The sequence below is a fragment of the Lepidochelys kempii genome, chromosome 8 (assembly GCF_965140285.1).
Source record: "Lepidochelys kempii isolate rLepKem1 chromosome 8, rLepKem1.hap1, whole genome shotgun sequence".
NCBI lineage: Eukaryota > Metazoa > Chordata > Testudines > Cheloniidae > Lepidochelys > Lepidochelys kempii.
Genome location: NC_136387.1, coordinates 105,980,670 through 106,495,800, shown reverse-complemented (window position 1 = coordinate 106,495,800; position 515,131 = coordinate 105,980,670). Strand labels below are relative to the sequence as shown.

The 515,131-nt window shown below is 55.6% G+C and overlaps 4 protein-coding genes, 1 long non-coding RNA gene and 1 other non-coding gene across 14 annotated transcripts; 3 read left to right on the top strand and 3 right to left on the bottom strand.

Moving 5' to 3' along the window:
* Positions 1-1,774: 1,774 nt before the first annotated feature.
* LOC140916643 (uncharacterized) lies at positions 1,775-11,379 on the top strand. Of its 2 annotated transcripts, XR_013636210.1 has the most exons (4): positions 1,775-1,850; positions 3,563-3,623; positions 3,943-4,060; positions 11,058-11,379. It is a non-coding gene; the product is annotated as an uncharacterized LOC140916643 (transcript). The 2 variants fall into 2 exon arrangements; XR_013636209.1 differs by lacking the exon at positions 11,058-11,379 and having other exon boundaries at positions 3,943-4,061.
* Positions 5,818-58,129, bottom strand: SLC6A9 (solute carrier family 6 member 9). Its single transcript, XM_073357961.2, has 14 exons — positions 56,889-58,129; positions 51,315-51,482; positions 22,783-22,939; positions 21,883-22,014; positions 19,442-19,697; positions 18,749-18,881; positions 17,567-17,701; positions 16,967-17,070; positions 15,158-15,395; positions 13,616-13,750; positions 13,054-13,153; positions 12,123-12,223; positions 8,768-8,938; positions 5,818-8,463 (listed from the first exon to the last, which is right to left on the bottom strand). Exons 2-14 carry the CDS (start codon positions 51,360-51,362, stop codon positions 8,266-8,268), a joined length of 1,908 nt encoding a protein of 635 aa, XP_073214062.1. The 5' UTR covers positions 51,363-51,482; positions 56,889-58,129; the 3' UTR covers positions 5,818-8,265.
* A 109,005-nt stretch (positions 58,130-167,134) lies between these two features.
* LOC140916376 (uncharacterized) lies at positions 167,135-178,689 on the bottom strand. The gene is made up of 3 exons (XR_012160515.2): positions 177,904-178,689; positions 173,177-173,361; positions 167,135-170,578 (listed from the first exon to the last, which is right to left on the bottom strand). It is a non-coding gene; the product is annotated as an uncharacterized LOC140916376 (long non-coding RNA).
* On the top strand, positions 178,112-183,041 carry LOC140916375 (uncharacterized). 2 transcript variants are annotated; one of them, XM_073357960.2, is made up of 3 exons: positions 178,112-178,246; positions 179,700-180,618; positions 181,419-183,041. In XM_073357960.2, the coding sequence occupies exons 1-3, from the start codon at positions 178,154-178,156 to the stop codon at positions 181,592-181,594; spliced, it is 1,188 nt and encodes a 395-aa protein (XP_073214061.1). In that variant the 5' UTR covers positions 178,112-178,153; the 3' UTR covers positions 181,595-183,041. The 2 variants fall into 2 exon arrangements, with proteins under 2 accessions (XP_073214061.1, XP_073214060.1); XM_073357959.2 differs by lacking the exon at positions 178,112-178,246 and adding an exon at positions 178,850-179,113.
* Positions 183,042-206,297: 23,256 nt separating this feature from the next.
* Positions 206,298-256,002, top strand: DMAP1 (DNA methyltransferase 1 associated protein 1). 4 transcript variants are annotated; one of them, XM_073357953.2, is made up of 11 exons: positions 206,298-206,471; positions 210,616-210,725; positions 213,330-213,421; positions 214,523-214,718; positions 227,300-227,458; positions 228,914-229,081; positions 230,362-230,577; positions 233,372-233,443; positions 248,904-248,976; positions 250,965-251,248; positions 255,616-256,002. In XM_073357953.2, the coding sequence occupies exons 2-11, from the start codon at positions 210,624-210,626 to the stop codon at positions 255,673-255,675; spliced, it is 1,422 nt and encodes a 473-aa protein (XP_073214054.1). In that variant the 5' UTR covers positions 206,298-206,471; positions 210,616-210,623; the 3' UTR covers positions 255,676-256,002. The 4 variants fall into 4 exon arrangements, with proteins under 4 accessions (XP_073214054.1, XP_073214053.1, XP_073214059.1 ...); XM_073357952.2 differs by lacking the exon at positions 206,298-206,471 and adding an exon at positions 208,246-208,349; XM_073357958.2 differs by lacking the exons at positions 206,298-206,471; positions 255,616-256,002 and adding exons at positions 208,246-208,349; positions 250,282-250,451 and having other exon boundaries at positions 250,965-251,146.
* A 5,671-nt stretch (positions 256,003-261,673) lies between these two features.
* Positions 261,674-513,272, bottom strand: ERI3 (ERI1 exoribonuclease family member 3). 4 transcript variants are annotated; one of them, XM_073357948.2, is made up of 8 exons: positions 513,183-513,272; positions 502,004-502,278; positions 474,782-474,898; positions 458,932-458,991; positions 453,994-454,085; positions 426,547-426,619; positions 351,030-351,129; positions 261,674-263,128 (listed from the first exon to the last, which is right to left on the bottom strand). In XM_073357948.2, exons 2-8 carry the CDS (start codon positions 502,253-502,255, stop codon positions 263,046-263,048), a joined length of 777 nt encoding a protein of 258 aa, XP_073214049.1. In that variant the 5' UTR covers positions 502,256-502,278; positions 513,183-513,272; the 3' UTR covers positions 261,674-263,045. The 4 variants fall into 4 exon arrangements, with proteins under 4 accessions (XP_073214049.1, XP_073214050.1, XP_073214052.1 ...); XM_073357949.2 differs by having other exon boundaries at positions 502,004-502,272; XM_073357951.2 differs by lacking the exon at positions 513,183-513,272 and adding an exon at positions 513,118-513,141.
* Between the last annotated feature and the right edge of the window lie 1,859 nt (positions 513,273-515,131).

Sequence of the window (515,131 nt, the reverse complement as noted above, 5' to 3'; positions counted from 1 at the left end):
ACGCGCTATCTCAGAGTAGGACCAAGCCCCAGACCCAGGTCAATATACAAATCAGATCTTACCCACAAATCACGCTGTTGCCAATCCTTTCGAATCTAAAGGGTTATTCATTAAAGGAAAAAGAGAGAGACGAGAGCTAGAATGGGTTCAATGGAATCAGTGACATCCAGGAATGGCCAAGTTCTTGGTTCAGGCTTGCAGCAGTGATGGAGTAAACTGCAGGTTCAAATCCTGTCTCTGGAGAACATCCCCAGCTGGGATGGGTCATTCAGTCCTTGGGTCAAAGCTTCCATGTAGCAAGTCCCTCCAGAGGTCAAAAGCAGGATTGAAGACCAGATGAGGAGCTTTTTATAGTCTCTTGCCATGTGGTCTCTTTGTTTGTCCCAAGGACAAGCTGCCCATCCCATGGCCTGGAAACACCTCAGAGTTCTGTCCATGGGCAGGTCCCTGCACACCTGGCTGAGTCCCCAGGCATGTCTGCCTTCTCTCACTGGGGTCAGTTGTGTCGCTGAGGGTCCTTAATGGGCCATCCAGCAGGCTAGGCAGAGCTGACACCCACTTGTCTGGGGTGTCCCCCAGAAGCAGAGCAGAAGTTTGAAATACAGTCTAGAGCCAATACTTATAACTTTAACTACAAAAATGATACACACATATAGACACCATAATCCTAACCAGCCAACCATAACCTCGTCTTAGACACCTTATTAGACCCCCTATATAACAAGATTGGTGCCACTACAGGACCTTGGTTGCAACAATGATCTATACGGTCCCAGATTATGTCAATAACGTGACAGGGGGGCCATGCCCCAGCATCCCCCGGCCTCCTTCCCTGGCAGGGCTGGTGCTGTCTCCCATGTGCAGAGCCTGGCAGCCGGGACTGGGTCCGTGGCTTGGAGAGACAAAGGGCGGATTGTGGGGAATGAGGAACCAACGGGGCCAGAGGGGAAGCAGGTGGTCCTGTGGTCTTTCTGGGCTGCCCTGCCCCCTCGCTGCCTGGCCCCTTTGTGCTGCCAGCTGGGGGGCAGCCAGGTCTCCTGGAGGGGAGGGGCACTTGGGGGCCAGTGGCCGTTCCACCCCTGCAGGGCCCAGGGACAACCTCCTGCCTGGTGATGTGCGCAGGGGGTGTCTCTCTGCTCCCCGGCAGCCTGGGGTGGGGCGGGTACCCCCTGCTGATCCTGCCATCCCAGGGTCCTCGGTGGGATGGGCTGTGCACAGAGAGGGGAGAGGACCCCTCACCACCCTGCTGCACTGCTCCTGGCCTGGGCCTAGGACTGGGGGGGTCCAGCGTGGGCTGGGGTGTCAGGCTCCATTCCTGGCTCTGCCACTGGCTCCCTAGGGTGCGTTCCTTCCCTGCTCTGTGCCTGTCCCGAGGGTCAGGGGTCGTGATGGCTCCCAGCCCCAGGACGGAGAGGCCTCTCCCATGTGGGCACCAGGGGTTACCTGTACCCAGCCTCCATGCGAACCCCTTCCGCCCAGCCCCTCCTCCAGACATGGGTTCCCATCCCAGGAGGTTGGTCCTCTCTCCGCTCTTGTGACCCTTCCCAGGCACCCTGCCCAGCCACACAGCTCCAGGGCTGGGGGGTCTCTGGGAGGCGGGTTAAACCTGGCATCTGGTGAGACAAGGTCCCACTGCCATGTGCTGTGAGGGGGGCATGTGCCCAAGTGCCAGGGGTTGTGCCCAGGGGCCCCAGGGCATGGCAGGAAATGTTTAAAGCAGACGCTGACCCTTGTCCCGGCCCCCCTCATTCCCATGCATCTGGAGCCCACCTAACCCACCTGTCTCTTCTGCCAGGGCCCTGCTGGAGGAGGAGTGCCGTGCCCTGGAGAGACACATCTGCCACCTCCGGGTAGGACCCCTGGGATGGTGGGATCAGCAGGGGGCACTGGCCCCTGTCACGGAGTCCCGGGCGATGCTCTGGAACTGCTCCTCATGAAGCCAGGCAGGACTCTGGGGAAGTCTCCTCTCTGGGAGCAGCCTGTCTGCAGGACACACAGCTCCCCCGGCTCCACCTTCCTGGGTCTGACCCCGGAGCATTCAGCATCCTCTGCCCCCCCATGTGCTTCCCACAGCGAGTCTGCCCAGGCGGGGGTCCTGGGGGGGCCAGAGGGTCCTGCCCCACAACTCCACAGTCAGACGTGACTCTCAGCCAGCCAGTAACACAGAAGGTTTATTAGGCGACAGGAACATGGTCTAAAACAGAGCTTGTAGGTGCAGAGAACAGGACCCCTCAGCTGGGTCCATTTTGGGGGGCAGTGAGCCAGACAACCCTGTCTGCACTTCACTCCATGTCCCCAGCCAGCCCTAAACTGAAACTCCCTCCAGCCCCTCCTCCTCTGGGCTTTGTCCCTTTCCGGGGCCAGGAGGTCACCGGATTCCTTTGTTCTCCGACCCTTTAGCTCTCACCTTGCAGGGGGGAAGGGCCCAGGCCATCCGTTGCCAGGAAAAGGGGGTTGGCCATTCTCTGTGTCCAGACCCCTGCCCACACCTGCCCTCTAGGGCTCTGCAACGATCATACACCCTTATCCCACCCCCTAGATACTTAAGAACTGCATAGGGAAACTGAGGCACCCCCACACTATTCAGAGGAAACATTAAGAACAGTCCCACTTTGTCACACCACCCCCTAGATACTTAAGAACTGCCTAGGGGAAACTGAGGCACCCCCACAATAACGCGCTATCTCAGAGTAGGAAACATTAATAATTAATGTTTAATAATTAATGCTCTTCGTCACAGCCCTGCCCTGGGCTGTGTGGGAGCAGAGAGACACACCCTGAGCCACCCTGCGCACCTCACCAGCGGGAGGCTGCCCCTGGTCACGCCAGGCCATGGCCCCCACCGGGGCAGCCTGCTGGGCCGTGCAGGGATGGACTTGCCCTGCCCCACAACAGCCACCCTCACCCTGGTCCCTAGGACGTGTGTGCAGGGGAAGGGCTGCTGGCAGGAGTGCTGGGAGTTGGGCCTGGGAGCCAGGACTCCTGGGTTTGATCCCTGACTCTGGGAGAGGAGTGGGGTCTAGTGGGTTAGAGCAGGGGAGGGCTGGGAGCCAGGACTCCTGGGTTCTGTCCCCAGCTCTGAGAGTGGGGTCTAGTGGATTACAGCGGGGGAGGGCTGGGAGGCAGACTCCTGGGTTCTATCCCCAGCTCTGGGAGGGGAGCGGGGTCTAGTGGGGTAGAGCAGGGGGCTGGGAGCCAGGACTCCTGGGTTCTCTGGCTCTGTGCTGGGGAGGGGTTTGTGGCTGAGTGAAATGGTAGCGCCCTCTGCTGGGGGACGGCGGCTTGGCCACGGCATGGTTGTGCTCTGGGTTTCCCAGTCCAGCGTGTGCTGGTGAAATATTTCACCGGGCCTCTTCTGGGCAGTGCCATGGTGATGGTCCAGGGCCAGCCCCCCGCGGGACTGCTCCGGTCCCCTGGAGGCGATCGGTGCAGGGCTGGCTGTTGCAGACACTCCTGGTGGGGGGGCTTGCCCTGCTCTGAGAGACCCTACAATAACATTCCCCTCCCACACTCTGGGGGCAGTGGGGCAGGCAGTGCTCTGACTCTCCCCCCCTCTCCCCAGCGCTGCCTGGAGGAGGAACACCGAGCCGCTGCGGGGCCAGCGCAGGAGCCAACGATGGCTGGTAAGGGACCTGCCCGACCTCTCCCCGGGGAGCACAAAGCCAGTGTCCCGGCCCAGCCTCCTTGCCCCGGTCGGGGTGCAGCGCCGTGTCCCCATCACGGAGATGCAGCTGGCTCTGGGGAGGGTTGCAGGGTGTTTAACAGCCACACAGGGACAATACCCGTCGTGCAGGGCAGCCAGGAGCTGGCTGAGCCAGTGGCACCGAGGGAGGCGAGCTCACTCAGCACCACCGCAGGCCCCATTCTGCACCCCCTGGGCAGTGCTTGGGGCAGGCCAGCGAGGGGCGCTCTGCCTCTCACCAGCACTTCCCTTCTGTGCAGAGCTGCAGGAGCAGAGACGAGCCATGGAGCGGGACCTGCAGCTGGGCCAGCTGGACCCCAGGCCTGGCCTCTCCCAGGAGGTCCAGTGCCCTGAGCCTGTGGCCCCCCGACAGCCCAGGTAACCCCCTTTGAATAAATTGCCCAGGGGGACCCCTGCGTACCAGCAAATACAAGCACCTCAGGCAGGGCTGTGTGTGGGGAGGAGAGGGGCCCCAGGGATGGGATGGGGTGGGCTGTGGGTCAGATTGAGGGGCACTGGCAAGGCTACAGGGACCCCAGCGGGCAGCGGGTTGGAGTGAGGGGCACTGGCAGGGATGCAAGCTGGGACCCCGGGGGGGGCTGGCTGGGGCCCTGGGGGGCAGCAGGTTGTAAGTGAGGGGCACTGGCAGGGCTGCAGGGGGCAGGCTGGGACCCCCGGGGGTGGCAGGTCACATAGGCCATGCTGGTTGTAGGGGGCCCCATTGCGGGATTATTGCAGGGCCTCAGGCTATCACTGCAGGCTGGGGCGTGGGTTCGGGGTCGGTCCTGGCTGAACCCTGCCCCCTGGACGTGAGCCTGTCTCCGGATGTGGGGCGGGGCGGGGCAGTGCTCTGTCCCGGCGGGTCTCTGCTGACGGCACTGTCTCCCTGGCTCTGCAGGGTGTCCCGTGGGCCTGGGGAGCCCGGCACCAGCCAGCGTGTCCCCCCCGCCTGGCACCAGCCGCTCCGTCCCCGTCGGGCCGCCGAGAACCAGCCCCGCCAGCCCCAGGCACTGTGCTGGGCCGAGTGCCCCTCGACGGGTGCAGCTGCTCTCTGGGCAGCCTGGCTAGGGGCTCCACGGAGGGGCTGCGACCCCTGGCTGGGCCTCTGGGCACCAGGACCTGGCTGCACCATCACCCCCAGGAGCTCGGGTTCCCCCTGCAAGCCCAGCCTGCAGCCACCTGGCCCCCCTGCCAGCAGGCCCAGCCTGGCCTTCCTCCCATCGCCACCCACAGAGCAGCGCCCGCCCCCTGCGCCCCCTCTCCGGCCGCCACCTGAGGCCGCTGGGATGCCAGGGGCCAAGCTAGCGCAGGGAGCCTCTCTGGGGTATGGGCAGGGAGCCTGGGGCAGCCTGGCATGGGCAGGAGGTCGTGCCCCATCTCCCCCCCAGCTCCAGCGCCGCTTCCTGCCCCGCTGGGTCCCCTCTGTCCCCGGCTCGGCCTTGCTCTGCCCTGGAGGCCCCCAACCCGCAGGGGCATTGTCGTCTCCCCCAGCCCGGGATCAGCCCCCTCCGCGTCTTGGGGGCAGCTCCTGAGCTGAGCCCTGAGCCTGGCCTGCAACGCCCCCTCCTGGCTGCCCCCTGCCATGGTGCGCGGGGAGCCGTGCAGCGTGCACTGGCCTAGGGGTCGGGTGGGGGAGGGGCGCAGGTACCATGTGCCCAGGGGGTGGGGGGCAGTGGGGGAAGGGAAGCTGCCTGGGGCCTGGGCACTTCTCAGTGCTCCTGCCTCTGGGGGGGATGGGCCCTTGGAGCCAGAGGCAGGTGCTGGGGTCTGGCACCGTGCCCTCTCTGCGGGGCCCCCTGCCCTCACCCACCCTGGGCAGGACCCACACAGCTGCCCCGTGGGGCTCGGAGCTCTGCGCAGCTGTGGGGGGGAGCTGGGACCTGCTGTGGGCATGCCGGGTGCCTCTGCCCAGCGCCAGCAGGTAGCAAGGCCAGGCGAGGGGGGCAGGGCCTGGGCCCCTCCGTGCAGTCTGGCGGCTGGGAACGGGACCCGCCGATCTCCTGGCTGCACCGGGCCACAGCATCTGGGCCAGGCCTGGGCGGGCAGTGCCGTAGGGATGGGGTACCAGGGTCGCTCACGCGTGCCTTCCTCCCCCCCCCCCCCCCGGCCAAAGAAAGGCAGCCGGCAGGCGGACGCAGGAATATAAATTTCATTAAAATCTATCAGACTTTAAAACTCTACACGGGGCATCACTGGCGTGGGCGGCGCGGCCCAGGCCCCAGCACCGTATTGCTAACGATTAGACGGGAAGAGGAGCGTGGGCATCATGGGCACACGGGGCAGGGCACAGGATCCATGCAGGAAGTAGTGCAGCTCCGCGTTGGCTGGGGGGGGGCAAGGCGGGTGGGGGGTGGGGAGAGGTGCCCACAGGGTGCCGCAGCCCCCCACCCAGCGTGGGCACCTTCCCCAGCCGCTGCCTGGGTAGCAGAAGTGGGGCCGGCTCCGCTGCCCGTGGTCCCTGTCCCCGGGGTGTGGGTAAGTCCCACCAAACTCACTTCACTGGTGGCCTGAGCAGCCCCAGGGCATCGCCTGCCACCTGCCCCGCCCATGAGGCTTGGCTTTGTTCGGTGCCCGGGCATGGTGGTGGCGAGGCCGTGCCTGGCCCAGGGGGGCACTGGGCTCCCGGCTGGAGGGGGAGCGCACAAAGGAGTGTGCCTGCCCCCCTGCTTGGGCCAGGCCCAAAGCTGGGGTGGGGGAAGGCCCAGCTGCTCCCCGGCCCCTGACACACACGGAGCCATGGCTGGACACCCCCACTCACCATGTGGGCTGGGGGCCGGTCCCCCTCACGCCCGGCTGGAGAGCGGGTACAGGGACCCAGGGCCTGTCTGAGCCAGCCCAGCCCAATGCCATGGGCACCCTCCTGTGGGGGGGCTGTGGGCAGTGATCTGGGGAGCACCCCATTGCAGTGAGGGGCTGTATGCAGCCCCTCCCCCCTTAACACTCATCTGACGCAGAGGAAAGTGCCTATTGGGGGAAGCCCCCTACGTAGTGCTTCTGGCCCCAGGGGCCTCCTGTGCATCTCCTTAGCAGCAGGCTGGGGCAATGCCCCGTCCCCTGGCTGGCTGCCCCTCACCACCATGGGGGCTGTGGGGCCCAGGGTGAATCCAGCTGGGTCAAGCAAACCCCTTCGCAGTGGGGTCTGGAACCGCCCCCCCCCCCCGGCCCATAAAGTGCTTCCCCTCCCCAGGGCAGAGCCATGAGGGTGCAGGGCCACCCTGCAGCCCCATGCTCAGCCGCACCAGCAGGGAGCAGACAAGGCCATGGGTCCTGCTCGCTCGGTGAAGGGGGAGCCCCCAGGGCAGGGCTGAGCCCATGTAGAGGACCCCCCCCACACCCCGCTATGCCAGCACAGCCTAACCCTTGCAGCCTGCTGCGGCTGGTGCAGCCACTGGGCTGGACCCAGCCCAACTGCAGCCCCTCATGGGACACAGCACGGGGGTGGCGGGGGGGGGACCTGGCCGGGGCTGGCCCTGCACCCCCCAGGCAATGGGCATGAGAGCACTGTGGGGGGGTAATGGGCGTGTGTGCATGCATATGCCTGGGCCGTGCATGTGTGTCGGCACGTGTGCTGTGCGTGTCTGGGCCGTGCATGTCGGCACGTGCCGTGCGTGTGTGCGCTGGGCTTTGTGTGGTGCGGCGAGTGTGCTCTTTGCCGTGCGTGTCTGCACGTGGGCCGTGCATGGGCCGGGGGGGCAGGGCATGTGGGCACGCATGCTAGCAAAGGGCCCCGCCCCCGCCCTGCATCTCCATCCCTCTCCAAGTGCCCCTCCCTTGGCGCCAGCTGGGGGGGCTCCCGGGGAGATGGTGCTACACTACGGCTTGGGCCATGCCTGGGGCACAGGTAGGAGTCCTGCCAGGTGGGTTGAATCCTGCCTGCCCCAGACACAACCCTGGCCTCAGCACTGGCCCCCGCCAGTCTCAGCCAGACACCATCTCCCTCCACGGTAACAGCAGCCCCCACCCCGCTTCGGCCCAGCCAGGAGGGGAGGGCCTGGAAGGCAGAGCAAAGGGCTGGGCTAGCCTGACCCAGCTGCTGCCTGCCTGCCACCCCGCACCTCCACCCCATTGACTCTCTGCTCCCCTCCCCTTCGCTCCCCCTACGCAGCGGGGCGCGGCTCCTCCTGGCCCTGGCAGCCGCTCTCCTAGGCCCCCTCCTCCCAGAGCCCCAGCTGCGCGGCCTGCGTGGTCCGTGGCCCCTGTGCCGCTTTGGGCCACGTAGCAGCTGGGAGCCCCCATCTCACAGGGCACGGCCCCCAGCCCAGACGCTTGGGCCCCGGCTTCCCCGTCCCCCAGTCACACACTGGGCAGGGGCTGAGCCGCCCCTGGGCTCAGGCTTGCTCCCCCCGGTCTGCACGCCCGCCACGGCTCCTTGGGCCCTTGCCAAGCTCCCCTGCTGCCGGCGGTGCGCTGGGCCCGGCTGCGGGGCCCTTACTGTAAACACGAGGGGTGACACACACCGTGGGGAGGGGCGGGGGGTGGGGACGCACACACGGGGAGCCCCTGGCGGTGCCCGGGGCAGCCTGGGCTCCCCCAGCAGTGCGTCACCGAGCAGGGCGGGTCGGGGAGCATGGGCTGGTGCCGGGTCACAGTCTGGAGTCCTGGCTGTGGGCTGAGCCGTTGCTGCCCTGCACCGGGAGGGCGACGTCCTCGCTCCGTGGCTTCTCGGGGTTCAGCGGCTGCACATCCAGGCAGGCGCCGGGGGTGGGGGCGTAGCGCCCTGCCCGGTGCTCAGCCAGCGCTGGGCCCCAGTCCTGGCTGGGCTTGGTGGCGTTTTTCAAACGCTAGAGAGAGGGAGAAGGGGCGTTAGCTTGGCCACGTGGGCACCGGCCCTGTGCCCGTAGGGCCCCAGCCCAGAGCCTCGATTGCCCGCCTCCACCTCAGACCCCTCCGTGACCCCCAAGTGGGGCAACAGCCAGACATTCAGCCAGGCCCGAGGGGCTGGCAGGGACCCCCAGCCACCTCCAGGGCAGGAATCTCCAAGCCAACCCACTAGACCCCACTGCCTCCTAGAGAGAACCCAGGAGTCCTGGCCAGGTCACCGGCGCCCGCCCCACAGTAGCAGCCGGGTCTGGATCTCCCCCGCACCTGGAGCAGCGTGTTGCCGTCAGCACGGCAGAGCTTGTAGACGGCGTAGAGCGGGATGCAGAGCACGGAGGACAGCGCCATGAGGAACCCGATGCTGACGGCCCAGGTGGGGTAGACATAGGTGTTGTAGGCAATGGGTCGGTACTGGATCACCGTGAACACCAGGATGAACTGGGGGGCACAGAAGGGGGAGTGCGGGCTCAGCCATGAACCCCAGGCCTGCCCGTGGCCCCTGCACCGGGGTGAAGGGCAGAGCAGGTCCCTGTGTCCCACAGGCCCCACACCGACCAGCCCCACATCCCTGCCAGCCCATCACCCTTGCCCCATCACTGCCATCCCCACCAGCCTCCCATCACCACCCCCATGCGGCCTGGCAAGGCAAGTGATTTCTCCTGGCAAAGAGTCACTCCGGGTACCCTGCACCCACCCATCACGGTGTCGCGGTGATCAAGCAGTGGCTTTGCACCCAGCCCAGCCCGGGTTTCCAGCCTGGCACGGAGCAAGCGACCCCATGAGAGGCTCTGACGAGGGGCCTTCCGGGCTGAGCTGGCGTGAGTGAGATGCCACGGCCGGGACAGCAGGAGAGCTGAGCGAAGGGCACATGCTGGCACCCGTGACAGAGGCAAAGCCCTGCACGGTGGGGGTCCACGTTTCCTGATAGCTGCATGGCTGCGGCCTCTTTAGCGCCCTGCAGGTGCTCAGGGAACCTGCCTGGGGACCTGCCGGGGCCGGGGGAGGGACGCCTATCCTGCAGCCCCAGCCTCAGAGCTGGCGGGGTGGGGAGAGACACCCCCCCACCCAAGTGCTGCTGTGGGGAGAGAGAACTGGGGGGGGGAGTCCTCTCTCCCCAACATAGCCCCAGAGCACCCTCCTGCACCCCAAACCCCTCATCCCCGGCCCCACTCTAGAGCCCATACCCCCAGCTGGAGCCCTCACCCCCCCACACCCCAACTCTCTGCCCCAGACCTGAGCCCCCTCCCACACTCAGCCCCACCCTGCCCCATGAATTTTGTTCTGTGCACCAATATGGAGGTGATGGGTCACACAGGGTCATGTCACACATCACCTCCATATTGGTGCACTTAATAAAATTAATTCCACACATGGCTGGGAAAATGAGAGGGACACTGGTGGGGGTCCCGTGAAAAGGGGATCCTGGCTCGCTGCACTGGCCAAGCACTGAAACACCCTCTGAGCTGGGCTGGAACATGCTAATGAGGCCACGTCTACGTGATGAGCGTGCCAGGGCCCAGCGCCGCTTGCTCTGGCGACGGCAGGGTCCCCAGTGCTGTGAAGCCCCTCGAGAAGGAGAAGCTGGGCTGGCAGAATTCCCCATCGGCCTCGCTGCATCTAGGGGGGTGAAGACAACCAAACTGTTGCAGAGGGTGCAAACTACTCCCCTGTGGGGCGAGGTTGCCAGGCCGGGGTCGGTGCCAGGGGAGCCCAGGATCCGGAGCGGCTCTGCGCTGTGGGTCGTCCCTAGCCCGGCATTTCCAATCCTTTCCCTTGCGTCTGGTCTTTCTCCATTTCTCCTGCTCGGGTACCTGCTCGGCCGTTGGGCCTCGCTGGGACACAGTGCTGCGGCCACGTGGGCAGCGGATGGGTGCACCGGCTGGTGTCCAGAAGACAAGGCACTGGGTGGTTGAGGGGCGAGTGGGGCCCCCAGAGCCCGGAGTGGAGCACCTGTGCTGCCAGCAGAGTGGGGCAGGTGTCCCCAGGCCTGCCCCCCAGACCCTCCCAGCCACTGCCATGCCCCCCCCATATCAGCCCCATCCCGAGCCATAAACTCCCTCCCAACCTGCCACCCCTCAAGCCGAGCACCCAGGGATCGCCATGGGTCCAGCTCTGACAGTGGCCACGGCTGGGTGCAGCCAAGGGAGGGTGTGACGTTAGGAGTGTAATACAATATCTCATTGAAAGGTGACACAGGTCCAGAAAGAGTTAATTACCTCCCAGCCTGACCTGACCCAGGGCCCAACTTTAAACACTTGATAGGAAGAGATGGAAATGAACAGGGCCCTGAAATGCAAGTCTGCACTGTTAGAGAGAAGGGGAGATGTTTGCTCAGGTCTTGTGAGGTCAGCAAACAAGTCTTGTCTATGGCTTTGATTCAAAGATCAAAAAGGGAATATTAACATTTAGGAAGACACTTGAGTGACATAGTATTGTTGTCTCTATGTCTCTTTGAAGGTTGGGGTAACCTGTATCTGAACTGTTCAATGGATAAATTGCCCTGTGCTAATTGCCACAATGTTTGGGAGAAAGAAAGTTAAGTTTCTTGTTTTCTCAGGCCAAAAGACTGCTGGAAATGTATAAAAACCTTGGGACACGATCCTTCCTCATCTCAGATCTGCTTTGGGTTTCAAGAAGGGAAACCCTGAGCCATAAGGATTGAGATCCCCCGTCACTGACTGGAGTCACCCTGAATATGGACACTGGACTATAACCTGTGGACTATTTCTAAAAGGACTTTTGGCCACTATAAACTCACCATCTCTGCTATGTACCTGGACCTCAAGAATTGAATTCAAGTCTGTCAACCAACTCTCTCTCTTTTCTTTTTAAATAATTTTTCATTTAGTTAAGAAGAATTGACTGTAAGTGTGTATTTGGGGTAAGATCGAAGTTATTTGACCTGGATCTGGGGCTTGGTCCTTTGGGGTCAGGAGAACCTTTTCTAATACAGAGGCTGGTTTGGGCTGGCTGGGTAACTCTAAGGAGTGGATTTTCCACCAGCGTTTGGGGTCTGTCTGCCCCGGTCTGTTTGCCGTGCACCCTGATTGAGTGACCTCAGCTGGCTCCCATGGGCAGCATCGTCACAGAGGGGCAGAGCCCAGCAGAGCAAGGTGGGGATGAGCTACCCCTGGGCAGGTCTCACCCCGAGGCAGGAGTTTTTGGACTGTTCGCTGTCACAGGGACGCCTACCCCTGCTGTGAGATGAGCTGGGATTTGCACCTGCCCCCGTAAGAGCAGGCTTGTGTGCTGGCACAGGCTGGCAACCCCTCCCCCCCATGGGCTGGCACACCCCTGCTCTGCCCCCCACCTCTCCACGGGCTGGCACACCCCTGCTCTGCCCCCCACCCCTCCACGGGCTGACATATCCCTGTCCCTGTCCAGGCTGGCACACCCCTACCCTGCCCTCACACCCCCGTTGGCTGGCACACCCCTCTCCCCAGGCTGGCATCCCCCGTGGGCTGGCAACCCCCTGCCTTTCCCTCACCCCTCTATGGGCTGGCACAGATCTCCACACCCCCCCTCCCCACGGTCTGTCACATCCCTTGCCCAGCCCTCCCACCCCCCCATGGCCTGGCCCCCCCCCGCCCCAACCCTGCCACAGGAGGGGCGCAGCACTTACGAAGATGATGGCGGGCGAGAAGAACCTCCAGCAGATTTGGAAGAAGAGAGGAGGCGGGAAGCCCAGCATCATCTCGATGTCCTTGAAGTAGTTCCGGTGTCCTGGTGGGAGCAGACAGGGACACTCACTAGGAGAACAGCGCCTGGGGGTTTGGGGGCAGGCGATGCCGCCTGAATGCACACGCACTCCCTGGGAAACCTGGATCTGGGTTGGAACCACCGCGCACAGTGCTCAATTTGTGCCAGGGCCTGGCAGGTCAGAGCCCCGGCACCTCCGGGCCTGGCACTTCAGAGCCCCGGCACCTCCGGGCCTGGCAGGTCAGAGCCCCGGCACCGCTGGGCCTGGCAGGTCAGAGCCCCGGCACCTCCAGGCCTGGCACTTCACAACCCCGGCACCGCTGGGCCTGGCAGGTCAGAGCCCCGGCACCTCCGGGCCTGGCAGGTCAGAGCCCCGGCACCGCTGGGCCTGGCAGGTCAGAGCCCCGGCACCGCTGGGCTTGCTGCAGCAGTTATGAATATAAAACAATTGCTTGAGCCCTGGCACCTCTTCCATAATAAATGAAATACTGCCGGCACCCCCTGCCCATCGCCAGCACCCCCAGTTCGGGAGCTCAGCCCTGCACCCCACAGAGCAACACAGAGAGGCAGGGGCCAGTGGGAACAGAACCCAGGAGTCCTGGCTCCCTCCCCCCCGCCATTAGACTCCATTCCCTGCCCAGGGCTGGGGATGGAACCCAGGAGTCCTGCTCCTGTCTGGCACTGCCCTGAGAGCTGCTCTTTGGGCATGCGGCCCAGCCAATCAGAACGTGGCCTATTCCTGATGACTCTGGTGTCTGTGACAGCTGGGCTCCCATTGGCTGCTGACAGGCCAGGTGCCCCACCTGTGACCGCGGGGGCCACCGTTGCCGTGGCGCCAGCAGGTGGGGACCTACCGTAGATGTACATGATGGAGACGCACATGATGCAGGAGATGATGACCAGGGAGAAGCTGGCGGCGTAATTGTCCATCAGCAGGAGCCAGTATATCCCAGCCTGGAGAGAGCGGGGGTCAGAGTCAGATAGTCTGGGGACCGCCTTCCTCACCTGATGGGGACCAGCTGGAGCTAGACGTTGCAAAGCGGAGCCAGCCTGCACACCCTGAGCCTGGCAGGAGCCCGGCGCGCATCACCAACACCCTAAGTTCTGCTCGCTGCTTTCCATCAGCCAGGCTCGTCTGGCCCACTGCTTCAGTTCAGGCCTCAGGCCAGGCCCATGTCTCCGGCTCGCTCTCCCCCACACTGCCCAGCAGGCTCCGTAACGCGCCCACGCGGGGCCCACGGGTGGGGAGCAGACAGACCAAGGGGGCAGGAAGGAAGGGGGCTGGGGGAAGAGCCCCTGGGGCACTGGAGGGACAGTGGGGGGGAGGGGGCGGGTCAAAGGGGGCTCAGCAGGGCGAGCCCCCACAGGGCATTGGCGGGTGCCCTGGTGCCCATGCAGGGAGCCCCGCGCCCGTACCTGGGTGGTGAGTGGGACGCCCAGCAGGAAGCCCACCACGGCCATGCCCAGCGTCACAAACATCTTCCTGCGGATGATCCAGTCGTTCCCCACCTCGTCCACAATGGCCGTCACCAGCGTCTCCAGCAGGCAGAACTGGGCAGGGAGCCAGGGTCAGCCAGTGCCTGGCCTGGGCATGGTGCCCCCGGCTCCTCAGGCTGCCCCCAGCCCCCCCCCGGCTGCCCCCCAGCCCCTCATGCTGCCCCCCAGTCCCCCCAGCTGCCCCCAACTCCTCTCGCTGCCCCCAGCCCCCTCCGGCTGCCCCCCAACTCCCCCGGCTCCTCACGCTGCCCCCCAGCCCCCTCCGGCTGCCCCCAACTCCCCCAGCTCCTCACACTGCCCCCAGCCCCCCGGCTGCCCCCCAACTCCCCCGGCTCCTCACGCTGCCCCCCAGCCTCCTCCGGCTGCCCCCCAACTCCCCCGGCTCCTCACGCTGCCCCCCAGCCCCCTCCGGCTGCCCCCCAACTCCCCCGGCTCCTCACGCTGCCCCCCAGCCTCCTCCGGCTGCCCCCCAACTCCCCCGGCTCCTCACGCTGCCCCCCAGCCCCCTCCGGCTGCCCCCAACTCCCCCAGCTCCTCACACTGCCCCCAGCCCCCCGGCTGCCCCCCAACTCCCCCGGCTCTTCAGGCTGCCCCCCAGCCCCTCCAGCTTTCCAGGCTGCCCCCAGCGCCCTCAGCTGCCCCCCCAGTCCCCCCCCCCGCTGCCCCCAACCCCCTGTGCCCTTCCCTTCCCCCTGTGGCCCCTCCTCTCACCCCCGCTGCCCTTTCCATCCCCCAGGACCCCTCCCTGCACCCCCCTCTGCCCTCCCCACCCCCTGCGGCCACTCCCCTCCCCCCTCTGCCCTCCCCACCCCCTTGTGCCCCTTCCCCGCACCCCCTCTGCCCTTTCCATCCCCCTGGGGCCTCATCCTGCACCTCTCTCTGCCCTTTCCACCCCCTTAGGGCCTCTCCCCACACCCCCTCTGCCCTTCCCACCCTCCTGGGGCCTCTCCCCACACCCCCTCTGCCCTCCCCACCCCCTGCGGCCTCTTCCCTCCCCCCTCTGCCCTTCCCACCCCCCTGGGGCCCCTCCCCTCACCCCTCCCCTCACCCCCCCCACCCCCTGCGGCCTCTTCGCTCCCCCCTCTGCCCTTCCCACCCTCCTGGGGCCTCTCCCCACACCCCCTCTGCCCTCCCCACCCCCTGCGGCCTCTTCCCTCCCCCCTCTGCCCTTCCCACCCTCCTGGGGCCTCTCCTCACACCCCCTCCCCGCCCTCCCCACCCCCTGCGGCCTCTTCCCTCCCCCCTCTGCCCTTCCCACCCCCCTGGGGCCCCTCCCCTCACCCCTCCCCTCACCCCCCCACCCCCTGCGGCCTCTTCCCTCCCCCCTCTGCCCTTCCCACCCCCCTGGGGCCCCTCCCCTCACCCCCCCACCCCCTGCGGCCTCTTCGCTCCCCCCTCTGCCCTCCCCACCCCTCTGGCGCCCCTCCCCTCCCCTCCCCCCTCTGCCCCAGGCCCTGGTACCTGCGTGCCCAGCCCCAGCAGGATGAGCATGAAGAAGAAGAGGATGGACCAGAGGGGCGAGATGGGCAGCAGCGTCAGGGCCTCGGGGTAGGCCACGAAGGCCAGGCCAGGCCCATGGTCGGCCACCTGGGAGACGTCCACGCCCAGGTGCTGGGCCATGAAGCCCAGGATGGAGAAGATGACGAAGCCGGCGTAGACGCTGGTGGCACAGTTGGTGACGCTGATGATGATGCTGTCCCTGCAGGGAGGGCGGGTCAGAGAGCCGGGGGGCTCGGTGCACCGGGGGACGGGGACCTGACCTGGCCGGCTGGGGATGGCTGGGTGCAGTCAGGACGGGGGCTCAGCGCAGACAGAGCAGGGGGAGTGAGAAGGGGTAGGGGGGCTCTGGCCACCGGGGTTGGGGAGAGAATTCACCTGGCAGAGGGTGGGGTCGGGGAGGGGGGGTGTGGCCTGGGGGGAACACAGCCAGGCAGAGGGAAGTGGGGGGTGCAGTGGGACCGCGGAGGTGGGAGTTGGGGGCATGGCCCAGCAGCGGGGTGAGAGTTACGGGGGCATGGCCTGGCAGGGTGGGAGTCGGGGGGGCATGGCCCAGGCAGGGGGTGGGAGTCAGGGGGAGTGGCCCAGCAGGGGGGTGGGAGTCAGGGGGCATGGCCCAGCAGGCATGGGAGTCGGGGGATGTGGCCCAGCAGGAGTGGGAGTCGGGGGGCGTGGCCCAGCAGGGGGGTGGGAGTCGGGGGGTGTGGCCCAGCAGGGAGGTGGGAGTCGGGGGGGCATGGCCCAGGCAGGGGGTGGGAGTCAGGGGGAGTGGCCCAGCAGGGGGGTGGGAGTCGGGGGGAGTGGCCCAGCAGGGGGGTGGGAGTCGGGGGGCATGGCCCAGGCAGGGGGTGGGAGTCAGGGGGAGTGGCCCAGCAGGGGGGTGGGAGTCGGGGGGAGTGGCGGAACAGGGAATGGGAGTCAAGGGGTGTGACCCAGCAGGGAGGTGGGAGTCAGGGGGCATGGCCCAGCAGGCATGGGAGTCGGGGGATGTGGCCCAGCAGGAGTGGGAGTCGGGGGGCGTGGCCCAGCAGGGGGGTGGGAGTCGGGGGGTGTGGCCCAGCAGGGAGGTGGGAGTCGGGGGGTGTGGCCCAGCAGGGGGGTGGGAGTCGGGGGGCGTGGCCCAGCAGGGGGTGGGAGTCGGGGGGTGTGGCCCAGCAGGGGGGTGGGAGTCGGGGGGGGGTGTCCCAGCAGGGAGGTGGGAGTCGCATGATGTGGCTCAGCAGGGGGGTGGTAGTCGGGCGGTGTGGCCCAGTAGGGGGGGTGGGAGTTGGGGGGCATGGCCCATCAGGAGTGGGAGTCGGGGGGTGTGACCCAGCAGGGGCGTGGGAGTCAAGGGGCGTGGCCCAGCGGGGGGGTGGGAGTCAGGGGGTGTGTCCCAGCAGGGGGGTGGGAGTCAGGGGGTGTGTCCCAGCAGGGGGGTGGGAGTCGGGGGTGTGGCTCAGCAGGGGGGTGGGAGTCGGGGGGCGTGGCTCAGCAGGGGGGTGGGAGTCGGGTGATGTGGCCCAGCAGGGAGGTGGGAGTCGGGCGGCGTGGCTCAGCAGGGCGGTGGGAGTCGGGCGGCGTGGCCCAGCAGGGGGTGGGAGTCGGGCAGCGTGGCCCAGCAGGGGGGTGGGAGTCGGGCAGCGTGGCCCAGCAGGGGGGTGGGAGTCGGGCAGCGTGGCTCAGCAGGGGGGTGGGAGTCGGGCGGCGTGGCCCAGCAGGGGGTGGGAGTCGGGCAGCGTGGCCCAGCAGGGGCTGGGAGTTGGGGGCGTGGCCTGGGCAGGCGTGGCTCACCTGTAGCAGTTGTTGTGGAACTTGTTGTAGGATGCCATGGTGATGAGCCCCCCCCAGGCGCAGCCCAGGGAGTAGAAGATCTGGGAGGCAGCGTCTCCCCAGACCTGGCAGACACAGAGATGTTACCACTGGCAGAGAGGGCACCGGGCTTTCCCCTACACAATGCCATGGGGCAGGAGCCCAGCCCCGGGTCACCCTCACATCACACAGCCAGTGTTGGTAGCTGGAGATGGCCCAGGGCTGAATAGTGGGGGGCTGCGGGTCGGGACCGAGGGGCGCTGGCAGCGCTGTGGGCCAGGGGCTGGGCTAGCAGGGGGCCTGGCTTCAGCCTGGGGTCAGGCCCATGTGGGACCCAATGCTGCCTCCTCACGGCTCCTGTGTGGCCAAGAGTCTTTCCCTTCCCCTCCCGTCTGTCTTTGGGGCAGGGCGGGGGACCTGGTGACCACACTGGGGGCCAGGAGCCCGGGTGAGGCGTTCCTGTGGTGTTCACAGCCGGGCCTGAGCAAGGGAAGGATCCTGTGCCCCAGGGAGGGGCAGGACCCCCTGCCCAGTGGGGACTGACACCGCACTGGGTGCTGGAAGGGCAGAGCTCAGACCCACCTTGGCATCCAGGATCTTGTCCCACTGGGGCGTCAGGTAGTACATGATCCCGGTGACGGCGCCCTCCAGGGTGATGCCGCGCACAAAGAGGATGGTGAGCACCACGTAGGGGAAGGTGGCTGTGAAGTACACCACCTGGACGGACGGACAGACAGCCGCGGCTCAGCCACGGCCCCCCACCCCTGTCCAGCCCAGCCAGGGAGCGAGGAGGGGCCCCCCATGGGCACCTGTGTCGGGGGGCTTGCTGCACAGAGCTGCACTGCGGAACGGGGGTGCTGGAGCCTGGAGGCGGTGGGGCCGCGGGGCTTGCCCTGGAGGAAGGGGGCAGGGCCCCTTGGGGGGCCAGTGCACTGATGGTTCCTCCAAGGGTAGGGCTTAAATTCTCATTGAGTATTTCCTGGAGCCCCCCACCCCCACCCCTCAACATGCCATAAAAATTCTAGGGCCCAGTGGGTGGGGCTCCGGGTCCGGGCTTCGGCCGCTGGGCTGGGCGGGGTGTGTGGGAGCTTGGGGCTTCAGCCCTGCAGGGCAGTGGGACTCTGGGCTTTAGCCATGGGGACGGGGGGCAGGGGGGTGCTGGGGCTAGTGGCTTCTGCCCCACGGGTAAGAAAATATTTCCTGGAGCTCTGCCCCACACAGCTCCGGCTGGACTGAAGCCCTCTCCAAGGGACAGCTGAAAAGCTGGGGTGTAGCACAGAGCCTGTGGGTCTGGGACCAGGCACAAGGGAAGAGGAGACAAACATGGGGAGGGGAGGAGCCAGGCACAGGGAGGGGAGGAGCTATGGAGGGGGAGGAGCTAGGCTTAGGGAGGGGAGGAGCTATGGAGGGGGAGGGGCCAGGCTCAGGTAGGGGAGGAGCTATGGAGAGGGGAGGAGCCAGGCACAGGGAGGGGAGGAGCTATGGAGAGGGAGGAGCCAGGCTCAAGGAGGGGAGGAGCTATGGAGGGGGTGGAGCCAGGCTCAGGGATGGGAGGAGCTACGGAGGGGAAGGAGCCAGGCTCAGGGAGGGGCTATAGAGGGGGAGGAGCCAGGCTCAGGGAGGGGAGGAGCTATGGAGGGGGAGGAGCCAGGCTCAGGGGGGAGGAGCTATGGAGGGGGAGGAGCCAGGCCCAGGGAGGGGAGGAGCTATGGAGGGGGCGGAGCCAGGCCCAGGGAGGGGAGGGGGAGGACAGACTCTACTTGCTTTTCCTGATGACTTGACGCCCTTGAAGAGGCAGAGGAAGACGATGACCCAGGAGATGCCCAGGCAGCCCAGCAGGGGGAGCCGCACCTCGCCCAGGTTCCCGATGTCGTCCGAGAGCTTCAGCACGTACCGCCTGCGCCACGGGGACACAGCGCGTGAGAGGCCAGCTGCAGCCGTCTGCCAGCCCCCCGCCCCGGAGCCCCACCCCTCTGCCCCGGAGCCCCGCCCCCCGCCCCGGAGCCCCGCCCCTCTGCCCCGGAGCCCCCCGCCTCTGCCCCGGAGCCCCACCCCCCGCCCCGGAGCCCCCCCCTCTGCCCCGGAGCCCCACCCCACTGCCACGGAGCCCCACCCCTTTACCCCAGAGCCCCACGCCTCTTCCCCGGAGTCCCACCTGTTTGCCCCAGAGCCCCACCCCTGTGCCCCAGAGCCCCACCCCTCTGCCCTGGAGCCCCCACTCTGTTCCAAAGCCCCGCCCCTCTTCCCTGGAGCCCCACCCTGGACCTCTGCTCTGGCCACAGCAGCCCTGCCCCTCCCCCAGAGCCCTCAGCCCTCTGCAATGGGGAGTGCAATCCCCTCTGCTCTAGGCCGTCAGGAGACCCTGACCCCCGTCCCCACTGCCAGCGAGGCCCGGGTTTCCCCTGTGCCTGGCAAGGCCAGGCTGGGCTCTGCTTCAGGGCCCCGTGGGGCTGGCACCTCCAGAACTCCTCGCTGGGGCTGGTGCGCTTGAGCGTGTGGTTGAGGAGCTGGGTGAGGTTGAGGGGGGGCGCGGCGGAACCATTGGCGGCGTCCAGCACCCCGGAGCAGTCGGGCGTGTTCCAGGGGTTGGTGCAGTAGGTCCAGGGCAGCACCCGCGTCATGGAGGAGAAGAAGTAGTAGAAGGCGAGGCAGATCACCACGTTGTAGTAGATGCCAATGTACGTGGAGACCACCATCATCCCATAGCCCACGCCTGGGGGGACAGGCAGCACGTGAGGGGAGGGGCAGACCTGGGGGGACGAGCATGTACGTGCAAGTGCGGAACAGGAGTGAGGGCAGGGTGAGTGTGCAAAACGAGTGGGGTTGTACCAGAGCAAGTATGTGTGTGTGCGAGTAAGTGTGCAACAATTGTGTTCACATATAAGTGTGTATTAATGTGTGCAACAAGTGTGTGTCTGTGTGACGAAGTGGGACTGTTCTTAATGTTTCCTCTGAATAGTGTGGGGGTGCCTCAGTTTCCCCTAGGCAGTTCTTAAGTATCTAGGTGGTGGGATAAGGGTGTATGATCGTTGCAGAGCCCTAAAGGGCAGGTGTGTGCAGGGGTCTGGACACAGAGAATGGCCGAAACCCTGTTTCCTGGCAACTGATGGCCTGGGCCCTTCCCCCCTGGGAGGTGAGAGCTAAAGGGTTGGAGAACAAAGGAATCCGGTGCCCTCCTGGCCCGGGAAAGGGACAAAGCCCAGAGGAGGAGGGGCTGGAGGGAGTTTCAGTTTGGGCTGGCTGAGACATGGAGTGAAGGGCAGACGGGGTTGTCTGGCTCACTGCCCCCCAAAATGGACCCAGCTGAGGGGTCCTGTTCTCTGCACCTGCAAGCTCTGTGTTAGACCATGTTCCTGTCGTCTAATAAACCTTCTGTTTTACTGGCTGGCTGAGAGTCACGTCTGACTGTGGAGTTGTGGGGCAGGACCCTCTGGCTTCCCCAGGACCCCACCTGGGCGGACTCGCTGGGGGAAGCGCACGGAGGGGCAGAGGAGGCTGAATGCTCCGAGGTCAGACCCAGGAAGGGGGAAGCCGGGTGAGCTGTGTGTCCTGCAGACAGGCTGCTCCCGAAGAGGAGACTTCCCCAGAGTCCTGCCTGGCTTCATGGGGAGCAGTCCCAGAGCATCGCCCGGGGACTCCGTGACACATGCAAACACGTGTGTGCATGTGCATGTGCAAGAGTGTGTCAGAGCACGTGTGAACATACAGGTGAGTATGCAATGAGGCTGTTCAGAGATGAGTGTGTTAGTGTACAGCAGTGAATGGGTGAGTGTGTGCATGTGAATGGACAAGCTGGGTGTGTTTACAGGGTCAAGGGTGTAAGAAAGTGTACACATGAGCATGCAATAAGAGTGTATGCACAGGTGAGTGTGCAGGTTGAGTGTACAGGAGCAAGCATGCCAAAGTGTGTGCAGCCTGTGGGCGTGTTGGTGCATGAGAGGCAGCACACGTGCACATGTTGATGGTGTAGGAGAGCATGGAGGAGTGTGAATGGGTGTGTGCAAACCTGAGCGTGTGCTCCCAAGAGCATCTGAGGGCAGGTGCGTGAGCATGAGGAGGGCTGGGCATGAGTGTGCACACAGCCAGACATAAGTGTGCATGGGGGGCATGAACGTGCGCAGGGCCGGGTGTGTGCATGTGCTGGGGTGGGCGTGAGTGTGCACAGGGCCAGGGGTGAGTGTGCACTGGGGGGCATGAGTGTGCACAGGGTGAGCATGAGCGTGCACAGGGTGGTTGAGAGTATGCACTGGGCAGGGCATTAGTGTGCACTGGGCAGGGCATGAGCATGTGCAGGACCGGGCATGAGTGTGTGCAGGGTGGTTGTGAGCATGCACAGGGCAGGCATGAGCGTGCTCAGGGTGAGCATGCAGAGGTCAGGTGTGAGCAGGCATAAGTGTGCACAGGTTAGGTGTAAGCATGGGCAGGGTGGGCATGAGCGTGCACAGGGCTGGGCATGAGCGTGTTCAGGGTGGGCATGAGTGCACTGGGGTGTACAAAGGGCAGGCATGAGTGTTCACTGGGTGGGCATAAGTATGCACAGTCTGGGCATGAGAGTGCACTGAATGGATGTGAGCATCCACAGTCTGGGTGTGAGTGTGCACAGGGCAGGTGCGCGCGTGCACAGGGCAGGCATGAGCGTGCACAGTCTCGGCGTGAGCATGCTCAGTCTGGGTGCAAGCGTGCACAGAGCAGGCGTGAGCGTGCCCAGGGTGGGCATGAGCGTGCCCAGGGTGTCGGTGAGTGTGCACAGGGCAGGTGTGAGCATGCAGAGTCTGGGCGTGAGAGTGCGCTGGGTGGACGTGAGTGTGCAAGGGCAGGTGTGAGCAGGCAGAGTCTGGGTGTGAGTGTGCGCTGGGCGGGTGTAAGCGTGCACAGGGCAGGCGTGAGCGCCCTCTCACCTTTGAACATGGGGCTGATCCTCCAGACGCCCAGGCAGCCCTGGCTGGCGAACTGGCCGAAGGAGAGCTCCATGAAGAAGAGGGGGATGCCGCAGAAAACCAGCATGATGAAGTAGGGGAACATGAAGGCTCCTGGCGGGAGGCGCAGAGAGGTGAGGGTGGGGCAGGGCCAGGGCGGGCTGGGGCCCGTTGCCCTCTGGCCCTGAGAGCCAGCCCTGGGCTGCAATACCAGCCCCCCTGCTGACCCCGCCCGCTCCCTGCAGCCCAGCGCCCCCCTGCTGACCCCTGCCCACGCCCCGTAGCCCAGCACCCCCCGCAGCCCAGTGTCCCCTTGCTGACCCCGCCTGCTCCCTGTAGCCCAGCGTCCCTCGCAGCCCAGTGCCCCCTGCTGACCCCACCCTGCTCTCCATAGCCCAGCGCCCCCCTGCTGACCCCTCCCACAGCCCAGCACCCCCCACAGCCCAGTGGCCCCTGCTGACCCCACCCTGCTCCCCGCAGCCCAGCGCCCCCCGTAGCCCAGTGCCCCCCTGCTGACCCCACCCTGCTCCCTGCAGCCCAGCGCCCCCCTGCTGACCCCACCCTGCTCCCTGCAGCCCAGCGCCCCCCTGCTGACCCCACCCTGCTCCCTGCAGCCCAGCACCCCCCTGCTGACCCCTCCCGCAGCCCAGCACCCCCCGCAGCCCAGTGTCCCCTGCTGACCCCACCCTGCTCCCTCAGCCCAGTGTCCCCTGCTGACCCAGCCCGCTCCCCGCAGCCCAGCGCCCCCCTGCTGACCCCTCCCGCAGCCCAGCACCCCCCGCAGCCCAGTGTCCCCTGCTGACCCCACCCTGCTCCCCGCAGCCCAGCACCCCCCTGCTGACCCCTCCCACTCCTGCTGCCAGGCCGCACAGGGGCACGCACCTCCCCCATTGCGGTAGCAGAGGTAGGGGAAACGCCACACGTTGCCCAGCCCCACGGCGTAGCCCACACTCGTCAGCACAAACTCAATCTGGTTGGTCCAGTTGCCCCGTTTCACGTTCTCGTCTCTCTTGGTCACCTCCCCAGGGACGGCGCCATTCTGCGGAGAGAGGGGGCAGGTGCCATTAGCAATGGGGTGCCCCCCAGGGCCCTGCCCAGCTGGAAGCAGCCCCCCCGTGGGAGAAAATGGGGGAGGGGAGATACTGCGCTAAGCAGCCAGCTTCCCCCCTATCCCGGCCCCCGTGGCTGCTCCAATCCTCCTCCCTGGATGCGGGGGCCCCCAGCCCTGCAGGGATGGGGGAGGACCCCGGCCCCTGTAGGGAGGAGGAGGGGGACCCCGGCTCTGCAGAGAGGGGGCAGGGGAGGGGGACTCCAGCCCCTGCAGGGGGAGGAGGCAGTGGGTCCCCAGCTGTGCCCCCTGCCCCCCGCCCCTGCTGCAGGGAAGCTGGAGTCTGCGACTCATACAAAGCAGGGCTGAGCCGAGGAAGCACAAAGCCGCCTCTGTTCCCACGGTCCCCCCGCCCCCCGGCCCAGCCTGCGGGGCCGCGCTGGGCAGCCGGAGCCTCCGGCACGGTGAGCTTAGAGCTGCGGGGGGAGGGGATTGACCCCCCAGGCCCCCCCACATCCACAGGTGGGTGGCAAAGTGACACCCCCAAGGGTGGGGACAGCAGCGGTGCCAGAAAGCTGGCACTGGGGGGCTGGGGGCCAGGACTCCTGGGTTCCCACCCCAGCTCGGGGAGCAGGGGCTCTCAGCTTTGCCAGGCTCCTGTACCCCTTGCAGGGGCTGAGGTGTGTGGTGCCCCCCAAGTTACACCTCACTTAAAAACCCTTGATCCAGACTCAGACACGAAACTACAGACGTGCCCCAGCTGCTGGTACTGGACCATTTCCTCCGTTCTCCTGGTACCGAATCAGGAGAAATCGATGGGCTGGAATACAACACTGGCCTTGTGTGTCAGTGTGTAGCACACCCAGCACTAGGCACAGCTCCCTGACTGAGCAACCGGAGCTTGTACTGACTCGGCCGGTGCTTCTCATTGGCCCAGGCAAATCCCTTTCCCCCAGCAGAGCTCGGGACCCCCGGGGTACATGCATCCCTGGCTGAGACCCACTGCGCCATGGGAAAGTGTCTCCCCCATCTTCTGGTGCTGGGAGGACAAGAGCCCCGACCTCCCTTCTCCGGCCCGGTCAGCAGGGCCGTGGGTCTCAACCTGGGGTACCCCTGGGGCACGCAGAGGTCCTGCAGGGGGCATGTCAACTCATCTAGGTCAGTGTTTCTCACGCTGGGGTTGTGACCCCCAGGGGGGTTATAGGGCAGGTTTAGGGGGCTGGCATTAAGGGGCAAGTGCACGGGGCCCCACAGGGGTGGGACGAAGTGGGACTGTTCTTAATGTTTCCTCTGAACAGTGTGGGGGTGCCTCAGTTTCCCCTGTGCAGTTCTCAAGTATCTAGGTGGTGGGGTAAGGGTGTATGATCCTTGCAGAGCCCTAGAGGGCAGGTGTGTGTAGGGGTCTGGACACAGACAATGGCCGACACCCTGTTTCCTGGCCACGGATGGTCTGGGCCCTTCCCCCCTGCAAGGTGAGAGCTAAAGGGTTGGAGAACAAAAGAATCAGGTGCCCTCCTGGCCCGGGAAAGGGGAAAGCCCAGAGGAGGAGGGGCTGGAGGGGGAGGCAGTTTGGGGCTGGCTGCGGACATGGAGTGAAGGGCAGACGTGGTTGTCTGGCTCACTGCCCCCCAAAATGGACCCGGCTGAGGGGTCCTGTTCTCTGCACCTGCAAGCTCTGTGTTAGACCATGTTCCTGTCGTCTAATAAACCTTCTGTTTTACTGGCTGGCTGAGAGTCAGGTCTGACTGCGGAGTTGGGGGGCAGGACCCTCTGGCTTCCCCAGGACCCCGCGTGGGTGGACTCGCTGTGGGAAGCGCATGGAGGGGCAGAGGAGGCTGAATGCTCCAAGGTCAGACCCAGGAAGGTGGAAGCCATGTGAACTTCTTGCCCTGGAGACAGTCTGCTCCCCGAGAGAGAAGAGTCCTGCCTGGCTTCGTAGGGAGCAGTTCCAGAGTATCGCCCAGGGACTCCGTGACAACTGGTGGGAGCGGTGGGATCTACTGCACCCCGCGGATGGCGCTTTCTGCAGTAAGTGACGGAGGAGCAGTAAAACGAAGGGGGATTGCCGAGGACCAGGCCTGCTGAAGGCTCAGAGATGAGCGGTTTTGGGGGGCGGTTAACCCCTGGGAGTGTGTGACCAGCGAGAAGTACTGTGCAGTAATGGGATCCCCCTGGGGACTGCGATGAGCAGTCCTAGGGGCGGAGGAGCCTGCGGCTTGGCCCTGGGAGAGAGAAGGACTTTTGCAGTAACAGGGGCCCCCTGGGGATCGCAGCGAGCAGTCCAAGGGGCGGAGGAGTCTGCAGCTCGACCCTGGCAAAGAGGTGGTGACCTCGAGAAGGGCTGGCACACGAGGGGTTCTCCCTGGAAACCGTGGGGAGCTGAGAGCACACAGGCCTGTGAGTCCACAACAACTTGGGAAGAGCGGAGTGATGGCCTGTCACCGTCTCCTGAAGAAGGACATTGTAACCCGGTGCAGAAAGAGAGGGTCGTGCGTTGGAAAGTTCACCAAAGCAGAGTTAATCGTGCAGCTGGAGGAGGATGACCGCTCTAAGGAGCAGATTCCTGACCCCAAATGGGGCAATAGCAGGATCTGGGAGCAGCTGGAGTGGTAGCCAGGCATCCCCAAGACTCCTGTCCCCGACCAGACGGGGGTCTTCACGATCGGGTTCCCCATCAGGGGATCAGAGACGGACGGGATTGGAGCTGAGTCCGAGAGAGCAAGAGGACTGTGAGAGACAGCGCGAGCCCGAGAAAGAGCTGCAGAAGCAGCATGAACTGGCGATGGTGGAGTGGAGAGGCATAGGGGACCTCCCAGGGTGAGTGGGGATAGACCCCCGGGAGCCAGTTCTGCAGGGAACCTCAAGACTAAATTGCTGCCCCTGGTTAAGGAGGTGGGGGATGTGGATGCCACCTCACTGCCTTTGAGCAGGCCGGCGATTTGAACCAGGGGGACCCTGCGGAAAAGCCCTGGTGTCTAGCTCCCTTGCTGGGTCCCAAGGCCATAAACTCCGTCAGCCAGATGGGTGGGGAGGTGGACAGCTCCCACTCCTGACCCCAACCTATATGTCTGTGGAGTTTCCTGGGCTCAGGCCCCTTGGACCCCCAGTGGGAGTAGAAGGTGATGGTCAATGGGGAGACATTCCTGGGGTTTCAGAGTAGCAGCCGTGTTAGTCTGTATTCGCAAAAAGAAAAGGAGGACTTGTGGCACCTTGGAGACTAACCAATGTATTTGAGCATAAGCTTTCGTGAGCTACAGCTCACTTCATCAGATGCATTCAGTGGAAAATACAGTGGGGAGATCTATATACACAGAGAACATGAAACAATGGGTGTGACCATACACACTGTAACCAGAGTGATCACCTAAGGTGAGCTATTACCAGCAGGAGAGCAGGGGCGGGGACCTATTGTCGTGATAATCAAGGGGGGCCATTTCCAGCAGTTGACAAGAAAGTCTGAGGAACAGTGGGGGTGGGGGGGGGTTGGGGGGGAAGGGGGATGGGGAATAAACATGGGGAAATAGTTTTACTTTGTTGTAATGACGCATCCACTCCCAGTCTTTATCCAAGCCTAATGTAATGGTGTCCAGTTTGCAAATTAATTCCAATTCAGCAGTCTCTCGTTGGAGTCTGTTTTTGAAGTTTTGTTGTTGAAGAATTGCCACTTTTAGGTCTATAATCGAGTGACCAGAGAGATTGAAGTGACTGGTTTTTGAATGTTATAATTCTTGACATCTGATTTGTGTCCATTTATTCTTTTACGTAGAGACTGCCCAGTTTGACCAATGTACATGGCAGAGGGGCATTGCTGGCACATGATGGCATAGATCACATTGGTAGAATTATAACATTCAAAACCAGTCGGAGAACACGTCAATCTCTCTGGTCACTCGATAGGTGCAGGCTCAGATGGAGGAAGGCAGATGGCTCAGCAGCAGGGCGCTGGGACAGTGTGTGTCCAGGGCTGATTTGGGAGCAAGTCACTTCTAAGGGAGGTGAAACGTGGGGTCCGCAAGACAAGCCAGCTCCCTGCCAGGGGTCCCAGTCTGGGCAGACTGAGAGGCGCTGCCATACAGCCTGTGTTAGCCTGCGGAACTGGCTGCCACAGGGAGTCGTCGAGGTCACAGGCTCGACTCAGAGAGGGATGAGGTGTGTGTCGGCCCAGAGTCATCACAGTTCACGCTCGCGCAGAGCATGAGGGGGGCGGACCCCCTCTCCAGGACAGGGTCCTGAAGCCGACCTCTGACCATGAGGGTCAGGGTGGGCCCTGGGTGGGGGATCGTCCCCCATCTGCTGCTGCGGGGTTCCTGCTCCCCCATCCACACACGGTGCTGGGCACTGCCGGCGCTGGGACAAGGGGCTGGATGGGCCAAGGGGAAGCGTGCGTGGTGAGCCCTGCACCCCGATGCTCGGAGCCCACGGGGACAGGGCTGCAGATGTCCTGATGAGACGGGGGGCAGTAGCAAGGTTGTGCGGGCACCCAGCCCACCCTGCTGGGAGAGGGGGGGAATCGGGAGGGGCACCTGGGTTCTAGGTCACCCCAGGCACCACCAGAGGGGAGACCAGACCGGCTCCTGGGGGAGCTCTAGGCCCCCCTGCAAGCCCCATCCCCTGCTGTGAGAGAAGTCCCTGGCACCCCTGCCCAGAGAATGCACAGCGGAGATTACGGGGTCCGGGGCTGCTCTCAGTTACGCCTGCGCCCAGCTTTGCACCCCCCAGCAGGGGCCCTGGGCCCTGTCCCATGGCACCGAGAGCTCAGTGGCAGGGCGGGAGCTGGGTGCCCGATGCCAGGTGGGCACTTCCAGCACATCCCAGAATGAGCTCATTCTCTGGGGGCAAGAATGGCGCTTTGTCCCGGGCCTAAGGCCCCCTCCTGCTGCGGGGCGGCTGGTGTCGGCGCTGTGTTGGGCTCACAATGCAGCCTCACACCAGGGCCCAACAAAGGAGCGGCTGCGGCTGGCGGCAGCCTGGGGGGCCCAGCACCCTGCAAGCGAGGCAGGGAGATGGCACCCCAGGGCTGGGCAGGGAGATGGCACCCCAGGGCTTTAGGGGATCTGTGTCTCCTTGCCCCTGGGGGCACCAGGTGAGCTCTCAGCCCTGCACTGGGAGCTGAGGGGAGGCCGGCCGTTCGCCCCGCAGCACGTGTGGCCTCCGATCGCTAACAGCTGCTGTGAGCGCCCTGCCAATGCAGCCGTGGCTTCGGATCTGCCTCAGGCGCAGGGGCACCGGACCGTATTATTCCATTATTCCATTAGCAGCCGGGCGGCTGCAGCCACTTATCCGGCACGGCTCGGCCAAGCCAGCATCTGCTGAGAGCCGCCCAGCCCCACCACCGCTGCCCCCCAGCCGAGACCCAGCCTGGGCAGGGGGACGGGCGGGATGTCCTACCCCCAGAGATAAGCCACAGCCCCATTGAGCCAGTGGGCATCCTGGCCCCAGGGCTGTGAATGGGGGTCCCCCAGCTCACAGGGCATGGGAGGGGGCGCGTCGGGGCTCTCTTCTCCCAGCCTGCCCCATTCCCGGTGGGCCCCCAGTCCCTGCCCTGCCACATGCCACATGGGCACTCAGAGCCCAGCAGATCTGGAGTGGGGCACTTGGCCCTCCCTGCTGCGCACCAGGGCCCAGGGCGGCTCTCCAGCCCCACACACTGCAGGAGGCTGCCAGCCCATGCCTCGCCCTGCCACTCCCAGAGCCTTCGATGCTGACCCATGGCGGGTGCAATGGGGGCTGTGTGGGAGCCTGGCCTAGGGGGGCAGGAAGTGACCCCAACCCCCATCCCGGCAAGCTTGAGACACGAGGCTGGCCCTGCATGTGACCGGGCCACACAGCTGCTTGCCCCATTTGCGGGGTTACATGCCTGGCTGCCCAGCCTGCGTGGGGGGCACGAGGTGCACAACTGCGTAGGGATTTCAGCATGGAGCTGTGAGCTGAGAGCAGCGCCCGGCTCGTCTCTGGAGCGCCCGGCTCGTCTCTGGAGCGCCCGGCTCGTCTCTGCAGCGCCCGGCTGAGGGAACAGCTGCCCACATCTCCCGCAGCCCCCGCAGTCCTCTTCTATCCTGTAGGCCTTTACCTCTGCCCTCTGGGCCTGCCTGGGCCCCTCTTGCCCCCCACAGGCAGGGAGCCGGGGGCTGGCACGTGCGGCGAGCAGGTCTCCCTGGGTGCTGCCAGCCCCTCTGCGAGACGGGGTATGCCGGCCCTGACCCCTTTGCCGGGGGAGGAGGAATGGGGAGGGGGGGGGAGACTGCAGCCCACATGCGCAGGCTAATTGCCTGATTGACTTGCAGAGCAGTGGAAGAACTGCTAATGAGGCTGGCTGCTGTTCAGCCTAATCAGCAGCAGCGTCCCTGGGCCAGGGGCTGGGCGCTGCCCTCGCGAGTGAAGCCACGAGGAGTCAGGTTCAGAGCCAGGCGATGACCCTGGGGGCAGCCGTGCCAGGGGAGTGCCCGGTGCCTGGCATGGGGGCCCTGGCTCCATGGGCAGCCCCTTGCAGCACTAAGGGGGGCAAGGGGGCAAAGCAGCCTGTCGGGCCAGGCCCAGCGCCCCGGCCCCTGCCACGAGGCCCTATCTGCCCCCCTGCCCTGGCAGACAGGGCCCTCAAGCTCTGCTCCCGGGGGAGAGGCCCAGAGCCCAAGTCCTACTCACCCCACGACCTCACGGGGCGCAATGTTGCCACAGTCATGCCCAGCCAATGAGACGCGGCGGGACGCCAGGGCCGTGCCTATGGCCCTCACCCCACCTTGGCCCTGCCTTGGCCTGGGCCAGGCACCTGGGACCCCTGCCTGGGCCCCCTGGGAAGAGCCCTGCCCCGGGAGAGACGCGCCAGCCCCTGCCGTGAGCCCAGCCGCGGGCAGTCCCAGTGCGCGGCCAGGCCTGTTGGACAGGGGCACCTGCGTGCCAGGGAGCACGGCAGCCCATCCCGGCGCAGGCCCGAGCTGTCGGCACCCACTGCCCCGTGCCCCACACTGCTTGGATCCCGCACGCCCCCGGCCCCCCGGCGGCTGCCTCCCCAGCTCGGTCCGCGTCGCTCCCACAGCCAGCCATGGACAGGCCCCCGCCTGCCTCCCCCCGCAGCCTGCAGGACACACGCGCCCCTGCCCCTGCCCACCTCAGCCCTGAAGCAAACGCAGCCACAACACAGGCCCCACTGGGAACCCGGCAACCAGCGTAACCAGAGCCACGGCCCCCCGTGGTCCCTGGCACCAGCCCGGCTCGAAGGTGGCTCTGCTCTGAGCCCCGACGCACAGGGGGCCTCGCTCACAGCCAGGCCCCGTGGACTGAGTCCGGCTGACGGCAGTGGGTGCGCACACGCTTACACACACACGCTTACACATGCTTACACACATGCATGCTTACACGCACACACACTTACACACACTTACACATGCTTACACACACTTACACACATGCATGCTTGCGCGCACACACTTACACACATGATTACACATGCATGCTTACACGCACGCACACACGTTTACACACATGCATGCTTACATGCACGCACACACTTGCACGCACACGCTTACACACACAGTTACACACATGCATGCTTACACACACGCACACACTTACACACACACTTACACACATGCATGCGCACATGCACATGCACACTTACACACGCACTTACACACATGCATGCTTACGCGCACACGCTTGCACACATGCTTACACACATGCATGCTTACATGCACGCACTTACACACACTTGCACGCACTTACTCACACGCTTACACACACACGCTTACACACATGCATGCTTACACACACTTACATGCACACTTACACACACACTTACACACATGCATGCTTACACGCACACGCACACACTTACACACACACGCTTACACGCACACCCCAGCACTGGTGCAGGTACACACACGCACCGGAGCCAGCTTATCCCAGCCCTTTGCCCTCCCTGGTGCCGGAGCCTCACCCTTCACACCGACGCCGGTGGGGTGGGCCAGGGCCAGGCGCTCCCTCCCGCAGGCCCCGGCGGGAAGGGACTTGCCCGACATCATGCATGGGCTAGGCGAGAACCCAGGCGTCCTGGCTCCTTCCCCTGCCTTCGCCAAACACCCCTCCCCCCAGGCTGGCCCAGTGAGCAGCACGTGAGGGCGGCCAGGGGGGCATCACGCCCCAACGTGCTCCCAGGCCCGTTACAGTCCGCAGCTCATAGTCTCAAAGGGCAGAAGGGGCCATCGTGATCCGGTCTGACCAGTACATGGCCCAGCCCCTCACCCCCCTTCCTGTAACAGACCTCAACCTCTGGCTGAGTCGCTGACGCCCTCGAGTCATGGGGTAGACGTCACAGTACAGAGCATCTGCCATGTACCCTCCTTCAAACCAGCGAGTGCCCTGTGCCCCGTGCTGCAGGGGAAGGCGAAACGCCCTCACGGTCTCTGCCAGTCTGACTCCGGGGAAATTCCTTCCCCACCCCAAACCTGGTGACCCGTTAGACCCTGAGCATGGCAAGACCCCCGCAGCAAGACACGCGGGCGAGAATTCTCTGCAGTGACTCAGAGCCCTCCCCACCTAGAGCCCCATCCCCGCCCGCCGGGGATGGCCCCACAGATGGGGGAGGGTGTGCTGGAGCACACACAGCCCTGGTCTGGCCCCAGGCCGGGCAGGCAACAGCACTCAGCCTGCCTGGTTCGGATCCTGCCACAGCAGCCTGCCCTAGGCAGCCCAGCCTGGCCGTGCGCCGCATCTCCCGGGACTGGGGTCTGGGCAGACGGGGGAATTAGCCGAGGGTCCGACTCCCTGCAGGGAGCTCCAGGCGCTGTCCCACCTCCCAGCGTCTGGGGTCACAAGCGTTTCCGGGGCCAGACTGATCCCTGACCTGACCCCAGCCCCCGCAGGGTCACTAGGCCAGACTGCCCCGAGTCACAACCGCGCCTCAGTCGGGAGTCACCCCCGGCGGTGCAGGGGGAGGAGCGGGTCACCAGGCCCAGGCTCTGGACCAGCTGCCCCCTCTCTGTGCCGGGGCCCGGCTGTGAGCCTCACTGGGGGCAGCAGCCAGGCCAGGGCGCCCTGGGCACCGAGAAACCCCCCCCCCCACATCATCAGCCTCTGGCACCAACCTCACAGCTGGTTCCCGTGGGGAGGGCTGTGAGGTCACAGGCAGAGAGCTGGGGGGGCACATGAGGTATAACCAGACGCTAATTAAATGTTTCTAAATAGCCAGTTCCCAGCCCTTCCCCCAGCAGCTCCTCCCCAGGGACACCCCCCAGCGCGGCTTGGGGGAGGGGACGCTGCACCGAGGGGGCCTTCCTGGGCCAGCCTGCCATCCTCTGGGTCCCAACCCTGCCCCGGGACAGGGAGCCCCACTGCAGCGCAGGCTCCGGGGAGGGGGTGCTGGGCTGACAGTCCAGCCACGGGGCGGGGGGCTGTTCGGCCCACGTGTCCTCCTCCCTTGGCAGCTCCTGGAGCCCGCTGGTGGGGGGCACTGCCTGCCCCGGGCCCATCTTCTCCTGCTCCTCTAGCTGCACGAGGACAGGGGCGCTCCGGGGTTGGCTGCAGGGGACGGCTCCTGCCAGCCTGCACCTCCTACGGCAGCTCGGGGCCCGGGCCGGCACTGGGCCCCTTTCTGCCCGCCACCCCGGTGCCACGCGAACCCGGCCACGGATCCCCTGCTGCAGACTGGGAGCAGGCTGGGCTCCACCCCAGCAGTGGGCGCGACTGTCTGTGTCACAGGCCACCCGAGAGGGGCAGATGAACACAGCAAATGTGTGTGTGTGTGTAACTGTGTGTGTAACTCTGCATCTGTGTGTAACTCTGCATCTGTGTGCAACTCTGTGTGTGTAACTCCCCTCCCCCAGATCTGCCGGTGCCCCTCACTCCTGACCCACAGCCCCTGCTATCCCAGCCCTGGGCTCCCCACACAAGGGCCTGTCTACATGGAGATATCTGAACCGATGCAAACCCCGGTGTGGATGTGCTGACTCCACCAAGACATGGCTCTGCCAGCCCCGGAGATGCAAAGACCCTGCAGCCAGATTGCGCCATGTCCCAACCGCCCGGCCAGTTTGGGGAAAGCTCAGCTTCCCTTCGGGGCCCTGGGCTTCCGTCCTCTCCACGTCCCCAGCGAGAAGCTGAGGCCATTCACATGGGGAGGACCCTGCCCAGATACCTCAGCCCTACTGCTCCCCTTGGATTGGCTTTAACTTCCTAAGCAGATACACGGCTGTTAAAGGGTTGCTGCGTTCCAGCCCAGAGCTGGCTGCAGCTCAGTGATGGGAGAGCGCAGAAGCCGACCACGCTGGGGCCAGGAGGGAGCGAGGGCCCAGGTGACAGAGCCACAGACTTTCAAGCAGGTCATTCCCCTTCCTCCCTGTCACAGAGTCCCCGGGTGATGCTCTGGAACTGCTCCCCATGAAGCCAGGCAGGAGTATCCTTTCTGTGAGCAGACTGTCTGCAGGACACACAGCTCACCCCGCTTCCCCCTTCCTGGGTCTGACCTCGGAGCATTCAGCCTCCTCTGCCCCTCTGTGTGCTTCCCCCAGCGAGTCCGCTCAGGCGGGGCTCCTGGGGAAGCCAGAGGGTCCTGCCCCCCAACTCCGCAGTCAGACGTGACTCTCAGCCAGCCAGTAAAACAGAGGTTTATTAGATGACGGGAACATGGTCTAAAACAGAGCTTGTAGGTGCAGAGAACCGGACCTCTCAGCTGGGTCCATCTTGGGGGGCAGTGAGCCAGACAAACCTGTCTGCCCTTCACTCCGTGTCTCCAGCCCGCCCCAAACTGAAACTCCCTCCAGCCCCCCCTCCTCTGGACTTTGTCCCTTTCCCGGGCCAGGAGGTCACCTGAGTCCTTTGTTCTCCAACCCCTTTAGCTCTCACCTCCCAGGGGGGAAGGGCCCAGGCCATCAGTGGCCAGGAAACAGGGTGTCGGCCATTCTCTGTGTCCAGACCCCTGCACACACCTGCCCTCTAGGGCTCTGCAATGATCATACACCCTTATTCCCACCACCTAGATACTTAAGAACTGCACAGGGGAAACTGAGGCACCCCCACACTATTCAGAGGAAACATTAAGAACAGTCCCACTTCGTCACATCCCCCAAAATCCCCAGCTGGAGGCTCTGCTCCTGCCTGGTGTTTCCACCCCTTGCTCCTGGATAGTGCAACCTGGGGCCAGGCGCTGCCTTCAAGGCCTGTCTTTGTCTGCTCTGCTGAAGGGAAACTGTGGCACAGAGTGGGACCGAGTCGCTGCAGCCAATGGCAGGCAAAGGCAAGGAGCTTGGTCCCCGGGCAGGGCAGCACCTGTTCAAAGCCCTTGTCTGCCACGGAACGGGTCAGGGCTGCTCTGCCCCTGTGGGCACAGGATGGCGCCGCAGGACTAGGGGACTGCAGCAGCTGGGCCGGGTCAGACACACTGGGCACCAGGGGGCACCAACTTAATTACACCCTCAAGCGAAGAGCGCCTCCCCACGCCCAGCCCTCCCCCGCATGTCCAGCTCTCCAGCCTATAACCCTGGCACCAGCAACTCAGACCCACCCTGGCCTCCTCCAGGCCAAGCTGGGCCTGAATCTCCCTGATTCTCTCTGCAGGACACCTGGAAGATGCGGCCTTTGCTGCTGGTTCAAAACCTCAGCCAGGCTGGTCTCCCGGCTTCCCTTGGGCCTGTTACTGCGGGCAGGACAAACGCAGCCCTGCCCCGCTCAGCTCCCTTCGGAGCCCTGCTGCAAGGCTCCCGCTCCTCGCCCGGCCCTTTGCCCACATCCCTTCTCTCTGCACCCCCCCGCGGCCTGCCCCTTCTCTGCTGCAGCAAAGGGAACCTGCTCAGCCGTCTGCACGGCCTTACCCAGCACCTGCCAGTCTGAGGGGTCGGCTCCCGCCAGCCCCTGCGCCCACGTGTTGGATGTTCAAACCAGCCCCTCTGTGCTCCCGCCCCCCCCCGCCCGCACTGCAGGGAGCAGCTCCCCAGACACGCCAGCTTCTCGGCCTCCTTCCGAGCCCTCCTGAGAACCCTCCTCTGCCTTCATGCCTGCGGACACAGCCGGGGTGGGTCACTGGCACTGAGACCTGCCTCTCCTGCTGCCCGGCATCGCCTGTCTCCTTGTCTCCCCCGTCTGCACCCAGCTGTTGTTTCTTATCTTATGCTTGGATTGTCAGCTCCCCGGGGCAGCGGGAGTCTGTTTGCACAGCACCTAGCGCAGCGGGACCTGCTCCCGATTGGGGTCTCCTCTCACTCGCCTGGGACCGTCAGGGGGTGGGGGGTGCAAACACCCTGGCTTTGAATAAGGGGTGCCAGCCCTGCCCGCAGGTAACGACGGGGGTGGGCTCACCTGAACTTCACCGACAACTTCAAGCCTCGCCCACAGGTGCTGTCACTAGGCTCCAGGGTTAACGGCACAGTGAGGGTAGCACACCAGGCTGGGCACAAACCAGAGCTGAAATCCTGCATGAGCTGAGGGGCCCCACAACACAATGACCCCCCATGCACACCCCCATGCCCACAGCCCCAGCCCCACCAGTTCCACAAAGCCCAGACAAAGCTGGGTGTGATGGGGGGCTGGGTGTGATGGGGGAGGGGGCTGGGTGTGACGGGGGCTGGGTGTGACGAGGGCCGGGTGTGACAGGGGAGGGGGCCATTCACATGGCTGCCCTGCCCCACGCAGCCATGCTGGGATCTAGTTGATGCTCTGGTCCCAGAGAGGTGGGTGAGAGAAGCCGGGGAAGGCAGCTCCCCCCGGCCAGCCCAGGGGCCCGCATGGCCCGGAGCCGGCCCCAGCTGGGCACAGGGGGGTGGCTCTTGGCTTGGGGAGGGCTGGTGTCCCTATGAAGCCAGCTGACGGGGACATGTCATTCTGAACCCTGTCCCCTGAGACACCCCCAGCACATCCAGCCCACCCAAACCCCGCAGCCGGGGCAGGGCTGAGGGGTTCATCCCCACACGCGACCCCAGGCCCGTCCCTTGCTGCCAGCCGGGCAGAGACAATGCCATTCTTCAGCCTGGCCCCGTCTCCCTGGTGCGGGCACAAAGGGGCTGTGAGGGAGAGCGTGGTTCCCAGCCAGGCAGCTCCCTTCACCTGGGCCCCGTCCCCCCACCCAGCTCCCCACTGACCTGCTCAGTGGGGCAGGGACGGGCCTGGCCGCCGGCGCCCGCCATCCTGGGGGAGACCCTTGGAGCCGCTATTCTTCTGCAACCTCATTCACACCCCTGGGCTCAGCGTGGCCAGCGGCCCCGGCCCCTCCCCTGCGTGCTCCTCGCTCGCTCGGGGACTTGGCATTACTTTCGGCTCAGCTCCTCCGGTGCGGCGCTGTCCCCCACCCGGCTCTGCTCTCTCGCTAGCAGAACAGCTCGCCCCCCAGCAAGGGGGCTGGCAGTGCCCAGGGCTCCCCCGACCCCCCCCAGATCCCGCGGGCACGAGCCTCTGGCTCAGGGCCATGGTACAACTGCGCAGCCCGCTCCCCGAAGCAGCCGCTCGCTGGCCGGGGCCGTGAGGGTCGCCGGGGTAGCGGCCCGAGCTCAGGACAGGGCTCCAGCCCCTGAGCCAAGAGCAGGCAGAGAGGCCAGCACCCAGTGGGGGGCTGCACCCCAGGGACTGGGAGATGGGGGGGCCTGGAGCGTCACTCACAGGCTCCGAGCGCCAGGCGGGTGCAGGCTATGGGGCTTGATGTGACCCTGCCCCACCAGACCCCACGCAGCACTGGGGAGCCAGAACAGCTCCTTGGCCCCCCTGTGGGCCCGATCCTGCTCTCTGGTACGCCCGCAGGCTGAGATCAGGATCAGGCCCCACCACTCCTATCACCAGTGACTCCAGCCTGTCAGTGGCCTTGGGCCAAGTCACCTGGCCGAGAGGACTCCCGAAGAGAGATGCCACCAACCCCATGCAACGCACCTCACCATGCCTCAGTTTCCCCATTTCCCCTACCCTCTGGGGAAGAGGATTTACTGGTCCTTGCTGGTGACAGACTTAGGGACAGGGACAGAGAGGGCTCCTTGGGGGTCAGGATTGAGGGGCACAGGCAGAGCTGTGGGAGGGGGGAGTCCAGGGCTGGCTTCGTAGGGGGTCTGTGGGGCAGGATTGAGGGGGCCCAGCAGAGCTGAGGGGCAGGTCTAGGGCAGTGGGGGGCTGCGGGTTGGGAGTGAGGGGCCCTGGCAGAGCTGGGGGGCAGGTCTAGGGCAGCGGGGGGCTGCAGGTCGGGAGTGAGGGGCCCCAGCTGGGGGCAGGGCGAGCTTGACTCGCCCTTTCTCTCCCAGCCCCCCAGGATCGTGGCCTAGCCCCGAGGGACTCACAGCCCAGGGGTGCCCCCTGCTGACAGCTCTTGCCTCAGCGTTTGGGGGCCCTTTGCTAAATCGGGGTGAGCGGCGCAGGGGCCCGGCAGCCCGTTGGGCTCCCCCAGGACGGCACCGTGGGAGCTGGGCTCCAGGAGGGATTCAGCCTGCACGGGCCAGAGACCCTTCTGCCCCCTGACAAGCCCCAGAGACCTGCCCCACCCCGCTGGGCTCTGCTCCAGGGCACTGCTCTGCCAGTGGGGCAGCACCTGACAAACCGCCCCAGTGCCAGGCTGGGTGCCCGCTCCCCTGAGACCAGAGCTGCCAGCTGGGAGTGCCCCCCCTTCCCGGCTGTGCAGCCAGCGCAGTTTGGCCTTAACGAAGCCTCATTAGTGGGACCCAGCTGCTGGCAGCCCCTCCCCGCTGCATTGGCAGAGCTCCTTCCCCTCCCCCCAGCCCATAGCATCTACCTGGGGGCAGTGCAGGGTGCTGGGGGCTGCTGGCCATCCCACCTGTGCCCGCGAGAGGAGCCAGCATTGGGGTGACCCTGTCTCCAAGCCGGCGTCCAGCTCCCTCTCCCCCCAGAGAGATGGACCTTACCAGTGCCCCCACACCCTGCCACAGGGATCCAGGGACCCCACCAGAGAAGGGCAGGCTGAGACCTTGCTGGAGACCTGCCTGCCCCAGTGCTCAGGGCCTGGCCCTGCCTGGGGCTTCTGGGCCCCACCCTGCCGGGAACAGTCCCAGGGCTCATCCCATCCCTGCCAGCTACCCCTCGCTGAGAGCCCTGCGGCGCATCCGCCTTGCTTTGCCCCTCTGGTGCCTGCCCCGCCCCTCCGCCCCCCGCCAGCTGCTGGCCACGGAAAGGGGGCTCGGTTGGTGCCGTGAGGATCCCAAAGCTAGGAGAGAGCTTCGGACTCACTATGGGGTCATTGCTCCTGGCATCCCACCCGTCTGCCCCATCTCCACCCAGCTCCCCGCACCACGATTCCCCCTTCTCCCTGCGGCATGGCATCGGCCTGGGGAACTCCCCGCCACAGGCAGGCGAGGGCGACGGCAGGGAATGGAGAATTAGCTTAGACCAAGACATCAGAGATCGGCACCAGGGCTGCAGGCACTGGGCTACTGTTGCCTGCCCCTGAGCCGCCAACCGCCCTGCCCCCAGCCCGCTCCCCCCCTCCTGCCGGCCCTCTCGCATGGGGCCTTCTGGCCCAGCCTGTCCCCAAGGCACTGCCAACGCCCCTAGGGCTGAGGCTGACGCTGCTCAGGTCACCCTGGCCTGGCTCCATGGGGCAGCCCCTGGCCCGGGTCCCATGTCCGTGTCCTGGCCCAGCCAGCTCATCCACAGACCCCAGCACGCCTCCCCCGGCTGCCTGCACACCATGTGCACAGATTCCTGCTGCTATTTAAATCCCCTGCCCTCGCCTGCCCTGGCCTTGGCCCACCTGTTCTGGGGCGTCCTGCCTGGCAGCGCCGCTGGGGGCCGGAGCTGGGGGCAGGGGCAGGAGCACACCCCAGGGTGACGGCTGGCGCTGGGCCTGCAGGTGTGGTGCAGACCGGCGGGGGGCGGGGAGCTGCCAACTACATGCGGGGGGGGCGAGCAGCTAGAATGAGTCCGTGACACCCTCTGACATGTGCACACGCACTGGGCATGTATGCACACCAGGTGACTTGGGGACTGAGCCCCTCTTAGCCTGTGGGGCCGTGGGGTGTGACGCCCCCCAGGGTGGAGGGACTCTGGGCTCCTGGGCACACAGGGACTGCCAGGTGGGCTCAGCCCTGAGGCTCCTCCAGCTCCGTGTCCCAGTAGTACCAGTGCCTGGGAGGAGGCGTGGTGGGAGGATGGGTGGCGGGGGGAGGCGTGGTGGTGGGAGGTGTGGTGGGGGGAGGCGTGGCGGGAGGAGACGTGGTGGGAGGATGGGGTGGCGGGGGGAGGTGTGGTGGGGGAGGCGTGGCGGGAGGAGGCGTGGCGGGAGGATGGGGTGGCGGGGGGAGGCGTGGTGGGGGAGGTGTGGTGGGGGAGGCGTGGCAGGAGGAGGCGTGGTGGGAGGATGGGGTGGCGGGGGGAGGCGTGGTGGTGGGAGGTGTGGTGGGGGAGGCGTGGTGGGGGAGGCGTGGCAGGAGGAGGCGTGGTGGGAGGATGGGTGGCGGGGGGAGGCGTGGTGGTGGGAGGTGTGGTGGGGGGAGGCGTGGCGGGAGGAGACGTGGTGGGAGGATGGGGTGGCGGGGGGAGGTGTGGTGGGGGAGGCGTGGCGGGAGGAGGCGTGGCGGGAGGATGGGGTGGCGAGAGGATGGGGTGGCAGGGGGAGGCGTGGTGGGGGGAGGTGTGGTGGGGGAGGCGTGGTGGGGGAGGCGTGGCAGGAGGAGGCGTGGTGGGAGGATGGGTGGCGGGGGGAGGCGTGGTGGTGGGAGGTGTGGTGGGGGGAGGCGTGGCGGGAGGAGGCGTGGTGGGAGGATGGGGTGGCGAGAGGATGGGGTGGCAGGGGGAGGCGTGGTGGGGGGAGGTGTGGTGGGGGAGGCGTGGTGGGGGAGGCGTGGCAGGAGGAGGCGTGGTGGGAGGATGGGGTGGCGGGGGGAGGCGTGGTGGTGGGAGGTGTGGTGGGGGGAGGCGTGGCGGGAGGAGACGTGGTGGGAGGATGGGGTGGCGGGGGGAGGTGTGGTGGGAGGATGGGGTGGCGGGGGGAGGCGTGGTGGGGGAGGTGTGGTGGGGGAGGCGTGGCAGGAGGAGGCGTGGTGGGAGGATGGGGTGGCGGGGGGAGGCGTGGTGGTGGGAGGTGTGGTGGGGGGAGGCGTGGCGGGAGGAGACGTGGTGGGAGGATGGGGTGGCGGGGGGAGGTGTGGTGGGGGAGGCGTGGCGGGAGGAGGCGTGGCGGGAGGATGGGGTGGCGAGAGGATGGGGTGGCGGGGGGAGGCGTGGTGGGGGAGGTGTGGTGGGGGAGGCGTGGCAGGAGGAGGCGTGGTGGGAGGATGGGGTGGCGGGGGGAGGCGTGGTGGTGGGAGGTGTGGTGGGGGAGGCGTGGCAGGAGGAGGCGTGGCGGGAGGATGGGGCAGCGGGGGGAGGCGCGGCGGGAGGATGGCGTGGCAGGAGGCGGCATGGCTCAGTGGAATGCCGGGCCTAGCACTCAGCATGACCACCTCTGAGCCCCCAGGGTGCGAGCGGCTCCTCACCACATTAATGAAGACGTGGCTCATTAGTCCAGAAAGCTGGTTCCATGCCTGCCCCTCTGGGACCCAGCCTCCCTGGGGAGGGAGCAGCTGCCATGTGCCCATCGGCCTGGGCGCTTACATTGGCATCCACCAGCGCAGAGCCGGAGTGCCCCTTCCCAGGCCCCGGGGAGAAGAGCAGCTGGTCGGACCGTAGGGCAAAGCAGGCTAGCTGGAGAGAGACTGGGACAGGGGCGACTTAGCCTCCAGCCCCCTGCAAGAGCGGGCAGCCTGCACCCAGTGCCACACAGGGAGCCAGCGTCGAGGGGGCCCAGGGCTGCACCATGGCTCAGCCCAGCTGGCTGGTCGCGTTCCTTGAACGTCTCCTCCCCCTGCGGTGGGCACCAGGGCCAGGGGCAGAGACTGGGGCGTGCTGTCCCCCCAAAACTGGATACGTCGTAGAGGTGACGCTTGGGGGCACCCAGATTTCTCCCGTCTGGGGGGCGATTGGTGATGCCAGGTGCTCTGTGCATCCGGGCCAGTTTCCCCACACGGGACGCCTGGGGGAAGGCGGCTCCTGCACCTCCCAGCACGGCTCCACCTGGGGCCGTTTCAGTTTTACTAGCCCATAAAATGAGAGACTTGCCCCAAACCCGGGTCTGGACGGGCCCAGGTGCGGATGGGTGCCGGTGGCCTTGGGTGGCAGCGGGGCACGGGCTGGGACAAGCCAGGGCAGGGACGGAGGGAGGGGGAGGTGCTGAGGCAGATGGGGAGGGGCAGGCGTCAGCGAGGGACTGGGGTGGCGAGGGCAGCGCGTGTGTCTCTAGGCCCCAGAGCCGGGCTCAGGGCAGGAAGGCGCTCGGGTTGGGCTGGTTTCTATGCTCTTGTTGAGCTGTAAGGGGCCACTGCTAAACATGGCGAATAACGAAGTTAAAACAAAAAATGAGGCTGATTAAATAAGGAGCGTGACCTGACCTGTACCGGTGATTTCACGTGCCCGGTGGTAAAGGGCCACTAATCGTCGGTGACTCAGAGCTAGACCGAGACCTGTTATTAACAGGATTGAGCCAAACTCTGCCCCTGGCCAGGGCGGGGGTGGCTGGGGGCCCGTGCAGCGAGGGCGGAGGGAGGAGAGGGAAGGGGCTGGAGGTGGGGGTAGGGGCAGGATGAGCAGGTCAGAGGGGGTGGGGGGCTGCAGAAAGGGCAGCCTGAGGGTCCTGATCTTGGCACACAGGGAGCGAGAGGGCTGGCGCTGGGGCGCTGGGTGAGGAAGGAGATCTGGGCAGGCCGGGCCCAGGATGTGCCAGCCACTGGTGCCCAAAGGACTCTGAGGACATACTGGGGCCACCGGCCTATGCACTCAGCCAGCCCCGCCCGGGGGGCAGTGCAGCCGATGGGTCCCAGGGCTGGGGGCCATGGGTGTGCGGGAAGGCCTGGGGGGAAGGGAGGCTCCGGCACTGCCCAGAGAGGAGCTGCCCGGTGCCCAGGGCAGATGGGCTCAGACGTCTTGCCGAGGATGCACCTGGGCATTGCTCCCCCGCACACACACTGGGGGCTCGGAGCGTCTCTCTAGGCTCTCACCCCTCACCCCCTGGTGCCTGCGGGCAGCCTGGTGGGTCTGCGGGGCCTGGCTCCGCGGCTGCCCCGTGGAGAACTGGGCCTGCCGAGGCCGGTACCACCCCGCACGGTTGGGCGATGGCTTCCCTAGCGAGCTGCGGCCCCCAGCTGCTCCCCCCCCCAGGGGCTCTGTGGGGAACAGGAGCCCAGCACCGGCTGTTCAGTCTCTTCTGACATCGTCAGGCCCCATTTGCGACCCACACCTGTCTCCATGGCAATGCCTGGCGAGGTCACCGCCCATCAGCCCGGCCATCTGGCTCTCAGGCGGGCTCCCCTCGGCGGTGTGGGAAGCCAGCGCTCCCCTACGGCCCGGGCACCCTGGGCTCATGCGGGGGGCCGGGGCCGTCTCCCCTCCAGCCCTTCACCCAGCTGCCCCAGCCGCGGTGCGGTTCTGCCAGCGCCCTGGCATGGACCAGCCCTGCCCAGCCTGCCCCACAGGGGGCTCGCGCCTGGGTCCCTCTCTTCCCCATGAGACGTCCCTGCCCTGGCCGCCCGGCTTGCTGGCGCTGACATGCCCCCCCACTTAGCTCGGAGCACCCCAGCTGTTCCCGGGCAGGCGGGAGCCAGCCAAGCTCCCTTTCGGGAGAACACGTCCAAGGTGCCCAGCGAGGCGTGAATGACAGACCGTGGAGGGGGGCTGGGCTTTCTGGAGACCATCTGGGGTCCGGGGAGTGGGTGGAGGAGGCCACACGACCACACGTCACAGCACACGTGTATGGGCACGGGCCAGCGCCGGGCTGTCACGCGCAAGGACACGTGGGCGCCAGCTCGCCAGGCAGCATGCGCCTCCGGGTCGGCCCCGGCCTGCCCCCACTCGCCAGCTCTGGCAAAGCCAGAGAGACGCCAGCAGCATGAGGCTGCGGGGGGCGAGGAAATGCCCAGGGGACGGGGAGGTGGGTGACCCGAAATGCTAATTGTAAAGCTGCCCCATGTGGGCCGTCACCACCTGCATCCGAGCCACGGCGCTGGCCCAGACCCGGTGCTCACTCCCTCCCGTGCTCCCATCAGATGCCTGAGGAATTACACAAACAGCCGCCAGGCATGTTCCCCTCTTGCCCCCGCGCTGGGTGTGGCTGGGTCCCCTGCAGCCCTGTGCGGTCACACAGCCACGGTGGTTGTTCTGGCCCCAAACCACAGACCGGGGGGAACGACAGTCCCCACTACCCAGACCCTAGAAATCAGTGGGGCAGCCTCAGCTGGACGCCACCTGCAGCACCAGTCACCCCACCCCGTCAGGAGCCAGAGGGGGTCAGAGACGAGCAACGGGAACAAGCAGGGGCCCTCAGAGAGGAGACGGCATCCAAGTCTGTAAAATACTGACTGGGCCAGAGACAGGGTTTGGGCCCGGCTGCTCCCCCGTCTCCCAGCTACGGCCCCTCCTTTGCAGGGTTCACTGATTGTCACCCAGGGTTCACCGATTGGACCCCTCCAGCCCAGTCCAATAATCCAGGCTCTGTTGTTAGCTACCGTTGCGTTAACAAGGAGCTAATCCAAGTGTAAATCCAGGCTGTCTCAGCGTAAGGCAATGGCGTGGAAGATACGTGTGTGTGTGAGTGTGCACCGGGAGCCCAGTCCAGGAAATAAGCCACAGCCGTCACCTGCTTTTGCTTTCAGTACTCTTATGTCCTCCTTCGTTGCTTTTTTCTGCCTCCCATCCCCTAATATCGATGTTGATATTTACCCACAAACCTACAGGGTTACCTTTGTGTGCTGATTTTCACCCAGTTATTATCCTAAACCCTGATCCATCCCCAGGAAGTTTTAAACAAAACACCAACGGAAAACAAAGGGCTTTGCTCCCAGCACGAGACTCAGAGGCCATTTAATTAAATGGAAAGGGGGGAACTCAAAGGCCATCACAATCAGCCGGTGGAACTCCCTGCCACAGGAAGTCGAGGCCAAGACCTTTGTGAGGTTCAAAGAGGGACTGGATGTTTGCGCGGGTGACAAGACACTCCAGAGATCTTGATAAAGATGCCGGCGGGGAGAGTGAAAACAGTGGCGGAGACCAGAACGAGACCTCCCATGGGGTGGGTCAGCCCCCATCTGCTCTGGCACCAACCTCTGCAGCAGCCGGGCTGGTGGAGACAGCGCGGGGGCTAAGCGCGCCTGGTGACTGCTGTGTTCGCGGGCTAAGGCTGGGGCCACATGCACAGCACTGGCCAGGACCTCCCTGCCGCTCACCTGCCCGGACCATGGGCACCTCCTGCCGAAGGTCTCTCCCCCTCCCCTGGTTGGGGTATCCACACAGGGCTCCCCCGCTCTGCCTTTTTCCTGGGGGTCTCTCCTCCAGCACTGGGGATCCCGGCTTCCCTGCCTCTCCCCCTCCCCCCAGAAGTCTCTGGTCCCCCATTCATTCATGCCCTTTCCTTGCTCCCCCTCGGGGTCTCTGGCCCAGCCCCCCATGTTGCTGGGGAGGGGGGTGTCTGTGCGCTCCCTTCCTTTCCTCCCTAGGGGCATTAGTTCTCCCCCAGTCCCTCATTGCTGAGAGGGGGGTTTCAGGCCGCATTGGCTGCCCTCTGCCCCACAGCGCCCCTGGGAGTGGGGTGTCTGAGGGGCCAAGGGCAGGCAGTGCCCAATGGGGAGGAGCGACAGACAGCCCCTCTTCCCATCTCTCTGGCCTGGTGGCTCGGGACTGGGCCAGACCTGGGGGAGCACAGACTGCTCCCCACACTGCCTGGGGGCTCTCCCGGGTGTCTCCCCTGGACCAGCCACGAGATCCCAGCTTCCCCAGCGGGGCAGAGTCCTGCCAACCCCCACTCCCCCGCCCCATGCCACTGGCCCTCACCCACCAGTGCTTCAGCCTGCGGGATCACCCCCTCCCAGCACTGCCCGCCCCCTCTGCCGTCCCCCAGCCACAGCAGGCCCTGGCCGGAGGGGTGCCAGGGGCTATGACTGCTGCCCCCCTTGAGCCTGCCCCAGGGACTGGATGTGGGGGATCCCGTGGGACCCACTGCTGCCTTGGGATCCCCACAGAAGAGCAGCGCTGCCAAGCCCCCTCCAGCTGGACAGCCGCAGCTGCCTCCACTCCCATCCATGGGGCTGCCCCCTGGCAACACCTACCCCAGCCTCGGCCCTGGCCACATGGTGCCGCGTGGAGCTCACAGCAGCGGCCTGGAGGTTGGCGCCAGGTGCCACGGGCCAGGGCAGCGCGTGGAGGGCTCCAGCCCTGGGGGAGGCCCGGGGCAGCGTGCCAGGTGCAGGCAGAAGGCTCTGGGGGTGCCATGGGGCAGCCCCTCCCCAGCTGGGGTGGAGGATCGGGCCGTAGACCCCCTGGCTTCGTGACACCAGCGGTCACGCTCCTGGGGGCACCAGTGGGCCCCGAGGGTGGGTGCAGAGTGGGGGCCTGGGCAGGGCCCAGCTGCTGGTGCAGAGGGGCACCGCTGGGCACCGTGGGCCCCGGGGCCAGGCACAGCCAGCCCTGAGCTGACTCTTCCATTCAACGGGCGCGGACTCCATTTTCCCGGGGCGCGCAGGCAGAAAATCCCCCAGTGCCCCCCGCCCGGGCGGCCCCTTGCTACGCTGGGCCGCGCGCTCCAGCCAAGTGTGGCCCCTTGGCGCCCCCTCGCTCCCCCAGGCCAGAGCTCCCCCCAACACTGGGGTGGGCCCTGCCCCTGATGAGACAGCAGCCCGCTCCCCCGCTGATCTGCCCGTGCTGGGAGTGTGGCCCAAGGAGCTCCCTCCTGCAGTGGGGTACCAGCACCCGGGCCTGCGCTGCCCGGACTCTCGCTGGGCACAGGGGCAGCGGGCTGCCGTCCTCAGGCCCCTCTGCAGCCCCTGCCCCTGAGAGCCAACGGGACTCAAGAAGAGCCCACCAGCTGGGCACGGGGCATGCGCAGGGTACTCTCCTGGCCTTCGGGCACTGCCAGCCCTGCCTCCTCCCGCCCTGGCATCAGCACGGCTCCCCGGCCTCACCCCTCCAGAGCCCCAGGGGGCACAGGATCGGGCCCATCCTCCTCGCCTCCCTCTCTGGGGTGGGGGTGAGTTTGCCCCCTGAGCGCTGAACGCCCCCACGCAGAGCCAGGGGGAGAAGTCTGGCTACGGCAGCTCCCGGGGCTGGCACAATATTTGCACACTTCAGCCCTGCTCTGCTGGAGCCCCTCAACCCCAACCTGCAGCCCCTGGCTCTCCCTGGTGCCGTGTGGGCAGCCGGGCGCCGGGCAGGGCAGAGACGTGGCGCTGGGGCAGCCAGTGCAATGGGGTGCACAGTTAATGCCCCACAGAGGCATGGGGCAGTGCCCCCACCCAGAGCTCTGGGCAGCACAGACTTGGAGGCCATGAGCCGGGGCCCCAGGCTCAGCCCTCGAGCCTGGGACCAGTGTGACTGGCCCCGGGCAGGCAGATCCCCACACGGCAGCCGCTCCCGGAAAGGCCTTGGGGGTGCTAGCAGGGCCAGACACCCCAGGCTGGCACCGGGCCCCCGCCAGGGTCAGAGGCTGCCCTGGTGAGCGCTGGGCCCTGCCTGCAGTCACAGCACCGGCGGGGGAGGGTTGGGGGGGACGCACCTGCTGGCAGGATTAGGGGGCAGGGCTGGGCCACGGGTGCAGCTGGGTTTACGATGCTATTTCTATGGCCTTGGAGGCTATCCAAGGGGATTAGCTCCCTTCCTTATGGCCCCGAGAGCTCAGCAGCCACCGCCTCCGGCCCAGGGCAGGGCACCACAGGGAGCCCCTCCTGCTGGCCCCCCAGGACCCCCATTCCCCGCGTGCTGCTGGGAGCTGAGCTGCGAGCAGTCGCCCGGGGGGTCCTGACCTACCCCATCCCAAACAGGGCTGTGGGCTGCCACCTCTCAGCCCTGACAGCTCCCGCCTTGCCCCCCGCACCGCTGGCTTGCCCCCCCGGGACCCTCTCTACCTCAGCCCTGCTTGGGGGCCGGGGCACCCCTCCCCGACAGGGAGAAAAGGTCACAAGCCCAATACCAAGAAGGAAGGGGGCTGGGTGGGAAGCCCAGGGCTGGGATAGAGGGCGCTGCGGGTCAGGATTGAGGGGCATCAGCAGAGCTGGGGGGGGCCAGCCAGGTGACTTCCAGTCCCTCCTTCCCTCACTGACATCCTGCCTTCCCGAACTGAGCTGGGCTTTGGGTATTTTCCAGGAAGTTGTTAAAGATTCACCCGGAGAGGATCTGGGACCTCACGCCTGCCTGGCTCCCTGCCAGCCCCCCGTCCCCCATGTATCGGTGCCAGGGCTTCCCTGCACAGGCGTTTGTGCCAGCCCCCCCCCCGCACACTCAGGGGTCACTGCTGGGCTCCCCCCAGCTCAGGGAATTGCAAAGCAGTGTCTGGGGTGCTGGGAGGGAGTTGTGCCAGGGCAAAGGGGAGCAGGGAAGCGCATGAGTGCACGGGGGTCTGTGCGTGAGCGCACGGGGGCAGCGCATGAATGCACAGGCACATGAGCGTGAGCAGCTGTGTGCACGAGGGCAGCCTGTGCCCCACTGCACTGGGGCGGGGGGGCTGGAGAGGCCAGCCAGCGTCAGAGCCTGGTGACCTGTGGGGTTGGCAGTGCTAGCAGGCCAGCCTCCCCCTGGTGCCCCGCAGGGCAAGGGACTGGAGGCGGGCACAGGTAGGCACGGCGTGTGCGTCGGGGGCTCCTACACTGCATGAAATATATGCCCACCTGAGGCCCAGTGCCTGTTGACAGCGAGCCTGGAGCTGAACCCAGGGCCACAGCGGCCGCCCCTGCCAAACGGGCAACATAGCAGCAGACTTCCTCGCCATGCCACGTGCTGCCAGCCACAGGCGTGCGTGCAAGAGCGGGTGTGCGTGCCCAGAGCCGAGAGGTGTCAAAGGGGGGTACCCGTCCTGTGCAGCCCAGCCCCCGTGCCACCCCTGGGGCCCAGGCCTCCCATTGCAGTAGGCACAGGGTGAGATTCCCGCCCGCTCTGGGCAGGGAACATGAGGGCGAGCCGGCTAAGATCAGGGGGTTTATACCACTGCCCATCACCACAGCCTCTGGGCCCCTCCACCTCAACCAACAGCAATGGCCATGGGGTCTCTGGCTCCTCAGCCTGCCAGGGGGAGATCTCGGCTTGAGGGTGGGGTATTCAGCTGGGCGTGAGCTGGTCACCCAGGGGCAGGCTGTTACAAGCGGCAAGGCTATGGGGCCCTGCTGCCCGGCCAAATCTGCTCCTCCCAAAGCCACCGGGGAAACAGCCTGGCCCCACAATCGCCAGGCGTGTCCCTCCCCGACGCCCATCAGCCCCGGCCCGGCTGCCGCAGAACCCTGCCCGAGACGCTGCAGCGTACTCCACCCCCAGAAGGTCTCCTGGTCTCCGCCAGCGAGAGGTTGGGTTTGTCCCTGACTACGGACAGCTTCGCGCTCGCCACGATAACGCCCAACACTCCAATAGCCACCGGAACAACCCAGCTCTCGCTTGGCCCCAGAGGCCCCCGTGCCAGGAGTCTCTCCGGCTAATCACACCCCGCCTGGTGCCTTTCCCCCTCTCTGTCTCGCTGCATGCCCCGCCCCCGGGGGACGCAGAGACATGGCCCCACGTGCTGGAGCAACCTGCCCCGGGGCAGAAATGGAGCCCGGAGCCGAGCCCAGCCCCAGCGTGAGCACCCTTCCCCCACCCACGCAGGGGGGAGCTCACACAAACACTCCTCTGAACGGGTGTGTGCAGAGCGCACGCGCGTGTGCACAGGCAGGATTGTGCGTGCGTAGGAGCACCACACACACTCGCTGGCATACACCAGTCCCTCCCCACCAGCTCTCATGCTTCCCAGGAAAGTCCTGGCTCTGTTCCCTTTGGCTGGGGCGCAGGGCTATTTTGGGAGGCCCCCGGGAGTGGGAGGGACCAGCCCCCGATTCCTCCTGGGATCTTTATTCCCATCTGCTGGGGAAAATAAAACTACAGCCAAGCCCAGGTGCAGGGAGGGGCCGGGCCGCCTGGACCTGCCGGGACCTGCACCTTCCCCAGAACCCAGTGATGCTGCTTTGGGTACCGGTGACATTATCGCCTGTTGCCAGGGGAACAGGAGGGCTGGGCAGGTGAGGGCAGGCGAGGCAGATGGCAGGCTCTGGGACAAGCCCAGGCTCAGTCGCCGACAGGGAGAGGGAGGCCCCCGGGCGCGCTCCCTGCACTGCAGGAGACTCTCCCCTGCTGGGAGCAGTACGGGGTCCTGAGACGCTACGGTGCGTCCAGCGGGGGCCGTGGCACACGCGGGGCAGGTCACCAGCTGGGCGCAGCCCACACACTCTGCTTGGCCCAGAGCCGCGAGGGCCACAGCGCCCCAAGAGGCCTCTGCTGAGAGGGGACTCCTGGCCCCCCGCTCGGGTGGCCGCTGGCAGCGAGCGACAGGGGAGGGGGCAGGGTCAGCGGCTCCCAGGAGAAGAGGTTGAGATGGGGGAGGCTCCGGGGCAGGCATCACATCTCCTGCCACATCCCCAGCCCGCGTGGGGGGTGGGGGGATGTGGGGAGGCAGAGCCAGGCTCTCCTCCTGCCCCGCAATAGGGGGATCCCGCCCCGGCCTGCCTGGGGGGACCCCGAGCCCTGGGAGGCTGCACTGCACCCCCCCACACAGGAACCCCTGGGGACAACTCTGCAGCGCCCTGGACTAGAGACATCCTCTCCCCTTCCCCACCCCTCACTGCAGATCTGCCCAGCCCCACGCCACACCCCAGGGCAGGGCGGGGCTCTCCGAGCCTTTTGCCCCCACTCAGCCCCCTTTCTGCACCCTGCCACGGCAGCACACGAGAGGGGCAAGGGAAGGTGCCCGTGGGCCCCAGACACCCCCGGTACTGTCTAGGCTCAGGGTCAGCGCCCCTTTGTGAGTGGGGGGGCCACAGCCGAGCACAATGGAGACGACGACGGGGGAGGGGACTCCACTCTGCGTCCGGAGGAGCCCGGGGCACGGGTGACAAGGGAGAAGCAGAGTGCCTGGGAAGGCGATACCACGGACACCACGCCCACAGGCCCCCCAGAGGTCACAGGAGTGGGTCCTCGTGGTCAGAGCACAGTCCTGTGAGCCGATCGGCCCCTGGGTCCAGGGGCACCGTGGGAGCCGATGGGAACGGCAGCAGCTCCTGCTCCCTGTGCACGGGGCCGGGCACGGGAGCCTGTGGGGCCAGCCCACCGGTGAGTGTGCACAGACCTCACGCGAGCAGACGTGCGAGGCCGGGAACCCTGGCTCCGGAACGCGGCTCCTCGCGCAGCCCAGGGCAATCCCTGTCGTACGAGCACCACGCGACTCGGACTCCCTTGCAGGGGGGCTCTCGCCACGAAGGGTTAACAGGGCACACACTCACCCCCCCCCCCCAGTGCATGCTGGGAGATGGAGTCCCTATGGGCCACCCCTCGGGCTCACAGCAACTGCTGCCAGGGGCCCTGCCAGAGACAGCCCCAGGGGGACCAGCTGGGACCATCCAGCTCGTGCTTCCCAGGGGAAACCGAGGCACAGAAAGGGACGGAGCCTTCACAATGAGTCAGTAGGGAACCCAGGAGTCCTGGCTCCCGGTCCAGCGCCCTCACCACTGAGTAAGAGGCGTTGTTCTGGGGATGGCTGTGCTCAGCCCTGGCACTTCCAGGGCAGCCCCCGCCCTCCCCTGCCAGCCAAGCCCATGATGCAGCCTCCCCACCCCTCCAGAGACAGCCATGGGCTTGTGCACAAGACTTCCCGCTCCACGCCCCCAGCCGGAACTGGAGAGGGGGGCACAGCGACCAGGAGGGAGGGGGGCACAGCGACCGGGAGGGAGGGGGGCACAGCCCCCCATCAGCACACTCGATGCATTCCAAGGGGAGCCAGCAGCGCCGAGATCTAAATCGCACTCTGCAAGCTGGAGTCAGCCCAGTTCCTGCCCGGATCCCGCGCCTGGCGCCCCCCCCGCCCCCCCCCCCGGAACAACGGGGATGGGCAGTGCCAGAGCCACCACACGGAGAGTCCAGCAGGGCGCCGTGGGGCAGAGCCCAGCCCTTGCACTGGCACCAACTGGGGCATGGGGTGGAGCTGCCGATCCCCCCACAGCTGCCCAGACAGCAAATGGAAAGCAGGGGCCTCCGGAAATGCCATGGACAGACCCCGGGACAGAGCAACTGCAACGCCAGCCATTCCCCCAGCCCCTCCAGGCCAGCCTGCCAGACAGATGGGGAAACTGAGGCACGGGTCAGTGGTGGAACGCAACAAATCAGGATAGGACCAGGAAGAGGACCCAGGAGTCCTGACCACCAGGCTCCTGCTCCAGCCTCTCCCTCGTGACAGCCTGGCCCAGAACAGTCAGCTCTCATGCTCCAGGGAGTCAGGTGGCATCGCTCCCGCAACCCTCCTGCAGTAATGCACAGCTGGCCTTCCCAGCTTCTCCCAGAGACTTAGCCTGCCAGCCACTGACCCACAGGGTGCCTGGCACCATCCAACCCCCAGCAAAGCCCAGGCAATGGGACCCCCAGCACTCACCAGTAACCCCCCGCTGCATTTATCCACCATGGCTGGGGGTTCGGGCATGTTCTGCGCAGCCCGCCACGGGGGCTCCTGCCTGCCCACTCTCCGTCTCGCTGGCTGCACCCGGCTGGCACGGAGACGTCGGCACCGAGCTGTTCAGTCCACAGATAGCGCAGGAGAGAGCTGGGGAGAAACAAGACGGGAGTGACTTGCGGTCACGGGGGAGCAGAGCCGGTCGGGAAGCATCCCTGCCCCCACCCTCATTAGGAAGCACTCCCACCCCTACCCTCCTGGGGGGGGGGGCACTCTCTTCCTGCACCCTCCCGGGGGGGCACCCCATCCTGCACCTCCAAAATCTGGATTCATTCCTAGATCAGGGCCCATTCCTCTAGTCAGGCTGGTCTCTGGGGGGCCACTTCTTGCCATCAGAGAATCAACCGTCTTGCAGCTATGCTTAGGAGAAGGCCCAGGGCTGCGCTAGCAGGGGGCTGCGGGTCGGGACCCAGGTCACGGGCAGAGTTTGGGGGGCAGGGCTGGGCTAGCAGGGGGCTGCGGGTCGGGACCCAGGGGCACGGGCAGAGTTTGGGAGGAAGGACTGGGCTAGCAGGGGGCTGCGGGTTGGGACCCAGGGGCACGGACAGAGTTTGGGGGGCAAGGCTGGGCTAGCAGGGGGCTGCGGGTTGGGACCCAGGGGCACGGGCAGAGTTTGGGAGGAAGGGCTGGGCTAGCAGGGGGCTGCGGGTCGGGACCCAGGTCACGGGCAGAGTTTGGGGGGCAGGGCTGGGTTAGCAGGGGCTGCGGGTCGGGACCCAGGGGCACGGGCAGAGTTTGGGGGGCAAGGCTGGGCTAGCAGGGGGCTGCGGGTTGGGATCCAGGGGCACGGGCAGAGTTTGGGGGGCAGGGCTGGGCTAGCAGGGGGCTGCGGGTCGGGACCCAGGGGCACGGGCAGAGTTTGGGGGGCAGGGCTGGGCTAGCAGGGGCTGCGGTTCGGGACCCAGGGGCACGGGGAGAGTTGGAGGGGGGGAGCTTGCCCAATGCTCACCCCACACAAAGACTGAGGTGAAGATGGCACGTGGCTGTGCCTGGTGCTGCCGGGGGCAGAGGGACTCGGCCGGAGCAGGGCCGGCCTGGAGCTCAACTGCCGTGGAGGGCACAGATGGGAGGCGATTTCCTTCTGCCCCGCTGCCCCCTGCATGCTACTGCCTGGGTCGGAGCTGGCAGCCGCTGCCAGGGACCAGCTGCTGCCAGACCTGGGGGGATGCTGCCACCCCCCCATTCCTCAGCGGGCCGCGCGCTCGGGCTGCCCTGCTCACAGTCTGAGCCGCTGCTCGGGCCCTGACCAAGCCCTGCCTTGCTGTCACCGCGCCTTGCCCCCAGTTCGCCGGGCTGCCAGGAGCCCTCTGGCCAGGGCCCAGACTCAGCACCACCTGCAGGGGCAGGGCCACCTCAACAGTGCCCCGCACTCCCCTGCCCCTTGTCCTGCACCCCAGCATGGCTCCAGCCCCCGCCGGAGGGCGAGCTGGGGCCAGGGGAGGTGCCGGGGGAGTGGGGCCACCCCCTGGCAGGGCCTGGAGCAGGCTGGGGTGGGGGCGTTGGCCTGCAGGGAGGAGGTGGGGCTGGAGCAGGGTGCAGGGCCCCCGGAGCCAGGCCAGCTGGGCTGCAGCAGGACCTGAGCGGGGGAGATAAGGAGCAGGAGGCACCGCCCAGGGCCAATGGCTCCTGGACCAACCCCCAGCCCCTGCCTCCTACCCAGGAGCTCTGAGGGTGCAGGGAGGGGGTCCCGGGCAGGGGCCCAGCGGGGGCACGAACCCAGGCACAGCCCCCAGCCCTGCCGGCCTGGTCAGGGCACCGGCTGCTTGGAGCAGGTGCATTACCGGAGCATTACAGAGCAGGCAGGGTGGGGGGGTTACTCAACCCCTCCCTGGTGCTGAGCCCAGCCCAACGCCCTGGGCCATGCTCCCAACTCCTTTCTTCCCTCCAGGAGGCCCCAGCCCACCCTCCCCCATGGCTAGCAGGGCCCAGCTGCTGCTGAGCTCCGGGGTCGGCAGGGATCTGGCTCCGTGTCGCCCCCCTGTCCTCCCCGCCCCCCTGTAAGGATGCTAGAAAACCTCTCCCAGCATCTCGCTGCACCAGCAGTCACCGGGCCCTCAGTGCGGCGCTATTCAGAGAGGGGCTTCCGGGCGAGACGGGAACCGACAGCCTGCCTGGCACACAGGACACTAGCCACCCCAAGCTACCTTCCCTCCTGCTGCCCTGGATCTGCACCGTGGCCACCGCAGCCTGCCTCTCTGCCCCTCCTCTCCCCACAGGAGCCTCCTTCCCCTGCCTCTCCTAACCTCTGGTCTGGTCAAAGAGCTACTGCCCCCCACCCCAGAGGTGGCTGCATTTCAGTGGTGAGCGAAGGGTACAGTCCCAGCTACCAATCCTCCGGGATGGAAAATGCCACCACCAAGATTGGGCTCTGGCAATTTGCATGTAGGCAAATCAGGTTTCTGCTGTCTCTCTCCCACCCCAGGCCCAGCCCTGCTCACTCCCATGAGGGGAGGGACATAAATCAGAGCCACTGGCCCTGCTCCAAGCACTGGTGAAGACCCAGTTCTAGATCAGAATCCAAGTCAGAAAGGCCCAGAGCGCAAGGGCGGAAGGAACCACGCCGACGATTGTCCCACCCGACACCCTGTCTAGCACGGCCCAGAGAACGTCACCCAGGTACCCTGTACTGAGCCCGAGAATGTGTGTCTGGCAGCAGGGCTGGATCTGAGAGCAGCACTGCCCAGGGCCCATTCACCACCCATGCCACACACGTGTGCCTGGCTTCTCATTGTCATTTGTCCGGCCACTGGTTCTCATTCTCTGGTAGGTACTGGCCAGGGGGCGTAGGGCATTGTACAGAGATGCAGGGGGCTGAGACAGAAGGGGAGAGGTAGCATCCCTTTAAGAGTTAAAGGGGCTCTCTCATCTCCTCTGGAACTAGATCCCGGGGCGGTTGGCAGCGGTGCCATCCCTTTCAGAGGGGACTGGGCTCTGGCACGGCGTCCTGCCTCTCCAAGACCTGCTGGACTACACTGTTCCTTTCAGAGGATCAGGCCCAGACAACTGCCCTTTCAAGAACGAGCTCAGGGGTGCATGGCCCCTTTAAGGGCTGGCGCGGGCTGCGTCACCCACAGATGCCTGACCATGGACCTGGCTCACCGGGGCCTGACACCCAAGTGCTCCTGTGACTTCAAAGTGGCCAGCAATGGAGAATGCATCCGACCCTCAGTAGGGGTATGGCTCCCGCTTGGGGCTGGACTCCGACCACAGGCAAGGGGGGAGAACATCCCAGAGAGTGGCAGGAGAACTGTGTCTTTCAGGGAGTCAGAGGCCTTCCTGATGCATGAGAGCTGATGCCCCTTCCTGCAGCTCACACAGCTACCCCACTGGTCACACGCTCAGCCAGCCCCCTATAAACGTAGCCTCAGGTCCGGATTCTGCAGCCTCTGGGGCAGGGAGCGCTGTGGGTCACATGGCGCATTGTGAATTGTTTCCTTTTTGAGCGTCTGTCAAGCCCGCCGCACTGCAGGGTCTGGGAATCAGACGAACCGGACCTGCCCACTCCTCTGGCGCTGGCCTTCTGTCTGCCACGGGACATGGCACCCCCAGGCCCTGCCCTCCCTCCCAACCCCCCCAGGTCCTTGGCACTGACCTTTCCAGGTGCTAGCACTAATCACCACCCAGCGCCCACGAGCTCCAAGCCCGTCCCGTCTGGAAGCTCCAGCCTCACTGAGCCCAGCTCAAGTGCTCTGCCCACTCCCACTCCCACACAGGGCGATGGGCATGACTGACCAGATCCACGGCCTGGCACCCCCCGCCAGCGCCACCCCATCACGGCCCGTCCTCCCCCCGTCAGCGGCTGCAGGCTGAGGCCAGACGGACTGGCAATAAGGTGCGCATGTTTCACGGCCAGAGTAATTATCTGTTGGAACAATTTCCCCAGGGTCGGGTGGATTCTCCAGGGCTGGCAACCTAAACCAAAGTTGGCTGTTTGTCTAACAGGAGTGACCGGGGGCAGGGCTCTGGTCTGGGCTGTACAGGGGGTCAGACCAGGTCACAACGGCCCCAGCCCCACACCAGCTCTGGGATGCCGCCCCCCAGCCCGTGGAGTCAGGGGCTCTCATGGCTCCTCTTGCTGCCCGGGGTTAGGAACCCCCGCGCCCCCCACACCCAGTAGGGTCTTAATCCAACATAACACTTTGCCCTGACTCTGAGAGGCAACTGACTGCAGGGGAGAGCCCCCCCACATCCCTATAGGGGGGCCAGTGGCCCCCCAGGAAGGAGAGCCCCTCAGGTCCCTATGGGGGGGCCAGTGGCTCTCAGGGAGGAGAGCCCCTCAGGTCCCTATGGGGGGGCCAGTGGCTCTCAGGGAGGAGAGCCCCTCAGGTCCCTATGGGGGGGCCAGTGGCTCTCAGGGAGGAGAGCCCCTCAGGTCCCTATGGGGGGGCCAGTGGCCCCAAGGGAGGAGAGCCCCTCAGGTCCCTATGGGGGGGCCAGTGGCTCTCAGGGAGGAGAGCCCCCGGTGGCCCCAGCTGAGCCCAAATCCATCCCCAGTAGAGGCTCCGGCTCCTTTAAGCAGCGGGATGGGGGGGGGGGGTTACATCAGCTGCCACATGGTTACTCCTCGGCCCTGCCCCTCCACATGCCGGGTGGAAAATTACTGAGATGGGGACCCCCTGCCCCGCCCCCCTCGGGGTCCCCCTGCCCCCCGGCCCCGGCTATGACCGACCCCGGCCCCCCGGGTCTCCAGCGGGCGGAGCACGGGCCCCGTGGGAACAGCGGGGGCTACCCAGGCTAGCTCCGGCCCCCGCCGGCCTGGGGCGACCCGAGGCGGGAAGATGCGGGTCGGGCTCGCCGAGCCTCAGAGCAACTAACGTAACCAAGGAGCGGAGCTACCCTGGGCCCATGGGGAGGCGAGGGGGCCCCATGACCCAGCCCCCCCCGGGCACCGCCCCCTCCCCATGAACCACCCCCCCTCCCCTGGGCACCGCCCCCAGGGCATCCCCCTTCCTTGGGCACCGCCCCCACCCCATGTACTGCCTTGGGCATCGCGCCCCCCCGGCACCGCCTCCCAGCGGTGCTGGAACAATTTTGACGGGGGGGGGCTGCTGACGGGAACCATGGAAACCATGGATTCCCTGTTTGTTGTTACTACTCCAAGCCAGGGGTGCGGCAGCCCCCCTAGTTCCAGCGCCACTGCCCCCCCGCCCCCCCAGCTCCTGCCCCCCCCGGACACCGCCCCCCCAGCGCCTGACATACCCCCCCCTCCCCATGTACCGACCCCCGGGCAGCGCCCCTCACTGACCCCTCCCCGCCCCCCAGCGCTCTGAGCCCCCCGGAGCCAGCTCCGCCCGGTCTCCCGGACCGGCAACAACCAGCGCACGGGGGGCAAAGCGCCGCCTCCGGCGCCCCCCAGCCCGACCCCCGCCGGCCCCCAGGCTCTGCGCCCCCCGCCCCCCCCAGCTGGTTCTGCGCCCCCTCACTGGCTCTGCGCCCCTCGCCCTCCAGTGACTCTGCGCCCCCCGGTGCCCCCTGGCTCCGCACCCCGCCCCTTACCCCCTCCATGCCGCCCGGGGCCGGCTCCCAGCCCGGCCAGGTGGATCCCCGCGGGGACGTTGCGTCAGCCCAGGGCAGCCCGGATCCAGCCCGCGGGCCCCGCTGCTCCTTCCCCGCCCGGGCTCCGCTGGGGACGCGGCGGCTGCTTCGCGGGGCTTCTGCTGCCGAGTTGCGGGAAAGTTTGGGAGGCTGGGGGGCAAAACCAGGCAAGCCCCGCCCCGCCCGCCGGCCCCGCCCCCCGCCGGCCGGCTCCAGCCCCGAGGCCCCCCGCGCCGCGGCCCCGCGCCCTCCTGGGGCTGGGGGGAGTGTGCTCCGCGTTCCTTCAGTGCGCGTGTAAACACAGCCTGGTGTCAGCCGGGGGCGGGGAGCTGGGCCCGCCACGGGCACGCAGAGCCATGGACACGGCCACACACACCCCGCCCTGGAGACACACACACACACACAGAGCCATGGACATAGCTAGATACACACACACCGCCCTGGAGAGACACACACACAGATACACCCTGCCAGGGAGAGACACACACACCCCCCGCCCTGGAGACACACACACCCCCTGGAGACACACACACACACAGAGCCATGGACATAGCTAGACACACACACACCCCGCCCTGGAGACACACACCCACACAGATACACACAGAGCCATGGAGAGACACACACCCCCTGGAGACACACTCAGAGCCCTGCACGCAGATCTAGACACACACACACACACACAGATACACACAGAGCCATGGAGAGACACACACCCCGCCTTGGAGACACACACACACACAGAGCCATGGACATAGCTAGACACACACACACACCGCCCTGGAGAGAGACACACACACACACAGATACACACAGAGCCATGGAGAGACACACACCCCCTGGAGACACACACACACACAGAGCCATGGACATAGCTAGACACACACACACCGCCCTGGAGAGACACACACACACACACAGATACACACCCCGCCCTGGAGAGACACACACCCCCTGGAGACACACTCAGAGCCCTGCACGCAGATCTAGACACACACACGCACCAGCCTGGAGACACACGGCTACACACCGCCACGGGGACACACAGAGCCCTGGGCACGGATAGCTGCACCCCCGCCGCCTGGGGACAATCACACACACGCACCGCCGTGGAGACAGGCGGGGACACACCCACCCACCCCCGGGCGCGCACGCAGCACCATGGACAGACCCCGAGCCCTGCGCACAGGCTCCGCCAGGGCCGAGCCCGGGGCTCTGGAACCCGCTGATCCGGGCTCGCCGGGCCCTGCTCGGCTCCGCTCGGCCCGAGCTCAGGAGCCGGGGAGCGCGCCCCGAGCCTGGCGAGCCCGGGGGCCGCAGACGCGCGCTGGGCCGGGCTCGGGGCAGGCGGAGCTGCGCGCCGCTTTCCCAGCCGGGAGCTGGAAGCGCTCGGCGGCAGGAGGGGCCCCCTCGCCCTCCCTCCCAAATCCGGACCAGATGTTTCCAGCGAAGCGCAGGAGGCAGGGACGCAGATGGGGCTGCAGGGCCCCCAGCCCCCGGCCCCGGGCCGGGCCAATTCCCCCTGCCGCGCTCCGAGTGAATTCGGCCGGAGAATTTGCTAACTCCGCTTTTTCGCTGCCTGCCCTCCCCTGAGCCCCGGCCCCCCGTGTAAACACCTGCGTCACGCGCGCTCTGCCCTCCGCCGAACGGGGCAGGGCACAGCTGGGCGCCTCCGAGTCACCATCGGCTTCGCTTTCATGCCGCGCCTTCCCTGCCAAGCGCCGCGGAAACGTGTCTTTGGACGGCCCGTCTCTCCTGCCCCCTGCCAGGGCCATGCAGCCACCTCTGGCGTGGAGCCAGCCGCCGCACAGCTGCTGGGGCAGCAAGCCAAGCCCAGTGCCGCAGGAGGGGCAGGGGGCGGTCGGGAGGCCGGGTCATTCCCCCAAGGAGGGTTAGCAGGGACAGCTGGGCTCAGACCTCCAGGCCCTGAGGGGCTGCAGGGCTCAGCTGCTCAGTGTGACTGTGTCTGACACACAGAGCCCCAGACCCGGGGCAATGCAGTGCCCCCTTCTGGGCCTCCTTCACTGCTGCCTCCTGCGGGGACAGTGGAGTCAGCACTGTGCCCAGGGAGAGGTCCCCGCAGAGCCCCGCGCTGCCCCCTGCGGACGCTGGGTCTGCCACCCGGTTCTGACTGCGGCCCAGTCTGACTGGGCACATGGGCTCTGGCGAGGTCACGGCCCCGGGGGGCGCCAGCCGGCTGCAGGGAGCTGGTGTCTTCGTGGCCTCTGTGTGTGGGCATCTCCATTTCTGCCCTCAGCTGCACAGGTGCCCGGGTTCTCCCGTGCGGCTCCCGGCCTGGTGCTCTCCAGCCCCTTAGCCCAGAGGGCACAGGCCGTGTATGGCCCCCACGCTGTAGGAAGGTGGCATCTCTGGTGGGTGGGGGCTGGTCTGGTCTGCCCTTTCTCTGTGTTGCTCTGAGCCTGGCATTTAACCCCTAACCCCCTGCCCACTGAGGCAAAGGAGAAAACAAGGACTGAGGGGCCTACGTTGGGGTGAGAGCTTGAACCCCCCCTGCTCCCCACTCTGGGACCCTGAGCCTGCGAGGCCAATGCACCGAGCATTTCCTTCTCCTGTGTTCAAACTGAGGAAACTCCACCCCAGCACGTGGCAGGAAGGAGGGTGCTGCCCAGCGAAGCATTTCAGCTGGATCCGGGGACGGCAAAGTGAGCCTCAATGCACGTGGCAGCTCTGCTTTGCCATCTGCTGCGCGCTAACATCTCCCTTCCGCACTGCGCCCACACAGGGCAATACGGCAGCACACGGCTCCTCTGTCTCCTGAAACCCACCTGGGCCGTAGCTCGTAGTGCTGCGAAGGGCTGGCGTGCCGGGGAAGGCCTGGATCTGAAACATACAGTGAACAGCGCTCCCGGGATCGGGGGACTGACGAGATGCACTGGGCTGGCTGCTCTGCACAGGGGTGAGCCCGCCCTCAGGCAGTAACTGACCGTCACACTTGAGGTTCCCAGCACAGAGCAGGGGACGGACCTGCTTAGGTGCCTTTGTCCAGGACAGTTCTTGTATGGCTGTAATGGCTTTAAGGCGACACTGGGGAATTCTCTCCTGAGTCTCCCACTGGCAGGCCATATCCGCCTTGCCTTCCGACTTCTGAGCTGCCAGGACCAACACTGCTGAGCTCCCCAGGGGATAAACACAGAGCCAGAGAGTTGTACGCTTCCTGCTAGCAGGTAGTGCCAGGCCCTGCTTGTGAGCCTCAGCCCCGCTCCTCTCCAAGGCACTGAGCACTACAGCCCAGCCCCACTTACCTCCACATTTGAAAGAAAAGCTCCCCATAGTAACAAACCTGACACACTCTGGGTATTTTTGATGACTACAAGTGGCTAAAATCCTGCAATCCAGAATGTTTAGTTCAGGTTCCTAGAGCTCGTTAGCCAGGCTGGCTGTTCAGAAGGGTGAATCAGCAGAGAAATAATACAGGCTTTCTTTTACCACAGTTAAAAGCCATTAAAATATCAATATTAGATAAATCTGATAAGGCCGTATTCTGCCATCATTACTCTAGCTAAGTAGTACCTTACTCCGCAAGAATTAGAGGGGGCTCAAAGAAGGGAGACAAGAATGAAGGGCCTGGATAAACTCAGCTGAAGAGAGACAGAAAAGATGGGAGGTGAAAAGAGAGGGGATGAATCAGAGGGGACTGGACAGAGTGGATGAATGGAATACGCAAGCTAGAGGGGGAATGTTGTTCACCCTGTGTCTGAATCCAAGAATAAAGGGGCAGTTCAGTGACAATGAAAGTGGACAAACTCAAAATGAAGAAAAGGAAATACACACATATCCGGTGGAACTCACTGCCACTGGATGTCACTGATGCCATAACTTAGCAAGATTTGAAAAACGATCAGCGGTTTCTCTGGATAGTGAGACTGAGTTATAATAACAAATATTAAACAATAGTCAAGAGTTTTAGAAGGAATATTAACCACTCCCCTGACAAAGAGACCATTAGCTCATCTAATCTGACCCCTGTGTAGCAACAGGCCAGAGAATTTCATTCAAGAGATGGAGAATTCACCATTGCCCTCAGTAGCTTGTTCCAGTGGTTAATCAGCCTCACTGTTAGAAATGAGTCTGTGTCTCCTTTACTTTGTGCACTGGCTGCGGAATAAGGAACAATGGATCCACCACAGGAATAAAAGGCACAAGGGCACATCAGGAACCCGCATTTGATGCCGATGATGTCATATTATTTTTATCTAAACCAAATATTTCCCTAAAATTTGTTTTTAGAGAAGTGCAGGACTGTGGGCAAGCGTCTGGATTTAAAGTCAATTACGCCAAATCTGAAATGTTCCCTATAAACCTGCCAGACTCTGAAAAGTCTCTCCTCCTGAAAACGTTCGGGTACAAAATGGGCAACAAATTCTATGAGATAGGTGAGAATTCAAATCTCAGACAGCCTAGAATTGCTCTATGATTTAAATGTGAAGACACGGCATCAGGAAATGAGCAGGGCCCTGGAGGGGTGGGGGAAGCCTGCGATTTCTGGGTTGGGAAGAATAGCCACAGTCAAAAGGACTATTCCACCAAGGATAGCTTTCCTGTTTCAAAATGTCTCTGTTGTTACCCCAGATAAAACCCCTAGCAGGACCCACAAAGGATGTTATTAGACTTTATATGGAGTAAGAAAAGACCAGGGAAGTGAGCAGATGCTTTGTACAAGACCATTGAACAGGGTGGGCTCACTGTTCAAATCTTCTCTGGTGCTATCAAGCTAGTCAGCTCAAAGCAGTACTGGGGGTACTCTAACCTGGACAAACCTTGGGTCTTTATGGAACAAGAAACTTGGGGCAGTGTAAACATCCCTAGGCTACCACGGATGGATAAAAAAAAATCACACCGGAAATTTACACACCTCTTTAGCAAAGGCTGCTCTGTGGGTTTGGGCTAGAACTAGGGCCCACATCAGTTTCTTTTCCCTCACCATGACACCCCCTGAAAATAATCCAACTCTTAACCCCAATCGCAAACCAGATTGCTTCACAGGTCGGGAGAGCCCTGGAATACACACAGATGGCCAGCCGTTCAGTAAAGACACTTCTCTAACTTATTTAGAGATCAAAACCAACTTTAACTGGCCCACTTTCCCCTGGTATGAGTACTTCAAGTCAGGCATTAGGTTTCTCAACTTTCTAGAACACCTAGGCAGCAAGCTAACTTTAGTAGAAGCCATGGCATCTGGTCAGTTAGGAAACAAAAAAATTATAACCTAATTCAAACCATGCCTTTGCAGGTAGCTTTCTAACAAAAAAAGGGTCCATAGACGACCTGCTGGGAAAAGGATGTGGGGAGACAAATTACCCCAGAAATGGGGCTTGATCTGGAAAAGAGGACATCAGTGACCTCCGTCTGTAGCACAAAAAAAGAAAATGTTTTTAAGAACATGGTTGCAGTGATACCTCACACAAGGCAGGTGTCATAAATAGCAAGGGGAAGGGTAAACCCCTTAAAATCCCTCCTGGCCAGAGGAAAAATCCTCTCACCTGTAAAGGGTTAAGAAGCTCGGATAACCTCGTTGGCACCTGACCAAAATGACCAGTGAGGAGACAAGATACTTTCAAAAGCTGGGGGGAGGGAAAAACAAAGGGTCTGTCTGTGTGATGCCTTTGCCGGGGACAGAACAGGAATGGAGTCTTAGAATTTAGTAAGTAATCTAGCTAGATCTGCGTTAGATTCTGATTTCTTTAAATGGCTGAGAAATTGGGCTGAGCTGAAAGGAATGGATATTTCTGCCTTTGTGTCTTTTTGTAACTTAAGGTTTAGCCTAGAGGGATTCTCTATGTTTTGAATCTAATTACCCTGTAAGGTATTTACCATCCTGATTTTACAGAGGTGATTCTTTTTGCTTTTTACTTCTTCTATTAAAATTCTTCTTTTCAGAAACTGATTGCTTTTTCATTGTTCTTAAGATCCAAGGGTTTGGGTCTGTGGTCACCTATGCAAATTGGTGAGGACTTTTACCAAACCTTCCCCAGAAAGTGGGGTGCAAGGGTTGGGAGGATTGGGGTGGGGAAGACGTTTCCAAACAACGCTTTCCTAATAAAAATAAACCCAGATAAACGTTTGGTGGTGGCAGTGGAAGTCCAAGGGCAAAGGGTAAAATAGTTTGTACCTTGGGGAAGTTTTAACCTAAGCTGGTAAAAGTAGGCTTAGGAGGTTTTCATGCAGGTCCCCACATCTGTACTCTGGAGTTCAGAGTGGGGAAGGAACCTTGACAGCAGGTTAAAAACACATTGAATAGGGATGCATGTTGGGGAAATGGTGGTGAAAGAGGAGGTTTTGTGCACAGGTAGTGGACCTCTAGACAAATTAGAGGATTGGGCCAAAAGAAATCTGATGAGGTTCAACAAGGACATGTGCAGAGTCCTGCACTTAGGACGGAAGAATCCCATGCACCGCTACAGACTAGGGACCGAATGGCTCGGCAGCAGTTCCGCGGAAAAGGACCTAGGGGTTACAGTGGACGAGAAGCTGGATAGGAGTCAACAGTGTGCCCTTGTTGCCAAGAAGGCCAATGGCATTTTGGGATGTATAAGTAGGGGCATTGCCAGCAGATCGAGGGACGTGATCATTCCCCTCTATTCGGCATTGGTGAGGCCTCATCTGGAGTACTGTGTCCAGTTTTGGGCCCCACACTACAAGAAGGATGTGGAAAAATTGGAAAGAGTCCAGCGGAGGGCAACAAAAATTATTAGGGGGCTGGAACACATGACTTATGTGGAGAGGTTGAGGGAACTGGGATTGTTTAGTTTGCAGAAGAGAAGAATGAGGGGGGATTTGATAGCTGCTTTCAACTACCTGAAGGGGGGTTCCAAAGAGGATGGCTCTAGACTGTTCTCAATGGTAGCAGATGACAGAACGAGGAGTAATGGTCTCAAGTTGCAGTGGGAGAGGTTTAGGTTGGATATTAGGAAAAACTTTTTCACTAGGAGGGTGGTGAAGCACTGGAATGGGTTACCTAGGGAGGTGGTGGAATCTCCTTCCTTAGAAGTTTTTAAGGTCAGGCTTGACAAATCCCTGGCTGGGATGATTTAATTGAGGATTGGTCCTGCTCTGGGCATGGGGTTGGACTAGATGACCTCTTGAGGTCCCTTCCAACCCTGATATTCTATGATTCTATGACCTGGCTAGTCATTGGAGGGTCTGGGGATGCAGTCCGTATCCACACATCCCAAACGGATGGGTATTGCCAAATGACCCTTTGCTAATCCTCCTGGGGCTTCCTAGCAGGAACAGTCACATGGGGAGGAATGAAGAATTAACCTCTCAGCTGCTCGTGGCTGCTTGGCTGCTAGTGGCCTCTCAGTCCTCACTGGAAAAAGAAAAACAGCCCAATCATCGAGGAATGGTTAAAAAAATGTGGGAGGTTGTGGTTATGGAAAAAGTATGTACCCAGCCAAACGGACAGAGGGCAGGTGGATACTTAGGGATCTGGTTACCTTTATTCAGAACGCAGACAAAGTACCTTCTCCTGCAAAACGCCCGGCACACCTGGCCAGTTTTTTTTTTTAATATTAACAGTTAACAGCCATACCTGATCTGGTAAATATGTGTATAGAGAGATTTCACTGAACTGAATAAAATCACTAGAAACGACACAGGTGTTCAATGATGCTCACTCTGCACTATGGTGACACCCTGTTAAACAGAAGGATCTGACATTGTCTGTTTAAGCACAAGCTCACTCTCGTAATGATGGTTGAGTTTCTGATATTTACATGGCAGGATTTGTGATCGTGTTAACACTTCTGAAATAAGGAGGTTTTTGGTTTTGGTTTTGAAAGAAGAAGAAATCAGGACATTTCTAGCCTTTGTGGTTGCAGCAAAACACTTGAAAATGTGAACAGTAGAGCCTCGAAAACTAGAGCTCAAATTAAAACAATCCAAAATTTAAAAAAAAAAGAGAGAAAAAGAAATGTGGTCTGATCTCTGAACGAACTTGTCTGGCTTCAGATTTCAGTCCTGGGTCTGCTAGTACCGGATTTTCTCCCTGGGAAGGTCCTTAGGTCCTCTCACCAGGCCGCCTCTCTCTTTGTTTGGACAAGCTGGACAGCCCGAGCTCTCCGGCTCTCGTTGTCAGGGATTTTCTCCAGCCCTCCATTCAGTTTTTGCACCTTCTCCAATTTTCTCAACATCCTTTTAAAAACATGGACCCCAGAACTGGCTGCAGTGCTCAGAATCCGTCTCCCCAATGGCATAATCAGAGGTAAACCCCCCTCCTTGCCCCCACTCTCCTGTATATACACTCCAGGATCACATCAGCCCTTGGGCTCACAGCATGGCCCTGGGAGCTCACAAGGAGTCTTTTGTCCACTCTGCCCCCTGGATCCTTCCCAGGATACAGCCCCCCTCTCTTCAGATGTGGTCAGAATCCCTTGTTCCTACATGTAGGACCTGGCATCTGGCTGTTTCAGCAAACCTCTACCGATTAGAGCGGAAGATGACTGTCATGGAGGCAGATTATTTTACCTTGCACCTTCCCCTGAGCAATGGGTACTCGCCGCTGTTGGACTAGCAGGACCTGGGGTCTGACCTGGCCTGGCAGTTCTATGTTCCTTGCAGATCTGGCAGAATTAGGCCTCAAATTTCCCACCCCCACATTTAACCAATGGATATTTCAATGCACCCAGACCCCCTGGGGTCCTGCTTTCTGACCACCAGGGAATGTCTGCAATGTTCCTCATCCCCGTCCTTGGAAGGCACAGCGGGGGCCGCAGAGACCTCTCCCTCCTAGGGAGGAAGGCTGGGGGCACGTGGCATTAATCTGGCACCAGTCGTTGGTCGGTAGCTGCAGGCTAGAGTCATGGTGCTCTGGATGGGCGGAAAGCACCGCAATGCAGGGCGCCTGGCACAGGACCTGGGCACGACCTGGTTCACGCACAACAGGGAACGAGTTTGTTCCCACCTCAGTTACAAATAGCAGAAGACGATCCCTCCCCCCAGCCCTTGCAGACTCCAGCCCCTCTCATGCACAGGTGGCCCGGCCCCCCCAGCCTCCCAAGCTGGCGTGGCTGGCTCTGCGAGGGGGCTCCCAGACCAGGCAGATCCCTCAGTGCGGCCCAGATGAGCCTGTCACAGACAATGTTCCTGCTGCCACGTCTTGCCGCCCGCTGATGCGTGGCACAGCACAGCATGCTGCCATCTGGGGATGGCAGCCGGTGCCGAGACATCCAGGCCACGCTCACCAACCACGAGGAGCAGCGCCCTGCCCGCAGCACCCAGCCTGCCATGTGCCCCCCTCCCATACTAACATCTCCGAATCCTGGCTTCACACTCCCAGCTCCGGGAGAGTCAGGGCCCAGCCCCCAACGTGAGCTCCCCGGGGCACCCTCCTGCCCTCCCCAGAGCTGCCCCTTCCCTCCCAGCACGCCCAGGACCATGCTCAAGCCAACCCCTCCGCTGCCGGCAGCCTCCTGAACACCTGCATCCATCCGCGAGTGCTGTGCCCTGTGCCCCTGACCCCATAGAATCATAGAATATCAGGGTTGGAAGGGACCCCAGAAGGTCATCTAGTCCAACCCCCTGCTCGAAGCAGGACCAATTCCCAGTTAAATCATCCCAGCCAGGGCTTTGTCAAGCCTGACCTTAAAAACCTCTAAGGAAGGAGATTCTACCACCTCCCTAGGTAACGCATTCCAGTGTTTCACCACCCTCTTAGTGAAAAAGTTTTTCCTAATATCCAATCTAAACCATGAGGAGATGGCCGGGGGGGGGGTGTGTGTGTGCGGGGGGCTGGCTTGGAGGGTTTGTCCCCAGCTGTACAGAGCGACTGTGATGTTCTCACTGTGAGGCAGCAGCAGGCTGGGCTGGGGTCCCCTGGAAGCAGCGCTGACCTTGCACCCCTCCCCCAACTCCTGCTGCACCCCACTGCACGCTGCGGCTTGGCAGGGGAAGATTTCTATGGCCATTCCCCTGCAGATCACAAAGGGCCTGTCTCTCCGCTGGCGTGAGCAGTGCCAGGGCCCCCAGCTGGCCCCAGACCCACCATGTGGTCCCAGCCGCTGGGCCTGGTCCCTCCGAGGGGGCTCCGAGGTGCCAGGGCCCGGGTCGGTCGGCAGCACAAGCCCAGCTCCTCTCCCTTGCTGGCTTCCTCGCAGCAGGGCAGCCCCACGCCTGCTCTGCCTGGTGCCGCCAGGCCTGGGGCACGACTCTGAGATGCAGCCACTGCTTGGGGGGAGCCGAGCCGGAGAGGTGCCGGGCCAGGTACGGGCAGCCCAGCTGCTGCTCACGAAGGCCTGGCGGGGGGTTTATTGACCACAGTGGATTATCCACCCCCAACTCCCCTGCCTCTCTGGCATCACAGCCTCCACCCACTGGCCCTGCCGAGCGAGGCCTCGGGTAGCGCCTTCGCGGCGCTCGGCTGAGGGATGGTGGCTACGGGATGACAGCAGCTCCCACCAGGGGACTGCAGCCCTGGGCCCGAGTGACGGGAGGGAGACTGTGGGCTGGACCCACCCCTGGCATAAATCACTGGGGTGCCCTCAGCTTGGGCAGCTGCCCTGGGAGGCCAGCACTGCGGGATGGGGCGAGACTGCCGTGATGCTTCCCCAATGCAGCTCCTCCTGGTTAGCTCCACACAGTCACAGCAAGGGGGAGAGGGCAGGCGATCACTCAACGGGTAGTGATCAATGGCTCCATGTCTAGTTGGCAGCCGGTATCAAGTGGAGTGCCCCAAGGGTCGGTCCTGGGGCCGGTTTTGTTCAATATCTTCATAAATGATCTGGAGGATGGTGTGGATTGCACTCTCAGCAAATTTGCGGATGATACTAAACTGGGAGGAGTGGTAGATATGCTGGAGGGCAGGGATAGGATACAGAGGGACCTAGACAAATTGGAGGATTGGGCCAAAAGAAATCTGATGAGGTTCAATAAGGATAAGTGCAGGGTCCTGCACTTAGGACGGAAGAACCCAATGCACAGCTACAGACTAGGGACCGAATGGCTAGGCAGCAGTTCTGCGGAAAAGGACCTAGGGGTGACAGTGGACGAGAAGCTGGATATGAGTCAGCAGTGTGCCCTTGTTGCCAAGAAGGCCAATGGCATTTTGGGATGTATACGTAGGGGCATTGCCAGCAGATCGAGGGACGTGATCGTTCCCCTCTATTCGACATTGGTGAGGCCTCATCTGGAGTACTGTGTCCAGTTTTGGGCCCCACACTTCAAGAAGGATGTGGATAAATTGGAGAGAGTCCAGCAAAGGGCAACAAAAATGATTAGGGGTCTGGAACACATGACTTATGAGGAGAGGCTGAGGGAGCTGGGATTGTTTAGCCTGCAGAAGAGAAGAATGAGGGGGGATTTGATAGCTGCTTTCAACTACCTGAAAGGGGGTTCCAAAGAGGATGGCTCTAGACTGTTCTCAATGGTAGCAGATGACAGAACGAGGAGTAATGGTCTCAAGTTGCAGTGGGGGAGGTTTAGATTGGATATTAGGAAAAACTTTTTCACTAAGAGGGTGGTGAAATACTGGAATGCGTTACCTAGGGAGGTGGTAGAATCTCCTTCCTTAGAGGTTTTTAAGGTCAGGCTTGATAAAGCCCTGGCTGGGATGATTTAACTGGGAATTGGTCCTGCTTCAAGCAGGGGGTTGGACTAGATGACCTTCTGGGGTCCCTTCCAACCCTGATATTCTATGATTCTATGATTCTATGGTGGGGGGTGGGACGGGACGGCCGGGGGGCATTGGTCTGCGAGCCAGCAGGCGGCTATAACCCTGATGCCCCGCGCGGGTCAATGCCACCAGCCCAGGCCTGTTCCCCTGCTGGAGCGGTGCCATCCCCGGCCAGGCGGAGCCCGCCAGTCGAAGCCCGGTGCGTCTCTTGCTTTCTCCTCCTTTCCTGACAGCTTGCTGGTCGCCGTGGTGGGGGGCAGTGTTCAATAGGCCACCATTGATTGTTGTGGATGGTGGGGAGGGGTCTGAGGGGGGCCGAGGCCTTGCTAGACACTTTGGGATCTGAGATGGAAGCACCGGGGCGGGGGCAGCTGGGGCGGGAAGGAGCCTTGTGCGTCTCACAGGGCAGAAATGCCCCCCCCCCGGCAGAGCCCTGAACGCCAGGTGCCCAGACATGGCATCAGCCCTCTGCACTTGGGCCGAATCTCCCCTCCTAAGCTCCCCTGCCCCCCAAGAGCTAAGGGGGCCCAGGTGGGTTTGATCACATGCCTCCCTAGCAATTGTAGGGGGGCTGGTTAGGGGGGCAAGGTGCTGAGGCAGGGGTAATCACCCTGCTTTCGGGGAGGTGTGTCCCAGAGCGGCAGGGTTAGACGCTCACGCAGGCCAAGCCCAGCGCTTGGCTTCTGCCTTTCCCCTAATTATCCCAGAGGAACTGGGACCAGGTCCAGGTGCAGTTAGAGGCGCCCCACCCCGCTGCTCCTTTCCCCACCCCTGGGTGCAGCGGGGATGCAGTGGGGCAGGGGTGAAAGGTGCCAGCTTCCTGGTGCAGCATGAGTCCAGGAGGGAACTGGCCGAAATCATCCCCTTGTCCCCAGCCTCTGAGGGTGCTAGCCAGCCCTGAGACACCCCCTCCCGAGCTCTTCCTCGGCCCCCCTGCTGCAGCTCCCACTGGGCCACTGCAGCCCAGGCCCCACTGCCGGCTGCCAGGGGCCAGGTCCCAGCCTCTGAATGCAGCAGAACTAGTTTGCCGGCTGCTCAGGTGCTGAGCAACAAGGAATTGGAGCTATTACCCTGACCTTGTCTCCCTGACCTTGCCCTCCCTTTGGGGGAAAGGGGCAGCCTTGACTGTGGGGAGGAGGGAGAGGGGAAGAACGGGCGGCATGGTGCCCCCCAGTGGTGCCAGGCCCCACACAGAGGCAGCTGCAGGAAAGCCCCTGGTGCGGGGTTCAGTGGTCACCTGTCCCCAGGGGAAGTGGAGGGCACTAACCCCAGGCAGTCAGGGCCAGATTAATCTTTTGTGGGCCTGGCGCCAAACATATTTGTGGGCCCCCATAGGGGCAATGGAGCCTGGTGTGGAGAGGTCAGTCCCCAGAGCGAGGGGTGGCCAGGGACAATGGGGCATGGCATGGCAGGGGCACTATTCACAAACCGCCAGACGCACACTGGCCTCCCTGGCCCTGTGGTGCCAACATGCCCCTTCCCCTCTGGGGCGGGCCCATGCCATGCCACGCAGCCCCCCCCCAACATCCCCCAGCTCCCTAGGGCCAGAGCCCCCCAAACCTGCTTCAATGCCCCACGCCCCCTCAGACTCCCCCACAAATGCACAGTGCCCTGCACAAGACCACCCCACCCACAGCCCCACCACAACTGCCCAGCACCCCACACAGAACCCCCACTCCCTAGTGCCCAACACACACAGATGCTCCCCGCCCCTTCACAGTCCAGCACCCCCCCCCGCCCCCCCCGACCCAGTCCTCAAGCCCTGCCGGGAGGCGACTATATCTGCCAGGCTGAGCCGGCAGCATAGCCAGGCCCGGTCCCAGGGCCGGGAATCACTCCGGCCCCTCGGGAGTGGTGAGATCAGCCAGGCCAGGACCTGCCTCAGCCGCGGTCCCTCAGGACTGACTTGCCTGGAGGGGCCCAGCCAAGTCTCCCACATGTCCTGTCACCCCCCACAGCTGAGACCGGCCAGGCTTCTGCCCCAGTCCCAGGAGGCTCAGCTCCGGGGAGACAGGTGGGACCCCACAGATGGTGGGAAGCAGAGACTGGAGTCCGGCCAGGGGGCAGAGAGGAGCCCTCGGGCAGCCGGCGGGCAGGCCAAGAGGAGCAAGTGGTGGGCGGGGGGAGCCAGCGGGGTCTCGGGGCGCAGGGCAAGCAGAGCAGGCTGGGGCCCCTTCTGAGCATGGGCCCGGCTCCATGGAGCGCTGTAAACCCAGCACAGTGGGCAGCCAGTGAGCCGGAGGATCAGTCCCTGCTTTACTCTGCTGGGATTCTGGGGTTTCTCATTCTCAGAGGAAAGCCGGACCCTCCGGTGTCTGTGCTGGGGGTGGGGTAGGAACGAGCTTCGTACCCACCACGCCGGGGGCAGAGCCCTGTGCTCAGCCTCATGGGTGTGGGCGGCTCTGCAGCGGTGCTGGCCCTGGTGTGAGCCCTGCCCAGGGGATGTGTCCCCCGGCCAGCAAAGAGCCGCAAGATGCGGGTGACTGCACGTCTCTCTAGCACTGGCCGGGGGCGCTAGTTTGGGGGTCCGATTCCCGGCCTCACTGATCTCATGTGGCAGCGAGTTCCCAATCCATAGGCCCCGGCTGCCTCGTGGGAAACACTCTGGCATTCTCCATTTGGGCTTCTGTGGCCTCTTCCCTCCCACTCCCCCGCCCGCCCCCCTGTGCTTGGACCCATGGGAAGTTGGCGGGCGCGACCCAGCGTCTCCACCCCAGTCATTAGAGGGTATTGCTCAACTCCAGCGCTCTGAAGTAACCAGTTCCAGCCCCCTCGGGCGAGACCCTCTCCAGGCCGCTGACTGCATCCGGCTCTGAGCCCCTCTGTTCTGCCTGAGACAGGACGTCCAGAGCTGCCCATGGCTGCGCCCCGCGGCTTTACGCAACATTTCCCGTCGTTCTCGTCCCCCTCCTGCTTGTTTGCTTTCCTGCCCAGCGGCGGCCCACGCCGCGCCCCACGCCGCACGGCCTGCGGGGTGCGCGACCTCTGGCTCTGCCGGGCTCCGGCTTGCTCAGCAGTGCGCTCCTGCTGCCTTGCTGGCGGGCTGGGGCTCTCGGAGGGGACAGGGAGCTGATGCCAGGACTATCATCACAGCAGTGCTGCTTACCTAGCGTACGTGGTACCTCGTGCCGGGATCAGCCCTCCGCACTGGGGCGAATTTCCCTTCTCGGCTCCCCCCACCCCCGAGAGTGAAGAGATCCCAGGTGGGTTTGATCTCTTCTCCAGGGCTTGTCTAATCACGTCGTTTTGTGTCGGCTGCAGATTTAGCTCCCTCACCCGTCCAGATCGTTAATAAACGTGGTAACAGCACCAGCCAGGTATGGAACATGGGGACCGATACAGGACATCAGGGCCTGGGACAGAACCCTGGGGCCGATACAGGACATCCAGGCCTGGGACAGAACCCTGGGGCCGATACAGGACATCCAGGCCCGGGACAGAACCCTGCGGCCGATGACATCAGGGCCTGGGACAGAATCCTGCGGCCGATACAGGACATCCAGGTCCAGGACAGAACCCTGCGGCCGATGACATCAGGGCCTGGGACAGAACCCTGGGGCCGATACAGGACATCCAGGCCCGGGACAGAACCCTGCGGCCGATGACATCAGGGCCTGGGACAGAACCCTGGGGCTGATACAGGACATCCAGGCCCGGGACAGAACCCTGTGGCCGATGACATCAGGGCCTGGGACAGAACCCTGCGGCCGATACAAGACATCCAGGTCCAGGACAGAACCCTGCGGCCGATGACATCAGGGCCTGGGACAGAACCCTGGGGCCGATACAGGACATCCAGGCCCGGGACAGAACCCTGTGGCCGATGACATCAGGGCCTGGGACAGAACCCTGCGGCCGATACAGGACATCCAGGCCCGGGACAGAACCCTGCGGCCGATGACATCAGGGCCTGGGACAGAACCCTGGGGCCGATACAGGACATCCAGGCCCGGGACAGAACCCTGCGGCCGATGACATCAGGGCCTGGGACAGAACCCTGCGGCCGATACAAGACATCCAGGTCTGGGACAGAACCCTGTGGCCGATGACATCAGGGCCTGGGACAGAACCCTGGGGCCGATACAGGACATCCAGGCCCGGGACAGAACCCTGCGGCCGATGACATCAGGGCCTGGGACAGAACCCTGGGGCCGATACAGGACATCCAGGCCCGGGACAGAACCCTGTGGCCGATGACATCAGGGCCTGGGACAGAACCCTGCGGCCGATACAAGACATCCAGGTCTGGGACAGAACCCTGTGGCCGATGACATCAGGGCCTGGGACAGAACCCTGGGGCCGATACAGGACATCCAGGCCCGGGACAGAACCCTGCGGCCGATGACATCAGGGCCTGGGACAGAACCCTGGGGCCGATACAGGACATCCAGGCCCGGGACAGAACCCTGGGACCACTGTTCCCTCGAAGCTGTGCGCGCAGACAGATCCTAAACCCCGCGCACAAGGCAAAACACCTCGTGCACAAATATTTGCACAGAAGAAATTTTTTGCGCACACAGCCTGTCAAAAATTAGAGGGAACATTGCCTGGGGCCGATACAGGACACCAGGGCCCGGTACAGAACTTGGGGACTGATACAGGACATCAGGGCCGGGGACAGAAACCTGGGGCCGATACAGGACATCCCAAAGGAACAGTGCACCCTGCATACCAGCCCCGCTGACACCCCCCACCCCACCCCCGCTTACCAGCTAGGGTGACCAGACAGCAAATGTGAAAAATCGGGACAGGGGATGGGGGGGGCGGGTAATAGGAGCCTATATAAGAAAAAGACCCAAAAATCGGGACTGTCCCTATAAAATTGAGACAGCTGGTCACCCTATTACCAGCCCCGCTGAGCCCCCCTTGCTTAGCAGCCCCGCTGACCCCCAGCTTACCAACCCAGCTGACCTCCCAGCACTCAAACAAGTTTACAGTGACACTGAGAATCCATTTATGTAACAAAGCCCAGTGTGCAGTGGCCACATATAACATCAAATCATAATGCGCATTCTAGAGCCTGGACTTAGTCACTGGGTTACTGTCCTGTCTAGCAGAGCATCGGCCCCCAGAGCCCCTGCGGTCATGGGACGAGCAGGCTGTCGGTTGCTCTCCCCGGGGAAGGACGCATCGGGTTTGTGCTCCGAGACAGGGCAGTCCAGCTGCATACCTTTGTTCCAGATCAGGCACCCCGGCTGTTTGTGTCCTCCTGTAATCTCCTCTCCTGTACACCCCCAGTCTTGCCATTTGCACCTGGCCCCCTGTGCAACCAGGCAGTCAAGGCACAGTTAGAGTGACCCATAGCAAGTGTAAAAAAATCGGGACATTTTGGGGGGGTAATAGCTGTGTATAAGACAAAGCCCCTAATACTGGGACAAAGCCGATATTATTAGGACATCTGATCACCCTATGCACAGTACCCCAATGGCCTGGCAGGGTGAGCATTGTCAGTTCCTCCAGCCTGAAAGAACCTCTCGGCCGTACGTCACGTCCTGGTGACACGCCTGAACTCCAGGGCCTTAAGAACACACTTTTCCATATTGATACATAGCTCCTCTCTATCATGTACAGATGTTTTGCAATGATTCAGATGACAGCGGGCTACTAGCCCAAGGGAAAGACCTCACATGCCAACTGTGACTGGGATCTCAGGGCTACGCTAAGATTGCAAACTGCAAAGAATGGGGCAGACAATCCCCAGAACCGGTGGTTATTCTAATACTTAGATTTACCAAGCCAGTGACAAAACAGCTTCTACAGCACCTTACTGGTTACCCGGAAGCCAAAACACAGTTCCCTAAAAGCAACCCAGCCTTGGGCTTCCTCTCAGACAGCCAAGTTAAATATGATGAGGATTACTGAAAATCTTGTTCATCATCTGAAAAAGTTCTACCAATCCCAAAGGATCGGACACAGCACCCGCCCGGGTCAATGAATATTTCAGATCTTACCCAAACATAAGCTTACAGCCAATTCTTATTAACTAAACTCATATTTATTAAAAAAGAAAAGAGAGTAGTGTTGGTTAGAAAATCATTGTACAGACAGACTGGAATAAAAGTCTTAGGTTAGTTTCACAGTAGAGATGGTGAGCTCAGAGGTGCACCGAGTTCTTTCAGTCCAATGTTCAATATCAGAGTGACCCAGAATGGAACTGGAGAGCTCAGTCTTGCGGCTCAAATCTCCCCTGATGAAGCATAAGCAGATTTGAGACGAAAGGACCAGGTCCTTCCAAAAGCCCTTTACACATTTTCAGCCTCTTGACCCAGGCAGTCCTGGGGTGAACAACAGTGTCTTGGAAGTAACCTTCTGTTTCCTAAACATCCCTGGAAATTAGCTACATGGATTAACGTAAGGCAATTGCCTGTCTCCCACCATTTGCAGGTGGTTTGCTGTATACTTCAAAGAGAAATCGAGACAGTGATATCACTATGATACACTTCATTTAAATGTTAATATCTCCTTTTGATCTCTGAATTAACAGAATACAGCGACAGGACAGAACGGAACTGTTTGGTTACAGTGTCAACCTCTAACAATACATATGGTAAAAGAAAAGGAGGACTTGTGGCACCTTAGAGACTAACCAATTTATTTGAGCATGAGCTTTCCTGAGCTACAGCTCACTTCCACACGGCTGTTACTCTGAAACAATACGTATGTAAACACACAAAACCACAAACATTACCTACTAATGCCTTTAAAGGTTGAACCTGGGTTAATTAGCCTGCTGGTTGTGTCACCCTTTCTGGCCCTGTGTCACACCAACTTTGCGCAGATATCCCGATAAAACCCTCAGCGCCCCATGTGCCTGCTGCCAGCTGGCAGAAAGCGGTCCCTGGCTCACAGGTCTTTGTCTCTGTACGTGGCCCGGGGGGGTCACTATATAACCCCCCTTTGAGGGGCAGGAGAAGTTGAGAAGATGGGGAGGGGCCAGAGGCTAGGATGCCCATGTTGGTTGTGAGCACATGGGCGGCTGAGCCCAGGGATCTGTGCCACACGCCAGCGCAGCGTGAAGGAGAGCAGGCTGCTCCCTGCTGCACTAGGTCAGGGATAATCAGCCACCCAGCTGGGCAGCGCATTAGCTCAGGACATTCTCGCTAGCTCGTGAGCCGGGATCACCCCAAGTTATCCCCGTCATAGGCGCCATGCTCAGCACCTGCTAGCGGCTCTGCCGATCAGCTCCTCCCCCTCCCTCCCAGCGCCTCCCGCCATCAGCTGTTCCGCAGCCTGCAGGAGGCGCTGGTGGGGGAGGAGAGGGGGCAGGCAAAGGCAGGTGGAGGAGGGCAGAATGGGGTGGGGGTGGGGCAGAATAGGGTCCTGGGGCGGGGTGGGGGTTGAGCCCCTCCGGGAACTTGGTGCCTCAGATCCCCCTAAGCAACCCCTGTGCCACTCGGGGAGCCAGGCCGGGCAGCCGGTCGGCTGGAACACGCAGCGGCCCTCGGAACGTCACATCTGTGCCTGGCTTAGGACAATCCAGCCCGCTGCTGCCTCCGCGCCGGGCTCTGCTCCCACTTACTCTGGTGTCAATCCAGAGTGAGTCCCCTGCCTGCATTGAGGCTGGCATCATGGGGAGCAGGATGGTGCCCAGTTCCTACGATCCGTTTTGCAGTGGTGCCCAGCAGCCAGCTTGGGAGGGTCCCGTGGCACTGGGCTCAGCACACAAGCAGGATGGTGCTGCGTCACCAGCAGCTCCCACGGTCAGCGCTCAGGGGGTCTGCAGACCCCTGGCACTCACTGTGCCCTGGGGCAGTTCCCTGCCTCTGCACATGGGCAGATACCCACCCCGCCCGGGTTCCTTGTGGCTCCAGCCTGTGGCCCCAGCTCGTGGGTTTGCCCCTTGGCAGGCAGGAGCACATAGGCCTTGCCATTCCCTGGTGCCCTCCAGTGCTCCAGAGGAGAGACCATGGGCTGAGCCCTGGCTGGCTCGGAGGGAGCTGTTTGTACTCACAGCTCAGTAGCATGGTCCACACAAGCACTCCAGCAGAGGGCAGGGCTGCCCCAGCAGGGCAAGAGAAGCAGCTCCCAGGGGTAGATGTGGAGGTTTTCCCGCCCGGTCACTGGCTGTCTTGGGTAGGGACAGCCCCCATCCAAATCCCTGTAAAGGAGCCAAGTTCCTGGCCTGGTGCCCCAGCCCCTGTGGTGGGAACAGCCCCACCCCAGGGAGTATCCCATCACGCTGCCACCCTGGGAGCAACATCAGGGGCGGGGCGGGACCCCCTGTGACGTTATTGACTTGAACTGGGACCATACAGATCATTGTTGCAACCAAGGTCCTGTAGTGGCACCAAACCTTGTATAAAGGGGGTCAAATGAGGTGTCTAAGATGAGGTGATGGTTGGCTGGTTAGGATTATGCTGTCTGTATATGTGTATCATTTTTGTAGTTGAAGTTATGAATATTGGCTCTGTACTGTCTGCAGTTCAGACTTGTGCTCTGCTTCTGGGGGACACCCCAGACAAGTGGGTGTCAGCTCTGCCTAGCCTGCTGGGTGACCCATTAAGGACCCTCAGCGACACAACTGACCCAGTGAGAGAAGGCAGACACGCCTGGGGACTCAGCCAGGTGTGCAGGGACCTGCCTAGGGACAGAACTCTGAGGCGTTTCCAGGCCATGGGATGGGCAGCGTGTCCTTGGGACAAAGAAAGAGACCACATGGCAAGAGACTATAAAACGCTGCTGCAGCTCCTCCATCTGGTCTTCGATCCTGCTTCGTACCTGTGGAGGGACTTTGCTACACTGAAGCTTTGACCCAAGGACTGAAGGACCCATCCCAGCTGGGGATGTTCTCCAGAGACTTGATTTGAACCTGCCATTTATTCCATCACTGCTACGAGCCTGAACCAAGAACTTGGCCATCACTGTATGTCATTGATTCCATTGAACCCATTCTAGCTCTCATCTATATTTCTTTCCTTTTATGAATAAACCTTTAGATTCTGAGGAATCGGCAACAGCATGATTTGTGGGTAAGATCTGTGACGATGTGACTCAGCAGGGAGGGGGGAGTGTTGACCTGGGAATGTGCCCTGGGGATGGGAGACCTGAGAGCCTGTCACCTGAGCCAGGAGGGGGAGGGGGAGGTAACACCTCTGCCCAGGAATGTGAACAGAGGAACACAGGGAACCCCAGGGCTGGGGTCTAAGCTCCCTGCTCCCCCAGAAGGACGTGATTGAGGGGTCCTGGTTGTACCCACAAGCTCTGTTGTGGACTGTGTTCCTGTTGTCCAATAAACCTTCTGTTTTACTGGCTGGCTGAGAGTCTCAGTGGATCCCAGGAAGAGGGGTGCAGGGCCTGGACTCCCCCACACTCCGTGACAAGATCTGATTTGTATATTGACCTGGGTCTGGGGCGTGGTCCTTTGGGATCGAGGGAACCTTTTTTCTTTTACTGGGGTATTAGTTTTCATAACCATCTGTCCCCCTAACGAGGGGCACTGGTGGGGATACTGGGAAACTGGAGTGTCTAAGGGAATTGCTTGTGTGACTTGTGGTTAGCCAGTGGGGTAAAACTGAAGTCCTCCGTCTGGCTGGTTTGGTTTGCCTTGGTGGGCTGATGCTAAAGATGCTGCAGAAGCAATGAAACTGCAAGCCCTGAGAGACAGCCTGCAGTTGGAACATGAACAAAATCTGGCAGAAATTTGAATGAGAGAGAAGCAAGCCTTGGCCCAGCTGGAGAAGGAGGCTGATGAAAGAAAGGAAAGGGCTCGCAGGGGGCATCTGGAGCTGCTGGCTGCTGCAGAGAAAGCTCAACAAATGCAACAGGAGACAGCTAGACTCCAGCTCCAAGTCAAAAAAGCAACGGAAGAACAGCAGAAACTGTATCCTCTTGAAAGTCCGGTTTACAACTCTGTTGATATATTGTATTACTCTGAGCAGTTTTCTGTGTTTAAGCAGTTGTGCTATGGCCAGGGAGAGGGGGACTCTAACCTGGAGGGAAATAGCTGTTTGTCTGTGCAAAAAAGCTGTTTGTCTATGAATGAAGTTTCTGACTGTCTGTCTAATGTCTCAGAAGTGAATCTGGAGTTAGATCAAGAGCAGAAAGATCTCATTGGTCACGACAATGCTTCTCAGGAGCAGATTAAAGTGGATGGCCAGGTTGAAGCCCTAACTGAGGAAGGAAAGGGTAGATTTTTGATGGGTGATGGATTGTTGGCTAGCACAGCTTGTAAAAGTGAACCTGGAAAGGGAAACTGTGATTTGCTGGAAGTAGCTCATGGTAGTGAGAAGAGCAGCAGGGTACCTGTTGGGAGTGGCAAGGTGCTTGGTAAGGAAAGTCTGGATGAGCCTAGGCAGCCTTGTGAGCTGATGGCTGTGTCTAGTCAGCAGGGTGGGAAGGCGAGGAGAGTGGAAGATGAGTGTCCCGGGACCTAACCTGTTAGCTGGGTGGAGAATTGTGAGAGTGAAGGAAATGTGCCTGTGTCTGTCAGGGGTATTGACTTGCCTATGTAGGGAGCTACCCCGGTCTCCAAGTAGTTGTCTGTGAACAGCCCTGTGCACTGGGACAAGGGGAATGAGATCCCAAGCTGTGTGTCTGGGAAAGGAGAAAGTGTCTCTGGCTCTTCTTTGTCTGGAGAGGACAGAAGGGGCCTTTCAGCCTGTGATGGTTGAGAGTGGTCTCAGAGTTGGTTCTGGATTCAGCTAAAGCCCAGGAAGGGAATGGTTCTAAGTTTGTGTCTGCTCGGGAGAATGGCCCTGTAACTAGGTTGCATCCAGTTAGTGTCCTAGCAAAATCCCAGAGACCAGACAATTCTGGTGCTTGTATTTTGCCTGTTGCTAATGTGTGTCTGGGAAAGGGTGTAGCAACAGATCAGGGAGATACCCAGCCAGGGCATAAGGAGAGCAGAAAGGTGATTTGATTGTGTTACTTACTGAGGGTGTGGAAACTTGTAGCAAGAAAGAAAAGATTCCTGAACTTGTGTGTGGCCAAGGGAAGGAGAATGCTTCTAACCTTTTATCTAGGAAGTCTGTCAGTTTGCCTGAAAGGGAATTGTGTAGGAATCCGCCGGATGGGCCAGAGGTAATTCTGGATGTAAGGGAGACCCAGAAAGAGTCTGTTGTTGCTCAGGGAAGTGTTCCTCTAGAGCAAGCCCTAGGTAAAAAGGGTAAGAGCAGAATTTCTGAGATTTGTTGCATAGAAAAGCCCCTAGGGAAAGGAATCCTCATGGAGTCTTTGCAAGCAGTTTACTGCAACTGAAGGGTGTGAAAGTGATTTAACCAAGAAAGTTTCAGTTCCTAACAGCCAGAAATTTTCTGCTGTGAATGGATCCACTGACTCTCCTGTTGAAAGATCCAGTGTGGATAGCTCTGAGAAGGTCTCAGATGGAGTGAAAGCTGTTAAGAAAGTTGAACAGTCCTATAACCAAGTGGCTGTGTCTGGCCAGCTTGCTGGGGAGACAAGGTTGTTGAGAGAGGAATGTCTCCATGCTGATCCTTTGAGTGAACAGTCAGTGTCTCAGCCCTGGCCTACACTAGGACTTTAGGTCGAATTTAGCAGCATTAAATCGATGTAAACCTGCACCCGTCCACACGATGAAGCCCTTTATTTCAACTTAAAGGGCTCTTAAAATCGATTTCCTTACTCCACCCCTGACAAGTGGATTAGCGCTTAAATCGGCCTTGCCGGCTCGAATTTGGGGTACTGTGGACACAATTCCACGGTATTGGCCTCCGGGAGCTATCCCAGAGTGCTCCATTGTGACCGCTCTGGACAGCACTCTCAACTCAGATGCACTGGCCAGGTAGACAGGAAAAGAACCGTGAACTTTTGAATCTCATTTCCTGTTTGGCCAGCGTGGCAAGCTGCAGGTGGCCATGCAGAGCTCATCAGCAGAGGTGACCATGATGGAGTCCCAGAATCGCAAAAGAGCTCCAGCATGGACCGAACGGGAGGTATGGGATCTGATCGCTGTTTGGGGAGAGGAATCCGTGCTATCAGAACTCTGTTCCAGTTTTCGAAATGCCAAAACCTTTGTCAAAATCTCCCAGGGCATGAAGCAGTGCCGCGTGAAACTGAAGGAGCTGAGGCAAGCCTACCAGAAAACCAGAGAGGCGAACAGCCGCTCCGGGTCAGAGCCCCAAACATGCCGCTTCTATGATGAGCTGCATGCCATTTTAGAAAAAAGAAAAGGAGTACTTGTGGCACCTTAGAGACTAACCAATTTATTTGAGCATGAGCTTTCGTGAGCTACAGACGTGAGCTGTAGCTCACGAAAGCTCATGCTCAAATAAATTGGTTAGTCTCTAAGGTGCCACAAGTACTCCTTTTCTTTTTGCGAATACAGACTAACACGGCTGTTACTCTGAAACATGCCATTTTAGGGGGTTCAGCCACCACTACCCCAGCCGTGTTGTTTGACTCCTTCAATGGAGATGGAGGCAATACGGAAGCAGGTTTTGGGGACGAAGAAGATGATGATGATGATGAGGTTGTAGATAGCTCACAGCAAGCAAGCGGAGAAACCGGTTTTCCCGACAGCCAGGAACTGTTTCTCACCCTGGACCCGGAGCCAGTACCCCCCGAACCCACCCAAGGCTGCCTCCTGGACCCAGCAGGTGGAGAAGGGACCTCTGGTGAGTGTATCTTTTAAAATACTATACATGGTTTAAAAGCAAGCATGTGAAAGGATTACTTTGCCCTGGCATTCACGGTTCTCCTAGATGTACTCCTAAAGCCTTTGCAAAAGGTTTCTGGGGAGGGCAGCCTTATTGCGTCCTTCATGGTAGGACACTTTACCACTCCAGGCCAGTAACACGTACTCGGGAATCATTGTAGAACAAAGCATTGCAGTGTATGTTTGCTGGCATTCAAACAACATCCGTTCTTTATCTCTCTGTGTTATCCTCAGGAGAGTGAGATATAACTCATGGTCACCTGGTTGAAATAGAGTGCTTTTCTTCAGGGGACACTCAGAGGAGCCCGTTCCTGCTGGTCTGTTTGCCTGTGGCTAAACAGAAATGTTCCCCGCTGTTAGCCACAGGGAGGGGGGAAGGTTGAAGGGGTAGTCACGCGGTGGGAGGAGGCAAAATGCGACCTTGTAACGAAAGCACATGTGCTATGTATGTAATGTTAACAGCAAGGTTTACCCTGCAAGAGTGTAGCCATTGTTTTATAAAATGTGTCTTTTTAAATACCGCTGTCCCTTTTTTTTTCTCCACCAGCTGCAAGTGTTTCAATGATCACAGGATCTTCTCTTTCCCAGAGGCTAGTGAAGTTTAGAAAGAAAAAAAAACGCACACGTGATGACATGTTCTCCGAGCTCATGCTGTCCTCCCGCACTGACAGAGCACAGACGAATGCGTGGAGGCAAATAATGTCAGAGTGCAGGAAAGCACAAAATGACCGGGAGGAGAGGTGGCGGGCTGAAGAGAGGGCTAAGCTCAAATGTGGCGGCAGCGTGATGAGAGGAGGCAGGATTCAATGCTGAGGCTGCTGGAGGACCAAACCAGTATGCTCCAGTGTATGGTTGAGCTGCAGCAAAGGCAGCTGGAGCACAGACTGCCACTACAGCCCCTGTGTAACCAACCGCCCTCCTCCCCAAGTTCCATAGCCTCCACACCCAGACGCCCAAGAACACGGTGGGGGGGCCACCGGCCAACCAGCCACTCCGCCACAGAGGATTGCCCAAAAAAAAGAAGGCTGTCATTCAATAAATTTTAAAGTTGTAAACTTTTAAAGTGCTGTGCTTAAAGTGCTGTGTGGCATTTTCCTTCCCTCCTCCACCACCCCTCCTGCGCTACCTTGGTAGTCACCCCCCTATTTGTGTGATGAATGAATAAAGAATGCATGAATGTGAAGCAACAATGACTTTATTGCCTCTGCAAGTGGTGATCGAAGGGAGGAGGGGCGGGTGGTTAGCTTACAGGGAAGTAGAGTGAACCAAGGGGCGGGGGGTTTCATCAAGGAGAAACAAAGAGAACTTTCACACCGTAGCCTGGCCAGTCATGAAACTGGTTTTCAAAGCTTCTCTGATGCGTACCGCGCCCTCCTGTGCTCTCCTAACCACCCTGGTGTCTGGCTGTGCATAACCAGCAGCCAGGCGATTTGCCTCAACCTCCCACCCTGCCATAAACGTCTCCCCCTTACTCTCACAGATATTGTGGAGCACACAGCAAGCAGTAATAACAGTGGGAATATTGGTTTCGCTGAGGTCTAAGCGAGTCAGTAAACTGCGCCAGCGCGCCTTTAAACGTCCAAATGCACATTCTACCACCATTCTGCACTTGCTCAGCCTGTAGTTGAACAGCTCCTGACTACTGTCCAGGCTGCCTGTGTACGGCTTCATGAGCCATGGCATTAAGGGGTAGGCTGGGTCCCCAAGGATAACTATAGGCATTTCAACATCCCCAACAGTTATTTTCTGGTCTGGGAATAAAGTCCCTTCCTGCAGCTTTTGAAACAGACCAGAGTTCCTGAAGATGCGAGCGTCATGCACCTTTCCCGGCCATCCCACGTTGATGTTGGTGAAACGTCCCTTGTGATCCACCAGAGCTTGCAGCACTATTGAAAAGTACCCCTTGCGGTTTATGTACTCGCCGGCTTGGTGCTCCGGTGCCAAGATAGGGATATGGGTTCCGTCTATGGCCCCACCACAGTTAGGGAATCCCATTGCAGCAAAGCCATCCACTATGACCTGCACATTTCCCAGGGTCACTACCCTTGATATCAGCAGATCTTTGATTGCGTGGGCTACTTGCATCACAGCAGCCCCCACAGTAGATTTACCCACTCCAAATTGATTCCCAACTGACCGGTAGCTGTCTGGCGTTGCAAGCTTCCACAGGGCTATCGCCACTCGCTTCTCAACTGTGAGGGCTGCTCTCATCTTGGTATTCATGCGCCTCAGGGCAGGGGAAAGCAAGTCACAAAGTTCCATGAAAGTGCCCTTACGCATGCAAAAGTTTCGCAGCCACTGGGAATCGTCCCAGACCTGCAACACTATGCGGTCCCACCAGTCTGTGCTTGTTTCCCGAGCCCAGAATTGGCGTTCCACAGCATGAACCTGCCCCATTAGCACCATGATGCATGCATTGGCAGGGCCCATGCTTTCAGAGAAATCTGTGTCCATGTCCTGATCACTCACGTGACCGTGCTGACGTCGCCTCCTCGCCCGGTATCGCTCTGCCAGGTTCTGGTGCTGCATATACTGCTGGATAATGCGTGTGGTGTTTAATGTGCTCCTAATTGCCAAAATGAGCTGAGCGGCCTCCATGCTTGCCTTGGGATGGCGTCCGCACAGAAAAAAGGCGCGGAACGATTGTCTGCCGTTGCTCTGACGGAGGGAGGGGCGACTGACGACACGGCTTACAGGGTTGGCTTCAGGGAGCTAAAATCAACAAACGGGGTGTCTTTACATCAAGGAGTATTTCAGGCAGGACTTCACGGAGGGTTCCAATAAGAAATGGTGCACCTAAGTTATTGTTCTTATTGGAACAAGGAGGTTAGCCTGGCCTCTGATTGATAAATGGCTAGATTTACCTCGCTGCACCTTCCCTGTGAGTGACTGCAGTGTGACCTAGAGGAATGAGTCCCCTAGACAGGGGAGGAAGCAAATGAGTACAAAACAAATCTGGTCTATTTCTTGTTTTGATCCACTCCATCTATCTTTTACATCTTTGGCTGGCAGCAGACGATGCAGAAGGACTACATGCCATCCACATCTCATGGCTGCTCGGCAGAAGATGGTACAGTACGACTGCTAGCCATCCTCATCTCTTGCCTGCCCGGCAGAAGATGGTACAATACAACGGCTAGCCATCCTCATCTCTTGCCTGCCCGGCAGAAGATGGTACAGTACGACTGCTAGCCATCCTCATCTCTTGCCTGCTCAGCAGAAGATGGTACAATATGACTGCTAGCAATCCTCATCTCTTGCCTGCCCGGCAGAAGATGGTACAATACGACTGCTAGCAATCCGTATCGCCTGCCTGCTCACCATAAGACGGTTCAATAGGACTGACTGCAGGACTAAAGAGAATGACCTGGTCAAGTCACTCCAAATTTAGTCCCTGCGCCCATGTCTGCCCAGGCGCTCCCAGCCGACATGGCCAGGAGCACCTCGGACACGCCGAGGACGACTACCAGTCGTACTGCACCGTCTGCTGCCACAAGGCAATGGGTTGCTGCTACTGTGTAGCAATGCTGTACCGCGTCTGCCAGCACCCAGGAGACATAGGGTGACGGTTACCTGAGCGGGCTCCATGCTTGCCGTGGTATGGCATCTGCACAGGTAACTCAGGAAAAAAGGCGTGAAACGATTGTCTGCCCTTGCTTTCACGGGGGGAGGGAGGGAACGGGGGCCTGACGATATGTACCCAGAACCACCCGCAACAATGTTTTAGCCCCATCAGGCATTGGGATCTCAACCCAGAATTCCAATGGGCAGCGGAGACTGCGGGAACTGTGGGATAGCTACCCACAGTGCAACGCTCTGGAAGTCGACTCTAGCCTCGGTACTGTGGAAGCGCTCCGCCGAGTTAATGCACTTAATGCACTTAGAGCATTTTCTGTGGGGACACACACACTCGAATATATAAAACCGATTTCTAAAAAAACGACTTCTATAAATTCGACCTTATTCCGTAGTGTAGACATACCCTCAGGTTCAGAGGGGAGACTGGGTAGCTGAGTCTGCAGAGCAGAACAACTGTGCAGTTAATCTCTCGAGAATGCAGGGGATGGCAGGTAAACTCTCATCTCTAGACACTTTGGATATTACTTGTATTCTCTCAGTGAACTTAAAAAGAAAAGGAGGACTTGTGGCACCTTAGAGACTAACCAATTTATTTGAGCATAAGCTTTCGTGAGCTACAGCTCACTTCATCGGATGCATACTATGGAAAATACAGTGAGGAGATTTATATACACACAGAACATGAAAAAAATGGGTGTTTATCATGCACACTGTAAGGAGAGTGATCACTTAAGATGAGCTATTACCAGCAGGAGAGTGGGGGGGAGGGAAGAGAAAACCCTTTGTAGTGATAATCAAGGTGGGCCACTTCCAGCAGTTAACAAGAACGTCTGAGAAACTGTGTGTGTGTGTGGGGGGGGAATAAACAAGGGGAAATAGTTTTACTTTGCGTAATGACTCAACCACTTTGCCCCGGGCTTTGCCATCACTGTGTGTCATTGATTCCATTTCACCCCTTCTAGCTCTCATCTCTATCTTTTTCCTTTTATGAATAACCCTTTAGATTCGAAAGGATTGGCAACAGCGTGATTTGTGGGTAAGATCTGATTTGTATATTGACCTGGGTCTGGGGCTTGGTCCTTTGGGATCGAGGGAACCTTTTTTTCTTTTACTGGGGTATTGGTTTTCATAACCGTTCATCCTCACAACGAGGGGCACGGGTGGGGATACTGGGAAACTGGAGTGTCTACGGGAATTGCTTGTGTGAGTTGAGGTTAGCCAGTGGGGTAAAACTGAAGTCCTCTGTCTGGCTGGTTTGGTTTGCCTTGGTGGGCATAGGAACCCCAGCCTGGGGCTGTAACTGCCCTGCTCTAAGCAGTTTGTCCTGAATTGGCGCCTCTCTGTTGGATCCCGCCAGAACCAGCCTTGTTACACCCCCTACCCCAACGTGTCCTTGTTGGCACACGAGTCAAACTGCCTCCCAATGATGATCCAGAGCTCTGGGGGCCTCAGGGGCTTGGAGCTGGGGTGGGGGGTCCAGAACGGTTCTCTCCAATTCCCTCTTCCCCCGGACACTCCCACCGTGTCCCCCGTTTCCCTGGCAGGCTGAGCAGCCGGGACGCAGGATGGCGCGGAGATGCCCCCGTGGCCCGAAGAGGAAGGGATTTGGGTTTGCGGTCTATGCAGCTCTGTCCTTCAAATGCCTGAGAAACACTGGGGAGAAAGCCCCCTGGGTTAAAACCCCATACCCTCTTGTCTCTTCAGCCTCCAGCCACCACTCCAAGCCCTCCTGGGAACCTCCACAAGCCCGGGCCCAAGCAATCCTTCCGGAGAGCCTGGAGAGGGACCATAGGGCCTCTTCTGCTTCCAGCCGAGGGCGCGAGCCCTCTGCCCTTCAGCCCGCGCAGGGAGCTGCCTAGCCAAAGGGAGCCACGTGCATCTGTCACTCAGCCTGGGCACCCCGATCTTCCCAGCTGGCAGGAAGCCCCCTGTGCCCACCACAGCCCATGCCGCCCCCGGCAGGGCCCCAGCCAATGTCCCAGGATGTGCTGGGACCCACCGCTGGCTTGCCCACGGTGCTCTGCGCTGCACAAGCATGGCCCTGCCAAGCCGTGCTCCAGGGAGAGGCGTGTAACCTTGCTGCAGGGTGCGCCTGTCTGTGCCCAGCCCCTCCCGCTGCCCCGCACCAGCACACTTCCTGGCCCGTTCTTTGCCCGGCTCTCAGCTCCTGGCAGGCCCCGTGGGTCGCTCGCCCCCCGCGGCTCTGTCTATAGTGGGTCGGCGACTCACCGGCGCAGCACCTCCTGCTGGTTGTCCAGGGAATTAGCTCACCAGCCTCCAGAGCGCCCTTTGCAGGGTGGTGTCCCGCTTGCCGCTGGGCCCCGAGTCCCTCCCGGACCCCAGTGCCCCTTTCACGCCAGGGTGCTGTCCCCTGGCAGTACCCCCAGAGATCTGGGTCTCCCCCGCTGGGGAACCCCCACCCTTTATCCCCACCTCGCCTCAGTCTTTGGCTACTGCCAGGCACCATCTAGCCTCCGCTCCCTGGGGCCGACTGCAGTGTGATTGCCCCTCATCATTGGCAAGGAGGGTCTGGACCTGCTGCTTCTGCCAACCCTTGGGCTGCCCTCTGCAACCCCAGTACCCCTTTTCCAAGGCCTTCATCAAGGCCTGGGGGTTTCCCAGGCCAGAGCCCCCCCAGCTCCTCTGGCCTTTCCCCAGCCCTGCTCAGCTCCCAGCAGTCAGGCCCCTCCCGCTCAACATCTAGAGGGAGACTGTGGCCTCCTGGCCCACTGCCCTGTTATAAAGGCCAGCTGGGCCCTGAGTGGGGTGTGGCCGCAAGTTCCCCAGTCAGCGGCGGCTTGCTGCTTTCCCTAGCCACAGCCCTCTCCCCGGGCTGGTCTCAAGCCTTTCGGGGCAGGACTGGGTGACCACCCCGCTACACAGCCGCACAGGAGTGCAACAGCCGATGCTCCGCTCACCCCCCTCTCAGCTGATTCGGGCGTATGCCTCTGAGGGGCAAGGCGGGCGGCTTTTTGCCGTCCAGGGCCTGGCTCCCCTGAGGGCCAGGCCGTGGGCCAGCGTAGCCAGAGCCCAGCGAGCCCCTTCCATCCCGACACACCGTGGGGCAGAGGGCATCAACAAGCCACGGGAGACAGGGCTGCTCTGCCTGCCTTCTGCTGCCCCTGATGCTGGCGTACACAGGCACCGCTCCATGGCCCCCCACGTGCCAGGAAGGGGGTGCGTCTGGGGCGCTGGGTTCCCCAGGCAGTTCCTTATCCCCTTCGTGCCTAGCTGTGGGGTGAGGGAATCCCAGGGCAGACGTCCTGGCCAGTCCCTGCCCTGTGCAGCCCTGGCACTGCCCTCCTTACCCAAAGAGTCCCGCAGACCCCGGTGCTGTCCCCTTGTCTCTCAGTCCCGTCAGGCCGGAGCCTCGCTGCAGCTTTGTGCATCCGACCGCATGCCAACCCCCCAGCCCCAGCCAGAGGTCCCCCTGCGAGCCACTCCTGGGGAGCACTGGCCATGGTTGGTGGGAGCTTTTGTCCCGGCCCATCCTCCCACCCCGCTGCCCTACAGAGCTGTGGGGCCAGGGCCTGGTGTCACGGAGTGGGGGGGGAGTCCAGGCCCTGCACCCCTCTTCCTGGGATCCACTGAGACTCTCAGCCAGCCAGTAAAACAGAAGGTTTATTGGACAACAGGAACAGTCCCAAACAGAGCTTGTGGGTACAACCAGGACCCCTCAATCACGTCCTTCTGGGGGAGCAGGGAGCTTAGACCCCAGCCCTGGGGTTCCCTGTGTTCCTCCACCCAGCCCCAAACTGAAACTAAACCCACCCAGCAGGTTCCCTGCTGCAGCCTCCGTCCACATTCCTGGGCAGAGGTGTTACCTCCCCCTCCCCCTCCTGGCTCAGGTGACAGGCTCTCAGGTCTCCCATCCCCAGGGCACATTCCCAGGTCAACACTCCCCCCTCCCTGCTGAGTCACATCGTCACATCTCTCCCCCCTTCGAGACTGAACTGAGCGGGGTCACGCTGACCAGTGACCTGGAGAAGTTCGGGGCCCCCTCTCCGGGACAGCGCATCCGCTATCAGGTTGGCACTTCCCTTCACGTGGACCACGTCCATGTCCTAATCCTGCAGGAGCAGGCTCCATCTCAGGAGTTTGGCGTTGGCTCCTTTCATCTGGTGCAGCCAGGTCAGGGGAGAGTGGTCGGTGTAGACAGTGAAGTGTCGCCCGAAGAGATAGGGCTCTAGTTTCTTGAGGGCCCACACCATGGCCAGGCACTCCTTCTCGATGGCCGCGTAGTGTTGCTCCCGGGGTAGCAACTTCTTGCTCAGGTACACGATGGGGTGTCTCTCCCTCTTTTCATCCTCCTGCATTAACACCGCCCCCAGTCCCGTGTCTGAGGCGTCGGTGAACACCATAAAGGGCTTGTCAAAGTCTGGGTTTGCCAGAACTGGGCCACTGACCAGAGCCTCCTTCAGCGCCCGGAAAGCCTCCTGGCACTGCTCGGTCCAGACCACCTTGTCTGGCTTCCCCTTCTTGCATAGCTCCGTGATGGGGGTGGCGATGGCGCTAAAGTGGGGCACAAATCTTCGGTAGTATCCTGCCATCCCAATAAAGGCTTGGACCTGCTTTTTGGTGTGGGGAGCGGGCCAGTCTCTGATCACCTCCACCTTGGCTGGTTCCGGCTTTAGGCGGCCGCTCCCCACCCGATGGCCCAGGTAAGATACTTCCGCCATCCCCACCTTGCACTTCTCCGCTTTTACAGTCAGCCCAGCCCCCTGGAGTCGGTCCAGCACTTGTCTAACCTGGGACACGTGGTCCTCCCAGGTCTGGCTAAAGACACAGATGTCATCAATATACGCCACGGCAAAACTCTCCATCCCCCTCAGGAGCTGGTCCACTAGGCGCTGGAAGGTGGCCGGCGCTCCCTTGAGGCCGAAAGGCAGGGTCAGGAACTCATAGAGCCCCAGAGGGCTGATAAAGGCCGATTTCAGTCGGGCATCTGCATCCAGCGGCACTTGCCAGTAGCCCTTTGTAAGGTCCATGGTGGTGAGGTACCGAGCTCCTCCCAGCTTGTCTAGGAGCTCGTCCGGCCTGGGCATGGGGTAGGCATCAGATACAGTGATGGCATTGAGCTTCCGATAGTCCACACAGAACCGGACCGACCCGTCCTTTTTGGGGACCAGCACCACCGGCGAGGCCCAAGGGCTGGCAGATGGCTGGATCACCCCCAAAGCCAGCATGTCCCGGACCTCTCTTTCCAGGTCCTGAGCAGTTTTCCCTGTGACTCGGAAGGGGGAGCATCTTATCGGCGGGTGTGACCCTGTCTGCACCCGGTGGACAGTCAGATTAGTGTGTCCAGGCTGGTTGGAAAACAGCTGTCGGTACGGATGCAGCACCTCCCTGACCTCAGCTTGCTGGGCAGGGGTTAGCTGATCCGAGAGGGGAATTGTTTCCAGGGGGAAACCAGCTCTGGTCCCAGGGAATATATCTACTAAAGGGTCATTTCCCTGCTCTTCCCACTGTCCGCACACGGCCAACACCACATTCCCCCTGGCATAATATGGCTTCATCATATTCACATGGTACACCCGGCGGTGGTGCGCCCGGTTTGACAGCTCCACCACATAGTTTACCTCATTGAGCTGCTTGACGACCTTGAAAGGGCCCTCCCAGGCGGCCTGTAGTTTGTTCTTTCTCACGGGGATGAGAACCATCACCGGATCCCCGGTGGCGTAGGCACGGGCCCGCGCCGTGCGGTCATACCAGACCTTCTGCTTCCTCTGGGCTCTGGCCAGATTCTCCCTGGCCAGGCCCATGAGTTCAGCCAGTCTCTCTCGGAAGATCAGGACATACTCCACCACTGACTCTCCATCGGGAGTGGCCTTCCCCTCCCACTCGTCTCTCATCAGGTCCAGGGGGCCCCTCACCCTCCTGCCATATAACAGTTCGAAAGGCGAAAATCCGGTAGACTCCTGGGGCACCTCCCTGTATGCGAACAGCAGGTGAGGTAAGTACTTGTCCCAATCCTGCGGGTGCTGATTCATAAAGGTTTTCAGCATCATCTTTAGCGTCCCGTTAAACCTCTCCACCAGCCCGTTGGACTGGGGGTGATAAGCTGAGGCCCAGTCGTGCCGGACCCCACATTTCTCCCACAAGCACCGGAGCAGGGCCGACATGAAGTTGGAGCCTTGGTCTGTCAAGACTTCCTTGGGGAACCCCACTCGGCTGAAAATGGTCAGGAGCGCATCGGCCACGGTGTCTGCTTCAATGGAAGCTAAGGGCACTGCCTCGGGGTAGCGGGTGGCAAAATCTACCACCACCAGAATGTATTTCTTCCCCGACCGGGTCGTCCTGCTGAGAGGCCCCACGATGTCCATGGCCACCTTCTGGAAAGGCTCCTCTATGATGGGCAAAGGTCTCAAAGCCGCTTTCCCCTTGTCCCGGGCCTTCCCCACCCTCTGACAGGGGTCACAGGATCGGCAATACTGCCGGACCGTGGTAAAGACCCCGGGCCAGTAAAAGTTCTGTAGCAACCTCTGCCGGGTGCGCCGGATTCCCTGGTGCCCTGCGAGGGGGATGTCATGGGCCAGGTACAGGAGCCTGCGGCGATACTTCTGGGGGACCACCAGCTGCCTCCTGATCCCACAGGACTCCACTTCCCCTGGGGGAGCCCATTCTCGGTACAGGAACCCCTTCTCCCACAGGAACCTCTCCTGGCAGCCTCTCCTCATGGTCCGTACCACCCTGAGGTCGGCCAGGTCCCTGAGCTTCTGCAAGGAGGGATCTTTCCTCAACTCGGCCTGGAACTCAGCAGCTGGGGCAGGGACGGGGCCCGGTTCCCTCTCGCTGGCCAGGTCTGAGGCCTCCGCCTCTCTAAGCCGTGCCCCTCGGCCCTCCCTCCCCACCAGGGTAGGGTCCTGCGCCTCCGGTGTGATACCCTCCCCGAGGTCAGGGCGCAGTGCCCCTCGCCGGCTCTGGCTACGCGTCACAACCAGGGCGGCCTGGGGCTTGCTTGGCCAGTCCTCTAGGTCTCCCCCCATCAAAACTTCAGTGGGCAAATGGTGGTGTACCCCCACATCCTTGGGGCCCTCCTTGGCCCCCCATTTCAGGTGTACCCTTGCCACGGGCACCTTAAATGGGGTCCCGCCCACCCCTGTCAGGGTCAGATAGGTGTTGGGCACCACCCGATCTGGGGCCACCACCTCGGGCCGGGCCAGCGTCACCTCCGCGCCCGTATCCCAGTATCCATTGACCTTCCTCCCATCCACCTCCAGGGGAACAAGGCACTCTCTCCGGAGGGACAGCCCCGCGCCCACCCTGTAAACTGAGCACCCTGAGTCCAGAGCCTCCAGCCCTCTGGTGGAGCTGGCCTGGGGTACTCTTCCCTCCGGGGCAGGTGGTAAACTGGTAGGCCCCCTTTCCTGGGTCGTCTGCCCCTCGTCCAGCTGGGTCCCTACCCAGTTAACCCTGGGTAGGTTGGGTCTGCTCAGTCTGTCCCTGAGCCCGGGGCACTGGGACCGTACGTGGCCTCTCTGGCCACAGTGATAGCAGCTCAGGTCACGTTGGTCCCCTCGAGCAGGTCGGAGGGGCCCGACGCCAGGCGTTCCCCTTGGGAGGGGGTTCTCCCTATTTCCCCGCTGGGAGGCCCCCTGGTGACTCTCTCTCTGCATCGGGGGGGGCCTGTTCTTTTGGGGCTCCTCCCGGCTACCCCCTGACCGACTGTTCACAAACTCGTCGGCCAGCTGCCCTGCGTGCTGGGGGTTCTCGAGCTTTTTGTCCACCAACCACAGCCTCAGGTCGGAAGGGCACTGATCATACAGTTGCTCCAGTACGATTAGGTCCAGCAGGTCCTCTTTAGCTCGGGCCCCAGCTGTCCACTTGCGGGCATACCCCTGCATCCGGTTGACCAGTTGTAGGTAGGTGACCTCAGGCGTTTTACGCTGACTCCGGAACCTTCTCCGGTACATCTCGGGGGTCAGCCCAAACTCACGGAGCAGGGCCTGCTTGAACAGTTCATAGTCCCCTGCCTCCGCCCCTGTCATTCGGCTGTACACCTCCACGGCTTTGGGGTCCAGTAAGGGGGTGAGAAACTGGAGCCTGTCTGCAGGGTCAACCCTGTGCAGCTCACAGGCATTCTCAAAGGCCGTCAGGAAGCTATCCATGTCCTCCCCCTCCTTCCGCTGGGCCAGGAAGCACTTATCAAAGTTCCTTGCCGTCTTGGGTCCCCCCTCACTCACCGCAGCCGGGGTCCCACTGCTCCTCAGCCTGGCCAGCTCCAGTTCATGCTGTCTTTGTTTCTCCTTCTCCTGACGCTCCCTCTCCTTCTCCTCCTGCTCATGTTGACGTTGTTTCTCCTTCTCCTCCTGCTCATGTTGACGTTGTTTCTCCTTCTCCTCCTGCTCATGTTGACGTTGTTTCTCCTCATGTTGACGTTGTTTTTCATGATCCTCCAGCTCCCTCATTTTCATCTCCCTCTCCCATTCCAGCCGCCTCCGCTCCAGGGATGGGGAGCTCCGCTGGGAGGATCCCCTGCTGGATGCCGGGGTCAGGGTGCCCTCGGTATTCGCTGGGCTTCCCCCAACCCCTCCCCCGGACATAGGTAGGAAGGGTCTCGGGATGTCCTCAGCAGCAGTCTGACCCCTCCCAGCCCGGTCAGGCCCCAGGGCCCACGCTGCGTCCCCCGGGCAGCTTCCCTCGGGGACAGGGATCGGGTCATCCAAGCGATCCCTCTCCTCCAGCTGGGCAATCAGCTGTTCCTTGGTGGACCTCCCAATGCGCAGCCCCCTCTGCCTGCACAGCTCCACCAGGTCGCTCTTCAGGCGTTTAGCGTACATCTCCCTGCTGGCCACTCGCAGGCCGGGCAGCTTCCCACGGTTTCCAGGAAAAGCCCCTCGTGTGCCAGTCCTTCTTGAGGTCACCGACTCTTTGCCAGGGTCGAGCTGCAGATTCCTCCGCCCCTGGGACCGCTCGCTGCAATCCCCTGGGGGACCCTGTTACTGCAAAAGTCTTTCTCTCTGGTCACACATTCCCAGGGGTTAACCGCCCCCCGAAACCGTCTCTCTCTGAATCTTCAGCACGCCTGGTCCCCGTCAATTCCCCTTCGTTTTACTGCTCCCCAGTCACTTACTGCAGGAAGCGCCGTTCACGGGGTGCAGTAGATCCCACCGCTGCCACCAGTTGTCACGGAGTGGGGGGGGGAGTCCAGGCCCTGCACCCCTCTTCCTGGGATCCACTGAGACTCTCAGCCAGCCAGTAAAACAGAAGGTTTATTGGACAACAGGAACAGTCCCAAACAGAGCTTGTGGGTACAACCAGGACCCCTCAATCACGTCCTTCTGGGGGAGCAGGGAGCTTAGACCCCAGCCCTGGGGTTCCCTGTGTTCCTCTCCCCAGCCCCAAACTGAAACTAAACCCACCCAGCAGGTTCCCTGCTGCAGCCTCCGTCCACATTCCTGGGCAGAGGTGTCACCTCCCCGTCCCCCTCCTGGCTCAGGTGACAGGCTCTCAGGTCTCCCATCCCCAGGGCACATTCCCAGGTCAACACTCCCCCCTCCCTGCTGAGTCACATCGTCACATCTGGCAAGCCCGAGACACAGGAACTGCCCCAGGCCCAGGAGGGGGAGGTTGTCTGAATAAGCGGCATTAGAAAACTTATAATGTCCTCTGGGTCAGATCCTGCTGGGGCAGACGCTGCAAGGCTGACTTGAAGGCCCCGTTATGCCTCCCCCTGGTGCTGGTCTCTATTCGGCCCTGGAGTAGGTCAGAGCAGTCACAAGGTGGCTCTGAATTGCTCTAGGCTGGGAGGGCCCTAGCCAGACAAAGCTGGAGCACCACACACCCAGGCCATGCTCCCTTCCCCTGGCCACTGCCCCCTTGTGCCCCGCAGCAGGGTGCCAGGGGAGCCCACCACTGGGGAGCATAGCATGGTGTCGACACTGCGTGGGTATCTGCACAGGGCCTGTCCGAGACCTTTGCCAGCCTACCTGGGCCCCAGTGAGGTCTCCTGGCAGAGAACACCGGGCACAAGTCACTGCCCTAATCCTCAACTCCTTGCCCCCAGCCCTGTGCCCTCCCCTATCGGCTCAGGTCTGGGCCACCCACCTTACCCCGGTGGGGGCCTGTGGCCAAGAGGACTTCTCCCAGTGCCCGGCCCTTCCCAGGGCTCTCAGCTCCGGCCTCTCCTGCCCCGGCAGGGGGCACACGGCCGCTTCCCCACTCCTCTTGTGCGAAGCACAACAGCTGAAGAGTCTGGGGCTGCCCAAAATAGCCGCCCGCCCGCCCTCCTGGGAGAGCTATCCCGTGACAGCTCCCCAGAGAGCTGGCGGCAGCTGGCCAGCAACACCTGACCCAGCCACTCGAATTCAGCTGCAGATTCCCCGGGGCCAGCGCAAGCTGGGGGCTGGGGTGGGGCGGTTGTCTGTGCTGCCCCCAGGAGGGGGTGCTCTCACCCTGCATCGGCCCGGGGAGCTTCCCTTCCTGAGCACAGCATGGCATGGCCGGTGAGGGGAGCCCCGTGGAGACCCCCGCTCCCGCAGTCGCTGGGGGCTCGGCGACGGGGCAGGGGTGGCTGGGCTCTCTGTCGAGAGGCACTTGGGCCTGTGTTGCTTACGGCCTCCTGTGCATGAGGGGGGCCCCGCTGGGGCTGGGACGAACGGAGCTGTGAGTCCCGGAGCGCCCACCGGGCCTGCTGCGGGCGGGGTGAGCCAGCTCGGTGCTCCATCCCCCACATCCCCGGCACACCCCCTGAGGGGAACAGCCTGCCCCTGCCCCCGCCGTGCCAGCACCCACAGGCTCCCAGCAGGGCCCACTGCACCGGGAGCCTGGTTCTCCCCTGAGGAGCTTGCTGCCTGCCACGAGGGGCAGGTGGGGGGAGCAGCACGTGGCCGGGGGCTGCGCTGGCTGCAGCACTGGAAGGGGGAAGCCAAGTCTCAAGGGGGCAGACAGAGTTCAGCACAGTTCCACGGACTCCCCTGCACCCCACAGACCCTGCCCAGCACAGCTGTTCCCAGGGCACCCACAGTCCCATGGATCCAGGGACCCCCTGCTCTGGGATCCCCCGCATAGTCTGCGCTCTGGGGAGGCTGGGTGCTTCCCTGGGGCTTGAGGGAAGCTGTGGGCTTGGTGCATGATGTCACAATCTCAGTTCCTGTCTGGGCACTGCCCGAAATCCAGGGATCCTGAAACTCACCAAACCACAGGGGGGATGGGGAGTTGGCAGACATTTCTGGGACAAGGCCAGAGGGATGCTGGGAACAAGTGGGGGGTCCCCTGCCAGCCCCAATGTGCAACATAAAAACATTCCCCAAACGGAAACCTCCAGATTCCCCTGGGGACTTTTTACAGAACAAAGTTTTGCCTGTGGAACTCACTGCCACCAGACATCACAGAGCTGTGGCTGGGTCGGCCAGAAGGGGCCATCCTGGTCATCTGGGCTGGCCTCCTGCATGCCCAGGCAGTAACGTGGCTCCTTGGGGCAAGGATCTTCGCAGAGTTCAGAGGAGCACGGGGTGCTCCAAGAGGGAGGCGGGCAGAGGGTCAGATCCGGAGTGGTGTAGAGGGTCCAGGGTGCAGAGGCCCTGGGCTGAGGTGGGTTCACATGTTGGGGGAATCCAGGGAAATTCTGGCTTCAAACATTCAATAACATCCCAGGTAGGGCCAGACTCTCTTCCAGCCAGGCCAGACCCCAATCCCTGTTCCAGCAGCGGTAATGGGGCAAGGCCAGGGCAGGAGTGTGAATGGGGCAGAAGCCGGGGAGAAGCACCCCGAGGCTTGTGTTCCCATCTGTGACACAGCAGGGAGGGGGGAGTGTTGACGTGGGAATGTGGCAGGGGGGTTTCACTGGGGATGGGAGACCTGTGACCTGAGCCAGGAGGGGGAGGTAACACCTCTGCCCAGGAAACTGGACAAAGGCTGCAGGCGAGAGCCTGCTGGAGGGGGGTTAGTTTCAGTTTGGTGCTGGGTGAAGGAACACAGGGAACCCCACGGCTGGGGTCTAAGCTCCCTGCCCCCCAGAAGGACTTGACTGAGGGGTCCTGGTTGTACCCACAAGCTCTGTTTTAGACTGTGTTCCTATTGTCCAATAAACCTTCTGTTTTACTGGCTGGCTGAGAGTCACGGTGAATCCCAGGAAGAGGGGTGCAGGGCCCGGACTGCCCCACACCCTGTGACAACTGGTGGTAGCGGTGGGATGAGCTGCACCCCGTGAACGGCGCTTCCTGCAGTAAGTGACTGGGGAACAGTAAAACGAAGGGGGATTGACGGGGACCAGGAGTGCTGAAGATTCAGAGAGAGACGGTTTCAGAGGGCGGTTAACCCCTGAGAGTGTGTGACCAGCAAGAAGGACTTTTGCAGTAACAGGGTCCCCTGGGGGATTGCACCAAGTGGTCCCAGGGGCAGAGGAGTCTGCAGCTCGACCCTGGCAAAGACGTGGTGACCTCAAGAAGGACTGGCACACTAGGGGTTCTTCCTGGAAACCGTGGAAAGCTGCCCAGGCCTGCGAGTGGCCAGCAGGGAGATGTACGCTAAACGCCTTAAGAGTGACCTGGTGGAGCTGTGCAGGCAGAGGGGGCTGCGCATTGGGAGGTCCACCAAGGAACAGCTGATTGCCCAGTTGGAGGAGAAGGATCGCTTGGATGACCCGATCCCTGTCCCTGAGGGAAGCCGCCTGGTGGAGGCAGTGTGGGCCCTGGGGCCTGACCAGGCTGGGAGGGGTCAGACTGCTGACGAGGACATCCTGAGACCTTTCCTACCTATGCCTGGGGAAGGGTTAGGGGAAGCCCAGTGAATACCGAGGGCACCCTGACCCCTGCAGCGAGCAGGGGATCCTCGCAGCAGAGGTCCCCATCCCTGGATCGGAGGCGGCTGGAATGGGAGAGGGAGATGAAAATTATGGAGCTGGAGGATCATGAAAAGCGACATCAGCATGAGCGGGAGGAGAAGGAGAGGCAACATCAGCATGAGCTGGAGCTGGCCAGGCTGAGGAGCAGTGGGGCCCCGGCTGCTGTGAGTGAGGGGGGACCCAAGACTGCAAGGAGCTCTGATAAGTGCTTCCTGGCCCAGCGGAAGGAGGGGGAGGACACAGATAGCTTCCTGACGGCCTTTGAGAATGCCTGCGAGATGCATTGGGTTGACCCTGCAGACAGGCTCCAGTTTCTCAACCCCTTACTGGGCCTCAAAGCTGTGGACGTGTACAGGCGAATGACAGGGGCGGAGGCAGGGGACTACGAACTGTTCAAACAGGCCCTGCTCCGTGAGTTTGGGCTGACCCCCGAGATGTACCGGAGAAGGTTCCGGACTCAGTGTAAAACGCCTGAGCTCACCTACCTAAAACTGGTCAACCGGATGCAGGGGTATGCCCGCAAGTGGACAGCTGGGGCCCAAGCTAAAGAGGACCTGCTTGACCTAATCGTACTGGAGCAACTGTATGATCAGTGCCCTTCCGACCTGAGGCTGTGGTTGGTGGACAAAAAGCTCGAGAACCCCCAGCACGCAGGGCAGCTGGCCGACGAGTTTGTGAACAGTCGGTCAGGGGGTAGCAGGGAGGAGGACGCCTCAGGTCTCAAAAGAACAGGCCCCCCCCCGATGCAGAGAGAGAGTCACCATGGGACCTCCCAGCAGGGAAATAGGGAAAACCCCCTCCAAAGGGGAACGCCTGGCGTCGGGCCCCTCCGACCCGCTCGAGGGGACCAACGTGACCTGAGCTGCTATCACTGTGGCCAGAGAGGCCACGTACGGACCCAGTGCCCCGGGCTCAGGGACAGTCTGAGCAGACCCAACCAATCCAGAGTTAACTGGGTAGGGACCCAGCTGGATGAGGGGCAGACGACCCAGAAAAGGGGGGCTGCCAGTTTACCACCTGCTCAGGAGGGAAGAGTACCCCAGGCCAGCTCCGCCAGAGGGCTGGAGGCTCTGGACTCAGGGTGCTCCGTTTACAGGGTGGGCACGGGGCTGTCCCTCCGGAGAGAGTGCCTTGTTCCCCTGGAGGTGGATGGGAGGAAGGTCAATGGATACTGGGATATGGGCGCGGAGGTGACGCTGGCCTGGCCCGAGGTGGTGGCCCCAGATCGGGTGGTGCCCGAAACCTACCTGACCCTGAGGGGGTGGGCAGGACCCCATTCAAGGTGCCCGTGGCAAGGGTACACCTGAAATAGGGGGTCAAGGAGGGCCCCAAGGACGTGGGGGTACACCACCATTTGCCCACTGAGGTTTTGATGGGGGGGGACCTAGAGGACTGGCCTAGAGGACTTCCAGCGCCTGGTGGATCAGCTACTGAGGGGGGTGGAGAGTTTTGCCGTGGCGTATATTGATGACATCTGTGTCTTTAGCCAGACCTGGGAGGACTATGTGTCCCAGGTTAGACAAGTGCTGGACCGACTCCAGGGGAATAGGCTGACTGTAAAAGCGGAGAAGTGCAAGGTGGGGATGGCTGAAGTATCTTACCTGGGCCATCGGGTGGGGAGCGGCCGCCTAAAGCTGGAACCAGCCAAGGTGGAGGTGATCAGAGACTGGCCTGCTCCCCACACCAAAAAGCAGGTCCAAGCCTTTATTGGGTTGACAAGATACTATCGAAGGTTTGTGCCCCACTTTAGCGCCATCGCCACCCCCATCACTGAGCTATGCAAGAAGGGGAAGCCAGACAAGGTGGTCTGGACCGAGTAGTGCCAGGAGGCTTTGCGGATGCTGAAGGAGGCTCTGGTCAGTGGCCCAGTTCCGGCAAACCCAGACTTTGACAAGCCCTTTATGGTGTTCACCGACGCCTCAGACACGGGACTGGGGGCAGTGTTAATGCAGGAGGATGAAAAGGGGGAGACACACCCCATCGTGTACCTGAGCAAGAAGTTCCTACCCTGGGAACAACACTACGCGGCCATCAAGGAGGAATGCCTGGCCATGGTGTGGGCCCTAAAGAAACTACAGCCCTATCTCTTCGGTCGACACTTCACCGTGTACACCGACCACTCTCCCCTGACCTGGCTGCACCAGATGAAAGGAGCCAACGCCAAGCTCCTGAGGTGGAGCCTGCTCCTGCAGGATTAGGACATGGACGTGGTCCACGTGAAGGGAAGTGCCAACCTGATAGTGGATGCGCTGTCCCGGAGAGGGGGCCCCGAACTTCCCCAGGTCACTGATCGCAGTGACCCCACTCAGTTCAGTCTCGAAGGGGGGAGAGATGTGATGCAGCAGGGAGGGGGGAGTGTTGACGTGGGAATGTGGCAGGGGAGTTTCATTGGGGATGGGAGACCTGAGAGCCTGTCACTTGAGCCAGGAGGGGGAGGGGGAGGTAACACCCCTGCCCAGAAAACTGCACAAAGGCTGCAGGCAAGAACCTGCTGGGGGGCGGGGGGGGGTTGGTTTCAGTTTGGTGCTGGAACACAGGGAACCCCAAGGCTGGGGTCTAAGCTCCCTGCCCCCCAGAAGGACTTGACTGAGGGGTCCTGGTTGTACCCACAGGCTCTGTTTTAGACTGTGTTCCTATTGTCCAATAAACCTTTTGTTTTACTGGCTGGCTGAGAGTCACGGTGAATCCCAGGAAGAGGGGTGCAGGGCCCGGACTCCCCCACACTCCGTGACACCATCGGCAACACCACACGCCAGGCAGCTCCCTCTGCCCATCCAGCGGAGCCTCAGCGCCCAGGACAGCCCCCTGTGAGAGCGACCACGCATGCCCCACCGTTCCCGGGGGCTCCAGGGCAGGGGGCTGCACACATCCAGCTGCCAGCTCAGCCCCGTCGATGCCCAAGGGGTCTGTGGCACGGCGGTGAGAGACCCCTTGTCTCACGGGGCACGGAACAGGCCGTGTGGGGGCACGTGCCGTCGCCGATGCAGAGGGGTACATTCCCAGAGGCCTGCGGGGGAAGGGCTCTGCGTCCCCAAACCAGCCCAAGCCGTCCTCTCCCCACACGTCAGCATGTCGGAGACCCTGCAGCAAGGGGCCCGGAGAGTGGGTGTGTTGGGAGGGATCCCAGCTGCTGGCACCAGGAGCACCTGCCGCTCTGCCAAGCGGGCTGGCGCCCTGCGCTGGACAGGCCAGGTTGTGGGGTCAGTGGGGGGGCCTGTGACACCCTAGGGCTGCAGAGCATCAAGGGACGGACCCAGGCCAGGGCCCTGTGGGCCTGGGCAGGGCCCCTGAAATGCAGCCCTGGCACCTGGGGCTGGCGGGCTCCAAAGGGCTTCGGGTCCCTCTAGTGGTGGCTCAGCCTCATCGCCCCGGCGAGCGACGGGTCGGCCTGGAAGGACGAGATTTCCACGGGGAAACGTCGTTAACATGCAAACCGAGGAAGGAATATTTCCATCCGTGCTCACCCCGAGCTACAGCCGGAAAGCGCAGCCTGTTTGCAGTTGGGTGTAAGGTTGTTTGCTCCGGGGACTCTGACACGTGACGGTGACAATCCGCGATGGCAGTTATAAAGCTTCGCCTTTCTGAATCTCAGCATCCACTGGCATTAAATACTTATCATCTGCCCCCACCCACCGTTCTCTGACCCCGCCGTAACGTCCCACAACTGACAACTTAAAGCGATAACCATCGGAGGAGATGTGTGAACTCTCATTTTGCACAACTGGGAACATTTAAATGGACAGAAAAATGCTTAAACCCAAACGTCAACGTTATCCATCGACATTCATCTAAAGCATTGAAACCCGGCTGCTGCCCAGCCTGGCCACGAGGGCCTCAGCCACTGCGCTTCCCGCGGTCAGCACCTGTGTACACGTGGCCACGGGTGGCTGCTCCCCGGCTGCGAGCGGCCCCTGACTGGGCTACTGAGCAGCTCTCCAGCAGCCGCGGAGTTAATGCTGCTCGAGCCCCCGGCCCGGAGCCCAGACTTCAGGCGATGGGGTTTTATGACCCCACCCCCACTCCTACAGCCCTCCTGCTTACAGAGCGGGCATAGCCATGGGGCTCAGGCTGGGCCAGATGTGGCCAGGCTATGGAGCAGCACCAGGCTGGGCTTTTCAGAGAGGGGGTCCAAAGCAGGGCAGGGGCCAAGATCGTCCCAGGAGGGGGAGTTGGGGTTCCAACTGAGACCCCCCCCAGGTCAGGATTTCTCACAGCACGGAGTGCCGGCCGGCTCAGCCCCAAGTGACTAGCCTGAGCCCCGCACCCCTCGTGGGGCCCTTGCGGGAGCAGCCTGATTGCCGCTGCTCTGTACCCAGGGGAGCTGAGGGCGCGCAGTCCCCATGGAAGCCGGTCCCTTAGAGCCGGACGTTGGGACCCCCTTGGGCAGCCCACAGCCAGCGGTTTCAATGGGGAGCGGGGCTCTTGCCGGTGCCACAGGCCAGCGTTCCCCCTTGTCCTCCCGGTCCCCCCGGCCCCCCCGGCCGGTGCGGCCCGTCATGGCTGAGCGTGGCGCAGCGGCTCTGTCCCCACCTGGTGCCCCCCGCGCCCCATGCCGGTTTCTCTTCCCACCTCTTGGCCCTCCAGCCGGGTCACACTCTAGGGTAACACACCAGCTGCCCCTCAGTCAGGTCTCTGCTCCCTCCTCCGGCCCCCGTGTGCCTCGCCCAGGCTCAGGGCTCTCTGCCCAGTGGCCCCAGCCCCCCACAGGATGCTGGAACCTGAGTAGAAGTGGGCGGGGGCCACCGGTACCAGGACGCTGGCCCTAGTCCCTGCTCTGCCTCTTCCCCCCAGGGCCCTCTCTGCCCCTGCCCCTGGCCAGAAGCCGGAGCTGGGCAGTGGTAAGTGCTGTCCAGGAAACCCAGGCTGCTATGGGGAGACCGGACCCTCCACCTGCCCTGGGCAGGGGTCTGGGTGCCCGAGAGCAGCCCCAGCCCATGTCCCCGCCACCCGGGCATGGTGCTGCCAGTGGGATCCAGCCTGCAGATGCTCTGTGGGGAGAGGGGCCCTGCCCCACCTGGGAGGCAGTGGGGAGCCCTGGGAAGGTCACAGGCAGCCAGGAGCCAGGAACCGGGCAGGGAGGCTCCTCTGGCGCAGCTTCCATGGCTGCTGGCCCGGCCTCACTCCACCCGGGCTTGCGCAGGGCCTGTGCCCAGCTCCCGGTCACTGGCTGCCCCCGCCGGGGCGCTCCGGCTCCCGGTCACTGGCTGCCCCCGCCGGGGCGCTCCGGCTCCCGGTCACTGGCTGCCCCCGCCGGGGCGCTCCGGCTCCCGGTCACTGGCTGCCCCCGCCGGGGCGCTCCGGCTCCCGGTCACTGGCTGCCCCCGCCGGGGCGCTCCGGCTCCCGGTCACTGGCTGCCCCCGCCGGGGCGCTCCGGCTCCCGGTCACTGGCTGCCCCCGCCGGGGCGCTCCGGCTCCCGGTCACTGGCTGCCCCCGCTGGGCTTCCTCCGCGACCCCAGAGAGCGAGGGCAGACTCCCACCTGCAGCCCCTCCCTATCTGCAGCCCCCTCCTAACCCCAGAGCCCCAGCTGGGTGTCACCGTCAGCGAGGCCTCTCAGGCCCACACTGCCCCAGCCCCAGCCTGTGGGGGGACACACCCCTCACCCCGCCCCACGTGGGCTCTCTGGGGCAGGCAATGACTCCGGCAGAGGACACAGCAGCCCTTTCAGCCAACCCCCCGCCCCCAACCCGGAGGTGAGGTGGGGAGGCGTGAGCTGCTGGGACTGGGCATGTGTGTTGCTCTGCTCGCATGGGGCAGGCTGCCCGGGCCCACACAGCTCTCCCGCAGTGCCCAGCGTGGGGCAGGCTGCCCGGGCCCACACAGCTCTCCCGCAGTGCCCAGCGTGGGGCAGGCTGCCCGGGCCCACACAGCTCTCCCGCAGTGCCCAGCGTGGGGCAGGCTGCCCGGGCCCACACAGCTCTCCCGCAGTGCCCAGCGTGGGGCAGGCTGCCCGGGCCCACACAGCTCTCCCGCAGTGCCCAGCGTGGGGCAGGCTGCCCGGGCCCACACAGCTCTCCCGCAGTGCCCAGCGTGGGGCAGGCTGCCCGGGCCCACACAGCTCTCCCGCAGTGCCCAGCCCAGAGCAGACTCCTGCCAGGTGAGATGTGGGCCCCCAGTCAGTCATGGGTGTGGTGTTCTCGGAGTATCTCCGGGGGGAGCTGCTCCCATCCATCCGCTGTGGTACAAGTGACCCCGCAGAGCAGGAAACTCCGGCTGCTTGGCAGATCGGCTGCATCTCACGCAAGGGAGGCTGCCCGGTGGCATTCTGCACTTTGCACCGGGAACAGCCTGGCTCCTTGGGTAGCTGGACTCGGCAACTCTCACGCACCCCATCCCTGGGCCCAGCCCTCCCCCACTTCCCATCATGGCCAAGCCTGCAGAACCGTCTCCTTTTCCTCTCCAGTTTGTAAAGCGAGTTTGTTAGGCAGGGCAGCAACAGTCAGGCCCCCGGGTCTCCTCCTGCACTAGCTCTGGGCAGCCGAATGCAGGGCCGCTGCTGGCTAGGAACCTTTCTGAGCGTGGGGGAATGGAACTGGTGTCACGCCAGCCTGGGGGAAGAGACGGCCAGCGGACAAAAAAGGGGGTGTGGTCAGTGTGGCCCTATATAAGAGGCCGGCACAGGCCCTCCTAGGGAGTGCTTGGTAGTCATGCTGAGGGATGGGATGGGTTCCTGCTAGCCCTGCTCCAGCTGGAGTTCCCTACTGTTTGGAAACCAGTTTGTTTAGTATTTTCATAGCTGGGGAATCAGACATCTGGGAGGATCCCGGGGGCTGGGGGACTCGGCAGAGAGCTAGAAACTCTGAGAGACGTAAGGGGCTGGATGTATTTAGCATATCCAAGGGATGGTTTGGGGGTGACTGGATCAGGGTCTGTAGGAACCTGCCCGGGGGGCTCTCTAATTTAGCAGGCGGAGGCTGACCGAGAGCCAGCGCAGGCAGCTGAAGCCAGACACCTCCCTGTCAATACACACATCGGATTTCCAATTTGAGTTTAAGCAGCAACTTACCCAGGGACATGTATCCGAGGGGGAGCCGGGTGAGTCTGTATCCACAGTAACAATGGGGAGTCTGGTGGCACCTTAAAGACTAACAGATTTATTGGGGCAGAAGCTTTCGTGGGTAAGAAACCACTTCTCCAGGGACATGCCGGATTCTGTCACATGGAGTCATTAAACCCAGACTGATGGCTGCCTACAAGAGACACCAGCTCCCCCACAGGTGACTGGGCTCAGTGCAGGAGCCTGTGGGGCAGGTCTCTGGCCTGGGCTATGGGGGTGGGGGGGCAGACTAGATCACAGTGATCCCTTCTGGCCTTAGCTCTGAAGCTATGAGAGCCTTGATCTGTCTCTGTCTGTCTGTCACCCCTCTGGGCTGCTCAGAGAGGCTTTCACGGCTGTCAGGAAACACTGAAGTTGGATCTCATCAGACATTTTAAAAGGTTTGGTTCCTTCTGTCCTGGCAAAGGAATAAATAGGGGGCAGCTGTGTAGCACCCACAGTGCCTGGGAGAGGGAGCAGAGCTTGAGTGTGCACCCATGGGGGGCCTTAGAGATTTGCAGACTAATTAGCCAGATTGGCATTCAGCTGGGATGCTGCGGCAGCGTGCAGTGGCTTCCTGCCTGAACACAGGCAGCCAAGGCATCTGCTTTAGGGCTTCTCAGAGAGTTGGTGGTTGCTAGTGATCGTGACCAGATTGTATTCATTATGGACAAACAGATACACCTGGGGGAATTCTGTGCCAAAAAATTAAAAATTCTGCACACACTACTTTAAAATTCTGCAAAATTCTGAACATTTTATTTGTCAAAATAACACAATATAATCATGCTGGTTTCAATTATTTTGATAATTTATTTAAACTACAATACAATAGATGGAGAATGGGAGTTGGGGGGAGTATTGGAGGAGATCCCCAAACCCCCTTTGTCTAATAGTAACGTAGCTAGGTTTGAACCTTTATTTCTAGTTATTAGTCAACAAATATATGCAGCCACATGCTCAGTGTTGCATCATAGGCAACTGAAGAGCAAGTGAGGGCTGGGAAATCAAACTCACAATTTATATTTGCTACTGACCATCTCCAGAAAGGTCCATAGCAAACAGTTCATGGAGCACATTGTGATAGGAAATGTTTTCAGTCCAATAATTCAGACCAGTTCTAATCAGTGAAGCACCATAAGCATTTCTAAGGCCCTACTGTCCTTTACCCCACTCTGGCAATGTAAAGGAGCCTTAAAACGTTGACACCTGTTTTATACTCCTGGGAGAATTCACAAAGACAATGGGAACAATTCACTAAGCGGGCAGGCTGCTAAATTATGTTCTGTCTGAGGGGACATAGCCTGCCCTTCGCCTACCTCCTCCGAAACATCCTGAATCCCTGCCCTGCCAAGCTGAGCATACTGCAATAGCAAACCAAAGGGACAGAGTGTCTTTCTCTCTGCCCAGCAACCTCCCCACCCCGCCTCCAGGGGTGATTTAGCTGCTCTGGGCATGCAAACCAACCTGCCTGAATGGTTGGGGAGGGGCATGTGACCACTCTTGTGGGTTCCCTTGGTTTCCCTGTCAGAAGTCATTTTTCTGTGGGGAAGCAAATAAATCTGTGGGGGACATGAATTCTGCGCATGTGCAGTGACACAGAATTCCCCCAGGAGTAAACAGAGGAGAGGCCCAACAAGTGATATGTATGCTTGGAGCGTCTCAGCTTTGGAGAACTAGGTTTTGTGGAAAGCTATGGGCAAAATTGATTTGGTCAGAAAATGTGAATGAAAATTGGGAGTTCTTTAAGAGTTTATTAGGTGGACAAAAAAACACAATTCCACATTAAAGAGAGAGGACAAATTTAGCTAACATCCCACACTGGTTCAGTGGCAAAGTGAAGGCATACATTTGAAATAAAAGTAACATATAACACATGGGGGGAAACAGGGAACTAGGCAACAGTGAATATAAATTAGAAACTATGAAGTATAGAAAATTGATAAGGGATGCTAAAGACATCAGGAAAATCCATGACTGACTAGGCTAAGGACAATAAGAAGAGAATTTTAAATCCATCAGGAACAAAAAAAATCCAGACAATGGTGTTGGCCCATTACTAGAAAAAGATGGTAAAATTATTAATAGTGATGCAGAAAAGACACAAATATTCAATAAATTGTTCTGTTCTGTCTTTGGAAAGAAGAAGGATGAAATACTTGTATCACACAAGATCCATTAGTAGCTAAGGAGGATGTTAAACAGCATCTACAAGGATAAACATCTTTAGACCATCAGGCCTGGATAACATGCACCCAAGAGCCCTAAAAGAGCTGGCTGAGGAGATTTGTGGCCTGCAGAATTTACTTTTTAATAAATCTTGGAATACTGAGAAAATTCCAGAACACTGGCAGAGTTCTAAGGCTGTTACAATATTTACAAAAGGCAAGTGGAATGACCTGGGTAATTATAGGCCAGTTAGTCTAACATAAATCCTGGACAAAATAGTGGAAAAGCTGATATAGGATTCAATTTCCAAAGCATTACATGACAGGAATATAGTTTATGCCAGTCAACATGGCTTTATCAAAACTGGATCTTGTTGCCCAAACCTGATTTCATTTTTTGATGAGCTTACAAGTCTGTCTGATAACAACAGCTGCATTGATGTAATATATGACACTGAGACTTTTGTTAGGTGTGTGACTTAGACTTGCACCATATTCTCATTCAGAAATGAGCACTAGCCAATACCAGTGAAACCTTTGTTATGTGGAGTAAGAACAGGCTCTGACAACTCTCAAAGAGTAAATGTCATGGGGAATCCTCAGCTAGTGGGGTAATGCAGGGGGTTTAACATTTTCATCAATGGCCTGGAAGCAAATATAAAATCACTGCTGATTAAAATTTTCCAATGACACCAAAGCTGGAGGAAAGGTAAATCCTGCTGAGGATGGGGCCATCACACAGAGCAACCTGGATCTCTGAGCCAGCTGGACCCATTCAAACAAAATTTGGTTTAATGCAGCCAAATGCGTGGTCATACCTCTGGGAACGCTGGCCCCACAGGCAGAGCGGACGCTGTTCTGGAAAGCAGGGCCACTGGAAGGGATTCCGGGGTCCCAATGGACAAGCAGCTCAACGTGCGCTCCCGCTGTGGTCCCGTGGCTCAGACTGGCCTTGGCTATAGAAGCAGGGGGAGAAGTGAGACCCAGGTTGGCATGCTACATCCAATCCTGGGGGCCACATTCTGAAAAGGATGTTGAAGAACTAGGGAGGGTGCAGGAAAGAACCCCCCAAATGGAGGAAATCCCTGACAGTGACAGCTTAAAGAGAAGCTGAGTCTGTTCCATGTATGAATAGAAGACTGAGCCGTGACTCCTTCCCAGGGAGAAAATCCCAGATCCCAAAGGGCCCTGTAGTCTAGGGGAGAAAGGCCGAGCTGTGATACCTAGCCTTATACCAGCCGATCTCAGAGCGCTTCGTAGCCTTTGGAAATGTATTTATCCTACGCAGCCTGAGAGGCAGGGCAGGGCTGGGCTGGGCTGGTGTCCCCGTTGCACAGATGGGAGCTGAGGCACCGAGGGATTTGCCCAGGGTCACACAGGCAGGCTGTGGCAGAGCAGAGACCTGACTCCTGCTCTCCCCAGACAAATTCCGACTCGAAAGGAGGCACCCGTGTTTAGCAGGGAGGGTGGCTGACCCCTGGAATGAACTCCCAGAGCAGGAGTAGATTGTCCACTGCTTGATGTCTTCAAACCCAGACAGGCTGCCTCTGTGACCGATGCTTTAGCCAAGCCACAAGTTGGGCTCAGTGTGCGGGGACCTGGGTGAGTGTAATGGTCTGTGTGATGCTGGGGGTCAGGCTAGCTGATCCAATGGGGCCCTCTGGTGGAGGGTGAGTTATAGCCTTTCTCAAGCTCTTGGTTATCAGTGTTTCCTGTTATAACGCACAGCTTCTCCATGTCTAGAGTAATTGCAAATCCTGTGACGTTCTGGCCTCGTTGTCGTCCAGTGACAGTGAGTTCCACAGGCTGACCATGTGTCTTTCCTGATCACGCTATATCTGACCTGTCAGTCCTCATGCTGAAAGGAAACCTAAACGGCACTTTCAGAAGACAGGCCCGGGAGCTGCAGGTCATTACTTTGCTAGTCACTAAGAATCATGGACTGAACAGAGACACTGGATTTATGGCTTATTGCAACAATCTGTAACCCACTAACCCCCTGCCAGCTGCTACCCCCCTTTCTTCCCCTCCTGCCTGTGGCTGGAGGGGTGTTAACAGGCCCCTTCACCCTGAATGGTCCCTTGAAAGGTGTGCTAACTCCTGATGCTAAACAACCCTCTCCACCTTGTGTGACCCTCAGCACCTTCCCCAGACCTGAAGAAGAGCTTGTGTGACTCCAGAGCTTCTCTCTTGCCACCAGCACTTGGTCCAATCACAGACCTGACCTCGCCTCCTTGACTCTGTATTTCCTTCACCAGTTCTGAGTTCGCCCCCTTTCATTTTCACCCAGTGTAACGGGCCCCTCTGGCCTCAAACACTCCAGGTCCGTGGCTGTGTCTGGATCATGGTGTTTGGGGCCAGCATGATGCATCTGTGGGGCAGGAAAGGAGCCTGAATCCCTGACAGGCCGGGGGCAACATGCAGCCCCCAGCGCTTGAGAAAGTGATGGAGGGACCAGTGCAAAATCCTGTCTCAGCACGAGGGGGAGCCAGCCACCAGGAGAACCAGCCAGTCTCCCAGTAGTGGCTTGTATTCCCTGCCTGAGAAGGGTGTCCACCTGTCCGCCTCTGAGTCGGGCACATGCCCCTGGCGACAGATCCTGCCTGGGGCAGACATGCCACCTGCCTGCACCCATCCCGGCTGCATCGTCCTGCAGAGCTGCTGCATCCTGCTGGAGTGTGAGACCCAGAATAGCCAGGGCCGTCCCGACAGCTTTGGGATGGAGAGTGGGACCCACAGCCCTTTCTGTGGGGTCAAGGAGCCCTGGCCGACCTCCCCCTGAGGGCCCCGGCTGACCTCCCCCCCGACCCCCACGTGGGCGACCGCCTCCCCCTCCCATGGCCCCATGGTCTCTGACAGGTTCCCCAGCTGGGGCCGAGTCTCCATGAGGGGCTCAGCGTGGCATCTCTCGTACACTGGGCTGACCCTCATGGGCCGGGCTCAGCCCCCCGGCGACGAGCCCCATGTCAGGACGGGCCTCAACCAGAAGCAGGGAATGTCACGTGACAGCATCTCCCACCTGCCCCTGCGCCTGGTGCTTCCTCTGCCAGGGTCGTCCTGCCCCCCAGCCCCTCGCTCCCCATTCCCCGGTGTGGCAGGGTCCGGCGTCCACCTCCTGCATCCTCCCCTCGCCTGCAATAAGGCCCAGCCTCCACTCGCCAGCTCTCCCTGGGCACCGAGATCCCTGCTACGGCCGCAGCAGGGCCAAGGGCCCCGTTGGCACTCAGGGCGACGCTGCATCGCACAAGCCTGCCGCAGCCGGGAGCGGGGAGCTCAGCTCCCCGCGGCACCGGCAGGTCCAGCCCAGGGCAGGTGGAGGTTCCCTGGGCGAGATCTCTGCCTGCTTCCTGCCAGGCGCCCGGCAGGCACATGCCAGGGGCGGGGTGGCACCGGGCAGGACAGTCTCCGGAGCCCAGGGGATGAGCCAGGATGTTCTGTTTGGGTCTGGAGCTGAGGTGTGACAGGCTCTGGGCTTTGCTCACGGTGGGCTGCATAGCCCCTTTCTCCAGGGCTGGCCCTGCTCCCCAGCCTGCAGTGGTGGGGGGAGGGGCCGTCAGGGAGCAGGGGATCCCTGGGCCCTAATTCGGTTAATTTGTCCCTGCGGGACACCTCCCCCTCATTCCAGGCATGGCCCCCACATTGCAGCAGTCAATCCATCTAGAAACTCCAAACAGGGACCGGTGCGGGGCAACGAGCCTGGGTCGCGGCCGGCTGAATCTGGGCCTGTGTGGTGGGCACAGTCGGTGGCTAGCTATAGATCCCTGTGTATCTCCGGCTGGGGACTCCTCTGGCCCTGGGAGACCCCAGCAGGCACTGCCAGTTCCCACACCGGCCGCCCCACCGCGCTGGCCCCGGAGACATGTAAAGGACGGGGAGGGGCCTGGCTGGAGCACACTGTGGTCTGGGGTGCCCTGGAGGAGCATCGCCAGCACCCCCGGCTGCTCTAAGCTAGGCAGGGGCTGGGGCTGGGCAGGGCAGAGTCCTTCCCGCCCCCTCTGTCTGTGGTGCTGAGTCAATCTGTGCTGGGGAGTGGGGAGGGAGGGGCAGGCCCGGGGTCCCTGGGCAGGAGGTCTGCATGGGGCTGGGTCGCTGATCGCTGTCGGTGTCGCTGGCCTGGGGGGGTGCTGGATCCCGGCCCAGCTGGGGGCCGCGACCAGTCGCTGAGCGTGTTGGGTGCAGCTTGTTCCCCGGGATAAATCACAGCTGAGTGGAGCTGCAGGCAGGGCCCCTCTTCTGCTCTCTGCCCCGGTGCAGCCCCCTCCCACTCTGGCCAGAGGGAGAATCCCCGGGCCAGTGACACCCCCCCCCGGGACGGGAAAGGTGGGCTCCCTGCCCCAGGCAGCCCCGGATGCCCTGAGCTGCTCCCTGCATGTGGGTTGGGATCTAGGGAGAGAAAAGACCCCCGGGGTCCTAGCCAGCCCTGAGCCAGGCAGGATTGTACCCTGTGCTGCATTCCCCAGGGCCTGCCCCACCTCCCCAGCAGGAAGCCCTGCTCCACTTTGGCCCCGTCCCTTCTGGATTGCCCTTACTACCCCCGTGGGTTCGGGGCCCCTCCTTAGCCCTGCCCAGAGCTCAGCCCCTGCCAGTCCGGGGCTCCCCGAACACCCGCCAATGGTCAGTGTCCTCTGGGAAGGAGGTGCCCAGAACTGAGTCTCACAGGGAGGGGCTGTCCCCTCCTGGCTCTGGGCCAGGAGGCTGCTGGGCTGGGGGGTCTCCCAGGAGCTGTGCAGAGGGATGTCTCCCCCGGGTGGGACGGGGTGATTCTGTGGGCACAGCCCCCAGCCCTCTCTCTTCTCCTGGGCTCAGCCCCAAGGGAGGCACCTGCCTGCGGGTCTGGCCCCGGTGCAGCGCATCTCTCGCTGGATGAGCTGAGGGAGCCATCAGGCCACGAGTGCCCTGGGCTAATTTTAAAGGCCTCTGGGCTATAAATAGCCTTGTCCATTAACAAACAAAGCAGTTAGCTGTTTGTCGGTGAGTCTCTGCAGCCGGGCTCCTGCTAGCTAGCGGGCACAGAGTGGCTGGCCCCGGGGTGATGCAGAAATGAGGGCATGGGAGATGTCCCCCCAGCGAGGCAGTGGGCTCTGACTCACTCCTCCTGAGTCAACAGCTCCCCGCTGGTGCCCATGCCCCCGGGCACTGCCTCCGATCCACCAGCCATGGGGTTCCCCCCTGGAAGCACCCCCACCGGCTCCACTCAGCCCTCTGGGCACTGCACTGGGCACGAACTCTGACACACACTGTTTATTCTGCCAGAATGTTGATCCAACCTGTTTGCTTGGTGCCTGCGAAACCAGGAGGGCTCCTTCCCCACGCAGGGCTCGGCCCCACTAATCCTGCTCAAACGTTGCCAGCGAAGGAGTGCCCCTGTTTGCTCAGCGCAGGGCAGAACGTGATGGGAACTTGCGCTGGGCAAGAAGGGCTACGCGGTCCGTGCACGTGGGGCATGGCCCAGGTGTGGGGCATGGGGGCCATGGCTCGGGCTGCCCTGGGCACATCAAGGCCCCACCCTCAGAGGTGTTACGGCCCGAGTGCCGGCGGGAGCTCCTTGCCCAGGGACGAAGTGGGGATTCACCCACAATAGCTCCTGCTCCAATACGTCTGTTAGTCTATACGGAACCACAGGACCCTTTGCCGCTTTTACAGATCCCGACTAACACGGCCACCCCTCTGACACTTGCCCAGGGGCCAGCTCGCCTTCCCAGCTCCGTGGCTGAGGGAGGAGGGGCACAACGAGCCGCATGCCTGCACTCCGCGGGGATGGCACACCAGCCGGGCCGGCTCTGTGTCGGGCTTCTACGCCTTGGTGATTCCAAACTCCTGGGGGCGAAGCTGGGGCTAGGAACTGCTGTACGTGGGGGGTGGGGGGTGCCCGCTGCTACCGCACCCGCAGGGGAATGGAGAGGCTGGAGCTGACATGCACGACCGTCAGGTTCCAGGAGGGGGTGGAGCCAAAATCAGTAGGGGGCGGAGCCAAATGACAACAAGGGGCGGAGTCACAGGCAGTGGGGGCGGAGCTGCAGCCAGGAAATAGATGGATTTGCCGGGGAAGGAGAGCCCCCGCCCAGGGCAGAGTGGGGTGTGGCTGACCCTCCACTCCACTGCCTCAGCTCCAGGGGGCAGGGCCCTGGTCCTCAGACCCGCCTGTGTGGAACCCTGCGTGGGGTTGGTGCACCGCAGCCGCCACGTCCCAGCCCAGAGGAGACCGCGCCGTGGAGACCAGGGGTGGCAGAGGGCGGACCCATGGGCTGGACCCCATGTCACGGTCTCTAGGGCTCACCAGCCTGATGTGCTATGGGGCATTCTGCCATCAGCCAATAATGCCCCAGGCCAGCCTTCTGGGGACTGATTGTCCAAAACTTGCCCACTGCCCACACAGCCTGGCTCTGCCAGCCTGCCCGGCTGGGGCATGGGGGGATACCTAGGGGTGGTTGGCACCACCAGGCAAGGGGCAATGGAGTCTTGCAGGAGGGATCCTTCCAGCACGTTGCTGGGGGATCTCTGCCCTGGCACTGCGGGGACATGCCCATGGCAGTGGGGGAGGCCCTGTCTCTGTGCCCCGGAGGGCTGGTACGTGGAGGAGCCCGAGTGGCTGCTCAGAGACCCGTGCTGGCTGACACGTCGCACCCCGAGAGTGCTGGGGAACCCCTCCCACCCTCCGTCCCTGGAGTTACTGGCTGGGGACCGAGGCCTTCGCTAAGGAAGGGAAAAGCTGACCCAGAAACACAATGCGCTGGTCCCCTGCGTCAGCCTCTTGCCCCAGGCTGAGGTTGGCGAGAGGCTGCTGGAGCCCTAGGGAGCGTGCCCCCAGCTGGGCGGTTACTGATCGAGAGCTGGGCAGAGACCCAGACCCCCGGAGCTGAGGGCCCAGACAGTAGACGAGGGGCAGGGGGCTGGTCCACATTTGAGATGTTGCTCGAAGCTTATTTTGTATGGAATCCGCTCAGGATAGGCCCTGGATGTGGGGTGCGGGCGTGTCTGTCTGTCTGTCTGTCTGCCTGCCTGCCTGCCTGACGGCCCCGGATTTCTGCACTCAGCAGCCGTTCTATCGTTTCCGTGTTGGATGAAATGGATGCACCTTGCTCCCGAGTCTCCCACGTGCCCCCAGCTGGCCTGGGTGGGAAACCGGGGCTGCTGGGGAATGAGGCTGGGAGGCTGCCCCGCTGACGTCCTGGGAGCAGGGCTGGCCCCTCAGGATTCCTGGCCCCCAAAGGGGCTGTATGGGGGCCGACCCCGCAGTAAAGGCACTGGCTCCGGCTAAAAGGTGTCATTGTTTGCTTGCAGCCCCTGCCCTGCGCTGGCAAACTGTTCCCTGCTGGCATGCTGCCCACCCCTCACCATCTGCAGCTCCCGGTTAATGAGTAGCTGCCGGGTACACAGCTGGAGGGTCATTAAAGAGCAGCAGAACAAGCCCCTCGGGTTCCCTGGAACAAAGGGGGGCTGAGTCACTGTTTGCCCTGCCATAATATTTACTGTGGCCTTAGCAAGGGAATGTTTGTGGAGTGCCGGGCAGGATGGCAGGTCGCTGGCGTGGGGCAGGCCCGGGGTGCCCTGCCCAGCCCCTGCTGATTGGCCTGCGGGACGGCCTCGTGGGAGGGGAACAAACCCAGTCATGACACTAAAGGCCTGCGAGTCACGTTTCCATGGCAGAGCCCTGGCCGGAGTCCCAGCTGGTGCAACCAGACTGCATTCAATGGGCGCGGTCACACTGCGCCAGCTCCCACCAGCAGGGCAGGTGAGCCCCGGGGCCACCCCTCGGCTCCAGTGCGGCTGCGTGGGCACTGGGCCCTCTCTGCGGCCACCACGGAAATGCAGCTGCCTCTGGGGTGCAGGGCGGATAGCTGCCCCTTCTGTGCTGAGCGCACCCGATTTCTGGGGGTGGGGCTGAAGAGACCCCTGGGGGAACTCAGGCCCCCGGGAGGTGCCAGGGCCCCCGACTCTGGATGGCAGGAGCCCCCCGTCTGGACACTGGGCCATTCTGTTGGAACATGAGACCCTCAGATTTCAGGACCGGGACCCTGGACATGCTGTGGTTAGGGTGACCAGACCACAAGTGTGAAAAATCGGGACGGGGGTGGGGGGTAATAGGAGCCTATATAAGAAAAAGACCCAAAAATCGGGACTGTCCCTATAAAATTGGGACATCTGGTCACCCTAGCCGTGGTGACCTCATCTCCCCCCGCCCCAGTCACCTGCTCTCTTTGTGCTGGGCTTCCCCTGCTGGGAGCCGTGCCGCCCGGGGGCACGATCAGCCCTATGGGGCACAGGCAGCCTGAGCCCTCTGCTCTCTCATGAGCAGTTTGACAGGGGAGGGGAACTTCCCAGGGAGGTGCCTGAGCAAGGGCAGCCCGGGACACGCGCTAGGAGAGGGGCCCCTGGCGGTGAGGAGCAGCAAACCCAGCCAGGCCCGCCCCAGGGCTCAGCTGCCCCCTCGGGCCTGGGCGGGGTGCGGCATCTGCACGTCTTTGCCAGCAGCTGTCAAGCTCCCTGTGTAGCAGCCCCAGCTCCTGGGAGCTGAACGCTGGGGACACGGGGGGCTGGCGGCTCTGTTTTTCCGTGCCCACCCTGGCAACATTCCTGAAACAAATGAGTTGAGTTGTTGAGCACAGCTCGGAGCAGCCCCCTGGAGAACAGGGCCCGCTGGGCACTGCACACGCACGCACACGCATGCACACGCACGCACACGCACACACACGCATGCACACGCAAAACATGAGCGTCCCTGCCCCGAAGCGCTTCTGATGCAGCCAGACACTTAGCAGGTGCCCGCTTGGCGCCCCGCAGCGCTCTGGGAGCCGGGCTGGAAGGAGCTCGCCCAGTGGGCTGGGAATAACAGAAGGCTTTTAAAGGGTGCTTCGGCTTCCCGGCCATGTTGTCTCCATCGCTGGCTCCCTCCATGTTTCTGGTGGCCCTGGCCCTGCCCCCTGGGAGCTGGTAAGCCAGGCCGGGCAGCTGGGTTCCCAGGGCAGGGCAGATGCGCAGGCCAGGCGAGGGGCTGTGGGGATCTGCTCCGGCTCCAGCGGGGCCATTCAGCCTCGAGTCCTGGGGTCTCAGCAGAGCGGCGCTGGCCCGTGGCCCCTCCGCGTGCTGGCTGGCGCAGCTCCCCTCCGGTCAGGCGCTGGGAACCAAGCCCTTTCCTCTTGTTGGAAAACACAGCGTCCAGCAGTGACCTCTGCAAGGCACCCCCCCGCCCCCCTGCTGCGGGCTTGGCAGCAGCCCAGGCCACCCCCGGGGAATCACCATAATAAACAAACCACCCCGCCCGGAGCCCGCCCCGCCTGGCCACGCTGGAGTTATTTCTGGCTGTGGGAGCTCAGGAAAGCTGCACTCCAGCTAACCCCGTCATGTGGCTCCTCTGCCAGGGACGCCCTTGCCCATGCTCAGGATGGGTGAGGGCAACAGGGCGAAGAGGGACCGTCCTGTGCTCCCTCTGCGGATAGCGGGGCTCCCAGCCTCGCTAGCGACCCTCCGGCTGCTACGGACTGTCCCAGGGTTCCTCTGCCAGGGTTGGGCCCAGCGGGGCAGGGGAGGTCAGGACGGGTGCCCTGACGGAGTCGGTGGAGGCCGTGAGATGCACCAATTGACATTTCTGCTTGTGGAATGTGTCACTTGGACAGACCTGGGCACTGAGCCGGGAGGGGCCTCGGCCTGGGACCCCTCCCCAGCTCTTTGAGAAGCGGGGTCCTGTCTGCACCAAGGCGCATGCCAGTGTGGGAGTCCCGGGCTGGGCCTGTGGTTCTTGGGTAACACAGAGAAGGGGCTTGTGGGGAACAGAAGGTGCTCAGAAAGAGCAGGTGGATGCAGTCAGGGCTCCCACGTCTCTGAATCCTACACAGGGGAGAGGAGCAAACTCGTCTCTGAGAGGCCCTGGGAGCTACACAGTGCCTACGGCACGCTGGGTCCAATTGATCTATAGCAGAGGCAGGATCTGTCTGTCTATCCCGATACACCCTATCTATCTATCTATCTATCTATCTATCTATCTATCTATCTATCTATCTATCTATCTATCTATCTATCTATCCCATACACCCCCTCTACCTCTCGTCTCTTCTCTTCTCTCTCCTGGGCCCAGGTGAGAGGAATACAAGGCAGAGCTCAATCCCAGAGGCCTGGGAGGTGTCAGTTAGTTTCCCAGGACTGTGTCACTTGCAGGTGTCTGGGTGCGTTCCCAGCCCCGGGCAGGGAGCAGGTTGTTATCTATAATTTCGGGCCCTTCATAGCAGAGTGACACAAAAGCACCTCTCTGCAGGGGGGCCGGGTGGGGAAGGCAGAAGCAAAGGCCTCCTGCAGCCTGTCATTACACAGAAAAGTCCTGCCAGTCCCAAGGGCTGGGGCAGCTCCCTGCCCAGCTAATCACAGGGCCCGTTAACGAGGCCCCTGGCTCCCCCTGCTCTTCCGAGCCTAAGGAGGATCCCAAGGGGGATGGGCAATGGCTGGCAATCCAATTAACCTGGCGGCTAAATGACAGGTTGCAGCGCGGCGGGACCCTGCCCTACCTGTCCTGGCTGCAGGTGGGAGCCTATAAAAGACCCGGCCCCTGCTGAGCCCTGCACTAGCCCAGGGTCAGGCCCCTGCTGAGTCCCGCAGGCCACGGGCCAAGGCAGGTTTGTGATGCTGAACCATGCTGGGCAGCAGGAATCCCAGCTTCCCCGCTCTGCTGGGGCCGGCTGGAGAGAGGAGGGTCTGGCAGTGCCCCGGGGGGACCCCAGGGAGGGATCAGGGCAGGCCAAAGGGGCCGGCGGGCAGCAGTGGCTGGCTGGAAGGGCTGGCGGGTCTCCAAGTCACAGCCAGCTCTAGCCAGGCCTGCACCTGCTCCCCCCGTGGACACATAGCTCAGACCCAGCTCCAGGCAGGTTTCTTGGAGGGAGCAGATCGAGGCCAGCGCTGACCTGGGCCTGGACCCCACAGCAGGTCTGGGGCACCTGTGTCCAGGGGAATGGGGGCCAAGGGCTCCCGGGCGGGGCTCTTGGGGGAAGCCCTGGGTGAGTCTCAGCCACGAGCACAGGGCTGGGGCCAGGCTGGAAGAGTCGTGACTGCCCACGGGTCACTGACGTCAGCGATTCGTTAACACACATCAGCCCCGGGCTTTGCCTCTCTTGCCTTCTCATCCCTGCAAAGACTGCCCCAGCTTCCCGGGCCCTCTGCCCTTTCTCATCTCTGTCTCCTCGCAAGCAGCATCGTCCGGGGACCTCACAGCCCCACTACAGTGGGAGGGGAGCTGCTCACAGGGCTGGGTGCCAGGACTCCTGGGTTCTGCCCCCAGCTCCAAACCAGGCCCTGGGGCTTTGTCGTCACCACCGCAGCCCGGGGCGTTGGCCCGCCAGATGCCGAGCAGCAAGATCCTCGAGCGGACAGGGCTCGGTAATGTCACTGCAATGGAGCTGGGTGGGGTCGGGCGCGAGCAGGGGAGCGCTGACTCACCTTGTTCCCTGTGGAGACAGCTGCCAGCTCCTCTCCCACGGCTGGGCATCGCGCGCCAGCTGAAACCCCTTTTGGGCAGAGAAGATGTGGTCTGTACGTGGCTTGGGGCAGGCTCTCCCCCCTGGGCCTCACTGTGCCCAGCTTTGAGGATCCCAACCAGCTAGTTGCGTCCGACATGCTGGGGACCCTGCTGCCCACCAGCCCCTTTGGCCTGCCCTGATCCCTCCCTGGAGTCCCCCCGGGGCACTGCCAGACCCTCCTCTCTCCAGCCGGCCCCAGCAGAGCGGGGAAGCTGGGATTCCTGCTGCCCAGCACGGTTCAGCATCACAAACCTGCCTTGGCCCGTGGCCTGCGGGACTCAGCAGGGGCCTGACCCTGGGCTAGTGCAGGGCTCAGCAGGGGCCGGGTCTTTTATAGGCTCCCACCTGCAGCCAGGACAGGTAGGGCAGGGTCCCGCCGCGCTGCAACCTGTCATTTAGCCGCCAGGTTAATTGGATTGCCAGCCATTGCCCATCCCCCTTGGGATCCTCCTTAGGCTCGGAAGAGCAGGGGGAGCCAGGGGCCTCGTTAACGGGCCCTGTGATTAGCTGGGCAGGGAGCTGCCCCTGCCCGTGGGACCAGAGGGATGTCACTGAGCGAGGAGCCAGATGAGCAGGGGGAGGGCAGAGGTGCAGAGAGCCCTGTCTGGGACACAGAGGGGAGAGGGCCTCACCTCCCCCTGCCCCACAGCGGGTGAAGAAGGGGCAGAGCAGGCACTGGAAGGCAACACATCCGTGCTGGGCACACGGCTCACAGATCCCAGAATTGAACTGTGGAGCCGGTGGCAGAGCCGGGGTTTGCAGCCGCGGGGAAGGGTCACGGGTGCAGCCAGCGCCGAGGGGCAGGAGAGCAAACCTGCCCCGGTGGCTCCTGTGCTGTGAGACTGGCTCCGGTGCTGGCACAGAGCCGGGCACACGGGGCTGCAGCGTGGCGGCCGGGCGGCCGGGCCATATTCCAGCGAGTGATATTGTGACGTGGGGCTCGAGGTCACAGCCTCCCACGACCCCCTGCACCATGTTGTAACACTCGTAGTCGGAAGCTGGGCCCTTCCCCCGGGGCAGGAACGGCTGCTGCTGGGTGGGTGCAGGTTGGGCTGGAAAAGATCGTAAGAACGGCCAGACGGGGTCAGAGCAAAGGTCCATCTAGCCCAGTCTCCTGTCTGCCGACAGCGGCCAATGCCAGGGGCCCCAGACGGAATGAACAGAACAGGGAATCGCCCAGTGATCCATCCCCGGTCGTCCATTCCCAGCTTCTGGCAAACAGAGGCTAGGGACACCATCCCTGCCCATCCTGGCTAGCAGCCATTGATGACCTATCCTCCATGAATTTATCTAGTGCTTTCTGAACCTGTTATAGTCTTGGCCTTCACAACATCCTCTGGCAAGGAGTTCCACAGGTTGACTGTGTGTTGTGTGACGATATACTTCCTTTTGTTTGTTTTAAATCTGCTGCCTATTCATTTCATTTGGTGGCCCCTGGTTCTTGTGTTATGAGAAGGAGTAAATAACACTTCCTTTTTCACTTTCTCCCCACCAGTCATGATTTTATAGATCTCCATTGTATCCCCCCTTTGGTCGTTTCTTTTCCAAGCTGAAAAGTCCCAATCTTATTAATCTCTCCTCATACGGCAGCTGTTCCAGATCCTTATTCATTTTTGTTGTCCTTTTCTGAACCTTTTCCAATTCCAACAGATCTTTACTGAGATGGGGCAACCACATCTGTACGCAGTATTCCAGATGTGGGCATACCATGCATTTCTAGAGAGGCAGCATGATATTTGCTGTCTTATTATCTAACCCTTCCTAATGGTTCCTAACATCCTGTTCGTGATTTTCCCTCAGGCTGACAAGATCTGTCAGAAACGACATCACAAAATGCCTCAGACCCCACAAGTCCCCAGGGCCCCCCACCCCGGCAGGGCTATGTCGCCCCACTGCAGCAGGGACCCAGGGGGCCAGCTGGTGCCTAGCATTTGTTATCCCCCTCCTTAGCTGTTGAATGCTGAGTGTGGATTTTGCAGCTCCATTGAGTTCATTGTTTTTATTTGGGGGCTGGAGTAGGGGACAACACATGTTCTGGGCCCCTTGCTAATTCCCACCAGCCCCCTGAATCCAGCTGAGCTTGGAAGTGTTTGAGAGGCCGCACACAAATGCCCAGGTTAATTCAGCCCCCCGTCCTGTCATTCTCTGCCTTGCTGGGAGAGCTGAGTGGCAGGGCTGGGCAGGCTGGACATACTGGGGTGATTGTGGGGCACCCCCTTGAGTGGATAATGGGCTGGCACTTGGCAGCACGTGCCCGTTGGCTTCCCGCTGAGCAGCTCTCTAGCCAGGTAGCTGCACACTTGGGGCCTGGCCCAGCAATTCCCCTCATCTTCCCCAGGTCCAAAGTGCCCCTGCCCCTGCCCCTTCCCCTTCCAGGGCTGCCCCATCTGGCTTGTCCCGGGATTTTCCCTTTATCGGCCTGGGCACTCAGTGCACATGGGCAACTGGCCACTGTTCTGGACTCGGGATCAGGGGCGGCACCAGCCTCTTCCTGGCATGGGGGCTGAGGGGGGCTAGACAGCAAATGAGGGCGGGGGCCTGCGCTATACACCTTGTGGGCACCCACCGCCCTTACTCCTGCAGTTCTGCCCTGCTGCTGGCGGGGGCGCTGCCTTCAGACCTGGGATCCCCGCCAGCAGCTGCTGCTCTCTGGCCGCCCAGTTCGGAAGGCAGCGCCCCGGCCAGTAGCAGCGGAGAGGTGAGGGTGGCAATACCATACCCTGCCACCCTTACTTCTGCATAGCATCTTGACACTGGGATGGGTGGCTACGGGGCTAAGGGGGGACTAAGGGGGGGGCTAAGGCAAATTTTGGGGTGACTATAGCACCCGCAAGCCACCCCCCAGCGCTGCCCTGCTCAGGATCCTCCCAGATGTGCCAGGGTTTTGTACCTCACAAGTGGCAGCTCTTGTCCCTTCTCCAAGCAGCCCCCCCCGGCATTACCTTCCCAGACCCCCCAATGCTGGGATCATGCCAGGAACGAGCCCCAGGATCTCTTAATCCCAGCCCTGCCAGAGCCATTTCCCTGCTGGAGACTGACCCTCTATGGCCTTCTGACCCCTGGCTCCCCACCCATCCTCAAATCCCAGGAGAACACTGCACCAACCTCAACAAAGCTGCCCTGACCCCAAAATCAGAGCATCCCCAGTCGGGGGCTGCAGCCCGTTAGCCAGACAGGCCTCTACACCAGTGAGCTCAGGCCAGCCCCCAACCTTCCTGCAGGTCGGGGCTGGCGGGGTCCTGGCCAGGGGTTGGGGGAAGGGAACGATAAAGGGCAGCGGTGCCATCTCCGGACAGTGTGGCTTAGTGGCCTGAACACAGCCCTGGGGCCCAGCCGTGTCCTGGCTCACATGACGAGGGAGGGCGATGGGGAGGTTTATTTACAGTACGAGATGCTGCTCTCGGCTGGGCCCCCGGCTCTGCAGCAATGAGGATGAGGTGCTGGGTCCCCCGTTCCCAGGAGACACGCTCTGGTTCGCAGCCCAAGGGCCCAGGGCAGGAATTGCTGGGGACCTGGGCCATGCAGGGCAGCTAGCCTGGGCATTGCAGTCCTTCCTGGCCTGAGCAGCCATGGCTCCCCATCTGGGCACCTCGGCCCTGCCTCGTGCCCTGGCTTCCTCATCAGCACCACGGGGCCGGTACCAGCCCCTGCGCCTTGCCGGGGGTCCTCAGCTGGCAGTGGAGCTGTCTGGCTGCTAACCGCCGGGGGGAGCCAGTCTGGACACAGCCCCACGGAGCAGGCTGCAAGAGACCCAGAGCTGGGGCCCGGCGCCGGCGCCTTTCCCACGAGAGGCGGCGAGTTCGCTGGTAGGTTCCCCCCTGTCCTTGCACCAAGCAGCTCTCTTATGCTGGGTGCTGCTTTTTCAAACCTTTCCCCCAGGGCACGGGACCCAGCAACCGGCCCGGCGCAGAGGAATCCCTGCGAGGGCATCTCGCTGCTTCTCCAGAGAGCCAGGGGCTCATATTCGGGGAGAGGCTTGACCAGGGAACAAGGGGCTGATGGAGCCGCTCCGGCTCCAGGGAGAACACCAGGCGGCCTGGTGAGAGCAGCAGGCACCCCCGGAGCTCTCAGGCTGATCCAGCCAGCTGGCTGCCTTTGCCATCGGTCCTGCTCCGGGAGAGAGGCCGTGGATAGCGGGCACCTGGATTTCATGTGGGTGCCAGCTAATAAACTGGCACAGACCTGGGTACATGGCAATTCAGTAACCCTGCAACAGCCTGGGCCAGGCCAGAGGGTAGTTACTGGCTGTCAGGTGGGGAGCTGGCTAGGGCGAAGGGGTGGGGCAAAGCTGGGATCCTCATTGAACAGAATCACTTTGGGTCTAAAGAGGAAGCCGTGGTTGAGTGTGAGATGACCACAGGGGAAGGGCAGCCAATGTTGGTGGCAGGACCAGGCTGGCAGGTCTCAGGGGTGCACCGGGCAGCTGGCACAAAGGGTGCGGCATCGTAGGAGCCAGTGTTCCTGGCCATCGTGTGGCAATTCTGTTGTCCATGGTGTTTTCTGCAGGGGATGGAGTGACAGTCCCAGAGAAATGAAGGAACCGCCCACTCCACGAGGGAGGAATGGCCCCATGCCCAGCACAGCCGGCATCCAGTGTGTTCTGCCAGCTGGATGTGAACCCCAATAGCACGCCAGGCTCTCTGGCTTGCTCCCTAGACAAATTGCCAGTGTCCAGTCCTGCGTCCTGCTCTGTCAGTGGCGGGGATCTGGGTCTTCATGAGAAGGCAAGCACCCCTCTCCTTGTGGCCCAGCCAGCTGTGCAGTCCTCGTGCAGACACCCCGGTGCATTTCTGTGCCCACTGCACGGGGCGGGGCAGTCCTCGTGCAGACACCCCGGTGCCTTTCCGTGCCCACTGCACGGGGCGGGGCAGTCCTCGTGCAGACACCCCGGTGCATTTCCGTGCCCACTGCACGGGGCGGGGCAGTCCTCGTGCAGACACCCCGGTGCCTTTCCGTGCCCACTGCACGGGGCGGGGCAGTCCTCGTGCAGACACCCCGGTGCCTTTCCGTGCCCACTGCACGCGGCGGGGCAGTCCTCGTGCAGACACCCCGGTGCCTTTCCGTGCCCACTGCACGCGGCGGGGCAGTCCTCGTGCAGACACCCCGGTGCCTTTCCGTGCCCACTGCACGGGGCGGGGCAGTCCTCGTGCAGACACCCCGGTGCCTTTCCGTGCCCACTGCACGGGGCGGGGCAGTCCTCGTGCAGACACCCCGGTGCCTTTCCGTGCCCACTGCACGGGGCGGGGCAGTCCTCGTGCAGACACCCCGGTGCCTTTCCGTGCCCACTGCACGGGGCGGGGCAGTCCTCGTGCAGACACCCCGGTGCCTTTCCGTGCCCACTGCACGGGGCGGGGCAGTCCTCGTGCAGACACCCCGGTGCCTTTCCGTGCCCACTGCACGGGGCGGGGCAGTCCTCGTGCAGACACCCCGGTGCCTTTCCGTGCCCACTGCATGGGGCGGGGCAGTCCTCGTGCAGACACCCCGGTGCCTTTCCGTGCCCACTGCACGGGGCGGGGCAGTCCTCGTGCAGACACCCCGGTGCCTTTCCGTGCCCACTGCACGCGGCGGGGCAGTCCTCGTGCAGACACCCCGGTGCCTTTCCGTGCCCACTGCACGGGGCGGGGCAGTCCTCGTGCAGACACCCCGGTGCCTTTCCGTGCCCACTGCACGGGGCGGGGCAGTCCTCGTGCAGACACCCCGGTGCCTTTCCGTGCCCACTGCACGGGGCGGGGCAGTCCTCGTGCAGACACCCCGGTGCATTTCAGTGCCTGTTGAGAGGGGCAGGGCAGGGCAGAGCCAGCGCAGTCCCCACGGTGATTTCAGTGCCATACTACAGGGAGGAGGCACCATACCACCCAGCCAGCCAGATCGAAGCCATGTTGTGGTGTGAGGAGCCCTGTCTGGGTGGAGAAGCCGAAGGGAGCAGTTTAGTTCCATGCCCTCAGAAAAGGCTCCAGCTGGTTCTGGGGCGGTCGGCCCCCCGGCAGCTCCCCCGTGCTCACATTGGTGAGGCCGCAGCTTCTCCAAACGGGAGCGGAAGTTTCCTGTTCTGCAGTGACTGGCGCTGCCCGCTGCTCTCCATGTCCAAGATCAGCCCAGGCTGGAGTGCCTGAGTCCTGGGCACCCGTGCTCCAGCGTGAGCCATCCCCTCACACTCATGGCCCCGTGGCCGGGGTGAACCAGAGCCCGGAGAGGAAGCTAAGCTCTCGGCCAGCCGTGCCCACGCGGCTAAGCACACAGCCCAGCAGCGGGGAGGTTAAGGCCTACAGGATGTCTGCAGTGGGGCTAGTGGGGAAATGCAGCTCTCCCCACGCCAGGGCGGGTTCATCAGCCTTGCGATCAGGCAATGGAAGCAGCAGAGCCGTACCCAGGGTGGGGCCCCAGGGCTTGACCCTCCAACGCATGACCCTGTCTCTGAGCCAGCCCCCAGGTTTGCCTCTGTGGGGCTGAGCACCTGCCCCCTCACTCCTCCTCAGCAGCCGGCGCAGTGGATTCCAGGCTGCACTGCTCTGGTCTGCCCCCTGCGCCCCAGAGGGAACCCCTTCCACTGGCTCCGGCTCCCGCGCACCTGCCCAAGCCCCGGCCATCCAGGCTCTTCGGGGTCCCAGCCTGCTCTTGGAACTGTCTGTCTGCCCAAGGGCTTATACCGTCTCTGAGCAGCCACACTGTGAGAAGGCCCAGCGCCGCCATGGCCCAGAGCCCTGCCGGGGGGCAAAGCACAGCCGGGGGGGCCAGGCCAACTCTCCCTGGGCAGGCGGCCCCGCTGCACCTGGCTGAAAGGCGCGAGGATCCGAAGAGCCCCGCAGCAGCCTCTGGGTTTCCAGCCAGCACCGCCTGCCTTGCCAGTGGCATTCTTGGGTGGCTTGTTAAAAGAGAGCAGCTCGTATAGGCCTGCGCCCTCCTCTGGGTCTGTCACACGCACCCACACGCATGTACACGCACCCACACGCATACACAAACACCACGCATTCTGAAGGGCCCGTGGTTGTGTCCAGCGTCCATTCCACACAGCTGCAGAATGTCCGGCCCAGGTCCTGTTCCACCAGCGGAGCGAGCACTTGGCTTTCCCCCGGAAGCTGGCCCCAAGCCCTCTCCCCTCTAGCGGAGACGTCATAGCGTGCAGGGCCCGAAGGAACCGTGGGGATCATGCCCTCGGCCCTGCGTAACCCAGGCCAGAGCTCGGCGCCCAGGTCCAGCTGTGCCGGCCTGTAACTTCTCTTTGAGCCAGAGCAGATCTTTGAGAAAGAGGCCCCAGGCTTGGTTCGAAGCCGGGAGCATCACCCCGGCCGCAGCTGTTCCCGCGGTTAATTCTCCGCATGGGGAGAATATGGCACCTAATTTCTAGTCTGAATTTGTCTGGCTCCAGCTGCAGCCCTTGGATCCTGTCAGCCCTTCGTCCGTTAGCCTGAAGACCCCCACTACCGGAGAGCCCCTCCCCAGCCCAGGCCGGTGGCCACCCAGTCCCCGCCGAGCTGCTGCTGGGTAAACTCCGCCTGTCTCTCGCGAGGCAGGTTTCCAGGCCACGAGTTGTTCTCGTAACTCTTCTCTGAGCCCTTTCCCCGGTGCCAATGGCCCATCTGGCGCGGGCACACCAGAGCGGGACGCAGTGCCCAGGGACGGGCTCACCAGTGCTGAAGGCGCCAGCGCCTGGCTGCTCCTTGCTCTCCCTGAGCCCCAGTTCCGGTTCGTTTAGTGTCGCCCAGGACCCCAGTCCTTCACAGCGTTGCTGCTTGCCAGGTCCAGGAGCGTGCCCTGCGATCTTTGGTCCTAGGGGTAGGACCTTGCATCTGGCTCTGCTAAAAAGCACGTTGCCCTCGTGACCCCCCATCACCAAGTGATCCAGAGGCTCTGTCAGCGTGCTGGGCTCCAGCCTTAGTCACCACTCCGACAAGTCTGCAAGTGGGATATTTTCTTCCAGACCATTGTAAAAACCACTGCCAAGCACCGGGCGGAGAACAGCGCTCAGGGCCCCCATGGGAGCCCCCAGTGGACAGTGGTTCCCCTTTTGGAGACCTGTCAGCAAAGCAGCGTCCCGCCCCTGGGAGAGGAGCTGCCCTGATTTTGCATCGGGCTGATTTGTGTATCAGTGTTACAGACACAGCCCAACTCTGCTCCCAGGCCCGGAGGAACGGCCGGGACGTCCCTCCCAGTGAGCACGCTGACGGAGAGTGGGATCTGTCCATGATCCCCAGCAGGGCCCTGTGCTGTCCAGACCCCACCCATTATAACGAGACACACCCCGTCTCCCCACTCCCAGAGCCCCTGGGAGGGGGACAGCCAGTGCCCTCCCTTTGTAGATCAGTCCCCAGCCGGCCTTACAGGTTGGCGACCGCCCAGGTCCCCGTGGTCAGGGGGCGCCGTGGTCAGGAGTCAAGGGCAGGGCGGGCCTGGGTGCGAGGCCATGGAATGGAGCTCGGGCCAAGTGGGGGGAGGCAGCAGGGTCCAGGGACAATGCTGGGGGGGAGGAGCCTGGGGAGGCAGCAGGGGCCAGGGTGCCAAAATACAAGTTTGCCGAGGGTGCCGTTTGCCCTGAGGCCGGCCCTGCCCAGGACTCCAGGAGCGTGTCCCTCTGGGCTCTCCCTGCTCCCGGGGCTTACAGCAGGGACTCTGCGTTGACGGCAGAGAAGCGCTCCATGAATAATGCACCTGGCAGCCCGCCCAGGCCTGACGTGGGGAGCCGGGAGAGGCGGCTGGTTTCCCTCGGCACTCCTGGGTTCTGCCATGACTCAGAGCGGCGGGCTGGGCCCCCTGCCAATGGCCCTGCTGCCGCTGTCCCGTCGCTGGGGGGCCGGCCTGCCCCCTGGGGTGCTGCCGGCACTGGGGCCAGGGGAAGCTGAGCTGGGGTGGAACTGCCTGCTGCCCAGCTCCCCTCACCCGGCGTGTTCCCCAGGGTGCCACTGCAAACGGCAGAGGGCGCCCATGGGAGGCCCCTACATGGTGGTGCCATCCCCAGTGGGAGCGGCAGGGGCTGGGCGCAGAGACTGCCTGCGGCAGCCTGAAGCACAGTGGGTTGGAGGCCGTCGGGGCGGGATGGGGAAGGGGGCAGAGCAGGGAGCCGGCCCTGGCAGCTGGGGAACCGGCCCGGCTGGGTGGGGAAGAGGCAGTGGCTGAGCTGGCAGCCAGGAAACCGTGGCAAGATCTGACATGACTTGGCCAGCAGGCTGGGCCGGGGGCAGGGCCGGGAGGCACGTGAGCTTCCCGGGAGGCTCCTGGCCCCACGTGTGGCTACGGGAGTTGTGGACGGGGTGGGGGGAGGGGACACAGGGGCCAGCCCCCGTCCTGCTGACTCCAGCCCAGCAGCTCTGCAGGGGGGCCCTGAAGGGAGTCGGGGTGCAGTGGGCTTCTGTCCCAGGAGCCCAATGGGGTGGGCTGGCCTGTCCCCCCCTGCAGTGGGGTCCCAGGGGAGGGAGCTGGGAACCAGCCCTGGCACCTCCCTGGGGCTGCACCATGCACCCTGCTGAGGGGTGGCTGGACAGAGGGGTGCAGGGTGGGGATCAAGGCTGGCCAGGGGAGCGGTTGTGCAGTGCCAGGGCTGCCTGAAGCCGTGCAGCCGGGTCCCTGGGAGGTCCCTGCCTGGCCTGGTCAGCTCTGACCTTGGTCATGTCAGGTCGGGGATTCCCACAGCTGCATCCAGCCGGGCTCCCGCATCTGCTCATCCGGCACTCGCCGCCACGTACACACGCTTGTTATTCACCCCTCTGCAAGTCACGTGTGTGTACACCCCGCACTGTTCGCACACTCACCTACACACCGTCACTCGCACGTTCACCACTGGTGCACGCGCACGTGCACAGAAATGCACATGCGCACACACACGCAGCAGCTCCGGCCACGGGGGGCTGTGCCGGCTCCGCGCTGCACCTTCAGCCCTGCTCTCCATTGCCAGGTGCCGGCTTGGCTCTTGGCGCTGCAGCGGGGGGCGTCCGCGGCTCCGCTGGAGTGAAACCCAGCGATCCTGGAGAGCTGGGAGCCCGGGGCTCAGGCTGGCTCTCCGGGCAGAGCTGGCACCAGTCGGCTCACTGCAGCTCTGCCCTGCCCTGGCCTGCCCGGCCAGGCCCCCTGCGTGCGACCAGGTACAGCCAGCCCCTCCGAGCCACGGGGCACCCTGGGGGCAGCGCACGGTCTCCCGCTCTGGCACGCGCCCGTGCGCTCCCCATCACACCTGCGGCGGGGGGAGCCGGGGGTGAATCTCGCCTTTCGCTGTTGCTGTGTTGAGCCCCAGGAGCGGTGCCTGGGCATCGCTCTCTGGCCCCAGGGCAGCCTTGCCGAGCCCCGGGGTGCCACGGAGCCGCGGGCAGGAGTTCTGTGCCAGTGAGCAACCAGCACAGCGAAACCAGCCCGGTGCCGTGTGGGGAGACCCAGCCCTGGGGCCTGGCGGGAGTCTCCCTGGGGTGCCTCTGTCGGGGGGGCCGGCACAGGCCTCTCCGCACAGCTCCCCTTGGAGGCCTGCATCTCCTGCACCGATCGGTGCACGCAGGGGTGGCTGGTTGCTGGGAAGGGGCCAGTGGGCTCCTGTTGGCCACTGCTACAACTCCACATCCCCACAGGCCATGGGCCCTGACCCACTAGTGGGCAGCACAGAGCCAGGACAGTGTCCGAGGGCACCCCAAAGGCCTCTCGAGATGCCAGGCCGGCTCCATGCCCAGCAGGGACAGGAAGAGGTGGTAGAGCGGGCCGGGGGGGGGGGCAGCCGGGCCAACCAGCTCTCCCAGCCAGCCGAGCCAGGTAAACAGCCAGCTTGGCAGGAGAGCCCTGGTGACTCAACGGCAGGAGGAATGTGGGAAATGCAGCACGACCGATGGGCCACGTGAGGAGCTGTGGGCTGGGTCGGAGGGGTGCCGGGAAGCTCTAATTCCCTGCACTGGTGGGTGACTCGGAGCAGCCGGGTCGGGCGCAGCTCACCCTGCTCTGCAGCCGCTGGGCACTCGACAGGGTGAGTGGGGTTCAGCCGCCCGCCCGCCCGCCCGCCCTGGAGCTGAGGTCTAGGGACAGGTAGGGCATGGCTGGCAATCAGCCCCGTTCACCCCTCTGCCACCTGCAGCCCCCTTCCCACGCTATCCTGGACCCCAGTGAGCAGCTGAGAGAAAGGCCTGAGCGATCCCAGGGGGCAAATCATGGGGCTGTTTGGCTGTGCTCACCAGCTGCAATACATGGGGCAGGTGGGGGGCATGGGCCTCCTGCTCGCTCCTTCTGCAGCTCCAGGGCTGCAAGGGCCCTGCTGCAGGGAATTCCACAGGTGGCTATTCTGCAGACAAGGCAGAACTGCCCACAGGGGAAGGGGTGATGGGGAAGGCTGGCAGCTTCCAGGCCGCACTGATGCCTGGGGTGTTTGGAACCTGCGAATCCATGGCAACTAAACAGGGCAGGGAACACCCTGGACACCTTATCAGTGTGGGGCTGGCCTTGCTAATCCGCGCCCAGCAGGGTCTGATTAGCTGGGCTGGGAGTGGGCAGGCGAGGCCAGGCCTGGGTGACTGTGGCAGAGGTGACCAGCTGCTGGCCGGCTCTCCTACAGCAGAGTCCGCACACGCAGGGCATGTCTCTCCATCCATAAATCCCAGGCTGCTGGCACCAGGCCATTCCTGGGCCCAGTGGCACCCAGCTCCCTGGAGTGACATCACACCGCCCCCAAATCAGTCGCTCTCTGAGCAGGAAGCCAGACGAGAGAGGGATGGGGGGTGGGGAGAAGGAATCACAGCCGTGGGTTTCCATGAACTCCACTCACACACACACACCCCACAGCTTCCGGGCCTGATTTGCAGTCCCCTGGTCTCCCAGGGCTGGGCACCCCACACACAGCTCTGCCCGTGCCCCTCAGTCCCGACCTGCAGCCCCGGCCCTGGACTCCACAGCTCTGCCAGTGCCCCTCAGTTCTGACCTTCCGTCCTCCTCTCCTGTCCTTCCTCTCTTTCAGTGTGGGGATCCTCCCCTTACTGCTCTGCCAGTGCCCTAACTTTGACTTCAGCCCCCTGGTATTCCAGTCTTTCACCCTGGAGGGGACCAAAAACTGACAGCCAAAGTTCTTCAGAAATGTCAAGAATTCTTTGATCCACCCAAGAACATCACTTGGGCAAGCCGTACTTTTTACACTAAGCTGCCAGGGGGCTCATTGAGCAGCTAGTGAAAACTCTGCTTCCCGAAGCAAAGAGTTAACGAGAAGTGAAAGAACCAAAGTGCATTTAATTACAAAGAGACAGAAAGAGAGATTCAAGAGCAAACAACAGGCAGAGACCAGATTTGGGTGCCAGAAATGTGGAGGCAACAGCACCACGATGCAAAGTGTCTGGGGCAAAGTGCCGGGACACCATCCATGCAGTAAAAGCAACTAGATGGCAAAAGTTTGTCACCCGTCTCCCCCCGTGCGAACTTCAAAAAAAGAAAAAAAAACCCACAAAAGCAAAACACAGCTGGGAAAGACCAAGCTCTGATGATAATGCAGAACCAGACATTTTTGTGATGTGTTATACGACTGGAGGATAGCTAACGTGACACCAATCTTTTAAAAAGGGCTCCAGAGACAATCCTGGCAATTACAGGCTCATAAGCCTAACTTCAGTACCAGGCAAACTGGTTGAAATTATAGTAAAGAACAGAATGATCAGACACACAGAGATGAACACAATTTACTGGGGAAGAGTTAACCCAGCTTTTGTAAAGGGAATCATGCCTCACCAACCTACTAGAATTCTTGGACAAGGGTGATCTAGTGGATATAGGGTACTTGGACTTTCAGAAAGCCTTTGACAAGTTCCCACATCAAAGACTTAAGCAAGCTAAGCAGTCATGGGATAAGACGGAAGGTCCTCTCCTGGATCAGTAACTGGTTAAAAGACGGGAAAGAAAGGGTAGGAATAAATGGCCAGTTTTCAGAATGGAGAGGGGTAAATAGTGGTGTCCCCAAGGGGTCTGTGATGGGCCCAGTCCTATTCAACATATTCATAAATGATCTGGAAAAAGGGGTAAACAGTGAGGTGGCAAAATTTGCAGATGATACAAAACTACACAAGATAGTTAAGTCCCAGGCAGACTGCGAAGAGCTACAGAAGGATCTTGCAAAACTGGGTGACTGGGCAACAAAATGGCAGATGAAATTCAATGTTGATAAATGCAAAGTAATGCACATTAGAAAACATAATCCCAACTACACCTATAAAATGAAAGGGTCTAAATTAGCTGTTATCACGCAAGAAAGAGATCTTAGAGTTATTGTGGATAGTTCTCTGAAAACATCCACTCAATGTGAAGCGGCCGTCAGAAAGTGAACAGAATGTTGGGAATCATTAGGACATGAATAGACAATAAGACAGAAAATATCATAGTGGCAAAATACACGTCCAGTGTACACCCACACCTGGAATACCGCAGGCAGATCTGGTTGCCCCATCTCAGAAAAGATATATTAGAATTGGAAAAAGGACAGAGAAGGGCAACAAAAACTATTAGGGGTATGGAACAGCTTCCGTATAATGAGAGATTAATAAAACTGGGACTTTTCAGCTTGGAAAAGAGATGACTAAAGGGGGATACGATGCAAGTCTATAAAATCATGACTGGTGTGGAGAAAGTGAATAAGGAAGTGTTACTTGCCACTTCACATAACACAAGAACCAGGTGTCACCCAATGAAATTAATAGGCAGCACTTTTAAAACGTGTATAAGGAAGTACTTCTTTACACAGTGCACAGTCAACCTGTGGAACTCCTTGCCAGGGGGTTTTGTTAAGACCAAAACTATAACTGGGTTCAAAGAAGAATTAGCTAAATTCATGGAGGATAGGTCCATCAATGGCTATTAGCCAAGATGGTCAGGGATGTAACCCCATGATCTGGGTGTCCCTACACCTCTGACTGCCAGAAGCTGGGAGTGGACAACAGGGGATGGATCACTCAATAACTGCCCTGTTCTGTTCCTTCCCTTGGAAGCACGTGGCATTGGCCACTGTCAGAGACTGGGCCAGATGGACCACGGATCTGACCCAGTGTGGCCGTTCTTATGTTCTTATGTCTTTTAATATTTACAAAGCAAGTTCCTCCACGAAGTTGCTTTGTGACAAGGGAGCTATTGGAATAAAAAGGAAAATCTCAAAGAAGAGATTAGAAATGTAATCCCAGAAAAGGAGGCGTGGCCATGCGGGGTTAACATTAAAAGCTAAGCTTCTTTCGCAGGGTGGGCACAAAATAAACCCATGTGGCCAGCCGCACTGGCATGGCTTATAAAGACTGAGGCCTCTCAGTGGAGAGTGAACTCGCGGGGAGCTTGCCTCGAGGAGCAAGCTCCCAAAGCAGATGATGTAGAACTTGTCTTCTGAGTCGGGTGCCAAAGATCTCCCAAAGGACTTGCCAATGCGTTGACGGCATGGGATGCAAGAAGGGTGATCTGCCGCATGGACGTGGGCCCCAGTGAGATGTGCATCGTGGACAGTTCCATTAGTTCTCCACAGCAGCCGCAGCCAATTCACACGGCTGTGCTGCAGCGGTGGTGAGCATAGAGCGGACTTCCATCTTGCACGGCCCTTTGCAAGGCTTCTTCCTCCGGCCCAAGCCACCGTGGGAGGAATGAGGGTTCTTAAATCCCTCAAAATAGCATCTTCCGACCTCAGTCATGATCAGCCTCTTGCGCTGCCTGCTTCGACCTCAGCTCTACCAACCTCCTGGAAAGGCCAGCCGCAGCCATGGCCCCAGCATTGCAGGAGGCTTGTTTCCAACGGGTGCAAGACTGCAGCTTGCCGGGGTCTCACCAGTACTGCCTCGCTGGCGGCAAAACCAAATCAACGGATGTTACGAATACGTCAGAACTCTTGACACTGAAAAACTGTTTCACTTCCTCTACTCAGCTGCCTAAAAACAAAACCAAAGAAGCACTAGTGCCGAGAGGGAGCCAAAGAGCAGAGCCCGAGTGGACAGAATAATAACAATAATTAATGATGATGGTCTGTAATTACAATTAATTATGAATGTTAAATTACAGAGTCAAATAATTTGAATAAGGCCATCAGCGTGAGCACTCCCCCATGAGAACAGCTTAGGAGGTCAAGTCTAGACTTTGAAATGCAAGAGCAACTGCCCTTTGGGATCTTATTGTGATTTCTGATTTGTATTCGGAGCACCAGGTGCTGTACAAACACAGGACAAAAAGACAGGCCCTGCCCTAGCGAGCAGTCCATCCAAGCCTAAGACAAGAGGTTAGAGAGGGACAGAGGAGTGCAAGGAGCCAGTGAGGCAATACTGTCAGGGTGAGAGGCATTGTTCTCAACAGGCCAGCTGCCTAACCAGTGCCATGATTGCTTCAGCGCCAAATCATCACCTCTTTGATCCTGGAGGATGTGGATGGGAGGGGAGTAATTGCTGCAGGTGAGAATGGCCCCAAATGCTCTGCATTGTGGCAAAGGAAAGAACTGACCAAGCCCAGCTCAGGGTAGTTACGCAGGACACTTAATCAGCCATAGGTGAGTTCAGCCAGACCTAAGAGAGGTGAAGGCCGTTGCACAGAGGGAATTCCCTCCCAAAATGGGAGCGCCGTGCGCATGGTGATACGGCTCAGCAAATTTACCCGGCTTTTGCCACAGTGAGGGGCGGCTTGAGCACAGGCAGAATGGCAGTAAGAGCCTTTGGGAATGAGCTAAAGGTGTCACAGGGCCACGTTCGGAGGCTGTCAGAGACGAGGTTCTCAGACTCAGATCCCCACAGGTCACTAGGTGCCAATGGGAGTTGGCACCCGAATCTCTTAGCAGAGCTGGGCCTCAGCTGATGCAAGCGCACACGGTCTCCCGGCTGCCTCCCTGCGAATGGTGCCAGAGCACCGACCACGCCGCAAAGAACTCGGCCCTGATAGAAAAATAGCAATGCCAGCTATTGTGTTCCGTTGCCATAAATACATTTCTGGGCAGAAATCTGCCAAGGTAAAACCCTTGGAAGCCACGTGATATTGTGCAAAATGCAGCTGAGTCTTCTGAAAATGATGGTGACGTTGCAAAAGTCCTTGTTAAAGGTGAAATACAGGCCTGGTAAGAAGCTCCATGAAGCAGAGACGCTGCTTCAAGAACACCTATAAATCGTGAAAGCAGGGGACTGCAGGAAGAGGGGTTAAATATGACTCAGGTGCTAGTCATTTCTGGAACAAAAGGTGAGAGGCTCAAATGAAAACACCCATGACTCAGCTTTCCGAGAGCGGGGGAGAGGTGGATGGTTGGTAGGAAAAGCTCTAGCTCCTTCCAGTGGAAACATTTCCAGGGACAAGAGAGATGGAGTAGCTGCATAGGGCAGGAACCTGTGCAAAGGGGATTGTGTCACGGTTCCAGCGAACGTGAGGTCTTAACCCGCAGTGCCCTTCTGGGTCTTTGGAAGTGTAAGAACAGAGCTTGGGGTGTTCTGTCCTGGCCAGGCAGGAATGCTGCCTTCAAAGTGTCAGTATCCAAGTATGAACCCTGCAATCATCAGAGGAACCAGAATACACAAGAACCAGAGAAACCGTGGGGAGATTCCTGACTGCTCTTGGTCCAAGGCTGATATAGGCCCGATCTGAGTTAGATGGGAGAGATTCCCCCTTATTAGTGGGCTATTACTCAGAGGGTTTTGTAAATTGAGTTGTTGCACAACACATTGAGTAACCCTGTAATTACAGGCTGCAAATCGTAGACTGTGAGAGTGCAGATCTTAATAGCAGATAATGACCCACAGCTCACGAGTGGCTCATTTCAGCAATACTCTTTGATATCTGTGCTCCAGCTCGTGCCCTCTCAAGCCTCGGGAGGTGCAGGCAAGGGAGCTAGCAGAAAATCAGTACAAATAACAAAGGTTCCGACAAAAAGAGAAGGCCCCTCCTAGCACAATGTTAGAGCATCACAGCACATCCCATGGCGCTTTACTGGCATCCACTGGTCAGAGACTTATGGGCAGAGGGACATGACTCTTAGTGCCAACTTGAAACGGGCTTCCTGTGTTACAGACTATTTGCCTGGAGTCGTTCTGAGAGAAACCTCTGTTGCAGGAACCTAGCACAGAAGAAATCGCTGGACGAGGATGCCAAACGGTTACCCCCATCACAACTGGGAGAGAACTTACAGTCCCAAACGGAAAGTGTCGGGCCATCTGCCCAGGTCACAGCTACACACACTACACCCAGGTCACATGCCACAGCCATCCCAAGGGCCCCATCACAGATCATAAGACTATAAGAACGGCCACACTGGGTCAGGCTAAAAGTCCATCCAGCCCAGAGTCCTGTCTGCCGACAGTGGCCAATGCCAGGGGCCCCAGAGGGAATGAACAGAACAGGGAATTGCCCAGTGATCCATCCCCTGTCGCCCATTCCCAGCTTCTGGCAAACAGAGGCTAGGGACACCCAGAGCATGGGGTTGCGTCCCTGACCATCCTGGCTAATAGCCACTGATGGACCTGTCCTCCATGAACTTACCTAACTCTTTTTTGAACTCAGTAATACTTTTGGTTTTCGCTTCCCCTGGCAAAGAGTTCCACGGATTGGCTGTGCATTGTGTGAAATAACAATTCTGTTTGTTTCTTTTAAACCTGCTGCCTGTTAATTTCATTGGGTCACCCCTAGTTCTTGTGTTATGTGAAGGGGTAAATCACACGTCCTGATTCACTTTCTCCACCCCAGTCATGATTTTACAGACCTCCATCATATCCCCCCTTAGTCGTCTCTTTTCCAAGCTGAAAAGTCCCAGTCTTATTAACCTCTCCTCATACAGAAGTTCTTCACCTTTCATCATATTTTTGCCCTTCTCTGAACCTTTTCCAAGTCCAATAGATCCTTTTGGAGATGGGGTGACCACACTGCACGCAGTATTCATGGTGTGGGGGTATCATGGATTTACAGAGAGGCAATATGATATTTTCTGTCTTATTATCTCTCCCTTTCTTAATGATTCCCAACATTCTGGTCGCTTTTTTGGCTGCTGCTGCACAGTGAGCGGTTGTTTTCAGAGAACTATCCACAATGACTCCAAGATCTCTTTCTTGAGTGGTAACAGCTCATTTAGACCCCATCATTTAGTATTTATAATTGGGGTTATTTTTTTCCACTGAGCATTACTTTGCACTTATCAACCTTGAATTTAATCGGTCGTTTTGTTGCCCAGTCACCCAGTTATGTGAGATCCCTTTGCAGTCAGCTTTGGGCTTAGTGATCTTGAGTTATACCATTTCATCTGCAGACTTTGCCACCTCACTGGTTACCCTGGTTCTCCGCTTCGAAGGGCACCTGCCTGCCGCTGGCAGTGCTCATGCACTGGCCGAATCAGCACCCACCCCCTGCCCAGTCACGCCGGAGCAGCAAAGCAGGCCCCAGGCTATGGATCCCCCTCGGGGGCCAGACAGGCCACTGGGGAAGGAGCTGTGCAGTGACCAGTCTGTGGTGTGTGCTCAGAAAGCCGCAGAAGTGCGGATACAGTAGGTCCTGGCATGGCAGCCCTCTCCCCTGCTCTGAGTGCTGCATCAGCCGATGGATTCTTTGCAGCTCTTCTGGCCATGGCTGGGGTTACACTGATGTGCATTTGGGATTTTTGGAAGCGAAGGTGTAATAGCCGCAGCCCTTGGACGCTGTGTTTCCCAGCCCTGCCGTGCAATGGGGGATAGACCGCGACCGAGATTTCAGAGGTCTTAAGGCCAGAAGGGACCGTTGGGGTCAACCGGGCAGTTCTCCTGCCTCCCCTAGGCCAGAGACCCTCCCCATGACTCCCACATCCACCCCGGAACCTGGCTGAGCTAGAGCATGTCTCTAAGAAACACGTCTGCCTGTTGTAAGCCTCTGGCAGGATCATGGCGAGGAAGCTATGATCTGCCCCCTGCCTATGTGCTGCACCTTTGTCACTGCCAGCGACTCCAGCCCAGGGCCACCACCGCACCCAGAATGAACCTTCCACCCCCCTCAGCTTGATCTGCACTCCCAGGGCGCACTGTCCCCACAGCGTTACCCAGGCGCTGTGCATGGTATCCAGAGCCAGCATGCCTCCTCACGGTGCGTACCAGCACCACACGGCACACGTTGTCCGCACGCTGCATGCAGCCGTCAGGACAGCCATGCTGCCTGCACCATTGTCACACAACACGTGTCACCAGCCCAGAGCATGTGCCTGCATGCAGTGTTCAGGGTCTGGACATGGGAGGTACCTCCGCCACGGAGCAAGCATCATGTGCACATGGCATTCTGGGTCCACCAGGCTGGTGTCACACCCACGCATGTGCACCCCCTCTCTGACTGCCTCTGGGCTGTTGAGGGGGATGAAAGTCTCAGGGAGGGAGAACATCAAACTAGAGCGGAGGGAAACAATCCATAGTTGGGACCCTCCTTCCAAGTGATGTCATCGTATCCTCTCGCACTGAGGGTACCCCTCCTGGGGAGGGAACCCCAGTTATTAGGATCAGAGAGGTTATAGAATTGGGGGATTTGATCATTAGAATTACAGGTTTGTTTGTGATGGCTGGGAGAACCGTCTGGTGACCTGCCTCCCCGGTGCGAAGGTTGCGAATCTCTTCTGACACCTCGCCAGACATGAGGACAGACAACTATCTATTGACAAATTGTAGAAGTGCTTGTATGCAGATGCTTGAATTCTAAACCCTACAATGGGTGAACGTGAGTGCCTGGCATTAAATGAGGATGATGATAAAATAGGTCTCTCAGAAGCTTGGTGGAACAATGCTAATCAGTGGGAGACAGTAACACTAGGGTACAAAATATATATGGATGACAGAGTGGGTCGTGCTGAGGAGGGGAGTGGCACTATATGTGAAAGACAGCATAGGGTCAAACACAGTAAAAATTAAATGGATCAAACTGTACCGTAGAATCTCTGTGGATAGAAATTTCATACTTGAATAATAAGAGTCTAGCAGTAGGAATATTCTCCCGACCACCTGACCAGGATGGTGGCAGTGACTGTGAAATGCTCAGGGAGATTAGCGAGGCTACAAAAACAGAAAACCCAATAATAATGGGAGATTTCAACTCATATTGCCTGGGTACATGCCATCTCGGGATGTGATGCACAGATAAAATTTCTAGGCACCATTCATGACGGCTTCTTGGAGCAGCTAGTTCTGGGACCCACAAGGGGAGAGGCAATTCTTGAGTTAGTCCTAAGTGGAGCACAGGGTCTGGGCCAAGAGGTGAATACAGCTGAACCGCTTGGTAATAGTGACCATAATGTAATGAAATGTAACATGTTTGTGGGGGGGAAATACCAAAGAAACCCACTGGAATAGCATTTAACTTCAAAAAGGAGAACTACACAAAAATTAGGAAGCTAGTTAAATGGAAAGTAAAAAGGAACAGTCACAACAGTGCAATGCCCGCAGGCTGCATGGAAACTAACTAAAAACACCATAGTAGAGGCTCAGACTCACTGTATACCCAAAATGAAAAACAAACAGTAGAGGACCAAAAAAAATGCCGCCATGGCTAAACAACAGAGTAAAAGAGGTGATTGGAGCCAAAAAGGCATCTTTTAAAAACGGGAAGTCAGATCCTACTGAGGCAAACAGAAAGGAGCATAAACTCTGGCAAGTCAAATGTAAAAGGATAATGAGGCAGGCCAAAAAAGAATTTTAAGAGCAACTAGCAAAAGACACAAAAACAAAAAAGTCCATCAGAAGCAGATAGCCTCCCAAACAATCTGTGTGGCTCCTGGGTGATCGAGGTGCTAACGGAGCACTCAAGGAAGACAAGGCTGTTTCAGAGAGACTAAATCAACTGTTCGCATCGGTCTTCATGGCAGAGGAGAGGAGGGAGGTTCCCAGACCTGAGCCATTCTTTTTAGGTGACAAATCTGAGGAACTGCCCCAGATGGAGGTGTCAAGAAAATTTTGGAGCAAATTGATAAATTAAACAATAAGAAGTCACCAGGACCAGATGGTATTCACCCACAAGTTCGGAAGGAACTCTAATATGAAATTGCAGAACTACTAACTGTGGTATGTAACCAATTGCTTAAATCAGCTTCTGTACCAGATGAGCGAAGGATAGCTAATGTGACACCAATTTTTAAGAAAAGGCTCCAGGGTGATCTCATTAATTACAGGCCAGTAAGCCTAACTTCAGAACCAGGCAAATTGGCTGAAAGTGTAGTAAAGAACAGAATTACCAGAGGCATGGATGAACACGATTTGGTGGGGAAGACTCAATATGGTTTTTGTAAAGGAAAATCATGCCTCACCGATCTACTAGAATTCTTTGAGCGGATCAAAAAACATGTGGACAAAGGTGATCCAGTGGATACAGTGTACTTGGACTTTCCAAAATCCTTTGACAAGGTCCCTCACCAAAGGCTCTTAAGCAAAGTAAACAGATGTGGGATAAGAGGGAAGGTTCTTTCATGGATCAGTAACTGGTTAAAAGACAGGAAACAAAGGGTAGGAATAAATGGCCAGTTTTCACAATGGAGAGAAGTAAATAGGTGGGTCTGCCAAGGAGCTGTGCTGGGACCTGTTCTGTTCAATTTATTCATAACTGATCTGGAAAAGGGGGTGAACAGTGAGGTGGCAAAATTTGCAAATGATACAAAATTAATCAGGATAGTTAAGTCTGAAGCTGACTGCAAAGAGCTACTCACAAAAAATCTCACAAAACTGGGTGACTGGGCAACAACATGGCAGGTGAAATTCAGTCTTGATAAATGCCAAGTAATGCACATTGGAAAACATAATCCCAACTATACCTACAAAATTATGGGGTCTAAATTAGCTGTTACCACTCAAGAAAGAGATCTTGGAGTCATTGTGGAGAGTTCTCTGAAAACATCCACTCAATGTGCAGTGGCAGTCAAAAGAGGTAACAATGTTTTAGGAACCATTGGGAAAGGGATAGATAATAAGACAGAAAGTATCATAACGCCACTATATAAATTCATGGTACGCCCACACCTTGAATACTGCGTGCGGTTCTCAAAAAAGATATATTAGAATTGGAAAAAGTACAGAGAATGGGAACAAAAATGAATAGGGGTCTGGAACAGCTTCCGTATGAGGCGAGATTAAAAAGACTAGGGCTGTTCAATTTGAAAACGAGACTGAGGGGGGATATGTTAGAGGTCTATAAAATCATGACTGGGGTGGAGAAAATGAATAAGGGAGTAGTATTTACCCCTTCACATAACACAAGAACTAGGGATCTCCCAATGAAATTACTAGATAGCAGGTTTAAAACAAACAAAAGGAAGTACTTCTTCACATAACACATAGTCAACTTGTGGAGCTCTTTGCCGGGGATGTTGTGATGGTCAAAATTTGGGTTAAAAAAAAAACTAGATAAGTTAATGGAGGACAGGTCCATCAATGCTATTAGCCAGGATGGGCAGGGACGCAACTCCATGGTGTCCCTAAATCTCTCATGGCCAGAAGCTGGCAGTGGATGACAGGATGAATCGTTATAGAATTACTCTGCTCTGTTCATTCCTTCTGAAGCCCTGGCACTGGCCACTGCCAGAGAGACAATGGCTAGATGGGCCAATGGTCTGACCCAGTATGGCTATTCTTATAGACCCATAGAATCACAGGACTGGAAGGGACCTTGAGAGGTCATCTAGTCCAGCTCCCTGCACTGAGGCAGGACTAAGTATGATCTAGACCATCCCTGGCAGGTGTTTGTCCAGCCTGCTCTTAAACCCCTCCAATGATGGAGATTCCACAACCTCCCTAGGCAATTTATTCCAGTGCTGAACCACCCTGACAGTTAGGAAGTTTTTCCTAATGTCCAACCTAAGACGCCCTTGCTGCAATTTAAGCCCATTGCTTCTTGTCCTATCCTCAGAGATCAACAAGAACAATTTATCTTCCTCCTCCTTATAACAACCTGTTATGTACTTGAAAACTGGTATCATGTCCCCTCTCAGTCTTCTCTTCTCCAAACTAAACAAACCCAATTTTTTCAATCTTCCTTCATAGGTCGGTTTTCTAGACCCTTAATCATTTTTGTTGCTCTTCTCTGGACTTTCTACAGTTTGTCCACATCTTTCCTGAAGTGTTGTGCCCAGAACCAGACACACTAGTCCAGTTTGAGGCTGTATCAGTGCAGAGTAGAGCAGAAGAATTACTTCTCTTGTCTTGCTTACAACACTCCCGCTAATACATCCCAGAATGATGTTCACTTTTTCTGCAACAGCGTTACACTGTTGACTCATATTTAGCTTGTGGTCCACTATGACCCCCAGATCCCTTTCCGCAGTGTTCCTTCCTAGGCAGTCAGTTCCCATTTTGTATTTGTGAAACTGACTGTTCCTTCCTAAGTGGAGGACTTTGCATTTGTCCTTATTGAATTTAATCCTATTTAACTCAAGCCTGGTCTACACTACAGAGTTAGGTCGAAGCAAGGCAGCTTATGTCAGCCTCACTCTGTAAGTGTCTATGCTCAAATTTTGCTCCCACCGACATAACTGCCCCGCGATGCTGATTTAATAAAACCACCTCTGTGAGCGGTGTAGAGTCCAGGTCAACGTAGTTAGGTCGATGCCGTGTCAGTGTAGACATCACTGCTCACATTAACTGTTATTGGCATTCAGAAGCCATCCCACAATGCCCTACACTGACAGTACAATCAGTCCAAGCGCTCCTGATGAGGACACACACCGCCGACACAAGGAGCATAGTGTGAACACGCAAAGCAATTTAATAACTGTGCTGGCTGTATGCCAAAGTCACTTAGGTCGACAGAATTTTGTAGTGTAGACATGTCCTCAGACAATGTCTCCAGTTTGTCAAGATCATGCTACATTCTAATTCTGTCATCCAAAGCACTTGCAACCCCTCCCAGCTTGGTATCTTCCACAAACTTTGTAAGTGTACGCTCTGTATGCCATTATCTAAATCATTGATGAAGATATTGAACAAAACTGGACCCAGCACTGAACCTTGCGGGACCCCACTTGTTATGCCCTTCCAGCATGACTGTGAACTCTTTGAGTACTGTTTTCCAGCCAGTTATGCACCCACCTGTAGGTTCATCTGGGCTATATTTCTCTAGTTTGTTTGCGAGAAGGTCATGAGCCATACCAACATTGAGATATACCACATCTACTGCCTCCCCCATGCACAAGGCTTGTTTCCCTGTCAAAGAACGCTATTAGGCCGGTTTGACATGATTTGTTCTTGACTGTTACTTATCACCGTATTTTCTTCTAGGTGCTTACACAAATTGATTGTTTGATTACTTGCTCCATTATCCTTCCAGGTACCAAAGTTAAGTTGACTGGTCTGTAATTCCCTGGGTTGTCCTTATTCTCCTTTTTATAGACAATACTATATTTGCCCTTTCCCAGTCCTCTGGGATCTCTCACGTCCTCCACACATTCTCAGAGATAATTGCTAATGGCAGCTCAGAGAACTCTTCAGCCAGTTCCTTAAATATTCTAGGGTGTATTTCATAAGGCCCTGCTGACTTGAAGACATCTAACTTGTCTGAGCAATTCTCAACTTGTTATTTTCCTATTTTAGTCTGAGATCCCACCCTGTTTACACTAATGCTCACTAGTTAGTTGTCGGATCGCTGTTGATCTCTCTGGTGAAAACTGAAACAAAAGAGGCATTTAACATTTTGGCCATTTCTGTATTTTCTGTTATTGTCTTTCCCTCCTCATTGAGTAACGGGCCAACCAATAAGATGGGGGTGAACTAGAGGGCCTTGTGTTAAAGGAGGATATTGATATAATAGGCATCACAGAAACCTGGTGGAGTGAGGACAATCAATGGGACACAATCATTCTGGGGCACAAAATACATCAGAAGGGCAGAACAGGTCTTGTGTGGGAGGGCAAGAGTGGCACTGTATGTGAAAGAAGATGTAGAATCAAGTGAAATAAAAATCTTAAATGAATCCACATGTTCCATAGAATCTCTATGGATAGTAATTCCATGCTTGAATAAGAATATAACAGTAGGGATCTATTATCGACCACCTGACCAGGACAGTGATACTGACGATGAAGTAATCAGGGAGAATAGAGAGGCTATCAAAATAAAGAACTCAGTAATAGTGGGGGATTTCAATTATCTCCATACTGACTGGGTACATGTCACCTTGGGATGAAATGCAGAGACAAAATTTCTTGATACTTTAGATGACTGCTTCTTGGAGCAGCTGGTACAGAAACCCACAAGGGGAGAGGCAACTCTCGATCTAGTCCTGAGTGGACACAGGATCTGGTCCAAGAGGTAACTATAACAGGACTGCTTGGAAATAGTGACCATAATACAATAACATTTAACATTCCTGTGGTGGGAAGAACACCTCAACAGCCCAACGCTGTGGCATTTAATTTCGGAAAGGGGAACTACACAAAAATGAGGGGGTTAGTTAAACAGAAATTAAAAGGTACAGTGACTAGAGTGAAATCCCTGCAAACTGCAGGGACACTTTTCAAAGACACCATAATAGAGGCTCAACTTAAATGTATGCCCCAAATTAAAAAACACAGTAAAGGAACTAAAAAAGAGCCACCGTGGCTTAACAACCCTGTAAAAGAAGCAGTGAGAGATAAAAAGGCATCTTTTAAAAAGTGGAAGTCAAATCCTAGTGAGGTAAATAGAAAGGAGCATAAACACTGCCAAATTAAGTATAAAAATGTAATAAGAAAAGCCGAAAAGGAGTTTGAAGAACAGCTAGCCAAAAACTCAAAAGGTAATAACAAAATGTTTTTTAAGTACATCAGAAGCAGGAAGCTTGCTAAACAACCAGTGGGGCCCCTGGACGATCGAGATACAAAAGGAGCACTTAAAGACTATAAAGTCATCACAGAGAAACTAAATGAATTCTTTGCTTCAGTCTTCTTGGCTGAGGATGTTAGAGAGATTCCCAAACCTGAGCCATCCTTTGTAGGTGACAAATCTGAGGAATTGTCACAGATTGAAATGTCATTAGAGGAGGTTTTGAAATTAATTGATGAACTTAACAGTAACAAGTCACCGGGACCAGATGGCATCACCCAAGAGTTCTGCAAGAACTCAAATGTGAAATTGAGGAACTATTAACTATGGTTTGTAATTTGTCCTTTAACCTGTCAGCTACTGTACCCAATGACTGGAAGATAGCTAATGTAATGCCAATATTTAAGAAGGGCTGTAGAGGTGATCGTGGCAATTACAGACCAGTAAGTCTACCGTCACCGTCAGTACCGGGCAAATTAGTTGAAACAACAGTAAAGAATAAAATTGTCAGACATACAGAAGAACATAAACTATTGCTCCAAAGTCAACATGGTTTCTGTAAAGGGAGTTCATGTCTTACTAATCAATTAGAGTTATTTGAGGGGGTCAACAAACGTGGACAAGGGGGATCCAGTGGACATAGTGTACTTAGATTTCCAGAAAGCCTTTGACAAGGTCCCTCACCAACGGCTCATATGTAAATTAAGTTTTCATGGGATAAGAGGGAAGATCCTTTCATAGATTCAGAACTGGTTAAAAGACAGGGAACAAAGGGTAGGAATAAATGGTAAATTTTCAGAATGGAGAGGGGTAACTAGTGATGTTCCCCAAGGGTCAGTCCTAGGACCAATCCTATTCAACTTCTTCATAAATGATCTGGAGAAAGGGGTAAACAATGAGGTGGCCAAGTTTGCAGATGATACTAAACTACTCAAGATAGTTAAGACCAAAGCAGACTGTGAAGAACTTCAAAAAGATCTCACAAAACTAAGTGACTGGGCAACAAAATGGCAAATTAAATTTAATGTGGATAAATGTAAAGTAATGCACATTGGAAAAAATAACCCCAACTATACATACAATATGATGGGGGCTAATTTAGCTACAGCTAATCAGGAAAGAGATCTTGGTGTCATCGGTGATGAAGACGTCCACGCAGTGTGCAGCGGCAGTCAAAAAAGCAAACAGGATGTTAGGAATCACTAAAAAAGGGGATAGAGAATAAGACTGAGAATATCTTATTGCCCTTATATAAATCCATGGTACACCCACAGCTTGAATACTGCATACAGATGTGATCCCCTCATCTCAAAAAAGATATACTGGCATTAGAAAAGGTTCAGAAAAGGGCAACTAAAATGGTTAGGGGTTTGGAACGGGTCCCATATAAAGAGAGATTAAAGAGGCCAGGACTTTTCAGCTTGGAAAAGAGGAGACTAAGGGGGGATATGATCGAGGTCTATAAAATCATGAGTGGTGTGGAGAAAGTGAATAAGGAAAAGGTATTTACTTGTTCCCATAATATAAGAACTAGGGGCCACCAAATGAAATTAATGGGCAGCAGGTTTAAAACAAATCAAAGGAAGTTCTTCTGCACTCAGCTCACAGTCAACCTGTGGAACTCCTTGCCTGAGGAGGTTGTGAAGGCTAGGACTATAACAGGGTTTAAAAGAGAACTAGATAAATTCATGAAGGTTAAGTCCATTAATGGCTATTAGCCAGGATGGGTAAGGAATGGTGTCCCTAGCCTCTGTCTGTCAGAGGGTGGAGATGGATGGCAGGAGAGAGATCACTGATCATTACCTGTTAGGTTCACTCCCTCTGGGGCACCTGGCACTGGCCACTATTGGTAGACAGGATATTGGGCTGGATGGACCTTTGGTCTGACCCAATATGGCCGTTCTTATGTTCCTATGACCCTGCCCTGGGTCTTCCTCTTGCTTCTCATGTATTTGTTGAATGCTTCCTTATTACCTTTAATGTCCCCGTGGCCTTTATAATTTTGTCCCTACATGCTCATGTTGGTTTTTGATGTTCATCCTTTGTAATCTGACCTAGTTTCCACTTTTTGTAGGACGCATTTTTGAGTTTCAGGTTGTTGTAGATCCCCTGGTTAAGCCAGGGTGGTTTCTTGCCATTCTTCCTTCCCATGCACTGGAGTACTCTGCTCTTGTGCCCCTCATAATCTCTCTTCAAAAAACTGCCAACTCTCCTGAACTCTTTTCCCCTCAGACTGCCTTCCCACGGGATTTTACCGACCAACTCCCTGAGTTTGCTAGTCTGCCTTCTTGAAATCCATTGTCTTTATTCTGCTGTTTTCCCTCCTACCATCCCTTAGAATCATGAACTCTACCATTTCATCACCACTGTCACCCGAGCTGCCTTCTACCTTCAAATGCTCAACTAGTTCCTCCCTGTTTGTCAGAATCAAAGCCAAAATAGCCTCTTCTCTAGTTGCTTTCTCCACCTTCTGTCTCCAGTGCATTCCAAGAACTTGTTGGAGAATCTGGGCCCTGTTGGGTTATTTTCCCAGCAGACGTCTGGGGAGTTGAAGTCCCCCATCACCACCAAGTCCTGGGCTTTGGATGATTTTATTAGTTGTTTAAAAAAAGCCTCACCCACCTCTTCTTCCCGGCTAGGTGGTCTGTACTAGACCCCGACCATGGCATCACCCTTGGTTTGTACCCCTCATGTCCTAACCCAGAGACTTTCAACAGGGCTTCCTCCCTCTTCTATCTCAAACTCAGCAGTGCCTCCTCCCTTTTCTCCTTGCCTGTCTTTCCTGAACAAGCTGTATCCCTCGATACACATATAGCTGTCGTGAATTATCCCACCAAGTTTCTGTGATGCCAATTATGTTGTAATTGTGATTATTCACTAGTATTTCTAGTTCTTCCTGTTTGCTCCCCGCACTGCTTGCGTTAGCGTACAGACAGCTCAGATGTTCATTAGCTTTCCCCTCTGTATTTCCTCTTGTCTCTCCTTTGTCCCTGCTGCCCATGTTCCCCCCAGATTCTGACCCTTCGCCCAGGTCACCATGGTTTGGACTCACCTGTGGGCTTTTGTCTCCTGCCCCCGTTGAACCGAGCTTACAGCCCACCTCACTCGGCTAGCCAGTCTGTATCCGCAAATACTCCTCCACTTCCTCGATAGGTGACCCCATCTCTGCTCTGCAGTCCTTCTTCCTGGAACAGCTCCCCATGGTCAAGGAAAGCGAAGCCCTCCTGGTGACACCATCCGCACAGCCAGCCATTCACCTCCGGGATGTGTCTGTCTCTGCCCGGGGCCCTACCCTTCACCCCAGGGACGGATGACAGCACCACCTGCCCCCCGCCCAGCAGCTTCAGCCTGATTCCCAGAGCCCTCTAGTCACCGCTGCTCTGCAGTGCCCGTGGTGCCCGCCTGCACGGGCAGCTCGGGGTAGTAGTCAGGGCCAGATGATCCTGGGGAATGCTTCCGGGCCCCTGGCAGGCTGCACACCTCGCGGGAGGCCAGTGCAGAGGGTGCGGAGTTGATCCCGCAGCAGGTCCCGCACGGTAAATCCCTGGGGCTGGCGTAGGCGACACTGCCCTTGACCCCGTGACATTAGGGCTTGGTTCAGGACCCACGTGCTGGCCTGCCCGTGCCTTGCGGGGACCAGGTGCTTGCTGGGGGTCTCTCTGGGCGAAGCAGGCTCAGCTGAAGGGAGCTGGTGCTACTCCTCCTTCGCGTTCCTGCGTTTCCTCGCTGCCTGGACGTCAAACGAGGGGCAGAGCTGGCCTGGGGGGCTGGATGGGATTTCACCCACAGAATCTGTTCCCTTGTTAGTGCTTGGTAGCATCGTTCCCTCAGAGGCTGAGCAAATGCGACCTCTGCGCCGTGTGTTATGCGTCCCCCCTCCATGCATGCGCCACAGAGGAAGCGAGACTGTTATGGGAGCCAGTCGGCTAGCTGGAGGGTCTGGTGCTTTAGCTCAGGCTGCAGGGACACAGGCTTGCAGCTCTCGAGGTCGCTGGGTCAGTCCCCCCCAGGGCAGCTGTCACATAAGGACCATGTGTTTCAGTGGCTGGTGGCTCAGCCAAGCTCTCCTTGATCTGGTCCCCATGTAACAAAAACCATCACCCTTATAGCAGAGGGGCTCTGTGAAGGCTGCTGGCCCAGTGCTGGTGGGCTCTGTGCTCTGCATCTGGCACCTACCAATACCGAGCAGCGCTGCCCTGCGGCTTCACAGGTGTTGTTCCCCCCAAACAGGCCCCAGAGGGATTATGGGGAATAGACTAGACAAGAAACAACCCTCTGGAAAGGACTTTGCTTCTGCACCCCATGGGGGTCACAAGGCCCTCAAGGGCAGCACAGAGCCCCAAGGGGGTGAGACTGGAGGAATCTTCCCCCAGCACTTGAATCTAACCTCTTTGGCGTAGAAATTAGTCTTTCAGCTGATGCACTTCGTGTTACAAAGCTACTAGTAATGCCCATCGCTAGCCAAGCACCTGATGCTTTGCAGACAGTGCTGAATTAACCCTTTGCAGTAGATCAGTCTTCTCATCCCCGTTTTACAGGTGGGGAAACTGAGGCACGGAGCAGGACCATGACTTACCCTCAGTAGCCCAGTAAAACAGTTGCAAAGCAGGGAACAGAACCCTGAAGTCCTGCCTGTGCCATAAGGGTGGATCCGTGCACACTTACATGTCATTATAGCATCAGAAGTAAAGTAATCAACATGCATAATACGCGTGTGTGAGATTTCTGTATCTACTCCAGGCAGATGTGCCTTATGGGTATATTTGTGTACACACACGTGCATGCACACACATAAGAACATAAGAACGGCCATAGTGGGTCAGACCAAAGGTCCATCCAGCCCAGTCTCCTGTCTGCCGACAGTGGCCAATGCCAGGTGCCCCAGAGGGAGTGAACCTAACAGGTAATGATCAGTGATTTCTCTCCTGCCATCCATCTCCACCCTCTGACAGACAGAGGCTAGGGACACCGTTCCTTACCCTCCTGGCTAATAGCCATTAATGGACTTAACCTCCATGGATTTATCCAGTTCTCTTTTACATAAATTCATGGCAGTTAAGTCCATTAATGGGGCACTCAGGCTGGGCACCTAACTCCCCTAAGTCGCTGCGCTCCCATGGCAGGAGGAAGTGAGGGCTTGAGACCAGCCGGGCTTTCTGGAAAATAGACCCTGCTGGAAGTTGTGGTTTGAAGAGATCACAAGCATGGCCGATACAGGGAACAGTGGCGATGGAATAGATGAAGCTGCTGCAGGGCGTTTGGTGTGGTGCTGCACACCATGCTGATTAAACCCTGGGCTGATACCAGGTGAGGGAGGCGCACAGGCAATGGATTAAATGCTGGCTAACTGGAATTGTGATATAATTGTGCCCAGGGAATCATCCCTGAGCAGGCGCGGTTCCAGCGGGGAGCGGTTCTTGGCCCTGCACTATTTAACATTTCTATCAATGAACCCTGCAAAGGAAGAACAGATTAAATCGTTACTTGTTCCGTGTTTGTACAGGGCCTAGCACCGCGGGGTCCTGGGCCGGGACTGGGACTCGTAGGTGCTACAGTAATATAAACAATGAATAATAATAATTAATTACCAAGCCAGTTGGGCAAGGAGACCAAGACTGGGGGAGAGGTAAATAGTGAACAGGTCATTGATACAGAACCACCTGGATCACTTTGTAAGCTGGGCGCAAGCAAACAGTCTGCGTTTTGATAGGGCTGCATGTAAATGTATCCATCCAGGAACAGAGCGTGCCAGCCATTCGCACAGGATGGGGGGCTCTCACTTGGGAAGCAGTGACTCTGAAAACGATTTGGGGGTCATGGTGGGCAATCGGCAGAACATGAGCTCCCAGTGGGACGCTGTGGCCAGAGGAGCTAGTGGACCCTGGGGTGCATAAACAGGGGAATCTCGAGTAGGAGCAGAGACGTTCTTGTCCTCTGGGTTTGGCACCGGTGCAACCACTGCTGGAATCCTGTGCCCAGTCCTGGTGCCCACGGTTCAGGAAGGATGGTGATAATTGGAGAGGGGTCAGAGACGAGCCAGGAGAACCTGCCTTCGGGTGTTAGCCTCAGGAACCCCAGAACTGAACCCAGGGCTCCCAAGGGCCAGCTTGCTCGAATGGAAGAGCCCTTGCTGGTCCCAGGAGACACACTTGTGCCTTGCCTGGGGCTCACAGGGAGGAGTCTGATTGAGGACCCTGGTGAGGAGGTCTGAGGGAATGAAAACTGCCCTCTCCCATCCTCACAGCCTAGGCACGGGGCAAGGGGCTCGCCCGGAGCAGGTGGCGTGGCAGGACTGGCTGTGCAGGCTGGCAAAGCAGAGCAGGGACTGGAGGGGAGGGGTTGTTCCTGAAGGGGATCTCCCTGGCACTGCCCGGGACCAGACAGGGAAGAGCCCAGGGGCAGAGACTCACCCAGAGTCCTCACTTCCCTCCCTCTGAAGCAAAACTACCCGCCTGCCCCGCCAGCTGCTTCAACATGCTCCCTGGACATGCCTGGCACATGCGTGTGCTCCCCGTGTGCTGTTCCCTCTAGGCCCCATGGACAGCTCTCCAGTCTGTGCCAGGAGCTCACCCCCAAGGAAGCTGCGCAGGGATCACCCAGCCCCTGAGGCCCTGGTCTGCAGGAGACCGCAGCCGCATAGGGAGTGCTGCAAGCTAGGGGGCCCTCCCCCCCAGAGCGGGGCCCTCTCATCCAGCCTCTGCTCTGGGCTTACACACAGGACCCCCTTTCCATGGTCTGCCGGCCCCTTTCCCCTGCACCCTGGCCAGCACCAGGCCCTGGTTCTGGCTCTGGCTGGGCCGGGCACTGGATCTGCAGGCTGGGGAAGGCAGTGACTGGGCAGGAGCTGCTCCGATCACGTGCGGGGGCAGGTGAGCGCCCCAGCCCCAGACCTGTTCTGTCAGATTGGGGCTTGAGTCACCGCCTGGCCTGGCAGCCGCCCTGCACTCTCCCGGAGCACCCAGAGCACCATTGCACCGCCTGGAGCCTCCCCGCTCCGTGCAGCTGTGAGATCCAGTGAGCCGGATGCAGGGCCTTCTCCGGGTGCACCCAGGGCGTGGGACTCGGGGCAGGGGCCTGCTCCGGGCAGGAGGCCCCAGAGCACACAATTCAGCCCAGCGCGCCCTGGAATGCTGGGGAATGCTGCACCAGACACCCCTGTCCCGGCCTTGGGCTGGCAGGGGCCGGCTGCCCCCAGACAGAGGGTCCAGGTGTCTCTACAAGGCTGGTCCCATAGGAGCAAAAGAGCAAGATGGAGAATTTCATTGCCCCATCCAAAGAGACGCCCGGTCCTGTCGTCTGTAACCTACAGACAATGCCTAGAGCCCACAGCGACGGACAGATAGAAGGACAGGGGTGCCAATTCCCCTTGAACCCACCATCCCCATGGCATGGGCCAGGAGCGGCTGCTGGGCTGGGGCCCATATGGGGTCAGCAGGGAAAGGGGAGGAATCCACACACATGCGAGCAGCTCACCCAAACCGGCATGACCCATGGGAAGCAGAAGGGAGTGTCCAGACCTGGGTCTGCCAGAGGGTGGCACCCCGCTCCCTGCAGCCCTGCCCCGCTTTGGAACATTCCTCCGGGGAAACCCCGCAGCCAGCCTCGCGGGCCCAGAGCAGCGCATCAGCCCCGCAGTGTGTGCCGGGCCCCGAGAACCAGCCCGGCAGGAGGACGGGGAGCCACGCTCTGAGCTGCACCGAGCATGAACCCTGGCCAGCCTCGCAGGCCGCAGGCCCCTGCTGAGACCAGAGGGGAGAAATGGGCAGGCGGGGCAGGCGAGGGCAAGCACGGCCGCTGTTCTCACACCTCGGCTAACGTCCCCGGGGCCAGCATGGCCCCCTGGCTAGTGCCTCGACCGTGCCAGACGCTGCCCCCAGAGCGCCGCCCTTCCCTGGTGTGACCAGGCACGCTGCCGCAGGACCTCCAGGGCTGCATGTTGCCGGTGCACCGTGCACGCCCGCATCCGCGTCAAACAGCCACCGGCATGACCAGCATTCGCTGGGACGTCAGAGGCCACACGCAAACCAGGCACACACCCACATTTGCGATGCCAGATTAACCCCGCCCAGGGGCGGGGCTCTGCCGTGCATTTCACCTGGAGGGGGCGGAGCCAGCTCAGAACCCCACCCACTGAGCCTGAGACAATCAATTGTAGCACAATCCACCAATGGGAACACTGCTTAGAAGCATACATCATTAGAACAAGCTGCCATTGGCTGATCCATGATCCCCTGGGAGGCAATTAACCCTTTGTGGGTGTCGCATGTGCCAGGGCAGCAGTTCCCACGCCCCATGACCCCCCAGGGGGCCACGGGATCTCTGGCCAGGTGGGGCAGGCCGTGGCTCTCCTAGGCTGGAGGGTGTGACGTGGGCAGGGGGTGCTCACGCGTGCTAAGGGGAGTGCTGTGACAGTCTGGTGTGGACAAGTCAGTGCAGACAGTCATTGGGCAGCTAATGAACCCGAGGTAACGTCCCTAGTGCAGACGTGGCCTGGGAGGCAAAGGACTTGGGGATACAGTGCCGTGGCCACGCCGCGAAGTGTCCTTGCTGGGACTGGAGAACTCCCAGCTGGCAGCACAGGGATTGGCAGGTGTTGCAGCCGGGTCGCACCCCCGGCCAACCTGCTGATGTGTCCCTGGGCCTGGAGATCCTGAAGTCGTCCCGCCTTGGGCTGACCCCATTTGCTCCTCTCCGACTCCAGGCCCATCCTTCCTTCGCCGTCAGGATGCTGCCTCGCCAACTGTTACAGGAAAGCGGACGCGTCACTCCCTCTCCTGCCTGCCGGAGAGGCTACTCTGTCTCCCCATCTTCCAGCCTCACTGCCCCTTCCCTGGGCACAGTTTGCAAAGGGGAACTGGATTGTCCATTCCCTGCTGCACCGTGAAATCCGGGCCAGGCCTGCTGCAGTGAGTTTCCTTTTGGACGTTGTTATGAACGAGGAACATTACTCATGCTGGTTGCAAGCAGCCCCTGCCCTGGCTGCCAGCTCCCCCTGTCGTTCCCTCTCCTAATGGGTAGGTGTTGGTGGAGGCTGTTTGTACCTCTGCAGCATGTTGGCAGGCTTTCTCCTTGCCCTCGCCTCTTACCCCTGTGCAGGCAGATCAGGGCTGACCTGAGTTTTGCTGTGCACCGTTCCCAGGGCATCTGCCGGAGTCCCAGCAGCACACAAAGCTCAGAGCACTGGATGCAGTGGTTGGGTAGGAAACTGCAACCATTAATGAAGCCACTGGGTTGCTCGGGTGTAATAGAACAGGATAAAATAATGACAACACAGAACATATTGTCAGGACACTGCACCGAACAATGACACGGCATGGCCGGGAGCAGCTGAGCCTGGAATGTGACCACAGAAGCGCAGAGAAGTTGGTTAGAAATATGGCCAGGATGAGAAACTGTGAAATCCAGGATTGTGTGGGTGCCAAGCCTGCAAGGTGCTGAGTGTTTGACCGACTGAGCACTCAAGTCCTGGTCGCACCAGGCCCTTGGTTTGGAGAGGAGAAGGGTCATTAAAAGCCATGAGATTCTGAGGCATCTAATGCAGAGGCTCTCAAGGACCTTGCTCTCTTGCTGTGAACGGCAGCAAACTGAAACATGTTGATACTTCATGTAGGTAACCTCTGGAACTCCCTGCTGCAGGAGGCCAGAGCAACAGTTACTGGGGCTGCATTAGAAAAAGGGAGGGGTAGTGTGAAATAGCAGCAGTATCTCTAGCAGACCTTGCGCAAAAACAGAGCCAGGCCTCAGCTCCCCCTTCCCTTCCAGTTCTCGCTGGGTAATGAGCAGGGATTCTGGCACACAGGAGGGGAGGCCATTAGCAGCAGCCACACTGGGGCTGGCAGGAAGACTACTGGGGTGGGAGGGGGGATGCAGTGCTGCCCAGTGAGTGATGCAACATACCTGGAGAAGCAACCTGTGTCTCCAGCGCCAGAGATAGCATGTTAGCGTGGCTGATCCTGCTTCCAGGAGCCCTGGCCCAGCTCCTCACATGCCTATGGGAGTTAGGCCCCTGAATACCTTTGAAGAGCTGGACCCAGGAGCTCTGTTGTTTAAATGGGCACAGAAGTTAAAAAGGTGGGCCAAATTCTGCCTTCAGTTCCACCTGTGTAAATCTGGAGCCACTGCACTGATTCGGTGGGGTTGGTCTGGCTTTGCACTAGTGTAACTGAAACCAGAATCTGACCCCTTGGAAAGATTCATCCTTTCCCATGTGGCTAGTGACACTGGAGAGGAGGCGAGTGTTACCCTCTCACTGCCCTTCCCCCTTCCACAGTCCAGCTGCCTGCACGAAACCTGGTGAGTTTCCCTTTCTGTTTCCGCTCAGTTTCCCTTCGGATTGATTCTCTTGGCCATGCCTAGTGCTTGGCACTGAGCTCTCTGCCCTGCACAGGAAGGGTCACCTTGCACCCAAAGTAACTGGCTGTGCATTGTGGATCCTCTCCTCCCACCCCGTAAAATCAGGGAACGAGTTAGGTTTCGTTCACAACTTTGGCTGCGGCCGAACTCCCGCTCGAAGGTTTCTTCATTTCCCATTCCTGTCCCAGGCTCGGTTGTTATCAGGGTTAGCATCTCGCAAGGAGAGAATTCACACTCCAGCAGCCAGAGACCTAGGGGAGCAGATGAACTGCTAAGGAGCACAAATCCCATTTTCTATGCAAATAGCTGGTGTATTTGTGAACTTGCTGGGGAGAACCCTCACATCAGGGCCTGGAGAAACAATTGTCTCGCTGCAAAAAGGTTTCCATGAGGTGCGAGTGGCTCCTTAAAATGTTCATTGATCTCTCAAGAGCTGGACATCAGCATTGTTTGAATTCCACCCAATAAACCCCTTCATTGAGAGAATTGGGTCATTAAGGAATGTGAGCTCAGAAAGGGGAATGAAATCTTGTCTTCTGCTCCCCAGGCCTGTGTTTCTGTCCTTCCACTGAGATCTTTATCCTTCACTAAGGGTCAATTGTGTTAATTTCCCACTGGCGGGGATACAGATCAAAGTCTCCAGCTCAGAGATGGCTTCCGCCCTGGGGGCGCATTTAAAACTATGTTCCTAATGGGCACTTTTTTTTTTGCCTTTGAAATGAACCAAACTGCACCAAAGGCCAAACTATAGCAAGGGAGATTCCCCCTAAAGCCATACAAGGGCTCTGAAAAGACACAGCCCTGTTTCCAAGGGCGGGGGGGTCTCCTTGGTGTAGGTAATCCACCGACTCGAAAGACTGGCCCTGTCTACATGGGGACTGCGGTTGGTTTCACAGCCCCAACCGGGTATGGATTTTTCAGATCCCTGAGGGACGCAGTTGACCCGACCGAGTGTTCTAGTGGAGAGCCGGCCTCAGTCGACAGAACTGCGCTCGTAGCGGGCGTGGAGAACTGGGCTCAGGAACGGGGTCTGTGCAGGCCTGAACCCTTCCCCCAAGCGAGGTAGTTAAGCCGACCTCACCCCTGTGCAGACAGCGCCAGGCTGATGGAAGAAGTCTCGCATTGCCCTGGCTAGCGGCTCTTGGGGAGGGGATTACCTGTGCCCTGGGAGAACCCCTAGATGTTTCCAGTACGGTGGCACTTGGGATGAGTGCGCTCGCCCCGTGGGGCTGCCCCCTTCCTTAGTCTCCGGGCCTGGCCTGTGCGGGAGAGTCACGCTGCTTTGTCCTGACCCAGGGCCCGAACTGCTCTTGCTAAATCAGTGCTACCCCTGTATGGAAGCTCTTCGTTCAGTGGAAACCTGGCCTAGAGCTGTTTAGTTCAAAGCAGCACTCGAGTCCCACGGCCCCAGCTCCCCAAAACGTGCCGGACTGATATGAGCCAGGGCTGACACGATTGCAAAGTGCCCAGTTTGCACCAGTTTAACTAAACCGATTAAAACACGCGCTTTAGTACAGTGGTGCCCATTCTGGGGAAGCCAGGCCTAGAGCTGAGCCAGCAGGTGCCTAGCTGGATAGATCTGTCTATCTGCTTCTACCATCATCCTTGGCTGGACTTTCTGCGGCCCCGTTTGGTTAGGGGACTTGCCCAGGGCCACTCAGAGAGGCAGTGGCAGAGCTCTGAGCAGACCTCTTGAGTCGCAGCCCTGGCTTAACCAGAGACCAGCCTTAGCTTCTGTCGCAGGCCAGCATGCAGCCTCTGGGTAGCTGCAGCCTCTGTTCACTGCCAGTCAGGGCGGATGGACCTGGGGCCCAGAAGGGAACGACTGTAGCAGGTGCAGACCCCAGCAGGGGCCACGAAAGGCAACGGGGTGCAGTTGTCGGGGGTTGAAAATTGCATTATGATCTAAAGCACAGAAACGCCGTCTCTTCCCTGCCCGCACACCGAGACCCTGCTGAGCCCAGCCTTCTGGAAACACATGCGCCCGTTGCTGCATAGGGGCAGCAGGGCTAGTGCTGAGATCTGTCACATCCCCAGAGGAAATGCCAGGGGGGCAGGAATGCTTTGTCCCTGGAGACGGGGTTGCCAGGCTCAGAAGCCCTGCCCTGCCTGGGTGCCAGTCAGCCCACCCTGTCGGGTAGGCCACTGCCTAGGGTAGGCCAAGGAGATGGTCCCTTTTCACAGCAGAGTCCACAGAGCTCTGGACAATCCAGTCAAAAGCTTATCTGGGGGAAGTTATTAATTATTATTATTAATTAGCTGTACTACCGTAGTGCTGAGGTGCCCCAGTCACAGCCCAGAACCCCACTGCGCTAGGCACTGTACAAACACAGAACAGCAAGGGGGTTTCCTGGCCTGAGGGGCTCCGGGCTAAGCAGCCAGCTCTGCAGCCAGCCTGTGAGGGTGGGGAGCACCGGATCACAGTCGTAGCCGCACGTGTGCGCACGCACACCGGGGACACGCACAGAATGCCACACTGAACTCTCTCTCGCTTGCACACACATACACGCGCACGTGATTGCAAGGCAGCCTCCAATCCTGCTTGCAGCCCTGGGTGTGTAACTCCCTTCTCCCAGCTCCCGGGCTGCAGGGACTGTGAAATCTGGGTTACTATTGGTGATGATGATTTTCCCCTTCATTAGGCCCGGCTGAGGGAAGCCTCTGATTAAAGCAACAGGCCCAGGATATTAATTGGCTGGGATGTGTCATTGGCAGGGCGGAATCAGCACTGGCCTGAGCACTTGGGCTGTCGCCTTCCTGGGCACCCGCTACTGGGAAAGGAACAGTGAAAGTCACCAGAGGCCAGGCCGTTTGAGGGGGGCCAGGTGGGTGCAGGGGGCCCAGGCCAGGTTGCGTGAGGGGGGCCAAGCCAGGCTGTTTGCCAGGACCTTGGTTGGTGCTGTGGCCAGGAAGCCGCAGAAGGCAGCTGTGTCTCGAATGAGTGAGGGGTTCTTGGCCCAGCTCCGGGGGTGACAGAGGCCCCAGGCCTGGCTGGTGATAAGGGGCTCTGTCATTAGCCCCACAGAAGCCCAGGGCTGGCATGGACCACAGCGAGCCAGCTCCCCTCTCATCCTGTGGGGCCCCTCCAGGGCTTGGGGGGGGGCAAATACGCCCAACCCCCGCCTGCTGCCAGCACTAAGAGGGGGAAGATACTCAATTTTGTGGATGGCGGGGTGGGGGGGTAGCTGGTCCAGCCTCAGCTCCACTCCTGCTGTCAGCCTGGAGGGGAAGGGTCCCCGCCGCAGGGGGGCACAGCACATCCCAGCGCCCTTGGGAGAGCCGAGGGGGCTTCTGGGCCATGGCCTCCATGATGCGCTGGTTCTGGGGTGGCAGCCATGACACCCCAGCAGCTGTCGGGCACCTGCTGGGTGGGTCACTGCTTCCCAGGTCAGCAGAGACTCCTGGCGAGAGCGGGCAGGCTGCGGGGCGGGTTGCCCTCCCTGGGCCAGAGGTCCTCCACTGCTCCCGCTCGCTGGCTGGGTTGCTCAAGCCCAGAGCTGGTGCAGCGTGGACGTGGGCACGGAGCGGGCGAGGTGTTCCCCAGCCGGGGGTAGAGAGATCGGACGCTGCCCGAGCCCAGGCTGGCAGCGTGGCACACCCGGCGGGGCGGGGGCGGAAGAGTTGCTTGCAGCATGCAGCAGGAGGAGGACGGGGACCGTCCTGAGTGGCTACCTGGATCCAGGCTCCTCCGGAGCTCGGGTTGGGGCATGGGGCCAGGCTGGGCTCTGTCCATTATTCCTGGGTTCCCCTTGATCCCAGCTGAAGCACCCGCTGTCCATGGGGGAGTGCCTGGCCTCAGATCCTATCCCTGGAGCACCGGGCAGCAGCCAGGGAGCTGCTCTCCATAGCAGGCATGCCTGTCTCTCCTGGGACAAGCCAGGTGTCCCTGGGAAAGGGCCCCCTACTCCTCAGCAGGCCATCAGCGCCTCGCTCCCCACAGGGAGATCACACAGCCGCAGCAGCCAGACAATGGCTCTCCATTAAGGCCCCTAACAGCCCTGACTTGCCCCAAGCCTTTACAGACAGAGCCATGAGGAGGGCTGGGAAGCGCTGGCTGTTTGCCAGCCGTGCCCCACAGGCCCTTTGAAGTGTCCTCCAGCCAGGCCCCAGTTCTCCCCTCCTCCAGAAACCGGGGGCTCCCCGTCCCCCAGCCACACTCCCTGTGCCAAGGGGCAGGGGACCAGGTGATGGGAGTGTAGTGACTGGCTCCCAACACTGCCGGAGTGGGGCGGGGGGCGCGGCACAGGGAGATGGGAGCCCAGTTTCGGGGCGACGGTTCCTGTCCGTTCACAACGTGGCTTGCACACAGCCCTTCTGCAGTCCAGAGGGGCCCAGAGCCATGTCTGGGTGATGAGTTCCTCTCCGGTCTCGTCTCAAAGGGCATTGGTTGGCGGGACAGACACGCACAGTCCTCCCCACGCCTGGCCACCCGCCGGGCTGTCTGACACCATTTCCCAGAATACACCAGCTGTGCGGTGTGGCAGGACTGCGTGAGCTGTAACTACAGCCGGCAAGCCTGGTCCAGCAGCCTGCCCCGAGAGCCGGTGGCCTGACATCGGAGCCAAGCTCTGCCCTGGGCTCCGAAACGGTGCCGGCTGCGGTTTGCAGCACCAGATCCACTGCACCTGTAGGAGACATGCCCAGGAGCTGGCCAATGGCCCTGTGCAAAATGAGTTTGGTGAGTCTCTATCCCCTTCTCCGTGGGCCGGTACACGCGTCACAGAACAACAGCACAGGGGTCCCCCTCGTGGCAGCCTGGGCACAGAGGCCAGGGCCTGGGTGGCCCGCAGAGAAGAATCTGCCCACGGGGGGCACACCAGCAGTGGGCAGGGGTGGGGGAGCCCAGCCATACCCACTAAAGCTGGAGAGGAAGGGTGATGTAATTGCTAAGGCGCTGGCTGGGATTTCAGTTCCATTCCCGGCTGTGCTACTGCTCACTGTGTGTCCCTGGGCATGTCACTTGATCTCCCTGGGTCTTAGTTCCCCGTGTGTCGCATGGGGAGGATGATTCTGTGTGTGTCTAATTAGATTGCCAGCCCTTGGAGGCAAGGGTGGTCTCAGACTCCGTGTGTGTCCATGCAGCGCCCGGCACAGTGGGGCCTGATCCCAACTGGTGCTTCTGTAATGTGCGTAACTGATAGTACCTCACGGCAGCCATCCCCAGCCATCCCACACCTCTTCCAGCTGGACTCGGAAAGGGGAAGCCAGTCTGGAAAGCGGCTCCTGCCTCTTTCCACAGCAGCGAGGCACGAGCCGGGACAGATATGCAGGTACCAGGTCACAAGGGGGCTCTGAAAAAATCTGCTGGTTTGCTTTGATCTGGGTGGAAAATCACCCAGCTGGCCGGGACCAGGAGGGCAGCGGGGTGGGGTGGGGGGCCCAGTGCTGGTTCCGTTGGGTAATGAAGAAAAAATGTGTTTTGCTGGAAAGATTTTCCTCTCCCAGCTGGGGAGGCAACATCCGACCCTTATTTTCCTTTCCATGCGGGACAAGCACGAGCAGCGGCTCAGCCTGGGCTCTGGGGGGCGTGGATGAAGCCAGCTGGCTTCTCGCGGGCACGTGGGGCAGACGAGCTGGGGAGCCTCGGGGGTCGAGGAAAGGTGGATCCAAGCAAGGACCGTGGAGTAGGAAAGACGGAGCTGCTGTTCCGGACACTGTCTGGAGTCAGGGCTGCTCCCCTGTGATCCTGACACACACCCGGGAGATCAGGCAGGGCTGTCCCTGCAGTGGGTTTTAAAGTAATCCCTGTACACTGCCAAGGACCCCCCTAGACCGATACCGGGGTTGCTCCCTGCCCTGGTGAATGCAGCATGCTGCTGGCTAGGTGCTGGGCCATTGCCCTGCTCCGCTCGCACCAGCGGCCGTCTTGGGGCTAAGGGCTGGGGAAGGACGTGTGCAGTGCTGTCCCGTTTCCACTCGCCGCCCAAGTGTGAGGGTAGGACGGGGGCTGCCTGCCCTGGCGGAGGCCCGAAAACAATCCCAGGGCCTGCTGCTGTGTCCTGGGCAGACGTGCGCCCTGTGTGCCGGCCCGGGAGCCGCGTGAGGAGCAGTGCACGGAGTCGCATGCGCCCTGTGTGCCGGCCTGGATGGTGCGAGAGCCATGTCTGCGAGTGGAAGCAACGTCTGCACTGGGGGGGCTGGGACCCTGGGGGGCTGGGACCGTGCTACCTGCAAACCTGCCGACGGTCCGCCTGCCCCAGACTCATCCCTCCCCCGTGCACGCATCCAGACCACGGCGCCCCCCTGACTCAGCTGCACCCCAACCCATTGCCATGGCGCTCCCCTGACCCAGCTACACCCCAGCTGCACCCTGACCCATTGCCATGGCGCTCACCTGACCCTGCTACACCCCAGCTGCACCCTGACCCATTTCCATGGCGCTCCCCCTGACCCAGCTACACCCCAGCTGCACCCCGACCCATTGCCATGGCGCTCCCCCTGACTCAGCTGCACCCCGACCCATTGCCATTGCGCTCCCCCTGACTCAGCTACAGCCCAGCTGCATCCCGACCCATTGCCATGGCGCTCCCCCTGACCCTGCTACACCCCAGCTACCCCCTGACCCATTGCCATGGCGCTCACCTGACTCAGCTACAGCCCAGCTGCATCCCGACCCATTGCCATGGCGCTCCCCTGACCCTGCTACACCCCAGCTGCACCCCGACCCATTGCCATGGCGCTCCCCTGACCCTGCTACACCCCAGCTACACCACGACCCATTGCCATGGCGCTCACCTGACCCTGCTACACCCCAGCTACACCCCGACCCATTGCCATGGCGCTCCCCTGACCCTGCTACACCCCGACCCATTGCCTGGCGCTCCCCTGACCCTGCTACACCCCAGCTACACCCTGACCCATTGCCATGGCGCTCACCTGACCCTGCTACACCCCAGCTGCACCCCGACCTATTGCCATGGCGCTCCCCCGACTCAGCTGCACCCCGACCCATTGCCATGGCGCTCCCCCTGACTCAGCTACACCCCAGCTGCACCCCGACCCATTGCCTAGGCGCTCCCCTGACCCTGCTACACCCCAGCTGCACCCCGACCCATTGCCATGGTGCTCACCTGACCCTGCTACACCCCAGCTACACCCCGACCCATTGCCATGGCGCTCACCTGACCCTGCTACACCCCAGCTACACCCCGACCCATTGCCATGGCGCTCCCCTGACCCTGCTACACCCCGACCCATTGCCTGGCGCTCACCTGACCCTGCTACACCCCAGCTGCACCCCGACCCATTGCCATGGCGCTCCCCCTGACTCAGCTGCACCCCGACCCATTGCCATGGCGCTCCCCCTGACTCAGCTGCACCCCGACCCATTGCCATTGCGCTCCCCCTGACCCTGCTACACCCCAGCTGCACCCCGACCCATTGCCTAGGCACTCACCTTACCCTGCTACACCCCAGCTACCCCCTGACCCATTGCCATGGCGCTCACCTGACTCAGCTACAGCCCAGCTGCATCCCGACCCATTGCCATGGCGCTCCCCTGACCCTGCTACACCCCAGCTGCACCCCGACCCATTGCCATGGCGCTCCCCTGACCCTGCTACACCCCAGCTACACCCCGACCCATTGCCATGGCGCTCACCTGACCCTGCTACACCCCAGCTACACCCCGACCCATTGCCATGGCGCTCCCCTGACCCTGCTACACCCCGACCCATTGCCTGGCGCTCCCCTGACCCTGCTACACCCCAGCTGCACCCCGACCTATTGCCATGGCGCTCCCCCGACTCAGCTGCACCCCGACCCATTGCCATGGCGCTCCCCCTGACTCAGCTACACCCCAGCTGCACCCCGACCCATTGCCTAGGCGCTCCCCTGACCCTGCTACACCCCAGCTGCACCCCGACCCATTGCCATGGTGCTCACCTGACCCTGCTACACCCCAGCTACACCCCGACCCATTGCCATGGCGCTCACCTGACCCTGCTACACCCCAGCTACACCCCGACCCATTGCCATGGCGCTCCCCTGACCCTGCTACACCCCGACCCATTGCCTGGCGCTCACCTGACCCTGCTACACCCCAGCTGCACCCCGACCTATTGCCATGGCGCTCCCCCGACTCAGCTGCACCCCGACCCATTGCCATGGCGCTCACCTGACCCTGCTACACCCCAGCTACACCCCGACCCATTGCCATGGCGCTCCCCTGACCCTGCTACACCCCGACCCATTGCCTGGCGCTCACCTGACCCAGCTACACCCCAGCTGCACCCTGACCCATTGCCATGGCGCTCCCCCTGACCCAGCTACACCCCGACCCATTGCCATGGCGCTCACCTGACCCTGCTACACCCCGACCCATTGCCTGGCGCTCCCCTGACCCTGCTACACCCCAGCTACACCCTGACCCATTGCCATGGCGCTCCCCCTGACTCAGCTACACCCCAGCTGCACCCTGACCCATTGCCTAGGCGCTCACCTGACCCTGCTACACCCCAGCTACCCCTGACCCATTGCCATGGCGCTCACCTGACTCAGCTGCACCCCGACCCATTGCCATGGCGCTCCCCCTGACCCTGCTACACCCCAGCTGCACCCCGACCCATTGCCTAGGCACTCACCTGACCCTGCTACACCCCAGCTACCCCCCGACCCATTGCCATGGCGCTCACCTGACCCTGCTACACCCCAGCTGCACCCTGACCCATTGCCATGGCGCTCCCCCTGACCCAGCTACACCCCAGCTGCACCCCGACCCATTGCCATGGCGCTCCCCCTGACTCAGCTGCACCCCGACCCATTGCCATGGCGCTCCCCCTGACTCAGCTGCACCCCGACCCATTGCCATTGCACTCCCCCTGACTCAGCTACAGCCCAGCTGCATCCCGACCTATTGCCATGGCGCTCACCTGACCCTGCTACACCCCAGCTGCACCCCGACCCATTGCCATGGCGCTCCCCCTGACTCAGCTGCACCCCGACCCATTGCCATGGCGCTCCCCTGACCCTGCTACACCCCAGCTGCACCCCTGACCCATTGCCAAGGCGCTCCCCTGACCCTGCTACACCCCAACTGCACCCCGACCCATTGCGTAGGCGCTCCCCTGACCCTGCTACACCCCAGCTGCACCCCGACCCATTGCCATGGCGCTCACCTGACCCTGCTACACCCCAGCTGCACCCCGACCCATTGCCATGGCGCTCACCTGACCCTGCTACACCCCAGCTGCACCCTGACCCATTGCCATGGCGCTCACCTGACTCAGCTGCACCCCGACCCATTGCCATGGCGCTCCCCCTGACTCAGCTACACCCCGACCCATTGCCATGGTGCTCCCCCTGACTCAGCTACACCCCAGCTGCACCCCGACCCATTGCCATGGCGCTCCCCCTGACTCAGCTACACCCCAGCTGCACCCCGACCCATTGCCATGGTGCTCACCTGACCCTGCTACACCCCAGCTACACCCCGACCCATTGCCATTGCGCTCCCCTTGACTCATCTGCACCCCGACCCATTGCCATGGCGCTCCCCCTGACCCAGCTACACCCCAGCTGCACCCCGACCCATTACCATGGCGCTCACCTGACCCTGCTACACCCCAGCTGCACCCCGACCCATTGCCATGGTGCTCACCTGACCCTGCTACACCCCAGCTACACCCCGACCCATTGCCATTGCGCTCCCCCTGACTCATCTGCACCCCGACCCATTGCCATGGCGCTCCCCTGACTTACCTGCACCCCGGCTACACCCTGACAACGACCCAGCTACACTGTGACCTGTCTTATGGCACTCCCTGACTGCCAGGAGTGAGCTTTGGAACAAGGGCAGCCCTTCCATACAGCGCCAGGCTGGCCGGGGCACATGCAGCACACACGGGGCAAGGCACGCGGGGACGTCCTGCCACAGGCTGGGCAAGGAGGAGCCTGGCCCGTACCCAGAGGGGTCTTGGGCACAGGGACACCAGGACCCTTGGCTGCCGTGGTTACCACTGAACACTGACGCTGCAGGGTGAGGACGCAGGCCCTGCTGGGCCAGCCAGGCCAGGATGGGTTGCACATTTAGGACGGAGTGTGCACCAGTACTGCGGGGATGGGTGCGGGAGGAGAACGTGGCTGGCTGGATACCGCGCTAGTCACCAGCCGTGCTCTCTGGGCTAGCTGGGGCTTTGCAGGAGCCCTGGCCAGCATCTCGGCCTGTGTCTGTCCACGATGCTGGGCTGAGATCCCTGCATGCAGCACGGGGACAAGCACGGGCTCGGGAAAGGCCCTTTCCCCCCGGCTGGGTCTGAGCCAGATGCAAAGGGGTGCTGACACCGCACGGGAAGTGTCCCACCGCAGATGCTGTCTTGTGGCCCGGCATTACTGCATCTCTCATGCTTTATCACGGTCCGTATTTCAGGCCCCAAGTGATCAGAACGGGCAGGGGCCCAAGCCCAAACCCTGAGCCAAAGGCCATCCCCCCCACAGTGTGAGCAAATGGAGAACTAGTGTGGCCCAGTGGCCAGAGCACAGGACTGGGGTCCAGGAGCTCTGGCTTTGCTTCTGGGCTCTGCCACTGACCTGCTGGGTGACTGCCCAGGTCTGCGCTCTACCCACTAAGCCAGGCTGCCTCTTAGGGAGGTGAAATGCTGTGATCTTGCCCTCCTACCTTTGCTTATTCCCAGCCCCACCGGTGGTTCCTCCTGCAGTGCCATGCTGGCTGGGGCGCAGACCCAGCCGCCAAACAGCTGGAATATTTAGGTTCCTTTCAGTGAGGAAGGGTTGCCCAGTGGGTAGGGCACCAACCCAGGGCTCATAGATCCCAAGGCCAGAAGGGACTGTGGTGATCAGCTGGTCTGACCTCCTGCATAGCACAGGCCAGAGACCTGCACCCCTGCACCCCCCACCCCAAGCAGAGCTGTTAGAGAAATATCCAGCCTTGTAGTTACAAATGGTCCCAGGGTTAATGACCCTCATTGTGAAAAACCGATGCCCTATTCCCAGTCTGAATTTGTCTGTCTTCAGCTTCCAGCCATGGGCTCATGCTAGACCTTCCTCCGCTGGATTATCAGCTATCTGAACCCCATGTGGGGGTGTACAGACATCACCCCTTAACCTTCTCTTTGTTAAACTAGATAGATGGAGTTCTTTGAGGTGATCACTGTGAGGCAGGTTTTCTAATCCTTTAATCATTTTCAAGGCTCTTCTCTGACCCCTCCCACATTTATCCACCTCCTTTTGGAACTGTGGGCACCAGCCCTGGACACAGGATCCCAGCAGCGGTCGCAGCCGGGCCAGATACAGAGATAGAATAACCTCTCTGATCCTCCCCGAGATTCCCCTGTTTATGCAGCCCAGGGTCGCATCAGCGCTTTGGGCCACAGCCTCCCACGGGCTGCTCCTGTTCTGCGGATTGTCCGCCCCAACCCCCAAATCTTTTTCAGAGTTACTGCTTCCCCTTCCGTACGTACGGCATGCACCCTCTGGTCCTAGATGGATACATGTAGCCATATTAAAACACGTGGCATTTGCCTGAGCCCAGCTTGCCGAGGATCCAGATCGCTCTGTGTCACCGACCCGGCCCCTTCTCCGGTTCCCACTCCCCCAGGTTTTGTGCCATCTGCAAACTTGATCAGTGATTTTTCTTCCGGGTGACTGATAAAAGCGTGTAGCAGCGTAGGGCCAAGACGAGATCCCGGGGGGAGGGGGTGCACTGGAAAGGCACCTGCTCATTTTGAGAGCTATCAGGTTGCTGGTCTGAATCCACTGAATGCGGAGCGTGGCAAGTTTATATCGTGCGCGGTTTTAATCAAGCCGTTGCATGGTACCAAATCAAACACCTGACGGAAGTCTGAGTCTATTACATCAGCACCGCTACCTTTCTCAACCAAACTTGTTATCTCACCAAAAAAGATACCAAGTTAGTTTGACAGGATCAATTTCCCATAAATCCATGTGGATTGAGATTAATGACATTACCCTCCTGTAATTCTGTATTAATTGAGTCCACGTCAGCTGCTCCATTATCTTGCCCAGAATTGATGTCAGAATGACAGGCCTGTAATTACTCACACCCTGCCATTTACCCAACATTAACTTTCTTCCAGTCTTCTGGAACTTCCCCAGTGTGCCAAGATGTATTCAAAATCAACATCAATATTCCAGCAACCTCTTCAGTCAGCTCTTTTAAAACTCATGGGTGCAAGTTATCTGGACCTGCTGATTTTAAAAATGTCTAACTTTAGTAGCTTCTATTTAACATCCCCCAGAGATATTAATGAATGAAAAGAGTGTTATTATATGATATGACTACATTGTGTTTTTCCCAAATACAGAACAGAAATATTTATTGGACACTTCTGCCTTTCCTGCATTGGTATTGCTAATTTTACCATTTCCATCTAGAAATGGACCAATACTGTTGTCAGGATTCTTCCAAAATATATTTAAAAAATCTCATTCTTACTTTCCTTAACTCTGGTGACCATAGAGTTCTGGTTGTGTTCTTTTGCTTCCTTTATCAATGTTCTACAATTCCTAGCATCTGATTTACATTCATTACTGTCAATTTCCCCTTTCTTTTATTTGCTACATTAATTTATTTTGTGTTTTTTAGCTGTCGTCACTTCCCCTCTAGACCTGAGTTCAATTCCCTGCTTTGCCACAGACTCCATGTTTCTCAGCTCCTATCTGTACAAGGAGGATAATAACACCACCCTGCTTCACAGGACTCAGTGAGTGAGGATAAAGAAAAGGAGGACTTGTGGCACCTTAGAGGCTAACCAACTTATTTGAGCATAAGCTTTTGTGAGCTACAGCTCACTTCATCGGATGCATTCTGATGAATGGAATGCATCCGATGAAGTGAGCTGTAGCTCATGAAAGCTCATGCTCACATACATTGGTTAGTCTCTAAGGTGCCACAAGTACTCCTTTTCTTTTTGCGAATACAGACTAACACGGCTGCTACTCTGAAACCTGAGTGAGGATAAATACACTGAAGATTGTGAGGTGCTCACATGCTGAAGTGATGGGGTCAGATAAGGACCATGACTTGTTTATTTGTGATAGAAACACTCTAACAATAATTAAAAACACAGAGAGTCAAAAATACAGTATAATGGACTGGGACAGATCCTCAGCTGCTGTACATTGGTGTAGCTTAGTTGTCTCCAATGGGGCCACATTGATTTCCCTGAGCTGAGGACCTGAGCCGAGGCACCATGACTATACTCTGTGTGCCGTGGCTCTAGGTGCCAATGCGAGATCATCCCCATGAAATCACTCCTACCAGAGAAGCGGCGTCAGTCCCAGCAGCCTGGCCAGGTTGCAGTTTAGACCATTCACCTACCACCTCCCCTGAAGTGGGTAGGTCTCTTACAGCTGTTCTATGGGTTTGCCTGGGACTGTGAAAAAGCAACCACATTCATCCCTGGGGCGGGGGCTGCATTCCTCGCTGAGCGTAGCATTGGTCCCAGGCAGTACCACCAACCCCAAATGGTCAGAAATCCTGAGATTAGCCTCAAAATCATGAGATTTTGTAAAGACTATCTATTCTTTCTGTCTGCTGCTCTCTGACCTGTTGGCTCACACATGAGTCATGTTTGGAAGCTTTTCTCCACAGCTATAAGGCCTGGAAAGTTACTTTTGGAAAACAATGAAAGCCAAGATTCTCACCTACATCACTTATCTCTGGGGCTTTATGCAAACACTGAGTATTGTGAGCTCACCAGCATTGGCCATAGTGCCCCTGGGATCCGTCAGTGTGAAAATGCCAGGAATGCCGGTGTTAATACTCTTCCTGGAAACCTGCCTCTTCCTTTAACCCCCAGAGAAAGCTCAAGAGAGCTTCGGGACAGGACAGAGATAACATCCAGATAAGGAACCTGTTTCCACTTTCTCTAACTCCCCTGACTCAGGAGTGGTCCTGGGAGATTTGCTCCAGCCAAGCGTCTTGTTTGCATGGTCTGGGACTCCCCAGATCTAATCTGTGCCGGGTGTTTAACTTGGTGACGGTAGGTGCAACTTCTGCAAACACCTGGGAAGGAACAAGCCTGGCAGGGTTTATAAATATCCCCCAATACACTTCACGCTCTGCTGGCAATGTGCCTCAGTGACATCATTTGAGGCACACAGGTTTTGAACTTGATCAAAAAGAAAAAAATCTGTGTTCAGAGCGAGCGATCTGTGTGGGGCGTGTGGCCATGCTGGGGACTGGCAATACCTTGATTTGATCTCAGCTACCTGCTTTGCACCATTGCTTCCAGGTTGCAATGGAAAGCTCTGAAAGTGACTTCACCTGCAGAGCCCTGCTGCTCTTCACCTTCACCTCCTGCTTCTGCTGGGCTGTCTGGGTGGCTGGGATAGAGAATCCCTCTTCTCTGGCCTGTTTGGCTGTCTGTCCGTCCTTAGACTGTGAGCTCATCGGGGCAGGCAGTGTCTCGCCATGTACAGCGGGGGGGCGCTCTGGGCGTGACCACAAACGCATGGGACACACTGATTGGTCATCATCATTAAGCCGTTTGGTCCAAAATAGAATTCCATTTCTGTGACCAATTTAAAAAGAATGTCATGGCTGCCATCTCACTCAGCTTCTGTCCCCGGGCTTTTCATTTCTTTGATTACAAAAGCTTGAAACGAAATAAAGTAAAATGTGTTTAGTTGCAGATTGGACTTTAAAAAAACCCAGGTGTTGGAAGATGGTTTCTCCACTTTTTCTCCCTTTTATTCCCCTGCTCTTTTTCGGGGGAGGGGGTGGGTGGGAATCAAAACAAGGAGAAACAAAGGAGGGAGGGGGCAGAGAACAGAAACACCTTGAAATATAAAACCTAAAACGACATTTTTTTTAACGAAACACAAATATTCATTTTGAAAATTGTCATGGAAAAAAACACACAAATTCAAACAAAATGCAAAAATCAACAACGGTTGGCGTGATGGAAAAGCCATTTTCAAAGTAAAAAGCCTCCAACTTTTTGACCAAAACATGTCAACCAGCGCTAGTTAATAAGAAATGATTATTAACAATCACAATAAAGTTCTGCCCGAAACGCCAGACTCCTCCACACCGACAATGAGGTTTCATTTTCACTTTTTGTTTTGCAACACTTGCTTTGAGGAGCTCTTGAAAACACACCAGCTCTTCAACTGCCTTGTCCAGCACCCAGTTATGTCCCTGTTCTGCTTCTGCCTCCTCTCGGGCCCTGGTCTACGGTATCTTGACAGTCCCGATATTAGGGGCTTGGTCTTACATAAGCAACTGTACCCCCACAAAAGAAGTGTCCCAATTTCCCCCTTTCCCCCCCAAAAAACAGGTCCCAATTTGTCACACTTGCTATCTGGTCACTCTCCCCCAATCCCATCCCCAGGCAGGCTCAGGTGGATTCTGCCCCTCTTTGCCCCCTGGCAGCTGCCCCATCAGGTTTCCGCTGCAGCTTGGCATGGCCTCGGTGGCTTGTTTGCTTGCAGGGTTATCTGGTCTGAAGCGAGTGTTGGTTTTGGCGAGGAGTGCCAGGACCACGCCTGCTGTTTAAATACCACAGCCAAGGGGGTTAGAGAAATTGAATGAAATATTTGTTGCGGTTGGAAGACACACACAACCCAAACACACACCGCTCCGCTCTCTGGCTACTAGAGGAAAGCAGGGGGAGGGAAGATTCTCTGAAAAACCACACTGGCTCCTGAGGCTGCTTTGGGGAAATAATTAGGGCCCAAATCATGCCCCGTGTGGCTCCGCGGAGCCCAGTTCTACTCTCGCTCAGGCGGCTGTAAATCCTGGAGTGAGAGGCCACGGCCACTGGTCTCTGGGTGTTGCCACCAGGCTGAATGTGGCGAGACGCCGCTGGCTTTGCACACCCACGGCCCGATGTGCCACTGCCCTGCACTCTGTGTGGTCACTTTCACCAGTGCCGGGTGGGCGTCCCAGGCCGCCGTGCTCCTGTGCTGGCCTTTTGTGCTCACTCTGCCCGGGTGGGAAGGGTAGGGTGGTGGCGGACCGCCCTTCCCCGCTGACTGCTCATTGGGTTTGCTGTTTACACCTGCTTCCTAACTCCTTTGCACCCAGTAGGCCAGATCCTGCTTTCACTCACCCCAGTGTAAATCCAGAGTGTGTGTGAGGGGGGAGCTCAGAATGTGAACCAGTGTGAAACCAAAGCCCCTCAGTTATTCCCTGCAAAGAAAGGTGCTAATTAGCAAACGGATGCATATGGTTTATATGGATGATCCAGTGAAGCCTAGTTCGAGGAATGGAGCACTCTGAGGTCCTCTCCCCAAAGTCCCTGCAGAGACGCCGTCCTGATGAACTCACGTCACAAACTGTTTCATCAGAGAAGGTCATTTCCAAAGGAGGCGAGTGCCAATAAGAAACAAACCTCCACTCCGAACCCTGTAGCTGCGGGAGGCACAGAACAAAAGGAGGAATTGGGCTTGAAATCAGATTATCTCTATTCCTAATTTATCCCCCTTTTATTATTTCTAACAAGTAAGCGGGTCTATTTTGGAACTGGCGTCCCCAGGAGAGTAGCTAATCAGGGCAGTACATGAGCAGACTTTAGGAAAAAAGTTCCTTTTGTGATGTGTCGCAAGCCTATTTACTAATATGAAAGCTGGATAATTAAATGCCACTTCCTGGAACACAATGAGAAAGCTTTATGTAAAGCCACATGAAAGCAGCTTGCTCCCAAGAACGGACCTTTCAAATTTCAGTGTGCTTTTGTGAGGCTGAGTGTTGCCCTGTGTCTGGTGGACGCTGTGTGTGGATAAATGTGTGGATTGCGTGTCTGTCTGTATGCAGTGTGTCGCTACAGGGTATCCAAATGTGTTATGTGTCTGTTGTCTTTCATTACCATCAGTAGCACCATGTTGCATGGGGCTGATTGTATGGGTGTTCTGTGTGGGTGTGCATATGGTTCTGATGTACCATTAGTGTGTTGGGTGATTTCTTTAATTGTCTGTATGCTACACACAGCCTGCGCGCACACCGATTTGACACAGTGTTTATAATACAATGACAAATAAGGAGATGCAGGGTTACAAAAAATCCCATCAGCTCAAAGCTCCTACCCACAGAATGTCTTTGTGCAACAGCGTCTAACTCTTCCTATCATGTTTCAGAGTCAGCACAGGACACAGGCACTGCTGCATGGGCGTTAATAACACATGAGGGTTTGTCTACATGGGGAAACTGACCAGAACAGCTCTTCGGAATAGATCTCTGTGTGGACACGCTATTCCAGAATAAAAGTGATGTTATTCCAGAATCATTATCCTTTTTGGAAGCACACCAATCATTCCTGGATCAAATGACTTATTCTGCATTAGCTGTTCTGGTCCATTTCCACATGCAGATGAGCCCTCACTGACTGCACAGGGCTGAATTTCACTGTTGTTTATAGTACAGAGAACTCTTGACTGCAGAAGCTGCGGAAGCTTGAAAGCTGGTCTCTCTCCCCAACCAAAGCTGGTCCAATAAAAGATATGGCCCCTCCCCGCACCCCCTTGTCCTGCTGATGTCCTGGGACTGACACGGCCACAACACGCTGCATACCCTTGGCTAGATATTACTTTTCTAAATGCAGCCAATGCAGCATCACAGGGCCTGTCTGTGTTGCCCAGTATCACACCCACTATTTGAAAATCACAAAGACATTCCCCAAAGCAAACAGGCAGCTCTCCAAGCCCCTCGGCAAACCCTTGCAAGAAGGGATGGGATGTGCACTGTGCCCTGAAGCGAAAGGCACCTAAACCGGGTTTTGGAGTTTAGGAGCCTAAATACCTTTGAGGAACTGGGCTGTTCCCCTTTTTGTTCCCATAGGAAGGAGGCCTGGAAGGGGCAATAGGTTTGGTGTTAATTTGGCGAGTCTTCTTTTCGGCTTGTTTTTTACATTACAAATCAGGTCTTATCTACCCTGGAAGACACTATGGTAACTGGAGAAAGAGTCAAGTTATAAATAACACAAGGGACACGCGACTGAACAGCGGAGAGGGGACTGGCACGTTAGTCGGACTGTTTAAAACACTTTGTTTTTGGTAACTCCTCTTTAACTATAACACCTAATAAACATCTGGGAGAAAGAGCAGCTTTGTTAAAGGTTCCCAACCCTTCCCCACACACATACGTTCAGGGGCGGGATGAAAGAGTGCCCAGTATATCCCTCTGAACCCCCCAGCAAAACCAGGGGAGACCAGATCACGAGGTTGGGGGAAAAGCTGGGAAAATCCCCCCTCTTTCCAGCCTTTTCTGTTCCTCCAGCGGTGCCAACTCTCATGATTTTGTCATGAGTCACGTGATAATTATTGGTTTCCTTCAAGCCCCAGGTCCTGGAGTCACGTGGGCACGTGATGATTTCAGCCTTCAGTCTTAAAGGAAAAGTACGCTTCTAGCCCTTGTGGCTGTGGAGAAAGCCTCAAAATGTGACCCCCATGCACCCTAGAAGCTCCAAAAGCAGAAGGCCAATAAAAAGAAACCAAACCCACCACTCTGACATCATCTCATGGTTTTAAAGCTGATCTCATGATTTTTGAACACTTGGGGCTGGCAATGCTGTTCATCATAGAGAAACAGAACAGGGCGCCTGTCCCATTTTCCCTCAAACCCTTTCAGGTGTCACCGTGACAAACCCGGGCTCCGCTGGGACAGCTAGGTCGGACCCTGTCCCTCACTCCGTCTGTGCAGCTCCCAGCCCAGGGATGCTTGGATCGTGCCCGGCTGCAATGCTAATCATTTCTGAACCCTGCGTGTCCCTTGGCACGTGTCAGACCAGCCTTCACGGGGGGGGTCTGAATGTACGAGGAATGTGCGAGGAGGCAATGTGTTTGCAGGCCAGCATGTATGTTTCTGTTCACAGGCGTGAGCCTGAGCATGTTCCTGTGTGCATTCCCGGGCGATGGCCTTGCGAGCGTCCTTGGGCCTGGGAGGCCATGTGTGGGGCGGCTGCGTGTGCATGTTGCTGGGTGTTTGAGGGCGTGGTAGTGAGGAGGTTGGCTGTACCTGTTGCAGCTGAGAATGTCCACTCCCCCCTGCTTCTCCCAGCAGGGCCCTGGTCTCACCCATGTAAAACATCCACTGGTCCCCTTGAGCCATCAAAACCTGGCATGGCTGGCGTAACCTCCTGTCCATCAGTGCCGCCTGGGCCCTCCTGCCTGCTCGCACACAGCCTGCTGCTTTCAGGGTTCCTGTAACAGTGAAAGTTAAGTGGGGAAAAAAACGTTGTCGTTAGCGTGTAATAGAGGAAGAGAGGTAAAAAGGGCAGGAAATTTGCACCAAGTCCATTTCCCCTTGGCCCTGGGCCGCTGCTCATTCCGGATCTGGGATTTGCGTAGGCAGAGTTAAAAATAGTGGGTATAAAAGAGAAAGGCGAAGGGCCGAGAGAGCCCCACAACAAGCCGGCCTCCAGCCTGAGAGAAGAGGGCAGAACTTGTGCAAGCCGGGCCAGACAGAGATCAAAGCAGACCTGCCCCCAGGGGAGCAGGCAGCCTAGAGGGGAGGACACATCTCTGTGTGTGCGCGGGCATGCGTGAGTGTGCATTGATGTGCACAGTTGTGTGAGTGAGTTTGTGCATGGGCAACACTTCCATCCTTGTCACACCAATGAAGCCTCCTTGAAATGAGCTAAATTTAAAGTGTGTGTGTGTGTGACAGGCTGTTGTGTGTCTGAGTGTGTGCATAGGAGGAGAATCTGTGCACTAGTTTCTCTTGTGTTAAGTTTTCCTTGCAAAGAGCAATGGCTCTTCTTAGTCCTAGAAAATAACCCTGAGGGTCTGAGCCCTAGGAGGCGGAGAAGGAAGGATATCTGGGCCTGATATTCCTGGTGTCAATTCTTATGGATGCTTTGGACCCCTCACAAGGGAGTTGGGTAAATGACCCTTTGCCACAGGCGGAGAAGATGCAACATTAGGTATAAATGCTAATGATTATGAACAAGATCATGGCTGGGTATTTCTTCATTTAATTAAGAAAACGTTAAATACCGCTGATAGCGCTGCTTGCGGGGCTGCGGGTCCCCAGGAGCCCCCTGAACACCTTGTTTGCAGGGGAGGGGGCTGCCCAGAAGAACCGGCCTCTGAGGGCTTCTCTCCTGGCAAAGGCTCTTGGAGGGCAGGCACCGGCCCCCGCCCCTCCCCAGTTAGGAGCGGGACAAGATTTGTTCACATCGGTCCCTCCCGGGAATTTCCTGTCCATTAACAACAAATCTAAAAGCCACCGAGGAGAAAAGGCCTTGAGATCAACATAAATAAACCAGCCCCGGCGCGCGGGGCGGCTCCCCGCGCAGGGTGAAGGGCAGCCGGGGTTCCAGTGGCCGGGAGTCCCGCCGGCGGCACTGGGGAGTGGCTGGCGGGGCGTCCCTCGCGCGGCCTGCCCGGGGTGGGTTGAAGTCTGTGCCCGGGCATAGCGAAGGCTGTGATCGCCCAGCCCCCGGCCGCGAACCCGCTGGGGCGGGCGGCCCGGCACCTGGCCGCGGGGCCGGTTCCTGGGGCGCCCCCCGCAGTCCAGCGGCCCGGCGGAGGGCGCAGCCGGGGGGCCCCGCGCTGGAAGCCGCAGCGAGCGAATCTCGCCTGGCCTGATAACATTGTGTTTGTCCCGGCAGCGGGGGGAAAGCTGCCGGGAGCCGATAAGAGCCGGCGGCTCCGGGCTGGGCTGAATCTCCCTGGAGTTCCGCTTTGCTCTGCGGCGGGCCGGGCTGCGGGGCCCCGGGACTTAACCCAGGGCTCCCCGGGGATCGGGCACAGCTCCCGGGGGAGCGGCGGGAGGAGGGGGCGTCTCAGCTCCGAGGGTGGGGAGCTCCCCGCCGCCAGCCTGTCCGTCCATCCCTCTGTCTGTCCATCCAGCCCCTCTCCTCCGTCTGTCTGTCCATCCCTCCGTCTGTCCGTCCACCCTCCATCCCTCCCGCTGCCAGCCTGTCCGTCCATCCCTCCGTCTGTCCGTCCACCCCCTCTCCTCCATCTGTCCCTCCATCCACCCTCCATCTGTCTGCCCATCCCTCTTCAGTCTGTCCGTCCATCCCTCCATCCCCTCCCCGTCGCCTGTCTGTCCATCCACCCTCCATCGGTCCGTCCATCCCTTCATGCCCTCCCTACCGCCCGTCTGTCCGTCCACCCCCTCCCCACCAGTCCGTCCGTCCATCCTTCCTCCGTCTGTCCGTCCATCCCCTCCCTGCCATCAGTCTGCCCGTCCATCCCCATACATGGAAGAAGGAGCTCCCCACCACCAGTCTGTCTGTCCGATCCACCCATCCCTTCACCCCCATACATGGAGGGGAGAGATCTCCGCCAGCAGAGGCTCTCTGTCTATCCACCCCTCCATCCATCCCCATAACTAGCTTATCGAGCCACCCCCAGAGACTCTCAGCCAACCCCAAAGCCATGGGTGTTTGCAGCCACCTTTCTGCCTCTGGTTCAAGCAGTTGGAGGAGTCCTGGTGTGTCTCCCCCTTTGTGGAAGATGGTGGATCCCTCTTGTGGGCAGGAGCTTTCCCTGACACCAGGTGCTGCTGGGCTGGCCCAGGACTGGGGACGTGTTTGATGCTCTTAGTCTTACCCCACCCTGGATCAGTCCTATTAGAACAGAGCATCTTTCCCTAGGGCAGCGGCTTCCCTGCCTCAGGTCCCCATCCCACCAAGGCCAAGGCAGATGCTGGGGCAGTTCCCAACCTTGCTGCCACTCGGGGCTCCCCAGTTCCTCCTTCTTAGCAGAAAACAAGCCCAAGGGGCCGGTTGGTTCTAGCCCCATGGGAGATGGTGAACGTGGCCCCTTGGGCAGCAGTATTTGTAGCCCAAACGCTTGCTGCAGGGAATGGGGCACAGGGGCCTAGTGGGGCTGCCCCACTTTCCACCCTGGGGCCCAGGGGGTAAAGGACTCCTGAAGGGGCCACGCCCTGGCAAGGGAGCCAGGTGTGAGGCTAAGTCACTGTGGTGGGTCATGGGCTGGCACCAGTCCCCAACTATGCCACAGACTTCCCAGGCGACCTTGGGCAAGTCACTGAACTTCCTTGTGCCTCACTTTCCTGGCACGCCAGATGGGGCTGAGGCCTCCTTTGCCTCGTTCACTTGTAAACGAGGTCTGTCTCTCGCCAAGCGCCCGGGCACTGCCCGGCCCCTGGCACCAGCCGGGTGCTAGACGTAGTGCCCACCGATGCCAGCGCCCCTCTGTGCAGCAGCCCCCAGCTTTCCTCTGCCAGCTGCTCTTCCAGGTTTGCCAGGAGCAGAGCTAATCTTTAACCCTTTCTTCTCCTCCCCCCACCGCCTCATTCATCCCTCCACTTTACTGTCCTGTTTGCTTTGCTGCTGTTTGATCTTGTCTAATGCCCCCTTCTTTACAGCCTGTTTTAGTGGCTGGAGAGATAATTCTTGTTTCCCAAATGCAGCTCTTGGGCTTCTGTAAAGAGAGGGCTGGTTACATCTCTCCTGCCCAGCTGGGCCCATCTGAAACCCACACACAGTAGGGCAGCACCTACTTCAGGGACTCGCAGGGGCCCCCCTGTGCTGGGACCTGAGCTGATCTCCAGCCGGGCCCCACCCGCTCCTTCTCACTCACAAGTCACAGCGCCCACTACATTGGGTCTGTGAGAGGAATGTAAAGGGAGGCTGGTCTCTCTCTAGGGGTGGAGGCCTTGGACAAGCCTGCTCGGTTCCGAGTCCCGGCTCTCACGGACTCCTGGTGTGACAGCAGGGGAGTCACTGACCCCGTCCCCAGCTGTGCCATGGGGATAAAGCTTCCTGTCCAAACGATAAGGGGGCTCTCGGAGGCTGCATTTGGGGCTCTCCAGCACCTAGCACAGCAGGGCCTGGTCTCAGGGGAGGCCCTGGTCTCAGGCGGGGCCCTGGTCTCAAGCGGGGCCTCTCAACGCGCGCCAGCAGGACGAATACCAACCACCTGGGAACCACTCCACAGGCCAAGACCCCCGGCAACAGACGTGAGTCCCATCCGGCGGCTCTTTCTCTCCCTCTGAAAATGAGCCAATATCGCAGGGCTGAGTCTATTCCAGGGGCTCTCAAACTTTGGTCCTGGTGACCCCTTTCACACAGCAAGCCGCTGAGTGCCACCCTCCTTACCGATTGCAAACACTTTTTTTATATTTAACTGGGTTATAAATGCTGGAGGCGAAGGGGGGTTCAGGGTGGAGGCTGACAGCTCACAGCCCCCCAGGCCATAACCTCCTGACCCTCTGAGGGGTCCTGAGCCCCAGTTTGAAAATCCCCGAGCTATTCAAATGGAGGGAAAAGAGGGCAACCCAAGGGTAAGGAGAGGCTGCTCTTTCCTCTGGCTCCAGGACATTTTGTCTTGTTCTCTGTAAGCTCTTGGGGCAGCAGCGGCCACCATATCAGTGTCCTGCACAAAGGAGACTTCAGGCTGACAGGCTTAGCAGCCAGGCGGGTCAGGAGAGCCGCCCACGCCGGGCACGCGTGGCCTTCCAATGCCAAAGCTGCTGCTCGACAGAGAAGGACTTTCCAGCTTTTAGCCCAGCGGGTGGAATTCAGTCTGGATAACAAAACAGGATTCTGAAATAACAAGCAGCCCGCTGATGTCCAGGCCAGTGCGTGCTTTGGAAATGAGTCCAGGCGTTCTTGGTAAAAGGGGAAAGACTTGCATAGTTGTTTTCCCTTTGGATTCCTGCACTCATTTATTGCAGTGCTCCACCCTGATAATTAAAGGCAAGTGCGGAAAGCAACTGGTAGGGTAGCTTAGGGTCCGGAGCAGGGAAGCTCTGTGAGCATTTACCTGTGTGGGTAGCTTCATTATTACTGTCTAAAGAGTCTTCTGGCTCCGGAATAGCAGAGGGCTCAACCCCAAGTTCTTCGAAAGGTAGGGAGAGATGGAAAGCCCCAGAGCGGGAGAGGCTTGGGGAGATAAACCTTATCGCTTCTAGGCAAGCTCAACAGTCAAAAAGCCATTCCTGGTATTGGCTGGAGGGAGGCCAGCCCAGCTCAAGCCAAGAGAGGAAGGTGTGGGAGGCTGTGTCTTCCCAGCGATGGCTTGGCTGGGCCAGTCCTCGCAAGCTGGCCGCTCTGTATTGGCTGGAGGTCTCTTCAGGGCTCCGTGTGACCTGCTCCTGGCTTCACAGGTAGCCCGAGGTTTCCCTGCTGCCCTGCAGTCCCCCCTCTCTGGGCTGTCAGGTGCCTGGCTGGGGGTGTTTTCTTCCCGAGGGAGAGAAACGCCGCCCGCCAGCAGCACCCGGCCAGGCTGTCCTGGGCCACCAGCTGCAGACCCTGCTGCGCTGGGGACTCGGGCCCTGGGTCTACACTCGGGCGGCTCTCAGCCTGGGGAGGCCCCAGGGCGGGCACAGGGCCCCCGGGTGCAGTGGGGCCTCACCAGGGCAGGGACTCCGGACAGTCACCGGCACTGCGCTGGCCACGCTGCGCTCCACACCCCCGGGGACCCACAGCGAGCCCTGAACCCCGCGCGGGCCCCCCGCCGGGGAGCAACTTTCCTCCCGGCTCCGCCGCTCCCGCCGCGGGCTCAGCCCGCCGGGCGAGCGGGCCCGGGGCGCGGACCGAGGGAGAAGACGGGGCGGGGGGGGCAGGAGCCCAGCACCGCAGCCCGGGGCCGCCCCGGGTCTCCCCCGCCCCACCGGGTGCCCGGCTCGGTGCGCCTTCCAGCACCCGGCTCGGGGCACATCCAGAGGGCGGGGCCTAAGGACCGGGGGGGGGGCCCGCCGCCGCTCTGGCCAATCGGCGGCGGAGGGCTGTGAATATCCAAGCAGGGGCGGGCCAATCCGGGCGCGCTGGGGATGTTAACAGCTGGGGAGCGGGCCGGGCTGCGCTAGACCTGGGCTGTCCGGGAGAGCGCCCAGCCGCCCGGGAGGGAGCCCCCTCGCCTGCCCGGAGCCCAGCGCGCTATGGCCGGGGCCGTGGGGGAAGCGGCGCTGCCGCCCATCGCCTCCTTCGCCAGCCTGCTGCCCGTGGAGGAGAAGCGGGCTCCGCTGCTCCACGTAGGTGCCGGGGGGCGCTGCCAGCCGGGGGGCGCCGCCCGCCGGGGGGCGCCGGGTGGGGGGGAGAGTCTGTAGGGACCAAGGTACCGCCACTCCCCGCAGGGTTGGGGGCGGCGCCAGGGAAGTTTTTGTAGGGTCTCCAGCAACTCCAGGGTTGTGCAGAATGCGGGGGGGCGGCCGGGCTGGGGCGGGGGGGCGGCCGGGCTGGGGCGGGGGGGTGGCCGGGGCCCGCTGCGGGGCGGGGGGGGGCGGCTGTCAGGTGCGCTGGCGGCGGGGAGGGGGCGCGGCCGGGCATGGGAGTCCGTCACTCCTTTGGGCGCTGGGCGGGTTTGCGGTCAGGAGCTGGGCTCCCACGAGGCAGCGGATGGGGGGACCCTGGGTGGCCCAGCACCCCCGGGGGGGGGCGGTGGCTCCAGCTGACCCCGCTCCAGGGAGCCCGGGGTCACTGGTGCGCCAGGCGCGCCCTGCCCTGCCCTTCCGGGGGCTCCTCGCCAGCGAGCGCAACCCGTTCTGCTGGTTTGGGGATGAGCGTCTCCTCCGGTTCTGGGGCGCCCGGCCCCTGACTCCCCGTCTCCCCGCCCTGCAGCCCCGCTTCGCCGCCATGGAGGGCGGCCCCGCCGGGATCAAGAGGGAGGAGGACGACCTGGGCAAGTTCGTGGACTTGGATTTCATCCTGGCCCACACCAGCAGCCCGCAGCAGGCGGGCCCCGCCTACCCCCTGCCCGACACCCCGGAGAGCTGCTGCACCGAAGGCGACGGCTCCTACCCGCCCGGCAACAAGTTCGGGGCCCCCTACCCCGACAGCCGCAGCTACATGGCCGAGCTGCTCACCGCCGACCTGCCGGGCCCCTGCGAGCTGCAGCGGCGGGAGTACACGGAGCTGCGGGTCCCCGGCGGGCTGGGCCACCCGGCCATGGCCCGGCCGCTGCCCCCCGACCACCGGGCGCCGCAGGCGGGGGCCCGGATCAAGAAGGAGCAGCCGGAGGAGCAGGCCTGTATGCTGGGCATGGGGGGCGAGTGCCTGGGGCCAGGCGCCATGGACCACAAGCCCCTCATGATGCCCCCGCACGAGCAGCTCTACCCCCCACACCCCGGCTTCCCCCACGCCAGGGTGGGGCCCCCCGAGGAGATGGGGCCGGCGGGGGAGTGCCCCCTGCTGGGCGACCTGCACCCGCACCTGGGCCCCCAACACTACCCGCTGCCCCCGCAGCACTATCCGGCCCACTTCGCGGCCCACGGGCCGGCCCAGTTCCATGGACACTTCAGCGTGTTCCGGGAGCCGCTGAAGGCGCACCCCGGCCTGCACAGGATGCTGGTGACGCCCCCCAACTCGCCCGTGCTGGATTACTTCCCCGCCGGGGCGCCCCCCGAGGACTGCAAGCCCAAGAGGGGCCGGCGGTCCTGGGCCAGGAAGCGCACGGCCACCCACAACTGTGAATACCCGGGCTGCGGCAAGACGTACACCAAGAGCTCGCACCTGAAGGCGCATATGCGGACACACACCGGTAAGGCTGGCCCTGCTAGGGGCCCGCGGCGCTCGGGGGGCCCCTGCCCTCTCCCCGCCTCCTGGGGCGCACCGCGGGGCAGGGGCAGGGGCGAGTCACTCCTTGGGGGGCTGTGGGAGTTCCCAAGCCCCGCAGGAGCCCTGGGACAGAGGGAAGAGGACGGGAAGCTGGCAGCGTAGAGGGGCTGGGCCCGACCCCCGCCGTCGGATTCCTCCCCGCAGCGGAGTTACTCCCACTGGGCTGCACGAGGCGCGGCTGGGGAGATTTTGCAGGAGCGGGCCCGGGGGACGGACAGTACTTGGGGGAGGGCAGGAGCGGGCTCTGGGGAGGGGGGGGACGCGATAGTGGTGGGTGAAAGAGCCAAAGTTGTGTCCCTTAAACTGAGGAGGGGACGGGCCGGGGAACCGGTGCCCCCTTGGCTGCGGTTGCAGCTGGCGGCGCCCGGCTGCGTGCACCGGGCCTTGTTTGCAGCCAAGGAGATGGAGCGGCTGCTGGAAAGCCCAGGGGGGTTGGGAGCAGGCTCCTAGGCAGGGCAGTGCCCGGGCTGGCGGGCTAACGCTGTTCTGGTCTCTGCCCAGGGGGGTTGGGAGCAGGCTCCTAGGCAGGGCAGTGCCCGGGCTGGCGGGCTAATGCTGTTCTGGTCTCTGCCCAGGGGGGTTGGGAGCAGGCTCCTAGGCAGGGCAGTGCCCGGGCTGGCGGGCTAATGCTGTTCTGGTCTCTGCCCAGGGGGGTTGGGAGCAGGCTCCTAGGCAGGGCAGTGCCCGGGCTGGCAGGCTAACGCTGTTCTGGTCTCTGCCCAGGGGAGAAGCCCTACCACTGCAACTGGGATGGCTGCGGCTGGAAGTTCGCCCGCTCGGACGAGCTGACCCGTCACTACCGCAAACACACTGGCCACCGGCCCTTCCAGTGCCACCTGTGCGAGCGGGCCTTCTCCAGGTCGGACCACCTGGCGCTGCACATGAAGAGACACATGTAATGGACAGAGCCGCCTCTGGGGACCCGCAGCTGGGCGGGGAGAGACTGAACGCTATTTATGAAGCCACAAAATATTTTCTTATTGATGCCACTAATTTATGTCACTAGTGAGGTCTGGAAAAGAGCAAACACTCAGTATTTAAAGGTAAAACCAGCTGGATCTTCCACAGCCAGGTCTATAGAAATAGCTACCCAGGAAGTGCAGAGCCCAGGGTGTAGAATACTGTACAGAATGAGCGGAGGCGTTTTTAAAGGGATTTTTAAGCTTATACATTTTGTTCCAGTTTGATTTTTTTTTTTAATAATGTTGTAATGTAAAGACTGGGCAGCATTGGCGTGGATCTGGGTTAAAGTGGGACGGACGTGTTTTGTAAAAAAAATCCAGCTCAAATAAACAAGCCATCTTCTGTAGGCTTCTAGCACCTTTTTAAGCCTTCTTCAAAGGAAGAGCGGAATTGCCAGCGTAGGTGGGACTCCTGGGCCATCGGCTCTGGTGTCACGCCGTGCTCCGCTCCCCACCCAGTCAGTCGGGGACTGGCTTACGCCCTGAAGTAGGATCACTTCCCAGTGGTGTGTTGGCAGTAACTCTGCTGCCCACTCCTATGACGTATTGGCATGTTCAAGGCCCAGCGGCTGCAATCCCAGATTGCTCACTGCCACTTCTTTGTAAAGTGAATTTCTAACCCAAAATGTGACTGGCGTGTGGAAAGAAAATGACCCACGCTGTAAAATCTCATGCCTTGTGAAGCAATCTCGTGATTGTTTGGGAGCCTGACTTCAGGACTCTGAATACTGCTGAGCAGCACAAGGCCAGGGATCTACCTTTATACCCTTCCAGGGAGCGTTCCAAATCCTACTGGAATTGCCATAGCCCCAAGACAGCCCGTGCCTCACGGGGGGACACAGTCGGCAGCCTGCTCCCGTGCCTGTACAAAGCAGCTGCATCTCTCGAAAACCTTCATATTTGCAATGTCTGTTCTGGATTTGTCTTGTCATTTTTAACTGTGTATTTTTGTTTGTTCCCCTTCTGCTGAAGGGTGAGCAGGAAACCAGGTACTGCTGCAGCCCCCTTTCCAAGCTGCTTCCTAAAACTCTTATTTGTGTAAAGAGAACAAGGAGTTTTGTCCACCTATGAATTCCCAGGTCTCTGCTGTACTTGAAACCTTCTTTCTAAAAGAGCAGGCCAAGGAGGCTTGATGTGCAGCTTCTGCAAAGTGCACTGAGTTGGAAGAGAGCAGGGATATAGACTAGTTGGGTTTTATAGAACTTGTCTTCCTGCTGGGACTCCCAGCTCTGAGAAGAGCCTGTTCCTCTCTGTGTATATTGTCAATTAACATTTCTCTGCTTGGGCACACTAGCTCTCCCCCACTTTGAAATGTTACTTTTCTTTATATGCAAACCATTGCGCTATTGTGATCGGATGTAAAATAAATGAATACACCTCAGCAGCAGGAGCCTGCAGAGTTTACTTTGAAACTCTCCCCAGGAGTGAGAAGCAGATGGCAGGGTTTACTGTTTGTCAATATTATGAGCCTCAATGCCGATTTCTATTTAAAATAGCCGTGAAGGAATCTGTGGCAACGGCCTTTGCCTTGTCTCGGCATCTTCCATGAGTGCCAGCACTCAGAGCAAGCATTAATGCGTCCCTTATTTCACCACTCTCTGCCTCTGTTTCCCCATTCTACAGATGTGGAAATGAAGGCACAGAGGTGAAGTGACCTGGTCACAGCAAGTCAGTGCCAAAGATGAACTGAACCAAGGAGATTTGACTCCTGGTCCTTTTCTCTACCCACTAGATTCCTCCCCCCCACCCCTTCTAGAGCTGTGAATGGAGCCCAGGAGTCCTGACCCCCTTGTCAGGTGGTTACAGCCCAGGATGCTTCCCCCCGCCGGAGCTCCTGTGTCCATGCCAGGTGTGTGGCTCAGTGGAACGCCCCAACCAAGCTACCAGGCAGCTTCACTCCACTCAGGTGCTGAGGTTTCCTTATGCATTAATAGGTGGTGACTAAGCGCTGGCTTGTTGGCAGGTCCCAGGCCCAGCAAGCAGGTCTGTCTCCATCCCTCCCACAGCCAATTACCCGTGATACACGCACTGCTCCGAAGGCTGGGGCTTGCACAGACCTGACGGGTAAAATCCAGCTCCTTGCAGAGGTGAGTCCTGCAATGCTGGCTGCTTTGTGAGTTCTGGCCCCTGGAAACTCGACTGGGCTGAGCCCTGTAGCACAGGGGATGAGCCGGTCACAGCCTGTAGGGCTGGCCCAGCTGTGCCCTAGAGAGCTGCCCATCTCCCACTGGCAGCCTAGTGACTGGGAGCATTGGGTCCTTCCTAGCCCACCAAGGATCTGCCCTGGCGCTGCCCAGTGCGGGGGGGAGAGGGGAGTATCGCGGGGTGCTGAAGTGACTGTTCCAGGGTGTCAGCTAGAAATGGCAGTGCCAGGACAGCTGGGCAGGGGACTCCAGGACATTCATTTGGCTTTTGGGTGCTGGGGATTTGTCCTGCCTGCAAATCCTTCCACACTCTGGGGTTCCATTCTGCCTCACTGCTCACAGCCCTGAGGGGGCATTTAAAATGGGGGGGCATTTCTGTGCTAAGGGACAGCTGGGGCATATGCTTAATGAGCCTCCCAGCTTCCCCTGTCTTAGTGGATGCAGGTTCCCTGCTGGCAGAGACCCCCAAATGTGGGCCAGGGTGATCCAGCGGGCCTGGCTCTGGGGGGAGGGAGGGGTGGATTTCCTGGCCTATTGGTTCAAGGGCACCTGCCTCGCCTCTGCTGGCCACTCTGGCAAGGAGCCAGGCTCCAGGGGAAACCTCCAGCACTGGTGAAATTCTCCAGTGACTTGTTCAGAAATGTCAAGCTGCCGACTTACAGGGAAGGTGTGGGCTGTTTGACTAAGCAGTGAGTCAGGCCGGCAAAGCCAGCTGGGTGTTGTGTGTATAATCCCTGGCTCTGGGGTTTATTTCCAGGGGAAGGGGTGTGTGTGTGCGTGCGTGCATGTGGGTGGGTGCGTAAACTGTGTTTCTACAGCCTTCCTGTAACATTGGAGTGGCTGGGTCTGGTGCTTGCTGTCCCAGCCTTCCTAGGCACCTGCCAAGCCAAAGTGACAGCTCACCTTCCCTGGTGAGCCGAGCTGAACCCTGCAGGGAGGAAAAACCAGTTCCAGGTCCCCTTTCATCATCCCATGGGCCTGCCAGGCAGTGCGGGGGAGGGAAGCGCAGTGCAAGGCCCAGACTTTTTCCTGCCTGCCACTTAGCCCTTCTTTTGCAGGGTGAGCTGCCCACAGGCGCTGACAAGTTTGTTCCCGTGGCCTTCATGACCCAAAAACAGCTGGGAGAGGAGCCTTCCAAGGGGGCAGCCAGCGGGAGATGTGGAGGTCGGGGCCAGCCTCACCACCCTGGAGCCTGCCAGCCTGTCTCTAGCCACAAGGCCCCCACCAGTAGCCACGTGCTGCCGCTGGGCTTGAGCCCAGAATGGGCTGCAGGCGAGGGGGGAAAGCTCACGTCACACATGCTGAGGCCGCTGATGCTCCCTTTGGGAGCTTGGGGTCTTTCTTGGGGATGTTTGACTTTGCAATTTCAGGTCAGAACCTTGGTGAGGTGAAACGGGGCCCTGGGGCAAGACACTTGATGATAACCCTGCTCTGGCTATTCAGACGGTCAGCTCTTCCTTGGTGCGTGTACAGTGCTTGCTCAGGTGGGCATTCCTGGGACTGTAATGCAAATCACCACCACAGGTTTAATTCACTAATAAAACCCACTGATTCTGAGCCAGCCCCAGAAAGCAGCAAAGCTGCAGATTCACTGAGCTGCTTTGGTAACATTTGTAAGCTCTTCCCCCGCCCCCTACATCTGCAGGGGGACCCAGGTCTCAGGGAGATGGGGAAGGTCCTGTGGCATGTCCCCTTTGGCTGAGTCAGCATCAGGCTCGCTACAGCGTTTGCTGCCCTAAAGCCAGCGGCTGGAGCAGAGGAGACAGGAAGCCGCCGGTGGAATCTTGGGGGTGACACAGTGAGAGAGGAGATGGGTGAATGGGGGGGCAGGCAGGGGGCTGAGGGTCTGTGGTAGGGCAGGCAGACAGTGAAATCCCCAAACCATGTCCCAGTCTGGCTGGGCCAGCCCAGCTCCTGCCCAGACAGTCATAGAATCCTAGAATATCAGGGTTGGAAGGGACCTCAGGAGGTCATCTAGTCCAACCCCCTGCTCAAAGCAGGACCAATCCCCAATTTTTGACCCAAATGGCCCCCTCAAGGATTGAACCCACAACCCTGGGTTTAGCAGGCCAATGCTCAAACCACTGGTTTGTCTTTCTGCCCCATTTTGCAGCAGGTCTCTCAGCCCAGAGGGGCTGTGAAGGAATCAGACCTGGCCTGTTTCCTCCCAGAAGGAAACAGAACGAGGAGCTCGGTGGAAAACGCGGCCTCCGGGCTGCCCCCTTTGCCAAGGAGCACCAGCAGGGAGTGAACAGGCTGCTGTCCCCATGAGAACTCCCCCAGCTCTGCCATTCACGCCAGCGGCTCAGCTGACAACTGACCACAACACCCAGAGCCGATCTGAGTCTTACCAGGTGCTGAGGGGACGGGATGAGGGATGCCCTTCAGCAGTCCAGCAGAGTGAGGAGGGCCGTGCGCACCCTGCTTCCCCCCAGAGCCGCTGCCCCTTTCGACCAAGGGTCTCAGCTGGGGCTGGGGGAATCCAGGTGTCGGCCCCACCAGCCCTGGCTCCTCAGTCTGTTAATGAACTGCCCAGCAAAGTCTGGTTTAGGGGGCTGGCTGGAGAGAAACAACCCAGTAAAACTAACCAATTTATTTGAGCATACGCTTTCGAGAGCTACAGCTCACTTCATCAGATGCATTCACTGAATGCACGATGTAGCTCACAAAAGCTCATGCTCAAATAAATTGGTTATTCTCTAAGGTGCCACGAGTCCTCCTGTTCTTTTAACCCAATAAGAGTTGCTATTAACGGGATGATGTCGGATTGGAGGGAGGTCTGCAGCGCGGTTCCCCAGGGATCTGTTCTGGGTCAGTGTCTAACATCGTTATTAACAACCTGGGTGTAGGAATAGAGAGAACTGATCAAGTCTGCAGAGGACACGAAGCTTCGGGGGGTTGCCAACGCTTTGGAGGAGCTAAAGTTCAGAGGGATTCTGAGCTGGGCTGTAGACGACACAATGAAATTCCACAAAGACAAAAGGAAAGTGCTACGCTCGCCACGCAGGCCTGTGTGCAGCCACTCCAGGCTGCCAGGACAACGACGCCTTTTCACTCAGCAGCTTTGGGCGGCTCAGAATCGGCTCTGCTTGTTGGAGGGCCTCGGGTAGGCCCCCCAGAGCCTGCCCAGGCACCGGGGGCCGCTGGGATCTCGTCCTTCCTGTGCATCATCAGCAGAACCTCTCCAGCCAGAGCAGACACCCCTGCTGTTTCTCCCTTCGCGCTCTGGAGTCCAAGGCCACCAGGCAGGTACTTCAGAGCTTCTCAGGCCAGAAGGGACACTGAATGTGGAGCCTGATCTGCATAATCCAGCCCAGCGAGTCCCCCATCCCACCTGGCTGAGCTCCACAGGTCTGGCTGTGGGGTGGTGAATCTGCCATATCTCCTGGCTAGTTGCCTGGGGAGCTGTAACCATCTTGTGCAAGGGGTGAGAGAATTGCCACTCAGTTTCAGAACCCCTCCCTGTGCGGGGCAAGTGTCGTAATCCTCATTTTACAGCCAGGGAAACGGAGGCATGGGGGATAGTGACTTGATCAGAGTCACACAGCTTCTTCTGGGGCTAGAAGCCAGGAGCCCTGAGTCCCAGCCCCTTGTTCGAGTCATTCGATGGCCCATCATTTGGGCCCATGGGTGATAAGAGCAAACTGCACCCCCCCAAACCGAGAAACTGGATGTGAAGCTGGGGCTGATCAAAGGAAAACAAGCCCGAGGCAGTGAGCGGCCTCGAGGTGGTGAGAGGGGAGCAGCAGCCATATCAGCTGGGCTGGGAGCCCTTCTGCGGTGCTGGAGCTCTGGGGGTGTGGGCGGGCGTGCAGGGAGCAGGGGTGTGTGTGTGTGTGTGTTGGCAGCTGCCCATGGGGGCCAGCCACACGTGGCTGCTGAGCTGTCAGCAGGGAAATCAGGCCCCTTTGTGGCTGGTCTCCGCCACGTGCCTGCGAGCCTCAGGGCCGTCACCTGGAAGCACTGCCCCTGCTGAGTCTGAGCCTGTCTGCGGCCCAGCGACCCCTCCTCCCTGGCTGATGCGCCCACCCTTCGGCAGTGCCGGAGCCAGCCCCAAGGGCAGTGACATGCTGGCCGCAGAGGAGCCTTGGCTAGAACCCCCTCCCGCATCTCTCGCTTCGCTCTGGGGGGGCCGTAGGGCTGTGAAAAGGCTCCAGCTGCACAGCCCCAGAGACCGCGGCGCCGGGGTCGCCTCCCCCAGGTTCTGGGCCCTGCACCCCGTGTGGCTCTGGAGGTACCAGGGTGGGGAGATCCAGCGCCAGGGCCCACACAAGGCTTGGCCTCTCTGCTGACATGGGGCTGGCTTGCGCCAGTGGGGCTGGTTTGATGTGGGCATCTGCAGTGAGAATCACCATCCATCCCCGGCTGGGCTGGGCTGGGCTGGGCATCAGGAGCGGCAGGTCTGGAGTGGATCCCAAGCAACGCCCAAAAGGGACAGCCCAGTCCCAGTGCCCTGGGCCCCTCGCGGCAGCTCTGTCAAGGGCCGGATCACTCCCGCCAAAGCGTGTGCCCCTTTGCCTCTCTGCGCTGCACCTGCCAAGTGCTAAGGGCAGTCTGACGCTGGCTGAAGGGCAGAGCTGCCCAGGTCGACCGTCAGGGATTCTTGTCTGGCGGTTCCCCCTGGCACGGGAGCTCCCCTGCAGCTGATTCCAACGGCCACCAGGACGCCCCACTGCCCAGGCTGCTCTCATCTGGGCCCAGACCTGGGTGCTTTGGGGTGTAGCTGGAAAGCGAGATCCCCAGCCAAAGGGCTGAGGGAAGAATCTGAGAGTTGGGGCCCAAATGGACCCCGGCTCCCCAGCTTCTTAGAGGGTCTCCACGCAGGCTGTGAAGTGCCTTCCATTGTTCCCCGGAGCAACGCGCGTCCCCTGCCCCACTGAATCGATGGCAAGCGCCTCCTCTCTAAGACAGGGCTTGAGAGCCCCAGCAGTGGGGGGGCTCCTGGCTGCCCCAGTCCCAGCCTCTCCCAGTGGGGGGCGGTGCTGTGGGGAGCAGGGCAGGAGCACTGGCTGGTGGCACAGATCCCAGCTACTCCAGCCCTGGCCTCTCCCAGCAGGGGGTGCTGTAGGGACCGGGGCACGGGTGCTGGCTGGGGTGGGGGGCAGATCCCAGCTGCCCCAGTGCCAGCCTCTCCCAGCAGGGGGTGCTGTAGGGAGCGAGGCAGGAGCGCAGGCACGGGTGGGTCCGGCTCCTGGCAGGGATCCTGTGGAGGAATGCCCCATGGGAGTTGGCATCCGCAGGGCTGCAGAGAGCGGGGCTGTTCCTGGCAATCATTTTGCCATCCATTTCCCGGTGTCCCTGATATGGCGGTGAATGGGGCGTCGTGATAACGCACACGCACACGGGAGCTGCCTCACCCTTAGGAAACATTTAGCTTTGGGCACCTGAGTCCACCAGGGGAGCGATAACTCTCAGCCTCACACTCCCTGCTCGGCGTTTGCACCTGGCCCTATCGCATCTTAGTCACACACTGAGGGTTTGTTCATTGCTGGGCCCCAGATAACCTCCTCCTGCCTCGCTGGGCCAGGGTTTGCACTCAGCCTCCTCCGCTAGGAGGGCAGAGGTCCACAGGTGCGCGCGCACGCCAGGGCCTGGGGGAGAGACTTGTCTCTCCCAGGGCCCAGCAGGGCCCGGTGACCAGCGTGCGTGTGCGTGGAGGTGAAAGGAGTGACACTTCCTTGGCCTAATAACTGTTGGATCTCACAGCACAGCAGGCCTGGCCTGGTTTGTACAGGGATAGGGAGACGCCCTGGGGGAAGCCAAGGGCTGCAGGGTGGGCACGGTGCTGTCCCCACTGAGTCAATGCTGGATCCAACGTCTCTGCAGGGTGCTAGGGGGTGTGGGGCTGAGGGAGCCGTGCGGGGCCTCTGTAAGGGATGCTCTCCCCGCAGAGTCAGTGCTGACCCCAGTGTGGCAAGGGGGGCACTACGAAAGAGGTGCTCCTTTGCATGAGCTCTAAAACCAGTTCCCTGGTCACTCGATTCTGTGCCGGGCGGAGGTGGGGTGTGAGGGGGAGCGGGCTACGCAGCGACCTGGCCAGCTTGCAATATGGATAATCCCTTTTCTCCCTGCACTTCCCGTTGGCAGTCAGGGAGCGAGTCTTCACTGCCAGACAGTTTAACAGCTGCTGAGCTCCACTCCAGAAGTGGCTTCATTTCAGCAGCGAGCAAAGTCTGTGCAAATCTGGGAGCTTGGCAACAAAGAACTACAGAAATGTCCCATTCTTCTGAGCTCTTAGGGCCTGGGTGTTGGCATATCAGGCAGAGGTACCCCACAGGAGGCGCTGCCCCTCCTAGGGTATTTCCAGCCCCCTACGTGGCTGTGGGACTAACCCAGGAAGAGATACATGCGTGCACGCTCATGTCCCCGGCCAGGCACCTGTTAGCCACGCACAGTGGTGCCGGCCCTCTGGAAGCACCCTCTCGGCGCCACGCAGGTGTCTCTCAAAGGCAGGAACTGGCCTGGCCAGACAAACGGATTGTTTCCCAGTAGTCTGTGTGGCTGCAGGGTTCCCTGTGCCAGATGCCAGCGCAGGGCACCAGGCAGGGCCCAGGAGGTAACCCGGCGGCAGGCTGGAGGGAAGGCCGTGGTTTCAGGCTTAGCTGGCTGCTGTAGGATCATCACACGGTCGAGAGGGCTGGAGATTAGGACAGAGGCGGCAATTCCCTTTCAGTCCGGACCGCGCTTGACTCCAGAAACAGTCCCCCGGGGTGGGGGGTGTGGATCTTAGCACCTGCCTGCTTAGGGGGAGTTGGAAATGGTGCACAGTCCCCCCACCCTCACATCTATCTTCCCAGAGGGGTGAGCCTGGTTAGGTTTGTCAGCAGCACCAACCCCTGGAGTTGACCAGGACAGACAAGTCGATCTTGTGAGTGGGCTGGGAAATGTGCCGGATGTTTTTGCAGAGCTGAGCTGGCTTCCCAACCAAGGGCCGAGCTCTTTCCACAGCCCCGCCCACGCCAAGTGTTAATTACAGGCCGTCTCACAACCATGCCCAGGAACCCAGTGGTGCCTAAGCAGTCAGAGACCACGAGTCAGGCCCAATTTGCACTGGGGTCACATCTGCCAGCTTTTCTCAGCAGAGACAAAGGCTAGAAACTTACCCCTCCCCTTTTGGGTTGGTTTTTTTTTTTTTGAGATTCTCACAAAATCCCAGGACTCCAGGAGCTGGGCCTTGCAGAAAAACACCAACTATTTCCAGACTCATGATAAAACTGGGGGAATTGAGAACACCGGGAGTCCCAGTCAAAGCTCAGGCCCCCTTGTGCTGGGCATTGCACGTGCAACTTAGCAGAGCCGGTCCCTGGTCCAGAGAGGCATCAGACAGGACAGGAGAGGCAGGCAACGTACACAGGGTGCAGCTGCAGAAGGAACAGAGCTTGGCAGCGAACCAGAAGCCCGAGCTGAGTAAAACAGTCTGGTAAACCTCCCTTTCCCTCCCCAGGCCTCCGCCGATTTAGCTGTCATGGGGTGAAAACACCAGAAGCTGCCAGGGCCCAGTCCATCCTGGGCTCCCCTGGGGCAGCGGAACCAGCAGCAGCACCAGTGGGGAGGCCTTGCTCAAAACCCCTAGGGAGGCTGCACCACCCTTGCAGAGGGCTGCACCCCTCTGTAGTGGCTGGTACCCAGAGGGTAACTGCCTAGTACTGCTGCCAGCCAAGGGAGATGCCTATGTGCTGAAGGTTGGGGAGTCCAGTCCTGTGGCTGGCCCCTGTGAAGGGGAAGGGGGCTTATGCAGACATGGCCCAAAGCCACTACAGATCCCTCCATCCCTCCAGCGTTCACCTTCCCTTCAAGCTCTTCCCCTCACCCCTGCCAGTGAGCAGGGACGATGCCCCCTTTCAGTGGGGCAGTGGAATGGGGGTTGCCACCACAGGGACACTGGATGCCTGTTTGTCCAACACCCCCGGGGAGCAGGGTCTTAATGGGTGCCCAGGCAGGCAGGCCCTTGCCAGGCCTTGCAGCAGAGCCGAGTGCTGGCATGGGGAGGGGGCAGCGGTGAGAGGGGGAGGGTGCCCAGGGAGGGTGGCTCAGGCTGGCCGGCTTGCTCTCCCGGGGAGCCCTTCAGCAGAGCACCTGATCCGATGGGTCGAGCACATCCTCAGAGGGGAGGGTCTCACTTGCTCGGGGAGGGGCCAGGGCCAGGCTGGCGAGGGCTGGGAGCCCTCAGCTCCCAGTGGGGGACTGGCATTGACGGGGCAGGGCCGGGGTGGGAGAAGGTGGCTGCAGAGACCATGCATAGCAGGCCTGTCCTGGGCTGAGCCATGGGCTGCTCCAGATCAGACACACACGCCCTGCTCCGGAGTCACCCAGCCCCACAGGGTGAGGGAGGGGAAATCTCTGCCCATCACAGCTTCCTCCTGGTGGGGACAGCTCCAGCTGCTGACCCAGCCTGCAACATGCATGCCCGGGCACCCAGGGGGTGGGGTGCAGCCCAGGGCCGGGCATTCAGGGTCAGAACACAGGGAACGACCCCGAGCTGGGGCCCGCGCAGTCCAGGGATTGTCACCCTGGGGCTCTGCCCCCGTCTCCATTCCCCCCGCGACTTGGCCCTCAGGTCCGGCACAGCCAGGGCAGCCCTGGGGTGGCAATGGCAAGGGGGAGCCCCAGCTGAGAACTCAGCCCTGGATTCGGGAGGAGGGGGGAATGCCCAAGTGGGTTCTGGACAGTGCCAGCTGGGCTGGAGAGACGGCGCACAGCCTGGCCCAGTAATGGGAGCGGGGGAGCAGAGCCGACACCGGCGGGCCAGGCATCCCGTGGGGCATGCATTGGGGCGGACAGGAGATGGGCTCAGCTGACTGCAATGGCAGAGAGCAAGGGCTGCAGTGGGGCAGGATGGGCGGCTGGGAAGCACGTGGCAAGGACCTGCGCCTTGCAGGGGGCTGGGCAGCGCTGGGATCACCTGGGCATCATCATCACAAGGACAGCTGGGATGGGTGAGCGGAGGGGCTGCTTGGGAGACGACCGTGCCATGAGTGAGGCTGGGAATGGCCCAGGGTATGGGTGCACTGGACGGGCAAAGCCACTTCCTGCAGTGGGCCCACAACCATCAGGGCAGGTGAACGATACCTGCAGCGTGTGTACGTGTACATGGGTGTATGCACATGCGTGTGTGCATGCATGCATGTGTGGGTGTTTTCCAACATGGGTAACCATGCCAGCACCCCCACCCCAAAATGTACTTGGCCTCCCAAGAGACCCTGCATTCCACAAGCCCCTTGAAAGAGAGGGGGGGAGGTAATGGGGTTAATGGGATTAGGTCAAGTTCACTTGGGGGGGTTGCATTTACAAGGACCCTTCATTGTCCCCCAGATCCTATTACCCGCCCCTTTCGCTAGGCAACTGCAAAATGTAACAGCCTGGTGACTCAGAGCAAAAGTGTTGTAAGGACCCCAAATTCAAGAGCAGAGCTGGGCCTGAGTCTCCTGGCTGCCATGCTCCTGGGCTACCCAGATCAAACAGCCCCACACACAGTGAGGAGTGTCATATCAGTGTCAACCATTCAGATAAGGGCTCGCTCCAGTGGGGTTTGAACTGGGGGCCTGAGGCTGGACAATGACCCAGCTTGTCTGAGTATTTGGAGACCTGGTCTGTATCAGGGTGCCCTGGAGCCCACAATTCCAGGCCCGGGGAAACTGCAGGGAAACTTTGGCTTTTGTTTTAAAAACCTGCCTTCTAAGATGACCCAAGCTCAAACCAGGGCTGTGGTGTCCACAGAGCCAGAACTTAACACCTAGGGTGCTAATTGCCCCCTTTATCTCAACAGGCTGTGAAGTGTTTCACTGTGCTATTTTAGCAGAAGCCTCCAGCTAATCTGTTTATCCCACAAGTCCACAATGCCTCTCCACCTTCTGTGATACACATTTGTGGGGCCACCACAAAACCTGGCAGCTAAGGGCAGTGTAAGGGGCCTGGAATGTAATAGCTACGCATGGTCGTGCGGTGCCTCATGGTCTCGGACACCATCCGATGGTCCAGGGACATCTACATCGAACACATCACCGGCCACCGACAGTACCAGGAGGTGTGAGCCGGTACGACATCGTGGATCCACTATGGGAAAGGGACTGAGAGCCTTTTTCCATTGGACCATACGAACCGGAAGCATAAACTCACTGAACATTAATTCCCACCAAATGAGGGTAAATCCATTCTCATCATTGTACCCACTCATTATACTCCACACCTGAACATAGCCATTATATGAACAACATACCCCCATATCTCAATGTCTGTACTTTGACCCATTAGCCTTTTACCCCCAATCGGGGATATTGCAGATTATGTATTCCTTACGCCACCCATTCCTAAACCGAATTTCGCACCCCTTGATAATCTGTACCTTATTCCCTGATAACCAGAAACTTCTATGCTTAAACTCTATACCATTTTCTTTTTACTTCAACATCATCTTAATAAAATTATTAAATCTGTTCAAAGGGCTGGTGTGCTGACTGGGGTTTGCACTTTGATATTCAGTTCAGTAAGGCCCAGATCCCCACAGAGGTTTAGCTGACTACCACTCTGAAACCTAACTCCAGTTGATTTCCCTTTGAGGAGCTGCGCCTAAACCCCTTTATCTGGTAGCATGTCCCCCTCTGTCTTCTCTTCTCCAGACTAAACAAACCCAGTTTCAATCTTCCCTCAGAGGTCATGTTTTCTAGACCTTTAATCATTCTTGTTGCTCTTCTCTGGACTTTCTCCAATTTGTCCCCATCCTTCCTGAAATGTGGCACTCAGAACTGGACACAATACTCCAGCTGAGGCCTAATCAGCACGGAGTAGAGCGGAAGAATTACTTCTCATGTCTTGCTTACAACAGTCCTGCTAATACATCCCAAAATGATGTTTGCTTTTTTTTGCAACAGAGTTAAACTGTTGACTCATATTTAGCTTGTGGTCCACTATGACCCCTAGATCCCTTTCCACAGTACTCCTTCCTAGGCAGTCAGTTCCCATTTTGTATTTGTGAAACTGACTGTTCCTTCCTAAGTGGAGTACTTTGCATTTGTCCATATTGAATTTCATCCTCTTTACTTCAGACCACTTCTCCAGTTTGTCCAGATCATTTTGAATTATAATCCTATCCACCAAAGTACTTGCAGCCGCTCCCAGCTTGGTATCAAACTTTATGGGTACATTCTATGCCATTATCTAAATCATTGATGATTTACTTGGGGGATAGCATTCAAGCCACCAACCCAGGGCAAGACACAAGAAATAATTCTTCCGCTCCACTCCTCACTGATTTGGCCTCAGCTGGACTATTATGTCCAGTTCTGGACACCACATTTCAGGAAGACTCCGCTGGTTGGAAGGCATGAGATGCTATGTCCTGAGGTTGGGAGTTCCACGACCACCACTCCCAAGAGGAGAAGGCGGGTGGTGGTGGTCGGGGACTCTCTCCTCCGGGGGACTGAGTCATCTATCTGCCGCCCTGACCGGGAAAACCGAGAAGTCTGCTGCTTGCCAGGGGCTAAGATTCGCGATGTGACGGAGAGACTGCCGAGACTCATCAAGCCCTCGGATCGCTACCCCTTCCTGCTTCTCCACGTGGGCACCAATGATACTGCCAAGAATGACCTTGAGCGGATCACTGCGGACTATGTGGCTCTAGGAAGAAGGATAAAGGAGTTGGAGGCGCAAGTGGTGTTCTCGTCCATCCTCCCCGTGGAAGGAAAAGGCCTAGGTAGGGAGCGTCGAATCGTGGAAGTCAACGAATGGCTACGCAGGTGGTGTCAGAGAGAAGGCTTTGGATTCTTCGACCATGGAATGGTGTTCCAAGAAGGAGGAGTGCTAGGCAGAGACGGGCTCCACTTAACGAAGAGAGGGAAGAGCATCTACGCGAGCAGGCTGGCTAACCTAGTGAGGAGGGCTTTAAACTAGGTTCACCGGGGGAAGGAGACAAAAGCCCTGAGGTAAGTGGGAAAAGCGGGATACCGGGAGGAAGCACAGGCAGGAATGTCTGTGAGGGGAGGGCTCCTGCCTCATACTGGGAATGAGGGGCGATCAACAGGTTATCTCAAGTGCTTATATACAAATGCACAAAGCCTTGGAAACAAGCAGGGAGAACTGGAGGTCCTGGTGATGTCAAGGAACTATGACGTGATTGGAATAACAGAGACTTGGTGGGATAACTCACATGACTGGAGTACTGTCATGGATGGTTATAAACTGTTCAGGAAGGACAGGCAGGGCAGAAAAGGTGGGGGAGTAGCACTGTATGTAAGGGAGCAGTATGACTGCTCAGAGCTCCGGTACGAAACTGCAGAAAAACCTGAGTGTCTCTGGATTAAGTTTAGAAGTGTGAGCAACAAGAGTGATGTAGTGGTGGGAGTCTGCTATAGACCACCAGACCAGGGGGATGAGGTAGATGAGGCTTTCTTCCGGCAGCTCACGGAAGCTACTAGATCGCATGCCCTGATTCTCATGGGTGACTTTAATTTTCCTGATATCTGCTGGGAGAGCAATACAGCGGTGCATAGACAATCCAGGAAGTTTTTGGAAAGCGTAGGGGACAATTTCCTGGCGCAAGTGCTAGAGGAGCCAACTAGGGGGGGCGCTTTTCTTGACCTGCTGCTCACAAACCGGGTAGAATTAGTGGGGGAAGCAAAAGTGGATGGGAATCTGGGAGGCAGTGACCATGAGTTGGTTGAGTTCAGGATCCTGACGCAGGGAAGAAAGGTAAGCAGCACGATACGGACCCTGGACTTCAGGAAAGCAGACTTCGACTCCCTCAGGGAACGGATGGCCAGGATCCCCTGGGGGACTAACTTGAAGGGGAAAGGAGTCCAGGAGAGCTGGCTGTATTTCAAGGAATCCCTGTTGAGGTTACAGGGACAAACCATCCCAATGAGTCGAAAGAATAGTAAATATGGCAGGCGACCAGCTTGGCTTAATGGTGAAATCTTAGCGGATCTTAAACATAAAAAAGAAGCTTACAAGAAGTGGAAGGTTGGACATATGACCAGGGAAGAGTATAAAAATATTGCTCGGGCATGTAGGAATGTTATCAGGAGGGCCAAATCGCACCTGGAGCTGCAGCTAGCCAGAGATGTCAAGAGTAACAAGAAGGGTTTCTTCAGGTATGTTGGCAACAAGAAGAAAGCCAAGGAAAGTGTGGGCCCCTTACTGAATGAGGGAGGCAACCTAGTGACAGAGGATGTGGAAAAAGCTAATGTACTCAATGCTTTTTTTGCCTTCACGAACAAGGTCAGCTCCCAGACTGCTGCACTGGGCAGCACAGCATGGGGAGGAGGTGACCAGCCCTCTGTGAAGAAAGAAGTGGTTCGGGACTATTTAGAAAAGCTGGACAAGCACAAGTCCATGGGGCCGGATGCACTGCATCCGAGAGTGCTAAAGGAGTAGGCGGATGTGATTGCAGAGCCATTGGCCATTATCTTTGAAAACTCATGGCGATTGGGGGAAGTCCCGGACGACTGGAAAAAGGCTAATGTAGTGCCCATCTTTAAAAAAGGGAAGAAGGAGGATCCTGGGAACTACAGGCCAGTCAGCCTCACCTCAGTCCCTGGAAAAATCATGGAGCAGGTCCTCAAAGAATCAATCCTGAAGCACTTGCATGAGAGGAAAGTGATCAGGAACAGCCAGCATGGATTCACCAAGGGAAGGTCATGCCTGACTAATCTAATCGCCTTTTATGATGAGATTACTGGTTCTGTGGATGAAGGGAAAGCAGTGGATGTATTGTTTCTTGACTTTAGCAAAGCTTTTGACACGGTCTCCCACAGTATTCTTGTCAGCAAGTTAAGGAAGTATGGGCTGGAAGAATGCACTATAAGGTGGGTAGAAAGCTGGCTAGATTGTCGGGCTCAACGGGTAGTGATCAATGGCTCCATGTCTAGTTGGCAGCCGGTATCAAGTGGAGTACCCCAAGGGTCGGTCCTGGGGCCGATTTTGTTCAATATCTTCATAAATGATCTGGAGGATAGTGTGGATTGCACTCTCAGCAAATTTGCGGATGATACTAAACTGGGAGGAGTGGTAGATACGCTGGAGGGGAGGGATAGGATACAGAAGGACCTAGACCAATTAGAAGATTGGGCCAAAAGGAATCTGATGAGGTTCAATAAGGATAAGTGCAGGGTCCTGCACTTAGGACGGAAGAACCCAATGCACAGCTACAGACTAGGGACCGAATGGCTAGGCAGCAGTTCTGCGGAAAAGGACCTAGGGGTGACAGTGGACGAGAAGCTGGATATGAGTCAGCAGTGTGCCCTTGTTGCCAAGAAGGCCAATGGCATTTTGGGATGTATAAGTAGGGGCATAGCGAGCAGATCGAGGGACGTGATCGTTCCCCTCTTCGACATTGGTGAGGCCTCATCTGGAGTACTGTGTCCAGTTTTGGGCCCCACACTACAAGAAGAATGTGGATAAATTGGAGAGAGTCCAGCGAAGGGCAACAAAAATGATTAGGGGACTGGAACACATGAGTTATGAGGAGAGGCTGAGGGAGCTGGGATTGTTTAGCCTGCAGAAGAGAAGAATGAGGGGGGATTTGATAGCTGCTTTCAACTACCTGAAAGGGGGTTCCAAAGAGGATGGCTCTAGACTGTTCTCAATGGTAGCAGATGACAGAACGAGGAGTAATGGTCTCAAGTTGCAGTGGGGGAGGTTTAGATTGGATATTAGGAAAAACTTTTTCACTAAGAGGGTGGTGAAACACTGGAATGCGTTACCTAGGGAGGTGGTAGAATCTCCTTCCTTAGCGGTTTTTAAGGTCAGGCTTGACAAAGCCCTGGCTGGGATGATTTAACTGGGAATTGGTCCTGCTTCGAGCAGGGGGTTGGACTAGATGACCTTCTGGGGTCCCTTCCAACCCTGATATTCTATGATTCTATGAAGGATGTGGACAAATTGGAGAGAGTCCAGAGCAACAAAAATGATTAAAAGTCTAGAAGACATGAGCTATGAGGGAAGATTGAAAAATGGGTTTGTTTAGTCTGGAGAAGAGAAGACTGAGAGGGGACATGATACCAGTTTTCAAGTACATAAAAGGTTATAAGGAGGAGGGCGGTAAATAGTTCTCCTTAACCTCTGTGGATAGGACAAGAAGCAATGGGCTTAAATTGCAGCAAGGGCGGCTTAGGTTGGACATTAGGAAAAACTTCCTCTCACAAAAGCTTATGCTCAAATAAATTTGTTAGTCTCTAAGGTGCCACAAGTCCTCCTTTTCACTCAGGGTGGTGAAGCACTGGAACAAATTACTGAGGGAGGTTGTGGAATCTCCATCACTGAAGGTTTTGAAGAGCAGGTTAGACAAACACCTGTCAGGGATGGTCTGAGTCCTGCCGTGAGTGCAGGGGATGGGACCAGATGACCTCTCGAAGTCCCTGCCAGGCCTACGATTCTACGATCTTCTCATTTAAACAAAGCTGCCCCAGAACCTGCCGCCTCGGCCGAGGGTTGCAGGGGCCTGTTGTGCAGTGTAGGGCCAGGCCCTGCCAGGCCCAGGAAGCAGTAGCAGCCGCATGGCTTGAGTCAGTTGGGTGCCCTGTGGAACAGAGGGCAGGCAAGGACCCCGCACAAGCCTGGCTGTCCCCCAAACAGGCCCTAGCTGTGAAGCAATCAGCCAGCCCCTGCTGGCACTGAGTCAATCAGTGGGACAGAAACTGGTTAATTCCACAGGGGTGTCATACAATGGCAGCCCAGCAGCCTTGGAGATTTCAAAGCACCTGCCCGGTTTAGCTTGAAGTGATTCAATCAAGCCATGAATGAAAAGCAGTTTGAACTAAGTAGCAGCGTGAACCACAGCTCTGCAGGCCTGAGGGGCAGGGCCAGCTCCCCTGAATGCAGGTTTAAATACAGTGTGGGGTGCACACCTGGGGCCAGGGCAGAGCAGCTCCCTCAGGGATGCACGAAGTGCCAGGGCCTTGACAGTGCAACTCTGCTCAACTTCAGGGGCGCCCTCTGTTTCTCGTCTTTCCCCATCCTCTCTCCCGGTTTCTTCTCCTGTCCCCTCCTGCAGTAACGAACTCCTAACTTCCACTGGGGGCTTAACCTCCACCCTTTCCATCTGCTGAAGGCTCAGCAATGAAGCGGTTAATGCTGACATGTCACCACCCCAGGAAAACCGCTCGGGAGCAGGGCAGTTCAGCCTGTAGAATCTTTTCCCAGGCTGGCTGCAGACTCAGGCAAACATCACTGGGCCAGTTACACTCAGTTCACATTTGGAAAGTCTCCCCTCCCCCACCTTGAAAGGGCAAAGGCTGGATGGAAACATCCATTTTCAAACCAAGAGCTGGGAATCTGCAGCCTGAAATGCCACAGGGGTCAGGAGCAGCCCGGCGACTGACACTACTGGCCTATCTGGATTTATCACCATTGTTACCTGTATTGTCCCAGTACTTAGGAGCCCGATGGTTGGACCAGGACCCCATTACGCCAGGGGCTGTACAAACAAGAACACAAAGACCAGCCCTGCCCCAAGCAGCTTACAACTGAAGGCCAGGTCTATGCTGCAAAGTTTCCCCCACACACATATATTGGTCAGGAGTATGGAAAAATCCACCCCACAACTGTACTATGTGCTAAAAGGAGGAAATTAAACTAGGGTCAAAGGGGACAGATGACAAAAACCCACATGTAGGTCTATTAAAAAAAAAAAAGTGACCTTAACAGAGGGCTGAATGTTGGGGGAGGGGGAAATGGAAAATTACAACAGAGTCGTAGGAGCAACAAGAGGGAAACCTGTTAGAATCTGCTCAACATCTTAGATGTCTACAGACAAACACAAGTAGTATGGCGAATACACAGGAAGAACTGGATGAATTAGTCCATAATATAAATTATGACTTAAGTGGCACCACAGAGATTTCGTGGGATCAGCCTCATGACTGGCATGTTGGTATGGAGGGATACAGCTTGTTAAGGAATGCCAGGGAGGGGGGCTGAATTATGCATTGAGACTGTATGCACTTGTTCTGAGATCCAGCAGGACGGGAGAGGCAGACCAGTTGAAAGTCTCTGGTAGGAACGGGAGGACTTTACCTGGACATCTGCTGGTGAAGCAAAATGGCAAAACACGGAATGTCAGTACGTTTTTGGAATGTGTTGGAATGGTTGGGTTCCGGCAGTGAAGGAAGTAACCAGGGGGCAGCTAATTTAGACTTGTTTCTGACCAACAGGGAGGGATTAGTGGTGAATCTGAAGTTTGAAGGAAATCTGGGTGACAGTGACCATGACATGAGACATTTCATGATCCTAAGGAAAGAAAGAAGAGAGAGCTGCAGAGTAGGGCAGCTGATGTCCAATAAGCAGCTTTTAACCATCTCCACAAAATGGTAGCTCAGGTCCCATAGGAAGAAATTCTTAGGGATAAAGGAGATCTGGCAGTTTCTCAGGGAGACAATATTAAAGATGCAACAGTAAACTTTCGCATGCAAAGGAAAGATAGGAAGAATAGTAAGAGGCCCCATTAGGAGCTCTTTAATGACCTGAAAAAAAAATCAAAAGGAACCCTACAGAAAGTGTAAACATAGACTAATTGCTAGAGAATAGTACAAAAGAACAGCACAAGCATGTAGTGACAAAATCAGCCAGATCAAGGCCGAAAATGAGCTACTCCTGGCAAGGGACATAAAAAAGCCATAAGAAAAGGTTTTATAAATGCATTAGGAGCCAGACCAAGACAAAGGAAGGTGTAGGTCTTCTACTGAGGAGGGAAGGAGAGCTAACAATGGATGATATCAAGAAGGCTGGGGTGTTTAACGCCCATTTTGCTTCAATCTTCACTAAAAAGGTAAATTGTGACCAGGTACTTTAACACAATTAATATTAACATCAAGGGGGAAGGAATGCAAGGCACAATAGGGAAAGAACATGTTAATGAATAGTTAGATAACAGCTGTATTCAAGTTGGAAGGGCCTGATAAAATTCATTCCAGGGTATGGAAGGAAATAGCTGAAACAATTTCAGAACATTAGCAACTATCTTTGAAAGAACTCATAGCAGACAGGTGAGATCCCAGAGGCCTGGAGAAGGGCAAACATTGTGCCTATCTTTAAAAAGAACTTGGGGAATTATAGACCGGTCAGGCAAACTTCAATACCTGGAAACAAATTATGAAACAATTTGCAAGTGCCTAGGGATACTAGATGTATAAGGAATAGCCAGCATGACTATTATGAGTCAAGAACAAATCCTGCCAAACCAACCTAATGTCCTTGTTTGACAGTGTTACTGACCTCATGGATATGGGGGAGGCTGTAGTTGTGAGCTAGCCTGATTTCAGCAATGCTTTTAACACAGTCCCACATGGCATTCTCATAAGCAAACTAGAAAAATGTGGTCTAGATGAAATTACTATGAAGTTAGGTGCAAAATTGGTTGAAAGAGCATACTCAGAGTAGTTATCAGTGGTTCGCTGTCTAACTGGGGGGAATGTTTCTAGGGAGCTCCGGCAGGGGTCAGTCTGGGTCTGGTACTCCTCCACATTTTCATTAATTATTTAGATAATGGAGTGGCGAGTATGCATACAACATTTGCAGATGACACCAAACTGGGACGGGCTGCAAGCACTTTGGAGGCCAGGATTAAAATTCAAAACAACCTTGACAAACTGGAGAACTGGAAATCGACAAGATGAAATTAAATAAAGACAAGTGCAAAGTACAACACATAGGAAGAAAAAATAAAATGCACAACTACAAAATGGGGAATCACTGGGTAGGTGGTGGTGCTTTTCAGCTTGGAAAAGAGATGACTAAGGGGGGATATGATAGTGGTCTCTAAAATGGGGTGGAGAAAGGAAATAAGGAAGTGTTATTTACTCCTTCTCATAACACAAGATCGAGCGGTCACCAAATTAATGGGCAGCAGGTTTAAAACAAACAAAAGGAAGTATTTCTTCATACAACGCACAGTCAACCCGTGGAACTCTTTGCCAGAGGATGTTGTGAAGGCCAAGACTATAACAGGGTTCAAAAAAGAATTAGATAAATTCATGTAGGGTAGGTCCACCAATGGCTATTAGCCAGGATGGGCTGGGATGGTGTCCCTAGCCTCTGTTTGCCAGAAGCTAGGAATGGGCGACAGGGGATGGATCACTTGATGATTCCCTGTTCTGTTCATTACCAGCATTGGCCACTGTCGGAAGACAGGATACTGGGCTAGATGGACCCTTGATCTGATCCAGTGTGACCATTCTTACATACTGCTGAAAAGGATCTGGGGTGATAGTGGATCACAAATTGAATATGAGTCAGCAATGAGACGCAGTTGCAAAAAAGGCTAATCTCATCTTGGGCTGTGTTAACAGGAGTGTTGTATGTAAGACACGGGACATAATTGTCCCATTCTGCATGTCACTGGTGAAGGCTCGGCTGGAGCACTGTGTTCAGTTCTGGGCCCTGCACTTCAGGAAAGATGTGGATAAATTGGAGAGCCCAGGTGAGAGCAACAAAAATGATCAAAGATTTGGAAAACTTGATCTATGAGGAAAGGTTAAAAAGATGGGGCCTGGTTAGTCTTGAGAATAGAAAACTGAGGGGGTGGGAGGGACCCGACAGTCTTCAGCTACGTTAAGGGCTGTCAGAAAGAGCACAGTGACAGATTGTTCTCCATGTCCACTGGAGGTAGGACAAAAAGTGATGGCTTCACCTGCAGCACAGGAGATTTAGGTCCGATATTAGGATTCAGAAAATCTTTCTAGTTCTCAGGGGAGTTACGCTCTGGGACAGGCTTCCCAGGGAGGTTGTGGAATCGTCATCACTGGAGGTGTTTAAGAACAGGTTGGACAAACCCCTGTCAGGGCGGGTCTAGGTTTATTTGGTCCTGCGTCAGCCCAGGGGGCTGGGCTAGATGACCTCTTGAGGTTCCTTCCAGCCCTACATCTCCATGATTCTATGCTGGCATCCCCCATCTCCGAACCGTCTCCAATTTATCAACATGCTTCTTGAAATGTGGTCACCAGAACTGGACAAACTATTCCAGTAGCAGTTGCACCAGTGCCAAATACAGAGGTAAAATTACCTCTCTGCACCTACTTGAGATTCCTTTTTATGCACCCCAGGATTGTATTAGTTTTTTCAGCCATGGCATCACACTGGTTTCTCATGTTCAGTGGATTATCCACCACAACCCACAAATCTTTTTCATAGTCACTGCTTCCCAGGAGGGAGTCCCCCATCCTGTAAGCATGGCCTATAATTACCTGGCTCATCCTGCTTCCCCTTTGTTCCTAGTTGTACACATTCACATTTAGCCATATTAAAGGCATATTGTTTACTTGTTCCCAATTTATCTGTGAATCAGTGACCTGTCCTCTTCATTGTTTACTACTCCCCCAATTGTTGTGCCATCTGTAAACTTTTTGAGTGATGATTTTATGTTTTCTTCAAGGTCACCGATAAAAATGTTAAACAGCGTAGTGCCAAGAACAGATCCCTGCAGACACCAAGGGAAAGAGACCTGCTCACTCACAATTCCCCTTTAGTTACATATTGAGACCTATCAGTTAGCCAGTTTTAATCCACTTAATGTGTGCAATGTTCATTTTAGATCCTTCTAGCTTTTTAATTAAAATGTGGCTCAGTATCAAGTCAAATGCCTTACAGCAGTCTAATTATATTACATTAACTCTATCATCTTTTTCAAACAAACTTGCAATCTCATAAAAATATTTTACAGGATCTGTTTTCCATAAACCCATGTTGACTGGCATTAATAGCATTACTCTCCTTTAATTATTTATTAATCAAGTCCTGTATTCGCTGCTCCATTGTCTTGCCAGGAATTTATGTCAGGCTGGTAGGCCTATAATTACCTGGCTCATCCTGTTTACCCTTTTTAAAAAATGGCACAACATCAACTGTCTTTCAGTCTTCTGGAACTTCCCCAGGGCTCCCAGACTTGTTGAAAATCAACATTAGCAGTCCAGTGAATATCTCAGCCAACTCTTTGAAAACTCTTGGATGCAAGTTAGCTGGACCTGCAGATTTAAAAATCCTGGCTAATAATAAAAATGTCTAACTTTAGTAGCAGCAGTTTAACACCCTCCAGAGATATTAGTGGAAGGGAAAGAGTACTGTCATCACCATATGGTGAGACAATATCATCTGTTTTCTCCCTGAATACAGAATAGAACACTTCTGCTTTTTCTACATTATTATCAATAATTCTACAATTTCCATCTACTAATGGACCAAAACCATTGTCAGGATTCTTTTTGTTCCTAATATGTTTTAAAAACTCCTTCTGACTGTCCTTAACTCTGCTGACCATAGATTTCTCCTTGGGTCCCGTGGCTTCCCTTATCAATTTTCTGAAATTCCTAGTTTCTGGTTTATATTAATTACTATCAACTTCCCCTTTTCTCCGTTTGTGTATATATATATATATATATATATATATATACACACACACACACACACACATACACAGCTGCCTTCATTCCCCCTCTAATTCCTCCTAGCTGTATCTGTGTCTTCCCCCATCAGAATGAAGAGAGTTTGGTCCCTTCATGACAAGCTTTTGCCTTCATAGCTATGTTGGTCAGGGGTGTGATTTGTGACTGACAGACCTACGCTGGCAATAGCCCCTAGTGTGGACAAAACTTACACTGGCCCCAAACTGTGCTTTTACCAGTTCCTCAAATGAAACAACCCATACCTACAAAAGGATCCCCCCACCCAGTATAACTGCACCTACACTAGGGCTTTTGCAAGCATAGCTAAAATCAGGTAAGGGTTTGATTCCCCCCTGACAGTTATGTTGGCAAAACTTCTAAGTGTGGACCATGCTGCAGGTGGGTCTGGAATAAGCTATCCCACCCAAAGCACACTTTTGTTGGTAAAAGCTGCGTCCACACTAGGAGCGCTTTGCTGATATAATCTACTGGTCTAACTACACAAAGACCTGACCAAAGAGAGGGCCTCTCTCACACATGGCGCTGGCCGTGGCGTGCCCTGGTGAGTGATGCGAAGGCCAGGCAGACAGCAGCATGAAGCGAGGTAACGCCCAAGGGTCACATTTCCCCGTGCCCCCTGCAGACCCGAGCCTCTGATGATGTGGCCACTATTTCTAAACCACGGAAATCAGTGAATGGTGCTAAAGAAACAACCTCATGTGGCTTCCTACAGGGCGAGTTCCAGGGCTTAAATTCTGCCAGAGCTGTCTGGAATGGAGCCCCGGGAAATATTTTCAACCCCCCTGGGGCTTTTATAGCATTGGGGGGGGGAGAGGAGATAGCCATGGGGGCTCCAGGAAATACTCCATGAACATTTAAGCCCAGGCTAGTTCCCTTAACTCCTTCTGCTGCGCTTGGCCATGGGGGAGCTGAGACGGGTGTGCGGCGGGCGGGACTGGGGGGCTCAGGGGTGTGGAGGGGGGTGATGGGAAGCAGGGAGGAGTGGTACACAGGCAGGGGGGCAGCAGGGGTGGGCCCGGGGAGCAGTGTGTGCGAGGGGCTCCCCCTGAGAAGCAGCGCCCACTGGGCCGAGGGGGGGAAGGGCCAGGGCGCCCCTGGCGGTCAGTCCCGGTGCCAGGGATGCGGGGACCCGGCCCCGAGGACCCCCCCGTCCCGGGCTCCACCGCAGGGCTAGGGCTGCGGCTGCTCCCCTCGGGGCGGCGCTTCCAGCGGCCCGGACCCCGGCTCCAGACCCCGCTACGACCCGGTCGCTGCTGCCCCGGAATCTCCTGCCCGAATAAATCCGTGAGTCTCCAGGGTGCCCCGGGCTCCCACCTCCGGGCCTCGGCCACCGCCTGCAGCCCTGACGGGGGCGGGCGGCCGCCGACCCCAGCGCCCCCGGCTCCTGCAGAGGCCGGAGCGTGCCCGGGGCTGGAGGCCCGGCGGCGGGGGTGGGGGGCCCGGCTGCTCGGGGGGCTCCCGTGCCGCAGCGGGGCCGGCCCCTCCCTGAGGCCGGGCCCCGAGCTCGCAGGACCCGGCTCTCGAGTCCCCGCAACGTCGGGCCCGTCCCGGCGGGAACGTGACCCCAACGGCAGCCCCGGGACCGGCCCGCCCCGGGGCCTCGGACTGCCCCCCCCCCCGCCGTGCCCCGCCCCCGGGACAGCCCCCCCCCCGCCGTGCCCCGCCCCCGGGACTGCCCCCCCCCGCCGTGCTCCGCCCCCGGGACTGCCCCCCCCGCCGTGCTCCGCCCCCGGGACTGCCCCTCCCGCCGTGCCCCGCCCCCGGGACAGCCCCCCCGCCGTGCTCCGCCCCCGGGACTGCCCCCCCCGCCGTGCTCCGCCCCCGAGACAGCCCCCCCCCCGCCGTGCTCCCCCCCGCCGTGCTCCGCCCCCGAGACAGCCCCCCCCCCCGCCGTGCTCCCCCCCGCCGTGCTCCGCCCCCGGGACAGCCCCCCCCCGCCGTGCTCCGCCCCCAGGACTGCCCCCCACCCCGCCGTGCTCCCCCCCCGCCGTGCTCCGCCCCCGGGACAGCCCCCCCCCGCCGTGCTCCGCCCCCAGGACTGCCCCCCACCCCGCCGTGCTCCGCACCCCGGGACAGCCCCACCCCCGCCGTGCTCCGCCCCCGGGACTGCCCCCCACCCCGCCGTGCTCCGCCCCCGGGACTGCCCCCCCCCGCCCCGGGACTGCCCCGCCCCCGCCGTGCTCCGCCCCCGGGACAGCCCCCCCCCGCCGTGCTCCGCCCCCGGGACAGCCCCTCCCGCCCCCGCCCCGGGACTGCTCCGCCCCCGGGACTGCCCCTCCCGCCCCCGCCCCGGGGCCTCGGACTGCCCCCCCCCGCCCCCGGGACTGCCCCCCCGCCGTGCCCCGCCCCCGGGACTGCCCCGCCCCCGGGACAGCCCCCCCTCCGTGCTCCGCCCCTGGAACTGCCCCGCCCCCGGGACTGCCCCGCCCCCGGGACAGCTCCCCCTCCGTGCTCCGCCCCCGAGACAGCCCCCCCCGCCGTGCTCCGCCCCCGGGACTGCCCCCCCCCCGCCGTGCTCCGCCCCCGGGACAGCCCCCCCCGCCGTGCCCCGCCCCCGGGACAGCCCCCCCCCGCCGTGCCCCGCCCCCGGGACTGCCCCCCCCGCCGTGCCCCGCCCCCGGGACAGCCCCCCCGCCGTGCTCCGCCCCCGGGACTGCCCCGCCCCCGCCGTGCTCCGCCCCCGGGACTGCCCCGCCCCCGGGACAGCCCCCCCGCCGTGCTCCGCCCCCGGGACTGCCCCGCCCCCGCCGTGCCCCGCCCCCGGGACTGCCCCCCCCCGCCGTGCTCCGCCCCCGGGACTGCCCCGCCCCCGCCCCGGAACTGCCCCCCCCGCCGTGCCCCGCCCCCGGGACTGCCCCGCCCCCGCCGTGCTCCGCCCCCAGGACTGCCCCCCCCCGCCGTGCCCCGCCCCCGGGACTGCCCCGCCCCCGCCGTGCCCCGCCCCCAGGACTGCCCCCCCCGCCGTGCCCGCCCCCGGGACAGCCCCCCCCGCCGTGCCCCGCCCCCGGCCCAGGCTCCGAAGCGGGCGGGCGCCGCGTTCCGTCCCGCTCACAGTCCGGGCACTTCCGCTTCGTGGCGGCGGAGACCGGAAGTGCCTCTGGTCGGACCCGGTTCGTTGTGACACCAGCCTCGGCTCCGCTGCCGCGGGTAGCACCGGCCCAGGTGGGGGGGTCTGAGGATGGGGTCGGGGTCCTGGGGGGTGCGGTTGGGGGGGGGTCTGAGGACGGGGTCGGGGTCCTGGGGGGTGGGGCTCGGGGGATCTGAGGATGGGGTCGGGTCCTGGGGGGAATGACTGGGGGGGTCTGAGGATGGGGTCGGGTCCTGGGGGGTGCGGTTGGGGGGGGGTCTGAGGACGGGGTCGGGGTCCTGGGGCTGAGGTTGGGGGGGTCTGAGGATGGGGTCCTGGGGGGATGGGCTGCGGGGGTCTGAGGATGGGGTCGGGGTCCTGGGGGGAAGGGCTGGGGGGGTCTGAGGATGGGGTCGGGGTCCTGGGGGGTGCGGTTGGGGGGGGGTCTGAGGACGGGGTCGGGGTCCTGGGGGGTGGGGCTCGGGGGGTCTGAGGATGGGGTCGGGGTCCTGGGGGGATGGGCTGGGGGGGGTCTGAGGATGGGGTCGGGGTCCTGGGGGGAAGGGCTGGGGGGTCTGAGGATGGGGTCGGGGTCCTGGGGGGAAGGGCTGGGGGGGTCTGAGGATGGGGTTGGGGTCCTGGGGGGAAGGGCTGGGGGGGTCTGAGGATGGGGTCGGGTCCTGGGGGGAAGGGCTGGGGGGGGTCTGAGGATGGGGTCGGGGTCCTGGGGGGTGGGGCTGGGGGGGTCTGAGGATGGGGTCAGGGTCCTGGGGGGAATGGCTGGGGGGGGTCTGAGGATGGGGTCAGGGTCCTGGGGGGAATGGCTGGGGGGGTCTGAGGATGGGGTCAGGGTCCTGGGGGGAATGGCTGGGGGGGTCTGAGGATGGGGTCAGGGTCCTGGGGGGAATGGCTGGGGGGTCTGAGGATGGGGTCAGGGTCCTGGGGGGAAGGGCTGGGGGGGGTCTGAGGATGGGGTCGGGTCCTGGGGGAATGGGCTGGGGGGGTCTGAGGATGGGGTCGGGGTCCTGGGGGGAAGGGCTGGGGGGGTCTGAGGATGGGGTCGGGGTCCTGGGGGGAAGGGCTGGGGGGGTCTGAGGATGGGGTCGGGGTCCTGGGGGGAAGGGCTGGGGGGTCTGAGGATGCGGTCAGGGTCCTGGGGGGAAGGGCTGGGGGGGGTCTGAGGATGGGGTCCTGGGGGGAAGGGCTGGGGGGGTCTGAGGATGGGGTCGGGGTCCTGGGGGGAAGGGCTGCTGGGATAGTGAGTTTGTGTGTGTGGTTTTTGGGAGGGGGGTGAGGGGGTGAGAGAACCTGGATTTGTGCAGGAAATGGCCCAACTTTATTATCATGCACATTGTGTAAAGAGTTGTCACTTTGGATGGGCTATCACCAGCAGGAGAGTGAATCTGTGTGGGGGGGTGGAGGGTGAGAAAACCTGGATTTGTGCTGGAAATGGCCCACCTGATGATCACTTTAGATAAGCTATTACCAGCTGGACAGTGGGGTGGGAGGAGGTAGTTTTTCATATTCTCTGTGTATAAAGTCTGCTACAGTTTCCACGGCATGCATCTGATGAAGTGAGCTGTAGCTCACGAAAGCTCATGCTCAAATAAATTGGTTAGTCTCTAAGGTGCCACAAGTCCTCCTTTTCTTTTTAATAAATAAGTAGAATTCCAGGCACTTTATTGTGTGTGGAGCTTTGGATAAGACCTTACAAATGCCGGTCTTCTCTGCTCTTTGTGGGCACTAAAGATCCAGTGGGGTCACTGTCATGATAGCGAGAGAGCATTTGGCTAGAAATGTCCCCTTCTTCATTGTGTGACAGTGGGTGCCACCCCAGAGGTGGCTGCATCTCTGTTGGTGCAGTACATATAAAGTTGAAAATATTTGGTAAATTTTGCATTATTTTATGTTGGAAAAGTCATTTTTTCCCTCAGCTTGTCAGTAGTTTTAGACTTGACCTCTGTCCTCCGTGTCAAAATAATTTGGTCATTTTAAAGATATCTGAAGCATCTAGTGCTGGCCATTTTTAGAGACAGGTTAGTGGGCTAGAAATACCTTGGTGTGAGCCAGTATGGTGATGTCTCTGTTCTCTTCCAGGAACAGGTACCCCTCACTGGTACCCCTCATTTTCTATTGCTAAGCATTTGAAGAACAAAGTCCATTTTAGAATCAAATAAAATGTCTGCTGAACGAGGATGAATGACTTGGTCTGTTTGCCCTGTGGGGAGGACGGGCAAGGGCTGCTGGACACTGGAGAGGGATGAGCAAAGTGATTCATTTTTCAGAGGATAATCTTCATGTATGCCCTGTGGATGCCTGTTCATAGGGCTCTTGTTTTGACAGCTGTGTTTCTGCCCCCAGAGAGCAAGATGGCAACGGGCGCAGATGTGCGGGATATTCTGGAGCTGGGGGGTGTGGAGTCAGAGAACACGGGAACCATCAATAAGAAGGACATCATCAATTCTGATAAGGTACCGGGTTATGGGCCTGAAATCTTTGCCCTAGACACCAACTTGAAAATCACACTTGTGTCTGAAAACTTTTTACCTACTGTTCTCACAAGTGTCATCTCAAATGACTATAACTGAAAGAGACTGGAGGAAAACAAATATTTCTTACTATTATAGTTGTTGACTTGGGGCATTTCCATGGAGTATATGGCATCTTACATGTACGTCCATTTCCTGGCTTCCCTGTATCTTCAGTTACCCATCTCCTTGTTTTCTGGAGGGTTGTGTTCACAGAATCCAAACATTTTGTCAGAAATCTAAACAGTCAAATGCCAAATGTCTGGCAAACTCAAGAAGGGATGGCTTTGAGGTTAAGGCGTTGAAAATGGGACTTGGGAGACCCCGAGCTATGTCTCTGTCTTGACCACAGGATCTGTGTGTGACCTCGGGCAAGTCATTTAGGCCTTATCTGTATTTGCGCTGTACCCCAGTTTCCCACCTGTTAAATGAGTATAATATTTCTTCCATACTTCACAGGGGCATTGTTGTGCTTAGATGCTATGGGGATGGGACAATATAAACCTGAGAGATGGACAGGAACTCCAGATCCAAGAGAACCAAGACTGTAGCATAGGTCTCAGACTGCGCAATTAGAGATGAAACTATATAATAATAGAATGCCATCACACTCAAAGCACTCCCCAGCCACTGTTTCCTCTCCATTGAAATGTCTGTCTCCACACAGAAGTGCAGCTCCCTGGGGCTGCCTTGTCATCAGTGCAAAGACTAGTATAACTGGTAGTACTGAAAACCGGTGAGAGAATGTGCATGATTGGAGTGTTAAAATCACTAGCTGTGACCTGTGCATGAAGGACAGAGTGGATAAAAGAGTTGTGGGGTGGCACTCTGCCTTAAAGACGCCATTACTTGTTTGAAAGTTATTGATAACTCAGACCCACAGGATCTTGAATGCATAAGGATCACTGTGCTAACTAACAAAGCCAGGGACAGTGTATTGGTGTGGATCTGTTATGTGCCACCAGTGGAAACCAGAGACCAGGATGAGTTAACCCTTAAACACCCATCTGTAATGTGTGGAAAGATAAATAGTGTTATGGGGGACTTCAGTTTGGGGGAGACGCTTTAGAGTTCTTACGCAGCCAGTAATAAAACACCACTAGTTTTCCCAGAAATTCTAGATGATCATTTTCTAATGCGAAAGTAACTTGAGGTAACTCTATGTTAGACATCATTATGACAGATAAAGATGAATTTATCAGTGGGCTGGAAGTTGGTGTTTGCCTAGGGACCAATGATCATGACATGATTACATTCAATATGAGCAAATAGAGGACAGCACCAACCAGTAATGTGTACACTTGGTGCTTTCAAAGGGTTAATTTCCCAAAGCTGAGGAAAAATATGAGAAAAATTGATTCAGAGGAAATATGTAGACAGAAAAATGTAAATGAAAATTGGGAGTTTTAAAAGAAGTATATTAGATGGCCAAAAAGCCACAATCAAGAAAGAGGACAACTGATTAAAATCCCGTCCTAGCTCCGTGACAGAGTGAAGGCAGCAGTCGTGGGGAAGCAACACTCCACAGCTGGCAGGGCTAAGGAAAATAAAGAGTTTTTAAAGTATATTAGTAACAAAAGAAATTCCAAGAATGGTATAGGCCCATTACTAGGTGGAGATGTAAAACTGTTAATGATGCAGAAAAGGTAGAAGTGTCCAATAAATATTTCTGTTCTGTGTTTGGAAAGATGCATGACAATGAAGTAGTTTCCAGTACCTTAGTAACTAAGGAGGGTGTTAAACAATATCTCCTAGAAATAAATACTTAAAAATCAAGACGCCTGGATATTTTGCAACCAAGAGTCCTAAAAGAGTTGTCTTGAGGAGATCTCTCGCTCACTCATGTTCATTTTTATAACTCTTGGAATACTGGGATAACGCCAGAAGAGTAGAAGAGCTCTAATGTCCCAATATTCAAAAAGTGCTAGCTGGAGGAGTAGGGAGGTGACTTTATCTCTGTAGATGGCAGTGGTGAGATCGATACGGGAATACTGGATCCAGTTCTAGTGTCCACATTTTAAAAAAGATGTTGAAAAACTGGAGAGGGTGCAGAAAAGAGCAACAGAAATTATTTGAGGGCTGGAGAAAATGCCTTACTGTGAGAGACTTTAAGAGCTCAGTCTGTTTAGTTTATGAAGAAGAAGACTGAGAGGTGACATGATTACAGTGTATAAGCACCTTCCTGGGGAGAAAATTCCGGATAGTAAAAGGCTCTTTAATCTAGCAGAGAAAGGCAGAACAAGGACCAATGGCTGGAAGTGGAAGCCAGACAAAGTCAGTGAGAAGTAAGGCACACGTTTTTAACAGTGAGCGTGATTAAACCACTGGAACAAACTACCAAGGGAAGTGGTGGATTTCCCATCTCCTGATGCTTTCAGATCAAGACGGGATACCTTTCTGAAAGCCAAACACAAGTTATTGGGCTCCATACAGGGATAACTGGGTGAAATATAATAGCCGGTGATATATAGAAGAAGTCAGTCTGTGTGATCTAATGGTCTCTTCTGCCTTAAACTCTCAATCTATAACCAAAATCTTCTGTTTCAGAAAAAATCCAAGAAATCATCTGAGACGCTGACATTTAAGAGGCCGGAGGGGATGCACCGAGAGGTTTATGCGCTTCTCTACTCCGATAAAAAGTAAGTGTCTCTGGTTAGTGTTCTGCACAGTTTCATGGGAGAACTGGCACCCACCAATGGCTCCAGTCTGTCAGTGCCTGGCCTAGTCACACTTGGAATCTTTGACAATCCAGCCCCTAAAATTTAGCACCTTCAGTCTCATCTCCTCCAGGCTTTTTATCATTTTTGTTTCTCTTGTTTATATTTTCTTTCTCATTCCAGAATGGGGAGGCTCTGCTCTGTGCATGTGATGAGAAAAGTGCAGTCACTCCAGAGCTACATCACCTGGGGCAGCATATATGCCCTTTTGTATCTAATTCCCCTGTGTGTGCCACCGGGAGCAACACCAGCTTTTGTTTCCGCAAGTGTTATGCTGCAACCTCATAGACTTTAAGATCAGAAGGGACCATCATGATCTAGCCTGACCTCCTGCACATTGCTCACTGCACAGAACCTTACCCTGTAACAGACCCTTAACTTTTGGCTAAGTTACTGACATCCTCAATTCATGATCTAAAGACTTCAAGTTTATGAAGAATCCCCCATTTACACTCGTTTAAACCTGTAAGTGACCCATGCTCCATGCTGCAGAGGAAGGCGAAACCCCCTCAGGGTTTCTTCCAGTGTGACCAGGGGGAAAATTCCTTCCTAACCCCAAATATGGCATTTGCTATGGACTGTGCTATCGGCCCAGAGGTCTCTAGCACTGTCTTCTTTCCAGACAGCTCTTCCTTTCAAACGCCTTCATGCTGTTTGTTCCATCTCCAGGTCCAGGCATGTGACTTTCCATTGACACACAATGAATCTCACCTTGCTAGCAGGCTCTGCACCCTCATCATTCTTTATACCACGGTGGCTTTGACTCCCCTTTGGAGCTCTCAGTGGTGAGCTTGAGTTGATTCAGGGCGATTGTGGGGTGGATGCTGTTGCGTGACCCAAAGCCAGAATGTCACCCCGGAGCTATGTGGTGTCTGCGTCCTGGGGGGTGCAAAACCAGGAATGGGGCTTGAACCCAGGTCTCCTGCACTACCTACCACGTTGCCAGGATCCATGGCAAAGACTCTCCAGAGGAGTGCAGTGCAGACTGCTGCTTCTCTCAGCTGGGCCTTCTCTCCTCTGCAGGGATGCGCCTCCTCTGCTGCCCAGCGACACGACGCAGGGCTACCGCACAGTCAAGGCGAAGCTGGGCTCCAAGAAAGTGCGGCCCTGGAAGTGGATGCCTTTCACCAACCCCGCGAGGAAAGACGGGGCCATGTTCTACCACTGGAGGAGGGCCGCAGAGGAGGGAAAGGATTACCCCTTCGCCAGGTTCAATAAAGTAAGTGGGAGCATGTGGGGATGGGGGAAGTGGACAGGCTGGCTGTCATTACGCAGCAGGGAGCTACCCTCTGCACAGTGTCTCAGATGAGAGCCTGAGAAGCAGGGACTCACGCTATATTGGGCAGTAGCATTTTCAATTGCAGTCTGGCCTGTGACCTCAGGCTGCAGTCTCACCTGATCCTTCGAGCTCAGTGGGTTTGGAATGGGATCAGAGCTTGGCAGTACAGCCTTGGTGCTCCAGGGAGTGCTGTGGGTGATTCAGTAGGGGGCAGCGTTGTTCCCTCTGCGTCAGCACTGGCTCAGAGCCCCATCATGGATCTCGGGGCTGCTGTGTAGCAAGAGGGCTCATGTCTTGAATGATACTTAAAGATAAGGTCTTTACCCTTGTCACCCTGGATCATGTGGCAAATTTTGGGTGTTGGCTGCAGTTTCCTTGCCAAATTCCAACACAAATAATTACGTTCCACCTACCTGAAGTTTCCACTGGGGTTTTCGTTGGGTGTGGTACAGTTAGTGTTCCGTGTTTTCAGTTTTTATTTTTATTTTATTTTTTTTACAAATATCTGGGAACTTTTCAGTATTTATTTTCCAAACATTAAAACTAGGATGAAATTGGGTTACAAATAAAAAAATCGGGGGGGGGGGACTTTTATAATATCCACATTTTACGACTATAATTTAAGATTTTTTTTTTTAAAATGTTTAAAGGTGTATTTTGTCTCTCAGACCTAGTAGCTTGTCCAGAAATCCTGGTTTGTGTACGCTCAGGTAATGGTCTTCAAAAGTCTCCTCACTCATGTTGAGCCTCTTGCTGTCTTGGAGGTAGTCCCACTTTGAAAATAAGCACTCTGCATCGGTAGAACCAGGGGGTGCACTCCCTCCATGCCACTTTGGTGACTTTGGGAAGTGTGTCTGGATGACTGTTCCACAAAGCCAGCACATCCAGTTTTGGGTTGTCAGGGGTGGGCAAGTTCACGTGAGTAGTAAATTCCCCTTTCAGATTTAAAATTTCCTCTTTAGTGGTAAATGGTTGAAACACTCTGGCATAACGATCATAGTCTGCTGTAAAATTCACCTGGAGGAAGGGGTGCAACACCTGAATGACATTGCAAAAAGAACCTTTGGCACCAAACACTTTGAGGTTCAGATTACGGGCCACGGTCATCTCCCATTTCTCCCTGGGTGTTGTGTCAAAGGTTTTAAATAATTTTTTGTTTTCTCATGTTCCGGGGTCAGAAGGATTTCTAGAAACAGCTGTGTTTTCTCGCTGTATCTTTCTCCTTCAGCTTTTGTGCTTAATTCAATTGAGACTTCGGTTAGCATGATCCGGTAAACGTCTGTATTGGCAAACGTGTTGGCAGTAGTCAGAGAAAACTCCGGTGTTTTCTGTGTGTCGCACAGTGATTGCAAGTTTTCAACAGCGACCATTACCCTGGTGCGCAGAATCTCACAGTCACCCTGGTTATCTGCCTGTCTCTTCAGAGTTTTTCTTTAGAACCAACAAACTTGGGCTGATCTAGGAGATGTAGTGGCACACTCTACACATGATTTACACAGCAGGCAGTGAAGTACAAGCTCATCTACTGATGTGGCCCAACCATGGTGGGTAAACAGCAGTCGGCTTTGCGCTCGTCTCACACTGTGTAAAACACAGCCTTCAGCCTGTTCGCATGCTTGAAAACGGCCCCAAATCCAGAGATGCAAGATTTCACGTCTTTCATTTCCTCCGTAGCAGTTGCTGCTGACGGCGCAATGTTAATCAGATGAGAAGACAGGTAATACATAGCAGCTCTGGTTTCTGATGGAGTTTAATCTCTGTGCCAGCTTAGCTATGCAGGAAGCAGAATCTGCGTTAGTTGTGGCCACGTTTTCCCAAGTTAGTTGGTGCATCTCAAACATGCCAGTTATTGCTGCATCGACAAAACGGCTGTCAGCAGAGGGGATGAATGTCACGTCGGCACAAAACAATGCGGGTTTATTCGCTTTGAAATCAAAACCTGAAAACAAAAGGCCAAAGAATCGGACGGTCCAAAGCATCAAGGAGACTTGTCAAAAATCAGACTAGGCAGCACATTTCCATCAAGTCGTTCCATTGGTTTAGGTGCTACCGCGTTGCCGTTTTCTTTCAGATACTTACGAGTGAGGTTGTCTGCGTTAGGAAGGGTTTTGTAGCTGGACAGGATTGTCGTATAAAGTCATCAATAGGCTCCTCTGCAATTAACAGCGGTCGTTGGGTGAAACAAAGAGCACGTACAGATTCATTGACACAATCGTGCTGTGTCCTCCCTTTTGTTAAAGCCCTGGTGAAAGCTCCTGATATTGACTGTTTGTCCTGAAGCTCGCTTTCTTCTTTAAGCTTCTTGTGTTGCTTGCTTTTGACTTTGACATGCTCCTTTATCCTGTCAGCATGACCACTGACCTCAGTGCTGCAATATTTGCAGCACAATGCATCCTCTTTGTGCCTGTCTTTACTTTCCTTGGAAAGTTCTAAGCTCTGCTTTCCTGTTGGTATTCGGGCATAGATTTGTGGTTTTTGCTCCATGTTTGCCTTTTTACCTTATCTTTACCTGTGGAGGATTGATTGTTTAAATTCAGCACTGCACTAAACGGACAGGCAGGCAGCATCTCTTTGTGAGCCAATCGTAGTGCTATATTAACATTGCTTGATTTTTCTGACCTCCACCGTGTGTGTGTGTTCTGGGTTGTACACTGCGGAACTGCTTCATTCTCAGAGCCGCAGCACACAACCATCGCGTAAAGTGTTAGTGTTTAACAAAAATAAGTACCCATAAGAATGGCCAGACTGGGTCAGGTCAAAGGTCCATCTAGCCCAGTATCCTGTCTGCTGACAGTGGCCAATGCCAGGTGCCCCAGAGGGAATGAACAGAACAGGGAATCATCGAGTGATCCATCCCCTGTCGCCCATTCCCAGCTTCTGGCAAACAGAGGCTAGGGACACCATCCCCCCCCAACCTGGCTAATAGCTATTGATGGACCTATCCTCCATGAACTTATCTAGTTCTTTTTTGAACACTGTAGTAGTCTTGGCCTTCACATCATCCTCTGGCAAAGAGTTGCACAGGTTGACTGTACGTTCTGTGAAAAAATACTTCCTTTTGTTTGTTTTAAATCTGCTGCCTATTCATTTTATTTGGTGACCCCTAGTTCTTGTGTTATGAGAAGGAGTAAATAATACGTATTTACTTTCTCCACATCCGTCATGATTTTATAGATCTCTATTATATCCCACCTTAGTCGTCTCTTTTCCAAACTGAAAAGTCCCAGTCTTATTAATCTCTCCTCATACGGCAGCCATTCCATAACCCTAATCATTTTTGTTGCCCTTTTTTGAACGTTTTCCAAGTCCAATAGATCTTTTTAGAGATGGGCCGACCACATCCGCACGCAGTATTCAAGCTGTGGGCGAACCATGGATTGATATAGAGGCAATATGATATTTTCTGTCTTATTATCTGTCCCTTTCTTAATGATTCCCAACATTCTGTTCCCTTTTTTGACGACTGCTGCACATTGAGTGGATGTTTTCAGAGAACTCTCCACAATGACTCCCAGTCCCAAGATCTCTTTCTTGAGTGGTAACAGCTAATTTAGACCCCATCATTTTATATGTATAGTTGGGATTATGTTTTCCAATGTGCATTACTTTATATTTATCAACATTGAATTTCATCTGCCATTTTGTTGCCCAGTCACCCAGTTTTGTGAGATCCTTTTGTAGCTCTTCGCAGTCTGCCTGGGACTTAACTATCTTGAGTAGTTTTGTATCATCTGCAAATTTTGCCACCTCACTGTTTACCCCTTTTTCCAGATCATTTATGAATATGTTGAATAGGACTGGGCCCAGTACAGAGCCCTGGGGAACACCACTATTTACCTCTTTCCATTCTGTATCATCCGTTTATTTCTACCCTTTCTTTCCTATCTTTTAACCAGTTAGGAATCCATGAGAGGACCTTCCCTCTTATCCCGTGACAGCTTACTTTGCTTAAGAGCCTTTAGTGAGGGGCCTTGTCAAAGGCTTTTTGAAAGTCTAAGTACACTATGTCCACTGGATCCCCCTTGTCCACATGCTTGTTGACCCCCTTAAAGAATTCTAGCAGATTGGTGAGGCATGATTTCCCTTTACAAAAACCATGTTGACTCTACCCCAACAAATTATGTTCATCCATCTGTCTCATAATTTTGTCCTTTACTATAGTTTCAACCAGTTTGCCCGGTACTGAAGTCAGGCTTACCGGCCTGTAATTGCCAGGATTACCTCTGGAGCCCTTTTTAAAAATTGGCGTCACATTAGCTATTCTCCAGGCATTTGGTACAGAAGCTGATTTAAATGATAGGTTACAAACTACAATTAGTAGCTCTGCAGTTTCACATTCAAGTTTATTCAGAACTCTTGGATGATACCATCTGGCCCTGATAACTTATTACTGTTTAGTTTGTCAATTTGTTCCAAAACCTCCTCTAATGACACCTCAATCTAGGACAGTTCCTCAGATTTGTCACCTAAAAAGAATGGGTCAGATTTGGGAATTTCCCTCACATCCTCAGCCATGAAGGCCGATGCAAAGAATTCATTTCGTTTCTCCGCAATGGCCTTATCGTCCTTGAGTGCTGCTTTAGCACCTCGATCAGCCAGTGGCCCCTTTGGTTGCTTAGCAGCTTCCTGCTTCTGATGCACTTACGCATATTTTTGCTATTACTTTTTGAGTCTTTGGCGAGCTGTTCTTCAAATTCTTTTTTGCCCTTCCTAGTTATATACTTAATTTGCCAGAGTTTATGCTCCTTTCTATTTTCCTCACTAGGATTTAACTTCCACTTTTGAAAGCATGCCTATTTGTCTCTCACTGCTTCTTTCACTTTGTTGTTTAGCCACGGTGGTGCTTTTTTGGTTCTCTTACTATGTTTTGTAATTTGGGGTATACATCTAAGTAGAGCCTCTATTATGGTGTCTTTAAAAAGTTTCCATGCAGCTTGCCGGGATTTCAACGTTTGGCGCCGTACCTTTTAATTTCTGTTTAGCTGCCGCCTTTTTTTTGTGTAGCTCCCCTTTCTGCAATTAAATGCTACAGTGTTGGGCCGCTGTGAGGCTTTCCCCTCACAGTGGGGATGTTAAATTTCATTACATTATGGTTACGGTTACCAAGCGGTCCAGCTCTATTCTCCTCTTGGACCTGATCCTGTGCTCCATTTAGGACTAAATCAAAAATCCAAAAAAATTGAGTGAATTGATAAATGGATGTAAATCAGTAAAAATTGAACTCCATTAATTAAACCTGATAATTTATCGGTAAAAGTGGAAAACGCGGAGCACTAAGTGCAGTTTACTTTGCTTCCTGTCCTAGGGTGCGTAGCTGGTGTTAGTTCCAAGCTGTCCATTTGAAATGTTGCTGTGCTTTGTTATAAATAGCTGCTGTCTTCTGTGTCAGACATGACTGTGGTTCAGTGGCTAGTGTTTTTATGTAAATATATGTAAAACCCACAAAAAAGTGTTAAAAGAACATTATTAAGGTTGCAAAGTCAAGCACAGAAGAGCTAGGAAATGCCAGAATTAAGGCAACCTTAATTCGGCCCCCTTGCTCATGTGCTTACGATAGTCGTTAGTGACACGATCACATACTCGTTTTTTCCATAGGACCCATAGGATCAGGGTGAATGAGGCTCACTTCCTGAGCAGCTGTTCATTGTGTCGCCCCATGCCTTACTCACAGCACACTATTCAAACCTTGCTCTGAAGACAGAATGACTGCTTTCCTCCTGGGCTTTGCTATGTTGCACATTACTACAATATCTTAGTATTTCACAGGCATTAACAAATTTATTTTCACAACACCCTCTAAGGTGATGGGGTGGTGTTTTCCCCGTTTTACAGTTGGGAAACTGTGGCACAGAGAGGTTAAAATCCAAAAGTATCCACTAATTCTGGGTGCCCAATGTGAGACAGCTTGGACCTGATTTTTCAGAGTATTTAACATGATATAGTACTTTATATCATAGAATCATAGAATATCAGGGTTGGAAGGGACCTCAGGAGGTCACCTAGTCCAACCCCCTGCTCAAAAGCAGGACCAATCTCCAATTAAATCATCCCAGCCAGGGCTTTGTCAAGCCTGACCTTAAAAACTTCTAAGGAAGGAGATTCCACCACCTCCCTAGGTAACGCATTCCAGTGTTTCACCACCCTCTTAGTGAAAAAGTTTTTCCTAAATATCCAACCTAAACCTCCCCCACTGCAACTTGAGACCATTACTCCTTGTCCTGTCATCTGCTACCACTGAGAATAGTCTAGAACCATCCTCTCTGGAACCACCTCTCAGGTAGTTGAAAGCAGCTATCAAATCCCCCCTCATTCTTCTCTTCTGCAGGCTAAACAATCCCAGCTCCCTCAGCCTCTCCTCATAAGTCATGTGTTCTAGACCCCTAATCATTTTTGTTGCCCTTCGCTGGACTCTCTCCAATTTATCCACATTCTTCTTGTAGTGTGGGGCCCAAAACTGGACACAGTACTCCAGATGAGGCCTCACCAATGTCGAATAGAGGGGAACGATCACGTCCCTCGATCTGCTCGCTATGCCCCTACTTATACATCCCAAAATGCCATTGGCCTTCTTGGCAACAAGGGCACACTGCTGACTCATATCCAGCTTCTCGTCCACTGTCACCCCTAGGTCCTTTTCCGCAGAGCTGTTCCAAACACAGCTCCCACGGACATCAGCTGCAGCTGATTGCTCCGCACCTCTGCAAATCAGACCCCAGAGTCTCAAGTCAGGCACCAGGAATGAGGAACACACAGGGAGCCCTGTGAAAAGTTTGGATTAAGTGACTTGCCTGACATCACACAGGAACTCTGTGTCAGGGGCAGGGAGAGAATCCAGTTGCCCAGGGCAGCATTCAACTCCTTTAACCATAAGACCATCCTTTCTCTTCCTGCAACAAACGGGGCCAGGTCCTACAGACAACAGCCTCCTTCAGTGCACAGCCCTGATTTGTCCCCAGGGCAGGGCCAGCCTGTGCCAAATGAGGCAGGGTCCTGTGGAAAAATAATATGTGACCATGTAATTAAAGACTATATCCTGCATATGCACAAGAGGCAACCTGAACTCTGGCGTTTCCTAACTTTGGAGGGCTGGACTTTGCTGCATTCATAATATTCTTTTAGTGCCATTTTTGTGTGTGTTATTTCCTAAGTTTTAAAAGCAAACTGAAGAAACAAATTTCATCACCTGGCATCATATTGACACCCCCACACGTCGTCGGCAGGGTTGGAACCTTTAGATCCTCCACACACACCTCTGCCACTGAGTTAAGAGAGTAACTGATAGAGGATGGCAACCTACTACCTACTAAGGTCAGGCTTGACAAAGCCCTGGCTGGGATGATTTAGTCGGGGATCGGTCCTGCTTTGAGCAGGGGGTGGGACTAGATACCTCCTGAGGTCCCTTCCAACCCTGAGATTCTAGGATTCTATGACACTACTGCTACCTGGACCAGCACCAGAGGGGGATAAAACACTTTGCCAGTGCGTTGCACAGATATTGCTGAGGGCGGAGGAATGGTGAGACTCAGGATTGTTGGGTCCCATTCCAGGCTCTGGAGGGGAATGTGCTCTAGTGGGTGCAGACTCTTTTGCCCCTTTTCTCCCCAAGCTTGACCCCTTTTGCCTGTCTCCTTTCCCCTTAGTCTTTTCATCACCGTCTCAGTCTCAGTTCCTCCTGCTTAGGCCCTCGTTTGATCTCTCTCCCTCCCTCCCACCAGGTTCTCCATCCCCACTTGCTTCCAGACCTCTCTCCAATCTCAGTGCACCCCCTCCACTTGATTTCGTGTCAGCCTGCCAAGCTCCATGCAAAAAACCCCACTAAGGAGTCAGGCAGCTGCATTCCCCAGGAATTGCCAGACTGGAGCAGACCCAGGGTCCATCCGGCCCAGAGTCCTGTCTCCAGCAGCAGGCAGTGCCAGACGCTTCAGAGCTAAAACCCCTGCCGTGGGAGATTTGTGGAATAGCGTGCTGCTGCTGTTTTAATTATTTATCATTTATGCTGCAGGCGCCGAGAGGCCCATTCAGGGCCCGATTGTGCTGAGTGCTGGGCAGAACGCGTCGTAAGTGACAGCCCCTGCCCCAAAGGGAAGCTTTTCCCTGCTTCCTGCCGTTTAGTGGTCAGCTTATGCCATGAAACACAAGGGTTTCCCTCTCTACCTGAGCTAACATGACTGGCTGCTCTCAGTACCCATATATGGGTTTAATGGGTCTTAGAATCCTGCTAGGCTCTTATCAATGAGATCTGGTGGAGATGAGTTCACCGGTTGGTTAATTTGTTTGATAAGCAAGCTTTTCCTTTTTTCCCTTTGAAATTTTCTACCTTTCCCTTTAATTGAGTGTCCCCTCATTCTTGCATTGTGAGAGGTAAATAGAAAACCTGATCTCCCTTCTCTGTCCTCGTCATTAAGTTGTATTTCTCTCAGGGAGTGAACAGTGAAGTGGCGAAATTTGCAGATGTTACAAAATTATTCAAGAGCTCATAAAACCGGAGGACGGGGCAACAAAACGGCAGATGAAATTCAACACTGATAAGTGAAAAGTAATGCACATTGGAAAATGTAGTCCCAAGTATGCATACAAACTGATGGTTCTAAATTAGCTGTTACCTCTCAAGAAAGAGATCTTGGAGTCACAGCAGACAGTTCTCCAAAAACTTCCCCTCAATGCACAGCAGTGGTCAAGAAGGCTAACAGAATATTAGGAAAGGGATAGAAAATAAGACAAAAGAAATCATAATACCACGATATAAATCTGTGGTACGCCCATACCTTGAATACTGTGTCTAGTACTGGTTGCATCATCTGAAAAAGGATATGATGGAACTGGAGAAGGTTCAGAGAAGGGCAACAAAGATGATCAAGGGTGTGGAATGGCTTCCATGTGAGGAGAGACTAAAGGGATTAGGGCTGTTCATTTAGAAAAGCGACAACAAAGGGGGAATGTGATAATGTCTATAAAATCATGACTGGTGTGGAAAAAGTGGATAGAGAAGTGTTATTTGCCCTTTCTCGCAATACAAAAACCAGGGGTCACCCAATGAATAGGGAGCAGGTTTAGGAGGAAGGACTTTTTCACACAATGCACAATCAATCTGTGGAACTCATTGCTATGGGATGTTGTGATAGTCAAAAGTATACCTGGGTTCAAAAAAGAGCTAGATCAATTCATGGAGGGTCCATCAGTGGGCATTAGCCAAGATGGTCAGGGATGCAACCCCATGCTCTGGGGACCCTAAACCTTTGAGTACCAGAAGCTGGGAGTGGAAGACAAGGGTGGGCCACTCCAGCTGCTCTGTTCTGTGTGCTCCCCCTGAAGTCCTGGCACTGGTCACTGTCAGAGAGACAGGGTACTGGGCTAGATGGGCCATTGGTCTGATCCAGTGTCCCATTCTTATGTTCTCATTCGTCTCCTCTCTGAGCTAATCATTCCTAGTCTTTTCATCTAATCATTCTTGCTCCTCGCCTCAGAACCCCATCTCCTTTCGCTGTCTCTCTGTTGAGACGGGTGACCAGAAGTGGAGAGTGTTCCAAATGAGCAGTAGCCCTAGTGGTTACCGGGTCTGGAAGTGACCAAGACCTGGGTAATGTCCATATCCCAATCTTCTTGCCATGCATCGAGGAGGGAAAGCCTCGTTCGCAGTTGCTACTGATTGGAACTCCGGGAGAAGCCAAAAATCCAGCAGGGCTCCAAGCTTGTGCTCCTTGTTCTGAGGGCAGATACAGCCCCCTGAACTGAAAGAGCAGACACAACATCTGCCGTCTGGAGGGGCCGTTCCCGTCTCACTTCAGTCCTGTCCACTCAGCCAGCCATTACCCAAGCCCAGCACTTGACAGGCACTGCACTGTCTGGGCCTTTGAGAGGTGTGAGAGCGGAGTGTTGTCAGCCTGCTGCTATGCTGTAGCCAGGCCTTGTCCACTGCTCTACTGGAGCACAAGTCTGGCGGGGCATGCCATGGGCAGCACACCAGGGTCCCCGTACGGTCCCTGGTGTCAGGCTGCTGACAGATATCAGATCAGCACATGGACACCGGTGCCAGGAGGTGGCCACCAGCTATCAAGACCAGGGCAGTCTCTGTGCCTCTCCCAGGTCTAAAGTCAGAAGAAAAGGAGTTCAGGGAAATGTGAGGAAGGGGCCAGGGACTGTCAGCTCTGCCTCGCCAGCACCTTTCTGCAGGCCAGGGTACTTCTGTGGCCCTATTCCCGTAATATTTGAGCAGCTCACAGTCTCGAATGTATTTCTCCTCTCGGCACTGCCGTGAGACAGGGCAGCAGGTGAGGCACGGAGAGCCCGAGTGACTGGCCCATGGTCACATGGGAAGTCTGGTAGAGCAGGGCCTTGAACCCGCATCTCCTGTGTTGTGGCCTAACCTGCAAAGGGTTCAGTGATTGGGCAGCAATTGGCAGGGCTGTCAAGCCGATTCACAAGGTGACGTCCGGGTATCCACAGTCGAGCTTTGAGGGGTGCCGGCACTGTGCCCACTCGCAAGGGGCACTGATAATCTCTGCCCCTGTCGCACCCAAAATACCCCTGCCAGGTGTTAGCAGGTACCATGGATGGGTCAGAATGCCAGGCTGGAGCCTGGCTCTCCTCAGTGAGTGTATCTGTGCGGTGAAGCGCTCTGGGATCCCCTGGCCAAAAAGCGCTCTCGCAATGGGAGAATGAATTTCTCAGAGCCACCTACTCATGCTGGCCATCGTGCTGCGGCATGGCACTGAGCTAACACAGGCAGGATGTAGCCTTGCCTCCACCCCACTTCTCACAATTCAAAAGAGAGTCCACTGTTCTCGCGAGCCATTTCTGGTGGGGCCAGCAGCTTGTGTTTCAGAGACACCTCGCCATCAGAGAATAGCAGTCCCTGGGCGGGGTAGCTGTCCCCTAAAGATGAGAGGCTCTGGGGCCCATTCCGAAATTGGTGAGCCAGCCACTCTCTTCTCCTCCATTCCCCAGCCTGGTCCGGGTTGGTAGTTCTCACCCATTCCTAGCCCCTGTATCCTTTAGACTCAAGTAAATGATCCCACTGTCTGGGTGTCCCATAAACCATCTGATGCAGTGCTCTTGCCCTGATTTCCATGGTTAAGAGATGCTTCCTGAGAGCAGTGAGGTTTGCACAGTGCCCGGCCAGTTGACAGGCTGCCTCCCCGTGCCCAGGCAGACCTGTCACTCGTGAACAGAAGGGGCTGCCCCTCAGAGATGCTGCACCGAAGTGGCTGGAGCTGGGGCAGATGCTCTGTATGCTTGGCCTAGGGCTTGGCAGGGGATCTGGGTTTCCAGGGGAGGGTGTGCTGCTCAGGTGCCCAGCACCGGGGGCCTATTAAAATGTGTTGAGGGGTATTTTTGCGAAGGCAGGAAGTTGCCCTCCAGACTCTAGGGGTGTGGGATTAAAGGAGCAGCCCTTTCCCTAGGATGCAGGCTGTACTCTCATCCCATTGTGTTACCATGTGTTGTGACTTCAGCAGGCTCTTCTGCTGTCTCTGAGCATCCGTGTGATGCCTGTGATGTGCTGGCATCCAGTGTCCAACCCTTGCAAAGCAGGCTAGACTGACCCCAGTGTTGGCTTTGTGCTCCCTGCCCTGACGGTGTCTGGGGACTCAGGGTTGACACAGGAGTGAGGGCCAGCTGTCCGCTCGCAAAGGGCCAGTGACGGTGGGGAAGAGAGCAGGTGGCAGCTGGGTTGGTGGCCCATAGCTGCACCACATCCAACCTTCAGACCTTTGTGCCGGGGGAATACAGGGCCAGGTGCTGCCTGTAGGAGGAGCTCACAGTCTACCGGGGGGAATATATGACCGCACAGGAGCCTTCCTTGTTTGGTAGGCCACAGTGAATGCCCAGGTGCCGCTGCTGGAGGGCAGGAAGGACTGAGCTGGAAGGGCTTTGTGGAATGGGGAGGAGGGTAGCTGCAAACACGAGGTTGTTTGCTTTCAGGCTCTTGGCTAGCCTGAGTCAGGGCTTCCAGGCTAGGGCCCAGTGACCACTGCCTGGCCATGCAGTTCCCTCTAGGAGAGCAGGTGGAATGGGGAGCACGGTTTGTCTGGGCGGAGAATGATCCCCAGAGCATAATGTCTGAGACCCTGACTTCGAGTCCCTGCCTCTCAGAGAGGTCCCTCTTGGTTGTACACCTTCCCTTGGCTGGGCCTTTGGAAGTGAGGGGCTGGGGGCTGGTGGAAGGGAGACCCTGCTGGGAGGCCAAGGCAGGTCTTCTGGACCTCTTGGTGCTTGGATACGGTGGCAGTGGGCACATTGGAAATGCCCAGGGATAATTACCAAATAAACCCTCGCGGGCTGGAGGACCCCACGTGACCCCTTCCACTTGGCTCCATAGCTCCATTGTGGCAGTGTCCACAGGAGGTGCAGTTGGGTGGGTAAGGGGACCACTTGGGCAAAGACTCATGGCCCCTTTGCCCATCTGTGCCCTGTGGTTTTGGTTTGCTCTGTCTCTACCTGTAGGGCAGCTTGAGAGAGGCCCCAGCTACTGGGGGCGGGGCAGCCCGACGAGTGAGCCACCTCCCTTCTCTCTCCCTGTGCAGACAGTGCAGGTGCCTGTGTACTCGGAGCAGGAGTATCAGATGTACCTGCATGACGACGCCTGGACCAAGGTGGAGACAGATCACCTCTTCGACCTCTCCCGCAGGTTCGACTTGCGCTTCGTGGTGATCCATGACCGCTACGACCACCAGCAGTTCAAGGTGAGTGCCGGGAATACGCAGCCGGGAGGTGCGCTGAGCCTGCCACGTGGCGAGGAGCAAATTACCCGTTGTATCAACTTAATTACGGGAAAAGAATGAATTATTGGCAGGGAGGAATATTGAATTTCCAGCGCAGGGTATTACTACTCGTTTTGTTTATAATTAAATCCGCCACAACTCACGTCGGTTCCCTGTTGCATTTTATTAGGAAGTCAGAATCCCTTGAGAAAATTGTCCCTGCCAGGAAACCAACTCACCAAGCACTGAAAAAGAGGCAGGCTGAGCTAGTGGGGAGTGCAGAGGCCTGGAGGTCAGGACTCCTGGGTTTGAGTCTCACCTCTGGGCAGGAAGATCATCTAGTGTTCAGTGAAGGGCCAGCATCCTGGGTTCTTCTCCAGCAAGCGGCACTGGCTTGCGTCATGACCTTGCGCGAGTCTTTGTCAGGCCTGTGAAGCAAGGAGCAAGTCACCGAGCTGAGAATAGAACCCAGGAGTCCTGTCTTTTAGTCCTCTCCACTAACTACTAGCCCACCCTGTTTCCCTGTGAGGTAGGGGAGCATGCTGGGGGAAACCGAGTCACTGCCTGGTTCTGAAGCTTGTAACAGCCTGTGAGATGCTCTGATGAAGGGCGCGGTAGCAGGACAGAGTATTAGCTTTATAACAAAGCTCAAAGGGCGGTTGAGGCAGCCCACTCTCTCCTTGTCCTGGTTCCAGCCAGGCAGGGGAATCCAGGGAAACTGTTGCATCTTGCACCCCTGTGTCACACACCGTTCAGACCTCATTCGGTACAATGCAGCACAGAGCGTGAATCACTAGCGCTCTTTGTCACGGGGCCCCAAGGCATTTATCACGTGCTCCATGTGAAATCCAGGCCTGTGGCTGGGAGCTCAGACACCAGGCCCCATTTTCTGCGTAGGAGCTTCTGAGAACAGCTTTCTCTTGTGGGCCGCCAGGAGGAAGCTTTGGGCCCCCTCTGCAGTGCCAGCCTCTGCCGGCAGGAGAGAGAAGGAGCAGCGTGACAGGGATAACACTGGTGAAGTAGGACTATAGTACCTGCCTGGAGGATCTGAAAGCACGTTATAAAGGAGGAACAGTATCATCATCTCGTGTTAGAGATAGGGAAACTGAGGCACGGTGCAGGCGCTCTCCCAGTCACACCATGAGTCAGTGACTGTCAAGGCTGGAACCCAGGTCTCTTCACTTCCAGCCCTTTTCTGTAACCCCGAGACAGCAGCAGTGGCAGGCAAGTAGTGAAAGGTGCTAATAACAGCAGGTGGCAACCTGCACAGACCCTCACAGAAACTGGGCCAGTCAGAAGGGACAGGCCTCTCCACGCTCTGCTATTCCTTCTCCCTCGCCTTGCTTCTGGAGGCATGGCCTCCTTCCCCCAAAGACTGGGAGCTGGGTTTCCTTCAGCCCTCTTGTAACGTCATCCGTTCTGTGGGGTATTCCACAGAAAAGGTCAGTGGAGGACCTGAAGGAACGGTATTACCACATCTGCACCAAGCTGGCCAACGTCCGCGCTGCTCCAGGCACCGACCTGAAAATCCCCGTCTTTGACGCCGGCCATGAGAGACGTAGGAAGGAGCAGCTGGAGAGGCTGTACAACAGGACTCCAGAGCAGGTAACTCAGCCGGGCCTCCCCTTCCCACACCCTCTCCACTGTCAATCGTACGTCCCCAGCGCAGCCTGCGAGGCCTTGTGGCAGTTGCCACAGAGGAAGCCCTGTAGGATTTAGTCCTTCTCTGTATTACTGTAGTGCCTACGGGCCCCAGGCATGCCTCAGGGTCCCTTTGTGCTAGGCGCAGCATAAACACTGCACAAAGATGTGGCCCCTGTCCCCCAGGGCTTACAGCTTGTGTGTCTGACCAGTAACGGGTGGCTGCATGAGGCAGGCCGAGCGCAGTGGGGCAATGATTTGGCACAGTTATTTGGCAGAAGGTTGCGGGGAAGGGAGAGAAGCAGGGTTCTGATCTCTAGCAACAGCTTCTTTGGGGGTCACAAATTGACAATGGCTGCTCTAAGGTGGCCGAATACCCAGCACGGGGTTCCAGCCTTTAGCACAGGCCATGGCCTGAGCCTTGTTTTCCTGGGTCTAAGGGCTGAAACGAAGTGAGATCCCTGGCAGCCTCTGAACTCTCTCCAGGGTGTGCGTTCGCCGGGCTTCCCCCCAGCTGTCTCAGACTTCTGGGGAGCGCAGGCAGTACCTAGCCCTCATGGCAGCAGGCAGGAGCGTCAGTCCTGCTGGAATACACTGGGGACTGTAATGTTGCACATGAGGCTCCGCTCTTCCTCTTTGGCTAATTAATGGTCGCTAGCTGCAGATAGTCCCAGTGCTGCCAGGTCAGGAGCTGCCAGGACGGCTCTTCCGTGTTCCCAGGGAGCTGGTGAGAGAGAGCAATCCCCTCCAGTCACTCACCCGACTTCCTGCCCCTCGGTTTATCCCAGTCCTGCTGTGCTGCTCTTCTCCCTTGGTCCATGGGGGTTTGGATCGGACACCCGTCAGTGCAGGGTAACAAGAGTCATTGGGGTGACGCAAGGTGCTGCCTTCCCAGAGGCCAAGGGTACTGACCCACGGTACTCTCGTCCCCCCTGTTGGACCAAGCAGCCCTGCAGAACGTGTCACGCTGAGTTCTCTCCCTCAAGGGAAAACCAAGGGATCGGGTTTGTCGGGGGAGTAACTTGGGCCCAGTGTGGGATCTAGCAGCCACCCACTGGGCCCTGAATGCCTCCTGGAATTGCAGTGTTGGGTGCCTGGGCTGGGTAAGGCAAGGAAGCTAAAAGCTGGGTGCAGGGCCAGTGTGGGGACGGGCGTGGGAGCAGAGCTGCTGTCGGTAGGTGGCCCCCTTGCCTTGCTTTGCCCCCTTGGCTGCTCTAACCGCCTTTCCTCGCTCTGGCCGGCAGGTGGCAGAAGAGGAATATCTGATCCAGGAGCTCCGGAAAATTGAAGCCAGGAAGAAAGAGAGAGAGAAGAGAACCCAAGACCTGCAGAAACTCATCACCGCTGCCGACACCACCACCGAGCAGAGGCGAGCGGAGCGCAAGGCTCCCAAGAAGAAGCTGCCCCAGAAGAAGGAGACAGAGAAGCCTGTAAACATTTCTTGTCTTCGCTGTCACTGGGTAACATTTATTCCCTGAGTTCTCCTCCCAGGACCGGTCTCGTCCTGCCAGTGCCAGGTGCTGGGCTTCAGCTGGGGCAGGGGGAGGCTGCTGTCTGGGCCCAAAGACAGGTATATTTTGGGTAGCAATGTGGTCTAGAAACTAGGGAGCCCAGATTTGCAGGTTTCAGTTCAGCTCTGCCATTGACCTGCTCTGTGGCTTTGGGCAGTTGGCTCCACCGCTTTGTGCCTCAGTTTCCCCAGGTAAGATGGGGGTGATGCTACTTTCTCTACTCCCAGGAGGGGCCCTGATGTTGAATCAGTTCATGTTTGTAAAATGCTAGGGGTTACCTAAATTATGAAATCGCACCGAACATGGTGCCAGCTAGCCAAGCCACCCGATGGCTGGGAATTGCTGCCCCGCTGTCCACAGCCAGGACTGTTCTCGTCTAGCTGAAGCAGGGGTGGATGGAGGGAGGAGAAGGGCACTGCTGGCTGTTGTTGCTTCATGGTGCTTGCCCAGCTACTCGTCAGGCACCTTCTTGCTCCAAAAAGGGGGTCTCTGTGCCATGAATAAAGAGACCCGAAAAGCCAGGGCACTATGGTGTGAGCTTCCCTGGGCTGGCAGAGCACAGCTCGCCCACTGCCCGAGCATCCTGCGTTCGAGGGGAGAGAACCCAGAAGTGGTGGGAGCAGAACAGGGGTGGTGATGGGAAATGGCATCAAAGGCGTTCAAAGCTCCCAGCTGGTTTGGTCTGTGTCCCCCTGAGTGGCGGCTGTGGGTTGGTGTCCGGCTGCATGTACGTGCCCAGGTAGGTGCGGCAGGGCAGGCAGGGAGGCGGTTTCTGTTGTTACACGAGCATCATTTCAACCATGACAGAGTCCATTAGGAGTCAATTACCAACTCTAGCAGGGAAACGTTAACAAAAATTGCATTTTAACTAAGAATTTGAATCGAGAGCTGCATCAGCATCGTTCCAACAAAGGAAAATCATTTACCAAAGAGTCAATTGAGGTTGAAGCGTTTACAGCTTGTACAGGCGTGCAAGGCAGGAGAACCCCGTTAATTGCTTATGCACTCAGCGCAGTCAGAGCCGACTCGGCTGAGCAAGAGACCTGGTTTTATCCCCGCTGCCCCAGGGTGTCTGGTTGAGGGCCACACTGTGTGAAATGGAGCAGGGCACATTGTCTTGAGTGTGCTCTGGACACTACAGGTCCCCCACCCACTGTGCTCCGGTGAGAATCCAAGCTGTAGGCTGTACCTACCAAAGATGAAAGTGGCTGGTACACCTCGATGGGTTTGTTTGGCCCCTGGGACACGCTTTGGCCATCCCTGTATTTAGAAACGACATTTAGAAACAACAGTGCCTGGGGCCTTTAGGGATTGATTATTTGGCTTGTGTGTCACCCAGTTATTGGGTCAAATACTCCCTGCTTAGGGCTAACTGTGAGTGCCGTTACTGCCTGGCAGGCCCGTTGCCCATGCAGCACGGTGCTGGGCTGGCCAGGCAGGGGCAAGAGGTGAGATGCATTGTACAGCACATTGCAGAGTTCTGACTCAGGTGGTGACTGTTAGCAGGAAACCCGGGGAGTTGAGTCGCTGTCCTTGTAGTCTCAATCCAGGAACAATAGCAAGAGCAAACCGGAGAGCCTCTGAGAAATGAGGTTAGAGAGCAGCGTGACTGATTCTGTGGCGGGGGCAGCCAGGACTTTGAGATGGCTTTTCCTTTGGGGGAGCATACGAGTGAGCAGGAGAGAGACATGGTTGGCAGGGAGAGCACACAAACCACCAGATCATATCCTACAGGTGTATTTCCCATCGAGCCTTAGTGGTTCCGTTGCACTCGTTCACCCCAGAGGGCCTAGCAGATTGTGTGTCTGGGGATCACGCACCTGCTTGTGAAATGCAGTTCCCTCCAGCATAGAAATGTGGCTGCTGTCGATGGAAGTGACTCAATATCCTGGTGACTTTCAAGTGAGAGAAGAGAGATTTCTCCATCTGAAACTTTAGGGGGAGTTTATGGGAAGTAGAATACAGCTCTGGAGCTTGTCACTGGGGCAGAAAGGGTGAAAGCCCAACATGAAAGGATCTTGCAGGGATTTATTCCCACTAATATCTTCAGGTTGGCATAGTTGTCGTTTAAAAAGGCAGGTCACTGAATGTTCTGATCAGTCGCACAGCATTCTCCTCAGTTGCATTTAAAAAAAAAACCAACCAAACCTCTCCTGCTAAATCGGGTGCCCTGCTCATCAGTGAGCACCTTCCAAGCAATACAGAGAGGCAAGCTGTGGTCAGAGTGTGAGGAGGGAAAGGAAAAGCTGCAAATAAGTGACTTAATACATAGTAAAATACAGGCCTCAATCAAGGAGAACAGTCCTTATTATATAGGGGACCACATGAGGGTGCTCGGAGCTGTACAAATCATAGAATGCCTGGCTCCTGCCCCATAAGGCTTGCAGAAAGGCCAGATCCTGTGAGTGCTGAGTGCCTTCAGCTGCTAAGCTGGGCCTTAAATTAGACCCGGGTCATGTGGCCGCATTCACCCACTGGAGGTGTGTTGGTTGGGGTTCACACCCTCTGTGGTGGTTGGCTGACTCAGTGGAAAGCATTGCACAAAGGTGGCTTTGTGTTTTCCAAAGATGTCTTGGAGCTGAGTATTTTCCTCAGTGGTTTCTATGGGGTTTGCTTGGGATTTTCCTTTCCCTCAGCTCTGGCAGGTGGCTGTGTGTCAGGAAATGGTGTTTCCCCTTCAGATAGCCTCTGTGTCACCCCATGCGTTTCCTCCGTCAACACATCCTGTCTCAATCTCTTTCAGGCTGTTCCTGAGACTGCTGGCATCAAGTTTCCTGACTTCAAATCTGCAGGTGTCACGCTGCGAAGCCAGAGGGTAGGCTGCTGCCCTGGCCCTTTGGGGCCGCTGTTAATATCTTTCTCCCTGTCTCTCTGCTCCTATCCGTTCTCCTTTTACAGCTGTGGAAAATCAAGATCTTGCCTCTAACCTAAGCAGAGTCTGGTCTCCAGCAGCAGTGTGGGCTGTAGCCAGGAACGCTGGCTGTGTTTGAGCTCTAGGCCAGCTCTGCTTTACTTTATAAAGTCAAAGGCCCTCTTGTATGCGAACGCCTGACCCTGCCGGTGTCTCGTCACTGGTCACCGTCCCCTGAGCAGTCAGACCCACCCAGCAAAGCCCAGGGGAGCTGCCTGGCCCAAACAGAGCCTGCAGCCGAATGTAATACGCCTCCTAGAGTGTAGATGTTGGTGCATTGCTGTAAGATGCCTTTGAGGGCAGATTCTCCTGTTGTGCCTTGCACACGCTGGTCTGTCACAGGTACATAATTTTTTTTAACTTCACTAAATATTGGTTCGAAAAGCTCCAGGTGCCTGTTTCACCCTCAGGGTGAAGAAGTAATAAACCCTGGCATTGTTTTATGTGCAAGAGTCGACATCTCTCTCCTAGCACGAGGCTGGGGAGTAGTGATCCAGGTAACCCACCTGTGTGACTGACTGTTCTCAGGGGCCTCGATATCAGCCTTACAAAATCCCATTTGCTGGGAAAAGAGCATCTTTTTGTATAGGCAAGTAAAAAACACCCTTAGTTACTTTATTGTTGTCATGGTGATGGGGGGCAAGCAGATACTTTGTCTAGCCTGGTAAATTTTCTGGTCTGCTCCAGGGGATGTCGAGAGATGTTCAGCCCCTGCATGAAATGCACGGGGAAGCAGAGCGCCGTCTCTGGGGAATTGTGCGGCGCCCATGGGCTGTGTGTGTGTTAGCTGTGGCTTGGCTCAGGCAGGCTACGGAGGGGCGTGCAAGCTGTGGGGATCCCATTTCTTGAGGAGCTGCCACTGCCCTCAGCTTTGCAATGCAGTCGGGTGGTCACAGTCTCTGGTACATGTGTGAAGATTCATGGAGACATGGCAGATGCGTTCTCTGGCACCAAGATAAATAGAGTCATTTACGGAGATTGAGCTGGATTTTGAAAACGAATAAGGGGTGGCTGGATTTTTTTTAACTGGAAGCAAAGCTGAGCAACACCATGTCGGTGACAGAACCATCTGGCAGAGCCAGCCACTTTCTTCAGGCCAAATAGCCGGATGGGAGGCCCACATGAATGGCAACGGGTGCTGTGGGCTCTGGCCGGATAGGGAGGGCAGGGCTGTCAGGGTAAAGGGGCAGAACGTGGGAATTGGGCATTTCTGAGTCCTGATTCCGGCTCTGAAACGGACTCCCTTTGCTGCCTTCGCCCACTCACTTGAACCTCTTTGGTTGAGTTTTCCTACAGGTAAAATGGGGCTAAGGGGCTCACTCGCTTGGGAGGGCTGAGGATTCACGAGCTGACGTGTTTGCGGCACGGTCGAACCTGTAAGGCATTGTAACAGTGCTAAGCAGCATGAACGTGGAATTGCAAATTCTGCTGACCTGGGGGTTTTAGTTCTCTGCTCTGTACACCGCTCTCAGCCAGGCCCTGGACACATCCCACAGCATGAACATGACAAGGGGGAGCAGCCGCTCTGGTGCGAGGGGCAGCGTTTGTACAAAGCACTCGAGGCTCCAGTATTTACTGGCAAGGCTGGGTGTAAGAGATTTGCCCCTGTGGTCTCTCCCTTCACCCAGTCCTCTTGCTTGGTAAGCCTGGCCGCTCCTACAGGGTTCTGTGAGAAGAGCTGTATCAGATCTAGGTATTGTTGTTTACAGTCAGATGTATCTTTTATGTTATGTTTTATTAGGCACCAGTTGCTACTCCACAATTAAGGCTAAGTTGAATTTTGCACTCAGAGCAGGGATTCAACTTCTTTGTTTTGTATGAAAAATGCCCCTGATCCTCCTCAAAATGACAGCACTTACTTTTTGGCTGTAGAACGGATTGCTTAGAATTCATCCGTTAATTGAAACTAATAGTTTAGTTCCTTAAAATTAATGTTAACCTGGTCCTTGAAGAACATAAGTCTCCAGAGTTGGATTTGATTTGTCTTTAGTGGTCATAATAATAGAATGACACAGACTTTTCAAACTTCCCATCTAGTTGAAGCTCGCTGAAATCTTGTGCATCACCTGCATATAAAGACATTTGTTTTAGGATCAGTGTTCACTTATTGCCATTATTCTTCATAGCTGATCGTTTCTCCTTCTGCAGAGGCTGAAGAATAATCGTCAGGGAATCCCACAAGCTGCCTTCGTTCACACTGGCTGCAAGCCCCTATTGTTCTCGGTGGGACGGAGGCTATTGGCAGAGATGGTCTCCTGTCACCTGCTCCTCACAGAGTTTCTTGCTGTTTCCTGGTGTCTGGAGCTACCATCCTGAATGAGGGTAGCATGGAGTCAGTGGCCATGTTAAAAGAGGGTGTCCTAACTGAGGGCAGCCTGTAGCATCAGTCCCATTGAGAACAACTGGAACCGGCTGGACATTTTGAAAAAGTGCGATTCATTGTGAATTCCTCGGAGGGGGATTTTAGGCTGCAGAGGAAACGAGGCATGGGTGGGGTGTGTGTGCAGGGAGAAGTGGGAAGACAGGAGGGAAGGAAACTGGGGGTTGGGGGTGCGACGCTATGAGAGAAAAGAGAAGAAAAACTAGAATGTACCTTTAAAAATCCTTGGACTCTTTTCCAGGCCCCAAAGCACTAACAAGCCTTAATCCTAATCATATGGTTATTACATGGTGTCGCTGCAGGGCAGAGTTAAGGAGGTTTGGGTGTCGTAACTGCATGTCCATACCTTAGTGGGTTTGGATTGCTTTCAAGCTTACCCTCTAACTCTGAATTTCCTGGGTTTATTGTGCTTGGTTTGGGGATAATTACAACATCTCTGTCATGTATTTTACCCTAAATTGTTTATCTGTGCTCTCAGCCTTAACTCCACGATAACAGTTTTGTCTAGGAATGACGAGGAGTTGTTTTAATGCGGCAGCAGGCCCCTGCAGTAACAGAGCACTTGGCCACGGGCTAGGAGGAAGGGTGGGAGCGTACAGCCCTGTCCCCGTGCTGGGGGACTGAGTTGGTGCTATTGTCCTGTTGTTAAGTGTGTGTGTGGGGGGGGCCAGCTGGCTGGAAGAGAAAGTCTTAAGTGTTGTCTCTTTTGGGGACAAAGCAAAACCCTGGGATGAAAAGGAGTTCTCTGAGTGCTCAGATCCGCAGAATGCTCTGAGGGACTCTCGAGCTCACTCGTTTAGTTCACAGCCGGGCACTTCCCTCCAAACGAGGCTTCCAGCCAGCAAGCTGACTTGCTACCCGCTAACTAGAATCTTGTAGACAAATTGCCGGTCAGGCCAATTAAAAAAGAAATAGGGGAAGAAAAACTTTGAACACAGCTTTAGTTCCCATTGATTCAAATATTCGCCCTCACTGGCTTTTAAATATTTACTAGCCAGCTGAGCATTTTCTTAGCACTGATTAATGAGTTACAATTTACTGTGGTTGCTTTTTTTTCTTTGGGGGCAGGGGTTGGGTTTCTGCCACAGCTCCAAGATGAATGAGGCTTCCCGTGAAAGATCGGGGCAGGGGGAGGGGGTTTGTATGTGTGTCTTTTATAATGTTTATTCTTCATATTTGATCTGACCCACAATTAAATGGCCAAGCACGCTGCCTGTTTACTCTCCATCAGAGGCTCTTGACTCTGCTCCTTGCATGACATTAATGCAAACCCAGACCTCATCAGCTGCTAACATGTGAAACATCTGTCTCCCCTCCCTTGATCAATATCGTCCCTTCAGAGCCTGGGCTTAGAAAGCAGCGACATAAAATATCAGTTATATTTATTTGGATTTGATAAATTTAATTACTTGAAGCAATTAATAATTTATTTGTTTAGTATTGATTGCACTCCGAGGCATCTTGGTAAGATAAGCTGATGGTAATCAGCACATCCGTATCAGGCAGGAAAGCATATGTTTCCAAGTCTGAAACGTCCTATGGATCAGATAGCTGAAATGTTCCTGTCGCTTCTCCTAGCACCTCTGCTGTAGGGAAATCACTGGGTGCAAATCCTGGCTGCATGCCGCAATGGACTTCGGTACAAGACATTACTCTTCATAGGGGAAAAATGCAGGATGGACCTAGTGCTATGATGAGGTGTTGGTTTGCATTTGTGGTGTTCACATTACCCATGAGTGATGAGGGCCTGAGCAAGTTATGCAGGTTGATCCAAATTCATGCCTGTGGAATGTGCCAGTGGGTGTATTATATTACTCCTGAGGGCATTTTGCGCCAAAAAAATTTAAAATTCTACGCACAATATTTTAAAATTCTGCAAGTTTTATTTGTTAGTAAATAAATGCAGAGGCTCCAGCATGGCAGTGGGGAGCACAGGCCACTGGCTACACACAGGTGGAAGATCACCCTACAGCCTCCCCACCCCCACCCCAGGGACACGGATTCAGTGGTGATGCTGTACCCGATCCTGACACAGCACAAGGCCTGGGCCTGTCCCAGAAACACCCTGGGGCCCTGCCCTGCTGCGCCAGACGCACCACGTGTGGGGCAGGTAGGTTCAACCAGGCAGGATCCAAGTGTGGGGGGCTCAGAGTGGGGGGATCCAGGTGTGGGATGAGATGGTTTTGTGTGGGACAGTCTGGGTGCAGGCAGCTCAGTGAGGGGTCTAGGTGTGGGGGAGATCTGGATGCACAGAGGCTTGTGGGGAGGGGGGTTCCGGGTGCAGGGGCGATGGGACTGTTCAGGGGCTTCCAGGTGAAGGTGGTTGGGGCTCAGTGCAGGGGTCTGTGGGTTTGGAGGTCTCAGCAGGGTGTGTCTGGGTGCAGGAGGATGGAGCTCGTCAGGGTGGGAGGTTGGGTGCAGGGAGCTCACTGTGGGGTGGTCTGGGTGCAGGGATGGGGGCCCAGAGGCAGGGGGCTCCAGATGCAGGGGTTGAGGTTCAATGCAGTGGGGTTTGGGTATGGAGGGGGGTTTCTGGGTATATGGGGTGAGGCTTGGCAAGGGTGTCTGTGTATGGGAAATCCGGATGCCCCGGGGGTTGGGTGGATGGGGGAGCAGCTCCCCATACAGTCACCCCTCCCCACGCAGCTGAGGAGTGATGGGGGCAGGAGGCTGGGGAGGATGCTGAGCTTCCTGCAGCTGGAGGAGGATTCTGGGGGTGGGTCTGACACAGACCCAGCCATTCCTTGCAGGGGAAGAGGAAGTCCTGTCTTCTCTCGCCTCCAGCCCAGCTGGGACTAGCAGCTGATCACGGCTCAGGGTCGAAGCCACTGGCCGGGGTGTTCCCAGCCCTGAGGTGATTTACGTCTCTGCCAGCTGTTCTGGGTGCCTGAAACCATGTGCCTGCGCAGCTAGGGAGTGGCGTGTGACTGCTCTTGCAGCTTCCCTTTGCTTCCCTGTCAGAAAGTCATTTTTCTGCGGGGAAGCAAAGAAATCTACGGGAGACATGAATTCTGTGCGTGCGCAGTGACGCAGAATTCCCCCAGGAGTAATATTTATATATAGTATAACTAGTAAGGGATGTGTGGACGTGTCCATGTGTTCTTAATACCTATATGTATCTAAAACGTACCTGAATGTCACAATAAGGAGTGGAAAATTTGGGAGTTTTTTTTTTTTTTTTTTTGAAGAGGTGATAGATAAAGGGATACAAAATATTGAATGGGCTAGAGAAGGTAGAGCAAGTTCTTCTGTCCATCTTTGCTCAGAATACAAGAGCAAGGGGGGCAGTCAATGAAATTGAAAGGCAGGCAATTTAAAATTGCTAAAAGGAAATACGAAAAGGGTTGAATGTTATGTAGATAATGAGATCATGCAGAGTTACAATAGCAAGGATTAAAATAACATGGAATTGATATGCACATTCCTGCTTCAGTGTCAGGCAATCTAGAACTGGCAGGGTCTGTCCCTGACATGGTTAGGGAGAATATCAGTTGTTTATTCCATAACATCCAACTGCAAGATTTGTTGTGCCTACCTCTGAAGCATCAGGTACCAACCCGGGTCAGAGACGGGATACTGGACTAGTGGATCACTGGCCTGATCCAGTCTGGCAGTTCCTGTGCTGAGGTCAAGAATTGCCCAAGTTAAGGCTGAGTGTGCAGCTGTAATCCTGTTGTGCACATCCATTGTCATACAGTCTTTCGCGTCATGATCACGTTATTTCTCAGATAACGATGGCTTTGTTTCAACCTTTGCTACAAGTCTGTAGCATCTTGTACTGTATATTTTTATTCTTACCGTAAGTTATCATCATGTAGTCTACATCTCTTCCCTCCATCTTGGGGTACACGGTGAGTTATTTATAAAGCATCCTTTGTTAATAATGTAGTCTCCAGAAGTATTGTACATTGAAACAAAACATTTCCTTTGGAGATAGTTACACTAGCGCAGTTTTCTAACTGATTGTAGTTACTCAAACCATGTATCAGGGCAACGCAGTGTCCTCCATCTCAAAGGGATTTTTTTTATTTCTTGTTTTTTTCCATATCTGTTATTTGGAAGCTGAGCTAACTTCCTCTTTCCTTGGTTCCGAGTCTCTCTCACACCCTTGAGAAAGATTTTGCAATCTCTGAAAGGAAATCTCGCTAGTAAACCTTTTCCGTCACTTCCTAGAAGAATTTATGGTGTACAGAATTTGTACTTTTTCACAGCTGATTTGAAAGTTAGCAATAGGTTTACCTTCAAGCCAAGGAAACTGTAAAATAATAATTTTCATAAATCAGCACTCACAGGTTTGTTTCTAAGAACATTTGTATATTGAATAGTAGCTTATTTACCCCAGATGGTATTGTACTGATGGTATTGTACACGATACCGATGCATAGCTACTGAGAGTTCATACTGTAATTTAATTGTGAACTATCCTGTGTGCCAACAGATAGTACAAATGACATTCAAGTATGTTTGCTGTTGTCTTATCATTTAAATGACCTTCCTGAACTCTGTTGTTCTGGCTCATCCACATCACTGTGCAGAACGACAGGATTCCACACAGTGGATCTGAGGCTGTACGGGGGGAAAAAGTGTCATTTTATTTGAGAAATAGAATATGATTGTTTAATTAAAACCTTATAATGTATGCACACGAGGAGGCCAAGGTCAGATTGCACATTCAGTCTTCATTTCCTCCCTTCTTGAGTTTAAATGCTCAGTCCCATAATCGTACATTTTTGTATTTTAATTTCCCTGTTGTTTAAAATTCCAGATTTGCTAGATTCCTCCTGTGGTTCCTTCAAGCTGTGGGAGAGAGGGAGCTACCTGCTCCTGCACCCCATGGGAGAGGCTGCCCTTACACCTCCTCCTATGCCACCCAGAACAAAAGAGCATTACTCATGTGCAGCTTTGGTCTCCCTCCTCCTGCAAACCTCCAGGCTCTGCAGGAGTAGAAAGACGTCCGCGCAGAACTCATTCTCACACTGAAAGCTGGCTACGGAGAAAGTTTTCTGCATTGAAAACCTTCCTTGTAGAGGCCAGCTGCAGTGCTAATGAGGGCCCGGTGTCTGTCAGCATTACGAGCGTGTGTGCACACAACTGAATCTTTAAATGCTTGTAACTTACTTTGCAAAATGGTAGAAGGGCATAGTCCTCAGGGCTAGCAATGCTGAAGGTTTATAATGGCAAAACTCAGCGTGAGGAAAAATGTGTTCTAATATTGAATTAAAACAGGGAACAACTTGTGTGAAATGACTTAATAAATGCTACTCAAACTTTAAAAAACAAACCAAAACCATTTTAGTGAGAGACCAAGCATGGAAATTTCAGCCCCAGAAGTAGAGTTTTTGAGAAAGTTATGAGGTTCTGAAAATGGCAGATTCATAACGAAAGTCCTAAGTTTATAGCAGGCAATGGCAGAGCATCCAATATGATATAATCATCCTGAGCAGGACCTCGCTGAGTCCTTCCTTGTTAATCCGTAAACTTGTTAATTCTCTGTACAGACCCCCAGCAGACAGCAGTCTGTAACCACTTCCCAGCACCAGTGTAATCCCTGGGCACTCTGTGGTGAGGTCTCGTGTTACTAAGACTTCATTACTCCTCAAGTGATACTCCAGGAAGTTTACTGGTCTGCTCTGACGTATTATCGTAAATTGGGAAAACTAAACGACGCAGAAAACTCAAATGAACCGAGTCTGTTTTGCCAGGCTGCGTCCTTGCCTCTTTGTTACCATGTTTTGTGTGTTTCATCACTAATTGACAAAATTTGTTAATCTGCAGTAGGCCTCGCAGTAATCAGCGTGAATCCGTGAGTTTCTGGGTAGGTGTGGCTCGGCCCTAAATTGAGGCGCAGGTGTCTCTGTTGCCCTCAGGTGCTCAGCTTTGAGACCAAGGTCAAAGTCTTTCAGTGCCCAGGTTTGGACAGGCCTCTCCCCCACCAACTCAAGGGACTGCTCCAGCAAGGACGTGGGCTACAAAAGTGATCTTGGTTCTCTCTGTTCGTTGCATAACCCACTTACTGCCCAGCATGCCCTCCTGCGATGGTGAGTAGGCAGCTCCCGGGCCAGGCGCATTGCCTGCCCAGCAACCGGGGGCCCAGGCCAAGCGCCCTTGTTTCCGTCTGGGGAGGTGCGGGTACTGTAGCTGTGCGGCTTTGAGTGACACGTTGGTATGTTGCCCTTTTTTTATTTTTCTCTTGATACACCCAGTTCATGCGCTTAGCACAGGTTGTTTATAGCAAGGACAAAGAATTGCAGTCCTTAAATCAAAAGCGGTGCTGGTGTAATTATAAGCATGGGCTGTGTTGCTAAAAGAGCTATAAGGAGATGCTGTCGGAGGAGGAAAGCATCCAAAATATATTAACCTCCAAAATCCCAGCTAATCAGTTTTGTGACTAGAGCAATCTATTCCCGGCTGTTGTGATAGGGGGACTTTACAAATAATAAATAACAAGAACCGCTTCCTCTGAAGAGGGAACGAAAAGGGCAACTGCACTCACCTAGGAAGCTGTCGTTGCTCTCTGGGAATTCTCCCTTTAAACTCGAGTAGGGACATACTTCTCATCCGTGTTCTGCAGGGGGGGTGCCCAAGCCTTGCTCAGCCCGGGGCCACATTGGTAACTCATTAGGAGTTCGAGGGCCAGGCCTGCCGATTGCCTCTCAGCACCCTCCTCTTTAATACAGGTGTGATCTTCAGACACGACATATCCCAGCATGCAGTGCTCTATTGTGAGCCAAGCAGCCCAGCTCTCCAATTCGGGATGCAGCATTGCATGCTGGGACCTGTGGGGTCTGCAGATTCGGGTTAAAGATGCACCTCTCACGACCAGGCACAAATCCAAGACCTGGAGCGGGGTTTGACCCTATCGCTGCAGGCTCAGCAGCGAGCCAGACTGATGCTTGTCCCTTTGTCCTCAACCTCAGCATGTCTCCTGGTCACTAGCGCTTGGTGGGAGTGCTGCCATCTCCCTTTGGCCTTCTGGATTGTTTTGGGTAATGCAGCTCTCACAAAGCAGTGTCTGCTTAAAACCCATGGCTGTTTAAGCCCAAACCAGGGCTGGCTCATGCGTGTTCCCGCTCGCCTTCACGCCGGGCACCAGTGCTTCCCCCTGCTAGGAGACAGCATAGCTAACGGAGCCGACCTAACAGATTATCAGCGGCGTGTGAGTAATAGACTCCTCATTTAGTTTTAATACATTTTGCATAGAGAGCAATCAACCTTCATCAGTCTTAAAGATGAATTGGCTTAGCCAGCTAAATTTTAAAGATATTAGTTCGACAGCAGCCACATAAATCATAACATTTTCTTTAATGATGGTAAAATTAAAATATACTCTTGCTTTGAGAAGCCGATGAAGCCTTCCTGTTCACAGAGCAGATCCTCCCCCAGAATTAAAGGGAAGCTTCATTAATGTGTTTTTAGCCAAAGCAAACCCAAACAGCCCTGTTCCTCTTGTGCTGCCATTCCGCGCCTTTTACAGGGAGGTCTGGGTCCACTGGTGCCCCCCATTCCTGCCCCCACCCTCTAGCCTCCCAGTAGCTTTGACTGAAGAGCTTGACAGCGAGAAGGTGCTGAGTGCTCCCAGGCACCCTCTGGCCAGGAGCGTGTGTAGTTACAGCCGAAGGCCTTGCCAGAACAGTCAGCGGAGCTGCTGATAGGGCACCAGGTTGCTGCTTATAGAAAAGCCCCTGCTTCTGATGGCATGTCCCTAGCAACCAGCCAGGCCAGGGCTGCCGGGCGGGGTGACAGCTATCCTGTGGGACTGCCTGGGTCAGGATGCAGCCAGCTGGCGTGGAGCTCAGCATGGGTGTGGCAGGCTTGCAGAGGAGTCCTGTCTTGGCTAGAGATGGTGGCCCCAGTGCAGGCCTTAGAGGTGAGGCTGAGGCATGGTGCCCAGGGCTCCAGTGAGGTGGAAAACGCGTAGCTACAGAACTCTGTGTCGAGAGAGAAAACAGAGGGAAAGAATTGCAATTCCTCGGCGATGGGTTCCCCGTAAACACTTCCTGTCGTGGGAGCTGGGAGTCACAAAGACCTCTTAGATCTTCCAGCCCATCTCCCTGCGGGGGATTGGCCCCTACACAGTGTTTTCCAGTTGTCTCACCTCGTTTTAAAGCTCCCAAGTGATGGGATATACCCCACTTCCTCTGTTCTACAGCTTCATCCGTCCTGCAGTTGGGAACATCTTCCTGCTGTGCAGTCTGCCAGCCCTCCCTGTCCCTCCTTGTTGGGCCCGTGTGAAGCACACTGAATAATTCCTCTTCTTCCTTGGCTTTCAGACTAGTCACACACTTGCCAGCTGTAATGTGGTTCCCTGCTTGTTGTCTCCCAGACGAATGAGATGTGTTTGGCTCCTTTCATCTTCCTTTCCCCCATGTCACCTAATCATTTGTGTAGCTCTTTTCTGAGCTCCCTCCCGTTGGCCGATGTCTCTCCAGCAGCGTGGGGCCTGCAGGACACCCCGCAGAGCTGCGGAAAGAGGGACTGACCCCTCCCAGCTGCGAGATCTGACCCTTCAGTGCATGCAGCCTCAAAGTGACACTGACCTTTTGAGCTGCCGTCTAGCACTGCAAACTCCTGTCCAGCGTTCGGCCTCTCTGACCACAGCATGTGTCTCAGCTACACCCACTTCCCAGAGGATACGGGTTTGTGGATTACTTTGTCTTGCATGTAGTAGCTGCTCAGTCTGTTAGTTCCTGTCTCTAACCTCTCTAGGTTCCCTTCCCCGACATTTTTTATCCTCGCTGAGGTTTGCAACTCATTCCAATTGAGTGTCTTCTACAAGCTTCATTAGGGTTCTGTTCATGTCCAGGTGGTTAAATATAACTGTTCCTTAAACCCAGTGCCCCCAGGCCACCCAGCTGGAGCCCTCCTTCCAGACTGACCCACTGCCAGATCTGTAGATTCATGATTGAAGAATCATAAGAACATCAGAGCGGCCACACTGGGTCAGCACATGGTCCATCTAGCCCAGTACCCTGTCTCCAACAGTGCCCTGTACCAGAGCTTCAGGGGGAGTGTATAGAACAGGGCAATTCTGGAGTGATCCACCCCATCTTCCCCTCCTAGCTTCTGGTAGTCCGGGGGCTTAGGGTCACCCCAAGCATGCGGTTACATCCCTGACCCTCTTGGCTAATAGCCATCAATAACCCTAGCCTCCAGGAACTTCTCCAGTTCTTTAAAACCCAGTTGTACTTTTGGCCTTCACAACATCCCATGGCAATGAGTTCCACAGGTTAGCTGTGCAATGTGTGAAAAAGTCCTTCCTCTTGTTCATATTAAACAGCTGCCTACTAATTTCATTGGGTGTCTCCTGGTTTTTGTATCGTAAAAAACGCTTCTCTATTCACTTTCTCCGCACCAGTCATGATTTTATAGACCTCTGTCATATCCCCCCTTAGTCGTCTCTTTTCTAAGCTGAACAGCCTTAATCCTTTTAGTCTCTCCTTGGATGGAAGCCTTTCCATGCCCTGGATCATCTTTGTTGCCCTTCTCTGGACCTTTTCCAGTTCCACTATATCCTTTTTGAGGTGCATCAACCAGAACTGGACACAGCATTCGAGGGGTGGGCACTCCAGAGATGTGATATTTTCTGTCTTATGTTCTGTTCCTTTCCTAATGGTTCCTAACATTTTGTTTTTGACCACTGCTGCTCGCTGAGCTGAAGTTTGTGTAGAACTATCCTTGGTGACTCTAGTATTTTCTTTCTTGGGTGGTAACAGCTCCTTTAGAACCAATCGTATAGGTATCTTCGGCATTATTTTTTGCCAGTATGCATCACTTGGCACTTATCAGTCTTGAATTTCATCTGCCATTTTGTTGCCCAGTCACCCAGTTTTGTGAGATCCCTTTGTAACTCTTTGCAGTCTGCTTTGGACTTAACCATCTTGAATAGTTTTGTATCACCTGCAAATTTTGCTACTTCGCTGTTCACCCCCTTTTTTTAGATCATTTATGAATACGTTGAACAGCACAGGTCCCAGTTCAGACCCCTGGGGGACCCTGCTATTTACCACTCTCTGCTGTGAAAACTGACCAATTCTTCCTACCTTTTGTTTCCTGTCTTTCACCAGTTACTGATCCATGAGAAGTCCTTCCCTCTTATCCCATGGCTACTTAGTTTTCTTAAGAGCCATTGGTAAGGGACCTTGTCAAAGGCTTTCTGAAAATCCAAGTACATTATATCCACTGGATCCCCCTTGTCCACATCCTTGTTGACTTCCTGAAAGAGTCCAAAAGATTGGTGAGGCCTGACTAACCTTTACAAAAGCCACGTTGACTCTTCACCAGTAAATCATGTTCATCTCTGTGTCTGATCGTTCTGTTCTTTACTGTAGCTTCTACCAGTTTTCCTGGTACTGACGTTAAGGTTACTGCCCTATAATTGCCAGGATTGCCTCTGGAGGCCTTTTTAAAAATCGTTGTTACATTTGCTGCACTCCAGACATCTGGTACAGTCCGATTTAAGCGATTGGTTACATATCACAGTTAGTAGTTCTGCAATTTCATATCTGAGTTCCTTCAGACCTCTAGGCTGAATACCATCTGGTCCTAGTGGCTTATTACTGTTTAGTTTATCAGTTAGTTCTAAAACTTGTTCTAATGACCCATCAATTTGGGACAGTACTTCAGATTTGTCACCCAATAAGGACAGCCCCGATGTTGGAATCTTCCCCACATCCTCTGTAGTGAAGACTGCTGCAAAGAATTCGTTTAGGTTCTCTGCCATGGCCTTCTCTTCCTTGAGTGCTCCTTTAGCACCTTTGTTGGCTAGTGATCCCGCTGCCTGCTGGGCAGGTTTCCTGCTTCTCAGGTACTTAATTTTTGTTTCTAAAGACACAGAATCTAACAGGAAAGTTGCTTCTCAGATTCTTTCTTGGTCTGGCCGATTATATTTTACTTGCCAGAGGTTGTGTTCCTTCCTATTATCTTCACTAGGGTTGGATTTCCAAATTTTAAAAGATGCCTTTTTGCCTCTAATGGCCCCCGTGACTCTGCAGTTCAGCCATGGTGCCGTTCTTTTGGCACTCGACCGTCTCTTTTGATTTGGGGTGTAATTGAATCTGAGCCTCTCTCTAGTGGTTTTACGGGGTTTCCCTGCTGCTTGCAGGCTTTTTACCCTGTGGCTCCTCTCTTTAATTTCCATCTAACTAGTGTCCCCGTCCTGGCGTCATTCCCCTTTTTAAAGGTTTCAGAGTAACAGCCGTGTTAGTCTGTATCCGCAAAAAGAAAAGGAGTACTTGTGGCACCTTCGAGACTAACCAATTTATTTGAGCATAAGCTTCCATGAGTTACAGCTCACTTCAATCCGATGAAGTGAGCTGTAGCTCACGGAAGCTTATGCTCAAATAAATTGGTTAGTCTCGAAGGTGCCACAAGTCCTCCTTTCCTCCCTGTTTTAAAGTTAACATGTAACTTTGCATCCTGTGCATTGGTCTGGGCTGATTCAGCCAGTTGCACGTGGCCCTCCTTGTTGCCATGTGACAATACGCATCATCGTAGTGTCTGCAATCCCCACACTCCTGACTGATGTGGGTCCCTAAGTCAGGGAAGGATTCTCCGGGGCACAGGTGACTCTCGCTAGGTGTCACACCCAGTCTGTGGTGCAACTGGGAAGTGAACCCCAGTCCAGTGTCCTAGCCACTAGGCCATCCTGCCTACCTTGCTGGTGTGTGTGTTGATAGCCCTGATTATTTCATGGTCCCTAGCACATCACTGAATCATTCTGCCTGTTGACAACCTTGGGCAGAGCATGGAGATGGAGCTCCCTGTTCCCACGGTAGCTGGTCCCTTCTGGGCACAACTCGCAGTGGTCTGGGTGGGAAGCATGCGTTGTGTTGTGGGGGCCGTGCCCATCCTGGCTGGTCACCTAGCATTGACAAGGCATAGGAGGCACTATGGACTTCTCAGCTTCCTTCTCTGTGAGAGCAAAACTCCCCTGACTGAGAGCGTGGCTGGCCCCTTGGCGTGTGGTGCTGGAATCCTGTTCTCACCCGCAGGGCTGCCCAGAGGATTCAGGGGGCCTGGGGCAAAGCAATTTCGGCGGCTCTTTAATTAATTAAGCGCCTTTTTCATTTTGACTCAGCCGGCGGTGCTCCGAGTCTTCGGCGGCATTTCGGTGGCGGGTCCTTCACTCGCTCTGCGTGTGTTCGGCGGCACTGAAGGACCCACCACCGAAGACACTTTTGAATACTATATTCTCGTGGGGGCCCCTGTGAGGCCCAGGGCCTGGGGCACATTGCCCCACTTGCCCCCCCCCTCCTCTGGGCGGCCCTGCTCGCCCGGCGTGTTTGGGCTGGTTTGGTGTGAGCAGCTAGAGCCCAAAGGGAATGCGGACGAGACCCTGCTAAGTGTATGCATTCTTCCTCCTGTGGCCCACTCGCATTCCCTTTCATAGCTCACACCTGATGATTTCTCACTCCCCTAGCCCCTTAGCTCCAATGTAAATGTGTGTTCACACTTCCGCCAGTCAAGTAACTGTGCGCTCTGTCTCTCCCTTTGTTATACAGCCCGCTCTGTAAATGAATCCCACAGGTCTGGGGCTCAGCAGGGACCACGAGAAGTGAGTCTGTTAGCGCATGAGTCTAATCAAGGCGGCTAAAGCGAATAAAGTAGGGCAGCATTGCACATTAGCCGCTGTGTAAATGAGCCCTTTGATGGGCCAGGCGCTGCGGGAGCGGGTTTGAAGCTAAGAAGAACTTTTGTTGTTAATTCAGTGACATGTGGAAGCTGTAAAACAGTGCGTCTTGCACACACACACAAGGGAAAATAAAAGCCCTCACGACCAGGCTTTTCAATACCTGCCCTCAGACCTAGTCTGAAAACTTTCAGCCCCTGGCTCCCTCTTCTACCACTTGATTTTCCTTTCTCTCGCTTCCTTTCTTTTTTTTCCCCCTGCACTATAAAAAGAAAAGCTCTCTTGCCTTTTGAACTAGATGGCTGTGAGTGAGGGCTAACTTGGAGCTGTGTGGCTCTGTTACCTTTATGTTCCAGATGAAACTGCCAAGCTCGGTGGGACAGAAGAAGATTAAAGCCCTGGAGCAGATGCTGATGGAACTAGGAGTAGGTGAGTAAAGGGGGCATGCTAGAGAGAAAGAGACACACAGCGCAAGCCTTTGTAGTCTAGATAGGCTATTTTTTCCCCTAGTAATACAGCCAGTTTCTTAAATAACAGTATGTGAATGGGTTTTAAAATAATATTTTACGTTTTTTTTAAAAAAGGGCAAAAGCCAGAACAAGATGCACAGGGATTTTTCCCCCCCTCCCAGAAGAAAACTGGTTTAAAAGGGCCTTTGTCTCTCTTGTTTTGGGCTGTTTTAACCATCAAGAGCGGAAGCACAGCCCTGAGAAGGCCAGTCTCAGCCGTGCCTGCTAAGGGTGCTAGTGGCCATGGCATGTGCATTGTTCAGGGGTGCCCTGGCTCGCTTTCAAGCTTACTTTCCTCCTAATTTACTGCTCCTGGTGGCAAGTCCAGAATGCCTCTGGGGCTGTGCAGCTCCGTTTTGTAGCTGGCCTGCTGGGTGACTCTCCGGCGGGCCACCGCTGAGCGGCGAGTAAACCCACATCCCTCGCTCTTGAACTCTGGTGGCTTCACAGCGGAGAGGCACGTTCGCGTCGCACATACAATGCTCGCTCCTCGCTAGGGGTGGCCGGAGCGCAGCCCACAGAGTTCTGCGCTGCGCCCAGCCGCTGAAATCCATTCGCCGGCGCACCCGAAGGGGCGCCGGAGCCCAGCATGCAATGTTCCACCCCCCAAAAAAGCAAAGCTTCTGAGGTTTGGCAGAGGTCACTGAGCATGCTCAGTAACTACATGGCCTAGCCGTTGTTAGTGCTCAGACGTCATCGTCTGTGGCCTGTTGTAATGCCTCGGAAGCAGCGTTGGCTATGGGCAGCGCTAAAGGCCCTAGTCACAGGGTCCCCCCCGTGCCACACTAGCACTGCCAGGCTGGTATAGAATCCCCGTGGGGGCACCGACAAAGCCCCCCATCCTGCCCACACAATCAAGGTGTGTCGGTTGTTTTTCCGGCTTAAAAGAGCAGATGCTAATCCAGGGAAAGCTGGGGGGCGCTGTGAGAGCAGTGAGAGGACATGAGGGACGCTGGGGGTGGGGTCACAGGCTTCAGACAGCTTCAGTGCAGGAGAAGGAGCAATGGCCGGGGACAGTCCTTGGCCGCTGCCCAGTGGCCCGGCGTGCAGAGTCTCTCAGGGCAGGTAGCAAAGGCCCCATTGCAACAGAGGAGCTGCTAGAAGCTGGCTGGGCCTGTGAAGTTGGAGCAGAGCATGGCTCCCACCTGCGCTCTCGGGGCAGCCTTGGGAGCTGCCTGGGCCAGTTCATGGCAGCGGTTCTGCACCTCTGCCTTCCCCCGCTAAGGTAGAAGAGTTCCTGCTGCCCTTGGCGCGCTCCGGCATGGCCACACGCCAGGTCAGCGCGGTGCAGGGGGAAGGAGCCGGGTCGGGAGCCCGGCATGCAGGCAATGCTGCGTGGAGAGGGATCGGCCTGTGGATTTTCTCCCCCACTTCAGGCGTTGCTCTTCTGAAATTGTGAGCTCTTCATAGCACTCTGGGGGTGGGATCTAGGTACGGGGTGGTGACGTGGGAGACACGGCTGTAACACAGGGCCATGATGGGCAATAGCAGAGCTAGCATCCAGGCCAGGCTAATGGCCTCAGTCCTGCCCTGGAGGCAGAGGGGATGTCAGTCCTGGGCCTCTACCAACAAGGGGACCAGCTGGGGTTTGTATTGTCAACACCTGTCCACTGGGAACTGGCCTGAGACCCAAACTCAGCTCGCAGGTCCGAGGTGGAAGCCATGGCCAAGCCCTCCTGCCTGGAGTTGGATTTGAACCAGCGTCCCAGAGAGGAAAGGCTACTGGGCCCCGACCTGGCTAGGTTGCTTTTTAATCCCCTGGCCAGGGCCCTCAGAGCTCTCCAGCCCTGTTAACTGCTGGGAATGAGGCCCCAGCAGTGGGTGTGGGCATGGGAGCTGGGGTGTCTCCCCACTCCCAGGGCCGGACTGGCCGGGGTCTCCAGCTCTGAGCTCCCTTTGCTCCCCCAGATCTCAGCCCCATGCCGACGGAGGAGATCGTGCAGATGTTCAACGAGCTGCGGAGCGACCTGGTGCTGCTCTATGAGCTGAAGCAGGCCTTTGCCAACTGCGAGTACGAGTTGCAGATGCTGCGTCACCGGCACGAGGCGCTGGCCAAGGCGGGCAGCCTGGGCCCCGTCGGCATGGAGGGGGCCCGCGCAGACGGGCAGGCCGGGCTCAGCGCAGAGGAGGGCAAGGGAGACGCCAAGGACCAGATCATCGATGTGGTTGGAGCACCATTGACCCCGAACTCAGTGAGTAGGCAGATGGGGGCGTCTGGAGGTGGGTCCCCGCTCAGGCCTGCGCCAGGGATTGCATTCTGAGCCATGCTGGGGGCTCTGCCGTCTCTCCCTCCAGGGGCGAGCGTTGGCGGGAGCACAGCGCGCCCTTCAGCCGAGGCTCCAAGTCTGCTCTTGGAGTGCCCACCCCGTGCCTGGCCCTGCCCTTGGTGGCACGCGTGGGCCGGCAGTGGTTCCTGCACCCCGCGTGGGGGGGGCATTGCAGGGAGCTGGCAGAGGCAGGAGCGGGGATGGTACCTACCTGTCCCTGGTGAGACGCAGCCCTGTGCGGGAGGAGAAGCAAAGGCAAGCGAGTGGGACCTCGTGACATGAGCTGTGGGCCGTGGACGAGCTCCTCCCCTGGTGAGCTCCAGCGACGCCCCGGGCAGGGGGCGTGGGCAGGAGGGAGGGGCCTGAAGACTGGAGGGGAGGAGCCTGTGAAAGCGCTGGGACAGGAGACCCAGGGTGCTGAATGCCCCGGGAAAGCTGAAAGTCGGGCGCATGCCCTGTCCGGGGCTGAGCAAATGGAGTGGCCCCTGTCTCCCCGCAGCTGCCCCCCAGTGCAGAGTGCTGTGAACGGTATGTCCCTGGGGGGTCCGCAGCCCTCCCACCCCCAAAGGACAAGCCTGGCCTGCCCTGTGCAGCCCCGAGCGCTGTCCGAGGTGGCGAAGCTCCCTGATGGAAACTCGCCCTGGGCACAGCGTGCTGTAGATACTCTGCCCCGGGACCGGACCGGCCTTTCCCTTTTCCAAAGGCGAACGTAGTCCGAGGCGTTGAGAACACCTTATCTGTCAACGACAGAGGTGACACGTTCATCTGGACTTGAGTAATGTCCTGTTCTCCTGTGACAATCTGGAGTTGTAAGGCAGCGTTCCGCTGAGGCAGGCTCATGTTTGCAGAGGAGACTTCTGAATTTCTTCGCTGCGTTCAATCTCTGTGGGAGCGTGAAATCTCCACCCTCCCTGGGGTCCGGGAAGGGCGAGGCTGCAGCCATTCCAGGCGGATTCACAGCACACTCGCTGTCCCCGGAGACCAAACAGGAGTGCGGATGGTGGGGGGGCGGGCGGGTTTGTGTGTCTCCAGCCATATTCTGCCTTGGTGCCTCTGCCTGGAATTGCAAACAAAGAGGCGAGGCCGGCAGCATTGAGAGGGTTAAAATGACCTGGTCTCTGGCATATTTGAAAGAAATATAATCAAGTTAATTCACTGCAAGGCAAATTCGGTACCTAAAGGGCCCCCCATGTTAAATACAGCTCTGACCTTTACCGGCTGATTACACAAAGACGACACAATTAGATTAGTCCAAGACAAAAGGTCAAGCGCATTCACACTGACCATTTTATGCTACCTTTGGAGGGGAAAAAATCACATCCCAGCTGAAGGGTATCTGGGGGAAGAGCAGGCTTGTGCTGCTGCTCCCCGGCCGGCTGGCTGGCTGCAGGTGTGCTGGGCGAAGGTGCACCCAGCGCTTCACCAGAGCTGCCCCCGTGTCTGTCGCCCAGCCCACTCCCTGGCAGGATGTGTGCTCGGGGGCTGCTGGGCACAGGAATAACCAGCCACCGGCAGAGCAGGGTTTGGCACCATGCTGGAGATACCGGAGCCTGGCCACGCAGATGGGCTCTGCCAGGGACACCGGGCAGCCTCCCGCTCCTGGCAGGACTGCTCTCTCCATGCAGAGCCGGCTGAGCCCCTGGGGCAGACGAAGGGCTGAGCCAGCCTGGGGCAGGGCCTGCTGCGTGGCTGGAGGGTGTTACAGGTACCAGCCGGCCTGACTCTCGCCTAATGTTTATAGTCCAGTAGCTTCCGAGGGCCCTTCCCAGGATCAGGGACATGCTCCGAAAGGGGCTGCACGAATGCAGGAGGTGGCATGGTCCCACAGCATGGATTGAGCCCCCGAACCAGCACCTCCTGGGGGAGCTAGTTGTTACTGTCCCCGTGTGGCAGCTTGGGGAACTGAGGCCCAGGGCGAGGAAGCGACGTGCTCAGGGTGTCGGTGGCAGAGCACAGCCCTGACTTCCAGCCTGGACCGTCTTCCCAAGGCCACCCTTCCTCCTTGGGAAGCCCCTGTTGGCGCTGAGTGTTCGCAAGGAGCCTGGCAGCGCCGCCGAGCTTGGGGACAGGGCTGAGAGCCCAGCGCTGGCTGTGCTGAGGGACCCCATTGTCGCCTGTGACCCCGCTCTCAGCTGTGTGAGGTGGGAGCTTGGCCCAGGCAGGGCCTTTCCTCTCCGGGAGACACCGGCTCGGCTCTCCTGTGCGTTGCAGAGGGAGGGGAGAGGGCTGCAGGAATCCTGTTGGGAGTCCCACCCCTCCACCCATGTGACAATGCTGGGGTGGTCTTGCCCTGGTGTCCCACGGGCAGCAGCCTGTCCTTGGCCTCTCTTCTCTGCCAGCCCTGCAGCTGCCCGGGGCGGTGTCTGCCAGCCAAGGGGAATCTGCTGCGGGTTAGCTCAGGGGAGCACGTTGCAGGAGTGCTCTGCTCTTTTTGTGGGGGGTGGGGTGGGGAGGCAGCAGCCTGTCCTGCACGGTGATATGTGGCGAGACACTGAGTCTAGCTGGTGGGAAGCCTGGTGCCAGGGCAACCCTGCCATATCCCTCGGGTCCTCCCTACCACTCCAGCTTGGCTGTCCTCCGTGGTGGGGTGGTGTCCAGCTCCGGCCATTAAATCCAAGCCAGGGTCCCCCCAGTGCAGCGTGTTGCTGACCCAGGAGGGACTTCCCTGCAGGCCTTGGGGAGGTGAAAGGTGAGCCGAACTTGGAACAAATTAGTTCCAAGCAGAAGTTCAGCCAGTTACTCCAGATTAGAACCTTTGAATTGTGCGACTCAGACTCCACTCACTGATCCGTAATGAGTTGACTCTCAGAATTCCTGGCTTTGTTCCCAAGCTCGCAAGTCAGCCCGTTAATGGGGAAAGGAAAAGACCTTGAGTGTAAGAAGTCTCGGGTTCAGAGTCGGAATTATTTGACTTTTAAGCTTCCTTTATCTGAACTCCTGCTGACTTCTTGTTTTCTGAGCCAGTTTGAAAGCTAGAAGTTACATTGTTAAGATCAATCATTCTCTCTTTCCAGATGGAGTTAGAATATCTGCCTTGTTATATATTTATATAGACGTTACATCTATTCTGGGCTGTGTGTGTTTAGCCCTTTTCAAACCCTTCCTTGCCATTCAAAGCAGCTAGACTTGTAGGCTTGTGTAAATTATAATGTAAACCATTTTTTTAACCAGACCGTTCACAATGTTGCCCAAGGCGACTGGAGGAGCCATGCCACGGACGGCAAGAGGAGGGTGATTAATATGAATTTGTGACACATTTGAAAGATGGGTCTTTTGCCATATACAGATGATCAGACGCACACGCGCTTCCCCATCAATTCCATGCCCTGCCAGCGAAGCCGCCAAGCCCTGGCTCCTTTGTTTGCGGGCTGGGGTTTGATTTTAAATGCATCTGTGGGCCTCTCAATTTCCAAGGATTTGATTTGATTTTTTATAGGGCTTCTATTCACGCTGTTGGGCGAGTTCTTTGGCCCTGTTATTTCTCTGAAAATGGAGCCTTAAGAGGCAGCCGGGCCGAGGCCTCTGAGGAAATCCCCGTGGGTGTGGTTTTAACGCTGAGCAGTGCAGACTGCCCCTGCAGAGTCCCCCATGCACACGGGGGTTCGGGGCGGGGTGTCTGCTGGGTGCGATTCCCCGCTGGGTCTGGCACAGGTGGCCTGTGCAGCCCCGAGGAGCAGTGGCCTTTGCGGGGAGCCTGGCTGCACCAGGCTTCCATGCAGTCTGCCGGGTCTCTGCTCCTGGACTGCAGGAGTCTCGCTAGCTGCCTTCGTGCCCCCTGGGGACTGGGTGCTGTCCCGGGTGTGGGCAGCACTGCCTCTGCCCAGCTGGGAGCGCTCCATAGCTGAGCGCTCAGCTCTCCCGTCCCACGCTTGTGCCCTCCAGTTCTGATTTCAGCAGGATACGGCGCGCCTCTCCCTCCCGTCTGGGCTGCATCGGCCACGGGGCTGGGTACCACGCAGAACGCGCCTGGCTGTCGTGCAGCGTGCCCTGCGTTGGGGCTGCCAGCTGGGGGCCCATGTCCCTTGGGAGGGGAATTTCCTGCCTGCCACGAGTGGGCTCAGCTGCCCAGCTGCACGCTGGGGCTCGGTGAAGGGTTAATCTCACGTCTGGCTCCAGGCAGTAGCCTCTGGGCCCAATCTGCTGTGTGGTCAAGGAGGCCCCAGCTCGTGGCATGGCGTGGCTCCTGCTGGGCTAGCCCCCAGGCCGCAGCGGCTCTGAGACAGGCGGGTGGGCTGAGTGCTCCGACCCCGCTGACCCTGCTTCTCTTTTGTTTCCCTTCTCCCCTGGAGCAGAGAAAACGCCGGGAGTCGGCCTCCAGCTCCTCCTCCATCAAGAAGGTGAAGAAGCCGTGAGCCCTGTCGGCGCAGTGCGGCCGGCTGGGTCAGCACTGGGCCGCGACTTCAGACTGGGAGCCGGGCAGGGAAGGGCCTTGCCTGGGGAAGGATTCCAGCCAGAGCCGTTCCCTTCCCAGCACTGCCTGCCCCCACACCCCTGTGCTGCCAGCAGGCCTTGGGTGACGCTGCTTCCTGCCCCCAGCAGTGGGGCCGCGAGAGCTGCAGGGAAGCTGGGCAGGTGGCCCGAGCCGTGCGGGTGGCCATGCTGCACCTGCGGGCCTGGCCCGGTGGGCTCTGACATGCTGGATTTGTGTGTGTCCTTGTAAATACAGCCCTGTCCCCCTGCCCCCGTGTGTGTCCTCATTAGCCTGGGGTGTGGGATCACTCCTAGCACCCTGCTGAGCTCTGGCACGGAGGGGGCAGTTCTTTCTGCCTTGCCCCCTGGCCCTGCGGGCCATGCAGGGAGCGGGGCAGAGGTGGCTGAGGCTTGGCACTATTTGTTCTGGAGTCCCGGCTTCCCGCCCCCTTGCAGCTGGCCTGCCACTGAGATGCCGCCCGTCTGTGGCCTCCCAGGCAGGCTGGGTGGGGCAGCCTCGGCCCCTGGCTCCTGGCATGGCTGAGTGGGAGGGGGGGCTGCTCCCCCCAGCGCTGGAGGGCCAGGCCGCTCTTTAGCCACCCCTAGGCCAGGGGCAGGAGCTAGGCCCCCCTGGGCCGACCCCAGCCCTGGCCCTCGCATGGCTCGGGCCTGGCTGCTCTCCCGTGGCCTGCGCATGGCTGCCCGCGCATGGCTCTGCCCGTGGCCTGCGAGGTGCCAGCTCCGGGGGGCCTGAGCCCCCTGCTGCGTGGAGCCTTGGCCGTGCTTCGCGAGATGGGGTATCTGGCCCCGCCAGCGTGGCACTGTGCAGGCCTGGGCGGTTCTGCGTGTCGCCGTCACACCGGTGTCAAGCCCAGTGCGTCACCCCGTGGCCCTGCTAGCAGATCGTGGGCACCGCCTCCGTCCCCTCTCTTCCCACTGCTCCCCCGCAGCCCAGCCCCTGCGCACCCGTCTTGGCCCCGCAGCGTGGGACTCAGCAGCCGGGGGGTGTCCTGGGTCTTTAACTGCCCCACTCTCTCCCTCCAGCCCGTGTGGGGCCTCCAGCATGAGCCTCTGGCTGCCCACCCCCAGGTCCGGGGCAGAGCTGAGGGCTGCCCTAGCCCTGACCGCGGGGAGCCCCTGGGGACAGGGGGCTGACGCCTAGAAGCTGTGCTGCAAAGTCCCCACAGCCGGGAGTGGGGGCTTGTCTGGGGCTCGCTGGGAAAATGGCATCTCACATTCCCTCCTCACCAGGTAGCCCCCCCCACGGCCTGGCTGTGGGGCAGGGCCTAGCTCTGAGCCCGGGCCTGGGCACTCCAGTACTCGGGCCTGGCTGGCTAGTGCCCTGTACCCGCAGCTGTCGCTGGCAGGCTGCAGGGCGTGTCCCCCCCTGCCTGGGCCGGAGAGCCAGAGCAGAGCGAGGGGCAGCCCCCAGGCCATGGGCTGAGAGCTGGGCTGGAGGCTGCTTTGCCCTGCACACAGCGGGGGCCCGGCGATGGGGCGGCTCCTCCCGTGGGGCCGTGCCCATGGGGCCCAAGAGCCCTACCAGCGCTGTGGGTGGAGACGAGTTTGTAGGGACGAGTCCACGGCCTCCAAGCCCTTGCCTCAGCTGCCCTTCCTCCTGGCCCAGGGCATGCTCACCTTGCCCCCCTTCTCCTCTTTCCCCCTCCCCCCTGGGGAGCCGGTCCCTGCCTGGGGGCACCAGGCTGATCCCCCTGAGCCTCCCCCACCCCACGCGCAGGGGCAGGAGCTGGCTAGGGGCCCTTTAACTGCCAGCCCTGAAACACCCACCTGGGCACCAAGCTGGGCACTGGCCTGTGAACCCAGAACCCCTGGCGCTGCCGGCTGCGAGCTGCCCGCAGTGACAGCCCCGGGGCCGGCATTGGGCTGGCCCAGGAGGCTCCGCTGGGCGCGTAGCAAACAGGGAACATGGGGGCTGTGGGCCCAGGGCGGGCACAGCTCGGGTGCAGCATCTCCCCTTCCATCACAGCAGCCTGGCCCTGGAAACACCTGCCAGGAGGCTCCGGCTGCGGGACTGGGCCTTGGCAGGAGCGGCTGGCTGCGTTGGCTGGTTGGAGGTGCCCAGGGGTAGGCCAGGGGGGCACCCACGGCCCTACAAGTGCTCCTGTGAAAGACACTGCATGGGCCTTTTGGCGGCCGCAGCAGCCACGCCAAGGCCAGCCTGGTGCATGGAGACAGCCCCCCCCCCCCCCCCCCCGCATCACGGGCCCCACTGCTGGGGCGAGACCCTGGGCATGGCCCCCAGGTGCGGGGGACGCTGGTCCTGGAGCCGTTGAGCCTGATCTGGGGATAGATGCAGAACGGCCCCAGCGCTGCACCCCTCTGGCCCCGTGTGCGTGGGGTGGGTGCCGGCCGAGGGGCGGGGGGGCTCGCGGGCAGGGAGGGGAGCGGGTGGTGTGAGACTCCGGTAGGGCGACTGTGCTGCTGGGTTGGGGGACGGGGTGGGGGGGGGTGCTAAGGGGGCTTTAAGCCACTTTGGTGCATGGGCTGGGCTGGGCCCTGCCTGCTCTCTGCTCGAGCTGAGCCAGGCTCAGGGCTGCTCTGCACCGGTGGCCCCTGAGCAGCAGCACCTGGCCCTGGCACCAGCCAGGCCCCTCCCGTACCAGCCAGCGCGGGCTGGGGTGCCGCTGTAGGGCAGGGGGTCCCGGCAGGGCCAGGCCGCGGCAGCAGTAGGGTTGTGCAGTGCATGAGGCCCAGGGGCTCCGGGCTGCCGGCCCGTGCCCGCACCTTGTGCCCCAGCACGGCCCTGGGCACGGGCCTGTCACAGACACACTGCTAGGGAGGTACCAGCTCCGGCCCTGGGCCGGCAGCACGAGCCAAGGCAGAGGCACCGGACTCAGCCCCACGCCGGGTGAGCGCGGGGCAAAGGGGTGCAATACCCGGTGCGGGCGATAGGAGGCGTCCCTCCCATGCTGCTGGTGTTGCCCTGCTCTGGCCCCGACACGGTGCCTGGCACAGGGATGGCGGCACGGGGCACAGACACCGGGGAGCCCTGCCAGCAGGCCACTTTCCACCCAACGGGCCCCAACCCACCGCTGCTGCTTGGCCCCGCCGACACCTGCCCAGCCGAGTCACAGGGTGCAAGGAGCCTCTCCCCTGCTGGCTACACACACAGGCGGGCGCATGGGCATCGCCCGCACCCGGCAGGGGGCAAAGGGTCTCCGGGCTGCTGGCCCGTGGGGGCTGCGGAGCACGCCAAGGCCAGCCGTAGGTCCCCATGGCACCCGCTACTCTGCACGCCAGGAGCCACAGCCACCCCTGGAGAGGGGCAGCGCCCGGGCCCCATGGGGGGGAGGCATTTAACGGCCCCCCCGGCGTAATCACCTGAGCCCGTTGTATCGACCAGGGTCCATGGCAGCAGCTAACGAGTTTTCTCTGAAAACTCAGGACTTGGCCTTTGCGCATGGCTCCTGCGGGCTGGAACGTGCCTGGGGCCAGTCCTGGCCCATGGGTCGCCGCGGGCGTTGGGGGTGCTGGCAGCTGGGGCAGGGCAGCCCCCGGGCGGCTCCGGGCAGACACAGCCTGACTGTGGTGTTCACGTGGGGGCTTGGCACGGCCCCAGGGCTCTGCGTGGCTGGGGGGGGGCTTTGCCGTGTGACCCCGGCTTGGCGAGAGCCGCACCTGGGCCACGCACCCGCCAGGCTGGGGCGGCTCCGTGACCGTGTGAGCTCCAGCGAGGGGCAGCTGCTGCACCAAGCCCAGTTCCCCGGCTGCCCCCCGCGCATGATCACCTGACCCCCCCTCCGGTGCAGACGCCAGCTGCAGGGCCTGAGTCCAGGCCTGGGGCAACACCCCAGGCCCCTCTCCAGGGTTCCCCACACTGGGCACCAGCAGGCGCTGGCAGCCTGGCTGCCCCCCTGCAGCCTTGGGATCCCCCTCCCTGGGCACCCCCGATTTCTGCCCCCAGCTTGCCCCAAGCAGTGCCTGCCGGTGGCCTGTGACAGGCTGGCAGGGGCCAGGCACAGGGGGGTGGCAGTAGCTGAATTAAGGGCTGCGGGGGGTAGCTCTCAGTAAGGGCCGAGTCCACCAAAACGTCCAGCCCGCTGGGCACCGGTATTCCAGCGATGTGTCAGCCGGCCCGGGCGCCGTTCGATGGCGCTGACGGTCTGGGCTCCACGTGGTGACTAGGCTGGCCGGGAGGGGGAGTGCGGGCCGGGAAATGCCAGCGCTCAGGCGAGGAAACAGCCGCAGGCCGGCCAGCGACGTGGCACGTGGCCTCGTCGCCTCTCGCTGCCCCCCAAAGGTCTGCGAGCTGCGTAGTGGGACAGGACGCCCTCGGAGCACCCTGCCCATCCCCACGGCATCTGGGCTGGCTCTGGGCGCTCACCAAGCTGGCGGCAGGGGCTGTAACGTGGCACCCCCTCAGGCCTGCGGGCGGCGAGGGAGCTGGGGCACAGGCCTGGTGAGCAGCGGGCGGGGGGGGCAGTGCTTGGCAGGGGCGGGGGGCACACAGGTGCTGCCGGCTGCGTGTTGTGTGTCATCTGCAGGGCTCTCCGGCATGGGGCGGGCTGAGGCACCACCAGGCCTCCAGGGAGTGACCCACGGGGGCTATCGGTGCCTCCCGGTCCCCAGAGTTGCGGGCGCAATTGGGAAGGGGGCTCCCACAGAACTGCATCCACTACCCTCCCATGTCTCCCCCCCCCCAAACCCCTCCCTCCCTGTCCGCTGGGTGCCCCCACAGAATTGCCAGGCCAGGCCTCGCCCTGTTCATTCCCTGGCCTCGGGGGGCTGACAGCGCCTCCCTGGGGCCGGGTGGAGCAGGGCCCCCTCTGCCCCGGGGGTAGAGCTGAGCACAGAGCTGGCTGCCGGGATCTGTCCCTGCCCCCCCACCCCCCAACTGAGCACGGGGTGCCGGCAGCCAGGCCCCAACACAGCAGCTCCCCCCCCTTAGCCCCAAGAACCAGATCCCCCGCCCCACTGCTCATGGGGCAAATGAGCTCTCTGCAGTACAGCCCTGCTGGGAGGGTGCAGCCCAGCCCCCCCCAGAGCCTGAGCCCCAGGGCAAACCGCCCCACCCTTGTAGCCAAGGCTGATGGGAATCCCCCCCGCCAATTTAGGGGCTGGAACAGCAGGGTGGGGCGGAGGCTGGTGGCCCCCTGTGCCCTGCAGGGTGAGGGGGGCAGGGGCGCGGCAGTGTCTGGGGGGGCAGAGGACGCAGAGCAGCCCAGGGGCTTGTGGGCTGCAGGGCTCTGCGGGTAGGGGAGGGGGAGATGGGCCCCTTCCCCACTGCGAAGGGGTGGGGGGGGCCTGCAGGGCTGAGGCTGGCAGAGCCGGCGGGGGCGAGGGGAGCTCACCTCAAGGGACTTGTCCCCCCAGCGGGCGTGAGCGCTGCCAGTCGTGGGCTCGTCCCAGGGCACGTGGCTGGGCCCCACCCAGGAGGCCTCGCACTGTGGGCCCCCACCCCAGCGGGACAGGAGCGCCTTGCGCCCCGGGGCTGAGACTCCAGAGGGCCCGGGGTCCCGGCCCGGCTCTGGGGGTGCCGGTGACATTGGGGTGCAGCCGTTAGCGGGGCCTAGCTCGGCGCTCACTGAGCCAGGGAGGCCCCTCTGCCAGCCCAGCCAGGCTGAGCCACTCGCGGGGCGGGAACCAGCCGCACCCAGCAGCCGCCGGCCTGCAGCGGGGTCAGAGCCGGCTGTAACGCCTCTGCCCCGGCCCTGCCCTCTCGGGGGCCAGGGACCTGCTTGGGGGGCCTCTCCACCACCTCCGGGCCCCAGCCCCTCGCAGACGGGGGGGGGCCTTAGCTCCCTCCCGCAGCACTGGGGCACCCCGGGGCCCCACGACTCCCCCATCCCCTGCATGCACCCTCTCCTGCCCTGCCCCACAGCCCCTTCTCGCCCCCTCCCGCGAGTCCCAGGCCCCTGCACGCACCCCCCACCTCCCATGCCCCACAGCCCCTGGCCCCCGCACACGCACACGCACGCACCTTTTTCCCCAAACTTTATTCATGTGGCACATTTACAGCAAGGATCGGGAGAACTAGACGATGGGGATGGTGGGTTTGCGTTATCGGCTGGTTGAGCTGGACACCACACACCATGCAGTTGTTTACCGCTACGTTCAGTGCCTGTATTTTCTTTCTGGCGACCGAGCCGGCTCAGCCCCCGGCTGCGGGGCGGGAGGGAGCCGGGCGCTGGCGGGTCACGGGGCCACGTGAGCGTGGGCACCGGAGCATCACCACGGGCCAGCGCCAGGCGAGGCCTCGGCTCAGCAGGGATCTGGCGTCCTGGCTGAGCCGCAGGACCTCCATGGCCCTGCTGCCACGGAGCCTGGGGTCCGAGGGGGGACGGCCTCTCGGCCTGCCCCACGCCTGCCCCCAAACCCACCTGGATGGACGGGGCCCAAGTCCCCCCGGTCGGAGGGGAAGAGGCAACAAGCCAGCTGCTGCTGAGCCTGGCAGGGAGCCTGCGAGGGGCAGAGCCCGGCCGGCGGGGAATGGGGCAGGCGAGGGCAGAGCTGCAGCTCAGCGGGCGGGCAGGGGAGGGGGCGCTCACGCAGTGGACGGACCCCGTGCCTGGGGCGGTGGGACTGGGGGGCAGAGGAATGACCGTTGTTCCGTGTACACTCGCTGGTGCGTCCACTGCCAGCAATGGACCTGGTGCCCCCAGGAGCTGGAACCGCTTTGGCCGGGGGGGGGGAGGGGGGCGGGCAGGAGCCCCCCTCCTGCCCCCTGGGAGAGCCACGAGCGGAAGGGCCAGGCGGCCTGCCGCCGCCCGCCCCCTGCCCGGAGCCCTGGCTGGCGAGCCGGCGGGCAGAGAATACAGGCATTTGAGCTGGAGCAGAAAGCCGGGTTGCGGGGACACACAGCGGGGTCGGGGTTAGTGTTCACGGCGAAGGGGCGAGGAGCGGGCTGGGAGGGGCAGGGCGGGGGGCGCAGCTCCTGTGGCCATGTCAGGCGGGAGCCGCCACGCAGCGCCGGCGGGTCGCCCGGCAGCGCCCGGCAGGGCCTGGCCACAGGGGAACAAACACAGAACAGAAAGAGGGCGGCCCACGGCCGGGGGGCACGAGGGGGCAACGGAAACCAGGGGCACAGAAAGAAGAAGGAACCAGAGCTCTAACCAGGTGGTACAAGCGCCGTGGGCAGCTCCGGGGGCGATGGCCGGAGCAGCCCAGACAGGGGGGTCCACGTTGGGTCTACACAGAGATTTTCCTTTCCATATGTACAACCTCTGCTGGCAGAGCAGCGGAGCTGGGTGTGGCGTTGCCTCTGTCCTCGGTTGCCGTTCGAATGCGCTCGCCCGTCCTCCCGCAGCGGAGGAGCCGGCCGCATGCAGCCCTGTCCGGCCCGCCCCGCCGATCAAAAGGGTTTGGAGGTCTGCTTGAAGATGAAGCCTCTATGGGCCAGCGTCTTCATGATGTTAGCGATGTTCTTACAGTCATCTGCGGAGAGAGCAGAGCCGGGGTGAGGGCCGGCCCCCTGGGCCGAGGCAGGACGCCTGACCCCCGCGCCTGGGGACGGCAGAGCCCCTCGCAAAGCGCCCGAGCCAGCCCCGCCGTCGGCACGGGGGCCCCGCAGCGCCGGGGGGTTAGAAACGCGGCCCTCGGGCGTACCCAGCCGGTGAGCGGCTGGCTGGGGATTGACGGTGGGGACGCCCCTCGCCGAGGGGTGCGGCAGGCAGGGGTAGGGCGTGTGCTTGTTGGCTCCCCCATGGGGTAACGGCTAACGGGGCACACGGCCTGCCTGGGCAGTGCAAACGACCCCACGGCTGCCCAGCAGCCTAGGGCAGCTCCCAGGAGACAGGGAGGGCCACGGGGCGCCAGAGCCGCAGGTGAGGTCGTTACGCTCCAGAGTAAACGCCTATAAAAAAAGCCACCGATTAACCCTGCCCCACCTGCGGCCCTACGATCACGACCCCTGGCCCGGCCCTACAGTAACAACCCCCCCCGGCCCGGCCCTACGATCACGACCCCTGGCCCGGCCCTACAGTAACAACCCCCCCCGGCCCGGCCCTACGATCACGACCCCTGGCCCGGCCCTACGATCACGACCCCCCCTGGCCCGGCCCTACGATCACGACCCCTGGCCCGGCCCTACGATCACGACCCCTGGCCCGGCCCTACAGTAACAACCCCCCCCGGCCCGGCCCTACGATCACGACCCCTGGCCCGGCCCTACAGTAACAACCCCCCCCGGCCCGGCCCTACGATCACGACCCCTGGCCCGGCCCTACAGTAACAACCCCCCCCGGCCCGGCCCTACGATCACGACCCCTGGCCCGGCCCTACAGTAACAACCCCCCCCGGCCCGGCCCTACGATCACGACCCCCCCCTGGCCCGGCCCTACGATCACGACCCCTGGCCCGGCCCTACAGTAACAACCCCCCCGGCCCGGCCCTACGATCACGACCCCCCCCCGGCCCGGCCCTACGATCACGACCCCCCCTGGCCCGGCCCTACGATCACGACCCCCCCCTGACCCGGCCCTACAGTAACAACCCCCCCGGCCCGGCCCTACGATCACGACCCCTGGCCCGGCCCTACAGTAACAACCCCCCCCGGCCCGGCCCTACGATCACGACCCCCCCCTGGCCCGGCCCTACAGTAACAACCCCCCTGGCCCGGCCCTACGATCACGACCCCCCCCCGGCCCTACGATCACGACCCCCCCCGGCCCGGCCCTACGATCACGACCCCCCCTGGCCCGGCCCTACGATCACGACCCCCCCCCTGACCCGGCCCTACAGTAACAACCCCCCCCGGCCCGGCCCTACGATCACGACCCCCCCCTGACCCGGCCCTACAGTAACAACCCCCCTGGCCCGGCCCTACGATCACGACCCCCCCCTGACCCGGCCCTACAGTAACAACCCCCCCTGGCCCGGCCCTACGATCACGACCCCCCCTGACCCGGCCCTACAGTAACAACCCCCCCTGGCCCAGCCCTACGATCACGACCCCCCCCTGACCCGGCCCTACAGTAACAACCCCCCCGGCCCGGCCCTACGATCACGACCCCCCCCCGGCCCGGCCCTACGATCACGACCCCTGGCCCGGCCCTACAGTAACAACCCCCCCCGGCCCGGCCCTACGATCACGACCCCCCCCTGACCCGGCCCTACAGTAACAACCCCCCTGGCCCGGCCCTACGATCACGACCCCCCCCTGACCCGGCCCTACAGTAACAACCCCCCCTGGCCCGGCCCTACGATCACGACCCCCCCTGACCCGGCCCTACAGTAACAACCCCCCCTGGCCCGGCCCTACGATCACGACCCCCCCTGACCCGGCCCTACAGTAACAACCCCCCTGGCCCGGCCCTACAATCACGACCCCCCCCTGACCCGGCCCTAAAGTAACAACCCCCCCGGCCCGGCCCTACGATCACGACCCCCCTTGACCCGGCCCTACAGTAACAACCCCCCCGGCCCGGCCCTACGATCACGACCCCTGGCCCGGCCCTACAGTAACAACCCCCCCTGGCCCGGCCCTACGATCACGACCCCCCCTGACCCGGCCCTACAGTAACAACCCCCCCGGCCCGGCGCTACGATCACGACCCCCCCTGACCCGGCCCTAAAGTAACAACCCCCCCGGCCCGGCCCTACGATCACGACCCCCCCTGACCCGGCCCTACAGTAACAACCCCCCTGGCCCGGCCCTACGATCACGACCCCCCCCGACCCGGCCCTACAGTAACAACCCCCCCTGGCCCGGCCCTACGATCACGACCCCCCCTGACCCGGCCCTACAGTAACAACCCCCCCTGGCCCAGCCCTACGATCACGACCCCCCCCTGACCCGGCCCTACAGTAACAACCCCCCCGGCCCGGCCCTACGATCACGACCCCCCCCCCGGCCCTACGATCACGACCCCTGGCCCGGCCCTACGATCACGACCCCCCCCTGACCCGGCCCTACAGTAACAACCCCCCTGGCCCGGCCCTACGATCACGACCCCCCCCTGACCCGGCCCTACAGTAACAACCCCCCCTGGCCCGGCCCTACGATCACGACCCCCCCTGACCCGGCCCTACAGTAACAACCCCCCTGGCCCGGCCCTACGATCACGACCCCCCCTGACCCGGCCCTAAAGTAACAACGCCCCCGGCCCGGCCCTACGATCACGACCCCCCCTGACCCGGCCCTAAAGTAACAACCCCCCCGGCCCGGCCCTACGATCACGACCCCCCCCCCTGACCCGGCCCTACAGTAACAACCCCCCCGGCCCGGCCCTACGATCACGACCCCCCCCCGGCCCGGCCCTACGATCACGACCCCCCCCTGACCCGGCCCTACAGTAACAACCCCCCCTGGCCCGGCCCTACGATCACGACCCCCCCTGACCCGGCCCTACAGTAACAACCCCCCCTGGCCCGGCCCTACGATCACGACCCCCCCGACCCGGCCCTACAGTAACAACCCCCCTGGCCCGGCCCTACGATCACGACCCCCCCTGACCCGGCCCTAAAGTAACAACCCCCCCGGCCCGGCCCTACGATCACGACCCCCCCTGACCCGGCCCTACAGTAACAACCCCCCTGGCCCGGCCCTACGATCACGACCCCTGGCCCGGCCCTACGATCACGACCCCCCCTGACCCGGCCCTACAGTAACAACCCCCCCGGCCCGGCCCTACGATCACGACCCCCCCCTGGCCCGGCCCTACAGTAACAACCCCCCCGGCCCGGCCCTACGATCACGACCCCCCCTGGCCCGGCCCTACGATCACGACCCCCCCCTGACCCGGCCCTACAGTAACAACCCCCCCTGGCCCAGCCCTACGATCACGACCCCTGGCCCGGCCCTACGATCACGACCCCCCCTGACCCGGCCCTACAGTAACAACCCCCCCGGCCCGGCCCTACGATCACGACCCCTGGCCCGGCCCTACAGTAACAACCCCCCCCGGCCCGGCCCTACGATCACGACCCCCCCTGACCCGGCCCTACAGTAACAACCCCCCCGGCCCGGCCCTACGATCACGACCCCTGGCCCGGCCCTACAGTAACAACCCCCCCGGCCCGGCCCTACGATCACGACCCCCCCTGACCCGGCCCTACAGTAACAACCCCCCTGGCCCGGCCCTACGATCACGACCCCCCCCGACCCGGCCCTACAGTAACAACCCCCCCGGCCCGGCCCTAAGATCACGACCCCTGGCCCGGCCCTACAGTAACAACCCCCCCGGCCCGGCCCTACGATCACGACCCCCCCTGGCCCGGCCCTACAGTAACAACCCCCCCTGGCCCAGCCCTACGATCACGACCCCCCCCTGACCCGGCCCTACAGTAACAACCCCCCCGGCCCGGCCCTACGATCACGACCCCCCCCCGGCCCTACGATCACGACCCCTGGCCCGGCCCTACGATCACGACCCCCCCCTGACCCGGCCCTACAGTAACAACCCCCCTGGCCCGGCCCTACGATCACGACCCCCCCCTGACCCGGCCCTACAGTAACAACCCCCCCTGGCCCGGCCCTACGATCACGACCCCCCCTGACCCGGCCCTACAGTAACAACCCCCCTGGCCCGGCCCTACGATCACGACCCCCCCTGACCCGGCCCTAAAGTAACAACGCCCCCGGCCCGGCCCTACGATCACGACCCCCCCTGACCCGGCCCTAAAGTAACAACCCCCCCGGCCCGGCCCTACGATCACGACCCCCCCCCTGACCCGGCCCTACAGTAACAACCCCCCCGGCCCGGCCCTACGATCACGACCCCCCCCTGACCCGGCCCTACAGTAACAACCCCCCCTGGCCCGGCCCTACGATCACGACCCCCCCTGACCCGGCCCTACAGTAACAACCCCCCCTGGCCCGGCCCTACGATCACGACCCCCCCGACCCGGCCCTACAGTAACAACCCCCCTGGCCCGGCCCTACGATCACGACCCCCCCTGACCCGGCCCTAAAGTAACAACCCCCCCGGCCCGGCCCTACGATCACGACCCCCCCTGACCCGGCCCTACAGTAACAACCCCCCTGGCCCGGCCCTACGATCACGACCCCTGGCCCGGCCCTACGATCACGACCCCCCCTGACCCGGCCCTACAGTAACAACCCCCCCGGCCCGGCCCTACGATCACGACCCCCCCCTGGCCCGGCCCTACAGTAACAACCCCCCCGGCCCGGCCCTACGATCACGACCCCCCCTGGCCCGGCCCTACGATCACGACCCCCCCCTGACCCGGCCCTACAGTAACAACCCCCCCTGGCCCAGCCCTACGATCACGACCCCTGGCCCGGCCCTACGATCACGACCCCCCCTGACCCGGCCCTACAGTAACAACCCCCCCGGCCCGGCCCTACGATCACGACCCCTGGCCCGGCCCTACAGTAACAACCCCCCCCGGCCCGGCCCTACGATCACGACCCCCCCTGACCCGGCCCTACAGTAACAACCCCCCCGGCCCGGCCCTACGATCACGACCCCTGGCCCGGCCCTACAGTAACAACCCCCCCGGCCCGGCCCTACGATCACGACCCCCCCTGACCCGGCCCTACAGTAACAACCCCCCTGGCCCGGCCCTACGATCACGACCCCCCCGACCCGGCCCTACAGTAACAACCCCCCCGGCCCGGCCCTAAGATCACGACCCCTGGCCCGGCCCTACAGTAACAACCCCCCCGGCCCGGCCCTACGATCACGACCCCCCCTGGCCCGGCCCTACGATCACGACCCCCGGGGCCTGGCCCTGCGACAATGACATCCTGGGAGCAGCTTGGCACCAGTGACCCCACAACAGCCCTGTGCCAGCTGCACACCGGCAGGCTCTGCCATCTCATCCCGTCTGGGAGCAGGCGCCTTCCCTGCCCACGCCCCCGGGGCCGGGTCTCGTGTGGGAGCTCGGCTCCTTGGGGGGGCTGATGCCCCAGCCCCCCCCAGCGTGACTGGTCCGGGGACTGTCCTGCCTCCTCCATGGGGGAATTCCACGGCAGCCTCTGTCCCACGGTGCCCCCAGCCCGACGCCTGCACCGTCCCGGGGCCTCCCCCGTCACACACTCACGGGCAGGGAGCGAGTCCCCCGGCACCGTCCCCAGGCCGAGCAACGCAGCTTGGCTCTGCCAGCCCCCCGACTCAGCCCCTCGCTCCAGGGCCTCCGGCGGGTCTCCCTGGGGCTGCTCCTGCCTTTGTCCTGCCCCCCGGCCCAGCTCGGCGCCCGCTGTCCCAGCCCTTTACAGGCCCTGTCCCCTCTGAGTTAGTTTCCCTGTAACACACCCCCCCCGGTTCGCCGGGCCCAGCTCGCCGGCGCTCTGCCCTGCGACCCTGGCCGGCTGCCGGAGGCCCCGTCCGGAGCGGCTTCCGCCGGGCTCACATCCTGGCCGCTGGGGCCCAGCTGGGCCTCGTCCTGCTCAGCTGGGCCCGGGCCGGAGATCGGCATTCCCGGAGGGTGAGCGCGCTGCGACTCGGCAGCCTGCCCGGCGACCCGCCGGGGCACACGCGTCGCCCCGGGCCCCCTGCAGCCCAGTTCCGCAGCCAGCAGCAGGGGGCGCCGCGTGTCACGTGCCACCCCCCCCCCCCAGGGCCGGCCAGTCCCACAGCCAGCAGCCACCCCCGCCCCCCCCCGCACCCGGGGCCGGCCAGTCCCACAGCCACCAGCAGGGGGCGCCGCGTGTCACGTGCCACCCCCGCCCCCCCCCCGCCCCCGGGGCCGGCCAGTCCCACAGCCACCAGCAGGGGGCGCCGCGTGTCACGTGCCACCCCCGCCCCCCCCCCCGCACCCGGGGCCGGCCAGTCCCACAGCCACCAGCAGGGGGCGCCGCGTGTCACGTGCCACCCCCGCCCCCCCCCCGCCCCCGGGGCCGGCCAGTCCCACAGCCAGCAGTGGGGGGGGGGCGCCGTGTGTCACGTGCCACCCCCGCCCCCCCCCGCACCCGGGGCCGGCCAGTCCCACAGCCACCAGCAGGGGGCGCCGCGTGTCACGTGCCACCCCCGCCCCCCCCCCCGCCCCCGGGGCCGGCCAGTCCCACAGCCACCAGCAGGGGGCGCCGCGTGTCACGTGCCACCCCCGCCCCCCCCCCGCACCCGGGGCCGGCCAGTCCCACAGCCACCAGCAGGGGGCGCCGCGTGTCACGTGCCACCCCCCCCCGGGGCCGGCCAGTCCCACAGCCACCAGCAGGGGGCGCCGCGTGTCACGTGCCACCCCCGCCCCCCCCCCGCACCCGGGGCCGGCCAGTCCCACAGCCACCAGCAGGGGGCGCCGCGTGTCACGTGCCACCCCCCCCGGCACCCGGGGCCCGTCAGACAGCGCTGGGCGCACACAGCCGGCAGCAGGGGGCGCTGCATGTGGACATGCCAGTTGAGCCACAGAGGCAGTCGCAGGCAGGACGAGGGCACAGACCCTGCAAGGTACGTGGGCCCCTAACGCCCACTGAACTCAGGGCTGGTTCGGTGCCTGAACCCTCTGAGGATCTGGGCCTGGGTCCCCAGCAAGTGCCCCCAGAGGCCGGTCCTGCGGGGCCTGGCCAGACCCTCTCCTGCCAGGAGGGCTGCGGGGGGCAGGGCTCTGGGGACCGACGTGCCAGCGGGTGGGGTCGGGCAGGGCCCTGTCCAGGGAAGCAGCAGCCGTGATGGGAGAGGAGGTGGCGGAGGCCGAGCGCAGCCCCCAGAGCCACGTCCCAGCACGTGTCACCTCTGGGAGGGAGGGACGGAGCCCACCCGCCCCGCGGGCCCACAGACCAGTCAGCGGGCGTCCCTAGAGAGCAGCTGCCGTTCTGCACCTGTGGCCCCATCCGCGCCCGGGAGGCTCATGTCACATTCATGCCCCCCCCCCACGATGCCTTCACACCGCCCAGTGGCCACGCTCTGAGCCCCTGGCCCCCCCACAGCCCTCGATCCTCTCCCGGGGTTAGGGGTAACCCCAGCCCTGCCGTGTGGCCCCGATCGCTCCCCAGCGCCAACCACCCCCGATCGCTCCCCAGCGCCAACCACCCCCGGGCTCCCCACCGTCCCACCCCCGATCGCTCCCCAGCGCCAACCACCCCTGGGCTCCCCACTGCCCCACCCCCGATCGCTCCCCAGCGCCAACCACCCCCGGGCTCCCCAGCGCCAACCACCCCTGGGCTCCCCACTGCCCCACCCCCGATCGCTCCCCAGCGCCAACCACCCCCGATCGCTCCCCAGCACCAACCACCCCCGGGCTCCCCGCCGCCCCACCCCCGATCGCTCCCCAGCGCCAACCACCCCCGATCGCTCCCCAGCACCAACCACCCCTGGGCTCCCCGCTGCCCCACCCCCGATCGCTCCCCAGCACCAACCACCCCCGGGCTCCCTGCCGCCCCACCCCCGATCGCTCCCCAGCGCCAACCACCCCCGGGCTCCCCACTGCCCCACCCCCGATCGCTCCCCAGCACCAACCACCCCCGGGCTCCCCACCCCCGATCGCTCCCCAGCGCCAACCACCCCCGGGCTCCCCGCCGCCCCACCCCCGATCGCTCCCCCCCGATCGCTCCCCAGCACCAACCACCCCCGGGCTCCCCACCCCCGATCGCTCCCCAGCGCCAACCACCCCCGGGCTCCCCGCCGCCCCACCCCCGATCGCTCCCCAGCGCCAACCACCCCCGGGCTCCCCACTGCCCCACCCCCGATCGCTCCCCAGCACCAACCACCCCCGGGCTCCCCACCCCCGATCGCTCCCCAGCGCCAACCACCCCCGGGCTCCCCGCCGCCCCACCCCCGATCGCTCCCCCCCGATCGCTCCCCAGCACCAACCACCCCCGGGCTCCCCACCCCCGATCGCTCCCCAGCGCCAACCACCCCCGGGCTCCCCGCCGCCCCACCCCCGATCGCTCCCCAGCGCCAACCACCCCCGGGCTCCCCACTGCCCCACCCCCGATCGCTCCCCAGCACCAACCACCCCCGGGCTCCCCACCCCCGATCGCTCCCCAGCGCCAACCACCCCCGGGCTCCCCGCCGCCCCACCCCCGATCGCTCCCCAGCGCCAACCACCCCCGGGCTCCCCACTGCCCCACCCCCGATCGCTCCCCAGCACCAACCACCCCCGGGCTCCCCACCCCCGATCGCTCCCCAGCGCCAACCACCCCCGGGCTCCCCGCCGTCCCACCCCCGATCGCTCCCCAGCGCCAACCACCCCCGGGCTCCCCGCCGTCCCACCCCCGATCGCTCCCCAGCGCCAACCACCCCCGGGCTCCCCGCCGTCCCACCCCCGATCGCTCCCCAGCGCCAACCACCCCCGGGCTCCCCGCCGTCCCACCCCCGATCGCTCCCCAGCGCCAACCACCCCCGGGCTCCCCGCCGCCCCACCCCCGATCGCTCCCCAGCGCCAACCACCCCCGGGCTCCCCGCCGCCCCACCCCCGATCGCTCCCCAGCGCCAACCACCCCCGGGCTCCCCACTGCCCCACCCCCAATCGCTCCCCAGCACCAACCACCCCCGGGCTCCCCACCCCCGATCGCTCCCCAGCGCCAACCACCCCCGGGCTCCCCGCCGTCCCACCCCCATTCTCCACGGGTCTTACGACCCGCCCTGGGCCAGGGCCCGGGCCCAGTGTTTGCCCCCAGCACGGGACGCTCCGTCTGCACATGCAGGGCCTGATGCGACCATGCTGCCATCCTGCCCCCGCCTGAGACCTGCCGATTTCCCCGGACTCTGCTCCCCTCCCTAACCCAGTGGCAGTGGCGGACCCAGGGCTCGCTGTCTTGGACCCAGGGGCCCAGCCGGTTTGGGAGCTGGATGCTTGTCCCCAGACAGGACGAAACCCTGCTCCCACGGCTCACCTGGCCAGCTGTGACTGCATGCTGCACAGGCCAGATTCCTGCACCGGCCTCGGCCCCGTCCCTTCCGCCTGCCCTTCATCTCTTCGGGTTATGTGGCTGGGAGCTCATTAGGGCCGGGGCTGTCTGATCTCACTGGGGACCTCCCCACCCCAGCAGGCCCCTGATCTCAGTGGGGACCTCCATGTGCTGTCCTCGGACAAAGAGCCAGCCCACGTGCTGGTGTCCCTAAGCTTAGCTCACGTAGAGACCAAGATTCAATTATCCAGCCCAAGCATCCGATCCTCTGACCTGCCTGTGGCCAGGAGTTCTGCTGGCCAACGCCACTTTCCCTTGCAGGAGCTGGCTCTCATGTCAAGGGCCGGGGGAAGCAGGCAGGGCCGAAGCCTTCCCCCGAAGAGCTCCTTGCCCCAGCTCCGGGAGGCGGTGTGCTCTGGAGCAGGGCTGGGCTGGCGAGGACGGTGCTGCCCGTTGCCAGCGGTGGGATTGGCACTGGGGAGCTGCGATGGTGCGGGAGCAGAGAGGCTGCGGGTGGCGAGGCGGGAGGAACGGTGCCTGCTTGTGTTATTTACCTGGGACTAAACGCAGGCACCGTTTGCTAAAATAGAAGCTGGGCTTAAATTGATTCCTGGTGTCTATATTTCATGTTGAAAATTGGCTTGTAAATCCATGTTTTGATCTATGGGGGCCGTCTCCTTAAGAAAAAGCAAGAGTAAATGTGTAATTTCTCCCTTGACAGCACACAGCAGAGAGGCGATCCTTCTTCCCGCTCCCCTCCGATTCGGGACAGCTCCACTCCCTCTGATTACCACTCTCTCTTCCTCGCCCCACGCCTTGATGTCTCCATTTCATTACCGCCCGGCCATTTATCAAGCTGTTACCGTAAGGGTGACTTTGCCCACTTGCGTGTGGCAGCGGAGCCCGGCTGCCGTGGGGAGAGCGTGCCACGCCGGCGGGGGACGAGGGGGGGCACAGCCCCCACCTCGGCACCGCGGATGGATGTTCTGGGCGAGGGAAAGCCGCATCATTACTGATGTGTAAATGATAAAGAAGCCTCCACATTCATCTCGGGAGGGTAAATCCAGGGAGTGCTTTATAACCAAGCTGGAGCGATAATAATGTGAAATTAGGTCTCTCTATCAATGGGAGGAGGCCTTTTAATCACGGCTTAAAGGGTGCAAATGCTGTTTATCATAATTGAACTGTATCCGGGCTAATTGTGCCCATATTTCACTGTCCCAGAGACAGCAGCCGGGCTGGTGACAGAGTGCTGTGTGCCAGGACCAGGCAGAGCCCTGCCCGCTGCTGCCCGGTGCCACCCACAGCCGCTTAGCAATGAGAAGAGGCTTTGATCTCCCCGCTAACCCACCGGGGCTCTGCTTAACCCTTTGGGTGCTGGGGGCGGGGCTGGCTCCAGAAGGACAGAGCTGCCCTGGCTGCGCACCCTGGGACGTGCGTCTGGGGGTGCTGGAGCTATGGGGCGCTGTGCAGCATGGGGTGTGAGCTCTGGGTGCTCTGGGTGCCCGCCAACGCCACTGGGACAACCCTGCCTGCCCGGAGTCGGGGGGAGCCCCCTGCACCCCATCACGTCCTCAAGGCCCCCCTTCCCCAGCACTCTGCCTCCCGCTGCGGCCTGGCCGGGGGGCGAGGGCCAGGGATGCAGGGCTCTGTGCAGCAGTGCGATTGCACAGTGACTCCCTGGCCAGCTGGGCTCCCTCCCGGGCACCGAACTGCTCTGCGGGATCGTTTCGCGCCCCCCACCCGGCTGGAGCCCCAGGGCCTCTGCCTAGGTCAGACACAGCCGCCCGGCAACGCGAGTGGTGCCACCCCTGGAACGCCACGAGCTGGGACGCGCCACCAGGAAACCCACCGGCCCCGCCCAGCCCGGGGCAGCCAGTCCTGCTCCAACGCCCGGCCCCAAGCTCATCCTGAATGGCCAACCCATCCCCCCAGCCTCTGCACAGCCAGGAATGCCGGGCACGACTGACGGGGGGATTGGAGCCTGGCGCTCCTCCCCAAACACAGCCCTACACCCCCTCTAGGATTCAGGTCCTTCCCCCTCCCCAACATTCACCCACTTCTCCCTCTTGCTGGGACTGAGCCAACTCCCCTCCGCCCATCCATGGGTGCAGGCCAAGCAGGGACCGGCACGGGGGCTCGATGCTATGGGGATGGGCACTGCAGAAGGACTCAGGCAGACGGGCAGCCTGTCTGTGCTGGGAATTCAGACAGCTTCTGTCCCAAGTGAGGGGTTTATGGGTGGGTGAAGGGTTCCCATGATGAGCGCCCCACAGACCACATGGAAAGATCGGGTTTTCTGTACTGTCCATCTGCCAGAGCCAGTCTCTACCCCATGTCCGCCCTCGGGGATCTGGGGCAGGGGTTTCCAGGACTGCTCTGCCCCACGATTCCTTTCTCCTGAGCTTCCAACACCCCCAGCCTGGCCCCCGCCATGCTGACCCCATGTGGAGCCCCCCACCTGGAGAGAGCCGGGCTCCTGCTCCGTGCCCTGCAGCTTCCCCCCAGGGCATGGGGCCAGCACGCAAAGCTCCCTGGACAGCCTGCGGGCGCTGGGTGGGAGGCTCAGCTCTGACCTAGCAGGATGGTCCCACCCCGCACCCAGGTGCAGGAAATGTTGGTCCGTTCAAGCTGAAGGAGGGGGTTACACCCCCAAAACGCTAGCAGTGAGCACGACTCTCCTGCCCAGCAGCCCAGCCGCCAGCACGGCTCTGTAACAGACCCGCCGCTTGCCCCGTCTCACCCCTTTCCCACGGTCTGGCTCAGCCGGGAGAGGACAGGACGGGGGTGTGTGTGCACAGGGAGTCGAGGCCTTTGCCAATCACTCTCACCTAAGGAACACGGGGAGAACTTGCCCCCTTGGAAGAAATAAACCCAATGGTCATTTGGTGGCTCACAGACAGGGCTGCACTGGGACCACCCCCAGCCCAGCGGAAGGCTCGCATCCCCTCGCTGCTGGGGAATCACGGACTACAGGCGCCCTGCGCTTTACAGTCATTCCCTTCACGCTCCCCATCCCCAGGGCCGGGCCGGAGCCCCGGCCCACAGAGAGCCCCAGTCAAACAGCAAATCCACTGCAGCACTGGGACTGGGAACCAGGTACCCTGCTCTAACCACTAGCCCCTACTCCCGTCCCTTTCACAGGGATGGGCCACCATCAGCCAGCTGCCTCCCTCTGGTTACCAGCGACACCCCGAAGATGGGGCTGGAGGAAGAGATCCCTTCCCCAGGAGCCAGGTGGAAGCTGCCCTGTCCCCTTTCCACTCCCTGGGATCAGCGCCGAGGTGTGGGGGGGCAAGCGAATGCAAAGGGCAGGAAGGCGGTGATGGCATGGCATGCCTGTTCTTCTGGGAGGAATGTCACCGAGTGGGTCAACCAAGGCCGTTGGGCCAGGATTTAGCCGTCTCTTTCCACAGGCTCTGCTCTAGCCAGATGGGCCAGGCACAGCCATGCGGGATGGGCTCTGGCCTGGACTACGCAGGAGGTCAGACCAAATGGCCACAGGGGTTTCTTCAGGCTGTAACAGCTGTGAATGAGTTCAGGGCTGTATGCCTGGCTCCGCACAGCCGCTGCTCTGTGCCTCGGTTTCCCCGTGTGTACCCTGGGTCTGAGGACATAGAACCCCCCAGGATGTCTGCCGAGCACGCTCAGATCCCCAGGTACGCAAAGCGCTGTTATCGGCCAGTTTCCCTGTGGCGTTTCACAGAGCACCGAACCCCGCAATGAGAGAAGGGTCCCCGCTTAGAAACGAGCGAGGCGGAGCTGGGACCGGAGACCTGGCTCCATTCCCGGCTCTGCCACAGGGCACGCCAGTGCCTCAATTCCCCCCGTAGCCTGGGGTAGCGAGGCAGCTGGGGGCCCAGCGGTGGCTGGAGAGGTGGCCTGAGCCAACCTCCACATTATTCCTCCGGAGACGGCTTAGAAAGGCGAGAAAAACGGAATATCGGGAAAAACGCAGAAACCAGCATCCAGGCGCCTTGTTCAGAGGGGAGACTGTGACATCACAGGCAGCTCAGCCAATCATCAAAGCATTGGCTCGGCTGCATGCTGCTCTCCGATTGGGTCAAAGCAGGTCCAAGTCAGGCTGGGGTTCTGGGAGGCGTCCCCGCTCTGAGGTCAGCGTGATGACCTCAGCCAGAGGGGCGCAGGGGAGGTTGGCCGGCAGCCGAGCTCTGCCCGGGGGTGGAAGGCCGTCGGGCGGCCGTGCCGGGGCTGAGGGAGAAGCGTGGTTACTTACACCACGCCTGGCGAGGCGCGAAGAAGCTGGGGGGAAGGATTATTCCGTCAGGCGGCTGCTGGCACAGCGCACGGCCCCTGCAGTTTACAGCGACGCACGAGTGTCACACGCCAGGGCACGCACGCACACGCTTACACGCACGCGTACCCAGGGTGCACACACACACTCGGCGCCTGCATGACACTCTCTGTTCTCCGCAGCAATTCTTGGCACTGGCGATAGTCCGCCGGTGGGGAGCAGGGGACTGAAGAGGGGCTGCGCCTGGAGAAGACGAGGGATGATTCTCCGGATCGTCGGTACCATCGGGGTTGGGCTAACCGATCAAGTGCATTGCCGGAGCACCTACCCGACGAGGGTTGTGGTGGTGACCTGGGGGAGTCCCCCCAACCGAGCAGGACCATTCCGAGGGTGAATATTGGGGCCACGAGCGCCGTTTGACCCCGCTGTTGTGTAGCCTGTGACCAGGGTGCCGGATGCCAACTCCGTGGGTAAGATGGGGAAGTGCCCGGTGCTGCCGGAACCTCCTGGGAGTCACGCTTTGGGAACAGGAGTGGTGGAGTGTGTCGGATCCGCAGCATCTGAGTCAGAAATCTCACCAAGTGGTGGAGCTGTTCGACCCTCCGGAACGGGGGGCAGCAGGAACATAGCGCGGGAAGGGTCCTTTCGACTTGGGGATAGGCTTGGGGCCTGTGGAGACCGGAGTCCCTCCAGTGCAAACAACAATGGGGACCCGGGGGGCTTCCAGGTCTCCCACGGGCCAACAGGGCTGCTGGACGCTGCTGGTGCCGGGAACTGCATCTGTCTGGGGACCGTTTCCCGGACTCGGTGCAGTCGCAGCTGGTGGAGTTGCAAAATCCGTGATTGGTATGGGCAGATCTGGCCATCGGTGTGACCGTTTCTCACTCTGGTGAGACTCGGAACACGTGGCTCCATCGGGGCCGGAGCCGAATCCTTCTTAGACTCACTGCCACGCTTATGCGCATGCTTCCTTGGTCCGTGGCCAGGCCCCAGCACGGGGTCCGTGGCACTGGTGCCCGATGGAGGCTTCGCGGTGGGGGGAGTGCTCTTCACTTGCACAGGCTGATGTGCAGGGGGGGTTCCCCGGCCAGGATCCAATGCCGGTTCCAGGGCAGCGGCCATAAGGCATGTCCTGAGGCGGAGACCCTGGTCTCCCGAGTACGGGCAGGAACGGAGAGGCAGATCCTGCCCCTGGACGTGAGGTGGGCTCCCCCTTGCAGTACAGACAGCGGTGGTGTGCGTTGCAGGTAGCACCGGTTTGGACCCCAGGGTCTTTGGCAGAGCGGGGATGGAACAGGCAGGCGGTAGGGAAATGCCCTCCAGACGGCAAGAGGAAAATGAAGAAGAGAGCAGGCTGGCCTGGTACCTAGGCCTGAGGGAGGGCCTGTGGACCTGGGACAGGTGTTGGGTCCTTTGGGATGGGGAGGAACCTGAATGCTGCTGTGATCCCTGGTGTAAGGGCCCATCTGGCGTCAAGGCAGCTCCCCTGGGTGGTGAGACAGGTCAGACCCGCAAGGGGACTGCATGGGATGCCGTGGTGAGGCTGTTACAGCGCCGGAGGAGTTCGCCCGCGGTCCTGGGTTCGAGTAGAGAACACACAGCCACGGCGGGGGTTGTGCCCGGGTTCCCCACAGCCCGCCTGGAGGCTGGCACCCACGCTTCTGGGTCGCCGCAGGAAGCTCAACAGCCTATTCTTGTCCCACGCGCACACCAGGGAGGGCTGGGAGCGCAGGCCGCCTGATGCCCTCGCCATCTCTTCCCCTCGACCTGAGGGCCCCAAGCTAGCGGGAGAAGCTCCCTTGTCCAACGGAGTGTTACCCACACCCCGGCCAAGCCACGACACTGACTGCTCCTGGCGCAGTGCCCCTGATCCGAGCTTAGGGTTCAGTTCCTGGGTCAGGAAACACGCCCACTACTCCCTGAAAAGGGGGGTACATCAGGCCCCACGGAGAGCCCCAGCCAGCCGCTCCCCAGGTCCCACACAAGGCACCTGCCAGGCGCTGAGAGGGAACGGCTCATGCCAGCCGTGAGAAGCCACTGGGGAGTGCCATCTGCTGCTGAGCCTGGCTCACACTCCACATGACACGCTGGAGGCCCAGCCAGCCAGGGACACAAGGAAAACGCCAGGGGAACTAGCCCGGAGACCAGGCTTGCGCGCTAAGCTCTTCCCAGCTGCCAGCTAACCACGCTGGTACCAGCAGGAGAGAGAATCTGGCCTGGCTGGAATCCCGGTGCCCCGCGGACAGGCCTGGTCTCTCTCCCCACTCCAGCTAGGGCCGGTCGAGCGGGTCTGCTGGGGAGGCTGCGGCCGTGTGCCTGGCACTGTCTCAAGGGCCTCCCTTCCCAAGCTGTTCTAGAGGCTTCATGGACTCCCCGGGCAGGCCCTGCAGTGAGGCACCCACGCAGCAGCCGTATCCAGAACCCACCCCCCAGCCAGCTGCTATTCCCTGCCCAAGGACCGAGCCCTACCCTGGTGCAGACACACACCCAGGGCACTCAGAGCTCCGGTGCTGGAGCCACGCGTTGGGCTGGGGCAGACGGATGCCACTGGGACGACACGCAGCCAAACCCCAGACCCCGTGGCATGGCCAGCGGTGCCTCGTCAGGGCCCCCGTCCTGTGCTCAAGCCTCCAGCCAAAACCCTGCACTTCCCGTATGCTGCACTTCCCCACTTCCAAATCGCTAACGAGTGCATTAACTAACGGTGAATGGGCAGCCCTGCCTGGCAGCCCCCGGCAGCGAAGGATGATGCTCCAGCATCTTATGCAGATCAGACTAGTGGTCACAAGGATCTGCTCTATGAACCCCTGCTCCGTCCTCTTAGAAAGATGCCGCAAATTCCACCCAGAGCCACAACTTCCTTAGCACCAGGTCCCTGGATCTCGGAGGGAGACTGCCTGTGGCTTCACCGCGGCCTTTCTCCGGGCCGCTGGGGTTCGGGCAGATCCATGAGATACAGACGTGAGACGGGTCCCCCCTGAGCAGTACCCCCCACCCCCTAAGAACACAAGCCTGTGATCACGCTGGAGTGCAAAGCCTGCCATAAGTCATTTAGCTCGGCTGATTCCAAACCAGCGCGAAGGTAAACACGCGTATGACAATTACCCATGTAAAAAACCTCCCCAACAACAGACCAACTTTCTAATATGCAATTACAGCCGGCTATTGATTTTACAATGTAATCCGCTCCGATTGATTTAATAACACAATTACAGGCTGGCTCTCGGGATATTAGAGCGGGAGATTTTCATAAACTCCAAAGGAAAAAACCAAAGCGGCTTTTAAAAGAAGCCCGTCAGAGGCTGGTTGGGGAATTATCCGCGCTACGGAATCCTCCAAGGCTGCCCGGTGGTGCCCAGCGCAAGGCATTTCTGTGCCAAAAATGGCAATCGACAACCTGGGAGCACACTGGTGGGACGGCTTTCTCTATGCGCCACCCCCTCCTCGGGTGAGCCCGCAGGCCGGCAGCTGCTCTGACGGCCATGGAGAGCCACGGGCACACCACACCCCCAAGGGGGAGGCAGCAGAGTGCCTAGACAAAGTGGGGCGGGCACCCAGAGAACAGCTGTGACCCTTTCCGGGGCTTTCAGCATCCCACCCAGAGCCTGGAAACCCTCTCCACTCTGCACCCTCGCTCTGGTGCCATTGCCGGGAAGGTTGTGATGCCCCCTGTGCCATTACTAACCTGCGGGCACTCTACAGCCAGGCAAGCCCTTCTCCCAGGGTGGGGAGAACACGCCTGTGAGGCACACAGGCCTCCTGAGAGCAGGACCCTGACGCCCCTAAACCTGAATGCAGAAATACCGGCGGCTCTTAGGCCTCTGCGCTGATGCCCATCACCGGAGGATCTGGGCACTTTCCATGTCTAATGGATCAGCTCTGCCAAGTGCCTAGGGGTCCATGGAGTCTGGCTCGTCTCCCATCCCCGGGAAATCTCTGCTGGGGGGAGGATTTTTGTGGGGGTTGTGGATTCCTTTGACAGTTTCTTGTCCTATTAATTTGGGGGAGGCGAGGGGTTGGTGGCGGTCGCGGGTGGAAAAGGTTCAGGGTTTACTAGAGTGGCATAGGTTCTGCATTCACCTGCTCTCCTCCAGGTATGTCTTCGGCTGCCCCATCCCTTAGGGGCACGCGCTGCTTTGCAGGTCTGGGGGCAAGGAAGGGAAGCAAAGCCTGGTGTGCCAGGACTCCAGCCTGGGCCTCGCAGAGCAGAGCTTGCTGGGCCACTCGTTGCCTGCGTCTGAGAGGCTGCTGGGAAGCTGTCGTGAGGAGCTCAGGAGTCTCCTCCCCTACACAGGAGTCACTGATCCCCAAATCCCCAGGCCGGAAGGGACCTCGTGGGGAGCTAGTCTGACCTCCTGCATAGCACGGGTCAGAGACCTGCCCCACAATAGCTCCTAGGGCAAGTCTGGGAGAGAAACAGTCACTGGTGTGTTAAACATGGCCAGGGACACAGAATCCACCACAACCCTGGGGAAATCATCCCATGGTTAATGACCCTCACTGTTAAAAACCGACGCCTTATTCCCAGTATGAATTTGTCTGGCTTCAGCTCCCAGCCACTGGCTCGTGCTAGCCGTGTCTCTGCTAGCCCGGAGGGCCCCTGAGTAAATATTTCTTCCAAAGTGGACTGGGATCGAGTCAGCCCTGAACCGGCTCTTTATTACATTGAACAGACTGAGCTCCTTGCATCTGTCACTCCAAGGCAGGTTTTCTAACCCTCGAATCACTCCCGCGGCTCTTCTCTGACCCCTCTGCACTCTGTCACCACCCGTCCTGAATTGTGGGTGCCGGTTCACTTGAGCCAGCCCCGGCTGTCTGGGGAGGACTCTGCAAAACACGAGTGTGCCCGGGCCCCTGCCACATGCAACCTACGGTCCTGCACCATGCGCCAGCCCTGCCTCTGCCCCAGGGCATGCTGGGAGGAGGCCTGGAAACCCCTCAACCTCCATCTTCCCACGGGCTTGGTCTGTGCAGGAAGCAGGCACATGGCTCAAAACTGCTCCCTTCCCCAGCCAGGTTCTGGGTATCCAGCCCCCACCGCTTCCCCTGCGCTGGCCCCACGTCCCACCCATCCCGTTCCCACTCGCCGGGGCTCCCCCTAGTGTTCGCCTGGGGACTCCACAGCCCGGAGGCTGGGAACCCACCAGCGGGCCCCCGTGGGGCAGGGCTGGGCCTTCTCCAAGGTGAAACTACCCCGGGCCCAGGGCCCAGCGCCCAGCGCAAGGCGAGGTCCTGCTTGAGCCTGGGCCTAGGGCATGGGCTGGACTGAGCGGGCCCTAGGCCTTGTTTCACCCAAAGTGAGCAAGTCTGCCCCTCTGAGTCCGGTGCACTCACTCCAGACGCACCCGGGTGTAAACCAGGCCCCAGCACTGTCGCTGCTGTGACTGCCGGCCTCTCGTCCCTCAGCTGGGGCCGTACCTGCACGTGCCCACGCGTGGGCCCCTCACACGCGAATTTACACACGGCTCACCTGGTGCCACACGCACGCACACGCACACGCACAGCTGGTGCCAGACACCCACATGCATGCACACCTAGTGCCACGCACACGTCTGTACACACACGCACACACCCAGACCTGTGCCACACACACACGTATGCACACACTCACACACGCACACACCCAGACCTGTGCCACACACACACGTATGCACACACACACGCACACGTACAAACATGATGATGCCACACGCACACACACACACGGTGTCCGACCCACACACGCACGCACACAAGTGCACACACACACACACACCTGGCGCCCAACCCCCCCACGCACACACACACACACACCTGGCACCCATCCACCCCATGCACACGCACGTACACACACACACACCTGGCGCCCAACCCCCCCATGCACACGCACCTGGCGCCCAACCCCCCCACGCACACGCATGTACACACACACACACGTGCACGTACACACACACACCTGGCGCCCAACCCACACACACGCACACGCACGTACACACACACACACACCCACACCTGGCACCCAACCCACACACACGCACATGCACGTACACACACACACCCACACCTGGCACCCAACCCACACACACGCACACACACCTGGTGCCCAACCCCCCACGCACACGCACGTACACACACACACACACGTGCACGTACACACACACACACCTGGCGCCCAACCCACACACACACGCACACACACACGTGCACGTACACACACACACCTGGCGCCCAACCCACACACACATGCACGTACACACACACACGCGTGCACGTACACACACACACACACCTGGCCCCCAACCCACACACACGCACGTACACACACACACACACCTGGCGCCCAACCCACACACACACGCACACACACACACACACACCTGGCGCCCAACCCACACACACACGCATGCACATGCACGTACACACACGCACGCACGCTCTTCCTCTCTCTTTCCCTCAATGTATTCCTGACTTTATGGGCACATTCTTCTTGTCAAGCTGACAGGGCAGCTAAGTGGATTTCTCCCTGATACACGGACGGATTATCACATTACTCCAATGTCCTACACAAACATATTACTTTATATTCAATAGCCCTAATGAATATAAACGGCTTTTTCTTTTTGGGGGAGGGGGCAATCTATAGATTTTTAATGAGGCCACTATTAACTCCCTCCTCTTTAAAGCAGCCGTGGGTGCAGCCTCTGACGAGAAAATCAATGGTGTTATTGTAGGAATATTGTATATTGATATTGTAATAATAAGATGCAATTGATTTAGGGGCTGTTGTGTGGTGTGTATGAATGGGGTCAGCGCGGGGTTACTCGGACAGGCTCCTATCGCTTTACTTTGCTGCCCTCTCTCTGGGTTTGTCCCATCTCAGGGAACCACCCCCCTCCCACCCCTAGGCCCAGGCCGAACCACCTGGGGATACCTAGGAATTGCCGGACTTGAGTCCATCTAGCCTAGTATCCGTCTCTGACACTGGCCAACCCCACGTGCTCAGAGGAAGGTGTAAGAACCCTGCAGCAGGCAGATGGGAGCCGATCTGGGTCTCAACCTGGGATCGATGAGCTAGAGACTGGCTTAAACCCTGGAGCAGGAGGTGATTATCCCTCCCAACCCTGCTTTTTTTAGCATTGCCACAGTAACGCCTCCATCTGTTCTTGTGATCTACATCCAGGCGCTCTTTGAATCTCACTAAGTTCTTGGCCTCAGTGCCATCCTGTAGCGGTGAGTTCCACAGGCACACTATGAGCTGAGGGTTTGAATTTGCCACCGTTCACAGAATGCCTCCTGGTTCACGTGTTGCGATAGCGAGAACAGGCGCTCCTGCTCTCCCGTCGCCACAGACAGTCTATACTCTCAGCCAGTCCCAGCACCAGAGAAGGGCGTTTGAGGCTTCTGGGTGTCAGCCCGTATCCTGCCATCACATGTTTCACCCCCGAGGCCCCCGGCACACAGAGCCAGATGCTGATCTCCATCAGGCCAGTGGAAACCAGGAGTAACTCCACTGTTGTCAAACCAGCATGAGGGAGCTCAGAATCCGGCCCAGGGAGTTTGCTTTTTTAAAGCCAGACCCAGGTGTGGGTCTCCCGCAGGGTGCTGCCAGGCCAACGCGACAGACTTGGCCCCTTCACATGGGACTGAACGGTGCTGTGCCCACTCCACGGTGAATTCCTCCCTTGGGACTTGTGACCTGGAGTCCAGGAGAGCTGGCTGTATTTCAAGGAATCCCTGTTGAGGTTACAGGGACAAACCATCCCGATGAGTCGAAAGAATAGTAAATATGGCAGGCGACCAGCTTGGCTTAATGGTGAAATCCTAGCGGATCTTAAACATAAAAAAGCTTACAAGAAGTGGAAGGTTGGACATATGTCCAGGGAAGTGTATAAAAATATTGCTCGGGCATGTAGGAATGATATCAGGAGGGCCAAATCGCACCTGGAGCTGCAGCTAGCAAGAGATGTCAAGAGTAACAAGAAGGGTTTCTTCAGGTATGTTGGCAACAAGAAGAAAGCCAAGGAAAGTGTGGGCCCCTTACTGAATGAGGGAGGCAACCTAGTGACAGAGGATGTGGAAAAAGCTAATGTACTCTATGCTTTTTTTGCCTCTGTCTTCAAGAACAAGGTCAGCTCCCAGACTGCTGCGCTGAGCATCACAAAATGGGGAAGAGATGGCCAGCCCTCTGTGGAGATAGAGGTGGTTAGGGACTATTTGGATTCACCAAGGGAAGGTCATGCCTGACTAATCTAATTGCCTTTTATGATGAGATTACTGGTTCTGTGGATGAAGGGAAAGCAGTGGATGTATTGTTTCTTGACTTTAGCAAAGCTTTTGACACGGTCTCCCATAGTATTCTTGTCAGCAAGTTAAGGAAGTATGGGCTGGATGAATGCACCATAAGGTGGGTAGAAAGCTGGCTAAATTGTCGGGCTCAACGGGTAGTGATCAATGGCTCCATGTCTAGTTGGCAGCCGGTATCAAGTGGAGTGCCCCAGGGGTCGGTCCTGGGGCCGGTTTTATTCAATATCTTCATAAATGATCTGGAGGATGGTGTGGATTGCACTCTCAGCAAATTTGCGGATGATACTAAACTGGGAGGAGTGGTAGATACGCTGGAGGGGAGGGATAGGATACAGAAGGACCTAGACCAATTGGAAGATTGGGCCAAAAGGAATCTGATGAGGTTCAATAAGGATAAGTGCAGGGTCCTGCATTTAGGACGGAAGAACCCAATGCACAGCTACAGACTAGGGACCGAATGGCTAGGCAGCAGTTCTGCAGAAAAGGACCTAGGGGTGACAGTGGACGAGAAGCAGGATATGAGTCAGCAGTGTGCCCTTGTTGCCAAGAAGGCCAATGGCATTTTGGGATGTATAAGTAGGGGCATAGCGAGCAGATCGAGGGACGTGATCGTTCCCCTCTATTCGACATTGGTGAGGCCTCATCTGGAGTACTGTGTCCAGTTTTGGGCCCCACACTTCAAGAAGGATGTGGATAAATTGGAGAGAGTCCAGCGAAGGGCAACAAAAATGATTAGGGGACTGGAACACATGAGTTATGAGGAGAGGCTGAGGGAGCTGGGATTGTTTAGCCTGCAGAAGAGAAGAATGAGGGGGGATTTGATAGCTGCTTTCAACTACCTGAAAGGGGGTTCCAAAGAGGATGGCTCTAGACTGTTCTCAATGGTAGCAGATGACAGAACGAGGAGTAATGGTCTCAAGTTGCAGTGGGGGAGGTTTAGATTGGATATTAGGAAAAACTTTTTCACTAAGAGGGTGGTGAAACACTGGAATGCGTTACCTAGGGAGGTGGTAGAATCTCCTTCCTTAGAGGTTTTTAAGGTCAGGCTTGACAAAGCCCTGGCTGGGATGATTTAACTGGGAATTGGTCCTGCTTTGAGCAGGGGGTTGGACTAGATGACCTCCTGGGGTCCCTTCCAACCCTGATATTCTATGATTCTATGATTCTATTTAGAAAAGCTGGACGTGCACAAGTCCATGGGGCCGGACGAGTTGCATCCGAGAGTGCTGAAGGAATTGGCGGCTGTGATTGCAGAGCCATTGGCCATTATCTTTGAAAACTCGTGGCGAAGCGGGGAAGTCCCGGATGACTGGAAAAAGGCTAATGTAGTGCCAATCTTTAAAAAAGGGAAGAAGGAGGATCCTGGGAACTACAGGCCAGTCAGCCTCACTTCAGTCCCTGGAAAAATCATGGAGCAGGTCCTCAAAGAATCAATCCTGAAGCACTTGCATGAGAGGAAAGTGATCAGGAACAGCCAGCATGGATTCACCAAGGGAAGGTCATGCCTGACTAATCTAATCGCCTTTTATGATGAGATTACTGGTTCTGTGGATGAAGGGAAAGCAGTGGATGTATTGTTTCTTGACTTTAGCAAAGCTTTTGACACGGTCTCCCACAGTATTCTTGTCAGCAAGTTAAGGAAGTATGGGCTGGATGAATGCACTACAAGGTGGGTAGAAAGCTGGCTAGATTGTCGGGCTCAACAGGTAGTGATCAATGGCTCCATGTCTAGTTGGCAGCCGGTGTCAAGTGGAGTGCCCCAGGTGTCGGTCCTGGGGCCGGTTTTGTTCAATATCTTCATAAATGATCTGGAGGATGGTGTGGATTGCACTCTCAGCAAATTTGCGGATGATACTAAACTGGGAGGAGTGGTAGATACGCTGGAGGGGAGGGATAGGATACAGAAGGACCTAGACAAATTGGAGGATTGGGCCAAAAGAAATCTGATGAGGTTCAATAAGGATAAGTGCAGGGTCCTGCACTTAGGACGGAAGAACCCAATGCACCGCTACAGACTAGGGACCGAATGGCTAGGCAGCAGTTCTGCGGAAAAGGACCTAGGGGTGACAGTGGACGAGAAGCTGGATATGAGTCAGCAGTGTGCCCTTGTTGCAAAGAAGGCCAATGGCATTTTGGGATGTATAAGTAGGGGCATAGTGAGCAGATCGAGGGACGTGATCGTTCCCCTCTATTCGACATTGGTGAGGCCTCATCTGGAGTACTGTGTCCAGTTTTGGGCCCCACACTACAAGAAGGATGTGGATAAATTGGAGAGAGTCCAGCGAATGGCAACAAAAATGATTAGGGGTCTGGAACACATGACGTATGAGGAGAGGCTGAGGGAGCTGGGATTGTTTAGTCTGTGGAAGAGAAGAATGAGGGGGGATTTGATAGCTGCTTTCAACTACCTGAAAGGGGGTTCCAAAGAGGATGGCTCTAGACTGTTCTCAATGGTAGCAGATGACAGAACGAGGAGTAATGGTCTCAAGTTGCAGTGGGGGAGGTTTAGATTGGATATTAGGAAAAACTTTTTCACTAAGAGGGTGGTGAAACACTGGAATACGTTACCTAGGGAGGTGGTAGAATCTCCTTCCTTAGAGGTTTTTAAGGTCAGGCTTGACAAAGCCCTGGCTGGGATGATTTAACTGGGAATTGGTCCTGCTTCGAGCAGGGGGTTGGACTAGATGACCTTCTGGGGTCCCTTCCAACCCTGATATTCTATGATTCTATGACCTCGCAGCCGCACGGCGGCCATGGGGTTGGGGCCTATAGACGAGCAGCACGCAACTGTACACGCAGAGCCCTCCAGGGACTCTCTGGGGGTGGGCAGGGGAATCCGCACAGGGTAGGAAGGGGGAACCTGTGCTTCGGTGAGAGAACTCCTGAGTCTCCGATGACTAATAGCTCAGATTCATACAGCACCTGTTCTCCCGAGGAGCTTTACAAGCCCGAACAGCCTGTCTGGTAGCTAGGATCTCTTCCCCCACCACTGCAATGCAGCCAGCCCTGGGTGGAAGGTGGCAGCTGTTTAACAATGTACAGCACCACTACCCAACAGCGTAGGCTGGACGTGAGAAATGATCCTCTATTCAGTTGAACCTGCAGGGGCAGTTCAGAGAGGCAGAACAGAACGACCTGTCTGGAATTTACCAGGGACCCCTGGGTCAGTGCTCCCATGCTTATGAAAAGTGCCAAGATATTTAATGACCACAAGTCGTCAAGACACCAGGGTAACGTCTCAGCCCAAAGACGGCAGCACAGCGCCCCCTAGTGCCAGAGTGGGGCTCTGGGGCCAGCACTGACTCCCGAGTAGCGAACAGCACATCAAGGTCTCCCACCCACCTACTTCACGGGCTGCAGCTGGGCTGTCGTGAGTCAGTACTTCCGGAGATGCTGCCCCAGTGCCCAGAGGGCAGTAAGGGGCACAAGGCAGCTGCAACAGGGAGGTGAAGTCTCCCTGCCCCCCCAACCTCCGATGCTGCAGGTACGGCCATTCAGGTGCCAGGCTCCACTGGGGGCTGGGAAAGAAGAGAAGGGCTCAGCTGACAGACCCTACTCCCTGGGCGCGAGCTACAGCTTGGGTCACCCCTGCCCCGGAGCCAGGCACCTGCACCAAACACCCCTGGCCAGACGCTGCCCTGCATGCCATGGCCTTGGCCTGGCAGCACGGTGCCCGGGGCTTCAGCTGGCTTGCGGAGGGAGAGCGAGGCTGCACTGTGCTGTGCCAGGGCAGCTGCCCCTGCGGAGCGACGACATACCAAACCCCGTTGCAGGCAGTGGGCTCGGAAATCACAGGGGGCCCAGCCACTGCCCCAGCGAGAACGAGCTCTCGAGGTGTCCGGCCCCTATGGCCAAGCCTTGCCGCACGCGTTCCAGCGGGGAAGACGGATCACCCCGAGCCCCGCGCTGAGCAGGTCCATATTTAAACTGTCCCCATGCTTTATGGTCTGTACAGGGACCGCTGCTCAGGTGCCCGGGGACCATTTGTCACTGTTATAATGGCAGATTACTGGTAATGAATAATATCACCACTGCCTTTGTAGAACAGCTCCTGGGCAGTGGGAACAGGGCTGCCCGCACCAGCCTCCCTTCATCCTCCTGCTGTCACCCCAAGGCCAGATCACCTTGAGCACGGCTGGGGGGGGCCGGGCTGGTGCCAGCCCCCGCCCCAGCCGACACTGTCCCCAGCCGGCTGCGTGCACTGACAATTGCACATGATCGTTCTCTGGTCTGTCATTTTACAAATCATCTTCGCTCCTGCCTGAGCCACTTGCCAGCTGCTAACAGCAGGTGCCGGGCAGCATCCACCCTCCTGCCGGGCTCCGTTGCAGGGGGCAAGATACGGAGCCACGACCCAGCTTCTTGTGGGAGCCCCCTGTCTCCCCGGGGCGAGCTGCCTGCAGCAGGGAGAAGCGCACGGAGCTGCATGTTCTCTCAGGTTTCACTCCTGCCCCACCTCCTTTCCTGGGGCTTTGCCAGCGCTAACAAACCTGTGCGAATGGAGCTGTTTGCTACCAGAGCAAAGTCGTCTCTGCCCCATTACCCGTCCCAGGGCTCTGTGGGCCAGATCCCGAGACCATCGCTCCGTGGGAGCTGGGTCAGGGCCCTCTGGGAACAGGAACCGACTGTAACCCCGTGGCGTGTGGCTCAGCCCATCTCTGCCCCACGAGGCTGCATGCTCCAGGATTCGGGCTCGATCCCAGGGCACTATTCGAAGGGGGTGTCGGAGTCCCCACCAGGGATCGGGGAGAAACCAGGCGTCCTGGCCAGCGTTCCCTCTGGGACTGGGAGGGCGACATTGCTGGGCAGAGAACAGCCACTTTGCCTGGCACCAGCTCCCTGCGCCAGGCTCTCAGTGCGGAGAGAGCTGCGTCGAGCCCAGGCTGCTCTGACCTGCTCGCGTACCCCCGGCGTTCGGCTGCCCCCACCCGGAAGCTGACTGGGCCATGCTCAGCTGGGGAAGGCAGCCACAGGTCTCCGCAGCGAGAGCCTGTCAGGACAGGGACAGTGGGAAGCCAACAGACTCGCAGCTCGTCGCCCCACGAAAGGCAGCACCGTGGGGGGGCGGAGTGAGGGCGTGGAGCTCCCCAGGCCTGTGGGGGAGGCAGAGGCAGACTGGGTGCCGCTGCTCCAGAGCACCCCCCTCTGGCTGCCGCAGGAACAGTGCTCGCTGGCGCTGGGACCTCCAAGGGTGGTTCCCAGGGCCATTCCCAGCCAAAGCGATGCCCACGGTGGGACCGTCGCTGGCGGGAACCATGAAGGAGGAGTGGGGAGGAGAGAAGGGGGGTGATCCTAGCCCACCTCCCCGCAAACGAATGGGTCTAATAACCTCTCTCTGCTGGCAGGCAGGGTGCCCCGGGACAGCCGGCAGGTAGATTGGGTGGAGCTGCCAGCGAGCGCTCAGGATATTAAGAATAACTTACCTCATTAGCTGCAATTACATTACTGCCACACACCTCATTTCTTTGCGCCAAACAGAAAATTAGTTTTCTATTGACTTCATCTGAGCGCCATCCCTGCCCCCCCCTGCCCTGCTCCAAAGGGGCATTCGGGGCAAACCTGCTGCTGCTTTCCCCCTGTGGGAGTGGGGAGAGGGACGCCCTCCCCTCTCCGCGTCCCTGCAGAAGGGGGCACACTCAGGCAGGAGGGGAGGGTGCGCTCCTCCTGGCCTAGGTGAGGCCTGATTGCGCTCATGGGAAGACAGATGCTGGGGTGAAATGGCCCCCCTGCACCACGGGCGAGCGCAGAGGCTCAGGGGTCGGTTCCCCCACCCCAGCCCTGGGTACAGGAGTAATTTCACCTTGGATATTAATGCACCGCCTCCCCACTCCCTTTGGAGACCCCCTGTACCCTGCACTCAGACCCCTCCCCCCAGAGCCCCCCAGGGCAGGCAGGGCAGGTGGTCTATCGGGGAGGTCTCCCTGGCTGCTGGCTGGACGTGCTGGCAGGACAATGTGTCCAAAGCCAGGCCCCGGCTCTGACTGCCGGTGTCTTGGCATTCACGGGACCGGCGGAGTGAGGGACGCAGCGCCAGGCTGAGACACAAGCCGAGCCCCACTGGCCGCTGTCTCCCAAATCCGTGAGCTCACCGGGGGTCTGTGCAACTAGACCACGCGAAGGGAGGGCTCAGCCCCTATGCTCCCCCTGCCCCGCGCCCCGATCTGGGCTAAACTCAGCATGTCCTGCTGGGGGCTGGAGCAGCCAGTGACAGCCCAGGCTTCTGCCCTGCGCCCTACAGCACCCCATGCTGGAGTCTCGGAGACCCCCACAGGCAGAAGTCCTACACCGTTCTGTGGAGCTGCCTCCCCCAGCCAGCCCCCTGACCCATTCCCCGTGGGAGAGCCAATACCGACCCAGCGTGACGCCCCCCAGCCAGCCCCCCTGCCTGGTTCCCTGTGGGAGAGCCAATACCGACCCAGCGTGACGCCCCCCAGCCAGCCCCCCTGCCCGGTTCCCTGTGGGAGAGCCAATACCAACCCAGCGTGACGCCCCCCAGCCAGCCCCACTGCCTGGTTCCCTGTGGGAGAGCCAATACCCAGACAGCCCCCTGCCCCATTCCCAGCCGTGGAGCCTGTGGCAGGGCTGCTGGCCACTTCCCCACACCAGCCCCCCCAGGAAGGCTAGCACGAGGTCGGCAGCTGCTCTCTGGGGCTCTCTTGTGCGGGGGGTAACAATGCCCCGTGCTGCTGGCCCTGGGCCCAGGATACAGCTGGGGGTGGCGGGCAGCTGAGGAAGACGGGGGGCTCCGCGCCAGACTCAACCTGTTTCCTCCTGGCCATCTCTTGTTTACATGCGGTCCCGCTTCCTTCCCGCTTGCCCCCTGAGCCAGGAGGTGCTTGGTTCGCCCGCCCCTGCCCCATGGCGCTTCCGAAGGGAAGAGATCAGGCAGCCGCCCACTCCCACTACAGGAGTCAGTCGTGAGTTGATGGTCAGAGCCGTCCCCCTCCACCCCCCAAGACTCCCCCAGCAGCGAACGGGGCAAGTGGGGTTCAAAACGACCCGGAGACAGAGCCCCAGCTGCGGTGGGGGGGGGTGGAAGCAGAGCCCTACACGCTGTCCTGTGTTCACAAACACCTCCCCCTATGTCTGCCCCTCGCCCTCCTGATCAGCTGGTACCCCTGGCACTCGCTGGCCTGCAGAGGGGGGGCAGCGACCGTGCCCTGCAGTGCAGGGGGATGCGGGGGGAGGGAGGGGCTGGCCTCCTCTGCTTCCCTTCGCCCTCCCCAGACGAACTCACTGATGCCTTCAGGGAGCGAGAGAATCTGGGGCACCGATGGGCATGTTCACGAAGAATGGCACAGCCTCAGGAGCAGGCCCGCCGCACGCCCGTGCCCTGCCCGGTGCCCCAGCGCCCAGATGCTGTGGGCCCGGGCACCCGATCGATCGGCGCTGCAGACAGACACTCTTCATTCACCCCCGAGGGGGACCGCAGGCCTCTCTGCGCTTGGGAACTGTACAAACAACCCCCAGGTCAGCCAGGGCTCAGCTTAACGCTGACTCTTGGCAGTGCTGCCAGCTGAGAACCGCTGGGAGGAAAGAACTCTGTGCTATGCAGCCAGCACCCTGCCCACCTGCAGCGCCAGGGGAAGCTGTCCGCCAACCCTCTAGGCTACCAGCAAGCCTCCAGTGGAACGGGGAAGTCCCCAGGGCTAAAACCAAGTAAGGGGGACAACACAGCTGGGTAGGAGGGAGACAGACTTTCTAGCCTCTCTGACAAGCATAATGCGTAAAAAACAGGCCCACCCCTGTCTCTGGCAAGTCACCTGTAGGACACATTACATTGTGATAAATTCAGCCTGTCTGGAGCTGAGCCCCGACTGCTTGGTGTGGCTGGGAAATCCCAGCGACCGGCCCCAAAGTCTGGTCAGGGGACTTCCTCGGGGGTAAGTGAACGCCCCGGGGACTGAGAGCTGCATGGAAACGCGTCCCTGTGATAAGCACCGGTTATTTGCCTGTTGCGGCCCCGTGGGCTACACCTGTTTCTCAGAGCGGATCCCCGCAGCACTCCCAGTTCACAGCTCTGGGGCTGTGATATTCCTTTGCCGGGTGCCTGGCCAAACAAAGCCATCTCGGCTCTCCGCTTCCCCCCTGGATGAGCCCCCACTTTCCAGGACTAACTACCAGATATTGAAGGATAGCCACATGCTCAGCAATAAGGGGAAAAAGCCAATTTCATCTTTATTAGACGGTGATTTCTCTTTTAGTAATAAGCGCACTTCAAATAATTAGCGTGTTTTACGTAATAATGAAATTATGGAAATGCAGGCCACTTATTCAAACAAGTCACCATTACCATATTTTTAAATATTAGACTTAATTAGAGTTTATCACTTCACAGAAGTACAAGGAGTGGAGAATTTTTTTTTCCTTTACAAAAAAAATCCTCATAAAGTGTTTATTAAGAGCGGGTAAGAAGGGGATAATGATGTGTTTGGAAATTAAGGCAATCAAACATTTAATGCTATGCACTCCTGTAGGCAAAAGCATTCAAATGAGTCAATTATACATCCATTATCCAGGCACGATTAAACAAGGCAGAACGGGGAATTTGTCCTCCACATCATGCATTTGTGGCGAGGACTTATGTCCACTTAACGCCAGCTAATAAAACACTAAACTTGGGAAAGAAAGAAAGGAAAAGAAAAGAGAAAGAAAAGGAAAAGAAAAGAGAAAAGAAGAGAGGAAGGGGCCAGTGGGATTGTAACGGTGAAGGGGAAGGAAATGTAATGATGTAGCGATGTCGGCATGCCAGCCTTTCATAAATCAAAGTAATTAAGTTAACATGAAAATCAACTTCACCATCCCGTTAAATTACAGTATTTGCATATAAGGACTCAAATGAAGTAGGTAGCTGGTGAGATGGGGGGGTCGGAAGAGAGAGGCTGTGGGGGAGCACGCACCAATAAAGGAAGCATTTATTATGGTGAATAACTAATTTCAGAATTGATAGTGCTGGATTTTCACTCCCGTGCCATTTATATTACCGAAGGAAATGAAGGGGCGGGCAGGAGGCCGGCTGGACATCTTTCTGTGTTATTGCTTGTCTGCCATTTGCAAATCATTATTAATTATAGCCTGGGTGGCTGGTGAGCAGGCCAGGGTGCCTGGGCAGCGGGAGCAGACACACATATCTCTTCATCAGGACCCCAGCCGCTAGCCCTGGAGAGCCAATTACCCCTCCCTGATTGGTATCAGATAAGGAGGGAATTTTTACAAATTAGGGAATAAATAGAATTTCCACCCGTGGAGCAGGGAGGGCTTGAGAGGCGGTAATGAAAAACGATACATCACCATCAGCCAGACAACCCTATTCATACGCCGATGCATTACGCTCACTCCTCATAATCCCGCCGGGTAACAGACAGCGTGCCGAGAGAGCCACCCGCGACACCGCGCACAACGTCCTCGGGCCCATCCAGAACCCTCTCCACACTGGTGCTGGGGCATGCCTATGGCTTGCTCCCGCGCACGCTCCTGGGGGTGCGAGCAGCTCCGTGCGTGTGCTGGGCTCCCTTCCTCTTGTGCGCTCCTGTGGGGTTTGCCCAACTCCTGCTCCCCATGCCACAGCCCCTCTCTGTATCTCTGCTGGCCTCCGAGCGGCAGCCATTTCCACTCCAAACTTCCCAAGCCTCGCTGCCTCCAACCCTGCTCCCGCCGGCCAGACTGCATCCCCACTGGGCTATGCACCCCTGAACTTCCCCCTCGGGCTCACACCGAACACCCGCGGCGCACAGCCTGGAGCAGGGCTTTTCCCCAAGGCTGGATTTCACCCCTAACAGCAGCCTCGTGAGGCAAAGGCATTGCAGGTACAAGCTTAGCGGCTGGGTCCAGGCCCCCCTCCTGAGCCTCCACATCAATTCCCTCTCCAGCGCAAGACGGGAGAGCGTCACCTGTATTCGAACCCTCGGCTTCCATCCAGGAAAAGTGGCCCACTGGGAGCCGGGTCAGCGCCTGCAGCCCTTCCGGGGGGAGTAGCTCCCTGGTGTGCCTCCATCGGACGGGCAGCACGTGTGTCACTTCCCAGCACAGACCCACTGCACAGCTCCGCACCCCGGAGCCGCCCGGGCAGGTGTGTAACGCAGAGCGGCACCAGCTGGAGTTACGGCCTCCTCGCCAGCGTCCGAGCAAGCCCAACTCCCTCGGCCCTGGGCTCCACGTGCCCCCCGCCATTACAGCCCAGCTACTCAAAGGCATTTCAGGGCCTCACTCCCACTGAAAGAAACGGTGCTTCAATCCTTTGCAGACTGAGCCTCCTTGCCAGGAGAAGCCCAGCTAGCCCGGCCCTGTTCAGCTTCTGATCCTGAAGCATTTCAGAGATTCGTAGGTTTTAAAAGCAGAAGAACCCAGAGACCATCTAGCCTGACCTCCGAACACCGGCCAGAGGATTTCACCCAGGTGCCTCAGCCCAATAACTCGTGTGTGGCTACAGCATCGTCCAAAAAGGCAACCAGGCTGGAGCTGAAGCCATCCCGGCATGGAGAATCCACCACTGCCTTTGGGAGTTTGTCCAGTGGTTAGCCGCTCTCGCGGTCCCAGACATGGGCCTTGTTTCTACATTGAATTTATCTGGCTTCCACTTTAGCACTCAGCGAACGCAAAATCGAGGTGTTGAAAACAAAACTAATCAAGGGACACAAAGAGAAGAAATTCCCGAACTGCTGGGACCCGATGCCAGGAGTAAGGAACAAGGAAGAGGAGCTGGATTTGCTCATTTATGAGCATAAGTTTGATCCAGTCGGTGTTACCGAAACCTGGTGGGGGGGGTTCACGCTGTTGGAATGTTAAAATCAATGGTGATAGCCTATGTGGGAAGGAGCAAGTGGGCAAAAGGTGGGGGCGCTACATCAAAAACGGCATTGGCTGTTGCTGAGTCACTGATAAGCTGGAAGAAAACGGAAATGCTTATGGATCGCGTCCAAGACAGGGCACTGGTTGGTATTTGCTACAGACCACCAGAGTTGCACGAGCGAATGGCATCACGGGGTCCTTATGCATTCCCTTAATAAGCTGTGTGATCGTGGGGACTTCGATTCCTAACTCAAAAAGTGTTGCAGCCAACACAGGGGAATTCTTTATGACACGTCGTCTTAGCAGATAAAGAGGAACTGATCACAGAACTCAAAATCAGTGGTAGCTCAGGAACACGTGGTCATGACTTGGTCACATTTACAATGTGCAAGCAGAATAAAGTCCAGACCAGTGATATAAATCAGCAGGTCAAGATAATTTGCATCCAAGAGTTTTAAAAGAGCTGGCTGTGGAGCCCACAGGATTGTTAATGTTGATTTTCTGTAAGTCTTGGAGCCCTGAGGAAGTTCCAGAAGATGAGAAGAAAGCTAATGTTGTGCCAGTTTTTAAAAAGGGTAAATGGAATGACCCAGCCTGACATCAATCCTAGGCAAGATAATGGAGTGGCTGATATGGTGCTCAATTAATACAGAATTAAAGTAGGGTAATGTAATTAATGCCAATCAGCACGGGTTTATGGACAATACTCTCTCAAATTAACTTGATTCCCTTTTTTGACAAGATTACAAAGGTTGATAAAGGTAATAGTGTTGATGTAACAGACTTAGACTTAGATGTAACAAGACCTTTGACTTGGTGCCACACAACATTTTGATTAAAAACGATAAAGATATAAAATGAACATGGCATATAGTAAATGGATTAAAAACTGGCTAACTGATAGGTCTCAAACTTTGACTGTAAATGGGGAATCGTCACTGAGCAGATGTGTTTCCAGTGGGGTCCCATGGGGCTCAGTTCTTGGCCCTCTGCTATTCAACATTTTTATCAACGACCCGAAAGAAAACACAGAATCTTCACTTACAAACTTTGCAGATAACAAAAAATTGGGGGAGTAGTAAATAATGAAGAGGATTGATACAGAGTGATCCGGATCGCTTGATAAACTGGGTGCAAGAAAACAATATGCGTTTTAACATGGCTAAATATAAACGTATGTATTTAGGAACAAAGGCTGCAGGCCACATGTACAGGATGAGGGACTCGATCCTGGGAAGCAGAGAATCTGAAAATGATCAGGGCGGGGCGGGGGGGGGGGATGACAATCAGCTGAACATCAGCGCCCAGTGAGAATCGGAGCTAATGGGACCCTGGGGTGCATAAACGGGAATCTCGAGTAGGAGCAGAGAGGTTTTTGTACCGTGTTGGGCCCCGGTGCCATCGCTGCGGGAATCCCGTGTCCAGGGCTGGTGCCACGATTGAAGAAGGATGTTGATAAATTGGGGAGGGTTCCAAGAAGAGCCATGAGAATGATGAAAGGATTAAAAACCTGCCTTACAGTGATCGATTCCAGGAGTTCAATCTATTTACTTTGACAAAGAGAAGGTTAAGAGATGACTTGATCCCAGTCTGTAAGTATCTACGGGTTGAAAGAATAATTAACAACGAGCTCCTTGGTCTAGCAAAGGTCTTACACGATCCAGTGGCTGGAAGTTGAAGCTAGACACATTCAGACTGGGAATAAGGTGCACAGTTTTAGCACTGAGGGTAATAAAACCAGCAGAACAATTTCCTAAGTCGTGCTGGATTCCCCATCACAGACGGTTTTTAAAGCAGAACTCTGGATGTTTTTCTAACAGATCTGCCCTGGGAATTATTTGGGGCAGGTCTCTGGCCTGTGTTATACGGGGCGGTCAGACTAGATGGTCACCATGGGAATCTCTAAATCTCTGAATTAACGGGTGCTCCTGATAAAGGGGCCGTACTGCCCGCAATACACCCAAAGCCCGCTGGGGCGATAGAGCTGTAGCTATGCCACGCACTACAGCCACTTGGGATTTTGCTGCTTCATCGACAACAGAGCTCAGACCCTTCTGCAGTCCCCAAGTCCTGCCCACTGGCTCCAAAAGGAGGCTCTCCCAGTAGCTGTTAGCAGCGTGGGGCCTATGACACAGGGTACACTAGTGCTGACTCCATCCAGCGGGGGGCAGAGAGCAGGAGAGCACACGTTAGCTGGCTCATTATCGTGTTCACCTGAAACGGGGCCCCACTAAATGGAGGAAGCCTGGCAACTCGCTCGCCCTGTGCAGAGAGCTCCGCACAAGGGCTCCTTGCCCAGGAGTGAATTTCAGCCAGGCCAAGAAGAGCTGTGGGCTGTTGCTAGCAAATGTGCCCCCCCCAGCACCCGGTCACTATTCAGCAAACTCCTGGCGTGCCGCGGGCTGGCACCAATGAGCTGCCTGGTACACGCACCGCCTTCCTGCTCCCCCAGCCCGCTCCTCCATGCATGCAGCACCTGGCCATGCGCCTTAGGGAGCAAAGGGGGCCTGGCTTGGGGCATGCCGGGTGAGCCCCCAGCACCAGGGTGCAACACAAGCCCACCATGTGGGATCCATGATAAAGAGCAGCTCCTGGAAAGGGCCCTGAAACCAGCGGCGAGGCCAGTGGTGCTGCAGCCCCCGGGCTAGTAATTAGCATTCCCTTATGACAAGCATGTCACTAAACAAAATGCTCGGCAAGAGACCAATCTGGGCGGCGAGTCACTGTGTTGAATCACAGCACGCAGCCTTTCATTTATTCCGCAGACTCTGTCGCTCCCTCACAGGCTCCCGGTAATTCATACCGCACACCGGCGGGTGTTATTTAACTCGCCGAGTGTGTTACAGCCGGTGCGAAAGTCGCTGGGCAAAGTAAAGTCACCGACGGGGCTGGCGAGATGCCGCCTGCCCACGTTCCCGTGCTGGGCAGAGCCAGCGGTGCACGGCAGCCAGTGGTAAAGCTCCCACGGAAGTGCCTGGGGCCGGAAGCCACCCCCACTCCAGGGCCTTTCCCCACAGGTGGATTTCACACGGACGCCTGCAACAGCAGCCTCCCAGGGCAATGAAACTGCAGGTGCGACCTCAAAGGCTGGGTCCAGGCCCCCGTCCCGGACGGCAGAGCTTTCCAAATGCGCCTGCAATGCAATGTCAGAGGCCGACTCGCGTCCCCTTGGGGGGACCCCGCTGTGCCTGGCAACGCGACTGCAGAGCCTCGACTGGCCACGTTGGGGCGAAGGGTGAGTCCCCCTCCCCTGCCCCAGGAGGTGGGAGCTAGCAGCATTGCCAGTTCAGCGATGGGAGAGGGGAACCAGCAATGGGATTTGGGCACCTATCTCCACAGGCTCCTTGGAAAAGCCCACGCTGCGTGACTCCCACAGCCAGCCATGTCGGGGGGACGCCCCAACGGGGCCAGCAAACCAGCGGGGACAGACCCGCACAGCATCACTTGCACCGTGCGGCGGCCACTCCGACTGCCCATCACTGCTGTGCCCTGGATGCTGACGGCTGAGGGAGACGTCAGCCATGCATCCTGGGAGCTGCGCCCGGGGCAAAGTGGTGCCACCCTTCCCCTGGGGCGTCTCCATCAGCTGGGGGCCTGCCTGTCTCTGCAATGGCCAGGGCGGGCCGCTCCCTCCAGGGAAGCTGCAGTGACGGGGCAGGCCTGGAGCTCTGGAGACAGCAGCCTCTCCTGCCCAGGGGCTCAGAGGACCCTGAGGGTGCAGGTCCGTGCTACAGAAACCGAACCGACGGCAAGGCCTAGGGGAGAGATTGGACCATGGAGCCCGGCAGGGCCTAGAGCAGGGCACCAGGAGTCAGGCTGTTGATACCGGGGCCACGGGAACCTGAGAAATAACCAGCTAGATCTGACAGATGGGTGCCAGGACTCCTGGGTTCCATTCCTGGCTCTGCTGGAGATGCACGGTGTGCAGCCTTGGGTGAGGTGCCCTCTTGCTCTGTGCCTCGGTTTCCGCACCTGTAAATGGGGGGACAACACTGACCTGCCCTGCAGAGGGAGGGGCAGTCCCGGAGCCCATTTGGGTGGCCGGATCCTGCTCTGGATGGGCTGGGTGCTGCAGCCTGCTCTAGCTTCCCATCAGTCCCCAGGCGCTGCTTTGGAGCGAGTGTGTCTGGAGGGCTTGGGAGCTGAGATACTGCCTCTCCCCTGGTGCGCTTCTGCCCTGGCAAATGCCGCCCCCCCGAGGGGGAGCTGCTCTTGGGGGGGGGGGCAAAGAATCCCAAGGGAACAGGACAGCGCCCTCTTCAGGCTGGTTTTTGAGCTGCTGGGGAGACACTGCACATCACTCCAATACGGTCTCCAGGTGCGGCCCGTCCTGAGGTCATGGGGCCGGCAGCACAGCGGGGGACACGGCCGCATGTCCCCGTGCTCCGTAGCTCAGTACTGGCCCAACGGGCAGGGCATGCAGGCTGTGAACCCGCCAAACGTACTCCAGGCCAGCGCCGCCCGGTTCAAGCCCAGGTGCAGCTGTAGGAAAGGAGACAGCAGCGGAATACCGCATCTGCACCTGGAATGGGACCAGGCATGTGCTGGCATAGCTTTGGCTGTGCGGTTGAATAGATGTGGCATGTGATCTGAGAGTGTCCTCCACAGGGAAGGGTAGAACCTCCGTTCACTGTACAGTTGCCATATCTAAGCACTTATGATCACAATATTTATGGGGAGTTTATTCCAGGCTATTAAAGTCAGCGGTAGTTATCCACAGCTAAAGGGCCATTTCTCCCTTGACACCTTTCCCCGGCAACACGTCAGCGGCAAGCCGGCTTGGAGCCATTCCCGTGCTGCTCACGCTGCATAACTCACCCACTCACCCGACTCTTTCGCTGGCTATTCTGCATGGGCCCCATTTCTGGAGCTCCTCCCCCAGCCGCAGCTTGCAGCTCACACCCCAATGCACGGCCGTTAGGGCAGCAACCTCAGTGGATCCAGCCCACTGCTCAGGAGGATGCTCGCTCCCTGGGCTGAGACCAGCAGATGGCTGCTCCAGATCGCTCCCCACTGAAATCAGGGGCCTGCAGGGGACAATCCTTCACCTCTGTAAGCCATCGGCCAGCTGGGCTCCGAGACACAGAGCGCCTGGAAGGCCGCGGCCCAGTGCAGGGTCCAGCTCCTGGCACAAACTGCACTGGGCAGGGGTCACTGCTGTCTCGGTTAGCCCAGGAAACAGGAAGTCGTTGGGCCAGAGGCACGACAGCCCCGTGTCCCAGGAAGTCCAGAGCCGACGTGGCCAAAACAGCAGAGCCTAGCGCCATCTTCTCTCTCTGCTCCGTTGTTCCACCTGATGGAGCCTGGCTCCTTAATAGCCTTGTCCGGCTCCCCGCGAGGAACGCGGCTGCTGGTGTTACCAGGAGCAGGCTCCTGTATGTGGCTATGTCTTCAGCACAACCCGGCAGTGGGCGGGGGGCGATCTTGGCCTTCCAAACTGCCGTGTGCACTAAAGGGCAGAGAGGAGGCGGACTGGAGGGCAACGCTTCCCTTGCCGCGGCTGCACCTTGCTCACTGGACGCTGGGGCAGATGTGCTCCGAGTGGACGGCCCTGGCATTGCTGTATTGAAAGCAGCTCCCTCCTGCTCGGGTGGGCGGGGCTCAGGGAAGCATGTCAAGCCTTGCTCATCTCCACGGGCACAGCCTGACATCCCTGCTGCTCCCGGGTCAGCCAGCTGCCACCTGCCCCCGCCTGCGTACAGCCCCTGACGCAGCCCTCGGCAGCCAAGTTCCAGCTCCGGCCTCTGACAGGACGTGTCCGCGAGAAGGACTACAGGGAAAGGTGGTGAGGCCGGCGCGTCCGGGAGTGCCGCGAGCCCAGTGGAAAGTTCTTTCCCTTCACAGCTCGGCACGATGGCCTAGTTTTGGCTTGAAAAGGGTTCGGCATCAAACTGCAGAGCTGCACTCGAAGCCTTCAAATGCAGCGAGCTCCGCTGCTTCCGGCCCAGCCAGACACGGGCGCGCGGTCCCACAGACGAGGCCGGCTCTCTTCATCTTGCAGGGAGACCTGCCTATTTTTACACTTCCGTTCCAAATCACCCGCTCGCCCCTTTGTCTCACAACCCCCGCTCCTGCCTTCCGGAGGAGAGATCAAAGGCTGGCCCTCGCACCATTGTTTCTCTCCCAGCAAGAGGGACGTGGGGCTGTAATCGCCCCACAAAGCTGCACGCTTCAAAGGAAGCAAAAGTGCTTATTAAAAGTCCCAGGGAACTAATTGAATAACATCCCAAAGGGCTGGGAAAATCAGCACCGGCAGCTCAAAATATAACACAAGCAGGGAGTCAGGGACGGACACCTCTAGAGATACGTGGCCCCGTCTGCACGTGGCCGTCACTGTCCTGCCGGTTAACCTCGTTGTTTGGCCTCCCTAGCCATCTCTCCAGCACGCTGCCCATTGATCTCTCTCTGCCGGGACTACTTCCAATCTTCCCGACCTCAGGGCTTCCCCGAGGAGCCGCCTGCCGACGCCGCCCCATCTCCTCCTCTCGCGTGCTGGAGGGCTCAGCACCCGGGGGGCACGAAGGACCCAGGCTGGAAGGAGAGGCTGGGATGTCGGGCTCTGCAGCCTGGAGCCTGTGTGGTATCAGACAGGCACTTCCCCACGACACTGCTTCCAGGGGGTTTCAGAAAGAATTGGCAACCCTACCCGCAGGCCCTGTACCCAGGCCGCCCGCTAGTGCCGGGAAACGGGAGCTCCGTGGGCACCAGAAGGGGACCCTACTGCCAGCTGCTGAGGGCCTGCCAATCACAACAGCTGGAGAAAGAGGAACCACGCCCCTGCAAGGGCAAGCGTGGCCTGAATTAGGGATGGTATCAGAATGCACGGGGGGTGGATATGTGTGTATACGCGGGTCTGTGTTCGTTTGTGTGTATACGCGTTGGTATTCGTGTGTGCGTACATGTGTCTGTATTCAGGTGTGTACATGCGTGTCCGTATTCACACGTGCTCACGTGCGTGCACAAGAGTTTGCTCACTCACAGTGTGGCGTACCTGGGGACTGGGGTGCGTTGACAAGCAGAACCCAGAGAAACGTGAGGACAACAGAAGCAAAATGTCTGAAATCCCAGCTGTCCACTGACGAGCCACTGAGGGACTCAACTGGTCCCAGAGTGAAACGGGGATTTTGATCCGGCTTTAAGTGCCAGTCTCAAAGCCACCTGCATTATGGAGCTACTGCCAGCACCTCATAACCCGAATATCCCCAGCTGTCCGTCACTGGAAGCCAGTCACTTCTGTAGCCATCTCTGGCCTGGAGGGTGGACCGGTCACGTCCCAACAGACCGGACAGCTGTGCACTCTGAACAGCCGGCGCTGTCGGACGGGCCTGTGCATTACACAGATGCATTCAAAAGACCTGCACATTCCCCGGAGAGCGACAGGAGACAGAGGCGTACGTTACCCACGCAGCCTACACCGAGACGCGTCTCTCGTACAATGGGTATTTCACACACCTCTGCACAGCGGGACAGGACAGCAGGGAGGGGCTGTTCAAAGGTGGGGCAGTCGGCCCACTCCCTTCATGTTCCCCAAAGAACCTTCCCTCTGGGTCGAACTCCCAAGGGGGTGGCGGGGCCGTTCCTGTCCGCGGTGCTGAGTGTGAGCAGAGGCGAACCCGGGTCGGCCCAGCCTGCTCTCTCGAAAAGGGGGGAGGACGAAAATGAATGCTCCAGCCTCCTTCGCGCCCTCCCCAGTAGTGAGGCTGGTTTACTCCGGATCATTAAATATGTATATCTTATTACACGCCTTGTTAGAGTATTGAGCTCTATTGACTGATGATAAATTCCCAGCATCGGCCTGGCCATAAATTTATCTGGAGATGATGAAGACTCAATAATCTAGTCATGCAGATAATATGATAGGCCCTTAAAAAAGATCATTACATTATATGTCAAAATTAAAAGTGAAATACACTTTATTAACACTGTCTCCACACTCGGGCCCATTACCTGATCTCTCCCCTCCCCCGCCCACCGCGCGCCCCCGGGTGACTGGGGGAAGCAAGACAAGCCCAAGGCTCCCCGTGATTAGGCTGGATGAGTCCAGGGGGCCCCCAATGGGCTCAGCGCATCCCCTGGGATGGCGACTGGTGGGTTCGTGCCCCATAGAAGAACACAGGCTCCAGCTGAGGGCCTCCGAGTATTCAGCAAAACCCAGGACCCAGCTCCACCCTCAGACCTGGTCCTGCCGCCACGACACATGTGCCGGAGGGCAGAGGGGTGGCGGTAGCTACTCACGAGGAAGGTCAGAGTCATCCCCAGGAGACGGGGAGAACCGGAGCCTGGCAGCTCCGAGTGCCCCACCTCTCTGTCTGCCCAGCTGGATGGGCGCATTGGTTCCCGTCGCTGGAGGATGGGGGCATCCCCCGCAGGTGAAAACACCACCCCAGGCATCCCCAGCTGTCAGAGCTGGGAATGAAGCCAGGGGGCTCTGGGCAAACCCGTTTCCATGTGGCACGCTCGGAGGCAGCTGCCCCACAGAAACCAAGGGCAGGCGAGCAGCAAAGCACCAAGACCCGCATGGCTCAGCAGCCCTTTGGACAGCCCCTCCCAGGGCACGGAGTGGGCTTTGCTGGGGGAACAGTGGCACAGCTCACTGATGGCCCCCGGCCCCGCCTGAGAGCTGTGGGCTGCAGCATGGCAGGGCTGGCCTGGCCAGGCACCAGAGCTGCGCTAAATGGGGCCGATCACGTCCATTAAATCCTCATGGAGATGGCAGGGCCCAGCATGCCGTGTGCCCACTGGGGCTGCGTGGCACCCGGGGGGCTGCAACCTCAGCGAGCCACAGGCTGCCCTGGAGCACGAGCCGGGAGCGGGTGCCATTTGCAGGCTGGCAGCTCTCACACCAGCCTGTCACAAGGGCACAGAGCTGGGCAGCGGTGGCCTGGCCACCTCCTTCCCAGACCCGTCCCCGCGCCGGAGCCATTTCTCTCCTTTAATAAGAAGGTCACAGTCATTTAAACTCCTTTGACTAGGGCCGGTGGCTCGTGATCCTCCTGCATGGGCACTGCTGGCCTCTTTGTGCTCCAGTCTGGAGATCAATCGTATGTATCAAGTTTAAAGTGTTTCCAAGAGCTTGTGTGCTTCAATTCCCCACCCCCCGCAGCCCAGTCACCCCCTGCCCCTCCACCACCTTCCTGTGCAGACAAACAAGGTGAGGAGCATCGGATCAATAGAGCAACACAGATCAGCTGCCGGGAAAACCAATCGCAGATCAGATTGAAACCGACTTCTGCTTGTATCTCTCCAGCTCTCTGGGGTGCGCCGATGGAAAGAGGAGACAAGGGGGGGGGGTGTCTGATAACGCTCTGCCGCGGCTGTTCTAATCTGAGAGAGCCCGAGGATTTGCTGAAAACCATTATCACATTCTCCCCCGTCTCTTGTCCCTGATAAAGCCCCGGCTAATCTGTTTGTTGCAGGTATTGAACAGGCATTAGTGAATCCAGGATTGGGTTATAGCTCTCTCTGGAGGGCAAGCGGGGGCCGGGGAGGTTCAGAGCCCGAAGGGGCTGGCAGCCGGTGCACTCTAGAGGGGAAGATGGCAGAATCTTGCTGGCTCGGGCATAACCTCTGGCAAAGCAGCCTTCGGACAGCGCCCCCACGGGCAGAATCGCCCGCTTTGCAGGTTAAACGGCGGGAGGATGTCCGGGTCCAGGCAGAGCCCTGCCTGGGGCTGACCCCGCTCAGAACTCGCAGGCTTGGGGATGGGTCAGCGTCACCCTCGCCCCTCGAAGGGAAGGGAGCAGTTCAGGAGCCTTCGCCCCTCGCTAAGAGGGTCGAGTCTCTTTCTAGGCATTTCTGGGTTGGTTTATTACACGTGCTCCCGGCCTGGAGCTCCCCTGACCCACGACACGTCACCGCGCTCGCACGCAGTGATAAAGCAACTCGCTCAGCGCTGCTCCCACGGGAGGACCCTGCCGGAACAACCCAGCAGCACACGCCCAGCCCCAGGAGCAACCCTACAATAACAACCCAGGGCGTGCAGCCCCAGCCCAGTGGTGCACCCCTTCAGTAACAGCAGCGTGTGCGGCCCTGACCCACGAGTGCCCCATCAATAACAAACAGGGACGAGCGACCCTGCCCGACGCTGGCTGCTGCCGGCTGGGGCTGATGGGTCGAGTGGAAGGACCCTGCTCCAGCAGGGAGCTTGCTAAGTCCCAGGGTCCCAGCACGCCATGGGCTCCAGAGGGCACGTGGAGAGCCCGTAGCAAGCCCCCCAGCTTCCAGGGGGCTGCGGGGGATTTCAGCCCAGGGCAGGGCAAGCCCAGCCAGGGGGCAAAGGGGGAGGGGCGGCCGCTCTCAGGCCCCTGCAGCTCAGCCAGGAACAGGAAAGCGCTGGCCGGGAGAAGCAGGGTCAAGCGTGGTCTCAGCAAGTCTGATGGTCTGCGCACAGGAGAGTGAGCCAGGACGCCTGGGTTCAATTCCTAGCTCTGCCACCGACCTCGTGTGACTCGGGCAAGTCCCCTCCCCTCGCTGTAGGCAAGAGCTCTGCCCAGCTCCCACTGACCCAGCTCTGAGCCCCGAGTGTCCAGCGCCCGGCCCCAGGCTTCCCCGCAAGAGATCGCGCCGAGGCTGGGCAAGCTCCCAGCCGGGGCTCCCAGCGGCTGCCTGTTCCACACGGATCTAGTGGACCATTAATTATAGTAATTTAGCGGTGGAACGCTAACTGCAGCCAGTGCAAGAGCATTCAGTACATTAGCGGCTATAACCAACTCCTTAAAAAAGACATTTGGCGACTGACAGCTGATAAAATGAGTTGTGAAGCAGAACCACAAAAAATGAGAGCAAGGAACAGCCCGCGCGGCGTGTGGGTCTCAGCAGCTTGCTCCCCCCGGTGTCCCCCCACCGCTGCAGCGCCGGCCGGCCTGGGGCTGGGAATGGTGCACCAGTGACGCTGGCCCCGATACCAAGCCTGTGCCCAGCACGGAGCCCAAGCTGCCAGGCGGGGCACAGGGACTCCACAAGGATTAGGAATGGGGCGGGGAGAGCGCCCCCTACTGACCCCCCCACAGCACAGCGCCCCCCTGCACCGCGGGGAGAGCGCCCCCTACTGACCCCCCGCCCTCAGCACAGCACACCCCTGCAACGAGGGCGAGGGGAGAGCGCCCCCTACTGACCCCCCCCGCAGCACAGCGCCCCCCTGCACCGAGGGCGAGGGGAGAGCGCCCCCTACTGACCCCCCCCACAGCACAGCGCCCCCCTGCACCGAGGGTGAGGGGAGAGCGCCCCCTACTGACCCCTCCACCCCGCCCGCAGCACAGCACCCCCCTGCAGCACAGCACACCCCTGCAACGAGGGCGAGGGGAGAGCGCCCCCTACTGACCCCCCCCGCAGCACAGCGCCCCCCTGCAGCACAGCACACCCCTGCAACGAGGGCGAGGGGAGAGCGCCCCCTACTGACCCCCCCCGCAGCACAGCGCCCCCCTGCACCGAGGGCGAGGGGAGAGCGCCCCCTACTGACCCCCACCCTGCCCCCTGTGGCACCCTGAGTTTCCGTGGAGGTGCCCACCCACGTGGGGACGGGCCAGGCTGGCTCGAGTCAGCCAGTCACGAGGTCCATTGTCTGCAGCTGCGGTGCGAGACAGAGCGCTCCCTGCATGCAGCTCTGCCCCACAGCGCTGGGCTGGGGGGCAAACGTTTCCTTCTGCAGCTGTGCCAAGGTGCCTCGGGGCAGGGCCCTCTGCCTGAGATCAGGGACACGTCCGTGCAGCTGCCCGGCCTCGGAGAGCTGCGCCGGGTCCCCATGCCGCAGGCCCGGCGCGGTACCTGCCGTGAGCCGGCCGCCGGAGCGGGATCCCTCGCTCCAGGAGCCAGCGCCCTGGGGCCGGCAGAGACGCGCTCGCCAGGCAGGAGCGCGCGGGCATGTCACCCAGAAGGACATGGCCTTCTCTCAGCCGGCGCCCCGGGGTCCGAGCCACGGGCATTCAATCCCTCCTGCTGCACGGTCTCTTCCCAGCCGGGGGGTACTGGCTATCACCACGTTACCGCGGCCCTACGACGGAGTCGGCGTGAGAGCGAGCAGAGCCCGCCCCGCGTGCTGGGGGCGAGGCAAACGGCACGGGGGGCGAGGAGACACCCCCAGCGGCCGAGTCGCTCGCTGAGCACGGACGGCACCTGACAGCGAGCGGCTTGGCGCAGGCAGGCAGCAGCCACCCGGCGTGCGGCCGCACGGGCCACAGAGACCTGCCCGCGCCAGCATGGCTCCCGCTGCCATGGCCGAGACGGCCCAGCGCAGCGCTGGGACCAGGTGCCATCAGCATGGGGCAGGGGGCCCGGGCAGGGAGGAGGGGGGCCCGGGCAGGCAGGGGGAGGGGGGCCCCGGCAGGGCGGAGGGGGGCCCCAGCCCTACGGCCGGGCGTGGCGCCTGCAGGGACAAGCAGAGTGCTAGGAACCTTTGCTCGCTGGGCCCGGGGCCGCGCACCCCTCTGGGCTGGCTCTGTGCGAGGGACGAATTCAACGGTCCTTCAAGCCCAGCAGCGAACACGCCTCGAGCACGGGCTGGCCGGGCGTTTTCACACCCACTAAAGCACGAAAACTCCCCATGCTGCCTAGAGCCACAGACCTGCGCCTGCCCCCCAGCTCTGCTGAAGGACCTCAGAACCACAGCCCCCCGCTATCCCAGCCCGGGGCACCCCACCCCCAGCTCTGCCGGTGCCCCTCACTGCCGACCCGCAGCCCCCCGCTATCCCAGCCCTGGGCACCCCACCCCCAGCTCTGCCCGTGCCCCTCACTCCCGACCCGCAGCCCCCCGCTATCCCAGCCCGGGGCACCCCACCCCCAGCTCTGCCGGTGCCCCTCACTGCCGACCCGCAGCCCCCCGCTATCCCAGCCCTGGGCACCCCACCCCCAGCTCTGCCCGTGCCCCTCACTCCCGACCCGCAGCCCCCCGCTATCCCAGCCCTGGGCTCCCCATCCCCAGCTCTGCCGGTGCCCCTCACTGCCGACCCGCAGCCCCCCGCTATCCCAGCCCTGGGCACCCCACCCCAGCTCTGCCGGTGCCCCTCACTCCCGACCCACAGCCCCCCGCTATCCCAGCCCTGGGCACCCCACCCCAGCTCTGCCGGTGCCCCTCACTCCCGACCCGCAGCCCCCCGCTATCCCAGCCCTGGGCTCCCCATCCCAGCTCTGCCGGTGCCCCTCACTGCCGACCCACAGCCCCCCGCTATCCCAGCCCTGGGCACCCCACCCCAGCTCTGCCGGTGCCCCTCACTCCCGACCCACAGCCCCCCGCTATCCCAGCCCTGGGCTCCCCACCCCATAGCTCTGCCAGTGCCCCTCACTCCCGACCCGCAGCCCCCCGCTATCCCAGCCCTGGGCTCCCCATCCCCAGCTCTGCCAGTGCCCCTCACTGCTGACCCGCAGCCCCCCGCTATCCCAGCCCTGGACTCCCCACCCCCAGCTCTGCCAGTGCCCCTCACTGCTGACCCGCAGCCCCCCGCTATCCCAGCCCGGGACTCCCCACCCCATAGCTCTGCCGGTGCCCCTCACTGCCGACCCGCAGCCCCCCGCTATCCCAGCCCTGGGCACCCCATCCCCAGCTCTGCCCGTGCCCCTCGCTCCCGACCCGCAGCCCCCCGCTATCCCAGCCCTGGGCTCCCCATCCCCAGCTCTGCCGGTGCCCCTCGCTCCCGACCCGCAGCCCCCCGCTATCCCAGCCCTGGGCTCCCCATCCCCAGCTCTGCCGGTGCCCCTCACTCCCGACCCGCAGCCCCCCGCTATCCCAGCCCTGGGCTCCCCACCCCCAGCTCTGCCGGTGCCCCTCACTCCCGACCCGCAGCCCCCCGCTATCCCAGCCCTGGACTCCCAACCCCAGCTCTGCCGGTGCCCCTCACTGCCGACCCGCAGCCCCCCGCTATCCCAGCCCTGGGCTCCCCATCCCCAGCTCTGCCGGTGCCCCTCACTCCCGACCCGCAGCCCCCCGCTATCCCAGCCCTGGGCTCCCCATCCCCAGCTCTGCCGGTGCCCCTCACTCCCGACCCGCAGCCCCCCGCTATCCCAGCCCTGGGCTCCCCACCCCCAGCTCTGCCGGTGCCCCTCACTCCCGACCCGCAGCCCCCTGCTGCCCCAGCTCTGGACTCCCCACCCCATAGCTCTGCCGGGGTCCCTCGAGGCTGGGTGCACCAAGGGAAGTGGGTGCCTAGTCCGCCGCACAGAGGCGGGAGCTAGGTCCCGGCGTGCCCCGGGGTGAGCGCGGAGGGAGCAGGAGCCCAGGGGCCAAGGGCTGGAGCTCGCAGGGTCCTGGCACTGTGCCACCACGCTGGCCCCCAGTCTGTGCACGGCCTCCAGAGAACCCACGCGCGTGGTGCTCTGAGTGAGCCAGCGGCCCCACGCTGGGCTCCCAGGTGTTCTCCCGAATGCAGCCAGGGCTCCCGGGGCGGGCAGGCCTGGACAACGGTGAGGAAAGTGCCTGAGCCCTGTCTACACTAGTGCGCCCACTGCAGCCACCCCAGAGGGGCTGGGCCTATGCGGGCGGGCATGCCAAAGACCCGGTTAAAGCGTTAGCCCCCCCGCTCCCCGCCCCCTCCAGCCAGGCACAAGAGCTCCCAGCAAACCTCCCCAGGACCTCCCCCAAGAGCTCCAGCGATGCCAGGGAAGGCCAGAGATTCCAAGGCCAACCCAGCCCCTCGCTCTCCGTGCCGGGGGGCAGGAAAGGGCACACACTCTGCAGGCCGTCCCTCGAAACGTTGCCCCAGGCTCCCCAGCAGGTGCCCAGCCCCGCCCCGGCGAGCGCGAGTTGCCAGAGCAAAGCAGGGGGTGCTGGGTGCTGAAAAGCCAGCGCGGCCCATTGGGAGGAGCAGGGTGATGAATGCTTCCTGTCCCCTTGCTTACTCCAGCCCCTGTACAGATGGCTGCCTCCCCACCCAGCGCCACAGGGCGCCCCTCCAATCCCTATTAACGGAGCGACCATGCGGCCGCTCTCCCCACCGATGGATGTGTTCGCAGGTTGGTTGATTTGGAGCTAACAGGTAGCACTCAGCATGCGTCCCCGGCGCAGGGACAGGGGCCGTTCATCACACCAGCTCCCCCACCATCCGCCATCCGCCAATTACTCCTGCCTCCTTTAATTAGTAATGAGGACTAATACCGCTGCCTGGGATGCTGGCTGGAGCACGCCGTCCTCCCCGGCATAACCAGTGCGAGCGTGCCGAGCCGGCCGGGGATGGGAACTAAACCGAGGGACGTGAAACGGGGCCTCTCCGTTGCATGGAGCCAGGGAGTGCTGGGTGCCGGGCAGGCCCCAGGTCCCTGCTTCGCCCCGCGGAAACGGCAAAGCCGGATGAGAGAAGCAGCAGCTCGGCTGGGGAGCTGGTGCATCCCCGCCGGGGGACAGCCACAAGCAGGCACCTGCCCTCAGACCTGGCTGGCTGGCTGGGGGGACCGGGTGAACGGCCTGTTATGGGCGAGGGGGTGTGGCGGGCATCCCCAGCACAGGGCAGCTGGTGGGCCTGGCCTGTCGGGGCTTCACAGCAGACAGCTCTGCCCCTGCCCCTCGGTTCTCTTGCCCCCCACCCGCTATGCCAGGCCCGGCCCCACACAGCTCTTCTCCTGCCCACCAATCCTGCCCCCCAGCCCCACTGTCACTGCAGAGCTGGGCTGCCCCCCCAGGTGTGTCCTGCGGCCCCTCCCGCCGAGCAAGCCATGACATGAGCAGCCCCTGGCGTTAGCCGGAGCGCTTGCTGCTGTCCAGCGGCTCAGGGAGACCCTCGCCCCAGCCGGCGATTTGCAGCGCACAGCCCGTGTCCCACATGGGACAGGAAGGAGATGTGGTAAGGCCAGGGGCTCGCACAGAAGCCCTCTCCCAAGGGAGTCCTCTGCTTCACCGACTGGCATGTCACTAAAGGGGAACAAGAAGGGGTGGGGCCAGGTGGGGCCTGTTCGCCAAACCCTCTGGGAACGCAGCTGGCCCATGCCGTGGGGCCGGCAGGCGGAGGGCACAGCCCCCAGCCCTGTTTGCAGAGCCACATGCAACAGCCCAACGAGCTACTGAATGGAGCGGTGTGAAATCCACAGCGCATGCCCCCATCCCCCCCACCGGCAGGGGAAGCACAGTGTGGGGCCAGGATGTGGGTCTGCTCATGGGCAGAGCTGTGTTTGTACAGCGCCTTGCACAGCGGGGCCTGCTCGCGACCCTAGGGGCTCCTAGGCGCTGGCAATGCAAATACCGACGACGATCCCACCCAAGCCACAGCTGCCCCAGGCTCCCCGGAGGGGCCTGTGAAGTCACTGCACCAGCGGCTTGCCCGTTCCAGGAGCCCTTCGCAGGGGAGCCGGTCCGTGCAAGCAGGGAAGGGGTGGGGGCTCCCTTCCTAAGGGGTCCGAGCCCTCACAGTGTCCCTTTGAAAGGGGGGCTCGGGGACCCTCCACAGCGACAGGGAATGGGACTACTGCCCAGCAGCCACCAGCTGGACTCTCCCTCCTGAGCCCCTACCCATGACGCTGAGCTTCCAATCCAGGGCAGCGCTCAGTTCAATGCCTGGCAGGGCCTGCAGCTCGGCAGGCTGCTGCTTGGGAGCCGCATCGAAGGCAGTGTGGGCCGGGAACGGGCCCCCTTAGACTGGGAGAAGTGTTTACGCGGCTTTGTTTGCAGCCAGGCCAGCGAGCGTTGGGGACCCGCACCGGATGCTCTCCAGGCAGATGTCTCGTTAAGGGGGCTGGCGTACAGAGCTCAGGGGTCTGGACTTGGTCAGTCCCGAGGGAGGCTTTGCCCACAGTCACTAAGCGGGTAAAGATGGCGAACCTCTCCCCCATGCGACGGCTTGCCCCCAGCACAGATGCCACTGCTCTGACGACATGCTCAGCTCCAGGACCCCTATTTACACAGCTGGGGGGCCCCACCCCACACGGGGAGTGCAGAGGACAGCTACATTCGAGCCGCTGATGGGGAGGCCGCTCAGAGAGGCCTTGTGGGGCCCTGCATCCTTTGCAGCCTGCGGGGGGCTTGTGTGCCCCCCTCTTGGCTAACAAGCTCACGAGCGCTCTCGGGGGGCTTGGCTGGCAGCGGGGTCAGCGGTGCTGGAGGCCAGGAGACCCGCGGCCGGCCGCGGAGCGGGGATTAGTCCCTATTCAGTAACATGGCTCTTTGGGAGAACGAGTAAGCTCTGTCAAAGGCCCTGAAGCTCTCCATTTGATCTGCTAAAGCCACACAGCCTGCAGCCAAGCTGGCTTCCCCGAGGAACGGCCTGGCTAGATCCCCAGGCTGGCGGCTGCTGGGAATTTGGGAGTGGGGGAGCCCTGCAGATCACGCACTCGCCCCCCTGCGTGGGCAAGGTGTGCAGGGAGAGGGCAGAAGGGCTGACCGGAAAATGACAGTGGATTTACATTGAACTCTGTCCCTAAGCGGGTGGCAACTGACATGCTGCCCAGAGCGACAGTCACACCAGGGGATGGGGCACAAGGCCTGGGCACCACATCAGTCCCGCTTACACCCGGACAGCCCAGACAGCACTAGAGTGCCCGGGGGGGTGGGAGGTGGCTAGACACACGAGGGCAACCCAGTGCTTAAATCATGCCAGGGCTGAGCCCTGGCACCCCCGGGCCTGGCAGGTCAGAGCCCAGCACCTCCGGGCCTGGCAGTTCAGAGCTCCGGCACTGTTGGGCCTGGCAGTTCACAGCCCCGGCACCTCCGGGCCTGGCAGTTCACAGCCCAGCACCGCTGGGCTTGCTGCATCAGTTCTGAAAGTAAAACAATTGGTTGAGTCCTGGCACCTCTTCCATTACAAATGGAGCCCTGGGGAACCCACAATTACAAAAGGTGCTGCAGGGTCTTTAACCTCCAGGCACAAGAAGTGGGTGTTGGGTGCAGGAAGGTCTCACCCGTGGTGGCTACGTACTTGGCACGGCTCAGCCAGATCTGGTGTGAAAGGGCTGGCGAGCAGGAGTCGGGGATGGTTCAGACACCACAATGCCTGCACCTTGGCAGGGGGTCAGACTGCCTGGCCCTGGGGGCCCCTTCAAGCCTGTGGTCCCGGGTACATGTCCTCGAGCGGGAATCCCTCCTGGCAGGGGGTGCAAACACAGCCTGGTACGTCGGGTGCGGGGCTTTGGCAGCTCGTGAAGCTGCCTGGACGAATGGCTCTGCTGGCCAAGCCTGGGGTCTGGTCCGCAAGCGAATGCCGTGGGCTTGCTTGGCAGGGGGAACCCTACGCGTACAGATACATGGCATCACTGCCCAGCCTGCCAGGCACGACTCGTAGGGACTTCACTGAGCCCCACAGACGGCAGGATACGTGTGTGCACGTGCCACTCACGTGTGCACACGCATGCTGACGCACACCTATCCCTGCACACACACAAGCATTCTCCATGCACAGATTTTCACAGCGGACATGGGGATTTAGACACACAACTCGCGTGTTAATGGGCGTTTGGTCTCTAGGTCCCCTAGTCAGCTTTGACATCTGATCGTTCCCTGCCGCGGTGCCCGCGAAGCACTGTGATTATCAGGGACCTCTGGGTCCCAGTCAGATCTAAGTCCTGGTTTTCAGGGGGTTTTACCTTTGTACCAATTCCCCTAGCTTTAGCCGGAGCGCTTGCTGCCATTCAGTGGCTCAGGGAGACCCGGGGCACTGGCTGCGGCAGCCAGAGCCCCCTCGCCCCAGCCCGTGTCCCACATGGGATGGGGAGGAGACGCAGTAAGGCCAGGGGCTCGGGCAGCAGCCCATGGCGAGGCAGGGTGACTGGGGGGCACTGTCCAGTGACTCAGGAGACCAGGGCTCTATTCCTGGCTCTGTCGGTGACTGTGGGCCCTTCTCTAGGCTGCATCCCCGCTCTGTGCCTCAGTTTCCCCTCTATGACCTTCCTTCATTCAGCACTTGGGGGAGCTAAGTAGGATGCAGTGACTCAGAATGTGAGTTCATTTCCCACAGGAACAGCGGCAAGGCTGGCCCTTTTCGTTCCTTATTTCAGCACCAAGCTCTTTAAGGAAAGGCCCCACAGCACCAGGGCCTGAGGAGCAGTGCCCTGTTCCACATTCAGCCTTGCGACATAATAGCCCAGCATGGGATAGCGCCTTCACCTGATTTCACTTGTTTGTTTAAATTATTTACACTCCTCAGATGCAAGATTTCTCTCCGAAAGGAGCATCCCGTTGGCAGCTGCAGCTTTAAAATTACTTGCATCTATCACTCAATCGCTTTCAGGCCAAACCCGCGCTCCCAGCTTCATGACCACATTTCTGCAACATCAAATCTGTCGCTGGTGTTTGTCTAAAGCCAGCAATCTGTGGGAGCCCATGTTCGGGGAGGGAATTAGTGCAGCAGCCGAATGACTGCAGTGCCAGGCCAGGCAAACCACACCTTTGCGAGGACCTTCGAGCAATGCTCACTAACGTTTCGGGCGTGAGCGTAACACGCTGTTCCTGCAGGACAGGTGGACCAGGAACCTGAAAATTCCCGCTGCCCCAATCCTGTACATGTGTGTGTATTACAGGCGGACCCGGGAGCAAAGCAGGCTAATCCCAAGGTTGTCTAATGCTCTCCACTGTAGGACACTGTCTTCAGCTGCTTACAGGCTTTGCCAAAACGTAACGGTTCCAGCTGAAATCACCCAGGCCAGGGGTCTGCCTCAGCTCCATTTCTGCTTGAATTTCAGACAAAACAGCAAAGCCGTTTCGGCGAATGAGGCTAGTAAGAATGGCCCCCGTTAAAGATAAATGATGTTGACCTTTTCTTTGAGAAGCTCTAGCACCCCCCACCTGTGGGGCTAGCCAGGAGGGGACAGGACAGGGTGAGGTGACAGGGCAGGAACCCAGCTTGGGGGGAATGAGCAGAAAAGTCGAGCACACTCCCCTCCAGAGCCTGGAATGGAAGGCAAGATCCCTGAGTCTGTCAGCATCTATCTGCAACCCACTGGCAAAGTGTCCCATCCACCTCTAATGCTGGTCCCCAGAGGATGACAGCCTACTACTGCTATCAGCTACCCCAGTGACAGAAGTCTGCGCAGTGCATCGAAAGGTGCCACCTGGGGATGCCACAGGACGGAATTTCTGTTCATCCTGGGAGATTACACACAAAGCACGCTGCAAACACGAGAGAGGATGTAAAGCCAAGCACTCAAAATGAACGCAAATGAATATGATACAGTCTTTAATTTCATGGTCACATGCTATTTTTCTACCAGACCCTCCCATCACTTCCGGACTCCCAGAATGCACTGGGAGGGCCATGGCAGCAAGGGCACCGTGTGGGCATGAAGCGCCCAAATGATTGAGGTGCAGGCCGTGTTACCGGGAGGGCAAGGAGCTGCACTGCCCCAGAAGCCAGCCCTGCCCTCTGGCAGCCCCCGGCTCAGGGCAGCCTGCCCAGGACACCCAGACTCCAGAGGCCCCGAGAGCAGCGAGGAGGGCAAGCTCAGCTAGGGCCATGATGCTCTAACCGGACCGTGCCTGCATCTCAACCGTGGCTTGGTCCCCAGCATCCACCTCTGCCAGCCACACTCCGAGACTGAGCTAACCCTGCTGGGCACAACTGCACTGAGACCCAGAGCCTGCCTCCCACTTGGGGGTCTCAGAGGCTGGCAGGGGGATGGCTCAGGGCTGCAGCAGGCTTGCTCTGCAGGGCAGAGACTTCCCGCCTACACAAAGCACAATGCTGCAGCTCCCCACCACTCAGCACCAGCCCCTGCTGGCTGCTCAGGCCCCCCCGAATGCTGGGATGTGCCACGCTGCGAAGCAGTTCCCCACCCAACACAGTGCTCACTGCGCCAGACCCCCGGTCCCCAGAATGGGCTTAAGAACCAGAACTCTGTGGCAGCCACGCCAAGGGGCCCCACGTGCCCCATGCCGGCTAGCCAGCTTCTGGGACAAAGCCCAGCCCCAGCCTGTGCTGTGATCTGGAACGGGAGTCACTCATTCGGAAGGAGTTAAAATCAGGTTGAAATGTGCTAATGCAAATGAGCAGGAGAGCACTGGGCCACATCAACAGACCCTGGGAGAGGCTTCCCAGTGGGGAAAACTATCAGTGGAGAGGCAGCCGTTGTGGGGGACTGGTCCGTGGGGACGCGCCCATCCCAGGGTGCTGGTCCCCTCCCGACAAAGGCGAGGGATCTAACTTAAGAACGGCTAGAGTGGGTCAGACCAAAGGTCCATCCAGCCCAATCTCCTGTCTACCGACAGTGGACAGTGCCAGGTGCCCCAGAGGGAGTGAACCAACAGGTAATGATCAGTGATTTCTCTCCTGCCATCCATCTCCACCCTCTGACAGACAGAGGCTAGGGACACCGCTCCTTACCCTCCTGGCTAATAGCCATTAATGGACTTAACCTCCATGAATTTATCCAGTTCTCTTTTAAACCCTGTTATAGCCCTAGCCTTCACAACCTCCTCAGGCAAGGAGTTCCACAGGTTGACTGTGAGCTGAGTGCAGAAGAACTTCCCTTGATTTGTTTTAAACCTGCTGCCCATTAATTTCATTTGGTGGCCCCTAGTTCTTATATTATGGGAACAAATAAATAACTTTTCCTTATTCACTTCCTCCACACCACTCATGATTTTATAGACCTCGATCATATCCCCCCTTAGTCTCCTCTTTTCCAAGCTGAAAAGTCCTAGCCTCTTTAATCTCTCCTCATATGGGACCCGTTCCAAACCCCTAACCATTTTACTTGCCCTTTCCTGAATCTTTTCTAATGCCAGTGTATCTTTTTTGAGACGGGCCGACCACATCCGCAAGCAGTATTCAAGCTGTGGGCGTACCATGGATTATATAAGGGCAATAAGATATTCTCCATCTTATTCTCTATCCCCTTTTTTAATGATTCCTAACATCCCGTTTGTTTTTTTGACTGCTGCTGCACACTGCGTGGACGTCTTCATCACCGACGACGCCAAGATCTCTTTCCTGATTAGCTGTAGCTAAACTAGCCCCCATCATATTGTATGTATAGTTGGGGTTATTTTTTCCAATGTGCATTACTTTACATTTATCCACATTAAATTTCATTTGCCATTTTGTTGCCCAGTCACTTTTTGAAGTTCTTAACTATCTTGAGCAGTTTAGTATTGTCTGCAAACTTTGCCACCTCACTCTTTACCCCTTTCTCCAGATCATTTATGAAGAAGTTGAATAGGATTGGTCCTAGGACTGACCCTTGGGGAACATCACTAGTTACCCCTCTCCATTCTGAAAATTTACCATTTATTCCTAACCTTTGTTCCCCGTCTTTTAACCAGTTCTCAATCCACGAAAGGATCTTCCCTCTTATCCCATGATAACTTAATTTATGTAAGAGCCGTTGGGGAGGGACCTTGTCAAAGGCTTTCTGGAAATCTAAGTACACTATGTCCACTGGATCCCCCTTGTCCACATGTTTGTTGACCCCCTCAAAGAACTCTAATCGATTAGTAAGACACAAACTCCCTTTACAGAAGCCATGTTGACTTTGGAGCAACAATTTATGTTCTTCTATGTGCCTGACAATTTTATTCTTTCCTATTTACTAGACTTTATCTCTGCAAAGTTCTTTGGTTAAGGAAGTTGGGAAGCCAGAATTTCAGCCCCTGGAGCCTGGCTTTTATTGGCAGCCCGTCACGGTGTAAAAGGGCTGGATATTTATAATTATGCTCGAAGTGGCCACTTTGAAAATCTATATGTCTGTAGGCTCCCTGTACATTACACTGTCAAGTCTCTGAACGGAGGCATCCATCAGACGCCTCCCATCGTAGATCTCGGAGTGGCGAGAAAGGCGAAGACATGCACCCCGCACATGGCGGAGATTGGGCTCCCCACCAGCCCCGGGGAGCCATGCTTCACGGCTGACAAATTCCAGAGAGTGGCTGGGCCGGTTACTGGGCCGAGGCCACTTCAGTTGCAACATGGCTACAGCCACGTGGAGCAGACACGCTCCCACGCCCGCTGGGAAAGCCTCTGCCCTGGCGGGGTGAGATGCGGGAACAGCTCCTCCCCAGAGGGATGGACCCCAGTGCCACCCATCCAGTAGGGTGAATAAATTACACCACCCCACCCGCTGCTCTTCTCTGGCACCTTCCATCACAGAATCTCCCAGAGCTTTATTGCCAACAACTAAGTCACCGGGCCAGTGGGTCAGGATCGTTAGCTCCCAGTGGGGTAGGGGGAAACGGAGGCATAGAGCAGGGATGTTCCTTCCCCATGGCCGCAGAGCAGGGAACAGAACCCAGGTCTCCTGGCTCTCTGTCCTGTGCCCTGCTCCCACTGGGTGATGCAGCTTCTGTACCCACGCATCCCTCATGGCGTTTTCTACGACGCCCGTCCTGGTGGCAGGTGTGACGATGTGACTCAGCAGGGAGGGGGGAGTGTTGACCTGGGAATGTGCCCTGGGGAGGGGAGACCTGAGAGCCTGTCACCTGAGCCAGGAGGGGGAGGGGGAGGTAACACCTCTGCCCAGGAATGTGAACAGAGGCTGCAGCAGGGAACCTGCTGGGTGGGTTTAGTTTCAGTTTGGGGCTGGGTGGAGAAACACAGGGAACCCCAGGGCTGGGGTCTAAGCTCCCTGCTCCCCCAGAAGGACTTGACTGAGGGGTCCTGGTTGTACCCACAAGCTCTGTTTGGGACTGTTCCTGTTGTCCAATAAACCTTCTGTTTTACTGGCTGGCTGAGAGTCTCAGTGGATCCCAGGAAGAGGGGTGCAGGGCCTGGACTCCCCCACACTCCGTGACAACTGGTGGCAGCGGTGGGATGTACTGCACCCCGTGAACGGCGCTTCCTGCAGTAAGTGACTGGGGAGCAGTAAAACGAAGGGGAATTGACGGGGACCAGGCGTGCTGAAGATTCAGAGAGAGACGGTTTCGGGGGGCGGTTAACCCCTGGGAATGTGTGACCAGAGAGAAAGACTTTTGCAGTAACAGGGTCCCCCGAGGGATTGCAGCGAGCGGTCCCAGGGGCGGAGGAGTCTGCAGCTCGACCCTGGCAAAGAGTCGGTGACCTCAAGAAGGACGGGCACACGAGGGGCTTTTCCTGGAAACCGTGGGAAGCTGCCCGGCCTGCGAGGGGCCAGCAGGGAGATGTACGCTAAACGCCTGAAGAGCGACCTGGTGGAGCTGTGCAGGCAGAGGGGGCTGCGCATCGGGAGGTCCACCAAGGAACAGCTGATTGCCCAGCTGGAGGAGAGGGATCGCTTGGATGACCCGATCCCTGTCCCTGAGGGAAGCTGCCCGGGGGACGCAGCGTGGGCCCTGGGGCCTGACCGGGCTGGGAGGGGTCAGACTGCTGCTGAGGACATCCCGAGACCCTTCCTACCTATGTCCGGGGGAGGGGTTGGGGGAAGCCCAGCGAATACCGAGGGCACCCTGACCCCGGCACCCAGCAGGGGATCCTCCCGGCGGAGCTCCCCATCCCTGGAGCGGAGGCGGCTGGAATGGGAGAGGGAGATGAAAATGAGGGAGCTGGAGGATCATGAAAAACAACGTCAACATGAGCAGGAGGAGAAGGAGAAACAACGTCAACATGAGCGTCAGGAGAAGGAGAAACAACGTCAACATGAGCAGGAGGAGAAGGAGAGGGAGCGTCAGGAGAAGGAGAGGGAGCGTCAGGAGAAGGAGAGGGAGCGTCAGGAGAAGGAGAGGGAGCGTCAGGAGAAGGAGAAACAAAGACAGCATGAACTGGAGCTGGCCAGGCTGAGGAGCAGTGGGGCCCCGGCTGCGGCTGCGGTGAGTGTGGGGGGACCCAAGACGGCAAGGAACTTTGATAAGTGCTTCCTGGCCCAGCGGAAGGAGGGGGAGGACATGGATAGCTTCCTGACGGCCTTTGAGAATGCCTGTGAGCTGCACAGGGTTGACCCTGCAGACAGGCTCCAGTTTCTCACCCCCTTACTGGACCCCAAAGCCGTGGAGGTGTACAGCCGAATGACAGGGCCGGAGGCAGGGGACTATGAACTGTTCAAGCAGGCCCTGCTCCGTGAGTTTGGGCTGACTGTAAAAGCGGAGAAGTGCAAGGTGGGGATGGCGGAAGTATCTTACCTGGGCCATCGGGTGGGGAGCGGCCGCCTAAAGCCGGAACCAGACAAGGTGGAGGTGATCAGAGACTGGCCCGCTCCCCACACCAAAAAGCAGGTCCAAGCCTTTATTGGGATGGCAGGATACTACCGAAGATTTGTGCCCCACTTTAGCGCCATCGCCACCCCCATCACGGAGCTATGCAAGAAGGGGAAGCCAGACAAGGTGGTCTGGACCGAGCAGTGCCAGGAGGCTTTCCGGGCGCTGAAGGAGGCTCTGGTCAGTGGCCCAGTTCTGGCAAACCCAGACTTTGACAAGCCCTTTGTGGTGTTCACCGACGCCTCAGACACGGGACTGGGGGCGGTGTTAATGCAGGAGGATGAAAAGGGGGAGAGACACCCCATCGTGTACCTGAGCAAGAAGTTGCTACCCCGGGAGCAACACTACGCGGCCATCGAGAAGGAGTGCCTGGCCATGGTGTGGGCCCTCAAGAAACTAGAGCCCTATCTCTTCGGGCGACACTTCACTGTCTACACCGACCACTCTCCCCTGACCTGGCTGCACCAGATGAAAGGAGCCAACGCCAAGCTCCTGAGATGGAGCCTGCTCCTGCAGGATTACGACATGGACGTGGTCCACGTGAAGGGAAGTGCCAACCTGATAGCGGATGCGCTGTCCCGGAGAGGGGGCCCCGAACTTCCCCAGGTCACTGGTCAGCGTGACCCCGCTCAGTTCAGTCTCGAAGGGGGGAGAGATGTGACGATGTGACTCAGCAGGGAGGGGGGAGTGTTGACCTGGGAATGTGCCCTGGGGAGGGGAGACCTGAGAGCCTGTCACCTGAGCCAGGAGGGGGAGGGGGAGGTAACACCTCTGCCCAGGAATGTGAACAGAGGCTGCAGCAGGGAACCTGCTGGGTGGGTTTAGTTTCAGTTTGGGGCTGGGTGGAGAAACACAGGGAACCCCAGGGCTGGGGTCTAAGCTCCCTGCTCCCCCAGAAGGACTTGACTGAGGGGTCCTGGTTGTACCCACAAGCTCTGTTTGGGACTGTTCCTGTTGTCCAATAAACCTTCTGTTTTACTGGCTGGCTGAGAGTCTCAGTGGATCCCAGGAAGAGGGGTGCAGGGCCTGGACTCCCCCACACTCCGTGACAGCAGGCTACTGCAGTCGCTCAAATCCAGGCCGTGCCTTCCCAGAGCTGGCTGAGTCCTGCCGCCAGCGAGGTTTCTGTGGTGCGCGTGCGAGCGAGCGAGAGGAAGACACCAAGCTGGGCTACCGCTCTGCCTGGGTTGTTCTTAAAAATTTATTACTCGGTTGCAACGTGAAAAATAAGAGAGAGGAGTAATCATTAGTCCCACTATAACTCCCCACGCGATCGGCACCCTTGGAAATGGAGATTTATGATTGCAGCTGCCGATATTTTAGAGCCGGGCGCAGGGGCAGCAGAGCTGGGTATGCACCGCCCCAGTGCTGTTACAGTTTATCACAATCTGCGGAGATTATTGCAATGAATAATACACAACGGGCTGGCAGTGAAGAACTGTTCCTGATCAAACGCTTCTGTAAACAACTGAATAAATAATATTCCTCAGCCCCTCTGCGCAGGCCTTGGCAGCCTGGGGAAATCTTTCATTACCCAGCCCGGGGGGACGGGGGAGGCCACAGAGGAGTTGGGGTGAGGGAGTTACAAGTGACTATCCGCACATGGTGCAAACCTAGTTACACTGGCACTTACCACCCAGAGATTGCTGCCACAGTATGGGGGAAACTGAGTCCCGGAGAGGCAGAGGTGGGACTGGAATCCAGCCCCCCCAGACTGTAACCGCAAGACTAACTGCCCCAGCCAGCCGGACTGAGCGCAGACGGGCTCTGCCCCCCTCAAAGGAAGCCAAGCAAACCCCAGAGGTTTATTCTCCTCCTCCCTGTTTGGGGGAGGGGGGAGGCACAGAGTGGGCTGTGCAGCAGGTGGGGTTGAGTTGGAGCTCGAGCTAGACCCCGGCCACGGGGAGCTGGCGGGTCCGAGCGCTCCCGGAAATGTCAGCAGTAACGGAGCATGATCGGGGACGCGCCAGCCTCCGCAGAAAGGGCATTTCTTAGCAGGCGGGTGAGGGCAAAGTCCAGCCCCGGAGCAGCCCTGGATTCCCCCAGGTGCAACGGGGGCTGGCTCTGCCCCACCCCCCGCTGCATGCTCTGACACTGAGTCATGGGGGGGCATCTGCTGCTTGTGGGGCTCAGAACCCCGCCCGGCCCCCCGGCCCATAGAGAGCGACGCCCCAGGCCACGAGATCCCTGCCCAGCCCCCCGCCCCATGGAGAGCCCCACCCAGCCCCTCCGCCCCATGGAGAGCAACGCCCCTGCTCGCTGGAGCCCCCCCAGCCTCCTCCCCCCACTCCAGTACAACGGACCTCCTGAAGCTACCTTGCTACGCAGCTCCTCGGGTCTCGATTTCAGAGCCAGCTCTGGCCGTGCTTGGGGCTCGGACTTAGATCCAGGTCATTTCAGAGGCAGCACATCCCCTTTGCACCCAGACACCAGCCCCCGCACCCCGCTGGGCACCCCCGAGAGCCGGGCCCAGCAACAGCTGGGAAGGAGGAGAAAAGCAAAGTGGGACATTTGTGCCTTGGCCACTCTCCCTGCATTTCCCAGTGTGCAGGAATCAGCTCCAGTTAATCCCCTCTCCGTTCGGCCCGCCCGCGTCATTACCTCCCCTTGATGAGAACCATCAGTGGGGCCTGTAGGATTTTGCTAATTAGCCTCACTTCGTTTATCATTTCCATTTTCTCCCAGAGACACTCGGCTTGCCGGGCGACAGCGTCATCTCCCGCTGAACAATGCTGCCCGTCTGTGCCCGGCTCACTCCGCGCGGTCACCGCAGCCATTATGAAATTGGGGTTTCATTTACACACTAATTAAACATTACAGCTTGTTCACAATTACAACCCGGGGATGAGGAGGTAACTAATTACTTAAGAAATGAGCTAACATTTATCTCCATTTTCTCCCCCCCCACCCACCGCCCTCCGTGCCGAGCGAGATTAGAAATTGTTGTTCGACACTGCACAGCGGGCCGCCGGCTGCCTCGGTGCAGGCAGCGTCCCTTTCGCGAGGCCGTGCGGGAGACCCCGGCTCGGGGACAATCAATCAAGGCCTAATTGCAGCCGGGGTGGCAGGGGGCCACGGCAGTCGCGAATGTGACAGACCAGAGTCATCTGCATGCGGCTGCGGGCTGGCTGCAGAGGGGCACGCTGGGTGGAAGCCTGGAGGACAGAGCCCGGCTGCTTGGGCCACCCCGGGATACAGGCCACCCTCCCTGGGGCTCCAGAGCAGCTCCCAGCCTCACCGGCACCGGGCAGAGACCCTCGCCCCCACTACAGAGATGGGGAGGGCCTGGGCCCAGGTCAGAGTCCCCGGCTGGCAGCCTGTACCCGCAGCAAAGCTCCTGCACCCCTGGCTCTGCACTACGCTGCAGCTGCAAACCCGGCCCGGGGGCAACGTGGGCTTTCCTGCCAGCCCCACTAAAGTCCAGGGAGCGGTGGGTGCTCAGCGCCCCCAGCCAGACGGTTCTAAGCAAGGCTTTAATCACACGTGCTGTCGCCAACCCCCACTGGGCACCTGGGGTGGGCAGAGCTGGTACGGAGACAACTGCAGCTAGTGCCAGACACCCCAGCCAGCACTGATCTCCCACAGCCCCTCACCCGGCACCCTGCTTGCCCGCCATGCCAGTCAGTGGGAGGGTCCTGGCATGGGACCCCCCCCCGGAGCAATGGAGCTGTCTACCTGCAATGGCCAGGCTGGTGTGCACAGGGGACAGGGCTGGCCCAAGCCAAGGTACTCGTCCTGCAGGGCACAATGCAAAGCGCTCTTCTCTGGCCAGGCCTTCCTGGGCAGCCACACGGAGCACAACCGGGCAAGTCACGCGGGCAAGGACAGACCCCGTCCCCGGGCGATCCGGGGTGGGAGAGCTGTACCGCACTGACGTGAGACACCCTGTTTGCTTGTCACTGGGAAACACGCCCCGAGAGCCCCAAGAACAGGACAAAAGAACCAACAGCCAGAAAGCAGGGTGCCCCCAGGGGTGGTGGGAGCATCACCCGAGTCGCCCAGACCCAGCCCCCATCCCCCTCACTCCCAGGCAGTGCAGGAGCCCTGGCTGAGGAAGCGTGGCGCTGGGTTTCCCTCGGGCAGCAGGATCAGAGCCGGTACGGCAGCCCACAGCATTGGGGATGGGGCACATGTTCAAGCTCAGTGACACCAAAGCCCCAGCCCAGCGCTGCTCTTAGCTATTGACTTTTCCCGTGGGCCCCCCCCGGACACGCTCCGGCTCTACCCCAGCGAGCACAAGCAGCAAGTCCAATCAATGGCGCCTCTCATTTCCCCTGGGCAGGAGGCTGCAGGTACAAAACCCCCACAACTCTTTGGGCTACCAGTCCTCCCGGGGTCTTTCCTTCCATCACCTGTCTCTCCAGCCCCCATGGCTGGAAGCTGGCGGGGGTTTGCACTGGCCACCTTCACTTTGATCCGCCATGTCCCAGGGCTCAGCCAGCACCTCGCTCTGCATCCCCAGCCAGGGCCCCACCGCGAAGCGTCTCCGGGAGCCGGATCCCATGAGCAAATGCAGCCCAGGAGGCTAGGGACCGGAGGAATGGTCGAGTGACTGCAAGGAAGGCGCCTACGGGACACTCAGAGGCGAGCGCAGTGTTAGACTCCAGGCATCAGCCCAGCTCCACGGCCCCACGTGCTGACACACAGGCCCAGGGCCGTGCTGGGAGCGTGCCGGGAGCGAAGCTGGTGCTGGCAGGCAGCCAGCCCGGGAGAACGTGCTCCCCAGAGGCTGGATCCACTAGCTCTACATCGTACTCTGGGGCAGTGGGTCCTCCTCGGGGAGAGGCTCCAGCTGATCCGCCCCCACCAGGGGAGGGCTGGGTGCTGCTGACAGCGGGTCCACTAGAGCATACGCTGTTGTCAGGCCTAGGCCCAGGGCTGAGCGCGCCAGCTGGAAGCAGGCAGAACGCAGGGAGGAGATCGGCGAGATTCCAACCCACACCTCAAACCCAAACCCGCAGCCATGCCGCCCCTGCAGCCCTGTGCCTGCACCCAGCTCCGCCCACGCGCCTCGCCCTGCTGTCCCTTCCAGGGCCACACGTCAGCACACGGAATTCAGCCCCCGGGAGAGGCCCCCCCGGCACACACTGCTCTCTGCCTCTGGTGGGAGCGGGGGGCTCTGCATGCAGGGAACGCTGAGGACACACCTGGGCATGGGGAAGGCTGGGGCTGGGTCCCACTCAGACACACCCCTCCCCAGGTACACTGCATGTGAGGCCCTGGGGCAGCCATCCCGTGGGAAGATCACAGGCGAATGGGGCCAGGTTGGACCCACCGACCCAAACGGGAGAGGCGCCGTGACCTAGCAGCAGCGGCTTCCAAGGGAGGCCTGAGTGCGCGAAGGGGGGGCCCTCAGGGCTCAGGCGTAGACCCGCAGGTCTCTTCTCGGGGAGGCAGAGGCCTGGTCTGAGCAGGCTGCTCCAAGCCTGGGCCAGCCCAACTGCCAGGGAGGCCAGTTAGCATCCAGACGACTACGGTGGAGTGGCCCTCAGACCTGAACTCCAGCCAGACACCACTAAATCCAAACCGTCTCTGAAACAAAAGACCCAAGAAGGGAGCATGAGAGGACAGGGCACGTGACATGCCCGAGGCCCTTCCCAGACCCGGGGGCCCCCCTCTGCAGGCCGGGAACGGGTCCTCTGCAGCAGCACCCAAGGCCACCCCAACATAGGTCCATGTGCCACATCTGTCAGCCCCGTGACCCCCACGTGGCTCGTCCCACCCCACGCGAATCCCATGACTCTGCGGCCCTGGGGAAGTGACTCCAGGCAGCAGGCACCGGTGCTGCCGGCTCTGCACCATGCCCGGGCGAGAATGCATCTGGATGGTCGCCGGGAGCCGGCCATCCCAAGGGGCCATGCAGCCGGCTCGCTGCCCCTTTGGGCTGCCCTTCCCATGGGCTTGTTTTTCCCAACGGCTTCTTTCTGGCTCTGACTTGAGCGCTCCAGAGGCCGGAGAAGCGGGGGGTGGGGCAGGTAGAAAAACCGGCCCCCACCCATTCTGACGGAGACCAATCTGCTCAACATGTTGACGGGCAACTCATCGCGAACAGACATTTTCTTCAGGGAGGAATTAACATTTCAAACTGAGATCCATTAGAGTAAATAACGGAGATTGTCACTCGGCTCAAAGGCAAGGGAAACCGGTGGGCTTTGGCTACAGATCTGATTAGGAAGATGGGCCGTTCAGAGGGGGAGAAAAGGGGAGGGCACCTTCTGCCTTTGCTCCGGGTGGGGCTCTTGGCTTAGACGCGTTGGCACTTTGTGCTTGGCCTAGCAAACCCGTGTGCTGATGCGGCTGCAGAGCCAGACACGGTGGCAGACACTGTCGCTGCAGGAGTGGGCAGCAGGGAGGGATGCTCCAGGGTGCCCACAGCAGGCTGGCTAGGTGAGAAGACAGGGCAGTAGGGAAGGAGAAGAGACAGGCAGGGAAAGCAGGTTGTGGTCACCTCAGGCCAGCCAGCCTGGCTTGCTGCAGGATCAGGCTGCGGTAAAGCTGCATGTGCCAGGGGTTTGAGGAAGCTTCCTGCGGCCCAGCAAAGAGGTGCGGCTGTTACGGAAAGGCGTGAGGCATCCCCCCTGTAAACAGGCGGGGCAGCGAACACGCTGTTCTAGCAGGGACAGCACCAGGCAATTAGATTCTCTTGCAACTCTTAAGCCGCGTTTCTGAGACAAAGAGTTTGCCCTGGCATAATCTGAACCGCTAATTGCTCTCCTGATCGGTAATCAGAGAAGTGAGCGATGGTGCCTGTATAACCCATGTCCCCAGCGCAGGAGAAAACTCACAGCGGCTCTCCTGGGGAAGGCAGGGCCTTGCTTTGCCCCCTGAAGAAGCTTAAACTGTAACGATCAAGAAACAGTTAAAGGAAGGGGGGGTGAAGTGGTGGTTTAAAAACCCCACTTTATAATAATAGTAACAACTCATTCCCAGAGTTTTTATCCTTCCTGTCTCGGGCCCACAAAAACCTCAGCTAAACTACTGACACTGGCTGGGCGCTTAGAACTCCCCTATCAAACGGGGCCTTGATGCTACCGAGCATAATTGTGCTGCCCTCTCACCTCCACCTTCAATCAGCGCCATTTAACTATCTCATTTGAGCCCACAGGACCCACCCCTCTGCTAACTAGCAGCCAGATTCTTCTCATTAGGAGCCAGCTCTGTACAGAAGCATGGAAGCTCATCTGCAATGTCTATCTCTAAGTTGGTTTGTGGAGAGAGGTGTATCTGGGAGAGGGGTTCCTAGGGACTGCAGTGAGCCAGGCTGCCAAACTTTCAGTCCCCTGGAGTACAAATAAGTCATTAATTTGCTGCTCTATGACCAGCAGGCAGGAGCGTGGGTTTCTGTGTCTCCCCTCTGCCCCGTATTCTGAAATGAGTCACTCCTGGGGGGCCCACCAGGGAGCCAGTCTAGCCAGCGACTCAATCCAGGGCTCTCCAGCTGGTTCTGACCCCGACTTGCTGCGGGACCTCAGCTGCGTGCTGGGTGCGGAGTGGGGCTGCCAGACCCAGGCTCCGGGGCAGATAGGTTTTCCAGTGCTCTGAGAGCCCTGGGGGAACGGTGCTGGAGAAGGGCAGCTATTGCTCCGGTTCAGACCCACTTCCCGTCCCTGTCAGGTGGGTTTCCGTGGGGATGGATCAAGCCGTGCCAAAGAGCCAGCCCCGGGCAGGCAGAGACTGCACCTGCCTTCACTCGGGACCGAGGGGTGCTCTCAGCTCCAGGCAGCCACAGCCAGACACAGTCCTAGTGAAGACCAGGCTGTCTGTAGTTTCCCATGGGTTACAGACCGAGTTCTTCCAGAAGCTCCACCATGACCTGCTAACTCACGTGAAACTCCAGTGTACCTCAGCCACACTCGGGTTTCCCTGCTGGTCGCTCACACACCTTCTTCCACAGTCACGCCAAAGGCCAGGCCTGCACTAGGACCCTCGAATCACTAACATGGTCACACTGCATCTGCCTTGTCCACACTTGGTGTCCCCCGCCAGGCTAGTTACCAGGCCTTAGCTACCCCTCTCCCAGTGTGGACGCAGCACCAGGCTAGCGCGGGGTTTTGAGTACCCGGCTGGGGTAGAAGCTGGTCTGGCTGACCCAGCTTTGAAACTCAGCTGCATGGCAAGGGAGGCAGGGGCCTTTGCTTTTCCGTTCCACAGGCCCCACCACCCTGTCCGTATCGCTAGCGACCCCAGACCCTGTGCTGGGAACCACTGGGCTGCACTGCACCCACAGAGATTTGCCCCTGACAGCTGATGAGATCTCTGAAGCCAGAAGAGTCCTGGCCTCCTGGGGAAGGAGCTGTTGTGAAGATGATTTCAGCTCCCTCTTTGCTTTGTCTCCAGTGGGGGCAGGTCCTGGCTCCCTGGGCTTCCCAGCGCACGGCAGGCTGCTGTCAGCACAAGGCCGAGCAGCGCGACGTGCTAATAGAGTGCTAATCTGCCTGCAAAGCTGCGGGTTCCCACTTCAAGCCCAGGGAAAGGGCACTAATGAATGGCCCCAGGGGACTGCATCTCCGCACAGGAGCCTTCTTTGGGGCTAGCGCTGTCCCTGAAAACTGCGCTAATTCCCACGCCTCAGCTGGGGACTCGTGTGGCTGCGGCCTGGCAGGAGCTGCCATTCTGGGCACAGATGGGGCACTGCTGGGAAGGGGCACGGAGCCATTCCCCAGCCCAGTGCCGGCCCCATGAAGCACGAGCCAGAGCCAGGCCCAGCACCACAGAGCAGACACCTTGCCAGAGGAGGATTAAATGGCAGCCACAACAAATGATCCCATGGCCCAGGGAGGAGGCCGTGCACGTGGGGAGAGGCGTCACCAGCCTGGCAGCAGTGTCCAGCAGCAAACTCAGTGACAGGGGCGGGCTGGGGAAATGGAGCTGGTGTCCGGTTAGCCCTGTCGACGCCCGCAGCAGGGGACGGGCACTCCAGACACACGATGGCCACCACCAGGCAATGCCATGGAGGGCAGGGACCAGCTAGGGATGCCTGCGAAGGGCAGGGGGGTGTCGGCCTACCAAACACCCGTTGCGTCTCTGCTCGGGTCTCGGGCAGCCTCCAGAACTCACGGCCAGCCCAAGAGCGGGCGCCGCCCACGGCCGGCCTGACACCTCCGGCTCCAAGGAACCCCAGAACCAGCCCCTGAGCCGAGACCACGAACCGAGGGGCAGATCCTCAGCTGGGCCTGAGCAGTTGCACTTCTCTGAAGGCCACGGAGCGATGCTGATTTACACTGATCTTGGGCAAGGCTTCCCCGCCCGCCCGTGGTCTGTTTAAGGCAGAGACGGTCCCTCCCTGCGTGCCCATGTAGTGCCCAGTGCCACGGAGCCCTGCCTTCTACCAATGCCTCTGGCGGCGCTGCCATCCAGGTAACTAGCCGCATTCATTCTGACTGGGCAGAGGCACCGACATGCAGAGCTGTGGGTCATACACTCTGCCCCACCTCGCCAGTCCCACCAGAGATCTCACAGCACGTCACAGGGGTCGATGAACTGACCCCACAGGCCCTTGGGAGGCGTGCGTGTCTCAGAGAAATGGAAAGGTGGGACATTCAGAACTGATAAAGAGAAATACTTCCCCCCCAATGTGTAATTACCCTGCAGAACTCACCCCCACAGGATGGCCCTGAGGCTAAGAACTCAGTGAGATTCAAAGAGAGGGAAGGGATGTTTCTATGGAGAACAAGGATACCCAGAGTGACAGTAGCCAATGCGGACGCGGAGTATTGGAAGGGATGGAAACCTCACACTTCAGGGCTTTGGTGGAGCCAGAGATGTTCAGATCGGAAGGGACCATTATGACCATCTAGTCTGACCCCCGGAGTATAACACGGGGCTAAGAACCTCGATTCTTCCCCCGAGCCCCTACAGCTCATGTTTTAGAAAGACAGCCAGTCTCGCCCTGAAGACAGGAGGAGCTGCTCCAGTGGTTATTCACTCTCACTGCTGAGCATCGGGGCCTGATTTCTAGTCTGGATGTCAGAGTTTCAGTTTCCAGCCCCTGGATCTCAGTCTGCCATTTAGTGCTAGATTCAATAGCCCTCTCTACTGCCAGGTCGTACTTGTAGAGTGGGATTAACTCACGTCTTAACTTTATCTTGGATACACTCCACAGACTTTGCTTCTGAAGCCTCTCACCACAAGGCAGGTTTTGCAGACCTGGGATCATTCTTGTAGCTCTTTGTTTAAAACCAGCTTGACCAGGGATTAGGATGAGATTGGCTATCCCACATCTGCTCCTGTGGACCTCCCCCACCTTCCTCCAAAGCAGGGACATGGACCCCAGCTCTGATCCAGTCTGGCCATTCTCTTGCTCCTATCTTTGTTTCCATTCTACAGGAGGTGCAACTGAGGCCCAGAGCTGGATCGTGACTCACCCAACGAGTCTGAAGCTAGAACCCAGGAGCCCTGATTTCTGTGTCTAACCCACCGCTGCATGGGGATGTCCTCTCTGAGCTTGTCTCACAGGAGCCGGACTTGCCTGGCACGTGGTGAAAAGAGTCAGGGACAAGCCAGTGGCCTGGTCAACACCCCCCTTACCAGTACAAGAGGCTTCAATTGCTCTGACCGGCTGGGGAGGCGCCGAGGTCCTGCCAGCACACACGCGGAGAGCGGAAGGGGCCACGGCCAACACAGCCTGATGCTACTGCACTTCCAAGCAGGATCAGCGGGGGGACGGCAGCCGCTTCGCTGCCAGGGGCGCCTCTTGCTGGGATTTTATGCTTTAAGAACTTGGGAGGCAGAGATGTGACCCTGATCGCCCTTCTGAGGGGCTCGCCAGTCTCTGTGCCCGTCTTCCCCAGCACATCAGCCTGGCCCCGGCCCTGCGCTCCCGCTGCTGAATCACACTGGCTAGTAACATGCTGAAAGTTCATGATCTTAACCAGGCCATTCAGGCCCCGGGCCAGCGATGCTTGAACCCATTAACGCAGCCCTCCCACTTCAGGGGCGCGAGGAGCCGCCCCTCGTCCGTCCAGTGAACGAGGGGAACGTCAGCGCAGCAGGCTGGCAACGGGTCACAGAGGTGCCCGTTAGCGCCAAACGAGGGGTGGGGGCTGCAGCCACAGCCCTTCTCGCCTGGCTCGCCCCTGAGCTGCTGCCATTTCCCTTCCGCGCTGGGCTCTCCTCCACCACAACGGCACGCGCGTCCCCCAGCGACTAGGGACAGAAATGTTTGTGGTAGGTCTTAACAGAAGCAAAGACAGGCTCACAGGACAGAGCACCTCCAGGGCTTTAAGACAGGGCTTGGCTGGGTTCGGTGGGCGAAGATGGGGACTTTGGCTGGCTCGTAACAGCGGTTTCCCCCACCCCACTCCCACAGCTCCCTTTCCCTGCCCAGCTGCGCTCAAGCCAGGGTCCGGATCTGGAGCAGTTACTGTGTAGTGCTGGCCCAGCACACCAGGCCATGCACCCACTCTGGGAGACCACTGAGCTGTACAAACATGGATCTCATGGGATTTGGCTTCATCTGCTCTGGGGGGCCGAATGGCTGGAGCCGAACTCTGACACGGCTCCTTCACGCACCTGCCTTGCAGCTGTCCAGCTCCCCCCTCGCCCGGCCTAGCGCAGAACGCGGCGGCTGTTCCTAGACCAAGCCCAGGAAGACGGGGCAGAGTCCTGATGAGACTGCAGCTGCCCCGACTTTCCTCCCTGCAGGGCCTCACTCTTCTCCCCATGCCCCTGTGGGTGGGGGCCCGGCCGAGAGGGAACAGCTCCAGGGAGACGGTGCAAGAGGTGGAATGTCTCCAGTGGGAACCTCGTCCAGGACAAACGAACGAGTCACGTCAACCCTGGGCACTGGCTGCCAGGGAGCCCCCAGGGTCGAGGCTCTGCTGGCTGCATATCAAGCCCTCCACAATGGAAGCTCGCTTCCTAGGTGCCCTGAAACAGGCGGGAGGGGATCGTCTGCTCCCTGAACCGAGGGGCAGCTGTTCTCACCCGACCCTTTTCCCCACCTAGCCTCCCTGCCCAGGAGCTCGCCCTGTCGGATTCTGCCCCCTGGCAGGGGGGACTGGCCGCTGTCCCCGGGCTCCTTTCTGTCTCCGTTATTTCTGCTGGCGCTTTGTGGCCGATCCCTTGGATGGGTGCTAAGTAAAGTGATAGAAAAAGGCTGGTGCCCGGCGACAGCAGCAGTCAGAGAGCAGCGACCCTAGGGCAGACCTGCTCGGATGGTGCGGGTCCCAGACCCAGACCTCTCGCCTTCACCCTGCCCCCAGGTGGTTTGACTGCAGGAATTGTGTGTGACCATGCAGAAAGGCGCCGGCAATGGCAAACCTTGTCCTGCCACCAACAGAGAGGGAAGGAATCCGGCCCCCCAGCTGCCCTGTGGGATGGGGAGGAAGGATCTGTCACGAGCCCCAGAGCAGTCATGATGTCGCATTTCAGCACGAAACGACACGCAGGCGCTGCAGTGATGAGAGAGCCCCTTCCAAGGCGTGTAGCCGAGTGCCAGGCATTCCCACCCCAAGGCAGGTGACCCAAGTACAGAGCCACCACTGCCGATCTGTAACCACCACCTTTTAGCAAACGCAGGGCTGTAAATAAATCTATACCCAGCAACCCTCCCTCACTGGCATCTGGCAAAAGCATCCCCAGGAGCTGAACTCCAGGGGCTGCTGGTAAGTGAGTACAGTATCCCCTGGCTGGGGGTGCCTGGGCACTCAGGGTTGGTCCCAGAATGGCAAGACCATGGCTCCAAGGTCACAGGCACGTTCCAGAAGGTGACTGTATCCCAACGGAACAGCACATGTGTTTGACAACTGGGAGAGAGATCCTTCCTTGTGCCTGTGCAATAACCTGTTTGCAGCACAATCCCATCGTACCCACCACAAGCCTGGAAACTTTCTTTTTTAAAAAAACCAGAAGTTCTCTCCTAGCCAAGTCTTTTAGGGGAGGTGGAGGGAGAGTAGGAAGCCAAAGGAATCATCCTGCAAGTGAAAGCCTTTAACAACTATGTCTAATATTAGGCAGAGGAGCAGGATTTTGAAATGAAACAGCCGGTACCTCTTTGATGCGTGAGCTACAGATCTTGAAACAAGGTCCATTCCCTCCTCCTTCACTAACTAACAGCCATATTTCTCTCATTAAGGGCAATCTGGCAGTATTTTCAAACTTCTTAACAAGGCGATCACCGTAATTTGAGATTTCTATTATCCGTGCTCCCATTACAGCTGTCTTTTAAGCCGCTGGCTTTTTTTTGGTTGCTTTCCTTCTCCAACTTTGTCTCTCCTTGCAAACTGCCAGCGGTAGTAAGGACTTGAGGATAAGAGCATAGAGAGGTTTGGGGGTGGATTTTTTTGGCGGGGTGGGGGACGCTGGTTTGTGCGTGTGTGTGAAATAAGGAATAAAATAAAAGCAAAATGAAGTTTGGTTATCTCTCATCTGGACTTTGGTTCTTAATCCGCCCAGGAGCACAATGAATTCAGTGCATCACCTTATCTTTCCTGTCAATCAGCCCCCCAACATATCCCCTTCCCAAACACACACGCACGCACCCCCTTCCCACCCTGCACCATTATTCCTTGCAGTGGGCTCTGCCAGATGGATGCAATTTGCATAATATCAGTGGTGGAGGCTGGTAGATCAACAGGGGTCAGGCTCTGACATCCCCAGCACAGTCTATCTCCAAGTGCTAATTTGGACTGCATTGATCTCTCTTTCTGATTTCTTTGTCATTTACGTCTGCAACGGTTTGACAGGAGATACAGAGACAGACAAGGGGGGGAGGGCAGGGGAGAGAAAAGGAGAGAAACAAAGATTGTAGTTACCGATGTCTTTAAGCAAAAAACCAGATTAATCCAAGGACTCCGCTGAGGGTCGCAGCTTTGAGACATCCTAATGATCTTATTCTTATGAATTCCTGCATGGCCAGCGAGGGGGGGCTTGTCAGGAGCTCCCAGGAAAGGAAACTAGTTAAATCGCAGCCGAGTCTCTCCGGTTGGTTGCTAGCCCCCTCCTCGCACCTCTCACTTGTTTCTCATGAGATGAGCGGGGGCAGCTTTGAAGCTCATGTCCTTTGCTGACACAGCCTTGCCTTCATACCTCTCAAATAAGTCTCATTAAAGGCGAAAGTGGGTCTGCTGTGAAACTTGGGCAGGGCTCTCGTCCGTGCTCTGCCCCTGCCATCCCAGGCCGAGCTTCCAGGGCCCCAGCTCAAAGCCTCCACGTCCTGCACGCCCCCCACCCCTGGGCCAGACGTGGCTCCCCAGTCCTGAAGAAGAGACATTAAAATCGGGACTCTTTCTGGACCTCGTGCAGGGTCGTTGGTGACAGAAACGTCAGCGCAAAGGGAGGGAAGTCTCTGGGGACTAATTACAGACACCCACGTCTCAGGCCTTGGTAACGAGAACCGCCCGTTGCATGTGAATGCCACACACACACACAGCGGCATCTCCAAACGGGGCTTGGAATGGCAGCTTTTCACTTGTGTCGCACTTATCTCCAGCTCTGCCCGGCCCTTGAACTGGTGCTCAGCACCATGGTCTCGGAGCGCCGCCTAGCCGACGAGCCCCACTCTGTCTGCACTGCGGATTCCCGGCAGGGAACAAGGGGCAGGTCTCTCCCCGCACTCTGGCTGGGTGGGAGGGCTGATGCCTGCTGCACCGCAGGGGAAGGGGGATTAAAGGCCTCTCGCCTAAATTTCTGCCTGGCACCCTGGAGCCATCACTTGCCTTCCCTCCCGCTCCAGATTCAAGTTCTGCCACCCAGGTCTGCTCTGACACGTTGGGCGACTCTCAGCATAGTCCCCATTTACCTGCTCTGAAAACGATCACCCAGCGTAGCCTACCCGAGCTTGCTTCAAACCGGCAGAGCTATGGGGGTGCCCAGGGCTGGGCTGGCAGGGGGCTGCAGGTCGGAAGTGAGGGGCACCGGCAGAGCTGGGGGGGCAGAGCCCTGGGCTGGGCTAGCAGGGGCTGCGGGTCGGGCGTGAGGGGCACTGGCAGAGCTGGGGGGGACCCAGGGCTGGGCTGGCAGGGGCTGCAGGTCGGGAGTGAGGGGCACCGGCAGAGCTATGGGGGTGCCCAGGGCTGGGCTGGCAGGGGACTGCGGGTCAGTAGTGAGGGGCACCGGCAGAGCTGCAGGGGGACCCAGGGCTGGGCTAGTAGGGGCTGCGGGTTGGGAGTGAGGGGCACCGGCAGAGCTGGGCGGGCGGGACCTAGGGCTGGGCTAGCAGGGGCTGCGGGTCGGGCGTGAGGGGCACCGGCAGAGCTGGGGGGGACCCAGGGCTGGGCTGGCAGGGGGCTGCGGGTCGGGAGTGAGGGGCACCGGCAGAGCTGGGGGGGGGGGGGACCTAGGGCTGGGCTAGCAGGGGCTGTGGGTCGGGCGTGAGGGGCACCGGCAGAGCTGGGGGGGGACCTAGGGCTGGGCTGTCAGGGGCTGCGGGTCGGGCGTGAGGGGCACCGGCAGAGCTGGGGGGGACCCAGGGCTGGGCTGGCAGGGGGCTGCGGGTTGGGAGTGAGGGGCACCGGCAGAGCTTGGGGGGGGGGACCTAGGGCTGGGCTAGCAGGGGCTGCGGGTCGGGCGTGAGGGGCACCGGCAGAGCTGGGGGGGACCCAGGGCTAGGCTAGCAGGGGCTGCGGGTCAGGCGTGAGGGGCACTGGCAGAGCTGGGCGGGGGGACCTAGGGCTGGGCTGGCAGGGGCTGCGGGTCGGGCGTGAGGGGCACCGGCAGAGCTGGGGGGGACCCAGGGCTAGGCTGGCAGGGGCTGCGGGTCAGGCGTGAGGGGCACCGGCAGAGCTGGCGGGGGGAACCTAGGGCTGGGCTAGCAGGGGCTGCGGGTCGGGCGTGAGGGGCACCGGCAGAGCTGGGGGGGACCCAGGGCTGGGCTGGCAGGGGGTGAGGCATGTAGACAGCGTGAGGGGAGGGAGCGCTGAATGGGGATTGGCTCCCGCTAACCCTACCAGCCTCTGTCATACTCGCACATTTTAAACCAATTTCACTGTTGAAACCCAAACATCCGGGGCACTGGCAGGCAGGGACAGCTCCTCGGGGATGAAGGTTCCCCCCATGGGGCACGCTCTCCAGCAGCCCTGTGGCACAGAGCATGGATGGGGAGGGTAGGGAACTGGAGCATTTCATCGCTGAGCCAGCGGGACGAGCTAGGGCGGGCTGGGGAATGAGCGCAGGCTGCTGGACAGGGACTCATCCCACCTTCGCGGGGGGCTGATACCTGCCTCTGGAATCCGCCTGCGGCCAGGCTCTGGGGAGAGCAGGGCCGGGCGGAATGGGCCCTGGAGAACAAATGATCACAGCATGAAGCTGCCCTTGTCTTCTCAAGCACCATCTCAGGGCTGAAAGCCCTTTTGGGGCATCCCACATAAAAGTTACACAGTGCCCCCGAGAGGCAGATCCTTATCCAAGACCTCCCGTCCTCTTCCGCTGACTCAAGGGGCGATGCAACGCTTTAGTTCCCCCCATGCTATGGGCACATCAGCACTCTGGGAAGTGCGGCGAGATCCTGGCAGAAGAACGCCCAGCTCTTATCGAGTGCTTTCCATCCGCCCATCTCAAAACACTTTACAAAGGAGGGGTCAGTATCATTAGCCCCAATGTACAGATACAGGGGAAACTGAGGCACAGAGCAGGGAAGCGACTTGCCCAAGGTCACCAGCAGGCCTGTGGCAGAGCAGTGAATAGAGCCCAGGTCTCCTGGCTCACAGTCCAGTGCTCTATCCACTAGACCTCACTACTAGACAAAGAACCCTTACCCATATTTTACAGAGAGGAAAACCGAGGCACAGAGTGGCAGAGAGACTTGCCCAAGGTTACCCCGTGAGGCTGAGATGCTGGAACATTATAGACCAGAGCCTGCTTTGCTAGAGCGTGAGGTGCAGAAGGGTAAGTGTGGGAATTGTTATTGGTGTAATGATGTTAAGTTAACCTTCAGTTAAATGCCCAAGCTCCAAATCCTGTCACCCATTGCAGACGAGACATTTACACACCCAGGCCCACCCTGAAACAAGCACCGCCCACAACACATCACCTCTCTGCGTGAACTTGGAGTGCAGCCCAGGACAATGCCACAGTGGAGAATCTGCTGGCAAGATCTCACAGGTCCCTGTGCAGCACCCTGCCCTCCCTCGAGAGAAATCCTCCGGCACAGTCAATTACAGTATTAGCTCCTCTCACAGACCATGCTGCTGGCAGTCCTGGAGCGGGCTCCTTGGTGCAAGGGAGAACGGCGCTGGTACCAAGCAGCGGAGCTGAGCAGCCAGCACTGGATGGGACCAGGTCGCGTGGGGCTGAGTGGAGTCTGGAGAATTTCCCATGCAGAAGCACACATGCTCCGCGCTGGGGACTCTGCTCCCTGAGGGACTGGGGCAGTGCACAGGGAGCATTTGGCAAGGTTACCTGGGAACAGGACCAGACAAACTCTGCCCCAGGACACATATGGTTCTCTGTAGGCGCAGGTCAGTTCTAGGCTGTAGGCCTTTGGGGCAGAGACTGTGTCTTCCTAGGGTTTCTGCAGCACCCAGCACTAGCCGTCCTTGATCACGCCTGGGGCCTCTAGGTGCTGCCCACATAAAAACACAGACTAATCAAATACCAACACTTCTAACCTCAGGAATGCCATGCACCTGGGCTGTGGGCCCGTAGCCACCCACCCCCAATGGGTGGAAGAGCTGGGGTTGAACTGAGCCAGATGTCAGGAACTCTCCAAGCCAGTCCTTTGTTTGAAGGCGGCTACTTTGTACTCTGAAACCTTCACTTTTATTTAAAAAAAAAAAAAAAAAAGGAGACAAGCTCCTCTTGCAGAGCGAGACACTCGTCAAGCTAGAATATGAGCAGAACTAATGCAGGGCTTTCTGCCGGACTCTGCTGAGAATCTGAAACAGTAGCTCAGAGACAAGGCTGGGTTGCCCCGATTCATGCCGGGAGGCGTTCTGTGATGGCTAGGTTAGACAAGGCTATGTTGTGGCAAGGGATGGCTGTTGGGACCGGTCTGTGTTTGTACCGTGCCTAGGACAAAGGGTCCTAGCCCATGAATGAGACTCCTAGGTGCTACTGACGTACAAACAATATCATCGTCACCCTTAACTCTGAAGCCTAGCAATAGCGGCGTGCACGTCAGCAGTATGATCTATTTCACTCCTGGACACAGCACTCAGCAGGAAGGAGGACGCTTGCATCCAAGTTCTTGCATCCCGTCTGCTGTGAGTGCCACCTACTTCGGGCCGCTCCGGGCCGAGCTTAATGTGCCGGAGGAGTCTGTGAGAGCACCACTACTTTACTCATCCCAGTTCGACCTCCGTGGCCACAGGCAATGGGTCAGTAACCCCACACCAGCTTCCTGAGGGCCCACCGCACGGTGGGCAAGGACTGGCAAAAGGCAGCCTGGCACCACGGCTGAATGCAGTGAGGGGAGGGTGCTGGGCTCCACCCATCACGGCGGTACCTGGCCTGGGCATAACATGCCAGCCCTGCCCGCCTGACACTGGCGGAGAGAACAAGTGACGCTCAGCGTTAGGCTGGGTAAGCACAGTCAACACAAACACTCCATCAGCTTTCCTTTCTTTCCTCGTGCCTCCTTTGTTAACTGTAGGAAACAGCTGAAAGACCTTGAGTTTCCCATTGTAGCTCATGCGGGAACAGAGCTACCGTGATCAGAACATACCCCCTGCCGCTGGCAGGAGAAAGGGAGAGCGGAATCTTGTTTCAAAAGGGTTTACGATTAGAAGAGTGTTCTGTCACTTTGGCGTGCAGTAATGCGCTGTGCCACCAAGTCCCTTCAGAGCGATGTCGAAAACTTCAATGAGTGAAAGCAAAAGAGCCCTGGCTCAGGTTCCCAGGCAGGCAGACATCCTAATTATTGTTAGATCCACTCCCACACGGAGGGGAGAGCGCGCACAGGGTACGAGAAAGAGAGGACTGTCACATTGCTTTTTTCTTTTTTTAAAAGCTTGTCTCCGCTCACTGCCTTTCCAGCGGTGACACCTCTCACAGTAGTTAATTAGAATCATGTCACCACGTTAATGTGCTCTGACTGGACTCTGACAGACGCTCGTCCTGTGTCCCACCACCCCAGCCGGCCCTGCCTCCCTCCCACAACGCCTCCCCGTGGCCCCTCCCCTCCCCCGGCAGCCCAGCCACGTGGCCGGCTCACCCCTTCCACCCGCCCCGCTCGGGATATCTTGCCTTATTGCAACACGCGGGGAGCATCCACTCCACCTGTCCTGGAGCCGCCTGACCTTTACAAGCACTAATTCAAAATGACACTGCTCATTTGATGACATTTCTGTTGATTTTTACTTAAGTCTCTTCTAATTATTTAACTGGGAGTACCTCCCCCCGCCCCTGGGCGGCGCGGCACGGGAGAGCAAACCCGGGCCACGAGCCGTGACCATGCCCCATGGCGGCGCAGCCCCGCCCCGGAGCAGCGCGGAGGGGTGCACGCGGGGTCCGCACGCTCGCTCCGTTCAGACAGGTGCTGGGCCCAGCTCCTCATGACAAGAAGACACCAGCAAACAAGTGAAGTGTCCAAAGGCTGCCCCAAGGGAGGGGCCACTAGCCAGGTCTGGTGTCTGTGCGGGGCCACGGGTGAAACCAGCACCTGAGCAACGGGCCCTGCCTGCCGTCCAGGGGAGCTCAGGAGATCCCGCCCCAAGGGCTCCTGCACCTGGGGCTGCTCAGCATGTGGGCCAACCAGTGCCACAGATGGTGGGGGTGGCACCGGGGAGAAGCAGCTCTGCCTAGGAGAGCACGAGACAGTTCTCAGGGGCTCCCTCTTCTGCCCACAGCGCCTGCATTCCCCATTGTCCGGCAGCACCACAACCCCGCAGCGCTGTGACATCCGCAACACACTCGGGCTCCAGGGACTGGGGACAGACGCACGAAAACTGGGACCGTCCTGCAGTGCAGGGGTGGGCAGTAACCCCACTATCCGGCCCCCTGCAGCTGCCAGCGTACCAGGTACCTAAAGCCTCCAGGAGACACCCGCTGGACTGTGATTAAAGCCCACGTCTAGACTTGGCTACCACAGGTCCGAGGGGGAACTGAGGCTGGAGGTGAGCACAGTCTGGGGACACTGACACTGCCCAGGGCTTTTTCCCTGCTGCCCCTCCCACGTGGGAGGAGCTCCCCGGACACATCCGCAAAGCTGCCCCACCCTCCTCCTGCCAACACCACCTTGGCCGTGATGCCTGCAAACAACTTGGCAAGGGTTGGGTTGCTGGTGCGCAGACAGCACTGGTTACATCTCATTCTCCCTGCGCTTTCTCCTGCCTGCCTGCGTCCACCAACCGCCTCTTGTCTCAGACTTTGATTGGGAGCTCTTTGGGGCAGGTCCTTTTGGGGGTCCCGGTCCATGACTACGGGAACACAGATAAATCAAGAACAACGCCAAGGCTGGTGAAAGTGGACAGCTGTGATAAGTGCTGGCACCAGGAACCAGGGGTGATGCACAAATCAGGGTAATCACGGCTGGGAACAGTGGTTGCACAGGTATTCGGACGACAGGTGCCAGCGTAAGATGGACGGACGGACGGACATGTCCCTTCCTTTCTGGCTAGAGAGATGCTGACGGTGACAAAGAGCACAAGGGAAGATGGAGGGTCTACGTCATTGGGCAGGGGAGATCCCGGGAGCAAAACAGCTATTGCACCCATGGGGCTGGGGAAGGGAGTGTGTGCACATGAGGAGAGAAGGCGCGTGCACGAATAAAGCAGGGAGGATAAAAGACAGATGAAGCAAAGCCAGGCAGATCAGGCCCTCCAAGGGGACGAGAAGTCCCGCGGCTGCAGCTTGGAGGGCAGGGATGAAAGAGCAGGTCACCCATTATGCCAAGCAGCCCATTGCCCGCCACTGCACTTAGCAAGCGCTCTCCTTCGCTGTCAGCGCTGAGGGCACCGGTGGGGCCTCCGAACCACAGCAAGAGCCGAGCGCGGAGCCAGGGGTTTCTGAGCCGGCCGGGCTGCACCAGGGCATCGCTCCCCACAGCGTGGTGGCAGCTCCGGGGCAGTTCATTAGAATTGTGTCACTCAGCAAACGTGCTCTGACTGGACTCTGACAGACGCTCCCCTATGACACCAGGGGCCAGGAGACAATCCACATCAAACTACTGCAGTGTGACCCTTTTAACACACAGAGTAAACTCACTGCACATCGAGTTGAAGCTCATTAAAACTGTCTACTTGGTGAGCATCCCATTAACCTCCCTGTTAAAAACACGCAATTCCTCTTCTTCTCGCCGAGGCCTAATTAATGCTCTGGCTCAGGAACGATCTAACACCCTAACCTTCCCAGATTCCCAATCAGTGAATGAAAAGAGAGAGAGGGAGCTAGAAAGACAGAGCCGTGCTCGCCACGTCTCTCGCCATATGGGCCGCTGACCCTTTAAAACAGGGGGGCTTTTCCGGGAGGCTGAAAGCACATCAGGAGCATGGGGAGGCATGAGCAGAAGCATCTGCCCAGGGCCAGCAGAGCAGCCTGGCTGCCATTTTTGTTTGAAAGTGCTCAGGTTTCTTAAGAGGGACTGAGTCCAACTGCACTGGAGCTCAGTCCGTGGGGCTCAGAGAACAGGAGTCGGTCCCGGGAAGCTAACGAGTTCCTTTAGGCTTTAACCGTCATATGCACTGTGCAGGCATCACTTCAACATGGCGCTCGGGTCAGGGCGCGCTCTGTGCTGCGGGGGAAGGCAGCCAGGACTCCCTTGGGTTCCTCTGGCCTTAGACACGGCTAATTCTCTCAGCCCCTTAAAGCACCCAGATCGTGAGGCTCACCTCCCCCCACCACACGTGTGTGAGTACAATGCTCTCTGCACTACATGGCAGGGGCCAAATTCCCCCGGTGGACACAGGTGCCTTTCCACAGAAGCCAGCAAGTCTGCACACAGCCCCAGGTCATTTCTCCACCCATGAGAAAGGCCCAGCCCAAGGACGACACAAAGAACACCTGTCACCCTGGAGCCTCCATCCCCATCAGCCACGAGCGAGGCTGCGATGTTATTGACACAAACTGTGACCGTATAGATCACTGTTGCAACCAAGTCATATAGTGGCACCAAATGTTGTACAAAGGTTGTTGTGTGAGGTGTCTATGGAAAGTATTCTTGCCAGCAAGTTAAAGAAGTATGGGCTGGATGAATGGACTATAAGGTGGATAGAAAGCTGGCTAGATTGTCGGGCTCAACGGGTAGTGATCAATGGCTCCATGACTAGTTGGCAGCCGGTATCAAGTGGAGTGCCCCAAGGGTTGGTCCTCGGGCCGGTTTTGTTCAATATCTTCATAAATGATCTGGAGGATGGTGTGGATTGCACCCTCAGCAAATTTGCAGATGACACTAAATTGGGAGGAGAGGTAGATACGCTGGAGGGGAGGGATAGGATACAGAAGGACCTAGACAAATTGGAGGATTGGGCCAAAAGAAATCTGATGAGGTTCAACAAGGACAGGCACAGAGTCCTGCACTTATGACGGAAGAACCCCATGCACCGCTACAGACTAGGGACCGAATGGCTAGGCAGCAGTTCTGCAGAAAAGGACCTAGGGGTGACAGTGGATGAGAAGCTGATATGAGTCAGCAGTGTGCCCTTGTTGCCAAGAAGGCCAATGGCATTTTGGGATGTATATGTAGGGGCATTGCCAGCAGATCGAAGGACGTGATCGTTCCCCTCTATTCGACATTGGTGAGGCCTCATCTGGAGTACTGTGTCCAGTTTTGGGCCCCAAACTACAAGAAGGATGTGGAAAAACTGGAAAGAGTCCAGCGGAGGGCAACCAAAATGATTAGGGGACTGGAACACATGACGTATGAGGAGAGGCTGAGGGAACTGGGATTGTTTAGTCTGCGGAAGAGAAGAATGAGGGGGGATTTGATAGCTGCTTTCAACTACTTGAAAGGAGGTTCCAAAGAGGATGGCTCTAGACTGTTCTCAGTGGTGGCTGATGACAGAACATCTCAAGTGGTCTCAAGTTGCAGTGGGGGAGGTTTAGGTTGGATATTAGGAAAAACTTTTTCACTAGGAGGGTGGTGAAACACTGGAATGCGTAACCTAGGGAGGTGGTAGAATCTCCTTCCTTAGATATTTTTAAGGTCAGGCTTGACAAAGCCCTGGCTGGGATGATTTAATTGGGGATCGGTCCTGCTTTGAGCAGGGGGTTGGACCAGATGACCTCCTGAGGTCCCTTCCAACCCTGATATTCTATGATTCTATGATCGGAGGAGCCTTCTTGGGGACATTCAAGGTAGCATGTGAGGAATGGCTGCTCTCCCTGTGAAGAACTGAGTCATGCATGGCCATGTGACTTGCCCATGTGATTCCAAACTCCATCTTGCTGCTGTGATTTTCCACAGTAAGAACAAAGGGGTGTCCTTCCACAGGGCAGATAATATAAAAGGCCCTGGAAACCCCTCCATTTTGTCTTGAATCTTGCTTCTTACCTCTGGAGGAACTTTGCTACACAGAAGCTCTGAACCAAGGACTGACAGACCCATCCCAACTGGGAATGTTCTCCAGAGACTTCATTTGAACCTGCAGTTTATTCCATCACTGCTGCAAGCCCGAACCAAAAACTTTGTCATGACTGTATGTCATTGATTCCATTGAACCCATTCTAGCTCTCATCTATATTTCTTTCCTTTAATGAATAAACCTTTAGATTTTTAGATTCTAAAGGATCGGCAACAGCGTGATTTGTGGGTGAGATCTGACTTGTATATTGACCTGGGTCTGGGGCTTGGTCTTTTGGGATCAGGAGAACCCTTTTTCTTTTACTGGGGTATTGGTTTTCATAACCATTCATCCCCATAACGAGGGGCACTGGTGGGGATACTGGGAAACTGGAGTGTCTAAGGGAATTGCTTGTGTGACTTGTGGTTAGCCAGTGGGGTAAAACTGAAGTCCTCTGTCTGGCTGGTTTGGTTTGCCTTGGTGGGCATAGGAACCCCAGCCTTGGGCTGTAACTGCCCTGCTTTAAGTAATTTGTCGTGAATAGGCGCCTCTCAGTTGTGTCCCGCCAAAGGCTGCACCGTTAGAGGACAGAAACAAAGCCCTGCTCTACAGCGCCCTGAAACGGGATCAAGGGCTCCTGCTTCAAAAGGGACCATCTGAGCTGGGGCTGTGGGTTCAGCTAGCCGGAGACAGACATCCCGTGTCCACTGCTGTTCCTCTGCAGGAGCAGAAAGTGCAGATCACAGGCCTTCCCTCTGGCAGGGCCCCCGCCATGCGGCAGGTATCAGTACCTCAGCCTCTCCACTCCAGTCTCAGGGAGGCCAGCAGCCGCGCCCCCACGTGCCAGATGAGGCAGCGGAGGTGCAGGCAGGGGAGGGGACTTGCCCAAGGACACGCAGCAGCAGCAGAGCTGGGAAGAGACACTGGACCAGGCTCCCACCCTTCTGAAGGGAGGTGGCAAGGGGAGTGGGAAGAGAGGAGGGATCCAGCCCAGAGAGGCTGGTAAAACGCCTTCTCGGCCTGCAGGAAATGAACAAAGCTCTCCAGGAAGGGACGCAGTGGAGTGGGTGGGCCGGGGGAAGGAAGGCAGGAGCTGGGTCCCGCGGACAGCTGGATAGAGGCAGATGGAGGCACGGGCAATGGAACGTTATCAGCCAATGCAGCCCGCGTCGTGGACTTGCAGAACAGTAGCATCTGCCGTGAGACGAGCTGGGACAAAGCCACAGGGGTGTCTCTCCTCCCGCACTGGCCACCCGCTGAGGCCACACAGCGCTGGACCGTCGCGGGGATCCTCCACCATCACGCCCAGCCAGCTGGTGGCTCTAGCTCATGGCCTCCCAAGTATGAGACTCTGCAGAGCTGGACGCAGCTTGCAGTCACCAGGAAGCCGCCTCCGTGCAGTGGCAAATGTGCCCGGTGAGCGGACCAGTGGCCATTTGGTAATCACCGCTGTAATCATCAGCGTTACGCCGCTGCCCTAAGGGAAAGCTCCCGTTCCATCACTCCGACTCGGGATCCAGAATCCCAGCATGGACATGCCCAGATTTATCATGTGCCCTCTCAAAAGGTGCTTTCTGCCCTTGCCGGGAATGGATGCTTGTTTAACGCTTGACCGAGACCAAGTCAGTCACCGCGGCGGCTGTATTTACAGCCATTCTCATGAGTCATTTTCACCGCTCGCAGGAAAACACAGAGCAGTTTAATTCCTTTTCCTCTGTCCTTAGGTTGGCTCCTGTTTCGCTGAGACCCTCTTTGTCCCCTTTGGCCTCCCCTGGACGTCCCCAGGGATTGTGGGCACCGAGCCCCGCTCAGCGCTGCCAGTGTGTCTCCACAGCACGAAGCTGTACGAAGTGCTCGAGTACAACGATGGCTTTTGCCACCGCTTCTCCCTGAATGGGGGTCTCCAGCAGCCCTGGGGACAACACTCTGCTCTGCACCCAACCAGGGGAACCACGCACAGGTCCCTCTGACCGGCGCTCGCCCACCCCGCCGCAGCCGGCCCTCCCTACGGGACACTAGCTTGCCAAGGTTGGCTTCGTAAACCAAAGCTGTTTGAGTTACACGATGAGCAAACATCAGCTCAAAGGTGAGCAACGCCTAGGCTACTGCGCTGTATCGCTCTTCGAATGCAAACCTCCCCCTAGAGTCCAGACCGTTCTAGACCCAATTACAGCGTGTGGCCCGTTTGCGAGTTCAGCGCCGCGTGTGCGCGTTTAAGCACGATCACTTGCACACACAGGCAAGATTATTACAGTCGCTTACACTGTTGTTGCCTCAACCAAACCAGGGCCCTCTGTTGTGCTTGGCGCTGTACGTACGTACACACACAACAGTGACATACCCTGCGCCACACAGCTTACAAACCAAACTCAGCTTCCGCGTACTGGACCCAGGTGCAAAAGCAATGGGGTTCTGCCCACGTACTTTCTACCGCACGTACATGCCCGTGCTATTGCCTTTGCAAGTGGCTGCATGCACAAAACCACGCAGACAGGAAGAGAGGACGGGCGAGGCCCTCTGTGTCCAGGGGTGGCCTGTAGCAAGCTTTTACAGCCAGACCATCAACCCTGGGCCAGACAGGGACGTTCCCTCCCTTTGGTCCCTTTCCTGGGTCTGCAGGAGGGGTTCTTTGGTCCCCACTCTCCAGAGCAGGATCCTCCTGTCCAGCTGACTCTGGGGGAAAGAGACCTTCCTCCTTGGCATTTCCCCCTTTCTTTACCCAGCTGCCCACTCCCCTCCTCCAAAGCAACTGCAAGGGGCACCATGGCTCAGACCCAGAAGATGGCCACATGACTCTCTGGGGCCATAAAATGCTTCACAAGCCCTTGGCAGTAGGACGGCAGCTAGCTTCCTCCAGGTGTGGAGCCCCATTGCCAGTTCAGTGTGTGAGACTCCAGCTTTGCAACTTCCTTTTGTGTATGTTTAGCCGCACTTCCCACGTAACAAGGCTCAGAGACCCAGAGCTTCACCCCAACCCACACAGAACCACTTCCCCCTCTGCAGAAGACACTTCCAGAGTTACCCTTTCTTTATGATTTCCAGGGCCAGACCGGGCAAGGCGCTGAGTGCCCTTAACTCCCGTCGGCTGCAAGTGGGGCAGAGTGGAGAAAGCCCTGCAGCGAGCAGGATCAGGCCCAGGATAGACAGGACTCTGCTGTGTTGTGCAGGTTTCAGTTGGCCCAGCAAGTCTCCAAATAATTGGAAAACAAAACAACATGGAATTAATTGGGAAATAGGTACCACTGAGAGGGCAAAATTCCCTGCTGTTTGCGTGCAAGAAAGTGGCAATTCACTACAATTTTCTTGTCAGCTCTGAAACAAATCGTCCATGTTGCAAACCTCTGGAAAACTGGGCCTGAGGTCTTAGCAGAACTGCCAGCCCCCTGACGGGATCCCCCCAGAAACACGGCTCCAAGAAAGGGGGCTGCGTTCGGGAGCTGCTCTTTTATTCTAGACGGAAATTCAACGAGGGCTAAAAGGCAGGTTTTAGCACATGCAGGAGACCCCCTGTCACCGGGCCATCTCAGCAGGGGGAGATTCCACACGCCAGTGCCCACGGGAGCAGGTCTTAGGAGAGTGTCTGATGCCGAGACGCACGTACTCCGCGAGCACGCCAGAGATCGCTGCGGAGTGAGATGACGGGCGAGCCAACCGCGCGGGGGAGAGTTGCCCGAGAGGCCTTGGGAAGGACGGTGCAGCACGCTCAGCATCTCGTCAGGGTTGCAGGGCACCAGAGCATCTCAGCTGCCACGCACACAGCAGGGTGAAGTGTTGCAGAGTACAGCAGTACTGCAGGCCAAGCTTTCAGCTGGGACAGGTCAATTTGGGTGCCTGGCTGGAGATGGGCTGCAGCTGAGACTCCCTACAGTGCTGAGCCCCAAACCCCCTCGCGGTGTCTCCAGTTACGTGCCCAAGGACGGAGGCTCCCACAATCATGAGCCGCATCTGCAGACCCTGGCCCAGAGCTGGTGCGCTCTCCATGACGGGTCTCTCGCTAGAGAGAGGGCAGGAAACGTCCGTGTCCAACACCCACGGGGGCTTCGTCAGCGAGCAGTTGTGGTGCTAACACATACAAAACCAGGGGGGTCCCTTTCTGAGTCTCCCCCATCCTGAGCACCGCAGGCACCAGCCCACCCTGTCCCGGCTCCCCCACAGACCCTTGGGATAAGTTGGGAAGCTCAAGACTGAACCTATTTCCTTAATCCAAAAGTGCCCCCCACGCACTCCCGCCCCCTCCAGGGCGACGGGGGAAGGGGACCGCGCGCTCCCGCCCCCTCCAGGGCGACGGGGGAAGGGGTGGCTGTGTGTGACAAGGGCCCCACACCAGGAGGCCTGGAACTCGAGGGAGCGAGCGACCCCTAGCTGCAAATCTGAGAACTGAGTCTAGCTGCCCCCCGGTATCGCATGCAGGCGCAGCCTAGAAGGACTACGCAACCCAGCACCGCAGTCTCTCGTGAGCTGAAGGGCCAGGCCCTGTTGCATGCTGGGACTTGTAGTCTCCACAGTCCGCACCACCCTGCATAAAGATATGGGGGGCACAGACCTTGCTGGAAGACTCCCAGCTGCACCATGGCCAGCAGCTGCTCTCTCACTGCACCCCACTGGGGGTTGCGATGCGCGGCTTGTCGGCCGCCCCCAGCACCCCCCTTCCAGCAGCAGCTCTTCAGAAAAGGAGTAATTTATTCAGCTGAGCCCGCAGTGCCGAGGGCAAGGCCTGCGCCAGCATGAGCAGCGTGGGGATTGAACTCCCCCAGCAGGGACACGGACAACTCCACAAAGGCCTTGGAGAGGCCACCATGGCTGGATGAGGACACCGAGCCGTCCTCTCTGGGGCACCACCTTACTGTGCCGCGAGAACTGCCTTTCTGACTGCGACCCGACCCCCGGCACAGCAGCCCTGGGACCCCAAACGCATCACGGCAGCCCCGGCTCTGAGAAGGCACCACGGCTGCGTTTCATCCCCACGCTGGCTGTCTCCAGGCACTGGGCCTGCGTGTCACGCCAGACCCCACAGCAGCAGCCTGTGCTCCCACCTGGAGGCTGCTTCGCTGAAACGAGATGCAAAACCCTCCTGAAGGCCGGGGAAAATAAAGAACAGAGCCATTAGGGGGAGGAGGAGAATAAACAACCGTCTTTCTAAACGATTCATCAGGGCAGACAAATACGTTGGCCAGCTAATGATGCTCTGATAAATGCAGGCAGTAATTAAAGGCAAAGACAGATGATATTCCAGGGGTGTTCGGAGCTTTCTCCAGGAAAGAGGAGACAGCAGACAAACAGCCCCCTCTCGGGAAATGTGACAAGAAGGAGCCACGCACTCACAGTTGGCTGCGACCCCTCACTCAGAGGAGCCGAACTCGAGCGGGTTGTCACCAGAGCCCCATATTCTGCAGGTCCATCCCCACCCCACGCACTTGTCACACGAATGTGCTACCGGGCAAGGAAGCAAATTTTAATGCTCCCTCCGTCAATAATGCAACCAGATCCATAGTTCAAAAGGAGCCTGCTAATTAAAAGCTGGTGAGCTTTAAATAATTCATCTCCTTAACTTGGATTGATTGGAGAGTTTAGTGGTTAGAGCCTTGAAACAATATTAAACAGCCTCCTCCAGGCTTCGGGAGCAGGTGACTTTTCCAACTCAATCTCAGACCCTTGCCAATGGAGACATGGGGGCAGGGCCCAGGAACCTGCTGCATCTTTCAAAGATGGGGGATCAGGGCAACAGGCTGCTGGGGTAAGTGAGACGCTGCTACCACTGGTCATGCAGAATTCTTCTGTACAGCTCTGTCAGTGGGCTGGGCTAGCCCTGGGGCCCCCACCCCTCAATCCCGACCCACAGCCCTGGGCTCCCACAGCAGGCCAGCCCCTCCTGCAGTCCCCTGCTAGCCCAGCACTAGGTTCTCCCCACACACAGCTCTGCCAATACCCCTTAATCCCGACCCCACAGTCCCCTCCACCCAGCCCAGCCGGTGCCCCTCACTCCCAACCTGCAGCCCCTTGCTGTCCCAGCTCTGGGCTCCCCCCCCACAGCAAGGCCGCTGCCCCTCCAGCCCGACCTACGGACCCGTCCCCCCTGCTATTCCAGGCATGGCCTCATGCATGGCTTTCCCATGCACCTCAGCCCTGCCGTGCTCCCTGATCCCCTTCTGAGTGCGAGCTGCCAGGCCCACTGAACTGCGGTTCTGTTCTGTCCACTGGGAAGCAAGTGCCCGACTACGAAACTCATCATGCACACGAGCTAACCAGGGAACAAATCAGCTCAATTCCCCAGCCAGGCGGCTGTTCCCCCAGGCTCTGTAACGCAGCTGCCTCCTGCTTCCCAATTCCATGGCAAGTCTCGCAGTGCCGGCCGAACGGCAGCGCCAACCCGATGTGGCACCGAGCTGCCATTCGCTGGGAGAGCACAGACACTGAGATGACGCGCCGAGCCAGGGCCCAGCATGACTCCAGCATCCAGTCCCCAGCCTGGGGCGCTGTGGGGATCAGGAGCGGATCAAAGCCCAAGCGATTTTGCCGGGGGAAGGTAACAGATGGGCCAAACCCTCGAGTCAGTGCCCGTGCCGGAGATGCAGCGTAGGGGGCCCCCAGTGGACGGAGGGGAGTTGGCACAGGCCACACATTGGCACATGGGCAGCAGCTCGCGTTCTGAAGTGGTTGAGGAGCCCCAATGGGGTGGAGGGCGCACATCCTCCCTGGCCTAGGTTTAAAGTTACCCCGGAGCCCTTTAACAAGGGCTTCAGAGACAGCAGCGTCCCAGCCCCGAGTGCACCAAACCTCCCAACCCGCTGCAAGAAACAGCCCACGCGACTGGCAGGCTCCTGCAGCCCCTGGAGTACAGCAGGGCTGGTGTGGCCCCCGCGAGCCCCGCATGCGTCACTCACCTATCCCGCTGTGAGGCCTCCCTATGTGCTGCAGGTTGAGTCCTTTGTTCATGTCTAAGAGCCCGTTCTTCGGCCAGCTCCCCATGGCGAAGCTGTAGGCCTAAAAGAGAGAGAGCAGGGGTTAGCTTGCCGTGCGGCTGGCAAGTGCTTTCTGCCTGGGAGCAGCATCCGCCGGCCCCTTTGCCATGGCTCTGGAGTGCACAGTTGGGGCTCTAGAATCCTCGACTATCAGGGTTGGAAGGGACCTCAGGAGGTCATCTAGTGCCACCCCCTGCTCGAAGCAGGATCAATCCCCAACTAACTCATCCCAGCCAGGGCTTTGTCAAGCCGGGCCTTAAAAACCTCTAAGGAAGGCGATTCCACCACCCTCCTAGGTAATGCATTCTAGTATTTCACCACCTTCCTAGTGAAAAAGTTTTTCCTAAACCTCCCCCACTGCAACTTGAGACCATTACTCCTTGTTCTGTCATCTGCTACCACTGAGAACAGCCGAGCTCCATCCTCTTTGGAACCTCCTTTCAGGTAGTTGAAAGCAGCTATCAAATCCCCCCTCATTCTTCTCTTCCGCAGACTAAACAATCCCAGTTCCCTCAGCCTCTCCTCATAAGTCATGTGTTCCAGACCCCTAATCATTTTGGTTGCCCTCCGCTGGACTCTTTCCAATTTTTCCACATCCTTCTTGTAGTTTGGGGCCCAAAACTGGACACAGTACTCCAGATGAGGCCTCACCAATGTCAAATAGAGGGGAATGATCACGTCCCTCGATCTGCTGGCAATGCCCCTACATATACATCCTAAAACGCCATTGGCCTTCTTGGCAACAAGGGCACACTGTTGACTCCTATCCAGCTTCTCGTCCACTGTCACCCCTAGGTCCTTTTCTGCAGAACTGCTGCCGAGCCATTCGGTCCCTAGTCTGTAGCAGTGCATTGGGTTCTTCCGTCCTAAGTGCAGGACTCTACACTTGTCCTTGTTGAACCTCATCAGATTTCTTTTGGCCCAATCCCCTAATTTGTCTAGGGCCCTCTGTATCCTATCCCTACCCTCCAGCGTATCTATCACTCCTCCCAGTTTAGTGTCGTCTGCAAACTTGCTGAGAGTGCAATCCACACCATCCTCCAGATCATTAATGAAGATATTGAACAAAACCGGAACACTCCCAGTTCTTTGTTTTCTCACAACAGCTATCCTGAGTCTCTAGCAGGCGCAGGGTGGACACCCCCCTGTTACAGCCACCCCAAAGCTCTGGTCTAATCCCAACAAGATCGCTCCACGTTTCAGACACCCACCCAGCCACTGCCCTGCGCCAGCCATGGGAACACCCAGCACCGATCCAGCGCTTTCCACCATCTCAGGACCGTCGACATTCAGAATCTCCATCGCCCACCAGCGTCCGCAGAGCCCCCCCAGCCCTGCCATGGCGTGTGCCCAGCCCCACAACGTTCAGGGCCTCCAGAAATAAAGGGATAACAACAATGAATCATGGTCTCTAGCCATCAGCCCCAGAAGTGCCAGGGCCTGCCCTATGCCATCCTGCCTCAGAGCAGGGAGGAAGACCCCCAGAGCAGACAGTTCTGCAATAGCCACTGGATTGGGGAGGGTCTCTGTTCGGACAGTCACTCATTCCTCCCCACAGCCTCCGAGGGCACACTGCCTGCGGCTCTGATGGCACTAGGGCTGCACCCAGTCTCTGTCCGGCCAGGTGACATGCTCGGCAGCGGGGAGCTCGGTGGGTGGCACACTCGGGCACGTTACCGGGCTGAGAGCCCATACCCCAGTCCCGTTCTTCTGCCCTGCACACAGCAGCTGCCTGTGGGCTCGTCAGTGAGTCTCCTGCTGGAATCTGCAAGAATCCCAGGAGATTTGTCCCCCTTTGGCTGACAGGCTCCCAGTCTGTGCAAAGGGAGTAGGGGGCCATGGACGGAGAACAGCTGGGGAGCACTGTCACACTAGAGATGCAGCAGGGAATTATGGGCTTTAGGCTCGAGAGGGCAGGAAGAAGCCTAGAGCCCATGATACACCTCCAGTGAATGTCCCCCTATGCTCCCCACACCCTTTCACACAGGGTCCCCCCCCCACACACTTCTCTGAGCACGTGTTTAGCCATTAAAACCAGTTTGTCCCCATGGCTCCCCTGAGGCAACGGGGGAGGGGGACACCCAGTGCCAGCCACCCCCGCGCATAGAAAAAGGACAAAAATCGAGAACAAAGGCAGCGAGACTGGGAAGCTGCAGTGCTGCGTTACAGGCACCAGGGGGTGCTGTGCAAGGCTACACACAACTGCAGCTGGCTGGGCCTGAGCCCAGATCCCCCCCTCTCCCCCCCCGCCGGGGGACCCAGCAGCTGGACCCTCCATGCTGCACCTCAGGGCTTGCCACGGCTCTCACCAGCACGGGATCCCCGGTTTGCCCATTGGCACCTGACTAGCCTCCCCCAGTCCGGGAGGCCCATCCCGCCGGTCTGCCTCACCCTCGGGCGGGGGTTTACACTGCTGGCAGGCTATGCGGGAGGCTGAGGGGCCTGAACCCCAAGCAGCTCACAGCGCTAGGGGTATAAAGGCCAGATCCACACAAGGACTTAGGCACCTAACACCCCTGGGATCCTGCAAACCCTGCCTGGCTCCCACCCGGCTCTGCAGGCGCCTACACCCCTTTGCACCCATCTGTTCACGGTGGCCCGGAAGGTGGGCTCTGAGCACACCCACCAGAGCAGCCCCCCAAAGCCTCGCGCTTTGGGCCCAGTGGGAGCACGCTCACTTGCGGTGTGAGAGAGCAGAGGGGAAGGAGCAGAAGCAGTTTGAACAGGGACCTGCCACCATCAGCAGGGAGCTCTGAGCGAGTCTGACCCGGGCCACCCTCAGCCTCTCCACCGTGTATAAATAATGCAAGAGCCAGTGGAGCCGGGGGACTGGACCCGGGGCTCAGGTGCCTATGTGTGCTCTCTGGCCCAAAGGCTGTCCCCCTGCCAGCTCCCCATTCCCACCGGCCAGGAGCTCTGCCAACCTACCTTCCCATCGGGCAGTTCTGCTCCCCAGGGGCAATGCCGGACCACAGGGCAGAACTCCCCTGGGGCAGAAGGGTCCGGTTCCAGTTCTGCTCCCCCTGCCAGAGGGACCCTGGCACAACAAGGGACTCTGCACCTGCCCCAGACACACTGCACAACACGGGCCTTACCATCCCAGGGGCGGGTGAGAACAATGAAGCCTCCCAGTGAGAGGGGCGGAGGAGAGGCTAATGAAGTTAAACCGGTAGGACAATGCAAATCTGCAAACAGCCAGGCTGAGCATCCATGTCACACACATCTATAATTACCTCCTGACAGCAGTACAGCCCCTTCATCTCACCCAACGAGACCCACGACTGCACTTGGAGCACTAGCCGCAGCACCTGGCTTAAGAACATGAGCGCAGCCAGACTCGGTCACCACAGGTCCATCTAGCCCAGTATCCTGTCTGCCAACAGTGGCCAGTGCCAGGGGCCCCAGAGGGAATGAACAGAACAGGGAATCACCCAGTGACCCATCCCCTGTCGCCCATTCCCAGCTCCTGGCAAACAGGCTAGGGCTTAGCTTCACTTCCCACCGCCCAATCTGCTGCCTCGTGAGTCGTTGTCCAGATCACGTGACCCTGGCAGCATGTCTGTCACCCCGCCTCTCACCTGCTCCCCTGCACCCCAGGACGGACCTCAGCTGTGATCCCTGACTTCCTACCTACCCCCAGTGGGGAGGAACTGAGTGGAACAGAAAGCAGAGGGCTGGAGAACGTGTGGACGCGGCTCCTGGGCAGGGGAGGGGGTGGGCATTCAGGACCACGCCTGGCTCCTTGCCCTCGACACTGAGGGGCCTGGAAAAGTGGCACTCTGACCCCAGAGGAAGGAGCCCGGCACCACACCCCCATGCTTACTAGCCCAAAGGCAGGGCCAGGTTCCAGTGAACCCAGCAGGCACCAGGCGGGCACAGAGGCACTGCCTTTAGCCAGCCCGGGGAGGGGGTGGGGGGTGTCGCAGCGACGTGCAGAAAGGAGGATCCCCCTTTCCAGGGGCTGAAGCTGCTTCAGGACCCTTACAAAATGGAAAGAACGGTCTTGGATAGCAGGCTGCCCAAATCAGACCCAGCGCTCACCCGCCATCAGCCAGCACCACGGTCCCGGTGGCACAGGGGGTATCCTAGTTCAAAAGGCCCAGTGGGTGTCATATCCCCCTTGGCACGGCGGGTACCACGTCCCCTCAGCCCAGGGACACCGTGCGCTGTGGTACGTATCCCCCTTGGCACGGTGGGTTCCATATCCCCTTCCCCATGCTACTCCAGTTTCAGTCCCCCTGCCTGGTGTTTTGCACCCTGCCTCACTGGCGTCCCAATGGCACAGTGCCAGGAGCTGGAAAAAACCCCCTCTCTCAGACTTCAGGGCCTGATGCTGAGCTGCACGGAGCACCCTGCGCAGAGGAAACTCCTGGCATCGCCAGCCGGTGGGTCACGAGATCCAACCCTGACAGGGCAGATGGCCATACATGGCCTTTGCTCAGAGAGCAGCTGGCCAGCTCAGGGCTCAGCCCGGCAGCAAGCACTGCCCCTGACTGCCTGCAGGTGCCCAGCCCTTAGGAGCAGACGAGGGACCGGGCTGGGATTTATACAATAAATTCCCCGTCCCCCCAGCAAGCAAGTGGGTGATGATCTAAATGGAGGTGGGGGAAAAGTGGGCCCAGCGAGGATTCAGAGATAAAGATACAGGTGCTAAATACAAACCCTGCCAGGCAAGCCCTGCCACCACCCCCGCCCCCTCCCTGCCACCTGCGGCTCTGCCCAGCCCCGCGCTCTCCCCAGGAGCGCCAGGCTCCTCCCCGCAAGTAGGGCCTTCGCTGGTCCTTGGGGCCTAGCGGGTTCTTGGAAGTGAATTTATTGCCAGCATATGTAACCATTCATGCTGCTCTGTTACTCCTGCCTTAGCAAAACACAGGGCTCCACAGATAATTAATAGACAACACTGCTAATCCTACTGGGAGATGATTAGCAATTAAAACTCCTAATTAAGTCTATGCATAATTCACTGAAATTACACTGTGTGTACACACGGGGAGGGTTGCTTGGCCTTCGACAAATATGCACTGATATCTTTATTGTTCATTAGATTCCCCCTGGCCCAGACCCGGCTCTATCGCTCGCAAGTCAGACTGATGCCCGTACTTCATCCCCGCCCCTCGCACCGGCTCCCTGCCAGTGGAACCGGCTCCCCCTCCTGGGCTGTCTGGAAATTGGACAATGCCCGAGATGGCCATGTTTGCAGCTCCCCAGATGTTCTCGGGCATCTTGTTTACGTAAAGCAGGGCAGATTGTTGCCTCCGTCGTTGCCACAGAGGTGCAGCCCCCAGAGACGACAGGTCTCAGCATGCAGCGTGGGCTTGGCACTTGAATTACGATGGAGCACTGCATGCTGGGAATCTGCAAGCTCCACGGGCCGCATGAGCAAGCCCGGGTCTTGTTCTAGTACTATACAAGCTGCGGTAATCGGTCCAGTGGCCATAACCTGCCTGACCACGCACGGGCAGGCTGTGCTCAGATCCTGCTCCTGGACGCGCTCTCGTCCTGCCCAAGCCCGTAGCCCCTGGGAATGCAGCAGAGGGAGCATTCTCAGCCCCAGTGGGACATGCGGGGGGGGGGGGTTCCTTTGAGCAATTAAGGTACAGCATTGATAGACTTCAGTCCTAGAGAGAGAGGGAGCTGCCATGCAGGCTTAGGAGTGACCAGTAGGGGGAGGGGAGCTGGGGGCTCCGAGAGGTGCAGAGGGAGCTTGGTGGAAGGAGATATCTGTTTGCAGTTTGATCCTGTACCTCCCAACATCCCACCTGATTCTCCAGCTGACCCCTGGGGAGCCCCAGCCTGCCCCCATCTCCTCTATCGCTGGCTCTCCACAGACCCACCTGCTCTGGATCAGCGGCAGTGTCACCGGGTGGAGGAGCTGGGAGAGAGGCAATCCCAGCTCTCCAAACCAGGCAGTATCTTCCCTTCTAGCTGGGCCTGGCTGCAGAGCCCCTGACTTGGGCAGGAGAGAGCTGCCCTCCCCTTGGGGGCTCTGCCTGGCTGGGGATGGGGAGCAGGAAGGAAAGAGGATGCTGACAACCTCTCCACAGCCTGACAGGCACGCAGAAAGCCCGGGGATGGCTGTGTTCCAAAAGCCTGCCCAGACTAGGAGAGAGGGACAACGCAGTACAGATGACACAGAAGGATTAAACCTTCCAACCCCTGAATAGGTAGAAGATGTATCTCTCTCTAGCAAGAAAACCTAACAACTCCTCTCTAGCTCCCCCCTTCTCTGCTGATAGCACCCGCTACCCTTTGGCCCCTGGCAGACCTTGGGAAGGACCTCAGCTTTTCACTGCCTACTTCATCCTTTGCAACTTCTCCTGGGTGCCTCATCACAAGGCTCCCCGCTTTGCCGCCAGGCTCGGTGTGGCACAGGTGAGCCCAGAGACCGTTCTCCACTTGGTACAACCATTTTGTCTCAACCAACTTCACGCACTGCAACCCCAGTCTCCGCACAACGGCTGGGCACGTGGAAGTCAGCCGTGGGAGGGGCACCAAGGCAAGGAACGGAACCGGAAGAGCAGAAGCCAAGGCAGGAAGTCTGCGCCACGCATCTCAGCCCTTTGGATCAGCACCAGGCACAGCACTTTGCTTTGCTAATCAAGGTCATTTGGTACAGCTGCTATACCTGAGCAAACTAGCTAAGCAGCCAGTGTGGAAGGTGGCCTGACCACTGAAGGTCAAGTGTGCACTTATGCATATTCAAAGCTGTCTGCAGGATCGATTGGGTTTTAATTGTTTTTCCTGGGGTTTTGGAAGGAACTGCCAGGGGCATTGATCAGCCCCAGACGAGACCGCTCACACTTCAGGGCTCGCAGACACTGTCACTTTGGCACAGGCAGATGGAAATGAAAGAGCAAAACCGAGAGCTGCGCACAGATAGAGCAAACAAAACATGCCACTTCCAAGAGGCAAGCTGCCCCCAGCCTGCTGGGAGCATAGCTGCCTGGAGGAGGAGGAAGAGTGCGCCAAGATGTGGGATCGGTGAATTGTATTTGAAAATAAAGTTTTTTAATTAAAATTGGCAATTCTGAGCCGCCTGCCGGCAGCAGCCACACAATCAGGAGAGAGGAGCTTTACTGTTTAATATTTAAACACAGCGTTTAATCTTTAAACAGGAAAGCTCTTCTTCTGACTGTTAACGCAAGATGGAAAGTGCTTTAAAGTCTCAGACACTGGGGCTTCCCACCCTGTCAGGGTCACACAGGAGGCCAGCTCCTGGCAGCAGCCAGGCACAAAGTACAGCTGTAAATGACACTCCTCCATGACCCAGGGTTCTAGGCCTAGCCTTCTCTGCATCACCAGTGAGATTTCAGGCAGCCTGCGGACACGCACATTTCCAGCTTGAAAAGGAACATAATAAATGTCATTGAAAAAAACCAACCCAATGTCCTCCCCTGTGTTACTAACACCACTGTAAACGCTTACACCGAAGGCATTCAAAAGCTGCAGTGGTGTCTCTTTCACTTGTTATGCTGGCTTGGACAAGGAAACCAGACTAGTAAATTTCCCTTTCTGGTTTGAGTCATTGTTACAGGGTTTGGGCTGACAACCCCATGGGAGAAAATCCCAAACACAGAACAAGTCTCCTTGGGGTTTTCCCCCCCCCCACATAAATTTTAGTTGTCAAAAGACAAAGAAAAAATTAGCAAGAACATTTTGAAATCTTTTGCTAACATGAATTTTCAAACGTTTTTAACCACTCTCTTTGAGCTGATAAAAACCCAGAAAAAATTATCTGGAAAAAAATATCTACTTCCTCTCATGTAAACATTTCCATTAATATAAAACTTTAACATTATTTTTCATTTAATGAAATCCACATTTTGGATCTGAACACCCTGACGGTGTCCCTTTACAGTCGTATTATTGTTTAATTACACATCTCTGGCACTTCATAAATAAATATGATCACAGGCCCTTGCCCGCAGGAGCTTACAGTGTAAGGTGCCCAGGTGACAGGCATGCCCTAAGAACGGCAGCAGATTAGACAGGTGGCCTGAGTCTGCAGACAGTACTCAGAATTGTACTTACCCCACTGCCCCCTAAGACACTCCTGGCAGCGAGCACTGTGCCCCGTGGGCCTGGCTGCAGCTGCAGTTTTGCCAGATAACATGGATGTTTGCTGGCACGAAGCTGCCTGCCCCCTTTGGTCAGCCCCACTGGCATCCTCCTCATTACCTCATCTGACACGGGGGCCAGGAAGGGCAAGAGACTTCAGGAAAATAAGTTTTGTGATCAGCTACATGGGAGGCTTCAGGGCTCCTGTTCTCCCAGCCAGCATTCAACAGATACAACAGCCTTGGGTGTCAGTCAGGTGAGCTAGCCATTCTCAACACTCCCTCGAATGCAGTGATCCCAAAGCATGGTGCATGCCCCAGCAGACTAGCTGGGTGAAGGGAATGTTACAGTTACACAAAGGCCTCTCAATTGTTCTCCAAATTCTCGGCTTCCATTAGTTTACAAAATGAAATCTCTAGTTTTATGGATGCAAAGAAAACATTCAAAACATGATGCAGAAGCAACTGCCTTAGTTTGCAGAGAGCCTGAAACAACAGCTCCACAGCATGAACTGTGCCATCCATCTCAGCGAGTTCCCCAATGATGCTCAACAAAGCATGGAAGAAAGTAGAAATGTCATATTATGAAGAACTACCCCAGTTCTGGCTAAGGGGAAGGGAGGGCACAAGGAAGTCACCAGAGGCGTGGATGGTGTATGAATTAGGCTGAGTAGAGCTGTAATAACACACGGTGCGGCTGCAGGCATAATTGTTTTGTTTTCCTGAAGGGGGCTCAGCTTTCTGCAGTTTGGAAAATGCTGTCTTAGCAAGCGCCGAGCTGCGGCCTGACAGCAGGTCCGGCCGCTCACGCAAGCACTGCTGCACAAGGCCAAATGCACGCACGGCTCGGTCCAAGGCACGGCAGTCAGCTGGGACGCAGCAGGGATGCGAGAAGGTCCCAGACACCGCTCTCTAGTGCAGCGACTCCTGCTGCTAGTCACAGACATGGGCTTCCCTCCCCCCTTCCCCACAAACTGACAACGCAATCTCTCTGTGCCTCAGTTTCCCCCTCTAAACAAGCTGACGATTCACCAACTGTACAGTCCGGGGGCAGGGGGAGGTGTTGTGAGGATTAGTCTCTCGTGTGCTGTGTAAGCCCTAAACATGGATACATACGCCCCACAGGGGTTTAAAACCTCCCTGTAACCACAGTGGGACTCTCCGCATAGACAGTGCAACTCGCGGGCTTAAGTGCTCTCCTGGATCAGGGCCTAAACTGGTATTTAAAAATTAAGAGAAAGAAAAATTAAAAAGCAAAGTTCTCTGAATTAAGGCAAGGAACCCAGGCATCCAGAACGGCTTTCTGTTTCTGGGAAAGCAAGTGAAAGATTGGAGGGGGGAGAGGAATTTTGGGAGGAGAAGAGTGACTAGAAAGACAATTTCAGAGCAAAGCAAACCGTGTAGGGCACAGCAGGGAATTCACCACTACCCCAAGTCAGGGAAAGAAAGGGGCTCCAACTCGGCACGTATCTCAGAGTCTCCCTGACAGTCCTACGGTGCCCTGGCCAAGCCTACGAACTAGCTGGGTCACTGATGGCTCCCCTCAGTGGTGGAGGGGCAAGAGGGATCCCTACTCAAGCATTCCCAGTGGCTAGATTTGGGGGGGAATGTCACCAGAACCACCACATTGCTCTCCTGCACCGCCCTCGACACTCACTCACTGGTCCTCGTACCAGCCAACCATATCGCCACTGCATGAATCCAAACACACACACGCCCCACCGCAAAGCTGCGTGGTTGGACCCTGGCTGGGCTTCTGCCCACCTGGCTGCAGGGAACGAGCTTTTGGGGTTTGCACCTCGACAGTTTATAAGCAGCACAGTTGTAAAGCTGACGTTCCAGAGGTCAGAGAATTCCCAGAACAGGACTCGTCAGGCTGGTGGATTGATTTAGCTGGCCTGCATAGCGCTCTATCATTTATTTATGGGCAAGTGCCCAGCACATTCTCTCACACATCAGAGTACGCCAAGATTAGCCTCCTCCTGCTTCATGTGAACAGGACATCAGCTTGCACCCTTCCAGCGTGGACTCACAAACCCTCCGCACACACCCCGCTCAGAGCCTCACTGTCTAAGTACTCTGGCCAGCTGGGGCTGACCTGCCCCAAACAGACCCCCTGACAATAACAGGAGGTGGCCCTGCTATTTATTGACAGGTGAGATGGCAAACCTGTGGGGTTTGGTGCAGAGCATGAATACAAAGTTTTCCCTGTCCTTACACCCTGCAACAACAGTAGGATCCATTCGCAGCCCTAGCTCAATCCTCATTCCCACTGTTAAATGTTCTGGTGACTCCCAAACCCATCCTCGCGGGCCTCCACTAACACCGGCCTCATATATATAGCTCCATAATAGAACAAGGATGACATTCATGGCAGCATGGTCCTCCTGCCTCAGAGCTAACGACTCTCTGGGCCGTACACGGCCAGCAGTAGTGCAAACCTCACCCTTCAGCAGGGCAGGTTCGGTCCCACTGAGAGCTAGGCAGGAAACTGAGAGAAGATTTGGGCAAATTTCTGTTTTGTCCCATAGTGTTTGTCACACTCATTTTCCTAATTTTCCACCCAACCGTTTATCATTTTTTAACTTGGTTTTTAATTTCAAATCAGAGTTTTTGAAAACAAGAATATTTCGATTCTGAAAACCCCTCCGCACAACAAAGGCGACAGTGCAAAGACAGAAAGAGGAAAAGTGATGGAACATGAGGCCACAACTTCCTTAAAAGTTTGTTGACAATTTTTAAAAATTCCAATGTTTTTGTAAAAAATTCCATTTTAGGGGAAAAACAGCAAAATGTAAACCGTTTTCTGTTTTGTTTCGTTTTAAATGCAAACCAATTCCACCTGCTGGCTCCTGCCTGGCCTGTGAGCAGGGGCCGTTCTCCAGGAGCAGGGCCTCGCCCAGGCAGGCTCTCTGACACCAAGCTGCCAACTGTCACTCACCTCTGCCACATTTCTGAGGTGTGGAAAAGGGCTGCATCTCAGACGCACAAGCTTCCTCCTGGGAACGGGCAACAGGGGATGGATCACTCGATGATTCCCTGCTCTGTTCATTCCCTCTGGCGTATCTGGCACTGGCCACTGTCGGCAGACAGGGCACTGGGCTGGATGGACCCTTGGTCTGACCCAGTCTGGCCGCTCTTATGTTCTGTGACTAGACAGCCACAGGGTGTGAGTTTTCTGGTCTTGTCAGCCTTGCCCAACATACACCAGAAGATGCATCCCCTGCAGGCCACCTATTCAGTTAGCCTCTGAGGGGTTTATATGACCGTAGATGTTGGCAGGAGAAAGCTTGTGCATCTGCAACTAAATAGGCTTTTAAAATACATCTTAAACGGTTTTCAGTCAAACTCAACTACTTCCCCAGTCAGCTCTGCAGGGCCGGGGCAGCCTTTTGCCAAGGGTCTGTGCAGCGCCCAGCACAACGGAGCCGCGATCTCAGCGACAGCCTCCGGGAGCTACTGGGATACCGAGAGGTTTCAGAGTGGCAGCCGTGTTAGTCTGTATTCGCAAAAAGAAAAGGAGGACTTGTGGCACCTTAGAGACTAACCAATTTATTTGAGCATAAGCTTTCATGAGCTAAAGTGAGCTGTAGCTCACGAAAGCTTATGCTCAAATAAATTGGTTAGTCTCTAAGGTGCCACAAGTCCTCCTTTTCTTTTTGGGATACCGAGGTTACTGCTACTAATCATTTTAAGCTCACGCCGGGTGTGGAGCTAGCAAGATGAACCCATGCAAACTCTATGACCCCTGCACTGAGCAAATCAGGGCAAGCCAGCCACCAAACAGCACTGAGGTGCTGACGTACTGACACCAAAGCCAGACCCCTCGGATTTAAGGCTGCTAGATGGGGGCTGATCCTGTGCAAATAAGAGTCAGGTAATCAATAAGTAGATCATCAACATCTGGGCTGACAACTCTTGGGCTAAATCCTCACCCCAACTGCGACTGCAAAAAGACAGGCGAGGAGAGGAGACTGGACCTTGAAAAGGAGGTTCAGTGACAAAAGGGCTCACAGGTCTCCAAGGCCGAGCAGCGTTAGCAGCCTCTGCTTTGTTGCTGTGTATGCAGGATTCTCAGGGCTTGCAGACCTAGGCTAGCTGGCAGGAGGCAGGACTTGTTCCCATCCCCAGCGTCACACAAACCCCAGCATCACCTGTCCCTTTTACGCAGTTTAGTCAGAAGTGCTGCTACATTCATGGCTTTTCAAGTATTTTAAAATCACTTACAAAAGCAGGATTAAACTATCAGAAATCCCATTTAATAGGACAAATAAAGAAATAACAATCGACTCTATCAGCCCTGCAAAGGCAGGCTTGATTCAAATAAATAAATAACTAAGAGAGGGAGGAAAAAAGGAAGGGGGGGGGGGGAATAATGTGTGTTTACTCAAGCAAAGAAAAAAATATTTAAGTGATGTAGGGGAGAAGATTGCAGTAACTAGTGAAGAATAACATCGTCTGCTTGGCTGTCAAATCACACACGAATTTCAGTAATAGATTCTCATTCTGACACTCAATTCAATTCAAAGGTGATCCTGCTTTATCCCAACACATCAAATATTAAACACTCGTATTAGCCAGGGTGTCGTCGCCTTTCCCGGCTTAGACATGGCAGAAGGGTTTTTTTCCCCCTACTTTCCTTCACTCACTCTAATATTCTCAATGTTATCTAAACATGCCTTCATACACTGGGGTTCCTTATCAATCCCATTTGGGGAGGGAGGATGAGAACTTAAAATGGTATTAGCTTGGGGGGCTTTATTATTATTATTTCCAAAGCTTTTCAATTTTGTGTGGAAAAAGCTTAGAAAAAAAGGAGGAGGGAGGGGAGGGCAGTGAGAGCGAGAGAGAGATGGAGCGAGGGAAAGTATAAGAAAGGGAAAAGCAGCCAGCAGCTCTTGTTTGACGGATGCCTTTCAACAAGGGCAGTCTAGCTTGTCAAAGCCCAGGCTCGAGATGAATTGGCATATCTATTCAGGCTGCCTCTGGATGTCATGCAATACAGTTTCATATTCCCAGATAAGGCATGATAAGCAATTGCTGCCCTGACATCAGCGCCATCCATCCCTGCCTTTCTGTGCACACGCCCGGGTGTGTGAGTACTGCGGATCTCCGCCGAGCCACTAATAAGAGGCATTTAATTTTTACAAATGCAGCGAGGAGTGGGGCCTTCGAACATGCCAGGAAACCCCCCCACCAGCACAAAGACTGTGGATGTTTAATCACTTTCTCAGGGAGCCCCGACGCGCGTGCACTCACAGATGCCGCTCAGCAGGCCCTGGGTGCACACGCCAGGCCCTGGTTGTCGGTTCCGTTCAGCATGCAGAATACAGAGCACAGCGCCAGAGTCTCCAAATGAAACGTACGTGCTAATTAAAGGTGGAGAGCGGGGAAGCACAGGATTCCCTGCCCTCTGCCAAATAAACCCACTCTCCAGCAGGCTGAGTTCCGCCCGGCTTGGCGTTAGCCTGGCGAGGGAGCTGAGGCCACAAAAGGAGAACGGACCCTTTCCCCAGCTGGTGGGAGTGCAGGGCTTGGGGCCAAGCGGGCGGGCTGTCTGCACTGCAAAACCCCAAGTCGGGATTAGGGGGAGGTGAGGGGAGAGCAGAGAAGGTGCTGAGGCTCCTGGGCTTCCACCAGCGGCCAGAGAGCACATGGGCCGACCTCACAAGTCTGCAGCATGGGCATCTCCTGCGATTCCTGGCTAGCTCTATCCCCCGTCAGCCCCAGACAGGGTCACCATAGGAGGCGCTCCCCGGCGAATCTGACAGGAGTGGGGGCAGATGGCTGCATCGCAGAGCACTCCATGCTAGGCACCTCCAACAGGGCCTCTGGGACACCAAGGGGCACTGCTGGCCAATGTTAAATGGTCACCAACCAGGCCTGTTTGTCTCTCCTCCAGTTAGGCCGAGAAGACGGATATGCTAGGGTACCTCACCTGCTCTTCGCACTGCAGGGACGGCACCAGGGCTCACTGAAAAGGCCTGGAAAGTGGGTATTTCCCCCTGGGTTCTGAAGAGAGCCAGAGCAAAAATGAGGTCATTCAAGGGGAACTACTTCTAATCCATGACATAACCCGGGCCCCTTCACCCTTCGTCAGCGCCCGACACACTGGTCACTCCGGTGTCAATGCAGGAGTGCGCCGCATGTTAACTCCTCCCCCAGAGCCAGAGATGGAGGGTGTGTGCACGCACAAGGCCTTCTTGTAGGGTCTACAAGACCAGCGGCTAGTGTGTTCTCCTCGGCAAGCGATTTTAGTATACGTCACTATCCTGACTCGGGAGGACTCGTCAGAGCCACCCAGCTTTCGACCCAACTGCCTGGGATTTTAACAGCTTAGCACAGAGCGCTAGAGCCAGGCTTGGTAAACAGGGATCCGTTGAAATGAAAGGTGTCTCCCCCCGTGGGGGTACTGAACGCTGCCTCGCTAACTCCCCCATCCAAACGTCCTACTCTGGGGTGGCTTCCCCACAGCCCCCATCTCACAGAGCTGGGGGTGCTGTGTGGAAGCATGCAGCTGGTTAAGGGGAGAAGGACACTGTCCGTTGCCAGGGTTTCATTTTCTTGCCTTACCTTTGGGCTGAAGTTGGCCGGGTTTTGCCTCAGCCTGTGGGAAGGGGGGTTCAGAGTCCGTCTGGCTGGGCAGAGTTAGGGGAAGGGTTAAGGGAGGTTGAGGAGTAGTCTCCCTACTTAAAGAATAGTGTCAAGCCCGCTTTGGCCCCCAAGGGACAGCTTTTTGCACTTCACCAGACAGCCAGCATTCCACATGTCCATCTCATTGCGTTTGCGAGCGCCTTGTCACGGGAACCGAGGCTTTCCGCAGCACGCAATGCAGACAAAGCCCATTAACAGCCTTGTTTTAACACCACGGACCAGGCCTGCACGCTGCCTTCAGGCAGACAGCGCGCTGGGCCTGATCCGGCAAACACCCACCCCCACGTGCAGCGACTCTCATGAGACAGCCCACTACACCCAGCCTCCAGCGCTAGCAGGGCGAGGGGGGAAAGTAACATGCTGGGTACGAAACAAAGGTGCTGGACGCACTGTCCACCCTTTTCCCTTAACAAGGCCCCAGAGTCTGCTCTCTCGGCAGAAACCCTCCAAAGCAGGGCATGTGCGCTCCGAGATCAGCGTGGTTATGGCCTGACAGTTACACACACACATTATTACCTCCTAGTTGTTCTGCTGTAGCACCTAGACTGGGGGCCCAGGCTGCCTCAGAGAGCTCACCGTCTAAACAGGCAAGACAGCCAAAGGAAGGATTACCACCCCCATTTTACAAATGGGAGAAACCGAGGCACAGAGTGATTAGGTGACATGCACACGGTCATGGAGTCTGTCGCTGAGCAGGGAACTGAACCCAGTCCCGAGCATTAGCCAGAAGCCCACTCCTCCTCTCCTGGGAACGCACAGAGACTTGAGAGTTCTTAGCTCCAACAGCAGCAGGACAGACAGGGACCTGACCCAGGACAGGACAACAGCCACGCTACAGGACATAGTCCTACATTTCAAAGAAAGTAAAAACTCTGCTGCTCTAAGGGGAAGAGGCCTGTGAATGGGCTGGATGGGCAGACTCTGTGGGTCACACAGTGGAACAAGTAGGCCTCTTCGCCTCAAGAGAGAGAACCTCAAGAAGTTTTGGCCTCACATTTAGTTTTGTTTGAACAAAAAAAGCCCCGCCACCTGGAAACCTGCACCCTGGGCCACGGTTACAGAGTGTTACATATTTTCTGACCTGGGGTTAGCAACACACTGGGTTAATACTCTGGAGATCTGGGTCCAAGTCCCGGTTTCGGGCACATGCAAAATGAGAGGGGTGGTCCGAGCCCAGTTCTGCCACTTCAGCTCAGCAGAGGAGTAACAAGAGGGTGGCAGGGGTGCGGACAGCCAAGGGTAGTGCAGTCCAGAAGTGAGGGGCTCTGGCAGAGCTATGGAGGGCAGCTCACAGCTGAATAGGAAGGGGGCTGCAGGGCAGGGTTGAGGGGCAGCAGCAGAGCTATATATGGGGGCGCCCCAGGCCTGCCGAAGGATGCATTGGCAGGGCCGCATGGAGGAAACTTGTGTGATGCTATAAGCAGCCCTACACCTAAAGCTCCAAGCTCTTCCCTCGTATAAGCACATGCTCCCATCTCTTCACAAGGCTGTTTTCTCTCGGTGTCACAGCAGGTCTGAGTGCACTGTAGGCTGTTTACGCAGGGGCTAGATTACACCGAGTTATGGACTCGCCTCACAGCAGTGCTTTGGGTGTTAAAATACACAAGCAGCCTCCAACTGGCACGTGAAAGCCAGACACTCAAGGAGCATGGCAGGGAAGTGGGAGTAACAACACGGAGCTGATTATCCTTCCAGTCCCCAGGAAAAAAAATCTCACATGCGGAGATAATGGCTCTTCCAACCTAGGGGGGAACAAACCTAGCGAACCACATTGCTCTCTGAGGATCCCGGCGGACGCGGAGCACACAGGGGGCCACCTAATTGCAATTTAATTGACTGAATGACAGACTAATGAGCTGAGGCTTGGGAGGTAGAAGGGTTCCGTACAGGATCACTTTGTGACCACCAAAGGGAGCCTAACCCAAGGCTATCTAGGTACAGACCTAGCACAGGGCACTCTCCACAGCACAGGGCAAAGTCTGGTCTAGCAAAGCCTTGGCCAAACCTGGCCCCAGGCTTTGCTCCTCTGATAACTGGGCTATCCACTGGGGGTTGGTTTTGTCCATGATCCACCCATTTGCCAAAGCAATGGGCACTCCGTGTTGTTGGGATACGTGATCTCAGCTAGAGCCAGCCAGATGGCAGAGATCAGAGGTGTGTAATACATGCATGTAGGTGGGGAGATCAGATGGCTCAAGCTACAGGCAACTCAACAGCCACTGTCCCTTGTCTGGAAGTTGAAGGGGAAGCTATTCCTGCTGGCTGTGGGCAGAGGGACAGCTAAGCACGTGCTGTACGCAACCCCTCCTTGAAAACACCTTTGTCTCTGCCCTCTCCAGAGCTGGAACACAGGGTGTGAACACAGAAAACAGTATAGCTGGGCCCCCAAAAGATGAGAACTAGCCGGACTGAGCCTGTGGGAGGGGAGGGGGACAGATGAAAGGGGAAGAACAGAGATTTTCTAGAGCACACTGGGCTGCAGAAAGCTGGACAGGGATTCCCACTAGATCTGGCTGGAGATTAGCAGCAGATGAAGAGAGCCACAATTTACCCCATTATACAAAGCTGGGTAATAGTCTCTATTAATCTAGCTCTTTCTCCTCAGCCTCCTGCAGCTGCAGAACTGTAACGTTAACACCCAGATGTGCCCCTGCACACACGTGTGCGCACACCCCAACCCCAGCCCCCGATTATAACCCATACAGAGGTCACTGTAGAAACTGGCTCTGGGATCGCTGGCAAAATGTTCCAGCCCTTCAGACCAGCTTTTTCCTGACTTCTATTTTTAAATAAACACACGCGCGCACACACACGCTCCCTGTTTAATTTCCGTGTGAGGAGGAAGCAGGTGCCCGTGTTCCCGTGAGCTCTCCCTTCTCTAGGTTTTTTTTCCTTCTTGGATCCTGCCCCATTAGTTTAGTGCCCAGCCATCTGCGACGTCTCCTGTAATGCTGTCCCCCTTGTGTATCAGGGAGCTTTTCCATTAGTGCCTTTAATATTCTGACACCTTAGCACAGGCTGCTATTACATTCAAACACTGATCGCCCTGTGAAATTACATCGCCGGGCTTGCTAAAATGGAATTGTGTATAATCAGGCTGTGCCATGCACTGTCAGTCCCATCACAAATACAGCGACAAGCAGGCTTACGGGTGGGCTTAGCAGCTGCTACGAGCATTTTGTTTTTTTTAACTAGATGAAGTATCCCTTATTTACAGCATTTCCTTAAGACAAAACAAAGACAGGCAAAGGCAAACCAACAGCTGCTGCACTAGTTACCCAGACCTCTGGTTTATCCGTTTATCTATATCACACAGATGAGGAGGAGGAGATAAAGATAGTTAAACAGCCAGCCAGGGAGATGCGGGACACCAGGAAATAGCTAAATAAAGCACACTGTGATTTACTCCTGAGAGGGGGAGGAGGGAAAGCCCGGCATCTTCCTACAGGTGCCTCCACACTGTTAATACATAGACATTAACCTGACATGGACCTCTTTACGAGGCTCTGTTTTATAAGGCTACTGTACTCTGACTGCTAAAACAGCCAGCAATTCCCAGGCCTCACGGCTGGCTGGACTGTTGCTTTGGACCAGCAATATTCAGTGACTGCCCCGGAATGTTTTCTGGACAAAAAGACAGCAGTGGTACACCGCGCACGTGAACACCAGGCCCAGGGACCACGCCGACAGCCGGGGCATGCCCTGTGCATGAACGCCAGGCTTAGGAATTGCACTGACAGCCAGGGCATGCCCTGTGCATGAACGCCACGCCCAGGGACTGCGTCGACACCTGTGGAACACTGGGCACATGAATGCCAGGCCCAGGGACCATGCTGACAGTCGTGGCACGCCGTGTGTGTGAATGCCAGGCCCAGGGACCATGCCGACACCCATGGCATGCCGTGCACGTGAAGGCCAGGCTCAGGAATTGCACCGACAGCTGTGGCAGGCCACGTGTGTGAACGCCAGGCCCAGGGACCGTACCGACACCCGTTGCATGCCATGCATGTGAACGCCAGACCCTGGAATTACACCAACAGCTGTGGCAGGTCAAGTGCGTGAATGCCGGGCCCAGGGACCGCACAGCAGCCGCCAAGGCCTCTCCCCAGCTCTAGAGCTGCAGGGGGAGTGGAGCCTTAAGTAGCTCCACTGATGCCCAGCTCATTATTGTGAGAGAACGAATGGGTCCTGCCCAAACAGCTAACAATCTGAAACGAGCCAAGCAGGGGCCCAGCAGGGGGCGGGGAGCTGGAGGTGGATTGAGTCACGTTTGAGTCACTTTGTTTTCTGGGAAGAGGGTGAAGCCCTTGTGCATTCTGGGGGGCTGCTGGGGTGGGAAGGCTTGGGCATGGAGCAGAGGAGGAGGGAAGTGGGGGGACGGATGATGTGGGAAGGGGAAGAGAGTTCTGGCTGCCAACAGCGCACAGGGATCAGATAGGGGTGGAAGGAGAACCCCTCACAAGCCACAGGGCGAGTGTGAGGAAGGCCAGCATGGGCAGAGGGATCAGGCTGCTGCTGCTACATTTCCTGGCCTAGGCGTTGGCCATGTGCTCAGGGGCAGCAGCTGGGAGAGAGCATGCAAACAGGAGCTCCCCAGGAAGGTCTGAGCCTTGGTCAGCACACCTGGGACAGAAACGAAGCCCAGGGTAAAGAGAGGGACCCCTGGCCCAAGTGCCAGCTTCACAGGGGCTTGAAAACTAAACACTGATTTGTCTCTGGCCGGCAGCCCCCCAAGAGGACAGAGACGAACGCTGTAGATCAGAGTGGTCAGGATCATTATCCTAAAACCCCAGCACTGGGGACCCGGGACTGAAAGCACCCTCTGAATTCTTGCTCTCCATCACAAGCCTGGGCGTGGTGGGGGAGAGCTTGTCCCACGGCTGGGTGCCCCCGCCTAGAGGAGGGAATCAGTAGTTTGCCAGCAACAGAGTAAGTGTGCAGCACACACACCAGCCTGACCGGTTTGAGTCTAGTAATCCCGGGGAGACCGCATCACACAAACTGGTAGAAGAAACTCTAACTAGGTAGCAAGTATCATAGCAACCTGAGTAAGGAACTAATTACTGGGCCACATCCAGCAGCTGCCGAGAGAGATGGCCATGAAATCATTTCCATGAGGCTGAAAGGCGAGGCTAAGACCTGACAAAAGGTGAGAGAGGGCACCGGAGCACAGCGCCGCTGGCTGAGCTCGGCTTGGCAGACCAGCACAGACGCTTCCAGCTGCTCAAATTAAGACAAAGTCTGCTAAGTGCCTCTGCAAATCAGGATGTGCATGGTCCTTCCCCGGCCGAACCAGACACACACAGACTTGGCCTCTGCTCCAATTTCAGAGCCCTCTCCAGAGCTCGGGGGCCTCTTCTCCAGCCAGCAGCCTGCTCCTCTGCGGCTGAGTCCAGGGATCGTCCACCACCGAGCTGCACAGGGGCACCACGTTCTCCCCTGTCAGGAGCAGAGTCCATGCTGATTGCCGAAGGTAGCCCCGGCTACTGAAAAGGGCGAATTCCCCAGGGCTGTCGGGACTGCCAATGCTCAGAAGGAAAATTATGAAGATATTTAAAGTGAACATGGGATGTGAAATGGACTCAAGCTCCCCAGTTCTCGGCACCGCCCCATATTACACCCTGAACATCATTCTGCTGGCTTGGCTGGCTCATATTCTCTTGCCCAGGTGGGAAGTCCATGAATGATCCCAACCACAGCTCATTGACACATACCCCTAGGACACAAATTGAGTGAGTCCAAATCACCCACCTTAGCACATGTCGTGTTACTAGAGCTGGTTCCGCCCTCCAGTGAGTTCCCAGGTTCTGACATCTTTTTTCATCCCAAATCGGGATAAAACGTCAAAAAGCATCAGACGATTTCACAGCACACGAAGTGCCATTTGGAAGTGACACCACTGCCTGGCCAAACACAGACTGCAGCATTCTAAAGAGGAATATTATGGTTCCTTGGGAAATACAGATCCAAAATGAAACTTCTCATTGCAGATTTTTCAATGGAAAGATACTTCCCCTCCCCATTTTCCAGAGGAAGTTTTCCATTTCAACAAGATCACATCTTCCAACAGGAAAACTTTTCATGTGGAAAATGGTGGCCATCTCTAGTCAGTATGTAGAGGCACGTATACACAAATGCTTGCGGCCCAGAAGGCCCAGCACCAAATAAGCCATACCGATCACCAGGGCCTCTAGGCACTTCTGTCATCTGACTAATTAACAGCCACAAACCAGTGGCACTCCTTACTGCTCAGGAGGCACCGACAATAAGAAAGCCAGGGGTGCGCCCACATCTCTACAGGAAATACTTAGGAAATGCGACAGATATCAGTTTCCAGTTTCCACCAGGTTATAAAGCATATCAGCCATACCCAAGGCACAGCCAGCCAATCCTCCAGCTGTTCAATGGAGAACTTTCAAGCTGCTTCCCGACAAAGGAACGAAAGACGGGGTGGGCAGCAGGGTGACACGGTGACTTTGCTGGCAGCTGATCAGGACAAACAGGACGACTACTACCTGTGTCCTGCTGTCTCTCAGCATCTGGTACCAGGGGGATGTCGGACATAAAACTCAGCTATTGCCTGTGAGGAGGCCGGAGAGGGCTGAGTTCCTGTGTATTTAATGGAGTTTAGAAAGAAACAACAGTGATTAACCCTTTGGTGCCGTCTTACTGCTTCTTGTTCTCACTTTCATGGCTCTGCCCCACACTTTCAACTGCTCATGGCTCTCTGCGCCTCCCCCTGTGCTCCCATCACTGCTTCTTCTTCCATGTTGCCCATTAAGTACAGAGCGCCCTCCCGCAATGGATCCACTGGCGTGCTGCTGTTAAGAAGCCACCCAGCGGCTAACAGAGTGGCAGATAAGGATTGTTGGCTTTACGTGGTATCTGTTCGCTCATATCCCTATCCCCCATAACCCTTCGTATGTTAGTTGTCTTCCTAGACTGCAAACTCTTTGGGGACAGACCATCATTTCATGGGTTTAGGCAGCATCCAGCACAATGGAGCTCTGATTTCATCCTGACCAGGGCCTCCGAGAGCTACTACAGGAGAATTAAATAACGACAGGTCTATCAACCCCAGAACCAGCCCCGCGGCCACTTCCAGGAGAGGCAGCCTGGAGGAGCAAGTGAACAGAAGGAGGGAAAGGAGCTGGTTAGCAAATCAACGCCCAGGGCATGGGAGGAGAGATCAAGACAGACTACTGGGCCAGTGGCTGAGGATTCCATGGCTGCACCAAGGAAACACCAAGAAAAGTTAACAAGCTGTTGATGAGACAGTGTGTGGGATTGACACCTGTCTAATCAAAGGTGGAGTTTACACTGGATCATCTAAACAGCAGTGCTTCCTTGCACTTGTTGACTCAGGTCAAGGTTAAGAGCGGGGATGTGAAAGCAGAGATGCCACTAAGAGCTTTGATGGATGCAAACGACACAGCCAGGCCAAGCAAGCACGGTCAGTCAAGGAGGTGGGAGACAAAACTGAGAAAAGAGGATTTAGCTGGAAGAGCAAACAGAGGGTGCGGGGCCAGGGAGTGGGCAGCCCCAGAGAAAGAACTGATCTGGAAGGAGGTCAGAAACACAGTGAAGGCAAGACTCTGAACGAGAAAGTTGGGTTGGGGTCCTGGGAAGAGAGCTGATGGGTCATTCATAAAACCCTCTGGAGGGAAAGGAGAGGGGGAGTCACACCAGCTGTGGGCACCTGGGAAGGGAAGTGCAGCTGTATTTTAACGGAGTAAAATGCTATCAAGACCAGTGGGTGGATCCCAATTATTAGCTGCCAGTAAATCCAAGTTCTGGGGCGGCTTTGGGAAGACACAGCAGATGGGACTGTGCCAAGAGGATTTAGGAGCACAATCCCCAATGTTCAGCATGGGACCAGGATCCCATATCACTGAGCCATTCTCAAAAAGCCCAGCCTTGGTATAAAAAGCAGAGGGAAGCAAAGTCAGACAAAGAACATCCCTCCGGGAGGGGAAGACTTGTAACACACATCTGTAGCACAGCTGCAAGAGGGAGATGGCCCTGCAATCACCACTGTATACAACTGAAGGGCCTGGAGCCAAGTGGTCCATGGACCCCTCAATGCGTCCAGAGAAGCCATACACAGGGACCTCCAGCTACTTCCCAAGGAAGGGCTCAGCCACCCGAGCCAGACTTTGAACAGGAGGTTCCAGGGAAGCTAGGCATTTCCACCCCATGTGTAGGGCAGCTACGCCACCCTCTGACACGATGCCCTCGAGACTATTCCAGAGTAAGAAGATCTAGTACCTGGGGGCTACCAGGAACTACAGGGCAGGTTGTTGGTTATCCAGACCCTCCAACAGGCATCACAGCAAAGAGCTTCCTCTAAATAGCTAGCACTCAGACAGAGCAAGGGGGCCGGGGGACAGGAAAGCAGAGGAACTAAACAAGACATTCCAGTAAGAGAGCGAGACAGTCTCTGCCCTGGCGAACACACATGCTGCACAGACAAGACAAAGGAAATACTACTATCCCCATGGTACAGCTGGGGAACAGGCCCAGAGGGGTGAAGCGACTTGCTGAAGGCCCTGCAGGGAGTCAGGGACAGAGCAGGGCCCCAGGCTCCCCGAGTCCCAGTCCAGCGCCTTAGCCCCCCTCCAGTGGGGTTTTACTGGCCAGATTTACGTTGCAGCCAAGTTTTATGTTTCAGCAGAATCCGTCCTATGGAGTATTACTGCAGGTTCTGGTCAGTAAAGGCCAGATACGTGCGTACACACACGCTGGGGATAGAGCGACACACAACACCCATGAGCGCAGCGGCTGGGCATTCTGCTCCTGTGCCAGGGACCAGCTGCCGAGGCTGCAAATCACACATCTGAAGAGAGAGACATGGCACTAAAATATGGAGACAAACAGCCAGGACGTCACACAAGTTACAGCAATCCTGCCTCGTCAGTTGGTGGACTGTGGCCCCCCCGCCCGCCACCCCACAGAGCTGGCAAACAAGCTTCAAACCCGTGCACCGAGAGGAGTCTGCTCCCTGTAATCAGAGTCGGCATGTGTTACGCTTGAGCTGGTGGCTGGTCTTAAATTCAATGCCTCTCGTATTGATTTCCTTACACATCCCAGACTTTGTTAAGGGGTTAGCCGTGAACTGAGATCAAAGGGAGGTTAACTTGTTTCTCATAAGTGATAAAGCAGACCCCAAGCAAAACCAGGCTCGCAGCCAGCACGCGCTGTTAGTTATCCTAGTGACGGCCAGAGCCAGCAAGCCATGAAGCCTTCTGAAATTGCTTGGCTCCAAAGCACCGGATGGCTTCCGGCCCTCCCTACAATCACTACATGGGCATCCCGGAGTCAGGTGTGTGCTGTCAGCCCCTCTCAACCTTCCCAGCCCTCCCTGCTTTTAAAACTCCCACTGTTATTTCAAAACCACCTAGGAGGAGAGAGGGCTAATTCGCGTCCCATATCTTTCCTGGTCCATGTGCGCCTTCCCCGGCCCAAGGGAAGAGAATGGGGCGCGAGTGGAGTCCAGTAGAAGAGACTTGGGAAGAACTTGAAAAGAAGGGGGAGGGATAGCTCAGTGGTTTGAGCATTGGCCTGCTAAACCCAGGGCAATGCGCAGAGCTGCAGGGAAAGCATTCCTGGAAGAGACCAATCACCCCCTACACTACAGAAGGGAGGACGGGGGCTACACAGGGAGCCAAGAAGTCACAGAGGGAGGAATAACCCAGGAACCAGACTGGCCTGTGGGAAGCACCAGACACAGCAGAAATTAAATAAGGAAGCAGGAAAGGGCCAGTGACGGGCTGCCACAGGAATGCACCAATTCCACATAACACCTGGGAAGTCTTCGCCTGTCACTGGATCCGCCTGATTGTCACTTGAAGTGCTCAGCACCTTTGAGAAGCAGGTCACTTAACTATGGATTTAGGAGCCTCAGTTTAGGCCCCCAGAGTTTGAGTCTAATTTGTCAATATGTTAAATGCACCAGTCAGCACAGGTGCAAAACCCAATCAGAAAAGGCCAATGTCAAACTGAATCTCTCCCAATACCAATCCAGAACTCCCAACCTCCCTGGTAGGGCAAGAGCCTGGGACATTAGTGCCCTGGCCAGCTGGACAAGCAAGTTCCTGAGTCAAGGCCCCTGCCACCAGCTCCTAGATGCGTAAACCTCAGGATAGCGAGCCAGAGACTGAAAGCAGATGCCATCTTGCCTTCCCTGGCAGCTCGAACCCTGCAGCACCTGTTATGCCACCGCGTCTTACCTGGCAGCACGCCCCGTGTGCTGCATGTGGTTTCTCATTCATTTCTTTTTGTTAAAAATCTCCGTCTCCTGTCCCCCACCCACGTGAAGTAAAGTGAAATGGACACAATTTCGCCACTGGTGGGGCAAAGCGCAGCAGGCCTCAGATACAGTAGAAAAGCACCGAGCAGAGTAAAACCAGTTTACGTAATAAGCAGTTTTGAAGCTTGATTTAATGTCCGAACAATATTGCATTAACACAGGCTTTTGGATCGAATTTCCTATTTGTTTTATGGGTAGGGACAGAGGGAAAGGTGCAGGAGAAAACCGAGTCATTGGGAAGGTATTCGGATTACCCAGGGCTTAGTAACTCCAACTGAGATGCATCCATTTCAACTGCACATCTGTCATAGAATCATAGAATCATAGAATATCAGGGTTGGAAGGGACCCCAGAAGGTCATCTAGTCCAACCCCCTGCTCAAAGCAGGACCAATTCCCAGTTAAATCATCCCAGCCAGGGCTTTGTCAAGCCTGACCTTAAAAACCTCTAAGGAAGGAGATTCCACCACCTCCCTAGGTAACGCATTCCAGTGTTTCACCACCCTCTTAGTGAAAAAGTTTTTCCTAATATCCAATCTAAACCTCCCTCACTGCAACTTGAGACCATTACTCCTCGTTCTGTCATCTGCTACCATTGAGAACAGTCTAGAGCCATCCTCTTTGGAACCCCCTTTCAGGTAGTTGAAAGCAGCTATCAAATCCCCCCTCATTCTTCTCTTCTGCAGGCTAAACAATCCCAGCTCCCTCAGCCTCTCCTCATAAGTCATGTGTTCTAGACCCCTAATCATTTTTGTTGCCCTTCGCTGGACTCTCTCCAATTTATCCACATTCTTCTTGTAGTGTGGGCCCAAAACTGGACACAGTACTCCAGATGAGGCCTCACCAATGTCGAATAGAGGGGAACAATCACGTCCCTCGATCTGCTCGCTATGCCCCTACTTATACATCCCAAAATGCCATTGGCCTTCTTGGCAACAAGGGCACACTGCTGACTCATATCCAGCTTCTCGTCCACTGTCACCCCTAGGTCCTTTTCTGCAGAACTGCTGCCTAGCCATTCGGTCCCTAGTCTGTAGCTGTGCATTGGCTTCTTCCGTCCTAAGTGCAGGACCCTGCACTTATCCTTATTGAACCTCATCAGATTCCTTTTGGCCCAATCTTCTAATTGGTCTAGGTCCTTCTGTATCCTATCCCTCCCCTCCAGCGTATCTACCACTCCTCCCAGTTTAGTATCATCCGCAAATTTGCTGAGAGTGCAATCCACACCATCCTCCAGATCATTTATGAAGATATTGAATAAAACCGGCCCCAGGACCGACCCCTGGGGCACTCCACTTGATACCGGCTGCCAACTAGACATGGAGCCATTGATCACTACCCGTTGAGCCCAACAATTTAGCCAGCTTTCTACCCACCTTATAGTGCATTCATCCAGCCCATACTTCCTTAACTTGCTGACAAGAATACTATGGAAGACCGTGTCAAAAGCTTTGCTAAAGTCAAGAAACAATACATCCACTGCTTTCCCTTCATCCACAGAACCAGTAATCTCATCATAAAAGGCGATTAGATTAGTCAGGCATGACCTTCCCTTGGTGAATCCATGCTGGGAATCCATGTCAACTTAATCCTGAGGGATACAACTTCAGAAGTGGCTTTAGGAGCCTAGGTCCCACTGACTTTCAATGAAAATTAGGCTCTTAAGTGCCTGAGGGTGTGTCTGGACTGCAATGTGAGCCTGGCCTCAGACTAAGGCTCAAGCCCAAAGCCCCCTTCCTACTCCACACAGGCAGAGAGTTCAAGCCCAAGTCCCGTGGGGGCTCACACCCGAACTCTATTGGTTTGCAACCGGGTCCTGAGAGCCTGCCAACGTTATCCCACAATCCCACAGAACAGTCTTGGACCAAGACTGACCAGTTAACTCCCCAGAAATGGAAGCAACCCCCCTGCGTGGCATTTAGCCCTTCCATTCTGTTCCGGATGCTGAGCTGCACACAGAGTGAACCGTCTCCTGCGTCTGTAATGGCCACCACCCTGGAGAAGTCTTTTGCCAAGTGCTCTGCTAGCTGGCCACGGGAGCACCATATTGGTTAATCTCTAGCGAGAGGTAAGCAAACAGTTCGACTTCAGCAGAAGTCCCCAGTATGCTAACGCGTACCAGCAAAGAGCGAAGCTGGCAGCATGGGGGATTCACCGGACCGGTGACCAGTGCAGGAAGCAGATTAAGACCAACTACTGGAAAGCCAGGGATGCGAACCACACCTCTGGGAACATGCAGTCATCCTGCCCCTTGCACGAGGAGTCTGATGAGGGGCTGGGGACTGTGCCGAGCACAGCCGCCAGCGTTTCACAACAGCCTGGCCAGCCAGGATGGCAACCCCCTCGCTCCTGAGCCCAGGACAGGACAGGAGGGGAGCCAGCTAGCACTGCCAAAGCAGCTGCAGGCCACTCTGGATCCCTACTCGGAGGAGCTTTTTGATGCTCCCCTAGCAGAGCTGCCTGCTACGGAACCGGCATCAGAAAAACAAGAGGCAAGTAGCCTCTGAGCCTGGTAAGTTTCTGGTTCCCTGGTGGTTGTTATTGATATGGGGATGGGAGGGATTTCCGGTTTATTACCCAATGCAAAATGTATTGAAGCTGCAGGCAGCAGTGGGACTCCACTAATAGATTGCACACCAGTGCCCTGCATAACTCCCAGCCCCTAACCACCCCCACCAATACACCACCACGTGGAATTCAAAATGGAGAACAGGAAGTGCAAACAGTGAACCAAACATTGACAGATACATTTTCCCTAAAAACTCTCACATTATTCCAGATTGTGCCAGGATGGTCAGGGTCAAACCCTTATATTGCCCTCCCTTTTAGCATGCCACGCCATATGAACCGGCCACATTGCCCAGCGGTGTGTGGAAGTTCAAATGTATTTCCATGGGTGACGAAACCAATGTTTGGAGTACGGCCATAGGTTTGCATGCAGTCCAGACACGTGCCGGCGGGGTGGCAATGGCTGTGTAGTTCTCTGAGGATCTCTATTATTGTGTGTGTTTGCATGTAGCCCCTGGGTAGATGCATTGAGAGCAGCCTACCTCGGGAGCCACAGAGAGGCAGTCACCATGGGGATGCTAATGCATCCCGTTGATCCCCCCATTACCCAGACCCAGGCGCTGACTGCCACAAATGGTTCCCGTAGTAGGAACTCCAGACAGGTAGTCCTGTTTCAGGGAAGGGCATACTTCCCAGCCCACTCCACTCTTAGATGTGCTGCTCTGTCACCAACATTTTGAAAACCGCTGTGGCGTACACGGCTGGCTTGCCACCGGGAGCTTGGAATCAAATCTCCCTTTCCATTGTGGGACCTCTAGGACTGGAACGTCCCCAGATGGGTGGAACATCTAAAACTAGAGAGAAGGCTTACGTGATAGGCGGCAGCTCCTCCCCACCCTGCCCCAAAAGGCCAAGCTGCTCTGCAATTTTTAAACAAAAAGAAATGGTAAATTGTAAGGGATCGCTGTAAGGGATTGCTGCCCGGCAGCCTCCTCATTGCGAGTCACTGGTCTTTGTCCAAGGGGCTTCTGGGAGCTGAGAAGTTCCTTGCAGGATATAATGAAGCTCAGTTTTACAAAGTATCATTTTTTGGCCTTCTGGTTCCACAAGGCACTTTCGCCTGGGGACGCACTGACCCCGTTGTGAAGCAGTAACACGATAAGGCACTGTTTGATGTCTGCCTATGGGCCATTCCTGCTCTGCTGGTCCTTCCACCTCAGCACCGCAGGCCCCTTGCAGCTGGTCGTTGGGACGCAGAACTGTCATGGACTGGTCCAAGTAGAAACATTTCCGTGATGAACTCATCAAGCAGGTGTGTAGCAAAGGGGGAAGGATTCATGGCTAGCAGAAAGGCAGATGGAAAGGCCCAGCCCGGCTGCAGAGCAAGAGGCCAGAGACTCAGCCCGTGAGGAGAGGCTTGCAGTGTAGTTGCTGAAGCAGGCACGTCGGCTGAGGGAGGAAGATAGAGCCCGCAGAAAGACCTGTTAGAGAGGTTGCTAACACTTCTGGCCACCAGCAAACAGGCTCCTGCTGCCCTCGGACCAGTGCGTGAGTCCCCTCCATAGTGCCGCGTGCTGCAGACCAGATACTTTGGACAATTCCATGGTTCGGTTGCCCAGGCAATCGAGACTTGGCAGCTAGACAGGGCAAATCTACCCCATGCAGGCCTCCACTCCCGTGCAGACCCCGGCTCCTGCAGCAGTGCCAAGGACACACTACATGTGGAAGGAAGGAAAGGAGAACAGGGGGCTGGGGGTGTTACTGTTGGCCCAGGTCATGCACTGTGTTTCTGTTAAAGGGTCGGTGTTGGTTTATCCCTGATGTCTGGGTTGCTGGCCTGCCTGGCAAAGCTTTAACATTGTGCTCTTCAAAAATAAAGGTTTGTACTTTATTAAGAAATTCTGTTGCCATCACTGCATCATACCGTAGAACATGTATTGAAAATAACCACGGTAAACACTGGAGAAGGGACAACTGGGAAGTTCTACAGAAAGGCTATTTCTCAATACCCTTCTCTACATCAGGCCATACTGTAAATCTGCAGTTCTGGTCACTCGTCCCCCTCCCCCATTCCATAAGCAACCATGTCATTCAAAACTACAATGCATGGCAATGCACCCCACCTCCCCACATTTCACTGTGTGACTGACAGGGCCCATTACTGGACAGACTATACTGGCACATTCATGGACAGACTATTCTCCCATTGCCACTGGCCCAGGCAACTCCATAATGTGGGAGCACAGAGCATCCCTGACGTGTGTTGCCCAGGTGCATCAAGCCCAAGCTAGAATAGGTGCATTTTCTAGTTGAGGGCACTGGTTCAGTAACCCTTTACTGTCCTAGGTCCATTCAGGGACAAATGGCTCAACTTTGGCTTCACAAAGATTGTGCAGAGCACAGAAAGCCACAATAATGCGGACAGCGTTGATGACACAGGCATTCAAACGTGTCTGTAAACAGCGTTAGCAGGATTTCCGTCTGCCAAACACACATTCAACCACTATTCTACACCCGCTGAGAGTGACATTAAACCTTCTTTTGCCAGGTTCTCTGAAATAAGGATATGGTTTCATAAGACAAGGCAAAAGGGGGTACGTGGGGGCCACACGGGATAACCGTGGGGACAGTAACTCCTCTTCGTTTGGTGGTAAGTGTCCCCAGTCTGTCCATAAATGTAGATTCCTGATCATTAGAAAACCCTAGCAACATAAATTTGTCCAACGCACCCCACGTTGTCATCCGTAAATCAGCCTCTGTGGTCCACAAGGGCCTGCATAACAATGGAGTAATACCCTTTGCAACTTACATACTCATGTGCTTCTTGCAGAGGGCAAACTATGGGCACGAGTCCCATCAATGAACCCGGAGCAGTATGGAAACCCCATTCTCTCAAAACCAGCAACTACTTCTGGGCTATTGCTCATGCCCACCACCTTGGGGTGAACCACACACCTGATTCCCTCAGAAATCTCTGCCACTACTTTACCCACAGTTGACTTAGCAATGCCAGACTGGTTAGCAGTGGACCTGTAGTAATCTGAGGTAGCCAGCTCCCAGATAGTTATATTGACCCACTTCTGGACTGGTATGGCTGCCCTCATTTGAGTGTCCAGATGCTGTGGGGGGTCAGGGCAAGCTGCTCACAAAGCTCCAGAAATGTAGCTGTCTTCATGCGAAAGTTCTGGACCCTCTGCTGTCATCTGAGGTCTTCTGGACGACGTGAGCCCACCAGTCTGTTCTTGTGGCCCTGAGCCAGAAGCACTTACACAGAGTCATGAGCATCATCAGCCAGTTCAGATTTTCCATGTCTGTATTGTCCTCCTCTTTCTTCTCTGTCAGGTGGCGTCGGTGGGTCAGAAACCACCACTGGAATGTCCAGTACCTCATGGATGCTCTGCCTGTTTGCTGAAATGGGAGTGAAAGCAGAAGCAAGAGAAGCTCTTCAAATGGGGAAACCTCCACATTGCTGACTCCGGGTGCAGGGAATGTGCAGACCTAATAGACAGCTCAGCCAGATCTGATGGGAACTTGGCAGGCTGAAACCACTTCCTATAACAGGTGGGGTGGGCAGTCATCTTTGCCTATGCTGCACCATGAACCACCGGCTGGAACAGGAAAGGCAGGAAAGGCAGTCGGAAGCCTAAGCTATGGTGGTTTGAGTTGGGTCTGTGTACTGTCGTGTGAGCTCTGGAGCCCTGGGTTCGGGTCCAGACATTCTAAGACTAGGGACAATATGCAGTATGGACTCTCAAGCCTTGGGCTTGCAAACCTAGGGTCCACGGACTGGACTCCCAACTAACCCTGTGTAGACATACCCTGAATCATTTGTGAAAATGTTACCCATCTTCTACTGCACATGCTCATTCTGCCGTTTACAGTCATACCTTTGTCAAATTAGAATCAGTTTGTTCAAGCAGGGCACAGGCTCCAAGAGAACACTCTCTCTCTCAGAAGATGGAGCAGTTTGGAGCACTACCCTTAAGCAACGTAGCACCTGGAGCCTACACACAACTCTGCAGGGGCATCTCAGTCCTGCCCCATAGCATCCCGGCCATGTCAGTTCACAGTGTCTTGGGAACAGAGGCTTCCAGTAGCACCCAGTTTGAGCAGTTAAAGAGTCCATTGAAAACTTTATTCCCCTGACATCCTAAATGACATCTGAACTCAAGTCCTCCTGATGCGAAAAGCAAGTGCTCCAGCCCATAGCACCCAACCCCCCGTGGGCAGCTGATTTGCTTTTTATGTGAAGGGTTTATGCCAAGTGTGCTTACAGAATATTTGCTCAGTGCGTAGCATACCAAGTGATGAAGATTTCACTTAACATCTCAACAAAATGAGTCTATTTGCTATAAAAGAACACAATGACAGTAATGGAATAATAACAGCATTAATAAAACACAACAATCTTTGAATGAGAAGTGGACGCATCCACTAGCTTTGAAACGAGAGACTAAGGCTGTTTAAAAACCACACACAGAAACCATCCAAGAGCTGGAGAAAACCAACAAAGGCTCCAAAACTCAGATCAGATGGAAACAACGTTTGCAACCTCAAAAGAAAGATGCTTCCTAGCGCTGGATCTCTCCCTGCCAGAACCCTCCTGCGTCAGCCAGGTGTGAATTTCCATAGGCCCCTGAAAAACAGGGGCTCAAAATGGGAACTCTGAAAGGCTCCTGATGAGTGCAGCGACTCTGCGGGGGGCGCTTATACCGGAGAATTATGGAACAAGCAATGTGGGAAGCACGTCAAGAAACATCCATTTGAAATGACTCCTCGAGTGTCAGTGAGGATTCAGTTATTTGTATGGGCAAATTGGCGCATGGGGCTAAAGGTCACCCAATATCCACTGCCCTGAACTACACAGCCCTGAACTGATTGCCTCCCCAGGCCAGGCAGGATGCTGACCCCCGTGACTCTGGAGCAATAGCCATGACTTCAGTGGATTTATACCATGGATCCTGAGGTCAGAAACCCAGTGTGGGATAATGATCCACACCAACAGGGCAACGCAAGGAAAAGATCATAACCGGGGTGATTAAAACAGTTATCTGCCTATTCCCTTTAAAGGGATCTGACCATGTTCGGCTGTTTGCAAATGCTCCACTGTTTGTCACTCTCTTCTAGGTATGAAACATGCTTTTAATTCACCCGCTTCTCCGCTGACACACTACACCCCTCTGGGTTTTGAATGAGTCTGAAATTAACACAGCACACTCTGTTTAATAACCATCTAGACAGCATCTTGCTATGCCAAAATAGCCACAAGTGGCCTGCACGCAGGACTAGGAACCAGGAACTCCTGAGTACTAATCACTGCCTGGCACAGCCCATCCCCTTTCTGTGCCCCATTACAGGGAACCAGCACTTTACCATCTTCAAGGTGATTTACAAATATTAACCAACTCACACTATTTCTCTAGGTCTTACAACAGCACCAGAGTATCTGGGCATCTCGTAGGAGATCAGAACCAAAACGATTTCATACCCACCCCATGGGGGGCTGGGAGGGTTGGTTGTTTCACTTGGTGCAGGAGGCTGGGAATGGTCAGTCGCTGTTTTGTTACAAAGAAGCCATCAGAGCCCAGGGCTGGGAACCAGCATCTGTGGCCCTTTCCCTGTGACTCCTCCCAAGTGAATTCTTTGGGGCTCTCTCCTGCTAGCACATGTCTTCAGCCTGAGCCTGGCCCTCGAGGCGACATGGCAGCAGAGTCACTTACGTGCTCACCTGTAGCATCCGCTGGCGCACTAGGCTCAAGTTTACAATGTATCCCAAGCACATGGTTCCCGCACCTTCTGTCGCCCCTCTCCCTCGGCACCCACACAGATCTGCACAAGGATAAACAGATGTTGCCATTCTCAGGGACACCGCGAGAAACTTGGCCATGACCATTATCCTTTGGGTGAGCTAAGTCCGCATCTCCACACTACGTGCCATGGTCTATTTGGAACGCCGCAGGGAAGAGCAGCAGAACCAGATGGCACGATCCACAGGAAAAGCAGCTCACTAGCCCCCAAATGCTAAAAATCCAGGAATAAGCAAGGCCGGCTCATCCGTCTGGCCTTACCATAGCACAGGGCTGTGACTTTCTGCCCTACCTGTGTTCAGAGGACATGCCGAGCTCGGAGCACTCGGGGCCAACCAGTCACCGGCACAAAACCCACACTGCCTAGTCTCACACATTGCTGGAAGCCTCCTGGGCGCTGATCTGTAAAACCACCTCCCCTTCTTGACACACACAGAAGATAATCTAAATTCCGCTGACCCCCATTTTCCACCAGCCCAGCTGATCCACAGGCCAGTGCCCACAACTTGGGGAGAGAGGAGAAAGCCAAAGAAGCAGTTGCCCAGGATATGAACAAGGTTGCAAGTTTCTTTGTTTTCATTACAATCTCCTCTCCTGCTGCTTATTTTTAGCCATCTCTGCTTTCCCCCGAGGTGGCCTGGTGATAGAATGAAACACGACCCCCGGCTCCAATAAGTGTATTTCAATTACATCTGTCACCACGTAACGATGTAATGATATATCATGTGATATTAAATCCATGGTAATCATATCAGCAATTTTTTTAATAGTGCACTAATTGCATTATTACATCTCAATAATTAACAACAGAAGGCCCGAAAACTCAGCTACAAAGCAGAAAGCTTGCTGGGTCCCTGGCTCTGCCTGTGGAGTCCAGCACATGGGCAGACCAGGGTGGCGTGGCATGTAACAGCTGGACGCCTGGATCAGGAGACACAAGCGAGAACCCCAGGCAAGGTGACCAGTTAGACTTGTCTCTTCCCTGGATTGCCTTAGGCACACAGGTCGCAGTCAGAAGAAGCCACCCACCACATCCAGTCTGAGGCAGGGCATTGCTCCTTCTGACATCCTGGCTCACCTGTGCTTGAATTTCTACTCTGACACACCTTGGAATCTACCCGAACACATTCACACCACTTCAGTCTTCGCAGAGGCTAAAACAACACCAGTTCTAGTCTACAGTGGAACGAGTTGCCTTAAATAGCAGAACCGATGTACCGTTAAGCCAGCCCCACGGCTCATCCAGGACAGAGCCGTGTAGGGAACGGCATCCGACTCCATAGAACTCCCAGCCTCTCCCGCAGCGGGCAGTGGAGGGGCCGGTGCTTGCTGCGGAGAGCTCTGGTCCCAGCAGTCCCTGGAGGAGCTGATGTAGGGAGGAGCGTAATGAGGAGTATTGGGGCATGAGGCAGTTCAATGCTGCGCCCTGCTTTGGCTGCGGCAGACCTCTCACACTTATTCCAGTTGCAGCCCGGTCAATCTAGCAGTTTCCACATCACCAGCTGATCTGAAGAGAGCCTCATTACCTGCCTTGAAGTTCCAGCCAAGCTCTTAAAAATGGGATTTAAGAAATATTTGACTGATCATTTCTCTCCTCATTTATTTTGGCTACTCTGAACCAATTCAACCTGAGAAGTTGAAGAGTGAGGATGGGTAGAAACGTATTTGCAGGCAGTCTATCACATTCCGCATTGCACACGGCTTTCCTGCTACATGCCAGCTCTTCCCAGAGGGCCAGATCCAGACTCACAGAGACACCTGCAACTCAACTGGGCCCAATTCCCCACCACCCAAAATAACCCCGATTTCCTGATCCCATGATGTCCCCAAGTGGCTTTTTCATCCTGCCCTCTGCTACCCTTTACAAACCACCACTCCTCTGCATCCCAGCATTTCTCGGCCCCTAGCTAGAGTCTTCTTATAGAATGGGGGGTGTTTCCCTGGGGATCCAACCTTTAGCTAGCACCTTCCCCCCAGAAGGAACCCCTCAGCTCAGCATTTCACAGACTTCATCCAACAAACTGGACACAGGGATCAGCTCGTCTGCACTGAAATGCAGCCCCCTTGGCTGCGGAACACAACCACTTTAACCGCGCAGGGCAACACCAAGCAGCTTTTTAGGACAGGAAGTGAACAATACACCCTATGCATGTGAAACCATAGGGCGAACGTACGTAGGCAAAATATATTTTCCACTGGGGCTAATGCCAGCAAGTCTCCCCTAACACAAACATGCAAAAAAATGACAGGGGATGTTTATCCAGTGCAACTCATCAGGTTTTGTGCCTCCCCCTCAGAAAGGGCAGTGCCCCCTACCACCATGTGATGGCACTGGGTCAGGAGTAAGGCAGAAGGGAGCGGGCCACCTACTGACTCAGCAGGTCAGGGCCGAAGCACGCACTTGTGAATTTCATCACGTACTGTTGCTGACCTGAGGCTCCTTGGGCACCTTTTCAGTGGGAGCGGAAAAGCTGTTGGCCCCCATTCTAGATGGGGGGATTGAGTCCTTCCGTATTGTATTCATCTAGCACCCACTCAGCTGAAGGGGACCTTAATTAGAAGAATAAGGTATATAAGTCCCAAAGCATTTTACAAACGAGTCGCCTCCAAGGACTTTAGAAATCTATTCTCTCTACGACTACTTGCTGTGCTCCCGGAACCTCGACTCCCACTCTCACCATCGTACCGGAGAGAGGAGTCCAAGTTCCGTCCTTTCCACATGGTCCATGCTCCTCCTGCCACAGGCAAGGACAGAGCTCCCTCCCACCCAGGGCTCCTCCCTCCTGCCATAGATCGCCTCCTGCTGGGCTAGGATGGGACTGCTGCGGCAGGGAAGGCGCTCCCACATTATTCCCAACAAAGGCTCCTCCTAGGAGAGGCTGGCTCTGTGGCTAGGGTTTGGCTCCTATGCTGTATCCCTTTCCCACCCCGTCGTACAACTTCTGTAAGCTCCTCGGGGCAGGGACAGTGCCCCCCCGTCTGGAAAGCTCCCAGCACATGGCGCCCAACACTGCCACATTTGAGCACCCCACAGCCCAGACAGCACTCCCGCACTACCCTGGACTCATCAGGAGCCGACCGCAGCCCAACTAGTGGCTCTCCCTCTTCTGCAGGAAGCTGCTGCTGATTTGTCTCCCCTCTTTGTCCCATGAGTGTATACGTGCGCATTTCTTCCCCTTTCCGCACTTGTGTCGTGGGGGTTGTGCGAGGGCTGGGCTCATTGTGCTGCAAAGCCACCAAGCTCTATGGTTGCTCTTGCTTGCTCCAGAAGGGAGTTGTATAGCGGATGCTCTGCCTTGCTCTCACCCATCCAAACCTTGAGGTTGACTGTCCCCCTGGGTCCCAGAGGTACATAACTGCCAAGGGAGGGCGCAGTCCCTTAGCAAGCGCTCCCTCGGCCCACAGCCGAGAGTGGCCTTAAGAAGAGAGGCTGCTATCCTGAGATTAACGCAGTGAGCAAATCAGCCTGGAACCCTACCAACCAGGGTCCCTTGAAGCTTCACCTGCAGGTTTCTGGACCAGGTGTTCACCTTGCCTATAAGAGGTCAAGGGAAGCGGCAGAAGGGACCTATTGTACATGGGGGGATCCCAGGAAAGACCAAGCAGGGTGGAGGCCTCGCTGGCCAAGACATTGGAGCTTTAAAAAACACAAGTGCGTCTGGGAAGCCAGAACCTTTGAGGATGTGCACATCTCATTGGCCTGGCCGATCATCACCATCCCTCCCAACGCAGGAGCGCGCTCGGCCTGAGTGGGGGCCGTCTGTCACCATGTGGATAAAGCTACCCTGACAACTCTGGTCTGCCTCCAACGTGATTCCGCGACAAGCAGTGCCCTTTCCTGCCACCTGGCCTCTCATTGCCATCCCACCCCACCCCGAAGGAGACCCAAAGGCCTGGAGCGGCAGGGCCCTGCATTCAGCCTGCCATGCAGCTGTTTCCACCCACAGGACCCATGTGCTCCATTCTCGAGAACGGGTGGCATGATCAAACAGACCATACTCCTGAGAGAGCCCATACACGTCCATTCCCAGCATACTGCCTGCCCACATGAATGGAACGGGGCATGGGGCGGGACAGGTGAACCTCACCTATCTGCATGCAGCGGCCACAGACCCATACGCACACACTGCTGTGCATGTCACTTGGTGACTTTGCTGGAAGGGCTCTGGCTGTTGAGTCTTTTGGTACAAGAGAGCTGCCGAGCCCCCGAATCTGAGCTCAACCACCAGGCACAAGCCAAGCCTTCAGCCCAGGATACAAACCCACTTAACCCACCAGCCTACCCAAGGGAGACAGAGGCTGGCAAGGCGCAAGGCATCCAGGATCCTGCCAGGACAGGACACAGTCTCCTCAGCACACCACTCCCTAACAGGAGCCTGGGGCTCCGAGGTGAACGCAGTGGCAGTGAGAGCTGCACATTGTGTAACGCCCCAGTGCACACCCATCACCCCTCGTATAACTTGTGTGAATGCACACGCCAGGGGCCCGAGGGGGGGTGAGTGAGCTCTGGTGTAAGTTGCACACCCACGGGACAGAAGGGCAAGTGGGCGTTGTAGCAAGAGAAGTGACTAGGAGGCATAAATAAAGTAGCTGGGGCGGGCTGCTTTACGTCAGCCCCCCCAACAACCCTGCCCCCATCTTACACCAACCGGCAAGCCCTCGAGCCCACATGTAACTAGCCACCTTGGAATTCAGCCCTAAGAGGGGACACCTCCCCTTTCCCTCCACCCTGCTGGGAACTATTAGCCAGGAGGGGCAGGGATGGTGTCCCTAACCTCTGTTTGCCAGAAGCTGGGAATGGGCGACAGGGGATGGATCACTTGATGATTACCCGTTCTGTTCATTCCCTCTGTGGCACCTGGCATTGGCCACTGTCGGCAGTTCTTATATTCTTCTGTCTCAAGGAACTTCAGAGCCAGGACCCCAGTAAACTCAACAAAAGATCCTCAAACCCTCCAGCTTTTGCAAGATAGCCCAAGCGAAAGGCCAACCCTTGGGAAGGGTCTATCGTACCAAAGTGGAGCCTTTAATGGATTGCTCCTGCTGATCTGTGCCCTGCAAGGTGAGCGCTCTGATGGGGTGACGGAAGAGTACAGTAACACAGGCTCAGTGCAGAGCAGCAGGCCCAGGAAAAACCCTACCTACACACAAGGCTGTCCAAGAACTTGACAGGACTCTGTTTGAAAAAGATGTTGAAAGAAATTATCTCTTTCAGTGCAATGGGAGATATTTGTCTCTGATTTACCCTTGGCTTTTTGCTCTGGTTCAGGTAGGAGCGGCGTGGGATGGCTGGCAGATCTGAGAGCACGGCACGCCCCAGCGGGCAAAGCGCGCAGTGCGGAGGAATGTGAGAGTCAGTTTGGAGTGCTCCCCATTTATCAAACTCACGCAGCCCGCCAGCAGAGCGAGTCTTTCTATCATTACACCTCTCAAAATCCGATTCATACCACTAATCCTGCCTTCATTCTCCCAGATTAATAACATCTCTTTCAACCTTCACAGTGTGATAAATAGACAAAGAGAGAACAAAAGGAGAAACAGAAGTGAGAGAAAGAGCCAGAGCAACTCCACATAATAAAGAGAACCAAGAAAGGGGAAAGGGAAAAAAATAAAAGAGAAGAAAAAGAAAAAGAAAAAGAAAAGACGAGAGCACACTTGACTCTGCCATTTACCTCAACAGAATCTCAACAAGACCTGGCAGAGCGATAGAGCTCTTTAAAGAATGTAAAACATTTCTCAAAGAAAAGGCTCCTACCAGCCCGTGTTTTGTTGGAATTCCTTTCGCTGCCCGTCTTGGCCTGGGTCAGGAGTGAAAAGGAGTTTGTTGGTTTCTTGCCCTGCTCCAGACGGGCTCCTCTCAAAGGCAAAGCCTGCGGCACACGCTGTGGCTTGCTCGCTCTTTTTGCCTGACTCGCGGTCTCTGCTCAAGAACAGCCTGGGCTTCAGTAGCAGAGGATGCTGCAGGCCAGGACAGGGCAGAGCTGGAGGAGTGTCGGATTGGACGAGCGAGGGGTGGGGGGTGGATTTAAGGACGGAGGTGCTTCGGTGGGCACAAGTTGGTAACAGCAGGAGGGACTGCAGGTCAGAATGGAGGAGCACCGGGGGAGCCGGAGGCGAGGAGCCCAGGGCTGGAACAGTGGGAGGGAGCGGGACCAGCAGTATGTTTGGGGAAAGCTTGCACAGTAACTCCCAAATCCGTGAGCCAATCCCTATCAGTTGCATGGACACTGCCTTTCACCTCCTTCCCTCACAGCTTTGCCCTTTGACCCAGGGTCCAACACTGGCAGGGAGAGCAGCCTGACCCCAGCTGCCCGCCAAAGGAGCCATGCCAAGCAGCAGAGCCTGGCTGCTAGCTCCAGGAGGCTTGGCTGAGACATCAGAACCATTTTTGATCTAAGTTTTGCCTAAAGGACTAACAGGGCAGCAAGGGAAGGGGGAGCTGAGAGCTCCGCAAGCCAAACTTCAGGGGAGCACTCAGTGGAAGGTAACATCCCTCCAATCAACCACCTTCCGCCACGGGCTCTAACCTAGCAAGTCACACTGGCCTTATGTCTAAAGCCTAGAGCTTACAAACTTGGGAGGGGAAGAGCCTTCCTCATCCAATGGCCCACCCCTCCTCAAACCCCACCAGCACTAACCCCCATCCTCCTGCAGCCATGTGGGGAGCTCTCCGCGGGCACGGGGCAGTTTGGGCGTGCAGACACAGTTCCAATGGTCTTACATTCAATGGCCGGTAGGCACCCAACTCCCCCAACTTGCAATGAGGGTGAATATTTAATTCCCATTTGCTGTGGGTCCCTCTGACATTTATCTGCTGTAAGGAAAGTCAGAGCCTTACTCGTCCTGCGACCCCAGGCTGTGGCCCTACACATACCAAGAACAGTCACCAGGGGCAGCCCAACAGGTCTTGGCTTTTGCATGTCCAAAGCTGCCCGAGCCCTGGTGACGTGCAGCTAGGGACCAGCCCCACAGCCCAATGGCAACACCCTGCCGCTGGGTACGCATTGGAGGGGTTTCCAGTCAGTCAGGCTGGTGACAGCTCCAAGGGCGTGACAGGGAGCAATGCAGCCGCAACAGCCACTTGGAGCTGACTCCTGGCAGATGAGGAAGAAGCGGCCAGTCCAGAGGGAAGCAGCCCAGCAGTTGTGGGATGGTGGGGAAGGAGAGGAGAGCCCCACGCTGGTACCATCATGGAGAGCTAACTGCTGCTGGACTCCAGGGCTGTAAGCGCCAGGTATGATTACTACTGCTAAACGCCTCCCCTCCACTGCAGTGATGTCTCTGCTTGGTTTTGCAGCGCTGCCCTGGGGCTCTAACATGTCGTTTTAATTATTAAACGCTACTCTCCTCTTGGTATCTCCTCACATGCAGCTCCGACGGCGCTTGCGGAATCGCTTACTTCTCGTCCTGTCTACTGCCCCCTCTGCATTCAAATCCCTCCTGAAGATGCAGGCCTTCTGCAAAGCACTTCCACCAGCACCCCCAGAAATAAGGTCTGCACTGGCCTGAGAGGACACCGCGACCTGCTGGCACCCTGTATCTAGACTGCACTGGCTGTCCACAGCTGCAAGCTCTTTGGGTGATGCTCCACGAACCGAGTGGCGCTGAGCAGACTCCACAATACATGCTCTGAGTGTGTTGAATGATTGGTGGTGCAGGCTGTGTGCCTCAGCAGCATAGGGCTCTGGCTGCCAGATGCCCACAGGAGCAAAGGGCGATCTGTACAGGGAACGTACAGTGCTGTATAGCCGGGCGCAGGTTGGGCTGGCTGGTTTTTAAACTGTTCCATATTACTGCAGCCTTTGAAGTACAGAAAATAGCAACACTCAGGTACCAATTTTTTTAATGCTACTTTTATCACAGCAAATCTTTTTCTCCTCCTCTGTGTGGTTGGAGATAGAAATCAAGTAAAAAGAAAGTCTCCTCTTCTAACAATGGATTTCCCTTCCCTTCAGAACTTCAAACAGAAACCTGTTATCTGCAGCCAGAGTTGACCAAAAGAAGAAAAGACGGAGAAAACAGACACACTAACCAAACCCCCAGCTCTCCTTTTATTTACTCCAAAGGCCAAGCTGGCTTTTCGGGGCCTGCCGGAGCCTGTGGAGAGGTCTTTAGAGCATGTTTGTGGCACATATTTACTCACCAGACTAATGACTCCGTCACCAGGGAAATGCACTTTTTTATTTTTTACTCCTTAATGTTCCTCCCCACCAGCCCAGTGCTACACGCACCCATGATGCTCCTGTATTTATTTAGTGAGCCAAGGACCGTCCAACACAAAGGAGCCTTGATTTTGATTGGGGTCCCTAAGAAATGCTGTAATTGAAACAACAACAACAACGACGACGGCAGCTTCCGGCATGATCCAAAGCACCCCATTAGTCTAGCGTGGGGCTGTTAAAGGGCCAGTATGGATTACAGGTCAAATCCTGCTAGCCTTACTCCCAGGAGCAGGCTCATTCAGTCTAAATGGACTGTGGACATGAGTAAGACCAGTTTGGTTTGGTCCTATATGCTTTAAATATGCTCAGCCAGCCAAAGCCATGGAACATCTCCCAGTGCTAGCAAATGACGCCATTTCACATTTTAAAACCTCTAAAAAGGATGATGGCACGGCCTCACTGAAGCCTGTGGGAGTTCAGCGGGGCCAGGACTTCACCCCAAGTACCAGACTTTAACCCTGAGACATTCACAGGTCTGACAACACATGGGCCCAGTCCCACAAACACTTCAGCCTATAAATAAACCTACTGGTGTCTCACCGAACTAACGCTTTGCTCGACTGACCTCCACAGGGGAACGGGTGTAGCCATGGTACACGTGTGCTGGTGGTATCCACGTGATAAAGCGTGGGCCCCCATGACAAGCTGCATTGCCGTTTGCCTTTGAACACCTCCCCACCTGCACTCCATCCTCTAATCCAGCCCCTCCGGGGCCAGGCAAAACACTTCACGTCATCAAGCAGCGTGAAAGAGCACAAAAAGGGGAAGGGGGAGATCCTTTACATTTGTAATTCCTCCGCTCCAATGACACTGCTCTAAAATGCAGGACAGGCAATCCTCAGTCCTAGACCAGAGAGGGTTAAAGTCCATTTTCTCCTAAACTACCAGGGCTAGAAGCAAGTGATTTATAACCCTGGGGAGCAGCTGCTGCAAGCTAGCCCTGGTAGATCATGAGCTAGCAGGATTTAAAATGGTATCTTTAAGATTTACAGCTAAAACTTCTCATGTCCCACCCGCCACCCACTCCTCCACGTCTGCACTGATTTCTGATGGTGATGTGCGTGTGGCCAGGTGCCTTCACCCTCCCCACAGCACATGGACAGCTGCACTTCTTGATGTGTTTCTGCATGCAGGGGCTAATTCGCCTTGATGCACATGGTTAACACCTGCATTCAGCAGCCTTGCAACCCCTTCTGGCCAATCCCATAAGTCCTGTTCCTATTCACCCCTCCAGACCCACGCTCTGCCTTGGGAGCAGGCCTGGTGGGCTGACAGACCGCCTTCTCCACAGCAGACAGTGCCCTGCCCTTGCAGCAGGGAGATGGAAAGCAGCACCCTGAGCCCACTCTGCAAGCCCAGCACTTCCAAGCCGTTTCCTCGCGGTCCCCTGTACACGTCCCACGATGCACAATTCATTTCAAGAAGTCCCACCACTCCTCCTGACTCAAAGGCAATTACTGTGGAACAGTCTATTGCTGCTGAAGGCTCCCTCCCCGTGGAGCTGCAATGGGCCGATCCATCACCCCAGGCACCCTCTCGTCAAGCTGGCTGATGACAGATGTTTGGCCAATGGAGCAGTGGGATTGGCTGAGCACCCGGAGAAGTGCTTTATAATTCCTTTTCCTGTCCTCCGTCCCCAGTGTCTCCCGCGAGAGACACGATGATGGATGGTGACATAACTGGCTGTTCCCAATCAAGGTAATGTAAGTAATGACAGCTGACGTGATTCTCGGAACACGTGCCGGCTATTGTCCTAGCTGCCTCGCCTACTGCCGTCCCAAGGCCGCACCGTGCGAGGGGAGAGGAGAACTGGGGATGGAGGCCTTGCGGGATGATGGAAGGTCCTGCAGAAGAGTTCCGAGACATACAAGGTTTCTCTGAACATATCATAGCGACTGAAAAACCAAGCGGGAGCCAAAGACGTGAGAATACCATGTTCTTCTTCCAGGGCGAAATCAATCCATCCCGGTGCAGGCAGCCTGCATACGGCCAAGCCACCATATCAACCCTCCTACACTCTAAGCGGTGCACAGGCATTGCATTGGCATTCTGCATGGCAAGAATCCCACCCACCAAGGCAAGGGGTTTGATAACATCTACGTGTGCTACTTAGAATTCCCCATCGCTCTCACTGCTGCCTGCTAGGGACCTCAACCTACTGGTCCACTTCAGGCTCAAGTTCTCCAGTATTTAAATCTGAAAACAGAAGCATTCATTGGAGCTCAATGAGAATCTCTCTCTGAATGCCTCAGATTAGCATCTACTTTTATTGGTAGCTAGCACACAAACAATGTCATGACACCCTCAAAGTGGTATTGTAAACCACAGCAAGAGACAGACCGAGGCACGCCAACATGTCCCTATGCAACCAAAGACTCGAAGGAGGAAAAATTCAATGCAAGCCAGCAAGCTTGCCACCTGTATTCCTCGTACAGTTCTTTAAAATGAGTAGGCAAATTTAGCATGCAGAGAAGTGAGCGACTAATACCCTACCACTGACTTACGAAGAACTTGAAGCTTTTGTACTTGAAGTGAAAAAAAAAGTCAAGTACTTTCTTCTCCCCAAAATTTGTCTTGTCTCAAAAAGCTGTTGTACTCCGGGAGGGAACCTCCTTCACAGATACAGATACATATTTAAGCACCACTCTGCTTAAGATTCTCTTTATAAGACGAACTGCAAAGGGTTTTGATAAACGTTCAAGCTGTGTTTGGAGAATTCCAAGGAAGGAAACAAGCTGGTGGCTGTCTCAAAGGCAATTAGTGCTGCATTTTAATAAAATCACCTCCCTCGACGCCCATTCTGCAGAGGTGCTGAGCACCCTCGGTCGCCGCTGAAATCTTGCTCAGCACCTCACCGGCTTTAGCAACACTGAAATCCCACACAGCTGCAGTGGCAAAAGAGCAGCTCCATCTACGTTAGCAATGATGGGAGAAAGCAGATGTTTTGCCACGCTGTGGCCTACATCTGCCCTGAGCCCCGTCTACACCAATCTTAGCAACAGGGGAGATTCCCCTCAAAAAGATGAGCATAGACAGCCATAGGCCCACAAAACCTCAGTTGTAGGCTCCCACATCTCCATGCCAGAGCAACGGATATCACAGTGACCACAAACAAAAATCTGAACTTTGCCAGGAGCTGGGAATGGGCGAGAGGGGATGGATCACTGGGCGATTCCCTGTTCTGTTCATTCCCTGCGGGGTACCTGGCACTGGCCGCTGCCGGAAGGACAGGTTACTGGGCTAGATGGACCTTTGGTCTGACCCAGGGTGGCTACTCTTATGAACAACCCACCTCATTCCATATCCTGATTCTCATTCCCATTGTTCAACAGTGCTTGCAATGTCACTCGCTCCAGCTGAGTGACCAGAAAGTCACGTTTGCATCCATACCCAGTGCTGCTGTTTATTTTGTTAAACAAGGACGGGGAGAGGCTTCGTTCCTCTTTTGGGGAAATTCCAGAACAGGCTGGGGGAAAATTTAAATTGGTTTTCCTCTTTACAATAGCCCAGATTTTTGGACAGGGTCTACATAAATAATGCTCTGGCCTCTTCTATGCCCTCTGTTGGATGCTCGGAGCTCTGCAAAACATCATGGTTGGTGTACAAAGGAAGTACGATAAATAATTTTTTAAAAAGAAGCCTGGTCTAGTGGGTCTCAGACTGGGACTCCTGGGGCTTCAGTCACTCTGACCCTCTTCTGTGATCCTTGCCAAGCTGTGCGTCTGTTTCCGCTTGCCCAGCCCCTGAAAAGTGGGAAGCTGACCTCACTCACATAGGTGTGCGAGGGCTACAGTTTGCAAAACACTCTGAAAATGATAAATTTTACCAGCAGGGTCTTGTGGCTAAACCACAGGATCAGGAGGCAGGGACTTCCACCAATTCGCTGTGCGACCTTGGAAAAGTCACAACTGCCCTATGCCTCAATTTCCCTACAATACTACTTATTGCACACAGACCTGTGAGGCTAAATTCACGAATGCTTGCCCCTCCCATCAAAGGATCTCAGAGGTCTTTACAAAGGGTCACCATCATTAGGCATTATTTAAGCTCTGTTAGACGCAAGGCGAGAAGGTGGGAAAATCAGTGACTGCAAAATACAAGTGCAGAGAGAATATTTTCCAGGCTGTAAGCGAGTGTTACCAAGGAGAGCAGCACCCAAGCATTTTAGCACTGGAGAGTGTTTGTAAAGGGGGGACAAAAATCATCTGCTGGAATGTGTTAAATTCCCAGGGGATGGTTTTCAGGGAGCTTGGCACAGAAACGGAACCTAGAGAACAGCCATGTTAGCACCCAAGTCTCCACATTCCCATACCAAGAAGGGGACAGCTAAGCCAGTGCACCGCTATTTGCAGAGCGAAGTTTGCATCTCCACCCCCTGCGCGCCCTGCAGTGGCTCAGTGGAAGAATACTTAAGAAGTTGTGAGTTTGGTCATAATGTGTAAAAAGCCCCTGAAATGCGACATCATTTACTCTTCTGTGCTATTGCTCAGCAGAGCTAATAAATCTTGCATGAGCAGAGCTGATTCTAATTTTCTAATATGAAAAGGCATTTGGATTGAGAGAGGGGAAGATAAAAGTGATTGAATCTCCAATAGCCTAGCGTTAGTGACAAGAAACATCCTGATACAGACCCCAAAGAAGAATGGCTCCCCCTCCTCCCTGAGCCACACATACTCACGCATCCATTTCTCCCTGCTTTCTGCACGCTACATCTCCGTCTCCCCTATTGACAGGACGTGGGTTTAAACACAGTTACACAAGTTATCATTTCTGCCTTTTGATCAATCTGAGTTTTCAGGACAATTACCCTCTTAATCAATGATTGCTATCAGCAGCCCCTCAGATCCCTCACCCAAGTAATCACGCTGCCAGGGCAGACAGCATGTGCATATGCAATGAAGCTCAGGGGAGGCGCTACCTATGCAAGTCCATCTTCCACTGACGCACTCGCCTGCTGGAAGGGTAGAAAACTGTGAAGGCCACTTCAAGGAACACCTGACGTACGAAACAAGCAGAAGGAATGAAAAGGAATGTCGTGCATGGAATCTGTGGCACAACCAGACTGTAGGCACTGGGAACCAGCTTAGACAACCATCTGACTGAAAAATTAACCAGCTAAAGCAACAGATTTACTGTACACCAGAAACATGCATTTAAGAGCTATCCATGACCAGCACTAGCAGCTCCCAATGAGGCTAACAAAGTTAGTTACCAATTAGGAACCAAAACCCGCAAAGGAAGTCAAAGGCAGGGGAGTAGAAATCAGGTAATAATCTCCAACATGCAGGGTTTGTTTTTCCAAGATAAGCAATTATTTATTGAATTATGCAAAAATCCCCGTCAGGTAAAAACCCTCCCCACAACTTTGCTGGGAAGGCGAGCCTCTAATAATCGATATTTGTACGGCACCAGGAGCTTTGGAGGATCCCGATGCTACTTACAGGGGAACCCTAACCCATCACAGGATTGCAGCCAGTTCTACTCTGCAGATTTTAAGTAACGATATAACAAGAAGCCACAGGAAACCCTCAGTCTGTAGAACGCAATTATGGAGGCTGCAATTCTGCTGGGACACTGGGCTTAAGATCCCTACTCTTGCAAAGGTGCCATCAAAGCTTTCACCGCGGGTTCAGTTTGCAATTTCTTAACCCCAATCCCAGTCTAATTTAACCAATGAATTAATACTTCGGACAAAGGAAGTCTGGGTTAAAGGTTCTACTTATACTGTAAATCTCTTTGGGGCAGAGACAGTTGTGCCATTCTGGGAGCATACAGTGCCTAGCACAATGATTAGGGCCCCTGGACAAGACTGCGGTACAAATAAATAATAAAAGATTCAACCCCCTCAAAACAAAGTCCGTACTCAGCACTAACCAAATCAGCCGTGCGCTTTTCCCTAAACCCCCTCATTTGTCTGGGTGTTTTTACCCTGCATGCTCTTCGGGGGAGGGGAGCTACATCTTCCACCCCGTCTGGAAAGCGTCTAGCTCCCTTGGGGCTCTGCCGTGATAACGCAGTGCTGGGGGACCCAATGGGCTGGAAGGTGCCTGGATTTCCCCACCCACACCCCGTTTGGTGTCTGCGGCGAAGCAGGAGCATTATTTCGGGGCAAGGGAAGCCAGAAGGGACATTTCACCATCTTGACCACCAGGCCGGGCTGGCAATAAGGAATGCGAGCAGCGCCAGGTGAGTCTGACAGGACTACTGGGTTCACAGGCTGCTGGCTAGAGGAGCTCTCCAAAAGGCACCGTATTTCACTACCTATTTTATAGGGAGAATAGCTGATCAAAGACATCCCCACTGTGTACTCCAGAGCAATAAAAATAAAATAAAAAAAACACAAGAAGAATTCTTTCGGCGGGTAATGGGCATTTTATTCCTTTTTATGACACTAAACATAGGCAGCTAGCATAATTACACCACAATAAAGGCATAATGTGCACCTAGCAGAACAAACTCCCACTTTTGATAATTAGGCAGAGCAAACACAGTCTGGGATTCTGGCACATGGGTTCACTCAGCCACCTGGATCTGCTTCAGCCCTGATCCCCACAGCACACCAGGCCCCCTCTCCCCTGCAGTGGCCCCTCTCTCTAGGGCCAGGGCTGCTGATTCTGCAGGGACAGTTAACCAGCAGAGTGTGTCCAAGAGACACTCCAGGGTAAAATCCCTGGGGCTCCATAGATAAGAGCAGGCTCAGAACAGAGAGCAAGGGCGGGTGAGATGCAGAGATGCAGAGAGCAAGGGCGCATCACAAAATGCGGAAGAGATGGCCAGCCCTCTGTGGAGATAGAGGCGGTTAGGGACTATTTAGAAAAGCTGGACGTGCACAAGTCCATGGGGCCGGACGAGTTGCATCCGAGAGTGCTGAAGGAATTGGCGGCTGTGATTGCAGAGCCACTGGCCATTATCTTTGAAAACTCGTGGCGAACCGGGGAAGTCCCGGATGACTGGAAAAAGGCTAATGTAGTGCCAATCTTTAAAAAAGGGAAGAAGGAAGATCCTGGGAACTACAGGCCAGTCAGCCTCACCTCAGTCCCTGGAAAAATCATGGAGCAGGTCCTCAAGGAATCAATTCTGAAGCACTTGCATGAGAGGAAAGTGATCAGGAACAGCCAGCATGGATTCACCAAGGGAAGGTCATGCCTGACTAATCTAATCGCCTTTTATGATGAGATTACTGGTTCTGTGGATGAAGGGAAAGCAGTGGATGTATTGTTTCTTGACTTTAGCAAAGCTTTTGACACGGTCTCCCATAGTATTCTTGTCAGCAAGTTAAGGAAGTATGGGCTGGATGAATGCACTATAAGGTGGGTAGAAAGCTGGCTAAATTGTCGGGCTCAACGGGTAGTGATCAATGGCTCCATGTCTAGTTGGCAGCCGGTATCAAGTGGAGTGCCCCAAGGGTCGGTCCTGGGGCCGGTTTTATTCAATATCTTCATAAATGATCTGGAGGATGGTGTGGATTGCACTCTCAGCAAATTTGCGGATGATACTAAACTGGGAGGAGTGGTAGATACGCTGGAGGGGAGGGATAGGATACAGAAGGACCTAGACCAATTGGAAGATTGGGCCAAAAGGAATCTGATGAGGTTCAATAAGGATAAGTGCAGGGTCCTGCACTTAGGATGGAAGAACCCAATGCACAGCTACAGACTAGGGACCGAATGGCTAGGCAGCAGTTCTGCAGAAAAGGACCTAGGGGTGACAGTGGACGAGAAGCTGGATATGAGTCAGCAGTGTGCCCTTGTTGCCAAGAAGGCCAATGGCATTTTGGGATGTATAAGTAGGGGCATAGCGAGCAGATGAAGGGACGTGATCGTTCCCCTCTATTCGACATTGGTGAGGCCTCATCTGGAGTATTGTGTCCAGTTTTGGGCCCCACACTTCAAGAAGGATGTGGATAAATTGGAGAGAGTCCAGCGAAGGGCAACAAAAATGATTAGGGGACTGGAACACATGAGTTATGAGGAGAGGCTGAGGGAGCTGGGATTGTTTAGCCTGCAGAAGAGAAGAATGAGGGGGGATTTGATAGCTGCTTTCAACTACCTGAAAGGGGGTTCCAAAGAGGATGGCTCTAGACTGTTCTCAATGGTAGCAGATGACAGAACGAGGAGTAATGGTCTCAAGTTGCAGTGGGGGAGGTTTAGATTGGATATTAGGAAAAACTTTTTCACTAAGAGGGTGGTGAAACACTGGAATGCGTTACCTAGGGAGGTGGTAGAATCTCCTTCCTTAGAGGTTTTTAAGGTCAGGCTTGACAAAGCCCTGGCTGGGATGATTTAACTGGGAATTGGTCCTGCTTTGAGCAGGGGGTTGGACTAGATGACCTTCTGGGGTCCCTTCCAACCCTGATATTCTATGATTCTATGATTCTATGTGAGGTGGATGATATTAGCAGGCTTCACTGGAGAGGGAGCACACGCACCACGACTACCTGTTTGCCCCTTGAGAAGCAACATCACAGCCAGCAATATGCAGTATGCCAATAAGGAAGTTTAGTGACCGCCATCTTGGTTAGTGGCAGGGATTGAACCTGGAACCTTGAAAGCCGAGAGTGTGAGCCTCCAGCACAGGGCTAAAGGGACATGTCCCCTAAGCGGGAGCCAAAGCAGAGCCATATGCTTTGTGGGTAGGGCACACCCAAGACATACAGAGCAGCGGGTTACAGAGGGACTCAGCAAATGCATGGAGAGGCCAGCAAATCTCAGCGCTGCACTGCACAGGTGTAGAAAATCAGAGGCACACCCACATGCCCAGGAGGGGGCACCACACGCAGCCATGGGAGAGCCCTTCACAGCAAACGCCCTGGCTAACCCAAGGAAAGTGGTGACGGGGGCGCGAAAGAGCCACGACAAGCCCATCAGCCTGAAGCGTGGTCAATCGGGAAATGAAGCCTGAAAACGAACTAGGGTCCCCAAGGGCCCAAGAAGGGTCTAAGGCCCGCCCCCTCGGAAGGGGTGAGCCCCCATCTGTCAGAGATTAATAATAAGCTCTTGGAAAACCCCTGTTACTACATTACTCCCAACGGCTCCACTACCCTGCAGCCCCATCGCCTGTCAAACGTGCCAAGAGCCAGCTGGCACGCGTCTGCGGCAGAGGTTACAGCACCACAGCCCGCCGGCCTCCCCGAGCGAGCACCGCCGCGGTAGAGATCCTAAATGATCTCTAAAATATTAATAACATCAATCAGAGACGGCCTGCCAGAGGTGACACACAGAGCTCCTGGAACGCAGGGTTTCCTGAGGTTGGCAGGAGACCACAGACCTAATACCCAGAGTCTGTTTGAACTAACTCCCCACTCCAGTTCCTAGTAATTTCTTGTAACAAATCATTCTACAAGTTTTCCAAGTGCACCGGGGGAGGGGAGCCCGTTGCATTAACCCGGGTAGTTGGAGCTGGCGCACTGTAACGCTACCGGACCGACAAGCGGCCGGCAATTGTGCTCCTCCAGGGGGCGTGCGACTCCACTCTCTTCAGGCAGACCGAGCCACAGCGCCCCCTCTAGGCTGGAGAGGGGAGAGCTTTCAGCCAGCATTTCAACTGCGACAGTACAAAAAAGCCACATTTGAGGATTTCAGTTATTTTCACAGAAAGAAGCCTGCACTTCAGGTCCTCTGGTCCTGTCCAAAACTAGCTCCTTCCTGGTCACTTGTTCAGTATCCCACTGAAAACAGCCCTGGCTTTTTGGTGCCCAGGCCCTTAGGAGCTTGGAACCTAGGACACCTGAACCTTGCCAGAAGTGACTGAGATACCTGGATACTAACTCGGTTTTCACCCTCCTCAGGAAGGAACTTGTTAAGAGATGGGGAAATCCTGACTCCCCCTCCATTTTGGAACAGATTCAACAGGCCTAGAAGCTCATGACTGTACAAACCTGAATGGCTAGTCTCCCCCTTGTGCCCATATCGTATTCTTCTGTAAATACTTACAACAAAAACCTAGTAAAGGACCAGATAACCCAGGGTGCTCGCTTAGAAGAAAACCTAATTTATTAATTTCCCCTATCCTGACGACTTCTTACCTGATTCTTTTACTTTCCCATCTTCTCTCCCCTCTTTGTGTATTATGTTATTGTCCAAAACAGAAAACCCCTCTCCTCGTAGTTTATGTCATGTCTGTCCATAACATTGTGTTGTTTTACAGCAATGACAAGATCATTTAAAAAGAAAGGAGACTGCAGCATTCATTCCCTGGTGTCAGCTCACGATGATGCACGTTGCACACGCAATTCAGTCACATGCCACAGCTCTACCAGAGAAGCCCTTCTGCGGTGTCCCAGAGTAACATTCTGCCCCCCAATATGGAGCAGCAGGCAGAAAAGCCACTGAAGCCATCAGCCCAATGTACTGGAGCAGCGGCGGGGAGGACTCATAGGTTGTCGAATAGAAGACATAAAAACATAGGAATGACCATACTGGGTCAAACCAAAGGTCCATCTAGCCCAGTATCCTGTCTACCGACAGTGGCCCATACCAGGTGCCCCAGAGGGAATGAACAGAACAGGTAGGGAACCATCGAGTGATCCATCCCCCGTCGCCCATTCCCAGGTTCTGGCAAAAGCCAAAGGGGTGCTGCTGCCAGAGTGAAGGGCGCTTTGAGAACTCGACCCGGAATGCGGTGGGCAGCGCTGGGCTCTGCACCACAGTAAAGAGATGACTGGCGCCACCAGGGTAGATCAAAGGGCATCAGCAGGCGATTCCAATGACAAGCCGGGCTCCCTCTTTAGCAGTCTTCATGGGGGGGCTCACAGAAGCGTTTGTACAGCATCTCACACAATGGGACTCCTTCTCCTGACTGAGGCCTTTGAGAACTGCCACAATTTCAATATTAAATAATAACCCTGAACGAACAAACAAACATCTGGGGGCAAAACCCAAGCCATTTTGCAAAGTCAGAAATGTTTGCGAAAATTCTCTTTCCAAAAGCTTCCACTTTCGGCAAAACGGGAAACGAAAAGGAGGAGGAGTTTCTGGGTTGTCATTTCCCTTTTCTCCCCCTTCTCCAGTGGCCAAATGGAAAACAGAAAAATAAACCGGGGAGAGGGGCTGGGAAGGAAATAAAGGGAGATGAGGGAACCCAGAGATTGGGGAAAATAAAGACTTCAACCCAACGTTTTTCTAAACCAAAACCTGTTGCAAAGTTTTGACTTAACAGGCGTCCCTTTCCCGAGCCTGCCAAGGGAGGACAACCTCAGCGTTTGTGGACACAGTGCAGATCCCCCGTGGATAAATGCAGCAGCACGACTGGCCCCTTTGTTGGCACTCTCAGCCGAGAGGCGAAAAAGAAGAGATGAAAGGGGCTCCTCGGTTAACGAACAGTCAGAGTCCCTTCTCTGAAACAACCTCTTTGGAAATCTTGACACCCCGCCGCAGAGCAAGGCACCCCAGGGCCTGGCTGAGGCAGTGCTTTGCAGGGCACTCTGCAGGCCTTGCTGTCTCTGCAGAATTAAAGTTTTCATTTTTTTAAAAGACAGTGAGGCCCCGTTTACACTACAGGGACTACAGCAGCATAGCTAGGACGGCGTGGCTATGCCAGCATAACCCCATAGTGTAGACACGGCCCATAGCAAGAGAAGGGTTTTTTGGTCGCTGTAGGAACTCCACCTCCCTGAGCACTGGTAGCATTCCACCACCAACCTCGCTGCAGTCAGCACAGCTCCAGCACTCGGGGGGTGGATTCTTCCATAGCTACATCGACCAACATTGTACATGCAGACCAACCCTCCCCACAAACGCAAACTGATGCTGTGCTGAGTGAGCCTGAAGCCGGAGATCATAGAATCACAGGACTGGAAGGGACCCCAGTGAGTCCCCTAGTCCAGTCTCCTGCACCGAGGCAGGACTAAGTATTATCTAGACCATCCCTGGCAGGTGTTTGTCTAACCTGTTCTTAAACCCCTCCAATGATGGAGATTCCACAATCTCCCTAGGCAATTTATTCCAGTGCTTAACCACCCTGACAGTTAGGAACAGGTTTCAGAGTAACAGCCGTGTTAGTCTGTATTCGCAAAAAGAAAAGGAGTACTTGTGGCACCTTAGAGACTAACCAATTTATTTGAGCATGAGCTTTCGTGAGCTACAGCTCACTTCATCGGCATCCGATGAAGTGAGCTGTAGCTCATGAAAGCTCATGCTCAAATAAATTGGTTAGTCTCTAAGGTGCCACAAGTACTCCTTTTCTTTCTGACAGTTAGGAAGTTTTTCCTAATGTCCAACCTAAACAGCCCTAGCTACAATTTAAGCCCATTGCTTCTTGTCCTACCCTCAGAGGTTAACAAGAACAATTTACCTCCTTCCTCCTTATAACCTTTTATGTACTTGAAAACTGGTATGATGTCCCCTCTCAGTCTTCTCTTCTCCAGACTAAATAAATCCAATTTTTTCAATCTTCCCTCATAGGTCATGTTTTCTAGACCTTTAATCATTTTTGTTGCTCTTCTCTGGACTTTCTGCGGTTTGTCCCCATCTTTCCTGGAATGTGGCGCCCAGAATTGGACACAATATTCCAGTTGAGGCCTAATCAGCACGGAGTAGAGCGGAAGAATTACTTCTCATGTCTCGCTTACAACACTCCTGCTAATACATCCCAGAATGATGTTTGCTTTTTTTTGCAACAGAGTTAAACTGTTGACTCATAATTAGCTTGTGATCCACTATGACCCCCAGATCCCTTTCCACAGTACTCCTTCCCAGGCAGTCAGTTCCCATTTTGCATGTGTGCAACCGATTGTTCCTTCCTGAGTGAAGTACTTTGCATTTGTCCCTATTGAATTTCATCCTATTTACTTCATACCATTTCTCCAGTTGGTCTGGATCATTTTGAATTTTAATCCTATCTTTGCTAACACTTGCAACCAATTGGTGTCGTGCGCAAACTTCGTAAGTGTACACTCTGTGCTATCATCTAAATCACTGATGAAGATATTGAACAGAACCAGACCCAGAACCAATCCCTGCAGGACCCCATTCGTTATGCCCTTCCAGAACCACTGATAACTAACTACTCTCTGGGAACGATTTTCCAACCAGTTATGCACCGACCTTCTGGTAGCTCCATCTAGGTTGTATTTCCCTAGTTTGGTTTAATAATAGCTCTAGAAGAGTGAAATGACCTCCATTCACTCAATGAGGTGTTAATTCTGAAATCTAATGATGGCAGTGCACATGTCCTCCCAGTTAACTGTTTCACTGCTGACCATTTTAGCAGAACCACACAGCTGCCCTGAGATTTGTGGGACTGAACTGTGGGTGGAGCCTGAGTACCACCATTTTCCTCCAGACCTGAAGACTTCCAAGGGAGATGGAGCATTCAAGCGTCAGCGCAAAACAGTGGAGTCCTTTTAAGTCCTTCATATGTGACTGACGGGAGCAAAACCCAAATATCCAGTCACTGACTGTACTTCCATTCTTGTCGTTTCCAGAACATGAATCTTGATCTCTCTCCAGGCCTCGTCTACACCAGGAAACTTTCCCCCAAACTTCCCGCTCCTCCCACCATTGGTCCAGATGCAGCACGGGTTGCACCAGGAGGAGCTCTAGTGTACAAAAGTGCTCCATGGCATCCCGCCTTTTCACCACCGTGCCATCTGAACCTGCTGTCGATGCTGGCTCATTCCATGCAGGAGAAGAAACATTCAGCTATACTCCCCATCCACACCCTGCTTAACAGAAGCGTCTGAAAGCACACAATGAGCCCACAGAGGGTCAGAGGCACCACACAAAAACTCCGGCACCCTAGCTTAGAGAGAGAGACGGTGCTGAGCCAGCTTGCAAGGCATTTAACTATGAGCAATGTTGGCACAGTCATTTGGAGGATGGGATGCCAATAAAATGCAGTAAATTGTATCGTCTTTAATGCATTCAATGTAAGATCCCTGCAGCAGGTAGAGAGAAAGGGAAGTAGCTACAGGTGCATTTCCCTGCTCCCATGGACAAAGCCTCTTCCTCCCCAACACGCCACTCCAAGAGCTAAGCTCCTGCTGAGGGGGAGCAGTAGTGGGCCTGGAGACTTGAGTGCAGCAATCTGGACTGTACGACCTTCCAGATCATTCTCCTGCCTCTGCAAGGAATGTTCAGGAACATACCAGAGTTTCCGAGAGCCAGACGGTATCCTGGACATAACAAGGTATGCAGGGAAGGGGAGTGCTTCATCCACTGCTGTTTTAGAGCAACCAGGAGCTCCCTCTCCAGTGGGCAGTGGGACAGGAAGAGGAGCTAAAACCTAGGATTTATTTCCTGGTGACAATGGGAGACATCAGCAGGCTCCTAAAACAACCCCCTGGGCGCTCCTGCAGACCTTTGCTGTCTGGCTATTTCTAATAAATCCACTCACGACAGGATCTACTCCCCAGGTCCAATCCACAGATTTCCAACAAACTGCACCCAAACAGAGAGCATGCACATGGGAACTTGTAAGTGGAAAGAGAAAAACCCTCTATGGAACGTTTAAGAGTGGCCTCTCGGCACGTGCACGGGATGGGGAGCAGGGGCAGGAGAGTTTTCATACTAGCTTTGAAACCAACCTGCTTTGTAACCCTTGGGCTTTTCAGATATTTAATTAATGATTGTAAAACACTGAGTTATAAACATAGGAACACAGTCATTCCAGACACTGAGCACTTCCCAGTGCCCAAAGCAGCACCTTTTGCTCATTTTAACGTGCCTACACAAAGAGAAGCTAGGCCTGTCTGCCAGTGGCTCAGGCCAGCTACATGAGCATGGGTCAGTGCCCCTCACAGCCACTTTCTTCCTGTACAGCAGCAGCAGCGATAAGGTTCCTGGCCTTTGTGACAGTGGTGCAGCTCCATTGAGTTCAAGGGGTGGAACACACAGCCACCAAGCTTTATGTGGCTCTAGGGGCAATATTTAATGCAAAATTTATGAGCTATTTTGCATATTTGCAAATAATTTCGGGTCGGGCATTTCACCAGTCCAAAAATTACTGGTCTATTAACTGGTCAAACATTGATCAAATATAGTTTAAAATGGTCAAATATTTTAAAGCACTATTTATCAGAACAGTAACTAACAAAAAATAGAGAAAGACGTCATGATCTCCAAGAGGTTTAGCCTTAAATAGCTGCTTATGCCTAATTACAAAAAACAAGTTCCTACAGAGTTATTTTAACTCAGAAAAAATGTGAAATGCAATTAAATGAAGTTCTAAAAAATGAAAGAATACTAATTATTACCTATTCAGCAATGTTAGGTTAGCATTTAAAAGTGCATGTTATTCAAGACTGAACAGTTACAAAAGAAAAGTGAAATTAGAAATAAAACACAGCTAGCAACTATACAAGAAAAAAAGTCATTTTCAAATGCACTTGGTAAGGTAGGCAGCAGGCCAACTCTTCAAGCATCTTGCTTTTCTTTATAATTTTTTCTTTATCAGGGTCAAGAGTTTCAATCTATATATCTTTGTCATCATCAGACTCATCAGTATCTCCTTCTTTCTCTTCACATGCCATTTTCTTCTCTAATCTTAAATTGCAATACACTGTCATCACCTTCCCAGCAGTGGAGGTCTGGTTTTTAAATGGATGATTCCTGAAGCCAACCAGTTTTGTTCTGCACCTGTTCTACTGGACCTGGAAGCGTTAAAAGAATTTCTGCCACTGTAGCTAGAGTGCAAGAAGGAAACAACTTGTTTCCCCATGACGAAGGAGCAAGCGGTTTAGATTTAACTGGTAGGATTGTATTCCACATTGTTCTAAGACTGAACAGGTTGCCTCAGGTTATAATTTGCTACCATCCTCTAAATTGTTTGTTTGCTTGTATAGCCTTTAAAGTTTGCAACAGCCACTATGAGGTCACACCCTGAACTGAAATCATCATCAGAAAGGCCTTGGCCCTGGGAGCGTGGATCAAGAAGGCAGGCAGCATTACGTGATATTATTTTGTCTATTATCTTTTTCTCTTCAGACTGTGTTCCGTATTCTCACAGTATTTATTAACGTTCAGGAACTTGTTCTTGGCATCACATAATGCAGAGCTATCATCTTCCACATTCTGAAAAGACTGAGCGGTAGATTCAACCAGTAAAATTAATTTTGAGTTTTGCAGTCAAAAGACAGTCACAAAACTGTCCATGCGGATTACTCAGGGAAAACACCTGACCACCCCTTCTTCAACCGCAGATGGTTGAGAAGCTTGCATATCTGAAGATCTCAGACATTTAATAGAAGAGGCCTGTCAAGTATGACGAGGCTTCCTCAGTGTGGATGAAATTGAGTGCTGCATTAAATGATGCTGAAAAAGTGGCTGCTGGTACTTGTTTGTTTTTAACAAACTTGACAATGCTTTTAACTTTTGACACGTGATGAGAAAGTTGTCAGGTCTTCACCATCACCAGTGAAAAGCTGCATCCTATGGGCAGCACATCCATAACACAAGGTGCAGATACTCATTTTTCAACAAAGCTCGAGCTACTTTCACATTAGTCACGGTGTCAGTCACAACTGAAATAACCTTCCATGGACCCAATTCACTGATTACATTTTTAAACTGGTCAGCGATATATTGGGCTGTGTCGTGATGCTCAGTTGTGCACTGGAATGAGCAAGATCCTGGAGTTGTTACCGGGAAGCTGACGACACCCTCATCATGAATATTGTTCCATTGAGACGACACCAGAGATACGCGAGAAGCTTGTGCAATCAGAACACCAACTCTCTTTTTCACATCACCTGCTTCAGCATTCAGAGAAGTTCCTGCAAGCCAGTCCTTATTTGGTACTTTGTAAACTGGATGCAACTTATGAAAAAAATTCTAGCATATAAGGATTTTCATCTATACGAAATGATGTATTGCGAGCAAACGTACGGTCAAGTTCATTTTCCTGGTCATACGACAGTCTATCCAAAAGCCTCTTAATACCCATCTGATGAATGTCTGAAGACTTTCCAGAAGTAGGAGTTTTCAATGCTGAAGCAGATGAAGTAGCAAAATTCTTCTTAGAAGATGAAGAAATGGACTTCGCTTCATTTTCATTGTCACTCATGTCACTGTCGTCTTCAAAAAAAACTCCATGCTTTGGGATGATGCTGCCAAAGACGAAGAAGAAGTAGAATTTTGATGCAGACCAGGTTTCCCTTTCTTGCTGTTGGACTGCAGTAATCTATTTTTGACAATAGCTGGACACATCACAAGAATTGAAGAAGTGTTTCTCCAGTCTGCCTAGATCTGCTGCATACACAGAAGAACTGAACTGCACTTAGCTTTAACGGTGGTTCCAGGTGCATGTCTAGTAAAAACTATTTTGCCTTTCCCTGACTCTGCATAATTTATCATGTCACTGTTACGAACGTCTCACTGCTTCTGGAATGCTCTCTAGATTATGAAGTGTCTCTTGTATTTCAAGCAACCAGTAGCCGATCAATTCTATTTCTAACGGCTGCTGTTCCAGAAGATTCCAGACAATCAAAATGTTTTCAGGCATGCTGTCCCCTCCCTCCCAGGACCCTGATGGACCCTCCAGATCATGTGGAGGGGAGGGGGCAGGCAGACCCTCCTCCCTGCAGCAAACACCATGGACTCCTAAGCAGCAGCAGGAGGAGGAATGGAGCACCAAGTGAGGCCCCCCTCCCATTAGCATAAAACTTTTCTTATCCTCAGCAAGGTTTGGCGGGAAATACGTGGTAGGAGGCGGGGGGGTGTTTAAAGGGGATTTTTGTTGAGGGGAGGAGTGGGAGTTTATTTCCTGGGGCATTTTCTTTGCTGAGAGTGGGGGAGGTCATGATAATTGTGTTAAGGGAGAGGCTCAATGACTGCATCTCTTCTCTTTGTGTTGGGGGAATGACTGGGAACCCTCTTCTCCTTGCCCAGGGAATCTCCATAGGTTTGTCTAGTCAGTTTAGATTGTAAACTCCTTGGGGCAGGACTGTGCCCTTTAACTTGACTAATGTGCTTTGTAGACTGCCATGTACACATCTGGCCTGGTACACAACCATGTACCTCCATATACTGTTTGTCAGAGTCCAGCCAATCAAGATGTTCAGCTTTTGGTTAGCTCACCTTTCTCCCCAGCTACAGTGAGCGAGCAAGACCCCTAAGCAGGTTTGCTAGCAGCCACAATGCAAACAAATAGGTGGGCTGCCACCACCTACCTCTGGGCATTCTTGCTGCCGTATTTGACTGTGGTGAAATAACAGGTGCTCAGGTGACATTATGTGACCAACCAGTTACTTGAGAGGCTTACCAAACCGAATCTGCACGTAACCATAAACTTTATGGTCAACACGCCCACCCCAAGTAGCAGGTGGATGCTGGAGGCTGCCCGGGGCCAGTCCTAGGCCCCTCTCTCCTGCCTTTGCCCTGAGGCTGTTGCTGCTGGCTGTGCCTTCCCTGCCGCTATCCAGCACCGGGCAGCAAGAGAGAGGCTGCCTGGCTGCTAGCACGGCAAGTGCTGCAGTGGCCCTGCATGGCCAGGAGCAGCAGCTACAGGCCCACCCCTGAAGTCCCAGTGAATGGGTGACATCTCAGCTGGGCAATGGGGACGCATGGCAGGGGCTGCCATATGCATGAGTATCACATGAGATAGCCGTGCACAGGGTGGCCCAGTGTAACTCAATGACCCAGTAACTGTACCCCAGAGCAATTCTGGGGCCCATATGGGAGCCAGCAGGCTCTAGCTCCCTCTCGCAGAGCCATGTTGGTGCTGCAGGACTAGCAGAAACACGTACTTGTAACACTTTAGTCCCTGAAGCTAGCAGACCTGACTCTGACACACCTGGGAGAAAGGGGGCTGCTACAGAAGAAGAGGCCATTTTCACAGGCGCATTTCAGAGGAGAACCTCACTTAAAGCATTTCCCCAGAGTGAGGGGAAGTGGGGCTCATTTCCAGGTCTCTTGTTAAACCTCCTTCCCCACCTCCCCCCTCCTCCAAACGTGCACCTGACTGACTTGCCATCCCCTTCACTTCTCTGAAGGTAAAACTGGCCCCCATGTGATAAGCAGGTCACACAGCATTCTGCCTTCCCAGTATTGTCACCACTCTTCCAACAGAATCAAGTCACCTGTGACTGGGAAGCAATTTGGGTGCTTGCACAGAGCCCCCCGGGGACTGCTGAGCTGTGGGGGTGCCCTCACCCCTTCTCTAGGCCCAGGGGATTCAGGAAAAGGCCAGCTTTCATGCATTTCGCCATTCCATACTGCCGCCTGGCCTAGAATGCAACACACGTTGCAGGATTATTGTAAAACATGCCCTGCCTTTAATCCCTTCTCCTCTAGCCTTGCTCTAGTATTGACTGCGGGGGAGGCTGTGTCAGGTGTGGGGTCAAGCTTCCCTCTTTCAACAGGAGGACGCAGACCGCGCTGCAGCCTCTCAGCAGATTGCAGTACACAGAAAAACCCAGAAAAGCAGCAGCTAGGAAAACAACAGCTTCCCCGCAACACAGGTCGGGGCAGAGGACACCGGGGGCTGCTGGAAGTGTTGATAGGGGCATGTGGTGGTCTGAAGGCAGGTTTTAGAGGCAAACTGCTTGGGGACTCAGCCCAGCAGGGGAGGCAGCAGACACAAGCATTTCCTGGGATACCGAGTTCAGCAGGGTTTGTTGGCTCCTGTTTTTGGAGTGACAATTCAATAGCTGTTCTGTGGTTTACCAGACTTACAAGGCCCACTAAAACTGTCTAGAGAAATGTACGGCTTCGGACTGCTGGACTAAGGCAGCGTTTGCGAGAACTCCCACGTCAGGTTCCAGTGGGTCGTTCAGAAATAGGGTCGCTCCCGCTGGTGCCGTAAGACACAGAGCGCAGGGTGTAACAACTATGCTAACAGCCAGGGGACACAATGGCTGTGCATACATTAGACTATCAGAGGGCTGCACCGGTCACTCTCATCATCAGGCTAAAGGCCTAATTCTGAACTCACTCACACCAATTTTGCCAGAGTTCCCCAGTGTTACTCCTGATTGAACCCAGTGTAAGCAGGAGCAGAATCGGGCCCTAACCAGTTGGCATGTTCTTCCTGCCACCTGAGGAAGGAGATTTCCTGGCACAGGCTGTTTGGATTTTTATTCATCTCAGGGAAATGCTCCACTTTGCCACATACACAAAGAACTATTACAAAAACCTGATGAATATTCTGACTCTTCCCTTCGCCAGACCGATTGCAGTGCAGACAGCAATAGCCAGATTCAGCATGCAGAGGTCTGCGCTATGCAATTAACCTGAGCAGCAACACAGCCCATCAAATGGAGCCAGATGGGAACCAGGTGGTTCTTAGGCACAGACGATAGATGTGAGGCATGCAGAGTACACAGAGCTAGGTGCCGTTAAGCACTATGGCTCTTAGGTGGAAAGCACTACACATGGATCTGCATACCTGCTTCTCTGCCTTTCACCTGCCAACTATGGCAACATATGTATATTAGAAATGTGCACAATAACCGATGTTCTAGCCCCTCTGCGTTTGAAATACCAAAGGCATTTTGGGCATAAAACTGACAAGTGCATACAGCTGTCTACATTCCTACCTAGTGGATTGACCACTGCACAGGGAATCAGGAGACCAAGTTCTATTCATGGCCCTGCCACCGACCCCCTGTTTGACCTGGGGCAAGTCACTTCACCCCTCTCTATGCCTCGGTTTCCCCTCCCACCACTTTTCTGCCTTGTCTATTTAAACCGTAATATCTTCAAAGCAGGGACCATCCCTTGCTTGGTATCTGCGTAGCACACAGTACAATGAGACCCGGATCCTGGTTACATTCTCTGCACACTGCCATCAGACGAATGATAAATAATACCACCATCTGACATGGAATGTTACCTGATATAAACATCATGACCTGGGGCACTTCGCATTAGAAACGCAACAAAGAACATACACACAACAAAATCTCTTTCCCAATACCGGTCAGTTACCATAACTATGGGCAAGAGGCCCTTTGCAAGAACGGCCACCTTACAAAGACAGAATGAGGGACACAGGCTGGGAACTCTAGGAAATTAGAGTTTGAAGGCCAGTGAACCCCATCCCTTCTCTGCCGCTGGAACAAACCGACCTGCAATAGCTAAGGCTAACTTCACTCCGTGGGTGCAGGCTGCATCGACAGTGCTGGGTTATGCCAACCTAGCCATGGCAGTATAGACAACGTAGTGCTGACACAATGTAAATCTGTCAGGGATTCCATTCGAACCCTCATCTCCCAGGGAGTTAAACTGTGGCACCAACATTCTCAGCAGCAGGAGACTTGACGGGCCAGAGCCCAGCTCGGAAGGAACTGTTTGGAGACTCAGGACTGGATTTTTCAGAATTTAAATTTGGTATCGGCTCAGCTGTTTTCATAGCACAGAATCAGGTTATTCCTAGAAGGGCTAGAAGAGACTACACTGCAGCGTGAATCACTGTTACAGGGGTTTTCCTACCCTTACCCCAACTAAGGGCTTGTCTTCAGCTGGAGAAAAGGTGGGTTTTTAAAACCCTAGTGTAGACACGGCAAGCTGCAATTCTACACAGCGTTAGCAGGTCAAGATAAACATTCGAGGGAGACTAATGTTCACCTCAGCCAGCAAACACGTAAGGACTACAATTTGCCTTGTCTACACTAGGATGTTACATGTCAAAAAAATACACCTTTGCCCAGAGTAGACATGTCCTAAAAGACAGGAGCAAACAGGCAACAAAAGGGTTGTGTTTAATAGGATTAAAGTGTTCCTTTTTGCAGTGACTTAGCTCAAAAATGGAACTTTGTCCTCACAGTCATAGAGTCAAAACAGCAATCACTTGTAAACTGGGCAGAATGGAAACTCCACGTGCCTGATAACTGCTCCTCAAATAGAGTTTTGCTATTTGCTCTCCAAGCGTTTGTTTGACTGGGGGCCTCTCTAAGAGATTCATAGAGTTTAAGGCCAGAAGGGACTATGCAGATCATTTAGTCTGACCTCCTGGATAACACGAGCCAGAGAATTTCAACCAGCTACTCCAGCATCATACAACCCTCTTGGATCACTCACGTCTCTTGCCCACTCTCTGGGAGGTTCAGGCAGGCGGTTGTGGGGCCCTGAGATGTGCAATTTTTCTTGTTCTCTAAGATTCAATAAAAATCCCAGGCTAGCAAACACAAACAAATCTACACCCCACACCACAGTGCAGTTCTGATTTGAGCCCCACATGATCAGGAGTTCCAGTGCTTAAGTGGAGACTGCCCTTAACCTGCGTGCCGTGAAATGGGCACTTCCAGCAATCCACATGGTATGTAAAATCCACCACCCTTGGACCAGGCCTCAAAACCAGCGTGAGACCCCATCTCACCTGGGCGAGTGTTTGCAGGGTCAGGCTCTTAAACTGCGGGAAGAGGAGTTTTGAGTGTGAGAGCCCAAACTGACAATCCAGGCTCCTGTTAGTCTAAGCCAAATCCTTCGTGTCTACAGGTGCGATTTGTATCATCACAGCTGCCAGAGATGGCAAAGAACTATCAGATCATCCACTCAATCTCCAGCCCAAAGCAGGCTGCTCCCTTTATTCTGTTTCCCAATGCACTGCCCAGCCTAGCTTTAAAGCGTCCCAAGCGATGGGGGGACAATCACCTCCCTGGGGAGACTATACCATAGCCTAAGCCACCTCAGTGCCAAGAACACTTCCCTGGACAGTCCAGTTGACATTTCCCTGTCTTACTTTAGCCCATTGCTCCAGGTTATGCCCCAGGTAACACTCCCTTGGACTGATGCCTAGAACCATATCCAGAGCTCGGCTGTGAGGGGGCTGCCACGTGGTTTGCTCTCAGGTAGGTTTTCTCCAAGACAGGTATTTATGTCTCGCCCTGCCAAGAACACAATGGCTTTGCAGGGCTGTTTTTTCCAGGACTGACAACAGAATGAAGTTTATCAAGGGGCTGGCTGCAGTGCGCGGTGGGGATGGACACACTCAGCCCTCGGCATGATCTCCTTGCATAGAGGAAGAGCTTCAGGAAGTGGGAACACATGTCCTACGTGGCAGTGTTGGGAGTGGCATTCTGGGATCTCCGCTCACTGGCTCATCTGTCCCTGCCCCCCGTTAAACCTGCACTTTTCTGATACTCAGGACGCGTAGTTCGGATGGCCATGCTCCGCTGGGGTGGCAGGTTATCAGTTCAGGTCCCAAGCCCACTCCAGACAGGAGAGTGTGGCAATAAGGCACTAGCGCTGTTGCTAGAAGTGTCCTTCCCCTTCAGAGGGGACGTTAGACAGAGGCTGCAGAGAGTTACAGGTCGCCGGTAAGCACAGCGTCCCGGCCATTCGCATAAGGGGAGCTGCTGTTTAGTGAAAACCGTTCCTGTGATTGTGCTACCCCCGCTTTGAAAACAGCCCCCACAGCACTGCACAAACCCTTACCGCAAAGGGGCGGACAATGGACATGCTAAACTACACAGGACTACACACATAACGTGGCTTCACAAAGCTTCCGGAGCAGGAACGGTTCCACCTCACCTCAGCCCCGGGGCGGATCAGCCCTGGGATGAGCCAGCGCACCAGCGACGGTGCTTGCCAGCGGCCGACAGGAGACCGTCCTTCCCAGGGGCTGATCCAGACACCCAGAGCGGACAACAGGAGGCCCGAAGGTCACGTACTCAGGCTGGAGCCCTAACAAAAAACAACTGGCCAAAACGCAGATTCCAAACTCAAACACAGGGAGGTGTTTCCCCTAAGGCCGTTTGCTCAGAGCCTCTAGGAGACTGAAGCACAAAGTCTGTGGAAACATTCTGTGAGTGAGGGGAGGGACCTGTCCACACCAGAATCCCACCCACCTCCCGCTTTCGTAATTTTACCCAGCACTGCCAGTTACACCGCAATCCGAGTGACTGTCCCTCTGCAGTGGGACAGAGAGGGCTGTTCCTTTAAGGCCTCTCCTGCATGCCCTTTCCATCTCAGCTGACTATCCTCTGGCTCTCTGCTGTTCTCCTTCCCTTTGATTTAAGAGTTCGTCTCCTGGCCCTGACAGTAAGGTATTTCTGTCCCACAGATTATAACTCACTCTGGGCTATTATTCAACTCCCAAGCCCTGGCCCTGCTGCATTTAGTCCAAACATAATATCCTTCATGCATATATTATCTGTCTCCCTATTATCTAGAATCATTTCGGAATTAAATTTCAGTCCTGCAATATTGGCTTGAAGAGCGGCTCGCTTTATGGGCTAGTCAAAGGTTAGAATACCAATCAAAATAACACTGCCGATGCAGAGAGACATTTTAATATTCCAAAACCCGGTAATTGTAAAAGGACATAATATTTTTTCCCTGATTACCCCAAAGGCAACACATGTTAACAAGGCGAGGGAGAGAGTGAAAGAAATTTCAGAGTTCAGACAGCTGTACAGCAGATTTAAAGGAGAAGTGGTGCAAGGCTGGCTGTGTTCTGTCACCGGAAGGCAAGACGCTTACCTGCCCTGTGGATCAGAGCCACACACCTATGCCCTGGCAGCGATTAGCCCTTTTTGCCATTCCCCGGGCAGCGTGTCACATGCCACCCAAGCTGGTCATGTGTGCAGAGCTTTGGCACTCTTGGAAATCAAAAGCCTCCAAGAGAACTGTCACTATAAGGAACAATACAGCAAGCGGAGCGCTGAAACAACACAGAGGGGCTGAGACGGACCCACCAATGTCAAGCGTCTCACAGCCAGGGCTTGAAAGTTCAAAGAGGTAGACAGAGCGAGCATACCGCAGGCATGGAAAGAGAGCATCTCGCAGCACTCCGCCAGGGATCGATCCTGCCAGGTGCTGAGCACTCTAGCTGTGATTCAGCAAAGCACATCAACAGGTACTGAACATTAAGCAATAGTCTCTACATGCATGCTTAAAGCTAAGCATGTGCTTAAGTGCTTTGCAGGATCTAGCCCCTAATTGTGGGTTTAGAGGTTTGCTTTGCAGGTGCTGTACCTTGCTTTTCTTTTGACCGTTTCTAGCCTTGCCATGCGTTTGACAAATGTCACACTATCCAATCACGAGATATGCATAAACCCGTGAAATAACAGTTCACAGTTTGGACAGGTTCTCCCGGGATTATACTACCTGAAAGCAACTTTCAGGCACCCAGGCACACAACAGACTTAAAGGCACCATTTCTCAGAGACACACACACCCTGCCCCCTTTTCAGCACAGTGCCCCCTGCTGGAAGGTTGAGACCATATTTGCTTTTTTCATCTGATAACTCCCTAGCTCCCCGTGACTTTAAAAATAACAACTGTCAATGGTTTGGTAACATCACTAGCTAATTTCTTCAAAACCCTGGGCTGCGCCTGTAAGCAAAAGCACCCCTGTGTTCGCACCCCACACACTACTGAAATAATCTTTGTACAGAATATTGTGCCTTGTGAGGTATCATTTGAAAACGAATATCTTGCTTGTCAGTAATATCATGGTGAAATGCACGTAGCAACAATATAAGTAAAGGTATGAACATATGCTGGAATCATGACTGAAGTGTGTTTAACTGACAAGTCTGGAAAATGGGTAAACCTGTTTCTCAAAGACAAAGTACAAGCTGTCGCTGGCCAGGTGCCATCAAAGCTGATGGGCCATCACCTATCAAGTGGCCATTCTTTGGCAAGGAAAGGGGGTCAGGGACAAACAAACAGATCTGCATCTTACCAAACAACTGAGCAAATTTTCCCCTTACGAGGCTCCATGTCTCCTGGCGCTGAGCTGGAAAGAACTTCGTCTCGAGCAGCGGTTCTCAACCTGCGGCCTAATCAGCACACAGCTGCAGTCCATGTGACATCCTCAGGGCCATACAGGTAGTATTGGATGCGGCCCACATAACACGTTGTGGGCCCCATGTGCAGCCCACAATAATAAATAGGTTGAAAATCACTGACCTAGGGGGTCACTCTCAAGGAAATGCATTTCAAAGTGGGACTGAATTATACAAGAGAAGGGACAAAACCATCCCAAGTTCTTGCTCCCTGCCCCTCTCTCTCTTTTGCATCTAAGATGACAAATGAATCCAGCTCTTTAACTTTGGGAGGGACCTGCTCTGCAGGCTGGTCAGTAACGCAGTTGGAAGTGTGTGGTAAGACTTTTATCTTGAACCAAGCCTAGTTTGTAAAGTTTGAGTACTAGGAAGCATTTTATCTTTATTTTTCTTGTACCCATTTCTGACTTTAATGCCTTAATACTTGTACACACGTCAAACCTCTCTCTTGGCAGTTAATCCTGTGTTGTGAACTGTGTGGGTAACTCCATTTAAGGTGGCAAGTTGTTGTATATTGTCCCCTTACAGGGTCAATGGACCTTTGTTATCTGAACTGTCCAGGAGAGGGCTGGGCACACAGACACTCAGGCTGAGAGTTACATGCTAAAAGGCTGCTTGTGAGTGGCCCAGGTGGGAGCTACAGCAACAAGGCATTGTGAGGCACCCCAGGGGGCAGGGCAGGGGTGACAACCCCTCACTGGTCTGGATTGCCCCCTGAAAGGTCACAGCATTTCACCTGGATCTGTGGATATAAATATGGATCTAAAAATTCTCCAGCAAAGAAATTACTGCACATTGTCCTAGGTTTTTCTATAGCATCTGTCACTGAATTATCTCGGTACTGACATAATTACAGGCCATGGCACATGCTACTTGGAAAATACTACATCACCACGTACCCTTCACCCTGTACAAGAGGGAACCTATCTCGGGGGGCAGTGGGGTCAGGGGTCATCCTGACAGAAGTTCAGGTTGACGGAATCTGATAGGGGAATTTTCTGTTTCTACAGTGCTAAGCCTCAGACTGTTATCCCTTCACAGCCACCTGCTCTTTGTTTCTTCCTCACAGGATTAGGGTGAGGCAGTCCCAAAGAGGGAATCAGCGCCCCTTCACAAACCTCTCCAGCAAAGCAGGAGGCTGCAGCTACTCAGATTGGCGGATACTACAATGGGGAGGTGCCTGGAACACGTCACAACCCTTGCAGGAGATCATCATTAGAACAAGCTGAGACGCATCTCCAGAGGAAGGGGTTCAAAAGCGAAGGGGGTTAAAAATCCTGCCCCCACCGAAGGCAAAGGTAAAACTCCAATTGGTTTCCATGGGGCCAGGATCTCACCCCAAGCATATTTCTAAAGCACCTGCTACTATAGCGTCTCGGGACATCTCATCACCACCTGGGAACGTTCACATTTCTTCACAAAACAAGCTCAAAGCTTTGTCCGCAGGGAGGTTTAGCGCCATGACAAGGGAGATTTTTGGAAGAGAAAATAAAAACAGTCCAAGGAAAACTCACTAGCCACACAAGAGAAAACGCTTCCCGATAAGTCTTTGCGCTTTACAAGAGCGACGAGAAGTCAGCATATGTCAGTGTACACCGAGGAATAGCTTCTGCAACCTTAACTGGGGACTCTCAGATCCAGCAGGGCCAAGTACTGTCCTACCTGTTCTCAAACCACAGTTATGTTGCTATGGCCTTCATTACCTTCTGAATTGTCCATGCCTCTTTCTCGACTGTTGTTCTTGCTCAAGCCAGTTTTTAAAGAGTACCTGAGTGATCACACATTTCAGACTCATCATTAACTTCAACCCTCCCCACAAATAGCTGGGTCTCCTTTTTCTCTTGGACTACACCCTCTTTTGATGTATTTGTACAAGCTTTTACCCCTTCAGGCAGCATTAACTCACTGCGGTGTCAGGCTGTTGGCTGCCCTTTATTAATGCTGTCTTTCCATTTCTAGAACAAGTCCTTTGTTACCCTTACATCTCAAGAGACACTGAGTTGCAGCCTAGCATGCCCCTGGCTCTAAATCCTTAACATGGAGGTTTACCATGGACAGGACGCCCGATCTGACCTAGCAGATCACTAACCTAAACAGGAGTTGTCATGAGAAACCACAAAGCCTGAGAAAGGAGCAGGGGGCAAGCCTAAGCAAAAGCCTTCCCTCGTGTTACAATAAATACTACATACAGAATGATTTTTATTACAGTCTAAGCTAACTGATGATACTCTTTGGAAAATAATTTGATTCTAGCTTGCTGGGTAGGGCAGCAGTAGTCTAGTGCAGAGGTTTTCACACTGGGGGGGGGCGCGGAATGTATTTGGGGGGTGGGGGCAGAGGGCGTGAGCAGCCTTAGGGGCAGTAACTTACTGCACACATTTTACCCACAGCAATGAATAACTAGCAACGCTGATTCCTCCAGACCAGTAGTTCTCAACCGGGGTACGCCAAGGTCTTCCAGGGGGTACATCAACTCATCTAGAGATTTGCCCAGTTTTACAACAGGCTACGTGAGAAGCACCATCAAAGTCAGTACAAACTAAAATTGCATACAGACAATGACTAAGGCTCAGATTGTCGTCACAGATATTTTTAGTAAAAAATCAGGGAGAGATCACTGGCAACAAACAAAAATTCATGGAAGCCCATGACCTGTCCATGATTTTTACTAAAAATATCCCTGACAAAATGGGGGAGGGAGGAGGGTCCAGCACCCACAGTGGTTGGGGGCTCTGGGGTCCCCCATGCCTGGGCCGCTGCTGGGGAGCTCCCGCCGTCCGCGAGGGCTGGGCAGCTGCAAGGGGGCTCCCACCACCCACCGGGGCTGGGAGCTGCAGGGTCCCCCTGCTGCCCTGCGACGAGGAGCTGCTGGGGGCCCGCCACCAGCTGCGGCTGAGAGCTGCGGGGCTGCCTGCTGACAGCTCCAGCCCTTGTGCAGAAAATGTCACGGGGGTCTCTGGAAGCCACGGATTCCGTGACTTCCATGACACAATCAAAGTCTTAACAATGACTTGTTTCTACTGTTCTATGTACTATATCAGTGTTTTTCAACCTGGGGGGGGTGTCACGATTTATTTTATAATTACATGGTAAAAATGAGAAAGTCAGCAAATTTGTCAGTAATAGGGTGCTGTGACAATTTTTTATTTTTATGTCTGATTTTGTAAGCAAGTGGGTTTTAAGTGAGCTGAAACTTGGGGGTACGCAAGACAAATCAGCCTCCTAAAAGGGGTGCAGTAGTCTGGAAAGTTTGAGAATCACTGCTCCAGACACCTCAGGTCGTCAGCTGGCGCTGTGCATTTGCCTCTAGATGACGCCGGGCGTTTTGAGGGATTTCTGTTAAGCTGGCATAGCCTTATACAAAGTCATTGCCATCTGTATGTTAAAAATCTGTTTGCTACGACACGGGGTGCACATTTAATTGTAAGCACGCCACAATTGCAGTTTTGCTTTTGCTCTTATGACAATGGATCGTTGGCCCATTTGTGCAACAGAAAAAAAACCCAATTCAGAAAAACAAAGAAGTGAAAACTGATTCAAGTGAAGCACCCCTGCTGCATATATTAATGTATGTACTAGTGTGGTGGGGGTGCGTGTGTGTGAGCTACTACCGACACTGAGAAGGGGGGTGCCATCAAATAATTTTGAGAACCACTGGTCTAATGGAGCGAGCGGAGGGCTGGGAGCCAGCTGGCCTAGTCTGCCTCACTACTGACTCACTGTGTGACCCTGGGCAAGTCACTTCACCTCTCAGCCTCAGCTGTAACATGATACATCCACAACCTTCATAACGGGATTTGAGATCTAAAGATGGAAAGCACTATGTAAGCACAAAAGACACACTGCAGACTATGGTCAATAAACTTGGTTGTATTTATTCTGGGTACAATTTGGCGCTGAGGTGAAAGAGACATGCAAAGCTTTGCTACACCCAGCTCTGCCAGTGTACTTCAGCCCTAACCCGCAGCCCCTCTTCCTATTCCACTCCTGGGCCCCAGCCACGCACAGCTACCCCAATACCCCTCAACCCTGGTCTGCAAGCACCCTCCGCTATTGCAGTCCGGAGCTCCCAGCTGGGAGTACACAGCTCCGTTACGGCAGCTTAACCCTGACCCACCGAACCTCTGCTGTTGAAGAAAAGATTCAGACAGAAGCACAATGGAAGCGGGTAGATGGTACAGCGCTGCTCAGTGGTTCTCTCTGGCGAGGGGGCTTAGGGGCTATCTGATATACGGACGCATTCTAATAAAGCCCCTCTCCTTGGCAGCCCTCCCTGAATACTTATCTAATCACAGCAAAGGGCGCGATAAACTCCCTGCCCCGAGTCCTCTCTGCATTGACAGTTCACTAAAGATACAAGATCGCTCAGTGACATTACAAATGTCAGCAAGCAGCGATTAGGCTTGGTGGAGGGGACACATTAGCAGGCGGGGGAGGGGAGGGGGGGAGTCAAACTTCTGTCAGTGCTTTCAGATGCATGGAGCGATTTTTCCTTTGGCTTTTGTCCTCAGCGCAAGACAGCTCTGCCCATCCCAAGGCCCAGCATCCCAACAACCTTCCCTGGTGGAGGAGAGCCAAAGGAAATAGCTGTCCCCCAACGCAGCTGGTACCTCAAACACAAGGGTTTGCTACGGAGCAACAAGCATGGGGCCTCAGTGACCCAGGCCCCAGCCCACCCCTTCTGTTGGCCTGAGAAGCGAGCCTCAGAACCAAACCTCGGCTCGTTCTTCTGACAGCACACGCTGTCAGGCCGGTCTGTAACGTACACGTAAAGCATTAGAATTTCCTGCTATGTATAAAGTTAAACTAAAGCTCTCAATTAAAACTAGCTCCTCTGAGTCTCCTACCAGTGCAGAGAGAGAGCATCACAAATATGCTGGTTCAGAGGGATAAGAATGGGCAGGTGGACAACTCATCTTGCTACACGCGACCTCATTTGCGACACCATCAGTAGGGCACACAAGGTCAGAGTGTGTGAACGAATTCCCAGGCTGCTTTCAGAGTCAGCAGAGGGACTTTGATATCTAAGCAAAACGCTGGAGACCGAAGAGCAGCCTCAGCGGCCCAGTTTGCATTTAAAAAGGCAGCATGCAAACACAGCGTGGACCTTCTGCACAGCAAGATGCATGGCTCACTGGGCGAAGCAAACAGAACACCACTAACAGATTGTGTGTCAATTTGGGGCATTGTTGACGCAAAAGACAATGCTCCCCTCCTTTTCCATTGTGTTTTGTTCCACCACAGCTGCTGAGTCCTGTACTGTGCAGTCTCTCTTACTCAACTCATCCCAATACACAATGCAATTTAAGACCCTTTTCCAGAGACCACTAATAAACTAAGTCCATCCCAAAAACGTACTCAGTGCTGGAGGAAATTGCTCCCAACACACACCTTGGGACTTCGGACTGGCGGTTATTTTGAAGCAGTATATAAAGGCACCTTTGGCAGAATTATTATACTACTATGGTCCATGCACTTTCATCAACCAACTTCACGCCTTTCCAAGCAGAGATGGTAACCCCAGGCTGACACCACTGGTAAGTGGGAGGTTTCGGGACTTGCATCACAGGGTTGCTGGACGGGGGACGGTGATCAGAAAGTGCCAGTGGCCCCATTTCAGCAAGCTACTAAGGCACATGCCCAAGTCGAGGCACAGAAGTAGCGGCACTGAAGCCCAGTGGAACTGCTTGGGCTGAAAGTTGTGTATCCATGCGCACACCCAGACGTTGAAATGTGCTTGTAATTTTTTAAGTCACATGCTCCCACTCTTTGGGCTTACTTAAGTTTGTGGCAGTAATTCCTTTTATTCGGTAGTCTTCTATTACCAATGAACTCAAATGCAGGCCCATTCTAGAGGTTTCCCCGTGCAGGGGGAAGACTGGTCTAGTTACATACTTTGTATAAACTCAAATACATCGTTTTCTTCACATTTGAAACCTGAGTCTCTGCGTGAGCCATGCCCTAGAGACTGGCCATTTCACATAAATCCCAGCAGCTTGACCAAGATTTTCCTCTGGGGGATCAGGTCATAGGTGCAGGCAGATGACTCACGAATTAAGGGACTTGCCTGAGGTCACAGCCAGGTCTCCCTATGCCCAGGGTATTCCCCTACGCAACAGATGCACTGCCTTCCTATGTGAGGGGCTAGGAACGTGTCAGGGGACTGCAGGAGAACTGAGCAGCTGGGAGGAAATCCAGGTCCTTGGTTACCCCATACTCTCTCTGCAGTACTAGAGAAGGCCACACCTTGGCAAAATGTTTACCTAGGCCAGTGTTTGAACACCCCTCAAGAACAGGGAGCTGAGAGAGGAGCCACCCCAAGGGGTGAAGCATCTGTTTATTAAGTAATGATCCCAAGGAGATGAACTTTTAGTCACGTGGAGAGGGACCAGCAACTCATTTCCCTCTCAAGCTGAGTCAGCTCCCAGTCGGGCTGAGGACGAATGGGACCAGCTAGTGAGCACTCTCTGCTAAACAGCCTGAAAGAGATGAGCTCCTGCATAGGGGGCTCTGGCAGCAGTCAGCCTCCCAATCCCAGCCCATGAGCCCTCGATGCAAAGTGCAGAGCCGGGAGAGAGGTACGCTAAGCAATTCTTTCCCTCCCTCTCCCACTGTAGCCCTGTGCTATGCTGCTTCGCTGATAGTGCTCAGTGAGGGCTTAGACTATCAGCTGAAATAAGATCCATGAAAAGCCCTTGCCCGCATGTCTAACTGGATTATGATGAACCCAGACTCCTAACCTGCTAAACCAGGGAGCCTAGGACTACTGCAAACAGCCATAATTTATCTGTCTTAGGGCCAAGAGGCAGAGCACAGCTTGGGGCTCAGCCAGTTAACATCGAACATCATGGCGCAGAGGGTTTCATGTGGGGTTTGGGGTTTTTTTTGTTTTGGTCTTCTTTTTTTTTTTTTTTTTTTTTAAACCAATCAACCTGCTGGTTATATAGCTGCTATCCATTCACCAGAAGTTTAGTGAACTTCAAATGGCGATCATTAATGGTCACTGAACTGCAGAATGCCCCAACGTGCTTTCAGATTTCATTTACAGAGGCCCAGCAATCAGCCAAAAGATTTGCTCTGACAGCAGGGAATGCAAGATTCCCTTGACAAGTTCAATGGGGAACGTGCTGCCCGCATCCCTTGTTAAGTTCATGTTCTACCCTGTTTGATGGAGTAGATCATGCAAACTGTCCTTTTGCTGCTGCTCGGCCTGTCACTCCTGTTGTCATTTAAAACAATAAAACAAAAAGCCGAAGTAAAACACCAAATTCTGCAGAGCTGTTTTCATGCAAGTTCTGTTTACCAAGTCCCTAATTATCAGGACAGGGCTAGTAACCAAAACCGTTCGATTCAATGGCACATCAAGCCCCGGTGATGCAAAAGCCTTTAAAGGAATTATCACCCCAGGGCCCTCTTGCCCCTTTCACAGCCCCGGCAATCACCCTCCAATCTGCACCACTTGGCAGCTTTGGCATCACAGCACCTTTCCTTGCCGCGAGAGAGGCCGGGACAGGACTCCCTTCAGACCCCACCCAGGCCAGTCCTCCATCAGCCAGAAGGAACGCCACAGAGCAAGGCAAGATGCTGCTGACGCTTTGAAAGCCCCACAACAGGGAATGAATCAAACCTGGGTCTCTTGTGTGGAAGTGCAGAGCATTAGCTGTGGAGCAGGCCCTTCTTAGTCACAGGGGTTTTTTGGCGGGGGGAGGAGGAGGTGGAGAGGGGGAATTGTTTTTTGACAATGTGCATAAAGAAGAAATGTAGAACTAAATGCTTCTCTATATGCACTTCGAGGCTCCCTGTGCTGAGGAACTACCAACCAGGATTCAGCCTGGAGGGAATTTGATCCTAGGAACTCGAAACCCCTGGAATATAAAACGCAGGGCAAGCAACGTACAAGCTGACACAACCTTCACTAGAGAGGTGCCCCCGAGTGCTGTGCTGTTATGCACAGAGATAGACAGCGCTAGGCCTGCTGCAACGGGATTCTCCACAGCTGCAGAACATATTCCATCAAGTACAGTAAGACTCTATTAGCGGAGATACAATACGGAGCTGGAGAAGGACTCGCTCAGCCCCAGCCGCTCTGAGAAAATAACTCCTTCATTTCAATGCAAAACAGCAGTAGTTATTAAACGCCACCTTGAAGAGCAGAAGAGGAAGGGAGAGCAGGAGGGGATGGGGGGGGAACAGTGGCGGTTTGCATAAAAGTACCTTTTTCAGATTAATCCACTGTTTGAAGTAATCAGCAACCGGCAGCCCTAAGTATTGGCATTGTCCTGGTAACCTGTAAGAGAGGAGAGAGAGCAGGTTCGATTCAATTACTGCACCCTGACAACACAAACTCCAAGTTTTATTAAGCACTTCGGTGCTGAGGAGGAGGAGGAGAAAGCGAGATCCTTGAGTCTACTTAAATGTGCTGCATTTCAGAAGGATCCCAAGCATTTGGCAAGCACTTCCTGCAAGCTGGAACTCAGCTGAAATCTTAGGTCCTGGCTATGCGCCGGTTACGTGTGCAGGCTGCCAAACTATCCTCACGTGGGCTGTTTGTAACAAGGAGGGTGGGCGTTTCACATGGGAGTTGTGTGTACCTTCAGCACTATGCTCAGCCCTCCCCCGGGGGAGAACATGGCTGGAGCATCTGGGCTGTCACAAACTGTACTCCCCAATAACGTAGGAAAGGCGGCTCCCTGCCCCAGCGACCCTACATGCCAAAAAGAGACCTGACAGACAATGTGACTGCCAAGCCACAGGACACAGGTGACCCAGCTAAGCCTCAGGGGAGACAGTTTTCAGACACTTCCTACGTGGCGTCCCCTACCACGCTGTTTTATGGGCTGCAGGCCCAGCGTACATGTGTGTAAGCTGGAATAATGCCGGCCCAGGGCTCTGGAAAGGAAAGTGCTATGGATTTCCACACAGCAAGATTTTTAGGCCCAGATGTTCGAATATGTGCTCAGGTAATTGTGCAGCTAGATCACGGCCCAGCCCCTAAGAGACCACCTCTCCCCCTGACACACCCGCAGCAGAGGCACCGGAGCTGAAGCCCACTGGTAAAAGAGAGAGGGAGCCACGCAAAGGGCATTAGGGCCACAGGGCTTTAGAAGCTGCTTCCAATCTGCAACAGCCTGGGTTTGTTCGCCTGCGGGGCACCAGAAAGGCCTGCCCTCGCCTGTGAGAAGGCAGGCACTGGGTATGGCTAGACAGCAGTGCCGTGGGACTTCCGTGCGGATTACGAAGGGAAGTTAGTTATATTTATTTTCGATTTGATCTGACGTGAGGTAATCAGTGGGCCTGTTCGTTTACTGTTGAAGTTGTCCACAGCGCTGGACAGAGGCTCTTTTATTGGAGAGTAGAAACATTCCAGATAAATACAGAGACTAATCAGATCCACGTGTGCATGTAATTACCACAATCCCCGAAACTGCTTGTGTAGCTAACACGAGACTTGGCATTCCGCAGCTGCATTACAGGTAGAGGGGTTCAGAGCCAGAAGAGAGCCAGGAGGGCAGCACACGGGCTGCAGGGAAAACCCTTGGATGTGGGGTCTGCCAGCAAATCCATGGGAAGATGAACGAGGGAAGCTGGAAGACATCTGGGGAGGACACCAGCCAATAGTGCACTCTTTGCACCCATTCAAGGTCAGGCAGGCTCCCAGACAGCATCCTGCCCACACCAGCACCAGCGATGGCCAAGAACTGAATACGCTCTCACTGCCCTGACCCTGAGAAGTGCAGAGTGGGGGGCACGCAGCACCTTTCTGGACCAGGCCCAAAGTTACTCCAGACAGAGACCCAACCGAAACCCCTTCAGCAGCACTGAGCTTGTCAAGAGGAGGCACTGCCAGGGCAGCACAAGGGTTATTATAAAGGCGAGTTTCTGGTTAAGCAGTGAGACACGCCGTCCCTTCCTCTCTGGGCATGGCTTGTGTGATGCTAGAACCAGCTACCCTGAAATATACCCCCGGGGTCACTTACTGCTATTACGTAATAGAATTCACACATTAAAACCAGCCTGAGCCATGCACTTCACTAGGCTTTACAGACCTGGGCATGACATCACTGAGGGCCAATCAGACAGGGCCAACGGCAGCCCAATTTCCAGAGAATCTGTTTCATGAAGGACGCTGTTTTCCACTTGCTCCCAAATCAAAGGCGATTTCAGAAAGAAATGGAGCCCTCTCAAACAAAGCACCCGTCTAGCAGCTATACCTGTCAACCTTTCTGACGGCTGCTATGTAACCACTAAAGAGCTTTACAGTAGTAAACAAGCAGGTACCTTGCTAAAATCTAGGTTCCTTCTTCTAGCCCAGGAGGTATTAACTCACAGAGGGCCCAATCCATCCCCAGTTAAAGTACATGGAAAGACTCCACGGACTTTCCCAGGATTTGGATCTGGCCCATAATAAAGAAACAGCCTAGTTCTCCTTAGCCAGCCTTACCTGCAGGCTAACCCCCCATGAGATGGTATCCAGAGTGTTTCCACTACAATGGGGCCAAGGGGTTGGAAATCAGGAGATCTGGCCCCTCCCATCAATCTGCCACATGGCCTGGGGACCCTCTCTTCTCCTCTCCGTGCTCCAGCTCGCCGAACCGTAAATTGGCACCAGCGACACCGACTCATCTTTGTGGAGCACTGAGACACATCAGCAGCGGGGTCGGACCCAGGACCTCTGGATCCAAAAGCATGAGCCTCGACGGCCCAAGCTAAGGGGCTGGGCCTGCTGGCTCACAAGCAGCAGCGCTCCAGCCACGAGAGGGAGGCAGAGAGCCCTGCTGTGTGAGCTCCAGGGACTGAAATTGTTACACCACGGATCCGTTCTCTACCCGCTGGCCAGAGCCCACACTCTACTGTTACAGCTGGGAAGGATTCCCTGCTTTCCAAATGGGTTAGGGCCTCATGCCGGCTCCAGTAAGAGCAGGATTCTCTCCCAGTGAGCTCCGCGCCCTCCACCAGCACATCGACCCAGGTTCGCTGAACCAGGCAGACTGCGCAGCTCACCTTCCCCGCGTGAACTGAGCGGGCAGGATGCAGTCTCCCTCTCCCAGCCTGCCCTGCGAACCAGGGAGTCTGCACACACGCATCCACGTGCACTGGTGTGATCCTTCTGGTTTGTCAACTGGCCCCCCAGTTCACACACACGCAGACTGATTCTGTGAAGTCACTGAACACTTAAGCAGCATGCTGGCTGCCTGCAGTGTCCACCCCAGCCTTCAGCTTTCCCTTCCCAACCTATACCCGGTGCAGAGCACAAACTCACTGTGCTCTGAACCGCATCTTCCAGCCCGACGCTAGCACAGACATGTGTGTACACGGGAGCTGTCCTTTCAGCAGCCAAGATGCCTGCAGTTAAACCACAATGGCTCTCAAAACGCACGTCTGGCTGGGGCAGAGGGGTCTGTACCTGGGGTTGTGAGGGTTACAGGACAGAGCTATTTTAAATGCACGGAAAGGACATGCGGCGCACATTGCCCTCAGTCAGCCAAGCTCACAGATTTGCTTTGGCCAGTGGGAGCAGCTCTGTACCGTTTCTAAGCAGCCTGGACACACAAGAAGAGCTCCATTTTCCACCACAGCCCTGCTCCTTCGTACACTGCTAAGTAAATGGGGCTGAGAGAGGAGCCGTATGCAAATGGCAGGCAAGGTCACATGGCTTTATTTCTCCCTCTGAAGCCAGCTCCCCAAGCCGGTAAGAAGCGCACAGCTCGCCGGTGATAAACAGCCACGCTTTAGTTATCACTTCCCTTAAGTTAAGGAGGACAGGCGAGTGATGGATGGGCAGGAATTTGGTTATCAGGGAGGGCTGTCAGCTGGAGTCGCCTATCTACGCACACATTTAGCAGGGCATCATTATGCGATGGCATGGAGTTAAAATATGACCAAGGGTATTGAAAGAAAGAAAGATGGGATTAAATAATAGCAAATTGAGCAACAATAAAGGCGCGTGAGGCGAGGACGTTATCGTAGGAGTGACACCTTTTATCTCGGTCTGGGGAGCTAGAGCAGGGCACAGATTGGTCCTTCCTCCACTATTGTATCCTCTTGTACAAACAGAGGCAGATAAAATGTGTCACCAGTGCGATAGCATATCAATTAACCCGAATTAGCCAGGGGGTCAAGCCAAGAAATAGGGGTTTCTCATTTCAACAGGTTCCTTAGTCTCTGCTATGAGCCACCACATTAATACGGGGGGGAAGGGAGGGGAATGGATAATTGAATTCAGTCACTCAGGTGGTCCTAGTGTATAAAAAATTAATGCTCGAGTCTCCTGCCTAATTGGACTTGGTTCATGTCCATCTGCATCTGGGTTCAGGATGTCAGAAGACAAAGAAATTGGGCCAGTTTCTACACAGAGGGTGTACTGATACTGAGCCAGTTAGAAGAACAAGTCCCTCTTCAGGAAAGATAAAAAGACATTAAATCTTGCTCTTTATGGACCTGGTCTCAGCCTTTAAAAAAACAACCACCATGCACTGTAGGCCTTGTTGTGTAACACACGCAGAATACTTTAATGACAGTCTTGCCAAGCCCCAGCGCACTGGGGACAGGAGGGGTTGGCAGCAGCATCTTCTCACCATCCTTCTCCAGCCTTGCAATCCACTCCCCATTTGACTGCGTCCCCTCCCAAACGTTCTCAGCTCAGAGGGAAATTGGCAATGCTGATCTAAGCGACATGGGGCACAGCAGCACAAGACAGGGGGCACCCAGAGCAGGGTGACAGCGTGAGAAGCGGGGGCTGGAAATGCCTCCCAATAATGCCACACGGTTTAAAGCAGGGGTGATCAAAACGTGGACTGAAGGCTCCTTGCAGAACATGGAGCTCGAGTTTTAGCAGAGGGGCAGTCTAAGCCTACAGCTCCCAGGATGCATTGTTCCATCTTGATCAGAAGGTGGCTGCTCAGGTGAAGACAGAGAGCTGCATGCTGAGACACCAAATCTCTGGTGGACATTCTTCAGTATAAAAGGTGAAGGGGCAGTAGTATGGTCCCATGCAAGACCCGCCCCTTCAGAAACCTGGCAAGGGGGGGAAATTTGGGTGCCCCCCAACACAGATTGTGCAGTGGGGGTAGAATAGCCACATATTTGGATAGGTAAGGTGCTACATCTGACTGAGAAATGGGTGCTGAGAGCTGTGATTATTAAAATACAGCTAAAGGCTTGTTTACACTAGAAAGCTGCACCAGTTTAACTAAAGGAGTGAATTTAAACCAATTTACTTAGGCCAGAACAAAACCCTCGGGAGAGAAGTACTGCCACATTTAATAGTGATTTCATTTTGGTTCAAAGCAATTTAAACCATTGATTTTTTTCAACTTTTCCATCTGTACTTCAGTTACTCTCTAAAGAAAGAACAGGAGGACTTGTGGCACCTTAGAGCCTAACCAATGTATTTGGGTGTAAGCTTTCGGAATGCATCCGATGAAGTGAGCTGTAGCTCACGAAAGCTCATGCTCAAATGCATCGGTTAGTCTCTAAGGTGCCACAAGTCCTCCTTTTCTTTTGCATATACAGACTAACACGGCTGCTGCCCTGACACCTCTCCAAAGAAAGGGTGCGCTCTCATTGGTCGATACAGCCATTTAAACATGCTGATTTACAACTAAATAGAGACTGTGTACTAGATTTGGTACAGCTTTTTGCTGCTTAGGAAGGTGCACTATAATGATAGACATTAAATTAAGCAATTATATAGCTTAATATTTTCAGATGCTCATTAACTGTACATTTTAGTATGTTAGAAAACGGTGAATGATCTATTGCTTATTTACTACTATTGTGCCATATTTATAAAGCTTGACCTCGGGTGTCAGATGTTTTCCCGATTCTTTCTTTATATGGCAAAGCAGCCTTTCACAAAGTTTTTGATGGAAGCTCATGGACTCGACATATTTATTTTTTTATTTAAAATGTTTTAAGAGATAAATTTAGGCCTTAACATATTTTGCATTACATTCAGATTTCATTTTAAACAGGTATATTTTTAAAAAGAAAAGCTTATTATAACTTAAACAAAATAAGAAAAACCCTATTTTTTTCCAAAAAGTTCATCCATTTTTATCCACCCTGTTCTGATTTATCTTAAGGTGACTGGAAACAGGTTTAAACTAAATCAAAATAATCCCCTCTTAGAAGAGTATCCACACAAGGGGCTTTGCACTGATTTTAATTAAACTAGTTTAAATAAACTACTTTCCTTTGTAGACGAGAGTTAGTGAACTTGGGCACACTGACTTGGAAACTTCTCCCCTCATGCCTGAGTTCTGAGGACAGCCTTGGTGACTTCACGCTCAGCTGTCCAGGGATAACACACATGGCTGCCTTTCAGCACAGATGGAGTATCCCAGGCCTTTGGCACAACATACCACAAAGAAGCCAGGAAACAATACTTTCCTATGAGACAACAGGTGCTGTGAAAGTCAATCCCAGGTGTAGAGGCAAAAGTCATGACCTCACAGGGCTGTCATCCGTGACATCATAATTCCATAAAAGGGAGATGGATTGTGACACTTGCGTAATTGTATCCTGAACTAAATTCCCTCTGCTGATTCAACAGATACAATATTCTTCTCCATTTTTTGTACAAAACACTCACCCTTCACTGAAAAGCACCCTCCTCTCAGGAGGGACACTGCCGTGGCTGATAACCATGCACAAAGGAGGTCAAGAAGTGGAGAAAAGCATTGTATACAACAGGTTTCAGAGTAACAGCCGTGTTAGTCTGTATTCGCAAAAAGAAAAGGAGGACTTGTGGCACCTTAGAGACTAACCAATTTATTTGAGCATGAGCTTTCGTGAGCTACAGCTCACTTCATCGGATGCATACTGTGGAACTGCAGCAGACTTTATATACACACAGAGATCATAAAACAATACCTCCTCCCACCCCACTGTCCTGCTGGTAATAGCTTATCTAAAGTGATCATCAAGTTGGGCCATTTCCAGCACAAATCCAGGTTTTCTCACCCTCCACCCCCCACACACAAACTCACTCTCCTGCTGGTAATAGCCCATCCAAAGTGACAACTCTCTACACAATGTGCATGATAATCAAGGTGGGCCATTTCCTGCACAAATCCAGGTTCTCTCACCCCCTCACCCCCCTCCAAAAAACACACACACAAACTCACTATCCTGCTGGTAACCTCCTGTGTTTTTTGGAGGGGGGTGAGGGGGTGAGAGAACCTGGATTTGTGCAGGAAATGGCCCACCTTGATTATCATGCACATTGTGTAGAGAGTTGTCACTTTGGATGGGCTATTACCAGCAGAAGAGTGAGTTTGTGGGGGGGGGGGGTGGAGGGTGAGAAAACCTGGATTTGTGCTGGAAATGGCCCAACTTGATGATCACTTTAGATAAGCTATTACCAGCAGGACAGTGGGGTGGGAGGAGGTATTGTTTTATGATCTCTGTGTGTATATAAAGTCTGCTGCAGTTTCCACGGTATGCATCCGATGAAGTGAGCTGTAGCTCACGAAAGCTCATGCTCAAATAAATTGGTTAGTCTCTAAGGTGCCACAAGTTACTCCTTTTCTTATTGTATACAACAGAAACTACAGACAGAATATAGTTCAGACCACCAGTGTCTAAAGCTCAGTGTGTCAAATTCATCCAAACATTTATTATTTTAATCCAGGGTAAGAGGCTCCTGATTCACCCAACCTTGAAGCCCTTACACTGTTCAAGCGACACTCTTCCCTGCCAATGGGGATGATCGACCTTCATGCCCAACCCAAACCAAGTATCAAGTGTTTCTACAGGTAGCGGTGCAGTGCACTTCACCTCCGCCGGGTTCTACTGGGAGCGGGATTTTGCTAACCGGTATAGAGCAGAGGTGGCTAGAGTCTGGTTTGTTTATTTCCAGCTACCTATGAAACAAACAGCTAGCTACGACTCGCCAGGCATGCAGAACCCCCCTTTGCTATTTGCACACTCACTGGGCAGAGTCTAAAGCACACAGTCTAAATTCCCTTAGGATGCCGCTGCTTCCTGTAGTCTTCTGCCCCACCTGCAGACAGGTAGAGCACCCAGGGCCAGCAAGGGCCTAGCAAACCCAGGTACAAACTTGTCGTCAAATTAGCCACACACAAACTCACTACCAAGGGCAGAGCTGGAGCTCCCCACACACACGCACCACCTGGGAACAGAACAGAGGCAGAAGGAGAACAGGGCAATTGGCCCATTCATGCTCCTTTCCGTGAGGCTCCAACGAGTAAAGACAGAAGCAGTTACCCATGTCTGAGACTCGTTTGAAGAGCGGGGCAAGGCCCTGACAATCACAACCACAATCAGTTCAAAATAAACCCAGAGCTCAGAGAGGTGTAGCTTGGTTAAATTCACAGAAGCTGGACATCCTGCTCACCAGACCTCTCAGAGCGATGGGCGTGGGACAAGCGATCACAAGGATGGGGCTCCCCGTCCAGGAGTGGAAGCTCCCCTGCTTTACTGGTCCCTGCCGGAGAGGAGTGCTCCGTGCTACGCTAGCGCCAAGTTCCCATCCTCCCGCCAAGCACGCGGCAGATCCTTTCCCGTCTGCACGCCAAACAGCCCAAGAGGCAGCAGCAGTTAAAATTCACAAGCGGCCGCTGTAGAAAGACAATACACTTGTGAGTGTCAAAAAGCACTCTGTTTTCCTCCCAACCCAGAGACAGTGCCTTCACCCGCCCCTGGCCTTCCTCCCACCATCGCAGCTCTCTCCACTGTCAGTGCAACGCGCCTATAAGCCGCAAGTCAGCTTTAAATATCAGTGTGCAGGAAGCAGGGACACGAGAGGAAGGAAGTGGGAACAGGCAGTGTGAGCCTTCGACGGCTGTCAGGGAACACTAATGAATTTCAGCCCCAGCAGCCCTGCCTTGGATGGGCTGAGGCGAGGAGGAGAGTTACATGCTCCTGCCGCTATGGCTCCTCACGGTCCTTTTCAAAGCCCCACAGTTAATAAATGTCATTGCTGAGCCGGCAGCTGCGCTCCTTGAACTGGCTGGGGCGGCAGAATCCAGGGTCCCAGGAGAGCACGCTCTCCTCCACTTTACCACACCGATGCCGACCGTAGAGAGAACCAGGCAGCACAGCTACTGGCCAGTATGGAGTACTCCAGGCCAGAGGGAGCATCGTGTCAGATTGCAGGGAGGAGTTATCCGGGCTTTTAGGCAGCGTCCATCGCCATGGTACCTACAGAGGGTGTGCATGATTGAGGCCATATGCTGAAGGTAAGGTTCTCTCTGAAATACCAGGCTTAATAGTCTAACAGTATCACAGCAGCTTCTTAGTTCCTAAAGAATTTCCTTTAGGCCTCGCAACCACAGTGGGTGCGCCACCGATCATTCTCCCTGCTATCAGCCCCAGCACTAAGCTTCGCTCGATTCTGCTTCCAGCGTCTTGTGAGCAAGCACTAGATCAGAACACTGCCGTACCGGTGTACCAGTAACCCCCTCAACCAGACAGACGGATGCGTGCCAGGACAGACAGACACGCCGTTCCCTTGACTGGACGTTCTGTAGGGAACAGCTAGGGAGACAGACAGACACGTACGTTCTGGCAGCCATGAAGGGGTTAAAGAGTGATTTGCCCCTTTGAAAAGGGATGGGACTCATTCCTGAGGCACCAGCATGGTAAAGGAGTCAGAGCCCGGTATTACACACACAACACGAAGGTCACTGAAAGTCTTCCTTACAAATGTCAACCTGTCACTTCCAGATATTAATGAGGGCTGACCAGCAGCTAAAAGGCATCCATGCTCCATTAGTAATAAGAGACAAGAGGCAACATGCAAGGAAGAGCACACAACAAGGCGTGCGGAGACACCAGTGGATCTGCACGGCCCTGGGAGGTGTGGTGATGCACAAGATCATAAGCCTTGTGCCTGAGAAGGGAAGCTATTCCCATACAACCCCACTCACTGGAGTGTGTTATTGTTTTCCCTTAATCTTTAACTGAATTAGTGTAATGAGGCCAACAAGCCCAGACCTAAGCAATTATTCTAGTACCTTCACGTTCAGAACCATCCTTTCCTCTGCACAGCTTGTTTTGGAAGCAATTTTTCTGCATATGCAAGGTACATTTCTGCCAGAATGGCCTGAGGGACAGGCTGTAATTCCCATGCTTGGGACTCTTAAAGACTGCCCTGGACAAGACGCCTCTTAGGGAGCCGTCCTGCATGAATCTAACAGTTTCATAGGTAGTTGCCATCTCTCACCTTTATGGCAATACCCTTGCCCCCTCAACTTCTGCTTGGGACAAAGGAGTTTGGGAGGCACCTGACAGTCAAACACTCCAAGCACCAGGCAAATGAATAAGGTGGTTAGCTCCGGCAGAGAACGAATGTGATTCACGCACAAGAAAAACAATTCTGCTACAGCACCAAGGCAGCAGCTCTAGAAGTCACCATTATACTCATTAGCTTTCAGCCTAGTCCTGAAAAGCTGAGTGCCCGCAGCTGCTATTCGATCTAATGAGAGTTGAAGGCACCCAGCAGGATCCGGCTCTGTGTTGGTATTCGCCCTGTCTAGAGTCGAGCTGAGACGCGATCTCAAAATTGAAAGTAGGGCTGCAACACAGCAGGGATTCAGCCTTCAAGAGGTGAACGTTTATCAACAATTGTGTTCACGCGATGCTACAATAAATCGATGTGCTAACGCTCAGCAGGTTCTCTTCAGGAGAGTCACAGCTCTATATGCTGGGCCTAATTCTGCTTCCTGGTACGCTGGGATGAATCAGGAATAACTCCACTTGAAGTCAGTGAGGTATTAGTGGAAGCAAGATCAGAATGCGGCTTTTTGTTTTCATTTACCAATATCATTCCCATGGGTCTAGGTTCCTGCTCCGGTGACAGCAGAGGCTTTGCACCCTTCCAGATCAATGAAGGAATGTGCAGGGGTTTCAAAGGAGAAGGAACTGGAGCTCTTCGAGATGCGTGTCCCCATGGGTGCTCCGCTTCAGGCACCCAGTGATTTTCGGTACAAGTGGCCGTTCAGCCCACGCATGCGCTCTAGGAATCCTCATGCCCCATGGCAGGGATAGAGAGCTGCATGGGTGAACCGCCCTCCGTTCCTTCTCTACCACTAAGACTCACGAGAGAAAATGCTGGAGCAGAGGGGAAGGAGGGAGGGAAATGGAGCACCCATAGGGACACACATCTTGAAGAACTCCAGTTACTGCACAAGGTGAGTAACCGCACCTTCTTCAAGTGGTGTCATAGATTCATAGATATTTAGGTCAGAAGGGACCATTATGATCATCTAGTCTGACCTCCTGCACAATGCAGGCCACAGAATTTCACCCACCACTCCTAAAAAAGACCTCACACCTATATCTGTGCTATTGAAGTCCTCAAATTGTAGTTTGAAGACCTCAAGGAGCAGAGAATCCTCCAGCAAGTGACCCGTGCCCCATGCTACAGAGGAAGGCGAAAAACCTCCAGGGCCTTCCAATCTGCCCTGGAGGAAAATTCCTTCCCGACCCCAAATATGGCGATCAGCTAAACCCTGAGCATATGGGCAAGATTCATCAGCCAGATACTACAGAAAATTCTTTCCCGGGTAACTTGGATCTTACCCCATCTAAAAACCCATCACAGGCCATTGGGCCTATTTACCATGAATATTTAATTACCAAAACCATGTTATCCCATCATACCATCTCCTCCATAAACTTATCGAGTTTAATCTTAAAGCAAGATAGATCTTTTGCCCCCACTACTTCCCTCGGAAGGCTATTCCAAAACTTCACTCCTCTGATGGTTAGAAACCTTCGTCTAATTTCTAATCTAAATTTCCTAGTGGCCAGTTTATATCCATTTGTTCTTGTGTCCACATTGGTATTGAGTTTAAATAATTCCTCTCCCTCTCTGGTATTTATCCCTCTGATATATTTATAGAGAGCAATCATATCTCCCCTCAACCTTCTTTTAGTTAGGCTAAACAAGCCAAGCTCCCTGAGTCTCCTTTCATAAGACAAGTTTTCCATTCCTCGGATCATCCTAGTAGCCCTTCTCTGTACCTGTTCCAGTTTGAATTCATCCTTCTTAAACATGGGAGACCAGAACTGCACACAGTATTCCAGGTGAGGTCTCACCAGTGCCTTATATAACGGTACTAAAACCTCCTTATCCCTACTGGAAATACCTCTCCTGATGCATCCCAAGACGACATTAGCTTTTTTCACAGCCATATCACATTGGCAGCTCATAGTCAACCTATGATCAACCAATACTCCAAGGTCCTTTTCCTCCTCCGTGTCCCTATGGGTGACCCACTTCAGGTGACTCCCGAACAGCATCCCCATAGGGAGAGCCATTGCTAATACTGAAGACAGAACAGCATCGCCAATGGCAGCATCTGACCTAGAGGCATGAACCAACGCACGGTGTTTGGAAAAAGTTTGTACTGAAGTCCAGCTCTGCAAATTTCATCACCTTCTGGGTGACTGTCAGCAAGTCATTTCCCTTCTTTCTCGGTCTCTCTTTTCCTTCCCACCTTTTGCCGGTCTTGTAGCCTGTAATCTCTTTGGGGCAGGGACTCAGAGTGGGAGTCAGAGTGCTTACAACAACTGGGCCCAATTTTGGTGGTGGCTCTAATAATATAATGTAAGTACCATTAGCCCCCCAATCTAAGAGCAGCCAGTTCTCTGCCACGAAGGGGGCCTCTAAACTCAACACGGCAGGTTAAGGAATGTGGGCAGCCAGCTGGGTCACTGGACCAGCAGACTTTCCTGCAGTGCTTTACGTTTCTGACGATAGGGTCCGGAGCTTTGCAGCCCTGCCGCATGTGGGCCTGGGGCTGAATGGTTCATATTGAAATTTTACAGCTCTCCCTCGGCAGACACTTAACACTGAGTCCCCAAGGCGCACGAGGAGCCCCACAGGAAAAGTGACATCAGAAAATTCATGACAGCTCTTCCAATTAAGGCAGGTGGACTGCACAGTCTCTTTGGGCTTCCTCATGCTGCTCAGCTTGTGGATCTCAATGTCAATTGGAAAGAATCTCCCCTCTAGGGAGAGCATCAATGGGGACCACCTCTCAACAGTGGACTGCTCAACAGATTCCCAGCTGCTCACTGAAGGGATGGGGAAATTTCTGCCCCTTAAACACAGAGTTCCCCTGCCTGGCGCACGCACCTGCCCTGCCCTCCTCTCCTCACAGCAACATGTTATTTACCTACCACAGAAGAGTTTCTTCTTTTGCATCCATTTGCAGGGCAGTCCCGTGGTCTGAACCCAAGAGACAAAGACCCTCTTCTGGTGTCCTTGCCCCTCCAGCACCAAAATGCACAGCAAGCTCATCTCCACTGCCAACCCAAGCTTTCTCCTCCTGACCAACATCTGTGCCCCCTCCCTGACTTCAGCTGGAGCAACATGAGGGAGAGAAAAGAAATCCAGCAGAAGGAAACTCTCTCCTGTGTGAAGGCACAAAAACAGAGACTCACACACCCCCGAGGCAAAGCAGAACATGATACCTAAGCAAGCTCTCAGCATGGTTACCACACCAGCATTCTCTCATGCCTGCTGTGTTCGGAGCAGCCTGGCCCCCCCCGGATAACAAGGTCTGAATCTGATTTTCCATGGAAGCGCTAAGCCCCAATTTAGATCTGCGTGAGCGTAAACAAGTTTGGCTTTCATTGTAGAGAGAGAATGCTCCTCCACCTCAGGAACAGGCTGCCATTAGCATGTGCTTCACCAGACACAGAGCAGGCAAATTCTCCAGAGCAAAGGACAAGTGCAGCAATTAGAATGCAAGGGGGTGCAGAAGCTGTTTAACTGTGTGACCTCAGAGGTCACCGCAGCTGACTCCCAGCCCTGTATAAATATTGTATGAGTTGGTGAGCGAGGCCTTTCCAAGTGCTGTACCTCCCCCTCCACCATCACATTCTGCATCTAGCTAGACACGTCAGCAACGTTATTTACAGATTTGAACAACCAGAAAAATCACTCGGGTAAATGAGACAGAATGGGGGTGAGGGCTGCTTGCTGGAGCAGGCTGCTGCAGCCAAGAGACCAGGGATCGAAAGCACTCCCTGCTTTCCCCGTCACTATGCACCCCTCTCCTGCATTCGTTAGTTATTAGCATGCAATCACCTGTTGGTGTAATCAGCTCTTTAACCAGTGCAGAAGTGCCACTGACGACAAGGGGGAGGAGGAGGAGCAGACGACAGCGCTAGAGGAGAGCTACCCTTTTAGGCAACAGGAAGGCTTTTGTGGGACTCCCCTCTTCTTCAAAGGCTGCCCAAGTGTGCATGTCAGATGCTGCTGGATCTCCAGTACTACCAGGTGGGACACAGAGAGATGCTGCACGGCCTCAGCAGCAGCTCTCCCGGCCCTTCCCGGTGGCCAGGCCTACACTGGGAGTACTATGTACCAGCACTCCTCATGTGGATACAGCTTTATACCAGCAACCTGCACTTTCAGTGGTACAGCTTATTCCCGCTCCCCTCCACCCCCGCACCCAAGCAAATAAAGTTACATTGGCAAAAGTGCAGTTTTATGGGTGTGAGCACGTCTACACTAGGCACACTTCACAAACCGCACCTCTGCACGCCCCACACAGACATAGCTATGCCAGCGAAATCTCGGCGTGCAGACTGGTCCTTCGCTTCCCAGCGCAAGGGGACCCTTCACCAAACAACTTAGCTTCCTCTCCTCTAAAGCCCTCCAGGAACCCCTCCAGCCCAGCTTCATCCACTCCACCCCTGAGATGGACCTTAGAGTACCCAATGGTGGCTAAACCTACAGGCCTCCATCCTGATCCCTCTCAGCCACTCTGTGCAAGAGTCACCATCGCCTTGGTGTCTGAGAGACTCTCCATCCTGAGCTTCTGCCCTCTCCTGCCAACCACTCGTAATGCTGCCTTCAGAGAAGCTGCTTGCTCCCCTGCCCTCCTTCTGCAGGGGTCTGCCAGGGCCCTGCCTTTTCCTCTGTTGCCCACCTTTCAGATCACCGTGGAACCATGCAAAGCCTCTGCAGTGCTCCTGGGCCACGAAGCCAGAAACCAGCCCCAAATCCTGGTCTCCTACACCCTTCTCCCTCTTCCTTCCACTCTTCTTCCCCTGCTAACCATCCCCCTCTGCTCTCAGCTCTCATTTTATACGCCTTGCATCACCAGGGGATAGCACAGTAGAATTCAGAAGCACCCTGTCCACTCCTGGAGTCTCCACAGCACATTGCCAAACATACCCAGTCAGTCACACGCACTGACTAGAGCTGGCGGGTGTGCACACGCTCCCTCCTGTATGTTTTTTCACCTAGATTGTAAGCTCATCAGGGCAGGGACCCATCAAAGGGGCACACAAATGCATGGCCATAAGAATCATTGCCCCTTGTTCTTGGGAGCACCGGGGGGAGGGGACACAGGAAGAGACGCAGTCCTTGGAGCGTAGCTTGACACGGCCCCAGCTGCCCGGGGGGCTCTTGCAGAGCCAAACCAGCCACTCCATACAGGACAACAGGGCGTTTGTATTCTGGGCACCAGGCAGAGCGAGGAGCAAAGTTCAATAGTTTCAGCACACCTCAGCCTGAACTTCCTGCCAGCAGCCTCCCATTGCACTGTGCCGGGTCACTGAGCCCGCGAGCCTGGTTGTACCGCCCTGGCCTCTCCCAAGGGGACTGCGCCATTAGCAGGCTTACCCCTCCATGGGCAAGGGAGACGAGATGGATGGGAAGAGCGAGAGAGGGAAGGGACGATGGGGGAAAAGTCTGAGAACTCTCTCCCGAGCCCCGCATTGAGCGCAAGCACCCAAGCCGCTGTGCAACTCTTGCACTCCTGATCTAATGCTCCCTGACAGGCCTCTGAAGACGGCGAGCTGTTTGCAGTCAGCACTGTGATTTGTTAGTAATTATTTTCACAGTGTCACACCGCTGTCACTCTCTTAACAAAGAGACAGGCAGCCCGAGGCTGCCTGTGAGAGAGAATCAGCAGCGAAAAGGGACCATCAGGCACCCAGAGACTCTCTGCTCCTCTGGGTTCTACAACAGAGCCCTTACCAGGTTCTAAGGGAACATCTCGGAAGTGGCAAGTCAGAGTCGTCTGACACCCTGGCCCCACAGATGGGAATTTCCCCCTTACGCAAACCCACCCTAAACCTGACAGGGTTAGATCTCCTTAAACTCTTCATGTGCTTCCGGCCCACAGCCACCAAAGGGAACTTTAGCTATTGATGACGTCACACTCTCCTTTTAAGCTCTAATTTCTTTTAATGTGGCCATGCCATGAGACTGTTCTCGGTAAGCACGATAACCCTGCGATGAAATCCCACACAACCTCAGTGCATGTGCACGCACTGATCCATTCACACCAACCCAGTGCTGTGCATTTCTTCAGCCTGGCCTCACCAGCTACATCACACCGCTGCATTCTGCCTGGCATTTTACAATGCCAGGGGACCTTGGCAGCTTCCCCACGCCTGAAATATACAGCCTAATGATTTGTTTCCCCTGCTACCATGCACACATCACACGGACATGCTGAGAACCTCCCTTAACCACCTCCATCCATCTCGTACCTGCTATGTAACAGCTGTGATCCTTCCTTCGGCTAACTTGTCAGCCAAAGGTAATCACCCTTTCCCAGTAACCGTGGAGCCTGCTCGGGCCCCTAAGGAACAGAAGCTATTTTGGCACCGGATGTGTCACACAGTATAAGTGTAGCTAGATGAAAGAGACACCTGGCCAGCTAGCCTTTAGAGTTCCCTTGATCTCCACACAGAAAGCTAGGGGATTTGCTTTTGAGCAATTCAAGGTTTGTATTACACCGGAGAGGAACAGTCTTCCTCCCGCTCTCCTCAGAGACAAAGCACAAGGGTCATTCTCTGTAGCAGCAAGGAGAGATGGGTGTTAATTCATCTTCCTAGAACAGAGAGAGTTTGGAGATATTAAACCTCATGATATAAGCAAAACCCTCCCATAATTAACTGCATGGAAGAGCACTAGCTCAGAGGGCAGCTCCCTTTCAGGGGTCTTTTTAATAACCAAGAAATGGCACATATATGCTGTGAAGAATTAGGATCACCACTGGGAAGCTAAATGGTCCATAAAATGTAACCGCTCTCTTCAGAGCTGGGAGTGCAGCACGCTACCACAGAGGAGAGACCATGGCAGCTTCATCCCAGCCCCGCAGCGTGCAGACTGAAGAGGACATCCATGTGAAGGGGAAGTCATGTTTACCCTTTGCCTAAGGACCTCCTATTGGCAAATTTACACACCAACCCCAGTACTCCCTCAGCAGACTCTATGGCCCGGCGTGCAGAGAAGTGGAGTCAATGCAGCAAAGGTGGAGACTGCCTGGGGGAAGCTGGAGAAGGGAAGGAAATGCGCACCTAGGAACGAGGGAGCTGTGAAGAGAAGGGAGGAGAAAGCCAAAGGAATGTTAGTGTCCAAAGAGAAGCCGATAATGCTAACTAGAGCTAGGCGAGCTTTCCCCCACACACCCTGTTGCTGCTCCATATCCCTCTTCCTTCCCTCCTCCATTCTCTCCCATCTCACTTCTCGTTCCTCCGTTTGCTCTAGGTGTCTCAATCTGTCTTTTCAAGTCTATCCCGGATGATCCCAGAACATAAAATTCCAGCTTTGGAGAGCTTGGCTCAACACCGCAAGAAGCAAGTGCCCCGGCCATGCCCATGGAACAGGGACTACCAGTCAGAATGGATCATGCGAGTTACTCTGAAGGCTAGCACTGAGTTCCAGTTCCCTCAGGGCTGGGATCCCGGAGCCCAGGCCCCTGCTCCTCAGGAAATGGTGGGACGCTGCAGGGCAAGGCACTAGAGAATGCCAGGTAAGGAAAACATTGAGATGGACTCAAGGTGACTCAATCAGTCTTTGACAACAAGGAGCCTGAAGAGGAAAGAGACTTGAGAGCGCTGAACCCGTCTGGAGAAATGGCCCCCAACAGCAGTGACGACAAGGAGAAAATACTGCCAAGCAAGCATACGAGTTGCGAGTTATATTAGACCTCAACCACCTCATGGTAAGAGTGGAGTCGGTGAAATGGGAGCGCAGCGCTGCCCGGTTGGAAGCATTACACGTTCTGGAGGCTCTCCAACCAGAGAAGCGATGCCCAGCCAAGCCATTGGGAAGGCAAGTGCCGACACACAACAGCTTTGCTTAGGCTTCGAGAGAGAGAGCTGGGGCCCCCAGAGTACAAAGCTGACGCATTAAAGCAGGTGAAGCGATGTGGCTGTCCAAAGCCAGACAATCAGATTCCTCACAGTCGCATGTGCCTCACAATCATGCACTGCTGTAGCTCTCACACACACGCCAATGGACAAAACTGCCCAAGCCCCTACAGGCATTCAGTGCCTGTGGTCTTCATGATACCAGTCTTTCAGATTGCTTGGGAGGGGGGGAAGAAGGGGGCACTGTGCGGAAGAAATGCAGGTGGAAGGGGCGCCCCTTTAGGCCCAGGGATCCAGGAGCGTGCCAGTCCTCCTCTCCCTATCACATTAATCTGCTTTTTACCATTCCTCCATATCACAGATTCATAGACTTTAAAACCAGAAGGGACCATCGAGTGAGTCTTTCTGCATGGCAAGGGCCACAGAATATCACCCAGGGATTCCTGCAGTGGAGGGAATGGTTCTTCCTTTTTACACAAGTGAAGGCTTCGAGTCCAATAACTAGTGGATGAACTAGAGCATCTCTTTCAGCAAGGCCGCCAATCTCTATGTAAAGACACCCAGTGGTGCAGAACCCACCGCACCTCATTCCAGTGGTGGTTCCCCGCTTCATTCCCAGATATCAACGGTATTCTCTCTCACTCTTCCCCACGTTACCCCGTCTCTCCAGCGTTTCTCTATTGCCTACAATATCATCGCCACTTTTCTGGCTCCTCGCTCTATGTTCCTGATTCCCAAACAGAAGCATCCACACCTTCTTGAGATGGATTCGCGTCAAAGTTCACAATGTTTTCAACCAGCACCTCTCCAACGACGACAGAACCAGGAACAGGGCTCTTACCCTGTGCGTGCTGAAGACTGGCAACACTGGCGTTTGCAGTCTGGGCAGGGTAACTCCCACAGAAAGGGTTTCATTGCAAGCCTTTCCCCAAAAGGAATTCAGGAAAAGTTACACGTCTCAGAGAAACCAGGCATGCCGCAGAACTCCTCATGGACCATCAGATCTCAAACAGAACTAGAAACAGAAGATGGCCACCAGAGGCAGTCCCTGCGAAGGGATAATGAAGGCCAAGACTGCGAGACATTTGAAATAAATACGGGGCGGGGGGATCTTAAAAGGAAAAATACAGAACTTATTTCACAAAAATGACTTCAGTTAATTTTGTTTTTAAAATACACCAACTCTGTGGTGGTCAGTTAAGTGACTTTAGCCAGTGCTGCTGGTGAATTAACAGTGAGGGACTCACTGCAATTGCTAGACTCGAGCAGGTGGGAAGACGCCTTTACGAGCTTTTCCTACTTAGCCCTGCCGATGCACCTCAATCTCTGCGGATGTTGCTCTATTCCCAACCTGCAGGCTCTCCCCCCTCCTCCCACTACTAGTCCAGTCTTGGGTTCCCAACACACAGCTCTGATGCCCCTCACCTCTGCCCTGCCACACCCCAAGCTATCCCAGTCCCAGGCCCCTTCTGAGCTCAGACTGAAACATGGCTAGAGGCAGAGAAAGCAAGAAGGTTTTCTGCCAAATTCCGATGCATGGTCCTGTCAATGCACCTGAATCGTGGCCTACAAAACTACTCCCCCAAGCAAAGACTGCCTGGCCCATCCTGGGTACTGTCATAGAGAAGAGCATCCACAAGGGGTATACTAATGCTATCAATTCACTTTCACTCATGACCAAACATGATTTTAACCCAAGCCTCTAGAAGCAAAAGGCTAGGAAGTGCCAACCCACTGAAACACTAAGGTCCCAGATTTGAAAGAGCAAAAGCATTCCTCCCTTGAGCCTGCTGGGTAGGCCTCCGTCATTCTAACAAAGCCTGATTTGCTCTTAACTTGCAGCTGACTTGTCAGCATAACTCGCAAAAGAAGAATTAAAACAGTAAAATAAATAAAGCAACGGTATAATTCCCTGCTAAGAGTTCACTAATGTGCATCCTAAAAAGTGCACCAAGGCCTATAAACATTTCAAGCCACTTCACTATGTTTTATCGCTATATTAGAAAGAGAGCATTTGCCTTTTACCACTGACTTAACAAAATAAAAAACTTCTGCACAAGTCGTTTTCTGTGAAGAAATCCTTGGATCTGCCACAGAAAGCATTACAATAGCATCTTTGCTTTGGAGTACATACAGTTAGCAACACCTCTGCCACTGATATTCCTGGTACGTTCATGGATCTGATGGCACTCATTTTTATGTAATCCTGTAACCATGCACAGGGTTAGATGGATGGTCTTCTGGTTAAGGCACTGGACTGGGACTCAGAAGAGTGGGTTCAATTCCCAGCTCTGCCTCAGACTGTGAATGACCTTGGGCATGGCACTTAATCTCACTGTGTCTCACTTCCCTCGTTATGAAAGGGGGATAATACTTCTCTAGGCCAGACGGGTGTTAAAGGATAAATCCATGAAGGCTTGGGAGGTGATGGGGTCCATATATGCAGACAGATAAGACAGCGTTTTAAAAGAGGGAAAACATACTAAGCCAAATCCCCTGCCCCAAAGAGTTTACAAAACAAGAGCTCAATTCAGCTAAGTGTCAAGCATCCTGTGTTTCCACTGAAATCCCAACACATCCATAAGCTGCTCCCCCTTTTTGGCCCCTCAAGATGTATGTTACACGTGTCATCAAATGCTACCTCAGTGTAAGTTTTATCACTTAATCACTGGTGAAAGTTACATTTCAGGGGCAACACTGCTGAACCTGGGCCAAGGACTGAGCCTGCTTATACCAGGTCTGAGCGTGGCCCTGCAGCTTTTCAACTCCGAAAGTCAATCCTTGCAATAGGCTAAAGGAATTCTCCTGTTGAGCACACACCCTGTGTGCCTAATGAGGCTCTATCCTCACTCGTGTGTTTTAGCTTGGCAGGTCTGGTGCCCCTTTCATCTTTTGCTTCAGGTAGCTTCTTTAATTAATAACATTTCTGTGCCGACACAGGGAACTTTACACCCAGAATGAATGGCCCTCTCTCATTAGAACCACTACTGTCATGATGTATTCGAGAGCAGGAGGATGATTCATTTCCTTGTCTGAGGACAGAGAGGGCTTTTTTTGGGGAGGGTGGTGGAAGAGGTTTTATAATGAGTGACTTGTATTTGTTGAAGCTGATATGTGACTGTCGGCTTGAATTGCCTTGTCAGGACAAGCCTTCAGAAAGGTGATGTTCCCACTCAGGAGGTTTTCCTCATTAAAGAAATTGCATCTTAACAAGAGGGAAGGGGAGAGGTGGGAAGAGAACAGCCGTCTCTCCCTCTCCAGCCTGGTTCGTGCTCATCAGCAGTCGATCCAAATACAAAGACAGGATCAGCTTCTCATTTTCCAGCCCCCTTTCGAGCTTGGCACTCTGTCTCTGCTAGGGATTTAATCCACCTAGGAAAAGTAAGAAGCGTCTCCTGTTCTGCCACATGCTCTGAGGGTTTACAGCCCATCCCAGGTGGTTGTGGCAAGGCTGGGCATCCTTATCAGCTTTGGAAAACCTCCACAGCCCACCACAGAAGCTGCTGGACTTTCCCGCACATCTAGGTTCTTGTGATTCACATGCCTGGCTGGAGGAGGCAGATTGAACAGAAAACGCTTGAGATCTTGGGTATTCCAAACAAGTTCCACTCCACAAGAAAAACAATCACTGCAGCCAAACGATCTCATGTCACCTGGAGGATCCACGCCAAATACAGGTGTTAAAGCCCCAAGCAGCAGCACTTCCACCTCCCCTGCCACAGACTGGGGTTTCTCTAGCCATTCACAGGGTGCTGCCTTAATACACAGGAATTCCTCCTGCATCAAGGCCCTCCATTGGGTTTGGCAGGTTCACCACAGCCTACTTCTGACTTTTTCTACCTTACTTGTTTACCCATCCCACCCACCCAGTCCCCATCTCCAGCACTGAGGCATCGGCCTTGCCCCTTTCTACCCACGGTCACCACAATTCAGCCTGTTTGCTTGCCCACCACCCCACAATACCTGTACCCTGGGACAGGGAGGAACGCAGTGCACAACTGGTGTTACACCTCCTACAGTATGGGCCCAGCCAAAGAGAAACAGTCTCTGGGCGACCATCTTCCTTAGCGCCCCCTCCCCTCCATCATCCTCTGACCCTAATGACAGGTGCACCGGAAATACCCGAGACAGACAGGACAGCCCAAACCCAGTAACGCCTCAGATCTCCTCCAGCCCACGGAGGTGCGAACACAATCTTGCTCCTTAACGATTCTTCCATGGGGCAGCACTGAACACTCCTGCTGCCTACCCGTTCCCGTTGAGCATGACTGAACCAGGATCAACGGAAAACGAGAACACTGCACAGCAGGAAAAAGCTGGGTAAAAAGGCTGGAGCTTGCCCCTGTTGGGCAGAGATGGTCTCAAGGTGTTTGCACTTGAGAATCGCAGATGAAAAGTGCTATAGAAGTGGAACCTATTATTAAAACAGGAAGCTGATAAAAGGAGAAGCAGGGCTGGAAACCAGGCCAGCCTCTGGCTAGGACCTCTGAAGATTTCATAAGCAAGGAAGCGATGCTGCGAGAAATGGAGTTAATGACTCAGTAGGTGGGGTTCTTCTCCTGAAGACGACAGGCATATTGCTAGGGGCACTAGGCTACCGGAGGTGCTAAGGAAGACAAAGAGGACCTGACCCTCCGTGGTTATTAGAGACCTGGTTTTCACAAGAGCGAGTGGAGTTAGTCCTGGCATCCTGGTCAAGTTCCACATGTCGCCAACTCCCCTTGGAGTTTCAATAACACGTTATTCAAGTTCATGCCCCCTCATATGCAGGTCTGCTAGCACAGAATAGCTGCCATGCTTCACCCCAGAGGGGGTACGTTTCAGCGGAGAGTTGAAGTGATCCTTAAGCAGGGGGATGTGAGAAGCCACTTTTGGGCTATTGAGGATCAGAGATCCTAGAGGAAGACAAGTGGTCAAAGGGCTATGCACCAAAAGCAGGTATTTTACTATTTCCCCCGACATGAAGACGGCCTGAAAATGTCAGGCATAGCCTCAAACACACGCCCCTTAGCTGTGCAGTGCTGATCGTGTTCTTTCAGACGCATCTCACCTAGTTTTACTGGTGTTCCTCTGGAATGCAAGAGAACTTTAGTACCAGTTAATGCTGCCAAATTATCTCTGTAGTACACTCAAACATCAAGCCCTTCACTCCACTGATACTTGGACAAGTAGCCACCACCTTTTCCCCACCCGGAGAAGTACCAGTTATTTATACAGGTGCATTGGGCAGCCCTTCCCGGAGCACACTGCGCATCCCGCACAGCCCCCCTGGGCTAGTCTTTGGCATGTTTCCTGGACATGCTGCATCCCAGAAGCTGCATCTTTTTGTCCATATGGCCCTGTTGCCGTTCTCTGCCTTTCCTGTTTAAAAAGAGATGTAGCTCAGTTCTGCTTTGCTAAACCCCATTTGGCAATGTGTCTACACACACGCAAACTTAATTAGTTCAGGAGGGAGATCTGGCATTTGAGGTGATGGATAAAAGTAATGGGAAGTGAGACAAGCCTGAGCTGGCAGTGAGTTCTCACTCAAGCCCCATTCACTGGCATGCTGCTAATCAGATGTGACGCTACACCTGGCTGTGCCCAATCAGCGCCAGAGCAGAGTGACGTGCTATTCGCTAACAGGTTGAGGGCAGACTCCGTTTCCGTGAGCTTGGAAACATGAAATGCATTTTCCACTTTGCCTTGGAGAAGCTTAGAGATGAAATTCTTAACATAACTGTTAAAAAAAAGAAAGAACAGAAAAGAGAGAACCGAACCACTCGTTCCACTCACGGCACCCTTGTGGGGTCTCTCTTTCCAACTGGCCGGAAATGACAGGTCACAAATGAAGAGTTAAGTTTCCAAGCTCCAGAATGCTACACAGCACCTCTGGCTGGCCAGCTCCCGTACCCCTGCTGGGGGAGACACCGCTCACCCTGCTCTGTTCAGGGGGTTGTAGTTGAACTACTTCCAAAGACTACTGCATTTTTCAATGTGAGGAGGGAGCGACCCCGTGGAATCAGGTCAATGAGCTGATGGCAGGCCCATGGCAGACCTGAGGTAGGGTGCACATGTCACCAAGACAGCTGTGTCCAAAAAGTCACTCTATCCTACGTACGATGCACACGAGCCAGAAAGAGGATAAACAGGAACTTCACCCAACCCTAGATGCCAAGGATAGAATCATAGGACTGGAAGGGACCTCAAGAGGTCATCTGGTCCAGTCCCCTGCACTCAAGGCAGGACTAATTATCTAGACCATTCCTGGCAGGTGTTTGTCTAACCTGCTCTTCAAAGTCTCCAATGATGGTGATTTCACACCCTCCCTAGGCAATTTATTCCAATGCTTAACTACCCTGACAGTTAGGAAGTTTTTCCTAATGTCCCACCTAAACGGCCCTTGGTGAAATATAAGCCCATTGCTTCTTGTCCTGTCCTCAGAGGTTAAGAAAACCTATTTTTCTTCCTCCTCCTTATAACATCCTTTTACATACTTGAAAATGGTTATGTTCCCTCTCAGTCTTCTCTTTTCCAGACTAAGCAAACCCAATTTTTTCAATCTTCCCTCAGAGGTCATGTTTTCTAGACCTTTAATCATTTTTGCTGCTCTTCTCTGGACACTCTCCCATTTGTCCATGTCCTTCCTGAAATGTGGCACCCAAAATTGGACACAATATTCCAGCTGAGGCCTAATCAGCACGGAGTAGAGCAGAAGAATTACTTCTCATGTCTTGCTTACAACACTCCTACTAATACATCCCAGAATGATGTTTGCTTTTTTTTGCAACAGCATTACACTGTTGACTCATATTTAGCTTGTGGTCCACAATGATCCCCAGATCCCTTTCCGCAGTACTCCTTCCTAGGCAGTCAGTTCCCATTTTGTATGTGTGCAACTGATTGTTCCTTCCTAAGTGGAGTACTTTGCATTTGTCCTTATTGAATTTCATCCTATTTACTTCAAACCACTTCTCCAGTTTGTCCAGATCATTTTGAATTTTAATCCTATCCTCCAAAGCACTTGCAACCCCTCCCAGGTTGGTATCGTCTACAAACTTTATAAGTGTATTCTCTGTGCCATTATCTAAACCAGTGGTGGGCAACCTGCAGCTCATCAGTGTAATCCAAGGGTAGCCAACCTATGGCACGTGTGCTGATTTTCAGTGGCACTCACACTGCCTGGGTCCTGGCCACTGGTCCGGGGGGCTCTGCATTTTAATTTAATTTTAAATGAAGCTTCTTAAACATTTTAAAAACCTTATTTACTTTACATACAACAATAGTCTAGTTATATATTAAAGACTTATAGAAAGAGACCCTCTAAAAACGTTAAAATGAATTACTGGCACGCAAAACCTCAAATTACAGTGAATAAACGAAGACTTGGAACACCACTTCTGAAAGGTTGCCGACCCCTGGTGTAATCTGATTGCGGGCCACAAGACATTTTGCTGCCGTTGACCGTCCACAGGCACAGCCCACCGCTGCTCCCAGTGGCCGCGGTTCGCCATTCCCAGCCAATGGAAGCTGGGAGCGTGTGGGACGCTGAACAGCTGCGGGAATCAACGGTGGGACGCTGAACAGCTGTTTGGGGCCTTGGAGAAAAATCAGCAACCCCAAAATAAAAAGAGACCACAGCCCTGCCCTCCATCCCCAAAATACAGCTTCTGGCTAGCAAACCTAGAAGGTAGCCTATTCAATACAGAAGCTACCCTAGGCTGTACACCCCCGCTAGAAAAGCAATTACATGCACAATGAAAGAGACAGAATGACTGGCCTTGTACATGGACACCCCTCCCTAGTAACACCAGAAGCAGTAGGATCAAGGCCTGACTCAATACAGCAGTAAGGCATGGAAGAGCCAAGAGGGGAGAACAGATCAGAAATGACCGGCCAACACCCCCAACGCCTTCTTTGTGCTGGTCTCCTGTAAAAGTTTAAATACAAAATTACATGGAAATTAAACCCCACAGTAATACACATAAGGGAAAGGTGTCCACGTCAACCCGAGGCATGGCCCTGATAAAGACCTCTCTGTTGACACAAGGGCAAGTGAGCAATGATTTTGTCTAGATGAGAGCAGATTTGTCGTCCCTGCAGGGCTTGTGCTGCAACTTCAGTCCCTGTGTTTCTCAAGATCTCACGAACCAGAGTGCGAGCAGAGAAGGACCAGCAGCTACACCAAGACCAGACTGTGAAATGGAGCCTTCTCCAGAGTTGTGTGCATTTTATTTAACCTTAACACCAGGGGAAATGGATGTGAAACTGAAAACCAAGCAACACCAATGGCGAGTTGTAGATGTCAGTTGAGTGCTGGACGTGTCAAGCCCGCGCCTTGATCGATGTGATAAAAACAGCAGCCTTTACCAGGCACTTAAACAAAGAAAAGCCACTGAAAGGTGATGGGTGCCCAGGTGAATTCAGGGCTCTGTGACACTATGTATCCTACACTGCATTCTGCGTCATTTCCTTCTTAGACAGCAAGGGCTACTTTTTAAATAGCAGGCCCTATTCAACTCAATGTGCAAAGATGCGTGCAGAATGGTACACCGATATGCATGTATGCAAATGGCGACATCGACGCCTAAATGGCCACTTGCAGCACTGACCAGCCAGTCTGTAAACGTGATTGCAGTTACTGAGCGCACCACTCTAGCATGCCAGCCTTGGACCCCGGGTTTTTCTTTTTCTTTTAGATGACGGCCCAGCAGCTACTGTCCATTTGGTACACCAGGAAGACAGAGAAGGTCTGGACTACGAAAGCTAGCCAATGGTCATCCCTCGATTCAGGAATACAGAACCAGTGACCACCCTACATACATACGCCCTTCCGCCCCACTCTTTATTCCCTGAGGCTGTGCTGGCTGCATGCGGCACAATGTGGTAAATGGAACATCATTTTCAGGAAGGGGCAGGTATTTATCCTCGAAGCCTGCCACATGGTCGCACTCAGGAGAGGGGCAGAGATCAAGTAGCCAGGGACCAGAATGGGTAGAAACAGAAGGAACATCCTACTGCGCTTGCCAATTCAGAGAAAATAATGGATACAAATGGAGCTATCCCAAAGCTCCCAGTTTAAACCCTTCAATGGATGTGGGGTCAAACTCACTTGCTACCCTACCCAGTGACCATGTACAAAGCCTTTCTCCTTGATCAATCTTCCTCCCATTCCCCTTGCTGTTATCACTTCTGATTATGCATGGCCCTCAACAACCATGCAGTGGACAAAGACTACGGGCAGCTCGATACCTGTAAGCAGTCGGGGCTTGGAGGCAGACGGGGAACGCTGCCGGAATCGGGATGGTACGGAGAGAACATGCGAGTTTTTCAGCATCAACTGAAACACACTGTTAAGGTGAGTGTTGGTTTGAACTGAGCCAAGGCCCCAGCAGAACTAAGATGTGAGAATTAACAGGGAGAGGAAATCATCAACATGCTCTTTCCCTCCCCACCAAACAAAAACGTGCATGAAGTTACACGAATCATCCCACTGCACCAGCAAGAGCTAGGTAATGGGAAAGGAGGAAACATTTCCCACAAGCATGCAGTAACAAAACCCTGTGCAGCTTCCCTTCCCATACTCACATTACTTTCAAATCCCAATCTCCGCAGGTTACAAAAATCGACTTGACGCTAGGATCTAAGAGGCCTTCCTTCGCCATCCACTCATCGACCCTCTGAAAGGAACGCAGGGAAAGAGGATGAGCTTTGTAGACAGGGAAGAGCCACAACAGTTAAACACAGATAAGCTCCTCGCAATCAGACAAGAAGAAAATTGTGATCTTATCCAGCAGCAGCCCCCACCCCTCTCTCCCTTTCTTCGCTCACATCATCTCAACAAGAGCACGTTTGGACCTTGGAAGATTTCCAACAGGAAACAACAGGCGACCAGTGCAGAGATGATCTTATCAGACACTACAAAAGCTCTGCTCACAAAAGAACAGGAATCATAAAATATTACTTAGCGCCCCCCCCACCCATTTTCCCCTTCCCTTCATCAAATAAGCTGTAACATTATATTTTAGGGCTGTCAATTAATTTCAGTTAACTCATTAGATTAATTTTTTAAATTGCGATTAACTTTTTTGAGTTAATCGTGATTAATCGCCATTTTAATCTCACTGTTAAGCAATAGAATGCCAAGTTAAATTTTTTAATATTTTTTAATAATTATTAAATATTTTTGGATGTTTTTCTACATTTTCATATATATTGGTTTCAATTACAATACAGAATACGAAGTATAAAATGCTCACTTTATATTATTTTTATTACAAATATTTGCATGGTAAAAATGATAAACAAAAGAAATAATATTTTTCAATTCACCTGATACAAGTACTGAAATGCAATCTCTTTATCCTGAAAGTGCAACTTACAAATGTAGATTTTTTTTTGTTACATAGCTGAACTCAAAAATAAAACAATGTAAAACTTTAGAGCCTACAAGTCCACTCAGTCCTACTTCTTGTTCAGCCAATCACTCAGACAAACAAGTTTGTTTACATTTGTGAGAGATAAAGCTGCCCACTTCTTAATTACGTCACCTGAAAGTAAGAACAAGCGTTCACATGGCACTGTTGTAGCCAGCATCACACGATATTTACGTGCCAGATGCGCTAAAGATTCGTATGCCTCTTCATACTTCAGCCACCATTCCAGAGGACATGCTTCGGTGCTGATGATGCTCGTTAAAAAAATAATGTGTTAATTAAATTTCTGACTGAACTCCTTGGGGGAGAATTGTATGTCTCCAGCTGTGTTACCCACATTCCGCCACGTATTTCATGTTATAGCAATCTCGGATGATGACCCACTACATGTTGTTCATTTTAAGAACACTTTCACTGCAGATTTGACAAAATGCAAAGAAGGTACCAGTGTGAGATTTCTAAGGATAGCTAAAGCACTCGACCCAAGATTTAAGGATCTGAAGTGCTTTCCAAAATCTGAGAGGGATGAGGTGTGGAGCATGCTTTCAGAAGACTTAAAAGAGCAACACTCTGCCATGGAATCTATAGGACCTGAACCACCACCAGCACCAAAAAAAGATCAACTTTCTACTGATGGCATCTAACTCAGATGATGAAAACGACCATACGTCAGTCCACATTGCTTTGGATCATTATCGAGCAGAACCTGTTGTCAGCATGGACACATGTCCTCCGGAATGGTGGCTGAAGCATGAAGGGACACATGAATCTTCAGCGCATCTGGCACAAATATCTTGTGACGCCGGCTGCAACAGTGCCATGAGAACGCCTGTTCTCACTTTCAGGTGACATTGTAAACGAGAAGCGGGCAGCATTATCTCCTGCAAACGTAAACAAACTTGTCTGTCTGAGCGATTGGCTGAACAAGAAGTAGGACTGAGTGAACTTGTAGACTCTAAAGTTTTACATTGTTTTATTTTTGAATGCAGGGTATTTCTACATAATTCTACATTTGTAAATTCAACTTTCACGGTAAAGAGATTGCACTACAGTACTTGCAATAGGGGAATTGAAAAATACAGTTTCTTTTGTTTTTTAACAGTGCAAGTATTTGTAATAAAAATAAATATAAACTCCTACTGTACACTTTGTATTCTGTGTTGTAATTGAAATCAATATATTTGAAAATGTAAAAAACATCCAAAAATATTTAAATAAATGGTATTTATTATTAACAGTGCAATTAATCGTGATTAATTTTTTTAATCGCTTGACAGCCCTATTATATTTCAAAGTTTCCTCCAATAGAGAGCCATGCCCTTATTTCTTGAAGTTCTGCCGACTTTTTAAAGAAGCTCGAAATTAACCCAAGAGATCATGGAGGAGCCCCCACAGACTGCGAACTGAAGGAAAATAAGCCACAAAACAGATACGAATGAGAGATTCTCATTCAACTCACCCTCATTTCCGAGGGACAACCATCCCGGGATGGGATTTTTCACCTACAGCACATCACCTGGGTCGCAATGAATATGACACATAAGATGGACGCTTATGGGTGCACAGGCATGCATGCCACCATTACAAACTCAGTACACACGCACACCCTGGTTTTGAAGAGTTGGACACCTTTTCCTTCCTTCTTCTAGTTCTACTGTTCCAGCTGGAATTAATTCTGTGTTCGTGAAGGGCTTTGAGATCTCCAGGTGGCAGGCACTGCACAAGTCAGCATTACGCACTCTTGCAGCCAATATTCTCAGTATCGTTTCAATGGGCGAAGTGCATCTCCGCTCCCTGCCCATGACGCGCGCAGCTCCTGAAACAGAAGGCTCCCCCTCGAGGCGGCCACGCGGCTTGGGCACGTGAAGAGATTCTAGTCACGTACAGGGCAGCAACGGCAACGCAGGCTGCTCTGCAGCATGACTGCTACGACCTGACAGCTCACCGTTCGGAGCCGCTTTCTCCACGGCCAGAGGAGAAGAGGGGAAGGAACGTGGCCACCTACAGCAGCAGACAACTGCCTTATTCACCCACACTTGAAATACAGGGAGCAGCAGCCAGGCTGCCTAAACCAACAACCCCCAGAGAAGCCAAAGCATAATCGCATTTTAATCTAGAAATAGGCAGATTTATTATTTGCTTTGCAGATAAGCCTAAGAGCCCCAAACACTGTCAAGGCCCCACTGCGCTGGGAACCGTACAGACAAAGAACAAAGGAGACCATCCCTGGCCCAGCGAGCTCAGGCCTGGATGTGAGACAGGGCTTGACCAGCAGACAGAACCTACAGATTAGGCAGACCAAACAGTTATGGAAACATCTTACAGAATGCAATATCTTTTCTGTGGGTTCTCTCTATGGGGTTGTGTGTTTTTTTTTAAAACATCCCATAGGATTTAATAGAGAATTAGAATCCTGCTACAGAATTCTATAGGATGCCTATAAAACCTATAGAAAGGTTTTCATTCTCTATGAAATTTTGCAGGTTGTACAAGTAATTTCTAAGGAACTCCACTGGTTTTCTTAGAATAAGTCTATTCCATATGGGGATGTTTGCGTGAACTTACCCATTTATACACTCAGCAATGGCCAAACAATCCAACTGACCAAGAGACAGCCACACGACCAAATTTATTTAACCTCAATACTCTAATTAAAGAGAAGTTTTTGGCACCAAAGCGATCAATTAAAGTAGGATCACATGGCAGTTGGGAGCAATACGGAGTATGCAGTGAGCTTTGTGATTTTACACATCACTGCATCTACATTTAATGGAGAGTTCCCCACACTTCCACCCACAGGAAAAGTGCTGAGACTGCGTCTGGTGCTGGGGCCAGACTGTATGGTGGAGTGGGAGACAACCAGACATTCAGGACTGCGAGGTGACTAGCATATCCTCAGCTGGGTTGCCGCAGGTCTGGTGAGGCGAGCTTCTAACTTGATTTTATTCAAAGGGTTTATCCTTCCCGCTTACCTTTGGTACTTGGGGCCCCACCATGTTCCAGATAGAGTGGTAGGACTCCCTCGACACATCCCGCAAATCCTCATTTTTTTCCCCCTCCATGAGCTCTGCCTGGCTTGGCCTGGGAAACCTGATTGGCTCCACGCAGGCCCTATGACTTCTCTCCAGACTGTGTTTAGGGATTCGGTTTGGATGGCAGGTGCTGGCCAAGCACAGAATTCCCCAAGACCCTATTTCACTGACACTGGGGATGGAACACGAGGCTCCTTTCAAGACTGGTCAAAGCAGCTCCCTCAGCAGCAGCAGTATCGTTCCTCAGTGCGAAGCTCTAGATGCTCTTCTTCCCCACCCACCACTTCGAGTCCCTGGGGCTGCAGTATTGCCTCCCCAGCTGTGTCAGCACCAGAGGGCCCCAGGAGCGAGAAATAGCACTTGTAACCTTTCTAAAATCCCTGACGTGAGCCAGCCGTCTCCGCAGAGGGTGTTAAAGCCTTTAATTTGATTTCCTTACATAAGCAATTGTTGCAATCATTCTGATTAGGAACAATTAGGCCATACGGCAGTGCAAATCCTGACAGAGACAATGCATTGAACTGTGACCGGCAGCCAGAGTGGGCTCTCCTGGAGGAGGTTTCCCTCAGTATTTGACTAACAACAAAAGCTATTGATGGCAAAATACTTTCAAGCTAATTAATCCTAAATGCTGCAGGAATTCAACATTAAGCAGATGGCATTATTAGGACTTTATCTGCATTTGCACATTCCACAGATTAGGTTTTAGAGGCCTATACTTTGTGTATTATTGAGCATTTAAATAGGTGGAAGCATTAATTTAATGGTGGGGGGGAGGGGGGAACAGCGCCCATGCAATGCACTAAAGCAACGTCTTGGCTCAAGTACGAATCACCTCCTCTCCTGTCTGGGGGCAGGAGCCTGGACATCTTGTCAGTACCCTTGACATGAACAGCTGGGAATGACAGATCAATGGTTCAATACTCTCAACGGCATGTCACCGACGTGACAGCAAATGTGATTCTAATGAAGCCGTAATCCTAGTCAAATAACCCGGGAGGGGGTGAAGAAGGGGGAGCAGAGGTCAAAGTTCAGGAACTAAAGGTTATCCTGCTTACCTCAAGCACTTGCTGGAGACTTGGCTGCCCATCCACCATGCCTTGAATAATTCCAGTCAGCTGAAACAAAAGAGGAAGAGAAAACAAGAGTCAGAGGAGCATTACATCGATAATTCGGTCTCCTCTCCTGCCCGCCTTTCTGAAACCGTAACGTGCTCTCGTGAGCAATCTGGGCAATACCAAGTCCTGTCAACTGCAGTACAGCAGCCCTGGGAACGGCCCCGCCAGCAAGCAAGAACACAGCACAATTCCAGAAACTGCTAAGCTGAGAGCTCTTACACATAAGCTATGAAATACTGGAACCCGAAGTCATACAGATTTGCTTAGGGGAACAATATAGAATCTTTTCTAACCCTGCGGTCAGTGCTATAATGAAATACCTAAATGCTCCCCATTTCAATATGCTGATCTTTTCCGTGTCAGTTCTGCTGCTGCCCTAAGTTACACGGCCAGATTCTACCACACACACAAGCTGTCTCCCAGCATTCCCATTCTGGAGTGATGACACAACAGAAATGCCTAGGAATCGATACATAAAATAAACCTGCCTCATAAAATGAGGTATGCAGGGTGTTAGTTTGTCCTTCATGGTGATTGGAGAAACGTGTATCCATGCTTTACATTAGTGTAAAACTCCCTGTTTTTACATTTTAAGCCAGAGGCAGTAAAATACATAAATATTTTTAAAAGTTTTAATTAAATCTGAAGAAAATCCATTTCATTTTAAAATACGACTACATTTTGTTTTTCAGTAAAAACTTTGGGGTAGGGACTGACTCTGGGCCCAATCCTGCAAACATTTAAGCACCTCAGTTGTTTCACTGACTTCCATTGGATTACTTGCATATTTAAAGTTCAGCACATGCATGAGTGTCTCCAGGGTCAAGGCTTGGTGTGTGTGTCTGCAAAATGCCCAGTATAGTTTGGGGCACTTAGGGCTGGTCTACACTACCGCTTAAGGCGAGGTAAGTTACGTCGCTCAGGGGTGTGAAAAAGCCACCCCCCTCTCAGCAATGTAAGTTACAGCAACTTAAAGTGGCGTCCACTCTGCACTATGTCGGCAGACACAGCTTCTGCCTCTCACTGAGGTGGTGTCATTATGCCGACGAGAACACTCTCCTGTCGGCACAGCACGTCTTCACCAGCCAAGCTATAGTGGTGTGGCCATGCCAGTGTATCACGGTAGCATAGACTTGCCCTTGGACTTGGTCTACACTACCACGTACCTCAGTATAACTCCATTGCTCAGGGTTTGTGGAAAAGCAAATACAAATCATGTTATTACATTTAGTATCACAGTTTTCTGATCATGTCTGAGCCCCAATTAAAGTGAAGACTGTACATGGCTGAAGACTATGATTTTGCTAATACATGCAACATCCAGACTCACAGAAAGCCATGACAGTCTAGTCACGAGCTGCAGATGGGAAGAATTCTTGACGGGCTCCCTCCTATCCAGGAGCAACTCTTCTATTGTAGAAGATTTCAGCCCAGTCAGAGATCAGAAGCCTTATGACAAGCCAAGAGCCTTGGTGCCTTATTAAGCAGACGGCAGCCTATGCAAGTTAGCCTATGCAAGAAACCCCTTTGTTTCTTTGGCTGCTTGGCTTACAGCACTGAAACTTAAAAAAAAAAAAAAATACCACAACCACAATTAAACTCCAATTAAAGTGTAATTACATTTAATGAAAACCAAATACCTGATTCACTGAATAAGCTGGCTCTAAGTGGGAAGATTATTTTCTTGTGGCGATTTACACACAATGGTAATATATACCTTTTAGGGAAGAAATTTTCATTTTAAGAATGTAGAGTTCCTCTAGGTGGGTTTCTGAAGTTTATCAAGTCATTATTAGGTGGCATTTTAAGGAAGTGGAGAAACACAGACACTGTTATATTCCAGAAACTGGTTTTATATTAATCTGTATTTTAATTGTGTAACAGCTGCTGCCTACAGACTTCCCATGCACTAAAGGAAAATAAATTTAAGAGATTAACTGCACTATTCCTTAGCCTGGTGTTTAACTCACATTTTGCCTCCTTGTCTTGTTTTGTCCCTTTCTTAGTAGAAGTTTCGCTCACCACTCACCCAGCATAGCTGGGTAACTCATCCCTCACCATTACCCTCTAATGGAAGTGCTGGCCCCAGCTCTGTGGTGAGCAGCCCAAGCTGAAGCTCTGGAAATTGGCTGAGGAAGAGCTGTTTTCGGAAATCTCACATGGCCTGCATCCATGCGAATGGCTTCCTGCAGCTTTCTGGACCTCACTGGCATCTCATTTATTTGTAGCTGAACACATTAAAGGGTACAGGGGAGGGAGGGAGGGAGGCCTGGCATGCCTGTGGCTGGATGGGGCCATGGCTGGATTATACCCCTGTTAGGAAGGAGAGGAAGGTGGGGTATAACAAGAGGTTGCACCATGCACAGTTAGGCGCACTGTAGGGAGTAAGGAGATTGCAGACACTGGGCTGCAATGCAGGGGAGCCAGGTTCTGTTCCCAGCTCTGGCACAGATGCACTGTATGACCCTGATTAAGTCACCTCCCAGCTCTGTGCCCCACGTCACACTCCATGCAGGGGCTCCAGAGCATGGGTACTGACCTCAGGGCAGACAGTTAAGGAGCAGGGCACAAACCCCAAATTGGCTGTGAGCTCTACATTTAGATTTCACCAACCAATTATAAAATGTGAACTCCTCAGGAGCTGTAACAGCCTAACCATGGAGTCACAGACAGTCCCCTTGGATGCTCCGACCTGTCTCGCCACTCACATGAGCCTCCCTTTCTGACAGATGGGCCCTTACACCAAGGATCACAACAACGTTCCGGTTACTCCCAGTCTCAAAGGACCCATCACCTACCCAAGGTCAATTGCCCCTCAAATCTCACACCAAAGACAATGCTTTGTAGCCAATCCTATAGTAAACTATCTAAAGATTATATAGGAAAAGGAAATAAGAGTTATTTACAAGCTTAAAGCAGGTAAACATAGATACAACAAAGAGACGACTAAGAGGGGATATGATTGAGGTCTATAAAATCATGATCGAGGTTGAGAAAGTGAATAAGGAACTGTTATTTACCCCTTCCCATAACACAAGAACTAGGGGTTACCCAATGAAATTAATAGGCAGCAGGTTTAAAACAAAACAAAAGGAATTACTTTTTCCACCCAATGCACAGTCAACCTGTGGAACTCCTTGCCAGGGGATATTGTGAAAGCCAACACTATAACAGGATTTAAAAAAAAAACAAAAAACCCTAGGTAAGTTCACGGAGGATAGGTCCATCAATGACTATTAGCCAGGATGGTCAGGAATGTAACCCCATGTTCTGAGTGTCCCAAACCTTTGTTTGCTAGAAGCTGGTACTGGACAACAGGGGATGGATCACTCGATGATTGTCCTGCTCTGTTCATTCCTTCTGAAGCACCTGGCATTGGCCACCGTCAGAAGACAAAAAGAAAAGGAGGACTTGTGGCACCTTAGAGACTAATCAGTTTGAGCATAAGCTTTCGTGAGCTACAGCTCACTTCATTGGATGCATTCAGTGGAAAAGACAGTGGGGAGATTTATATACATAGAGAACATGAACCAATGGGTGTGACCATACACACTGTAACAAGAGCGATCTCATTACCAGCAGGAGAGCTGCGGGGGGGGGGGGGGGGGGACCTTTTGTAGTGATAATCAAGGTGGGCCATTTCCAGCAGTTGACAAGAACGTCTGAGGAACAGTGGGGGGTGGAGATGGGGAGGATAAACATGATGAAATAGTTTTAATTTGTGTAATGACCCATCCACTCCCAGTCTCTATTCAAGCATAAGTTAATTGTATCCAGTTTGCAAATTAATTCCAATTCAGCAGTCTCTCCTTGGAGTCTGTTTTTGAAGTTTTGTTGTTGAAGAATTGCCACTTTTAGGTCTGTAATCGAGTGACCAGAGAGACTGACGTGTTCTCCGATTGGTTTATGAAAGTTATAATTCTTGACATCTGATTTGTGTCCATTTATTCTTTTACGTAGAGACTGCCCAGTTTGACCAATGTACATGGCAGAAGGGCATTGCTGGCACATGATGGCACAGATCACATTGGTAGATGTGCAGGTGAACGAGCCTCTGATAGTGTGGCTGATGTGATTAGGCCCTATGATGGTGTCCCCTGAATAGAGATGTGGACACAGTTGGCAACGGGCTTTGTTGCAAGGATAGGTTCCTGGGTTAGTGGTTCTGTGGTGTGGTGTGTGGTTGCTGGTGAGTATTTGCTTCAGGTCGGGGGGCTGTCTGTAGGCAAGGACTGGCCTGTCTCCCAAGATCTGTGAGAGTGATGGGTCGTCCACAATCCATTGTCTACAGCCAAGCTCTAAGATACAACCGCATTTGCTCCAACCCATCAGACAGAGACAAACACCTATAAGAGCTCTATCAAGCATTCTTACAACTACAATACCCACCTGCGGAAGTGAAGAAACAGATTGATAGAGCCAGAAGAGTACCCAGAAGTCATCTACTACAGGACAGGCCCAACAAAGAAAATAACAGAACACCACTAGCCATCACCTTCAGCTCCCAACTAAAACCTCTCCAACGCATCATCAAGGATCTACAACCTATCCTGAGAGTGATGGGTCGTCCTTCACAGATCTTGGGAGACAGGCCAGTCCTCGCTTACAGACAGCCCCCCAACCTGAAGCAAATACTCACCAGCAACCACACACCACACCACAGAACCACTAACCCAGGAACCTATCCTTGCAACAAAGCCCACAACTCTATTCAGGGGACACCATCATAGGGCCTAATCACATCAGCCACACTATCAGAGGCTCGTTCACCTGCACATCTACCAATGTGATCTGTGCCATCATGTGCCAGCAATGCCCTTCTGCCATGTACATTGGTCAAACTGGGCAGTCTCTACGTAAAAGAATAAATGGACACAAATCAGATGTCAAGAATTATAACTTTCATAAACCAATCGGAGAACACGTCAGTCTCTCTGGTCACTCGATTACAGACCTAAAAGTGGCAATTCTTCAACAACAAAACTTCAAAAACAGACTCCAAGGAGAGACTGCTGAATTGGAATTAATTTGCAAACTGGATACAATTATCTTAGGCTTGAATAGAGACTGGGAGTGGATGGGTCATTACACAAATTAAAACTATTTCATCATGTTTATCCTCCCCACCTCCCCCCCCCACTGTTCCTCAGACGTTCTTGTCAACTGCTGGAAATGGCCCACCTTGATTATCACTACAAAAGGTCCCCCCCCCCCCCCCCGCAGCTCTCCTGCTGGTAATAGCTCACTTTAAGTGATCACTCTCGTTTCATATTCTCTGTGTGTATATAAAGTCTGCTGCAGTTTCCACGGCATGCATCCGATGAAGTGAGCTGTAGCTCACGAAAGCTCATGCTCAAATAAATTGGTTAGTCTCTAAGGTGCCACAAGTCCTCCTTTTCTTTTTGCGAATACAGACTAACACGGCTGTTACTCTGAAACCTCTCGTTACAGTGTGTATGGTCACACTCATTGGTTCATGTTCTCTATGTATATAAATCTCCCCACTGTATTTTCCACTGAATGCATCCAATGAAGTGAGCTGTAGCTCACGAAAGCTTATGCTCAAACTGATTAGTCTCTAAGGTGCCACAAGTCCTCCTTTTCTTTTTGCGAATACAGACTAACACGGCTGCTACTCTGAAACCTGTCAGAAGACAGGATACTGAGCTAGATGGACCATTGGTCTGACCCAGCCTGGTCATTCTTATGTTCTTATACACAAAAATGAGTTCCAATCTTACGTTTCAAATGGTGATAGATGCTTCTGTAATAAGCAAGCTCTATACGTTCTTAAGGGCTAACCCAGGCTAAGCACTGGGGAACTTCTGCTTATGCCTAGTAACCCTTGCACTCCAGAGTCCGAGCAGCACAGAGATCCAGTCACTCCTTGTTAGGGGATTGTATTTACTTCCCCCCTTCTGCTCAGAGCTGCACACTCAGCCGCTGGGAGGCATTCACTTACAAGACTCATTTCCATGGAGCGGAGAAAGAAAACAGCAAAGTCTTTTGTCCTCTTTACTATTCCACTCTAGTTCCTCTGGTGTCAGTGGGCCTTCCTTGCCCAGCAGGACATAACACCGTCTGCTAGAGACCAGCACTCCCCACTAGTTAATGTCTCTCCTGGCTGATGATTTACACACTTGACTTGTGATGCAAATGGTCAAATGTTACCTTACAATATGGGACGTAGACGCTGTAGGTGAGATTAATGCTTGAGAGCAACTCACAAGCATTCAGTGAAGTCGAAACAGTAAACACACACTTATAGTTCCAGTCCCTGTGTTCACAAGACTAACCCACCAGCGAGTCAGACTGATTCCAGCGATCTATTCAGTCGAGACATGGGGACCTTGGCCTGAGCAGGGACCTGCTCTGCCAGCACCACACCTCAGTTCTCCATTTGGAAGAGGGGGGTAATAATGCTGCCCTACCCAGGGGCGTTACAAGCATAACTTCATTAGTGTTTGTGTAGTCTCAGGGCTTGTCCACCCTCAGAACACTTCTGTGTGGACACTACCTATGCCAACAGGAGGGATTCTCCCATTAGTACAGGTAACCCACCTCCCCAAGAGGCAGTGGAAGAGGGAAGAATTCTACAGGGGGACTTAGGTCACTTAACGCTGCTCAGGCGTATGGATTTCACACAACCTTCACCCATAGAGTTAACCCAACCCAATTTTCTACTGTAGACCAGGCCTGGGACACCGAAGAGCTGAGCACCACAGAACAGCTGGTCAGAGGGCAGAGTGCGTGCAGGGAGGCTGGGAGTAACACCTCCTGCTGAAGCACCTGGCATTGGCCATCGTCAGAGACAAAACCCTGGACTAGACGTACCACTGGTCTCCTCCAGTGGGGCCAGCATGCGTTTCACAAACACGGATCTATAGAGGAGTGACAACGATCCCTCGTCACCCTCCATGCTATCCATCTAGATTTTTATACAGCCCCCGTCACTGTGGTATCCGAGTGCCAGATATCTCCATTTTACAGACAGGCACACTGAGGAACAGAGTGAGGCAGTTAATTGACCAAGGCCACCCAGTGAGCCAGTGTCAGAGCTGGAAACAAAACCCAGCGATGTTGACATAGAGGTATAAGGGGATGAGAGAGGTCCTCACTGGATTATCCTCTCCCGTAGAAGCGGTACGAGCACAGAGCAGGGCAGAGCTAAGTGTCATCTGCAGAGGGTCCATGGATTCCACACTTACATACACAGGGGACTTCTCCGGGGGCACTGCCGTCTACGAGAAGGCAATAGGAATGCTGCGCGAGCTGCAGAATCCAACTTGATCCTTACAATACCCCACCTTTTAACCAAGATTCTCCCTCTGCACCTTCACCGTTGGCTGCTGTGTTACACAGGGCCTCTGCTGGAAGGACAAACAACCCAAAGGCCCAGCAGCTGAGGTGAGCCTCGGGCCCACTCCGGAGGCAACCACCCTGGCTTTGAGAAAGTTTCAAGTTTTTCAGCACATCAGCAATGTTTTATAACTTTCTGCTGGATTTGAAGTGAGCAATCTGGGCTCTTCCTCATCGACAACACGGCTAAAAGCAGCTCAGGTTCACACACCTCAGAGGTGAAGCCACCTTTGGGGAGGGGTGGGCGAAGGAAAAGGCCGGCAAGGAAAAGGCCACCACCAAGCCCTGTCTACACTGGGGCTTTTTGACCTCTCCCAGTGCGGCTCACACTATTCCAGCTCCACTTTTGTTAGCAATGGTGGGGATTTTTCAGGAAAAGGTCTATGGAGACCCTGCCCCGTATGCTCATCTGACTCTGGATCAGCACCACAGATTGCCAGTCCATTTTAATTTCCCCCTCCCCAGGTGTGCATGTACAATTACCTATGCAGCCCTGCAGTTACCATGCACCTCTGCTCCCCTGGGAAAGCAGAGAGCAGAGGGGAGGCAGACAGGAGAGCTGTGCACATGGCAGACTTCAACACCGCTTTCCCTCCGCCGTTTATCTCAGAAACCATTGTGTTTCCACACCAAGACAGTTTGCTGATTACATAAGCACTTGTCTCGGGTGTACAATCTGATCATCAGGCCTGGTCTTTCTTTGTAGACAAAGAGGCCAATAAATCTCACCCTTTATAAGTAGAGGTGCCTAGACAAAGCCCTTTACTGGCATTTAGCAAAATGGGTTATTTTTCAGACAACATAAAACAGCACTGAAAGATCGCTTTAAGCATCACAGCTTCTTCAGACGAACGTTCGATAAGAGCTAGTAGCTCCAGCAGCAGGCAGGGGAGCACTACAGAGTTCTTGTCCAACCCGCAGCTGTGTTCTCATGGCTCCGGCTGCCCCACGGAATATGGAGGGGACTCTGCCCCCTACCCACCAGATCCCACGACAGAGGTAGGCCTCAGGGGCAGGGAGCAATTGGTGTTTCAAGAGCAGAGAGAGGATTGAATCAAAGTGCTGCAGGAGGAGTCAGCCCCAGCCTTTTGCTGGAACTTCCCTCTCCCGCCAAGAAAGGAAGAAAGCCAGCCCACCCCTGTGTGGGAGAGAGGCCTTGTTCCTCAGCAGCCTGCAAAAGATTGGAGAAAGATGGAAGGAGAGGGATGGGTTCGGTGTGGTGCTGGAAACTTGGGAAGAGGAGACTGATGGGATAGGACAGAGTGAAAGCCAAGGGTTACAGAGAGAGTTAACATACATACCACAGAACGCGACAATAGATGGTGGCATCTCCACATGCCACATCACTAATGCAGGTTTCAGAGTAGCAGCCGCGTTAGTCTGTATTCACAAAAAGAAAAGGAGGACTAGTGGCACCTTAGAGACTAACCAATTTATTTGAGCATGAGCTTTCGTAAGCTACAGCTCACTTCATCAGATGCATTCAGTGGAAAATACAGTGAGGAGATTTATATACACACAGAACATGAAACAATGGGTGTTTATCATACACACTGTAAGGAGAGTGATCACTTAAGATGAGCTATTACCAGCAGGACAGCGCGGGGGGGGGCATGGGGAGGGAGAAAACCTTTTGTAGTGATAATCAAGGTGGGCCATTGATTATCAGTTAACAGGAACGTCCGAGGAGCAGTGTGTGTGCGGGCATTGGGGGGGGGGGGAGAATTGGAAATGGGGAAATAGTTTTACTTTGTGTAATGACCCATCCACTCCCAGTCTTTATTCAAGCATAAGTTAATTGTACCTAGTTTGCAAATTAATTCCAATTCAGCAGTCTCTCCTTGGAGTCTGTTTTTGAAGTTTTGTTGTTGAAGAATTGCCACTTTTAGGTCTGTAATCGAGTGACCAGAGAGACTGACGTGTTCTCCGATTGGTTTTTGAATATTATAATTCTTGACGTCTGATTTGTGTCCATTTATTCTTTTATGTAGAGACTGCCCAGTTTGACCAATGTACATGGCAGAAGGGCATTGCTGGCACATGATGGCACAGATCACATTGGTAGATGTGCAGGTGAACGAGCCTCTGATAGTGTGGCTGATGTGATTAGGCCCTATGATGGTGTCCCCTGAATAGAGATGTGGACACAGTTGGCAACGGGCTTTGTTGCAAGGATAGGTTCCTGGGTTAGTGGTTCTGTGGTGTGGTGTGTGGTTGCTGGTGAGTATTTGCTTCAGGTCGGGGGGCTGTCTGTAGGCAAGGACTGGCCTGTCTCCCAAGATCTGTGAGAGTGTTGGGTCATCCCTCAGGATAGGTTGTAGATCCTTGATGATGCTCGCCTGCTGGTAATAGCTCATCTTAAGTGATCACTCTCCTTACAGTGTGTATAACACCCATTTTTTCATGTTCTGTGTGTATATAAATCTCCTCACTGTATTTTCCACTGAATGCATCCGATGCAGTGAGCTGTAGCTCACGAAAGCTTATGCTCTAATAAATTGGTTAGCCTCTAAGGTGCCACAAGTCCTCCTTTTCTTATCACTAATGCAGCCTCCAGCAGTGGCTGCAGATGGCATAAGCAACAGGTCAGGGCCTGTATCTCTGCCCTTTTCACAAGGTGCCAAATCCCACAAGTTCCATGCTGTAACCACAGCCTCAGCGAAGGGTGTGTACAATGGAGCTGGGATAGGTTCACTAGCTCCCCGTCTGCCCACAAAAAGGATCTAAACATGCGTTAGCTTGGTAAAATAATGAGTCTGTGTCTCCCTGGTTTTAACGAACGTGCATCAGAATCTTCACTTTGGGCAAAATTCACCCCTCTGCAGAGGAGCTAGAGCCAGGCCTCCTTCACCACTCATCTGGTGACCCTAGGCCTTGTGCCCAGGGGTCAAGTTTTCTAACAGATCCGCTCTAGGACTTACCGCGTGGCAGTTCTCCGGCTTGTGTTGTACAGCAGGTCAGATAAGAACATAAGAGCAGCCAGACAGGGTCAGACCAAAGGTCCCTCTAGCCCAGTGTCCTGTCTTCCGACAGCGGCCCATGCCAGGTGCCTGTAGTGGGGCAGCTGCCCCACTCCGGGGGAACAGGGATTAAAAGCGGCCAAGCTAGGCTGATTGGGGAAGTAGCCACAGCTGGGGCATGCCCAATCAGGGCCCAGCTGGCCTGGATGAAAGGGCTGTGGGGCCAGGTGCTGCAAGAATCTCTCTCTCTCTAGCTGTGGAGAGAGAAGGACCTAGCAGCCTGGGAATAGGGTACCTGACACAGAGCAGGGCTGGGGAAAGGCAAGAGGAGCTGGGGAGCTCCAGCCTGGCAACTCCCCAGGCTGAGGCCTTGTTTAAGGCCTAAAGAGGTTGCGGGACTGAAGAGGTATAGCCCAGGGATAGGCAGAGGCAGCAGATCCTAACCCCTTGCCAATGATGAGTGGCCATTACACTGCAGTCTGCCCCAGTGAGCGGGGGCTAGATGACGACTGGTAGTAGCCACCGAGGCAAGGTGGGTTTAGAGGGTTGGGGGGTCCCCTGGGAGGGGAGACCCAAAGTGTGGGGGTGCTGCTGGGGCAGAACCCTGAGGTAAAGGGGCACTGGGGTCCGGGAGGGACACAGGTCAGGAGGAGGCTCTCCTGTACACTGGAGAGCTAATTCCTGAGACAACCAGCAGGAGGTGCCGCACCGGTGAGCCTTCAATTCGCTACAGTGCCCCAGAAGGAATGAACAGAACAGGGAATCTTCGAGTGATCCATCCCCTGTCGCCCATTCCCAGCTTCTGGCAAACAGAGGCTAGGGACACCATGGCTAGATGACAACAATGATCCCTGATGGCCCTGGAATCTACCTGTGAAGAACATTTAAAATGACAGCAGAGGGAAGGGCTGGGCTGCAAGCAGGAACTCCTCTTGGTTGAAGGAAGGTTGCTGTATCAAAACTTCTTGTCCCACTTCAAACCCAAGAGTGTTCACCCAGAAATGTGATTACACAGCTGGTGATCACATGATTGCCAAAAACTTGGAGGGGGGGGGTGCAGGGGAGGGAGAGAGAGAAATCGCCAGCGATAGACCTAAACTGAATATCCAGCCACACCAAATTCAAGACCTAGCTAAAGATGGAGCCAGGTAGCGTTCAATCCACAAGGGGGCTATGTCCCCCTTTGGGATTTGCCTCGGTGATCAGAGCAAAGGGCTGAGAACCTGACATCTCTTAAGGCATAAAGAATTGTGCCTAACACAGGGTTCAGGTTACACTTCATCTCCAGGAGCTGGCTTTTATCCATACCACAACAAAAGTCATTTTGCAAATACATTTTTCCTTATCCATACTTTCCACAAAACCTCAGATTATTAATACCGAAATAATTTTTCAAAGTCTAATGTATTTGTGTGTACTGTACTGTAGATTCCAAGGCCAGTAGGGACTACTGTGACCCTCTCGTCTGGCCTCCTGCATCACACAGGCCAGAAAACCTCCCTCCGGGATCTCTGCATCAAGCCTGAGCTAGAGCATGTTATTTATTAAATTGTGGTGCCACCCAAACACCTGAGGTGTTTTCCGATCGCAAGGACAGACTGACCCTGCCCCAAAGAGGAAAGCAGAATCTGTTCACTTAATGCATTTGATTACACTCAGCTTGGACAAGGAAGCAAGAAGAGTCAGTTTCATTTGTGTAGGCACCCATGCAATAACACCCTGTTGCAATGTTTAGTTCGGAGGGGGAAAAAGCGGAGGAATGTTTGAATCCCCACAAAATGGTCTTTATTGCAACTTTTAAAACTTCATGAGACTATTTCTAGCAAATTTAGGTCAATCTGTACAAACCTATAGCTTGGGCCCAAATCCACGAGGCAATGTCCCTCTAAACATATAGCACGTGCCTCTTTATAGATCTCTCTCTCTCTCTCATGCACACACACAGAGCCAGAGTAGTTGCCCCAAGTGCTGTTATTGCAGTTGCAATGCGTTTCCACTATACCCCCGTTTTCACACATTTTTTAATTTTGGAAGCACTCCCCCTCATAGGATTCCGTTTTCTATGCTTAGTTTTTCTGGAAAGTTTGAACAAAATCCCTTTGTCTGGTTTTCAGTTATAGGAGAGTGAATAAAAGAGCATTTGTTTTTACAATGGAGAAAAATAGGATGGATTGGCTGTCTCTGAGGAGGGTTTTCTGCCTGGTAGAATGGAGACACAAGGTGGGGGAGGTGATATCTTTTACTGGACCAACTTCTGTTGGGGAGAAAGACAAGCTTTCGAGCTTACACAGAGTCTTCTTCAGGCAGAATCAAGTTATTTTAATCATTCAGACAATACATTAAGAGGCACAGGACAAGTACTATGGGTACCCGATCCTGCTGCCACTGAATTACCATTGCCTTCAGTGGGGCAGGATCAAGCTCTGGATCTTGCTGGGTGATGAGAACTACACTTACCTAGTGCAAAACTTCTGCCTGTGGAAAGGAGGGTAGGGGATATGAGGAGTGTAACAACAGAGCGTGTATATCATCCATAGTCCTATATGGCTTTAAGATTAAACTCAGTAAGTTTATGGAGGAGATGGTATGATGGGATAACATGATTTTGGTAATTAATTGATCTTTAAATATTCATGGTAAATAGGCCCAATGGCCTGTGATGGGATGTTAGATGGGGTGGGATCTGAGTTACTACAGAAAATTCTTTCCTGGGTATCTGGCTGGTGAATCTTGCCCATATGCTCAGGGTTTAGCTGATCGCCATATTTGGGGTCGGGAAGGAATTTTCCTCCAGGGCAGATTGGAAGAGGCCCTGGAGACTTTTCGCCTTCCTCTGTAGCATGGGGCACGAGTCACTTGCTGGAGGATTCTCTGCTCCTTGAAGACTTTAAATCACGATTTGAGGACTTCAATTGCTCAGACATAGGTGAGAGGTTTTTCACAGGAGTGGGTGGGTGAGATTCTGTGGCCTGCCTTGTGCAGCAGGTCGGACTAGATGATCATAATGGTCCCTTCTGACCTTACTATCTATGAATCTCAATGTGTTTTACTAGCGTGGGTAAGTTTTATCCCTCTAAAGGGGAAACTGAGGCACACAGAAGGAAAGTGACTTGCCCAAATCACACACTGAGTTAACAGAACAGCTGGAATAGAACACAGTCCAGTATTTTAGCCAGTGGACCATGTAACATCAGAACAGCCCAAATGTGAAAGGAACGTAAATTAGAACCATAGAGTTAGAAGGGACCATAAGAGTCATCTAGGCTAACCCCCTGCCAAGAGGCAGGATGTGTCTCTAAACCATCCCAGACAGATGCTACCCAGCCTCCTTTTGAAAACCTCTAGTGAAGGAGCTTCCACAACCTGCCGAGGCATCTGCTCCATTGTCCTAGTGTTCTGACAGCGAGGAAGTTTTTCCTGAGATTTAATCTAAACCTGCTCTGCTGTAGTTTGAACCCGTTGCCTCTTGTCCTGCTCTCTGTGGCAAGAGTGAACAACTTTTCTCCATCTTTTTTGTGGTGAGCTTTCAAGCATCTGAAGACTGCCATCATACCCCCCTTACTCCTCTCTTTCCAAACAATACATATCCAGTTCCTTCAGCCCCTGCTCGTATGGCTTGCATTCCATCCCTTTGATCATCTGTGTCACTCATCTCTGGATCCTTTCCAGTTTCTCTACATTCTTTCTATACATTGGTCACCAAAATTGGACACAGTTCTCAAGCTGAGTCCAAATCAATGCTGAGTAGAGTGGTACTATCACCTCCCATGACTTGCATGCTCTGCCTCTCTTAATGCAACCTAAAATTGCATTTGCGTTTTTTGCAACAGCATTGCATTGCTGACTCATATTGAGGTTGTGATCTACCACAACTCCCAGATCCTTCTCAGCAGTGCTGCTGCCAAGCCAGTTCTCTCCCATTCTGTATTTGTGCATTTGATTTTTCTTCCCTAAGTGTAGCAGCTTACATTTGTCTTTGCTGAATTTCATTTTGTTGTCTATAGGCCAGTTTTCCAATTTATCAAGATCTCTCCAAAGTTTTGGCAACCCTCCCTAGCTTTGTGTCATCTGCAAACTTGATCAGTAAGCTCTCTATTTCTACATCCAGGTCATTAAGAAAGATGTTAAACACTGGACCCAGAACAGATCCCTGTGGAACCCCACTTGAGACCTCCCCCCATTCCGACATCATTCCATTAATAGTTACTTTTTGTTTGCAGTTGTTTAACCAGTTATATATCCACTTAATGGGAGTTCTGCTGAGCCCACATTTCTCCAGCTTACTTATCAGAATGCCATGTGGGCCTGTGTCAAAAGCCTAGCTGAAGTCCAGGTACATGATGTCACCGCATTCCCCCCCCCCCGTCCACCAAATCAGTTACGCTGTCAAAGAACGAAATCAACCTGGTTTGGCATGATTTGTTCTTAATAAATCCATGCTGGTTGCTAGTGATCACCCCTCCATCCTCCAGGTATTCGCAAATTGAATGTTTTATACATTGCTCTTGTAGCTTTCAAGGTATCAAAGTCAGGCTTACTGGGTTACAGTTCCCGGCTCCTCCTTTTTAAAGATGAGCACCATGTTAGCCCTTCTCCAGTCTTCCAGGACTTCTCCTATCATCAATGAGTTTGTAAATATTGCCGGTGGCAATATTATTTCATTTTTATAGATGCATCAGGGAAAATCTGCAAATTCTTAATTCTTTGAGTTAAATACGAGAGATAGAACACAACAAATCTCTTCCTTTCATAGACCAAGGATCTCATGACTCAGAACCCCATGTAATTTGCATCCTATCATTACGCACATTTGGGAAGAGGTGAATATGGACATGGGGAAAATGGCCCTTAGTGTTGACAGTAATCAGATAACAAGAACACAGTCATATCCTGCAAAGAGAATTTTTTTTTATGTTTTTAAAAATGGTCTTATCACAAGGATCAGGGGGTTCTGGTGACAGCAACCCACAGCAGTGAAGCTCACAGGCTAGGACATTAGATCCCTTCAATCACACAGCAGCACAGCGTTATTCGTTTCCTTCCATTCGGAACATGCTCTGTTTAACCTTCCACACCAAACTGCTGCATTGGAACAATGTCAACAGTCTGACATGTCTGTCTCACTGCTCTCTGGAGAGAGCCCCAGCACCTCTGATAGCATTAAGGAACCACAGAATTAAAGAGGTTGTCTACTGTGATTGTCTATTAGTTAAAACAAAAGATTTGCTATAAAAGAGTTTAACGACATTTGTACAGCACCTAGCACAAAAGAGCCCTGGTCCAGGACTGGGGCTCCAAGACACTATAATAAAATTATTATTATTATTATTAGAATCAACAGCAAGGAGTTGGAGTGATGGTTTACGTTCAACATGCACTGAGAGGTGCTAACCCTGACCCCATGCAAAAGGTAACCCTGTTTCCCGGTTAGAGAGAGACTCTTGGAGCACTGTGCGTCCTTCGCGCTTTACCTCTGTACAGAAGGGAGTAAGCTGAGGGTGCACCACCGGCTGCACATACATGTGAAAGGTGGATTCAATCTCCATCGTCCTGCCATTTAGCTTCAGAATGGGGAACTCAATGATTTCCTGAATAAGGCACAAAAGAAAACAAGTTGTTATAAAAAGATGACCCCTGGGAAGACCCAAACCAAGCTCTTTGGGGCAGGGACCATCTTTTTGTTCTGTATTTGGACACCACCTAGCACGGTGGGGTCCTGCTCCGGACTGGGCCTCCTAGGCACTGCGGTAATACAAACAATACATTACAGGAAGATGGCACCTCCCCATATTAAGGAGAGGCATACAGCTCTAAAAAGGAAAAAGTGAGGCCAATGTGCACACGTGCCTAGGAAGGAATGGGGTCGCAACACTGCTATTAGGAAAGGTTACAAGTTTGCAGTTTATTACGGTAGCTGCCAAAACTAGGCAGCAAGGACTTACTGCCATTTCTCTGTCTAAGTCGCAACAACCCCAAGCTTTCCCACCAGGATCTGATCACCCTCGGGCAGAACGTCAGCCTGCCACCACACTCAAAACACAACCCACAAAGCCAACACACAGACACATACAGCAGATCCATTGTCACTTAGCCAGTGCAATCCAGAAGCTGTACTCAGAGAGATCAACTTTACCAGGGGCTCTTCTGAAGGATATGGGACATTAGACAATTACAGCCAGGATGCTATTGCATAAAGCGCCTCCGGCTGGGAGAGGCTGGGGCTGAAGTTGCAATGCGCTCTCCCATGGCCTGGACTGCTAGGCCACGCTATCCACAGAATGCTGTGATGAACCAGGAGCTCCCTCACCAATGCTATCTGTATGGCATAGAGCACTGCACCAAACACTGGTTTATTCCTTACAGCAAATTTATGCAGATAGGGAAATAGAAACGTTCTTCATCAGGAGAGTGTTCAATTATAGGAATAATCAGCAATCAAAAATTTACATGGACCTGTTAATAAAAAGTTTAAACAAAGCCAGTTACGATGGATTTCTCAATTATTAAAAAATATATATGAAATTAAAAGATCCAACCCCGGAATAAAGGCGATAAAATCCTTTGTGTTTGTCCCCCTCCTCTTCTCCCCCCAAGTTTAATGTAAGAGAAGTGACAATTTGTTTGGTGTCTTTAAAGAATAATTTGTCTCTGTTATTTAATAGAGATGCATGGCACCAGGATTCTGGAGTGCAAATGAGCCCATTGAGTGATAACCATGCAACAAGCCTCTCAAATCACTTGAGGGGGGAGGGGGAAGAGCAGAAGAGAGAGACAGAGAGAGAGAGAATAAAAGAAACATTGCTTTTTAATATTCAAAAACAGTTTGCAAAATTTAATCAAAGCACAGCAAAAGCTAACATTTTTACCACTTTGACATTTTTATTAGCGCTTTCATCAATTTTTAAAACATGAATGGAATTAGTTTAACAACAAAAAACTGCCTGAAAACATCTGGAAGAGACAAATAAGAAATAATACAAAATAAATAAATAAAAAGCAACTCTTCCGAGTAAAATTAGCATGTGGAAAATGCAATCGCTGCAGAGTGGTTAATGTAGCTTTCAGGCCCTGGCTGCAACCCCAGTGACCCAGGCACGGAAATTACTGTGAGGTCATAAATACGAGATGATGACATCACCACACGCTGAAAGCCAGAGGGAGAAGGGGTTGGGAGAAAAGGAACAACACAACACGGATTTCTATTTCACACAGTATACATGAATACACTGCTACAGCGTGAATGACTCCTGATCCAAGGACTTAGGGGCGGAGGGTGTAAAGGGGGCAGACACAGAGTGGGTTATGGGGTGAGGTAGGAAATGTGGGAAAGGCAAGTCAAATGAACAGAAGAAGAAATAAGCGCAACATTTAGCCTTAATGCAAGGTTAAGGTGGAGAAATCAAACAGCAAGGAATCCCAAAGCGAATGGTTCCCCCATAACATTAACCCTGCCACATGACACACCCTACAAACATGCAGTGGAACAGAAGGAATTTTGTTTCCCGATTTTGGAGTGCATGATTACTCTGCCTCAGCACTGCACGAAGGCTCAAAGTTTCAAAAACCCAGTATCACTAGTAAATACACTTCAGGTAACACTGTTCAGACGTTGCAATGGCCCCACACACCACTCAGACCTAGTCCCATTCTAAATCTGAACTCACCAAATTCAGCCAATTGAATGATCACCACGAAAAAGCGAAACTGGTGGTCAGAATAGGAAATGGGCTTTTGTTCTTCCCCCTCACTTAATCCTGAAATGGCCGAACACCCTCGGCTCGACTTCTCCCTCCGTACCATAACCGCGGAGCAGACGCCCGGCACTGCGAGTTTCAGCTCAGGAGGAGAACGTTTTAGCAAGTCTTGGCATATATGACAAGGGAGTTACACTGAAACCATTTTGTAGCTTTAGCTAGAGGGAGGGCTAGCTAACGGTTAGTGTTCTCCTACCTGCCAGCCTTCCATTCCCAAGCTCAAAGACCCCTTCGTTCTCCAAAGGGCTGAGCCCCTTCAGACCCCACAGACCTCAATTGGAGTCAAGAAAGCTCCGCACCTTTTAGGGTTGGGCTCTACATGAGGCGCGATTGCCCAAAGGGGTCTCTCCATCACAGGATGAAGGGAACAGAAATTGCTCTCCCAGATGGAGACACAGCCACAGACTGTATGTGCATTGCCCTGCAGAGAGCAGTCCTAGGGGAACGGATACTCCTGTGGAGCCCATCAAGCACCCGGAGGTGAAGAAGGGCTGAAAGAGAGCCTTGTGTGACGCTGCCCGCTGGAATCAAATGACAGACCAGAGGCAAAAATCACTTTCAGGAGGTTCGGATTAAAACAGACTGGGAAAATAAAAAGATGAACTGAAAAATGTAATGCTATTCAGAATTAATACCGGTCTATGGTCACAGACAAAAAAAATGACTAGCAACTAGGATGTCTAGGGAGAAAGACTAATAGGGGTTTTTTGGCTTATTTGGTCAGTTTTTCAAGGGAGTGGTGAGGATCTTCCCAAAAACCTGTTTATCTGAATGCTCCCTTGAGTGGAGATTTTTCCAGTCTCTGGCAATGTTTGCTCCGCTGGTATCTAAGGCAACAGATACCAGCCCCATGAAATCAGCTCCACTCCTCGCTAACAACGTTAGCCAGTCCTGCAATGAAATTTAACCTGTGACACCACTGTACTTTTCATTTAAACTTTCATTTGGAGAGAAGCAGTGTTCGAAGTCCCTGCAGTTTGGCCTACTAATAAAGACAAGTGTTGGGGCCTTTAAAGGTGCCATTCATCTTTTGCCTTTATTAAATTCAATTTTCTTAAGCCCATGATGCATCATGAAATTAGGAGTTGACATTCTTGTGGAAACAAAAATATCTATCAAATATAAATAGGAAAAAAATCCTCTATTACCAAAAATGCATGGCTTAAAGTTGATCTGTTTCCACTTTAAAAAAAAAACAACCCACCACCAAGCATATGGCTTGTTTTAGATACCCAAAATGTTATTACAGATCTAGAATTTCATTCGTAATTATTATGAAATGGTGAGCCAACCCTCCCTCCAACCCGACAGACTGCGATTCAGAAAAGCAGCCGGGCAACCATATACTCTCACAACTGGCCAGGCTAACTCTGAAGTGCTAGGTTACATCTACACTGTCAAACCGGTTTTGGGGAGAGGGGAACATTCAAATTACAAGTACATCGGAAATTGGTCCATTTTGGCTGAATGTAAAAACTCCCCAGAGAGCACCACACACATCCACATCTAATTCTGACCTTAGGGAGCATTAATGCCAACTTCAGTGTTCCCCAGATCTAGTTCCACCAGCATTAGTCTCTCCCATCTCTAACCCTTTTTTAACTGTTTTCTTATAGATTTCTCACAGCCCAAGCTGAACTGGTAAGAACTGGTAACTGCAAACACGAGGAGGAGTTCTGAATGAGTTGGAACGTTTTGGAGGTATTTGGAGATTGCAAATAGCCATATTCTACCAGGAATACGAACAATCCAGTGTGTACGCCCATTCCCATTGCAGTTATATATTGTATTTAGTAGGGTAGCCTAACTTGAAAGGAAACCTGGAATTCAAATTGCTGGTGATAAATAATACACTCTTTATTTGCCTTTCCATTATCATGAAAAGTTGAATACATTTTGAATGGGGAAAGTCTTTGGCGCACAGCTCCAAATCGCTAACACAGGCATTTGCAATTATATTGTGGGAACAAAAATTCTAAAATCAATTTTAGCAGGTCTGAAAAGACACCACAATTCCTCCCCACTGTGCTAATATACAAATGTGGGAAAAGTTAAAATTAAAAACATCCTGTTACCAAATCTGTTTGCTCGTATACATGAGTCTCCAGTTCTTTAAACTAAACTGCATGACAGCTCACTGATAATTTTTGCCCTCCTTCCCAGCCACCCCAAAAGAGAGACACCACATGCAAGCACTCTGAATAACCTGCCTGTCCCATGACAGTTCTCTTTGAAACAGCTGGTAGCCTGCATCACAACTAGCTGACGGCAAAGCTAACAAGGACTTCCTTTTCTGAGGGCTTCAGAAAATTCACGAGGGCCTGTGAAATCACCTCTATAAATTCAGCCTTTTCCTGCTTTACACTCACTACGTGAAACCTCCTGCCTAAAACACCAAGCTGGGGATGCAGGAAGAGGGGGAAGAGGAAATTATTAATTCTAATTCTGCTGATAATAAAGAAATTAAACAAACAATTACACTCACTAAACGTTTTCCCACAGTGGGGAAATCTCTTGGATACAGAAACAAACCAGCAAGAGTTATACTGCTATTCACAGAGGAATCCTTTGCCCATAATCTTGGATTCTTGGAACCTCAACATTATTAGATTACAAGAATAAAATACACAGCAAGATCTTCCAGGCTCGTCAAACCCTTTCACCCAAGTGTCTATGTGAGGAGTGGGCGGGGCATACTCAAAGCCCCTTATTTCTTTATTTAGGTTAAAGACTATTGCCCACTGAGTTCAAAAACTACTCTGGAGTATGACTTATTCCATCCACTCCCCCCCCCGAAGAAGTTTAATAAATACAAAGGATAAAAGATGCCAGTAAAAATTAGAGCTGACTGTTCAAAATGTAATAAAAACAAGTGGGTGCCGCCCATGAGGGAAAAGGATTTTTCTGGTAAGAAAAAGGACATAACGTTCTGCTAAGACACAGATCCCCTTTTACACCTTCCAAAGGGGGCAGAGGCACGAGGGTCCTCCCTGGAAGGGACACACTCTCAATGGCTGTGCAGTCTGTTCAGCTGTTTTTCTTTCGAAGAAAAAAGTCATTTTATGCAAAAACAGCTTATTTCTTAAACAAACACTCGTGTTTTTGATTTACACCACGGGCTGCTCCTAAATAATTTATGGCGGGTTAAATTTATTGCAGAGCCCTGGCCGGCTGCAAATTCGAATTGCCAAATAATTAGATTTTAGGGCAATGCTTATAAATTATCCGCCGATTTGTCCGGACTTGTTTGTCAGTTGCTTTGTGCTTCGGGTCATCTTTGGCATTTCACTGTTTGTGTTTTAATTGCTGATTTACACTTTGACAGATGAGAGTTGATGCCTCCAAGTTTCCGGAGCAGGGAGGAATAACAGAGGGAAGAATCAGAGCTTTTAGAAAGCTTGTTTCTCCCTTTTTTCCAGGACAATTAAAATAGAAAAAGGGACGGAACCTGAACAGTGCAAACCTAACAGATTTGTCTTTTTTCCCCCCTTCCTTAATTATTTTAACTAAAGTTGCTTTCAAGTTGAGCAGTCCTGCACTGGCCTCCAGGGGCGACTGGCGAGATGAGCTCACAGGTCTTATCCCCAATAGCTAATTTTGATTAAACCGACCAAAACACACATCATACAGATAATGAGGTCAGTAACTGGGGGGGGGGAGAAAAGGGTCCCCCCCAAAAAAAAATCACAGGCCATGCTAACTTTCTGAAGGATGGTCATCTAATGCACACGTGTGCGTGCACACACACACACACACACACACAGAGTGGAATATTGGAGCACACGTTTTGAGGCAAGTTACTTGGCGTATTAGTCAACCCTGTTCAAGAGCCCTTTGAGGCAGCAGCAAACACCAAATTACTTCTGCCATAACTACCTGGAAGAAAGCACACACATTTGAAGTTAAATTAATTTAAACAAATATATCCTGGGAAAGGAGCAGAGAAAGTGCGGGTTGGGGGGAATCCTAGACTTTCACACTCAACATCACTCAAAGGAAGAACAAAAGGGAACAAAGGAAACCACCACAAGATAATGAATCCTGCAGAAAAGGTTGACTTGATGCCAACTTCTGCTGCTGGCTCTTGGAATTCTAGGGTTTTCTTCCCGCCATCCCTGCCTCTAGGATCAGTGTACTGCCTGCCCCAAATGTTCAGACATCAGGAGTCACGCCCCCAAAATCATGAGACTCTCTTGACAATCATGATATTTGCTTTTAAATGATCAACTGAGGTTCTTTTTCTTTAGTCTTCTGGGTTCTGAGCCTTCAGATCACACTTGGGTCATATTTTCAGGCTTTTCTCCACAACCATGATGGCAAGAAACTTTTCCAAGGCCAAAAGGGACGATTATGATCATCGAGTTTGACCTCCTGTGTAACACTGGCCACCGAACATCCCCAAATAATTCCCAGAACAGATCTGTTAGAAAAACATCTAATTTTGAGTTAAAAATTGCCAGTGATTCAGAATCCACCAGGACGCTTGGGAAATTGTTCCACTGGTTAATGACTTTCAGCTTTAAAACTGTACACCTTATTAACCATATTACTTTGCCTGACTTCAACTTCCAGCCATTGGATCATGTTAGACTTTTCTCTGCTAGACTGAAGAGCCCATTATCAAATATTTGTTCCCCATATAGGTCATTATAAACTGTGATCAAGTCACCCTTAACCTTCTCTTTGTTAAGCTAAACAGACTGAACTTGAATCAATCACTATTAGGCAGGTTTTCTAATCCTTTAATAATTCTCCTGGCTCTTCTCTGAACCCTCTCCAATTTATCCACCTCCTTGAACTGTGGACACCAGAACTGGACACAGGATTGCACCAGTGCCAAATATAGAGGTAAAATAACCTCTCCACTCCTACTCAGGATTCCCATTTGTGCAACAAATAACTGCATTAGCCCTTTTGGCCACAGCGTCACACTGGGAGCCAGTGTTCAGCTGATCATTCACCATGACCGCCAAATCTTTTTTCAGAGTCACTGCTTCCCAGGATAGAGTCCCCCATCCTGTATATGGTCTCCATTCTTTGTTCCGAGAGTAAGGACATTTAGTCATGCTAAAATGCATATTGTTTGCTTGTGTCCAGTTTACCAAGTGATCCATATTGATCTTTAAAAAAGGGAAGAAGGAGGATCCTAGGAACTACAGGCCAGTCAGCCTAACCTCAGTCCCTGGAAAAATCATGGAGCAGGTCCTCAAGGAATCAATTCTGAAGCACTTAGAGGAGAGGACAGTGATCAGGAACAGTCAGCACGGATTCACCAAGGGCAAGTCATGCCTGACTAATCTAATTGTCTTCTATGACGAGATAACTGGCTCTGTGGATGAAGGGAAAGCAGTGGACGTGTTGTTCCTTGACTTTAGCAAAGCTTTTGACACAGTCTCCCACAGTATTCTTGCCAGCAAGTTAAAGAAGCATGGGCTGGATGAATGGACTATAAGGTGGATAGAAAGCTGGCTAGATTGTCGGGCTCAACAGGTAGTGATCAATGGCTCCATGTCTAGTTGGCAGCCGGTATCAAGTGGAGCGCCCCAGGCGTCGGTCCTGGGGCCGGTTTTGTTCAATATCTTCAGAAATGATCTGGAGGATGGTGTGGATTGCACTCTCAGCAAGTTTGCAGATGACACTAAATTGGGAGGAGTGGCAGATACGCTGGAGGGTAGGGATAGGATACAGAGGGCCCTAGACAAATTGGAGGATTGGGCCAAAAGAAATCTGATGAGGTTCAACAAGGACAAGTGCAGAGTCCTGCACTTAGGACGGAAGAATCCAATGCACCGCTACAGACTAGGGACCCAATGCTAGGCAGCAGTTCTGCAGAAAAGGACCTAGGGCTGACAGTGGACGAGAAGCTGGATAGGAGTCAACAGTGTGCCCTTGTTGCCAAGAAGGCCAATGGCATTTTGGGATGTATAAGTAGGGGCATTGCCAGCAGATCGAGGGACGTGACCGTTCCCCTCTATTCGACATTGGTGAGGCCTCATCTGGAGTACTGTGTCCAGTTTTGGGCCCCAAACTACAAGAAGGATGTGGAAAAATTGGAAAGAGTCCAGTGGAGGGCAACCAAAATGATTAGGGGACTGGAACACATGACTTATGAGGAGAGGCTGAGGGAACTGGGATTGTTTAGTCTGCGGAAGAGAAGAATGAGGGGGGATTTGATAGCTGATTTCAACTACCTGAAAAGGGGTTCCAAAGAGGATGGCTCTAGACTGTTCTCAGTGGTAGCAGATGACAGAACGAGGAGTAATGGTCTCAAGTTGCAGTGGGGGAGATTTAGGTTGGATATTAGGAAAAAATTTTTTACTACGAGGGTGGTGAAACACTGGAATGCGTTACCTAGGGAGGTGGTGGAATTTCCTTCCTTAGAAGTTTTTAAGGTCAGGCTTGACAAAGCCCTGGCTGGGATGATTTAGTCGGGGATCGGTCCTGCTTTGAGCATGGGGTTGGACTAGATGACCTCCTGAGGTCCCTTCCAACCCTGATATTCTATGATTCTATGATCTGCATAAGTGACCTGTCAGCTTCGTTATTTACCACTCCCCCAATTTTTGTGTCACCTGCAAACTTTATCCAGGATCATTTTATATTTTATTACAGATCATTTATCAAATATCATAGGGTCATGAACAGTTCCCTGCAGAGAATCTGACTAGAAACACACCCAACTGGATGATGATTCCCCGTCTACAATTACATTCTGAGACCTGTCACTAGGCCAGCTTTCAATCCACTTAAAGTGTGCCGTGTTAATTTTATATCTTCCCTTTCTGGCTTGCTGTCCCAAGCCACAACCTCGTCCCTGGATGAGAAGGCTTGGACAAGACTCCCCACTAGAACGTACCAATGCAGTACAGCAGCTGGTGGGTGAGAGACACTCAGCACTCCCTCTCCTCTCCTTCCGCCAGCAGCTGAGAACATTGTCTCACGGCCAGAGGGAGCCCAAAGAAAACAACAAAAATGGTCAGGGGCCAGTGGGACTGACTGAAACAAAGGAAAAACCAAAAGAGTTTGATGTATGTGATTTAGCTAAACCGTACCATGTATGTCGACATGGTGTCATCTGTACGGACATTAGAAGGGTGTCTGAACACCATGGAGAAGGGAATTATTCAATCCAACACGAGGTAAAACAAGTTTAATCCATGAGCCCTAAATGGGAAAGTTTTCAACTAAATAGCTGGAAAAATGTCTCGACAGTGACGTGTGTTAGAGCATAGAACAGTCTCCCACAGGCAGAAGAGTGATCCCCATTGCCCTGGATGCACCAGAAAGTGTCCTGTCGGAAGCACCCCTGCCCCAGCACCCAGGGGAGTAAGTGGAGGATCCCCTTCTAACGTCTATGATCCCCAAAGTACTGCCCACCCCAAAAAGAGGAGACTGGGACCAACAACTGAATTGGAGCCACAACCTTGATGACGAAAAGCCTAAATCCTACTTTTTAACCATTTTTTCCAACCAAGCTGATTGAGGTCCAAGGCCTCATCCCAGGGCACACAGTGATTGTTTGTGCACCAGAGCGTTAGGTCAAAAGTTTCCCACCTTTGCTAACAGCAGCGCCGCTCTGTCAGACCGAGCAATGACGGGAGCACTAGTGTTCACAAGCCTTCAGCAGCCACCATCATCTAACCCTGCTTGGGGCCCAAGTCTGCATATGGAGTCATCTCTAGACCATTTCCTCAGAGATTTTCAAAGCCACTTAAGGCAGTGGTCCCCAAACTTTTCACGTTCTCCCCCTCACCCCCGGATGTTCAAATCCTATTAAAGTCAAATCGCTTAGGTGGGTTTGAAAATCCAGACGAAAGGCTCCAATTTAGCTATTTGTAGACTGGGATGTTTCCATTAGGAAACATGACAGAACCACTGATAGATCCCACATACAGACAGATAGCTCACCCTCCTCATTCCTCTTCGCTGTCATAGAATCATAGAATATCAGGGTTGGAAGGGACCCCAGAAGGTCATCTAGTCCAACCCCCTGCACAAAGCAGGACCAATTCCCAGTTAAATCATCCCAGCCAGGGCTTTGTCAAGCCTGACCTTAAAAACCTCTAAGGAAGGAGATTCTACCACCTCCCTAGGTAACGCATTCCAATGTTTCACCACCCTCTTAGTGAAAAAGTTTGTCCTAATATCCAATCTAAACCTCCCCCACTGCAACTTGAGACCATTACTCCTCGTTCTGTCATCTGCTACCATTGAGAACAGTCTAGAGCCATCCTCTTTGGAACCCCCTTTCAGGTAGTTGAAAGCAGCTATCAAATCCCCCCTCATTCTTCTCTTCTGCAGGCTAAACAATCCCAGCTCCCTCAGCCTCTCCTCATAACTCATGTGTTCCAGTCCCCTAATCATTTTGGTTGCCCTTCGCTGGACTCTCTCCAATTTATCCACATCCTTCTTGAAGTGTGGGGCCCAAAACTGGACACAGTACTCCAGATGAGGCCTCACCAATGTCGAATAGAGGGAAACAATCACGTCCCTCGATCTGCTCGCTATGCCCCTACTTATGCATCCCAAAATGCCATTAGCACAAGGGCACACTGCTGACTCCTATTCAGCTTCTCGTCCACTGTCACCCCTAGGTCCTTTTCCGCAGAACTGCTGCCTAGCCATTCGGTCCCTAGTCTGTAGCTGTGCATTGGGTTCTTCCGTCCTAAGTGCAGGACCCTGCACTTATCCTTATTGAACCTCATCAGATTTCTTTTGGCCCAATCCTCCAATTTGTCTAGGTCTTTCTGTATCCTATCCCTCCCCTCCAGCGTATCTACCACTCCTCCCAGTTTAGTATCATCCGCAAATTTGCTGAGAGTGCAATCCACACCATCCTCCAGATCATTTCTGAAGATATTGAACAAAACCGGCCCCAGGACCGACCCTTGGGGTACTCCACTTGATACCGGCTGCCAACTAGACATGGAGCCATTGATCACTACCCGTTGAGCCCGACAATCTAGCCAGCTTTCTACCCACCTTGTAGTGCATTCATCCAGCCCATACTTCCTTAACTTGCTGACAAGAATACTGTGGGAGACCATGTCAAAAGCTTTGCTAAAGTCAAGAAACAATACATCCACTGCTTTTCCTTCATCCACAGAACCAGTAATCTCATCATAAAAGGCGATTAGATTAGTCAGGCATGACCTTCCCTTGGTGAATCCATGCTGGCTGTTCCTGATCACTTTCCTCTCATGCAAGTGCTTCAGGATTGATTCTTTGAGGACCTGCTCCATGATTTTTCCAGGGACTGAAGTGAGGCTGACTGGCCTGTAGTTCCCAGGATCCTCCTTCTTCCCTTTTTTAAAGATTGGCACTACATTAGCCTTTTTCCAGTCATCCGGGACTTCCCCGCTTCGCCACGAGTTTTCAAAGATAATGGCCAATGGCTCTGCAATCACAGCCGCCAGTTCCTTCAGCACTCTCGGATGCAACTCGTCCGGCCCCATGGACTTGTGCACGTCCAGCTTTTCTAAATAGTCCCTAACCACCTCTGTCTCCACAGAGGGCTGGCCATCTCTTCCCCATTTTGTGATGCCCAGCGCAGCAGTCTGGGAGCTGACCTTGTTAGTGAAAACAGAGGCAAAAAAAGCATTGAGTACATTAGCTTTTTCCACATCCTCTGTCACTAGGTTGCCTCCCTCATTCAGTAAGGGGCCCACACATTCCTTGGCTTTCTTCTTGTTGCCAACATACCTGAAGAAACCCTTCTTGTTACTCTTGACATCTCTGGCTAGCTGCAGCTCCAGGTGCGATTTGGCCCTCCTGATATCATTCCTACATGCCCGAGCAATATTTTTATACTCTTCCCTGGTCATATGTCCAACCTTCCACTTCTTGTAAGCTTCTTTTTTATGTTTAAGATCCGCTAAGATTTCACCATTAAGCCAAGCTGGTCGCCTGCCATATTTACTATTCTTTCGACTCATTGGGATGGTTTGTCCCTGTAACCTCAACAGGGATTCCTTGAAATACAGCCAGCTCTCCTGGACTCCTTTCCCCTTCAAGTTAGTCCCCCAGGGGATCCTGGCCATCCGTTCCCTGAGGGAGTCGAAGTCTGCTTTCCTGAAGTCCAGGGTCCGTATCCTGCTGCTTACCTTTCTTCCCTGCGTCAGGATCCTGAACTCAACCAACTCATGGTCACTGCCTCCCAGATTCCCATCCACTTTTGCTTCCCCCACTAATTCTACCCGGTTTGTGAGCAGCAGGTCAAGAAAAGCGCCCCCCCTAGTTGGCTCCTCTAGCACTTGCGCCAGGAAATTGTCCCCTACGCTTTCCAAAAACTTCCTGGATTGTCTATGCACCGCTGTATTGCTCCGCTGTATTGTATTGCACCGCTGTCCTAAACCCTCCATTTCTCATTTACTCCTGAGCTGATCTCTGCCCATCACACCTGTCTGCCTCCCACGCTCCCCCCAACTCTCTCATACACATGCGTTGAGCCTTCCTACTGCTTCTTGCCACAAACCATTAGCTGTACAGACCCTCCTCCCTTCCACATTCAGAATCAGAAACACAGAAATACCAACATCATCCATTTGTTTCCTCAAAAGCCTTCCTCCACACGTCTTTGATTGCCTGTTGCACGAGGCTGTAGAGCTACGATAGCTGAAGCTTGATGTCACGATGAAGATTTGCAGCTCAGACCAAACTGGAGGCTGCAGCATGTATCACCCTGTGGGGCAGGGTAAGCCAGGCTAAGCCGGTCCTTGCGCTTCCAGACATTACCTTTTTATGGCAAAGGACAACAACCCACACTGAAGCCTTTTTCGAGCGATGAAATAAGATGGCAAATGCTGGCTGTAGGAGCTGTTCTCCCTTCCCTCATCTCAGGCAGACTCTCAGGTCTTCGAGCCATGCCCCTTTTCCTCCCATCAGCCACTGTCAAAATCAACGTACTAAACAAAGCCCTCATGCACCAGAGTTGGCAGTGTTCAGCAGAGGACACCTCCTCTATGAAGTTGCCCATTTCTTTAACAAGCACTCCCTCATGCACGACGCAGTGGGTGGGAGTGACATTTACCCCAAAAGCAAAGAGCCCTCACATTTTTACCTTCTTGTTGCCTGACCACAAAATAAAGAAAATCAGTCATTCACAACAGGCTCTCCGCTCTGCAGCCTGAAACAAACGCAGACTTTCTTGTATTAAGGTCCAGAAATGTTTCCCTCCCCTCCAAGCAGCGCAAATGATCGACATTGCCAGCGCTGGTAAAACACGTGGGATAGGTGTGAAGGCCGTGTTTGTGTGCACGTGCGTGAACACTGGGGTGCTATAGATATCCCAGCTAACAGTAGGCTGCAGTGGATTTTTGCCTAGTATAGACAAGGCCTAACAACAGGATCAGAATAACTCTGCCAACAAACCGAAGTCTACATAGATAACATAACGATGGCTGGCAACCCAGCCTAAGAAATAGGAGAGAGGAGACAAGCACAAAAATCTCATCACTGAAAGACTGGCTATTCCACACTCCCTGGGGGATTAGCAACGAGATCTTAACAGCACTAAATCCCACTCCCTTCATCCAAATTAGAGATCATATACCCTATGACCAGAGCAAGGCAAAGAGGAAAACAGGGGCCCTGCCCAATCCCTCTCGGGGACCCCACAAATGAACAAGTGAGCTAACAATCCTATTTCGCAGCTGGCGAAACTGAGGCAAAGAAAGGTTACTGACTAGCCTAAGGTCACACAGGGGTCTATGTTGGAGCCAGAGTTAGAATTCAAGAGCTCCTGGCTCCAATTCTGTATTCAAACCACATCCCCTGGCTGCTTACAGCCCAAAAGGATTATCCATGGGGTGGGCAGAAAGGTGACCATGAAGTTAGATGCTTTCTTGGAAAGTTCTTGATGCCTTTTTACTCTCTGAACTTTTGTTTTTCCTGCTTGGGCTCGGTCCCAGATCTCATTTTCTGGAGGGACTGAAGAACAGCCACTCGGTTACGTTTGAGTCAGACACGTCCTTCCCTTCTGCAATCAATCTGCAGGCTTTAGGCTATGTCTACACGACAGATCTTACAGTGGCACAATTATACTGCTGTAAGGTCTCCCATGTAGCCGCTCTATGCCAACAGGAGAGAGCTCTCCTGTCAGCATAATTAAACCACCGCCAATGAGCGGCGGTAGCTATGTCAGCAGGAGAGCGTCTCCTGCCGACATAACACTGTCCACACCGGCACTTTTGTTGGTAAAACATGTTGGTCAGGGGGGAGGGGGAGGGTTCACACCCCTGACCAACAAAAGTGCTAACGTAGACAAAGCCTTAGTGATTGATCAGATGCTCTTCTGAACTCAGGTAACTTAAAAATACTGTTTGGCTTTAAAGCATCATACTTGGAAAGGACACAAGATGTCCTCAGCAAGCACTGATGACTCAAATCTTACAAATATGGCTTTGAAATACCTCCACTATGAATATTTACAGGCAGCGTTTGTACCGCACACTGCACAATGGGGCTAAGAACGACTGGTGTTTCAAAGTGCTACCACAATATCGTAAGTGCACTAAACTACTGTGCTTGTTCCCTTAACCTCAGGCTGCAAATGTGTTCAGCTGCACAAGTCGGGGGAGGGAATTTCTTTTACTGGACCAACTTCTGTTTGGGAGAGAGACCAGCTTTCGAGCTGCACAGAGAGCTCTTCTTCAGGTCAGGGAAAGGTACTGAGAGGGTCAATACAAGTTCCAACAGATAGTTTAGCATAAGTACAGGTTTCAGAGTAACAGCCGTGTTAGTCTGTATCCGCAAAAATAAAAGGAGTACTTGTGGCACCTTAGAGACTAACCAATTTATTTGAGCATAAGCTTTCATGAGCTACAGCTCACTTCATTGGATGCATACTGTGGAAAATACAGATGATGTTTTTACACACACAAATCATGAAAAAAATGGGTGTTTATCACTACAAAAGGTTTTCTCTCCCCCCACCCCACTCTCCTGATGGTAATAGCTTATCTAAAGTGATCACTCTCCTTACAATGTGTATGATAATCAAGGTGGGCCATTTCCAGCACAAATCCAGGTTTTCTCCCCACCCCACCCCCAAACCCACTCTCCTGTTGGTAATAGCTTATCTAAAGGTTTCAGAGTAACAGCCGTGTTAGTCTGTATTCGCAAAAAGAAAAGGAGTACTTGTGGCACCTTAGAGACTAACCAATTTCGTGTAGCTCATGAAAGCTCATGCTCAAATAAATTGGTTAGTCTCTAAGGTGCCACAAGTCCTCCTTTTCTTTTAGCTTATCTAAAGTGATTACAGGGGGGGTGGGGGGAAACCTGGATTTGTGCTGGAAATGGCCCACCTTGATTATCATACACACTGTAAGGAGAGAGATCACTTTAGATAAGCTATTACCAGCAGGAGAGTGGGGTGTGGGGAGAGAAAACCTTTTGTAGTGATAAACACCCATTTTTTCATGGTCTGTGTGTATAAAAACATCTTCTGTATTTTCCACAGTACGCATCCGATGAAGTGAGCTGTAGCTCACAAAAGCTTATGCTCAAATAAATTGGTAAGTCTCTAAGGTGCCACAAGTACTCCTTTTCTTTTAGCATAAGTAGTTAGCACATATTCTAAGGGACCATTCAAGGAGAAGTGGCCCGTTAACACCTCTATAATAACAGGACAGAAAGGGGGTGAGTGGGTTACAGTTTGTTGTAATAAGCCTTAAATCCAGTGTCTTTATTGAGACCATGATTTTTAGCGTCTAGCAACATTAGGAATGTAAGCTCCCAGTCTCATCTTTTGAAAGCGTTGGGTAGGCGTCCTTCCAGGATGAGGACTGATAGGTCAGATATAGAGTGACTGCTTGTGAAAAATGTTCACCCACTGGTGATAGCTTGTGTCTGATGATGAGCTTGAAGAGGTTGGTGGGTTGTTTGAAGACTGGAAGAAGGGGTTCAGGAAAGATTTATTTCAAGATGGGGTCCCCATCGAGTATGGGTTGTAGTTGTTTGATACCCCACAGGGTTCCAACATGGGATGGTACATGACAACGAAGGGTGTGTGGTCAGAGGGGGTTTTACCTGGAGGGGGTATGGATCTTCCCCCACCCCCCATGGTGAATGCTGCTCACTACCTTTTTCTGAAACAACCACCCTATTTAACTATGCCATTGGTTACCTGCTCCATGGGTAATGATTGCATAGCTAATGGCACAGTGCTCAAACAGTGCAGGGACACTAGTGCAGGGACACCTGTGATAATTTAGGACTGGCCTACATTACAGAGTTAGGTCGACACAAGGCAGTTTACATTGACCTAACTCTGTAAGCGTCTACCCTAAAATGTCGTTCCCACCGATGTAACGTGCTCACCACACCGACCTAATAACTCCAGCTCTGCGAGAGGCGAAGCACTTAGGTCGATGGAGTTAGGTCGACACAGAGCCAGCACAGACACTGCGTTGCTTACATCGACTGTAGCTGCCTTTCAGAAGCCGTCCCACAATGCCCCACGCTGACAGGTAAATGGGTTGAAGCACTCCTACTGAGGATACGCACCACCCACACAAGGAGCGCCGTGTGGACATGCAAATCGATGTAATTACTGCAGGGGCTGGATGTCGCTGTACTTTAGGTCAACTTAATTTTGTAGTGTAGACTTGCCATTAGCCTCAGTAAGCTGCTAAGCAAAGGAGCACTGTGACTGCTTTAAAGCTGATGATCTTATTGGCCTGCCAACAACAGATTGGTCCAGACCTGCTTAGTTCTCAACCAGTACTCTACAGGTGACCACCTGAGTGCCTCGTATTCTAGGCTTGTTGCTATAATAATGGTGGTTTATTTTTTAAAGATGAAATTGCTTTGAATATTTTCATACATCAGATGTCTTGCCTGGTGGTTTAGTAGTTGAGCTCTGCAGGACACCTGGGTTTGATTCCCGCTCATGTTATCTAGCTCCAAGGGCTTGAAATAAATACAGTTAATTCTGTAGCCTGCAGCCATGTCAGATCACATGGGTCACAGCAAGACTGTGCCCTCTTACTACTAGAATGGGGGAGGCCTCCAAGGTAAAACAACTGTCAGGAAGAACATGTCTTTTCTGCACCAGACTGCAGCTGTTATTTCATACCCTAAAGAACTTGTTCTGAAATTCTGGTTGCACTTCTCCCATCTCTACCAATTTATTTTCCTTGTTTTATTTTTCCTCTTTTAAAGGAGGGAGATTATATGCAATTGGTTACATTAAGATCTGAACTATAAGAGTGCATGAACTGCATAAGATAAGGTTCCCACAGCATTGCAACAGGGACACATGCTATATGGGAAACATGGTACAAAGGAACTGCACCTGTTCTGTTACTTTAGATTTATATCTGTAGCACGGGGTGTTTCTGCAGTTTATATGCTCTTAGCATAACTTTAGCAACAAAGCAAAACCCTTTGAATCATTTTATCACATGCATCTTTAATAGCATTCCTCCAGTAACACCATAGGAATAAGCTGAATTGGGAACTATTTGTTTAAACCATAAGTGCAACCTGAGTAGCATATAGATAAGTAATCATGTACTACACCCATTGGAATGATTATGCACGAGGGAGCAGAGTTAAGGTCACCATGGGAAACAAGTCTGAATTTCTTTACTTTTGAGCAATTAAAAATCAACCTTAATGTGGGTTTTGTCAGAGGATTTACAACGCAGTCAAGTCCAACGGCCGTATGAACCCTGGGCTAAAAGAGAGCTGCCACTGGCCTGGGGATTCCTAGGCAGAGCAGGCAGCCAGCGGAACCTCTCCCTGCCTGCAGTCCCAGGTTTACAATGACACCAGGCTCACACTCGGAAGCAGCCCCGCTCTGCCCCAGAGGTCCCACCCACTGCCTGGCCTCTTCCCCTGAAGCTCCATCCGCCATTCGCTCCTCTCCGCCCCCTCCTCCCACACCTGGCGGGGTCTCACAGAGAAGAGGCCATGCGGGGAGGGCAGAGCAGAGAGGGAGGTGGGGCCTCAGGGCAGAGCAGGGCCCACAAAAGATTAATCTGGCCCTTCCTGTCCGCATTTGGCTAGGACAGTGACCATTCCCTCTGATGCTGGCCTTGTTGATAATCTACTGTATTCCCTTCTGGCCTCCAGACAGGACTATTGCAATACGGTCTGCTTGGAGCGCCTCTCGAAAAGCACCTGGAAGCTACTGCTAGTGCGGCACTCAGCTGCCTGCCTAGCCCCTGGGCCCAGCAGCAGGGAGCACATTATACCGACAGTATTCTTCTGGGGCAAAGCTCCTGCTCTGCCTTGGTGGGCCTTGCGCTTATTGGCGGATTTGCTCGCCTTGGAGCTTCACGGCAGCCCTCGGCTTGGCCGTTTTTCTGAATTCACAGTCCAGGTCGACGACTCCTGTGTCTGACCGGGAGTTGGGAGATTTGGGGGAACCCGGGCCCGCCCTCTGCTCCGGGTTCCAGCCCAGGGCCCCGTGGATTGCAGCTGTCTGGAGTGCCTCCTGGAAACAGCTGGGCGACAGCTACAGCTCCCTGGGCTACTTCCCCATGGCCTCCTCCCAACACCTTCTTTATCCTCACCACAGGACCTTCCTCCTGGTGTCTGGTAATGCTTGTACCCCCTCAGTCCGCCAACAGCCCGCGTTCTCACTCTCAGCTCCTCGTGCCTCTTGCTCCCAGCTCCTCGCACGCACCACAAACTGAAGTGAGCTCCTTTTTAAACCCAGGTACCCTGATTAGCCTGCCTTAATTGATTCTAGCAGCTTCTTGATTGGCTGCAGGTGTTCTAATCAGCCCATCTCAATGGTCTCCAGAAGGTTCCTGATTGTTCTGGAACCTTCCCTGTTACCTTACCCAGGGAAAAGGGACTTACTTAGCCTGGAGCTAATATATCTGCCTTCTATTACTCTCCTATAGCCATCTGTCCTGACCCTGTCACACTTGGTAGTCTCCACTGGCTTCCAGTGTGCAATCCAAGGTGATGCATCTGACCTCTAAAGCCTGACGAGATTTTGGTCTGGCTAGCACAAAACTTGCCTATCTCCCAATGCACCATCCCAACAATGGAGATGAGCAGGACCACACATCCATGGCCAATCTCTAATTCTGCTTGAAGTAGGGCTGGGTGTTGTCACTGGCTCTCAAAGTAGCTTCCCTGCTTGACTGACAGCCCGTGCCCATTGACCCTCACAGCACTATGCAAGGCCTATCTTTCTCTTAGACCTTCTCCGGAGGGAATGGTAGTGAGGAACGAGTTTGTCTTTTATCCTGGGCTGGGAGCAGAAGAAAGTCTAAGGCTGATATTGACGGCAAGGAGTGCAGCATGCTTACCAATCTGTGCGTGCACACTCGGTACATTAATAAAATAAGGACGTAGGGCAATGCGGGTTTGAACCTGGTAGGCATCTCACACAGCTACTAATGGGACTGACCACCAGATCAAGCCCTAACAACACAAGTTTAGTTTTTAAAAGGATTTGAGGGCACTCCTGTTCCCAGCCCTCAGAATCCGACCTTGCTAAACCCCAGGTGTTGGAGTGCTGTTTCAAGTGTTAGGAGACACACTATGCACTACTTCTCCTCTCAGAACTCCCCACCTTGCTGTCAAATCTTGGAGTTGGCACCGGGGCATGCGAAATTATAACCAACACTCTCTATTGACCCTGGGCTGCTCTGATCACCCATGACTATACCAAGAGAATCCACAAAACAGGTATGTTCTTCCTTGCACGCGTATATTCTCAGTTTGATTCATCTGTGCATCTGTGAGGAGCCATCCAATGTTCAGGGAGTTTACAGTGAACGGACAAAACAGGGGCTGGTTTGCTGCAGTGCTCTATTACCGTGTAAAACATCTACCACCTCTCTCTTGCTCCCAAAGCTGGGAATGTTAAAGAACCACAGCATCTGGCACAGGCATTGGAGTTACAGAGCAGCCACCACGTATCACAGTCACTCAATCCCTCTGGCCAGCTAAGGAGCAATACTGTTAGCGCCCTAAGGCAATCCCACTGTCCTTAAACAAAAGAATGGTGGCCGGGACATAAGATCCCAAGGGGAGACTTGTGAAGTGTGAAAAGGGGTCAAAATGAGGGATCTTCGGGGCTCCCAAAGGGATGTGAAGAACTCAGTTAGGGATAAAAGAAAGTTAAGCATGTGCTGGTCACAGCAGAGCACTTCCCAGGGGCGAATATAGCTAGTTCTGCAGATGTTATACCAACGCACCTTAGCATAGCTACGATCTCTCCTTCAAGTTTACTGGGAGAAGTCTGAGCAGTGAAAAGGGTAGTTACTGAGAAAAGTAAAGTGATATTGTGGGATAGCATGTTTACTATGCGAGAGACTTCTAGGCTCAGTTTACATGCCAAAAAAATGGACTTGGCTAGCTGTTGCCACTACAAAAAGGGAAGCTGAACACCACTTAGCACAGGGGTGGGCAAAATACGGCCCAGGGTGTGCATCCAGCCCTCCAAATATTTTAATCCGGCCCTCAAGCTCCTGCCAGGGAGCGGGGTCGGGGGCTTGCCCCACTCCGTGCAGCTCCCAGAAGCAGATGCATGGCACCCCTCTGCCTCCTACGCGTAGGGGCAGCCAGGGGGCTCAGCACGCTGCCCCCACCCCAAGCACTGCCCCCACAGCTCCCATTGGTTGGGAACTGTTACCAATGGGAGCTGCGGGGGCAGTGCATGCGGACGGGGCAGCACACAGAGCCGCCTGGCCACACCTCCACATAGGAGCCGGAGGGTGACATGCTGCTGCTTCTGGGAGCTGCTTGAGGGTAAGCACCGCCCGGAGCCTGCACCCCTGACCCCCTCCCGCGCCCCAACCCTGATCCCCCTCCTGCCCTCCAAACCCCTCAGTCCCAGCCCGGAGCATCCCCAACCCCTCATCCCCAGCCCCGAGCCCATACCCCCAGCCGGAGCCCTCACCCCACACCCCAACCCCCTGCCGAAGCCCAGAGCCCCCTCCCACACCCTGAACTCCTCATTTCTGGCTGCACCACAGAGCTCTCACCCCTAGCCAGAACCCTCATCCCCTCCCGCACCCCAACCCCCAATTTTATGAGTATTCATGGCCCACCATACAATTTTCATACCCAGATGTGGCCCTCAGGCCAAAAAGATTGCCCACTCCTGACTTAGCATGTATACAGCATCTTCAAAGTGCTCTCCTGACAACACCCCATTATCTCATCTTACCTGTGATGAAACTGAGGCAGAGAAGTTAAAGGAGCAGCTCCAGGTCACAGAAGGAACCAGTGGCACAGGTAAGATTAGGACTTGGCTGTTCCTGGCTCCAAATCCTGCACTCAGACCAAACCTCTGCCTCTTACATCACTACCAGTAAAAGATTCCGTAACTGGAACTTAGCCAGCATTGTCCCTGGAAATACCTACGGCAGCATAAAGTCAGCGTGCTCACCAATAGCACTGAAGAGCCCAAGAGTTAACAGTAGCAAAAAACATGAATGTCAGTAAACAAATGACTCAGATACAATGAATGGGAAGGTCCCATTTTTACATGGTTGCTTTTCTGAGGACACTGTCTCTAAGCCCTATCAGCTGTGCTGATTCCAGTGCAGTAAGAACCACAGTAAACATAATTTCTTTAGTTTTCAGGCTAATTTGTTTTTGCCGAAGAGAGGGACTGTCAGCCCTGGCCAGACAAGGCATGATGCAGGCAGATGATGAACACAGAGAATTAAAAAACAAAATCAAAGACCATCCCCACCTTAAAGGTTCCATTTCACCAACAAAATATATAGCAGATCTGCACTGGCCCAGACCATTACTTTCACGGCAAGGACTTGGGGACAAAGCTCCTTAAAACAGTAGTAATCGTATTCCACTCATGCTCCATTTTACTGCCAGCTGTAAACCAGCTCCACATGCCTCATGGTTTTGCATCAAAATGTGCGCAGACCAAACCCATCTCAAAAAGGACAAGGTAGAACCAATTTACAGGTTTGACAGGCCTGTGCACCCGAGGCTGGGCGTGCAAGAAATATCCTGACATCTCACTTGAACAGAGGCAAAGGCTTTCCCAGCAGAACTAGATGCAAAGCCACAGCATCGCCTCAGGAAGACACAATACCACAGGCGGCAATTTTCCTTTAATTTTCAGGTGAATTGTTTTCACAGACATGAGGAACCGACAGCCCTGCCCAGAGCAAGATATTGCATGGGGGACATGCTATGACTGCTCAATCCAGACCTGCAAACCCCTCTTTAAAAGTCTAAATCTAAGTAAAGATCCAAGTTAAGGCAAGTCTGTATTAACTAAAGAATTGGTTTCTTACAACAGTTCTCAGTACTAAGATGCCCTAACCCGGAGTTGAAAACTGTTAACTTTTTATACAAATGAGACAAAGCCATTAGCATACCATCAGACACCCACCGCTATCGGCCAATGCCAGCGACTGGTCAAATTCCTAGTGTAGATGTAGTTTACAGGAACCAAATCTTGTGACTATTTTGAGACACTACAATTCTGGCTGTTCATTACCACGCTGGGCCCTGGGTAATATCTGAGTGAATAAAACTACCCAATATAAATGGAAATCCAAGACCCACATTGATAAACTCTGGCAAGTCCAATGTAAAAGTATAATTAGGCAGGCCAAAAAAACTTGAAGAGCAAGTAGCAAAAGACTCAGAAACTAACTGCAAAAAAAATATTTTAAGTATATCAGAAGCAAGAAGCCTGCCAAACAGTCAGTGGGTCCACAGGACAATTGAGGTGCTAAAGGAGCACTCAAGGAAGATACGGACATTTCGGAGAAGCTAAATAAATTCTTTGCATCAGTCTTCACTGCAGAGGATGTGAGGGAGAGTCCCACACCAGAGCCATACATTTTAGGTGTCAACTCTGAGGAACTGTCCCAGATTGAGGTGTCAAGAGAGGTGGTTTTGGAACAAATTGATAAACTAAAATAGTAATAAGTCGCCGGGACCAGATGGTAATCAGCTAAGAGTTCTAAAGGAACTCAAATATGAAATTGCAGAACTACTAACTGTGGTATGTAACCTATCACTTAAATCAACATCTGTACCAGATGACTGGAGGATAGCTAATGTGACATCAATTTTTTAAAAAGTCTCTGGAAGTGATGCTGCCAATTACAGGCTGGTAAGCCTAACTTCAGTACCAGGCAAATTGGATAGAACTATAGTAAAGAACAGAATGATCAGAAACAAATGAACACGATTTGTGGGGGAAAAGGTCAACATGGCTTCTATAAGGGGAAATCATGCCTCCAATCGATTAGAATTCTTTGAGAGAATCAACAAACATGTGGACAAGGGTTATCTAGTGTATATATAGTGTATTTGGACTTTCAGAAAACCTTTGACAAGGTCCCTCATCAAAGGCTCTGAAACAAAGTAAGTGTTGTGGGATAAGAGGGAAGGTCCTCTCATGGATCAGTAACTAGTTAAAAGACAGGAAACAAGGGCAGGAATAAATGGTCAGTTTTCACGAGTGGAAAGGTGAATAGTGGTGTCCCCCAGGGACCTGTACTGGGACCAGTGCTGTTCAACATATTCATAAATGATCTTGAAAAGGGGTAAACAGTGAGGTGCCAAAATTTGCAGCCGATATAATTACTCAGGATATATAAGTCCAAAGCAGACTGCGAGGAGTTATAAAGGGATCTCACAAAACTGGGTGATTGGGCAACAAAATGGCAGACGAAATTCAAATGTTGATAAATGTAAAGTAATGCACATTGGAAAACATAATCCCAACTATACATACAAAATGATGGGCTCTAAATTATCTGTTACCACTCAAAAAAGACCGTTCTCTGAAAACATCCATTCAATCAGTCAAAAAAGCTAACAGAATGTTAGGAACCATTAGGAAACGGGTAGATAATAAGACAGAAAATATCATAAGGCCATTATATAAATCCATGATATGCCCGCACCTTGAATTCCGCGTACAGTTCTGGTAAACCCATATCAAAAAGATATATTAGAAATGAAAAGGTACTGGGAAGGGCAACAAAATGATTAGGGGTATGGAACAGCTTCCATACGAGGAGACATGAAAAAGACTAGGACTTTTCAGCTTGGAAAAGAGACGACTAAGGGGGAAAATGATAGAAGTCTATAAAATCATGACTGGTGGAGAGAAAGTGAATAAGGAAGTGTTATTTACCCCTTCACATAACACAAGAACTAGGGGTAACTGAATTAAATTAATAGACAGCAGGTTTAAAACGAAGAAAAGGAAGTACTTTTTCAAACAATGCACAGTCAACCTGTGGAACACATTGCCAGGGGATTTTGTGAAGGCCAAAACTATAACAGGATTCAAAAAAAACTAGAAAAGTTTATAGAAGATAGGTCCATCAATGGCTATTAGCCAAGAGGGTCAGGGTACAAGCTCATGCTCTGGGTGTCCCTAACATCTGAATGCCAGAAGCTGGAAATGGGCAACAGGGGATGGATCACTCCATGACTGCTGTTCTGTTCATACCCTCTGAAGCATCTGGCACCCTCCATTATCAGAAAGCAGGATACTGGGCTAGATGGACCATAAGTCTGACCCAGTATGGCCGTTCTTAAGTTAATGATTGAAAATTAGGGCTGTTGATTAATTGCAGTTAACTCATGCAATTAACTCAAAAATATTAATTGCGATTAAAAAAATTAATTGTGATTAATCACACTGTTAAACAATAGATTACCAATTTAAATTTATTAAATATTTTTGGACGTTTTTCTACATTTTCAAATACATTGATTTCAGTTACAACACAGAATACAAAGTGTACAGTGCTCACTTTATATTATTTTTTATTAAAAATATTTGCACAGTAAAAATTATAAACAAAGAAACAGTCTTTTTCAAATCACTTCATACAACTACGGAAGTGCAACCTCTTTATTGTGAAAGTGCAACTTACAATGTAGATTTTTTGTTTTTTTGTTACATAACTGCACTCAAAAACAAAACAATGTCAAACTTTAGAGCCTACAAGTCCACTCAGTCTTACTTCCTCTTCAGCCAATCGCTAAGACAAACAAGTTTGTTTAAATTTACAGGAGATAATGCTGCCTGCTTCTTATTTACAATGTCACCTGAAAGTCAGAACAGGCGTTCACATGGCACTTTTGTAGCTGGCATTGCAAGGTATTTACGTACCAGATATGCTAAACATTCATATGCCCCTTCATGCTTCAACTGCCCTTCCAGAGGACATGCTTCCATGCTGATAACGCTCATTAAAAAAAAATGCATTAATTATACTTGTGACTGAACTCCTTGGGGGAGAATTGTATGTCTCCTGTTCTGTTTTACCCACATTCTTCCATATATTTCATGTTATAGCAGTCTCGGATGATGACCCAGCACATGTTCGTTTTAAGAACACTGCAGATTTGACAAATTGCAAAGAAGGTACCAACATGAAATTTCTAAAGATAGCTACAACACTCGACCCAAGGTTTAAGAATCTGACGCGCATTTCAAAATCTGAGAGACAAGGTGTTGAGCATGCTTTCAGATGTCTTAAAAGAGCAACACTCTGTTGCGGAAATTATAGAACTGAACCACCAAAAAAGAAAATCAACCTTCTGCTGGTGGCATCTGACTCAGATGATGAAAATGAACATGCGTCGGTCCGAACTGCTTTGGCTCTTTGTCAAGCAGAACCCGCCATCAGCATGGACGCATGTCTACTGGAAGGGTGGTTGAAGCATGAAGGGGACATATGAATCTTTAACTGAATCTGGCACGTAAATATCTTGCAACACCGGCTACAACGGTGACATGCAAATACCTGTTGTCCCTTTCAGGTGACATTGTAAACAAGAAGCGGGTAGCATTATCTCCTGCAAATGTAAACAAACTTGTTTTTCTGAGCGATTGGCTGAACAAGAAATAGGACTGAGTGGACTTGTAAGTTCTGAAGTTTTACATTGTTTTATTTTTGAGTGCAGTTACTTTTTTAATACATAATTCTACATTTGTACGTTCAACTTTCATGATAAAGAGATTGCACTACAGTACTTGTATTAGGTGAACTGAAAAATACTATTTCTTTTGTTTTTTGCTGTGCAAATATTTGTAATAAATAATAATATAAAGTGAGCACTGTACTGTGTGGTAATTGAAATCAATATATTTGAAAACGTAGAAAACATCCAAAAATATTTAAATAAATGGTATATTATTCTTTAACAGTGCGATTAATCACGTGATTAATTTTTGTAATCGCTTGACAGCCCTATTGAAAATATCGTTATTAATTCATTTTGCATTCCACTGTCAAGGAAACAACCATTTGCAGAAGGCATGTGGAGAGGTCTACATCTGGTCTTAGTTTCAGGGGTGAGAAGCTGAAAGTGGCACGCTCAAGATGCACCCAAAATCCCAGAGTAGCTGGAGGTTTCTATTTAAGTTATGTGATTATTGTTAGACTTCAGAGTTAAACACCCAGATAAGATAAGCCTGGGAAAGTTCACAACTTTCAGAGCTATCATGACTAAAGACCTGCAGACTCCAACAAGCAGTCCTGCATACATTCACACCCAGAACAACTTTATAGGCTAGAAACATGTTTTTCCTGCAGAAACGGATGAAACCGTCTGGAGTGTGCCAATAATACAGTGTTCCCAGCTAATACCAGCTCAATCCATCCCCAAGCCAGAGAGCTGAGAAGCATTTAAGGCCTAAGACAGGTAAAGTTTTTCAAACAAATGTCTTTTCAGCATTGTCGTGATGGAGGCCAAGGTCTCTGGTTTCATTCCCTCTGGGCTGATAGGTTAGCAGTAGTGCAGACATCCATTTTAAGGGGCAGAAATGCCTCATGATGCTCATCAGAAACCACTTGGGCCAATAACAGCTGCTGAGGAAGTGTGCATAGCACTGTGAGGGTATGGGGTAAACCTCAGAGCTGTTGGTGGGGGTGTGAAGGGACAGACACTGCATCCCACTTCACAGGGTGGAGCCAGCAGTTTGCAAGGGAAGAATAAATGGGGCTGGATATTTACCTGAGGATGAATCTGTGGTTTGTCACAAGTGGCCTCAAAATCCAACACTAAAAAGTAGTGATATCTCTGTGGAGGGAAGGATGACATTGCTGCCATGGACGCACCAAAGCCGTGGGACGCCAGTTTCCTGTTTATGGTGGAGCCGCACCCCTGGAGAAAGCAACGTAGGCGGTAGAAGCACAGAGCTTGTCTCACCCTTGGAAGTAAGCTTGCAGGAATCTTTGCTGCTCCAATATGGAAGAGTGCTACCATGGAGCATCCAGAGGCATCTGAAACTTAGAGAGAGAGAGAGAGGCTTGTGTTACTAACGCGCACACATCTCACTTCTATTGCCGTCTCTTCAACCCAGCCATTTTGGAACAGACTCTCTCACGGTCTTTTGATGAAAGGTTCCACTAAGAAACCCAGGTAATACCATGACCTATTGAAAATACACTAGAGAGCGTCTAGACCCACTAGCAACCTAGAAATTAACCTTTGTGAATAGCTCTACATTAAGAGGCAGACACACTACAATCACTGCTCCAGGGGCCAGATCAGGCATCTGCATGCTACAGAACACTATCTAGATTGCTTCAGGACTTAGGGGTCTGATGCAAAGCTCACTGACGTATGTGGAAGGACCCTTAGTTTCTTGATACATGTACACTGGTAACAGAAGTTGCACATAACAGGAGTTAGGCACAATGAGACACGTGCAGACGCCATCCGCTCGGCCCCAAGCCCCACAGCTAGAACCAAGCCAGACCCTTCTACTCCCCACATGTTACTCAGCTTTTCTCCCATCCCTCACCCTCTGCATCAGCCTCTTGATAACTTGCTTCCATAGGCCATTCCGCCTGGTCGCTCTCAACAGGGCACAGGTGCCACACACAATCTCTTGCTCACCGGGGGGGTTTTTCAGGGTGGGGGAGGGCAGATGGGATGAGGGGGAACTGATCTAAAATGTTCACATTCAAGGGGTGAATTTTCCTTCCAACAAAATCCAAACTGATTAAGTTTAATTCATTCCTCCCTCTCCCCTATAAAAATCCCACCCACTATTTTATTAATACTCTTGTGACTTAAAAACTTTGTGGCAGTTTTACAGATCACACATCCATAATGTGACCCTCTGGCATCTGGGTTTTTTGATGGGGGAAGTGGGAGGAAGAAGTTTCAAATGGTTTCTTCTAAAAAAAAAAAAAAAAAAGAAAGTGGGGGGTTCTCCAGGAATGCATGGGTCAGGGACAAGTAACAGAGTCTTTCAAGTCTAGGATGCCAGTTCAAAGCCAGCCCAGGTCAGTATTTGTTACCGGGCCTTTCAGGGGTTTATTTGACATTCAGTTCCTAGGAGGTGGATCTCAATTGCTCAAAAACCCACCACAACTAGCCCCAGGCCAGCGACGGAGCAAGCCTGGAGCCTGAACTCAGCTCAGCCCTGCAGACAGCTGATCCCTCCAGACAGGGCCAAGACAGTGGTGGGGCAGCTATTGGTGTCATTGCCTGCACCACCGCTGTTCTCAGCATACAGTTACCAGTGTGCATAGCACATGTAGGGAGGCGCAGTCCATGCTTCCAAGGAGCTCACAAGCTAGAATGGATAGAAGACACACAGGACAGCAGGTGTCTAGACGCTGGTGGCTGTGAGCAGTACAGACTGACTTCCTTCCATATAAGCAGGGATACGTCTTGCTTTTGTTTAGTTTCTTAGTGCAGCGGAACTAAGCGCAGACTCCCCTGGGTGTGCGCACAATGCCTCCAGCACCTGCACGGAGGGCAGGAAGCATCCCTTGGTGTATATGAAAAGTAGCCAGCTTTACACAACAAAATAAAGACCACCTCAAAGAAACCAGAGGACAATCATTCATGAACACCACCGTGGTTATTTGCACAGACAGCAACTGCTCCTTTGTATCGGTTAGTCTATCAGGTAAATAATGCACTTGCCAAAATACACACTTAATGAGGTAATATGCCTTGAAGAACAGCTAAAGCTGTATTTACCTGAGAGATACTCAGGTAAGAAACGCAGAAAGACCCGATTAGGAGATGACTGCAGCTGAGCAGGTCATGTGCATTAGGTAAATACACATTTTGTAACCTTCCCCAGAAGGATTTTGTGTTAAAAAAAAACCACACATGCACACAAAAGGTGGAAATCAGAGACTGAAGAGGTTTAATACGGAGTCACTTCCTGCAGTCTGACTTTCGTGGCATATACTGGTTGTACGTCCTGGCTTTAGCATTTTGGGGGCTGTATATTTTATTAAAGCACCACTGCAAGCAAGAGTCGCCTGGAAAACTAAAAACCTCAGTTACAAAACCATAATAAAAAGCTGCCCTGCAAGCCTAACATTTTATTTATCCTAAAGGTGTTCAGGAAGACCTATCACTTTTCCATCTCATACTTTTATTGCCATTAATAAATTCATTACAGCCAAATAGAAATCACTTCCATTCACATCTAACCTATCCTGGAGAACAGATATTTATGCTTCAGATCTTCAAAGCTGTCAACTGTGGATCTGAAGGTCTACCAGAGCAGATAAAAAATCTTGGAATAAAGCAGCTAATAATTTGTTGTGGTAAAGACTGGTCTTTAGAAAAGAAAACTGAGGGGGGACCTGATCACAGTCTTCAAATATGTTAAGGGCTGTTCTAAAGAGGACAGTGAACAATTGTTCTCCATGTCCACTGCAGATAGGACAAGAAATGATGGCTTCACCTGCAGCAAGGGAGATTTAGGTCAGACATTAGGAAAAACTTTCTAACTCTCAGGGTAGTTACACTCTGGAACAGTTTCCTGGGGATGCTGTGGCATCTCCATCACTGGAGGTTTTTAACAGGTTTGACAAACCCCTGTCAGGGATGAACCAAGTTTACTTGGTCCTGCCTCAGCCCAGGGGGCTGGATTTACTGACTTTGAGGGCCCTTCCTGTCCTACATTTCTATGCTTCTATGATTTAACCTACTCTGAAAAGGAAAAATACAACTGAAGTGGGGGAGGGAGTCAGAGAGTAGCCTCCTAAATCAAATACATCCAACAACATAATATATATGGCTAGGTAATACTGGGTAAGATCGGTATTTCTCTAATGTATATTAATGTGTAGATAAAGCTAAGCACTGAACAGAAGCATGCGAGGGGACATTTTGCTAATCCCCTTGACAGCTAGCACATGACTAGGAACAATCCAATAGCAAACTTTTGCTCTCTGCTTTTTTGGCAAGTGAAGTCTTAACTATAGTATTTAGTCAGTCACTACTCTAGACTTCCAGGTATTTTGGGAAGAGACTGTAACATCTTCCTCGGCGAGTTCAGAGTGTCTCAGAGCATTAGGGAGCTGGTGAGCAGATGCTATTTATTAAAATCTGTGTAAAGCATTTATGGCTACTACAGAAGATTCAAGACACTACTAATTATCCAATATTTATTCCAACACACAGCAATGCAGATACTGAGTCAGAACACAGCTTTAAAAAGAAAATACAAACCCTACACTACCCAGATCAATTCACGTGTTGAATGATTCAATTTCCAAACCCAAATGAAGTGTGATAAATGTACTTTATGCACACAGGGATAGATTATAATCTCAGACAGTGTCAACTGCCACATCTGGCACTCAATCCAAACAGTTTAATGCTTATTATCCAGCTACAATTCCTTATACAGATATAGATATATATATTAACTGTAATGGGACCATAAACTATGCCTGGACTTCAAGAAGTATTTTGACAGATTGTACACAGACATAGGAAAATGTTACAGCATTTATGTTCGTAACTCCCAATAACATGGGAAATATCCACCTGCGGGGGGCTACCGCTGGGAGATAACATTAGTTTTATAGGCAGTATATTACTGCATGTCACATGTGACTTCATTTGCTGTAACCAGTAACTATTGCTTACAAAATGCTGGCAGTTAGTACGACCTGCCGCTATTCTGTCTCCAGAATGGCGTGCGGCAAACCCAGGCTGGTCAGGTTCCTTCCCCATCAGTGTGCCATGCAAATGATGGCAAAGCATCACAGCTGAGCTCCAGAAAGTAAGGAAAGCCAAAAGACAGGCAAGCACCAGCTGAACGGGCTTAGCTGCCAGAGGCCCCACTAAATGTACAGAAAAGAATTTGCACTGGCACCTCTGTCACTTCAGGACTCAAGATGAATGAACCTGAGGGAACGGCTTACTGGGAACCACAAGCATCCACTAGAGCAGCATTCTTGCATGTGGCCACCAGGGGCTTTTCTCGTGGCCACAGCCTCCTGGGTGGAGACCGGGGGTGGGGGAAGCAGGGGCCCCCACCCTGGGGCTGCCAGCTGGGAGTGGGCCCTACTCCCCCCCCACACACCCCCGCGGAGACACAAACGCTGGAGCAGGCAGCCAGTGAGTTCCCCACTTTCCCAGGGGCAGTGGGGTCATGCTTGGGCAGTGGGGTCCCGGGGTTGCCCCCCCATCACTGCTGGCCCCCACTGCCTCCCCTGGCCCCCTATCAAATTTCCCCCATGACCTCTGACCCCCATTGCCTGCCTCCCTACCATCTCCCTATCCAGGGCTTAATTTGTCCCCGGGCTGAGTAAGTCTGCTGTGAAAAGTGATATTTGTATGTTTGTTATTATCACTTTTCACAGCAGACTTAGTACTGTAGCTAGCAGGGAGGTTGTGAAAAGTGATATTAACATACAAGTATCACTTTTCACAGCAGCAGACTTACTTGCTAGCAAGTCTAAAAAAAGCAACCAAAAAAGAAAAAGAAACAACAAAAAAGACAAGAATGTGCAGAGCACCTTATTTGTGTTTCTAGTCTGTTTAGGTCCAGTAAAGAAGAGAGACAACTGTACTTTTTTTTTTTAATTATTGAGTCTGCAAAAAAAAATCCTATGTAAATAAATTACAATGATTTGGATGTATGTGCATATTTGTTTGTTTTTCCTGAAGTCTTTTAGGAAAAACTGCCAGAGCAGCCACCAGCAAGAAGAGTTGGTGGCCACACTCTGAGGTGACCAAAAAATTTGTTGTGAGAACCCCTGAGCAGAGGTTCCCACTTTTTCTTACTGCATACCCCCTTCCAGATCTACCAGCTGCCCGCGTACACCAGCCTTCTCATCATGGATAGTGTGTGTGTTCTTTTTAACACACCTGTCTTTAGCCATCTGTAGGTATTTCACTGTTAAGTACAGATATAGTTATAGCAGGATGTATACAACTGGAAAAAAACCCTAAGTTCTGAACTCAGACTGGACAGTTAATGGGCAACTGAGCCCGCGCTGCATGGCGATTGGAGGTGAGGGCTCTGTACGTCAGTGTGTCTGTGTTCTCATTGGTAGATCTTGAAGTAAATTAACACCCGTCTTTTATAAAACAAATTCCCACAGAGTTTCAAAGCTTCATCCGAATAGCCTATTATGAAACTGCAATAAATACAATTAATAAATAATATCCACCATTACACAATTTTTCCCCATGTATCCCCCAGAGAGGTCTCCTGTACCCCCAGGGGTACACATACCACATTATGGGAACCCATGCGCTAGAGGGATGAGAAACTAACAAACAGTGCCAGTCATGAAGTGATCAGGCCACTTTAAGCAACTTTCTCCACTGGTAGTAGAAGTATGAGACCTGATCACACAAATAAATGCACTGCATATGTATGAACGCCTTGCGGTTTGTAGGATGAATGGCATTCATGCCTGTAACTAATTTGTGCACAGAGAGACAAATTAGTCTATGAATCTTAGCTTTACGGGTTCTTTGTGCATAATACTAATATTTAAATTTTACTAATTAAAACAAATCAAAATCATACAAGGGCAAAATGAGACAGTCAGATAATTTCAACAGCCTGCTTTCCACCCAAGAGCAGACACATTCACTGTTCAGGCTGACAGTCTGGAGTGATAATGTCGCCTCAACTTGGGAGAAGGGGAAGCCACAATCTAACAGTGAGCAAACCCTTGGGTTAAGGCAGCAACAGCAGCCCAGACTTAGAGCCAAGAGTGGTCCCACTTTCGTCAGCATTTAAAGAGACACTTTCAGACCAAACAGGGGCCCACGTTTAGATTTGGTACCGATGTTTCTATCAGATTGAGGCTTACGTGTCCATGACTTTTTTTTTTTAAGTGAACTTTAAGTTTTTTTAAATACCAAGTCTTTTCTTGCAAGTGTTTGCAGCCCAAATATCACAGCACTTTGGCATGGCCTGAGAGCCAGAAAATGAAAGACTATAAACAAAAACTAGTGAGTCTAACGGCACTGCTCAAACTTATTTAAAAAAAAAAGTAAATAAATAAAAACAATTTAAAATAGTATTCTAAAAGTTGTAAGGATTTAAAGTGGTGTTAAAAAATACCAGGTAAACTGGTTTAATCAATTCATCTGATAGTATCCTTTTACCATTGGTTCAATTTATTTTCCTCGTTTAATTCCATTGGTTTTTGGTTGGGTATGTTTGTAGCAAACCCACATTCCAGGAAACTTCCAATGTAACTTTCCAAAAGCACTGCCCTGAAATGTTGGTGTAGTGTTCCTATTCGTTACTTGTCACCAATACAGCTGAGTATTGAACTATCTATTTTTACAGATCCTCAAGACTGTGCTCAGCCCTCCTCCTCCCCCACCCCCGTTCCAATAACCTTACAATCTACAATTAGATGGGACACAAGGGTTAGTTCAGTGAGATCATGTGGTACTCATTTCAGGCATGTGCACATCTTGAGAGTTCAATTTAAAGAAAATAACAGTGTTGACTCACTATGTGTAGGCATTTTGAGAGAAGTGAGTTAATGAGGGAAGTGAAGGAGAGGACTGACTAAAACAGGGAGGGAATTCCATGAGTAGGGAAGCTTTCTCCTATCTAACCAGCCTGCTCCTCCCACATTCCTTCAGAGATATGCCATGCCAAACCACTGCATAGACCATCAGGATGGTTTCCATAGTGACATCACAGACAATGTCTTGTGAGATCACAGGGACTGAGGAGGAGGAGCAAAATTACAAAGAAGAGGACTTCTTGTGGCTAATGCATGGATAATCGTTGTGCTGGGAATGAAACAGGTATCACAACTAACTTGACATTGCGGTGAAACCTAATCAAGATGCAGCTCTCATCAGACCACTTATCTCAGGGCTGTCCCCTAAGTATTTCCCAAAGATACAGGATACAATTCTGCTCCAACTTGATTAGGCCAACTCTGCTAGGCAGCCAACTTTTGTCAGCTCCTTGAGTGGTCTCTTAAAACAGATTTTATTGTGTATTTTTAAATTTTCCCCAAGAGCGGCAGTGGCTACACAAATGGATCTCATGCTGAAATCTGAAGGAGTTCTGCACATGGAAGGACAGCAGGACTGCCCCTTAGTGAGAAAGTAGAGGGAGGAAAACAACCTGAAGTGTATAAGTAGTCAGACTGTAAAGCTACAGTGGAAGAATATATTTGGTACTTGGTATAGTACCTTATCAGATGACCTCAGTGTGTTCTGTGGAAAGGGCCAAGTTATATTTTTAATTGTGGTCCGTGGGCTGAGTTTATAAATTAAAGCCACATGCAACTCTCAGTCCACAACTGAGCTCCCACCTAACAGCAATGGAGTTAGCAGAATTGCTGTTACACATATCTTAATTTAGTGAAAGTAAAAATACCAGGCACTTTTAGAACTATGTCTTTTTGCCCTTTGGTTATGTGGTACCTGGCAGATGTGATTACCTGATTTGCACACGCAATTGCTGTGATGCAAATCAGGTACACAGTTGTGTACCTAAATTATTTGAAAATCCGGTTCCGTCACTGTCAGGCTCAAGAGTTAACACTCAACTGAGACAAACAGGATGGTTCACACCCCAACTGTTTAACGCTGTCTACAGTTTGGTGTTGACAATTCTGCACTGTTTTCTATTTAGTTCACATTTGGTTGATTCTCTTTACAATCATAAGGTCTGGACATTTTTAAAGAAAGTTTGTATTCTACAGAATCTGAAGGTCAAAGGGGCTGGAAGATATTTCAAGGAGGCACGTAAACCAGAAACCACATCAATTCACAATAATCCTAGAAAACAGGCAAGGGATAGAGGTACTGCACAGAGAGTTAGTTAGGGTAGAAACAGCAAAGCTAACAGTACATAGTTATATTGCCAAGAAATTTAGGACAGGAAGTGAAGAATCATTATCCAACTGAAAATGCAGGAGACATTCAGAGACACAATGCAATTACCCAGTTGGAATTTGGCCAGCATCAACCACCACTCTATTCTTAGGTTTAAAGAAAATTTGTCAGAGAATATTTAGAGACTTCAGTTTTACCTCTCATCTACAAATCTGCACCCCACTCCCCCAAGTATCACAGCAGCCCCAGCACTCTGCTGGGGAAATGGTTCAGAACCAACAGAGAGAAAGCATTTCTTATTGCGCTTCTCCAGGACCACCACCTGCAGCAACTGTGTGTCCTTCTCACCCAAGAGCAGGCTTGGAAATATGTATATTTGTTTAATAGTCATCAATGGCCTCTTATGAATATAGTTGAGGGTGTCCATTTCCATTCAGATTTAGCTCATGGATCACCATTCCCATCTGCTGTACAGGTTCAGTGAAATTCATACAAAGGTTATTACTAGATCAAAACAGAGGAAGTGCAAGTGCAAAAACTTTACATGCCAAATGTCTTTCAGAACTTTATTTCCTAGATTAAATAAAGGAAAAATTCAATACCTACTAAAAGTAACACAGCCAAAACAAGATAGGTATCGTAGCAGCTATAGCAGTCCTCCTACAGGAATCAAGTCCCAGCTAAATACCTTTCATTCAAAACTATGGGCTTGGCTACATTTACATTTTATAGCGCTCTAACTTACTGGCTCAGGGGTGTGAAAAATCACCCCCCTGAGCGCAGCAAGTCAGAGTGCTTTAAAGCGCTAGTGTGAACAGGCTCCCAGCTCTCGCAGCTAATCCCCTCGTGGAGGTGGATTACCAGGAGCACTGGGAGAGCTCTCTCCCAGCAATCGCGCGCAACCACACTCGCACTTCAAAGCGCTGCTGCGGGAGCGCTCCCGCGACAGCGCTTTGAAGTTTCCCGTGTAGCCATGCCCTATGAAAGTAAAGGTCATCTCAATCTGCGTACACTTATTCAGGGACTTCTTTGTTTAGTGTCCAAATGAATTAGCATTTTCTTTTTAATGCAGTCAGTTTTAGTCTTTTGAATTTTGGTGAGAATCAAATCTGGCTACATGCACTTATGAAGCTTTTTTATGAACGCGTGCACACACGCTATTGTACCTAGAGCAACCTATGCTTCAGAGAAGCAACTGCCATGAAAAGGGTCTCTCGAGAACAATAGAAGCATTTCACCTACAGTATAAATTAACAGCCTGCAAAATTTCAGTTACAGAGAACCCATCCCGAACTCAACTATTTAAGGTACAAAAGTACATCTGAAGTTACTTCCACCACCCACCTCCACCCTGAAGAGTAACCATTTGGATTTCTAACATATAGCTTATTTAGGAAGAAACCATTCTTGGTGTGAAATCTTATATGCCATGTTTACACTGACAAAGTGCTATGAAACTCCACAGTGTTGCACAGAGCACCAAAACTATTAAGTACCTTAACTTACCATTCAAAATAGCAGCTTACAGTGTCTGACAGGACCAATTCCTTTTAGAAATACCACAACCCTAAGCATTTGATTAAAGTCTTCCTTATCTCTTCTGAGCTGAGATATGGTACAATCTAACCAATCAGACCAGCCCTTTGCGCTGTGGCCTAAAGAATACCAGAGATCTGACTAAACTGAAGCCATCAAAAAACCCTACTTCTAAAACCAGAAATCCAAGAAATAAAAAGAAACCCAAGTCTGCATCAGATTTATTTCCTAATAATGCCCCATTGCCATGTAAAGCTACCAGGCATAAGGCTTACAACAGACAGAGTATCAGAAAAAAGGCACAATGTCTGTTCATGCTGTTTAGGAGAAACACCTGTAACACTACAGTAGCAAGAAAAGGGAGGGAGGAGAAATTCCTGTGGCCGGTCACGCAACAAGTAAACGCACATTGTATTTCTCAACTCTCTCAAGTTCACTTCTGAGTTTCAACCTCTTTCACACTCAGAAGATGTGCAATCAGTGTAATCTCACATATGAAAGTCAAACTATTGACTCCCTTATTCAGACACCAAAAGGAATGTCCAACATCCCTATTAAGATTTCTTGCCCCTTTTAAATCCATCTCCCACAATACTCAGTTCAGTGGACAATCAACTTCTGCTGCCCAAAGACTTGACAGCAGTTTATCAAAATCAGACCAGGATTTTGAGGAGCAAGCCCAAGAGCCGCACACTGAATAGTTCTGCTGAAGAACACGCAACTGCCCAAGGAGCGGAGACCCAATTTAACACAGAATGGCAACAAGGCGAGAGCCGCTGGGCCACAATGCTGGGCCCCTCTTCCTTAACCAGCTTCAGAGTGGCTTTCCTTCCTTCCTAGAAGTGGGGCCACACCGGGGGACGAAGTGCTTCACGCCCAGCTACAATGTCCAGTTCTGCAGGCTAACTTCTCGCGGCTTGCCAGAGCCACAGGGCAGAGACCCGGCGAACCACTCCCTTGCCTCTGGGGTGAAGGTCCAGACTCCACTCTCCCCTTTGCTGCCCTCCTTTCCTCTCAGCCCGAGATCCCCCCCGCCCCCCAGCCAGCCCGAGATCCCCCCCCAGCCAGCCCGAGATCCCCCCCCAGCCAGGCCAGCACCCCCTCTCCTGACACCCTGCCCCCGCTGAAGCCCCCCGACGCTTCCCATCCCTCCTGCCCCCCAGGCACCCGGCTCCCTTTAGCACGTAACCAGCTCAACCCCCCCCCCCGGCAGCTGCCCAGGCCCAGCCCCCTGGCCCGGCTCTGAGCCCCTGCCCACCGCAGCCTGCGCCGCCCTGGCCTGGCTCGGAGCCCGTTCCCGGCGCAGCCCCCACCCGCAGCCGTGGGGGCCCCGGCCCGGCCCCGGGGCCCCCAGCCCCTCCCGCGCCAGGGCAGCCCCCTCCCCCTGGCCAGGCCCGCCGGCCTTTGGGGCCCAGCCGGCCGCCGCCCCCCCCCGGCCGGGCCCCGCCCCCCGCGGCCCCCCCTCCCCCGGGGGCCGTCGGGGTGTTTACAGCGGGGGCCGCGCCAGCCCTTCCCCCCACACTCGGCACCACGAGTCCCCAAGCCAGCGACTCACCTCCGCGCACTCTGACCCCCGACCCCGTTCTGAGCGGCAGCCCGGCCGGCCAACCGGAGCGGCCGCTCCCGCCGCCGGGGGCGGGGCTTCCTCCCCGCCGACCCGGACGCAGGCGCGCGGCCGGCCGGCAGCGGGGCCCTCGCCGCGCGGCATCCTGGGGCTTGTAGGCCCGGCGGGGCGCGCTCGCCTGGGGCAGCGGCGGGGCGGGGACCGAGGCTCGACGCCTCCGCTGAGGGGCGCCGGGGCCCAGCCCAGGTCTCGCTGGCCGGGAGGGCAGGTGGCCCCGGCCCTGGGGGCAGCGGGGCCCGGTCCCGTGGGCGGGAACCGGGGTCCCGGCTATAGGGGGGCAGCGGGGCCCGGTCCTGTGGGCGGCATGGGGCTGATGGGCGGGAACCGGGGTCCTGGCCCTGGGGGTCAGTGGGCCCCGGTCCTGTGGGCGGCGTGGGGCCGATGGGCGGGAACCAGGGTCCTGGCCCTGGGGGTGCAGTGGGGCCAGGTCCCGTGGGTGGTGTGGGGCCAATGGCCAGGAACCAGGGTCCTGGCCCTGGGGGTCAGTGGGCCCCGGTCCTGTGGGCGGTGTGGGGCCGATGGGCGGGAACCGGGGTCCTGGCCCTGGGGGTGCAGTGGGGCCAGGTCCCGTGGGTGGTGTGGGGCCAATGGCCAGGAACCAGGGTCCTGGCCCTGGGGGTCAGTGGGCCCCGGTCCCGTGGGTGGTGTGGGGCCATTGGCCAGGAACCGGGGTCCTGGCCCTGGGGGTCAGTGGGCCCCGGTCCTGTGGGCGGCATGGGGCCGATGGGCGGGAACCAGGGTCCTGGCCCTGGGGGTCAGTGGGCCCCGGTCCTGTGGGCGGTGTGGGGCCGATGGCCGGGAACCGGGGCCCCAGCTTTGGGGGTCACTCGCACCACCTATGGGGGCATTAGTGGTGCCAACTCCAAGTGTTCGGACACCATGAGACTTTGAACATACTGTCCGGTTCGCTCTCTCTTGTGCCATTACATTTTTCAAACTTTTTTCTCTCTCACCAGGAGGGCTAGACACTTACCCAAAATCTCCCTCCCGCCCCAGTCCTCCAGCAGGTGGGGTTTGAGAAAAAGACCAAATATGGCGAGACTCGCCGTAAAATTGTGAGAGTTGGCAACACTACAGTGCAGCTGGAGGTTTGACTGAGGTCCTTGGGGATTAAGGAACCTAGGACTATTCATCTTTATTAGAACATGGAACATAGTATTGTCCCTAAAGCTACTGTCTGTCCCTCTGCTTTACGGCAGGTCTGCTTTCTGCCTAGAACCTCCCAAGCCCCTTCCGGACACAGTTTTAAAGAAACAGCACACAAACCGTCACATATTCCCCCCTCCTTTTTTTCTGTACAATCTTTAACCAAAACTATAGCAAATGATGGATCTAAACACCCGTCATCCAACATACCACACCCACAGATCTAGTCATCAGCAGGCTTTGGAGAGCCTTTTGTCCAGGTGATTCACTTGGATTAAGACATTCCAAAGGTGCAGGTGCCTGTTTGTGAGATTTCAGACTCTTCTCAGCAGGATTCTATCCTTTCACTACATCTGTAGTGCGAGCACCATTGCTGCTATGTTCATATTACAGTTCAGCTCTTTCTCAAACTAGCTGACGATGCTGTCTATTCTCGACTGAGTACCTTGATCAGACTCAGCTGTTGGAGTGCAGCTAGAACCAATGACAACAGCTATGATTCTTCAATATGTATCCTTTATTAATATATATATGTATAAAATCAGAGCTGCATTTGTTGACCTAAGCTTAGATGAACCTTAGGGTTCCCTCTTCCCTCAATCACTGGGGACATGATTTGGTCTATTTTGGTCAATCCATTTTGGACAATCCATTTTGGTCAATTTCATGGTCATAGGATTTTAAAAATCATAAATTTCATGATTTCAAATATTTAAATCTGAAATTTCATGGTG

Bases quoted from the DNA above. Each gene is read 5' to 3' on its own strand.
- SLC6A9 (XM_073357961.2), bottom strand. From the start codon at position 51,362: ATGCCCGAACCCCCAGCCATGGTGGATAAATGCAGCGGGGGGTTACTG. The intron at 17,702-18,748 runs GCAAGTAGAGTC...CCGTCCGTCCAG, and splicing joins GCGTCAAGTCATCAGGAAAA to GTGGTGTACTTCACAGCCAC. The intron at 13,154-13,615 runs GTACGGGCGCGG...CGCTCTCTCCAG, and splicing joins GCGTCCCACTCACCACCCAG to GCTGGGATATACTGGCTCCT.
- LOC140916375 (XM_073357960.2), top strand. From the start codon at position 178,154: ATGGCTTGGCTGGGCCAGTCCTCGCAAGCTGGCCGCTCTGTATTGGCT. The intron at 178,247-179,699 runs GTAGCCCGAGGT...CCCGCCCTGCAG, and splicing joins ACCTGCTCCTGGCTTCACAG to CCCCGCTTCGCCGCCATGGA. The intron at 180,619-181,418 runs GTAAGGCTGGCC...GTCTCTGCCCAG, and splicing joins GCATATGCGGACACACACCG to GGGAGAAGCCCTACCACTGC.
- DMAP1 (XM_073357953.2), top strand. From the start codon at position 210,624: ATGGCAACGGGCGCAGATGTGCGGGATATTCTGGAGCTGGGGGGTGTG. The intron at 233,444-248,903 runs GTAGGCTGCTGC...TTTATGTTCCAG, and splicing joins TCACGCTGCGAAGCCAGAGG to ATGAAACTGCCAAGCTCGGT. The intron at 248,977-250,964 runs GTGAGTAAAGGG...TTGCTCCCCCAG, and splicing joins GCTGATGGAACTAGGAGTAG to ATCTCAGCCCCATGCCGACG.
- ERI3 (XM_073357948.2), bottom strand. From the start codon at position 502,255: ATGGTAGCACTCTTCCATATTGGAGCAGCAAAGATTCCTGCAAGCTTA. The intron at 454,086-458,931 runs GTAAGCAGGATA...CGTTCCTTTCAG, and splicing joins GTCTCCAGCAAGTGCTTGAG to AGGGTCGATGAGTGGATGGC. The intron at 351,130-426,546 runs GTACTTTTATGC...TCTCTCTTTTAG, and splicing joins AGTGGATTAATCTGAAAAAG to GCCTACAGCTTCGCCATGGG.